Here is a 576,716-nt window from a genome sequence, read left to right as displayed (position 1 = left end):
GGCCATTCGAGGGTAGTTCAGCTTTTATTCCCATAAAACCACTTAATATAACAGTGGGGACTGAGCCATGTTGAAGTGAGCCATGATTCTGAGTGTGCCTGTTGACATCACTGCCCAGTTTTGGTCCTTGGTACAAATTGCACTAGCTCGGGATGTACGAGTACGAGTCTCAAGCAGCAATCGATACTTCACCAACACTCCATAAAGCCCCACATCCTGCATTTCCATAAGTGATTGAATCCGAGTGTGGACCAACAGAGCTGCTCAGGGCACTTGCCAGCACTGCCTGGGCATTGCTGAAGCTCAGATAGGGCCCAAGGCACTGCAGCGAAACAGAGCCACCAAGCAGGAACTCTTGTCTGCAGTGAGGGGATTCTGCTCCAGGTTTCACTGGGTTTTGTTGTTGTTCTCTTTTTTTTTGTTTGTTTTATTTGTTTCTTCTTTTAGGGATGACAGTGATTGTGAAAACAACCAACCCCCTTGTCAGCTGTACCCATTTCTGGGTTCTGAGACTCCCAGGGTTTAGTTATTCAGAACAGTTCTTTTGTTACTCAGAACAGTTCTTTACACAGACCAGTTCTGTGGTTATTCCAGTGATTTAAATCTGTGTTGGGAATGGCTGCTGTGCTCCTGACCCCCAGAGGCATCTGTGACTCAAACTTTCTCATTTATGATGTGATTACTGTGGCCTCGTGGTCCTGTGGTCTGGATGACACAGGTGGGATGGATGGCATGGGACATTACCAAATCCGTGTAAACAGAACTACAGCTCTTTGCACATATTTCAGTAGGATTTGGATCAGCTCCTCAAAAGACAAAAAATATTAAAAAAGGAGTTTCTCCATCTACATGCAGAGTCCCCATCTCCCAAAATGTGCAGCATCCCTTGCAAGTATTTGTAAACACTTCAGCACTTTCATTGCTATGCTGCTGCCTGTCCAGCCCTTCACAGAAATCCATTCTGATTTCCCGTTTCTGCAGGGATGTTTGCTTATCTTCTTTCAACTGTCTTGGCCTTCAGGAAATTGAAACAGAAGGGCTCAGACCCCCTGCCAGAGATTTTGTTTCACAGTGCTCTAGTGCTCTTTATGGCTGAATGATGAATACCAATGTAATTATACTTGGGAGCCCTGGCTGAGTTTTCTTTTGTTAAGTCAAAAGTGTGGAAATGAGTTCCAGCTACTGTTAAAGAGGAAAAAAAAAATTGTTACAGTACTACCGTAAAATACAGCATTTCCACTGTACATGGCTTGTTCTACAGCCCTTCTAAATTGAACTCAATTAAGCTGCATGTCTCCTCTACTGTCAGAGATATAAAAGTGCTCCAGTTACACGTGGGACGTGGTAATGCATTAAATCAGGAGATTGTCAATACCTCTGCACCGTGTCCTAAGGTGCCCTGTGCTGAAGCTCCTTTTAAATTAGTGTGAATGGCTGCAGGTGTAATGAATACATCTCTATATTCAGGACATTTGTTATGGAATGGAGCCAAGGGTGCACCATAATTTTCCTGCTTTAAGCCTTGCGAGCAATGTTTGTGAGCGGAGATGGATAAATGAGTGTGATCGCTGCAAAATTCCTTTTGTGCAATGGGTGAGGATCCTTTATGTGGACGGATTTTGTTTGAATTTTGTGTTTCTGTGGAAATATTACAGGCAGCATATGCTTCTGAAATAAGCTGGTGCATTTTTCAGAGATTTCAGTGAAGTTTCATCCCTTAGCGCTGGCAGAAAATTTGAACTTCTTTTGGAAAAAGGAAAACAACAGAGCAAAACATATAAGAACCTGACACAAAATTCCTTTAAATTCTCAGTGGCCTCCATGGGCACTTCATGAAGCACTAACATTATTCATAATATCTGGTTTTGAGTGCTTTTCTTTCTCTTATTGCTGCTTCTTTCCCCACGCCCCTTAAAATTTACTAAGCAACACTGGTATTGAAATGGGATTTCCTAATATATGTGCTCTGGCTGACAAAATGTCAGTAGATTGTGAAACAAACAAACAAAAAAAACAACCAAAAAAACCCAAAAACAACAACAACCAAAAAAACACCACAAAAACCAAAACAACAACAAAAAACCAAACCAAACCAAAACAAAACAAAAAACAAAAAATAGGAAATTTATTTATTTCTCCCTGCAGAAGTGGGAGGAGATGAAAAGCCCCATTGTCAGCCACCTCTCAGAGAAGGCAATTAGGGAGCAGCAGTGTACTATTCACATTCAGGGCATAATTCAATAAATGCTGGCTGCATGCTCACATTCCACAACTGGCAATTACACACAGATGCAATCAACAGGTCTTTTTCAACAGTTTTACAAACCTCATTGAATTGCTAAGAAACCTCAAAGGGGAGCACGCCCACCCCATGCAATCTCAGCTCTAACTCTAACCCCTACATAAGTTCATAAATAGAAAAAAAATCCAGAAAAACGTGTGGACAGAAAGGATTTATCTAAGAAGGGAATTAAAAATCCAGCATGATTTCAATTATGGGCAGAGCCCATCACTGCCCACGGGAATGTGGGAGTGTTTGGGGAGGACGGGGTCACCCTGTGAAGCAGAGCATCCCTGTGCCCCAGCTGCTCTGCACTCACAACACCCAGGGGATCAAAGTGCTGAGGAGGAGGAGACTTGCAAAAGGAGGTTTCCTTCCTCCTCCTCTTGACTTCAAAGGTGTCACTCAGAAGTGCCATTATTTGCTCGAAGTGTGGGAGCAGCAACGCCTGTGCAAAGCAAAATATTATTTTCGTGCATTTTAACAGCTGTTGAAACACAACCAACACTTGTTGGTTCCAGCCACAGTTTTCCCTCTGCGCTCTCAGATGGCATCAAACATGAAATTGTGACTACAAGATGTGTTGTTTGCTTTTCTGAGTGGTGCAGGGCTCTCAAATCCCTCATGATCAGGAGAAAATGAAAGATATAAGAAGTCCTGGTGACCCTGAGCAGACCATGAGGGAATGGTCTGGGGGGAACTCACATTTTGCTACGGCTTTCCTTCCCATAGTTCTGCAAGTTTGTAGCTTCCTTATCACTTTCTTGGTTCCAAAGAGAACAGGGAATTTTCTCACCCTCCACTTCATTTGCTGCGAAATTGATAAAAAGTTGTGGCTAATGGGAGTCTGTGGAACACAGATGGATGAGGCACTGGGAGAGGCATCAGGAGCTCTAACACTGATTTATGGGACAAGTGGCTCGGGGCCACCTGCAGTAAACCACTTGAGCATTGTTCACAATCTTTAAATTACATCCCCAAAGTATTGCAGCTGAATGCTGAAGTCACCAGGCTGTGCTTTCTGCTGCTCCCATTCCTCCGTGAATCCTAAATTCCACTCTGCACAAGGACCAGCTTTACGAGGACATTTGGAGGGTAACATTCATTTTGTGACGGTCTTTCCTCCTCCTCTGAAATCCACATTTCCAGACCCTTTTCCAGTCCCTAGGATACAGGTTTTTTTTCTGGGAAAACTCACTGGACTACATCTTTAAGAGAAAAGCCCTTGGGGTGATGAATTGGGATGCTGATGGACATCTCATTTCTGCACCTGGTCATGCTGAGTTGTGAGTGGGAGCTGTTCCTAGGCCAGGGGCTGGAAATTTTATTATTTTTTCCCAAGCCATAGGTAATGATGGTGTTAGAAACTCATGGGAAGATGGGACTTAATGTATCCCACAGGGATAAGCTGGTGCCAATGTAGTGATGAGCAGAATTATCACCCTCGGCAAAGAAAAGGGACCAGGCTGCACTAAGTTAAAAAATTGTGCTGAATGCTGTGTTTGTAATTGTGTGTAAATTGTTCAGCCTGAACTAGGAGTGAGAAACGTGTTGCCCTTAAAAAAAAAAAAAAGAGATGATTCTGCACCATATGCTATGAAATGGAGTTTTCAGGTGCTCAGTGAAATTTTGAGTAAAAAGCTGCATTACCTCTGTGAAGGATGGTCCTAAAGGACAGCAGGAGGGAGCCGGAGTGTACTTTGTGCCCAGGCACTCACAGCCTGATCCAGCTTCATTTCATAATCTCCTGTAATTGGATGTAGTTTTTCTCCACGTCTTGAGCGCTCATTTACCTTTGGAGAGGATTTTGTGCTCAATGGGTGGAAGGTGTTTATTAAGCGCAGAGAGTCACTTTGTTTACCTGACGATTGAGCTGAGGGCCTCACACAGGTTTATAGCGGAGCACAAACCAAGGCAGAGAGAAAGAAATGATGCTTCAGTTTGGTTAGGAATGGAGAGGGGAGCAGCTTTGCTGCTGAGTCACTCCAGCCCCACAAAACACACCTCATTTTCTACCTCTCTGCTATCAGAGCAAGGACCGATGTTGTTTTCTTCACATCTAAAATACACCAGCCTCAGAGACTACTCCAGCCTCCTTTATCCCAACCATCCCAAGGTGTTTTGAGGCTTTGTAGGGGAATCATTCCCCGTGGGGCAGATGGTGGCAAATGGACCAAAACTTATCAAAGTGTGGGACCTCGTGACCATTTGTCCATTTTGTGACCATTTTGGGTCCACTTTGGGTGCAGCCCTGGCCAGGCTCTTTTCCTGCCCAAGGTGTATCCTAAAGGCCTTTCAATAAATACCTACTTTATTCTCCAGCTCTGCCTAGTCTCTCTTCCAGGTCAGTCTTCCCAAGGCATCAACTGTAGCTCATCTCTCCCTGTCACACCTGCACATTCATCCAGCATGCTGAAGTTTCCTCATTTCACTTTGTTTCCCTGGAAGCAGCCAGCCATGAGCTTGTTGATTCAGACAGATTCTTTTAAGGAACCCCCCTCCTCTGCTGTCTCTGTATTCAAGCAGATACAAGGGGTCAGCAGTTTTTCCACACCACCATTTCCTCCTCATCTCCTGCTCTGCTTCCTCCAGCCTGGGCCAATTTTTCCTTAAGGAGAGCTCAGCAGCAGAAAGAACGTGTGAAGCAGCAAAAGCAAAGTGGGTGTTTTTTTGTTTTTTTGTTTTTTGTTTTTTGTTTTTTGTTTTTTTTTCCCCACTGCCCCATGATTTTTTATTTTGGAATGTAAGCACAACCTGTGGCATGCTGTTCTTCAAGCCACTGAACTGGCGACTCTCCTCTCAGTGTGTTGTCGCCAGCAATCATGGAGAGGGGAAAGGCAATCTCTCCCAGTACTGATCCTTCCTACACAAAGGCAATGGAAGCCTGAAAGATTATTCATCCCCTTCTATGCAGACAGTCTCATGTGGTGAATTTTATTTTTATTAGAATACAAAAAAATATTTAAAATTCGCACCATCAGGAGCCTAAGCACTGCAGTTTATTCCATGCCTTTAAATCAGAGCTGTGTTAATCAAAATGTTTGCCTTGGAACTGAACAACCACTTTACTGGTTAACCTGGGCTCTTCTCTGAAATGCTCACACGTGGGTTAAATGAAAAGTAGAGCCCCGGGGTTTGATTTGTTCCTGCAGACTTTTTTCTTCCCTGTGTGAGGACTTCGAAATGCTAATCCATAACTGGGGACATTTCTTTCAAGTAATCAAGTGCCTCATTTGCAATCACTGGGACTGGAGTTTGGAGAGGCTCTGGCCAGGGCATCAGAGGGAATTGCATCCCCCAGCAATGCTGTGGTTTGCTGGCTTCTGTCTGGAGAGGCACCAACCTGGTCCCTTGTGACCACCTCTCCACGTTCCTGCTCATGCTGGGGTACAGAGGTGAAACCTGAATTTAGTCCTGGATGTCTAAAATGGAATTCTGGTTCCTTCCACCAGTGCTGTGACACAGAACAGGAGTCACTGTGGATGGTCACCCTCAGCCTGTGGCATGAGAGGGAGACACATCTAGAGGGGATCTACAGTGGGAGGAAACACTGAATTAATCCCATTTTGGGAATGCACAACTGTACCAGGCTGGGAGGCAGCCCAGGGGCAGAGCCTGAAAAATCCTAAATTTCAGTCCAGGGATTTCAAATCACCCCTCAGACTCTGCTTAGGCCTCCTGGAGAACACCCTCCCAGAAGGAGATGCTGCCATGGGAACAGCAAAAGGAGCCCTTTAATATTCTGTGCATTGAGCAGGCTTGCTATCAATATGCTTTTAGGATGGCAGCATTGCTGAGTTTAATGATTAAAGATGCAAAAGTGCAGTTTGGTTCTGTACTTCCCAATGAAAATTAGACCCTCCAGAGATTATGGATAAATGACTACATATCCCAGAAAGTAATTTGAGCAAGTTCCAGATCACTGACCAGAAGAAAATTCAACTACTGAACACAAAGACATGTTTGCAGCCATGAACACAATCTGACAGGGTAACTAGATTATGTCAGATTCTGCTTACAGGCAACTGAAAATAAATAAACCTGAAAAATTACTTCACAGTGTGTGGCTGTAGGTGGTGAAAAATACCACTCATGAAGAATTATGATCCAAACCAGAATTACCTTTATGTCCCTAATCTGCTCTCAAGGCTTTCTTTTTGTCTTTAAAATAATAATAATCATAAAAAAAAAGCTACAACCTTAATATTTCTTACATGTCAGCTCAGACCCCCTTGGGTTAATACATTCTGCAGTCTTGTTGTTTACTTCTCATTAAGCTAAATGTTTTATGCAAATCATCTGACATAAAGCCAGACGACCAATCTAGAAAGGCTGTAATTCCATCTGATGAGTTCATTCAACTGAAATCTGTACTTAATTTCCATAATTATACTACCCTATTCTCATAATGTGAACTGATTGCTGCAAAAACACAAAATAACTGAAATGCATTCAGATTTAAAATATGAAAATGATACGTCCCTTTGGGCACAAGAGTTATGTTTTACAAACAGTTTCTCTATTTTCTTTACTTTCTCCAACAAAATATCTCTTTATTTAAGGCTTTGCCAGCCTCATTTAAAGACTATTAAAATGATAAGAGCTGTTCCTAATGCAGTGTTGCTTTGCTAGTAAAAAAAACAAAAAAAAAAACAAAAAAAAAAAAGAAAATGAAAAATAAGAGAAAAGCAGAGGAAAAGAAAAGAAAATTGAGGAAAACCACGCCAGGGCGTTATTAATTATATTAATGCATTATGCTCAAAAGCCTGAAGATTGCTGTCTTGTCATGGAGCTGAAACTCGGAACAAACTGGCTGTGTTCTTGCTGACAGGTCTAAGTCTCTTCTTAATTATAAAACCAGACAAATGAAGTTGCTGCTGCACCAATCAGGCACGGAAGGACCGAGCCCAGCGTGGCTTGGAGGAGCTGCCAAGGGATTAAACTTTCCTTGGGAAGCTCAGACCTTCCAAAAGCCCAGCCCAAATATCTCCCGTGGTAGCTCAGAACCAGACAGGAAAGCTGTGCTCCAGCTTTGGATTGGGTTCATGGAGGTGTTTGGAGGAATCTGATTTATAAAATCGTGATAATTTTCAGTATGCTCCTTCCTTAAGGTGACAGCCCCAAAAATTAAATCACTAAGTCATCAGAAGTGCACGCTTTTTATCTTTTTTTTTTCCTCTGATTGTATAAACAGAGTTGTCTTATTGACAACAATTGCAAAAAGTTGTACTTAAATGGACACCTGATGGGAAGGGCCGGATGCACAAGAGGTTAAATGACGTTGAGCTGATGTCGATGTGTCACCTGTGTCACCAACCTCTCCCTCTCACCTGTAGAAAGCTGCTGTGATATTCAAAAATATGCGTTTCTATGCAAAAAAAAAAAAAAAGAAAAAAAAAAAGTGCATTTTATTATTTTTCTGTCTCTTGCATAGAACGACCCAAATATTTCCTTGGATTACTCAGAAAAGCAGTGGCTGTTTTTATGTAGAAGTCACTGATCCGTCCCTCAGGTTGACCCAGGAATTGCAGTTTCCTTCTCCAGTGTCAAGGGGTGTTTAAATATATCACAGTTTGTGACCTCCCATTTGTCTGTCCCCATGGATTTGTGTTACCAAATCAATTTTTAATCCAGGTACCCACCCCTGCCTGGTAACTCTCCCTTTAGGAAGCAATGCTGCAGCAATTCAGCTCTGCTGATAAGAATTGCAACATTGCTTTGAAACCCTCCCTCCTTCTCTGTGGGGGGCGGGGGAAAGGGCAAAATTGCAGCAGTTTTATTTCTGCTATATTTTAAATCATTCTTGTCTCGGGTGTTTCTGAACTTTTCTGGGTGGTTGCTGGTTTCAGGCTTTGACTGAACTCTGTATGTTCTTAACTTGCAAGGAACTGAAAGATTTTTTTCTTTTTCTTTTTTATATTTTACTATATTTAATATTGATATTAAATAAAATATTAAATTATAAAATGTTATTCACATAATATAGAATATAGAATATAGAATATAGAATATAGAATATATATAATATATAATGTATAATATATAGTGTATAATATATAGTATATAATATATAATATATAATATATTATCTATTGCATATTAATTACACATTATCTATTATATCTTACATATTATATATTACATATTATATATAATCCATACTATATACTATATACTATATTGTATATGTTGTATATTATATGTTATGTATTTTATTTTTGTTTCTTTTATTTTTTTTTAAATATTTATTTTTAATTCTTAATTTTTAAAGTTTTAATCTTTTTAAACCTTCCAGAGGCTTGAGTGTGGCAGCAGACAGTTCTGTATGATGGATGGTGGAACCAGTTAAATGTGGCACACTGCTGTGAGCCTGAGCAGTAATTCTGCTGCAGGAATTCCACAGAATGCAGATAATTCTGCTCTTACCATGATGACCTTTCTGGGGAGAAGGAAAAAAAAATAAAAAGAGAGAGAGCAGGATCACTTTATAGCTTTCTAATAAAAATAAGAAGTAATCCTGTTAAATTCAAGCTCATCCAGCTAAATCACTTGAGCCTTCTCATATCCCTGCTTTAAATATCCTCAGCTGACTTTGTTGTAATGAGAAAACACCCCTGGATAAACAGCAGCTGGCCCTGCTCAGTGGGGACAGGGGTGGCAGCACATCTGTCACTTCTAGGAAGTGCAGAATTACACTCTCGGGTCACAGAGAAGTTCCTGGGATCTGGGAATTTCTTAGGAAATTTCTTTGGGAAGGACTGGGGCAAACTTGGGACTTGTGTGAAGCTGCCCAGGTCTCCACTCCATGGTTTGTTCTGTTTGTGCAGCTCAGCAGAGCCCCTTGTTGGGACACCCAGAAGGAAGAGTGACACTCATTAAATTGCCACTACCACTTCCTGCAGTTATTCTGGTTGTGACTGGTTATTCTGGAAGAATGAATTCTCGTTTATTTAATTAGCTTAATGGCCTGGAAGTGTCTAAACCCAAAAAGCTCGTTCCAGCTCGCTGGAAAGCTCTCTGTGCTGGAAACAAAGGTTGCTCATAGCCTCATGGATTAATAAATTTATATAGTTTTAATTAGAGCTCAGAAAAAAAAAAAATTATTCCATAAGCCAAGTCTTGAGAATTTTACAGTTGAGAGCAGTCCCTTTAAGAAAGTAAATTGCATTTTGCTTGTCTGCAGGAAAGGCTAATGAGGCCAATTTGAAAGGGATGTCATTTGTTCTGAAAAGTGTTGGCCATTGCAGATTCCTTCATCTATTGGAGAGAATGACCTAATTTTACTCCAGATGAGCCTGCTTTGGATCCAGCAGTTTGGATTTGTGTGCACGGAATGATTCTGCTTTTACTGGGCTTATTTGCATGAAGCAATTTGGATGTAGTTTGGTCATAAAAAAGCTCTTGCCTGCATTTTCCTGGAGTTTTTTTAAGTGATAAACTATCGTATTTACTTAATGAGGAGCATAAGAGTATTTTTTCATTATCGGTGGCTCCCTGGGATTTACCTGAATCAATCTCAGTGTTTTATGGCAACAATGTTCACCAAATACATATTTTTGTTTATACCTCTTCCCCCTTCCTTTTCCTGCCACTCAAAATTACAATAATCCAGATGAGCTGGGTTTATATTACACAAAATTTCCACGGGTTGCAGCACGGATTTGCACTCCAGTTGAGCAGAGTCAACCATTAATAGTATTTTTTATTGTGGTTACAGTTACTACCATTTCAATTTAACACACAAACTTTATCTTTTTATCTTGAATTTTCTCTTCATGAGATATCTGTGTGCCTCCCAGGGCTGTTGGTTTGCGATCTGGGGAATGGAGAGGACTCTCTTTGCCACCACAGCTCTTCTCCTTTCAGTCCTGTTCCCACCTGGCTGCTCTGCATGGAAATATGTATTTCTTGTTTATTTGATGTGCAAAGTGTCTATTTAAAGTAATAGCCAACATAATATAACGACAGAGAAGGTGGTTCCTAAGTCTTAGCTGCAGATCTTCTAAATATCAGGCACTGGGAGCAGAGGGAGTTCAATAATCATCAAGAAAATGCCACAGAGAAGGATTTTCATGTTTTCACTTAGGCACGTGCTTCTGCCTCTTTACGGTCCAACAGGGCTTTAAACCCATCCCTCAAAAAGGAGTTTTTAATGTTGTTTGCTCCAGGTGGAACCAAAATAGGATGAAATAAAGGGCTAAAGAAAGGCTTGGGGGATAGAGGGGTAACATTATACAGAGAGAAAATATTTAGCAGGAAAATCAGTATTTATGAACTTATCTGCAAATATTATTGCATTTTACATGAAGCTCCTCTGGTAACAGCTTAATGTTTTTCCAGGTTAAAGACAAATTCCTTGGCAGAATCTCTGCTTTGCTGGATGATCTTTCTGTGAGAAGTGCATCAGGGTGGAGAAGGAGGAGGGAGATAGAGCTGCCTCTGGGGAGGGAAAAGGGATTAAATTGAGGTGTGTGGGTGGAAATCTCCTTTGCAGTCTTACATCAATTTTACAAACCCACAAATTAATTGAAGTGATTCAGGACAGCTTAAACCATTGGAAGGTTTTACTCGCTCCTGGCCTGAAAGGTTTCAATGAAAATATACTCTGAACACTGGCTCAGTGATTGGAATTCATGTACTGGCTACCAATTGAGTGCCTAATCAGAATCTATTACTGCAGCTCCTCCTAACAAAAAAAAAAGTATGTTCTGGTGTGTAATTCCACTCAAATTATCTGCCACATCCACAGATTCAGGCCCCCCGTAATCTTCAGAGAAACAATTTTGCACAGCAAATATTGGCACACCTTGTGCACGTCAAGCTGCCGTCTCCGTTGTTCTGGGTTTTGCATTACGTTTGGAAAATAAACTCGATTTTAGTTTTTCTCCAAGCAGCATGTGATAATCCCTGCACGTTTGCTTTATGGAGATGCTGTCCAATTGGCGGACTTCTAATTAAGTTCATATGCAAAATGGCTATATCAGGTGCCCATTTCAAACATTAGGACCTTTGGAGCTCCCAGGATTTCTCATGGCCTCGAGTGACATTCACATTTGCATGAAGCAAACCGTGTTTTAAAGCCCTTTAAGTTCATGTTCTGCTGCCTAATGGATTTAGTAACAGCCCTTGCAGTGCTGATACAGGCTGAGCCTGAAGAAGCCTGATCAGGTTAAGCCTCCCAAGATCCTTGGGATCATCACCAGGGTCCCCATCCGGCTGTGAATTAACTGACACAACCAACCCCACACACAGGATTTTAAAGCTTGTTGTACAGGTGAAGTCAAACACCTGCCCAAAAGTCACAGTCCTGTGAGCTCAAGGATAAATGGGAATTAGGAATGATCCTGTTTTCCTGCTGCTGGGGCAGCACAAGGAGAGGTGCCCTGAGCGTGGCTGTGCTCAGCAGAACTGAGCATGGGGATGATCAAGCTCTCCTGGCACATCCTGGCGTGTTGGAACCCTGGAGGATGAAAATTTCAGGCTTTCTGTGCTAAAAGGTGCTGACCCTCAAGCAAGCACCACATTTGACTGAAGGCCTTGGAATTGAGTGATGGCACTGGGGTTGTGGGTGTGTAGTTTGAATAGTATTGTGTGATCTCACAGGGTGAAAAACTCAGATTTAAGATTTTAGTATATAGCAATACATGTGAGTTAAGATGGAGAGCTTTGGGTGTTGTCTGAGTCCTTCTTCTTCACCTTCTTCTTCCTTCTTCTTCAGGGGTTTGGATGGTTTTCCATAATTGGGTGAAAAAGGTCCACATTACGGGCCTTGGTGGTCATTATTGGGTCAGAAATATAAATTAGAGAGGTGTCACCTTGGTATTGGGTAATTATCTTTTAAATAACCTTGGAAAGAGTCAGAGGCTCTCAATTTTACCTCATTTCTCTGACTTGCTAGTTAGAGCTCACGGCTCATGAGTCTGTAAATAGATAAGAAACAATAAACATCCAAGTCTGAACATGAAACTGTGACTCCCGTGTATTAATCCCAACCTTGGCAGAGAAAAAGAAGCCAGAACCATCACACTGGTGCTGCAATCCCTGTGCTAATGCCTAATCCTGCCTCCTCACCTGCCTCACTGAAACACCTCACCAGCAGCTTCCCGGAGTCAGAGCTGGCTCTGCCTGCCCTGCCTGCAGCTGAACATGAGGCTGCATTGTGCAGGGAGAAGGAATAAAGCCGTTATCTGCTTAGTCCCACTGCTGGCAGCGTGGCCATGAATAATGAGAGCAGGGTTTGGTTGTTAATCCTTCATGTGCAATTAATTTCTCTTTCGAGTACATGTTCAGTTCCTCCTTGAGCCTGTGTAAATTACTGGCATCTTGTAGCATCCTTTTGCAATTGTTTCCCAGCCCTGCTGTACGTGGTGGGAGGAATTTTCAGGAGTTTGGAGTGTGCTCCTCCTGGCCATTTATTCCACGTCCCTGCTTTTCCATGGATGAACAGTTAGTGAGAAGTTATTGCCCTTCCAACCTTTCAAATTTGGCACACTTCCGTCACATCCCACCAAATGATTCTTTTCCTGGGCTGAGTAGTCCCAACTTATTCTGTTATTGTTTTTATGGAGAGCTTTAGACAGCCTGGTTTCCACTTTCTGAATTTTTTCCACTGGTAGCATATTCCTTTTGAGTTGAGAGAACCAGCCCTGTGCCCAGTATCCAGAATCTTTCTGTAATGGCTCCTGGTGTGATGCACAGGATTGTGGCTTCCCTTTCCTCAGGGCTGAGATATTCAGGTCTCTGGGATGTCCCTCTCAAGGGCTTTTGGACTTGCTTTGGCTTCTAAATCATCTTTTCTATTTTTCCTTTATTTCTTTGCCTCTTGTAGGCAACCCAAGAATATTTCAGAAATATTGTCTGTATGCTTTTTGTGGTGTGTGCCCTTTACCAAATAATTCTTATCAGGAGGAATCATAAAATAATCAGAGCCAGCACTTCCTCCCTTTTTGAATTGCTGAGGAAGGTGGTTACTTGGAAGCCAGTTGTGTTTCTGGAGCTTTCCCTACTCTTTTTCTGCTCTAAAGGGGAAAAAAAAAAATCTGAAACTTTGTTATCATTATGAACCTTGGATCTTTCTCTGTTGTTACCCAGTCCTTGTTATGGATGAAATCCAACATCATCTAAATTCCAGCTCATCTAAATTTGCTACCCCATCAACACCAGATGGATTGTGGGAACGTTCTCCTTCCTTTTGGTTGCTGGTTCCTGGATATTCAGCTGTCACTGGGACCAACAGTTGTGCCCCAAAAGGAAAACAGAAATTATTACCTTCTTTTGAGGTGTCCCCTCCAGACTGGCTTTGTTCTAGTCCTCAGTGAGCCTTCACTCCCTTTGTGCAGGAATGTTCACCTGTGAGACCATAATGAGCAAAGTTAAAGTTAAAAACAAAATTGTTAAAGGCAGGAATATTTCACTTTGATCCTTTGAAGAGATGACAAGCTCCCTGCATAATCGGGATGGCTTGGGCAATCAACCTCAGCAGGAGCTTATTTTCTACTTCCAGTTCATTTATAATCCACACAATATTTCACTGTTCTTCCACTAAGGGATATATCTTCACTTTTATATATATTTCATATGGACTTCACATTATGGCTCCTTAGATGAGAGTCTTAATGTGAGATCATGCATACATTACCCACACACAAATAAATTATACATGTGCTATTAATTCTCCTTTTCCTTCCTCACCTCTCATGTACACACTGAGTTACAAAAATATGTATTAAATGCCTGCTTAGGGTATTCCCACTTTTCTGATGCGTTGCTTACTTCTATTTATTGGACCAGAATAGAGATTAAAATTGGAAAAGATATTTTCATCGTTAGCCTACTTTGGAAGAGGAATCAAAGAGAATGAGCTGATTGCTGCATCAGTGGAGACACAGATTTAGTGTTCTTGCAGGAGAGACTGATTGGGAAGAGGAATGATTTGGGTCGGTAGCTTACATTTATGATGGATTATAAACCACAGTGATTTACTATTTAATGCAGGAGGGAAGAACTGTGGCATTCCTAAGCTTTGATTCAGAAGGAAGGGATGAAATATCCACAGAGCTCTCAGCGCACAAGTGGCCCATGTTATTCTAATAAAAGTCCCCACAGGTTGTGAGTCAGGCACCAGCCTTGGCAGCAGGCTGGGCTTTGCAGCAACCTGGCTTTTTAATAGCAGCCACTGGAGGAAGGACGAGTGGGAATGAAGAATGCTGAAGTGAATCAGCTTTTGAATGGCTGGGTAATTAAGTACCCTGTTCCTGAGCACAGCATTCTGGAGGGCTTTGAGGCATCAGAAGGGCTTGCTGAAAAAAAAAAAAAAAAAAGGGCAGAAATAGCTTGGTGCTGTGATGAGCTGTAAGCAAAATAGTGAGAATCCTGGGCTTTTTTCCTACTGCTTGGGGAGAAAATGAAAGAGGTAACTACCCACAGATTCCAGGTCAGCATTTCCTGCCAGAGCAAGCCTCTCTTAGCAATAATTGTGGCCATCATGAAATGTGATAAGTGCAGGATAGCTGTCTCTTCCTGGTAGATGCATTTCAGGATGTTAATTAGAATTCCGTAGTGAAGTGCAGCTACACTGCAAAATATTTATCGTCTCAGAGCGTGTGCTGGGGTTTGGATCAAGTACTCTGGGGAAAATAGCATGGTTTTTGAGGAAAATAGCATGATTTTGGTGCCTCACTGTGCTGTGGCTGGACTGAAAGCTGGTGGAATACCTCTCATTCTCCACTCCCACCATCCCTTTTGAGATCTTATTTAAGTTGTGAGAAGAACTTTCATCAAAATTGAGTCCAGTCCTTCTCCAGACTTCATTTCCCGTGAATCTCCCACCAAGCAATTCTAATCACAGTCACCAACCTAAGAGTAATTTTAACAGAAAGCACATTTGTAACTGTCAGTGTTCGTTCCAGAAACCTTGATCTAGATGTTAAATTTGGGGAAACACAAATATACAATAAGCCCCATGCAGGCAGCTGAAACAATTTATATTCTTCATACTGAGTATTTGTAAGTGAACACCCAGCCAATAACTATTCAAATGAATTTATTGGAGCTGAAATAATGTCAGAAACTCAGGAGCTGTCCGTGTACAATTCTGCACAAGGAAAGAGGTGAAATAATGTACAACTGTAGCTTGAAATTTCTACACCAAGACCTGGTATAGAAATTAACCCTGGCTCACTCTCATTTTCTTTGTCTCCCTCCATTAGGAGCAGGAGGGTGAATCCTTTCTGGAGAGATTTTCTCACAGTGCTGAAGGTGTGTGATAATTTGCTGATAAGAGATCAAACTGACTCCTTAGATCTGATTCTCCAGCGTTCCAACTCATCTGAGTCGTGTGTCTGGTGTTAAAAAAAATTCATTTTCTCTCTCTGCCTCTGGAGAAGGCTTGGATCAGGATGGGAGAGGAAATCCAAACCAGTGGGTGTCCCCCCAGGGACACCTCCGTGGCTGTTTGCCATCTCATTTCCAGCAGCAGCTGTGACTCCGAGGAGCAGGAGGGTGTTTTTAGGGAACAGCTTCTGCCCAAAGCCGTCCCCCAGGCCCACTGCCTGATGGCTCTGGGCTGTGCACAGCCACGGTGGTGCAGGAGGCTCAAACCAGCCAAGTTCAGGGGTTTCAAAGACAACTTTCACTCCTTCTTGGGTGGGACACCCTCACCAGACCAACACTCACCTCCTGTTCCTGTACCGTGCCACAGCACTGTGCATCCACTCCAAATGCTCTCCTCCAGAGCTTTTGGGAGTAATCTCACACAATGGCTGTGCAATTGGGAAAAATAAATTGCATTTCTAAGAAAAATGCTGCAGGTAGAAAATGCATTTCCTCCTTGCAGTGCCATTCCAGTAAGAAAATGATCTCCCAGCACATTCCCCCATCCAGCAAGCAGCACGACCCAGCCTGTGCTCTGCAGTCCTCACGTTCCTCCATCCTTCCCCTGACCCCATTACCTGGATGGCAGCACTCCAGAAAATCTGCACTGTAAGAAGTGCAGCTCTGCACTTCTTACAGTGAGCATTCCTTTCCAACAGGGTTGCTGAACACCTTTTTCTTCTTTCTTTTCTTATTTTTTGTTCAGCACCAGCTACAATCTGTCTATTCACATCTGTTCCTGCAATGGCCCTAATTTATGAAGGCCCCTTCCCTTGCCAGGAGATTGTATTCCCTTAAATTCTCTTTTAAAAGAATAACTCTCAATAAGGACCATGAAATAACCTGGTGTCAAACACAACGTGGGATTCAGTGGCTTTATTCCCAGCTGTGGGGTTAAGTCCACTGCAGATGAGTGGATCAGACACGCCGAGGTACTGTATTTTCTTAAATTTCTACAACAAGAGTGCATAAATCAATTCTTAAATGCACCACTTCTCCCCCAAAAATGTAAAGATGGATGTCATTTAACCCCGAACTCCTCTTTGGGTGTTCTACTTCCACTAATCGTTAGCACAAATTGAAAGGCAGATTGATGGTGAGTCCAGAAAAGCTGCTGTGCTGCCTCCTTTTTGAAGCTGAGAAAAGAAGTGAAGGGGACCTGGGACAGTCTCCTCTTGGATTTAGTGTCCAACAGCGAGATGTGAACAGTCTTGGCAGGGAGAAGGATTCTTGTAACCCGAAATTTTAGCCCTCAGCCATGAAGAGAGAACAGGAGAGCATTGGCAGAGCAGGAGTGGAAGCCGCCCCATCGCAGAGGACAAGAAAATCTTGAATTAGGAAAAGAAGACTTTTATGAAATGAGAAAGTTCCAGAAGGTCTTGTGCAGGGTCTAAAGACAAAGAAAAATATACACGCTTTGCTGCTTACGTGAAAATGGGCGTTTTCTTTGGTTGGAAATTTAATTTTTGGACTGTCTGGCACTAAACCATCACACTTCTCTCATCCCCCACCTTCGAGCACAGATATTGCAGGTGGGGTTTGTCTGCTCGAGCAGTGCCCATCCCCTGAAGGAAAATATGTTTGCGACCTTTGGAGAAAAGGTGGGCAGAGTGGAAATTCTGGAGGGTTAGACCTGACCTCTGCTTGGCCCTGGCTTCCACAGATCTCAACACTCCAAGAAAACAAAATATCCTGGATTTCTTCCATGCTGCTCTTGCTGAGGAGTGTTTTACTAAAATCCCTTCTGTGCAGGCACACCCAGATTGGATCTGAAAAAAAAAAAAAAAAAAGGAGTGTTTGACTTTTTTGAGGCCTCTATTCCTTTTCGTTATCTTCTTGTCTTTTATTCCACCAGATGAAATAAAAACTCCAGGACATGGCATTTTTATCTCCTCCTTCATCCTGCAGCACCTCTTTTCTTCCCCCTGATAAGGTAAATGGAGTGAGCCTTTGAGCACCCCATTGTAAATCATCTATTTGAATGCAAGAGTTTCCCTATCAGGGTGTTGGGGAGGAGATAAAAATCACATTTCTGTTTCTGCTCGCATTGCCTCTGTTTATATAAAGATTTCATTAGTGCTTTTTTTTTGTTGCAGCATCATCCTTGAAACTCATCCATTGAGCTCCCAATCCACTCGGAGCAGCAAATCTTTTTGGAGTCATTTATTTCCAGGCTATAAATCCTCTGTGTGATGGGGATAGGCATGGCCAGCATTCCTTGTGTTTCTTGCATTTCCCTGTCTCCAAGTGTCCTTTGCTTGAATTCCCCCAATTTACCAAGCAGTTTTGTTCAGGTTTTTACCAATTTTTTTTCTCTCAAGCAGCAGCTACAGCAGCCACCAATTTTCTCAACAGTGATTTTATATTTAATTCTGGATCACTGATGAAAAGATTGAATACCAGGAGGCAGTGATGCACTAAAATTCCGTTTTTTCCACGACAACTTTCCTTGAAAACAGGTTTGTAAAATCTGCCATATGGCCGGTTATTGACGCACTTAATGTTTATATGAAGATGGTACAATACTAAATTTAAACGGAATATTGTAAATTACACTGCTGTAACATTACATTTACAGGAATTTAAGGGTTTTGCCTCCATAAACTGCACTTGTAATTCCACCAGGATGTGAAATTAGGTTAGTCTGGCAAATCTTTCTTCCACAAAACCAACGGTGACTCACGGCCCCTTTAAATTCTTTATCAGATCAATTCCTGTTCAAATTTTTGGTGCTAAACAAACAAGCTCTGGCTGAATCATTTCACTTGGTCTCCCTGCCTCAACATTTCCACTCCTACATTTTCCAAAAATTTTTTTGGTGATTTGCTTGAATAGTTGAGCTATCTCCTAAGCCTGTTCTCATCCAACTCTTGCAAGATATCCATTCTTTCTGATTTTGGTATTCTGATGGACTCTACTGAACATGCTCTTGGAAAGAATTTAAGCCCTATGATTAGAAGGCACTTCCAAGGCTCTTTCACTACTGCAAAAAAAATCTCGTAAAAATAAGATTTAAATCAAAAGGCCAGTCACTTGTTGAATCCTCCTTGCACTTTGTTTTCTTTCTATTTCTTGACCAATTAAAGCACAACTATAAGCATTTGTTTTGCTGAAAGAGCCCTTCTGTCTCTCAGGCATTCCTCCTGCTTGTAAAATTCCACAATACTTGTTTAGAAAGACTTTTGGGGCATGCTAATTTCGGTAAATTCAGTATACATCTGTAGTCTTTGAGCTGAAGTCAGCTGGGCACTGGGAATTTAAAAGAAAATCCACAGCAACAAAACAGTTTGTGAAGGAAGGGAGAAGAAAAAAGTCTCCTTTGCAAAGCAGAGAGTTCTTTTTCTGCTTTCCCCTGGATACGTTTAATGAGAGGAAAAGGTCTCTTGCAGTGACACCTAATTGCTTTTGTTCCTGTGTATTCCCTCTGCAAAATATTAGAAGCTGCAGATCTTTTACTGGATTTGAGGACAGTTGTCAATCACTTTTCACTGACAAAAAGACAAAGAAAGGATCACCAGCCTCCTTAGGCATCAAAAATCTGATATCTGCTGTATTTTTTTTTGCATGGTATTTTTCCCTATTTCTGTACACAGGCTCATTTCATACCTCGTGCTCCCTCCATCACCTGCAGGACTTGCACCACTGGGCCAAAAAATGTCACAGGTTGGACAATTTTGTATTTGCACAGTTCCGTTCCTAACAGGGTAAGAAATATCCACCACATGACACATTTCCCTTTTAAGCAGAAGGGCAATTTAGACGACAGAAATAATCCCCAAGGCTGTGTGTTAGGGATGTGTGACCTGGTGAAGGAGACAAAACAGGAACCAGACGTGGCAGAGGATGATGGCCTTCTCACCTGAGCAGACTGGTGACCCAGCCCTCACAGCTCCCCTGAGAACAGGGTTCCTCTCCCCTAAATTTGAACAGGATGTTCTCACCAAAGCCTTCTTTCCACCAAGACCATTTCTTCAAGCTTTAGTACTGCTCTGGGACTGAGAGGAAAACAATGGTTCCTTTCTAATTGCCCTACTTATTTGGGGTTTGATCTCATTTCAGTGGAATCTTCTCCAGGCAGCTGCTCCAGAAAGTGAAGTGACAGCGCTTCACTCTGCTCCAGCACAAATCTGTCACTCAGGCAGGCAGCTGACTGCAAACAACCTCATTTCTCCACCAGAAACCTCGCTGCTCCCAACTCCAAACTGAAGAGAATTGTTTGGAGAACTCCCTCTGCCATTTCCCTGCTGCAATTCCGGCCTCGTTCTGCCAGGGAAGAATGGAAGTTTTATGGAGCTGGGAAAAACCAAGGTTCAAACAAACTGCTGGTAATTTTTAAGTGCCAAATGGCACTTTTGGTACCTTGATTATGCCTCGTTTTATTATCCCTGGGTTGGTGAGAGCACAGATTCCACTTGTGCCTGATCTAAGGCGATGTGGGGAGAGGAGAAGCAGCTGCTGTGTGCAGCAGTTTCTGTCACAGGGACACTCCTGGGGAACACTTTCAGGGAGTTCTTTCTGATGAGCTGGGCTCTGAGAGGAGTTTTGGAATGCTTTGGAAGCTACTTGAAGCCTGCTTATTATTTTGTGGGATTGAACCCCCTGGAACTCAGCAAGAATGGGATACCTGTGTTCCTGAGGATGCCACAGAATTTCATACAATTTTACAGAATGACTGGGTTGGAAGAGACCCGCAAGATCATTGAGCCAAACCCGGCCTTAACACCTCAACTAAACCACGGCACTGAGTGCCACATCCAGTCTTTAAACACATCCAGGGATGGTGACCCCACCACCTCCCTGGGCAGACCATTCCAGTACTTTATCACTCTTTCCATAAAAAAACATTTCTGTGGCACTGTTTTAAGGGTTCCACTCCTGGCTGTCCTAACTCGGCTCGGTTTAACCTCAGACTAAAACCCAGCTCAGGAGGGGAGCAGCGCTCTGTGCCTGCCCAGCCCTGGTGGTGTGTAATGAACTCCTGCTTCCTTCCAGCACTCACTCCTCAGTCCCTCCCTTCCCCAAACATTCCTTTTATTTGCAAAATTGAGTTGAAATGTCAGTGCTTCATGCTGACAACGCTCCAGTCTCTGATGGATTCATTTCCCCTCCGCTTCTCTGTATTTCATTTGTTCTGTAGGAGGAAAAGGTAATAACTAAATCAGATTTCCAGGGTTAACCTCTTGTGTGTGGTTTATAATTTGAAGAACCTTATGTAGTGCTAAATGGGAATAACCCTTTGGGCACCTTGGAAAGGTTCTCTCATAGAACTTTTTATGATTGTTTCCTTTGGTTGCTGTTGGGATTTCTTTGACAATTACCTTTTTTTTTCTTCTTTTTTTGACATATATTAGGAAGAGGTACTGACTTCTTTCCTGAATCTTTTCAGTTTCATGTTAATGAAACACATCCCCCTTTCTTTTAGAAGGAGCCCCAAAACTATTAGAAAAATGAGAAACAAGAAAAAGTTGTTGGGTTTGTTATTTGGTTTTTTTTATTATTCTTAACTGCCTTTCAGCATCTCCACAGCTGTGCAGCCTCATTTCTATAATGGACCTTGAAACCATTCAATGAAAGGTACTCCAAGAGGGCAAATTATAAAGAAGCTGCAGTTTGCAAGGCTACACTGACACCGAGCACTTATTCACAGGTTGGGGCCTCAGCAAAATGAGATGAAAAAACAGTCCTTATAAGTTTCTTTGTACTTTTAAAGTTATGTCTCTATTCTAGAATTTATTTTCCATGCATATCTTGGAGCGTGTCGCCAGGATACTTTGTTTGCTGTTAGAAATTACCCAGGTTTCATTTCCCCCCACAGTTCAGTTCCATGGAGCAGCTGTAGGAGGCATCGATTTTCTGTGATTTACAGAAGAGATGTTTGGGGGGGTTTTCAGCCAAAATTCTCCCACTGTTAATCAATAGGTAATAGCAAGGACAAAACATTCTCGTATTTCTCCAGTTCCTCTAGAAGTCTTCAGTGGTTCTGCCCTCCACTTCACTGGATCATTAAAACCCTGTAAATTTTAGGCATAATGGGGAGAAGAGAATATTTTCCTCATTTGCTTTGGGCCTATCACATACAGATGATTTATCTGGGCTTGCACAGTTCCATTTCTAACAGGGCAAAAAAGTATCGACCACACGACACATTTCCCTTTTGAGCAGAAGGACAATTTAGGTTACAGAAATCCCCAAGCTTGTGTTATGGAGATGTGACCTGGTGAAGGAGATAAAATAGGAACCCAGCTCTTCCTGGAATGGGAGCTGGATCTGGGAGAACAGGTTTAAAACTGCTCAAAGATCTTGCCAGTATTCACTCCCTCACAATCCTCCATTTCCTCCTTCTGTGAAGGGCAAGGGACCTATTTTTGGGAGCTGCTTAGCACTTGCAACCTCCTCTGTATTCCCTGGGTTTGAAGCTGAAAAGCGAAATTCACCTGTGCACTGAAAGCAGCACTTCTTTTATCCTATTTAATGGGTTTCCTGTATAGAAGTAAAAAAAAAGGCACAAAAAAAAGTGTCAGATTAACTTTTCAGTAATGTGCATTAGAAATACCGCAAGGAAATCTGCTTACTCTGAAGGTAGAATGGCTCAATTTCAAAATATTTTTAATTTTTTTAATGAGATTTCCAGCCAAGCTCAGTATCCTCAAGATTTCTACCTAATTCGTCCACAGTCTAAAGTTCTAGAAAGGGTAATTATAAAGATTTCATTGATGTGATACCACAGACTCCCACATCCCCTAGCAGGGACAGAAAACATGGCTCAGGCCTGAATAGCCCATGATATAGAGATGGTCCTTCAAGTCCTGTCCTTCCATCAAATTCATCCTTAACTGGGCTGTGTGATGTTGTTATATCCATCAACCAAATAAACTGACACATAGCCAGCTGGTCATAATTGAAAAATTATTATTATTAATCTCCTTTTGTGATGACTGAGCCCTTCAACCCTCACTCCCCTCAGCAGCTTTCATCCTTGGGCCCAGGAGCAGTCAGGAATTCTGCTATCCTGGCAGAAAACTGCTGGAGAATCCGACTTGTGGCTGCTAAAAATTGGCACTTCCAGTATTATTTCCTGCACAAGCAGAACACAAGGATGTGCCATCTTTGCCTGCCGCTTGAGCGCCTTAAAATTTCATTCAGACAATTTAAAAAGGTGCAAAAATTTAATCAAGAGCTGCCAAGCCACAGTAAATTATTCAGGTTCTCGATTAGAAGGGGGAATGTGAAGAAATAAGATTTGTTAATGTTTCTAGTTTGTGTTGTCTTGCTGTGGCAATTATACTTTCAAATCCGCTGTGCCTGGATCTGCAGGGATTATGTGCATAACTGATTGATTGGAGAAGCTGTGGATGAGCTGCCTGTGCTAATTTGGGACAGGGAGAATGCTCTGGAGCAGCCCTGGGCTGGGGTGCCCACAGTTCATGTTTGGGGCTGAGGGCAGAGCTCCCTGCCCTCTTTGACAGATTTGAGTATGTTTTTTACCAGCTTATCCTAAGGAGCTTGTGATGGGAAGGAAGTTCTTGCTGGTATTAGACCAGTTGGACTTTTTGAGGCACTTTTTTTAAATGATCATTTTATTTCATGACTTGTCGTGAGGGGTTGGGCTCTGCCTTGGGTCACTTTGCCTTTTGTCCTTCATGCAGATGTACCAAGAGAGCCCCAAAGGGGCTTTGCAAATCCTAGAACTAGAGCTGGATAGAAGGGAGTCTGGAACTGAGAGCCTTTGGAAACAGAGGAAAGGTCCAGGTGAGACAGCAGCAAGGTGAAAAATTCACCCCCTGCATTCACACCTCATCTACCTCATGGCCTTTCAGCCCCAGCCTCAGCCCAGCAATTTCCAGTAGCTTCCTGGACTGCCACAATTTCAATACTCTCCCCTTTCATACCTTGATTTTTTCCCCCTTTCCATCTAAAGCTTGTTTTGGTATATATATATATATATATTTTTTTTTTTTTTTTTCCCCCAGACCTCTCCTCGTGCAGAAGTTGCAGGTCCCTGCTTTCTGCATCTCTTTTTCCCTGCCCACACCATCCTGCACTGCTGTGTGTGTGATGCCCTTTGCTTCCTCTCAGAGGAGACCCTGTGGTCTCCCCACAGCCAGCACAGAGTGAAAACCAGACCTTTCTTCTCCGTGTCCATGGAAATTTCCTCAACAAGCAAATTGCAGAGGGTGTAAACATTTGCTGTGAGTAGTTGTGTTAAATTGTGGCACACACAGTCTCAGTGTCACATCAACCCTGCTGCACAACCCAAAGGAGCTGATGATCCAGCACAGCCACTGACATTCATCTGAGGGGTTTAATATTTTGAGATGCAGTTTACCAGAAAGAAGGGAAGCAAGAAAGGAGAAAAGAAGGAGAAAAAGGAAAAAAAAAAAAAAAGAAGAAGCTGTTTTCGTAGTAAAGCTTTAGAAAAGGTGACAGAGTAAAGCACAGCTGAAGAAGTCGCCTTGCTTAGGAAAAAGTGACTGTGTGGGGATGGTTTGTGTCCAGCCTCCAGCCATTCTGAGCCTTCTCCCTTCACTGCTCGGGAGCTGCTTTCCTTTTTTCCACTGCAATCACTGCACACATTTATTTTCTCAGCCCTGCAATTTAATGCCAGGCACACTTCATTTTGTCCTTTAAAAAGGTCTATAAATCCTGGCTGAGTATCACGGGGCACCTCTTCAGCTTGGTGAGGGTGTGAAACTGGAACACAACACTCACATTAAATGTGTCTTTCTCCTCCTTCCTGTGTGTCCAAGGATCTACTGCAAGGAGCAGCCACATGTTCTTCTGTCCAAACACACAGGTACAGAGTTTTTAGGTGCTGAGAGCAGCTAAACCAGCCCCTTCACAGTGATTTACCCATTTAACACCACTCTTCCAGCTCGGGCTGTCCCATTATTGTCCCTCAGAATGTTCCTGCAAACAGGTGTCTCCTGTGCCCTGCATGGAGGACAGGTAACACCTGGTCATTTGTGCAGGCCCAAATTCAACTCTTTCCCAAGTGGCAGAAATTCTGGAGGTGTTGCCACATTTCCATTGACAGTCACAAAAAGACCCAGGGAGTGTAACCCATCACCTCTTTCCTTAGAGAGAAATCACAACCTGGCTCTTGTTCCTCCTCCTTGATGGATGTATTTCCTTTGCTGGCAGCTAAGGAGCCAGGATTAGGATTTAATGAATACAAATGGATTTACAGATTGAGGCTGCTGGACACAGACAGGCTCCTCTTTTCCCACCTGGCTTTTCCAGCCGCCAGAGGGGCTGCACGTGCCTGCCCTGGTTTGTGTCAGCACTTGGAACATCCATCCTGGGGCAGCAGCCACGGAAGGGATGACACCGCAATTTCAGCTGCCTCGGCTCTGCTGGAGAATGTGGCTCGTCCCTTAACATTGATGTTAATGCCTGTTTGAGGGGATTTAACATCTCATTTTACACTGGTTTTTCTTCTTTCCCCCCCCCCCATTTTTTTTTTTTTTTCCTTCTTTTTTTCGTCCTCTTCTCTCAAACTGACAGGGATCCTTTTAATAGAAGCGGGAAATTAATTTCCGCTTCAGGAGTTGCTTTGAAATGGAAAATATGCTGCAATTTGATTTTTTGGTATGACATCTTTCCCACATACTGAACTCATATCTCTTTGGTAATTTTGCCATTATAAAAACAATGGAGAGTACAGTTTATCCACCCCCCTCCCTGCCCCCCCCCCCCCCAACCTATTTAAAACTTCGAAAATAGCCTGAGGAGTTTGTTCTTCACACACACACTGCATTTAGAATCATTATCATCAAATCTTTTACAGGCTGGACATTATCTTGTCTTAGCATCACTTCCCAAGATATAAAGCACTGGGGGGTTAAGGAATGACTTGCCAGAGCTCATGGACAGAGTAGTTAAATGACTCCGTTATATCCTTCATAAAAAGAGATTTTCATGCATTACTCCCGGCACACTGAGACACGAATGTCTTGCTGTCTACATCTTTAAGGTGTCCTTGAGAAATCTCCCTGTGACAGGAATGATTTGTTCTAAGAGCTTCAAAAATTCATTTCCAGGAAGAAAGAAGAAAAAAAAAAAAAAAAAAAAAAAGATAAAAAAAGGCAGGAGAAAGGAACACATCCCTGGCATCGAGACAGCAAATGGGGGCAGGTATTTTTTCAGAGTTGCTCTGTTTTCAAGGGGGTAAAGCAGAGAAGTCAGGGATGGAGAGTTTCCCCTTCAGATATCACTCCTCATTCCTGAGCACTTCAAAGCCAAGGCTCAGTTTCTCTGCCTCAGAGGAGCAACAGGACTTGCATATTTTAAGGGTGAACTCCTAAATGGGCCCTTCTCCAGGGCTCCTTAAGAGCACTTGGTGATGTGCACTGGAGGAGAATCATTACTGGTGCTTCTCAAGCTGCAGCTGGCTCTGAGTGATTTTAAAAGACCCAGGAACACCGTGGTGGTTCCTGGCACTTCTCTTTCCTTGGAACACAGGCAAAAATTCTCAATGTTTGTGAGTAGGAGAGACAGAAGTGATGGGGAAAGCAAAAAGAACAAATCAAACCCAAGAGTTCGCGTTCTGTAGCATCCTTGTGGCTGGGACAGCAGTGGAGAAGGATGTTCTGGAATCAGAGCTGGCTACAAGGCTGTTTTGTAGGATTCATCCCCAAAATGAGACAAATCCAAGGAAAAATCTGAATCCTGGGGGAAATTCTGTGGTGGCTGTGGTTGTGCAGTGGGTGGCCCTCAGTCAAAGCAGGCAACACCTTGGAAAGAAATATTGTGGTGCTTGGAAAAAGAAGAGGAACATGAGAGTAATGCAATGACTTTTTTGCCTTCAGCTTTAAGAGAAAGAGGACTAGTCGAAAACCGTAACCTCAGGAAAAAAAAAAAGGTGAAATGAGGGAATCTAATTAAAAGAGCTCAGACCTTGTAATGGTAGAGCTAATGTCAGCATTATTCCTACCTCGACGCGGAGAATTTGACAAAAGAGCACAAACGGAATTTAAATGGAAATAAAGACACAGGGGGGCATCTTCTCTGTCTGAAAGTAATAAATGTTTGGACAGAACTACCTGTCAGGGTTTCGGAGGTGAGGGCACAGAGGGCATTTTCAGGAAGCACCTCAGTTTTGCCCTGTGGAAATGAGGCATTAATATGGATGAGCTCAGGTGAACCAATGCTCAGGTGTCCTGGTTTAGGGCAAATTTTGGGCGGAAACCTCCAAACGGGATCTCTCTAGGAATCAAATTCAAGCAGCCCCACCCCCAGCTGGTTCAGGAAGAAATTCCTTAGAGGAAAAGTGGAAAAAACCTGTTTATTCAACAAACAAAGCATCCACAAGCATAAAAACAATGAATAATACTGTTGCATTGTAACCTCACACCCAAACAAATGTTTCCAAATGGGGAAAAGGGGTTTCACCCCTGACTTTTAAGGAAAAGCACCAGAAACTTCTGATTCCTTCACTGTGGTTGGAAACACAGCACAGGGGCACCTGTTGGATGTTTGGGATGTTTCTCAAAACCCGTGGCTGTTTCTATAGGGCAGCAAGCCCAAAAAAACCCCTCCTAAAACATGAAGTACTTTAGAAGGAGCACAGAGGTGCTCAGGGCTTTTTGGGGTGCCTCAGCAGGTGTAAAAGGACTTTCATTGCACTCTGCTCAGCTTTTGCTTTTTGGACTGTCCCCTGAATTCCCTCTTCCACAGTTTAGTATTTCCCTGATGAATTGTCTTCTGCTTTAGATTGTTTTTATTCTCGAATTCAGGCTGCCGCTAAAATTTTAGGAGCTTCACAGAGGAGTTTAATTCCATATAATGACAGGATGGAGGTTGTTTTGACAGCTCTCTGTAGATTCTCTGTAAACACAGTTGTTCTGTAGGAATTGCAGCTTCATTTTCATCCATGAATACACTGGAAATTAAAAAAAAAAAAATCTTTAATCCACCATCACTGGCCATTATGAGCTTCCAAGAGAAAAGGACTGCGAGGAGCATTTTTGGGATGTAGGGAGAGAAGTCCAAGCCTGGTAAAGTCGAGTCTTTCAATCTTTTTTCATAGTCTGAGAGTGGGACCTGTTTGCCTTTGGATAACTTGATCATTTTTTTTTTCCACACAGATCCAAATTAATGAAATTCTTTCTGTAAACATGCACTGATTGCAATACCTTGAATTTCTCATTTATTTTTTTTGGAGGACTCCTGCATACTTCAGTAAATATTTGCTCATTTACAGAAAGTTTTGTGAGAATCCCCAGAGTGTTTATTTCAGGGAAATTGAGGCATTCACAATGGCAGCTTTTCTGGCTAAAAAAATAAAAATAAAAACCACCATACAAGTAGAATACATAAGGTTGTTTCCTCAGCTGCCACGAAAATCATCATTACATCCATCTGTGCGTGTGTTTGTCGACATGATTTGTTTCAAATAGGCCAATTTGGAGGCTGTTTGGAAGCCCAGACTCATCTGACACCCACATGGTGAGGATGCAAACACAGCTCCCTGTGCTCAGGACTTTTCAGGGCCCATCCTTCACCACAAAAACCAGCCAGGAACCTGCAGATCCCAAATGCAGAATCTCCTATGGTTCCTGCAAGAAATTAGGGTGGATTTTGGTTGGGCCATCAAGATTTATTTGACTGCTCATCGTGTTGGTACCAGCTGAATTGCATTTGTTGTGCTTTCAGATTATGTTCTCTTTTTGGAGAAATTCTCCTTGTCCTGAAACACAAAGTTAAATTGTGACTTTTTTACTTAGAACTTGTGTGAAATTTTATTACTTCTGTAAGTTTGGTCCTTAACAAAGTCCTTTAGATTGCTCAATAGAGCAGGAGCCGAGACTGTTTAAAAAACAATGGTTTGGTTTTTGTTTTGTTTTGTTTTTTAATTTTTTTTTTTATTTGTTGGACAGGCAAAACATGCAGATGTCTACCTTCCAGAAAAAAAAAACAAACAAACCCAACCTATAGAAAAATAAAATATTACAAAAAAGGAGCTGCAAACACAACAGAACAACAACTTACTATGGCTGATTTCTATTTTTAGCAGATTCCTACTTTCAGTTGGCAACAATGGAACTGTCAGTTCAACTAATGCAGTGCTTTAAATTTAATCACCTTAATTTCTCACACTGACCAGAAACAGAGGGTCCTTTTAATTAAATAACAGTCCCTCAGAATGTAGGAAAAAAGAGAGATATCCATAGGGGATTATTATTCCAACTTTCCTGCTTTCAATAAGGACTTTCAAAAGCCTCAAGAGTCACTTATGGTCCTTTACTACTAATGAAATGATTAATAGAACATCATAATTACTCTTTAACAAGGCAAAACCTACTTCTCTTGGAGTCAAGGGGAAAAGCAAAACAAGGATTATTCTAAAACATTTGGTCAAACAACTGAGAGGTAAAGAGAGGAAAATGAAAACAGAGCAAAAAACCCACAGAACCCCCAAACCAACCCCAAACCGAAGCTCTCTTCAACTGAGATATTGGATTCTTTAAACTCTTCCTTGGCAAATCCCACGTGAAGGCAATGTCTTCATGCAGCTTCTGTTCCTGCAGGCTGATGTGAGTTACACTGAGGAATTAAATTTTGGCATTTACTGGAAATTGTGACATTTCCCTGCTCTTTCACCTCCATTTCATTTGTTCGTTTTCTTATTAAAACCAGGCCACATGAGTTCTTAAATCTATGAATGAGCAATGAATCCGAGCTTTAAATTAAAGCCCAGATATCACTGAAACTGAGTGCCAGGAGTTTCGAATCACCTCTTTTTCCTGGGCAGGGTGTTCTGGGTGCACAGGACAGGGCAGATCCGTGGATCCAGAGCAGCCTGGAGGATGAGCTGGGCTCAGTGCAGGAGCCTTCAGGAATCAGACAAATTCACTTTCTGACTCACTGTGTAATTTCAGGGCAAGCCACTTAACCCCTTCTGGCTGCTTTTGTCACCTGCTGGCCGATGGCTGGTGGTGTAAAATAAAAAACTTCCCTGCAAGGGAAATTATTGAGAAGAGTAAGGGGAGAGCCAGGAGCCCACACGTTTCATGTCTCTCACTCCTGGGTGGTGGTCTCCAGAAATACCACGTCTGATGGGCAGAGTGTCTGCAGGAGTCACAAATTACTGCAGCTGGAATGGATTATAAATCTCAAGTAAAGACCAGTCAATTCTACAAGTGATATATTTCTTTTATTACTGACCCTTTATTGCTTCTCTCTCACACACGCATCTATCTTTATCTGTCTTTTGTTCTTGGGCACAGGGGGTGTCGTGTTGCATTAATATTCCTCTCTGCAGCTGCTCTAGCCAGCCCCATTTTCTTTCCTTCTTGCATCCAGAAATTTGAACTTTTAAAAAGATTTTAAGGTGGTTTTTTTTTTTTTTTTTTTTAATCTGGACCTTGCTTGGTTATGGAACAAAATAGAAGGTTATGAGAGTTATTTAAAGAAGCATCCTGGGGAATTTGGATATTTAACCCCCTCCCATTTATTGCCAGAATACAGGGGGTCACTTATTCTCACTACATTTTTTTTGAGGAGGGGAGGGAATAAAATATTCATTTCGGTTTAATTTGGCATCAGAAAGACAAACTTTGAGATTAAGGAACACTCGTTTAATCAGTCTGGGGTAACGTTATGAGCATGAGATGATTTGCTGCTTCTAAATAAACATCACCAGGAACTCGATTCCCTGAAATGGTTTTTCTTTTCTGGTTTTTGTCCTGGCCCACACTGGGCTGGTGTCCAGGGCTGTGAGCTGCTCAGGGGGCTTGGAGGAGGGGAGTACAAGGGAGGGGGGGTACGGTATGGGGTCAAATCTGGGATGGGATGGGATGGATTGGGATGGGATCCATGCGATGGGATGAGGATGGGGTGGGGTGGGGTGGGGTGGGGTGGGGTGGGGTGGGGTGGGAAGGGAAGGGAAGGGAAGGGAAGGGAAGGGAAGGGAAGGGAAGGGAAGGGAAGGGAAGGGAAGGGAAGGGAAGGGAAGGGAAGGGAAGGGAAGGGAAGGGAAGGGAAGGGAAGGGAAGGGAAGGGAAGGGAAGGGAAGGGAAGGGAAGGGAAGGGAAGGGAAGGGAAGGGAAGGGAAGGGAAGGGAAGGGAAGGGAAGGGAAGGGAAGGGAAGGGAAGGGAAGGGCTCTCTGGTAACTGTGGTCATGAGCAATAACCTCAGAGTTTTGCAGAGCTGTTTAAAAGCCAGGTTGGACCTTCAAGCCTGAGCAATCAGAAAATGCCAAATAAAACCCACACGGAGAGAACGTGTGAGGTCGAGTCTGTACCACAGAGAACCAGGAGACACAAACCTTTCCTGCAATGTTCAGGAGACTGAGGGACAACAAGGACTCTTTATTTCACACCAGAAAACCTTGCTCCACTCCTGGCAGCAGAAGAGGAAAGTTGTGCAGATCTCCAAGCCCACACCACTGTGATGCCTGAATGTGAAAATCTCTTGGAACAAATACACGGAACGAAATGGAGAGAGACAAATCTCTCATCTACCCTGAGGGACCAAATGCAACTTACAACTGCTGAGTGAATAATTAGTGTTAATTAGCAGTAGAAATTGATGCCTTTGGAGATAGTCTGCCAAGTTTTTAAGCACTTTAATACTAATGGATTTTTTTTTCTCTGGGATAAATCTTTATAGAGGAAGCGAGTGCAAATTGATTTTTAAAGAGCCTGTCCAATGCTGAATTTATCTTACGAAAACATTGGGTTTAAAAACAATTACATTTACTTTCAGTGTATTTTAATGCTTTTTCCAGTGGATTAATTTCTCTTTAAATATTTTTGCTATCTTTTTTTTTTTTTTTTTTTTGCCTGGTTTCTTGGAAAAAGAGTATGTGGAATACATTTGCATTTTTGGAAGTTGTTAGGATAAAATATGCCACCATGTCAAGCTACTTAGTTCCTAAATCATTCTTCAATTATGAAGAAGTATTCAGCTGTAATGATAATGGCAGTCTAATGACACTTTGAATCACAAGAGTAAAGTTCACTGAGCAGAGGCAAAGACCTAAGAGTTAAGAAAATTGCCCAACCAATTTCGTGTCCTCTCTGTTCAAACAGTCGCTGCCTCAACCCAGAATCCTTTTATTTAGGTTTCTTCTCACATCCTTCAAGTGAAAAATCAAGTAATAAGGAGAATAGGATTTGGAGCAAGGGGTTAACATTGCCCTTCTGACTCAGACAGCATTTAGGATTTGGGTGTTTCCGTGGGGAAATCCACATTCCCAGCAGGAACTGGCACATCAGTGACCCTGTCCTGCTGGCTCTGGGCAGGGGTCAGGGCAGGTCCACTCAGCCTCCTGTTGCTTACCTGAGGAACCAGACGGAAAAGCCAAAGATGAACAAAATATCTCAGTTTGCAGAAGTTTTGGGCACCTTGATTTCTCCCTGAGGTTTCTGAGGGAGACGTTTGTTCAAGACATCAAAACTCTGATGGGGAAAGCTTAGAGATGTTTGCAGGCAGTTGATATGGGGGAACTCTAAAACAGCACAGAATGAAAGCTGTTTCTTGCATTATACTGCAGCCAGGAGCCAGAGAAGTAAATCAGTGCAGTAATTTCTTTGTTGTTATTGCCAGAAACACATAGAGCACTTTCTGGAGAAATCAGAGCTGAGAGGGAGGTTTGAAACAGCTACATGTTCAGTGTTAAGCACGTTAATTACCACAAAAGTGTGGAACTTTTCTAACAGGTGGTGTAGCAATCCCAGGTCCCCTGAAAAGTCTGCTGTATTTTTTTCTCTAACACTGTTCAAAATGTGCAGGCAACACACAAACCAAATTAATTTCCTCCAGCAAGAAAGAAGGACAAATTTAGAATTACAGGGGAAAACGGTTCTTTTTTTTTGCCGCTGCTTGAGACCTCAGAATATTTATTCAGAGGTTCAACTATGAGGGTCACAAAATGAGCAATAGCAGACAAGACGCTCTCTGCTTCTCCCTTCCTTCCACTTTTAGAATTATTTAGAATACTTTCTTATAGAAAAAAAAATATGGATTATATACATAAATGAAAATATATAAATGATAGAAAATATTCTTAAGAATATTTTTCTTATTATGATCCAGGCCCACCTCAAATCCATGAAATACCTCCAGTGACTTCCATAACCTTTGGGTGAGGCTTCATTTGAAAATCCCTGGGTGTTCCACAAGAGCAGCTGCTGCTGGAGTTACCTCTGTGACTGTGTTAGCCATGAGTTTTAACTAATATTTTTCCATCTGGACTGAAAAGGAATTAACAGCAGCCTTTCAAACAAATTCTGTCCCCCGTTTGATACCTTTTGTAATATTTTTTTTTGCATCCCCTGATAGTAATGAATTTTTCCATGCCCAGTTCTCTTTGCATTGCTCACCACCCGTCTCCTGCCCCTCTTCATTCACAATAATGTGATTATTAGTCACAATAATGTGATTATTAGTCACAATAAGAGCCGGAGCAAGTGATTGTGCTGCAGGAGCTGAGGCTCTACCTATTTGTCTTTAATGAGCTGCTTTTTTTTGGTCTTTTTTCTTCTCAAGGCTACAAGGCAGCCATGAAATAGCAGTGAGACAGCAGAAGGTCATAATTTGGGAAAGCCTTTTATTTTTTAAAGAAATATTGATACAGTGGAATTGATTGTTTTGAAGATAAATGGGGTGACAGGCACTTTTTGTTCCTTTTTTCTATGAATTTTCTGTCTCAGCATAACAGTGACCCTTTTTTACCTCAGAAAATGAAAAGTGACTTCTTCAGCTTGAAATGCCGTAATGGGAACGGCTTCAAAAATCAAACTGATGTCTGTGGAAGGAAATTTTTGACGGGGGGAGACAAATGGAATCATGATGTGATGTTATTATTAAGTAAATTTGGGAAAAAGGAGTGCTAACCGAATTTTAAAATGGGAACACAGCAAGAATTTGGCAGAGCAAGGTGGAGAAACCCAGAAAGCCCCAAGTGGGACATCCACATGGATTTTAAATCCCTCCAGGAATGGTGACTCCATTCTTCTTGGGCTGCCAGTTCCAGGGAGTGACAACCCTTCAGGTGAAGAAATTCTCCTTAAAATCCTCCCTAACCCTCCCCACGCCCGACTGGAGGTGGTTGCTGTTGTTGTTATTAAGGATAATTATGTGTCTCAGCGTGGCTGAGCCCTGCTGAGCTGCCCAGCAGAACAGCACTGATGATTTTTTTACTCACTTGAGCATGTACACAAGTCTTCAAGCAGCAAAAATATCAACAGGGCACCTCCAGCTGGGAGTTGTGCTTTTCTCCATGACTGAACTGGCCAGCAAGGGGATGATAATTAGGTGGAGAAGAAGTTGCACTTTAAAATCACTTGTTGCTCTCCTTAGCAAAAGAAAAGAACTCATGGGCACACTGTGAGATTGAGGGATTTAATCTGATAAATATCATCTCTTCAGCCACAGGAAAATGTAGCAACTGGCCAATAACCCATGTGTGTCCCCATGTTTGATACAGGAAAGTATGAATGTCCCTAAATATTTCTTAAGAGAAGAGGAAAAAAAACCACATTGATTTTGTGTTCTGTAATGCTTGCAGTCCAGGCTGGACAACAAACAGCTGTCACTCCAAAGTGCTTCAGTCCATTAAAGGCATATTTTATTGCCATTAAATTAGAATTGTGTGGCACTTCTGCCTGTGTGTCTGCTTCCCATATTGACAGATAGGTTTGTGCTGGATTGGGGAAAACATTCCTGGTTTTCCCGAGATGTCCTGTACCTTATGACACATCAAAAGGGCATCCAACAGATGCTGTTCCTTGTTATTTTTGTGTTTTATCTTTGTTTGGGTGTTTTTTTGAAGGCTGTGTGATAAAGTGGTGTTATTTTAAATTGGTTTCAATGATTCCAGTAAAATCATCCTGCTTTTCCTCACTGTCCCACAATGAAACACTTATTTTTGAAGTTCATTATTATTTCACAGAGGAGTGATGGAGAAAAACTAAAGGGTCCCTCTTGGGGACACACTTTAGTGCATCATCCAGTATTTTGTCCACCCTGTTCTCTGCTTCCTGGGCTTTCCAGACCCAAGGAATGATGGCAGATTTGGGAGGGTTGCCGGCCCCAGGTGTCACACAGCTGACCCATTTGTTCCATTCAGGATGTCTCTGTCTTCTCTGTGCAGTGGCCATTTTTAAATTCCTATTTTCTGTGAGAAATAATTGGTTTTCTGCATATTTCCAAACCAAGCAAAGAGTTCTAGGCAGACCAGAAGGGTTTGTTAATCAGTGTGGAATGTGCAATGGAAAAAGTGTTTGCCAGCCTTTTGTTCCTGGAAAATCAGAAGGCTGACAGAATTATGCCATAGCTGCAGTCTGGATAATTTTGTTTATTTTTTCTCTTTTTAATGTGTTTCATTAGGTTTCACATTATACAGACATGCAGAACAAACCAGGGAAATGGCTTAAATGAAATGTTCTCTTTGTTCTCCACAAAGACACACAAAAAAGGAAGATCTTAAAGATTGGATTTTGTTAACATCTTTCTTTCCTCACTTTTTCTTTGCTTCTTTATTTCCCTTCTCATTCCACGAAGAAATTGACTTTTTTGTTACCATTTTTGAGGAATTTCCTTCGTTTGCTTGATTTTTATGTTCTAACTAGAAATACGTCTGCACACAATTTCGTGTTCACACACAGCCAATTCCCCCCACACCTTCATAAGATCATTTTCTCCTGCCATGTGAATGTCTCCTAATGCCATTTGCTGCAGTGATCAGAGCACAGTAATGCTTTCCCTGTAGAAATGTTTATGGCAAACTCTATTATTGTTACAGGAACAATCACTCCAGTTTGATTCGTGTGAAAAATTGACACATTTCCTGCAGACTTCATTTTCATTTCCCTCAGATATCGTGGAAGTCAAATCAAATCAAATCGGCCCCGATTTATTACAGCATTTAACACCACTCACTTGTTGGGAGCTGCTTTTTCAAATGCAGCTCAGCCCTTTTCCCCACCTCCTCCTTTTGAATAAAGCAGGAACAAGAAAAATCCCAAGAATTCCAGGACAGGAGGATAATTTGAGCATGGATTGGAGTCTTCCCAGTGCCATTGTGAGCTCTGGGTCACACCCGAATTTCCTGGGAAATGCCATCCCCCAGTGAACATGGATTTCCATGTTTACTGCACCTTAAACCATATTGTTTGTTGAGCTTGATTCCCCCCCCCCCCCCCCCCCCATTTTGAAGTGTTTATCAGACAAAATGAAAAATTAAGTTTTATCAGTGTTTCAAATGCCAAGACTTCTTGTGGTTTTGGTTTTTTTCTGCACATGGACCCAGAATAAAATCACTGCAGAGAGCAAGGCTGGGAGAGGAGCCAGAATTTGGCTTTGATTAATACTTTGAGCACATTCGTAGATTAAATATATATGTGTGTGTGTATAAATATATATATGAAAACATTTAATAATAACCTTTTTCCTGGCTGGGACACCGTGCTTGGCATTTTATTCTCATCCGTTTCTGAGGCTGCAGGTTTGATTCCTGAGGTCAGCGCTGCTCTGAACGCTGCATTTCTCAGGCCACACAAACGCGGACGTTTATTTGAGCTGAGGAGCTGCAGGAAAATCTCTCTTTGCAGGATGGTTATGGCAGCAGCACAGGTTATTTATTATCCCTCAGGTGCTGAGGTGGTAAACACGACTCTAAATTAGCGGGCAGCAATCCTTTCTACTGAGGCAGAGACACCAAAGGCTCCCTGCAAAAATAATATTTAGCATTTCCCAGCCACTGATCTCCCTTGCATGCCTTGCAGCAGCACTGCAGCTCGTCTGGGCTGGATTTGCAGCTGAAATTCTGATTTAATGTGGCTTTGTACCGAGGGAACCGTGCTCAGTGTGTGCTTCACAGAGGTGAGGTGAGGGAACTCTGGCACAGGAATCAGCTGCCATGGGGTGGGTTCAAACAGAAGATCAGGCTGTTGTGTGAGAATGTCTTTAGAGCAGAAATTCCCATTTGCCGTGCACAGTTTGAGGAGGGAACCTGCAGGTACAGGAGGGTTACAGCGGTGAGCAGGCACTGCCTCAGCACAGGGCCAAGGTGGGGACAATTCCCACCTCTGAGTTTAGAATCAGAGCCGTTCCTGGAGCTGGAATTTCAGCTGTGACAGGCTCTTATCAGAATGACAGGGCAGCAAGGTTTGGAAATATGCAGAAAACCAATTATTTCTCACAGAAAATAGGAATTAAAAAATGGCCACTGCACAGACAAGACAGCAGCATCCTGAATGGAAGAAATGGGTCAGCTGTGTGTCACCCGGGGCCGGCAACCCTCCCAAATCTGCCGTCATTCCTTGGGTCTGGAAAGCCCAGGAAGCAGAGAACAGGGTGGACAAAATACTGGATGATGCACTAAAGTGTGTCCCCAAGAGAGACCCTTTAGTTTTTCTCCATCACTCCTCTGTGATATAATAATGAACTTCAAAAACAAGTGTTTCATTGTGGGACAGTGAGGAAAAGCAGAGTGATCTTATGTTGTACTGGAATCATTGAAATCAATTAAAAATTACACCACTTGGAATATACATATTTTCACATATCTATTGCACAACGGTTTCCTTCTTAGATATTCTGGCTGAGCAGGGTTGTTATCCTTTAATAAAGCCAATGATGAATGTCACAGAGAGTTTGTGCACAGCTGTCCACCCAGCTGTGACACGGGGGACTTGGGGAATGTTGTGCTGGCAGCACACAAACTTCACACCTTCAGCCCTGCAACTTTGGAAACGTTAAAATATCAGACAAATCCAAGTATTTATTAGGGAGCCTCAAACACTCGAGAGAAAGAAACCTTAACAATATAATTTCCTCACTGATAAGATCCTCAAATCCCTTGCAGTTCAGAAATTACAGAGGATTTAAAGGACTTCATGCTTCAGGTTGTAAAGTGACAGTGAGGCAGTCAGAGTGAGGAGTTCTGTCTTACAGGGACACTGAGACACTATTACTTGGAGCTTTCTAATTCTCTGCAACCTGAGCCTTGACAGGTGCCTGTGAAGAGAAGCCAGAAATGTCACTCCTTCCACCCCTATCATGGCTGAGTTATTTACTTGAATGCTTCCCTCACCATCCTCCCAGAGAGGCTGAAAATCGACAGGAAATCTGTCCCGAGAGCTCAGGGAGCTGCTCCTGAGGATCTGAGCTCCTCCTGCTCTGCTGAGGCACCAGGGGGGTTCCTGAGGGACACAAACATCCTGCATGCTGCAGTGGGAGAACCAAAACAAAAGCAAAAACAAACCTGTGCAGTAGCAGAGGTTTGGAGAAGGGCATTTATCATTTATCCATCCATCTATCCAAGCACAGGCCACACTAAAACTCTGTCAAGAGCCCCTGTTGCAGCTCTTCTGCCCATTACTGGGTGTTTATTTATTTACTGGGGAGAATCCAGCCCTGCTCCGTGGTTTTTCTGGTGCCAGCCAAAGGGGGAGAGCAGGAGCAGGCAGGGGCAGAGAGGGGAGCAGTTTTGGTGGGGGCTGCCCAGGTGAAATTCCTCTGTGCAGGTGCATCCACTGCCTGCTCCCAAATCGCCCCAGAAAAGGCATTTCTCTCCCTGTTGCTTTTGCCCTGGAGACAAAATGCACCATTCAGTTACAGTGCACAGAATCATAAAGGGGCTGTACTAACAGTGAACAAATTTCCTTGGAAATTTGATATTAATGGGCAAGATCTGGAGCAAATTCAAAGGGGTTTTCTAGAAGCAAATATTTATTGTAGCTGGTGTTCATGCAAGTTTGCTTTAGGGGTCGTGCAGTTCAGGTCCCAATAGGTTCTGAGATAGAACAGGTCTCTTAAAAGAGTTTTTGCAGCACGGAAAACTTTTAAAACTTTTCCCAGGCTCTTTATTGCCTGAAATAACATCAGATGAAATGGGCCCATCAACTGCAGAGCCCAGCTCAGGTGGAGGTGGAGCTGAGCTGCCACACTGGAATGGAAGCAGATGTGCTGCCTGGCACCAGCTGAGAACCCAGTGAGGTGGGCAGGAATGGGATTGTTTAATTTCAGGAAAAAGCCTCACTTTCCTGCAGGCAGCCCAGGATGGTTTGTTCTGTGCTGCAGCCCCTAAAGCACAGCGAGATCCCCCCGGGCCAGCACCGAGCCAACATTCCACATCTCCTGGGTGTGTTCAGGAAGGCGCAACTTAATGGGGCAAAACTGCTGAATTCTGCTTTTGTGGGGAAGGGAATGCTAATTCAATGAGTGCGTGTGTCTTGGGTAACTGATTCCCTCCGTGTTTTTATCTGTTGATATTAGTTACACTCCAGCTGCCTTCCTGAGCTCACTCTTTTTCCATCAGGACGCTTCTCTTCATAAATGTTTTCCATTTAGCTGTTTCATATGTACAGAGAAAAAAAATACAGGCCTCCCCTGAGGAAAATAAGAGAGTTGTTTTGTCTAAAATAGTCTTTTTCCACATGGATTGCTGCCCACAACAACAGTCCATCTGACTCATGGATTCCATACTCTGAGAAGGGTTTTTCACACACCCCACAGACCTTGATTAGGGCCTCCTAAAAGGTGCTTTTCCCCGAGGGAGAACACCTGGATCAGGCACAGGAATTCAATGGATATGTTCTGGTGGACAGTAGTTCTGGGGTAGTTAACAGAAGGTACAACATGAGGTTGGGGGTGTTGGAGCAGGACAGAAGAGCTGCAAACCTAGAAAGAAATGGTTTGCTAGGGATTTTTCTCTTAAAAAACCACTTCCCCTGAGAAGTTTCTGGGCTGTTCTGGGATTGAACACTTCTGTTTCCTGCTGCTGGAGGTATTGGGTGATGAAACAGTTTGGGGTATGGATTTCCTTCCCCTCTCTCTCTTAGAGGTAAGATGTGAACTCTTAACTTTTACATATTCCCAGTCAATATTTGATCACCAAAATCAGAAATCTGGGACTGAGGGGAAAAATACAGCTTAGTCCTTTGTCTGTCTGCAGGGGTTCTTTTTCTCTCATTTCCCTCATCTTTTTTTTTAAGTTTTGTTTTTTTGTTTTTTTTTTTTTTTTTCCTTGAGAGCAGAGAAAATTAAGTTACTTATGGGCAGGCAATTCATGAACTAAAGACTGAAAATTTCGATTAAATATTTAAGATTTTTTCTAAACAGTTTAATGAAACGAGCAAATACTGTATAGGTATTTTTCTTCCACATGTCAATCATTCTCAAATTATGTTAGCTCCTTAAATTCTTTTTACATGGTAATGGCAGCTCATTACTCTGTTAATTGTCTACAGCAGGATTATCTGTGTTTGTTTTCCATTAGTGCTTAGGCCTCTTGGTATGCCTGAACAAGTATTAGAAAGTCAAAAACTTCCTTTTTCCTTGGAAACTTGGGAGAAGTGAAAATTCTCACAGTTCTCCCAGGACGGACATTTGAACGTCAAGTTTTAATTTTTATTTGCTCTCTTTCCCTGTAAACTTTATTCTTTTGATTTCCCATCACTGAGTGACTGAGAAGTTGGAGTCAGAGCTGCCCTGGTGTCCCACAGCAAATTGCAGGGCAGAGTTTGGGCAGCGCCAGGAATGGATTCCCCTGGAGCTCTGCTCCTGCTGGGTGAGGATCCGGAGCTCTCTAAACACCCTGCTGAAGCTGGTTATCTTTATTAGTTGTGTCTATAGGACATTTATGTCAGGAAAGGGTGGAGTGAAGTCAGCGAGTTTGACTGGGACAGTGAGAGCGGGTTTTTTTTTGGTGGTGGCCACTCTGAAAACCCACCCCTCCACCATGAGGGGTAGGTGGGGTTTTAGTGGGATTCAATGGAAACGCTGTCAGAATGGAAATAGATGTCCCTGTGGGAGGTGTCAGCTGTGCCAGAATTTACAGATCTCCTGAACTGTTCCAAAAGTCTGGTGTTTTCCCAGGTTTGCTTCCCTCCACCTGCCCACTTCCCTGTAGGTGTTCTGCTGGTGCAGCAGGAAGGTGTCAAAAATTAAACTGCATCAAAACAAATTCTGCCACGAAAAGCTGCAGAACTTTGGTTTGCTTCGAGTCAGATTTTAAAGTCACCCATTGTCTTGGTTTAGGAAGACAGGTATCTGCTAGGTAAAATTACAATCAGAGGCTTTTTGGCAAAGATTTGGGAAATAGGAATAGCAGTTTTTTACTAGTATGTAATACAAAGCAAACAAACACAAAAAAAACTCCCCCCCCACCAAACAACTACAGCATTAATGACAAACGACAACAGTATCAAGAACCTTGAGGGCTTTGTTTCACAAAACCCAGAGCAGTTTGGTTTCGGTGTCCCTGCAGGATCCTCAGAGCACCAAGCTGGAACAGTGGAAAAGTCCCGGGCTGGTAGCTGGGATGGCAGGGTGTCCCGGCAGGCAGGGGCAGGATGTCTCGGCAGCGCAGGGAGTGCAGGGTCACGCTGCAGCAAGAGGAGTAGCGCCGAAGCAGCTCGACGGCGAGGCAGAAAAGCGGCGGCTGAGATCCTCGAGGAGCGGCTGACACGCGTCTCCTGAACGCCGGAAGCAGAAAAGCACGCAGCTGCCTCAAGCTGTGTCTTTTACCTGCGTTATTTCCTCCTTCCACCTTTTGTCTATCTCTTTGTTTCAGCCAAGCACTCTCAAGTATCCAACACCCGGTCCCCTTGGCAACCCGTGGGGAAAAAATTCCCCAGAGAAAGAAGGAACAAACCCAACCCCCAACATTATCTACCCCGAATTTTTTTCCCATACAAACATATTACATTGAGTTTTAACTATTAAAAATACATATATATATATGCAAATATGGATGCAGCCACATTGTCATGGATAGTTCACTCCAAAACAAGGTCCCCTTGAGGTATGCATCGGGTCTCTTTATCTTTTTGCATCACTCACCAGGTGCAACCTGGTCCTTGAGCGAAGACAACCCCACGGATGGGATTGTCTTTGCTGGAGGCAGGATTAATTTAAACAGTTTTTCTCAGCATACCTCTCATGTGTACCACTGGAACTTTATCTCTGTTTGTCTTTTGCAAGGGCTCAGATTGGGCAGGACTTGCTCGGTTGGTGGAACCTCGAGTGTTCACCAACCAGGTGGCCTTTGCTAAATTAGTATCCCAATTCTTAAAGGTTCCCCCACCCAGTGCTTTCAAGGTAGTTTTAAGCAGGCCATTGCACCGTTCAACTTTCTTGGCCGCTGGTGCATGATAAGGAATATGGTACACTCACTCAATGCCATGTTCTCTAGCCCAGGTGCTTATAAGACTATTCTTGAAATGAGTCCCATTGTCCGACTCGATTCTCTCAGGGGTGCCATGTCTCCACAGGACTTGTTTTTCTAGGCCTAGGATGGTGTTCCGGGCAGTAGCATGAGGCACAGGGTAGGTCTCCAACTATTCAGTGGTGGCTTCTACTATGGTTAGCACATAACGCTTGCCCTGGCGGGTTTGGGGAAGGGTGATGTAGTCAATCTGCCAGGCTTCCCCATATTTATATTTGGACCACTGCCCACTATACTATAAGGGCTTCACTCGCTTGGCTTGCTTGATTGCAGCACATGTCTCACAGTCATGGATAACTTGAGAAATACTGTCCATGGTTAAATCTACTCCTCGGTCTCGGGCCCATTTATAGGTGGCATCTCTGCCCTGATGACCCGAGGCATCATGGGCCCATCGGGCTAGGAACAACTCTCCCTTGTGTTGCCAATCTAAATCTATCTTTGACACTTCTATCTTGGCAGTCTGATCTACCTGCTTGTTGTTTTGGTGTTCCTCATTAGCCCGACTCTTGGGAACATGGGCATCTACATGGCGGACTTTCACAGGCAGCTTCTCTACACGAGTGGCCACGTCCTTCTATTCATTAGCAGCCCAGATTGGTTTTCTTCTACGCTGCCAGTTGGCTTTTTTCTACTTTTCCAGCCAGCCCCACAGAGCATTGGCTACTATCTACGAATCAGTGTAGAGGTAGAGCTTTGGCCACTTCTTTCTTTCAGCAATGTCAAGGGCTAATTGAACAGCTTTGAGTTCAGCAAGCTGACTTGATCCCCCTTCTCTTTCAGTGGCTTCTGCAACCTGTCGTGTGGGGCTCCATACGGCTGCTTTCCACTTACGGTTCATTCCTACGATGCGACAGGAACCGTCAGTGAAGAGAGCGTAGTGTGTTTCTTCTGCTGGCAGTTGGTTGTATGGAGGAGCTTCTTCAGCTCGTGTCACTTGTACCTGCTCTTCTTCGTCCGTGAAACCGAAGTTTTCTCCTTCCGGCCAGTTTGTAATTATCTCCAAAATCCCAGGGCGATTTGGGTTTCCAATACGGGCACGCTGTGTGATGAGGGCAGTCCATTTGCTCCATGTGGCATCGGTGGCATGGTGCGTGGAGGGAGCTTTTTCTTTAAACATCCACCCCAGCACTGGTAGTCGGGGTGCCAAGAGGAGTTGTGCTTCTGTGCCAATCACTTCTGAGGCGGCTTGAACTCTTTCATAGGCGGCCAAGATCTCCTTCTCTGTGGGAGTGTAGTTGGCTTCAGATCTTCTGTAACTTCGACTCCCGAATCCTAGTGGTCGGCTTCGGGTCTCCCTTGGCACCTTCTGCCAAAGGCTCCAGGACAAACCGTTGTTCCCGGCTGCAGAATAAAGCACATTCTTCACATCTGGTCCCGTCCTGACTGGGCCAAGGGCTACTGCATGAGCAATCTCCTGCTTGATCTGGGCAAAGGCTTGTTGCTGTTCAGGGCCCCAGTGGAAATTGTTTTTCTTGCGGGTAACCAGGTAGAGAGGGCTCACGATTTGACTGTATTCAGGAATGTGCATCCTCCAAAAACCTATGGCTCCTAGGAAAGCTTGTGTTTCCTTTTTGCTGGTCGGTGGAGACATTGCTGTGATCTTATCAATGACCTCAGTGGGGATCTGCCGCCGTCCATTTTGCCACTTTACTCCCAGGAACTGGATCTCTCTGGCAGGTCCCTTGACTTTGCTCTTCTTGATGGCAAACCTGGCTTTCAGCAAAATCTGGATGATCTTCTCTCTTTTCTCGAACACTTCAGCTGCAGTCTTTCCCCACACAATGATGTCATCAATGTACTGTAGATGTTCTGGAGCCTCACCTTTCTCTAGTGCAGCCTGGATCAGCCCATGGCAGATGGTGGGGCTGTGTTTCCACCCCTGGGGCAGCCGGTTCCAGGTGTACTGCACGCCCCTCCAGGTGAAAGCAAACTGAGGCCTGCATTCTGCAGCCAGAGGAATGGAGAAAAATGCATTGGCAATGTCAATAGTGGCATACTACCTCGCTGCCTTGGACTCTAGCTTGTACTGAAGTTCCAGCATGTCCGGCACAGCAGCGCTCAGCGGTGGAGTCACTTCATTCAATGCACGATAGTCCACAGTCAGTCTTCATTCTCCATCAGACTTGCGCACAGGCCAGATGGGGCTGTTGAAGGGTGAGTGGGTTTTGCTGACTACCCGTTGGCTCTCTAGCTCACGGATCATCTTGTGGATGGGGATCACGGCGTCCCGATTTGTCCGATACTGCCGACGGTGCACTGTCGAGGTGGCAACAGGTACTTGTTGTTCTTCTACCTTCAGGAGTCCCACTGCAGATGGGTTCTCTGATAGTCTCGGCAAGGTGTTCAACTGCTTAATGTTTTCTGTCTCTACAGCAGCTATTCCAAAAGCCCATCTGAGTCCTTTGGGGTCTTTATAATATCCATTCCTGAGGAAGTCTATGCCCAGAATACATGGAGCCTCTGGGCCAGTCACAATCGGAAGTTTCTGCCACTTCTTCCCGGTCAGGCTCACCTCGGCTTCAACCAGAGTTAGTTTCTGTGATCCCCCCGTCACCCCGGCAATGGAAATCGGTTCTGCCCCCACATGTCCTGATGGCATTAGAGTACACTGCGACCTAGTATCTACTAAAGCTTCATATTTTTGTGGTTCTGATGTGCCAGGCCATCGAATCCACACAGTCCAAAAAACCCGATTTTCCTGTGCCTCTTCCTGGCTAGAGGCAGGGCCCCTCTAGCACTGGTTATTATTCCCTTCTTGGACGTACATGGTAGAGGTTCCTTCGAGGGAATCTGACACAGCATTCCTACTTCCGTAATACCTGGCAGCTTGCTCATGGGAGGCTGAGGCTACTTTCATTCTAGTGGAACTCCCTCTGTTAGCGTTTCTCTTCTTGAGCTCACGTACCTGTGCTGCCAGGACAGAAGTAGGTTTCCCATGCCACGCTCCCATGTCCTCCCCATGGTCCCGCAGATAAAACCACAGGTCAGCTCGAGGGGTGTACCCTCTCTCTCTCGCTGGGGAATGTTGGGCTCTGATTCTGGGGCCTGTGACTCGCACCGGTGCTACATGGGAACTGTTCTTTCTCATCTTCTCTTTCATTTCTCTCATCTCCTCTTTGAGTTCCTTCACCACCGCAGAGACATGAGCCTGCATTGGGCCACTGATCATACTTTCATAATTTCTGAGCTTGTTGGCAACGGAACCCACTGTCTCTCGGTTATTCTCGGCATTAATTGTTGCGATGAATGTGGCGTATTGGGATGGTCCATGAGTTGCCAGATTCTACAACATGTGCCTTGTGCATTTAACCTTGTCGGGGTCATTATCATGCTGTCCGGTCCTCCCAAAAAGTACTTCCAATACTGCCACTTCTCTCAACTGTTGGATTCCTTCCTCAAGGGTCTTCTATCGCATTCTATTGTTGTGCTCTTGCATTCTGTCTCTGTGGACAAATCTCTCTCTTACACTCATTAGAAGTCGTTCCCAAAGGGGAAGGGGCCTTTGCTCTCTTACAAATACCTGATTTATACCTGAGTCCTGGGTCAAGGGTCTCAAATTCCTTGCTTCAGCACTATCCAGTTGCACACCTGTACCCATAAGGTCCCAGACTCGAAGTAGCCAGGCTGTATAAGCCTCACGTCCTCGTCGTGCAATATCTTTTTGCAGATTACGTAGACTTTCATATGTCAGGGACTCAGTGATGATCTCAACCTGTGGCTCTTCTGTGGACTGTGAGGACCTTCCTTTCTTACCCTTAATATCAGGATCTGATGATTTCACTTTACACTTCCTTGTTTCTACAGGGGCGACTGCTGCTGGCTGTGGCTGCCTTTGTGGTTTAGCTGGAACCTGGACAGTTGTAACATCTGTGGGTTCCACTGCTGCACTATCAGTCTCTGCCTTCTCGGGGCAGGGGGAGGGTTTTTCATGAGCTGGGGAAATGTACTCTTTCAGCATTTGGCCTATTTTTTTTACCAGAACTTCAACCCAATCCGGGTGGGTCCTTTCTGAGGCAGGCTGTGGGGCAGAGTCAGGCTCTGGGGTATCATCCCTATTCTGTGGGCTAGGTATCAGGGTGGTTATCCAGGTCAATCTTCTCTTATCTCTGAATGCTAAACAGAATACGCATATTAGCAGCACCAGCCATTGTATGATATCATTAGCATTCAGAGAGGATTTAAACCCTTCAAAAACTGGTGGGGCAGACCCAAAGAGATGGGTAAAGGGTTGGGAAAAAGAAACTTCTCCCGGTGTCATTTCCTCACAGTAGGTACCATTGTTAAAGTAACTCCAAAAACACACAGTTAGTGTACGATAGCCCTGAATCCATGTGCCTGCCTTCCAGAGGAAATTAAAAATCCATGAGTTCTTCACCTTATTAAGCCATAAAATAAACTGGATGACAGTCACAGTAGCCTTAGTTATAGGGCCCATGTTTAGATAAGGGCCTGCAAATGGAAGGAATACAGCCACAACCACATGCCACCCAAACCAGGCTAAGTTAGACCACATGATGCAGCCTAATGAGGTTTTTATATCCAACGCACACAAAAGAAAGTACTAGGTTAGTTAAGAACTGCTATTTCTCTTCCCTTTTCTTTTCTCAGTGCCCTCAAGCCCCACGTTGGGCGCCAAAATCTGTCTTGGTTTAGGAAGACAGGTATCTGCTAGGTAAAATTACAATCAGAGGCTTTTTGGCAAAGATTTGGGAAATAGGAATAGCAGTTCTTTACTAGTATGTAATACAAAGCAAACAAACACAAAAAAAACTCCCCCCCCACCAAACAACTACAGCATTAATGACAAACGACAACAGTATCAAGAACCTTGAGGGCTTTGTTTCACAAAACCCAGAGCAGTTTGGTTTCGGTGTCCCTGCAGGATCCTCAGAGCACCAAGCTGGAACAGTGGAAAAGTCCCGGGCTGGTAGCTGGGATGGCAGGGTGTCCCGGCAGGCAGGGGCAGGATGTCTCGGCAGCGCAGGGAGTGCAGGGTCACGCTGCAGCAAGAGGAGTAGCGCCGAAGCAGCTCGAAGGCGAGGCAGAAAAGCGGCGGCTGAGATCCTCGAGGAGCGGCTGACACGCGTCTCCTGAACGTCGGAAGCAGAAAAGCACGCAGCTGCCTCAAGCTGTGTCTTTTACCTGCGTTATTTCCTCCTTCCACCTTTTGTCTATCTCTTTGTTTCAGCCAAGCACTCTCAAGTATCCAACACCCGGTCCCCTTGGCAACCCGTGGGGAAAAAATTCCCCAGAGAAAGAAGGAACAAACCCAACCCCCAATTCAATGTGGATTTGTTTGCTTTCAGAACTGCAAAATATGTCCTACAGCCAGCAGTTCCTGCATCCAAGAATGGTTTCAAAGAGAGGTGGCAAACTGTGAATGCACAGCCTGAGCTACCTGAGCTGTCTTTGACTGCAGTAAATCAGCAGAGGAGAAATAAATATGTATTTAATGTAGAAATTAAAATAATGCTTTCCTGGCCAAAAAATGATTAACACTTTGTCACTATCCCACACATGCATCAGCTGAGTTGCTGTTCTCAGGGATATCCAGGGGATCTGTTTTACATCTGCCCCTCTCCCAGGTGAATTTCTAAACCTTGTTCCATGTCCCCCCTGCAGGAAACCGTGCTAGAAAACACACAAGAAAATACCTGGAACCGTGTTCCCTTGGTGCCACATTTGAATGACTTTTCCTGACTACACTGCAAAACAAACTCAGATTTATTGTACGTTCCAAAAGCACTCCCCACCTGGCTTGGCAGCTCTCATTTTTTCCAGGATCAGTCATCAGTTGCACCACAAATTCATCAACAACTTTACTTTTCTCTTTCCTTGGCTCTGCTTTGCCTCCCCTGCATGGCACTTGCAGAGAGATGATTTTTACCCATCGGCTTGCAGAAGGTCCCACACAAGCTGTAAATAAGGAGCTGGCCAGTGGGAATTGTAGAATTATTCCACCTTTACCTCCTGGGTAAGGAAGCCAGCCTAATTAATGACTTCCCTGCAACTGGAGAGGTGCAGGATGGTGATTTGGGCATGGCAAAGCTGGGATTTATTGTCAGTTCAGAAGGCTGTGAGTGCCAGCTCTGCAGTTCTCTACATCTCAGCTCACAACTGGGATCAATACTGCAGCTGCAGCCTCCACTTGGATGTTTTGTTTATGGAACACATAGTTTGAAACTCTTTTTTTTCTCCCTGTTGTTTTTAAAGAGTAACTGACACCTTGATTTAGGCTAGCCAGGATTAATTTTGTCTTCTTTTGGTACAACACCTGCTGGTGATGGTGTTCGGGGTGTGTCCCTGTCACACTCAATCCCATTTAACTTAATTTCTCCTCCAGCCTCCCCTGGCAGTGCTTTTGTCATGAACACACCCCACAGCCTGGAATAAAGCCTTTGTTATGAGTGAGGAATATGCTGTGGATAGATCTGGAAAATTCCAGCGAGCTTTCTGAGCAGCTGCAAGGGATGCTAGAGGTTTATTTAAACCAAGGTCACAGCTCTGGACAATCCCTTTCCCCTGGAGCTGAGGGCAGCATCTCTGCTCAAACCTGCAGCTCAAACCTGCTGACACTTACAGGTGTCCTGGCTGTCCTATTTACTGAGGAAGTCAACATTAAAATGGGAATTGCGGCTTCCAAACCCTCCACATGCACTCTGTGTGCGTGTATATTTATAAAATATGCGGACATACATTTTCGGTGGACATTGGAGGTGTCGAGGTTCATGGCTCCTTTGGGATTTTCCCCTTCTCAACCTTAATTTTGCCTTTAAAAAACAGAATCATGCCATTAATGATTATCTAATAAGCCCATTTGCAGAAGGGTTTTTTTGCATTTCAAGTTAGTTGCATTCCCTTATTGCTTTTGTCCTGTATGCCCTGTGTATTAGTCTCTATTAAATACCTGTGAATTTTAAGGTTTTCTGATCAAGGAAAGAGCAATATCAGCTGGACAAAATGGAGATCAGGCAGTTACAGTTTTCCTCCTTTGCAGTGAGCGCATTCCCACTCTCTGGATTTTGGCCTTTCCTTGTGACTGTGCTCAGGCCAGTCGTGAAATCCCCAAATCTCGGGGCTTCAGGAAAAAAAAAAAAATCAGCTTTAAAAAATCTTTAGTTCAATCCCACTTTTTGCCACCAGCCAAACAGTCTGCCCCCACCCCTGAGGGGCGTATTTTGGTTTTCTATTCCATAAAACCCCAGCCTAACAGCAGAGCTGCTGCCTAAAATGCACCGTGATGGAAGCCTGGCTGTAGCTTTGATATACTGCAGGAAGGCTGCATTCATGAATTGTGAATAAGAGCAACAATTTTTCAAATATATATTGTCAAAGCCGTTTTCTCTCCAATAACACTGCCCATAAAACGTAACAAGTGTAATGGCTGTTTTACTCACAGTTAAAAAGTGCATACAATTGTAATATATCAGTCGTTGTTAAAATGACATCTGGGAATAGAGGGAGATTTTTCTTGCCCTTTTTCCAGCTTCTTTACTACCAGTGTTTCCTGGTAAAGGTATTAATATTAAAGAATTGCTAGGTAGGACAGCACCTGCATATGTATGTGTATATGCACATAAATATATATATATATAATATATGTATTTGTTGAAATAGGTATTATTGCCTGTTGGGTGACACAATAATTTCCCTGTAGGTCAAACAAAGGACCTCTCCGGGTACTTTCACTCACATCTGTCAAATCCAGGGGGGCTGCAGCTGGCCCATGGCCATCCTGAAAAGTTGCTTGTTCCCAGATCTCCTGGAAGGAAAAGCTTGCTGCTCCCAAAGATCCCAAAACTGAAAGGGACGGTCTTGATTTGACGGAGTCGGTGAAGTTGTGAAGTTGTTCGCAGCCAAATTAATTCTTCAACTGCACTTCGAAAGCTCTCTAACGCGGGTCGTTAAAAGCTCAAAAGGTCTGACAAAGGAATTCCGAGTGACTTCTGGAGGCGGATTTCCCTGCTCTAAGCAGTCAGCCCGCAATCCTCCAGCAGCTGAGGACAAATGCAAATCTCCCTTCAGCCGAGGCCAGGATTTCACCCACACCACGGGATTTTGGGGCCCTTCTCATCACAGATGTTTGAAGTCTTTAACAGCAGTAGCAGTGTTGAAAATCCCTCTTAACACTCTGCGCATGTAGCACTCGCAGAGCTTCGTGTTCCCTTCCCAGATCCTCCAGTAAATCACTGCTTAAACCTAAAACTTTATTCATTTAAACCTAAACCTTTATTCCTACACTTGGTCCTTGATCCTGCAGGAGGTCTTGCCCTCGCAGAATTCATGGCAGAATCAGTTTCAGGTGCTCCTGCTTTGGACCAGGGGTTTAGGAGGCAAATCCTTGAGAGTAGGAAACCGCATTTATTCATTTGGGAAGCTGTAAAGCTGCTCACCCCAGTTTTAGTGTATGAGCCGTGGCCTGGCTGGTGCTGGGTTATCTGGAGGCATTTTCTCCAAACATCCACGACTTGACAAGAAATCTGGATCAGCCGGCACAGCTTCTTGCACAGGATGGTTTTCAAACCCTGGCAAGGAGGAAGATGAAAACAAGACTCTGTTACGAAAGTTAGTATAAAATATTCCTGCTTAGTCTGAGGGGGCTGCTTTATCCTTCTGCCTTCATTTGCTGAGAACTTTGATACTGCAGCGCATGCTTTATCAAGCTCTATCCTAAACTGGTCACCTCACTCAGTTCAGTGTTTTTTTAGCGAGTAATTCCATACTAAGTATATAATATGTAATACAGAAATTACATACTAAATATATATATATATAGTATACATATATATTTATATATATAATATATGAATATATAAATATATAAATGAGAACACAAACTTTATCCAGTCATCCTTTTGTTTCAAGCAATGATTTGCAAAGCATTCAGAGGAGGTGTGAAGTACCTTTGTCATGGGCAGGACAGAGGGAATGACAGTTCTAAAAAAAATTCTAGATAAATATTTTATTACACGGTGTGTCACTCAGTATTTGTGAACAGAAATTGCTGATCTGAAGACATTGTTCCTAAGTTTCTAATATGGGATTTGATGACAGACTACAAGGCAAAAAAGTATAAAAAACACAAAAGTGAGTGCTTTTCCTGGTTATCTTGAACTGAAGTTGACTTTCACAGGATTCAGTCCTCCCAAGAGAGAAGGTGACATAATACTGAGTCAAGGATATGAACAAGACAGAATTCTTTAGGTTTAATACCAACCATTGCTAATGTAATCATGCTGAAGTTATGGAAAGATTGAGCAGAGCTGTGATCAAAGGCCTGTGAGCTCCTTAGCTGGCTCTAGGCTACTTTGGATAATAAATTTATAAGTGCTTCTGTCAAAAGGGGAAGCTGCTATTGTTTTGTAGGCTGTAATTTTATTGGTGCCACCTAAAAATCCAGTTCTGCTGCTGAAATACCAACTGTGAATAGTGTTTCCTAAGCTCCAATGCATCTACCAAAGATGGGAAGTAATCAGGGATTAACCTTGCCCAGTGTGTCTGTCTAAATTCTAATGGCAAGCTCAAGAAAAATGGGCCATAACATCCCAATGTAATAAAAACAAACCTGTGCTGATCCCAACTGAAGTGCTTGGTGGCATGGAAATGCTGTTCTAGCCCTGATTTCTGTGCTGAAGGAGCCTCTGACAGGCCCCGTGTGCCTGAGTTCATCTTTTTCAGGGCCATTTGTGGCTATTTCACTGTCCCTGTGGCTCATGCCTGTCACTGTGTTACAACCAGTGCATGTCTCCAACCTGTATTGTTGGGTTTTTATCTTTTCTGTCAGAGCCGGGATTAAATGCTCAAGAGACGATTTTTTGTGTTTGGACTCAGATGATTATTAATTCTTATCTATGTTACAGCCTCACAAACTGTGAGTTCTAGCTACCAAAGTGAAAAATGGCCCCTATCTCTCTCTCTCTCTACAAGGCCTTTTAAGGATAAACTGTCCAATTAAGAAATGAGACCTAAATTATTTTTACTTTTAACCCAATAACCAACCACCCATGGCCCCCAATGTGGATTTTTCTCTCCATTTACAAAACACCACCCAGACCCATGAAGAAAAAGGTGAAAAAGAAAGACTGGCCACTGCCCTAAAACCTCCATCTCGCTTTATATATATATATGTATTACTATGTTCTAAAATTCTAAAACCTTAAGTTTTCCACCATGTGATATTACACCCTCCAAACTCCACACTCATAATCCCAGTGCAGTCACTCAATTTTGGAAGCCTTTTCCACAGCCTCAGGTCAAATGCAGTGTTTGCTTGGGGGTCAGTGCCCAGGCAGGAATAAGCATTCTGAAAGGTGGTGTTGTGTTACTTGCATAAAAACAAAGATTCTGAACTTTTTTTATTATTATTATTTTTTATTACAGGTCATTTAGAGATAAAAGCCACAGGTAAAACTGGAATATTCCAGGATCCTCCTAAATTCTGTGTTCACAGTGACTGCAGGTCAAGGCAGCAGGGGCAGGGAAATTAAATCAGGGATAATTCAATCCTTTTGTTCCGTTGTAGGAAAGACATTTTAATTTTACAGGAACTGGTTTCATATAAAGAAGGACGAAGTCTGGCTAGGTAAGGGATGTAAAATTCCTCTAACACCAGGAGGCAAAGCAGATTTGAGGAGAACATTTCTGTGGGGAATCCTTCCAGCATTAGCAAGAAGTGCCAGGAAAAATGGCCAGAGCTAATTCAAAAGTAGATTCTGATCAAAAAGGAGTAAACACATCCCTGTGACTGAATGCACCTCCCCAGGGAGGACGTGGCTGGGAAAGAACATGAACTGCAGATAAACACGAGGTGTGTAAGGAAGCTGCAATGCTGAGCTGGTAGAAAAGATGACATTGCTAAATATAACCGGGTGCAGGCACGACGCTGATGCTCTCGTTTTCCGTATTTCACAGACATCACATGGGGAAATGGCACACAGAGGGATAACCGCCGGATCTCTGACAGCCTTGCTTTGCACCTTGCTCACACAGAAAGTCCTTCCACAGTCTGCAGGTGAGGGCTGTGCAAAGGGACTGAGAGCTGCAGCTTCTGATTCTGCACCTGGCCCATGAACAGCTGCTTCCTTCGAGGGAAGGAACAGAGAACCATAAACCCAAACCACCTCTCCTTTGCTCTCTTGCCTTAAATTTTGGCGAGGCAGAACCTAAACTCACCCTGGCTCTGCTGTGAATCCCAGGGAGTTGAGTTTAGTGTGTACAGGTGAAAGAGCAGATGCAGAGGCACTCCTGTCTGTCTGTCTGCTGTTCCCTGACTCCCCCTGCGTGCTCATTTCTGATGTCTGGAACTCTTCTGGCTTCTTTTCCCCCACCAGGATCAGGACTAATACATGGGAGTTCAGTTCCTGTTCAGACCTGGATGTTAATTGTTTCTTATCTATTTACAGACCCGAGAGCTGTGAGCTCTAACTAGCAAGTCAGAGAACAGAGGTAAAATGAAGAGCCTGACTCTTTCCAAGGTTATTCAAGTGCTACTTACCCAATAACGAGGTGACGCCTCTATTATTTACACTTTTGGCCCAATAAAGACCACCCAAGGCCTGCAATGAGGACCTTTTTCACTCAGTTACAGAAAACCACCCAAACCCATGAAGAAGAAGGAAAAAGAAGGTGAAGAAGAAGGAGTTCGACAACACCCAAAATCCTCCATCTTGCCCCATACATTACTATATCCTAAAATCGTTAATCTAAGTTTTTCACCCTGTGAGATCACACAGTACTATTCAAATCATGCACCCACAACCCCAGTGCTATCACTCAGTTTTGGAAGCCTGTTCCACGACCTCAAATCCAACGCAGTGCCTGCCGGAGGGTCAGTGCCCCTCAGCACAGAAAGCCTGACATTTTCAGCCTCCAGGGCTCCAACATGGAACAACTGCTGTGCAGGACCTGTGCTGGTTTTGACATGTCCAGGTGATGGGTGAGACAGCTTCATCTTTGCTGGGGGCAGAGGAGCTTTAAAGGCCACTGTGACCCCCCTCTGGGGCTGGCAGGGGAGATGCTCTGTGCCCACCTGGGCTCTGTGTGCCCCCGGGGTGATCCTCCTGCTCTGCCCAGGTCACAGCTGGGCTTGGAGGGTGCAGCAGGTGACAGGGAAGGTTGTGAGCAGATAAACGCCCCGTTTTGTCCCCTGACTTCAGTCAAGGGGACGGAATAGATGGGGTTAGAAAGGGACTTCGTGAATTTTTGCCAGAGGCTTTCCGGACAGCAAGAGTGAGGGTGAAAGTGGGGAGGGCAGAGAGCTGCTTGCCCTGCGGGAGGAGAGAGCAGGGGGAAGATAAAAGAGAGTCAGGAGAACTGTTTGTAGCTGTGCTCCACGCCCTGGGGCAGAGAGCAGACAGCAGTGCTGGATCTCAGAGGTTTCCTGCCCCTTTGAGCAGTTTCTTGAAGGGTTTCTCACTAAGGTGGGTTTAAAGTTGGGTTTACCCGCACACCAAAGGAGCTGTTAATGTTTTTAGGAGCTGATTAGCTCTATTTGTGCTGCTTCTCCTCTCCCTGTTTGTTTTTGGTAGGATGCTGTGCCTGACTAGAGAGCAGCTAATGGGCTCCATCCACAGTTAGGCTGCTGCACGGAGTAGGTGAGACAGCATTAGTGCCACAAAAGCATTACAAATGCACGTTTGTCGGAACACATCGTTCCCCTGGCCCTGCCTTTTCCCCTCCCTCGGCTGACAGGTGACTGCACAGCAGCACTCCAACGTTCACTTTGATGCCTCCTTTCTCAGGAAACCTGTTCCAATATCAAGAATTCTTTTGCTGACACGGGCTCAGATTCCTGTCTGAATCCTTTCCTTCATCATTCGGGAGTGCTCAGGATGAAGGAACAGCTGCTGTGTTAAGGGATGCGGCCACGAGGGGCTGGATTTACCAGAGTCACTCTGGGAGGGGTTTCTGCTGCTGAATATCAATCATGAGATAGAACAGAATATCTCTCATTAGCTAGAACAGAATATCTCTCATTAGATAGAACAGAATATCTCTCATTAGATAGAATATCTATCCACAGTCCTTTTGGAAGTGTGACAAACACCAACAAAAGCAAGGGCGGTCTAAGTGAGGTTTTGTTTTCTCGCCTTCACTTGTTCCTCCTCTAACATCAGTAACTGCAGCAGTGCAAAGGCGTTTCAAGATAAATTCTTGAAGTTTCTTTAAATTCTTTCTAAAATTTAAATGGGAAGTTTGGGCTCTGAGAAAAAAAAAAAAAAACCAACACAGGGAGACGAGTGAAAGTATCTGAGTTGCAGTGAAATCACTGTTGGTGTCAAAGGAGGAGACATGAGAGCCTTAAGGGAAGAGTCTGTACTTTGAAAATTTATAATGGCAGTTGAATAAGCAATTCTTTCATGTCTGCTTTCAGAAGCTGAGTGCTAAAGGGAGACACAGGTGTTTTGTTGAACAGTGAATTAATAGGTCATGGTCTCTTAATATGAATGTTGCTGCGTTGTTAGTATTGGAAATTTGAAGCAAGTTATTGGTCTGCAACTTTTGACTTATCTCTTTTTTTTTTTAATGTGTGTGTGATTCAATCCATCTTCTTTTCCACTTCGCCATTTTGATACACGGGAGGAGAAAAAAAAAGGGCAAGGAAAATAACAAAAAAAACCTTGAGGAAAAAACGAAACACTTTAAAAGCTTTCTAGAGGAAAAAAAAAAAAACCCAACCATTTCTGTTTCATCTTACTGTAAGTAAAGGACTGAGCTGGTACGAAGCTGGCTCATCCTCGCTTTACTCAGAATCCCTGCCATGGTATCAGGAGCTGATGACTCCTCTTTACCTATTGAGATAGTGGCAAATTCTATTTACTGTTGTCCCTGGAACAGCCGGGGCAGAAGGGGATGAGAGAGGATGGGATAATCTCTTGGAAGGCAGCGTTTAACACCTGCCTGGGAGGAGATGATTGCTGCATCCCTGGGGGATTAGCGCTCAGGAACTTTTCCAGAGCGGAGCGAAGCCCTGCTCGGCTCCCTCGCACCGGGCGGATGTCGGAAGGCACCGAGCACAGAATGAAAGATGCAGGAACAAAGCACCGTGTGTGCAGAGGAAATGTGCCTTGGTGCCTCCAAACTGGAGGGAGATTTTCCCTTCTCAGCCCCGTCCTGGTTCAGAAGGGCTTGGGGAACACTTGGGAATGCCTGAAGTGGTGCCTGGGTTGCAGGAGGAAGGAGATAAACAGGATAAAAACGATCTGACACTCAACTGTGAGGAGAAAACTGCAGTTTCAGAGCACTGTGGCTTTGGAATGGACTGACCCAAAAAATAACCTCAAAACCTGCAGGGTTTCACAGCACTGTGGCTTTGGGATGGATTGGCCCCAAAAGCAACCCCAAAAGCTGCAGAGCTTCACAGCAGTTTGGCTTTGGGATGGACTGGCCCTAAAAACAACCCCAAAGACTGTAGTTTCACAGCAGGGTGGCTTTGGGGTGGATTGGCCCCCAAAGAACAAGCTCAGTCAGAAGCCTTGGTTTTGTTTCTGACACTGAACTTCCAGTACAGAATTATTATAACAACAGACTTGATTTTAACTATTTAATAACCTTCACTTAGTTTATGAGCCCAACAGCTTAAAGTCACTGAGAGGTTTGTGGCAGACACAGAATTTTAGGAGAGGGGAAGAGTTGTTTCTTAGTTTCCTGAAGAATAATCCCAGAAAAAAACCACATTGCTTGGCACAGCATTTTAATTTAGGAGTGAAATAAAGCTCCGGTGAGATTTGCAATTTCCACTGTAGCCCTCTGACCGCTGTCAGTATTTTCAGCGCTGAGTACAATGTTCCTGACCTGCTGGGAGGACACAGGAGCTGAATTTCTGCATTCATTGACCCTGCCAGGAGCAGGGAGTCGGACTCTGTGATACCCATGGGACCCTTCACCTAGGGATGTGGCACCCAGGGCCCTGCTCTGGTTGTCGAGGTGGTTTTAGGTCTTAGGTTGGACTTGATGATCCCAAAGGTCTTTTCTAACCCAGTTAATTCCGTGATATTCTCTGACACTCTGGTGTTGTCTGTCTAATCGCAATGGAAGCCAACAGGTCCGTTTTTTGGACTTCATCCTGAGCTTCACCTGCTCTTCACTTTCCAATACACACAGATTTTATCATGTTGTAGTGATCCTTGTTGAATGAACACACATCTCTTACTGTGACAACATCTCAAGCTGAGAAATTAAATTGGGTAATGTGGATGTATTGTTTCTAAATGCTGTCTCAGGCGAAAATGCAAACATCGTTGAAAATGTCTCAGGAACGATAATAATTCTAAATTCTCCTCACCCTGGCATCCTTTGAAAATCGTCTCCCACCTTGCTGCTGCGTTGGGAATCACCTCTTGTTTAGCAGGTGCGTCGTGGTCTGAAGGCAGAGTAAAGATTTAATCACAGCGAGGAGGCAGAAAATGAACTGTTTGTGTTCCAGTCGCTTTCCTGTCACACCGTGTGAGTGGTGTTAATCGAGGGGGGACCGGAGCTACCAAAGGTGTCTGCAGCTAATGTGCCCGGCTTTGCATGTGGAATAGGCAATAAAAAATGCTGATTGTGTTCTGAATGAACACAGCTTTGTCCGGCCATCAGCTGAGTTTGTCATTGTCACATGGGCACAAATAGAGAAATGACCTGTGACTTTACCTAATTTGAAATGTTCTTTCTCTCTTTTTTTTTTTTTAATTTTTTTTTTTTTTTAAATTTACTTTTACCCTGGAAACATTCTGCTCCAGCACTAATTTCCGGTGAAACCAAAGGATCAGAAAACGGGGAATGACCTCGCAATCAGAAGCAGCAAGTGGAGTTTAATTCATTTGCCTGGAGAGAGCTTTGCCAACACTGTCATGGAGAGCTCGCTGCTGCTGCTCCAAAAAGTCACTTGTGCTTACAATAATTAGACTTCCAATGATCTGGAACTGCTTGATTCAGCTAAAGTTTTGGCAGGTGGTTGACACAAAGAAGACTATTAAAACACTCTGTCAGCCTTGAAAAAGTAATTTCAAATTATTTGCCTGCCTGTAGTACCGTTACAGTCATCAAAAACCCCAAAACCCAAAATGATCAATCTATTAACTATGGATGTGTAGTTATCGTTTTCTGTCACATAAAACACATGAATTACGGATTTGGGGGAATATATGGATTGGGAAAGTTCACTTGGTTAGCTGCATTAAATAGTTTTGCTATTATAAATTAAATTGTTCGTCTCTATATTTTGATCTATGGTAGCTCAAGCTCACTTGGCACTCATAGTAAGCCTTCCTATCTGGAACTGTGCCTGATGAGCAGGTCTAAATGTGGAATTGCCCAAAAAAAGCTTGAAAAGTGTGTCCTTCTTCTTCCATTACCAAAAAAAAAAAAAAAAAAAAAAAAAAAAAAAAAAAAAAAAAAAGCAAACAACCCCCCCCCAAAAACCCAAAACAAACAAACAAACAAACAAAACCGATGAAAAGCTCACAGTAAATCCTTAATTTCATTTTTGACCCTGCTCAAATTTGCAACCAGAATGGATTAAAAATTTGATAAAATCAGATAAAATCAGAACGGATAAAAATCAGAAGCAGATAAAATCAGACACATTGCAGAATGGATGACTCTCTAAGGGCATGTGAAGCTGCAGCAGAACTGAAGCACACGCTGAAAGTTGTCTGAAGGCTCTTGAGCTGTGTGTGGGCAGAGGGCTCCAAGTTCCTCCTGCAGTCCTAATCTCAGTGAAGCATCAATTCAGTCCCGTAAAGAGCAATCGTTGCTTTCATCCATCCTAACCCCACTGCTCTCTGAAAAAGGAGTCACCTATTCTCTGCCGCTGCCATACCCCCCAAAAGGAAGGAAATGTAAATCAAGTCTCAGTAATAAATAAAGTGAAACTTGGCCCAGGAAGAGCTGGCAGTGAGGCTTGAAAATGAAGCTGGGGGATCTGCATCTGCACGGATTTGTGTGGTGAGAATTGTGCACGTAAAGTGTCAGGCTCCGTGTTCCGTGAGTCCATTTGCAGCTTTTACAGATAAAGCGCCAGCGTGAGGGAATTCCAGGGTGCGGGAACGGGACTGGGATCTTGTCTCCTGCAGTGACTCAGCTCAGCCGCGATATTCAGATGGGGGGGCACACGAGCCACTCTGTGCACTCAGGGTGTGGGCAGGTGGCTGTAAAAGAACAAAGAGTCTGGAGCAAAGTATCTTTGAATATTCAGCCCTTAATGTGTGTAACATTTAATCACTAAACACTGAGTTTAACTCGAGCTGCTTTGATGAGGATGATGATGATGGAATGATTAATAAAGTGGTCTGAAACGTAGTTCAGTGCTTCTCTCTAGGGAGTCTTCCTTTGCCAATTTTGGCAAGGTGGCCTCCTGCAGCAAGAGAATCAGAAATGCCAATGGTAATTGAAATTTTTAATTACATTTCCTGCTTTATTTCAAGGTAACAAGCGTCTGGGTCGGCGGTGTTTTATTTTTCCCTCCTCTTTTGAGTGTTGATGGTGCTGAATGTGTTACAGGCTTCCTGTGAGCCCTTGGCTTTCTAAAAACGATAAAGGATGAGTACAAAGGCAAAACCAGTCCCTTCCAGAGATAACCACAGTGTTTTGCAAGCTTTTTTCAAAGCCCTGTCAGGCACGTTTGCTTAAATAAAGTCCTCAAATTTCACGTGGTGTTAAAGGGAGATTTGAGGGAGTGCAGCTGAGCAGAGCAGTGTGCAGCCCTCACAGCACGACCCACACCTCAGATCATAAATCATGGAGAGAGGGTAGGAGGAGACAAAATCCAGTAAGGGATTTCTCAGCGAGACAATTTCTTTACTTCTCTGCAGAAGGTTAAGGCTGCCATCACCCTCGTCAGCACACAGGGCCATGGGGAGGGTGGGTGATGCTCCCAGGGACAGGCCGAAGAGTGGATAAAATAATTCACCCTGAGGATGAAGAAATCACTGCAGCCTGCTCAGCAAGGGGCTGCCCTCAGAGACTGCAGGTTGAATTTTTAGATTTTTACACTGAATTTCCAAGTTTTCAGGCTCAGTGACTCGGCTCTGGGGTTGCAGGGTGTGCAGGACTGGAGAGGAAGGGTTAGGTCTGAGTGAGATGTTTCTGTTTCAGGTTTCCAGTTTAGATATTCCACTTCTTGGTAGTAACAGATGACATTGCAGTTTTTAGGTGGTCTGGTTAGAGTTCACTGTCATAACATCCTGTTTATTCCCATTTATTCTTGTGAGGTTGTTTGGGATTTGCGCAGCCCTGGAGTAGAAACAGTAGAGTAAAACTTAAGAGACATCTCCCCAGATTGTTTTGCCTCCTGTTTAGCCACCAGCAGCTCAAGTTCTTTAGTCACAGACAGTTGCTTTTGGCGGGGATGGTTTTTTTTTTTTTTTTTTTTTTTTTTTTTTTTTTTTTTTTTTGTTTGTTTTTTGTTTTTTGTTTTTTTTTTTTTTTTTGTTTTTTTTTTTTTTTGCATGTCTAACTATTTTTTTTACGTCTTAATGATTTGAAAAGGTCAGCAGGGAGAAAACAAATCAGGCTGGAGTTTTGCCATGGAGCAGGCATTCAGTATTGACTGTCTGCTCCTCAGCAGACCCTCAGCTGCCTTGACGGATGTCAGGGCACCACTACACAGAGACCTCAGGGTCTGTGTTTGCTTCTGGGATATTTTGCCTTTGAGACGGGTTTAGCTCTAATTCTCCTGCTGAAGTAGAGCGAGCTACACTGAGGCTCTGGCCTGTTGCTTGATGCTTTTTACATTTTATTTTTAAACACACTTTATTATTTTGTTGGTTGTCCTTCTGACAGAACTTTAAAAGTTATTGTATGTCTTCCTGAAGAACTCCTGTTTGGTATTTCCATTGGCCACGGCTTTCAAGCTCGAACACCTGAATTTTTTCCTTTCTGGAAAGGCGCTGAAAAGCCTCACCTCTGTGCTGGTTTTGTCTGTTTGTGATAAAGTGGATGGCAATATTTCTTAGACACAGCAGGGTCAAATTCCTCCTTCATGTGTCTTTTTACCTCAGAGATGTTACAGCAGAAATCTCCTTCAGGCTGTGTTGTCAAAAGATCTCATCTTCTGTTTGAGAACCAAAGTTGCCCAGTTTTCAGAATATATCAACACATCAAGGACATTTTCGACACGGAGTTTCAGTGAAAACACCCAGAGTTTCTGAAATGTTCTTTTTCTTAGATACATAAATTGTAGCTGAGCTCTTCAGAAAATCTTGTCTTGGCAACAGAGCTGGCAATGTTAAAGCTCAGGTCTGAGCATCCTATAAAATAAACTCTATTAATGTTAATCTAACAAAGTTAATAGCTGTTTTTACATTGGAGTTTCTGTAAATATAGGCTAATTTTAAACATCTCATTTAGAAATATAAATCAGGAATTTCAATAAACTATTAGTGTTACTTTGCAAGATTTCCATAGTACTGTATTTTTGCATTTTTTCATTTTGAATTTAATGTTCCTATTTAATTCTTACATTTCAAGAAACTGTCTAAAAATTATTTAAGATTCAGAGAGAGAACTTCTCCCCATGATTTTCAGATCATGGGGAGAGAAAGCTCAAATCCATTTTCAAATGGAAATTCTAGCATGGAGGTAAAAGTGACTTTTGAGCCATTAACTTGCTTTTAACGCTGCCATGTCTGAAAACAACTGTGGAAAAATTAGTGTTCATTTAAGAGTGAATTTGTATAAATTTTAGCTGATTACATGGCAAATATGTTGTTTATTTTTTTTTTCCCCTGGGGACTTGAAACACAAAATGGTTTTGTTGGGTTTTTTTCAGTAGAACCACAGCTTTTAGTTAATTTATTTATTCATTCTGCATTGGTTTGCACCGTGGTTTCGGCTTCATTGAGATGCCAGCTGCAGCAGAGGCCCCGGGGTGCTCTCTCTGTGTGTTTTGTCGGTGCTTGTTTTACAAAGATTGCCTCGTGCATGACAAGGATGGGTTGGGTTTTTGGGTTCAGGCAATGGAAATTCTGTCCCTGGAGAGGTGGGCACTGCGTCACCGAAACTGCAGGAAAAACAAAACCCCTCCAACAGCACTTTTAGTGTTAGAGAATTAAGGTATTGCTGCCTCAGTGTTGTTGTGGCCAGGATGTGCCACAGAAAAAATTTCATCCACGCGCTGCCTGACCTGTGCAGAGAGAATTATTCCATCACACGTGATCATTACTCAATTCTCCCCACATTTATACAGTCAAAACTCAAAGAAATTCGCTGGTTCCACGTTCACAGGTCCCAGCTTGAGCAGTTCTTACTATTTGGTTTCCTATTGGTCACTGATCCCTTCACCTTTGATATTAATTAGGTTCTCATTTTTCCTTCTCTTATGGATGTTTTCCCAGACCAGGTGTCTCTGATCATGCCATGGGTGATGTTTGGAGATGATGGTCATTAATGATCGGTAATGGCCAAACTATCTTTTGTGTATCTTCTGTGGTACTCCCAGTGTGTGCTGAAATGTTAAACTCATCAGACTCCCAGTGCTGAAACAGTCCTGTGAAAAGAAACTTCAATTCCTTTCCATCTGGGCAAAGGTGAACAAAACTCCTGACTAAAGATATATATATAAAAATTAAATTTGTGTAATGGTTTTATGTTTACCTGTCTTTGTTTACCAAATTTAGTGCAGTGGTTTGAGTGTCTACAGGAATTCTGCTACGAGATAGGATCAGGAGAAAAGCAAAGCAGGCTCAAATCTTAAAGGGATAAAGATAGATTTATTAACACACACTAAAAGAAGAAAATGAGAATCAAAATGAAACTTCCCAAACACTCCTCCTCCCATGTTAACCCATGACAACTTGGTAAGGGCAGGGCACTTCCCTGACCTGTCACAACTGCCAATAATTTCCCCTCCCTTTTCCCTGTTTCATGCGTGAGAACATTGCTTTCTGCCTCTTTAATGTCTAATGAGGAATTTCCTATTTTCAAATACCAATTTCCTTTGGAGATGAATGAAAACTCAGCTACCAGCTTCTTCCCTCCTTGATGATGCCGTAAAGAAATACCCATCAGGCAGGCAGAGCTGTTTTTATTTACTCCTGTTCTCCTCTCCCTAGAGCCTCCTGTGCCTCACTTGTGCTGGCTGCATAATTATTCTTCATACTGGAATGAAAAACTAACTTCAAGATGTTTTCTTCGTGTGAACACAACACTCCTTCCCGAGGCAACAGTTGCAGATTCAAATTTAATTGCGAATTAATGGAAAATGGAGAGAAAGAGGCTATGCATTGTAAAGGAAACTTAACGTGCTCGTTGCAATAATGAATGTTTTAGAGATTTTTTTCATATTTTTCCTTAATTTTTGTAACCGTGCTTGGCTTGAATGCTCAGATTCTTTCCCTGGATTGTCTCTGGAATCTCTGGAATATACAGCTGTTCCCAGCCATCCCTGCAGCCAACATTCACATGGAGATTCATACAGAATCTGTACCAACCTCCTTTTATTTTCACTTGGCATTCACACTTGAATCCTTTCTTTTGCAAAGATTTTTTTTTTAACTTTATCTGCTCTTTGGACCGTGTCTCTCTCTCGTTTTACATTCCTTTTTTGCCTCTTTCTTTATCACGCCCAATCGAATCTCTGGGTTCACTTTTAAAGCCGTTTGCAACCTCTCTTTGCCTTCACCCTTATCTCAGGGCTGGGATCCAAAGCCAGCCCCGTATCTGATGCCAGCCCTTATCTCCCACCTCTTAATGTGAGGAGAAAACAACTTTCAGCTTTCCCCTCATGGCTGGGGAAAGGATTCTCTGTGCTTACCACAGAACCATGGCTTGGTTCTCTTTCAAATTCCTGCTTTTAAAACTAATTTCTCTTCTAAATCTTGATTTTGTTACCACGCCTTCGGAACTCCTGTGTGAATCTGCTGAGAGAGAGAGCGCTGCCATGTGCTGTGTGTTTAGCACAGCCCTGCTCTTCATTTCTGCTCGTTTTTGTATCCCTCTTATCAGAGAAATTGTGTTGTGGAGGGTTAATTTATTTATTTTTTATTATTATTTTGGTTGCATATGTAGGTCATCCAAAACAAGTCATAAATTAATATTGGATTTGTAAAACTGTCTCTTGTCTTGACAGGGAAAAGGTTGAGATCAATCCTGAAAAATTGAGAAAAGATATATTTTGGCAGTTTTTAAATTTATTTTTTTAAGTGACAGCTTGTGCAATAGATTTTATTTTTTAATGCAAGTGTAACAACTGGGAAACAAAATCAAATCGTATTTCAAATTGAATGATGTGTGCTTGGAACTAAATGCTCTGAGTTTGGGGCTAATTTAAGGATAAGAGAAGTTCTTTGGCCTTTAGGAGGTGGGAGGAGAACATTCCCTCTGATTAGAGTGGAAAACTTGTGGGAATTGTACAAATTTGATACAAAAGCTTTGTCTGCCAGTCCTCAAGCTACTGGAAAGGGAAATTAGGATGTGTCTATGGAATTGTAGACCTTGATGAGATTTTAAAATATCCCATGTTCCATATTTTTTCTCCATCAGGGTTAAGTATATTTTCAGGATCTGTCAGACTCTGTAACTTCCACTTTGGGAAAGTCTGGGAAGGTACCTCTTGTTACCTAAGGTGATTTTTCTTTCCTCAGTTTAAATCCCTTTGTTTGTCACAGACAGAACCCTTGATCAGTATCTGATTTTTTTTCCTCAGGCTTCACAGCCACATTTGTCCTCTAAGGAAAGTTGGGATGCATTTTTGAGACTTCTGAGCCTCATCAGAAGTTCCTATGGATGCTTTTTTCTGGTCTTCCTTCATCTTCTGAGCTAGTGTGAGACTCCACTCTCTTTTCTGCTCTGAAGACATAAACACACTCGAAATAATGTGCAGCTTTACAGAAAATTCTGTGTCTTCACTGAAGTCTAAAGCTTTCATGAGAAGAACATAAATAAAGATAAAAATTTGATTTCCATATGCAAAACCAAGGACTTTTCCAAGCCCTGCAATCCTGGATGGGGAGGATTTCACAGAGGATAAGAGTTTCTGCAGCAGGACCAATGGGTGATTGAATAATTAGTGAGGAATTCAATCACTGCATAGATTCTCTGTGGGCCTTAATTACACTCTTCCATGCATGATCCCACAAGCCTTATGCAAGTGAATTTTCATTAAAGCCGAAAAGAGATTTTTATTGCCCGAGAATTACAAATTTAGGCTGTTGGCATATTTGGATTTGCCTGTTTATTTTGTGTGTTTGGATGGATACCCAATACCGGGCTTTTTTTAAGCTCTGCATTTTAAACACCCAACTCCTCTGTGGTGAAGAAGGACAAAGCTGTGCTTTGCAGAGCAGTGAGGTGGAAAAAAATAAATAAATTCTGCTGAGCATTAGACTTCATGCGTGCAGAAAAAAAAAATCACAAAACATCAACTTGGAAGCATTTGGCTTCCTATTTTTCCAGCAAATTCCTCTGATGGGCAGAGGCAGTAAAGCAGCGGCAGGAAAATAATGGGCAAGATTCTGCATGGGTCTGAAGGCAATAAAATCCTAATAGGAAGCTAAATCAGGTTGCAGGGCTGGAGCAGGATGTGTATATTGTTGGAAAGTTCTTGCTGGTCTTTATCCAGGAGCCCTGAAGCAGCGGCAAATCTTGGTAAATATTCATCCTCAAAGGGATGCACAAGTTCCCTGCCATGAATATCTGTGTGGAACCAGCTGACAAGATTCCTTTGCAGCCTTATATAAAGCTGGGGGAAAGCATTTTGAAAATATATTTTCTAAGGTACTATACTAAAACCCCCGAATTTTCTGTGTTGTGGCACAGCTTCATTTTTGTTTTCGGCCACAATGTAAATGTGGCTCTTTTTTCTTAAAATGCTGAGGAAAAAAATTATCAAAATTGCGCTGTCTTCACTCTCCCTAGTGACAAAGGGCGATATTCTGAATAATCTCTATACAAGGAGGAAAACTTGTCTGAGGGAGACGACATTTTTAGACCGAATTTCGAAATCTTCAGGCTCTGGGATTGCAGGGTGTGCAATCAGGACTGGAGAGGAGGGGTTAGGTCTGAGCGAGATGTTTCTGTTTCAGATTTCTAATTTAGATATTCCACTTCTCAGCGGTAACAAATTACACTGAAATTTGTGGTGGTCTGGTTAGAGTTCACTGCCTGTTCTGGGGAATGAATTGCACATCCCGCAGCATTTGCAATGGAAATACTTTGGAAATTATTCACAAAAAATAAGATTTGAATAATTGTGGATAATTGAACGCGTTTGGTGGGGCCGTGATCAGAATTGGGTAATTTGGGAAGGAGGAAGGAGAGGAAGAGGAGTGAAGGTTTGTCTGTTAGATGTGTGACCCTCACACAGCTTCTGCCTCATGGGAATGAACCCAAGAAAAGTGTCTGGTCAGGTGAAGTGCAGGTCACACAGACCTGTGGCTCTGGATTCTGCTCTGCTGGAAGAACGTGGTTCTGCTTTTGTGCAAGTACCTGGGGCTTGGGAAAACGCTTTTGTTCCCCCAAGGTGTGAAATTCCCCCTCACTTTCTGAGAACAAAGGTTTCGTGTGAGGAGGGGATAAATCTCCTGTGTTCATTTTTAATTGATTTTCAGGCTAGATCTTAGGGGACAACAGGACAAATATTTCTTATATACCAAGAAGAAAATACCTTTTTTTTTTTTTTTTTTTTTTTTTTTTTTTTTTTTTTTTTACCCATTAGATGAAACATCAAAGGAGAGGATAAAACCTTGATGTTTTCTCAGTGTGTTTTCTGTTACTACTCTGATCTTTGGGAAGGCTTTTGTGGGGACACAGCTGCCCGTATCCCAGAACTCTGACATTCCCTAGGCTGCCATGAGTGGTTGTACACGGATATTTAAACCACAGAGCTCCAGGCACAAATGGAAATTCCAAACGGTGCACAGCAAAACTTGACTTCTTTTTTTTTTGTTCTAACTACTCCTTGAAAAGACTGGAAGGAGGAGTCTGATTTTGCTCACTGGTCTCTCTTGAGGGTTGTTCATTAATCCAACTCTTGTAAAATCTCAGGAGATATTTGGGTCTGACTGAAACCTTGTAGAGTATTTACCCATTCCTGGAAAAGGTCCTGATCCAGTGTTAGATCAGGCTTGCTCTGACAGATCTGCTTTATTTGTGGTTACAGCCATTGACAATTACTTTGGTAACTATAACTACAGACTAATTAGGAAAAAGCACCATTTAAATGCTAAATAGATAAGGGAACTAGAATTCTTTCAGCTTGTCAAATTGATCCATTAAATCTCTCTGTGTTGTACCTGTAATTTCAAAGCTCCAATTATCATACACTTAGCGAAAGGAGTGATAAGGTTTTCTGGAGCAGAAAGTGATAAGAGATAAAAGTGAAAAGTTGCCTAATAATAACTTTCACTAAAAGCTATCAGCAGCAAATGTGTACCTCTGATAAGAACCAGAAGGCAAGAACTTTAAATCCTGATATCTGCAAGCAAACCAAGTGTGAGGGGAGAGCAGGAGCTGGAAGGAAATGTCACGACGTTGTTCAGGCAGGATTTCAAACAATGTCCTGGGAGCCCACGGTCCTGGGGAGAGAGAGCTCCATGAAATCCAGACACTTGGAGAGGTTTAGTGTCCCACTGTCCTGACAGGTAAAAGGATAATAAAAGAAAGGCCTCATCAGTTCAGGCCTGCTCTGCTAAATTGCCAAAGTTAGAAGCTCTAAGAACTTTTAAGTTCTTCTTAGAAGAACTTTGTCACTTCTTCTAAAGTAATTTGCAAGTTCTCAAGCGAAAACAATCTTGATATGAAAACTCGTCAGCATAACAACCTATTCTTGAGTTAAAAAAAACAAATGTACCTGCAATAACAAGGGATTCGTCCCATGAGAATCAGTGAAGAAAAGATGTAAACAACCCAAGAACAGAGAGATTTGATGAAGCAGAAAACTTTTACTAACCAATACAGTAATTGGCAAGAAAGCCATTAACCAGCTAAAGTTGCACACGAGGTCTGTCAAAACTGTATCAAATGAGTTGTGAAAATAAAGAATTGGCTTTTCCCACGTGAAGAAAATGGAGTCTCAGCTAACTTATTACAATATTTCATGTGATCCAGGAGAGAGTCATCTGCCAGAAATCTGCTGTTCCTGGTTCTCTGTGGGATTGTTTTGGCCGTGACCATCCCTGGAGAACAGGCAGCAGCTCCCTGGGGTGCCCAGAGGTGGTTCTGAAAATTGTGTTGCCTCACACCTTCTCTTGAAAATCTTTGAGGGTAAGATGGAGAGGAATGCCCTAAATGCAGATGGGAATTCGGGCCTTGGTGAAGACTGGAGTTTATGTAGAGGGGAGGAGAATTGGGGGTGTTTCTACTTCTAATCCAAAATGGGGGGAAGTGAATAAAATCTGTCCTGTCTCAGTGTTTTTCTGTTGATCCAAACTTTTGAAGTGGGAGCAGGAGAGATTTTTAGAAAGCCTGGAATCAATTTTTGAAAGGGTTTAAAGGTGAGAGATTGTGTGAGGGACAAATAATTTTGAGAAAAGGAGCAGAAGGGCGGCCTTAAGAAACGGTGAGATGGAATGGATTGTTAAGCAGAACTTTCTTCTCAGGAAAACAATGCAGAACTTGGCTGCTGTTTGTGAGAAGGGGGAAAGAAGAAAAGAATCATTCTTTTTTGAGAGCCCAAGAGGCTTTATTTCATTTTGAAACCAATTCTTTGCAACATAATGGCAAGAGAGCATATGTATTCTAAATGGCACTTCAACCCCGTTCAAAAAAATCATCAGTGTTAAAACACTCATCCTTACTTTGTGGTGTTGCTTTCTTTCTTTCTTTTCCTGTTGATGGATTGGAGATGCTAAGCCTAACTTCTGATTGGTTTTAAAGACATTGCTGGTGAAGTTTTGCATAGAAAGGGAATGAAGCTGAAGTATTTTCAGCTCCTGACAACAGAGAAAAAATGAGAAGCACAGAGGTAAAAGACAAGAAAAAGGTGATCATTTTTGCTTTTAGAGTCTCTTTGGAAGTTTGACTTTAAATGAAGGAACGTTTTCATTTGAATGGTTGAGATAAAGCAATTAAAAGGTTTTGCCTTTGAGAAACAAAAATGTTTCTTCCAGGAGGGGGAATGCTGATGTTCAGATGGTTGAAATACACTTTTAAACCTCCTTAAGCTGAAGTGTATCCCCTGAACCAGTGCCAGCCATGCATGACAGGGGTTGGTGGGCAGTGGCAGGAGAAAGAGAACACTGGGGAAGAAGGAAGGAAAAATATGTGGTGAGATTCTCGTATTTTCAAGATGTATAAAGAAACCAGCACTAGATTTCTTCAGGTTTTGTTTTGCAGAACCTTATTCTGAAAGGGGTTTATTTTCTGAACAATTTTAAATTTTGTGATAAGGGTTAGGAAGGAGGGAGGAAGCAACACTGGCCTCCAGTCAATTAGAAAATTATCAGCCTTCATAATAGGACCACTTCAACAGCAGCAGCCCTAAAATAGTGGTTCAGTTGTCATAATATTTGCCTTTCAGATAAATATTCCAATTTTTTCAAAGGCTATTAGTAACAGCCTAGGTTAAGAATTATTCTTGATGCTGCAAACTGTGAAACCTCTAAATGTAATTATGGTTTCTTAAGTGGTGGGAAGATGTGGTTGTGTTGTGATTGTGTTTGACAGGCTGCTGATGTCCTGTCTGACAGGACAAAGAGGAATGACTCAGATTTAAACATTTCATTACACTTTTTCCTGTGTCTTGGGACAATTGAACATCAAACTAATAAAAATGGAATTCAAGGGCTGACAGGAGGCGTGGGTGGTGAGAACTGGCTGAATATTTTGGGCTGTGTGAACGCCACCTCAAAAAACTCTCCCAGTAGTGAAAATTGTCCAAATCCACACTCCCCAAAGAGCAGTTTGGTACTGGAGAAAGGTGCAAGGGAGAACAGTTCCAGCACGGGCCTGGCAGGGAGCTTTTCACGTGGAATAATCTCGCTGAACTTCAGTGTGAGCAGAAATAACCAAGCAATATCTTTCTGCCTGCTGAAGGAGCACAAGTAATTTCTTCTGGAAATTGTAAAATAAGGATTTTTGCTGTTTCCTTCCTCACTGTGGGGCACAACACCTCAAACCTTTGAGTGATTTATCTGCTGGTTTGTGGGATCTGTGAGTGCTGACTGCTCTTCCATCTGCAGGAAACCATTTGTTTCTTTATGTTTGAAGGGATTCTGTGGGATAAAATGCAAGAACTTTGTAATAACAATAACAACACCTGGGAGGCCACAAGTATCACTGGGAATGTAGATTTTTATTAGCTAACATGTATTCCGTGTAAATTAAAAGCTAAACACTGCATCAAAGGTCTGCAGTGACACCTGCAACAAAAGAGCGGCAGGATAAAATAATCCATCCTGACCAATTTTAAAATTAAAGCACCTTAGGTTTGAATCTAAGCTTTTTGCACTTTTTTGAGCAACACTTTTTTTTTTTTTTTTACTTTGGGAATTGTGGGTGGGATTATTGACCACAAAAAGAGGTTTCTGCAGGGAAATGAAAGATTTTTGGGAGGCTACAAAATCCCTTCTCTGAGCTGCAGGAGGAGAGCCCCAGCCCACTGTGTCCTGCTGGATGTTCCCAGCAAGAAGAGAGAGCCAGGGACCTGAACTGAGATGATGGATTCCCCCTTCACCTGCTGCCTCCATCTCATTAGACTGCAGTGATTGAGGAGTTATCAAAATTTAATACTTCAAAACGACTGCACAAAAGCAACTTCTCCTCCCGGGGAGGCGCTGTTAGAGGCTGTCACTCACGTACACAGAACCCTTCCCACAAATCTCCTCCTCTGGGCACTCCCTCCCCAACCTGCACACTCAGCCCTTAAATTTATGAGGAAGTGGTGAAACCTTTAAGCCAGCAGAGCCACTCCTGAGGATAAATATGGGCTCTAAATTATTTCAGCCCGTCGGGCATATTGGTTATTAAACTTGGCCTGGTGCGAGGGGGGGCAGATGGATGTGCTGTGCCATTGCCAGCTCTATTAATTGCATGCTAAAGATTTTCAATTATTTAGGTAGAAATATGGATTGGAATTATACCAGGATTATTCAGGTGACTCTGACAAGCTGCAGCCTGAGAGATGTATGGGAACAAATTAGGTGCAGCTTAGTTTGATCAGGCATCGACTGTTGTCACCTTGCCGCTGTTTTCTTTCTCTCTCCCTTCTGTGCACTCCATGTAGATGAGATCAGTCCAGAAGAACACGAGCTGGTGCTAAAACAATTAATTCCCAGCATTTTTCCAGCAGTATATCTGTGAAATTGTCCTGTTCCCAACCCTCATTACTCAAGAGCCCGAAGCCACTTGGAGAAAGGTGACAGCTTTACTTAGAGTCTGTTTATCCTGGATTCAACCCATGGCAGTGTTCCCTGAGCTGTTTCCCTGTATAAAATCCCCTGACATGAACAAGCACCTTTGGAGGGTGGTGGCTGGGCTGAGGATCAGGTTCTGTGGACCCTGGACAGTGTTGTTTGCTCGTGGAGCTCTCTCTGCACGAAGCTGAAGGAGCAAGGGGATGAAAATTGGGGCAAAAAAAAAAAAAAATCATTGGAGCCTGTAATCCATCAAGTTTTCCTGAAGTTGACATAACAGGGATTTTGTTTTCTGGACAGGGATGGGTTCTTTGAATTGTGATAGAGTGCCTGGCTGAATTCAGCTGTGCAGTGTGGGTGCTGATAAGGCTGGCAGTCCATGTGGAGTGGGATCCCTCAGGACCTGTGTTTGGATATATAAAATTTTCACCAAGTCCCTTCATGTAAGAAGTTGAAAAACTTTGTGCAGAAATCCAGAAGTAAACAGAAATCACAGCACAGGAAAGTCTGAATTGATGGAAATCATTTTAAAGTTGCACAAATTCCTGTATTAACTACCTGATATTCTGCTGCTTTTACTACCGTTTATACCCCGGTAGAGAAAATCCAAATTTTTGTGGTCATTTTTACATATGCACTGCCTCTATGTTCTCTCAGATTAGCCTTAAGGAAAAGGAAACCATTACATAATACATATCATTTGAGTTTAGAGGGAAAGGAGTTATTTAATTAAAAAATAATCAATCTGCAATCCGTCTTCCATCAGAGACTTGGTATAGCAGCTCATTCTTCTGCATCAGGCAGGAAGGGTCAAACCTCTGTTTTTATATGGATTATTTACTTCCTGAATGTTTCATTTAGCTCTTAATTTTCAGTATATTAGCATGTTCCCTTGGCTGCCTCTGTGAGTTACCTATGTCAGAAGGTTAGGGCCAGAGTACATAAATGTTAATTTAGGAGGTGCAGTAACTTCTGCAGCACTGAGCATACACATAAAAAAAAAATCTAATGCAAGTTTCAGAGCTTGGAAGTGAGTGAAAGATGCAGGAGTTAAGGGGTCAGGGTAGAAATGGCTGGGGATACAAAAACTGGTAATGTGCTATGGTTTTGACTTGGTAGGGATAGAAAAAACCCTCCCCACCTTTGTTACCTTATGCCAACTTACACTAGAAAATGTAAATGATAGCAGAGATGGAAACAGGGTGAATGGGGTTCATCCTGTCCTTCATCTTGTCCTTCATCTCTCACCGAAAACACAGCTCTAAGCCGCCTGCACAAGTTTTTCATAAGCAGTCGGAGGTGAAAAACTTGGGTAAGGGATAGTAACATCTGCAATAGGATATGAGAGGTGATGAGTTTATTTCCAGGCAGGCTCTACAATGGTTTTCATGGTCTCTCCGTATCACACAGTGATTTATTCCTCTTTTTCTTATTGATTGCACTTATTGGTGGTGCAGGTTTAAGTGGCCATTAGGACAAGGTGCACTGACCACGTTCAGTTTCAGAGACACACTCAAGCCAGAGCAGTTCACCTGCTGCAGCTGCAAAGAGGAAGGGTTTTACTGATTTGTGCATGAATCCCTCTGATCCTGCTGTGGAAGCAGAGGGGACCTTCAGCCACGAGTACGAACAACAATGCACAGCACACTGCACCAGCGTGCAAACTCTCACCTGCTGCAGAGCGTTTCCACACCCAAGCAAACGTTTCTAAATAAGGAAAAGAGTTTCAGTTCATCTCTGAAGATGTAAGGAAGAGGAGCTAGAAAGTTCTGTCCTCTTCTTAGAGTGGTTGGCTCACACAGGGCCACCTATTGGATTTTTGGGATGTTTCTCAAAACCTGTGGCTGTTTCTATGGGGCAGCAAGCCAGATTATCCCTCCTTGGTAGTTGTATACTCAAGAACGAGCTCAGAGTTGCTCGGTGCTTTTTGGGGTGCCTTAGCCAGGTCAAAATATTTGCCTTTCTTATAAATCCCCAATTTTTTTCAAGGGCTATTAGTCTAGGTTAAGAATTATTCTGTGAAATAATTAATTATTCTGTGAATTAAACTGTGAAACCTCTAAGGGACTCTATTTGTTTTTGTATCATTTGTTATTTTATCATTTATTAAAATATTTTTCTTTTGATTTTATAGGGGCTGTATTTGTTTTTGTATCGTCTGGGGTTTTTTATTATTATTATTATTTTTTGATTTTCAGAGCACACCTGAGCAGCCATCTTGCAATTATTCTGAGCCATTCTGAGGAGTGCTGGACACCCTCAGAACTTGGTACATCTTTGTGAGGCTCATTACATCCTGGCTTCATGGAAGATTGTATCACCCTTAGAGAAGTGCAGCTTGTGAAGCCTCCAAACGTTGATATTTTCTACTTGTGGTGAGAGTGAAAGACAAGAGGTTGGTGCTGTGTCAGTGCTGGGATTTTCAGCGGGTTGACTACTTGTTTTTCTCTGGCCAAACCCCAGGATGTTGCTGTGAACTGGGTGTCCTGATGATCTCGGCTGCAGAACGAGAATTGCAGCTCTTCTGAGCAACAAGGAGCTGCACAGAAGCAGGAGCGGTAATGACAGCATGAATATGCAAGCAGTGCTCACTGCCAGCATCATCAGCACAGATGTTCTCCTGCATCTGGGGTCCACACACGATTCATCCCTTCTGCACATGTTCCCACTCAACCAGCTACTCTGAATATCCCCACCCGATAGGGGATGGCTGAACTTTATCATTTTCTCCTCAAGTTTGCTCTGGTAACATCTGTGTGCAGCCATTACAGACCTGGCTCTGGCTCTGTGCTGGTGCTGATTTCCTCTTCTGGTGACAGCAACACTCATTTTCCATCCCATTGAACAGGGAAAATAAAGCAACAGGTGCTGTCAGATGCCATCAGGCTGCACTTATCCCACCCAACTCTGGAAGTGCTAAGTCCTCCTGTCACTTCTGGGCTAAGTGTGGAGCTGATGGAAGTATCTCTTCCACCAGGACAGCTGGGCTGTGCTTCCAGCATCACCCTGCAGTCAGAACATTTTGTTAGCTCTGAGCCTGTAACACAGTCCACCATCCACCCATCAGACTTTGCATCTTCCCTCCACTTTTGGTCATATTAAAAAACCAAAGGAGTAACCAGCCTGTTTCTCAAACGGTTACAGAGCCCTTCTGGGCTGGGGGTTTGGTGGAGTCAATCCCATTTTCAGTAAGGAAGGTCTAGAATCCTATTGCCCTGTTTTGGACGTTGATGAGTGATTTATCTGTAAGGCAGTTGTACAAAAACTATCTGCTGCTTCTTCCACATTAAAGACAGAGGTGAGTGTAATAACTGTCAGCTCAGCCTGACCTTATGCTGCCCATATTTGAGTTTTCACCTGCTCATGTTTGAGTTTTCAAGCAGCTACAGTCGCATTACAGAAGTCTGTGAAAGCATAGAATGGTTTGGGTGGGAAAGGACCTCTCAGATCATCTCATTCCATCCTCCCTGCCATGGACAGGGAACTTTCCACCAGACCAGGCTGCTCCAAGCCTTGAATGCTTTCAGTGGAGTTGATAAAGTCATGTGCAAGTTCTGACAATAAACACAGGGTTTGCGGCATTCCCCCAGATGTTCACCGTGGTTCTTCCTCTTGGGAAGCGCAGAAATCACTGAAATGAAGGAGCAAACAGCCCTTGTGAGTTCCCACTTCCTAGGAGCAGGATTGGGATGAGGTTGTTAAGAACATATTGCAATTTAGTTATCAAATGTGTTTGCAGGATTTGGGTTGTCCTTGGCTTGCTCGTTAGCGGTGTGTGCTTCCCCTGAGCAATAATTGAGATTAAACATCCTCTGGGGAAGGAAGTAATTTATTTTGTAGTAAACTGATATCTGTTGATATTTTAACGTTTTCTTACATTATTTATCAGTAGATTTGCATCCATGAACTGGAAAATATAATCTTTTATTGGGTAAGAAAAGTAATTTAATGTTAAAATTAAATAAAATATTAATTACATATGAAAAGGCATGTGTAGCACAGACCACGTACTATAAATTATTACAAATTGTTCATGCTGAATAAATTGCTTTGCAGAGGAAATGGGAATACATTAGCAGAAAATAGAAGCACTGGAAGGTGGCTGTTCACTTTCCTAGATTGGTTGGTATGGTTGAGTGGGTTGCACATGTGGATTCATCTCCTGAAGACAGGAAAAGAGGAGAGGAATGGGAGGATGGCAGCTGTCTGTCCTTGGGCCTAGAACAGCTCTGCTGGCTGAAAACTCCCTGACTGCAAGGCAGAAAAATTCTGCAGTGTGTAATTGGTTTGTGTCTCCTTTCCCTCTCCTGTCTGAGAACCTGCGGCTGGGAAATTTGGGGCCTCCACACCTCGGTTTTCCAGCTCATCAGAACCCTAATGATTCAAGGAACGGTGTAATTGGGCAAAGAGCTGGATTAAGGTTGTGATAATTAATTTAGGCCTTTCATTCACGTCAGGCAGAGGACAAGCTTGGCTGGCACTGGGGAGAATGGTTAAATGGTGGTGGGGAAAATATTTCATTTCATCCACAACATCAATATTCTCTATTAACACCAGATCTCAGTGCAGACCTTCAGCACACAATTATTCCTGGATTGTACATTAATTTCTGAGGTGAGTCTTGGCCTCATTTGGTGTTTTATGTGCTGAAGCAACTCATACCTGAAGCAGGGAACTGCTTGCTTAGATGGATAATGTCCTGGCAGTGAGTGCAACACCTCTGAGGGAATAATGTGCATGGTCTCTGGGGCTGGAAAACCTCCCTGAATCCCACATGGCAGAGTAAAGCCGTGGCCTTGAACTCAGTGTTGCTTTGGGTCAAGATGATTTATTCTGAGGAAACACTCTCCCTGCTGCACTCTGACCCTGGCAGAGCTGCTTCCACTGCACCTGCACAGCCCCTCCTGCAGCACTGCTGGAAGGTCACCCCTCTGCAGGATTTGTGACAAGGGTGAAATTCTCTCCCAGCCTTTTTCCTGAGAGCTAAATCCACCACAAAATCGGGGCTTTCAAGACTTTTTCTAGGCATGGAAATGTTGAGCACTCAGATAAAGATCATACTTTATTTTTTTTTCTCCCCTTGCAGCAGCCACCTCAAAAGGCATCTGTGTTTAATTCACAGATACTCTGCACCCATTTGGGACTGTCCTGCAAATCCCATTCCCTTTTCTACAACCACTGGAACACTCAGCTAATTTGAGTAGCGTTTGTTCTGATGCTATGTGTTTCTGCAGGCTTGTTGTTGGGTGATTAATAATTAATACTTGTGTAATTTCGCCTGACTATCTCAAAGCTCACAATTTTTCAGTATCCTTTGGAGTGCTGGGCTGCCAAATGCCAGTAAAACTTTGTGCACTCAAATTAATTGTCAAATGTATGGAATGAGGCCTGCATGCTTGGGCTGCAGCTAACTATATTTTAATAATATCCGGCACCAAGTGATATGATAATCTAAATATTCAGTGTGTGTAGCTGTCAGTGCGTGTCCATCCCTCATGTTTTCCTTATCTGGGGGCCTTTACATCAAAGGCCCTCTTTGGTGCATGCAGTCATGCATACATTTAAATTCAGCACAGTAAGGTGATTTTCCTGGCATTCCTTTGTCCGTTTGATGATAAAATTCTGGTGTGCTACTTAGTTATGATGCAGGATGATTCCTGCCCCGTTGTCTCTCAAAGCTATCAGTGTATTTCATCTGTATTTCCACCCTGTCTCTCTGAGCACACAAGGGCAGTGGTGAATTCCACTCTTAAAAACGTGTTTTATTCTGGCCACACAGGCACTAAAAGCAGCATTAACTACCCAGAACATCCAGAGTTTGAGGAGAGTGCTCAGGGCAGCTGTGCTGGAAACAGCATTTGCCCTTTTACAGCTGCTGGATGGATCCTGAGTTGGAAACAGGAATCTCTTTGCTCTAACAGGTGCTCTCATGAACATATTAAATTAATATATACCCCTGAAATCGGGGTGTGGGGATATTTCCTCACAGGAATGCTGTCGGGAGTCTATTGCCTGTCATAACATTGATCCAGGCAGTCAGCTCCAATGGATTTGTTAAACGGGTTTTTACATCAGCGCATAAACCCGGGAATTTATGGCTTGCCATAAGGCACACAAAGTGAGATTTCAGCTCCCTGTGGTGCACAGAACATCACGCATCAGGGATGTCACTGTTCCTTGTAGCATCTATTACTCCAACCTGCTGCTAAAATGCAATTCTAGGCTGTGCCTCATGTATTTCAGGAGATGGGCTAAGACAGGAGGATGGATAAATTGCTGTGGGGTAGTGGCACAGAGGTGGTAAAACCTATCCTTCTCTGAAACTTTTTGTGATTTTATCTCTGAACCTTCCTAACCTCACTTTTGATAACCCTGACAGTTCAGATGACCACTAACAGGACGGATTAATTGAAAACACAGGGAAATCAAAGTGATGGAGGTAAAAAAAGTACCACAGCTAAATGATGGCAGTCAGTCAGCCTAAAATGAACTTTTCCATGCCAACAAACTCCTCTGCAAGCTCCACTTGTGTACAGCAGCTGATGCTAATTGCTGCTAGCAGTGCAGCTCGGGCTCTCCTCCAGTGCCTCTCTGCTGAAGGGCCTCTTGCAGTTCTGAAGAGCAATTTCTGTCCCCCGTGCAGCCAGCAGCAGTTACCCAGCAAGTCCTCGTGGTGCTTCAAAAGCTTCTGCCAAGACTTTAGAGCTTCCTTTCCATCCACTCATCATCTCCAGACTTCGTGTTCTCAGTGACAATAGTAATTATCACCAAAGAGGCACAATAGGGTGAGTTTTGACTGTCTCTAGAAATAGCTCAGACTTTTAAAGCAACAATGTGCTTCACAGCAGCCACAAGCTCCCAACAACAGCAGCTGCTCCAGGTAGGCTGAGGTCGAAGGGAACTTTTGAGGTCGAAGGGAACCTTTGAGGTCGAAGGGAACCTTTTGTTCTCTTCAGAGAGGTGCAGAATCTCCTGATGGTGACGCCTTAAGTTTCAGCTCTCATGTATTTCAGGTTCTGTGCTGCCCAGGGCTGCAGTTCTGAGCCTCACATTGTGTCACTCAGCCCTGCACAGAGCAGGAGGACAAAACAAATCCTTTTCCTGCTGCACACCAAGGACAACTGTTACAAGTTTCCAGGCCCAAAAGCACAAACAACGATGGATTGAAGGGAGAAACCAGGATGGGACGTCACAACCTGCAGCTGTAATTGGACAATTAAACCCCAATATGCAAATGGACCAAAACTGATAAAAGTGTGGGATGTCATGACTGTTTGTCCATTTTGTGACCATTTTGGGTCCACCTTGGGTGTAGCCCTGGCCAGGCTCTTGTCCTACCCAAGGCATATCCTAAAGGCCTTTCAATAAATATCTGCTTTATTCTCCTGCTCTGTCCAGTCGCTGTTCCAGCTCAGCCTTCCCAAGGCATCAGTGGTGTTACTTTGGTCTGACAGACATAAACCCCCTCGTGCAGATTTTAATTATGTGTGATCTGTGCTTTTCTGTGAGTCCCAGCACAAAATGTATCCTCACATGGATGCAGCGAGTCCCTGAGCCGACTCCTGTTCTGCTGGGTGAATTTCAGCCTTGTTTCGTTTTCATTTCATGCACCGGTGTACAAATTTCTTATCAGCTTCTTGCCAGAGTAAAGCATGTCCCATGCTGGGCAGCTGGATGTCAGGGCAGTGTAAAAATAAAATTATTTTCCATTGGCTGGGCTTTGGGAATGGAGAGTGAACCGAAAAGCCGGTTACATCCCAGCCTCCATTTCACGCATTTCTCAGGTAAATAGTGACCACAATCAAACAGTTGCCTGCTGGCTGCTTGATACCTGCTATGAGGAGGGATAACAGCCCTGGCTGTGCTGGCAGCTGTGCCTTTCACAGGCGGGATCATCACTGTCCTTGCGGCCTGTCGGAGATGCGGGGTGTCAGCTAATTCTGATATGTGCTGCACACTCACACACTGCTCCAGGGAATCGCCCCTCAGCCCCTCTCCCAGCACATCCCACCCCAGGCTCTCAGTCTCCACTCCTCCCCTGTGCCCTGAGGTAGCTCTGGAACTTGGATCACAGAATCAGCGAATCACAGAATCACCGGGTTGGAACAGACCTTTAAGATCACTGAGTCCAACCCAGCCCTAACACCTCAATTAAACCACGGCACCAAGTGCCACATCCAGTCTTTATTTAAACACAGCCAGGGATGGTGACTCCACCACCTCCCTGGGCAGACCATTCCAGTATTTAATCATTCTTTCTGTGAAAAACTTTTCCCTAATATCCAACCTGTATTTCCCTTGGTGAAGCCTGAGACTGCGTCCTCTGGTTCTGTCAGTTGCTGCCTGGAGAAAGAGACCAACCCCAGCTGTCTACAACCACCCTTCAGGAAGTTATAGAGAGTGACAGGGCCACCTCTGAGTCTCCTTTTCTCCAGGGTGGCAGTCAGTGGGTGCTGTCAGAGCTCCTCTGGCCCTGTGGTCTCTTGGATAACAGAAATCTGCTCTCTCTCAGGATGCACAGACCCTCCCCTTCACACTGACAATCCAGATTTTAGCTGGAATGCACAGACCCTCCCCTCCACACTGACAATCCAGACTTTAGCTGGAATGCACAGACCCTCCCCTTCACACCGATAATCCAGATTCTAGATGGATTGGAGCGAGGGCTGGACTTTGTGCCATCTTCTGGAGTGAGTCCTCTCAGCACTGCTCTCACTGAATAGACAGGAAAAGAGAAACTCTGGGAAAGGATGTGCTGGCAGAGGCTGAGAGCCAGCCTTCCACATGAGCTCAAACTTCTCTCTGCAAAAGTTTGGTCAAAAACCTCCAACAGGGACCTGCGTGGGTACAGAACATAAGGAAACCTGCCTTCCCATGTGTTTGGGTCTATGGTTCATTGATCTAGGTGACTTTCTTTTCTTATTTTCAATGTTTCATTGTGGTCACAGCCCTGATCTGACATCAGAGTCCTCTTGGAGCAAATTCTTGGGGTGCTTTAGATGGTCCTTTGGAGGTGAGAGAAGCTTTAAGGGCAGATGACCTGGAGTCCAAGAAAGGTCTGGCTCCAAGTGCAGCCTTTTTCTCAGTGGATAACCTTCATAACCTCTCTCTCTTTCTGCTTCTGCTTATAAAGCTTGCAGGTATTCTTTATCTTTTAAACTTTTCCCCCTCCAATTTGATTGAAACCTGATGGACAGGCTGAAAAGCTGATTAGTGACAGAGAGACAAGCTGTGCACTCATTCGTGTACCTTATTCCCTGATAAGATACCAGGCTGGGATCTATAAATTATAAAAGAGCCGCCCTAAATTTCACCAGACAGGCTTTATCACAAGGAGGAAGAAAGGGGGAAAAAAAAAAATAAAATTATTTGTTTATTCCCTGGATAATGTTTCAGCCATCATTATTCTTGGAACCCTGTAGCTTGCCACATCAAGCGAAGCATCAGTTTCTGGACACCCTGCTGACCACAGGAGGAAGGATGCCAAGTCCTTCCCAAGCCCAGGACAAACAGATGTGCTGCCTGCAGTGCTGAGCCACCGAGTAGAAAGGTTGGATCAGTTTCTGGGAAATTAACATTATTTAGCCTTTAGCAGAGAAATCCCATCCCGGGTACTCTTTTTTAATAATTTTTCTCATAACCTCTGTTACATTTGTACAAATTCCCCCGGTGTCACTGGTAACTTTTGGTGGTGTTTTTTTTTTTTTTTTTTTTTTTTTTTTGTTTTTTTGTGTTTTTTTTTTTTGTATCTGCACAGAATCCACTGCAGAGGATCAAACAGCAGAGGCTGAAAAAGCAAACACATGAGCCTGGGCGATATGGCACAGGAGTGCAGGCTCCTCACTCTGCTGGCTGCTGCTCCCAGCACAACAAAGAAAATTGCTTTCCAAATACAATGACTGTCTGAAGCCCATTCAAACCAGAGCAGGACAAACCTCAGAAGGGCCCGAGGTTCTGTTTGGCTCAGATAAGCTTCAGAAGGGATCCAACTGTTTTGATGATTATCAGGGAGCCTTGCATCTGCCAGACTGGGCTGTAAAACTTGTCAGAAGCTCCCAGATTTCTTATGAACAATTTTTTTTCTTTTTTTTTTTTCTTTTTTGCTGCTACCTGCTTTGAGGCAGATCAACCTCTGGAAGGGCCCCAGTGGTGGAGATGAGTGGCACAACTAGAAAGAATTCAAATGGCCAGAAGTGTTGGTGTTCCAAGGAACGTGGCACTCCATTCTCTGATTCCAGCTGGGCAGGGCTAATAGAAAAATGTGTGGAAAAGGAGGAACAGCCATTGCCTTTTAGATCCCATTTAACTGACATGAAAGTACCAGGCTTGGGATGGTTTTGCACTTGGAAATTTCTCTGGTCTTGCTTGTCAGGGAGCTGATTCCAGAGGAATCTATGCACTGTAGGCTGAAAAACTCATTTTGAGACCCAAATTCCTGAAGCATAATGGTTGTCAGACCACAAGGCAGTACAGCAGGTATGTGAGTGAATTCTGAGGGAATCAGTGGATAAACTCCCAGTTTCCATCAAAAGCTGTGCATTATTGTCAGTCTCATATTTCCATTGGATCAATCCTTACTCCAGCAGCTGTTTCCACATTCGTGTCCAGGTTTTTCTGCAGCAAAGTCAGGGTTCTTCTTTCTTTGGGCTGAAGAAACTTCTCTTGTTCCCTATATCCAGGATTTTGCTGGAGCAGCTGAACTTCAGCAAGGAGAACTTTGCAAGCTCTGCTTTTTGCCATCAGTTTAAAAATTTCTCTTCCTTTTAGCAAAGAAAAGGCTGTGAGAGTGTCAAGCACCTTAGATTTTCAGATTATAAATTCTATTCTTTCTCAGCCTGAAGAGCCCTTGACCACAGCTTCATTCTTTGTTTCCCACAAGAGCCACTGATTAAGTCAGAGGGAATAGTCAGGATTCAAAGAAAAAGTGCCATTTCTAAGTAAAAAGTAATGACTCAAGTAGAAGGATTTCACATGAATGCTCTTCTGCTGTGATTTGAATGTATTTTGGGTACATGGGTTAAATGTATTATTCTCTTTGGTGATCTGCAACAATATCTTGCATCTGTAAGAAAAAGATTATTTAAAAAAAAAGTTATGTGGTTGCTTCAGAGCTGTGGCTGAATTATTTCTTAATATTATCAGGGTTAAAGCATCACCTTTATTTGAATGGCAAGGGAAAACCTGGTGGTTATTCTCCACATAAAAAAATCCATCTGCAGCAATAACACTGGTCAGTGGTTCCTGTGTTATCCCTGGGGAGCTCCTGAGCACTGGGATATTCTGCTGCCTCTCACTGTGCACTGCAGCCTCTCCTGAGGGAATTATATTCCTTGTTATTTCTCGTGTGTGCTTGTGTTGCTGGAAGATGATACAGATCTGGTCTTGTTTTCTGGACCAACACACGAGTGGCTTGGAGGCTTTGCAGCGCAGAAATGATAAGGAGAATGAGATTAGTCAAGAGGAATGCTAAGGTGTACAATGGCAACATAAATGCAAACTCACCAATTACACTTTTATCATTGCTAATACTATATCTGACTTTTTCCCTTCTTCTTATTTTTTTTAGCAGTTTCAACAATGATTTCTGTAGAAGTTAGAACAAAAAAATTCCAGCTGGGAGTTTTCTGCTGGCTCACTCACAAGGACAGTTTGTTTTTATTTTTACTTTTATCTCTGTCAACCCGGACTGAAATTAACTGCTAGAAATAAAAATTCTTATTCAGATTCTTAATTACCTGCCTTCAGGTATGCTCATGGATCATCGTGGGCTGAGGGATCCTGCAATGATTGTATAATAATTTTGGGCTTGGCGGCACATGAAACAAATGCATTCAGCCACAGAGGCTCGGTGCTGCCTTGGGGACATCCCTGGGTGTGTTTGTGACCCCAGGGCTCAGCCAGGAGCAGGCTCTGATCGTGTTTGAATGCAGAAGGGTTGGTGGGGTTTGTTCCTGTAGCCATGTCCAATTCCATCAGCTGTGCCCAGCTCTGCCCACGGGCGGATAAAACCCCTCTGCTGTCCCTGCAGGGGAAAGTCTTTAATCAGCCTGTGCCGGGGGAGACAAATCCTGCTAATTCTGTCCATGCTGATAGCCTCCTTATCTCTAATGAGACAATTTCGGCTGATAATAGTCTGGAAGTTGTTTTGTTTCACCGAGAGAAAGATGGCCCTGGTTCTGCAGGCCTCGCTCCATTCAGTTAAATACAGAACATTGCAGGTTCTCCTACAATCCACTGGCAAACTTCTGGTTTGATGTGCTTAGTTTCCACAGTAACTCTAGTAATCAATTCCCAGCAATCCAGAAAAGCTGTTGAATCAAGAGGATCTGAAATCTGGCAGCACAGAGGGAGAGCAAACAGTAGGACAGAGAGTTCTGCACCATTGGCTGGGGCAGCCGAACCAGGGCATTGCTGCAGACTTGTGAATTCTCCTTCTGCTCTCCCTGAGAACCAGGCAGGTTTGGGGCATGAGGATACAGGAAAGATTTACATATATATATATAAATATAAATATATAAATATAAATATAAATATAAATATAAATATAAATATAAATATAAATATATATATATATATAATATTTATATAAAATGTCTTTTTACATTTGGCAAAATATTTGAGATATTGAATTTTTTTGTTTTCTTTACCAAACCAGAATTTTTTTCTTCCTCCTTTCTCCCTGATTTCCCCCTCTTTTCTTTTCCTCCTTTCTTTAACTTCTTTTCTCTTCTTGTTCCTTTCCTTTACTCTTTTTATTTTGATATTTCTTAATATTTTATTTTAGAGCAGACTCATAAGCCAGTGTATCAGCCAGGGCTCTGACCAACCTGACCTGGTGGAAGGTGCCACTGCCCATGGCAGGGGGTTGGAAATACGAGCTTTCAGGTCCCTTCCAACCCAAACCATTCCATTTTTCCATCTCTCTGCTTCCTCACTACTGAGCTGGATCAAGTAAAAGTATCTGAAAAGTAAAACCAATGCCTTTTACAGTAAGAGAGCAGATTAAAGCATGTCAGCTGAAGTGAGAGAGCAACGAGGGGCCAAGCTTTGGGGTGTGCTCTTGGTGATTACAGTCCAGTCGTGCAGCCCAGCCAGGGGTGAGGAAACAACACTCACCAGGGCAGATTTGCTCTTGCTGTCCGTGGAAATGCAGAACCTGAGTGAGACATCTCCCCACCAGCACTGGCTGCTTCTGCTCTGACTCAGCTCTAAATTTACTCTGGTGCTGTAGGACCCTTCCCTGGTGTCCGTTTGGGTTCTGTTTGGGGTGGGTCAGTTTCCTCTGGAACGAGAGAGGAGCAGAGCGAGGCTGAGTCCTGTGCAATGGCTCCACTCACCCCTCTGCTCTCTTTGTTCAGCTTTTGTGTTTTTAAGAGCTCTCCAGGAGCTGTTTGTGCTGAGCTTGGGAGCTGTGAATGGTGAACCCTCCTGACCTTGCTGCGACATTGTTTAAAATAATATTTCCCTTGCAAATGCTTCCCCATTGAGTCACTTGGCTAAATTCAAATTAAGCCGCTGTTCAGAGTGGAGGAGGATGACAGAATTGAACCCTCAGAGAATTGCAAAAGTCCAGCACAATTTAAATTGTGCTACCTACAACTTTCCCACTTTTCTGCAGGAAAATGAGTGTCCCTTGTTACCAAGAGAAGCGTGCTCCAAGATATTCCAGCTGTAGCATGTAATGTGTGAGCCAGCCTGAGCCTGCCTCTGAACCAGAACTTTCATTAAAGCCTACAACGTGGTGCTGGGTTTCAAACAAAAACCCAAAAAATAAAACAGAACAAAACTCCTGAGTTTTGATGAGTTTGACTCAGAATTTTGGTTGCATTTATAGAGGTTTGGATACAGGAAATCAGGCAAAAAAAACCCGAAATTAATTTGAGTCCAGTCTTTAATTAGCTTCCCTCAGATAAGCAATTTGAAGTGATCTTAAATTTAAAAGTTTGTCCAAAGTCCACTGCAGATGCTTGGAGTTTTTTCCACTGACATGTGCAGGCTGAAATGTCCAAGTGGCACATCTGAAACATGAGATTGTTTTATCTGAGTTTATCATGAGTTTAATCTCAAGCATGCTTCAGTGAGGCACAAGCCATGTTTGCTAATACATGCCAAGGAGCTTTTTACCTTGTTACTCTAATGAAATATTCAATTAGAACAATCGTTTAGTTTAATTGAGCATTTGCCTGATAATCTGCACATGCTTAATGGGGTAAATGCGTGAGGTAGGTGCAAAAAACCCCCAACCCTTCAGTAAATTAAACTAATACAGCATTCGATGAACTAATGAGGTGTTGTGGGAGTTGCATCTCAATTAAAAATCTATGAAGGTGTAAAGAACTTAATGGAAGTTGTTTGTGAGTTTTGCCTGCTTTTCCATGGAAGGGAGGGTTGGTGACAGTCTCCTTAAACACATGGATGAGTTGGAAGTGAAAGCTGAAAATCCCCAGGTAGCAGTGAGACGCTGTTCCTGCCTGGTCACATCACCTTGGTGTTCTTCCAGACATCCAGCCGGCAAGTTTAGATTACAGGTTGCTCCCCAAAATAAAGTAAAATTAATATTTTACGGGAATCTAATGAGGGACTTTCCAAAAAAGGCTACAATTAGTCTTCTAAACCCTCAAAAAGATAGGGACATCATTATCTACTGGAGTAATTACCAGCTACAGGATTAATGAGTTTGAAATTTGCTGTTATTTTGTTAGGATTACTCTTGACAGATGGACCTGTGATTTAGCATAGCACTTTCTTTCTCTTGTTATAAAAATAACACTTTTTAACACCAGGAAATTATTTGTCATACTCAAAGTGTCAAAATATTCAGAAAGCTGCCCAGAACAGGAGTTAACCAAACACCACCCACCGTGAGTTTTACTGTAAATTGCATTGGCTGCTCCATAAATCACACAGTGTCGTATTTCCCATTTCTGCACTGGTTTATCCTGTGCACAAGGGCTGGGATTTGATGATGCAGCAGATAAATTACAGGATATACACAAAAGCTGTGCTTTTGGAGAGGATCAGACTTTGGGTCCCATCCCATGGTTGGTATGAGCCAATCTCCAAATCTGCTGAAACCAAAGGAAAAACTTGTGTTGGCTTAGTGGCCATTGAATCCATAGAACTTTCTGAAAATGGCTCAAACCCCTTCTTCTTCTTCTGAAATCCATGGCAAAACCCCCAAAAATCTTCATTAGGGGAGTTATTTTGGATTCTGCTTTTGAATATTTGTCCAGCTTCCATATAGAACAAATCCAGGAACGAATGGGGAGCTGATGCTGCCATCAGCATCTCCTGGCCTGTGCTGTTCAAGGATTCAGGGTTGCAATCCCAAGTAGTTTCTCATTAGTTTTACAAGTGCAGCTGCTTCTCTCAGCAATTTTTTTAACATCAGGTGGGCATTTTTTGCATTGTTAGGCTTAGAACCAACATTTACTCTCGATACAATACAAGCCAAAACTGGAGTTTAAAATATTGATCAGTTTTTGGCATTGTCATTGTGGCAAAGTTAGAGCTACCTGCAAGCAGCCTGTGACAATAGGTGTGCTGGAGGAGGCTTAATTCCCTTTGATGAAGGGCTTATTTTAAAGCACAGACATTATCTGTATTGCAACTCTATATGCTTTGGAGTTTTGCATAATTTCCAGCAATCTCAGTGCTGGAATTCTTCCCAATTACGTATTCCACTGGTTAATTTATGAAGTGTGAGGAATAAAGTTGGTTAAAAATAAATTTGCTTTGGTGATACTTAATCTTTCTCCACAATACATGCCGTAATTAACATATTAATCTGTAACAAATGCTAAAAGTTTCTTCCTAATCGCTTTGCCATACATTTCATTTGACATTTCAGTTATATTTCACTGCCTTGCCCTGTGAGCCGAAAGCGATAAAAAAATTCAATGAAATTGGGCATATTCACACTAAGAATCTGATTTTTGTGTAAGATTAATTTGATTTTTTGTGAAAAGGCTCCGTGGCTGGGAAGAACGTGACTTACATGAACAAAAATACCATTTGCTAAATGCCAAGGGGAAGGGAGAGGGGGATAGAATCAGAACTCAGAGATGATTATGTAACATTTTCGATGCACCCTGAGCTGTCTCAGTGTAAGTTAAGTGAGAAGCATCGCAGAGGCACATCAAGTTGCATCTTTATGGGGAATAGGAAGCTTACAAACCACAAAACCTGCTGCACCCTGGAAATGAATGCAGAAATCTGCTGGCATCACAGCCTGCCGTGGGTCAAACTCCTCTCTCAGCACAACAGCCATGCTGAGTTTAACTCTGGGAGCAGTTGGAAGAACTTTAAGGAGATTGATGGAGTATTTGTTTTGTTACAGTGTGTCTCAGTTTGAAAGGCAGGAGCCTCCCTTGGAATGGAGAATGTAAACCCCCTCCCTCTGAATTATTATAATTTAGAAATTAAGGGGCTCTCAGGCAAAGATATGGGAATAGGAATAACAGTTCTTTCCCAGGAAAATTAAAATAAAAGATGTAGTAGTACAAAAAAAACCACTGACAGAGTCAGATAAACAACTTGACACCCTGTTGGTCAGGGTGTTGGTGTCAGCCCAGTCAAGTCCTCCTGCAGTGACAGATGTGGTTCTGTTGGAGCAGAGATGATCCTGTAGAAGGGTGGAGTTTTCCTCTGAAGGTCCAGTGGTGGTGAGATGGGTCTGGTCTTCCTCTGGGAATCCAGTGCAAACAGGGTGTGCTGTTCTGAATGCCAGGTGTTATCCAGGTAGGAATGCTGGGCTCCTCCCCCTGGGCGGAGCATCTGCCAATGGGATGATGTAATTGCATCAGCCCTGCAGTGAGCCTTGATGGCCCATGAACAGCAGATATCCCCTGGAGGGAGGATGGGTCGTGGAAGAGATAAAGAACACTGCCCCACCTGGTTTTAACAGCTGGTGATAGAATACATACTGCTGGTTACATCTTGCAACCCAAGACACAGTGGCAGCAATATTTTGGGGTTTAGTTTCTCCCTCAGTGCTGGGAATTAACAAGAACAGTACTGAGGTTAATCTGGAAGAGTTATGGAAGCAAAGTGATCACAAAAATGCCTCGTTGGGTTCCATCAGGACTGTGTTGTGTCCATCAGGGTCAGCTCTTCTCTTTAATGGCTGAGAGCTCTTTGGTAGACAAATCATTACTGTTTGCATTGAGTAGCAGCTTAACATGCCAGTGGACAGGGATTGACAGAGTGACAAAGGATCATGAGCTGGCTCCTGCCTTAAGTGATTTATAATCTGATGAAAGAACTCCGGAAACCTTTGGGTAGAGTATTAAATTGGTATTATGGCATAATATTCAACGTGGTACACCTAACTAAGCAAACCCATTAATCTATTTGTTAATTTTGAATCCATTTCCCCAAAGCCTCTCTCACAGACTTTTCAATTATTGCAAAAGGGAAAACCCTTTTCCCTGAGATTACAGGAGAATGTTTCATTAAATAGGAACAACTGAGGGATAAGGTGGCAAATTCCCAATGTTGCTCCTGCAGAAAAGAAAGTCCAGAACTCCAGATCCTCAAAATTGATGTTCATCTTTGATTGTATACTGGGAGCTACTCATTACTTTTTCATCAGTAAATGATCCATAATTAAAAGTTGTGATCCTGTCAGAGCTTTTACCTGAGGACTGCAAATTACATCACAATCTGAATTTGTTTTTTGTGGCACCTCTGTTCTTCCTTCCAGAATCTTTCCTGTCCTACTCAACTTCTAGTCTTGCTGTATTTGCCTGTTTGAATTTTCCTTCCAAAACAAAGCTATCAATGTTTGTCTTTTTAACAAATTTGATAAACTTTGGACTTTTTCTTTAATTTTATTGGTCTGATGGACAACCCTTTTTCCCCCAGAAGTATTTATTGACCTGCTGATTTTGCATCATTTTTACAGTTTATGCCCAGACAAGCCCTGGCAGTGTCCCAGGCCAGGTTGGACAGGGCTTGGAGCACCCTGGGACATTGGAAGGCGTCCCTGGCCATGGCAGGGGTGGCACTGGATGGGCTTTAAGGTGCCTTCAACCCAAACCAGTCTGGGATTCCCTGAGGAGCTCTGCCTGTGGGCACCTGGCTGTCACACAGGGCCAGGTCCTGCTGCACTTCGAGCAGCCAATGCACCATAAATCCTTCAGGAATTTGCTGCTGAACAGGAATTATTAATCTCACTTAGTCCTACTGAATTTAAAATGGATGGCATCTCCTGCTCAAGGTACTTTGCCAGAGATGGAAACCAGTTTTGACATGATGGATTCCTGAAAAATATCGGCATTTCCTGTCAGTTATTTATTCCCCTGGTGCTGAGGCATTAATTCTCTAATATTTTATTCCAGAATTTTTCTGGGCACTGAAGTTAAATTAGCTCATTTCTCCAGCTGTCTGTGTCTTCCTTTTCACCTCTTTGTGGAGCTGGGTGTGCTACTTGCCCTTCTCATTCTTCTGGGGCCTCCCCTCTGCTTTGAGAGGCAGGCTGCTTGTGAGGGCTGAGCTGATCATCCCCTCCTGGCTCACAGCTCTGCTGTTTGATTCAGCACTTCTCTGATATCAGCATTTGAGAGCAGGCAGGAGAAACTCCTCTCTCTTTTCTCCTAGTTGGTATGCAAGGAATGACTGGAGCAGAAGAGAGAGAGATGTCCAGTCTTAGCAGGATTATAATTAAAGAGAACAAAGAAATTGAGAACAAAGGTGAAAAATAAAAGGGAGGGGTGAGAAAGGAAAGAAAAATAAAAGGCCTAAAGTGTCACAGAGTAGGGAGAAGAGGATCTCTTCATTTAAATCACTGATATGCTTTTAGGTAATTTGTAGCTTAAGGTCTTGCTGTTTCTCCCTTTTATATTTCTTTTTTTTCTTGAACAGAAAAAGGAAGTTTTACAGCATTAGGTTGCTAAGAAACGCTGCCATTGGGATTTCCCTCTGCCAGACCATCAAAGCACCATGTATATGCCAGTAAATATGTGTATTTTATAAACAAATAAATATGTAGATGTACATCCTCACTCAGCAGAATTGGTGGTTGCCAGTGATAGTTCTAATCTAGGTCGAAATAGCTTTGACTTGAAATCCTGGCCATAGCTCATGGCACTTGAGATCCCAGAGGTCCTGAACTGTCATTTGGGCCCTGAAAGAAAAATTCATGAGAGCTGAGCACTGGACAGCTGATCCAGCCCTTTCCCTGGCAGGATGTTATGAGAAATCTCCTTTAATATTCTAGTTGGAAGATTTCTGCCAACAAGCTCAGCATCAGCCCAGAGACCAAAACTAGCCGTTGAAGTCCTCATCTCTGATGTCGGTGATAACTCACTTGGCTCTCTGTGCTCCAAAGGGTGCCAAAGATTTTCGTGTAGCTGGGGGAAGTCTTACCTTTGGGAGGAGTGCTGTAATGGCCCCTGGGTGGAGACAGAAAATGGATAACAACTGTAATGTGATCTGGATCAAAAAAAGGAAAAAAGATGAAGCTTTGCCATTGGCCAGGAGTGCAGTGAGAGCTGGGTGTCACTGAAGGCACTGGGAGCAGGAATGCTGTTATGCAACTCCTGGGAGGGGAGAAACAAAACTCCTTTATCCTATTGGATGTGTTTAGCAGCCGCTGAAATATGTATCAGAGCTGGGTTTATCAAAGCACTGCCTGTGCTTTCAGGGGCTGGCTGAAACACTTCAGGGAGTTTATGAAAAAGCTGCGCTACTATCAACAGAAAGGGATCTCTAACGTAAAATGCCAGAAAAGCGAGTGGGCAAACTTTTGAGGAAACGAGGTGCAAATTTCTTGCCATGCCTGTGCAAAGAGGTTGAAATGAGGAGAGAATAAAGCAACCAAAATTTGGAGCAGGGGGAAGAGTAACAAGAGATGGGGTGTCCTATTCCAGGGCTACCTCTAAGCTGGACTTTGGGCAAGTGAATTCCCATCACTCCCTGAATTCTCATCCCAAAGACGTTGCAAAAAGCCCTCAGGCTTATTGTGAGAACACTTTTCCCTTGTTGGGGCTTGAGGCAGTGTTGGCAGGACTCTCTGAGGTTGTGAATCCCGACAGGAGGAACGAGGATTCTCCACAGGGAAGGCTGCAAGGCAGCCCCCAAGTGGAATAGGCAGTTTTAAAACCAGAACCACACCAAACTGAAGGATGGAAAGTCCACAGCTGCTGCGAAAAGCAGAGGGGAATGCAACAAGAAAAATACTTTTTCAGGTGATGAAGAGTTCACGTGTGGTCCTTGAAGGATATTTTTAATGCTGGGTATTTTAAGCACAGTTCTATTTCTTTATTTCTTCGCTGCTTCTGGACAGCATAGGTCCCTGGAACGCAGCAATTTGTCACGTGTGTGTTTGTAGTGGTGCAGGCCACAGATTCGTAAATTGCTTAATGAAGAAGAGAGTGAAAATGGAGCAAGGGCAGAATTTTCTAAGGAGGAGTTCCATCAGCAGAGTGAGCTTACCAGTGGGAAACAGGGGTTGTGTGGCATTTAGAGGTGAAGGCAGGTGAGCATCCAGAGTAATTTGAAAAAGTACTGATGTGGGGATTGCAGTGTCTGATCTATTTTGTCTTAGAGAAAGCTCTTAAATGTGAAAAACGGATGTCTTTGGGGCAAATTCATATCTAACACAGATTGCTGTACTCCAGTGTTTCAGAAAAAATGATGACATCCTCTGTCAGCTGAGGAATCTATCTAAAATTGGACTGGAAGCAGCACCTGAAAAGAAAAATAAGACATCCTGGTGCACAAACACACCCAAAGCAAAGAGCCGCTGTGATCAAATATTTAGAAATTTAAACTCGCTGCCAAAGTGTAGCTCATTAAAACAGTGATTAAAAACCTGTTTCACAGGTGATGTTGTAGTACCACAAATTCATCTGATTTCTTAATTTTGCGCAAATTTTTTATTATCTTTTATCACTTTAAAGGAACGCTTTTATTAAATTGCATTAAAAATTAAAAAGCTCATATTAATTAACCTTTTTTTTTTTTCCCAGTAGAATGAAGTTATAGTCAATGTTATGAGTGACTGAAAAAAATATATGTACACTCATGCATAAACCTCAGCATCCCTGTACTGTGTTCTGCAATTTTAAAATTCTGGGGAAAAAAACTTTCTGATAACATTGCAAAACTTTTAAAGTTGTTGCCTTTCCCACAAAATATCCAATGCTCAAGGAAAAAGCCGTTTATCATAGAAAACACATTGTATAACAAAGTTCCAATCTCTAATTAATACAGGAGATTTTCACTGTGCATTGAATCCCAAATTTGGAATTATCAGCCAGCAAGGTAATTAAGGATAAAGCTGCTGGAGATAAGTAACTCTTCAGCCATCTTCTGGGTGACATATGAAAGCTTCTAAACACTCCTGTGAGCAATTAATCTTCTATAACCCACACCACGTGCAGATTAAGAGCAGATCCAGTCCTGAGCTACGCAGCACGTGCTGGAATTTGGTTTTTGAACATGGAGCTGGCATCGCATCTCGTGTTTTTTGCCTCACTGGGTCCTCCATAAAAGGTTGATCCTTGAGACAAGAGAAATAATACGTGCTGCTTTAATTGTTTATTAGCACGAGAACTTCACACGGCGGAAGGAATGATTGTTTATTGAAACAAGATCTGCAAGGGACTCTTTAATTATAAAACAGCTTGATATTTTTAAAGGAAATGACAGCAGCAACAAAAAGAACAATTTACTGTGGGTAGCAGGTTGAGTGTAGCTTGGGGCCCATTAATCAGTCATGCATAACAACTATCCCATAAAGCAACTGGAATTAACATGCAGAAAATACTGCTTCTGCAGGAGGATTCAAAGAAACATGGCTGGGGTTTAAAATGTAATTAACAGCTGCATCGTATTGCATGGACAGCAGCAAAAGCAGTGGCTGCCTCACAGCTGGGGATGGATAGAATTAAGGTATCAGTTCCCAGGTTTGCAGCTCTCCAAGAACAAAGCAGTGGCAGGTTCTGAGGAAATGGGGGCACATCTGTTGATGTTGGTGCTGAGACACAAACCAAGGCTTGGAAGCAGGTGAGGATTTTTTTGCTGGGCATTTACAGTTTCAAAGGCAGAGAGAAGGAACAGAGAATGTTGTCTTGAAGTTTTCTAGGAATTAAACACAGACCAAAGCTGTTACCTTTTGAAAAACATACGTTTATAAACATCCATAAAGGCTTAACAACAAAAAGAGGATGTTTTCCCATCAGAACTGTGCAGAGACGTCATAAAAAGAAACGTGGTGTGGGACAGGACATCACTTGTGTGAGCCATCAGTGTGGCCTGTCAGTGCAGAGTCCCACGGGGTTATTCAGGGAGTTGGGATCAACTTTGGGGCCAGCCTCGGAGAGGAATGAGGAAACCCTTTAGTGCCTTGGGAAGGCTGAGCTGGAGCAGAGACTGGACAGAGCCAGAGAATAAAGTAGAGATTTATTGAAAGGCCTTTAGGATACACCTTGGGCAGGACAAGAGCCTGGCCAGGGCTGCACCCAAGGTGGACCCAAAATGGTCACAAAATGGACACACGGTCACGAGGTCTCACACGTTGATAAGTTTTGGTCCATTTGCATCTTGGGGTTTAATTGTCCAATTCCAGCTTTAGATTATGAGGTCTCATCCTTCTTGTTCCTCCCTTCAGCCACCCTTGTTCATGCTTTTGGCCTGAAAGTTGTCCTTGGTGTGCAGCAGGAAAAGGATTTGTTTTGTGTCCCTGCTGTGTGCAGAGCTGAGTGACACTGAATGTGAGCTCAGAACTGCACCCCTGGGCAGCACAGAACCTGAAATACATGAAAGGTAAAACTTAAGGCATCACTTTTGGGAAGTACCTGAGGAGCTTTTGCTCACCCCAGAGTCCCGTTCTGGGAAGTCCAAGTTTGGCATTAAGTGGCAAACTCAGTGAGAGAGCTCCACGTGCCAAACCCTGTAATCTTGAGATTATATTTTTATTTTTCAGAAAGAAATTCCTTGTAGTGTGTTCCCTTTGCTGGTAGGTGTCACGGAAAGGGCTGAGGGATTTCACTCCTCCTGTCTCATGGTTTCATTTGCTCCTGAAAAAAAAACAGGCTTTGGGGATTTCATCTGGTGGCTTTTCCTAGAAGAACTGAGATTTCTTATGTAGTTCTGAGATTTCCATTTCAGACATGGAAAGTTCTGGTTAAGCTCTGAGGTTTTTTTTTTTTTTCTTTGTTTCGTTGGGGGTTCTGTGCTTGTGGTATGTCAGGTAATTAGTTCTTAGGTAAATTAATCTTCAAATGGCACTAGGAGGTGGGGAGTTAATTCTCACACATTCCTGCTCCTTTCTGATTATCTAATTATTCCTGAGAGTTGTAGGGGCTGTGCTCTAGAAAGGCAGCTCAGCATGGGGTTAAGTAGTGCCTGAGCATAGGAGAAAGGGTAAAAAATTACCATTTTTGACAGGCCCACAGCTGCTTGGAGGTTGTCATTCCCCAATTTTCATTTCTGTCCTGTTGGTGTTTTAAATTAATAATCAAACAGTGGTTACCTGTACAACCTTCTGAATTTCCAGGGAGCTTCCTTAATGTGAGCTAACACACCTGTCATGTGCTCCAGAGAAGTTGTGAACTCTGAGCCAAATTTTCCCTTTTGTTCTGCTGCTGCATCTTGTTTATGAGTCAAGGAGTTTGGCACGCAGGGAGGAGCAGGATTTTGCTGTGAATTAAATAGGAAAAGGAAATACAGGTTGAAGAACAGAAGAAAATGCTGGCTTGGGTGCCCGTAAAAGATCTGCACAATGTAAAAATAACGTGAAAATTCTGCAGGCACCAGGGTGTAGAGGACAAAGCTGGAAGCGTATAAAAATAGCAAGGAAAGAATTTAAACAAAAGACTTGGGGAAAGCAAGGAGATATCAAGAGAGCCGTGGAGAATGAAATACAGGCTGCAAGAATTTTGTAAAATCTTATGGAAGTATAATTGAATTTTGGGGATGTTTAAGACAAGTAAATATAAGTGAAGTCATCAGATCTTGGAAAAAGGAAGATAGGCTCAGCTGCGAGGTCTGAAGTCTCTCTGGAAGGATGCAAGATGAGGTCAGACAGGTAGGACTGGGAAAGGTTTTCATTATTTTATCTTCTTCATGTGCAATTGCTGGAGCTGTGTGTGATTTGCCAGGAGCAGAGGTGATAAAATACGCCAGTGATCAGGAGAAATGAGGCCCCAGCAGCACAGGCTCAAAACTTACACTCCGAGTGGGGAGGGAGTAAATGCCTCAGTGCCAAATAACCTTACTAATTTAGGGGAAAAAATGTGGGATGTGTTTTTTCCCCTTTGAGTTTTTACAGAGGAGTTGTTACCGTTCTAAACCCAGGAGGTATTGTTTCAGTTTTGTTCCCCATCAGCCTTGGAGGAGTTCAAGACTGAAAAACTAAAAGAGCAAATGTAAAAAAAAAATATTTTCCCACCTCCTCCTTGCCTTTTGACCTTTTCAGAGAAGAAAAGGAAAGTCTCGTGTGGAGACACCAGAGAGAGGAGCTGTGCAGGGAAGAGGCACCGAGGTGAACAAGAGGGAGCTAAACCTCAAAAGTCAGCTTTTATCTGAGCAGAGCCACGTTTGAGACAGAGAAAACTCAGCAAGATGGATTGCAATGACAGCTCTCTCTCACCATTTTCATGCATTTTGGGCCTCTCTCAGCCCAGCAAATGTCAGTGCATTTCTTGTTTGCAGCAGGTTCCAATCTCCACTCCTGCTGGAACACGGGGCTGTTTTCCTTTCCATCACTTGTAGAGCTCACCTGCATCTGCCCCCTCTCAAATCCCCAGGGCTTGTGCTGCACTCTCCTTGCTTTTTCCCCACCAAGCACCCCAGAGCCTGCTCTTCCTTACTGATTTCTGCACTTGCAGTTGTTTTACAAGATGCAACAACAGCTCCTGCTCCGGCCAGAGGGTCTCACCCTGGTCTGGGCCACAGGGAAGTAAATCCAAACCTTTTTTCCTGCCTCCTCCAATGGAGGTTTTGAGCGGAGCAGAGCACACACGCCAAGCAGATGCCACCCACCCTAGGAGCCTTTCCCTCTCATTTCATACCACTATGAAACAAACTCTTGGAATGTTTTGTTAAAAGAAAAGAGACTAAATTAATAAATTGATAAACCTTTCTGTCATTGCTTGGTCAGAGAGCTGTAAAAATGAAATAATGATTGATTCTGTGGTGGTTTTGGAGCTGTGAGGGTGCTGAGGAATGTCTGTGTGCTGATCACAGAGGAGTTTGGCCACCTCAGTCTCAGAGGAAGAGCTGAGGACCCAAATATAAGAAGGCAGCACTAACAAAAATAGATGAAGAGGTAATTAACCTTCAGACTTGTCAGTGTTTCCAAGAACTGTAGGCAACCCAACCAGCACCAGGTTTCTCTGTGTCACTGTACTGTGAACCGCCCCAGGAAGATTTATTTTTGACATGGCCAATTGTACTGCATCCTCCTCTTTTAAAAATCAAGGCAGTATAGCTTGCTTAGGAAAAAAGAAAAAAAACAAAAAAGGAAAAAATAAAAGGCAGCATAATATCTTGAAGATTTCTTAAGAGATCTCTCCTCACAGTTATAGGTATCTTAGGAAGGAAATTGATGCATCCTCCTTTCTTCTTTGTGTGTTCTTGGTGCCACAAGCTGTGCACAGCATGCTTTCAATTAATTTAAACTAACTTTCCATCTGCTCCAACAAATGTAGGGTTTGAGTGAAAGACAGTGTGATGGAGTGACACGGAATGTGCTGATAGCCACTAATGTGGGAGCCAGTCTGCTGTGGAAAATGGAATTTCCAGAGTGTTCCCTTCCTGCTCCACACTAAAGGCTCGCCTTAGTGAAAAATGATTATTGTTTTCGATATTTGCCTAATCAGGATAGGAAAGGAAAGCTTTAGTGCTGGAGATGGTGATTTACATTTTACAGAGCATGGTAATGTGGAGAGCAGGATGTATCAGATCAATTCCTTTTTAATTGCCACTTTCATCAAGCTTTATGGTATGGAATTATTTCATTATGTTTCTGCACTTAAAACAAAACCACAAAAATGCTGGATGTGATTGGAACTTGGAAAGCTTTGGCTTCTCTATCAGTTTGATCAGAGTACCGGGTATGTTGCAAATATTCTGCTTTTCCCCAGCGAATTAAATTCCAGCAAAGGTATTTAAATTAGAAAAGCCAAGGCCACAGTAAAACAGCGACAATGGCAACATTCAAGTAATGACACAGAGTAAATTATAGTAAATGTGTACAATAAAAGCCTTTTGCTATTAAATGCGTGCACTTTACAGACATTAATTAGTCCTTTGTTGGGGGGGGTTGGGGGGTTGAGCTATTGGGGGTTTTTTTGGGAGCTGATGGTGTTTTTTCTTTCTTTTTTTTAATATTATAAAATAGGAACTAACTGTGATTCTGGCATCAGCCCCTCAAGCAATAGCTGTTTAAAGCCATGTGGTAATTAAGTTCTACCTGCAGCCCAAGCTTGTTCCCAATGGAACTCAGGAGAATAAGTTTATTGCTTTTTTCCCCCCAATCTAAATTAGCACATGAATTTGCAAAGTGGAATTAATTTGGGGCCCTGCTTCTTCCTCCCTGTATTTCTAACTTTAAGTACTGTGCTTTCGGCCCTGATTGGCCTCTTCAACTGGTCAAACACATGGAAATCAAAATTCTAGGGGTTGGTGAGGTGTGCAGGGAGCTGTGGTGGCAGCATTTCTGTGAGCAGCACCAGGGAAAAGATAAGAAACTGCTTCATGTAATTCCTACCTCAAACTCTTGCGCTTAAGAGTGGATTTCATGGAGAATAATTCTGTATAATCCTGTGTAGATTCATGGAAATTGATGCCGTGGTCTCATGGCAATTATGTACCTGCAGTCAGGGCAGATTCTTCCCTACTGCTGCCACCTCTGCCACCTCAGCACAGGCAGTTCTCAGTTTGGGGGCTCTTTTTCTGTTTGTTCAGTTTGGCTTTTGTTTTCTTCTTTTTTTTTTTTTTTTTTAAGACCTTCTTCTTGGCAAGGCTGAGTAAGAGCCGAATTTCAGGTGACCTCATAGCCTAGGAAGGGAAAATTCCTTCCTTCCTTCCTTCCTTCCTTCCTTCCTTCCTTCCTTCCTTCCTTCCTTCCTTCCTTCCTTCCTTCCTTCCTTCCTTCCTTCCTTCCTTCCTTCCTTCCTTCCTTCCTTCCTTCCTTCCTTCCTTCCTTCCTTCCTTCCTTCCTTCCTTCCTTCCTTCCTTCCTCCCTCCCTCCCTCCCTCCCTCCCTCCGGCTTCTTTTTCTGCAAAGGTCAGGATTAATACACAGGAGTCACAGTTTCATGTTTGGACTTGGATGTTTATTCTTTCTTATCTATTTACAGACTCATGAGCCGTGAGCTCTAACTAGCAAGTCAGAGAAATGAGGTAAAATGGAGACCTTCTAACTCTTTCCAAGGCTATTTAAGCTAATTACCCAATAATGAGGTGACACCTCTATTATTTATATTCTGACCCAATAATGACCACCCAAGGCCCGCAATGTGGACCCTTTTCACCCAATTACAAAAAACCACCCAAACCCATGAAGAAGAAGAAGAAGGTGAAGAAGAAAGAGCTAGAAGAACAGCTTAAATCCTTCATTTTGCTCCACACACATTACTGTGTACTGAAATCACAAAATCTAAGTTTCCAGAATTCCAACACCTCCCTCCCTCCCTCTCTCTCACTTCCCTCCCATCCATGTGCCCTCCTCATCAATTCTGGGCAATTTTGGTGGTGACATTTCTTGCTGGTGCTGTTCCATTCTGCAGACAAGAATTACAGATTTCCCAGGGCAAGATGATGTGTGAGCAGGAGCCATTTAATTTCCTTTAGTTCCTTTCTCGTTTGCTGCAAACAGACCCAACCAAAGAGCAGTCTGTTCATCTAAAAGCTGCTTTTCCTCGCTGGATATGTTTTATATGTAGCAGTGGTTTCAAACTTAGAAAAATACGAGGCAGAAAAGTTTTCCATTAATTTTATCTGACCAGCTGAGAGAGTTAGGAAAAAAAACCCAAAAAGGGATATTTTATTTTGAAATCATTCCTCACTGATATCTAGCAGAGATCCCCTGTGTCCAAAACCTTGTCTGCTCCCCCAGTTATGTCACATTGTCTAATGAAAAGTGTTAACTTTCCTCGCAGACCTCTCCTGCCTGCTATTCCGCAGGACATTTATACACCTACAGCAGATAATGGCCTCAGGAATTTATATGCTCAACCTGAAACCCTTGTAAGAGAAGTAATTAGACAGGCTTAATTAGAGCTGGCATGACAAAAATTTATGTCAGTAAACGTGCCCAATTCTGCCCAGAAAGGCATTTTCAAAGGGCTCTGACTGCTGTGTTAGTCATGCTCATTTTTCAGGCAGTGTGTACAAGTGTATAATATTTAACCACCATTAAATGTTTTTCCAGTTGGAACAGTTTCATGCGGAACTCATCCATTTAATCAATCCATCTCGTTCATTGTTAGGCTGCAACTGGTGTGGCTGCTGAGGAAGGCAGAGAAAAGGAGAAAATGAGATGCTCCATTAGAAAGTCCCATTTGGAAGTGACAGATTAAGCTGTTTGAAATGAAGGGAAACGTGAGTCATTTTGGGGACACTTTATTTTTGCGCGTAAATTGGATCGTTGGCTGAAAAATAATCACTTGGTCCATCAAAGACATAACCCAGAAATGAGGTGGAGAGAGAAGTTAACAGAGGATGAGTAATAGAGGTAAGAGAACAAGCGTGCAGCAAGGCAGGGGAGATAATGCACGTTATTTAACATGGCAAACAATGGCAGCTAATGGCAATTAACAGATAAGTGAACACATTTTTCCCCTTAAAAATCTGGTGTCAGTGTCAGTGGGACTTGCCTGGCTGCAGATGTCGAGGGGGAACATGGATCTGAAGTGCTAACAAGAAAGCAGGAAAGGATTGTCAGAGCATCACCTTTAGGGGGAGAGGGGAAGTCCAAGGAGAGGAATAAAAATTAAAAAGAAGGGTATCAGGAAAAATGTGCAGTCTCCTGGCTTGTGTTTCTAGATCTTTCCTCTGCTTATCAGAATAAAGCCCCTTTATGGATACAGCTACATGTATGTTTAACCTGTAGGTTCCAAGTGAACACATTGTAGTCAGACTAATTGCCCTCCAAAGCAAATTGCAGCCCCTTACAGCTCTCCCAAGGTGAAATTTGTGTCCTCAAACCATTCCTGGAGCTCTGGACACACAACTGCCACAGCCAAGGCCACAGCAGCAGAGAACTCTTCCAGGTTATCCTGATGCTTGGTAGCCAGAACAGCTCCCTGCTAAAATCTGTTCCCAGCTGTGATGGCATAAAAATTTCGTTTAATGCAATCCCAGATTTTTTTTTTTTTTAATTGATAATACAAAGGTATATTTTCCTGCTGGAACAGGAGAAAACATTCTGAGTAATGGCTCAGGTATTATATTCAATAATATTTCGGGACATGATAAAGAATAATAGATACTTGTGGTTTAACCTGCCTGCTTGAGGCAAATTACCTGGCTCCATTATCTGGCTGTTCTGCTTGTTTCTGAGGAGCTTATGTGGAATATATCGATTGATCCAACGTGTGTGGGTGCACAGTTCTGCAGGCCCCACAAGTGGAAGGTGTTTTCAGGCACAGATTATCCTGTATAGCACCCAGGAGACAATAATTCAGCTATCAGTGATTCAGTATTCCTCACACAGCCGTGGTCAATTTTCTCTGTCCTCTCCCCATCCTCAGGAATTCTCGTTCCTTGGAATAATTCCTTGTCTCAAGTCATGAAGGATGTGAAAAATAGGATTTAAGGTGAAGTACGGCTGTTTGTGACTAGAAAGAGTCACTCCGGGGGCCTCTGGGTTCAGCTGGGAAGTTACATTTGTCTGGCATGAAGATAAAATCCAGATATCCCATCCTGTCCGAGGAGTGCTATATTGAGGGAGAAGACCATGGTTAAAGAGCATTAATCATTAGCCATTATTCAGAGACAGTTTGCATCTGGCTGCAGGAATTATAAAAAGTATAAATTAACTCTGGAAATAGTCAGCTGAGTTTGAAAACACCTCCCTTCCAATCCCCTATATTGTATGTAAGATTAAAAATTGGGTTATTTTGGTTTTTAGGGCTGCACTCATTCCAGGCCCACTGGATGGACAGAAATGTCCTTTCTCTTTATAGCAGGCTGTTGAAAACACAAATTTATTTAAAATGCAGGTAATGGTTGAAAGCGTGTAATACTTCTAAAACTATTTTAGACATTAAATTTTAGTTTCCCAGTCTAAAAACGTTGACTATAATTTTAAAATATCTAAGTTATTCCATGGTTACAAGGAATGTTTCTGGAGCACTCTTTACTTTTTTTTTTTTTTAACTTAATTTCCTTTTTTTTTTTTTTTTTTTTTTTTGGGGGGGAGGTTGGGAGGTTTTTGTTCCTATTTTGTTGGGGTTTTGGGGTTGGTTTTCTGTGCGTGGGGGTGGGTTTTTTTGGTTGGGTTTTGGGGGGGGTTGGGGTTTTTTTGGTTTTTGTTTTTTTGGGGTTTTTTGGGGGGGTTGTTTGTTGGTTGGGTTTTTTTTTTCGGTTTTTGTTTATTTGTTTGGGGGTTTTTTGTCTGTTTGTTTGTTTAGGAAATCTTTCTTAGATGCTTATGGTACCTTAGAAGTAATTATTAAGATTAAGGACCTGGCTTCTTCAAATTGTTATCTCAATTCGCACCCAACTAAATCAGGACTTCAACGTATAAGAGAAGTCTTTCTAGAACTCTCTTAAAATACTGGGATATTTGTGTGCTCCACTTCTTCCTGTTCTCATTTTTGTCTTGGTGTCTGCGGACCGCTTTTAAATTAACAAACAGCCTTTCAAGGCTCGTGGTAGGGCCCAGATTAGGTGCAAAAAATTATGCTAAAAACATGCGGCGATAATTGGGTGTCGATTTCAGGAGACGTTTCCCATGGAGCAGGTGCCTGTTGTTTGCTGCGACCCCGAGGTCATTGCTAATTCACTGCTAACAGCTTCCCGGGGGGGCTCCTCGCACTTCATTTCACACTTGGACCTTGCAGTATTTGCAACAATTCTCGGAGTTCAGGGATGTCCAGGGGACTTTGGCAGGGACAGCCAAGCAAAATGTTAATCGGGAAAACAGAGCAGGAGCCTGAGCCAGGATTCGGCTGCTGCCAGGCTCCATCAGCGCTGCTCGGTGTTGACGTGGGAAAAAAAAAAAAAAAGAAAAGAAAAAAAGAATTCTTTCATCTCTCACAGCCCTAAAGCAGCGGGGATTTTATTTATTTATTAGCAGAGGAATAACGGAATGAAATGCGAGGGTGAGATGGGAAGGAGCTGCTGTGTTGGGTCAGTGACACCTCTCTTGAATGAGTGCCTGGGAAAGGGGTTTTGCTCCTCAGCACAGCTAAAAAAAGTCAGTGTTCCCACACCAGAACAGAGTGTGCCACCCCGCAGAGTCATTTACAGCTCTGCAAACTGGGAGAAGAATTCTGGCACCAAAGCTGAGCTGATTTTACAGTGCCGTGCTTTGGCGTAAACGCTCCAGCTGTCTAAATGTGCTCAGGTGTAAAGTGAGTCTCAAACGGATTCCCAAAACCGTCGGCCAGCCAAGCTTCAGGTGCTGAGAACGCCTTCAGCACTGGTGGGAGCAGCAAATATTGAAGTTGTGTAATGAAAGACTGACCTCCACAGGGCAGAAATCAGAGCTGGCTGCTCCGTGGAGTTCCTAACGAACTCAGACTCCCAACAAGGCTCAGAATTCCCAGGGGGGAGCACCAGCATCAAACTTTAATTTGGTTTTCAGTCTGAAACCCATCCTGGGTTTGGTGGTAAACAATCTCTGCTATTTGCCTCTTTGAGTGATGCTCATGCTACCGAAAATGAGGGGTGAATTTTCAGTGTCTTGGCTCCTGTGACACCCTGCTTCCAAACAGGAAAACTGTTGGATTGGGGACTAAAAAAACCCAAAACAAACCAACAAAACAAACAAACAAACAATCAAAACCCTACCAGGCTCCTTCAGTGGTATTCCCTTAGAAATATAGCATTCTTCTTTCATTTAAGTTGTGAGAAACGCAACAAAATCCTTCCCCTGCAAGCCTGGTTTATACCTGGCGAATGTCTCCTGACTCACAGGAAATTGGGCAGCTTTTAACAATCGTTCGTGGCACAGCAGCTTTTGGGAAGAACAAACTTCCCGGGATCTTCTAAAGGGAAAAATGATCCATGGCTGAGGAGCTGAGCAGGCTGAGAATTCTGGAGTCAAATCCGAGGTCATTTCAAATTTATTTGTTTAAAGGAAAGATGCAGAGTGCCAAGGGAGGGTCTGTAGAGAAACAAAGGCTGTTTTATGGGGTAAGCAGATTAATCTATAATCTTTTACCTTTTATCCAGACTGTGTGAAAACCCACAGAAAAAAAAAATCCCGTTTCACTCCCCTCTATTTCCTTTGAAACTGAAACCAAAAAATAAAACCTTCTCAAAACCCTCAAGTAGAAGGAAATCCATCTGCTGGCCAGTCAAGATGACTGGGACAAATCCATGCTGCCAACTGTCCCCACTTCCACCTCTTTAAAGGTATTAGAATTACCCCAATTCCCATATTAATTAGTCTGTACTATAGTTTAATTGCATGTTATTTTTTTTCCCAATGAACCGAGGTTTTAATGAGCATTCACTGTTTAATAAGCAATTAAAAATAGCCTATTATTCTGTGTGTCTGTGTAATAATGAAGCTCATCACCTTAACAGCTTATATTTATACGTATACATATTTTATTACTTTGATTTGAACAATAAATCTAGTACACCTAATTATTCAGCTCAGTTTTAAATGAGCTATACCTTCAGTAAAGGCTGGTGCTTTACTGCTCATAATGCCTCCCTCACTTATTTAGCTTAAGCAGGAAGAAGAGCTGCAGTGGCAAGAGGACTTTGCCTAAAACTGAAGAAAGAGCTGAAGGAAACAAGCCTTGGATTGCATCCACTCGAGGCCAGGAGAGATGTGAGTGCAGCACTCATTTACTTTAGATGTGAATGCAGCACTCATTTACTTTTGCTTCAGGTGCTGGGAGCTCACTTGCTAAAGAACAAAGAACCTGGTGCCAGAAAAAGGGGATTAGGAGTGTGAGGAAGGGCTGAGATCCCCAGGTGTGAGTGAAGACAGACAACTGCAGTTAAATCTGGATTTATTACAGAACTGATGAAAGAGCGAGAGAGCCCTGCTGGGTCTTCCTCAAGGTGCAAAGCCAGAGCACCAGGCAGGAGCGATGGCAGAGTATCAATGCACTGAAACCAGGGGTGAGAAACGGGGAAAGTCCAGCCAAAGGGAAAAAAAACCTTCCACAAACAACGGCTGTTTCATTTGCTGGGTGTCTGATCACCCTGCACCAACGCAGACAGCACAGGGTGGAGCTCTGGGAAGGCTCCAGTGCCTGACAGAGGTTCTGGGCTGAGGTGTCTGTGGCTCTTTGGCTGTCACACCCCTGTGGCTGCCCTGGCAGAGGGTCAATCTCCACCTAGCTCCACTGCCAGGGTGGTTTGAGCGGGGCTGAGGGTACAGAGGGCTTGCTCAGTGTGAAGGATTCCTCGCCAGAGCCATTTCTGGTTTGACTTCTCCATGCAGGATCCAAGAGCCAGCCCTTTTTACACGGATTAATGCAGTTTCTGGCATTAGTGACAGTGGCAGAACTTGCCAGGCACTGTGACTGTCCAGCACTGGGGTAGATCTAACATGATGCAGTTAATGGTCACAGCTTGTGAGTTTAATGGCACAAAGTCTAAATCTTTCCTTTAGACACTGTCTTGTAACAATGGCTTTTCTAATTACTGCAATATACGGTTTCTACTGTGCTTTATCTGCGGACTCTGTCACATTCTCTGCAATCCTCACATGAATTACACATTCCCCATGTTGTCCTTTCTCTTTTCAGCAATCAAGGATATGAAAGGCTGGGAATCTGTTAATTGGGGCCCCTGTTCTCAGGAGGTTTTGCTGGTTTTGCTCAGTATGAAACATGATGCCAATTAAGTTACCTTGGAGATGTAAGGAAAAAAAAAAAGTACCTGTATTAGCTCATGATGACTTCAAACCAAAGGAAATATTTTATAGTTATATAATTATTTTATCAGTCAGGGGAGGGGTCATTCAGCTCTCAGGCTTTTAGGGTTTTAATGATTCCAGTGGGAACCAGGTGCATAAATCCCACCAAAGGCTATCTCCCTTGGTGCAAGCCGAGCCAAATACTGCACACTGCAACCCCAAGGCAGCTTATAATCACTGGCTTTAATTATATGCCACACTTAATTACAACTGCCCAGCTAGGCTTTGCTTTCTGAGTCTTCAGCATACCTGGCAGTAATCATGGAGTGTAAACACTTTTCCTTGCTTTGGGCAGCCTGTCTTGGGGAGTGCATCCAGCCACAGAGCTGGCGGTGATATCCCACAGCTGGAGATGGAGCAGCAGGCTGGGAGATGAGTCAGAGGAGTGAGCTGGGCTGTGCTGGACTGGAGTCACTCACTGCAGAAACCACGGGAGCAGCAAAAGGTCAGCAGGCACTGGCAGGAGGATGAGTAGAGTCCGGCCAGAGGTGAGGAGGTCGAGCCTCCCAAAGGCTTTGCAGCAGGAGCAGTGACCCTTGCTTTGTTTCTGCAGGTTAAGAGGGTTGTACTGAAGGCAGAGGGATTGTTCTGATTTACTGCTGCTGGAGAAAAGCCATAACTGGGCTGAACTGTGCAGAGTCACCAGCTAACAGCAGCCTACAGTCCGGAACGGGAGGTGTGAGATGAGACACGGGGAAGGTCGAAAGGGCAGCACAAAACTTCCCCCAGCTAAAAACCATTCAGCATTTTCTCTCTCTGTTAATGCTCCATTGCTTATGATTTAGCTTTGTGCTGTTTCAAACCTTCTCTCAAGGTACAAGGCACAGCTTTAGTTTAGGACAACGATCTCAGCTGAGACCAAAGCAGGTGACAAACGTTTGCTGTGGCTTTCAGGCAATGAATGACCTTTTGCTCAATTACACCACAAGCTTCATGTAGGATCTTTCATCCCCTACTTATTATGGACCAGATGAAAGAACCCCTTTAGATTCAAAGCCTGAAAAAGCATCAGCAATAGGCAAGAGCTGGAGGTGGGTCTCAGTGACAGAAAGCTGCTGGGGCTTGTACTCAAATGTTTCCTTCAACTGCTGCCCTCCCTCCCCAGCTTCCTCTATTCTCACAGGTATTAAAAGGCTATTTTCAGAGATATTCTACCTTTGTGTGGCTCTGTCCCTTTAGATAACTTCCTAGAAGATCTAAAATACAACCTGCAGGAATTTCAGGAAGCCAGCAGCCTTTAGCTTTATGCTGGAACAAGAATTCCCTGGTAAAGAGGTGTTTGTTCAGGAGTTTTCTGGGTTGCTTGTGCAGTTCTTGTGTCTGGCTGCTCTCTCTGAGCTGAGATGATGGTGGTCAGTGGGCAAGGTGACCAGGTGAGGCAGAAAGGAAATGCACAAAAATCTATGGCAGCTCCTGGCTGCGGCCCAGCCTGGGGACATCTGGTTTGGGTTTGGCTCAAGGCAACCTCTTTAATGGAAATGGGGCTTTGGGCAGAAAATTATCGTTGTTACCTGAATATTCAGCTGCTGCTGAAATTTGTGTGATCAAACCTTTTTCTTGTGTGTTCAAACCATCCCTGGAGTGCCCCAGGCCAGGCTGGATGGGGCAGCCAGGTCTGGTGGAAGGTGTCCCTGATCTTTAGATCATTCAGAAGATGATTTTTAAGGTCCCTCCCAACCCAAACCATTCTCCGTGATTCTATTTACCTCTCTAAGCTCCCGATTCTCCTTCTCAGACCGCATCATGGTGAGGTGAAGGCTGCAATTTATCTCCGTCCCTAAGGAAGGAGAAGGCACAGGTTGCTCCATTCCTTTGCCATTCGGGAGGTCGTTTTGTGGCCCTCCATCCCTGAGGAGAGGTCTACGTGCAGACAGAAGGTAAAAGCCCATACATCCTTTATTTGAGCATTTCACAAATAAATTACAAGTTTCTTTGCAACCACGTCATAAATCAAAACGTTTATTTACACCTCAGAGACAGCAAGCGATTCAGCAACTAGGGCCCAAAGGAATGATTGACTGGAAAAGTAGCTGAATTAAGCGTCTTGAAAATCAAACAAAATATTTTCCTCCTTGCTTGGACTATTAAAAAACAAACAAACAAACCCAAACCATAAAAGAAAAAAAAGCTTGATGGTAACTTAAAGGGACAGAGGTTGTTATGGGGTAGATGTGGTTTCACAGGGGGGTTCTGGCTGAAAGGGCAGTAACAACACAACTTGTTTGTGCTGAGTTCCCCATCACAGGCCCCCAGACACGGATTTATTCCTCGGCCCCAGTGCCAGGCAGGGGGTGTGTGCACATCCCAACACCCAGCCTGGCCCTAGACTACATTCATTGCACCCCAAATTACAGAGTGCAGCCACTTGCTGATGCAGAGGAGGAGTGTAATGTTGGAGGCCGGATGAAACTTTCCCAAACAGCTGTCCCACTGAAAGCTCAGGAGTGAGGAATTCTGGCCCTAAACCCTTCCCTTTCCACTACTGGTGACCTGCTGATCCACAGCCAACTGAAAATGAGTCAGTAAACAAGGATGCATATCTTCAAATTATATAATTGCGGTACCAGGGGACAGCTCAAGGTAGCAGAAATACAACAGGAGAGTTGAGATAAGCCTGGGGTTTAGTGTGTGGGCTTTTTGCCTTTCTTATTTGCTTCAAATCAGAGTGATTTACGTAGCCCATGCTGTCCCTTATCCCATGAATTCATCCCTAATTGAGGGAATTAAATTGCTTATTCCAAGCCCCCTTGTTGTAACAATCTCCTTCCACCTGCATATATATTATATATATATTTATATGTGTATATCTCTATATATCTACATATATACACACATAGCAGTTGTGCAACTAGAAACTTTCCACTGAGAGCGGGGGGAGTGCATCCATCCCACTGGGACAAAGCCCAGCCAGCTCGTGTGCCCTGGTGTGAGGCAGAGCAGGGCAGTCAGTGGGTTGTGTGCTTTGTGTGGGAAAGACTCAGCTCTGTCTGCTTTAAAGAGAATAGTTATAATGATAATTACTAATCTGCACTGCGTGTTACTTCTAAAGATTATAGAGCGCGGAGTTAACGGGAAGGAAATAATTGTCGTTTTATTTTTCTTTGTGTTAGCGTTGGACTGGGTCTCTCAGACAACAGAGTTTCTAGAGATGCAATAAAGGCAAGACAGGAGCAGAGTTTTGCTTTAGACTTGGTGTTCTCAAGCCAGTGTGACTTTAATATAATTATTTTTTAAAAAAATTAAATATGATATTTTTAAAACTATTCCGAAAGCAATTTAGTCGTTAGACCGAGTGAAGTAAAATTATTTGTGGACAGAATTCTGCTCCGAGTGAATTAGTAACATTTGAGGAGAAAATTGGCATCTTTCTCAGTGTTTCAGACAAGAGGCCTTTGCAAAGGAAAGACAAAAGTTATCGATATAATAAGATGTCTTTTTGTAGTGATAAGGCATTTAAGACAGGGCCCTACAAACTGCTTGTAAGTCCATAATTTAATAAATGAGGTTTGTATTATAGTGATCCAAAAAATGACTACGTAAGAGAACGAGACAAATTATTTGACCCCATCCATTTCAAATAAAGGTTAAACCAGATTATCCTGGGAGCCTTAGAGACACCTTCAGAGGGCCAGTGAAGGGCTCAGGTCACCTGTGGGTGGCTGGATGTCACAAACCCCAGACTCCTGGTGACGTGTAAGCACTCAGCAATCCTGTGACAAACATTGCAGTTCACTGTTCACAGCCAACCAGCAAAAAGCAGTATGTGGGGAGGTAAAATTTCACCCAAATGTGATTACACTGAATCTCAGCTCTGGTGATGGAGCTGCTGTTTGATTTCCAGCAGTGTAACCACGATGAGAATGGGGCTCAGGGAGTCTGGTACCAGTGTTCCACCCTTACCTAATTTTCCTCCACACCCAGCAGGAAATTCAGCTCGTTTCCCCCCCTTTTTTTTTTGTTTTTTTACTCTTCAGACCTACAGCTACTGAACAAAATGGACATTAATAAATGCACACAGGCATATTGGAAAAGCACACACAAGGAGCACAGAGCAGGGTTCAATCAGCAAGCACACCAAAAATGAGACCTTTCTCTAGCTAATAAACCCCTCTCGCTGATGGTTATTCCCATTTTTTGTTTCCACAGCACATAGCCTTCTCAAGTGAAATGACTTTTACAAATAAAAAGTTTTGTGCATGTTACAAGACGAGAATCAACAAGTTCACTGCCTTTCCAACTCCAGACAGCATTTATATATCCACAAACATGGACTGAAATAAATGTTGGTGGGACTGAAACAGCTGGGTAGGAATAAGGGGCATGTGCATAAAAATAGCAAACTTGGCTGAACAGATGTTAAACATGATCAACTGTTAGGAAATAGTACAACAAATTTTGTAAATTTGCTGCTTTTTCATCCCATTGTAGAAAAATGGATCAATCATTGTTGCTCCTTTGTTTCAGGAAATGGACACTGGTTTTTTGAGCCAGAGGTAAGACCCTTTATTCAGGTAGGAAAACTCAGATTCTGCTGTGGTTCCTCACTTGTGTCACACTATGAATGTGCCAGTCTGTGTTAAATGGGGAGGAACATTAACATGGCAGCTCCATCTTCTCCTTGGGTACCCTTGGGAAAGGCTGGGAGCCTTTAATGTGGGAGCAGAAATAAAGGGAAAACGGGAATGGAGGCTCGGATGCACCTCAGGTCAGAGCTTCGGCCACACTCTGACCTCTCTGCACATCAAAATTCTGCAGTGGATCCAAGAAGGAAGATCTTATCCTTCAGCACAGGGTGGTAGGAAGAGTCTTCCCCTCGTTAGTGTAGCTCCAGGCAGAAGAGTTTTCTCTTTGTTCCTCGTTTTGGCTACCCTTGGAATGATTCACCACATGCTCTTGGTGAAGCTCTTGGTTTAAAGCAGGGAATTTTCTGGCATTTAACAAAAATGACACCAAAGCCAAGGTGGGGGAGGGGGGTCTTTCCAGAGGTGGGTTTGGCTGGGTCGAGAGAGGAAAAAAGCAAGTAGAAAAGAGTATTTGTGGGGGAGGGTAATATAATTTTTTTTTATTCAAGGTAGAGGTTTTGTAGCTCAAAGCACAAGGGTGCAGAATATCTTTGGGTGCATTCATCGAACATACATGTTGGAACTCCAGAGGTGCCATACAGTAGTTAAATCGTTCCTTTTGGAAAAATTTGCTTGAAAATAATATATATATATATATATATATATTTAATAAAAAAAGCGTGATTGTTGATGGCAAAGCAGCAGCATGGGGTCAAAACAAAGCATGGGCAGGGAGAGAGGAGGAGGAGCATGCCCATGTTGATGTTTGGGGTCAGGCACTGCCCTGCTGGGATGCCTGAAGCTGCCAGAGCCACTCCTGGTGTCACTGACCAGGTCCCACTGACTCTGAAGTGCCACTTTGGTGACACACAGGCTCCTGCAGGGACCAGGGGGCAGATTTCACTTGGTCAGGACCGCAAGAGTTAAGCTGGAAGAGAAAAACTGGTCTGAAGGCAGCTCATATCTTATCAAGAAATCTACAACGTTAGGAAAGCTCACAACACAAACTCATTTTTCCTCTGTCGCTGTTGTTATTACTCCTTTTGATTAAAAAAAAAAAAAAAAGGAAGAAAGAAAAAAAATCCTGTTTCATATTTGGTACAATACAGGAAGTCGGAGAAAAGCTATTGTACAGCAAATCTTAACCACCAACACACATTTAATATCTAGTGTAGCATTATGGGGAAACTAAATATATGTCTGGACTTATTTTTAACGTTTCCAAAAACCTTTACTATTGAAACATATACGTGGTGTGGAAGATATGCTCATAATCTCACTGTAGTAAGGATGCCATCGAGTATGACCCATAAGTACGGTAAAAACGCTAACTAAAGAATGCAGCTGCAAAGTTCTATTGCATAAGGAAGCTTTCTTGTTTAAACTTTAAATAAGCAAGTTTATTAAAATATTCTAAGACACTTACCTTACCCTAGTTACTGGCAAGCTCTAATAAAAGCCACAGTCTGTCACTAGTATACTTTTCTGTGTTAATTTTATAAAAATTTGGTGTGAGCTCTGATGGATCATTTACAGTTTATTAACAAGATGATCATCTTCATACAGTTAGAAGGATATTTTTTTTTTGACCTTACATGCTCACAGAATAAAAAAAGGATCCATATTCATAAAGAACAAACACCCTTTTTTTTTTTCCCCATGTCTGCAAACAGGTGTGGTAAAGTTTACACACACAAAGAAATGCTCCTGTTACTCTTAACTGGAAACTGTGTGTACGTGTGTATGTATGTATATATATATATATCTCCAAAAGGATGGGTTGGTGTGTTAGTGAGGGGATTTATGGAGCAGGGCTGCTCCTGGCATAGAGATCGGTGCTCTGGCAAACACTGAGCCTCGCTGTTGGACTCGTGATAAGAACATTTTGTCCCCTGCCCCAGCCGCCGTTTCAGCCCTTTCGCCCCTCAGATCAGGCTGAGCTGAGCGTGGGTCACTCCCGGCTGCTCCTCCCGCATCATCTCCCTCCGGGGGCCCAGGCAGAGCAGCTCAGGTCAGGAACAACCCCTGGGACTGGCATTTCTTGTTTGCTGAACCTGAGGTACGAGAAGGGCCGTATCAGAGCCCGGGTGGCCACGGGCTGGCTCCTGCTGGAACAGCAAACACAGCAGGTTTAGCCAAGCTGGAACAGCTACAAATTCATCTGTGGCCGGTGTTGTTCTGCTCCCTCCCTCCCTCCTCACGCTCCAGATGAACCTTTTTATAAAAGCTAAACCTGTGGTATAACTCTTCTCTCTATATAAATATATATATATACATACACTCATACATATACAAATACTAATCCACAGACAAAATATTTTCTGAACAGTTGAATAGCAACAAGTCAACAGATAGAAAAAAAATCGAGTCAATCTGGTTTGTTTCGTTGTTTTGTTTGTTGGTTTGTTTTGTTGTTGTTTTTTTTTTTTTTTTTTTTTTTTTTCTTTTTCTTTCTGCTCCCCCAAGGTCGGGTTTGGATGTCATGGTCTTTGAACATTCAGAGAAAATTTTGAGTAAACCTTGTGTCCTGCAGGAGGAATCCAGGGGCAGAGGGCAGAGGGGGTGGAGGCTGTCGAACACCAAGGTACAGTCGGACAGATTGAGCGAGATTGCAAACTAAACTGGAGCAACCGAGGCCGAGGAGTGAAGAACAGTAATTGTAAACTGCAATCTTCAGATCTGACTTTTTTTTTTTTTCCTTCTTCTCGTTGCCGTGGCAACTCGGTAGGACAGCTTCAAATGGCAGGAATTCTTACAGACCTAAAGGACGAGATGGGGGTGAGTATTGCTATGCAAATCACAGGATCTTTTAACTGGCTGGGTTTCTTTTCCCCCCCAGTCAAATCGCTGCTTGAGCGCATGAACATTACCAGTAGTTAAATATCAATTATCTGGGTCCGGAAGCAATTATTTGTGAATGCAGGAATCTCCAAGAGGAAACCCCAAAATGTCATGTGGGGCAGTCAGAGACCTTGGTGGTGCAGCTCTGGAAGTTGTGGAGAGAGGATAAATCCTGAGCCAGGATTCCCCCTGGAAGGTGGTGAGAGGATAAATCCTGATTTTCCCACTTGGACACCTCCATCAGTTACATTTGTGCAGGTGCACAAGGAAGTGCCAGCCCCTCCCTCCCCTGCACACCCTGACAAGCAAAGAGCAAACAAACGACATCTTTTGAAAAATAATTCCCTAATAAGAGCCTTAGAGTTTGTGAATATACCAGGGAATAAAAGGCCTGGTGTATCATGTTAATACTGCTACAGAAATACAAGACTTATATGTGAGGGTTTTATTAAATAAAGTGAATGTGGTGCTTGAATTCTGTCTTAGATGGATGCTCTGATAATACCGAGGCAGTAAAGAAATCCAGAAAGGAGAGCTTAGGAGCAAATTTAACATCAGCTGTAGCTCACAGCCTATAAAACCGGGGAAAAGACATCGAAACTCACTCAGCAAATGTTTGTCTACTATTTATTGTATCTGTACTCTTAAAAGATTGTAATATTGCAATATTGATAGTTTTGTCACCACCACAGAAGTGTAATGGTCAATGTTAGATGCTGGTTTGTGCCCTTCAAAAGTTTTTAATGATCTGTTCGCCTTTTAGGGCAAATCAAATTTAATATAATTATTGATAAGGCTGTTTTGTTTTATCTGTTTCTTTCTTGTTATCGTGTGAAATGATGCCATTATTGAATTCTGCAGCAATACAGGCACCTGGATGCCAACACCTGCCTGTCCCCTTCCCTGCAGCACTTCAGTTCTGGTAAACAAAGGTAAATAAAGCAAATTAAGTGTGAGAAATCCATAGAGGTGCTGATGGATGGGGCTTACTGAAGTGAGAAGTTTAACTGAGATTTCCAAATAGGACAAAATCTGGAATTGCTAGGCATATGGATTTTTAGCCTTCTGCTTAAAGAAAAGATCTGGCCACAAAATCAGGATCCAGACTCACATATAGGTGATTTACAGTCATGACTGCTAAAGTCTGGATATATTTGGATTAGGGGTTTCAGCTAGAACTAAAGTCTCATAAACAACCTGATCTCCGGGGTAGTGAAAAGAAAGAATTTGAGACTCTGATCTCACAGACAACCTGAAAAATAGCATTTCCAGATCCCAATGAAGCTTAGTGTCATTAAAGGGCGTTTGTTTAATCCCGGCTCAAAGGAACTGACACTGGCTCTGGGATTGATGAAGCTGCTCTGAATCCTTAGGAGATCCTTGCAGGTTTTCCTGCTCAGGACAGGCACTTGCCCATGATGGATGAACAGCAGCTGTGGAGCTGAGTTTCTGTGCAATCCACAGGCTGAAACGTCACCAGAGGAATCTGTCAGCACAAAGTTTATAAATATCCCCCCAATTCCAGCAGGCAGTGAGCTGCTGCACCAACAGCCTGCAAACAAAGGGCAGGACTCGGTGATTTATGTGCACACCCGAAGAAAAGCTTGTATGTTTTACATTACATTGGCAGACATGATGAATGGTACCACCTTTCAGACACGTTGTCTTTCCTGAGTAAATGATGTACAAAGTCTTGTTAGTTCAGCTTTAATTGTGAATATTTTTCCTTTGCCATTTTTGTATCTGGTGAAGGCCAGTTTGTTTCACAATAAACTCTTGATCCTCCCTGTTATCCTATCCGCCTCTACAAGCACCGCCCCATTCCTTACTCCTTTCACCCCAAAGCTCTGCAATCCCTGCCTACATTTTCTTTCACTGAAATCGCTTCTCAGCTTCTTCCTTTCTTGCCTTTGATCCATTTAATCTCGTGCCTGAAAATCTGATGTTCCCTTGGCTCCTGGGACTATCTCCTCCTATAATGTCACTGTAATTTCTCTAATCACTTTTCCAGCCTGTCCTTCAGTCTCGTTTCTACAGTTTATTTATTTTAGGAAACCTTTTTCCCCTCGCTTTGGTTTCTTCCCCTTCTTAGTGACACCATCCATTCCTGCTCAGCAATCACATCGGTGCTGACAGTTCAGAGCTCTTACTCTCTTTCCCCACTTTTCCATTTAGTCTAAAATGTCAGCCTCTAGCTCTGATAACTTCTGGATGTTTTCCTGACAGCTCTGCACAGCTACAAGTCTTAAATCTTCCCCCGAAAGCACTCCCTTCTTTGATTGCTCAGGACAGCACCATCATCCTGCCTCTTGTTCAAGCCCGAAAGCACAAACAAACCAGAGGAGGGTTTTGTCATGGAATCTCCTTTCTAGGTCTGTATATTTAGGTTGTGTCAATCCAGAGGATTGTCTCTCTCACGCTGTCCCAAAGGGCTTTTTGTAGACATTCAAACAGCCAAATCTCCTACCCGGGCTCTCACTCAGCAGCTTTGCACCGCCTTTTCTGAGCCCTTGACAAACTGAGCTGGTCTGTGCTCATCTCCTGCCCAAAATGCTGCACAGAGCATTTTCCTGCTCTGCCACTTTGACAAAACCTCTGTAGCTGTGGCTCCTTCATTGCTTCTTTCCCCCTGCTGATTCCCCCTGGATCTTCCCTGCAGGACCTTCCTCTCATCCACAGCCCGGGGTGACAACTTCCCCTGATCTGTTTTCAGAGAAACCTGGACACCTTCCACAGAAAGCTTCTCCCAACATCTGCTGACACTGGCAGAGGGTGCCAAGACTACTCTGAGTTCAGCTAAGCCTTGACCGAGGTTGTGTTAAAAGAATTATTCCAAACATTCTGTGTTTGGAATAATTCCTGCCTGGAAGCCATTCATGGTGATTATCCCTTTTGCACAGGTGGATTATTAAAGGAGTATTGAGTTTTTGCCTCTGGAAATCAGGTTCAACACTCAAAATTATGGTCTGTAAAATTCTGGTAGACAAACATCTTTGGTAACTAGAGAATATGCAAGATCAACTCTATCTTGGTTCTTTCTATTGCACATAGAATTGACTGGAAAATATCCTCAGGAGCATCAGTCTTTTAGTTTCTGTGGTTACTAACAGAGTTACAAATTTCCTTTCTACAAAGGGTCTGATAAGGTCATATAAGGTGTTAATTAGCCGAGCTTTCTGGCCAGTAACTCCCTTAACACAAAATCTACGGGAATCAAGGATAACCAGAGTACTGTCTGGAAAACTCGGCTCTGAATGTGAGGAAATCCAGTGAAGCCAACACAACTGCTCTGTTACAAACCCACCGGAGCTCTGAGCCTCTGGCCCATATCTAAAATCTCTCTGTTCTCCCAGCTGGATTTCCAGGGTTCATTTTAGTTTCCTGTATAGGAGCTGTAGTTTTCTTGTTGGCTTTTCTTTTTATTTTCCCCATAAAGAAAGAACAAATGAAAGTTCCAGAAATGCTCACACAGAGCCAAATTTTTTAATCTACTTCTTATTTGAGCCCCAGCTCTAACCAGCTCACCTGGTGACTTTTCCACTCATTTTGATGGGGTTGTATTGCTTTTTTGTGGTTTTTTTTGTTTTTTTTTTTTAACCCATACTTATGTATTTTATAGCACAGATGATTTATAGTTTGCAGCTGGCAATAGCTCATAAAATATATTAGTATTTAAGGAATACTGTGAGCATAAAATGTGCAAATAACGTGTGCAGGAGCACATTTGCTGATCAATGGGAACTATTTCCTTTAAGAACTTAATTCCCTGGTAAGCCTGTGCCTGGCAGGTTTAGATCTGCACACTAATGATAATTAGGCCTAGTAATTATTTTATTTTCTTTTTTATCAGCTCTGTCTCCATATCTGGCCTCAGCACTCAAGAATTATTATGCACCACTTGTTGTTTCAGATGCGATTTGGCAGAAATTACCTGTAACGAGTGATTTGCTGCCCCAGGCACTCAAGCCACAGAGGTGGGGTGGGAATTTTTTGCTCTTATTTTGTCCCTTCCACCTTTCCCTTTGGGTATCCAGGGATTTACAGCAAACACCAAGTGAGCACAGCTATAGGGAAATTATTTCTCTCGTTTCAGTCCCTAATGTGATCTTCACCAATTTTATCCCACAGTTCTCCTCTGCTCTTCTACCTCTTCGATACTTGAGAGATACATTCAGCCTCATTCCTTCTGAGATAACAGTGAGACAGCAGTGAAAAGGGCAGGGTTACTGCCATGTGGTTCTGAATTATCACATTTCTGGTCAATGGGCTCAGATAAAGCACAGCACGCTCTCATAAAGAGCTGGGGCTGTTGGCATCAGGGTTTTGGCTTTGGGAGGGGAGGTTTGCTTCTGCTGGTCAAGAAGACTGACGAACACTGTGAGAGTTTGTCTGGATCTAATGTAGTAATTGCATTCTTAAAAATAATTATACTGTGGGGATATAGGTCTAAGTACTCAGGGTACCCTCTCAGATACAGGGAAACTCACAACATGGAAAATTAGACGGAATAAACCCCTCTTTCTACTCAACCAAAGTCTACTGACCGTGCTTGGAGTTGATGATGGTGGCCCTGAATTAGGGTTTCAAAAGCTGATTTGGTTTGAGACGGTGCAATCCACCCAACTCAGCCCAAGTGTTCCTAATATTGGCTCCTTCAGTGACTACAGAGAAAACTCCCTGCCTCTTTCACACTGGGCCAACTCAAGGTTTACTCCTCATGTTCATCCACATTACAAAAGAAAACGGAGGAAAAAAAATGCAGATACTTTACGACAAAGATTTCATAATCTGCATTCCAGGGAAAAAAGCAACTGGTAGGATGTCAGTGCATTCCCTGTGGTTCAGGCTGCCCAGAGCTCATATTCCAGCAGAACCCTTCAGCCAGCTAGCAGTGGTGTTTGCAGAACTTCTGATCCCAGAAAATGCTTTGGTATTTCCCAGCTTTCCCTGCTGCAGCCAGAGCTTTCCCTGAACAGGTTTACAGATCAGTGACTCAGTTTCCTGCTTATTTTAAAGAAACAGGTCTAAATTGAGTAATTAAAAGCACTTGAAAGATGTGCTCCTTATGAGACCAAGCTCACCCTCTGTTACACAGACTCCGCTTCTTCATTGCAGTTAAAACCTCATAAAAATTAAAGGCATTTAAGTTTCCTGCTGACCCTCTGTACAGGAATGAGCTTTACCCAAAATGAATTCATCCTTTAATTCCCATTAAAGTAAGAGAGTTAACGCAGCTGGAGTTTGGAGTTCAGCTCATGCAAGCTCCATTTCTTTCAATTACCCTTTCATCAGAAATATTACATTAATCTGGCATAATTAAAAGTCTACATTACATCATGGACTTTATTGAAACCTCAGTAATGCTAAAGAGGTAACAAAAATGATAGAGGAGATCAGCACCGTGTTTCTGATTAGGCAGCTAATCAACATCCAGGTACTTCTTTCCTGGATTTACCATCTAGGAAAGGTCATTAATTAGAGGCATAGTTATTAGAACTTTGAAAAATAGAGATTATTTTCACGTGCATCACTGGTTGATTTGTCATGGGTGGCTTTCAACCCCAGAAGTTTCACAGTGTTTGCACTGTGAAAATAAATATAAATATAAATTATAATAAATGTTCTCCCCAAATCTCGCTGAATTTGAAGGACTATTCCCAGCCAGATACCTCGTGTTTTCATTCCTGCAATTAAGAAATTTGGGGTTTAACATCAGCCAGAGCAAACTGGTGATCTCACTGGACACAACACCTTGGGGGAAAGTCTGTAAAGACTCCCAAAGTAAATTAGTTCATCCTGAAAATCACACAGCATCACACACAATTTGTTTCTCATTTATGTGAGGAGTGATTTGAGTGCTGTTAAGGATGGGAAAGGCACCGTGTGCGTTGGGGCCGTGTGTGTGAAATGAGAGTCCCATAATTGCACTCAGAGCCTCCATGCGCTCCCGTAAATCAGTGTCAGGGTTTCACTTCAGGAGCTGAAACGCTGCCACGTGCTCTGAAACCAGCCCAAACTGGCAGGGCAGAGGGGAAATGTGCCAACCCCAAGTCACCAGGTTGCACAGCGGGACACAGTCCCCCTGCTGAGGTCATTTCATCTGGGTGACAGCAGCGGGGGATATTTCCCAGAGTGGCTCTCACACTGCTGATTTATTATAATTATATTTATTATAATCATTCATCATTACAATTTATTATGTTTATTATTACAAGCCTGCAATGGCAGATCCAAAGCAGGGCTGGTGGGAGCCAAAGTGCTCCCCTGACCCTGCAAGGGCACTGCTGAATCCTCGTGTGGGCCTCCCCTCTCCCTGTCAGGCACTCACACACACTCCCCATGTAATGAGCTGTTCCTAAGTAGTGCAGAAATGAAACCTTTTCTGAAAGAAAAGTTGCTCAGATGAAGTAAAATTCCAACAGTCCTTGCTCAGAAATTCAGAGCCTTGTGCTCCCCAGCCCAGTGCTCCCTTAGGTTTATCAAATAAAACACCTTCTAACATAATTCCTGCTCTCCAGGGACATGAAGAATCTCACCGGGAGAGGGGGAGTTTTAGGGTAGGACAGCCAAGATGTACTCCATTATTACTTTTTAAAATTGATGTGAATTTCAGTTGGATACTTCATTTAAGCAATAGGGAATAAATGCATCCCTCATTTCTCAGTTCTGTCAAAGCCAAACAATTGCAGAGGTGGCTGCCTGCAGCCTGCACGGATATCTTCCCGTGCTCTAATCTGATAAATTGAATGGATTGGCTGAAAATATTCAACAAGTGAAAGAAATAAGTACAGTTTTGAAGCAGCAGCACTGAACAAGTCTGCTGATTTTTTCATAGGGATGCTGAAAATGAAATGCATCAGCTGTAGCAGGGAGCCAACCTTTTAAAGGACTGGGAGCTGCTCAGGCAGTCAGATCTCATCTCCCACAGCAGCACAGCACAGGTTACCATCAGGTTTAAATAAGCAGAACATGAACAATCCAGACACATTCAGATCTGCAGGTATAGACTAAACCCAGCGTGAAATCCTAAATTAATCATCTGAAGAAATTCTTGTTGAGCAAGAATAAAAACCAGAGTGAAGTATTATTATGCTTAGAAGTCACAGAAAAGGCAAAACCAAATGAGAAAATTGCCAGGTTTGGCTGTGTTGGTATCAACCTGCTCATTTCAAATTTTTTGAAGAATTGCTTCTAAATGTGGCACTTACCTAAGTACCAACCAATGACCTATCCCAATTACTTACATGGAAAATGTAAGGCTTTGAGATGTAGTCTGAAATACTCCAAACATTAATGGCCCTTTTAAAGGGCTTTGTAAGCGTCCACTGGGTATTACAGAAGCAAAGGCAACATCATCAAACCTTCAGGCACAACAAATCTCCTCCTAATCTTTAATATTCTGCCCAAATCTGAATAGGAAGCTCTTTACATTGAGTTATTTGGACGTCACAGAGTGGGACACTATCCAAGGACACATATGGTGAAAAGAAACAAACACCCCATGGTGTCTAGTGATCATTAATGGCAGAAAAAATTACTTCAGCTGGTCATATATTCAGTGGTAGTTTTTAATCATAGGCCACTCCAGAGCAATCCTGATGATAACTACCTGAAATTCGATATTTATGTGGCTTTGAGAAGTCGTTCAGAGAAGAAACTCAAAATATTATACATCAACAATTACTGTGGAGCACTGTTGAGAAAATGAAAACATAAAAGCGTTCAGTTGAATTCACAAGGCTAAATGGGCTATCAAACCAATCTCTTTAAATGTCCATTTCATGCCTCCAGAATGACCAGCAGCAATGATATTGCAGCTCTTAGGGAAGGAGCTGCCTTTGCTGCTAACGTTGTTCCCTTTTGCATTCCAAACACACATCCCCTAAACTGCCCTGTTTTTTCACCTCTGCACTTCTGGAACGTGTTTCGTTGGTTCCAAATGTGTGTAAAAAAATGCCATTTCCCACCTAACCGACTCAGTAAAATGGAATGTTAATAAGCAGGTTCAAATATGCTGATGTGTAATTTGGGGGCATTTCTATTTGTCTTGCCCGGTGTACAAACATCCTGTCCTCAATTATGGACATCCATATGGATTTCTGGGCCATTCCAAGCCCCATTAACTTTAGGTGGGCTCCCAAACTGCACAATATGTTGCATAGGACTGGAAAAAAAACCTGCAGAGAAATCAGAGTGGACAGAGCTCTGTGCTAAAAGTGAAATTCAAATCAAGGCTAGCTCAAATTGAAGCATCCCCTTAACCCCCAAACCACACTTTCCTTCATAATCAACCAAAATCTCTAAGGACACAAATAAAAATGGTGTTTTTCTCACACAGGCATTTGAGAAAGCATCTGTTTCAGTGATATTTAGCTGCAAAAAATAATAATATTCACGTGGACCGAAGCATCTGTAAAAAAGGCAATGAGTGATAGTGGATATTGCTGCTGTTACTTGGTTTAGGAGGTGAGATTCACATCACTGGAACTCACTAAATATCAGCAATCTCCAATTCCCTGGAGAGCAAAATTTAGGGGATATTTTAGGTACCAATATGGTTGAGCATAAGAATGCAACTCAAATAAGACCAGTGGAAAAAAAATAAATAAAAAACCCAAACACCCCAATAAAGCACATTTCAGAGCAAAACTGTCCCATTTTGATAGTTTTTGCAATTCTAACCAAAATAGGGACATTTCACTTCTCAGAAATGGGAAAATGTATCCTGCAGACTTCCTTAGTCTTTTTAATTAAACTGATCACATTTTTGAACTTATTTTTAAATAAACCACTCTGAAAAGTAGAGAATTGCTGTAGAAGATTAAAAGGTGCTAGGAGATCCTGAAGAGTAGAAAACCCCAACAAAACAAACAAACAAGAAGTATTTATTTCAGCAAATTCACCTACTGGGAACCCTTCCTCTGATAGATGCTCTTTGGATTTGTATGGAACAGAGGTGAACTTTTTCCTTTTTTCTTGGGGAAAACTCAAAAATTCTACTGTAAAAACTGAATTGTTGAGCCTTGAAGTAAAAAAAAAAAAAAAAGAAAAAAAAAGAAGAAGAAGCAACACGACTGTTTAAGCCAAGCAACTCAAAATAAAGGCTGAAAAGTGGGAATGTGCAGGTAACAAATCTGCACAGGTAATGGAAAGAGCAGTGACCTTAAAGGTCTGTTCCATCTGAAACCTGCTCGGATTTGTCTTGTTCTGGTGCCTTTCAGGAACGAATTGTTTCACTCCTCAGCCATTTGATGTTTCCTGCTCAAATAACACGGGGTAAACAAGAGATACAGGGGCTGCTGTTGCTTTGACAAATGAGTTGGGTGAGAGATAACACTGCAGGATTAACTCTGCCTGTCCAGCTCCATGGAAATTCAAACCCAACAATTAAATATAATTCAATTTTGGGTTTTTTTTTTCCTTTTGTTTTGTTTTCTGGGTTGTTTTTGGTTGCCTTTTTTTTTTTTTTTCTGGTAGTGGTTTAAAAATAAATACATCATACCTGTATTTTCTCTCTTGGCCCTGTAGCTGCATTCCTCAAATCAGAAAAAAAAAAAGCAATATAGTGAGGCACAGCCAGCACTAAATAGGAAAAGTTTGTGGAAATTACTAGGAAATTAAATTCAGGGGTATCTCTGAGGCTTCTTTGCAATTGCAGCACAGACATCTGTGCGAGTCTCTTGTTTTTCAAAGACACCTGAGGCCTTTCACTGTGACTTTAACAAATTAATTGCAATGTAGAGACCTCCAGCTTATTTAATTTCTTTGAGGCAGCATTTCCCCCTTCATCTGGCACCTCACTTTCTGTTCAGAATAATGGAACATTTTACTTATTTCAGCTCAAGTCAACTTACAGCTTTGTAGTCCACTGGCCAGGTGAACAAAAAAATCTTCTTATCCATGGTTAATAGTCAAAAAATATATTAAAAAATGGTTTTTTCAACATGAAGTGTTCAAACCCCAGTCTTTTTATAGCAAGGAAATTTAAGTAAAATATGCGACTATTGTGACATGACTATTGTGCCTTTGGTTGCTCTTTTATTCCCTTCATTCCACACGTTTGAATCTAACGTGGTCTTTTATGTTGGTGGAATATAAAAGAAGATATGAAATGCAATTACCATTCTATGATTATGCAATTAAGTGAAATAGTTATTATAAAATCAAAAGCCCAGAATTCAAATACCCCTTTAAATACTAATAATAATATAAATAATTTGTAATAGATCTAAAGCTAATTTCTGCCAGCCAGAGTGGTTCTTTCTCAGTCTCCCACAGGGCCTGGGGGAGATTTTGTTGCTGACTTTGTCATGGCAATATGCACAAATTTGTTTTTTGCTTGTTTTGCTTTGCCTCTATCTCCATCCCTCACCCTTGTGGGATGTTGTAGCTGCTCTCTCACTGAAAACGTCGAGATGCCTTCCAGAGGGAACCTGTTTATAATTCTGGTGGTGTTTTGCTGTTTTGGCATTCCTTTCTTACAGGAATTCTGAGCAGAGCTGGTTTAGCTGTGTCACTCTGAAACACGAGGTGGCTGAGGCCATGCAGCACTCTGGGGCATCATGGACAATCTCAGACCAGCACCAGACATGCTCCTGACAGATTTTCCCTTTCCCCCCCCTTGCTCTATTCCTCAAGGAACTGATTGCTGTAGCTCCCCTCCCTGACCAGGAACCCAGATTTTTTTCTTATTTTCCCTCTCAATCTGAACAACTAAATTCTGAATTATATCTGAACATTTGGCCCTGCCTTATCTCCAGTAATGGCAAGGAAAAGCTGACAGAGGACAAAAAGCCACCAAACACGAAGTCTCAACCATGGGGTCTTGCTGTAATGACAAGTGACAACATTCTTCCCAATATTTGTCACCATTACCTGTTGTAACTTTGGAAACCCCTCTGCCTGTCCACTCTCCATCATTCCAGCCTGACCTCAGTAAATCCCCATGGTAATTAGGTTTAATACGAAATACACAAAGATGCTCCTTTTTCCAATCAACTTTGTGTTCATCATCTTTTAATTCCACCTCATTGTTTTGTTGTGCAAATCTGCCCATATATTTTGGGCATCTTATATATTTCCTATTTCTGGCTGCCAGGAACTCCTAAATTTTTCTTGTTCCAACTCTATCTACCTTCCCAGGGGCCTCTGGGCAGTTCTGCAGTCTGTATCCCATTATCCCTCAGTGCAGTGAGCACAGTAGGGTATCTCCAGAATGGGAGGAACTGCTGGGTTTTGCATCCATTTCAGTTTTAATCAGGCTCCTCACTTGTGTGCTCAGACACTTCAGAAATCTGCCACATCTGACTTCTTTCATGATTTACGAGGGAGGCACATATTCTAAGTATAGATAATAATTGCCCCATTTAAATGATAATACCAAGATGTTTTCTGTAGGAAAGATATTCATGCAGGGCTCTTTTAACACGAGCAGCTCTTTCAGAGGGCTATCTATCCTCACACCAGATGTCAAATACAAAAAGAAATACTTTGGCATGAGTAACAAAGTTCATTTGACTGAAGGATTTACCTCCCAGGAACAAGAGCCTCATAAAACACAAACACTGGGAGCAGAGTGAGCCACGTAAGGGCTTTTGCTAAAATTAAACCCATAACTTGCTACTAGAAATGGGACGTTTCATCTGCTCAATAAGCACTAAAGTTCTCTTCATTTTTATGGCATCATAATCTTTGATTACTCTGATAAATATTTGGACTATACAAAACATTGCAATGGAGCTAATCACAGTTATAAAAAATCTGTGTGTGAGAATGAATTGGGAACGGGATGATAGCAGCACATTTCAGAGGAGTTCAAACACAGAACCACATTATTTTAACTGGCTCCCAGCCTCATTCTCTTCTGTCTCCCTGCAGTTGCTCACACCTGAGGGAAATCCCCGGGGGAGTTGTGGCGATTGCTGGCTTTGAATGCACTGGTTGGGTAACAGTTCCAGTGATGCCTTAAGTTTGAGGTTTCAGGTTTTCCAGATTCTGTGCTGCCCAGGGGTGCAGTTCTGAGCTCACATTCAGTGTCACTCAGCTCTGCACAGAGCAGGGACACAAAACAAATCCTTTTCCTGCTGCACACCAAGGACAACTTTCAGGCCCAAAAGCACCAACAAGGGTGGGCTGGAGGGAGGAACAAGAAGGATGGGACCTCACAACCTGCAGCTGTAATTGCACAATTAAACCCCAATATGCAAATGGACCCAAACTGATAAAAGTGTGAGAGCTCGTGACCGTTTGTCCATTTTGTGCCCATTTTGGGTCCATCTTGGGTATAGCCCTGGCCAGGCTCTTGTCCTACCCAAGGTGTACCCTAAAGGCCTTTCAATAAATCTCTACTTTATTCTCTGGCTCTGTCCGGTCTCTGTTCCAGCTCAGCCTTCCCAAGGCATCCAGAGATGGAATGACAGCCATGGAATAACCTTGGGATACCCTTGGGGTGTTTTCCACCCACAGCTGAGCTGGACAAGACCTTTAGGCAAGGAGGGCAACGCAAAAAAAAAAATGCTTTTCAATACTGAAAACTGGCTCTATAATTCAACCTAAGGAAATCAATCAGACTTCTTGGTGGGGGCTGTAAAGAACCAACATGAAAATAACTTTCCAAAGCAAAATGCTTTTCTCTACCTCATTGTATTCTGAGCAGATGCATTAATGTAAATAAAGTTCAAATGCAAATCACATCAGATAAGAAAGTAATTCCAGCAGTGAAAGTCACGCCTAGTGTAGCAGCAGCAACATTTATGAAGTGGCAACAAGAATGTATTTGAATCAATGGGCTGCATATTTATATCACTGCTGCAGTAGTGTCACACCCTGTCAAATATTTTTAACTTATTACTCCTAACAGCTGAAGTTTGCATTTGGTTCCAGGAGACTGAACCCAGACCAGCTGAACCAAAGCCAAAGCAGACACTTTAGATGTCCCTGATTGAGACTAAGAACAGGAATTTGCACTTAGCATTTATATAGTCCTTTTCATCTTCAAAGAGCATCACAAACATTAGCCGGTACCAGCCAGCTCACAGCCACTTTCATGCCAACCTTTTGGGATAAAAGGAGAAGAGAACATGGACAGGATGTGTAATCAGGCACACACCAAGCCTCAGATGTGTAAAGGATCTCTGCCTTGACCTCTCCCCTGCCTCGTGGCAGATTTTCCCTCAGGGAGAATGCAAGGCCTTTCACCATGGCTCAGGTTTTAAATCACCATATAATGTATTCTGTTAATAGAAGATGAAGGTAACAGTCCGTAAATAACAGATTTCCTATCATAGTTGTAGGTATTCCTTTGAAACAGATAGACATTCAAAACTAGCACTGCATCAAAATTGTTGCTGGCAGCTGTCACAGGGCTAGCCAGGGACACACACACCCAGTTTAAATTATGGATTCCATGGCTTTGAGTTCCTACTTTTCAGTCATTCTGGGATTTTTTTTCCCCACTTCCAATTCAAGTTAGCTTTCCAAATGAGATTTACACAATTCCTTTCTCAGAAACAGCCGAAATTTCTTTTACCTGTCAGTTCTCTCTGCCCTCCAACCCAGACTGGCCATTTGATTATCAGCTCTGGGTGGTTCTAAGCCCAGAATCTCAATTGAGTTCCCCATGTTCCAGTCACTTGCACATTTTATGTGGAGGAATAGATTGAAGCAGACAGTCCTCGTTTTCCTGGTGACCCAGAACAGCCATTGTTACATGAACACCTTTAATCTCCCCTCTCTGGGTTTGAATTGAATTCAAGTGGGGAGAGATGAAAGCAAGCGTTGCACAAATCTGCTACTACAGCTGGTACTTCTCAGTTTATCATATGTTAGCTCTGATTCCCTTTGATTCCTCTCAAAATTATTGCTTCTATTTCTTAATTTGACAGTCAGCCATTCATTGCTAATTTTTTTGACTATGAAAAACCCCCTCCCCCCACCCTTCTCACAGCTATTCCCTCATGGAAAAAGAACCCAAAATTGCAGCACTATGGAATCAGTGTATGAACGTAACTTTTCCCTTGGAGGGTTTTCTGATGCAGAGCACAAATGAGCAGATAAACAACACTTCACTACTTACAGCTCAGCACAAGACTTACAAAATAAACTGAGGAGTGAAAGGAGGATTAGGGTCAGGCTGATGTGGAGAGCATCACTTGCACTGCAGTCCATTTTGGATTTCTTGCAGGTACACACTTGTAATCTCAGTTCTGTGGTGTTGGTCAGAGGAGGTTTTCCAGAATCTGTCACTGAGATGGGGATGTTGTAATTGGCCTTTTTCAGGTTCTGAAGCAGGATGACCTGGGCATGGGTATCTGCAAAGCACGAGGAGAGAATTAACCAAGTGTTTGGAGAATGTTTGGAGAATAGCCAAGAAAACATCCCCTCCTCTTTGTCCTGCAGGCAGGTACAGCCATCACAACCACCTCGAGTTTCTTCTAAGACTATGACATGAACTAAAAGATTGGAGAGTGGCAGACAACAATAATACATTCCAGAAAAGAAAGAGGAACAATCTACAATAAGAAGAAATGTTGTGCTTTGTTCCCACAGTTCAACACTCAAACCTTCTGCAATCTCATGATCCTCTTAGCAATTGTGTAAGGTCCCTGTGCATTGGGGTATTTCTTTGTAAAAAGTTTAAATACTTAAAATTGGGATGTTTTTCAATTACGTTGGTGAGGCCAATGCAAAACTTTCATAGCAAAGCCTTGTGCACCTCGTGCAAACAAATTGTGTGCCATGAGACACAGTAATCTTCACAAAATTAGCAGTCATTAGTAGCCCCTCATTAACGCAAAACTGAAAGAAGAAAGTTCAGCCAACATAACAAGAGAAGAATTTCCAGTTTCAGAGCTGCTGTGTTCCACAGGCAGACCCAGCACAGGGTGAAGCAGCAGCAGTGGGTCCATCCTACAAACCCTTCATGCAAAAACCCCTCCTAAATTCCCCCAGTGCCTCAGGGGGAGTATGCTGGGATGGAGGAGTGGGATGAATAAACACACAATAATCAAAGTTACAGCCTTACTGTTCAGCCTGTTGATTCTCCACAACTTTTCTGGGCCGGATTGCTTGCTGAGCTCAAATTTGAAAGGATCTGTGTTGGGATGGAGGTCTTTGTCTGATGCTCCTAGAACCACTACCCTGAGATCTTTTGCATCGTCACAGACTTTTGCCAGCGTTGGGTAAAGGGATGGGACGTTGTCATTGACATCCTCCAAGGTGATGTGCAAAGTCCCTGTACCTGTAGCAGGAGGGTTACCTAGGGGAAAAAAAAAACAAACATCTCTTTATTAAATCACATTTCCATAAACTCTCGCTCCTATTTGCACCTGCAGGCTTGCAAAAGGAAATAATTTTTATTGTTCTTACCTCTTTTATATGGAAATTATTGCTTAAAATACCTGATGAGTCACTCCTGTAAATTCATTGCTGATTTTCGGAATGAAGCCTGTCTGATTCTCTACAGCATGGAAAATTATTCTAAAGGAAACCTCTGGGAGAGGAATATTTTGAAGTTAAAATGAGAGTAGGACATGAATAGATATCTGGAACAGAATCTGTTCATCAGCACACACAGAGAGAAACATACTGGGAACCATCCCCCAGATGGATAGCACAGGATTAAAAGAACCAAGAATAAGACAAGCGAGAGGAAAAGTGTCAGCAGAGAGGAATCAGGTTGTGTGGTGGGTGCCCAGGAGCAGAACAGCACCAGATCATTCCTAACAACCCCGAGGGCCACGAGCGGTTCTGTCAGCAGAAGCGAAACCTGTCAGGGGCAGCTCAGGGAGATGAGATGGGTAATTTATTTATTTACCCAGTGCTGGCAGCGCTTTCAAACCTGCAATGATTTGCCAGCCCGCCTCAGCCCTGACCCCAGAGCCAGCTGCAGAGGTGAGGGTGTTGTTTATTCACCACTACAAGCTCTGTGCCGGGGCTGTGAGTGACAAACCAGCCCCGGTGGCACCGGGGGAAGGCAGAGTTTGCCGGGGGGAGCGGGGCTGGACCAGCACCTCATTTCACAGGGGTCACCCAGGAGCTGACAGGAGGTAATAGCTCCTCGTCACTGCAGACGTATGCCATGGCTGAGCAGCCACCACTGCCTCCAGCCTCCAGCACAGCAGCTCCTTTCAGCTCCCTCTGAACCCCGGTAAAACCATCTCAAAGTGTTCCGAATGCACGTTTTGCCCTTTATTGTGGCCGGCATTAACGAGGTCTCGTCTGAAAAGCTGCGCTCCTGGGTCGTTTATTCCTTTTTTTTTTTTTTTTCTAAGGAACTTGCATCCCTGCACTTCCCTGAGCTTAAACCCTTTCCGAATGGATTCGAGAGGCTGCACTTAACCTACGCAGCACCGGGGCGAGGTGTCACAGCACTCACTCAGAGCTCAGCCCTGCGAGAGGTTCCCTTCGGCATAATCACCCTGCCCACAGCAGCCCAACAACCCGGGCTTTTGAAAGTTATCCACAGCATATTTGAAGAAACGCAGTTATTGCTGGGCTGGGAGAAGCAAACGCCCCGTGGTCTGGGTCTGATAAAGTGCCGCCTGCAGCAGAACGCAATTAGTCCTCTCAATAACAAATGTTACTAATGGTGACACTTCATCTGTTCCCTGCACGCAGAAATGCATCACAAAGGCAGGATGTTCATCCTTCTCCAGCCTTGCCCTCCCTTCTCATCTCGCACTTTGTCATCGGAAGGGTTAGGGTTGAGTTCTTTTTAATGAAAAAGAAACTATTTTTCACTTTTTATTGGACTAATTGAATTTACAGAAAGACTCCAATACGTTTTTTTGTTCTTGATATATTATTAAGTAAAGTCATACGGCAGAATGGATGAAAAGACATTCTAGTATTTGAAATATGATCATAAAAGCCAGCCTTTCATGCACTTAATTAAACTGCTGTCTTTAATTTTGAATGCATTATTTCCACACTGGACTGATAATGTCTTCTGCACTGCCCTTCTTATCTTTCTCTGAAGTCAGTAATATTAAAATCTGCCTTTTGAAAAGAAGAAGCCAACAGCATTATGGATGTCCTGCTATTTTGTCACGCACAGATACGGCTGCGTTTCCCCTGCCATGCAAATGTTTCAGTCTTTGTATGGTTCAGGGGCTGGGCAAATATTACACACAAAGTAAAAGAGAGAAAGGAAATTGTTTCTGTCCATTTCAATGACTTATTCTCTGCTTGGTTTATTTGTACTGATTAAAAAAAAAAAATAAAATCTTTTGTTGGTTTATGAAGACCTCCAAAAGAGAAACAAGCAAATGTCAGGGTCATAAACTGGAGCTTGTTAACACACGTCATAAAAATGTAACAAGAAATGAATCAAGGAAAAACGGCCGCAACTCATCCATTGGGAATATATGACTTTCATAAATTTGATGGTATTATGCTCTTGAAATAATTCAGAATCCCACGATCTCCAGATGCCTTTGATTTGGAAAGGAAAGTCACCCATAGAAAATTTTAATTGTGAAGTGAAACTTCTCATTTGGATTGTCAAACCTTATGGCTGAAAGCAGAATTAAAGAGCAAAGCAAGATATAAGGGGTCCAACAATCCTCAAGAGAAGCTTTTCCAAAGGGCTCTCATCCCATTTGCCACTGACCAGAACTGGCCATCCCTCCTGAGGATGAACACTTTAAATATTCGGGTGTCCTTGGAGCCATTGAGGACAGAGAGAATTCCAAACTCCCAGAAGTGACACATCTGGGAATACACCATGGCAATCACAGGAGTGAAACAGCGTCACTGGTTTGTGTACCAGCTGCTGGAACAGAGGCTGAAGGATGGATAACCTTATACTGAGATAAAGTGAAAACTTGGTGGTGAACTGAGCCTCCAGTGCAAGGGGCTGTTACCAGGAAATGTGGACTTTAAAGTGGATTTTAGTGCTGCCAGCATAAATGACCATGTTTCTACCTCCAGTCGAAAAAATTACTGTGAAAAGCAATGTTCTAGAAAAAGATACTTTGTATACTTTTAATGCTTGAATCTTAATGAAAAGCTGCTCAGAATAATATCAGAATTATTAAAGTCACACGACTCACACCCTGCTCTTCAAACAAGGACTCCGAGAACAGTGCTTTTCATGCTTTCTAATGATGCTGCTCTGAGAATCTAAACACAAATTTCTGTCTCATCCCTCACACTGGTTTTTTTTTCTCCCCTCCATATGCTGTTTTTCTGCTCAGCAAATCTGTGTGTGCAGCTTTGGCAGCAGTGCCCTCCCCGCAGGCAGGGATCCCGTGCAGGCAGCTCTACTCTACCACATTCCATGTTCAGGGTGAACTCCATCAGCGGTTCAGCCAAAGCAAATGGAACCAGCAGAGGGGGAAGACACCAAAATCCGGGTGTTCTGCTCGCAGAACTGCTCTCCTCAAAGCCATATGCTGACATTTTGTCCCTAATTCCTCAAGAATCCAAATTTCCTGTGCGTTTTTCATCTGCATGAACACATAGATGCTTTGTAAAATATATAAAATAAATAATCTCCCCAAAGTTACAACCCTTCATTCATCCCCTCAGATAATGTATGCAGCTCCTGTTTTTGAGTAATTACATTTCAAAAGAGCACAGCTCTTTCAGCATATCAAATTGCTACTGACATATGCCATCCGTCTTAAATACTGTTTTCAGCATTCTAATTTCTTTTTCTAATCATGAGTCCATGATGACAAATTAAAACAATATTTTGTGTGCAATTCATATTTTACTGAAATCTAAAATGGCACGAAAAGGATGAGTCTTCAATTTATTTTCTCTTCTCAATTAATACAGCAATTAAGATAAGGGGTATAAAACTGGCTTAATTGGGTTGCCATGGTAACTAATTGCCTGATTTCTTCAAAAATAGCGTGTTTGAGGTGGAATCAATCTGTGGTAATTTAATTACATACATCATGGAGTGAGAAGGCAGGTTAGATACATGTAAGGAGAAGTCCTAATTGCAAACTGCCACACATCTCTGTTACTCCAGCTTTCTCTGGGTGTTGTGTGCTCCTGCTCATCACACAGAGCACAGAACAGTAAGTTTCCTTTCTGTGATTAGCAGGGCCAAGACCTGGGCAATAAATGGGATCAGGATTGCTTGGGTTCAGCTGCTCCTTGGAAACACGGGAAAAAGTGAAAACCTGATTGACTATTTCTTCATTTTGCTCAGGAGAACTGAAACAGTGCCAAAGCTCACAAGTGCCACTGGCCCCAGTCAGAGAAGCAAGGTCCAAGTTGTTTTTTCTTCAGCTGGCCAGTGTAGCTCCAGGCAAACCCAAAACTCTCAACTAAAGTGACATTTCATGGCGTTCATTCTCTTTGTTGAATGCAGCAGAAGTTCTTTTATTCCCAATTTTAGTCTCAGCAGCTCTGTGGTGATAGGAATGGCAGGGAGAGAAGGTGGAATGCTTGGAGCAGACTCTCTCTCTGGGAGAACATTTCTCCCTGGCTTTAGCTGGGACCCCACTGGGGTGGCATGAGAAAAGTGGGATCCAACTTCAGCTTGCATTTAACCCAACCAGCAAGATCAGTGTGTCATTATTTGTCACCAGGTGACAGCCTTGGACAACACAGGTGGGTTTTCCAGGAGTCAGGCAACCAAAAATAACCAAAGATTCTGTTTTTAAAGAGATAAAAAAAGGCTACACAATGGGATATTAATTCCACAGAAAAGAGTGATTGTTGCGTAAGTAAGGTAAATCTGGGGATAAATTATTATTCATGCCTCTAAAAGGAAATGGAGAAACTAATTTTACTTTTAAAGATTTTACACAATTTCCTGGTATTTTTTTTAGCTTCACCTCCAGCCATGGTTTCATCCTCCCTTACTTTTTCCAGATTGTGACTCAAACTCTCAGAATACAGGGGGGAAAAAAGAGTTTCTAGCATGAGAAATGAATGAGAAAAACTTCCAGGTGTTCTGCTTTGTGATCCTCATCCCGAATTTCCAGTGAACAATAGAATCTGCAGGGTGACACCGCAGCGTGGTCGCAGAGCACATTTGTTATTTCCACACGGGTTTCTCAAACCCAAACGATTTCTCCTCTGTGTTTCACATGGGTGAAAAAAGCTCCCAATAACGCTGTGACACCGCATGGGTTCAGTGATTAGAGTGCTAAACCCAGGAAATAAAATGATCACCATTGTTGGCACTTTGGTTAATCGAATGAAACGGCTGACGTTTCCCAAGTTTGCATAAACCTGACTTTGCCCCATTATCAGCTCATTCTCAGATTAAACACAGTTCATGGCACTTTAATGTGTTAACTCTGCTGCATGGTATTTCCTACCAGGGTTTAATTTCTTCTTTAATAGGCCAGAGACTCTGTGTTCACACAGGTCGTTAATAAAAAGTTTTCAAATTCTAAAGACACTGCGTTGACCTTTTACTGAAATCAAATGTACTGGGAAAATTAGGAAATTTCTCCCCAAAAGTCCTTTTTAAAGTGTAATGCACCCCCATAAAAGGTCAAAAAATTATGAATTAACACTGTTTCCATCAAAATTTGCTGTTTCACATTGTTTCAAGTGTGATTGGGAAGATACAGGAACTGTTTAGATCAGGAATAACATAATTCATACTTTACCACCCTGAGTTGCAGTTAATTTGATAATGCTGAGAAATAATATCATAAGGGTCAAAAAAGAATCTCATAAAGATCTAACTTATTTCCTGCAGTGAAGTGATTCCATTTTCTACGCCCCTTTCATTGTTCCTGTCCTACTGGTAAAGACCAGTTTTGTGATATCCCAAAAAAAGATAAAGATGTGATGGATTTATACAAAGAGCTACCAAGCACAAAGCTCCAGGTTTTACTTGTGACAGAAATATCCAACACTTTACAGATAAAAAAAAATAAAATGCCCTGGCACTTGCTCCCTGCACTGAAGTGTAATGACAAGGAGTCAGTGCCTGCTGGAGCTGATGACAGATTCTCGACTGACATCGGCTAAAGGAGATGGAAAAAGGATCACTGTGGAGTTTGTTTTCAGCTGTCTCCACCCCTCACACAGGACAGCGCTCGAGTTTTCATTCATTTCGTGACGTCGTTTTATAAAGACCTGAGCATGGAACACAATGGGACAACAGAACTTTTCTGTGAGCAGGTAAACTCCAATACTATAACACTGGATAACATTTGTGTTTATGCTTTACCACGTGTCTAAGGTACAGGGCTTTATATGATTTTAGAGTGATTCACTATAAATTCTGTTAAAGATTATCATAGATCTTGCAGTGCCTGCTCAGCTGGGAGCTGCTCTGGGCTCCAATTCCCACTGCTGGGCTCTGCCCTAGGCATTGCCTGTGCTCTCTCTGTTTCCAGGAAAGGAAAGGAAAGCCTGTGGCAGCTCACACTCCCCCAGTGCCTGTGCCAGCACAGCTCAGATTTGAATCAGAGATAAGCTGAGAGGCCAAAGGAAGTAAAAACCTTCACTGAACACGTTTGAAAAATGAATTTCTGCTAAAGTATTTCTTTTTTACCTCTCCCCCCTTTTCACCACAAATCTGTTAGGCCAAGCAAATGACTTGCTCTATTGGAAATGCTCTAAATTTTCACTTTATTACCCTCTTTCATTTGGCAATTCTTAATCCTGCCTTTGGCTGCCCTCTCACTGAGAAGTCCTCACTGGTATTAGACAGGCTCCACTTATTAACCTGAAGAGAGAGATCTGCACTCTGTGGACAATGCTGCTCTAAAGAGATGCAGACAGTGACGTTCAATCTGATTTTTCCCCCTATTTAAGTTAAAATAACCTTCTTTTAGAGTCCTGAAATAATTCTGTATTCATCTCATACCATTCTCCCATAATCTGGCTTCCCATCTAATGCAATATTTCAAGTTGGACGTTAGCTCTGATGGTTGGAGGGATAAAGTGGGTCTCCCAGCTGTGCTGGTTCACATTGTCAGTGGCCTGGAAACAAGTTTGGGAACACTTCCCAGGGATACTGTCAGTCCCAGCTGTCCCTGCAGGGGACAAGGCAGATCCCCAACCTGTTGAGGTCAACTCTAAAATTTCCTTGGCTGCTTTAGCCACAGAGTGTCGGTTTATACTCTTTTTTGACTTAGAGATGGGGTAACTGAGAGTCATTTTAAAAACTTTTATTTTATTTTCAGTCTCGTGTGAAGGGTGAGACAGTACAGATGTGATAATTTATGCTGTTACAATCAGAAGCCAACTATTTCCTAATTCCAGTACATTATAAGCATTTCTTGGCCTATCAGCTTTTGCCACACCATGCTGTAAATGCCTTAAAGCCAATCATCTAAAATCACCCCTTGTGGGTCCTACTACAACACATCTTTCATAGTTCTATTTCTCCAAAGTATCTGGTCTATTTGCAAGGTCATCATTTGAAACTTGTTTTCTAGGTCCATTTCTCTCTCGGCAATGTCTGTCCTGTCCCATGGCATTTCTAAGTCAGCACACTTTATCTCAGAGTTTGCACACAGATGCACAAGACTGTGTGAGCCTTCTGTCAGGCTTTGAGAATCCTCTACAAATCCATTTCCCACACTTCCCCCTGTCTCTTGGTATAAAATTTGTTTATTTGTATTTATTGGTAAAGCAATAGCAGTAGCTATTGTTGTTTTTGGTTGAATTACTATAGGAGTATTGTAAGTTATTGAATTATTCATCCAGGCCAGCAGAAAATCTTCCCACTTTCCAGCCCATCTCTAAGTCTAATGTGCTCCCCAAGCTGCCTGGTAATTAATCCAGAGGTGATGAAGGGCACGAGGTTAATATCAGCTAATTAAGTTCTGCTGTTTATTCCCACTCCCTTGCACATGGCAGGAGTGCAGTGCCCTGGAATGATCATTAGTAACACCTTAGCATGACAGTCCGAAATGCACACGTGTGGTTTGTAATCATTGCATGCACAGGAGTCAATAATGCTGCAGAAGATGAACTCCTGCACTGACAGAGCTGCACAACCACAAATAAACACAATTACAGGGGCTGGAGTCAGGTGCTGCCTCCGAGCCCCAAGTGAACAGGATTCCTTTTCTCTCACAGCTTTCCCTTCTCTCATTTTTCCACAATGGGAAAAAAAAACCCCAAAACCCCAAAAAACAACAACAAAAAAAACCTCTGAGAATCAAAAACAGTGAAGTCCTGGGCTTAGAATAAATGAGCAAGGCCTAAGCTGCAGCATGAAGGTGTCCCCCAAAATCCACATTATTCAGGCTGGTTCCCACAGTCAAAAACACTCATCTCCTTTCTCCATCTACTCCCCTTGACAATATCTGACTTCACCTTTAAATCACACCTTTGTCCTTTGGGTAACCCCTCAGTAATATCCCAAATTTTTTACTTTCATTGTGAGATGACATTTCCCAGTGCACCTGATTTTAAGATGCATTTAAAAAGAGAATAAAAATCCAGTAGCAAGCAAAAGACAGAAATATGTTTAGCACTACATTTTCCCCCCAGAAATTTCCCAAGCAAAATATGGATATTAATGTATAAGTAAATCATCACCTCAGCAGAATTTTTTTTTCTGTTGTACTTTAGGCAATATTTTCTTTCCCCTGTCAGGCCCTGCAAATGTTCCCTGAGTCATGTGCTTACAAAAATGTAGAATTACTCTCTTAAAAAGAGCATTTTACAATTCATCACCAGAGCTAAACCAGCTGCAGCTGTGAAGAAGTGTTAGCATATTAGCTGTTATACTACAGGCAAATCTTTTATTTATTTTGTGCCTTCAGCTCGGGAGATTTGGAACGTTCAGGATTTTCTCTTTCTTCCTCTGCTCCAAAGTCACTCACTGAATTTCCCTCGATAGCTTAATTTGGATTCTATTTGACAGGAGGAACTTTAGTACACACAAGATGCAAAAATTGTTGCATTTAACAAGGGGTTTAGTTATGTTTTTATTGTCACTGTCATTGTCTTGAATAGATTACAATCCAGCATATCAAGGAGGAGCTGTTATTGGTATTTAAGTGCCTCAGGCGCGCTGACTGCTCAAATATTGTGAAAAAATTAACTCAGATTGGGATGATTTATTACATTTCTAAGAATGCTTCTAGACTAATTGCACCTAGCATTAAGACATCAGTGTAGGAATAAACGAGTGAGGATTAAACCTAAATTAAAACTCTTATAAATTTGAAGTTTTCAGTTAATTCCTCTTTCTTCTTGTTTTCCAGAATGATCTATGATACATTCAGGAGGCCAGGCAGAGAAGTGCTGTTGGAACCCTGGTCACTGAGAATTTCAGGCTTTCTGTGATGACAGGCACTGACCCCCAAGCAAAGACTGCATTGGACCTGAGGCCGTGGAGAAGGCTTCCAAAATTGAGTGACAGCACTGGGATTATGGGTGTGGAGTTTGAATAGAAGTGTGTGATATCACAGGGTGCAAAACTTAGAGTTTAAGGGTTTAGAATATAGTAATATAGATATAAAGCAAGATGGAGGTTTTAGGGCAGAGGCTGAGTCCTTCTTTTTTACCTTCTTCTTCATGGGTCTGGGTGGGATTTTGTAACTGGGTAGAAAAATCCGCACTGGGGGCCATGGGTGGTTGGTTATTGGGTTGGAAGTAAAAATAATCTAGGTGTCATTTCTTCATTGGACAGTTTATCCTTAAAAGGCCTTGTGAAGAAAGAGATAGGGGCCATTTTTTACTTTGTTAGCTAGAACTCATGGCTTGTGAGGCTGGACCATAGATAAGAATTAATAAACATCTGAGTCCAAACACGAAAGATCGTCTCTCGTGCATTTAATCCCGACTCTGACAGAAAAGAAGATAAAAAGCAACAAAGTGCTGCAGCTCCTGGTTAATTTAACCCCTGAAGCTTTCAGACCAGAGCATTTCAAGCAGGAAATGAAAGGTTTCCCCTCAGCTGGGTACTCACCACTGTCGATGGCCAGGAACAGGGCAGTGTAGACGTTGTTGTGCACGAAGGGAGATTCCCTGTCCAGCACCGCCGTGGTGCCAACCGTGCCGTTGGTGGGGTTGATTTCCAGCCACCCTGCTGGGTCCTTGTGCACTGAATACCTGAACGGAAGGGCAGAAGTTGTTACCAAGTCACAGACCTGAACATAAAACAACGGCACAAAGGAATTTGTCTGTGTGCTCAGTGGTTTTTCGCCAGTGGATCTCTTAATATTTGAAAAATGCAATTTTAGCTTGTGCCTCCACTTAGAGACAGGTCAGTGCTAGGCTTAGCTGGCAGAGGGAGATATAGGGAGAGGTTTGAGTCAATTCCTTTGGAGATATATATATATATTTGTCCCAAAGTTTAGCAGAGAAATCCATATTTAGGGTATTATATAGAACCTGTGCTGTACAGCCAGAGCACTTCCAGTGCACCTCTGCATCCACATTGACCTCATGAATCCTATCACAGCCCTCCTTTCTCCAGACTCAAAACTCCAGTTGGACTGAAAGCTGTATTTTTAATTTGCTTTTTGAGTGTTTCTCTTGTTTTGGTTTTTTTCTTTTTTTTTTCTTACCATTACTCACTTTGGGTGAGCTGGAAATGTACTAAATTGTGGGGAATGGCAGCAAAAAGAGAGTCAGACAATGAATTCAGCAGGTCTGTGGGGAGGTGGTTCCACCCAGCCCTGTTTGCACACATTTATTCTGCACTCTGGGATCTGGAGCTCCCTCCTTCTGCTGGTTAAATTCCACCAAATCCACCTTGTCTCAGTCGGAGTTTGGAAATGCTGTCTCCAAGATCCCCCAACAATATGAAATTCGCTGGTGGGCTTTTTTCCCCTTTAATCAGCACAAATATTCAGCCCCCAAAACTGGAAACGTTTAGAGAGGTTGTGGAGTTAACACACCAGGAACTTCCCTACTTGACTGAAGCAATAAATGTAAGAATGTTCATAATTAGGGCCCAATTCTATACTCAGTTAAATACATTAAGCAATAGAACAACCCAGAGCTGAATTAACTGATACCAATTCCCTCTCCAATTAAATGTGCTAACATTTTAAACCAAAACTCCAATCATATAATCAATACCTGGGTTAATAACCTGTTTATCTTTTTTGTAGTGAATTGTTATAGGTCATAAAGCTCCATACAACCTTTTACAGACAATTTAAATTACTAGTAATTGACATGGAACCTGTTATTACTTAATGAGTCTGTGCCAAGGCAGTGCCTCACAGTGGCATTCACCTGAAAGTGAATTCACCTGAAAGTCCTCTGTGATAATGTTGCAAAAAAGAAAAAAAAATTATCAGTGCAAGTATGAGGGAATAAACAAAAATAACACATTGTTGGGGTGGGGGTGAAAAAAAAAAAGGTAAAATGAAATAAAATGCCAGCCTCTAATGAAGTTCTGACAGACAGCCCTGCCCAGGCCGCTGCTTTTACCACAACTTTGCTTCAGGCTTGGAAAAATAAAACTTCCTGGGGGCTGCTGAGCCTGGCTGTGGTGCACAGGAACGTTCTGGTGCTCAGGCAGCCAGAGCGAGCATCAAGACTGCAGCACATACAGCCAGGAGAAATGCCACATTTTTACAAGCTCTTGTGATGTTAAACGAAGTTAAAGAGCAGATTTGGAAACCAGAAACTTTTGGAATTTATGCAGAAAAAGAGATGAAGAGGGAAAATAGCTGGCTTGTTTATGCTGGCAGAAAAGTAACTCAGAGTTTCACCACTGGCTCCCCCAGGAGCAGAAATTATCCCTTAGGGAATACGTGGCAAAGAATCAAAGGACAGCATTAGTGCACAGTGAGATGTTCCATCAACCCAACATGTCCTTCCTTTTAATAGCCATTTAAACATTAATCAATAGCTCAGCTTTATCTCCCACAAAAATGAGTGCCTGCAATGGCAACAATGCCGATCAGTATTTCATTTCACTCCTTTGTCTCTTCTCTTATTGTTGTTTTTATAGCTTTGCAACAAAGGTAGGCACGAAAATATGAAACAAGGGCAGCCTAAACAATTCCTAGTCTATTGTAAAACTGCAAATTCTCAATTAACCCTGAAACCATTTCAGAAGATTCAACACTTCTGAAGTAATGAGAATGTAAAATGGATTGTATTATCTTCCCTGATTGCTCTACAAAGCACTGTTGGCTGTGCAAATAAAAACCTGGATTGTATAACCTGTGATTTGGCAGAGGATATTGTAAAAGTAGCACTTTGTCTTTCCCACCACATTTTTTACTTATTGTAAGAGCATACTGCAGCACAGTTAAGATAATTGTTCTTTGTTCCATCTTTTGAGGACTCCGCTAGCAAAGGTTTAGAACAGGCCCGCCATAAAAACCGTGATAAAAATAGAAGTTTTGGCTGCAAAGATTCACTTCCCACTTTTGACTTCGGTGGGATCTGTCGATTGCACAGCAGCTTTTAAAATCAGACCATTCTGGGGTGGTTAAACATGAGCTGCTCTAGATGTACCTCCTGTGTCTTCAGCCCTGAGCCCAGTGATGGATCAGATGTGCACAGAACTGTGCTCTGCTGTGCCAATTACTCTTTAGTTTGGTCTCATTCTGCTTTGCAGCAGTTCAGTTTAGTGCTACTCATGGAGTTTATTTCATTTTGTTGTGGGTTTGTTTGTTGGTTTTGGTGGGGTTTTTTGGGGTTGGTTTTTGGAGTTTTTTGTGGGTTTTCTTGTTTTGTTTTGTTTTGTTTTAATTTTATTTTTATTTTTGTTTGTTTGTTTTGTTTTTGTTTTAGCCCTAGCTTTAGGTTTTTGTTTTTTGTTTTTGGTTTTTTTTTTTTTTTAATTTTAAACTGTGTTCACAGTTCCCAAGGGCTTGTGTGACAAGAGGGAAGGGAAAGTGAGCGTAACACACTCTGACTGTGACCTCCTTGCACTGAGTTCGTGTCCTGGCCTTGTCTAAGCCAGGTATTGCAAAGAGAGCAGCAAAAACAACTCCTTTAGACTGGAAATTGTCAACACAGACCTCCAAAGAGACACAGAGAGGTTATGGATGCAGAACAGAACACAAATCAAAATACACACGTGGCGCAGAACTAAAATAGAGTAGCAGATATATGGAAATAATTTAAATTTTATAAACGGCATTGCATCAAAGCTGGTGGAAAAATCATGAGCCACTATCCCTGGGAAAAGGTTCACAGGTATTTGGGAGAGACTGGTGCAGCAATTACAGCACAAATATCCACACCTGGGGAAGCAGTGGCGCTTCTCAGAGAAAGACAAAATAAAAACTTCCCAAAATATAAGTGCACCATTAAAAATCTGGATTAAAACTGCATTGTGCTCTATGCAGGGATGACATAATGCAGAGTTTTAGAGATCAACCTGCTTCCCATGGAGCTCCCTCCTCTCCCCTGTGCTCTCATTACCTTTTGCCTGCACTAATTATGGCAGCATATGGCACCAGGAAGAGCAGAAAGGGAACCTGATTGCAGCACAGCAATTCTCCAGCTGAACCACACTCCACATTCATTACTGAGGACACACCGCCATTTTTCTGCTTTTTGGCCAGGAGATAACAAAGGGATTCCTGCTCCCAGGCTGGGCTGGGCTATAAGCTTTGGGGAGGGCAAAGCCCATCTATAGCTGTCTATATTTATCTTTATCTATATCATCTGTAACAATCTCTATCATCTATATCTATATATCTATATATCTATAATCTATATTTAATCTAATATATATGTATATCATCTGTATCTATCTACACAATCTATATAACCTATATCGTACATATCCATCTATCTATGTATCTATATCTATATCCGTCTGTATCTGTCTGTTTATCTGTACATTCCCAGCCTTGCACAGCTGGGGATGTACAGATAAATAGGTCTATAAATGGATATATATAGATAAATTCCTATCCCAAGTGAAATGAAAACAAGAACAGCAAATCCCTACTGTATACTGTAATAGTGTTCTGCCACTATATCAACATTTGATTTTGTAAAGAGCGTTTTGATGCAACTTCCAAGACTGTGTTGTTTCCTGGGGTTTTTTGGTTTTTTTTTTTGTTTTTTTAATATAAAAAATGTTTGTGGCACTAAAGCCATTGGAAGAGCAGTTGTTGTTGTTGGAGCAGTTGTGGGCTTTCATTTTCCAAAGTTGGATGGGGCCTGGAGCATCCTGGTCTAGTGGGTGACACCCCTGCCCACAGCAGGGGGATTTGAATTAAATGATCTTTAAGGGCTCTTCCAACCCAAACCATTCTATTATTCTGTGATTCGCCTTTTTTTTTTTTTTTTTCAGGTACTGAAACACAATATGGATTGATTAAATGTATTAATTACGAGGTGCAGGTGAACACAGAGGTTTGGATTCCATTTTTTACTCAGATATAATGCCACTGCCTAAAATCTGCTGCTGCAGCCCCTAAACACAACTTGGTACAGGGCAGTAACTCATGGTCCTTGTGACAAAGCCTGTCCTAACAGCACAAGGGAGGCATTATTTGGGTTACCTGAATTAATTTCCACTGCAGGCAAGGACTAAAAGGCAACCAGAGGATTTCGTAAGGGAAATAAAACACAAATGCTCCATCACACAATGTTATTGAGACAAAATCCAAGCATGTGGACACCTCAGGAACTACAGACCAGGCTACAAGAGAAATGCTGAGGGGAGCAGTGGTGACCCCACTAAAGAACTTTTCCGGAACTTTTCCTGTCAGTTGTAAATGTGCACAGGCTGATTCCCGATCCTCAAGGCTCTCAGAGCTCTCTGTATGTCTAACTTCGGGATTCCACAGAACCACAGAGTGGTTGAGGTTGGAAGGAGCCCCTGGAGATCATCACCAACCGTTTTCCAGACCTTTTGTGGGTCTTAAACCTCAATGAGTCTGGCCTAAACACATTCCTTGTAACCACACTCTGTTAACACAGAGTTAACCCAAAAGGTGCTGTTAAAAAGTCAGAAAGGAAAATGAAATCTAAACCGTCCTCTGCCTGTGCTTTCCATCTTTGATTTGCACACTCCAGCTACCGAGCTAAGCCTAGGCGGGCTTCTTTGCCATTAAATCACATGAAATGAAGGGATTTGAATTTGGATTTAAATGCACTGAAATTGTGGCTCTATGCTACACGAGCAGCAGGCTGTGAAAAACCTCCTGCAGTGCTCTCCTGCAGAGATTCAGACGTGCTCAAGTTACTTTGGCTAGATTCTTTAAAATAAAAAATTTAAAAATGTAAAAAAGCAAATTTAACTGAAATCAATACTATTATTATTAATCAGAATAAACATATCATTAACTAAATCTAAAACCTGAAATAAATCACATTTTCTGGCAACACTGTTGAGGAAGGTGTTGGGTCAGATGCAATTTTAAACTCACTGAAGATTGAGGATTTAAGCAAGAGGCATTTTTCAGCTTCATGGAATGGATTTATGGCCTTGCAGTATTTTCACAGGCTGGAAATGTCAACTTAGAGTACAATTAAAAAAAAATAAATTAAGACCCCCAGTCAGTGTTGTGCCACAAGTGATTTTGTGCATCTTTGGTCACTGGAAATGCAATTTTCACTGATAACCTGGACACATTCCAGGGTGAATCCATCAGCTCTGCTCGTGGGGCACCACAGCTTTTGTCGAAACTCCCTGCAGCAGCTTTTTCCTGGGTCATCCCTCGAATTCCTGGGAGTTTCTGCCCACATTTAACCTTGAAGAGGCTTTAGGTTAATCCTGTCTGTACAGGCACCAAAATTCCAGTGCCAGTGATCTCAGATTTTAGCCCTGGAATAGGTTCCTGTGCCCGAGGGAAGGGTTTGCGGGGTTTGCTCCTCTTCACATCTGCAGAAACCTGCACTTTGAAAATCATGCACCCCATCTGAGCTAAAAGATTCCTCATCTCAGCTTTGTGTTGCTCATCACATCAGGGATTTAACAGGCTGGCTTTCATCACAATTCCCCATCTCCAATGATACCATCAAAACAGGATGAAAAATTGGATGAAATTCAGTTTTCAGTCCCCCGCCACTGAGAAGTGTCGAATGAGAAAATGGTTGACTAATTAGTTATTTGTGTGGAGAAAGAATGGTGTAAAGCCCTTGGTAAACATGAAGAAAGTAACAGGAGAGTCATTGCAATTTGAATAATAAATCCAAACTCAAAACCTACAGCAATTAATCAAATCAAAATAATAAAACTGTATTAATGAGGCGGTTAAATAAAATGTTCTGGAAACAAAAATATTTTTCATTATTTTTGTACAGTCTTTCAAACATTTCTCTGTGCTGAAACCTAATTTTCTCTTTTTCTCTCCTTCGGGGCAAAAAAAACCCCCTAGAAGCTGAGGTGTAAAAAAAAAAAAAAAAAAATAAAAAAAAAAAAAAAAAATTAAAAATCCCCAAACTCATTTATGTATGTTTTAATCAGAAGTGTTTAGGGCTATGCTTAAATGAAGCCAGAGGCCATAACTATCAGAATTATTCCTAAAGCTAGGGAATAATACACCATATCTGGGACTAACACACTGGTATAATCAGGTTGTTACTGTTAGAATAATTGTCAACACATGCAAATCAGTAAAAGCTTTCTCATTGTAGCAATTGCGCCTCCAAAGCTAATCAGCGTCAGACGAGCTTCAGGGTCTGTTACAAACTACCCAGAGAAGGATTTTGGCAGCAAAAACTCTATCAAAGTTTCTGCACATGCCTGTTCTTTGTGCCTGTGCTTGCTCTCACTGCGAATCCATTTGCTGCTCTCACTGTCCCAGAACTGCCCTGGTAGCTCTTGAAAATCTCGAAAATTTTTGTAAGAGCCCAGCAGATTCACCACTGAAATGCCACATTTTGTGGGAAATAGCACGTTTTACAGCTTCTCCAGCTTTGTTTCCAAAATAAAATAAAATAAAATAAAATAAAATAGAATAAAATAAAATAAATTCTTTTTCTAAATAAAATTTTCTAAGGGATGGGCAGAAAGGAGGCTGGAAGTGGCTCAGACTGGGAAGTTTTAATCTCTCTGGATCAATCCTGCTGGACTCTGGCTGCTCCCAGCCAAGGGAGCCTCAGCTGTGCCCTGGCTGACACCAAAGTGCCACAGGAAAAGAAAATACCTCCCAAAAGGGCAGGGCAGGGCAGGGCAGGGCAGGGGACACCAGCACAGCTCACATCCTGAGCCTGGGCATCCAAACACACTCCCAGCCCTGGCCACTGCTGGCTCTGGGACACATCTCTTCAAGAAGGAAGGGAATCTGTCTCTGCAAAAGAATTTCCAAAAGGGGAAGAAAACAAAAGTGCTGAATAATCATTTCAGCACAGTTTGTGTCTGTGCTAAGAGCAGAGTGAGGGCAGCACACACCCCTGGGCACCTCTTGCACACTCTGTTGCCTCTTTTGTTGCCTTTCCTCATCAGTACTTTTCAAAGATTTCCAGTCCAACATAAATCTGGAGGACACTGCATATCCCAGCAATGAGGAATAACACCTTGCCACGGTGAAAATAATTAATAATAAAGTCTAGAGCTATCACAGGCCATTTTCCCAGGACCAGGAAATATCAAGGAAATTAAATCCTGCAGATTTAGGAGAATTTCTTCCTTTGGTACTAAACGTTAACAAAATTTCCTGTTCATGACAGACCCTTGGGATGGAAAAAATGTTCACAAATGACACAAACAGAAGAGACACAAATAGTGTCTCAGCCTGAACACACAGACATGGGATCCTGGCTACTCCCAAGGCACACAGAGTTATTAACAGAAAGACTTTTCTCCATCCTATCTCTTACTACACGTAGCAGGTTTTACTTCTACAGTGCTAGAGGAAATCCAAGAATGGTTTGGGTTGAAAGGGATGAACCAGCAGGAATATTTTCAGTTGCTTTTTCCAAAAAAAAAAAGGGGGGGGGGAGGGTAGCCTAAGAAAGGACAACATTTACCACACAATAAATTGGCTGTGCAAGAAATGGCAATTCAGAAAGGGAATCTGTGAAGGAGCTGATAGTGCCAGAAAAGCAGTGGCAGTATTTTCCTGTGCTGACAGAGCTGGGGCATTCCCGAGCTGGCTGAACTCGTTTGTGAGACTCAGCTATTCCCAAGGCTTATAACACGGAGATGATGGGAGAGAAATCACGTTCTGCTGACTTAGGAAAGCCTCTGAGTTTCTTGGCACGCTGCAGCCAGAGGGCTGGCAGGAAAAGCAGCCCAGCCCTGCTCCTTCCCTCTGCTGTCCCTGGGAACACACAGCACTGTCCCCCAGCTCTGCTTCAACAGGGCTGGGACAGCATCAAACATGCCCCTGCTGCTGCTGGACTCCCTCCAGACACTCATTTTGGTGAGATATTGGCTGCTAATCCGCTGATTAGAAGTGTGTTTTCATGTATTTGACAGGCGTGATCTTGAGTGGCAAAGATCCACGTTGGAACGCAGACTTCACTGGAGGAAAAGGAAAACACTGATCCTGGGAGCTGAGCTGAACCTGATCCAGGCAAAACCTGGCTTAAATCTTGGGGTTTTTTCACACATTAGAGCTCTGCTGGAGCCATTATTGTGGTCTTTGCTGAGTGTGGAGCTGAGGCCCAGAAGGATGTCTCGTGTTTGCCGTTCACAACAGCAGCTGAATGAAGAAGTGACATCTCACAGAGGGGATTTGCAGAGCTGTGTGACCCCTCAGGAGGCTGCAGCAGCACCCCAAGCCTCTGCAGGGCCACTGCTGCTCCTGCTGTCACAGCCTCTGGGTGCCACCAGCCCCTGCTGCCACCGGCTCCTGGTGACACAGGGACACGTTCCCATCTGTGCTCCTGCTGGCAGAGCTTTGCCAGCAAGGCTGGGAGGTTCCACCAACACATCTGTGCCCACCTTGGCCTGGATGCCAGCTCTGAACCAACCAAAGGCCATTACTTGTCCCTCTGTCCTGCACCAGGTCCCTGCAGGAGGGAGCTGTGATGCCTTGGGAAGGCTGCCCAGGAACAGAGACCGGACAGAGCCGGAGAATAAAGTAGAGACTTATTAGGATCCACCTTGGGCAGGACAAGAGCCTGGCCAGGGCTGCACACAAGGTGGACCCAAAATGGTCACGAAATGGACACAAAACGGACTCAAAATGGACAAACGGTCATCAGGTCTCACACTTTTATCAGTTTTGGTCCATTTGCATTTTGGGGTTTAATTGTCCAATTACAGCTTCAGGTAGTATGGTCCCATCCTTCTTGTTCCTCCCTTCAGCCACCCTTGTTTGTGCTTCTGGGCCTGAAAATTTGTGACCATTGTCCTTGGTGTGCAGCAGGAAAAGGATTTGTTTTGTGTCCCTGCTCTGTGCAGAGCTGAGTGACACTGAATGTGAGCTCAGAACTGCACCCCTGGGCAGCACAGAACCTGAAATACATGAAAGCTCAAACTTGAGGCATCAGCTGGACAGAGGCAGAGCCCTGTGCTGGAAATTCGGGCTCCTGCTCGCACACAGAGTCATGGAATCATGGAATTATGAAGATTGCACAAGATATTTAAGATCATCAAGTCCAGCCATTAACCCAGCCCTGCCAAGGCCACCAGTAACTCATGTCCCCAAGTGCCACATCCACGGGGCTTTGGGCACTTCCAGGGACAGGGACTGCACCCAGCCTGTTCTGACTCCTGCTGTGACACTGGAGTGAAGGGCTTGTCCTGGGTCCAGCCCTTGGGGTGGCCTTGTTAAAGATTTCCCTCAGGGAGGAGAGATGTGGAGTTCCGAACCCAGGCAAACCACTCCAGGTTGACACAGAATCCACCCAAGATGATTTTAGTCACAGTTTGATCGCAATTAAGGAGTTAATTTGGAGCTGTTCGCTAGGAGTTAACTCCTGGTTGCCTAGTTAAACTCTAAGCATCTATTATGAAAGTTGAACTCTCTGCAGCAGAGTGAAAGAGCAGATTATATATAAAACAAAACATGTCACTTTGGGATCAGTAATGCAAAAATTGACGTGTTTTTCCTTTCAGTTCCCTTGTTTATCTTTGTTTAGAAAGAACTGAATTCATAGGAGGAAAATAGACTCCCCTGGTGATTTGTAGAATTATGTGACCCAGAGGAATTAATACCCGTCAAGAAAAAACATTTTCCAACCTCGTAGCATCAATAACAAGAAAAGGAAAGGGTAGGTGAGAAACTCAGTAACATGTTCAATAATGTGAGTACATAATATCCAAGGAAAAATTACATTACCACCTGATAATGTGAAGAAAAAGCACATTTATTCCTGGCTAATAATATCTTTTAAATTAAGTTTTGTTGCCTTTTTTTTTTTTTTTTTTTTTTTTTTTTTTTTTTTTTTTTTTTTTTTTTTTTACCAGCTGATTTCAAATACACTATGTACTTCTTGGGTGTAGTTCTTACAGAAGGAACTTAATTAATTTTCTTTCATTCTTTCGGTAATAATGGACAATCTCCTATTTGAGTTTTATTTGACCGATTACATTGAAATATACAAAGAATCCGTGACCTCTTTGTGTCCTGGACCTTGGAGCAAGGTGTGATATCGCGTCACATCTTTTCCTTTACTTTCAGACAGCTTCTTTTGTTTGCCTAACTCCCTGCCTTTAATGACCATGAAAAATGAACGGGGCAGTGTGATTCACCTCCTCTGACCTCACTGAATCACATTCTCAGGCATTCAAGCTGTCCAAACTCACTTTAAAGCCGTGGATGTCTCTGACCCACCTGGCCCTTATCATGTTTCAAGGTTGTGCATAACCATGTCTTTGGTGTTTTATTTTCTAAAGTCATCAGTTCCAGGCTGTTCCATTTGATAGAGGTTGCTGAGCTGCTTTTCCCCCCTCTCCACCTTTCTGCCTGTAGCAATCTCTAACATCCAAGGGATGTTAGAAAAGAAAATCCTGCTTTCCACTTGTTGAACAAACCCATTAAAAGCCACATTCCACACTCTGTTATGTTCATTGTAACATCCCTTGTCTGGGTGATGATGCTGCGAAACAAAACTGCCCTTGCACAAGTAAATATTAATAGTGGATGACCAAAATTAAATCCTGCCAAATATTCTGAAAAAAACCTCACAAGGTGCATTTTAATATATAATATACAATGTATTAAACCCTCCTGTGTTTTTCAATGAAGTAAGAAATTTGAGTATAATCTTTACAAAAAAATTATCCTATATATACTAAAAGGTGAGCAAGTTCATGCAGAAGAAGTCAGTAATTTCCCTGTGCAGGTGAAAAAGCTTCTTTCTCGCCAAGGTACACATCCTGTGTGCATCTGGGGCCTTGCTCTGATGTGCTGCCTACAACCAATCGACCATGCACAGCACAATTTTTATATCATGTTCATCATCATAATAACCAAGCCCCCTTCAGACACACACTAAACAACATGACAAATGTGTGTCATTTAAGAAATCTGCTGGCCAGTGATGGAAAATGTGAAGAGGTTAGAGGGGAAAGCTCCAAAGAAATATTCATTTATGACACAAAAAGAGCTTTCATTAGATGTTGCAGGCGTAAGCACTGAAAAAAAACAGGGAATGGAAGATTTAGAGTCGCTTCTTTAACCTTAATTTATCACCCTTGCAGTGCTGATAAACTTTTTATCCAGGCCTTGTCTGACTGCAGGGTGGTACCAACGAGGTAAATACTATACCAAAAGTATTCCACTATTTGGCCACGTAGAGTTTTATTTTCTGCTTGATGTTCAGTGCACACAAATATAGAGCTCTGTGAATTGAATGTATTTAATCTCCTAAGATTCTATTTTGCCCCAGTTACTTCATGCTCTTTAACCCTGGGTTGGATGCCCAGGAATTAAACTCATACCCTTTTCCCTTGTTTTTTGGGATCTGAGTGTTTTGCCAGCCACATTCAATGATGGTCCAGAGCATCATTGTGAGGTGAATTTTTACGTTTCAGTTTGACAGACAAAAAACTGAAAGCCTCAAAACCTGTAAAACTAAAAGAATCAGGTGTTTTTTGGGGTTTTTTTTCCTCCCTGAAATGACAGGAGCTGTAATGAAAAGACTCACCTGGCTGCACAAAGAAGGACTTGTTCAAAAGCACAGTTATACAAAGATTAAAGCCATCAGGGGCTTTTCCTTCTCTTTCTGTTTCCTTGCACTTCAAAACCTAAACTCTGCAGCAGTTTCCATGAGTCAATTGACTTAACACCCCCCTGACATGGACCTGTGCAAAACTGAGACAGTGTTGTTTTCTTTCTGTGCTGAAATGCTTTTTAAACACTGGTTAGCCACTTAGAAGATTCCAGGGCCAGAATCTGCACACCTTGTTCCCTACTAATAGCAAATTTCCTTATTTTAGTCCTGAGGCATTGCCAGATGAAGGCTGGGGCTGCATTTGTGCAAAATGCTACCAAGGACCCAGGGCTGAATCTCCAGAGAGGCCGGGCCTTAGGCCTCTTGTGCAAATTTCCCATGTGAAAGAGGAAACAGTACTCTGCCAGAGCCATTAAAACAGGTAACTGTGTGAAAATTCTCCAGGGTTTGGAGTTTGCAGGGAAATCTGGGTGGGAAGGGTTGGTATCGCCGAGGTGATGTGATGCTAAGCACTACCCAGAGGAGCTGCCCAAGGGATGCCACGGTTAATAATTATCTGGCTCTGTGTAGAGCAGGCATGCATGCCTCGGTAGGCATATTTACCTAGAGTATAATGGTCATAAAATTAGGAAGAAGTCAGTCCCTAGTAATTCACATTTGAACCAAGAACGAATCTGCAGGCTTACTGCTGCTTAACAAAGTGCATAATTTCACTCTTACTCAGAAACTATTTTGCAGAAATTGGCATCCTTATTACAAAGTTAATAGAAAAATTCCAACTGAACTCCACGAGGCGTTTTTCCTATTAAAGGAACATTGCAGAGCTCCATTTAGTAAAAATGAGTGCTTAAACCTTCTGACAATTTCTGCGCTGAACTTCAATTCCAGTCCAAGGGTAGCCATCAGTAAACCTGAAAGGAGATGGGGCCTTTGTACCTGGAAATGCCCAGGCTGGGGCTGCCGTGCCACGGAGCGGTGGCTGTAAACACAGGACAGAAATTCTGAGCGTTTGGGAAAGCTCCTGCCCCCAGATGAAAACCTATTCCCAGATTCAGGAGGGATTTTGCCACTGAATTGGGAGTGTCCGTGATTTATCCTAGGCATAATCTGGAGATGGTAAATTAATGAAATATGGCCATAATGTGCTCAGTGTCATCCAAAACCTGTACTTGCTTTAAAGCCATGAGTGCTGAATTGCTCAATTAAACACTTTCCCTTCATGGCAGGATTCAGGCCTGGGTGCAGCACCAATCTTCCCGGAAAACTTTGGCTTCAGTGCTTGGTTTTGCAGCTTTTGCCATCACCACTGGCGCCAGGAGCTCCAATCACACACATAAACCAGCCCAAATAAATTTCTATCAAAGCACCACTGAGAGCTGTAGCTACGCACAGATGTTCACGCACCACCAAACCCGGCTGAGTGAGACTCCCGAATTCAAAAGCTTTAAAATATTAAGAGAAATTCATCCCACCCCTTTCCCCGTCAACACCACTCCTCACACTGTGTCCTCAAAGTTGATAGCTAACTTATTATAATCAAGATACTCTTTACTTCTCCCAGAGACAAAATCCTGCCTTTTCTGAGACTAGAAGGGAACAGTAATGACAAAGTGAGTTATTGTCTAGATCTGCCTTCCACTGCAAGCATAACTTGTGACTGATGGATCCTATTGTTATATTTCTCAAGAAGATCTGCAATATTGTTTAGTCAGTGACATGAAAAATGTGCCCTATAATTTCACAGTTCACAGCCATTCATTCTGAGTGCTGACACGGTTGAAATCATAATGTGGCATAATATTGTTATGCAGGGTAAAGACAGAGGGTCTAATTAAACTCCCCTTAAATGCTACATTCATCCTTATTAATCAAGAATTCAGGATTCTAAAGGTAATATCGAGGCAAGTTGAAATAGGTGACTGTGGCTTATTTGATTTTGTGGAAACACAGATTTTCAATGCTATCATCCATAGCTTTAATATCAACATATTAAGTATGATTTATGCCAACAGAGTAGAGCAGTGGAAAATTTTAAGAACAGGATCTTCTGACAAGCATTGTCAGGAGTGATGAAGTCTAGCTTCAGGTAGCTGGATTCTGGGCACAACCATGAATCAGGGATTGAGAATTCCTGGGCCTCCTGCATTTAATAATTTAATTCAGACACTTCTGCTATTTCAGACACCAATCAAGGAGAGAGGGATTGATCTTTATTTTTTGTTTTCCCTTCAGGAAAGGGACTTTTTTTTTTTTTTTCTCAGAACAGCCTCACTCAGTCTGGGTAAAAATTTCCCCCCTGCTCTGCTTCCTTTTCTCCTCGGAGAGGACAAGGAAATAATGCTATACCAACCTGCTTATGTGCATTAACCTTTCCCCAAACCTTGGGAACTGCTAGAAAGAACCAAAAATCCTGACAAGACAAGCTATGAGCATAGACAAGGCAAGGAGGGAAGCTCCCTCACCTCCCAGCAAGGCAAAAACTGCTATAACAAAACTCAGCCCCAACTGGTGAGCTGGGATTCGCCTCAAGCACTGAAAATTAAGATACAGAAAAGCGGAACGAAGTGAAGAAGAGGTCAAACATCTGCCCCGACACAGAGGCAGAGAAGAACAGTAAAAAGAGGATAAAAATAACATCGGGGAGACTTAGAGGTGTCCCTGACTGAGACCAGCTGGGGAATCAGTGATGCTGGGGACCCTCCCTGTGCTGACAGGCTGGTGGTGAATTAAAGCAGTCAGGAGGAGGAACAAAGGGACTGAATAACAGAGCTGGGGAGGCAGAGCATCAGCATCTGCTCACAGCTGGAAGCAAAAGAACATCCTGTAACTCTGCGCTCTGCCATCCGAGCTGACAGAGATGGAGCTGCCTCTCCTGAGTGGTCAGCATCAGGTGCTGTCCACAGCTTCTCCAGGGCCTGGATTCCAGCTTCGGCAGATGTTTCAATTCTCTCAGCAGTGGGATTTAATTCCAGTCATTTGTTCTCTTCTGTCCCAGCTCAGTAGCTCCCACCTGAGGATTTTTATTTATTTTCTTTGTTTTTTTTTTTTTTTTTTTTTTGTTTTAATCAGCTGCTTCCTCCACATTAGTTCAGTGTTGGTGATAAATCCAGACAGTGCTGGCCAGCCACAAACCACCTTCGGCACAGGGAAAATGGGGCTGATTTGGCTCTTGAGCCATTTTCACTTCTCCAGAATTACATCAGTGTGGTTCTGGGTATGACAGGAGAATAAAGGAGGTACGCCGCCACTCCAGAAACAATTTTGTTTTTTTTCCTTAATGCTGCAGGCCTAAAGAATTTACTGTATGTGGAAAGAGGGGTCATTTACTTTGCTCAGTAAACGAAAAGTGGAAGTTAGTTTGGTCAAACTGGCAAAAAAAAAAATACAAGTTTTTTACTATTTTTTTCCTTCAGGTATTCGTCTTACGATAGTAAAATACGAACATCACAATAATTACCCCCTCGGAAAGTATTAACACCTTCAAGGAACAGTGGCAGTAAAAGGCTGCTGTGTAAAATACTCCTGAGGCAGCGGTTGACCACTGAGAACCTGCAATTACAGGCGGTGCTTGGGTAGCAGGAGGGAACTGCCCAAGCCCATTCCCATTCTTTCAGAGCTGATTAAATCTCCTCTTTTCTGGCATTGTTTGCTGGATGCCCCGATACCCGATACCCGCAGCTCTCCCGAGCTGGTGTTTCTGTGTTTCAGAGTTTACAAAGACAGCAGTCAAAAAAACCTTTTCTTTGCTTCAAGCAGATTCCACCTCTCCCTGCCTTTCCATCCGACTTAAAAAAGAGAAAGGGAGAGAAAAAAAACCCCAATGTACACTGCTCGATACGCAGCAACTTCAGATCCAGAGATGCACTACAAATTCCCAGTGGCTGGGTTGAGGCAGGCCATCAATAAAACTGCAGAGCCAAACTCGAGATGCTCCTGGGTATAACTTACAGTGAAAAACTCCGGTGCTGCCTGCTGAGAGCATGGCTCAGCCATTCATTTGTAACAATGGAGCTATTCTCCTGTCTGCACAAGGAAAACAAATCTCCCGTGGTTAGGAATCAAAGACGAGTCCTTCAGACTCTAGGAGACATGTTTAACCATGACTAAGAGTGTTGCTTCCTAAGCATTCACTCTTTAAGTCTTCCCATCCCTCTCTCATTATGCAGTACTTCTGGAAGTGATTGGAGTGTATCCCAAAAAAGCGAGTTTATTGACCTCCACCAGCAACAAAAGTGCTTTTAAAAAGGCTTGATGTGCAACAAAGTATGCAAAATTGATCCCTTAAGTGGTTGTGAGCAACGTGATGTGAAGCCTCATCCTTGTTCGCAGGGGGTTCAGGATCTCTGAAAAAATCCAGGCAAGAGACATGAAAAAAGGCTTTTTGAGTAGTCTTTGTGATTCATGGATCACGCATTCCCTGCGTGGAAGTGTGGGGATGGGCAGCAAAGGAAAGGAACAGAAGTAAACTTGCTTTTTCCAGAGAAGTCTCCTTAGCTTTCTCAACCATTTGAGATTTGGGAGAAACTCAGTGAGCTATGAATCACATTTCAGTGTAGTTTCAGCACGATTTTATAGAATTTTAGGCAGCCATTTAATTTTTTTTTTTTTCTGGACAAAGATCATGGTTGCCATCGATTAGAGGTTGGAACATTTCCACTGATTTCCACCAGCTCCATAGGCACCAACCCCAAAGTCAGGATGATCTAATCTGAAGCAAAACATGTTCCAGTAGCAAAAAATTCCTGTTCCCAAAGACACTGACCAGTGATTGTTGCTGAAAAGACAAATCATGCACAGCATCATCAAGGCTGCAAGAGATCTTCAAGATCCAGCTGTCAGCCAAGATCCAGCTCCTAAACCACATCCCCAAGTGCCACATCCTCTTGACTCTTCCAGATCTGCCTCTCCACCACCTCCCTGAGCAGGTTATTCTAATTCCTGACCATCCTTGCAGTGAATTTTTTCCCAGTGTCTCACTGAGCCTCCTCTGGGACTCTGAAGGCCATTTCCTCTCCTCCTTTCACTGGAGGCTTGGCAGGAGAGACTCACCACAACCTCCTTCAAGGCAGCAAACGAACACAACCACCTTTAATTCACTTGGGCTCAGCGTCCCCCTTTTCCCCTGCTCTGTTGCTCCAGCGTGGAGCCTCATTAACACTTGGTTTGCAGCACAGGAAAATGCCATTTATATCAAGAGAAACGGAGTTTGTCCCCTTCCAGACAGAGCAGTAACTGCTCTTTGGAAATGCTGACAATAATAGAGGAGTTTGCTGCTGTTTCCAGATTAGCAAGGCTTGGAAACAGTGTCCCTGTGCTTCCAGGAGCCACCTGTACTACGTGGGACGGTTTAATATAAATATTATGCACAAATATATACCTTATTTACATACAGAGCTTCAGATATCTCTGCAGCCTTTCATGTTCCCATAAAACTCAGCGCAGTTTTGGGTTCTAAGTTCTCCAGCTTCAAATGCTGCATTTTAATTCTACTTAATGAATTAGATATGCTTTAGAGCTGCAATAAACTTTCCTTATGAAGATATTTCTGAAGCATTGAGTCACACTGCTTACTGAGAATAAACACTGAAACAATATGTTTACATAAATAATTTAAAATCCAAGAGCACAGTAGGTAATAAAAATATATTGCCATGATAAGCCACGAAACCAGAAAACAACACTGCTCTAATTAAAAATTACAAATACACTGCAGTAAACAACTTATTTACACATAGTTAAAAGTCTAACGATTGAATATTCTGGACTTGTTGAATCCCATAAAAGGGAAAAATACCGAAACCAATCTCTTCACACAGTCAAATATTGAGAACCATAACTGTGTTTAATTAAGATCTACTGTTAATAATGGATTTCAGAGTGAGGTTCTTCTTTTAATTTCCCAAGGTAGAAAATGTTATTAAATTTGGCCTTTAACTTCTCATTGACATGTACACTTGAAACTTCTGATTAAAATTTCAGAGGTTGGGAAGAAGTACCCAAAATTAAACTCTCAAATCTGGCACAAAAATAACAATGGTCCCTGATTAAGAAATCAAATTTCAGAAACTTCATTACTGTTCTATTAATAAATTGTTGGGTTATAATTAAAATGGGGCCTGCTGGATTGCTTTCATTTTTTTTAATTCTAGAAAAGATGGAAACTGTAGAGAGATTTAAATGCTTTAAAAAAAATTAAGAAAAAAAAAATAAAAGAAAAAAAGAAAGGTTGATGGATCTGAGAAATGTGACCCAGCTAGAACAGGTTCTTTTTCTTTCCGGGAGCAATGAGAGTGGAACAAACACTGTTTTCCACCTCTTATTTCCAGGGTGATGCTCCCACCTCTCCCTCCCTCTGGAATTTTAGTGTCAGTGGAACAGGGAAGAGCTGACACGGTGCAAGTTCTGCCACTCCTGTGCAGACACACGGCCACAGCCCCAGCTCTGTCATTTGGAGTCTTCTCTCTCTCACTGAAACACATTTTTTGCCAGCTTGTTTGAGCTTTGAAATGAAATTCTTCCTCAGCCTGCAAAAACACTTGAAGCTGAAGAATAAGAAGGAAAATTGCTTCAAAAGTACAGCTGTCTTCAGGAAATTTTACAAAGTAAGCCACGTTTTTCAGAGATAAGTAATTTGATTCTGATTCAGATCTGCATTGTTCAAAGAATAAATTCAATCTAGTTGCAGACAATGGCAAAAATGCTTTCTCTGCTCTTTTTTGTTGGTCTTGAAATGCATTTATCATGTTATATCTGGTAGAGTTACTAAATTTCCTGATTACAAATAATCAGCAGCTCCTTCTACGAGTTCTATACAGCAAATTAACTAAAAATATCCCCGCAGTTAGATATATTTCAGTCGTAACAGGCTGAAAAAAAGGACCCAGAGCCCACCAACATTACTAATTCTCTGTTGGTCTGCCCATTTTGAAGAGATTTATACTTCGTTGGGGGTGATGTACACTGTTCACACAGCACAAATCTGACATTCATTGCTGCTTGCAGACAAAACATTGCTCTCTCATGATCATTAATATTCAATTAATCCATAGACTAATTTAGGAGCCTGTGCTCTGTCTTTATTTTACCATATAATCATAGCAAGGACTGATGGCACAGTTATACTCTGAGAAGCACAAATTTGGTGTCAGTGCCCTGTAAAGGTCCTGCACATTGTCCCAAACTCTAAACACCCTCCTGCCTGTGGGGATTTGGGGTAAATATTTCAGCCAAACCCCAACCAGTGAGAGGTTTTGGCTTTTATACATGGAATTTGACCCTGTCCCTAATTGCAGGTGCTGTTCTCACACCTCAGTCTGCCTTTTTCACTGCTGGTACCCAGATGTTCCAGTCCCTGTCAGCATTAGAACATCTTTTAAAAATGCTGTTTTATGCCTTCCTGTTATTTTAGAGATAGGACTGACAGGGAGTGAAAATTAGACTTTTCCTGATGCATTCTGCCATTTCCCAGATTTCTATTACATTTGCATTATTTTCCTCTAACTTACACAACCACTTCCATTTCCATAATTTCTTTATGTGATCATTCCTCATTCCCAGCCCAGTCTAGCTTCAATCTGCTCTTCTTTTTTGCACATAAAAGGGGAAAAAAAAAAATCCTGCTTTTGGCTACAAGCCTTCCATGCTTGGCTATGCAGATATAGTAAAACTTCTGGGAAAATTCTGTTTATCTCATGAGGTAGTCAAGATTTGGGGGTTCCTTGGCAGCCAGTTGTGCAGTGTAGTGAATTGCAGAACACGTTTGTGTTACTTGACTGTTTACACACCACCCTTAAAGCTAATTGAAGAGTATTCAGTGACTCACTGGGTGCACTTTAAATTCGGGATCAATGTAATCTGGAAAAATTCAGCAAAATCAAGAGAAAAAATTCAGTTAATAGGTCCTGGATTCTTGGCTTTGATAATGAAATCCTTTCATTTTCATAGTTTTTCTCTCTTAGCGTCACAAAATCAGCTGTTACATTAATGAATGTTAGTTTTCCCATCTCCCATGAAAATACATACATTATGGAGAACATCAGTAAATTTGGTTCTTAAACTCAGTCCAAAGCCCAAAGGAAATAAATGTCTGTTTCCTGCACAAACCAGGTTCTGAGCAAAGCTGCTGAGGGTCGCATTGCCCTGTCTGACAAGCAACAGAAATTCCATCCATAGACACCAATTCTTGTGTATGAAATGAGGGGTATTTGAAGCAAAAGGCTAAACTTAAGAATAAAAAATCATTCTATAAATAAATCCATTTCGAAAATCAGGGAAATGATGTGCTAAGAATCATCCTCCAGATAAGCTGGTATTTCTATGATAGAAGCCAAAGGAGAAAAACCAAACTATTAATGTTATTAACAACGTTGTCTTTGAGGAGATGCAGAGAATTGAAACTTTTAATTATCTGCCTTGCTTTTTCCCTCTTTCCTTGGACATGAACACACTCACCTGCCTAAATTCACCTCCTCATCATTCAAATCCGAGTCCTTTGCAATGATTTTTGCACCAGGACTTGCTACTGACAGAGAACATCTTCAAGATCAGCAGCTTTCTTTATTGTATAACAGGACACGTGTCAAACTTTCTTTAAGGATTGCACAATCACTGCTAAATAACCCCGTGACAACAGAGAGATCTCTGCCTATGGTCTGGATTGACAGAGCCATTGTTCAGCTGCAGCTTTGAAGTCGTTCTCACAAGGTATTTATCCCCTTTTATGTGCGCTGAGACCTGGGGGAAATGATACTTACAAGGAGAAATGAAAAATTAAACACAGCTGTAGGTTTTAGTGGTAGTGCCTAACATGTAATTCTCAAATGCTGGGAAAACCTGTCTGGAAAACCAATTTAGTTTTACAGAACAAAGTGGTTTGTTTTTCATTTTTCATAGAATCTAAAGCCAAAAGATGAAACCAGCTGGATCAAAATATAAGATGATGATACCACGTAATACCCAGGTTTGCTCTTTGTGACATGGCACAGCGTGGGATTATACTATTATAGCACAGAAATAATAATTTATTTTCATTTATCTGGTCAAGGCCAAGTCTTAGCTTCCTTTAGCTTCAGTCTTTCACTGGGAAATATTTTCTCATCTCTTGAAAGTAAATGGACGGTCATTATTTCACTGAGGGACATTAAAAATGATCGTTAACTGATTTACACCCTATATAACACAGATGCATCATTTCTATAGACGTTTTTAACTTTTATATCTCTTCCCTGGCTCTCATGAAGGAAGAGGAATAAACAAGCAAGTTAAAAGTAATTTTGGAACTATGCAAAGCGAGCTTGTGGCACCTGATTGTTCTACTGTAGGAATCTCACGGTGTGGGAAATTATTATTTCATGTCTAATACAATTCCTGTGTTCACAACAAACCGAGTCCCTAATTGCAGGAAAAAAAAGATTATAACTTCTTACTGTGCAGATCCAAAACAAGTTAAACATAATTTTGAACTGGCAGGCAGATTCTTGAGCAAAATATGAAAGACATTTAGTGAGGCGTGAGAAGGAGCGGGCGCTGCCCTCACCTGATGGTCTGGTGCTGCAGGGTGTCGGGGTCGGTGGCGTTCACCGTGAGCACCACGCTGCCCACGGGGATGTTCTCCTGCTTGGTCACTGCCATGGGGTTGGGGTGGAACACGGGGCCCTCGTTGACGTCCTCCACGGTGATCTGCACCGTGGCCGTGGAGCTGGGGCCGTAGGCGATGTCTGGGATCAGCGGATCCTCGTTCTCCACCTTGATCAGCAGCGTGTGGAAGGCTGAGATCTCGTAGTCTAAAGGCTGCAGGACAGGAGAGCAATGGGCAAAGCTCAAAGACAAGGCTTAACACTTTTTCCTATAGCCCACGGCAAACTTGCAGGCAGCAGAATTAGCCCAGAAAGGGACGACAGAATTCCCTGCACTGTAGGCTTGATATTTTCTGAGCCTGAGAATTGCTGAGCTCTTCCCAAGAGAAACTTTTCAACAGTTTTTCTTTTTCCCAAAACAACCTTGTGTAAACAATGTTCCTTTCCCATAACAACAGGTGTTGTTTGCTATTTCTGTTCCTTAGCCACTGGGAGAGATGTCAGCCCTATGGACCAATAACTTGCCTTTTAGTGCAGCACGTTATAAAAGGGCTGGACAAATTGTAAATAAATTTTTCTGATTTCTACTGCCTTCTGACAGGAGTCAAGCATCTTTATTTTGTGTCCTATTGCGACACTGCACCTGGAACTTGGTGAAAGTTTAGGATTAGACACACTCTGCTGTAAAGGGCAATGAGGATAATAAACATAATGGGCTTAAAAACCCATGGAGACATCTTTCTGTCCAAGAGCTTTCACTTTTTTGCCATACCTCAGACACAATTCAACGCTCATATATACAAGTTTATTTCTATGTAGCATTTGTATATGTTTATTTCTATGTAGCATGTATTTAACAAACAAATGAGTCACACTCAGTAGCTACTTATGACAATAACACAAGCTGCTTTCTCAAATCCTGTCTTGAAATTCACAGCCGTGGAAATACATGCATTTGTGTTAAGAATTGACAATGCCTTTTCTGAAGCCAAAAAAGAGAGCATTCTTGTTCAGGCAGCAAACAGGGATGTTTTCTTCTTCTTTTTTTTTTATTTGTTAAGTTCGAGACATAGGATTGTCTTCATACAAAGACAGGCAATAAATTTTCCTATGAGACTGTAGAAATGTGGGACCAGTCCACTTTAGAAATGTATATTCAGTCTGAAGCCATGCCCCTTTCTTTCCTGCACTTGCATGTGTTCTTTAAGTGAGAACAAAATGGGGCTCTTGAATTCTAATTGTACCTTCAGCAGCAAACAAACCTTTATTGTCAAATCTCACTGTTAATTGTGATGATTACTGCAACTCTGGGTGTTATTTAAGCACAACAGCAATACAGTTAGGAACAGGCAGTCCTTGTGACTAAAAAAAAAAGGTTACTGTGACAGAAGAAGGGGTTATACACCAATGTTTGGACAGGGGCTGGCAGTAAACTTTCTGTCTTTGAATAACGTATCGCTGCTGTGCCTTGCTTTGTGCAGTGAGCCAAGGGTTGAACCTGACAGCAGAAACACAGGGCAGGAGGGGACTGTTCTTACCTTAACCACAGAGAGCATTCCCTCGTTGGTCTGGGGGTTGGTGTGGATCTCGAAGCTCTGCCCTGGGTTCCCGTTAATGATGGAGTAGACAGCTCTCCAAGCCCCGGTGGCGGGGTCGTCCCGGTCACCCACAGTCAAATTCACTATTACACCTGTGACCCCCTCCTTCACTGTGGCCTGGAACTGGGAGAAAACACACAGGAAACCATTATTGTTTCCACTTGATTACCACACACACACAATATCCAAGGCATCATTAATTATTTACCCCAGCAGCAGGAAGATGGGATCCTTGACCGAAACTGAACGTCGTGGGCTTTAAATAATGCATTCTCACTTATGAAATATGAGGTGGCACATTTCAGCTGCTCTCCACTCAATAGATGGCAAATAAGCAGTGACGTGATAGGAGTGGGGCTCGGGAAGGGTCTGATCACAAGAAGACAGTTCAGCTCATATTACTGGAAAGTGAAGCATGAAAATACCTGCAGTGCTGCACAGCTGCATGTATTCCCAGGAAGGGAACTGAGGGAAGAGGAACCTGCCTTGTACAGACCACTCTTGCCTTCAAACCTACTTTTATTTACAAACAAATCCAGTTTTGCATTTCAAACTCCTTTTTTTTTTTTCATGAATTATTCCACCCGCATTCATTTTTCACTGCACTGTTATCAAGACACAAAACAGGTCTCACAAAAACCATTCCCAGAGCATTTTTTTGAGGGGTTGCTCTAAGATACTCAAAAATAATTGGACCTCATGCTACCACTTTGTCTGCACAACTAAAAGTCAGTGCTGCTTTCTTTTTGCGGTGGAAGAATTTTTTATGACCTTGTGAAATTTGTTGCTGGACGGCTCAACCCGCCAAGCCCTGTAAGAAAATTCTAGTTTATTCTCCATCATTCTTATTTATGTAGTAAAAAACATTAAGCAAACCATTGGAAAAGCTTGTAAGGGTCAGATTTAATAACACTCCTCACCTTTCAAGTACTTGAGGCTGACGTGCTAAAAGCACTGTATGTAAGAGTGATAAGATAATACCTGCTTTGGAGGTGGATAAAGCAGGCTGATAACAGACCTAATCCTGAGAAGTGCTGAACATCAGCACTGCCATTACAGATCATTAGGAAACCTTAGCATTTCGAGGGATTAAGCCTTCAGAAGTCCGAAATTACAAACTTTAATGACACAAATAGGTTTTGCTGTACGTGTGTGCTCCTTAAAAGCTGCATTGTTGGTGACAATGCATCGCTCAAGGGCAAGAGTCACTAAGGGGCTTCAGGAACTGAATAAACTAAATGTCTTTTCCTCTGTCTTACAGAACACGAGAAGTCGTAACACTGCAGGAGAGTTTGTGAAAATACCGAGTCCAGAAAATGACGGTTTATTAATATATAGATTTCCCCAGTCTGGACAAATAGGAGGTAAAGTGGATTTCCTCATATGGAAATAAAGAAAAGATGACTATGTCTTCCCCTGTGTTCAGTTATCTTTGTTTTTCTTCTTTTTCCAATAGATTTGATTTATCTTCCCAAGACCTTTTTCAATTTTTCTGTATAATTTGAGAGCATGCATTCAGTTCAAGCTTTCCAGCCTCAAACCTGATTTCATAAAAGGATGACATTAATAACTGGCTACTTCGAACTTCTTTGGTGTATCTAACAAAGAATTTAAAGATTCTTTTGATTTTGATAGTTAATATGTAACAGGTTGTGATTGAGCTTTGTTTCAGATAGTTCATTAAGCTCATTTGCAGTTTAATTAACTCTAAATGATAATACAACAATATTTTCACTTGCTTTGAAGCAAATTAAAAGGAAAACTCTATTAAGAATCTTGGAAATAACAGAAGAATGATTACCAAGATTGTGTTCCTTCCAGCTCAGCCAAATGTTGTCCCTGTCAAGCAGATTTGGATACCTCTTACTCTGATTGAAAATAACCAATTAGCCTGATGGATATTTTTATATTATTTCATATTGTCCCAACTTGAGCATGCATAATGTGAGACATCAGAACCACGAGGGTTAGAATTTTTCCCACAGGTGTTCAGTACCCAACAATTTCCATTCAGCTGCATAAAAAGATGACCAGACTTCAAGCAGCCTAATACTAAAGATTCTAACCCTTAGATTTGATCAGGCATCTGCTCCTAATTCCTATTGATCCTTTGGAAAAATCTTTTCCTTAATCCTGCACTCTGATTCAATTAAGTGTTCAGCACTCCCTGGCTCACCTTGGGAACTATAGGAGCTGTTAGGGTAAAATATTAAAAGATATGGTTATTTTACTCAGATACATTATTGTGAAGCCTAAAATAAAGAGATTTATTATTTTTACTCCACCAGTGCCAGACTGTGATGGAAAAGGTGGCCACGGTGTGCCAGGTAGTTCAAAAAAATATGGAATGTCAGACTAAGGATATCTAAATCCAGGATATCTCAGCTGAGATTTGCTTTCTTCTGCATTCCTATTTTTTCCTTGTTTAGGGAGAGTTCTCAGTAAGTTCAGCTGCAGAGAGAAAGGGCACAGGGGACACAGCACTGCTGAGCTTCTGACTCCTGCAGGTCGAAGAAATGCCAGCACCCACAGGGAAAGGCTGTGCCAAGCCAAATAATTCCAGGTACAGCAGTACCCTCAGCCCTAGCATCCTTCACAGTTTGGAAACAACCACATAAACACAGATATTTGGAGCTGTCTGGAACATTAGACTGAAATCTGTTCAAGACGGATGGAAAAGCAGAATGATCAGACCACAGAAGTTGTCACAGAGGTCTACTCTAAATTTATAATGTGAAAAGTGCAATAAATCACAGATTTGTGATTGCAAAAGACACGTATCTACTGTGAAACTGTGTGGCCTAGAAAAATAAAGTGCATTTTATCTAGAAGGTGAACTCTTTTGCCTCTTCAGTCACCTTCATTTAAGAAATAAACCTCCCAACATTTAGAAAAATCTGTTACACTTACACCAAGTCTCTCTCAAAAACAAAAGTTAAAAAGGGAATTTAAAAACTGTGAAAGGGCAAAAATGGGGATTAGATTTGGAAACAGAGAAAAAATAACCACAGGTTCCTCATATTTCACAGTGAAAGGTTTGCACTCTCAAAGCACGCTGCTTAACTGGGAAAGTCTGAACCAGTGCTCTAAAATAAAACCCCACAGTGGCTAACACAAATAATTGGATCACAAGTTAATTGATTTTACTCATTTTAAATATCTGCACATCCCCTAAGCACCACTATAAATTAAGAATAAAGTAGATGAGTTCAGTACTTTATTTAAACTGCCATCATTTGGACCCATTTTAACACTAATAACTTAGAAGGAGAATACCCTGGGCCAGAGGGGTTTTTTTTGGGTTTGGAAAAGGGCTGTGTGCATTTACTGCTTCTGAGTATTTGAAATGTGAGGTTAACCTGCTCTGTGATGTGCCACGCTGTCATTTATTGCGCTTATCATGCAAGATAAGCACAGAGATTTTAGCAATTCTGTCATTTTTTTAAAGCTTTACAAATATTGGGGAGAAAAAAGACGCAGTTCTCCTTTTCCTGTATCCAAAATCTTGTGGCAAAACACACAGAAAATGGATTGATACAAACTTGGATGGAAACACTGAGTGAACAGCAGTTAATGGGGAACTGAAAGATTTTGAGGAAACACAGTGATGGATGTGGATGAAGAGAGTGAGGCCTGTGAGGGTGCATAAATAGCCGTGAAAATGTAACAAGTCAGCAGCGTCTGCCATCGTGATGGACCGATGGGAGGCAGCTGAGGACACTGGAATTCTTGTGAGGGGTCACCACGGGGCATGGATGTCCTGGAGGGTGACAACGAGCAGCTTCTCTTTCTTACAGCACAGGGATGGCAGGGAGACCAGAAAAGCTCAGAACAGCTCTGCTCACACACAGCCTGAGCAGGGGAGAGAGTGTCAGTCCAACAGACTGCTCCTCCCTTCCCTGGATCTTGAAAGCTTAAATTAGTGGTTGTTTCCTGCTGGAGCCAAACCCTCCTCCACACTGAGCCCTGCAATGAACAGGGGACAGAGCACTGGCAGCTCTTATTGACAGAAAATTCCTCTCGATGGTCTCCACACAAGCCAGTCTTGTCAGATTCCCACCACAGGGCAGGTACACGAAAAGATCACTGTGCAAAATGTGATCACCTGAGAATCCAGGCACTCAGACTGAGCTGGGAATGGTGGAAAACATAGCTGGAAAACCCCGACCGTATGAAAATCAGATTCTTATCTCACAGCCTCATTTACAGCTTCTGCAGTAAATGAGAATCTGTTTACTGACTCCTCAGAGCTGATGAAGAGATGAACTCGGGTCCCTCAGGTTCACCGGAGTGTCTCCTGTCCAGCAGCAGTATGAGCAGGCACCAACAACACCAGTATGAAGCCACTAAAAAACTGTCTCAGAGTGGGGCACTGACACCCAAACTGAAGAGCTGGCACCAGCGGCAAACACAAAGCAAGATAAACGTGCCTGGGGTCGGTGATCACTTCCCAATGGCTCATTAGGATTCTGCACGCTGTGATTCCCAATCAGGAACAAACAAATTAAAACTCCACGTCAGTTTGCATTTCTCAGGGTGATATTCCAGGGGAAGGTATTCTGCGCTGCTATCACGAGTTTGTTTCCTCTTCTATATATCATGAAAGACGGAAACTAATGGGATGGATTAATTCAGATGTCTGTGTTAGAAATCCCACAGAGAAATTGTATTATTGCAATTATCTCCCTGCACTGAAGCCCACTGCCTTTGTGGCCATATTTTGTCTGTCTAATTCCTTGAGAATGTGATGACAGGTTATAGAATCTCTTGCAACCTGCCTGCTCTCTTTGCCTTTGCCTTTGCCTTTGCATGCTGTCATTCAGTACAAATGCACCTGAGCTCCCAGGATTTATTTGCCAAGGAAACAATGTATTTTCCATAGCTCTGTGCCTGGCGCATCTCCGAGTCCAAATGAATTTTCAGAGTGGTCACAAAGGTCTGCATTCTGGATCAATCAGGAATGAGAGCCTCATAAATGTCAGAAATGAGCATTTCAGGTGGAATTCAGTGGGACACCAAGCCCAGTTTACTAGAGAAGGATGAACCAAGCCATTGGCACTTGAGGCAGGGGAAGTCCAAGGAGAAAATGGGATTTGTGTATTTGTCCAAAGTGGTGCTGCTGATCCTGCAGCCACCTTTCCTCCCATCCCAAGGCCCTGGGTGCTGCCTGCTGCCCTGGGCCCCTGGAAGGCTGGAAAAATTGCACCTGAGCAAAATCAGTTTATACCAAACCCTCCACTGGAGCAATTTAATGGAAAATGGGGTGGTCAAGATGAATTGAAACTTGGTGCTACATCTCCCTAATCTCTTCTCCAGATTTTAAAGGTATTTTTCTTCTTAATACTATGCCCAGCCTTTGCTATGTGGACACAAACAGCCGCTCTATTTCACGACAAAAATATCTGTATTAAAGTGACGGATGGAGTTGATGCAAGCTGCACACCAAGCAACACATGAAACACTTGGAAAGCCATTCAGATGAGAGACACCACATAAATATAAAGCATTATCATGGCATGACAAGGATTTGATGGTGTAAACGAGATGCAAAGCAGAAATTATAGCTGTGAGTCACTTAAACAGGTTTTATAATTGCCATTGTCTTGCTGCCATAATTCTGGCTCGTAGGCACTGCATTATGTCTTAACTGAAAGTGTTTCTTTCAGCTCATTCTATAGTTTTTTTTTTTTCTGAACACATAATATTATTCCACCTCCCTGGTGAAATTACAAAAAGAATTCAATCATAGCTTAGGAAAAAAAAACAACAACAACACAAAAAACCCAACAAAAAACCCCAAAAAACAACAACTTTTCAAATATATGAAATTGACCATAATAATTTTTGGATGCATTTTCAGTTTTTACTTTTGGATGATTTTTCACAGCCTCTGCCTTGTAAATGCCTTGTGATCTTTCAAGGCACACACCAGTTGCTTTTACAAAGTAAAAGTAGGACTCAGTAGTGAAGGACTGAATGAATATTTTTGTCCGCAAAATCTTTGTTCTGCAAGTCTGCATCCAGAGCAACCAATCTGAAAGATCAGTTAGGTAAATGGAAGGGTAAGGATTCAATTCTGCTCTCTGGAACACGGCTACGACGTCTGCAGGCTCTGAACTTGCGCCTTTTTATAGAAAAACACAAAGATGCTTAAAACCATGGATATTCATCGTGAATGAGCAAAAAAAAAGGGAAGTTTCAGCATGGTTTAATTTTGCTCTGCTGCTCATCAGTCTTCCTGGAAAGGTACTCAAAAAACCAAGAACTTATTAATTAGGCTCCAGGTAAAAGTCCCTGTGGGAAAACCCCCTGGTTTTCCACCAGGATTTGTGCCAAACAGCCAAACTATTTCTGGGACTGAGACCACTTCAAGAACTCTTCAGCTATTAAAACTCATGACTGAGTTGTAGTGGGTTAGAATGAAAAAAATAATGGGGCAAAATGGATGGATGGAGGAAGGGAAGGGAAGGGAAGGGAAGGGAAGGGAAGGGAAGGGAAGGGAAGGGAAGGGAAGGGAAGGGAAGGGAAGGGAAGGGAAGGGAAGGGAAGGGAAGGGAAGGGAAGGGAAGGGAAGGGAAGGGAAGGGAAGGGAAGGGAAGGGAAGGGAAGGGAAGGGAAGGGAAGGGAAGGGAAGGGAAGGGAAGGGAAGGGAAGGGAAGGGAAGGGAAGGGAAGGGAAGGGAAGGGAAGGGAAGGGAAGGGAAGGGAAGGGAAGGGAAGGGAAGGGAAGGGAAGGGAAGGGAAGGGAAGGGAAGGGAAGGGAAGAAGAAAACCTGCTGGGTGCTGCAAGAGCTGCCTGTTAGGTTGCCAATGTAAAGGGCTCTCTTATCTCTCTTGCAGACACCATAAATCTTAGAAAACTTTGGAAAACCTACAGAATAAGATCCTCACAAGAGCCATAAATTAATTTACAGAACTTTCCCCCTGCTTCCTTCCCGCAGCAGTCCTGAAAGTCCATTCAGAGCTGGTGCTGGTTTCAATCCTCTCATTTATGCACTTGCAGAAGACTAAAAAGCCATTTGGGGACTGCAGGTAACTGATGGTTACTTGAAAAACAGACACTTTTTTGGATTTTGACGATTTTGTTTACACAAGATTCTGACTCTTTCTCAGCCCAGCTCAGGGCCTCACGGAGCAAAGGCAAGAAGATAATTCTAACAGGTATTAATCACATGTTGAATGCCTGCTTCAAAGCCTGTTACCTCCCGGTATACATCAAATGTCTGAAGATTCAGAAAGAAGACAAAGATGCTCCCTTCTTTATTTTTTTTTTTTCCTGAATAGGTAAATAATTTAGAACTGATTCATTCTTTTTCACTTTCCCACCTGTAAATGCAAGGTGCATTCGGTGGTTTCTGGCATAAATCAAGTACCCACAAATAATTGGACACCTCTGGAATGATGATTGTATCAGAGAAAAACAAACACTCCTCCTGTGTGGACAGAGCACGGGGAAAGGTCACCATATTTTATTACATTTAAGGAACTTTTGAGAAAAACCTCAAATAATGATGCTATTTTTCCGAGCTATAAAACATTCCTTCACCGCGGGCAGAACAAGCCTTATGTTTAAAACAACAGCATGAGGGAAAATGATGATCTGAGCGGGGCTGAAGGAGCAGACTGCACCTATTCTCCTGCCCAGGGAGCAGGGAGAGCTCTGCCTTTCACATTTATGAGGATCCTCTCATTTCCTCCTCACTGCACTCCCCATCAAGGGCAGTGTTCAGCCTCTATTCTTTCTGAGATGCTGGATGTCTTCTTGAAATGGGATGAACTTTAAATAGAATACACCTCACTGGATTTTTCTTCCTTCTTTTTTTTCATCCACTGGATCTGAGGAGCACAGAGGTTTTCCAGGAATTTTTCCCCCCACTTATCCTGATGATGGTGACAAAAGAAGGGAAGGAGGCCTTGTAAAATGGTCCTTTTTCATTTTCAGCAGAGACTTTCTCATACCCAAACCGACTTTTCTGGTGCTGAAGATGAACATCTGAACATAGATGGTGGAACTCACTGACACTGCCCTAGCAAGAGGAAAAACTGGAAGTCACCTATGACTCATTTTACAAGGAATTCCCACCAGTCCCAGTTAGAGGTGGGATTCATTTGCTCCAAGGACCTTTAAGCATCAAATTCCTCCTACTTCTTCTCTGCAAGTCACATTTTTGGGGGCTGGACACAGAATGTGTTCAGAAAACACCTCCTCTTCCACTGCTGCAGTTGCTACCTGAACCATGAAGGACCCTGAGCAAAAGGAGAGGTGAATTTACTCCTCTCTGAATATTAAACTGGTAGAAAAAAGGAGAATTTTATGACAATACATGATTTTTTTTTCTTAAAAATAGCATTAGCATATGAAGAGAGCAGTTAATTTGCTAGAAAGTTTGGGAGATTGAGGGAAGTGAAGGAGAAATTTCTCCAAGGGCTTTAGTCTGCTTCCAGGTATAAATGAATGCCATGTGGCCTCAGTACTGATGGGAAGAGAGCTGGGCAGTGACAAGACCTTCAGCAGATGAAACCTATTGATGATTTTTAAATTATTATCATATTTACCTCTAGGAAGTAGACATGGTATGAAAACTGTGATTTAGTGCTATGCAAAAGCATTAAACTAATAGGAGTTTAATTTAAAAAAAAGAGCAAACAACACAGAAAAGAAAGGAATGCTTCATTCTAAATAGGTGAAAGAAGAAAAATTTTCTAGATAAAAATCTGGAGGCATCTTGTTCATCTGTCTTGGTACCTTGATATTTCAAAACTGAAGCATTCCATTGCCAGTTTCAGACTCCTGGTCTTTGCAGGGAGGTAGAAGTTACAATGAAAATGAGATTTCCTCCGTGTCAGAATCTTTGGCCTGGCTGAGAACAAGCAGCATATGCAGCCAGATGAGAAATCCTGCCTCTTCTGCCCTGGGAGAGCCCTGATTCCAAAGGAGGGAGTTTTTCTTTGTGCCAGTTTACAGCTGATGGAGGCCCCAGCTGCCAACAGCAGATGTTCTGACATGGTTAAAGTTCTTTGTGGGCTCTTTGGTGGGTAGTGCCGAGCGGCCCCACTCCAAGCATTCAAAGCAACTTGTATCTCCAGAATATTTCAGCTACAAATCTCATCAATTCCCCAAACTTCTGGCATTTTAGGTGGTGCCAGCTGATGGGGATGAGATGCCCCAGATTTACAAGCCCCTCCAGCTGAGAGCTGTCTGAAGTTATCCCAGTTTGAAAACTCTATTTTGGAAGCAGATAAGGACTCTGCAAGGCTTCACACTGTTCCAGTGGAAGCAGGAGGTGCAGATGGAAGTTTACAGGCAGCATAATCTGCAGTGATACAGAATCTGTCCGAATTTTAAAAAATGAAATCTCGAGCCAGCATTTTGTTTTCTGTGAAAAGCTGAGTGGAGAAAGGAGAATTTGGGCTGAACACTCCATATTTCAATCCATCTGAACACAATAAGTCTTCCAAGTCTGCTGACAAAGTGATGAATGAAGTCTACTGCACACAGTTTCTTCTACTGGATATACAAGATTTTTTTTTTTTTTTCTCAAATTATCCAGTCTACATCCAGTTGGCTCGACATTCATTGAGCAAAACATTACTGCTCTATCAAAAAGCTATGGTACAAGAATAATCATTTAGAGATCAGAGACACAGGTGAACCTTCATGATTAATGATCTCTTTCCTTTCCTGTTTTCCTCTCCTAGCAGAAAAAAATCTTTATTATATCCTGAACATCCATGTGAGTAGCGAGTTCTCATTATCCAGGATGGCAACAATGAAGACCTGGGGCTTCTAACCCCGTTAGCACAGAAAAAAATTCCGTTTCTAAGGTCAAGAGTAAAGAATAATAGATCTGAAAGCAGTGTATTTGACTAATGACCACGGGTGATGTGAGCCTGCCCATCCAGCACTGGGAGGGTCAGGGGAGTTCACTGGCAGCTGGGGTGAACCTGCTTGGGAAACTCTGAGATTTAAGCATAGATTGCAGTAGCAGATGTGTGGTTTGGCACTGCACGGCTGTGAAAAGGTCAGAAGAAATCTCAGCCATGCTAAATGGATTGATGGTTTTCTGCTTTCAGGCTGCTGATGGTCTCCATCTCCCAGCACCCAGCTCCCTTTGCCGGTGCTCGTTTCATCTTTCCTTGAAAGAAAAATATTTGTGATAAAGGAAAATGAAACATTCCCCTTGTAAGGGCCCATTGTGTGCTTATTTCTTGTCTAGAATGTCACAGAGGGAACATTCTGGGCCCTTTCATTTTCTCCCCGGTAATTTATGTTTTCCTACCCAGAAATTCTCTGTACACACATCCTTCTGGAACACAAACACCACTGCAGCCTCAGCTGGAGATGTTTTGTTCAAATGGTTATGCATCCATTTGCTCCTTTTCATTAATAAGGAAGATAAGAATGAGCTAAGGGTCCTTTTCCATCCTGATACTGAATTCTGGCAGAGTTGTTTAGAGATTGGGAATGACTGGCAGGACTCCTCAGCTGACATGTCTGAGCACTAAGAGTTAGCAGGGAGGTCAGGACAGGCCAAGGTTCTGCACTTGTGCTCTGCACAGAGGGAAGTGGTGTCCTCCCAAGCACAGGGAATCCACCCGTCAGAGCCGCCTTTGCGGGCTGCAGGCACCTGAATGTGGGGCCTGAGAGCCCCCTCCAACACATAAAGGGGATTTTTTGTGTGGGGATGAAGTGATAGGACAAGGGGGAATGGCTTTAAGCTGAAGGAGGGAAGGGATGGGATGGGATATTAGGGAGAAATTCTTCCCTGTGAGAGTGCTGAAACCCTGGCACAAGTTCCCCAGAGAAGCTGTGGCTGCCCCTGGATCCCTGGAGGTGTCCAAGGCCAGGATGGATGGAGATTGGAGCAGCCTGGGATCATGGAATTTTCCCTGCCCATGGCAGGGGGTGAAACAAGATGAGTTTTAAGGTCCCTTCAAGCCAAACCATTCTGTGGTTTTATGATTTTATGATTCCATGAAGAGCAAAGGGGCTGTCCCAGGGACACGTGCTGGTTGTGGTTCCTGTCAGGACCATCCCTGGAAGGAGAATCATCACCCTGAGCACAGACGTGCCCCATGGTGGGGCTGGGAGACAGCCAGGCAGCACAAGGCACAGCCACTGCTCACTGGAGCTGACACCTGCTGGGATGCCCGGATTCTGTGCAATTCCCTCATCCTGATCCCAGCTAACACTGGAAATCCTTCAGCAGCAGCTCAGGTGCTCTGATTCCAAGCACACCAAATGCCTCATGCAAATAAAGGCAATTCCCAGGAAATACAGGCGGCAACAATGATATAAATAAGAATTTGGTGTCACCTTCAGTTTATATCAAAGAGCTTTTCTGCAGGGTTGAATGTTTATTAAATCAGGGCATGTATGAAGAGCACGAGTTCATTAACAGACTGTGCTATTCCTCTCTTTTAAGACTGGCTCTCCTTCTCCTATAGAACCTTCCATGTAATGTGCTCACACATCTGCATCAATATTGCCACACTGAGCTCTTCCCAAGGACAGCCAGTGCAGCAGGGATTAATTGGATCCTGACGCACATTTCTAGATACAGATTTTCCACCTGAGCTTGGCAGTTCTAGGGGAAATCATTTTAAGGGACAATAAATACCACTTTATTTCTGTACACAGCAGTGTGATATACTGTAAGCAGCCACCCTTCCTCCCCTTGGAAGGCAGAAAAATGCTGTGCTTGCAGGTACCTCAGAAACATCTCCTATTTCTTGCCTCTGAGTAAGCTCGTAATTAGAGTGGAAACACGAGCAACAATTTCAATGGAGCTGTAAAACTTCAACAGGAGGAAAAAAAAAATCTATTTGAGGTTAGAACAAAATCTTTTTTTAATCTGGCTAATGCTGCTTTTGTGTTGATGCTGATCATTATATTTCTGACTAACTGCGGGACATTCCAAAGCATTGACACCTGACTTCACTTACTAGAAAAGCAATCACTTGCAGATATTCGGCTTGGTGATTAATATGTAGATACCTAATTTTTAGTGGATTAAACCATGTTGTATCAATTTGGTGGTCTTTAGGATTTATAATCAAACCCTGACGACATCTGATTAATGCCAGCTCAGGCTCCCTGAACCTTACAATATCCTTGCTCCTTTGGAGCTGGGATCACTGCAGGCTGATTACCCCCTGATTATCCTGAGTAACTGGGGTCAGAGGTTCTCTGGCACCACAGAACACATTTAATTCAATCAATTCAGTGAGTGAAGCAGTAGGGGAAAAAAAAGAAAAAAAAAAAAAAAGAGATATTCCAAATGCTGTAATATAGCATTAGAAAAATTGCCCAGGACTTCTGTGCTCCAACTGATGAGCATTTTTGCTTAATTTCTAATTTAGTATTCTGCTGGGGTTTGCAACTTCAATTACTTGTGATATTTTCACTCGAAGTCAGGGGCACTGAGCTTGGAGGGAGGAAGGAAAACCAGAGGGAGAGAAGTTTTTTGCATGAAGCTGGATAATAACCTTTGTGACAGCCACACTCACGCTGGCACAGCTCAGCTGTGGCTTTCCTGGTTCTGCTCTCTACTGAGAACTCACAAACTCTTCCAGCTTCTCACTACCTGTCCCTTTTGCCACTGCCAGATTTTTGGCCTTACTTCCACTTCTGGTGGATTTTCCCTGTTGTTTAGCTGAGCACCACTCTGTTTTCCCTGTAAGCAGAGAGGCTTTGATCAGCTGTGACAGAGCACAGTGGTGATCTCAGGCAGGGCGCTCGGAGGAGTTGGGGAGCTCATTAAAGGCACCACTCTGTTCCTCAGCCACCTGGAGCACCGAGCCCTGTGTCTGGGATGAAACACAAAAAAACTCCTCTTGCTGCTCCCTGAAAACCTCGAGCCATTCACATACAAATGTCCAGTGGCTCAGTTCGACTCCTGCTAGTGAGGTTTACATCCTACATGAGGATCCTGAGGCTGGTGACACACAAATATTCCTTATTGTGCATCCTGAGGCTGCTGCCACAGCCAGGCTCTGCCTTCTGCCCCCGAGGCTGGTGACTATCACAGCTCCAGGCACTGCTGGGGTGGAGACCCTGCCCAAAAGGGTCAGCAGAGGATCTAACAAGTGTGAGGGACACCAGGGACTGTAAATCCAGACCTAACGTGGAGCTTCAGACCAAGGAAGAGGGAGCAGCGCAAAAAAACAGGTTTTCTAAGACACAAACGTGACCCCAAATGATCCCGAGGGAGGGAGGGGGAAATGATCAGTGTGAGCATCCCATCCGACCTGGCAAAGGGCTCCAGGTGTTATACTCCCCACAACACCCTGGCCACTAATACCAGTGTGAAAACAACCTTATGGCCCAGAGGAGCAAGGGAATGGTGAGAGAAACAGCAGGAGAAGGGGTAGGAGCTAAGAAATGTGCCTACAACACTTTTATATCTGTCCTATTATCACTACTGAAAATTTTTCTAGTTTGAAGAACATTTGTTTGATTGTTTCAGTAATTCAACCTAAACTAATAACGATTCTTGGATTAGGGTGAACTTGGATTAGTTTTCAGTTTTACTAACATTAAATTCTTGGCTTTTTTTATAAGGTGGGCTGCCCAAACAACAAGATTCTAATTGTTAAAAACACAACATCAGGGATAGGCATTACCTGCAATGCTTCCTCAGAAATTAAAGCACCTTTCCTGAGTAGAATTCTTTAATAAAGGAAATGAAGTCTTAGACCTCTGTTTTCTCTGCAAACAGGAGAAAGTTGCAATTTAATTTTCTGCTTGCCCACAGAGAAGATCCATTTTCTGCGTGCTCCTTTGGGGTCCTTTGGAATGAAAAAATGCTATGTGGTTATAAAACATTCTCTTAATGAAGCTCACTCTCAACTATCCCTGGAATTGATGAATTTCTTCCTGAATCCCTGGGCACATTTGCCCACAGGACAAACCCTGGCACAGCTGTCAGCACTCCTTACCTTAAGGGAAGCCCAGAAATGGAGCTGCAGGACAGAAGTTTGGTGTATTAGAGAAGATCACAGTGTCCTAAATGGGGCATAAAGCTGGGAACCTATAGACAGTGCCTAGAGATCCTTACACTGTGCCTGCAGGCTCTCCTTTATGTGTGAAAAATTCCCAGCCTGTTCTACTGCAAAACTCAAAACAAATAAAAAGACAACACCCAAATGACTTAATCAATTCTCCGCATCAAGCACAGAACCACAGGTGGAGAAGAAAACAAAAGGCAGCAAAATCCCATCAGCGTCAAAGCCCTCAAAATCCATACGCTCTCCTCCTCCTGTGCTGGGGATGAAAGAAGAAGAAACCACAGACAGCAGATGTTGGTTTTGTCACTTACTCTGTGCTGGAGAAAGAATTGTGGACAATAAAGGCAATTGGATGTGGTGCAAACAGCAAAATTCTGCTGAGAAGTGGAAGGAGTTTGTGTTGCATTGCACTCCCACACCCCAGCAAATGTTTCCATACAGGGAAAAGGGGTTCAGTTCCACCTCAGGACTTTTAAGGGAGAAGCACCAGAACCTTCTGGGCTCCTCCCATCATAATTGCTTCAGTGCCAAGACAAAGGCACCTATTGGATCTTTGAAATATTTCTCAAAACCTGTGGCCGCCTCTATTGGGCAGCTTGCCAAAAACCCCCTCCCTGATCGTTGTATCCTTAAGAACGAGATCCGAGTTGCTTTTCGATGTGTCTGAGCAGGTGCAAGAGGCTTCCCTGCACCGTGCACGGCTTTTGTGCTTTTGTTTTGTATAGTTTGTTACCTTCTCTTTAATTAAATCTTTGTGCTATTTCAAAACACACATACCAAATGCACATATGCACACATACAGTGATCCGCTGTCTCACTAATTATTATTAAGCCATCTCTGGTAAAGTTGCTGGTCAACCCTCAGGGCTTGATACACCTTTGTGGGGCTCAAAACACTCTGGCCTCAGGCAAAATCAGAGTCTCAGAGTGGTATCAAGTATTAGAGTTGCTGCAGAGCAGGGCAGAGGCACGAATTGTTCCGTCTGCTCGGCCCTGGGGAGCCCAGGCTGGGTCACAGCCCGTGGTTCCTGCCCACAGCCTGGGAGGCAAAGAGCACTGGAACGGGTCTAAAGCAGAATTCTGGCATAATTCTGGGTGGAAAACAGGCTGGTGTGGGTAAAAGGAGTGTCTGGGTGTCACCTGCACAGGGACAAGGCCAAGAATTGCTGGGCTTCACTGGAGGCAAGGGAAATCCTCACCTTGAGGCAAAACTTGTCACTCTAACCTCAAAGCTCTTAAAGGAAAAACAAGCAAATACTGGAAATTATATCAACAGGAGGGAGGAATTTGGGGATATATTGAGAAGCCTTCCCTGAAAATTTCATGAGAAATCCAAATCCAAGAATCTATACAGAACAAAACGCCTACGCTTGATTTTCTAACGCTCTCAAGGTTCACGATGCTCATGAACACCCAGGAAGTTCACTGGATTACCATGATTTGGTTTTTGTTTTTTTTTTCCGGTGCCAAAACCAAGTGATAGGAAAGAGTTTCCCGACTGAGATTCCAGTCTGAAACTCCCCATCCTGCAAGGCTCTTCATGGTGCTGGGTTTGGTGCTGACAGCTGGAGATACGGGCTGGAACTGCAAAGTAACACTTGCCCTCCTTACTGCAGATAAAAATTGTGCCTGTAGCTTTCCTAGCTGGTCATGTCCTCCTTTGGCAACCAAATGTAAGGAAAGGGGAGAGGAAAGTAACTCTGATCTCAGCCTGGGGAAGGATCCAAAGGGGACAAGAGTGGCAGCACTAGATATCGAAATTTAGCTGTTTTGGGGCTACAACATGGCCACTGTAGCAAAACTCCTCCTCCATTTGGATCTCCTCCATTTTTATTAGTGAATTAAAACTCTTTCCTTGCAGTCCCGCAGGAAAAAACTGCTCCTGCCAAGCAGACAAGATTTCTGAGGAAAATCATGCTTTTAACAAATCTCAGCCATTACTTCATCATTTTCCTGAATTGTCTGGCAAAAAGGAATTTAAAGGTCTGCATTTAAATTCTGGAGCCGCTATGAAATGAAGAAAGCAGATTGATTTGCATTCTGTTCCACTCCTCTCTTTGCCAAAGTGTTTTTTATAAAAAAACCCCTAAAAATTAAAAAGACTTAAACCCCACAATCTGAGCCTGAGAATTCAGCTTTCAACATCAAACCACTGATTTTTTTTTCCATTTGCTTACAATACAAACCCTTAGAAACAGGGTTTACAGAAGAAATGCTGCCAGAACCCCTAGAACGTGTCATCCACTCATTCTTCACATGGAATTAAAGCAAAATGCCACCCTTGCATTCCCCAAAAACCCTGCCAACAAATGAAGATTGTGACAGGCTGAGAGCACTGTCTGGGGTTTTTATGCTCATTTTTTTCCATGGCAACATCTCTGTTTCAATTCATGGTTTCATTCCCTCCAATCTCTGCATTGTCTTGCTTGGTTTATCCCTTCCAGGGAGCACCTGCCACGTCTCCACTCTGCTGCAAGACACAGAAAGCACATTTGGAGTGTCTGGGGCCAGCTGACACTTGTTCCTCAGCCATAAATTCCGCTCCAATCACGCCCAACCTTCTCACCTCTCCCACTTCCCAGCCATTATTTGTCCTTCCCCCGGTTTCCTCCAACATCCAGATGAGAAATTGCATCTCTTCCCCTGGCACTGTAAAAGATTAAACACAGCTGCTCTGTGCCACCTTGTCCTGTTGGGGACAATGTCCTTGGAGGCCACCTGTACAGACAGCAAGGGACTTTTCCATTCACATCCTGGGTCTCCCAGTGCCTGGGGTTTGAGAATAGCCTTGGAGAGATGGGATTTAAATTGTACTGAGGGTATTAGTCTAAAATGAATGGAGAGGATACTTCTCGTTTATATCCCCAGAGTGATAAATGTGAGAGTGGAATATTTTTTTTTATTTTTTTTTTTCTAAGGCAAAGAAAATGGGAAACCAACATGAATTTCAGGCACGTGAGAAATAGCTTATGAATTTAGATGATAGTTCAGCAGAAATAAATTGTACATCTGTTCATTCATTTTAATAAAGCAGGGAAGTGACACGCTGCTGGAGCCTTTGGAGAACGCTGGTATTTCTAAAAGATGATCCTCTAATAGCAGCATTAACATTTGTAATGCTGCCCATACTTTAGGAATTTAAGAAAAACACATTTATGGGATAAGTGAGCTTCAACCTACAGTCTGGACTCCAGGCATTAAAAAGTGAATAAGGTGCTTCCTGAATAACTCCCAAATTAGTTCAGGAAAGGCTCTACAATGGCTTTCCCATGCAACACAGATAATCCTCTCAGTGTGTGTTGATAAAGCACACTTATTACTTGTGAATGAATTATTCAGCCGTGCAACATGTAGCTGAATTTCTGCTGACTAGAGCCCCAGCCTGCATTTACAGGCAGCTAAAGTGGAGTGTTTTCCTTGAAAGTAGTCCATTAAAGAAACCAAGGAGATGCTTTTCCTGGCTGTGTGGATGCATGGAAACACGTCCTCCCCTCTGCTGAATTCAGGCAGGAATAGAACCTTTCCCCTGCACCTCCCATAACAGAGAAATTAGAAATGGAAAAAGCTCCATTGCTTCATTGTTTCTATCTGCCATTATTTACAAAGCCAACGTGCAAATTTAAGAAGCAAACCAGTGAGACTGCAGGGGATGGTGCATTTTAAAAGCTGTGCTTCGATTTTCCAAACTGATCTCCATGGGAAATAATAAATTAGGAGTTCAATAATAACTGCCGTGTTCCCTTTAAAAGCACAATTATTAAGATCATTAAAATTTCCTTTTAATTGATTGCATTAAAGCAATTACTGCTGGAGTAAGGAGCCTCTAAAACTGATTAGTGCTCACATATTGCTCTTTGATCAGCTGGGATAACCCTCACTCAAGGAAAGGGAAACAGAAAAGTCTGACATGCTTAAGAAGTGCAGGAGTTCACCTAAAATTGGATCTCAAAACCTGAGACCTTCCCATAATGTCCCAACACTGCCACCAAAGGAGTGCAGGCTGAACTATCGGACCTTCCCAAAGCAGAGATTTCCCAGAGGTGCTGCTGCAACCCCTCAGTGCTGGCATCCCTAATTTATCCAGCAGCACGGGAGAGTGGCCCTGTGCTCCCTGCTGCTCCCCCCAGCTGCAGCAGGCAGCCAAAAACAACCTCAACGGGCAGTCCAGGTAAACAAGACTCACTGTAATTTGGTTCTCTCTCGTCAATACAGGAGGATTGGAGGAAAGAAATGCCCCTGGGACACAGAACCCCCCTGGGTGAACACTTCCCAGCCACAGAACCCCCACAGATTTATTGATGGGAACTGCATTTTAATAATTTGCCTGGAGGAGAGGAAACAGCTCCCAGGGACTGTCAGCCAGCCCTAGCACGGGGCACGACAAACCCCGATTTGTGCCAGGAGTATCAGGCAGTGCCTGTGACACAGGGAAAAGGACATGGAACAGTTCAACATCTGCAGGCAAAGTTGAATTTATTTACTTATGGCTTCAATTATTATTTAAGATGGAAAATTTGAAAAGGTCAGGACTGCTAAATCAGAAAGCCTGCCTTTCATTTGTCTTCAAATGTACACAGGTTTCTGAGCTTCGTTCAGCACTGAATCAATTAATCAGAAGCAATGTTCTTTGTTTTCAAATGCCAGTTGTGTTATTTCTAAATATGGAAATATATTGTATTATTTCCAAATGGACTTGTTGATCTTAAGAGCTGTTTTCCAGCCTAAATGATCCGGTGGCTCTGTGAAACAGACAAGTAAATCCAGGTTTCATTTTTGTTTTAACCCATGTTAGAAAATGCAGCTTTAGGAAAGTGAAATATCAGGTCTTCAGTTTAGGTAGGCAGACACCTGCAGGCCTTTGTTTCTATTTTATATATATATATATATATATATATATATATATAAATACGTATGTATAGAAATCCAGATTTACTTCCCAGTCTAAAACTGCACTCCCATCTCCATTTGGATGGGAGCCACAGGTTGGATGCAGGCAGTTAAGAATATCAATGCTGCAGATAAATCTTCTTCCCTGATATTATTTCAGACAACTGTTGGTTTAGATTAAAGCTTATTTAGCAGGATTGATTTTCCTTATGTTTCTTTCAAAACTTCCTCCCATAACTCCTTTGATTTTTCAAACTTTATTTTTATTTTTTTTTTTTTAGCTAAAAGATTGCTTCCAACCCTTTCAACTTCTTGAGGACAGCAGCGCTCTTCCTCACCATCAGTCTTCCAAATGAAACAAAATCATTGATCTAAGAGCATCTGACAGTCCCAGTTAATGTATGGGCACTGCCAGCCTCGGTAGCTGGAGATGGGTAAAACAAACGAGCTGGGGAGGAGGAAATCAAGTCTAAACGGAACAAATGAGGGGAGGTGTGGAAGCCAACAGAGATGGAGCTCAATTTATAGAAGGCGGACAAAGGGTGTGCACAGACTTCTGTGAGCCCTGAGCAAACAGCCAGTGTGAGGCACTGAAAACAAAAAGGTGCCTCCCCAGGGCAGCAGGTGATGAGGACATGCAGAAGAGTTCACTGGGGGACAGTATCAAGGGATGGGAAAATGAAGGTCTTCCAGAAATGATAAAAAAGGGGAAAAATCATGGGGACAAAACGAGGATCATGAGAGGACAAAGGTCAGACACAGATTTTGGTGATACAGTAAAAATAAAGTTTTCCATGTAGAAAGTCAGGGGACAAAGTGATGAAAATAAGAGCAGAGAGAAAGGGGAGTCACTCAGCAAGAAGCAGTCAGGAAATCCCTCACTGGAATGTCTTGGAGAGTTCTGAGGCAGCAGCTGGAAAAGGGAGCAGAGGGATTTAAGGAATGTGAGGTGATCAGGCTCAGAGAGTCAAGGGACAGAGTCCACGAGTTTGGAGAGGAAGGAAAATTTAAAACTAATTACTAAAATTCAGAGAAGGCTCCTAACAGACTCCTGACTGAAGAACAGGTTTGGAAGGGGAAAAAACCACGAGTTTGCTCTTTGGTTAGTTGGAATGGAGACGTTTGTTTAGCCTTAAAAAAAGAGAATGGTGCAACAGGCAGAAGGAACTTTGAAGGATAAATTTCATCACTGGGCAAATTAAATATCAAGGAGAGGACACAGGGAAGTGAAATAAAATATCTCTATAAAAGCTTCATCAAGAGGAGAACAGGGGTTAGAATATAAACTCCAAGGGACTGGCTGCAGAGGAAAAGTGTTGGAGACAAATGTTGGGTGAGGGAATTTTTCCTACTCAGGTCAAAGTCTAGAATGGGAAAGGGAGGATAACAGCAACACTGCGTGTAGAGCTGGGCTTACACTTCTTTTGCGACATATGGGCTGAGAACACAGGGGAACACATTTGTAAAAACAAATAAATATTAAGTGACTGTTGGACAGACGGCTGGAGAAAGGGCTACCCTTTAAGCAAAGAAGCATCTGGAACTCTAAGGCAAACAAGTCCTGGAAACAAGCCAAAGTAGGAACTACAAGGATATGAATAAATTCCACTTCTGAATCATTTTCCTCAAAAGAGACTATAACTACAAGAAGTCCTGCATGTATACCCCCTAATCTGCTTTTTCTTACATGTAATGACACCATTTTAATTCCATTAAGTTCAAGACACAATCAGGCCTATATCATTTTATTTTTTTCCAAAATGAATGTCTTTCACAGGCATTTGCTAAAAATTTTACTGGAATAAACCTACAGCTCCTTTTAGCATGGTGAGTTTTATCCATTGTCTATTTTAATGCTTCAGAGCAGAAGGAAAAAAGATATTTTGTCTAAATAATCCTGACATTTTGATTCGTGTGCACAGATGGTTAGCAAATTTTGGAGTAGCCAAATCAGTTTTAGTGTTGCTGAGAAAAAAAATCTTAAAATCTCACTTGTCAGTGAAGGAATTGATAAACTGATCACAAAATTCATTCCGCTCTAGTGGAATGACCCAAGCAGCCACATAAACTATTATTTTTGAATGAATAGACTTCAGCTTTACAAATTCCCTCTGCTCGTATAAACTGCAGCTATGATACCAGCTCACACATATTGTGTAATTGGTATTAAATAGGGTTTTGTCTGCTGCAAATTGAATATGGTAAGATCTATAGTGTGTTATCATGTTTAATCCTGCTTTTAAAACAGAACTCCCACAGATGCTGCAGGCATATTAACAGTGTGGGTTTCTGAACGCGTGGGATTTCTCTGATGCTTTGCAACACATCTAACAATTCCTCTATTTGTTACTCCTCAAATCAGCTGCGCTCTGCCAGACAAAGAGGTTTAGGATTCTCAGCATTTCTGTTAAAATTCCGCATTCAGCAGGTGAGGAACTGAAATAATTTATACACGGAGTAAAAAGGTCCTTCAGGACCAAAAAGGTGATACCTGTTCATCTCTTCCTCACTGCCTGGCCACCAATTTTCATTCTGAATTACTTTAAACCAAAAGAGGGAAGATTAGGTTGAATATTCGGGAGAAATTCTTCCCTGTGAGGGTGGGCAGGCCCAGAGAAGCTGTGGCTGCCCTTGGATCCCTGGAATGTCCAAGGCCAGGCTGGACATTGGGGCTTGGAGCAACCTGGGATAGTGGAAGGTGTCCATGGCACATGGAATGAGGTGATTTTAAGGTCCCTTACAACCCAAATCATTCTGGCATTCTATGAACTAGATAATGATGATTTAAGAGTCACTCTGCAATGAATACCACAGATAGAAATTTCCACACTAAAGGGGTTTTTTGTCAGCTGGGTGTCACACAGTCAAACGAAGTCTCTCAACAGAGACCCCCAAAGTTATTTTCAGAGAAGAGATTGAAGCATCATTTTGTATCTTGACCTGAAAGCAACTGTGTGAAGTTTCTTGGAAGTCTCTGTGTCACCTGCCAGCACTCAGTGTTGGAGCTGGAATTCCTTGGCCAGTTAATGAAGTACAATATGCTACGGACACTCTTGGAGAAGAGTGAAATCAAAGGGAATTTCCGTGGACTGCTTCACCAGTACATTTAAAGGAAAAACAAAATTACCAGGGAAAATACTCAAATTTTTAAATGTCCATTACAACTGAAATCTGTAGAAAACAGTCCTAATTTGATTTGAAGGCAACTGCAAAATTCCAGCTGGCAGGGTGGGATTTTTTTTTTTTTTTGTTTTTTTTTTTTGTTTAATTGGAAAAATCACACAGCCACTCCTGGCAATGATTGCTAATAATTATGTTTATACAGCCTCCCCGAACAAGTGGTCCAAGACTAGGTCTGGAGACATTACATTATCTTTGTTTAACTTGTGCTTCCCTCAAGAGCTTTTGTCTGAGCCTTCCTTCCTTTTTAATTTCCCCTCTCCAGCTCCTCACCCAAATGTGCTTGTGCTCGAGCTACTCCAAACGCTCACTGCTACTGTTTACTTTGTAATCCCGACCTTAATATCTGTCGTAAAGTTCACACTTCACAGACCACATTGAGGAAGCACATTAACCTTCACTTCTTGGAGAAGAGAACAATAAATTGTGGGTTTATGGCTTTTCTGCTGCCTCGCGGTGTTTGGGTATTTGCTGTCTGCAGAAGCAGATGGGAGAAGCCTTCGGAGGATGAGTCGCGTTCGTGGGTGAGAATTTGCCAGCTGCAGTGGGAATTGCTGTTATTGCCACGGAGCTGCTGCTGACCTTCCAAGCACAACCAAAGGCTGGCAAAAGGCGAAGGAGTTTGCATCAGGGTGGCTCAGATCAGCTGATGGCAACAAATCAGCGCGACTACACAAAGGGCAGGAAAGGAACAGTGGCAAAAGGGGGAAAAAAAAGGAAAAAGACTGGCAAAAGTGCAAGTTTACTGTGTGAGCCTACTTGGAGAGCAAGAGTGCTGGGAGGAAAATCAGATTTGAAGGAGCAGCGCAGTGCCTTTGTGTTTCTCCCCAAATTCCCACTGTTTGAATGATCATTTCTACTCACAGGCCCTTTCCTGTGCTGAACAAATGTTTCTCAGCTGCTCCCAGGTTATAAAGCAGGCCCTCTGTTGTTTTTATGCACCACTGAAATGTGTTTATCTGGAGATTAAATAGACAACTTCATGTATTTCCTGACCTTGGTGGAGAGAAACAAAGCAATGAACTCACCCCTCACGAGCAAAGATAAATGCGGGAGTGTGCTGCCTACTGCCATGCAGTGCATCCAGCCCTAATTATGTGATAAGTGGATGGACTCCGTGTTAAACATATTTTGCAAAAGTTCTTGAACAAAGTGCTTACACTGGTTATGCAGATAGCTTGCTGAAAGCCACATGAATACAGATGATTATGCACACAGTGTGAATCTGGATGAGTACAGGAACCACCGGCCTTCCAAGCAATATTATTTCATCGGTTTGGTTTTTTTTCCTGGAGTTCTCTGTTTCAGTCTATGCGGGGAATAATCGCATTTGTTTTTTCCTTTCTCTGAAATTATTCTACTCTTGGAATGCTGCGGCAGAGCGTTTGTTTTTAAGGTCATCGGTAATTCAATCCTGAGTGGTGCTGAGCATTTCTCATCACACAAGAAATCCTCAAGCCAGCTAATTCTGATAAAAACTGACACACAATATTCAAGAAGAAGTAAAAAAAAAAAAGGAAAACAGTTATTTCATTATCCAGATAGCCATACTGTTTAAATAAGTCTTCCAGATGTCCTTAGTTTGGTAGCACCACGACACAACTCAGAAATATTAATAAAGCTTCTTCTTGGTCGTGGGCATTTTTCCAGGTTATTTCAAAGTGTTTAGAAGAGAGACAGACATTTGGAGTCCTAATTGCTCTGAGAGTCAAAGCAATCTATGTTCCTAAACCCAGTTTTTTGAACTCCAGTGAGCACTAGATATCTTTACAGCTACTTTATTAAGTCAAATGATGTTTTTAAAATTACTTTTGACATCTATAATTATTAAGGAAAAAAAAAAAAAGAAAAAAAGAGGGAGTTTCTACGTGCCTGTTATTTAGACTTTTAGGTTCCTAAACTGCTTATGTGATTTTGAAATCTGTTCTGTAAGTCGTGACAGCTCAGAAAACTCTGGATGCCTTGAACTGTACCATGGGTGGGACCAATGACCAACCATGAAGAAATGGTGCAGCCACAGAAAATTTCATTTTAGCAGTGACAACAGAATGCTCACAGTCTTCATTTAGAAAATAAAATATTTGCTGCTATTAAGATGTTTGTTTCCTTTATTAAATTCTGCCTCTCAAGTAAGAAAAATGTACCAGGTAACATCTTTCATTTGCTTTCAAGGAGACTTTTGGGCACTTGGAGGTATGTCAAGTGTGTTAGGGAGCTGCTGCAAGAGGATGAAGTGGAAATAAAGCTGAGTGAAAAGGTCAGTGCAAATATTTATCTGGTGTAGAGGTTACTGAAGGTTAAGATATGCTCCAGGAGCCTTTCTAGCTGTATTTACAGCTCTAGAAAAAACAAGGGTGGCCAAAGAGCTCCTCTCTGGTGATCCCAAACAATCCTGAAGCTGTTCTTGGTGCCAAAGTTTACTGACAGCTGGAGAGGCTTTGCCCTGCTCTGTTGAGTTTCTGTATGAATTCTGATTTCTCTGCATGTGAATTGTCTCACAGCCCAAAAAACGGGAGCCAAATGGAAATTCCAATATGCATTCTGTCCGTGTGATTTTGCTGTAATGGTTTCATCCATCCCACAGAACTCTTTCTCCTGACAAAGCAGCGCTGGGGGAGTTTGATCCAATTTGAACAGGCTGCTGGAATTTTAGATTGGTTCCCATCACTTTTTTAGGCCATAATGAAGCTCTGATTCTTAACTATCACCCTGGCAGTGGCTTGTCATCTGCTCAGCTCTGCTGATGCTGCTCAAGCACCTCAGCCCTTCCAACATGCAGCAGGAGAGAGCAGTTGGTGATGTGGGGAGAATCCAAACTGGTTTATTCTCCCCAGCCCTGGCAGCTCCTGCTGGTTTTGTCTCTGTTCAGCCTGGTTTGCACCGTGATTTCCACCCCAACAGGGACTGGGAGAGGGCTGCAGCCCTGGCCTGGCTCCGCAGCTGGGTTATAGTCAGAGGACAGCACCTCCTTGGCTCTGCTTTCCACACAGTTGTGGTTCTCACTGGAAATCTCTCCCAGTCACATGTAAAGGTCTGTGGGAGGGGGTTGGAAGGGGAATCATCTGCCATTAACGTGATTGTGTCTAAAGGTGTGGTTCAGCTCACTGGGAGTCCAGCACAGGAAGGAACAAAATTAATTAAAAGTCCTGAAGGGCAAAATTTTCCCTGCAAGACAAGGTAGGAAGGTCTCAGACCACAGAAGAAGGAGAGGTGAGATTGGTTGGCTTTAAACATGCAAAAGTCAATAGGCAGATCTGATCTGTGCTGCCCAAGGTCTGTTTACCACAGAAAATAAAAGTATGGTGTCCAAGAGACACATTTTTGTAAAAGAAGTATGGAAAGGTGATCTAGGAGAGTGGGAAATCAAGGCACAGAAAATTCTCAAAACCTCATGGACGAAGGCCCAAATACAGGGTTCGACATGAGACCTTGGAAAAGGCTCCCAGATTTGGAGACCATAAGTAAGAATGTGAGTTTGCAGTTTAAGCAGAGACATGTGGAGCCAGGTAGTGGAAAGTTTTAAAGTTAAAGACATAAAAGTAGTTCTAAAGGTAATAAGAAGTTTTAAGATGTAGCACTGTAGGTTTGTGTGCCATTATATGATTGGTCAAGAGAGTCTGAACTGTGGCAGAGATGCATAAGACAAATTAATTAGGGATTGGTGCGAAAGTAAAAACATTCTTTGTGGCAGTAGTTTATTGGCTAATTAAGCTTTAAAAGAGCTTGTAACCTGTGGGCTTGTGACCGCTGAAGACCACTGACCACTGAAGACCACTGACCACAAACTCCTGGCTTATGTAGTGAGGACGTTTTCACTCCCAGAGACTGAGGAATAAATCACGTTTTAAACATCTCTCAGTGGTCCCATCTCTCTTAAAATCCTTACACAGGAGGAACTTCAAAATTGCTTTTATCTCCATATTTGCTCCTCAATATGGTTTAGCCAACACCAAGAATCAAGACAGGGACTCTCAAAAGCTTCAGGCCCATTTCTCAACAGTCTGAGCTGCAAAATAAATCTCTCCAGATGGTGCTGTGAAAGCCTCACATTCTCTGTGAGCCACGAGCAGACGGAGGTGCAGATTGTCCTCCAGGGGCTGCTTTACCCAGTGGGTAACACAACTGAGCCAGGAGACAGCGCTGCAAGTCATCATAAATCATGGTGACAAGCAACCTAGCCACTTACAGGTCTCTCCAGGAACTGATGAATCATTTATTAAAGCTCCCATTAGCCATTCATTCCTCTTTTATAAACCATTTATCAGCTGGTATTCAAAATGTGACCAAATCATATTTTTTCACTTAAGGCTCCCAGCACTAGCGTATCTCAGATCTCACCATGGTGGTGTTTTGTCAAATTACACGAATTTTATTCTGTTCACAGGAAGCAAGATCTTCATTTTACTGGAAAATACTTTTCTAAGAACATATATATTAAAAAAAAAAAAATCCGGAAAAATATTTTCCCTAATCTTGTTCTCTCTGGTGTGACAGAATTATTTCTGTGTTACATTTCTTTGTCTCAGAAATGGATGGAATTGAAGGCAAGGCTGGAAGTGGCAGAAAGAGGAATTGTGTGAGGAATGGTTGTTCCCTGGCCAAACAAAGTCTCTGTTTGTTACGTGCCAGTAAGAGCACTGTGACGAATCCCACTTTTCCAGCTTTGGCTAGGGATGGCTGCAGTCCCAGATCTGTGGTGGAGGAGAAATGTGGGAACTGGGGACACTGCAGGAAAATCATCCCCTTCAGCCACACCACTGCATTCCTCTCTCAAGTGCCTGACAGGATTTACCAAGGAAAGACAATATATCTGATACTGAGGGGAAAAAAAAACACGTTAAAGAGCAGCAATGGATGTTTTAAAAATTCAGGGCAGAAGATAAAGGCAAACAGACTCAGAGGAATCTCATCTTTGAGCACACACTCTGCAGGCAGGAATGGAATAAGTAGGATTCATTGGGCTATTCTTTTGGAGGAGGAAGAAAAGAGACAAGGGGGTCAAGTCCACATCTTTCTTGTGTTAAAACTCTTTTTCTTCCTCCCCTAAGTCTTAGGCAGAGCCAGGCCTCCAGGAACAGACACAAGAGGAGAATTTGCCAGCTCATGTCTCTCAGCAAATGCCACATTGTTGATTTTTCATCACACCACAGCCACAGTGACATTAACTCCGGACTAAAATCCCTCTTTTTGCAGGACACAACACTGCAGTGATCTGTCAGCCACTCTTACAGTGACACAAGAAAAGAGTTCTTGTTTTTTTAACGTTCTAGGTATACAAACAATACTCAGAACCATTAGTGTCCACTCAGTCTAGCTGATTCCCACCCACCCAGAATATCCTACAGGATGCAAGCCAGGTATCAGATTTTTCCAGAACAATCTGTGCCTGCTCTTTGCTTTGCTTCATTCCTTATTTTCACAGGAGCAATCCCTTACTGCTGAACAAAATTTGAGCCTAAGCCCTTTCCCTGCTGGAAAGGAAACTCCAAAATCCTTTGTGACACAAAATAATAGCTCATAAAATTAATCTTAAAACTTTTTCCTGTTACAGAAATAAGGTTGTAAATTTTTCAAAGAGGCCACTAACTTTACAAGTATCTCTATTTTCAGTCTCGGTAATTTAAATCTGGCACACTATCCCAGCCACTGTGACCTTTTAAAAGGTGGACCCTTCTACCTCATCTGGGATTTTTGGGAGAACTCTTAAAATATTGCTCTATTTGGCAGTATAGATGAAATTATCAAAACCCCTGGAGGGAACAGGGTTCTGTTTGCACACCTGAATGGATTTTTTAAACTGCTCAGAGCCTATTATTAGCAGGAAGTGCAGGTGTGAGGCAGGACAAGACAGGTATTTTGGAGGTGTGCGGAGTGACGGGGCAGTAAGCAAATAATAAACTGGGCTGAATCCCAGGAAGCAAAGTCTCATTTATTGAGCCATCAAAGCACCTGACACACACCCAAAGCCCCCAAAGGGCTTCAGCTCCTCCTCTGCAGGAAATGGAATTGCTCTGGTGGATCTCAGCCAAGGATGCTCAGCTTCTCCTGGGGGGGCACCCTAACACTCCATGGATGAACTTCTCCTGCCCCAGCCTGGACCAGGGATGCAGAGAGGGGAAAAGGTGGGTGGAAGAACAGAATCACTGGACAAGCACTCCCTCCTCCAGGAGAGAGACTTGGCACAAGGTCACGTAGGGATGGGACAAGTGGGAAAGGCCTTTAGCTGAAGAAATGTGGATTTAAATTGGATATTTGAAAGAAATTCCTCCCTGTGAGGGTGGTGTTGCCCAGAGAAGCTGTGGCTGTCTCTGGATCCCTGGAAGTGTGTAGCCCTGGTTTCATGCCTGAGGTGTTCTGGTTTTCTGAAATTCTTTTCGCAGGGGATTTTCTGTCAACAAGAGACATGTTTTTGTAAGTGTACTATGTTTACATTCTTTTTCCTAGGAGGGATTCCTTCTTGATGTCCCTCTGGCCTGACCAGTGTGATTAAGGAAGTTTATCTTTGTTTCACCAATCGAACTGGTCTGTGTAGAATAGTATATAAGAGAGAAACATCCCAAAACAAAAAAGTCATTTTCAGCCTTCTGAAGTCAAGAGTCTGTGTCGTTACAGTGTACAACAGTGCCAGAAGTGTCCAAGGCCAGGTAATAAAATAAATAAAAGAAGCTGCACTCTGGAATCAAAGCTTCAGATTTACTGAATTCCAGATTTCCCCTTCAGAAGTTACCTTGAAAAATTATTGTCTGTTTCTTTCAGCTCTAATTCGAATCAATAGTATTGCAGCCTGTGGTATGCAACTGGTATTAAAATGCAATAACTAAGCTTATTTTTCAGCAGAAAAGCAAAGAAAGTCGCATTAAATCAACTGATAGGCACCTCCCTCCTCCAACAGCACTTATTTTAAACAGAGGATCTGCTCCTAAAGGGGGCTGGCACTAGACATTAAAGGCTGATTTTTCCTGCTTTCTTCATGGAATATGAATATCACTTGTCAAGGCAGCGGGAAGATTTCTGAGGTCATTAGCATCTCTAAATAGTGAAAGGTTCAAACCCACGTCAAACCATTAAAAAGAAACAGAGATGCTGCTATGGAAAAGAAAAAAAAATGCAAGAAAAAATATCTAGGAGCAGACTTTTGAAAGAAAACGAGATAATGCTGTCTCTTCATACCTTTTTAATTCCCATATTTAAACCCCCAAACTTTCCAGGGTATAAAGTATCTTTTACTGTCACTGACAGAACTGAATTCAAGAGCATTTCTGAATTTCCACAGAAATTGATGCTGACAGTACATTTGTGGCTAAGCAGGCACACGAACTTTTGTGTCCAAATTACCAAATTATTAAGTCAAACAGGACTATAATTATAGAAAGACCTCTTCAAAAGAATTCATCTCTTCCAGAGAAGAATTGTCCAGCTTTGAAAATTCAAGTAGGTAGGACTCTGACTGACACGAATTGCTATCAATATTGATTAATCCAATAAAATCTCATTTCTAAATGCACCAAGCTGTCCTTGTACACTGTTATTTTCCAGAGGGTTAAAAAAAATGCAGCATTTCAAAGATATTTTAAGTGTTGGTTGTCAGGAAACAGCTTTCAGAGCATTAAAGGCCTGATCTAAAAGGTAATTCTAAGGGAATTAATAGTTGGATCACAGTCACTTAATTGTCACCTATGTGCTTGAAAGGTTTGGATCAGGCTCCCCATGATTATTTTTTAGGTGACTGAAACTCTACTGCCAAAACATTTTACTGGTGTAGTTATAGATATTCCCTTGGCAAAATTGTCATTGTTTCTACTTTCTTCTTTCTTTATTTTTTTTTTTTTTAACCCCATCTCTGTCATGTCTGAATCTGGTACTCATTTACTTTGCATTTATAAAAGAAATAATTACAAGTAAAATAACAGCAATTTGTTTCAATATAATCCGTTGCCAAATCGCTGATATCAGGCCAGGAAAGAAATTTTTAAAAGGTAAAAATATACTTCAGGTTAAATAAAAAACTTCTACAGCAACAGGCTTCCCTTTTCTTCTTCCACAATTATCTTAAAATCAGGAGCCCTCAGGTTTTCTTCTCATATTTTGGGAATTTTTCCTTAAAAGTTTTCAGAGCCCGAGGAAGCTTTTATAGCAAAATCCAACCTGGCTGTCATTAGGTAAAACTCTTAAAACTCTCGTTCTCTCCAGATACCAAAAAAATCAGACTCTCAGTAGATGTAGGGGATGGAAGAGAACAGTGTGAGCTGGGCAGGTCTGGTGGATGCAGGCAGGGAATTCCCTGGCCTTGGTTTTGGGATTTAGCTGAACTTTCGAGCACCCTTCAGCAGAATTCAATTTACAAGAAAAAAAATAGAAAAACACTTCCCCTGCAGGGGAAGTGCTGTAGACAGGAAGAAAATGTTGTTTTCATCCACAAGCCCTGACCATCCAGAGCCTTAAGTTAGTTTTGCTATTTCCCCCCACAGGAGCAAAAGTAGAAAATTACCACCAGCAAATTTATTTCGGAGGTTTGCACCATGCTAGCCAATCTCTAAATGACTCTTTTTTTTTTTTTTTAACCTTGTGGTTGCACTGCGGTTTGGAACTGATGCACACACGTTTATTAACGTGGAAAAAAAAAGAAAAGAGCAGCTCCAGGGAAGTCTGTCACACCGAGCCGAAAACATTCTGTACATGTCTTCTTTCCTCAAAGAACATCTTTATATTTAGAAATGAGCTAATTAAGACTACTTGCACCGTTTTGTAGGGAACAGATGGCCAGTTCTTACCTCCTTCTTGGTGAATTCTGGTGCGTGGTCATTTTTGTCGTCGATAAGGATGGTGGCAGTGGCTGTGCCTGTCAGTCCCACATCCATCCCACCCATGTCCTTGGCTTCTATAACCAGCTCATACTTTGGGCTTTCCATAGTCTGAAAATTAAAAAAAGCGCAAACAGAAAAAGAAAGGTTAAGGAAAGAAAAAAAAAACCCCAAACCTACAAAGATAACATACTGCTTTTAATTAACATTAAAATAATAAATTTTTTAAAACCCCAAAATTTTATTTGGCCTAATCAAACATGGCAGAGAAACAGTTCTGTTATGACAGTCTTACTGAAACACAAGCACAGTTTTCTATGAGATCAGCTGCTACCCTGGAAACCTCATTTGCAATCCAGCATGAAGGTGAATATTGGTAAACAGTACATAATTTATCCTGTTATTTAGGAAGATTAGGAAAGAGGTAAGAAATTAAAATACACTTGCTCTTTAAGGGTAAGCTCTACCTTGAGTGCACCAATATTTTAGCAGCTTGCTTCATCAGTGTTATGATGGGTACATAATTAAATACTAATGTCACAATCTACATATAAATTCACTTTATTAAATCCCATTCATTCTGGCTATTAGCATTTAGACTGGTAATCTAAGTTTGTTCCACTGCAAGAAACAAAAAAAGCAGTTTCCAAAACAGACAGAGACTTCCAGTCATTGCCCAAAGCGAATGTGTAGAGTGATATTAATGATTTATATTGCTGATATCTGATAATATCTATTGCTGATATCATCATGGGTTCTTATCTGGCTGCCCACCTACTGCAGAACCAGACAGCACAGGCCCACAGCAAAATCCAGCTTCATTTCCTCTCATAAAACACGGCCTTCATGTGGAAAAAAAACCCATTTGTGGTCAGTTCTGGAATGGGAACACGCCAGCCTGTTGCGATAGGATGCAAAATAAAGATGCTTGGCTCCAGTCAGAAGGCAGTAGAAATCAGGAGGTTTTATTTACAGTTCATTCAGCCCTTTTATAACATGCTGGGCTAAAAAGGCACATTATTGATCCATAGGACTGACGCTTCTCCCATTGGCTCAGTAACAGAAATAGCAAACAACCTCTGCTGTTATGGGAAAGGAACACTGTTTACACAAAGTAGTTTTGGGAAAAAGAAAAACTGTTGAAAAGTTTCCCTTGAGAAGAGCTAGCTCTTCTCAAGCTCAGAAAATATCGAGTCCACACCAGCCTTTGGGATCCTGTCCCGTCAGGGAGGAGAGCAGCTGCATTTGGAGGCTGGGCCAGGGATGAGCAGCAGCTCTGCCAAAGGGAGCTGTCCCCAGAACCTGCTCCTCTGGAACCTGTGGGGAATCCTGACATGGATTTCACTGGGAACTTCATCAGGATGGGTTTTGGGTTTTGTGTGGCTGCCTGCAATGAAACCATCTGCACAAAGCCCACGGGAGTGGCATCAGCACAGGGGATACGGATGGGGCAGTGCTGCAGCCACCTCTGAGGCTGCACGGTGAAAACATTGCATTGCCCAGGAATGATTATCCAAACCCTCCTGGAAAATAAACCTGGGTCCCATGGGGAAAGCTGCAACAAAGCCGCTGCTTTTTGAACCTTTTGGAACCTTTTGGAACCTTTTGGAACTGTGTCTGCAAGATTCCAGCTTTGACGTCCCTCATCCATGTCCTTTATCCAACACCTTTGTAGGGAATTCCAGCAGGGACACAGCCCAGCAAAGCAAGCCCTTGGGTCACCTAATCTGCTCTGTTTTCCCAAACAGTGAGTTTTGCATTGTATGTTGTCCTGGGCACAGCCCACCATCTCATTTTTTGGAGAACACTTGAGAAGGAGATCCCAGCTCCTCAGTACGTAGATTTTGAAGCATTTTTAGGCCAAGAGAGAAGCAACCACCTCAGTTGCTCATCGGATCAGCTATTATGAAACAATGTATTTGCATGTAAAGACAACAAGTCAAGCCAGAAGATAAATTTTGTTCAAAAAACATATGGAGTGCTAGAAAATTGGATGCCACTGCCACACAGGGGATCCTAAGAAATGTATTTCCTGGAGTCTTACAACATTATTCCATGAAATTCATCTCAGAAGGCGGCAACGCAAGAACAGGAATTTGATTTATAACATCATGAAAATATACACAAAGAAGTATTACTGACAGGTCTGCAACACAAACTCATGCCGTGGAGGGGAACTAAATTTACAGTTTTCATATATTTGTTTCCTAAAGTGCATTAAAACCTGAATGAGACTCCTCTCCCCTCCCCTAGCTGCAACTTTTTCATTATTTTGATTAGAAAGTCGTTATTGTTGTATGGAAAACTTGCAAAGCCATTTATCACTTCATGTTTATAAGCCTCTTTGCTCAGAAAGAAGCCCATTTTTACTCACAAATTGGCCTTTTTTCCTTTGAAAATCGTCCCATTTTCTATTGAAAGCAAGCCCATTTACACTGGAAATTGTATCTACTGCAGAAGCAATGTCTGTGACAGGAGTCCAATGTTTAAGCTCATGCAAAATGTGAAAAACATTGAATTTTGAGTAGTGTTTCATATAATTATGAATACCTCACACTTCCCTGCTATGCAGCCCTTCCTACAACTCCTTCTGACACCAAATATTTGCCTTGTTAGAGGAAGCAGCTGCTAACAGATGCAAACCCTGAGCTGAGGCTTGTTCCCATCAGAGGCTCTCTTTGCACTCCTTTGTAAAGGACCTTTCAGATTTCTCCTGCTTCCAGCCCAGCTGAGTCAGGCAGCAGCAGGGATCGTTTGGAGCAGTGTGATTTACCAAAAACCTGGGTTTCTGCAGACAGAGCAGGGCTCCCTGTGCTCCCAGCAGCCGCGTTCCACAGGGATGCCGCTGCAGAGGGGCTCTGCTGGGGGTCAGGGCTGCTCTGGAAGATCTCATGGCACCTCCTCAGCATTTCCCTCTTCTCAGGGCTCAGATCTTTGACCCCAGTGTGGTCTCTGCCTCCTTTTTCCCCCATCTTGTGAGGAATATGTGCTGCTGGAAGGTGGCAGTGGAGGAGAACATCTTTCCTTCCCCATCGACATTCCTGCCCAGCTGCAGGTGAGCAGTAAATGGAGCGCCCAAAATTTTCAATGGAGTCCCAAAATTTGTATCATTTTGGAAGCCCACAGAGACTTACTCAGACATGTCCCTCCAGGTCACTAAACCCAGGCCTGCTCCTAAGTGACCCAAACACAGCCTTGCAAAAGCAATCCAATCAATACCACTTGGGTAGTGAGATGTTAGCAACAGAAATCACCCCCAGCTCTCAACAAGTGGGATCTGCAGCTCTAAAGGATAATGGATTATTTTAATAAATGAACATCGAATCGCTGCTGGTGTGGCTTATTATTTATCAACTGTGACTTTGTGGAGTGTGACACTGTTGAGAGGGTTTGTGTAATTACAGCAGGAGAACTGTTCCTTTCCCCATAAATTTTCCCTTGAGTCACTCAGCCACGGCAGGGGTGTCACTGCTGACTTGTGTGGTTTGCCAAGGAGGTGAGCTGTGTCCTGAAGGCTTCCCTTCAAAGGTCCCCTCCCTGCCATCCCCACCAGAGTTAACATTCCCATCAGATCCCACTTCCCTGAGTCACAGAATCACAGAATCACTGGGTTGGAAGAGACCCCCAAGATCAGCGAGTCCAACCCAGCCCTAACACCTCAACTAAACCACGGCATCGAGTGCCACATCCAGCCTTTATTTAAACACAGCCAGGGATGGTGACTCCACCACCTCCCTGGGCAGACCATTCCAGTACTTTATCACTCTTTCTGTGAAAAACTTTTTCCTGATATCCAACCTGTATTTGCCTTGGTGCAGCTTGAGGCTGTGTCCTCTCATTCTGTCATTTGCCGCCTGGAGAAAGAGACCAACCCCACCTGAGCACAGCCACCTTTCAGGGAGTTGTAGAGAGTGACAAGGTCACCTCTGAGTCTCCTGGTGCCCTGGCAGAGCTGGCTCAGCCGCACAGAGCAAGGAGAGGCCAGCAAAGGCACTTTTTCAGAGTTCAGCTTCCTGCCAAAGCCAGCAGCAGCTAATCACAACACAGGGAAATAAACAGTGCAGGGCAGGCACTCACAGGTGGAATGAACCAAGGGAGAGCTTCTGGGTGATGCTGGATGAAACCAGGTGATGGTGCGTTTCTGCTGGGTTTTGATCTTTCAGTGTTACAGATACAATAAAAAGCTATCAGTGAGTGAAGAGAAGCAAGCCCTGGCTGTCAGTATTTCACAGCAGCAGCAGGAACAGCCCAAGCCTCGGTCTGGGCTGCAGGGCATCCAAATTCAGCTGGACTTGGCAGCGGCATCAGAGCAGTAAAACTCAAAATATAAGGTGGGAACCAGTGGAACTACTGGGTGTTTACAGGAAAGGTTTAGGGCCCTTGAGGTTGTGATTCCAGGACTGCAACCACTTTACCCAGGAAGCCCCCAACCCAATATGCCTCCAGTGCCTCCCTAAAGGCATCCATGCATTGCATATTTTGGACAGGGCATGCTCACTACCACAGCACAAAGACTTCCTTTAGTGCTTCAGTCCTCATCCAAAACAAACAAACAAACAAACAAACCAAACCAAACCAAACCAAAACAAACAACCAAAAACCTACAAAAAAAACCCAAAAAAACCCCCCAAACAAACAAAAACCCCCCAAAACAACACAACAAAAAACTGAGGAGAATAGAAATCCCCAAATTCCAAGAAAGTTGCTGAAATCAAAACTAACTGTGTTTGGGAAGCAAACAATGCAGACAGCATTCAAAATCCTTACCAGGATAAGGATCCTTTCAATACTAATTATCAATCAATAGAGAGTTTTCTGACTATTCCATGGATATTTGTATTTCTGTAACGATGCAACACTGCCTCGACTCTTCTGTTTATAATTCTGTTTATAAACCATGCATTCATGCATAATACTGTATCAGGAGTGTGCTGCCATATCCTATTTGGTACTAATGGCTTTATAATATAATGCTAACCAGAAAGGAAAATTCTTCGGATTGAAATAATTTCAGTTGGTGCTAAATAAATGCTTGTGTTCATTTAAGATGATAATTGCATATAATGCATACTGAGTATGTCTTATTAGGACATAATCAATGTTCTTGTTGAGTAACAATATCAACATTGAATCTAACATTATCCCAGAGTATGCTTGTCAGGATTTTGACAAATGTAAAATTAAAAAAAAAAGTGAAGCAAAGTGACTATTAGCAGCTCTAACAGACATAATGCTTTGATAATTATAATATCAGCATTTATTTTAAATGCCAGTTGCTGCTGCTTAAAAAGGGCGATATACACAAAGACTTTGCATTTAGAGCTTGAATTACAGTTTGATGAATAGAAAAACCCAAACTATTTTGTAACATAAGTCCTCTTTAGCACACCAATTTCCAATTTTTTCATATCATAAAGGAAGGTCTACAGTTTAATCACTGTAATAATGTTCTTCTGTCATGAAGAGAATCAATATCTATTTACTACCCGTGGGAGACGTGGAGTCCATGGCTATATCTGGAAGCAAAAGGAAGACTAAATTTTCTTCTCCAGCAGTAGCCATTAAAAAAGGAAAGAAGTTGCTCAGAAGTGTCTGAGCCAAATTGGTTTCCTGGCCAGAGTTATTTGTTTTCCATCATGATGAAATCCTTGACTATTTAATATATAGGGTGGATAGGATCAAGACTTTAATTCCTCATAACTTACACATTTATTTTAAGTTACACATAAATTTGCACATTGAATTCTTCAAAATGCTGGTCTAACCATAGGGCTTGTGTACATGGATGAGTTTGTTACGTTTGACATGAAAATACAGGAATTTTAGGGCCATATTTTCAACAGTCTGTGTAAAATGATAAGTTTTGATAGGTGTACAAATTAGGATTTGGATATTGAATTAATATCACTTTTTAGAAGGCTGTTCACATATGCATCTTGGCTGCTATATATATTAATGTAAATATTGATATAAATAAAATTTATATTAATATAGAATGCATCACAAATTAATATAATTAATATAATTATATATAATTGCATATAATTTATATAAAGTTAATATAAATGTATTAAAATAACTATTAATATAAATAAAATATTAAACCACTTAAGGGAGTTTCCTTCCATGGATGATGATGGAGAATTTCTCCTCAGGTAGAGATCACCAGCCTTCTGGTTGAAGCCCAGGTTTAGTCTGAGATATTTCCCCTCTAAATCACTATTGTTAGTTAGGCTACTACTAAAATTAACCCCACGGAAGAGAGCAAATATTCAGTATTCTAAATAAAAACCTTGATTGTTATAAAAGACACATCACCACTGAAGCTGGTGCCTCTACACTGGTTTTTACCAGGCAAAGTTATTTCCCTGCATAACAGAGGGATGTTGATCTGCAGCAGATACTCACTAGAAGCTCATGGTTTGGGAAAAAGATCATTTTCCATGGCAGCTGTGCTAGAAATATAAAGTACTATAATAATTTTTAATAGCTTTGGAGAATAAGAATCACAGTGTTCCAGGAAAGTACTTGCTGTCTAACATACTGAAATCACCCTTTTCTTTTTAAAACACGAGCTATGTTTCAAATTTCCTTTTGGACCAATGTATGTAATTTGGTTATTTTTTTTCTTTTTCAGGCAAAAAATTCAGTTGTTCTCATAATTAAACAGTGCTGCAGAAACCTTTCACTCCAGTGTGAAAGCATCAATTATTATGTAACTTCTTGTGCTGGTTTTAGACTGCCTAATGACCCATATTATTCCACACTCAGAGGTGCCAGGAGTACAAAGACAACGCCCAAACCCTCTGTCAGCAGCAGACAGTGGTGGAGGGAGGGTCTGCGCCCCAGGAATGGGCTTGATTAGAGAAAATACAGCTCCATTGTGGTCTGTGAACAATCACAGACCCTGCTGAGTGCAAACATTCCCTGCGAGTGTGGGGTCACTGACTGTGCCCTCCTGGGGCTGGAAGGGACACACACAGCCATCCTTGCTGGGACAGAGCTCCTCTGGGCTCACGGTCCATGGCAATTCCAGAGTTCACAATCCACGGCAATTCCAGAGCTCACAATACACGACAATTCCAGAGCTCAGAATTCAGGTCAATCCAGAGCTCACAATCCATGGCAATTCCAGAACTCAGAATCCACAACAATTCCAGAGCTCTGAATCCATGGCAACTCCAGAGCTTGAAATTTAGGACAATCCAGAGCTCTGAATTCATGGCAATTCCAGAGCTCAGAATTCATGACAGTGCCAGAGCTCACAATGAATGGCAATTCCAGAAGTCACAATTCATGTCAATCCAGAGCTCAGAATCCATGGCAATTCCAGAGCTGAGGATCCATGGCAATTCCAGAGCTCAGGATCCACGACAACCCAGCTTGCTGGAGCTCCCCTGCCCTTCCTGCAGCCACCGGATTCTTTTGGGAGAGGAACCACGGAAATCATGGCACCCCCTTCCCATGTACTGCATCAGAATTCCCCTTCCACAGAGCCTGAACCACAGGGAGCCTCCAGCCCTCCCTGCACCTGCAGCACTGGGTGTTCTGGCACTTTAAATGACACCAGACTACAAACCTACCACTCTTTGTACTCCAGTTTTTGATGCTGGATAGAAAGCTCTGTATGTCATCCACATTAATGAGGTACACCCCCAAAAAAACCCCAAGGATGGACTAGGTTGCATCATTTCCCTGATGCTTAACATCTTCCAAAGCTTCATATTGAACCCTGCAACAATTCTAGAAAGAAAAAAAAAAAAATTCCAAGGGTTTTTCCATTAAAATCAGAATATAGGGTTGGAGACATTAAGAGTCTGACTGATAAGTGTAGGAGGCACCGTTCTTGCCTGTCCTGATTATTACACTGCTAAAAAAAATCACAACTACTACACAAGTTATGCCTAATTATATTTACAAAGGTAAAAATTTGGACAGAGCACATGAAAAGAGCTTTGTCTCGGAATAAATAAATGTCTGCATCAGGACACCTGGCTGGGTGAGGGAAGGTAAGCAGCACTTCAACTTTTTCAACAGGACTTTCAATTTCACCAGCAAAATCTCAAGTGAGCTGTCAGGAACACTCAAGATAAGAATTCCCATCTGTATTACAAATATTTGCTTCAACAATTTTTTTTTCTTCCCCCAAATAACTGTGTTGCTGTAACAAATGTTGGTTTCAACAAATCAATATATTTCCATAAAAACTGGTCTCCTGCAACACCCAATCAGCTCTATTTGCACTGTTAATTATATATTTCATTTTAACAGTCACAATTTGCAATTCAAATAATCCACAGGCCAAAAGGTATTTGCTGAAAAAAATGGTCAAATAATTTTCAGCTATTAACATATTAGAGCTGTACAATCTGTTTGCAGACAATTTGCGAGGAGAAAGGAGGGCAAAGTTGTTCTAATAAATTATTAGTTTCAAATTATTGAATCATTCCTAGTCCCTGCCGTAGGTAGGAATGAGTTTATTTAAATCGAAAAATATGAAAGTAGAGACAAGTTTCTCCTACTCAGTAACCTCAAATGGCTTTTAGTAGAGACAGCTTTTGAAATATCTCTATATGAAAACGCCAGTGCCAAGAGAATTCCCTGAGTCTGTGGAGGGTGTAAAAGGTCAGATAAAATGGATCAGGACAGAGAGGAGCAACAGGGTTCTGCTGGAACTCTGGGAGAGGAGAAATCAGGAGCAACCCCAAAAGTGTTCAAACCTGAAAAGATTCTCAGGCTAGAATAACTCAGCACAGCTCCACCCCTTTCTAGCACTGTTGCAGGGTTCAGTATGAAGCTTTGGAAAATGTCAAGCACCAGGGAAATGATGTAACCTAGTCCATCCTTGGGGTTTTTGGGGGTACCTTTGGTTCCCGTGTTTTTGGTGCCGTGACGTTTTAGAAGCGGCCTCTCACCCTGAGTTCTGGTTTGGTTAGGATGACCAACCTATGGGAACCTGCCAGTTTTTCATTCACAAACTGGGCACGTTAAAGCTTAATAAAAGTGTAAATAAACCTGGGAAGTGCTGCTCAGGACACGCCTCTGGAACTGAGCTTTCCCACTGCTTACACTTTTCACTCCACTCTGCATCACTGAGAGGGTGGTAACTGAATTTCTTCCGGCTGAAATTCAGCTGGAGGATATGCCCTGGGCTTCTCCTATTTCTCACAGTCCCAAAGTCTGTGACACCACACGAGTGTGGAACTCACAATACCAGGATGAACCACCTGAAAGCCTTTTGCATAGGCTTCTCAAGGAGGTTCTCCATCCTTAACCCCAACCAGCATCTCCACATCCACAACAGCTGAGCATCATTCCCGCGCCCGGTTTACACTGGAGGATGTGAACCAGGCTCTTTGTTTGCAGAAAACAAACAGGAACTTTGCACAGCAGCTGTAAGATAAAAGTTTTCCGTGTGTTTCAGTTTATAATCATCCAACCCGGTATTTTCTGCCTAGGCAATAAAAGATAATAAGTTTTGTGATACCTGCCTCATGCCAGATTTTTAGATGATGTGTCATCGAATGAATCGAAATGCGGCTCACTGGGTTAACACCAGAAGTCACATTCTCACAAATTAGGCCCACTTAGGTGATATTTCCTTCCCTAAACATTCCAATCCTCCCAAGGGAAAGCGATGTGATAAAGGTCAGGATGGAAATTGTGTTTCTGCTGTGTAATCTGCTTTGCAAATTTGTATCAGTGGTCAAAATGCCTGGAAAACTCAATTACCGACTTGTTCCGACAACCGCCCATCAGCGGGCCCAGGCAGGCAGAGGTTATTTCTAAAATTAGCACCCTAATGCAAAAAACATACTCTATCATTCCAGATGTACAGCCTTTGCTTGATGTTTATATTGTTAAATATTAATGGAAGCACTGTCTATTATTTCAGGCAAATTATCAGGAACATAATAGTCTAGTTAAATAGGTGCATTGTCAGTTGGGGCTGGAGGGGGAAAAAAAGACTCCGTGTCTGTTTGAATGCCACGTTTCAGCGTGGTGTTCTAATCAAAATAGTCATCAAATGTTACTTTTAATCACTATTATCATTTTTCCTTGAACTTCCATTTTTTATGCAAATCTTATTTTAGAGTTTAGTGTTCTATCGCCAGCAATAATTCCAGGTAGCTTTTGAAAGAGAGGACCCTGCTGAGAGTGTAATGGATCGGTAAATGATACCAGCTTTGCTTGTGGACAAAAACAATTCTGGTGGCTGCATTTACATTCTCATTGGGTTGTACCTGCAGAATATGAATTGGCCTAATTCTAAATCATCCAAGGGAAAATGATGCAAAATGGATTTCAATTACACTATTTCTGTTTTACCAAAAAGCTTATCGCACTATGGGGTGAAAAAAATCAACCCCTCCATAAGATTTGTGCTCTGATGAAAGATGTAACAATGGAATTTTACATTTAAAATTTCTCCAGTCAATTTCATTCTTTTCTTTCTTACTCCTACGCATCTTTTTATCACTTCCTTTCATGATAAAAAAAATAATTAAATGCCTTTTTTTTTATGTCCTGCATTTTCTGCTTCAGTTAAAAAGTTCCCTTTTTTCTAGACTTTCACAACCCTACTTTTATTTTCAAAGAGCATCTGCCAACCAAAGAGCTCCCCACCGTCATCCTTAAGTCAGGCTTTGTCTTCTTGCAACCAAACCAACTTTTGTAGGTTATTCTCACTTTCAGACTTAGCCTGTCACTGCCTCATGCAGATTTTGCACTGCAGTACAGCTGCTTGTGTGAAACAATAATTTACATGACAGAAAATATGGGACAGGTTGTTCAAATAAGAAGAAATAATACTGCAGTGTAAACTTGGCTTCCCTGCTGTGCTTGTGCTACTCAATGTCAGGAATTTCTGGAGGCCTGATGCTCTATAAAGTAGTTTTATACACAACTTCCCTTTAGGAGAACTCCCAAGGAGCACTGGAAAGAAAAAACCAAATCCTTGCTAATGTGCAGAATTAAGAAAGCAATGGAGATAAGAGTTAATGACTGAGAGAAATCCACTGGTTTTGTATTAAAGGAGGACAACCTGCAATTAAGGGAAAAACATGTAGCACCGTGAGACAGAGGGGAGGTGGGATAGCGAGGGGGTGAGCAGAGGTCAGGGAACTACAATTGAGAGAGCTCAGAAAGAGTTTCGCAAACTCCAAGCCCCATTTCCAGGCAGTTCTCGTGGACTAAAAGCAGCGAAGCCAACAAAGGGGAGAACGGTTTGGGAGGCGCTGGTAGCAGGAGTGGGAGGAAAGAAAAGCTGAGCCCTTTGAAGGGCTGGGAAGAGACATCCACAACGTTGTTATAAAAGCACTCTTCAAAGGCAGGGAGAGCTGAGCTGTGGATCTGAGCAGCAATTCCTTACCCAGCCCATCCCTGGAAGCCCTGTGCCTCGGGGGCAGCTTCCAGCATCACAGCCCTTCCTGCTCACCTCCTTCCTTGCCCTCCAGGTGGAGGATTTGGATTTTGCTGGGGCTTGGAATGGTCTTTTAATGCTCCATTAAGAAGATAAGGTAAAAGACAAGAGAAAATACAAGTTCTTTACATTCTTGAGTTGTATTAATTTATTTGCTTATTGGAAATCGCTAGTTTATGTCTAGCTATCATGAGTCTCTTTTAAAATCTGTGTATTGAAAAGTTAAAAAAATGGTATTATATTATTCAATACTTCATATGTATCACCTAGAAGACAGAAACCCACTTATGACTAGCATTATTATATGTTATTTTCCATTTTAACACTACTTCATCATCTACCTGACAACCATTTGAAATCTATAACTGCAGTTTGGGTACCCCAGCTCTGCCAAATCCACATCCAGCTGTTCTGGAGAGAGAAGTGTGCAGTCCCTGCTGGCTGCTGGGTGCCTGAAGGGATCCACACACCCCTGGATTCCCAGTGTGGCCTTTGAGCGTGGCACACACAGAACTGCAGCACACATAAATTCTGCCTCCAGCCAGGGTGTTTGGATAGGCAAGCTTGGCCACAAACAGGGCAAGAGCTTTGAGAAACATGAAAGAAACTGGGTCAAAATCCAGCCTCTCTTAAAAACACATAGACAAACATAATTCTGTATTGCTGACAGCTCCTAAAGATCTGCAATTAAACCAAATAAATGACTGAGGCACCTTTTCAATTCTTTCCCCATGTCTGGAATGCACCCCGTGAAGGCTGAAATTTGCATTTCATTGTGTCATCCAACAGGACACTTGATACTGACCTCAAGCAGCCCAAGATCTCATTCCTGCCTCTTCTGCAGGCCACAGGTTGTGTGACATTCTGGAATGCCCTGCAACCATTACTGAGCCCAAGAAACTTTTATTCACGTAATTAATTTATATGCGCAAATCAACACTGAGCTGCAGGATCAGGTTCATGTGCTGGAACTGCTCCAAAACACTTCTGCAAAATGGGAATCAAAGCAGGCCCGGCAACCGTAGATCTAATGGGATTTAAATAGAATTAATACTGAATACTAAAAAATTATGGTGTGTAATCATAATGACAATTCAAGCTCAACAAGAGCGGCACAGTAATGAATGAATTAAAAGCAATACACTTTCTTACTCTCAATAGAAGTGTTTGAAACTATGTTTTAATACAAATCCACTGTTTGAACTGAGATTAACAAATATTAGTCTCATTATAAATTTTAATATTATTTGCATAAACTTTATTGAGAGAGAAAGAAAAGGAAGAAAGAAATTTCAATTTCACAAGAAAACTGGAAAATTGAATTCTCTTAAAAGCCTATCTGAAAAGTCACTTTAAGTTAAACAGATTTCCAGAGGCAGGAAATGCTGAGTTAACACTACAACAAATTGGAAGGGAGGCTACAAGTGAAACAATTAGCTTAATAAGCAGATGGAGGAGATGCCTCTAAAATTACTGCCTTTGTCAAATGTTCAGCATCTTAAGCCTGGTAAGGTGCTGTTTGTCAAAGCAGAAATGCAACTGCCGGTGAAAATGCGAAATAAAATTGATATTAGTAGAGAGACAATGTCTTAGAGCAGAGCTGTGGTACACAACTGAAAGTAAAGCAGAATAAAAAGAAATCAGCAGCTTAGTATTTTTTCTGAGATTCAATGGCTGGCAACAGATAATCAAGGAAGACTTCACTTATATTTCAGGGTTGTCCCTGTCTTCAAGCTTTGCCTTCTCTGTATCTACCCTTGTTTTAAAAATATTATCTGCCTAAAAATGCCGGGTTTTTCTTGTGAAGGAGGACCTACAAAGGAGTGTCAAAATATGATGAGTTTGGACTCCACTGATTTCCCTGGACATGAGGTTTTGACTTGGGTCTAGGCCAGGGTGGGTAAAATGGATTTATAATATCCATGGAATTTATCAGACACATTTTTTTCCCCGAGTGATTCCAATTCCGGGTGGTGAAGAACAGCATCAAACAGCACCCATTTGGGAGGTCATTCAGCTCATTCATCATCTGGACTATTCCTCTGAGCCCTCCCTACAGAGAGATAACCAACACCTCGTTATTTGGGCCATTATGGAAATTTTCCCTTGCAACACACTTAGGAAAGGAGCGCTTTAAAGGAAAATGTCACAGCACCAGGAAAGGAAAATCTGCAGCTTTTAAAGTGCCTCCAAACAGTGGCAAATTACAAAGCATTCTTTGATTATTCCTGGCAGATTGAAGGATTATGTTGAGTTTAATCAATATTTTTCAGACATAGTTCCAGAGAACCCAGGCCTTTTAACCAGAATTTTATAAAAATGAGACATTCCTCCATCAATATTGAGCCCAGACATTTGATCCCTCTGTTGGAGAGAATATAATGTCTCCAAAACCAACCCTACATTAAAAAACCATCACATCCTGCCCTTAAAGTTTATTTACAGATGCTCTGTCTACCAAAGGTCAACATACTTGTTCCTGACAGCATCCAGAACCTCTCCCTGCAGGGATCAAAGCAAATATTCTGGGATCTTTGACTGGCATGGAACTGCTGGAACTTTTTCCAGCAATCCCCAAAATGACTGGCTAATAATAAAAGCATCTCTGAATATAATTCTGTCCTCAAACGGACCTGTAGGAATGTGCAGAGGGGACAGGGCCAGGAAGGCTTCAGTTCCACTTGCAAGGATAAGTCCAGCAGGTGCCCACTTTGTACGTGCTGTTGGTATCCAGTGACTCGGGAATTCACATGCTGCTCTTCCATTTGATGCCTTAAGTTTTATCTTTCATGTATTTCAGGTTCTGTGCTGCCCAGGGGTGCAGTTCTGAGCTCACATTCAGTGTCACTCAGCTCTGCACAGAGCAGGGACACAAAACAAATCCTTTTCTTGCTGAGGACCAAGGACAACTTTCAGGCCCAAAAGCACAAACAAGGGTGGCTGAAGGGAGGAACAAGAAGGATGGGACCTCACAACCTGAAGCTGGAATTGGACAATTAAACCCCAATACACAAAAGAACCAAAACTTATAAAAGTGTGAGATCTTGTGACTGTTTGTCCATTTTGTGACCATTTTTTGTCCACCTTGTGTGCAGCCCTGGCCAGGCTCTTGTCCTGCCCAAGGTGTACCCTAAAGGCCTTTCAATAAATCTCTACTTTATTCTCTGGCTCTGTCCAGTCTCTGTTCCAGCTCAGCCTTCCCAAGGCATCAACAGCATTTGTCCTGCTTGTTTCTGCTGGTGTGGCTTCTGTGTTTCCAGTGGTTTTCTTGTTTGAATATTTTCATTTTCACTGAGTGTTTCAGTGAAATCAAGAGTTTAATTACCTCAGGAGGCAGCAGGGGTGGCAGGGTTTCAGATGAGGTCAGCCTGTCACTGGGCGACTCTAGCTGGAACATTTGCCTGACAATTTTAAAGGCAATGAGCTTTCTAATAGGATATTTGCATTTCTAGTTTGGTTTGGGTGTATCTTTGCCTATTAGGGCTTCTGAGGAAACAGCATCCACGTGTTTATTTTCCTGAGACTAGCTTTAAAAGCCCTCCAAGCCTCTAGGAAGTTTGTTTCTATCATTTAATTGCTATTTTGTGTTTGGTGCAACAGGGCTCTCTGATGCTCACACAAAGGTTGAGGCGTAACTGCTCAGATGCAGTTTTTACCTGGAGGACAACAGCTGAGCTTCACTTGGGAAAACAATAAGAAAAATAAAATCAAAATTCATTATCAAAGTGCCCTAAATTTCTCAATGGCCGAGCAACACACAGCTGTTCCCTGAGGAGGCAATAAAAATATTCTAATATTAAAGAGATCATCACACACACTTAGAAAATAATCTGTGTGTCTTCAACCTTTGAAGGCCTGAGGAAAGACCTCTGTTATTCATGCTGCTGTATGCTCTGTGTACCTTCCAATTCTTTATATAGAAAGCTTAATGGCCGTGGATTATTTGCCTCATTGGTTATGGTGCTTGGAAATAAAACAATGGGAAATATTCATTATAATGCTCCCTTGTATTGAACTTCCACTTGGCTGAAGTATTAAAACAAGCTGCAAGGGAAATTAAACCTCAGAAAAAAAAATGGCAGGTTTATTTATGAACGTGAGAGACAAACTAACAGCTGTATTCCTCTTGGTTTGCCGTGGTTATACTGTAAGAGCTCTCTGCTCTGGGCTTACTCTGTCTATCCAACAGGTTTTTGTTCTCTCCTATAACTAGGTGGCAGCCTAAGAACAGGAGCTGGGGCCATATGGGAGGTGAGATTACCAAAAATAAAACAATCCAGCAACAACAACCAAGACACCAAATGACTGGAAAGAATAAGAAAAAAAAAAAAAAAGAAATTCATTGTCATATTCGGTGTTTCAAGAAGAATCATTTGTGTTGTCAAATTTGGAGGTCTTAATAATTATGGGAGCCAAACCAGACTGACTAAAGAGTAACCTGAGAAAAAGATATTAACGGAACAAAGCTTTTGACTGAGGCCTACTGAAGCAAAAATTTATCTATAATTTCTTCATCAGTTATTATGGATTATGGCAGACAATTTTTGAGAAATTTCTGCAATATATTTTGACCAAGCCAATATCAAAATGTTATCTCAAATGGTACAGAAATATTCATTTATATTATTTTATTGTGACCAAAGATCAGAGATTTATCAGTTGATTACAGTTTGCCATGTGGAGTCAATAACATTAAACAGGCAGAATGTTCCCTACAAGCTTTAAATTATGCTTAGCTGAGAAGTTAAATATAGGCTTTAAATGAATGCATGTGAAAAGTGTACACTGGATATCGCTGGATATTGACTATTTATTAGCTGAATATTCACTAATTACCTTTTCTTGACATCCTAATGGCCAGTGTTACTGCCGTCAATAAGCTGTGGCTGTAATCCCAAAATGCTGCTGTAGGTCAACACTGAACTAAATCCACATCACTCAGTAAAAGTGGTAAATTACTCTGCAGAAACTGGAATTCCTTAAGCCCTGGTTAGTGCATTTGATGACTGTCTCATTAATAACAGAGCAAAAAACGCTTCAGGGATTTATGGCGGCAAGAACTGATGATTAAATCCTTTTTTTAGATTTAAGGGCGGCATGAAAGGGCCATCTGAGATCCAGGAAGAGCGATAGGGGTTTCGTCTTGCTTGCTTCTTCCTGAAGATAAGGTGACTCCTTTCCCAGCACTTTTACATTTCATCTCTAAAGTGAATTAATATTTTTAAAGGCCAAGCTTGTGGTTTCATTTTTCACTTTGACAGGTTCTGAAATGCAGATAGATTTGATATCATATGGAATACTTCTCTTGTTTTAGTTTAGTCATCTTTTGTTCTAATGCCACAGAACAAGCCACTGACTTTTCAAATGACCCTGTAAAAACACAAGATCAGAAAACAAAGCTGTTCCTGTCCAGCTGGGAAATCACCTTCTCATCTTGAGGAAGCTGTTTTTTGTTCTTTTTTTTTTTCCCTTTTCCAGCAGTTTCTTTTTAATCTATCCTAGCAAGGCGGTTGAACAACATAAGATCTCTTTGAAGAATCCTGTTGAGATTTATAATAGTGAAAATCCTTAGCGCTGAAGTTCATAGGTGACACGACAGCCAACTGCTTGTCCCACCTGTGCCCTTTCATTTTCCTACTTGGTGATTACTTTGGAGAGGTTTGCAATGCTAAAAGGAAACACCAAACACTGAGATGTAAATAATTACAATACGTAAATACAGATGCCTGTAGAGAAAGCTAAAAGTGAAGAGAGGGAACCCATGGGTTGTAGGAATAACCAATGTCAGGCCACAGGAGATGGCAAACACTCCCTAGAGAAAACACTTGGTGTTTTGAGGAGAATATTGTTTTATTTACCAGAGAAAAAGATACCTTGCTTTCACTTTTGGGAAAGAACTGGCACTTTTAGAAACAATTTTGCCTCCCAACTGGCTGGATCAGCCTGGTGTGCCCAGGGGAGGACTGATCCAAGTCCAAGCCTGTTGAGGTATTGAACTTCCACTTATTTTTGCAGAGCTACAGGTAAAGTCTCTTTTACAAAAAAAAAAAAAAAAAAAAAAAAAAAAAAAAAAAAAAGAAAAAGAAAAAGAAAAAAAAAAGAGAAAAATTTGTTTACTAGAAACTTGTCTATATAATGCATGCAGAAGTGCAAAGGAGGTGTCAGCAGGGTTTATCTAACACATGCATTACAGCATTAGCATGAGTGTGCTGACTGTGCAGAAGATATAATTTCTTGGTCTAGAAACTTGCTCTAAGTGCTGCAATTTTGATTTTTAAATTAGCTATTAAATTATAATATGTGGTTTACTAAACAGTAATTAAAATCTAATTTTTATTAATGCTGTGAATATTAATCCATCCCAGGTTCATTTGTTTTATATAACTCTTACAAAGCAATGCATCGCTGCTCTTCTCAAATATTTTTTTTTGTGTAGCATTTCCTCTAAGAGGGACTGGAAAAGGTCCCTGTATGCATCCAACAGTTCTCAGTGTGATTTATTTTTGAGAAACTAACACCATATGGGCTCTCACAGCATCCACTGTAATGGTATTGGACACTGGCTTATTTTTCTGTGCTGTTTTGTAGACTCTGAGGACATGAGGTGAATGCAAAACCCGCCTGGAAGGTATCAAAGTGATGGAGTATTAGTCAGGAGAAGAGAAAACTTCTCCAAGTGATGATTGACTAGGGATGTGTTTTCCTGCAGACATTTTACGTTGCATAATGAAGTCGTAATATGAGCATACATTATTCTGTGTCTTCATTAGAAATTTAAACAAGCTGTAAGAGCACCGAGGACAGACCCCAACGTGCACAGCAGAGCTCAGGGGGTGATTTATTATCATCTTAAACAGAAGCAGAATTGGACTTGACACCGCAAACTTTGATTCACCTGCATGAAGACAACTGCATGTCACTAATTCCAGCACGGAGTAACGCCCAGAATACAAATTAGTGTTGGAACAGTGTTTACCAACTGCTTCAACTGGTTCTAAAACAACAGGCGAGTCATGACAAGATGAAAATTAATTTTAAAAATTCAAAAAATTTTCCGGCCAGTATCTGATGTACCAATTGCAAAGTCATTCAGTTGCGTTGTACAGCTAAAAGGCTAAAATTTTATTTTACTTGATTAACCAGAAAATACAAATCAGATGGTACAAGACACAATGCTGAAAAATTTATGTAGCAGCAGGAGAAAAATGAAGCACAGAGTACTTAAATGTTTCCCCAGGTCACAGAGCAAATTTGTGTCAGCAAATGACTCTAGAATCCTTACTCCCAGGACAAAGCTGTAATTGCAAATCTGTGCATCTTGGAACAGTGTCTGATTCCTAATACAAAACAGCTTTTGATTTAGCAAAGACATTCAGTCCTTTGCCCTGCCCTGTGCAGGGAATAAACTGAAGCATGGACAGATTTCTGTTTGGGCATGGGAGGATGAGAAAGAAAAGAGCTTTTTAAAGAAATGTCATGCATTTACACCAGTGACCACACAGCTCAAACAGCGACCTGAAATCCCTGTCAGCCACGGGCACATTTTCAGCTGCTGCTGAACTTTGTGCTGGGAACAGAGAGCTGCAAACCCAGGCAGCACAGGCAGGGCTCAGTGTGGAGCACAGGCAGGGCTCAGTGGGCAGCACAGGGAGGGTTCAGTGGGCAGCACAGGCAGGATTCACTCAGTGGGCAGCACAGGGCAGGATTCACTCAGTGGGCAGCACAGGGCAGGATTCACTCAGTGGGCAGCACAGGGCAGGATTCACTCAGTGGGCAGCACAGGCAGGATTCAATCAGTGGGCAGCACAGGGCAGGATTCACTCAGTGGGCAGCACAGGCAGGATTCACTCAGTGGGCAGCACAGGCAGGATTCAATCAGTGGGCAGCACAGGGCAGGATTCACTCAGTGGGCAGCACAGGGCAGGATTCACTCAGTGGGCAGCACAGGGCAGGATTCACTCAGTGGGCAGCACAGGCAGGATTCAATCAGTGGGCAGCACAGGGCAGGGCTCAGTGGGCAGCATAGGCAGGATTCACTCAGTGGGCAGCACAGGCAGGATTCAATCAGTGGGCAGCACAGGGCAGGATTCACTCAGTGGGCAGCACAGGGCAGGATTCACTCAGTGGGCAGCACAGGGCAGGATTCAATCAGTGGGCAGCACAGGCAGGATTCACTCAGTGGGCAGCACAGGGCAGGATTCACTCAGTGGGCAGCACAGGCAGGATTCACTCAGTGGGCAGCACAGGCAGGATTCACTCAGTGGGCAGCACAGGGCAGGATTCACTCAGTGGGCAGCACAGGGCAGGATTCAATCAGTGGGCAGCACAGGCAGGATTCACTCAGTGGGCAGCACAGGCAGGATTCACTCAGTGGGCAGCACAAGCAGGATTCACTCAGTGGGCAGCACAGGCAGGATTCACTCAGTGGGCAGCACAGGGCAGGGCTCAGTGGGCAGCACAGGCAGGATTCACTCAGTGGGCAGCACAGGGCAGGATTCACTCAGTGGGCAGCACAAGCAGGATTCACTCAGTGGGCAGCACAGGCAGGATTCACTCAGTGGGCAGCACAGGGCAGGGCTCAGTGGGCAGCACAGGCAGGATTCACTCAGTGGGCAGCACAGGGCAGGATTCACTCAGTGGGCAGCACAGGGCAGGGCTCAGTGGGCACAGGCAGGAGGATTCAGTGGGCAGCAGTAGCTGATGCACAGATGGATGGCAGGGCTGAAAACCTCTCAATATTTGTCTGACTTTACAGTATCGACCCAGGAAAGTACATGAAGCAATCAGGACCGTCCTGCTCACGGGCTGCTTGTGCAGCTCACGTCGCACACATGGGCTGAGCCAGGCACTGCCATCAAGGCAGAGCAGAACAACCTTTTATGGACTTGCTTTTTCTTCCTCTTTCAGAGCCCTTGTGCAATGAGGGGCTCTTTGGCTTGGATTAGTAACAGTGATCTCAACCCTTGGCACTGGCAGTTCCCAATAATGAACAATTTCTGACTGAAACTGATGGAAAAGTCTGTGCTGACTTGTGTGGCAGCTCAGATGCTGTTCCCCAGGTGACGCAGGGCTGAGTGCTTCAGATTGGAACTGGTTTTAAAGACATTGCTCTTTGATTCTGTCAACCACCACTAAATAATGAGTAACAGGCACCCTGATTTCACAGCATGGTTTGGGCTGGAAGGGATCCTAAAGATCATCCATTTCCAACTCCTCTGCTGAGGGCAAGGAACCTTCCACTAGACCAGGCTGCTCCAAGAACCTGGCTTTGAGCATTTCCACAGCTTCTCTGGGCAATAAAGAAGTTTTTCCTCCCTTCCTCTTGGGAGGGAAAAAAATCCCACATTTGTACAAAAGTCAAGCATTAAGAATTAAATATGTTCACAAAATATAACGAAATGTAAGTGAAAATACCAAATTTAGGTGGTTTATGTTGTAAAAAAAGGTATTCCCTTTCAGATTGGTGTGTCTGAATTTCAAAACCCTGCTCCCTCATTTCAATTTCCTTCTCCTATTTTCTTGCCATCTACCTGAGCTCAGTAATATCTGTCACTGCCTCCTCTGATAACAAATCCCTCTGATTTAATTTCTCTTAATTTATTCACTTTTTGAAATGGCACAATAAACAGTAATGGCCACTGAAAGACCAAAACTGAGGATAATGAAAAATCCAGTCACCAGCAGCGCTAACCGCAGTCTATTATTAACCTAATGATGTGAGACTGTTTAAATATGATAAAGCTCTTGTTAGGAGTTAAAGCTAAGACTAAATAAATATAAAGCCTGCCTCATTTGGATCATTTGGTCTGTCATTTCATTTAAGTTAAGTGAGAAATAAATTAAATATTTTATGATCTATGCTGTCAGGAATTCCATAACATTCCAGATAACCATGCCCTCCTCACTCTGCAAACACAAATCTGAAGCTGCACTCATCAGATAAGTCCATATTATATTTATCATTAGGGGCAAAGGGAGAAGTTCAATTTCAGTAACATCTGCACACAGGGGAAACATCCTGGTTGACAGCACAGCGCAGGCAGCCAGAATGATGAATTTTTTATGTACCACATACAAACACTTTGCAGAAGAACTGAGCATCAACCTGCCCCTGAACTGCTCTGGCTTGTGCAGCCTCCAAGGCAGAACCTCACCCTGAGTATTGATCCTGGGCTGGATATTGCTCCTGTCTCTGCTGTTGCTATTTTTGGAAGGAAGTGTTTTTCTGCTCTGAGATCCACTGATGGCTCTGATTCCCCAGCACACCCCAAGGCACATCCAGCAGCAGCAAACCCAGCAGGACCAGGGATGGCAGAGTGGAAAAGGCAGCAGAGGGAGCAAAGGGATGTTGGTTGGTGTCCTGTCATGACCAGGGCCCTGTTGGACTGTCAGCACAGCTAATTAATGCCACCTCATCCATGTGCTGAGGCAGCTTCGCTGATTCCAGTCCCAGCAGCAACCTGCTCAACGATGCTGCTGCAGCTCAATCCCTGCTCCTCTCTGCTCCTCCTCAGCTGGCTTTTTGGCTAGAAGGTTGTCATCCACCCACAGAAATTCTGCTCTCTTTTCCTTTTCTTTTTATTTATTTTTTTTTTTTTTTGTTTTTTAAATGTCTTCTCTGTCTTTCTAAATATATTTGAGTCATGAGGCTTTACAACAGGCAACTGAACGCATTGTATTTAAATGGACAAAAATGTGGTCAAGAAAAACCAAAGCAGCACAGCTAAAACCTTCTCCACCCCTCTCTACAAGCACAGGGTTCGTCTCCCAGGTCTGTTGGACAATGCAGATTTGTCTCAGGCTGTCCTGACTTATTAACTTGCCAGCAAAAGTAAACTTCAGGTTATTATTGCCATCATTTATCCCACACAACTCCCACTCTGGCCCTGCTCCTGCTGGGTGCCTGTGACTCAGTAAGGAGGTGCCACTTGCCATCCCTGGTGGCTCAGTGGTCACCACACCAGCTGCATCTCCTCTGGGCACTCTGTCCTGTCAGGGACTGTCAGTCACCCCCCTACTGCCTTATGCATTTAGAATATATTGATAAAAGTAATCTGCTGCAATAGAAAAAACTTCTTTTATCCAGAAAAGGAAAATGAGTGGAAAAATGAAGATATTTTTTATAAGTTGATATTTGCCCACTCTAACAGCAGATACTGTGATCAGATTAGCTTCTGTTCTGATTATTTATTATCCCTTGGCTTTTAAATGGTTGTGTGTGTAAATCCCTTGAATATAAAGTACAAATGGAAACATTTGTTGCTACAAGGATGAGACTTATTAAATGCCCAGGGCATCCACAACTTGTGAGAAATTATGACATCTCCACGAAGAGAAGAATGGTTGAAGCAAAAGGTGCCTCTTGTCTCTTTCTTGTTTCTCTTCCTGTTAGTAAGAAGTTAATAAAACCTAATTATTTGTTTTCTGGGAGTTCTCTTTAAAGAATAGAGGTTACAACTAAGTGCTAAGAGGGGGGTCTCTTAAAAGTGTGGCAAAAGAAGAAAGAAGACAAAAATGTTAAAAGATAAACAGATACTGCAGAGGGGTTTGAGCAACTGTACAAATATACCAGAGAGTTCTCCCAGCCACCAAAAGCACAGGAGAAGCCCTGGCAGCCCTCTGTGCAGTTTAACTGCTCTGTTTCTGTGCTTACCAGCAGTTGTTGTGCACATCATCCCCAACACCTCTCTGAGGACAAACCATCAGCCTCCCCCTGGTGCTGCGAGGCACTGACTTCCCAACCCAGACAATTCTGCCAGGCTGAAAGCAATCACAAATAAATTATTTTAGTGGAAAACAATCTAAATCTGAAGGCTGCCGTGCAGAAAAGAGCGTGTGTGGGAGATCACAGGGGGGACAAAGACTTCAAACTAGTGCATTAACTTCCTGAACTTCCTATCACTTACTCTTATGTCCCTCTCTATTTAAATGATTTCCTATTGAATTGCTCAGCAGTGCCTCCCCATTACAGTCTGAATATGTATAGACACAGCAGGTGGTTTAAAAATAGCTGCAAGTGTCTTGGAAAAAAAAAAAAAAGTCCCTAGAACGTATTAGGTTGGTTAGGGAGAATTTTAATGGCACCTACAGCAATTTACAGTTGACAAATTTTTATGTTTCCACCGCGCAGGAAAACCCAAAATGAATTATCTTGTTTATCGCAGGGAAAAGGACAGTAATGAAACATGCTAATTTGGGAAGGAAAATTAAATTGCAGCCAAGGCAGTGTTCAAACAGGTGCCATCCGAATCCCATTTGTTCCACCTTGGACTAATATTCTGCAAATATTAAAGGCAGAGAGGTGTCCCACGTTCACCCAAAGAGATGTGAGCAAGCTCTGCACTGTTCTGCTGCTGCAAAAGGCTTCAGCCTGCCTGCATTACATCTCAGGAGGCTTTGCAAATTACACGGTGAAGGGATTTTCTCCATGGGATGTTAAGGAATAGCTGCATCACCAAATAAAAAGCAGCACATTCCCCAAACTACAGCCTCGGCTTAAATTGGATCCCTTCAAGTGCTTGTGTGGTAACGACAGTGACCTCTTCCTAAAATGCATTTTATGGCAGAAACTGGGAAACTAAACAAAGCAAATTAAAACAAACAAACAAAACACCTGAGCATTCTCCAAAGCTAATTTCTATTCTCACAGCAGTATTAATGCTCTTTTGGAAGATCCATTTTGATGCCGCCATTTGCTATCAGTCATATAACTCAAATATATTTCCACACTCAAATATATTTCCACACACTCTACAATTTTACTTCGAAGGCCTTTGATTAGGAACTCCCCGGTTTAATTCCGAGGAACTGTAGTATTAAAGTATCTGACGAGGAGGTGATGTGTCACTCTGTGGAGACACAGTTATTGCTTTGGATCTGCAGTCCCTCCTGTGGCCACCCACCTTCATTTCTAATTATCACTTCAAATCACACAAAGCACATCCCCTGCTATGCACAGAAGGCAGGTGGGTGAGTGGAAATCTATTATAAAAACGGGCCTCCAGGGAAGGGGAATTACACTGGGCTATTTTTCTTGGTTTTCAGGAAGTAGAACTGTTAGCGACAGCCATTCTCATGGAACAACTTTAGGGTCATCCCTAGGACAGGAAAAACCTCCCAGCAAGAGGTGGTGGCTACACCACAGGGAGAAGGTGGTGTGTGTTTCAAAGCAGCAAAAAAAAAAGGGGAAAACAGCAATTACTCCAGCATGACAAACATGATAAAATGCCTCCAGGACAAACCAGTTGTATTTCTGTGAAGAAATCCTGAAAATATGTGGAGGGTATGATGGCTCACAAAGCACTTCCTGAGTCTGAAATGAGGACCTCGGTATCCAAAGGATGGAGCAGAGTTCGGTTTGGCACAAGGGTGAACACATTTGTTAAAGCTGAGCTGGGAAATTAGGGAATACAAGGTAACTGTGGTTAAGAAACAAGCAGGAAGTTCTGTGCCAGGATATACCGCTGCCCGTTCTAACCCAATTTATTAGCTCTCATTCAGCATAAAGAACAAGCTTTTCCTACTGCACAGCCCCAGCCACACGAGGTAAAACTCAGAGTATCAGGGAAGGTGTTTCAGCATTCCCTTTCCACATCCTCTTCAGTTTCCCCCACAGCCTGGTCCCCCAGAGTGCTGCAACCCCTGTGCACTCTGCTAAGAAAGCCCAGGCTCCCACCCCAACCTGTATTTCCCAATGGCTTTGCTTATCCTATGCTCAAAATAACTTCTTACAAGGAGGATTAAGAAGTTTTTATCTCATGTTCGTACAGGCCTGCGATATATTGGGCTCCTGGCCCAAGACTGAAACTCTTACTTGGAACAGAAATGTCCCAAATGGGGGAAGAATCCCTCGTGACGGGGTCCAGGTAAAATGTGGCAAGAACAGCTGCAACAAAAGCACCTCCAGATGTGCCTTTCTGACGTGATGGAGGTTTTAAAGTGCACAAGATGATTTTTGGTGGCCATCAGTTAGGAGGGAATGCCTTCTGGAGTCTCCCATGGCTCAGCTGGACTCATTAGCTGGGACAAAGCAGCTCTGCTGCTGCCTTTGAGCTGCTCAGAACACACATTTGAATCCTGCACGTCTGGCTGGGATGGAGCAGCCAAGGCCCCTGCAGCAGGGGGGTCTGCAAAGCTTTCTTGGTGTAACAATAACGAGCATCACACACAGAACTGGGATGGTTTAAATCTCACATTGCTCTTAGTTAATTTGTATTTTTTATATATGTATAAAAGCCTCATCACAGAAGTGCTAGACTGCTTTTTTGTCTTGCCTGGAATGGTATAGTAGCACAATAAAAAGAAACTGCATGGATCTTTTATGTAATCAAAGCTATTCCCCCACATCACCCAAAAGGGTAAGACACCCATTTCTCAGTAAAGACACAGGAGGACACACAAAGAACTCTCTCAGTTGTAGACATGATAACAGTGAGGTCAGGAGGATGCTATATTTTCACCAGACTGTTACAAAACCAGGCTTTTAATGTACAAGTTTTATACAAAAGAGAAAAGGGAGGCAGATGGCAAGCAGGAAAGAATGAACAAATACAGCATTCTACTTTTTATGGGTCAGGGATGGGAAGAGCCTAAGAAAATAAGGCTATTTCAATGTTTCTTTGAAAATCCTAGTCCCAGTTCCTCCACTCTCTTTTAAGGAGAAGATTAAAATGCTAAGACTCCATGGGTGGGAAGCAAAAAAACCCAAAAAAATAAAGAAAGATATGTGTATCACTTCAGAGAATTTCTACTGGACCCCAAAGAGGAAAACCACCAAACAAAATCCAGGAGACTGCTCTGGAAAACCAACTGAAGCCATCACAGTGAATTTGGATAAGGAAGGCCGTGGTTCAGAGGGGCAGGTGCTGTTTGCACACCATCAACACTCAGGGGTGTGAGAGGCTCCCAAGTCAGCCAGGCTTTGGGGCAGAGACAAAATCACCAATCTCTGAACCAAATCATGCCAGAATACAAACTGTAGTGGCTGGAGCAAGGCCTGGGGGGTGTGCTGGGTGGGTACTTTGAGATTTTGCATTTTCTTAAGGTGAAAATGCAGCTTTAGAGGGTGAAATGGATTTGTAAAAAGCTTTCAAAAAAAAAAAAAAAAAAAACCAAAAAAAACCAACCCAAACCCAACATTCACTCCTTGAGCACTCTCGGTAGGGATCAATTTTGCTCTCCCTCCAGCAGCTTTCACTGCCTTCTCAATCTGTAACAAACTGGTACAGACCTCCCAGGAATTCTCTTTCTCTCCATAATCACTCAGGCTTGGCTGGAGATCTGTTCCCTGCTCTTTTTCTGTGTCCTGTTGCTTCCTGGAGGCAAGACTCAGCTTTTCTGGCTTCCTCCTGTGCCTGCTCTCCTGACAGCTCTGTTCCCACATTTCCACACCTTGCTGCTCTCCCCAGAGGAAGAAAAACACTCCGGTCACTGCTCTCTTCCTCGTGCAGGAAACAAGACAATCACCATTAGTTGCCAGCCTGCTGTGGTGACAAATCACGCTGTGCCCACCCAAAAACGAGCAAATGCTGCAGAAACACCTCCTGTCCCAAGGGGTTGCTATGAAGAACCTTAAAAACACTGCAACAAGGAACTAAGAATGAGAGAAAAGAGAAAATAATCAGCAGTGGGGTGAAAAGAAAAGCATGTGACAACTGATCAGCAGCTGAGAAGCCACCAGTGACCTGTCTGAATCCTGCCCACATCCAATCCAATGTGCTGATCACATTCATTCACTTCAGTAAATATTTTCTCCACTTTTACTGCATAAGACACGGTCTTTGTTAGAAATGGCCTCAAGTTGTGCCGAGGGAGGTTTAGTTTGGGTATTAGGAAGGGTTTCTTCACTGAAAGGGTGGCCAAGCGCTGTAACAGGCTGCCCAGGGAAATGTCCCGAAAGACTTCACAAACCCTGAAAATATCCAAAAAATGTGTGGATGTGGCACTTGAGGATATGGGTTAGTGGTGGCCTTGGCAGTGCTGGGTTAGTGGCTGGACTCCACGATCTTGGAGGTCTTTTCCAACTTAATGACTATATGAGTCTTAAAAAACCATTTAATCAGGATCTTCGAGGACCATCACTTTTAATTGGGAAGAACCAATTTCAATGAAATATGCATCGTTAAAAATTTTCAGCATCAATGTGCTTGTTAAAAACAGAATGAGGTTCACGTTTTTATAGAGAATACATAGTGAAATCTTTCCAGGTGGACATTTTGACCATGCCACTGTTGCCTTTCATTTTTTAACAGTCTACACTTCATCATTTAAAACTAAGGAGATGAAACGTGTGCTCTGTCCTAGGCTAACGAAACTTCTCCTAAAATTTCTAATTTAAAAATTCCTTTTTTTCTTTTTTTTTCCCCTAATTAAACTTCTGTCTTCAAAGCTTCCAAGCAAGGTTCAAAAAGCTGAAAAGCTGTCATAGGAATCCCTGCATTCTGATGAGGTTCTCTAACTCTCCCACCCGGCAGCGCACAAGAGTCCAACATAAATCACGCATGAGAGTCACTCTGCTGCCAGATGGAACCCATTTGTTGAGTGCTTGGAAGACAAGGACCTCCATCTCATTTGAGCATTGCTTCTTATTAGTCACAGGTCACTCAGTCACAAAATGTTTCCAACACCTAACACAAAGTGATGGTGACAGCAGGTTCTGTGCCAGGAGGGGAGCGTTGCCCTCTCGGGGTGGCAGGAGCTGCTCGGGGGGCTGTGATTAACATGCAATCAGCCTGATCTGATCCGTGCAGAGCACAGCAGCCCCTGCTCCAGCAGGCTGAGGGGAGGCTGCACAATCTCCCGAGCTGCTCCTGTTTCTGAAAGGGCTGTGGAAAGGGAGAGCGCAGGCGGGCTGCGTTCCGTTTGATGCGCCGTCTTACGCCTCTTTTTACTGCTTTTAAAAATTCCTTTTCATTATGTTCATAAAAGCTGCATCCATCACGCTGCCGAGCCCAACAGCTGTGTTGCATAGAGATATTGATACCCACAGGCAAAACCCTTTTATGGGACATCTCGTGGGATCAGAGACAGAGGCTCCAAATGTTTCGACTAAAGCCGTAGCTGGGATGACAAATAAATATTTGAGACGCACAGACATGTACTCGGGCTTTCCACTTTTGATTCCTAAATAAAGTCTATAAAACATGTAGCTATGCCTGGAATCAAATGCTTTTGTGCCACACACACTGAAACTTATTACCTGGGTTTTACAGCAATGCTATCATCCATTTAAGCAGACAACTTATCCTAAGATTCTATCAGTGATAAAGAAGATTAGGTTTAATATTTATTACCCCTCCCTGACCCACATTTAAAGCAACCGCAACTGTTGATTTCTGCTGCACAAGGGATTATCTGTGTGGGGTTTCTAACCAAGTTAAAGCAGGAGCTGTCCAAAACTGCCCAAAAAAGCTTTCCCTTGGGGGTTTTCTAGCCCAATTTTCCATTTATGAAAACTGACTTTCAAAATGGTGGCCTGACTTGTGAAAGTGCAAATTTACTGTCTGAAAAATGGAAATTATAATACAAAGAATTGAGCTCCTCTTTGCAGTTGACTTCCTGCATTGCCTAAGTAAAAAACTGAACTGTAAAAGTACAAAATAATGCCAAAAGTCACTAATTTATTTCTATATTAATTACAACATTAATATGAATATCTGTAAGGCATTTAAGAACAGAGAATGAACACACACAGGGCTTAATTTAGAAAACTGTGTAAGTATATTCATGTTCAGTACATTCATTCTTTACTTGCATATTTGACTCGTATTTTAACAGCGATTCAAGTAAATTTTATCAATTCAAATTTCCTAGACCTTCAATATTTCCACGCTTCATCCTTCATCTCCTCCATGCATGAAAACTGGTGCAAGAAGAATTCATTTTTCTCTCAGAGACATTGGAAGGGATCCTCACAGCTGGGAAATGCTGAATGGAGAGGGGCCACAGACAGCAGAATGGCTTGGCAGCCACCACCATGGCTGAGAGGCAGTTGTTCTTTCAGCCTGGCTGCTCCTTTTTTGTCCTTTGCTGTTACTTCTAGTGGTTATTTCTTTCCTAATGGATTGCTGCAGCAAAGGACTAGAAATGAGTAATAAGAGTAATTTGCTGTTCCCGTTGCAAGACAACACAAGTCATACTTTCGGGGTCGAGCGGAGAATATTGCAGGGAGAGTAGAGCCAGCAGCAAATCCCGGGGAAGGTTAAAGGGAAATGCCAGGGCTGCAAGAAGCCCACTTAGTCAAACACAGACAGGCAGCAGAGTTCAGGACCTGCTGAGGGTGAGGGCAGGGAAAAACGTGCCTGCAGGCTGTGCCATGCCAGGGCTGGGCCACCAGGGAGGTCACGGCTGGAGCACAGGGGACACTGTGTGACATCCAAGGCTGGCAAAGTCCCCAGAGAGGACACAAGCAACAGAGAACAGATCCTGGATTAAATGCTGGAGGTCGGTGAGAGTGCCCCTGTCCTGCTCACGGTATCCAAAATGTCGCATTTCCTTTCTCAGTCACTGAGAACAGATCCTGGATTAAATGTTGCTGCAGAGCACTAGAGGTTGGTGAGAGTGTCCCTGTCCTGCTCACGGTATCCAAAATGTCGCATTTCCTTTCTCAGTCAGATTCCACGCTTTCCAAGCAGCATTTTAACATTCTAACCTGGGCAGGTTCAGGTCTGAGGCAGCTGCCACATCCCACATCAGGTCAGTCAGCACTGGAGACAAACTGCCTGCCTGGCACCCCTGGGTGACCCAGAGCCACTGGGGATGCACAAAGCCACCAGGACAGCAGGGGACAGGCCCTGCTTGAACACACCAGTGGGGCACCACATGGCTTTTGGGGGAAAAAACAGCTGGATTGGGAATGTAACTGAGATCTCCTTCCAGAAACTGTGTCTTTTTAACATTATCATCCTAAGCAATCCAGGATTTATACTGCTGTGGGATCCCTGTTCAGAGTCTTCTGTTTTTCCTCTCCTCCTACTCCTATTCATGGCCAAATACCCACAAATGTATTATTTCTCACATTTCAGCTCAAGAACAGCAGCCCAGAGTCATTTCTGCTGTCACCCACTCTGCTCTCCTCATTGTTAACCTTGGTCCATGGGTTTTTAAAACCAGTAGCAGAGAAGCTGTGCTTTTTATTGAGCTCACACTCAACAAGGGATGTGCTACTTCACAAACCAAATTTTATAGTGTGGTTGTAATAATGACGTCACAATCACCCTAATTTTGCATTAAATTTTGCCCGTTGCAACTAAATGCCTTTAAAATATACAGCTGAAGACACAAATACTACTAATGAAAGGAATATGCACAACATGAGCTCAATTAAAATAACTTTACGATGCTAATAAATTAAAATCAGTATCAATGAATAAGAAATAACATTCCTAGGTAAAAGTCAAATGTTCAGATTCAGACAGAGGGATGAGTTTAAAGCAAATTAACACTGCCTAATATGAAGAAATGTGTGCTTCTTACTAATGACTGATCTTCTTTCACTTGAAATTATTTCATGCTGGGCCAGCACAGGGAATGGTCATGCCAGGAGGTCAAGCGGCATTTGTGGTTTTAGGTCATGCAAGTTCTCCCAATTACACCAATACAATTTCTAGACTGCTGTACTATAGAGTAAAAAACTGGGATAATTGTATGTTCAGCATAAAATCTGCCTTGATTTTCATACACTGTGACATGTTTCAGATTTCATTCTTGTATTAAAATTTTTTGCCAAAGTGGATTCATTTAACAACAGGTGGAAGACGATCTGCAAAAGATGGTCTGTAAAGCCCCTACATGGGACAGACAGAGATTTTGTAAATATTTTACTGAGCAGTTAAAATTGAGGTTCTGTTGAAGTGGCACTGAAAGTCAGACCCTCAGATCAGCTGGTTTTATACAATTCCTAAATGCCAGGAGGTAACACAAGTACCAGGAAGCAAAACAGGTATCAGGAAGCAAAACAAAAACCAGGAAGCAAAACAAGTGCTACAATCATGCTGTTGAAGGAGTAAAGTAGTTTTCCTGCTGTTCACAGGCTAGATCTTTATATCATTACACTACTGTAAATCCAATTTAAACGGTGTTAAAAGACTCCAAAGGCTTTAAAAGTGGCTGTGAAAACAGGAATTGTGTAAAGCATCCCCTAGATGGAGCAGGTTGGCAAGGGCCGTGCGTGTGCACCGGCGTCAGCTGTGCTGCAACACTCAGCCTTGCAGAGACCTAATAACCAAATTTTAATGAAGGACACTCATTTTACACTCATTTTACAGTCCTTCAGCACATGACTGCTCATGTTCAGTGTTGGTCACTCTGAAAAACCATCAGCAAATTCCTGTGCTGAAAATGCCACACTGACCCTTCCTGGTCAAAACATCTCCAATCTTTCACTAAAATAAGCTCCACTCCAATCACCAATACCTTAATTTTTTTAAATGTATTTTCTTAGCCCTGTAGAGCCAAGTGCAGCTACCAGGGAGTGTGATGTGATCTCCCAAAGGCTCTTTTACTACATCAAAGGTCCAAGATGAATAAAGGTTCAGAGACCCAGGTATATCTTTCAGTAACATCATTTCAAAATTCTGAGGACAGAATATGTATTTTCCATGTCTACAGCACTTAGATCTACAGGGGAAAAATTCATGGCTGTAAGGCAACTAATTATATTTATTTGTCAATTATAAAATTAGATTTAGGAGTCACTAGAGAATATCAATTCTGAATGCCCCATAAAGCTCTGCTAATAACTGTAGATACCCATGATTTTGACCTTTCTATTATTTAGACTTATATTTCCTTTCATTTATATGGCTTGATAAAAATTAATGATGCTTCACCTTTTAACTGAATTTCCCATGCTCAGAATGACTCCTGAAAATGATTTTGTCTGTGTTTTGTTTGTTGTGCAGACCAAAGCAGACAAAAATTCAGAAATCAGGCCATGCAGGAAGGTAAAGAAGTATCTGGGACAGACAAATTCCCTCTTTTCTCACAGTTAAATAAAATCCCTTCAATAGGCACACCCATCAAACATTTTCTAAGGAGAAGGTTTATATGAAAAGCCTCATGAGAATTTACAAGCTTGTAAAGTATTTCTCCTCAACTTGCCTCTTTTTTTAATCTTAAAAAAACCATACTCTAAACACAGCTCGCAGCCTCAGATGGCAAAAGGAAGGGATTACAAATAAGTACCAGAGTATTTTAATGAGATGGGAACTGTTTCCCCCACTCGAGTCCAGGGAATGAGCATTTCTGACACCCTAATTAACAGAATGCAATCAGGAAAACAGCAGTTTCCACAGGGTGGTGTATTTAGTTCTGTCTCATTTTAATTATTTTGTACAAACGGGGCAAAATTTTACTCCTAACAAGGATTTGGTGGTTTTTACCTTGGTCAGGGGTGTAAAAACAAACTCATCCACCACCTTCAGAAATGCTCAAATCTTGAACTTTGGCAAAACTTTCAGTATAATTTGCTTCAGGGTGAGTTGGCTTGAAACATGTTTTACCTTAAGCCACTCTGAGGTGTTTTACATATTAATGAACCCTAAAGATTTGGTAAATTTGAAGGAAATTCTCTGAAGCTCTTACTAGCACACCTGATTTCCAGTATTTTCAACACACAAAACCACATTTACAACAACCGAAACGATTCTTTTTGTAAGTAACATGATTTTTTGAACCTGAGCAGCAAGGACAATGGGCAGAATATATGTAAAGCATAAATAAACCTCATATAAAATAGGAACTCAAATAATAAGGATCACTATTATTGTGCATACAGTGTTTTAATTTAAGGTCACTCAACCACAATGACTCAATTCTGGAAAAAATATTAATCCTGAGTTCAGGAAAAAAACCCTAAAAAATAACCCCTTTTGACAGCCAAATTGCATCTCGAGCTAAGATTCAGAGTCTGAGACTGCAGCCCAAAATAAGAATTTCCCTGTGCAGTACAGGCCTTTTGTGTGCGTTCCAAAGAAAATGGCATTACTGTCTCCCACCGAAGAACATCTTCATCCACTCAAGCAGCTCTTCACCATGACTGGGGACACAGAATTGCTTATTAATGTGAGGGACTCACAGCACTGGAGAGGTGAGATCCCAGCGTGAGAGTGTCCTTATCTGTGTGTTTAAGACTGAAACACAATGTAGTCTTGGCCTTTGAGTATGTTGTTTACAAAGAAATCATAACTAAAGAAATAGCGACAGAAAAAGTTCTGTTCTCCCGGGACCTTGATCCGTTTGATTTAATATTATATTCTCCTCGACAAACTTCCATTTTCTTGACAAAGTAAAGTTTTTAAAAGCCTTTAGCTGGTGGTAAAATAAACACATTTTACTCATTAAATCTGTCTTTAAAGCTGCGATCTGTGCTCTGTATTTTTTTTTCCAGGTAAACATTTTTTCAGATCTTTTCTATTTCCTTATCTGCTAACACTGGTAAAAGGAACAGGCTGAGTGAACTGCAGGCTGGGGAGAGGGGCAGCTCCAGATGAAACACCTATTTGAACTTGTGAGAACCTCTCATCCTGCATATCAGCAGCTGATTAGCTGGAAATAGATTTCCCTGTGATTAAAGGGGAGGTAATAAAGGGTATTGCTGTCATCCTCTGTCTATTAGCTCATTTGAAACCCTTCATATCCTTTGTATTTGTAGCACACGTCTCTGAGAAACATTTTCATATAAATTATATTTTTAAAGTATTACTTCCCCTCCAGTGGAACGTGGAATATTGATATGATCATTCCATTGCCATTTCCTCCTCACGAGGCAGCGGAGATTAAGTCAGGGCAATTGGATCTGGCATTCCTGCTGCCTGAAACGAGATTCCTGCACCTTCCTTCCTTCCACCAAAAACTGTGGAAAACAGCCTCATTTCAAAGGTGTTGGGCAGCCCCACCTCTTAGCAAAGGCAGTGCTTTTGAATCCCTGACCCTGCTTATTTAAGTGATTAAAAATGGACAAAAACATCCAATTTTACCCATCGGGATTGGAAATTTTGCCTCTGCATTCTATTGTCCCGTGGTCTCATCCAGGTCAGGTAAATATTCACTCTATCCATCAACTTTCACTTGGATTGGGTAAATGTCATCTTTGCTGGAAAAACAACCACTACCAAGGGCTTTTGTGGGCTCGAGATTTGTGGAGCTGCTGGAGAGGTTTTGTTTCGGCTTCCTGGCAGGTTTGGACACACCTCTACGTGTGATCAAACTACCAGCCCATGCTTACAACAAAAACCAAAGGAATATTCAGTCCAAATAAATAAATTTAACACCAAAAAACAAATGACACACAAAGTACATTTACCACGCACACACACACACACACACCAAAAAAAAAAAAAAAAATTCTTTTTTTTTCCAATAAAAACGTCAGGGATTTTCCACCAGACTAATCTTCTTTTCAACCTTAAACTGTGAATGGCAAAGCAAATCTTTGCAGGGTGCCTTGGAACCAGAAGCTCTTTGAGGAGAAAGAAATAACCCTCAACATGCAGCAATGTTCTCCACAGCACTGGATGGGGACCACCATCATGCAGCAAAGCACATGCCAGAAGGTTTCTGTCTCCACTGAATCTCCATGGTGCACCACAGGCTTTTAGAAGCCTGAAATATTATTTATCTGCTGGTTTTCTTCTTGTGAGTCAAGCAAAACCTGATTTCAGACACTGGTTTTACCAGATTTTTACTTTTCAGTGATATCACCATCATTTTTTTTCACTGGTTTGATGGTCACAAAAGGAGGTACAGAAAGAAGTCCTTGATACAAGCCTCATAAATATTTACATTACAATTTATGCCCATACTCCAGAAAACCTTGGACCTTGATTGAGTTCAAAGGCTGGAATTGAACCCAAAGTGTTTTTTAAGTGTCCGTTTCGAGCGAGCAGATGTGAGCAAGAGTTGTGAGTCTCTGAACAAATCTGGAAACACGATTTTTGAGCTAACTGCCTGGAGCAATTTCTGCAGCAATTTTCCACACTAGAGAAGAAGCTCAGATGACTCATAACTCTAAAACAATGTGGCTAAAACCACATTTCAAACCCTTTCTTGTTTCTATTCTTCTGCCGTGCTATATCCGTTGATTTGCACTTTTTGTTTCTTTCCTGAAACGCTCAATTTATATCTTTTAAAAGCCTTCCAGAGTCTGCTGCTATCTAGAGAGATGGAGGGAAGTTTGTGCTAACTTGAAATAGCGCCTCATTATCTGAACATCTGGATCTTCAAAAACGAACTGCTCCTCACAAAAGTCGTCAGGGCTCTTCAGAAACATCAGGGGTGCTTTTCACCTGTTTCCTTTCCCATCACAGCCACACCTCACACCTCTCAGGAGGCTGCTCTCTGCTCATCGATTTTTGCTGCAAGGACTCACTCTAACGGGTGATTTAAAACCATCAAAGGTCTGGGTTGGGAGGGACCTTAAGGATCATCTTGCTCCATCCCACGCCAGGGCAGGGACACCTTCCACTCCTCCAGAGCCTGCCCAACCTGGCCTTGAAAAGCTTCCAAATGCAGGAGATAAAAGACTTTGAACCCCAAAATTTATTTCTTCTGACTGGAACACTGTTCATAAATGGCTTTTTGGGTGTTTTGTTGTTGTTGTTGTTCGAGCACATACACTGAAGTTGTTGGCTCTTTTTCTGTTCTCCTCCAAAATGCATTCATGAACATTCTCTTAGATAGGAATTTCATAGTTTAATCTTTGCTAGAAAAGGTTCCTGGATATTTTCCCTCACCTGGTTCCTTTCTTTATCCATAAATACAATTCACAGAAGTGAATTAGCCAAAATTCCAGCTTAATAGATTATAAATTTGTGCTTCATGGTCTTTTAAAAATTTCCTTATCCTTGTTCTTCTCTGACTCATTTTCCCAGTTTTGCTCTGATGTATTCCAGAGTGAAAACTTGAGGTATGTTTTATTATTTCAGTAATACATTTGTAGCTCCTCAGTGTTTCTTAATTTTTCTTCTTTCTTTAACCTTTCTGATGTTGGAAAATTTAAAAAAAATATATAATTTACTTAAATATTTGTTGTTTCTTTATAAAGGAGAAATTCCTCAAGAAGATGAGAGCCACTGAGAAGGTATTATTCATCAGACACAGACTTTAGAAGAAAAGGGAAAACAGAACCAGATGAGAAACCAGCTTGAAGATAAACAGTTCCAAAGCAATCTTTCTTTTTTTCTGTCATCATCCATCCACTTATTACCCCAAGACAAATTCCTGACATTGTGGCTGCCCAGTGTTCTGTTGTCCAACACATAAGGATCAGCAGAGGAGGAAATCAGCGTTCCAGCAGCACAGCAGCCTCTGCTCCTCCCAAGGAGACAATTATCCACAGGAAAGGTTCCTGCCAGAGCTGGATCACCCAGGAAAAGGTGTATGTGTGCAGAGTCCATTTGAGGAATGGAGGAAAGGACTGAACAAAGAGATCAATCCTGGTGGTGCTTTCCTTGGTCCGCCTCTACCGAAATCAGGATTTTGGGGAAGCAGAGACGGGTGGTTCTGCATTAGCCTGGCACCCTGATGAGAGTGTTCAACAATAAAACACACAACAGGAAGAGCAGGTGGATGTGCTCTCCTTAATGCACGTTTTATTTAACGCCCATGGATGCCCACAGCAGCAGGAGAAGCATCCATGACATTTTCACAAGGAGACTAAAACCAAATCTGTGGGCTCTGTCCCTGGCTGAGTCTCTTTGCAGATGAAGCCTTGTTTTATTCTGAAGATGTTATTATTCCTTCCTGCTCTGACAAAGATTGTTATTAGATAACAAAATCCACGCACCACAGAAATAAATTCCCAAGATTTTCGAACATACACCGAGCTCAGAGAGGAAACTCAGAATTTTCTAGAATTATTTCCAACAGAATTCAAGTGACTGAGATTTTGAATACACATAATTGTACCTCTCCAGATGTTTGCACAATAGCTAAAATCCACACAGCAGTATTGCAGAGACAGGAAATGACCACGCAAAACCAAATTTGTTCTGGGCTCTTTTTAGTTCCAACACTTCCTGTGCTGCTTTTTTTTTTTTTTTTTCTTTTGCAGTGGCTGATGAATGCAGTCACTCCTCATGTCTGCAAGGAGAGGGGAAACTTTTCACACCACGGAAAGTTTTTAAGCACAGTCTGGCCTGTCACAGATCAGTGGCATTTGTGACTGTGGAACCCAAGAGCCAAACACCCCTTTTATTGCTCACTGTAAAAGTGCACGTCTTGCTAAAAACACTAAATTAAGTACTCTGAATCCTTTCACCAGTTCTGGAGCAATTCTTATTTGCTACTCATTTTCTTCCCTACTCATTACTTCCTCCCAGAATTCTAATGAGAGATTAATTTCTTAGCCTTCACCTTCCACTCGCAGCAGATTCCTTTTTGCCTACTTAAAGTCTTAAATCAGCTGTTGCATCTTTGAGTGGTTACCGGCAGGCCCATGTACAAATAGGAAATATATTTATATGCAAAAATGCTATAACACTTTTGCAGTGTTCTCCAATATTTATAACTGAGTGGAAAATGTGTTTAAAATGATATCAAATATTCCAGAATGTTTTTCTGCAGTGCACTGTATGATTTGTTTTAAAGATACTGTCGAGTATTTCCTGAGATGGGCTGCACAGAAAATAGGAAAGTGTTGAGGAAGCTACCTTTCTCACTCCTGTTTATTGAAACTTGGAATGTTCTGTTTGATCCATTACACTTATCAGTAATAGTCTGAATTACACTACATAACTTTTCTTCCCTGGATAGGATTGAAAAAGACAGATTTTACTCAAACTAAAGCACACGGCATCTTCTGCTTATCCATTTCCTCAAAATGCCATCTAAATTCTTAATTTATATTCCAAAATCTCTGTCAGTTTTCGGTCTTCCATCTTCATAAAACAAAAATTACATGCTGCTTTCTATCATTTCTGGGATGAAGAAAGAAAACCTTATCTTGCTTTATCTATTGGAAATGAACATCCTCAGTTTAATTTAAACCCATCTCTTCAAGTAGGAGTGACTTACCAAGTCATTGAGATCAAATCAAACTCTCCTTTGCCTCCCAAAAATAACATTGACATGTCAGATCATGCAATCAAATCCTGTTTGCCTCACGTGGAGACTGATAAACTAAATATGATGTATAAGTTTCAGGGGACAAATAGCAAGCTGATACACCGACGGTCCTGGAAAGCACCAGACTAGGCAGGAGTTTCTAGTAAAACTTTTTGTACTCAGGTATTCAATATTCTGCTCCTCCCACCCAAAAGGAGACAAGACCTGCTTTAAAACTGAAAAGAAATTCTGCTCAATTACACAATGTAAATAATGATTTATTATTATTATTATTATTATTATTATTATTATTATTATTATTATTATTATTATTATTATTATTATTATTATTAAATACTGCTTCCTTCCTCAAACCAAGCTGTGAGACTCCACTGGCAGCTTCTTTAGTAAAAACTTGTTTTAATTCCATCTAGACCTTTCCATGTGATGGGATAGAGTTTTTATGCTGAGATATGGCATTCCCAACAAAACCATTTGAAATTCCATGTCCCATTTTCCAATTAAAGGCAAGCCAGTTATAAAATACCTTTCAAAGGACCCTCAATCAAAAAAAAAAAATAAACCCCAAAAAAACCCAAAGAACCGACCAGATATACGTACATGGATTTATGTATGTGTAAATCTCTATGTTCCCAGTATTTCAAAGATCCCTTTCAGACGAGAAATTTCAAACCCTCCCTACATCTGGTGCACCCAAAGAACTGAAGTTTTGAAGAATTCCCTTTACCTGAAGACACTTCTGAAAAACTCAGGCAGCCCTTAACAAATTAGGCAAGATGGCAAATCCCCCGAAGGCTCGAGGATATTGCCAAAAGAATTTTCTGAGTAAGAAACAAATTCCTTCCCGTGTTGGCTGGGGAGGAAGGGCCTTGCTGTCAGTGATGACAGTGCTGAGGGCATTTTTTATGGGGTGAAAGTGCCTCCAGCTGTGTCATTCTGCACTCAGGGGGGAAATCAGTGCACTCTGCAGGGTCAGAGAATGCAGAGTGCCAGCCTGTGCTAGCCTCGACTGCTGCTGGATGGAATGGAGCCTAACCCTTGAAGCTTTGTTCAGTTTGCTTGGTTGGTGTTTTGGGGTTTTATTGGGTTTTTTGGGGGTTTTATTGGGTTTTTTTGGGAGTAGGGGGTGCGTTGGAAATGTTGGTGCTGCGTTGTTTAATGCAGACTTCATATTAGGTTAATAAATAAGCTACCAGGCATTATATATGCTTGAAAATATGAAAAATTTGTATTGATCCAACTCTGTACATAAGTGACAGGAGGCTGGGAGCTGGGAAGGGGATTATCCTGAGCCGATGGGGTAGGGAAGGGCTCCCCACTGCTGACAAAAAAACCCAAAAACCACCACATTTTCTGCTCAGCCCCATGGCTCCATCCCAGTACAGGCACAGCCAGAGCCAAACTCAGAACAGCCTCTAAAACTTTCTGATCCTGCCTAGACCTTTCTACTCCTCATAGCAAAAAAACCCAAAAAAACCCAGACACCAAAAAACCTTAATCTGTTTTAAAGTGATGGACTCTCCTAAGTGAAGCCCAGTGTTTTCTCCTGGGAAGCTCTCAGAGCCATCTCTTCACTCTCCACACTGCTAAAAGCAAAGCTTTTACCTGGCGCTGTCCCAGAGTGCCACCCTCGAGCCTGACAGCCAGCAGCCTGCACAACCTGGTGATTATTTCACTTTTAAGGCAGGAACATGATGCCTTAATGTGATAATTAGGCCATGGTGAGAAGTCAAGAGCCCAGCAAAAAGCCCTCCGATCTCCAGTTCCCCCCTCAGCTGCCTTGGACCTGCTGCAACTTCCGAGGCAAAAAATCAATGGCAACAACTTTCTAGATGTTACCTCAGGAATTTCTCATTGGTCACCTCAGAAAAGCCTAAATCAGACCATTATTACCACCAGCACCGATTTTCCTGCCTTCCCCTTATTTTCTCAAGCAGTCAATCACATTAGTGGAAATCTCTGGGCTTCCAGATATTAGAAGTGCGTTTTTGACGAATTCTCCTGAAAAATTCTCCCTCATTTCAGCACTTCCCTCCCTCATTTCTGCACTCCCCATCTCTCTAATGGTTCACTGGAAAGGCAGAAATCCCCTGGGAAAATTGATCTCCCTCCAGTTTGTCTCTTCCATGAGTTCTGTATTTTATCCAGGCTACATTAAAGTACACAGAGACAATTCAGACGTTTGTAAGACAAGAGGAATTAGAGTAAGGGAAGATAATGCAGCCAACACGATTCCTGTCACTCCTGTCTGACACAGCCCTGCATGACAACATGACTCAGAGCATCACTTCTCCTTAAGTCACTCCTTTCTGCCAAAAACCTGAGTGCAGGCACCAAAGTGCCAGTGCTGAGCTAAATGTCAGAGCAGCAACTGCCTCATTCCTGGAATTTTTCTAATTAAACCACATATTCTATTTCATTATTCTGATCTTTTTCCTCTCTAACACGCAACTTCTCCTGAATTTCTGCCTGGATGGCCATTTAAATCTGCCTTCCTGAGCTGTGTGGAGCTCCAGTACCCGGTGTCAAGAAGAATTTTTGGCAAAGCAGAAACTATTCAGAAGTGAGAGATTTGGCCAAACCTCTGGATCCCTCACGGGCTGGGTCATTGTCTCAGCACAGAAAGCCACCACCTGTGGTGGCCATGGAATGGCTACTGTTGTGATATTTAGATGAAGATATCAGTGAAAGAAGTTCCCATTAGAAGAGGCCTGAAAACTAAAAATTAAAGTTCATTGACATAAAATTTAATTAGGATCTTTTAGTTCATCAGAAGGCTGTGGAATGAGTGTGAATGAACTTACAGGGCTACAGAGACTTGTAGCTCCCAGAGGAATACGACTCTACAACTTTCCTTCAACATTTATAATGAAAATTTAGCTGAAAAAAAAAAAAGTGCGATAAACCTAAATTGAACTGAAGCAGCATATCTAATTTTTACAGTCTAGTTACTGCTACTATCAAATATTCATTTCTCCCAACAAGCAGGTAACTATGGCAACAAACACACCCTATCTGTATGAAAGTGCCAAGAAACAAAAAAAAAAGAAAAAAAAAAAAGAAAAAAAAAGAAAAAAAAAAAAGGTGAAAATCTTTACATTTATCTCAGGTTTTTCTTCACCTTCTTTAGAATTACCAGCACAGTTATCAACTATTTAAAATATCAGCAGAGATTAATTTAGTAAAATATTTTGAAGACACTGAACAACACAATGGGAAGGATCCCATTGCTCCCTGAAAACTGCAATCAAAAGTAATTTCCAATTAAAATACTTTCTGACAAGAAGAAGAAAATTAATTTAAATTTTAGCTCTAGGACGAAAGGAGAATGAGCAACGTCATGTTTCATTTTCTTCAGCCTGTCACTTCAATTCTCTTTTGAGGAGGACTTATTTTCAGATGATATAATTACAATCCTGAAATGGCAGTTTTAAATATACAAGACAGATGTTTGTTAAGTTGAAATACACTTGGAATAGAATTTACTATTTCTCTTTGCTGTGGAAACAAAAGGATTCTGGGCCTTTTCTCTGATGCAGCTCCTTAAAGCTGGAATATTCCCATCATTGTTAATGGAATTATTCCCCATTTCAAAGACTGGAAGTCTCCCTGACATGGCGCTGCCACATATCTTAGGATTTTAAGAATCCTGAATTCTTAAAAGAATTAAATGAAGAATTAAGTTATTCTTAATTAAATTAAGAATTAAATAAGCAGTATCAGGCAAAATGTTCTGAAGTTATCAGATGTTGTTTGTCGAAGAAGAAAATTCACCCTTCATAAATACTGCTCCCTGTACCATCAGCCTACAAGGGAGAATTCATATTTCAGTATTTTAGATGCAGGTATCTATTTGGGGATGGTGGGATAATATGGCACAAACTTAAAGTGTTTACAAATTACTTTTCGGAGTGAGCAATATCTTCCCTTAAAAGTGATTTATCTCTGGTCTCCAAGGAGTCAGCTCATACTTGTTCTGCAGGGAGAATGATGCTTTATGGATTTCCTCTCAAGGAAATAAAGTTTGCTTTGGGGAAAAAGAAAAGAAAGAAAAAAAGAAAGAAAAAAAAAAAGAAAAAAAATAAAAAAAGAAAATAAAAGCCATAGCACAAGACAGATCGAGTTAAAGATGTCACAAGCAAACTGTAAAAAGGAATCAGCAGAACTGAGTTAGGACACAAAGAGCCGCACTGTGATCCCTGCCAGGGGATCCTCCAGCAAGGGGAATTCCATCACCTGGGGAACTCTCAGCTGCATCAAACAAGGACAGAATGCCCAGAAAGAACCAGGCTGGGCACTCTGTGCTGAAGGGAACTTTGTGCCCACACTAATCCACCACATAATTGGATGTCTCATTTATGTCTTAGATTTGGAGCTCCTGAAGGTGTAATGGACAACATTTACAAGTAAAAACAGACTCAGGCAGCCACTGTCTCGCCAGGATGTTCCAGTTGTATTTTAATTAAGACTTCAATTTTTGAGATTTGTTTAATACACAAAAATTAAAAACAAAAGTTCTGTGAATGTTTTACAAGTGGAACACCGGTGGATCCTCCAATCCAGAAAAGAAGCAGAGAATTTGATTAATGTGACTCATATTTATTCACATTCTGCCTTCTCAAATTACCTTTTAATTGATGCCCTGAGTACAGAAACAGAAAACTAAAAGTTAATGTTATCCATGTAGACCAAGAAGGGTTTATTTTAACCTTGAACAGAGTTTTGCAAAACTCTACAGTGCAGACTGAAAACTAAAAGTTGAACACACACACACACATTTAATTAATGTTATTGTAATTAGATACTCCAGCAAAAAAAAAAAAAAAAAGAGTTAAATTTGCGTAGAATTTAGAGAGAAAGAAATTTCCCATTAGATGGCATTAAGATACAATCTCCTACAAACCAGCATATTTTAAATGATTTTTGCTACACGTATTCTAAAAATAGAAAGTCGTAAGAAAACAGGGAAGATAAAAGAAAGTGAAAATCAAATGAGAAAGATGTGTCTGTTGTCTGAGGACATTTGGGGAATCAAAAATAAAATCCCATTGGTGCTAGAGGAATTATCCCAAAATAACACACTGGCAAACTGGAATTGTCCTAGCAGAACTAAAAATAACAACCAACATATTTGATAATATCCTTTTCATGTTAAAAAAAAAAATTAAAAATCAGATGAAGAACCTCTGGGGTAACTCTTGTTGAGTCCCAAGCTGTAACTCTATCAAACTAAGCAATTATTCCTGTAGTGACTTTGAAGTAATTCCATTTATTTATTTGATTCATGCTGGTTGTAAACTGACCACTCCCAGATGTTTTCCTTTCTACTCCCTTCGGCACTGAGCATTCTGAAAGTATTGATACTTGTGTTAAAAAGTTAGACTTTGAGGGTAAAATATCCAAAAGTTTTGTTTTGAAGCATTTACAGTGCCACCTCCACACTACTTCTATAGCCGGAAGTTCATCTTGTCCAGCCAGCAAAAACTGTTTGGAAATGGGAAACTTTCAGGAAAAATTTGGATTAATCAATAGTGACACACTTCCACTTTTTGGAGTCGCATTCCTTGGCCCCAAGCAAGGGCTGAAAAACATTGCCTGGGAGAATCTTTCAGATTTTTTCTCATCTTTTGGCACTTCTTAGTCTACAGGGGCAACATTAATTTTTAGTTTTCTGTTTTCTCTCTCCCTGAACTGAAACCACTGCTCCAAACATCTACAAAATGTGTGGTGTGCCCCTAGTCTGGAATTTCTAAGTTTTACTGGAATTTTAAAGTTTTATTATCCTCAGGCATAGATGACCTTTGAAGATCATCATGCTCTTAGTTCTAGCAGAATATGTGCCAGCATTCAGCAATTAACCATTTAGCAATTAACCAGCTCCTCTGTAAAATCTGCAGCTGGAGGGTTTTTTTATTCTCAGTCCACCACTTTTTTTCCCTTCTTAGACAGACATTTGTCACAGTGGGATTTTCACATCTCAACATCCATAAAGCTAGTATTCCTCTCTTCTTTTTTTTTTTTTTTTAATAAAGAAACTCTCACCAAAAAAAAGAGACAACATTTCCATTATCAGCCTCTATTCAAAATATGTGGGCAGCCGATATCGTGTTTTGTGTCACTCTTTGTAAGTGCCTTGAAAATGATATTTCATAAAATCTCTCTGCAGTGCATCAGTGTCAGAGAAACTCAGGATATTTGGCTGAGTGACATTTCCAGAGGATCAGAAACTATCTGCCACAGGAGGCAGTGATACCCAAACTCCTAACCCAAAACAGCAGAGGGAGAATATAAATATTTCTTAGTGCAGCTACAGAGAGAAAATCACATTCACATCATCTTGTGGGAAATGTGGAGATTTTGCAGGAAGCAAACGATGAGAGTTAAAATGATGGTTGGAGCCATCAATAGCTCAGAATGACGAGTGCATAACACACTTGGGGAAGGGAGAGCCAACTGCCCACCTAAGAAATAAATCCAAGATCCTAATGAAGACCCAGGAATGCTCCTTCTTCCCTCCTTGTCAGGGGGAAACAGACAAAGCAAGAAAAAAGTTCCTTTGTGAGATATCTTGGGATTCCTTGGAGAGGAGGGAACTATCCATGCAGAAGCTCTGCCTTTAAGTGGGAATTTATCCCCCCGGAAAGCTCCATGTTAAAAAGTGTGACAAGGACATCCAGCAATTATCCCAGATTGTACTGGATGAAACTGTTGGAACTCTAGGCACTGAGAATTCCAGTTTTTCTGTGCTAGCAGGCACTGACCCTCAAGCAAGTCAAATGTAGGACCCTACATTTGACCTGAGGCTGTGGAACAGGCTTCCAAAATTGAGTGATCGCACTGGGATTGTGGGTGTGGAGTTGGAGCAGAAAAACCCACATGAAACCACAAAGGAGCTGCTGCAGGTGGATGTTGGCCAGCAGAGCTGCAGGAGGATGTCCTGGGGGCTGTGATGACCAGGGGATTCCAAAGTTGTTTCCAACCAAGCAGAATTCAGACACAGAGGGGCCATGGTGGGGATTTGGCTCAGGTTTTGTTCCAGGGGAAAAGGCAAATGAAAAACACAGAGTACAAGGAGCAGCTTCTGCAGGGAGCTTCTGCTCATTCACAAGGACAGCGAACGTGTGTGCTCATCCAAGGGCTGCCTTTTTTTCCAGAGGTGGGATTCGCACACAGTGTGCTCCGTGTTGGGGAGAAAAGTCATCCAGGGATTTATCAGCCTTGGGGTCTGGGTATTGCATTCCCTGCCCAGGAGGAGACAGGAACACCAGCTCCCTGTGAACCCCTGGTGTGATACCTTCATCTCTCATGGATTTCTACAGAAAAGAAGCTCTGGTCCTATTTTTGTCAGATAATTTTCTTGCCTTTTTTTTTTTTTTTTTTTTTTTTTTTTTTTTTTTTTAAGTCAGACTATCAGGCTATGTGTTGAATTAAATGAAATCAGAAATTATCTAACAATGTCATGAAAGATTTGTAGGAATTCTGCCACTACAGCTTCAAACAGATCAGACTGTTTTTAAAATGAATGTACATATTCTCTCATGTTCTCTCAATAGGAGCTTTTCCTGTCTGTTTGTAACCTGAACATACTACTCATATTTTGACATATAATTTCTACTTTTATTTCTCCTTTGCACAGCTCCTTTCAAGATTCAAGAACAGGTTAACTGTTGAGCTTTCTCATCAAAAAACATAATAGGAATCAAACTAAGAATTACTGGTAAACTTTTTTTCTCACTGCAAGCATTTAAGCCTGAAAATACTGAAAAAATCATCATAAAATTAACTTTTAAAATGATTTTACATCTCACTAAGAAGCGCTTTCAATCTCTCTGTCCATTTTTCCATAAGAAACATTATAATTGGAAGATTTTTTTTTTTCCTCCCCATTTCTAAAATTTCAGATATAAAGGGCCATGGAATATTCTCTGAAAAGAGACCAAAGATACTTGAGTTTTCCTCTGACTCAAGACCCTCTGCTGTTTCTGTTTACTGGCATCAGAAACCAGAGTGTAAGAAATGCATTAACCAAGGGGAAATGGAGAATACCTTGTTTACCTTGTATTTTAAGCAGAAAGAAATATGAGATATTGCTATATCTGTTACTAAAACCCCTTAAACCATAGAAACTGAGGTTCAGCTCTGGAATTCACCATTCTGCAAAACAAGTTAAAGGTGTGCAAGTGGGAATTCTGTCAGAGAAGACAAGACAAAATGATACAATTATTTCAACTCAGAGCCGATATGCTCCAAGGTATATGTTTTCCCACAATTGCTGTAAATATGAATATTTTAGAGGTTAATACGAAGATCAAATGTGGAATGCATTTGCTGAAAAGATTAATATCTTTTCATTAAAAATGAGAGTGCACTGTTGGTTCAGCATTTGCATTTAGATCGAGTAGGTAATAAGTATATTGACTGCTTAAGACACCTATCTCCAAAACGGAAAATATGAATAAAAAGGGTGGTGTCCATGTGCAGAAGTGGACGAGATTTTTCTATTTCCCATTCAGAGAAGTTGAGCCCTCTGAACCTGAGTGCTGTGATTTATTCCTGCCAGCAGAGCTGGTTCGTGCTGTAAAGAACATTTCTGTCTCTGCTCCACGCCAGCGCTGGGCTGCTGAATATGGATCAGGGGGCTGCTGCTGACTTGAACAATTGCCACCCACTGTAGAGCCATGCATCACTCACAGCCAGGAGAGGCACTGAAACTAAACTAAACTCTGATTTTTGCTCTGGTTGTGGTTTAAATCCCAGAGCCTTTGGTTAAGAGGGAGGTTCAGCTGACTGCTGCAGAGTTACAAAATAGGGTTGGGACGTCTGGACATTGTCCGGTCCAAGCCCCAGCTAAGGCAGGAAAAGCGTCCAGGTGGGGTTGGGATGTCTCCACGCCCTCCCTGGCCAGCTGTTCTCACGCTCTGCTCCCTCCAGGAAAAGTTCTTCCTCATGCTGAGGTGGAACTTGTTGTGGTTTAATTTATGGCCGTTGCTCCTTGTCCTGCAGCTGCACCACAAAGAGTCTGGGACCATTCTCTTGGCACCCACCTTGGAAATATTTGTAAGGATTGATGGGATCCCCTCTCGGCCTTCCCTTCTGCAGAGTAACCAGGCCCAGCTCCCGCAGCCTTCCCTCATCAGGGAGATGCTCCGGACCCCAAACCACCTCTGTTATTGTCAGCAGCTCATGCCAACACCAGCACTCTGGGTTGATATAACCCCAGGTTCCTCTCAGCTTATGGCAAAAGGCTTTCAGCTCCATTTCCCCAAGTCATAAAGAGAGGAAAAAAGCATTCGTGATCCAAACCACAGCAGATTGATGCCCCAAGATCGGTTCAAATGGTCACAGAACACAGCAGCTGCTTCCTGAGCTTGTTCTGCCACCAGTGTGAGCAGAACACACATTTCACTCTCCCCAGTCTAGCCCAGGGTCTCTCACAACCACAGAACACCTGAACTGGTTTCCTTGAGGTGTTTAAAAACACATGTGTCAGCATACAGATCAGTGTGCAGCAGACAGCTCAAACCATTTGTTAACTACAACTCAAATTAAGCACAGCAGTTCCTATCAAAAGCAGGTTACTTCTCAAACTGTGAGAAGTAAATATTTCACTTAAGCAACTGTGGTGACAGCTTTCTTTTAGTACTTTAGTCGTGAAGTTTATCCAAATCACAGCTCCTTTCCTATAGAGCAGAAGGGTCTTTAACAGTGAAAACGGCATTGCGGACAAGCGGAAAACCCAATTCCTGACCCATAAAGGAAATTTCAGAGTTAATTCTGCAAGACCACAAGTGTTTTCTTCACTTATGCACATGAGGAACATTATTTCCTCTCACTGCAGGGAAGTGTCACTTTGAGTTGGAGTCTCCATCCCTGAAATTTAGGACGTTTCCTCAAGGTTTCTTTCCAACTTCTTCCCCTCCCCCTGTTTTTCTTGCTTTTTCACTCCCTTTCCCTGTTGTGCTCTATTTTGTGTCATTTAGACCGTATACTTTGATGGAGGGCATCCTTCTCCTCTGAATTTATGAATCAAAATGTATTCTCCAACGGATACCTGGAGGTATAATTTGCCCCCTAACACTCTTCAATCTTTATTACTGACACATTCAAGGATGCCTAACTCCCACAAGGGAAAAAAACCCCCAAAACAGCCCACATTAATCTTCAAAAATGTGTCCTTACCTGCCTTCTGAAAATGAAAATGGATGTTCTTTGAGAAATTACCTGAGTTTTGCTTTAAACCCCCAGGATCATGCACTTTTGGAAACTATTTTGAATCTAAAAAAAATTATAAATAAAAGTCTGCTGGTGTGTAAATACAAACCCTGCAGTGTGCTGTTTCCTTGGAGGCAGGAAGAGCTCCCTCAGAGTGCTGCTGGATGGAGCCTGGGGGGTTCCTGCAAACCCTTTTTGTGCACACAGGACAGAAGGGATTTGTGTGGGTGATCCTGTATTATGGAAACAGCTCCAAAGTAACCCCATCACCCATCCCTGCCCCATCACACACCCAGGCAATTCCTAGCACATTGTCCCCTGAGATGCCAAGAAAAGCAAGATGAGAATTACTGAGATAAAACCATTCCTGTCTCACAAATTCTCCTTCATGAGGATTTTGTCCTCAATTTCCAGTTTGTGTCCTCCTAGCAAGGCTTTCAGGGAAAGAACACTCCTTCGTTCCGCGTTTCTACAACACCTTTCATGCAGGATTGTGCCAAGTAGCCAAAACATTTAACGTTTTCCCAGGTTCCCAACAATCAGGCATTAATACCTGCAGTTATTCTGCAGAGGAATGGCACATGGTACCCCCTCCAGCTCAGCATCTTTCCAAAAAAACACTAATCGAATCCTGGTGAGGTGTGGACACCTTATTCCCCAATCAGGAATCCACTCAGACGTTTCTTCCTCCTAAACTACTCAGACATTTTGTCCTCCACATTTTACTCCCCTCTGTCCCCACCTCACACAGACAATTTTTAATAATAATTCAATCTCACGAGCCACACAGAAATACATGAGTTATTTATATAACATCAATATTAAAGTGGTATGCAGATTTTTTTTTTCAGCAGAAAATCATTAGGCAGCTTGTCTAAAAGCTGCAATTATGGTTAAAAATAGAAGTTACACATCTTCAGCCGTGAATGGCAGCTCCACAGATCTGAAAAAGGAGGCCTGACCACCAGTTTCTGCTCAAGATTTATGGGCAGGAAGGGGAAGAGGCTGAACCCACAAAGATGACAGACATGAAAAACCAGAAAATATCCTTTTCTTCAAGCCTTTCCCTAACAAGACAATGTGAGACTGGATTTTAACTGCAGATAATCCGTAATTTTAGAGTTAAAATGGTACACAGCCCTACGCTTTGGCTTGTGAACCACTCAGATCTGGAACAACAAAAATTCCTCCGGAATTTCAACAGATCACAACTTGTCACGTCACCTTCAAAGTAAAGCTGTGGAATTGATTATTGTTAAAAATCATGAGGAATTCTGCTCACAGGATGTACTACCCAGCCATAGCAGCCATTCAGCTGAGGCCAGGGCTCTTGCATGGAGACAGCATCATTATTTCATGAATCACCAGTGACCTGTGGAAGGCACTGAGAAAAGAAGCCATGTTCATTCCCTTCCATTGATTTTCTAATTTTGAGTAAATTGGTTTAATCTGGGGAATGGTTATCTATGAGGAATAAAAATACCTAAAACCGTCTTCAGAAAACAGTAAAAATCTCTTGAACTGAAACAATGAATTTGGAAGGGAAACTTGAGAGGAGAAAGGGTAGTGATTTTATAAACATTAACTTGGGCACAATTCTGTGGCCAGCCACCCAAATAGGAATAAAATTAGAATCTCTTTAAACTTAAAAACACAGACCTACAGGCCCAGACCTTAGTTTCACCCTTAGTTTCACAGCACTGTGTGCCTGGTATCTGCCTGATTTACCCATGAGATGCTTGCTGTTGGAAAAGCCTGTAGAAAAATCTACCCACCTAGAAAGGGAAGTGTATGGGCAGCATTTTTACCTGGTAAAATGAAAAATAATGTGCTGAATATTGAGAACATTGGACAGGCCTGAGTCTAATCAGCTTAGCAGACAAGCTCAGTGACTCAGCACACGCCTGAAACATCCTGCAAGAACAGAATTTGGATGTCTCCAAGAATCTAAGAGTGCTCAAGGCCACTTCATCAATGGAAACTGTGATTTACAGTAACTCTTTTTCATGCCAAGATTTTATATATTCTGGTATCTAAACCTTTGGATTAACAGATTGCCTCCACTTTATTATCTTCTGAACATTAAATGATCATACCTAAGCTTTCTTTGCCATCAATTTATGCTCTCATAACGTTAATGATCTGTTAGAAGCATAGATTTTGCTATGGCAATTCACCTTAAAGCCACGTGAGGATTACCTGTTCCTTTCCTGCCCCTTTTTGTATTTTCTTTTTCTTGGCTATGGGGTACCAAGTTAATTAGTTCATTAAGTCCACTCGTAAAAGTACTCTAGGAAAGATATGGAGCACAAAACTAATAATCTAAGAGTGAGCTCTAAGCACAATTAGCTCTGGGTGTCACTTACTAACTTTAAGTTGAATTCCACTTAATCTTAAAATCTTCCTTCTCACCACACAACACTAAGTGTCTCATGCCAGATAAACCCTTTTTCTGACCCAGAGATGGGGTAACTCGGAGGTGTTTTAAAGACTTTTATTCCATTTTCAGTCTCATGAGAAGGGTGAGACAGTACAGATGTTACAATTCACACCATCAAAATCAGAAGCCAAACCATTTCCTAATTACAATTATAAGCGGTTTTTGGCCTACCAGCTTTTGCCACACAATGCTGCTAATGCTTTTAAACCAATAATCTAAAAATATGGGTGTGGGTCCTACTACAATGCACCTTTCATAGTTCTATTTCTCCAAAGTATCTGGTCTATTTGCAAGGTCATTATTTGAAACTTGTTTCTAGGTCCATTTCTCTCTCAACAATGTCTGTCTTATTCCATGGCCTTTCCAAGTCAGCACACTTTATCTCAGAGTTTGCACACAGATGCACAAGACTTTGTGAGCGTTCTGTCAGGCTTTGAGAATCCTCTACAAACCCATTTCTTCCCACAGTCTTGCACAGAAATCACGAACTACCAGATTTATAAACACTGACCAGAGCTTAGAACTTCTTAGGTCCAAGTAAGAAATAAACAAAACGCTTAAAAGACTCCCCCCAAAATCATCATCTGAATCCCCACACGACAACACTCTGAACGTCTCCTCACGCCCCAGAAGAAGATCAGAGGCACGACCATTAAAACGTGAGACTGGAAATAGGAGATAGGAAAGTGCTGGCTTACCTCCCTGTCCAGCAGCGCTGGGGACACCACAGTGACAATGTCTCCCTTCTCTGGGTCGATGTAGAACATGTTTGGGGAGGGTTTGGTGGGGGTCTGCTTCAGGATGTTGTAGCGCAGCAGGGCGTTGTCCGTGCTGGCGTCGTCGGCGTCGAACGCGGCCATGCGCATCACGGTGGTTCCTGGGGAAAGAGCACACACAGCAGGCACTGAGCAAAAAAACCCTCCCAAAATGGGCCGTCTGGACAGCCGGGGGGTTTAATCTGTGAATATCTCATCAACACCACTGAGTAGCTCCACTTGATATTTGTGCTTGTGTTCGTATTATCTTTACTGGTTACTCGGCCAACTGAAGGTTCCTGTGCTCTAACACAAATTCCCTGTCTCTCTGTGCTTTGAAGCCATTCACAGTAATTGCATTTCACTTCATGAACTACAGGTGTATCTCTCCCACTTTAAATTCTGCAGGCGGAAAGTCCGCAGATGGCTACAATGAAAACAACACTACAGAAATAACAGGAAGGTCTCTATTTGCATGGTGAAGTGTTGCAGTTCAAAATGCATTGGATGTCATTTCCGTCAATAAGAAATGTTGTAATTATTAAAGCCTAGATTGTTCTAATATCAATTTGTACAAATCTATGACCTCGTTTTTATGAACATCAATAAGACCCCCATGTCCATTGCCCCAATGTCCTTCCAAAAATGATTTCTTTATCAGTTTATCTGTAATTGCAAAAGTAAGCATTAGTTTGTAAAGCAACCTAACTAAACAATATATGGCCACAGCAAGATTAAATATTTCTACTGAGCTGAAGGTAGAATGAGATTCTACCAAATGACAACAAAGCCATGATTTCTTCATCAGTTTATCTACAATTGCAAAGGTAAGCATTTGTTTGTAAAGCAACCTAACTAAACAATATATGGCCACAGCAAGATTAAATATTTCTGGTAATACTGAGCTGAAGGCAGAATGAGATTCTACCAAATAACAACAAAGCCATGATCAAATCAAGAAATTCATTTCAATAGTGAATCAATGTCAAGTAACAGATCAGTGTGAGATATTAGCAAACTATAAAGTAAGGAATCTAGGAAGGGATCCGGTCTTTGGCCTAAAAATCCCAGCTGAAGAAATTTATCAGATTCCATGATCTACACCACTTCCATTGAAGTAACTTTGCACTGACACCATTATCTCATGTGTGAATCAGAGTGTCAGAGTGAGTCATAATTCTTTGTTGCAGATCAACTCCTCTGTGGGAACTCACCCTTTCTTTTTCTCCACAGAGTGGGCAAGTATTATTTTAAACTGTCATGATCAACACAGTATGAACATTTAAACACACATTAAAACAACATTTTAAACAGAGTATTTTCATTTCTTCATCGATCTGTAAGACCATAGGGTCTGTTTTCAGTTCTCACAGAGACTTCTGTGGCAAAATGAATACAAGAGGTTAAAACCTGATACAGACAAGGCCTGAGACATTAGATTGTAAGTGCTTCAATAACAGAAATATGTGTCATTCGTGTACAGTGAGTTTATTTTCTTTCTGAAGGTCTTGGATTTAAAAAATCAAATAAAAATGAAATATTGGGGTAAAAATAAAAACAAACCCTGTCTCATGTATAGACTGATATAACAACTGCCAGCTCACTGTTAAACAAACTCAACTGGCTTGTTCAGGTACATATTTTCTTTTTTTTTTTTTTTTTTTTTTTTTGGGTCCCCTTTTGTTGTAGCTCCCAGAGTACAAAGTGTTGCCTCTTCTTGTAGTGGCCTTGACTATAAGCTCTCAAAGGTTTTATTTCATCGCTGCTTTGGGCAGAGTTACCCCCTTGAGAAAAATAACAGAGACCTGACAGCATGTTGGTTTTATTCAGCAGTGATTAAAGGTCAGACAGCTCAAAAAGAAGCTTACCACTGGATACCATGCCATGTTTTCCAGGGTTACAAGATGATCCCAGCCCTGATATTTTCAGCTATTTTGTGTGAGACTGATTCAGACGAAAAGGGAGAAAATGACTGCTTTCTTTTTTTTAAGAATTAAGATTCACCCTCTTCTCACAAGTACAGCACAATGTGCTGGTTTTGGAAATTTGTCACATTTTTGAGAAGATTTTTTTCTATCAGTGTTAGATAACATGTTTCACAAGGGTCTCCCAATCACAAGGTTTCAGTGAAATAAATAAGGGCTAGGGCAAATCTTCAAGGGATCTTAAAGAGTGCCCAAGTTCATGTGAAATTAAATAGGTTTCAGCACACAATGGTCTCCTGAAGAATGCACTTTAATAAGATGCCATACTCAAGTACAGCAGACAACATTTTGAATGAATACACAGATGTTATTATTATTAATCTATGAGAAGAGTTGATGTTCAGCAGAGATTTAGAAACTTATTACAATATATATTAAAGTAGAAATCCCATTTATACAGTTGTCCTACTGAAATATTTCTGATGGTAAAACAGTGAAAGGCACATGTAAATTTTAAGATCTGATTTAAATCCCCTAATCTTTCGTTACTCTGGCATAGAACTGGCTTGACACAATGGCTGAATCTGATTCTGATTTGCCAGCTGCAGTTCTTTAACCTTTCAACTCTCTAGACATTATCTTGTTCCCTGCAATCATTCCTTTGGTGCATAGAGATAAGAATTCCAGCTACTCAGAGGAGCAGAATTTTACATTCATTTTGCATAGAGATGCCAGCTCCAGGAGGAAAGCTGGAGAGAATTTGATGCATCTTTTTTTTATGCTTCTTCTCTCAGAAGTTTTGTGGTATTGGCTTCTGGCTGCCATCAAAGAGGCATTTAAACCTAATTTTAAAGTTATTCTATTCTCACAAGTTCTCATTATGTGTAAAAATGCATATAAAATGTGGGGCTGTCTTTAGATGTTGTTATGTATTAGCACAGGTTGTGTCTGGTTTTTGTTTGGGAATCAATACAGAAAACTTCACCCCTATGTGCTTCATACTTGTGGCTGATGCCTCAAAAATCACAAGAGTTTTAATCCAGCAGTTAAAACATACACCTGGAACACTTTGGAGAAGTCTAATAGCTACATTCCCAGGAAGGGAATTCCCTGTCCTAATTGAGGTGTCCACAGAGAGAACACAAATAAATTGGGATTGTACCACCACAAAGGATAATGTTTATACAGAGATCTCCTTCTTAAAAGTACAGTGGCCCAAATGTATGTTTTGAAAGGCTCTGCAACAGACACCCAGTCCAAAAGAGCTTCATTCAAGACGTGCACTTCCTCAGTATTTCTCCTTCATCATAAACTTTTACTCTTCATAAAAGATTCATTTCCCCAGGCCCATAAACTGACTACATCTAATTCAGTGTCATTTTACAAAAACTTCCATTCCTGGCATCAATCAAATGCAGCTGGCTTTGAAACCACACAACAGCTTGCTGCATTATCATGTTAAACAATACATATAAACTTATCAGGCTGGGGAAGGAATGTCTGCAAAATCAGCATCTTCTTCATTGTGCTGATGACGCACAGACATCCGTGGAGGAAACTCTCCCAGGAAAGCTGCAGTTGTGTCTTGGTGTGTGTCAATATTCAGGGTTTATTTGTCACACTTTCTGGGCAGAATCCCTCAGAATTCCCAGAATCAGTCAGAACCTCCCATTGCACCTCCCAGAGCTCCTCGTTGGTCAGGCACTGATCCCACTCCCATTGCTCCAGAGGCTGTAGCTGTCAGTGCTGGTTATTTGAAAATATTGGCAAAATCTCCCCTTAGGCACCAAGAGGTAAAATACAACACATGCACAGTTTGGGAGTGATTGGAAGAGACGGTTTCTAGGGAAAATCTCTTTAGCATTTAGTTAATAACCTCTTAACAACCTGTCTGACCCTTTCCTTTTCCTTTCCTTTTCCTTTCCTTTTCCTTTCCTTTTCCTGGAAAATTTTAACTTTATGAGAGCTACAGAGCTCAAAAATTTTTGCCCATGGAGTTATCTCAGCTGATTTTCACTCTTTCTGTGGTTCTCCACTGTATGTTCAGTACATTCAATGTTTTCTACATGTGTTACAAAAAAGGCTTCTTCTCTTAACTAACACAACTGCACTGAAGAGTTGTGGTTCCACCTTCTCCACAAGTTCAGCTGTGTCTCCGTACACGACAACATTCTGTTGTACAATGGTGTATTTTCCAAAAGTACAGCTATTTTAACCCAAGAAGGAGGACAAAGAGTGAAAAATGGGATGAGGAAGGAAGAAATCAAGAGGGTTACCTGTATCTCTAGAGCCCAACTTTCAGAAATTGGAACTAAGCAGAAAGCCCTCCTGACTATGTTCTCATCATAACTAATTACATGTTTGATTATCATTTTGTGCTTCTAGACAAAAGGCCCCAGGGGAGCAAAACAAATATAAGAAGAAAGGTCTATTATGGTTCCAGTCAAGGGCATTAGAATTGCAATTATGTGTATCATTAAAAACTTGAAGGCCCTGCTCAATAAAGACATTTAGTAAGAATTATTGAGTTCAGGCTTTGAGCATATTTTATATTTGTATAGGGCAATAATTTTCTAGCCTTTAGGGCTTCCTCACATTCTCTATTTAGATGTCTGGCAGGTTCTTTTAAGCTCTAAATTAGGTGGTATCACTGAGCAGAACTCTGGGAGTGCCACTGTACTGCAGCCAGCAGGGCTGGAAGGGTGAACTGGTGAACTGTCAGCTGTGGCATGAATAACAAACAAACTTCTCCCAGTGCACAAAAGAAACTTCAGTAATATTAAATAGAGATGAAGAACTGACAAGAGCTGTTACTATCTATAGAGAGCTAATGCAGTCAGAAGCATATAAATTGAGTAAGAAATAATGGGGCATTCCCAGCTGAATGTTATGACAGAACAGAGAAGATGTATGGGCAGGTCAACCTTTAGCAATACTGGTATTTAACCTTTTTTCCCCATGAGCAGCGCAGTTGTTTTGGCAGAATGAATTATTCACTCCTGGGATGTTTGGGACATGACTTATACACAGCCCTGTCCCCAGCCACGCTGCAGCCACTGTCACGCTGCGGGAACTTTGTGAAGAGCTTTGAGGTATTCTCTGCTCCAGGCCAGACATTGATCTATGAAATGTCAGTGAGGGAATTTGCATTAGCTGGAATTATGTGACATGGATCTCACTTTGGTGTGTTGTATTTTGTCTGCAGTGCTGGGGATGTTTCCTTCTTAAGGGTAAAATTGTGTGGTGAAAACATGGGAAATTGTTAGCCCCACCAAGGATTCTCAAATTGTGTTTATTGTCTGTGCACACACCAGGTAATGACATTTTGTGGTAGCATATTCATACTGAAATTTATCTCTATTTTGTGCAGATACAAGAAACTGTGAAGAATGCAATTTATTCTTTCAGAACACCAAGATCCCCTTCACAGATTTTGTGTTGTACAAATCTCATGATCCCCAAACAAGATAACCCACATTTTAGACTCTGTGCATCTTCCCACACACACAAAGGAAAAAAACAATTAAAAACATATACATGAAGATTTTTGCCTAATAGACCTACAGATAGCACGAAACAGGTATTTGTATGAGGAGTAAAATCAATGACGTCTAATTTCCTATCTGGCACTGCCCAAAAATTCATCCCCTGAATAGATAAGAGGACGTCTTTTAGAGGGATCACACAAACAGACCTACCATAGCTCTGCCTTCCCCTCAACAGTTCCCTCAGCTCTAATCATCACTGTTCCCCCTGCAGCAAACCATCCTCCCTTGCCCAGGTAAGGGGAATCCTTCACACTTGTTCATTTACAGTCTCTCCAGATGGACTGGGAATTGCAAATTTACTAAAAGAGGACTTAGGACAATGGAGATGCAGCTGAAAAAAATCCCCACTATTCTTCCTCCAGATATAAACAGGCTGCAGGTTTAAGCAAATCACCAAAGATTTTTTTCTTAACCAGGATTCTCCCTAAGTAAAAATGTCGCACTCTCATGCCTGTTTCCCTTTTGACCAGCAAAGTTTAGTAAGAAAAAGCATGAATTACTTCTTGGCTCATGACCACAAGCTATAAAACGTCCCACTGTTCTAATATTCTAAGTGCCAATTCATAACATAATCTTATATGTCAGATCACATAATTCATAAGGCAATATAACACATTCCCTTGAAGTAAATGGTTTAATGTAAATGATGATATGCATTGAACATCTCGCAGCAGGCGGACATGACAGAGCAGTGATTTATGAGAGGAAGAATATCTATTCAACACACAAAGAGCAAGATTCAGCCCCAGGCACAAAAAACACAAAGGGCCCACATTCTCTATGGAGTTTGGCTAGCACTAGGAATCAATCAGGAAAATCACAACAAATAGAGACTAGATGAGACATTTTGACATCATTAAAATCAACCCCCTGAAAACAAGGCAGGACCGTTTTCAAAAAAAAGACAGACAAGCAATATTGGCTTCTTTGCTGAAAGGTCAGGGGCAGAAACTTCCGGAATGCCTGTGGAACTTATCCCCACGAGTGCATCTGGACACCAGTGCAGCCCAAATCCCACGAGGAGTTTGGTCAATGCCAGCTGAACTCCAGCTGCACCAGGGGAGGTGGAGGGTGCTGAGCTCTTCCCTCTGCCTTTATAAAACCATATATAAAACTTTATAAAACCTTTTTACCAGAGGTAAAAAGGCCACAACCTGACACCTCCTGCCCAAAGTGCCCTGCTCAGACTCTGAGCCCTTGGCCTGAACTGCCTGGCAGCTGAAGCTGTTTGTCAGAGATGCTCACAATCCACCTGAGGCACCGTGCTGCTTTCTCAGGTCCCATGGAAAATTGGAATTGCCTGCAATCATTCAAATTTGATTTCAGGCGTATGCAAGCTGTTTAAATGCAGATGCAAACTTTATAGTCAAGGGCAAGCAGAGAGCTTACTAAAAATATACATTCTGCACTTATTTCTATTTTATAATCCAAATGTTTTCTTTTAGCTTTACTTTACCTTTTCCTTAACAGTCTCCAGTTCTTTACCCTTTCCTCTTTATCTGGGTGGTAGAGTTGTGGTCAGAGCAATGCAAATTGTTAACAGACAGCAATTTTTAAAGTCCTACAAATAAATCAGGCCTGATGTAAATTTCATATCCAGAAATACCCGTGAGAAATTACCTCTTGAATGTGGTAGAAAGCTTCCCCTAAACTTCATGACAAAAAATAAACCAGGAAAAAATTAGATTAATCATTTAACTTTCTCCCCCAAGAAAGAAGCTAATATCCAGTTTCTCCCAATCTGTAAGCAGGGTGGCATTCTTAATCAAGATAAATGTAGAAAAGCAAATAGAGGTTTCAGAGACTTCACTTAGGTTAGTTAAAAAAGGATTGACAATTATTTGCATTCTGAACTTCTGGGAGAGAACTGACCATCTTTCACTTCAAAGCCACCTTCATCTTGTCTCCATCCAGGCCTGCCAAGCAGAATTAGAATTCTGAGTATTTACAGGAATGGCAGGAGAACCAAGTACAGACCCTTCTCTTAGCTCTTATTAAACAAAACACTGCTGATCACTGGGAACCCACTTCACATCCTTCAAGCCCGGAAAAACTCTGGATTTGGAGACCAAACTGCACTTCCCAGTTCTTGCTAAACAGCCCAGGTATATCTGATCCCACGGCCCTTTCACAGCACCAGTGCCCTTTGGAAAAGAAACTTGGGGCACTGGCAGGGAGGGAGGAGCAGTGAGGTCTAAATCAGGAGTATATTAAAACTGAACAATGCTTGATAATGAAAATGAGAAAAAAATATTTGTCCTTCATTCCAAAAGCAAATTATTCCAAATTGGAAAAAAACTCAAAATAGAATATCGTAATGTATGGACAATAAGTGCCTATTTTTAAAAAACCCTAAAAATTACAGTCAGTGAGAACTGGGTAATAAGAAGCCCTGGCTACACTCTGTGTGTATGTTCTGCATTTGTTCTGGAAAAACAACAGAATGAAGAGATTTTTCTAAGAAGGGAACATTTTCACAGATTTCAATAATCTTTTGATCAGGGCCACACTCACAGATGGAAGATCTCATTCCATAAATTACCTGCTTTTGTAAAGGAATTGACTGACTTCTTACAAATATAAGAAAGGCAGCAATTACACTCCCCTGTCTCAGTGGGCTTTAATCAAAAACACGTCATTACTTCACAGAAATCACTTTGCACTGTTCTTCTATGTCCAAGTAAGGCACCCTGGCATCCTTCCTGATTAAAAAGTAATAATATTATGTTTTGAAAAGATCTCTTAGTGCAAGGTCAATCTTCCCTGATTGGAAATGTTTTTTGAGACAGTGGGCCAGAATTTCTGTTGATCTAATCCAGCCCAGCCACTGCTAAAGCAAAGATTTATCTTAGGTCAGGCTGTGGAATACAGGATTGACCTTGAAGGTCTGTGTTAGGTATACACAGCATTACCTTGCCTTTATTCCTTTTTTAACTCCCTAATTTCTCACTTCAACATATGTGAAATGAAAGACAAAACAAAAGGATGATCTGTGCCTCTTTCTTTTTTTTTTTTTTTGGTGCCTCTTTTCCATTGGACCCTTTCCCTTCTTGCTACCAGGAATTTACATAAGTATCCAATTTTTCACATGGGTGTAGGGTAATGAATATACAGCACCACAGTCTTCAGCAATTCCCAGAACCTGGGACGTTCTCATCTTTACTCTTTGCCTGTTAACTAATGTGAACTGGTTGTGCTTTAATCTCAAATCACAAAGTGGGAATAGACTTGGAACACCCAGCCCTGTTACCCCTAGTCTGCCACTGGGAATCTCAGCACCTACATCAATCCAAAATTAACCCAGATAAGCCGAGGGTGCTTCAATATTACAAAAGCAGTGCTAATGAAAGAAGGATCAGATGTCCTAATGAGGAGGCAAATCATCTCTCATGGCTTCTACCTTCCTCTGCAGGAACCAGAGCACACACTTAATTCTGATGGATCATTTCATCTCTGTATTGATTTCATCGTCAAGTCCCAGCCAGTTGATCTATTAAACATCGGAGAGTTTTTATCTGAGGAATAAGTGTTTCCATCATAATACAGGATCTTTTTAGGTGAGTTTTGTTTTTCTCCCCCCCCCGCCTTCCGCAGCTGAACTCCTGGATAAATTATTTGGTTGGTCTCCTAGTGTCTGCCCCGTCGAACTTATTTAAATTCACCCTGCCTGAGCAATATTTCATAATGGACTCCACTGCTGCATCCAATAAATAAACTGGGCAACTACTCCCTGTTCTTCATTCAGAGAATTGCATTAAGCCCATTGCACTTTTCTGGATAAATCATATCACAGATGCAGTAATTCCTATTAAAACTGAAAACAGAAGTGGAGTATTTGATTTGAAGGTCTCAAAGTAAAGATGGAACAAATCCTTGGTGAGGATCACAAGGCATGTCTTGGAGAGATACCCTTAGAAAGGATTCATTCTTCCCCCATGCACTCTCCTAAACCCAGTTCAGCAGTAAAGGAGTCCACAGGAGGAAGGATAAACACCATCAGCTATTCTGGAAACCTGCACTTCAAACTGGTCAGCCTTTAAATCAAGTCCACACAGCTCACTCCCTAAGAGCAATCTGGAATAACAGAAGATGGAATTGTTTCCTGCCTTCTTCCCTGTCTTGAGACTGAAGTATCTGCATGTAGAAATCTTTGCAGCCCTTCTTCAAATGATCTTTTTTGGTTAAATTGTATTTTAAAGGCACGGATAGCTGAGTTTAAGAAATGGTTCAGATGCTGCAAGAGTGTGCTGTGTGATTTTAAAACAGGGCCTTGAAACTATCTTGTATAAATCACAGGGTTCAAAACTATCCATTTTTGTAACAGGAATACAATTTGGGGTGTGTGATATATATTTTCAGTAGGGATCCTGATATTTTTTCCTGAATTAAGTCATGAGTTAAATTGCTTAGTTCAGCAAGTGTGATTAATTTCACTCAGTTACAACCATTTTAGGATCACATATCCAGTCTTTTTGGGGTTTTTTATAGTTACTGAAGAGGGAGGGGTAATTTTGGATGAAGTTCATCCCATTCTAGCATAAAAAATTTAGGAAATGTGAGATAAAGCATCTTTGGAAGTGGTTCATTCTGGTGTGAAATCTAACTCTGAGAAGACGCAAAACTCCAGGGCACTTAAAAGATGTGCTTTTAATTATCTATTAATTCTGCCCATTCCTCCAGGTGTGGAAAGTAGGGTTAGAAGAAAATGGTTCTCCTGTACTTTTGTTCTGGTACCACAGACTCCAGAACCTTTTCTCTCCCCTTCTCATGACTGCTTGGGGCTGAAGGGATCTTTGTGCTGCACAGTTTTACAGCCTGAACTGCCACCTGAGCCCTGCTCAGCGGAGCCCTGCAAGGATTAAAAGCAGGCCAAGATATCCCTGGTTTTATTCCTTTAGAACTGATGCATCATGTTGGGAAGAGACCTTAAACAACAAATCAAGATATTTTAACTCTGTGTGTAATTGATTTAGTACTGAAAGGGCTACATTATGTCCCTGCAAAGAAAATATGGGCACGGAAAAACTTCTGTACGTCATAAACCCTCTAAATATTGACTGTGGAACTCCTTAATGGAAAATTAATAATTAAGCACAGAACAGGTCACAGTAGATCACTGCCAGCAATTGGGTACTTGGAGATCATAAAGATTTGTGGAGCTGTGTGCAAATACGATGTCATTAAGTCAGAGGCTTGCTCAAGTACATTTATACTTTAATTTAATACATTTATTCTTTATGAATGCACATATTCCTTCTTGGGCAAAAAGAAAGCAAGCATCAGCCAGTGCCAAATCGCCCTAAGAAGAGAGACCCAGAAAGAGATTTCCAATTTTCAAACCCCTGCTTTTCCACTGGCTACTTTTCCACAACCCTCAGCCTGAACACACTCAAAATTCAAGTTTTCAACTCGGGGCTTCAATGAAATCTTGTCCCTTGGGGAGAAGGTGGGTCTGGCCCATGCAAGGGATGCCCTGGGTGGAGCCATCACAGGTTGGTCCATTCCACCCTTTCCCAGTTTGAAGTAAACTGGAAGGCAAACACGACTTGGGAGCAGACACAGGTCCTGCCTTGGGTTCCCTGTTGGCATTTGCCCTCACAATTTCCAGTGCTGGAAATGTCCATGCTAATACAACACAAAGTTCAAAGCAATCTGTAAACATTTTTTGTCAAACCCGCTCACTGAGTTTCCCTCCAGCCTCAGTTCTTTTGTAATTTTGAGTGGAGCCCTGATTCAATGCATGGAAGAATGAAAATTCCAAATGATACCAACCTTCAGGGCACAATCCCTGAGAGCTTGAGTGGATTTCTTCCACGCAAAAAAAACTTCAGTTAAATAATCTAGCAAGAAATATTTTACTTTAAACCTCTGTGATTTATTTGTTTGTTTCCCCAGTAACTTATATGAAATCCCACTTTCTAGGGATGTGGGCTGTAAATCTTCCCAGTAATCAACAAGGTCAGCAACTGAATCAGAGTTTTTGTCTCTGAGGTGTTTGCTGATGTCCGTCCCTGCCCCTGCCACACACTTCATTGTTAAATGAGACCATCCATAAATTGTTACACACGATATTTATATAAACAAAGGGTTGAGGATCACAGATTTCCCACTACAGCTATATCATAAATTCCTCGACTTTTGGAAAGACCAGTGACTTCCAAACCCCCAACCCAAACCTAAGACCCACTAAAGAAAAGAAAAGAAAAAAAGCAAAAATAATTCCCCAAATGTATCAAATTTGATATCTTTACATTATAATCATTTTATGCTTGTTTATCTTCAGCAAACTCCCAATGACAGCTAAAAATGACCCAAAATGATTTGTACCTATGGATTAAGTGTCAAACTGGAAAAATTGTAGATTAAATCACAGATCCGTGACAGATCTGGAAAGCCTAAGAGGAAAGAGCCATTCCTGTGACAGGTCCCAAAGTCAAGGGAAGTTATTCTGTATTTTTTATTGCATTACCAGAAAGATGCATTAAATAACTGCAAACTCTCTTGCTCTGAGAGCTTGCTTGGCTTTATATCCAAATGTGCTGCTTTAGAGAGGGGAACGTTTGTGATTTCAGTCACTCCCACTCCACCTAAGAAGTGACCCGTGGACACCAATCCCAGAAGATTTCTCTCAGGATTCTCTCACATTGTGTTTTCTGTGCCTGAACAGCCAGATCTGACTGATCTCCTTTGCTCTGAACATACCTGTTGACACAGAACAACTACAAATTAAACCAAATGAGTAATTTGCTAAAGGAAATAAAAGATGGCACATTTTTATAAGTTTCCCACTCACACAGAATACCAGTACAGTTTAAAGATGTAAAGAAAAAAATCCAGCTGCGTACATCCATGCAAGCATTGACTTTTAAAACCACAAAACTGGTGGCAAGTTGGTTATATTGTTAAAGGCACAGAAATACAGGTGCCAATATCTCTGTGAAAAAAAAATTGAGGTAGGAGTATGATGTTCTTAAAGAAACATTAATTAATCTCTAAATATGTCAGGCGTGTGACTTTTTCTGTTTATATTTTCTGTATATATTTTTTTCTGTACATATTTCTGAGTTTTTCAGATATCCCTGGTTAATAACTTTTTATATGTATTAAAATATACATAAGTATTAACCCCAAAGAGAATCAATTTAATTGTACATATTAAGACTTTACAGAGAATCATTCACATCTCTCTCTATTGAATAGCAGGGGTATTTTCTGTCCTTGAAGTGATCATGGATTAAAACTAAGTTTTATTTGAAACTTCTAGATGCATTCAGACCTAAAAATCTATGATTTAAAAATCTCTAATGTTCCATATAATTTTTGTATTTAATAAATAAACCACTTGTGCCTTCTGAGCCTGCCATTCTCTCAGTTCCCTGCACCACGAAACACTGTGATCACCTGAGCAGTATTTTATTTATTTGTCAAATATGACAGTTGCAAACCGGTAATTCTGATGTTTTCGCATGCAATGTAACACGAAGGTGTTGCTAGATAAAAAAGAACTCAACGGCATGTATCCTACAGGAACAGGTTCACTCTGGAGCCTGGGATGCAGTCTGAGCCAAAATTCCCTCCCTTGGTTGGGAATCTACTGGATGCTGGGGCAGGAAATCAAGAGTTTTGCTGGAAGCATCTTCACCCCTGGGTTCTGCACTAAATAAAATGGAAAAGTGCTGCCATTCTCTGATTTTGCCCATAAATCAGTTCCTCCTTCCGCAGAATTAGGATGCAGTAGAAGCTGCAGCAAAGCACCACTGAAGTTTTTTATTCCAATTTAGCAATCTTAGCAGCAGTTCAGGATATCACTCAGCATCATCCCACCTGCAGAAGGACCTGGTTGTGCTAATTTCAGAGAGGGTTTAGCACATTTACAGGTAGGAAATAAACTGATGAATGTTCTGTGGTGTATCAGTTGTGGAATCTCCTGTGTGTGCTGCTGGAGCTCTACACAGAGACAATTCCTGCTGCTTCCAAACAATCACATTCCCGTGCCCAGGAAAAAGGCATTATATAGCATATAGAATATATTCTACAAATAATATATTAATTATATCCTAAATAATGCAATGTAATTGAATGGGCTGCTACAGCTGGCTTCCAAAAATCTTCTTTTTAAAACTAATGCTTTGTTCACTGATCTGCCGAGGATAAAAATGTCTGTGTGAGACATCATGAGGGTGTTGCGCCATCAGGATTTGAGTGGAAATGTTGCAAAGTGGCTCCAGTGTCCAGGAATGGAAAGAAATTAATGCTAAAAGCAGTAAAGAAAATTTTTCATTCTCTGTTTTTGCGCCTGTTCCTAAAGCAGTGAGTTCTATGTGCAAACCCACAAATTGCATTATAAATTACCCACGCTACAGATGTTTATAAGCCGTAATTAAAATCAACCCAGTGCCCCTCAATTAAACATTTATGACAGATTTATTCAAAAACTAGTTAACCGTTTATAAGGCACTTACATGGAAACAGAGTATAAACTATGAGTTTTCTGGGCAAAGTTTAGAAAGCACTTTCATTTCATCTTCTGCATGTGGAGACTGTGCAGTACTGGAAATAATTTCTGACAACTTTGCAGTTCATGGTGCTGGGACGACTCCATGAATAACAGCGCAGGGGCATCACAGGCTCATAAAAACAAATGAATGCTCTAAGTGCATTCTTAAACCTGAAATCTACTGAAATGTACTGCTCTGAAGCAAAGAGAAATATTTTAATATATGTGTAATTATAAGTGCCTGTGTATTTCTCTTCGATGTAATTTCATTTTGCATTCCTGTAATGGCATTAATTTCCATATTATATACACGTATACTTGGCATAGAAGACAACAAATGTAAAGATATAGAAAATATTAATAAATACACTGATTTAAATGAAGCTATTTTAAATTTGTATCAGTGCAAATGTGTTTCAAATTTGGTGTCTTTTCATTGACAGATTCACCTGCTGAATTTTCCACATTGATTTGGCCTGACTTAAATAATTCTGGGAGAAATATTTTCATATTCTCTTATGGAATAAGAAGCTCAGCATCATCTGTCAGCTGCTGTAGCCAATACCTTTCCCATAAATCTGATCTCCTACCTGATCAGCCAGTTCTAGTAATTAAATATATACATGCTTTTTAAAAGTAATTAATGGAGATATAATATTCACATTGCTCATGTTTTGCTGCCTGCATCAGAAGTAATTAGTGTTAATAAAAAGTAACACGTTTGGCAACCACACTACAATTATTACAGAGGAGGAAAAAAAAATCACTTCTGCTCCTGCTCTGAAAATAGTTTCTTAAAATTCCCTGGAAACTGAAATGTGATACTACAATAAATACATCTGTTACTCGAAGAGGTTGTATTTGTGCAACTCTAATGAACAAAACTGCTTGTATCGATTCTTTCCCAGGCTGATTCAATTAGAATATTTGAAAAATATACAAATGTGTGAGGCAAACAGCTGTAAATATTTACAACATGTAAGCTATTGATTTTTATGTTCAGAATGTATCAGAAGCAAAATTTTCATTTAATGTTTCAGTTCTCAAATACAGTGACAGAGAAGTAAGCACAGAAAACTAACCAGCACTGGAATTTAGAGACAAAAAAAAAAAAAAATCTGATTTCCCCCATTTGTTTCATGTGGGCAAACATACGAAACCTAAACAAAAGGAAACTTAAAGATTCCTCTCCCTCTGTAAGAAAAAAGCTTCATTTGCATAATCTCCTACAAGTCTAATTTTCCTTTATGATATTTTGGAATGTTTTCCTGATCAGTGAATTCCCTACGGCTGTATAAAAAGTTCTCTGCTCGGTAATGAAGCACTTTTTGTAAAATCACAAAATGAGGATTTGCAGTACAAATATCCCTGGCGTCCTGCCGCAAGACAAAACCATTTAATTCCTTCCTTTAAACAGAATCCATATAATCAGTAACAGATTTATGCCTCTGGAATACAGCAGAGGAGAGTCTCCCTGAGAGGGGATACTCATGTTTGTGACAAACCACCTCAAAATGTTGTTTAGAGCAGCTGAAGCTGTGACTCCTCGGAAATCTCTGTCCTTCATGGGACAGGCAGGAGGAATCTGAATGGGAATCAACAAATAAAAACCCCAAAGTGTGGGAAGCCAATTAGTTCCAACCTGAGCAGCAGTGAGGGTGTGAAGCACATTCCTAGAAACTCCTGCCCTAATTGTTCTGCTTCCCAAATCATAGAAATTCCTGCACTAATCATCCTGTTTCCCAAATCATAGAAATTCCTGCCCTAACTGTCCTGCTTCCCAAGCCCCAGAAACTCCTGCCCTAACGGTCCTGCTTCCCAAACCCCAGAAACTTCTGCCCTAATGGTCCTGCTTCCCAAAACTCTTTCCCACCCAGTTCCTGCCCAGCGTTGTGAGCTCCAGGTCTGGGCTATTCCCAAAGGCACAGCATCCCTCCTGCTGCCAGGAAATGACTCCAGACAGAAACCCCAAACAGAAACACTCTGACAACCCCAAGAACAAAGAATCAAGCCTGCAGATGTGAACTGCACAGAGACTGTAGCTGATGGCAGACATCTTCTGTTCCACGTGCAAGAACTGTGAACCTCGGGGTTTGTGTCAGTGTAAAAAGTGTGGGAATTGTTGGCATCGTAGAGCTCTGTTGGCACAGTGTGATGTACATCATGGCACGATTTAGAATCCCAAAGATAGCACAAAGCCATTGAATTTTTAGTTGCAGTGGGTCACGAAGAAGAAAATATCCCCCTTCTTCCTATTCTTTGGGAGGAATGTAGAAGAGAAATCAAAAGAGATTCGAATCTGCAGAGTTGAATGCAAACAAAATAGTTTAGTGCCTTATATTTGGTCGAGTCCAGAACAAATTCAGGAAAAAAAAAAAAAAAGGAATGTGCTAAAAAACTTGCTTTATCCTTTATCCTTTATCCTTCCCTCATCCACAGTCACGTCACTGCCCGGCAGGCAGTAGAGGGAGAGGTGTGGAAAGGGGCTGTTTGAAGAACCTGGGATTAGGGTGAAGTGAGTGGCCCCTGATCCATGAAGAACCCTTGGGATGGCAGCACCACAGGAAAAGATGCAGACAAAAAAGCCACTGAGGTTCACTGCTCCACCAGCTGCAGCAGCACCCAAAAAAAATCCAGGGCTGAAGGATCAGAGGCAACCCCAGGCAGCAAAGAAAGCTCTCCTGCTCATGGCCAAACCCTCCTCTGGTGGAGTAGGGGGTACCACAGAAATGTGCCCCAGACAGGTGAAATTAAATGGAAATATGAGCAGGGAAATTAGGCTTAGGAAAATTATTGCCGGTGATTCCGAAAGGTAAAATTGTTTATTTTTGCATATTTTTCAGAGGCTATTTCCTCACATGGAAAATGAGCAAATGCAAAAGGCTCTTGGTGGTCAGTGCAAGGGCCATGCAGGGTCGCTCGCAGCTTTATGAACCACCCCGCTCTGCTGTTCTGCACAGCTGGTTTGTGGCTGTATTGTACTGCTGGAGAGGTGCCTACAATGAAAAATCCTTATTTTGATGTTTTTCAGCTCATGCAGAGAGGGTAGGCAGAGGTTTCAGAAGGAAATACAGACATCAAAATAAATCAGCACAAGAGCAACATAAAATGAAGCTGTCATCATCTTCCCTGCCCTTGAATATACTGAAGAGATATTGTTTAGGCAAGTTTCAACCTCCTTCAAATATTAAGTAACCATGGAAATTTAAGGCCCTAAATTTAGATCCACATTAGTGAGCAAACTGGTTCCCAGGTACTGCCCATGAATATTTCCAGGGTAGTGACACTTCTACTGCAGTGTGCATGTCATTTTCTGAATGGAGGATGACTGAACAGACATTCTGACATGGGATCAAGTTCTTTGAGAGATGGGCTAGATTTTATCACACATTTTATTATGCACACATTTCTATTAATGCAGAAGAATTGTTAAATAAATGTTACTACTACTGACAGCAGTAATAGAAACATGATGGGCAGATCATTATTTATTTAGTTTCCACATTTCCAATTTGTTCCATTTATTTCATAACTACACAAGCTTGAAAGACTTCTTAAAATGAATCACAAAAACGAGAGCATCAGAAAACCAATTAGATCAAGTCTCCATCATTATTCCTTTACGTTCTTGTTCTCTACTGTAGGAATATTAATATTCCCTTTTAAAGGCAATTTCAACAACCTTTTTTTCTAACATTAAGTCCAGATTTTCCTTCTACTTCTCTACAGAATGCAGCAGTGATCATTAATATACTTATAAATGCATTTATAAATAGCCTGAAACTACCTAGAAATGTGGCAGTCCCACAGAACCCAACAGACTGTCATTTATTCCCAGCTCCCACTCAAAACCAGGAGCAATGTTTCTTTTTCTCTGTACTGGATTTTTTTTTTTTTCAGATCAATGACTTTCAGCTGCATTTTAATTACAAAACTGTAACACAATCTATTCTCCTTATGTATACACAATGCAAAATGCTCCAAGAAACGTGGGTAAGAAATGAGGCTTGTTCTGAACATACCAGCAGAAAAGGCTGATCCAGCTTTTCTTTCAAAAGCAGAGGAAATGGACTTGATTCTCAGCTCCATCAGAATAACAGTAAAGGTCTGTCAGGAATGAGCAGAGGGGAAGGTGCAATGTGTCCTCGCATTTCCCCAGCCAAAGGAAGGAGCAAAGCCCACCAAGAGCAACCTCCACACATCCAGATTTCCCATTGCTCTTGTGGCTTTCCAAACGCCTTCTGTTCCCTGCTGATTCCACTGGAACATCCCTTGCTCTGACTGTGTCAGTGGCAGCAATTCCAGAGAGGTTCAGTTCCACTGAACAACTCTGACCCCAACACCAGGTAACCTCTGTACCTGAAGAGGCCTCCATAGGAACTGCAATTCCCATTGAATTCCAAAGCAAACAAACCAATATTCTCTGCAGAAAACCAGCACTGATCTGAACTGACTGAAAAACATAACTTTGAGAAAAGAGAAAAGCTTTTGGGCACAACATCTCTTACTTCAAGGGCACTTTTCATTAGGGCTTGGTGCTCCAAAGGGAGTCTCCTGCGTCCAATTCTGTTGTACAAGTAAAAAACATCACTTTTCAGAAGTTATTCCCAATCTTGGGCTATCACAATCACAGATATTGGTGTACAAGTGGGGTTTGTACCAAAACCTTTAGGCAAGCATGTCCTGCCCTTCAGGTCCGAGCCAGGCACAAAACATCCAGCGTGTTCCATCATTCCTGTGGTGGGATCTCAGTGGCAAAGTGATTCCTGAACCCTTCTGGTTCACGTGGGGTAATAAACTGTGTGTCTGTGCCACAGGGAGGATGGGCCTGGCAGCCCAAACCCAGACAGAGGAGAGAGTTTGAGTGCAAGGCTCTCCCTGTCCAGCGTGTGATCCAGGCAATTCTCTCCACAGGAGTCCCCCAGTCACGCAGTGCTGTGAGGGGAGCAGCTCCTGCTCTGCCAGCCACGAGCTTGTGCCAAATTCTTGGGCTTCAATTCCCCCTCACAGTGAAGATTTGGGGATGCACAAGAGCTCACCCTGCACAGACCTCTCTCTGGCATCACCACTGGTGTTAAAATTTCATGTCAATGTACGACACGCACTGAGAGAAATATTTGCCTGGCTGCTTCTCCTGGTGCTCTGCCAGTTTAGCTGCTTTACCAAGATACATCTAACAGGGAAATTTAACTGCATCTGCATGAAAATTGTACAGAGTGTTGGGCAGAAATAAATATTTTACAAATTTCAGCCTTTCTTTGTTCGTAAACTTAAAAAGAGAACTGGTACTGGGTGTTTGAGAGAGCAAATCTACACAGTGCCCAATGTGAGAGATTTCTGAAGATGAAAATTGATTCCTGCTTTTGTTATGTTTCCTTCTTCGTCCTTGGAAAACCTGCCTGTATAATAAAACACAGGGAGTTTTTCTGAGGCTGATTAACTAGCTTGTTTCCAGTAAAATTACTTTCCCTTGAGATGAGCATTAAGACTTCTTTAATGCAATCTTCAGCCATTACCATTGATTATGGCTTCATTAAATATGAAAATGAGGATTTGCTCTTTGCAGCAGGTATCGCTCTCTGCCTAAGTCAGTAAAGACTTTCCTCTCCGCTCAAACAGGAGCGTGAACAAATATTTTATTTATGTACAGTTTTGAAGGGAGAAATTGCCTGTGGCAAGAACACAGCTCACTTTGCCAACAGGATGAGAGTCTGGGGCACAAATCTCTCCAACTTAGGCAGCCTCTGAGGCACCAGGAAGTTAAATGCAATAAACGTTCATTAGTGAGATAAGCTGATGAATCACAGCAATCCTTATTTGTGAATGAATCCATACATTTATTAAAAGGCCAATTGAAGACAGAAAGATATTTCAAGGGTAATGACAACTTGATAATAGGAATGGATCTCTGGCAGGTACAACAGCTTCGTCTAAAATATTCATAAAATAGCCAGGATTTAAGGAAAAATGGCAGAGAAAATCCATGCTAATTTGACAATAGCAATTGAGCATCAATAAAAATTTTATTTTTAAATTATCTTTCTTGTTAAGTACTTTTTTCATAAATGTCTAACTTAATTCTGTCTTAAAAAAAAAAAAAAAAGGCCACCTTTAAGACTGTTCTAATCCTGAGAGAACATCAGAGGTTTCTCTAATTAATACACTGTTCTATAATCAATATTCAGCACAGGAAGCTTTGAAAAGTAAAATTCTGGGTATAAAAGACAACTTCTCTGCCTTGCTGTCTGGGTTACCCAGCAGCAGGGGAGCAGGTGCTGTACTCTCCTGGTGCAATGAGATGTTCTAAAAATCATGTTCTGATTCTACCTCTACAACTTTTCACAGGCTCTAAGTCGACAAATTCACCAAATACCCACTGTAAAGGATATCCCCAGTTTTCCCATTTATTCAGGAGATTTTTTTTAAAGGGCTGATCTACAACCTCAGGGATCAATTTAGACAAAAGTGCATCAGATCAATAAAGTGAGGAGGAAAAAGCAAAGTGAGCAAGGAACTAGAGAGGAATAAGAAGGTTTTACTTTTAAGAGGCACTGCATGCACACCCCTACAAACAAGACCTGTTCTCATGGCTGATAATCTCACTCTTGGCTTCCCTCTAAACTAGTAAAAAGTGTATTTTTAATTTTCTTCTTCTCATTGAAGTACCAGACATTGGTTTCTCTCTTAGGGCCAAACAGATTTCCATCGGTAGGAATTCAGCTGCTCTCAGCAGCTCTTTGTGAGGAAATACAATAAAACAGGTTAGGAAATGTGCCTCCCTCTCACAGCAATAATTCTTTGCATGATACAACACTGATATGATTAATATTTACCAGTACCTGGTGAGGGAGGTGTACTCACCCAGAAAAATTGTAAATGAAAGTTACACCTCAATTTAAGTGTCACAAACTTTGTCCGGGGTTTTCTCTAGAATTTATTACCACAGTCAGAGAGAATTTCACTTTATCTCTCATGTAAAAAGTTAAGATTTTACCCCCAGTACTTTACAGGATAAAGAAACTGTACAAACTTTAAAGTGTGCAGTAAGTCAGCCTCTAAAAAATCTTAAGAGCTATAATTTCAATGTTATGTAATAAATTGTACTCGAAATAAGGTGAAATCATTCTGTCAAAAAGAATAGAGATTGTCAATCAATAGCATCTTTTTGAAAACAGGCTGAAATAAATATTGCAAAAGAAGAGTTTCATCTCCAGAGGACTTGGCAATTAAAATCTTATCATGACATCCTTTAAATTCCACTAAAGTCACAGTAAAAAGGGACCCTGGAGATCACTAAATACCTACATCAGCAGGGAAAATGCAGTCACACATTCTCTAAGCCTCGGACCAGTCCAGCTCCACAGTTTTCAAAGAAATTGCAACAATGGTGAAGACTAAGAATCAAGCATGAAAAAACTAAAACAGTGGACAAAAATAAGTAGAAAGCTTTCCTCCATCTCGAAATCTGCATGGGAAGCCATTTGACATTGAAACCATATGGGTGGCCCCTAAATATTTTTTTCCTTTAAATATTCCGTTATAAAGATAAATAACGGGCCCAAAATATGTAAAAAGTTGATTTTTCTTGTGGGTAGATGAAAATCTCTTGGAGCAGTCTTTGTTTCCTGCACAGCTTTGGAGCAGAAGAAGAGCCAAATAACCAGGTGATACAGCCAAAAATACTGGTGTCAGAGCAGGGCACTCCTGCCTTTGCTCCTCTGGGAACAGAACCCTGATGAACGACCTTTAAGGTACCTGGAAAAGGTGCTGGCTAAACCCCAACTTAAAACAAAATTCAATGCAAAAGGGAAATGCCAAATAATTGATCAGTGTCCTGAACTATCCCAAATTCTGTTTTGGATCTATGGCAGGAATCAGGCAGATCCAGAATTGAGGGATGGGTCCATCCATGCAAGATTGTCTTCCAATGTAAGTTATCTTCTGTGAACGCAGTGGGAACTTGCCAAAACACACAGGCACATTCCTAATTTATAACAGCTTTAATGGAGCACTGAAAAGCAGCTGCTTAAGTATTTATTTGTTTATGATGCTTTTTAATACTTTTTGTTTATTATCATCCTGGATATCCTTTTACAATGTGCTCGTCCCTGCCATGAATCAACAATGATTAGCACTAAAAGCCATACAATATTTATCACAGCAATGTGTTTCCTGCCTAAGGGGAGAAGCTAAAGAAAATAAGGATTTCCATTTTAAGAACAGACAGCACAATGTCTAAAGATACTTGGGCAAACATTTTTTTTTTCTCCAGAAAGGTAAAATGCTGTAAACTTCCCTTCATAGTGAGTATGATCAGAGCAGCTCTTATCTGACAAATGAAGACAGAACAGACCAAAAAGGATGGTTTTGAACTAAATATAGCTTTGAAATGGGAACAGAGGAATCTTTGCAACTCTGCTAAACACCCATTGTGACCTAAAAAATAAAAGCCCTAAAACACTTCAGAATATTTTTCATTTTTGTATGGTCCTCCATTTATAAAATATGTTCAACCCACGGGAAAAGAGTAGCAGCTGTGGGCTGTAAATCAACATGTAGATAATGAAATTATTTATTTAAAATACTTTAAACAGTCAACTGACAAGGTAAATAAACACAGTGAAAGCATAAATAAATTATGTATAAGTATGAGAAAACTCTAGCATTTACTTTACCAAAAGAACCCAAGACCAAAATAAAATAAAAGTACACGCATTTTAAAGATCACAGAGTATTTCTTATCTCCACTTCTTCAGCTAAAGCAGAAGAAATACCAGCTCTGAACAAGTACACGTGAAGGGTATCATAACTTGCCATTAAGCTGAAAGGAACCATGAAGGTTTCAAAAAGATTTACCGATCAGCTGGAGACTTGAGAGATCAAGGTAATGACAAATTTTAAGTAAAAACAACGTATTTAGATTTGAACTTCATTTTCTCATTTGCACTTCAATAAAAATACATTTTCCTTAAGAATACATTTTCTTAAAAAAAAAAAAAAAAAAAAAAAAAAAAAAAAAAAAAAAAAAAAAGCCCAAAACATTAGGCACTTCATTCTTAATAAAATATTGAGATGGTCGGGACAGCAGCTTAGAAATCTTCAACTGCTGTTTTGAAATAGCACTAAAAATTAGTACATAAAAATCACAGAATCAGAAAACGGTTTGTGTTGGAAAGGACCTTAAAAATCATCCAGTTCTACCCCCTGCCATGGGCAGGGACGGGAAAAAAGAGCATTTAACATGCAATCAGCATTATAGTGATCATGGTACCTTACTTTTTCTAAATTAGAAGCCTCCAAATGTGGGAAACCCCCTCTTGTGGCAGGTTTAGTTTGACTGAAAGCGCAGTCAGGTGGAAGATGAGGGTCCTGACCACCAAATTTTCCAACATCAAAGCTAAAATTCAAGTGTTTCAGGGATTCCAGCCACTCTTTCCTGAGTGATTTTGGCAAGTTTCCTGTAGAACACCTGTCTGTGATCAGCAAAGCCATGAACAGTTACATCAATCAAGGGCAATAAAACACAGAATGAAAATTTCAGGATCTCTCCTCAAAACAGTTGGTTCCTGTTCACCTCTCCTGCCTTGTGTCTCTCACCTGAGCAGAGAACAGCCAAGTGAATGCAGAACTAGTGGAAAGTCCGTATTTTTCTCAGCTTTAATTAAGGGCAACTACAGCAAAACTCTCACTCAGGGTGATCTGTTACCTCTAAACCTTTGCCTTGCTTCTGGTGTCCTCTTCCCAGGCACAAATCCCTCAAGATCATCCCCCAAAAAATGAACCCACGGAAAGGAAAATCGTTTTGCGTTACAGCAGCTTCAGAAGCCAATGGGGAAAAATGAGAAAGAGTTATTGCAATGACTAATAGCACATTAAAAACATATTAAAAAGGTGTAGTGTAAAATGAGATAATAAAAAACAGGTTAGTAGAAATTCATCCCCAGTGAATCATAATTTTAAAATATTTGCAGAAACAAATGAAATTACAATATAAAATCCCAATTATTTAGAATTGACTTGAGTATCTTTCTGCCTTACATATTTTCCAAAGAACTACAGAGATGCTGATAAAGCTTTTTAAAATATAAAGTAATGAGAAAAATCATTTTTCTCATAATAAAATCTTTTGCAAACATGATACAACTCTATAACCAAAAATTCACCTACTCTAACTTCCCAACTGCTCAGACTTCCTGAAAATTCACTGAAAACTAACCCTGTGAGTGGTGCAGAAAATCTCTTTGCTGCTAGGGGGATTCCAGCTGGAAATCTGTACAGCAATGGGAACGTGTTGAATCCATGCTTTGTTTTTAACAGCTCGCACCCTGTCACACACAGGCTGACACTTGAACACAGAGCTTCATGTTTCTTGTATTTCTGCAGGAGCAAACATTTGGTGGCAGCTCTTTCAGCATTCCCTACAACTGCAAGTTCCTTTGGAGTACTGCTGAATTTGGAGTTGACTGCAAATCTTCCACTGCTAGACACAGCCCACAGCTGGGAGTGAAACCTGCTTGGTCCTTTTGCTCTATTGGTTGCTGCAGAAGGTCACAACACAAGGAAATGCTGCTTCTTTCGTCCTAGAAATGGGGAAAAAAGCTTTTTTCCTTCCCAGTGTGTACTATCTGTGTTTTCATCTCAAAGGCTGCAAGTTTTTGCTGTGAGACCCATGCCAGAGCTCAAGGCTGTTGGTTAAGAAATGAATGGCTGAACAGCTGAAATCATAGAATCGATACTCGGAAAAGCCCTTTATGGTCATGAAGTCCAACCATCATAAGCCAGCTCCACTCTGGTGGTGTGTTTTTGTTAAGTTGTTGTGCAGTCATTTTCCCAATGGATTACCCCTGTTTTCCCCCTGATACGTTTGATATCACCCAGGTTATCTCCTTCCTCACCCAGATTTCCATCACTCCCCAGACCTGCCTTTTACCTCATCTACATAAATGTCAACCCTCCCTAATCCCTGCCCTTGGTTCCAGAATGTTCCCTGCCACTCCTTGTCCTAATCCCCTCCTGGGAATTCCCCTATTCCACGAGGCCTCATTGGTCCCTCAATGGTCCCTCATTGACCCTTTCCACTCCCACTCTCTTTCCTATTGGTAGTCATAGTGTGAGCCCCTCCCCAATCTCCTCCCTGTTGTATTCCTGATTGGTTGAAGGAAGAATTGCACCCTCCCCCTGTACCTCCCCCATTTAAAAGACTCTGCAGCACTCTGATTTTTGGCTTTTCACCACTGCTCCCCTTTGGGAATAGAGTCCTTTGAGAAGCTACTCCTTGTACTTCTCCTCCATGTTCACCACTCAACCACATCCTCAGGTGCCACCTCCACACATGTTTTGGGCACTGCCAGGGATGGTGACTCCGCCACTGCCCTGGGCAGCTGAGCCAGTTGTTCAAATCCTCCCTGCCCTAATTGCCTTTTTGCAGCCTTTCCCTCTGCTCTAACAGGCCCTCCCGTGTCCTCTTCAAAACACTCATCAATTGGTCAACACAGCCAAAATTCCCCCTTTGCCATCATCATCATCCACGGCCTCTTGCCACCAGCAATTAGCACACTAGTGTCAAAATGACATTTCCCTATCACTCTTTATATACCCCATGTGATTGTCAGCTGGCTAAATGGGAGGGAGAATTTATTCTTGAATGCTTTGCATGCATGTAATCATTTATGATATTGGCATATCAACTAGGTATATGTCATTAAAAAAGAAATTTACCAAATGGCAGGTGTGAATGGCTGTAATTTATTCATTCTTTCTGCAATTCGGCTGTCAAAATTTCAGCCTAAAATTATATTGTTTAAAATAATTATAAAAAATAGATCCAATAACAGAGAATTACTTTTTTTTTTTCCACCTAAGAACTAGAGGCAGCAATCACATTCTGCCCTAAATCATTTATCCAATCTTAAAATCGTTGTTGAAATGACACTGAGAGAACTCCAGGAAAACAGGAAGGGAAACATCAGTGTCGAGACAATGACTTTTTTTCCAGTGAACTCTGTATATCAGTGCTGACTCTGCACTGCAGAGGATAACAGCTGCAGAGTCAGAGAGGGACCTAAATAACGAAGTATGAGCCCCCAAAAGCACACCCACAGAGTCCTGCGCTGCTATAGAAGCAGATCTCTCCATATATTTTATTCTTTTTTGTGAGACCTGTCTCTAGTTTTCCCCCAGAGGGTGTCTGGGCACTAAATAGGTTCCCCCAAGGAATGTTTATGGCTCTAAGCCCTCCTGAGATCATAAAAACCTCTGGACAATGCTCTCGGGCACAGGGTGGGATTCCTGGGGTGTCTGTGCAGGGCCAGGAGCTGAACTGGATGATCCTGAGGGGTCTCTCCCAGCTCTGGATATTCTATGATTCTGTGATAGTTTTGCACAGTAACTACATCTCAGTTTAATAAGGACTGGATTAATCTAATCGAATTCTAGCCATGGCCAAATTAAACAATCTGATTACACACCCCACACTGCTGAAGAAGGAGAACAAGAGTCCCTTTGCTGGTGTGGTTCATTCATTGCCCTAAAACCTTTGAGATGAACGATCCTCAAGAGTAGATAACAACTAATTTTTATTTTGGCTGGAGTTTAGGCTTATAACACATAATTGTTTAAACATCATTTTGACCTGGGTCACCACCCAAATGGTGGCAAGCCTGACCTCCACCCCACTCACCCTCACTTCATTGGATTGCCATGTCTGGACCAGCCACCCTGATTCCCTCCAATCCCTCCTGGATCACCTCTGTCTCTGTCTCACTCAACAATGCAGTCAATCTTGTGAGGTGCAAGACAACCTCAGCAAAAAGCTGAGCTCTTTTCCCCCCACTGAATGAAATGGAGGCGCTTTCAGCACCTGGAAAGATCTGAACCTCCCGGGGAAAATGAGAAAATTGCAGGAAAATAAATTGTTGGGATTTGAGGTTATAAAGCTGCCTTTCAAAAGCAATGAAAAAGATGTCACTCAACAGCAGGACAAGGCTTTGGACCTGGCTGATAATTTAGATATCAGTGAACTTTTTCTGTTTACAAATCCCAAGAGAAACAGACACTAAATTCCATTAGCAGTCCATCAGCTTGAGGTTTCACTTTGAGGAAAAAAAACAACCAAACATCCAGAAAAAAAAACTGCACTCCCCAAACTTAAGGTCAAAACCCTTGGAGCCATGAAAAAGATTTAAACCCAGAAATCAGACTGCTTACCAAGCACCACAGGAGTGATTTGTTAATGAAACCATGTCTTAATGAAGCTGCGGAGCATAGGCAGATCTCCTAAATAGAATAAAAAGTTCTCTTCCTGCCCCTGAAGCATCCTTCAGCTCTGTCTTATTGTTTTGATCTATCACAACTACTTAGAAAGGCAGGACAGGCTGTGCCAAAACCAGGAAAAACATCTGTACAGGCAGTCAGGAAAGTGATATGCCAAAAGCCACACAAACCCCCAGTACATGTAGAAAGAAGCACATCATGAGAGAGATTGCCAAAACTTTAGAAAAACCAGCCAGCTCTGGGTTCTGCAGAAATATTGAGGTAAAGAAATGAAACTACACTTGGTCACTATTCGAATAATGGAAGTGAGATTCAGAGTTTGGCTTGTGTTATTCTGGGTAAAAAAAAAATAAAATACCAGGAGCGAAGATTAATACAAGAAAAACAAAATAGTGATTACTCTTTGATATATAAACACTCATTCTGCACTTACATTTTATCTTTATATATTCTATCAAGCTATATGTGCATCTTCCACTCCAAAAGCTGATATTTTCACAATTATCTGCTGTGATTGATGGAAGTTTTTAACTTCCATTCTCAATAACTGGAGAAGGACACCGTCCCTAAATGATGTCTGCCACTGTTCTTGTAACTTGACTTAAATATGGGTTTGTTCTCCAAAGTTTTACTTCAGCAGGGGAGTCGTAGCCCTGCTGGAGGGACATTGCATTTAACTCGCAGAGTAAAATAACTCCTGTTGTACACTGGGGGTTCAAATTCCCCAAATAACACACAAGAGGTGTTTGGAGACGGTCTCTGCTGCAATTCATTTATATTGACCAAAAATTGACTGAGTTACAGATACCTGCTGATGACACCTCGACATTGCTTAGACCACACAAAAAGGCCACTGAAATCCACAGGGAGAGGATTTAACCAGACTTCAAATGAGAACTGAAACATTAGTGTTGTAGGAGATGTGTTTTTTCTCTTGCTAAACCGACACAAAAAAAGATCCATTAATTTTTTTTTTTTTTTTTTTAATTTGGCCACTCTAATTTAAGGCATGTTAAATGCATGACTTGGATAGAACACTGTTACAGTAAAGCTGAAATAATTTAGCAGTAATTTCAGCGTCTCAAATCACTCATCCCAAGCAGACCATGGAAAATGATCATTGTACTATTAAAAATAAAACATGCTCCAAAATGGTTTGAGTGCTATGGATGAAATACAGCTTTCAAAATAAACATGCAGCCAGAAAGAATATCCTTAAATCTTAAAAGCTGTTAAAAGCTCTGACGTTACTTGTTATTAAAGGTGTTTCTCGTGAGTCTAGATGATTTTGTGATTTATCTTTATTTTCCTACTGTAGTTCCAAGTTCAACCTTCAATTTCATGCCAAAATGCTAAGCAATTAAGAAATTATTACACCCTACTGCTTCTGAATTTCTCTGTCCTTCAGATAACTGCTAATTTAGCACCAAAATGGCACATTAGAGTGCTGGGCCCAGTGCTGTGGCTGTATCTTGATTTACAGAGTCCTGGAAGGGAAGTGCAGTGTGATGCTGTGACAGAGCTGCACAAATGATTCACTGCTTTCACTTGCAAAGAGCATTTCCCTGGGACCACGAGAACAAAATATTTTGGGAGTTATTTTTCCCTTTCCAGACAACATCGGTGCACTGCCCTTGGCAAGGAGGTCCCACACCACCCAGGACAAATGACCACTGCAGGAGGAAGGGCTCTGTGGCTGGGCTGCTGATGGAGTTTGGGGAAGGAAGGTCGAACTGGGAGAACATTCCAGATGTTCTGCAGATGGGAATGGGCCATTTCTCCATCTCTTAGCTATCTAAAATGGAAAAGCAATGGATCTGGTCTGACTCTGGGGATCACAAAAAAGCAATGGGTGTTGTCTGACTTCAGAGACCGTGTGGAAAAGCAATGGATCTGGTCTGATTTTGGAGACCACATGGAAAAGCAACGGGTCTGGTCTAATTTAGGACCATGTGGAAAAGCAATGGATCTGGTCTGACTTAAGGACCATGTGGAATAGTGACGGATCTGCTCTGACTTTGGAGACCACGTGGCCTCAAAGCATGGACTTGGAGCACTCCACTGGCTCTCCTGGAGGGAATGTGATCCTGTGTTTTCCAGGCCCCTGTGGCACTGTAGCTGTAGAGTGAATGATGTTGCTTTGGGAAAAAAACAAAAAACAAAAAGCAGCAGCTTGCTGCGATCATATTTTTTTCTGTTCTCCACTGTAGCTTTTGGCAATTGCCTACTTGTTTGAATTACTTCCCAATTAATGAGTTTGCAGGGAACTACCAGCCCATATCTCATTTAATACCTTCTCCCCTTAGTCCTTTTCCATTTTTTTCCCCTACTCTCCAACAGCCTGTTGTCTTAGTTTGATGTTCAACCTGGTTTGTGTCATTTTAGCTTTTGTTTAATTGCTTTTGACTTTCAGTTGCCACAGTGCCCTTTTTCATGTAATAACAGACAGCAAGGACTGCCAGCAAAGCTGTGAATTTTCAAGGGTTACTGCAATTTGTTTTTCTCCTGTAAATCTATTCCTTATGATAAAAGGAGCAGTATACATCTGTTCTGCAATAGAGAACTCATTATCTTTTGGGGCTTCTATTAGCTACAAGCTGTGCAACATATTTTTTTTTTTACAAAGGATGGTCATTTGCAAGTGAAGTAGGGGATCTGTTGGATGCATTTAGCAAGAGATTTCCTTTGTAATTTCTACAGTTGAAGCACAATGTTAAAAAATTAAGAAATTAATGAGGAAAAACCACCAAAAAAACACAGCTAAAAACTTATAGAAGGTCCAAGCTGTCTGCAGTTCACCACCTGCCATGAAGAAAAAAAGGTTAAATGAGGCAGAAATAAAGAAAAGGCAATGCTTGTGTAGGGCAACCCCATAACCATAAGTGTGAAAATGTATGTCTTTTTTCTTACTCCTTTCATTTCTCACTTATAGCTTAAGTGTGGCATTAAGAAACGTATAATGTTTTAACACTATGGTTTTTCAGTAAATTTAATCCAGTGGAATGATGTCACCTTCAGTAGTTCTTGAATACTAGGTGTCTCCCAGCCTCTCGTGAGCTCTATTTCAGAGATACTTTAATTATTCCTAAACTGTTCTTAACAGAAATTAGCACATCAAAGCAATGAGAAACCAATGAGAAAAAATCCCCTTTGTAGAAGTGCTCAAGTTCATGTATTGAGCCTGTGTGATTATAAAAGTTGACAGTTCTGGAAAAGTGTTGTAACGAGAGGACATAGAGAGGATGATGATTTTTTTTCTTCCCCCCCTACTCCTAAAAACTCAGTTAAGTGAAATTCCATCAAAACTCTCAATGTTTTATAGACAGGCTGCTGGAATGTAGTTTTGGGGTTTTTTTACACACATACATATATATATGTATAAATAAAATTCTTATTTAGGAGGGTGTATGAGGCAGCCTTAACTTAGTTTTCTCTGTACATGGTCCTCTTATTTACATTAAAGAGCCAAAATCAATCCCTGCTGCTATTTCGTAGCATCAGCTTTGAATTCAGCTCTTTGGCAAGAGCTTTGTCCACACCACAGTGAAAGAACCTGGACACCTGACGATTCGAATTTTGAAAATAATTCCAGGATGGATTAGCATATTAAAACCAAGAAATAAGAACATTCAGTTATAATCAATCATTTGTTAACTCCAGTCCATAAAGAGAGGTCCCAGTAATTCCTGTCCTCCAATGCCACAGCTGAAAGTCTTGTTAACACAGGTCTCAAGGCAAAGGAGTTCCAGATCATTGGGCGTTTTATGTCACTTTAATGTTTAGGGAGGCAGCTGAGGAAATATATTGGCTTATACTCCTGTCGCAGCATTCATCATAAGACAGAATTTATGGGCAAAATGAAGGACCAGGTTTCCTTTCTTAATGGATGCCTGCAATGTTATCTCCATGGTATAAAGTATAATTAAATTCAAATAGTCATCCTATTAAACATTTCAACTTTAGTTTGAATCAAGTGCAGAGATACATTTGCTGGCTTGCTCTGCCAAGCTGCCTGTCTGCAGAGAAGATTAACAAGGGAGACAGGCTGGGAGGCTGATTCATCCCAGCACTTGTGGATTTTAAGATTAGATTGGCCATTTCTTTTTATGCAAAACGTAAACATAAGTGCAATTACCTCTAAGAGAAAGCTAAGTACTTGTTAGTTATGATTGATATGGCAGCTACTGTATAGAGACATACAGCAGTGTGTCTTCCTTTTACTCCATATTCAAATTAGTCCGTGGTAACTTAGTCACAAATCAGGTTTACCAGGGGGGCTGGCAAACGGCTGTGCTTTCCTTGCTCACACTCTCTGGAAACAAACCCACAATCCGTAAACCACATTTTGCCCCTCTCCTGAGAAGGAGCACGTGTTTGATGGCCCCGTCAGCCCAGCAGCCAGCACTGATGGTAAATCTGGTAAGCATGGTAAGGAGAGTTGGGTGAGGAAAAGGAGCCTGGAGGCTGCTGAGTCTCCTGCACTTCACTGTAGAAACACTGGGGAGAATTGTGGCAAAACCCTGTTTAAAAGTGCATTTTGAGTCTGAAATTGTAATCCCACACAGAAAAACTCATAGTGAGTGAGGGCTCTTCGAGGGAGGAATGTTCCTTGGGTTCCTTTTCAGTCCTTTCCCCATTGTTTAGTAGCATTAAAAACTATCAAGATTTTCTCCAAAATTGGTAGATATGGAAGTTTTTAAAAAGAAAAACTGCATCTTTTAAAGCACCTTGGACCTAGCAGTGTTTTTGCCTGGAGAATCCAGATGAAATGGCCTTTGGAGAACAATTGCATTTTCCTCTCCTGAAAAAGGACATCCCCTGGTCCAGTGTCACCAGAGGAGTCTGCAGAGAGACAGGACAAGGCTTTGCCAGGGCAGTCTCGTGTCTCCTGTCCACAAGATCAGGTATTTCTTCCATCCTCTATGACTACTCTGGAAGTTTGGGGTTTTTTTGTTCTTTTTCTTTGAAAATTTAATATCTTATCCAACCACAAGTAACCCTGCTCTATTCCAGACCTAGACTTTGCAGAATCTGAGGAAGAGCAGCCTTTGGAAAGCAGATTTAAGAGGACAGGCAGAGCTGATTAAGTGACAACTGTTAAGTCAGAGAACTTTAAGAACCTCAGCTAGAATTTTATATGACTGTAAAGGACAGCATTAGCAACATAATTTTTAAAGAGGAAAATATCCAGAAGTAGTGCCAATCTGCCTGCAGATTACCTATTAAAATATTTCCACTCTGGCAGTGATAGTGCAAAGCTATCAAAGAACTTCTGAATTGAAGCTAGATAACCAGCAACCCTAAAGAAAATTATCTTTATTCTAAGATAGAAGAGCAGCATGCAGGACATGCAAATCCACGCCACTTTACATCTGTCTGCTTTCCAATTCCTACTGAACCATCCCCAGTCACCCAGTATCCAGCAAATCCATAGTCTGGCTCCTTCAGCCCTCTCCCAGCTTTAGATCTTTGCTTATCTCTGCAGAATTATACAATACAAGTATCTCTTCAGATCCTTGCTTATCTCTTTGGTACTCGAAAACATGGAAATTGTTTTTGGGGAATCATGGACCTACAAATGACACTGGGAGTTCAGAAGCTGTTAAACTGCACTGCTTTCAGTATTCTGGGTTACAGTTCTGGGTGAAAATGAACTGTTTAAAAGGTATCACATTAAAGGTTATTTGAGCTCTCTAGATGGAAGAAATGGGGACAGATCATTTTACAGTTAATTTTATAGAGTAGAGTTTGCCTTGTAGTCCACAGAACTCCCAAATAACCAAGTTTACAAGGAGAAGCCTGTTACCCAATAAAAATTAATTGTACCATCAGCTTGGTTCTTATCAAGTGTTTTTATTGTGAGACCACTAAAGGATGGGTTTTATATAAAGATATTGTAGATAGGGAAGAGAGCTTGAGTCAGTGCCTGGTACGTTTCCAGTCTGCCATTAACTCATCTGTGGTAAATAACACAGGAAAAGTCATGTAAAAAGCTTTGGTGTGCTTTTTAATAACTTGTGCCACTGGTGTTATTGGGGCAAGAGCTGTTAATGGTAAGCAGTAAACTTAATTAAGGTTTGTCATTAAAATAAAAGTGTGTTTGTTGGCTTTTTGTTTTTAACTCCACTCTCAGTCCCTGGCTTACTCACTCCACTCTCTTCCCCTTCCCATCCCCTGCCCTCTGCAATAAATGAGGTGCTTTCCACCTGAACAGCCAAAAATGGAGCCACACGCTCACGGAATGGCCATTGCCAACACTGAGCAGTGAACCCTCACTGTGGCATTTTCTGGCTTTTCTTTCCAGCTGTGATCATAAAAACCATTCGGGGAGGCTTTGTGAGATTAATTAGCAGAAGCCGAAAAAGCTGAACAGGCTCTAACCTTTCTAATTTCATGGTGTATAAAACAGAAGTAACACAGATGATTATCTCATAGGGAGAAACTCAAGAACCTACAAGAGGTTTAGTAGTTCTGAAATATTTATAGAGACAGGCACAGTGAATGTTATGTCACTGAGATCAGGAAAAGAGCAGCTTCTCGTGCTCATATGGAAACTGAATCTCTACACTGAGTTTTATATTCTGCTTTCCTTCCTGTTTATCATTTCTCTTAAGTTTATTTCACCTTCCTTTACCCTACGTAACAGGTGGGTATAATGTCAAAAACTGTACAAAAAAGAAATGGAGTAAACGTAGCAATTTGTACTGCATTTGACATGTTGGGATATTATAAAAAGGTATTTTTATAGAAAAAAACCCCTTCATTTTGACTTTTACCTTTTCACCTCAGAATTGGGTGATTTTTACTGTATAAACAGTAATCCATGATTTTTACCTAGTTTTGTGTTTAAAGTAAAAGTACATTTGCTAAAAACAAGCAAATTGAAAACACACACAAGTGAAGTGAAAAGAAGATCAAAGTCAAAACCAAATCTAATCTTCTTAAAGTGAGACTTAGCTTGTTTAGTGGATACAACTACAGAATATTTTTTCACTGGTGAAACTAAAAAGGAGTATTCAAAACCATAAGATCAATTACCTTAATGAAACATAGGAATTAAAAGAAATATATAGGCTCGAAGAAATGTTCCCTTTTAAATTAAAAAAAAAAAATTAAAACTTCATAAAGCTGTCCTTCAAAACAAAATGGAAGATATTTGGTTCCCCTTTTCCCCTGTTTTACGTTTAAAAAATTCCTCAAATTTGATTAAAAACGGTGCAAAGTTTCAAGGAGCCAAAAATGCAGATTTGAGGTCCTGGATATTGTACACACGGGTCATGACTGAGCACAGCTTCCAATAGAGTAAAACAAACAAATAAATGAGCAAACCAACCACGAATCAAGAGTAAATAGAGAGATTTTGAACTTTGAATTCCCATTCCTTCATTCCACTTCTCTGTAGCCCAACACGACCATTGCAAGAATTAGGTGTCCACGTGATTTAAAAGTCTGAGTAACCAACTAAATGTTTACCCTGCCTAAGTAAATACATGCCAGACATCAAACCAATTTGATGACAAACACTGATTTGGCTTTAGAAATTGCCTCTGAGCTGATGCCATCCAGCTGAAATGGATGGGTGACGTTCGGTTTAGTAGTGAGTGAGCATTTCACAGCTCCCACGGGCTCGCTGGAGGAGGTTTCGTCACCTCTGGAGTCACCGATTTCCTCCCACTGGCTCTAGAGGGAAGTAGAGCACCGAGCTGTGATCCACGCCTCGTGCATCACATAAATCCTCCCACTCCACAGCTCTGTCTGTTTTACTGCCTCGTTGGGAGGGTTGCTGCAGAGGTTTGTTGATGCAAGACCCAGCATCTGCCACATTTTAAATTCTTGCCTTATTTTTTCTTTCTTTCTCTGTTTTTGTGGTTTTGGTGGTGGTGGTGTTTTTTTTTGTTTGTTTGTTTTGGGGTTTTTTTTGTTGTTTTATTTTTTGTGGATATTGATTATACTTGGAAATTGGACACCGTTCTTTAAACATTTTTAAGGCTGAACTTTAGCCTTGAGCTTGATGGCAAAGCTCCCAATGTATTCCCCAGAAGCTGTATTTCACCTTGGAGTGAACAACATTTTTAAAGAATAAAATCACCCCCAAACTTCTCTAAGCAGACTTCATATCTCAATATTGTCTCTATTATAATGATAATGTGTGCTAATATGACCATTTGGGCTTTGAAGCCCATTTTAAAAAAAAATTAGTAACTTATAAAATATCACATTTAAAGTATTAGATCTTCCTTCAGTAATTAGAGGAATTTTTAATTCCCTTATATTTTTACAAAATTCCACATGCTCTATTATAATAAATGCTATAAAGATAACACTGGGTTCAACATTATTCAGCATTTAACAATTAATTTACATAATGTAAATATTAATGCAGCCTTGAGCACTGTGGGACTGAGGAATTCTGAATACTGTGCATTTCATTACCTCTAATATTGCAGCCGGTTACTTCCTGCAGGACACTTGGGAGATCCTTGAAGAGGTTCATATTGTATATTAAAGCAACAAAATACAACATGAACTTTCTAAAACTCAGGACGTTCTTCTAGAACTACCTAATAACCTCTTAATGATCCCTTTTCTATAGATTTTTATTTTCATTGCTAAAAGATTCAGGACTGCTCTTCATTGGAGCTCTCCCAAATGTGTTTTGGTCCATAAATCCCAAGGGTTTATGATTCTCTTCACAGGGGAATGTGACTGATAGCAAGAAACAATGATTTTATTTTTCATTTTCCCCTCTATGCTGAGCACTGCTTTTTCAGACACAAATAGGAAAAGTAATAATATATATTCTACATACAAATCTACATACACACATATATAATCTGCATGCAGAGGAGTCAATATTTTCTCCGACTCCGAAAGGAACCTTCAGAATTGGGAATTCAAGCCATTTTAACTTGACTATAATGAACGTTAAATCTCAACCACACTGTGGAAATTTATGAATTAAGATGTGGATATACATCTACACACTCCAGGTAAGTGATGAGCACTTCCAAACATCATCATTCACCTTTTCAAGCCAACAGAAAATATCTCCATAGCAACTTGCAGTTGCCAACTGTGGCAGCCATTCCCAACCACACAAAAAAATTATTCGGCGAGCAAAGATTTATGTTCTTGACAGTTAACTCAAAAAGTCAAAAGTAGGAGTCACAACTGCTGTATCCTGTGTCAGTGTTCTCCAAAGCAGGTCTGAAAAATTCAAGGGATTTGTTCAAAAGTAAACATATATAGGATATAAGTGCTCAGCAAACTAAAGGAAAAATTAGGAATCAGTACCTCAGAGCAGCTTTCATGGGACCCATCCCCAACAGTGATTTGCACCAAAAGACACCGAATATGTATTTACACAAGCAAGAATGTATTTCAAAAAGTGCCATCTCCCAGCACAAAGAAATATACATTTCTTGGCAGCTTATGGGCCATAAAGTTCTTACTGTGTCACAGATCACAAGGTCACAACTCACATCAAAGCTGAGATTATCAAAGCCACTTCAAATATCCAAGATGCTCGCCTGAAAATATTCCTCAAGAAAAAAAAATCCCCAAATCAGTACCCCTTAGGAAATAAATTAAACAAAGATGAAACTACAAAACACATCTTGTGGAGTTTGCAATTTAACACATGAGAAAACACGCAGCATATGTGATGCAGAAGAGGTCAACAGTGCTGTGAGGCGAAATTATTTCAATTCCTGCCTTATCCACGCCAAGCTCCGGAGCACTCTGAGACTGTTCCTCAACACGAGCCATGGCAGCAGCAGGGCAGGGTCAGGGAGGTGAGGAAACACGCTGCCCTGGGAGGTGTGAGGCATCCCAAATTTGCTGCAGCCAAAAGGAAAGATTCTGCACGGAGGTCAGAGAGCAGCCACGGGACAGAGCGTGGGTGGAGTGGTGGACACGCAGCAACCACAGAGACTCCCCCAACCCCTCCTCACGGCCAGCAGCCCCTGCAAACATTTCAGTGTTTGTCTCTCCACACCTCTGGTGACTGCAAAACACAGGGGAGTGTTCATTTTTTTTTTAGTTTTTTGCTTTTAATTGCCCCAGGGAAAAAAAAAAAAAAAAAAAAAAAAAAAAAAAAAAAAAAAAAAAAAAAAAAAAGAAGAAGAAGAAAACAACTAAAGAGAAAAACCCATGAAAAATAACAATTTTTTTTCCCTAGTCTATTTTCAGTGGGGAAAAAAAAAATGCAGTTGCAATTTTTGACCAGGATTTTCATTTCTTAAAAGCATCTCCCCCTTTGCACTACAAAGCAAAGATGAAAGGTGTTAATTTTTTAGCTAGTAGATAAAAGCAAATGCTGCATAATGGTGGAAGTTGTACCCAGGCTGCAGGAGATCTGTAAATACACCTATGGATGAAACCTAGATGGATTTATGGAGTAAATCCTGCCACTTGGAGGAAGTCACTTTGAAATCAACTGGCTGGTCCTGGTTTTTCAGAAATTTGACCTAAATTAGAATTTTGGGAGGGTCAGGAAGCAAGCACCCCATTCTCAGTTGGCACATTCCCCTCAGCTCCTAGTTGTCCTGAGCTCTGGATCACAAAGAATGAAAGAAAAAAGCTGGCGATTCATTTGCACACCTTTAGAGCAAAAGTGAGGAGAAATGAGGGTTCCCCTCCCCAAAAAGCTTTGTGTCCCTTCTCTTCATGCGCTGACAGGAGCAAAGGGACGACATCAGCTGCAAACTGACACATCCCACTAGGAAAACTGTCAAGGAGAGGAGGATTTAAGGACATCCCATGGCAGCCACAACAGCCCCGTCTGCTGCCAAGGCTCTATGAGGCAGCCACATCCCTCTCTCTGTCTCTTGATCTCTGAAGTCCCCTCAGATCAGTCTGGGGAAAAAGAGTGCTTCAGTGGGCAGGCTTGAGACAACAGAATGAAATGAACAAGTGTCTGTGAGAAAAAAACCACAAAAAGTTTTGCTGGAGCACAAGTCCTCAGTGCTTAGCATCAGGCCATTAAAATTCTTGGCAGCAGCTCACAGTCCTGGCTTGCCAATGGCCCACTTTTCATGCAGCCTATTTTTGTTTAGAGAAAAAAAACCCCAAAAACCCCCTTCAGAACATCTGAATATTAAACCTTTCTTCAAGCTATAATGATCAGGGAGATTAGCTCTGATCAGCAGTTTTAGGCCATATATAAATTCGGTGTCCCTAGGCAGAGTAGCAAACCATGAAAGACCCTTCTTTTCTCCCTTTGGCTGGCAGGAATGAGGAGGCTGCTCCACAGATCCTCATTAGTATTGGTCCACACCACCGACTTAGCATTCAACAGGTTGTAATTCCTGGGCCTGTGAGGGACTAGCCTGCAGCTAAGGTATACCAGATTGGCAAGAGAAAATCCACAAGAACAAAGAAACCTTTACTTCTTTCACTTTCTCTCAATTAACACTTTTTTTTTTTTTAAATGTTTTCACTTCTTTGGCTGCTGCAGCCTAAACAAATTTAGAAATATTTTAGCAGCATCACCACTACCCATCCTCACAGCTTATGAAAAGGCTAAAATCCATAAGCTAAGGAAGATATTTTTCCTCTACTCCAGCACACAGTGTTTGAACCCCTCAGGGCACACCAAAGTAATAGAAAGATGTACCAGCACTGAGTAAATATCACAACACTTTTTATGGAACAATATATTTAATATAGAGCCATGGTGGGCATGAACAAACTCCCTGCTACAGCCTGGGCGGGAGAGCGTCTTTCCCTGGATGAGCTCTGAGAAAACAATCTCTGCCTTTTTCAGGAAATCTGATTTAGTTTCATTTAGGAGAGAGACATCTCCATTCAGCAGCAAAAACACTCTGAACAAAGGTTCTTTGAGAAATGGTTCCCAAATTGCAGTGCCTGGCGGGAGGTGGCACAATCAGCAGCTGGGGATGTGCCTGTGCTGGGGCTGCTCCGAGCACTGCACGGGCTCCTCTGCCCTCCCTGCTTTGAGGAGAATGTTAATAATGCTGCAACTGCTGCTTTAATCTACAGAGTGATCCAGGAAAACATTCGGAATTCTGATGTCCTTCCCCTACACTTTGTAGCTGGAGTAGCTACTAATAAAGGAACCGACAGACAAATTTTAACCTGCAGAGCAGGGAGAGGGGAAAAGCAGGCTCGCCTGCCTGCTTGCTTCCAAAAGGATTCTTCAGCCTGAAGAATAATAATAAAAAAAAATTAAAAAAAAAAAGAGAAAAGAAAAATGAGTTAAAACTTTATTCAATAGCAATGAAGCCTGGAGCTGATAATTTCGACTTTCTGGGATACAGCTGTACCAATGAGAAAATAAGAGCCCAAAGGATGGATAAACTATATTATCTTAACTAGCAAAGGCAAGCCTTCAAAAAAATGAAATTGGAAGAGAAAAGCTATACTATTAACTGCTTTTTTTCCCTGGCTAAGAAAATACGATCAAATTTTCAATTCTTTAGTTCTCTCCTAGTAAGCCTGCAGCACACACCAAGCCTGCTGAAAGTGTAACCTCCCCAAATGAAACTGCCAAATAAGCAAGATTACAACAAGCCCAAGAGGCACGTCTATCTTTTTTGGTCTTATAATTATTTTGAGTACTGTAGGTTTTTTGGGGGTTTTTTCTAACAGTAGCTATGATAGAGTTCAGCTCAAAATCAAGAAGGCAAAACTGTTTAAATTAACAAAACCAAGAAGTTTGCAAAATAATGCTCGCCAGTGTGCCCAAACAGTAACGTCTGCAATTTCATGATCCATTACCCTGTCTGTTAAAACATGCTGATGTTTCTCATCTGCTTCTGTTTTCCAGGCCCTTCTCTGCCACAGCTGGGAACCCGGCTCCTATGTCAAGTTTTGCCCAATCAGATTTGGGGAGTGCTCACCCCATCTGCACAAAACGTTGACATGACAAGATCACCACTGCCCATGGTACATTAATTAAATTTATTGCTTAACTTTGCTTGCTAAACCTGCATCTGTTTTGATAAAGCAACAGCAGCAATGGCAGGCAGTGCAAAATCCATTTGCTCACAGCCACACCAGAGACATTTCAGTATTTCGGGTCCCTCCATGAACAGAATTACATTATTTTAGTGCTATTTCTAATTTTTCTGTTTGTATGAATATTCGTTCAGTGTCTGGCCACTATTTACCAGGAATTCTGAGAGCGGGTTTAGGGTATGAACTTTCTCTCCAACACAATTTCTCTGAGTAGTCCCTCAACTTGTTCATACTTTTGCAGAATTTGTCAGACCAAAACCTTAAACCACTTTTACTCAGCTGCTGCTGGCACTGGGATTACTGTGTGCCAGTGGAATGCAGATCCCAGATCCCAAGAACCCAATACCATTTTTCTGCCTTAAGACAATGAACGGCTCTCTGTTAGTGGAAGAATCCAAAGCAAGTTCAGTTAAACGCATCAGTAGGGTGCACAATCATTTTACATTCATCCTGGCTTCATCCTTACCAAAAGATGGGATAGGGATTTTTGTAGGGCAGCTAGTGACAGGACAGGGGCATAGTTTTAAACTGAGGAAGGGCAGGTGTAGGATATTTTAAACTGAAGAAAGGCAGGATATTGGGAAGGAATTCTCCCCTGTGAGGGTGGGGAGGCCGTGGCACAGGTTTCCCAGAGAAGCTGTGGCTGCTGGATCCCTGGAAGTGTCCAAGGCCAGGATGGATGGAGTTTGGAGCACCCTGCGACAGTGGAAGGTGTCCCTGCCCATGGGATGGAATGGGCTGAGCTTTAAGGTCCCTTCAATACAAACCATTCCATGATTCTGTGATTCCAGGGCTTGCTCCACCCCAGCCCAACCCCAGCCCAACCCCAGCCCAACCCTGCAAAGGTTAAAATTCTTCTGACTGTGGCATTTCCACAGCCTGTGGGAGGGAGAACCTATTCTTGCATACAGGAGGAAACTCTGTAGTGTTTAATAGTTTGATTTGCTATTATGTGCTACAGCGTAAGTTTTATTTTAATATCACGCAAGTGCTGTGATTGCATTTTTATAATTGGTGCTCTGCCCCAGAGGAGAACTTTTTGAAGAGTAAAAAATGCTACCTAGGTGCTGACTCGGAGAATTTACAGAGTGCTTTGGGTAGGAGTACTTAGGCATGAAGCTTTCCAGCAAAGGTGCTGCAGGTGCTAAAGAATTCAAACTGCCAGATCAATGACGTTAATTAACGGTTCATGCAACAAAATATAAAAGAAAATTAGGATAGTGAATTAAATCCTGAAAGCAAAGTCCCATACAGAGTCGAGCTGAGATGCTGACAACCTTCTGAAATTTTGTATATTCTGGGAGATCCAGGCTGACATTATGGCCACATCCTGAATCAAAGAGCTGGTGATGTAGCAGGGAGGGGTTTTTTGCTGTGCTAAACAGGGATGGTTGCCAATTCCATCTCCAAAGACCCAGATTTGTAGTACATGGGCTTTTAGCAAACAGTGAGCCTGTATGAATGTCACTGCCATTCCTCCTGATTTCACAATCTGCCAATGCCAGCTGACACCAGGGATTGTCATTCAAGAGCAAACCACAGAGAGATCTCTCACAGACACTCTCTGTAACTTCGGTGTTTCAGACGCTTTCCAAACTTCTCAGATACACCACAGCAGCACAGGGCAGACGGCAAGAAATGACAGATAAAAAACATTTAAATAACACCTCTTTAAAAATTTAAAGCTCCTTTAAAGAAAGAGACAGTATTTATAACCTCTAGTGGTAAAAGAGAATGACTGTTCGAGAGATTCCTTTTTAATCAAACATCATGAAATTCAGATTGTGAAAACATACTGAGACTGGCAATATCTTCAAAGTCCAAAGGTTGTCACTGTAGATGTGAGACTTCTGTTTGGAGCAACAAATAACGCACCTTCATTTGAGAGAAGTAAAAAGAGTTAGATGAAATGAATGTGCAGAGTTGGGGGGTTTTGCTTGCCTTTTTTTTTTTTTTACTTTGATTTTGGGGTTCTTTTGCCCCCTCTCAACTGGAGAAATGCATCTTTTTTACCTCCCTCTGTGAGATCAGCTAAACTCTGCCCTTTGAGAGCCCAAAGCTGCAAGGCCAAGAAATACACATTCCATGTGTGCTTAATAAAATTGCACCCTGGGGTAGACTGGAAGAAAATTCATAATATATTAATTGAATGAGTAATCATATGACTCCGTGAATAAGACCTGCAGTGTATTTGCCAATTATTTCATTAATTAAAGTAGCTTTGTCCTGAGTGTGTCTCTCAATTTCAAAACCAGGTTAAAAATAAATTTCCCTGCCAAGTTTCCTGACAATGCTTTTGATGATTAAAATGAACTGACATTAAAAGTAGACTGTGCTCTTTACCTTTATAATGGGAATCATATTTTGTTTTTCTCTCAAAGATTCCACAGAGGAAATGGAAACATTTTCATCCAGTAATGTGCATCTCCTTTCTTGGAAGTGTTATATGTGCTGCCATAATGTTTGCATGGCAAACATTGCTATTTTATACGTAATCACATTTTTATTAATATTTCTGTCTCTTAAGACAATAATTAAATACTTCTAGTGCTCTTAAAATCAGGGTTCACCCGCACTAATTTTAGAACAGAACATTCTGTGTACTCACACTGTTTAGACACAGATTTGAAGCTGGGGCAGACCTGTCCAAGAAAGCATCCACTATTGTCACCAGCATAATTCTCAGCACATAGTATTTTCCCTTCTCAAACCACAAGTGGTTTTTAAGTATAATAAGTAGGGATTGAGGAAAAAATCAGTTAAAATTCTTCATCCAAGTTATTTTCTCCTTTTGCTTTGGAATCAAATTTTTTTGCCTTCACAACTTTGACTTGTACAATTTAAACATGGAACTGAAGTCACGCATTCTCCATCAAAAGAATATTCAATATATTTTACTGCTCTGTGCTTAAATCAGAGCGATGGTGAGCTGCATTTGCATCCCCAAAAATCACTGTCTTGAATATGTATCTGCTAATATTTTCTTCAAACCACATTTAAAAGACATTTCTGCCGGAGTTTCCGACATGTACCAGCAGGAGATGGATTGAAAGCAGGAACTGTGAGCTCTCACCTTCAACCTGTCTATCACATTGCCCAAGTGTGACTCTAGCTCAGCACCAGCTGACAGCACCTTTCTCCCTTTCCCTCCACAAGAAAGCCAATAATAAACTTTTCAAGGTTTCCAGAAAGTTCTTCAGGTACAAATGTGTCATTTTATAAAAGCCTCTCCTGTGCTTACTTTCGAGCATGTTAGCGGTGCTCACCAGGAGGGCTTGATTTCTAAAAATAAATATAATTTCCCACCTATTTTTGGTGGACAGCTATGGAAGACTGCTATAGAGAAATTGTGCCACTGTGTGTGGAAATGAATAGTGGTGTGCAAAGGGGACATTTTCTGTATTTAACAGATGTGACCGGAATGAAGAAGTCAAAGAGTGCCTTTTTCTAGAAGTTGTGCTCAATATCTGAAAGCCAAGTGAACTATTTTGAATATTCCCATAAAATACCATAAACTTATCACACTGCCAAAATAGATTACTGTGGGTTTATTCTCACTAGGGTTTCCTTTCCTATTGCAATTGCTTTCACCCTTCCAAAGGGAGTGTGCAACTCTTTTTTGACTTCATGGAGTTACAGACTGCAATTTAAACTCCAAGCTCTATATTTAATGGTGGGGAAAAAAGAAGAACTGTGAGGGCATGAAATAAAGGGAGAAATGAGGAAAGAAAAATAAAGAAAAATGTGAACCAACGGTTTAAAAAAAACCAGGTTTTTCCTCTTTTTTGGGGTTTGTTTGGGGTTTTTTGGTGGGTTTTTGTGGTTTGTTTTTGTTTTTGTTTTGTTTTGTGGGGTTTTGTTTCTTTGTTTGTTGGTTTTTTTGGTTTTTGTGGGGTTTTTGGTTGGTTGGTTGGTTGGATTTTTTTGCCTTTTTTTTTTTTTTTAAGGCATTTTCTACCTTTCAAATAAAATTGGGAAAATTGATCAGGTTGACCTGCCAGGGAATAAATAATCCTGCCTTTGTGCAGTGGTGAGTTTTCCATCCAGCTGTGTCTCTCTTCCACAATAAAAGTAGGATGGATCTGTCTGCTGGCAATGCACACTGAGGCAAACCCTGCCTGCACTGACAATTTATTTATTGGCTTTTTTAGCTTTGGCACTTGGAGCAGTGGCCACAGCACAGCCCTGCTGTCAGAGGGGACGATGTCCCTGTCACCACCTCTGGGGACTCCGGGCTGGGTTTTACACCCAGGATGAGGCAGGAGGGGATGGGGCTCCAACTGCAGCATCCCAGCCTCAAACCACATCATCCAATTTCTGGCACATGATCGCAGGTTCTGGGGATTTATCACCCTCTTCATGCACTTTTAAAGGACCTGAATGAAATGTGGTGTGGATGCTGCCAGGCCCCCGACTCCTGCAGGGCCTGCACGGAGGGGACGGCCAGGCAATATCCACAAAAGGTGATTTAGAAGTGTATAAACACAAACTGAGGGCTTATACCACTAATAAAGCCTGCCCAGAGGGCTGCAGCACGCTTCTTCTCTGCAGGCTGCCACACAGCCATGCGGGGTTTTTTTCAGATAATGCTTTCCTGGGACTGCAGGATCTTTCTATTTATTGATTATATGGATGAGTTTATCTCATGTGTCCAAAGTGCTTGGAGCCTTAAAACTCCTCCCTCTCTCTTCTGAGGCAACAGGAGATGCACAAAGCAGGTGCAAAAGCCCAGGTGCAAAAGCCACTGGTGAGTAAATTAGTGCATAAATTTCCCTTTTCAAACAATTACATCCCAAATGGCAGAAATTCACTTGAGCCCTTGTGTTCCAGTTCCTAGCAAGGACTCCAGCATTTTTTTTTCAAATACATTTTTTCTTTAATTAAGAAACATACTCATTTTTCCTTCATGAACCTGAGTCATAATGCAAAAGGAGCCAAAACTCCAACCATCACTATGCAGGGAAGTGGGAGCACTTCACTACATGAATTGTCCTGTTAATGCTTTTACAGCCCTTAACACCAGGCATTAATGCTGATCTGGCCATCAGGCTGATTTTTGGGATATCTTGTGTGTAACTATGGAACAGCAAAAGAAAGCTCATTTTAGCAGTGAGCACACCAATCACTTGTGCAGAAAGGCAAAGGGAATTTTCTGGCTGGGACTGAAAGAGGTGACTCATTTCCAGTCCTCTCAAGACGACCAGTAATTCCACTTGTGCACCTGAGCTGCTCTGGAGCCTTTGCTGGGTTCAACCTCCTTCTGCTGAAAATCAGGAATAATTGAGCCCTGGAGTGCCTCGCTCCCAGACTCTCCCATCACAGACCCAGGCTGAGGGAACTGCTAATTGCCACCCATGAGATTATTTTAATTTCCTGCAAATGCACTGGTGTAACCACACTTGCATACCTGGGAACCTGTTAATTGCTTGGTAGTGCTTTAATGGGTTATTCCTCTCAATTTCCAACTGGCAGATTACAGTGGAGGTACAGCTCTGTCTGCCATAATACAACTAATTATTAATAAACACCTATCTTTTCTTTCCATCATGTACATACACAGTAACTAAAATATACCAGAATCCCCAAGAAAAGATCAGATATTGGTGTCTATATATGCTGATCTCTCCGCAATACATGCACATCATACATATTATATATATATATATATACATACACACAATTACCATATTCATATACAGCTGTATTTTATTCCACACAGATCTGGGAAAAATTTCCTACTGGGATATACAAAGCAGCTGTGCATAATTAGCCTGGCTGCTGCTTGGCTTCTGCTTGGAAATTTCAATATTGACATTACAGATGTTTCTACCTAGTTCACATCCGTTACATTTACAGGCCAGATTACAAAGGATTTTGAGGCAGAGAGTGGAGTTTTGCTGAAACGCAGATGATTAATCCCAAGAAAGGATGGTTGAAAGTTTGCCATCAGCAAGTTTTCAAGTTTGCCCAGAACTGAGCACATCTGAACTAAAGGAACTTAGAAACTGCTCTGCTGAGTTATACCCAAAGCTGAGCATTCCATCTCCAGTAGGAATTCGAGTTTTAACAAATAAAGGAGTTTTGTGTACTCTCTAGCTTCCTTTGACTCAGAGGCTTCCTCATCCACAGTTTCATTCCAGTTTATTATTTCGTTTTCCACAAGAGCTCATAGCAGTAAGTTTCCTAATTAAATTTGTAACATTTGACATTTCAAATCTCCTCTAAATCTAAGTATTGCTGCGAGCGGTGGTGCTGTGAATCAAAAAGCTTCAGGTTCAAACATTTAATTTTGAGATAGTTTTGAGGTGAATTTTCTGAGATATTTCTGCTTTGCAGGTCAGATCTATAGATACTTTTAAGTTTATACTGCAAAAACCCAACTCAATAAAATATCAACAAATAAACATTTATGCATAACACGGTAACTTCTGTGACAAAAAGACTCAAGTGTCACCTTAACCCTGGTGCAAGCAGAATCAGAAGACTGGAAAACTCCAGATTCTACTTTTAGCTAAATAAAAAGATAATATATCCATTACTATCCTTTTCCAATGGCTCTTCATGACTTTTTTTTTTTTTAAAAATTATCTTTCAGCAAAAAGACAACTTGTAAATACATCCTTTAATTTCCTTCTGTCCCCTGGGATTTACAGGTTAAAAGGAAGAAGAAGACTTTGGGACTTCACCACATTTGATGAAATTTGATTTATTTTACAGCTTTGGCAACCTTCTCCTGCCAGAGGCCAGCAAGGATTGCAAGGCACAGATAAAAGGAGCCTGGAAAACAGTACCAGAATATTTGAAATGTATCAAAGCTGGCAGCAGGTGTATAAAAGTCAATGATTCCAAATTTATTTTTGCCACTTTGTTAGGCCAGCCAGCCTTTTTTGTTTCTCTTGCATGGACTCCTTTGACTCCATCTACCATATACAGTCCCATTTCTATTAATTCATGTATTAAACTTATTGTTAAGTATGAAATAAAAACCAACAAACCAACCATCCTGGCAGGTTGTTCTAAATAAAAAAGGCACAATTTCAGCACCAGCTTTCATTTACCTGAACCACTGCACTCTTTTTCAGTGCAGAGCTACCAATGATACTCAGCCCCTTCCTCACGCTTTATCCATCTCCACAAATTACTGTTTTATGATACTGCAGAAGCCTCTAGGCTATTCTTCTTAATTCCTTCTGTTTCCTCTCTAAGTGTCTCCAAGTGTCCCTTTATTTCCAGCAATTATTTATAGACATCTGTCAGTCCAGGCTCCTTGGCTGGAATGCAATGGATCCAGGCTATTGTGCAGCCCACAAAACAAGTTACTTTCTATAAATGCAATTCTCAAGCAATTTTGCTAAACCACTGCAGTTAAGATTTTACCCCACTGGGTTTTGCAGCATATTGTTGTAAGTCACATCATGTCAAATGTGTTTAAAATAATTTCTGTTAAGTGCCTCCAGCGAGAGAAATGAGGTGGCCGCTGAGTTCATTTAACCCTCTTCCACTTTCCAACCTCTAGAAGTGAGATCTCCAAATGTTTCTGCCTGCCTGTGGAATCCGTGGGATTGGCGTCACCCTCATCAATGTGCTGAGGTGAGGCTGCTGCAAGACAAAGATCCTCAACCCTTGAGCTGGCAGCTTGAAAAAATCACAGATCTACAGGAGATAAACTGGGTCTTAACTCAGAGAACAAAAAACATGAGAAATCAGCAGCACAGCAAACACAAAACCCATTACGGTCAGTCCAAAAATTGCCATCAGTGTCACTGAATCAGGCCCAGCCATTATTTTCCTGGTACATGGATGCTGACTGCGACCTCATACAGAAATGGGAGCTGGTATAAATAAAAAACAGGAAATCAGACTGGCTCTTCTGTCTTCAAACTCATTCTGCTGGTCTTCCAATTTATTTTTTATGATAAATAGCCTCCAAGTTTGCAGTTCCTCCAGGAGAAGACCTAATAGAAATCTCAGCACTTCTGTGGTCACTTTAAGCACACATTTGAGTGCACTTTGTTAGGATTTGACTCTGGGCTATTTTCAGAACCATGACAATTTTCCCTGAAAAGAGCTAATTTACTGTAACTAACTATATTATTAAATTTCCCTGGGAATGATACATCATGAAATAAATCTCTAGCAATATCACCTAGCAGTCACATATTTTTATCATTAATTGTAAGATCTGGCTAGCCCTAGCTTGAAATTCAGATGAATTCTCATTGTAATGCAGTTTATATTCTCAGTAATTATAGGCAGGTATTTGCCTCTCCAGAAATGTGATGACACATAAATTGTAGGTGTCCAAATAGCCAGTGGTGTTTACTGAGAGTTTAAAAATCGCACACACAAAAATGTGAATGGCCTTAGTGTCATAACAAATCTATTTAAACACCATCCAAACCATCTTTACTGGGACTGCGCTCAAAAGGCTCTTTAATTATTCATAGACAGATTAAATAAATACAAAAAAATCACCCACTCTTTCCATGTTTTCTTCAGTTTTGGTGGATTCATATCAATCTCAAATAGAAGAGAAATGATTCTTAAAGGGGCTTGGCACAGCTTTTCACTGTAATTTCTGTGTTGTTCCCTAATTAAAGAATTAACTTTCAAATCATTAAGGAAAGAAAGTCACCTTGTAAAACCATAAAAATCTGGAAAATATGTCTTACAGCAACACCAAGGAAGTCTAATATGAATATTCACTTGATTTTTAAAATTAAGGTTTACATATTTAAGTTTTTGATGCTCTCTCCAAGATTTATTTATCAGTAATTCTCAGATATTCCTGAGGCATAGACAACACCTAAGTTCAATTGCAGAGTAAGTAAATGAGTGGAAAGTCTATAGAGAATTCCATTGGTTTTGTGACTGATGAAATTGTGGCCTAAACACACAGGAAACCCTGTAATGGATGATTTAAAGTAAGATAATTATATCTTCTGAATGGTTTAAAAAGGCCCCAAATCCTTCAGATGAGTTTCACTCTATATTTGCATTTTCCCAACATAATTGTACATTTCTCATGGAATTATTGGTATCCATGGACATTTTACACTTTGGTCCAGGAAACGTCAAGACAAATCCAAGATATCTACTTCAGCATTTTTTTTATTTTTAGCCTAATTTCAGTGTGTGGGTTCGATTCAGAGCTTGAACGAGGCTGAAGGTGATGAGAAATAAGGTTTGCATCCAATGCAGAGCCTTCCTTTTGCAGCTTCAGAAATGAAATAGAGCACAATTGCAATCCAAAGGAAAGGACTCAGGAATCTCACACACAAACACATCAGGATTTCTATCAAGATGTGCAGGGTAACCTTTGATTTGGAACAGCATAACAGTTGATGGGTCCCTTCCAAGCTTGGAATATTCTCTGATAACCTCTGTGATAAAATAGCAGAGCCTGACAAATAGTTAGAAGAAATGTGCCAAAAGTTGTGAAGAACTCTGGGAAACAGATGTAAACACCAGGAAATCTTGGCTGAGTGGGTGCCATGTGCATAGAGAGCTGTGGCCGATTCCAGCCAGCCCTGAGTCCACAGGTTCAACTGTGCACAAAATAATTTTGCAAGCATTGGTGCTCTTGACACCAGGCAAATGAGGTTATGAAGTTTAATGTGACGAATACCTGGAGGGAAGGGAGGGAAGGGAAGTTGAGAAAAATTATTCAGACTTTGGCTAACGGGAAAGACAGTCAAAATGCTAAATGATACCTGAGCCAATACGAAGCTGCAATAGGAGAGAATGGATGAAACTGTTACAGAAGAATTCACTGGAAGCTGGGCTGAGAAACATCTCTACTGAATCAGATGTGTAAACTTCAATGTAAGGAGTGGGAAGAAAGGAAAAGCAAGGAGAGTTTATGGATAATAGAAAATAGAGAATTGCCAGTTAAAAAAATGTACCAGAAACCTACAACAGAAAAAAGTGTTCCAGCAGCAGCCATACTCTCAAATATGAAACATTTCTTGTTTGGCTGCAAAGATCATCCATATCTTCATTACATGCTTGTCACAAGTGAGGTAAATAAACATTACCTCAAAATTTTAATCTGTTGAAGGAGCAGCTTTTCATGCATTTCATACCCGCAGGTTATTAGATATGAAGAACTCTATGTGAAAATGCAAAATCCACCAGAAAGCTCACATAATAGAAGAGTTTAACTTGGATGGTTGTGACACATTAAAACTTGGAACAATATCTCACTCCTGTAGAACTTCCTCATCAGACAAAATCAACAGGAAATATAACCAGAATATTTTCCTTACTAAATTTAATTATCAATGTGTTTTTGTTTTGCTGGGACTGTTGTATCTGCATTTACAACATCTGTTTATCAGCATTGTTCAGTATTTCAATCTGCCCTACAACATTAGTTTATTCATAATGTGCTTTCCATTTGTTTGTGTTATTTACTAGACTCATGCTACATAAACAAATAAAAATAACTCTTCCAGTAACTAAACTTACTGAAAAAAATGTGAAATTCCCACTCTGCACAGAAATTGCTCATGGTATTTGGTTTGAATCTTAATCATATCCTAGGGGTTGTCTTTGTTGATTCCAGACATGAATAAAAAACGTGAATCTAAATCGAAGATCCTATTTCCAACTAATTTCTGGGGTGGTTTTTTTTTCCTATTTCTTCTTTTTTTTTTTTTTTTTTTTTTTACTGCAGAGACTTGTTTTTCAAAAATCATCCATCATTTTTCAAAAAACATTACCTGTTGTTCTAAAGCCGTCCTTCTCCCACTTCTTTTTTTTCGTTTTGCGGAGGAAGAACCCAGCGAGCCGCAAAAAATCAGCGAGAAAACTTGTGCAACGTGACAATAACGCATTTATCAAAAGATAATTGGTTCAGGCAGCATTTACTGAGCTGTGGCTGGCACGGGGCTCACCTGTGGCAGATCCCTCCATGACGTGGCCAATGTAGGGGCCCTCCTTGAACATGGGCCTGTTGTCGTTCTGGTCGATGACGGAGATGTCTAGGCGGACCGGCCCGTCGATGGTTTTCCCATTCATATCCACCACCTCCACTTCCAGCTGTGTGGAAAGGAAAAGGAATAAAGTCATGAGCTCACTGTCACAGTGAGGAGAGTAAGGGGAAAAAAGAGTTCCGGTGAGTGTTGGCGTAGCCAGACCCTGCCAAAGACACAACTTGCAGCCCATTCTTCAGGCCAGGCTCAGAGCAGATTTCCCCTCTAAGAAAAAAAAAGACAGATGTACATTCAAACTGAGATACCCCCTGGCAGCTTGAAAATGCCACATGGCCTAAAGAATTAAGAAAACTTAAAAAAAAAAAAAAGAACAATAGCAAAAAAAAAAACTTGACCCCTTGCAAATTTGATCCCAATCATGTGAACTTTTTGGTTAAAATTTCTTTACTTTTATCAAGCACACCTCCAGTGGACACCTGTAGAATTATCATGGTAGAATTGACGATAATGCTGAAGCAAAAGCCTTTTTAAAAGCAAACAGAAAAAAAACCAGGAAAAACAAACAAAAAAAACAAATGCAGGAATGCTGTAAACATTTTCTCAAAGGTGATGGCATGAAGTGTTTGTTAGGCCATTTTCAGAGTTCTCTGGGTTTTCTGTTCAGGTGTGGAAGAATGAAAGAACATCTCCAGTCTCAATCAAGTGAGTATATTCACAAGCTGAAGATTTGTTTGGACTTGACTTCCAGAAACTGGAGAGAAAGATCTTACTGTACATCTCAACCCTCCAAACGACGTGCAGTGCAAAGTCCCAATGAGTCACCCGGGCAAACCACACCAAAACTTCTTGAACAACAGAGAAATCAATTTAGATTGCAACCGTGTGCTATACCTGCAGTTCTCTCCCCTCACAAGAAATCAATAAAATACAGCAATAAACATGTCTGAGACACCACTATCATTCTCACCTGCCCTCCCCTTCCCCAGACTCAAGTGTTTAATGGAGTTAAGCCAGCCAGAAAATGAACCTGAGCTCAGACGTTAATATCACTCTCTTCCAGTCTTTCCCTGAGAAAATGGAGCCAGCAGGGGCTGGAAGTCTCTGAGCATTTTGTTTATACTGTTAATTTATTCTACATTGCCCTGTCTTATACCTGTAAGTTATTTATAACTTAGTGATAAATCCTGCTGGGAAAGAAATAGGTCAGAATCCTAATTCCTTATTAAAATGAATGGCTTATTATCACCTTTCTCTGGTTTTTGTTATTCTTATAAATACCTTCCACCTTTTTAATTCAATGTGTTGGGTGTGAGTAGGAGTATTTGTTATGAGTGAGACACCTACTCACAGGCACTGTTTGTAAATAGTGTCACAGTCCATTTTAACATCTACTCACTGCTTATCCTCACTTGTCTAGGAATTGTTCTTGCAAGCTTTTCCCAAGCCTGATTTTTAATTATATGGCTTAACAGCTTAAAGGCAGAAAAATATTCTAATTGGAATAATTCCTGTAGCTTTGGCACAGCTGAAGATTTCTGGGAGCGTCTCCCCTTTAACTTTTGGAATTGTTCAACTCTGAACTCCAAAGTCAATGCAGGAACCTTTGCCATGGGATGTGATGGAGCCTGGGAAGGGAAAAATGATTCCATTCCTGAACTGCATTAAAGTCAGATACAGTTTCAGCTACAGTTGGAAACTGCTGATGAAAGAAATATAAAATATTTTGGCTTAGAATGCACCTTTAAAGTTCATCTATTTTCACCCCCTGCCATGGGCAGGGAAACCTTCCACTGGACCAGGTTGCGCCAATTCCACCCAGCCTGGCCTTGGAGGTTTTCCAGGCATGGGACATCCACCACATCTCTGGGCAACCTACAACTGTGTTTTACCACAATTTAATTGTAATTTCCCTCTCCTTGTATCTAGTTTAAATCTCTTCTCTTTTTGTTCAAAACCACCACTCTCTGTCCTAAAACAGACCCTGCTAAATATTTATCCCCAACCTTTTGGTAATCCCCTGAAATGGCTCCAAGGCCTTTTCTTCTCCGGGCTGAACACCCCAACTCTCTGAGCTTGTCCTTACAGGAGAAGTGCTCCAGCCCTCTGCTCATTTTTGTGGCCTCCTCTGGACCCACATATCCGTGTCACTCCTGTGCTGAAGGCTCCAGCCCTGGACACTTCATCCATGGTAAAACTGACTCATCAAAACTATGTTAATTGCTTGGGGAAGTGAAAGAATAGCAATATTTCTCTGTGAAATTCCAGCAAATTAATTTTCAAATTCAAGATAATTTGCTCTTTATCTATCTCTCACTATCAAGTGACTGTGCTGTTCATTGGAAAGAACAAAGACTTTGTTAAATTTAAAAAAAACCTACTTCAGCTGCTTTATCAAAATTGTAAGTCGTTTAAAACAAAGGCTGATCTAACACTAGTTTTTGGGGTTTTTTTATCAGACTTGAACAGATTAAAGGAAAAGAATAGAAGATTCATATTAATAACTGAAATAGATTTACTTTATCTTTGCCAAGTCCACTGCATCTGAGAGCAACTGTCCAAAAAATTTGGCATGACAAGTCTGTAGGAACAGTTACATGATATCTTCTTCATTTTATTAAGATGACAGAGGACTTTATTTTATTAATCTTTGTACAATAATTTTCAAGCCTGTCCTGAGTTAACTCACCAGCTCCTTCTCAATCCATTCTACAATGTTCTCAAAAGAAAAGCCTGCAGCGGTGAAGTTATGACTATCATTCTTTATGTGACCACTTTGTGAAAGAAACTGTCTGATATCTTACCGAGCTTCCCCATGAAAAAAAAAAAAAAAAAAACAACAAAAACACCCCAAATTAAAACAACAAAAAAATCCATAAAATCTGCACACAAAATAACAACAGAAGTATATTGTTATTTCCAAAAACCCAACACATGCAAGTGAGAAAAGCATTCAAGTAAAAGACAATACAACACTTTGAACAGGCTGTAAATAAAACCAGGTGGAAAATTAGATTGTCCTAACTAACAGAACTGTGATATTTCAGTCCTTCAATGCAGAGGGCAAGAAAGCCTATCTGGTTTTAATGTAGAACTTGACTGATGTATGAAAGATGCTGAATTAATTCTTATGGTAACAAGAAATTGTCATGTCACATTCAGAAAGGGTTGAAGTTCCTGCCTGACTATAACAGCACAGCTCCAAGGACATGTGCTAAGCATAAAGACAGATCTGAACAAGTTGAAAAAAAAAACCAAACAATTTGCAGAGTTCTGTAGCTGTTTATTCTGTGAAAAACTGATGTTTTCCCACTTGAAAGTTATGGAATTGTGTTCAAGGGGGTGGAAACTTGATGATCTCTGCCAACCCAAACCATTCCATGACTCAGTGATATGATGAAGTTCATCATAATTTAACCTGTGATTACCAGGACCTCTTGAGGCTAAATCCCAATTTCATTTTCGACACGAGTGTACATGCAAACCACAAAGGCTAAACAAGGATTTAGGAGAAATTTTGCACCTCACAGCACAAAACTCCACGATCAGACACAAAGCAGACTTTGGCTGGTGCCTCTGACACAGCTCAGAAAGAGTGATCAAATTAGGCACAGCAATGGAACAGGGAAAAGCAACATCAACCCCCAAACTGCAGGCAAGAACAGATTTTATCCTATCTGGCAAACTCCTACTGAACCCTCTCCCTTCTCCAAACGGATTATTTCTAGACTTCCCATCCAATTTCCCTCAGCATACGCAAAGCAAGGATTGTTCATCACCCCAAATATAATGATCTCATCAGAAGTTAAGCTTATTCAAAGTTGCTCACTTTAAGCTTTCTGCTTTATTTTAAACAGTCTTGAATCCTTTCTACTCTGCAGCCAGCAATAACATTTACATGAAAAGATAACCAGTCTCGTTCTTACCATTACTTCAAGTAATTTCAAAGGTTTCTCTTCACAGAAGGGTTGTTTTCATTCATTTATTGCTTTTGGTGAAACGATTCTGGAGAGCCACCTTCCTTCTCTGCATATAAATGTCTATTTTCACTTTGCAGCCAGCCAGCCAATGGCCCTCATAAAATTACATCATAAATTTGGAGATTTTCATAAGTAAATCTGGAATATCTTTTAGTGCTTAATTATCTTCAAAGCCTAAGACGGGCTATTTGGTCGTTACCTGCCATCTAATTTTAATTTCCAATTTGTTGCCCACAGGAATGTTTCTCATGGAATTTTTCCATTTGTTTCAACAGATGTTTTTTCTACTTGTTCCTCGTCCCCAGCTTCACAGGAGCACTGCACCATCCACCTGCCCCACCTCAGCTATTCTAATCTCATTTATTCTAGTCTAAACTTGTTAGGTTTATTTATCATCAGTTTCTAAGTGTGGATTAACAGTTAGGAAAGGCAATGGGCTTATGGATCTTTCTTTCAGGCAATTTCCTGGTAAGAAAAGAAAATTTGGCCAGCTTTAGGTCATAAAATGTAGTAAAGAAATTCTCTTTATAGTGAAAGGTAGTAGTAAAAATTTTATGCAATTACCTAACACAACTTACAGAAGACAATAATTCAGACAAAGAGAAACTAATTACAAGTAAGTTTTCCTGATTTAAGGGTATGAATAAAACATGAGCTAATAGTTCTATTGCTCCATAAGAGATGGAGGGAGAGGATGCAAAAACAAAATTATTCAGTTTCTTGGAGGTAACCAGAATTCTATCCACCAGCACAACACAACTGTTACCTGCAATGGGAGAATTTAACCTGGCACTCAGGGTTAGAGCCAAGGTGGAAAGGGATTAATTAGCCATGTAAGTACTCCAGGGGTATCTTCCACAGGCTTTATCTTGCTACAGTATCCATCTCAAAAATTAATTATTATATAGTTTCTATTTTCTTAGCACAACTATCTCTTAACTGTGTGCATTAAACAAAATTTTTAAAAAAAAACAACAGCCCAAGATTTCTGTCTCTCCAAAGTGACAAGGAATGGATTCTTCAGTAAGAGTCACTTCAGCTTCTTTGATCACTTCAGATGCAAAGGTTTGTAGACACATTAATGGAAATTTTAAGAAAAGAAAGAGGAATTTAATATTATAAACAGTCAAATATGTGTTTTTATCTCTGGCTTTCAAGGCAGTGGGCTTAATAGTTTAAAAATTACATCAGTAGACTGAAAGGTCAGGATCTACTTCATATTTTAGTTTGTTAAGCATTACAGAGCAAATTCTGCCAAGTTTATACACTTTTGACTAAAAAAACCCTTTCACCTTTCCACAGCTAAAGTTGCATCTGAACCTGTCAAAGAGGGGGTTTCTGTGACTGACAAATCAACATTCCCATGTTATTTCAACTGTTTTTTCTTTAAACAAAACCAGCCCAAGCCAAAAACATTCTTAGAGCCTTGATTAAATTTAATTAAATAATAACTTTCTGCTCATTTTTCGTGTTATTTTTTATGCAGTGAATCTCTCAGTTGTTCACCCTTCCCTTGAAGGATGAAGCACAAGAACATTTTCTTGGCCACTTTTGTACTTGCAGCTCCTGTTGCCTCGAGATAACATCAGAAACTCTCTTTCCTCTGGAAAACTTGGCACAGGCAATCCAAGAAAACCACAATATTCCTAGAAAATGCCATCAGTGGAACATGCTCATTGCTGCAAAATGAAGCTGCAATGCTATACATTTAATTTTTTTTTTTTTTGGTTTTAATATATTAAACTGCTCCACAGCTCGACACCAAGCAATTATGAATTCATTTTCTAACGGAATGTATACACTGTGCCACCATTAGTGTCACAGGAAATGCATTTTCTTCCCCAGCTGTGTCTCTGAATCACAGCATTGTTTAAAAAAAGGTGCTGTTTTCTTGTACAGCTTAAAGCCTGAAAATTTTTCTCTGTTCTAAGTGTAAAATGGCCCCTTTCCTGTGAAAAAAAATCACAGAGGAGGAACATAAAAACCCCAAAATTGTAGAGAATTATGGCATTAACTTCCGGAAAAATACATTAAGTACACACTCATAAAAATCTTCTACCAAAATGAACTCTGCCTTTTCTCAACACTAAACGCAACTCCAAAAATTATTTTGATGTTTTCATCTCATTAAAATATAAAATTGTTTGGGATTTTGTAGCAGCTTTTTTGTATGTCAACTGAAAAAATAAAACCACAAAATGGATAACTTAATTTCATATTTTTTACCACCTATTACTGAGGTTGGTTTTAAGTTATAAAAACAAAGGGGTCAGCAAGAAGTAAATTGGTTTTGGGGGGGATTTTAAGTCAGTTTGGAGCAGGCAAGATTTACTTGTGAGGTCTTGTGACTATTATTTTAAGATTTCTTATTTTTAACATTTAAATATTTGTAATAAGCAATTCTTTGCAAAGATTCCTTTTGACATTCACAGAACATTTAAGGTCTTATATAATATCAGATACTAGCAAGCAGCAATTTTCCAAAGCTTTGATCCATCTTTTGTCCCAGATGTTTCCCTGTAAATTCCAGACTCTCTGAGAAATGTCACTTCCTAGGACACAGCCAGGCTGCAGGAGAGAAAACTGGGTTTAACTGGTGAGTTATGCAAAAGTCACAGGGAACAAAGGAACTGGGGGCAGAGAGGGGAAGACTCTGGCATTATCCCAGAATTCCCTCTTCTCTGGGCAGCAGAGATGGGAGGGTGGCTGGGCAGGAGCTGTTCCAGGGTCCTGCCACCCTCACAGATCTTCCAAACCCCACAAAACCCCCATTTTAGGGAGGTATGAGATACTCAGACTGTAACCACCCTGATTAATTGTGACAGAACTGATGGGAGCAACAGGAACAGAGTGTTTCAAATGAGAATCAGTCACAGAATTAAGACAGGCCAAGGGTGGGAGAGAGAGATGAAATGACTTCACCAAAGCCACAGACCAGAGAAAATTTAAATCAGGCTTGAATCTGGGTTTTTGATCTCTGCACACGAGACTGACAGAGATATTCCATCTCTTGCTGAGCAAGTAATGTAAAATTAGATTTACAAAGATTATTAAGCTACCAACATGTGCACAGTGTGATTTTTCAAAGTGCCTTATGAGGCTGGATAATATATCCTATTAAAATCAAAACACCTTCGAAAGATCTTTGAAAACCCAATTGTCCTCTCAGTATAATATGCCCCCCCCCCCCCCGGTACACACCATTCTACATCTGTAAAGACACAAAAAACATGAGTGAAAATAATTTTATGCAGCCTCACAACAGAAAGCCTCAAAGGATCTCTCACATGGCTGCAAAAAATCGAATTAAAATAACTTCTGAGGCAAACATCCTGTCAAGTATTATCTAGGAGTTGAAATGAGAATGCCCACTCCAAAAATAACCTTGGTGAACAAACAAGAAGAAATCTGTGGAGCAACACAGCTCTTCAAGGAGTCACATGCACTTCACACAGACCAAAAGTATTAAGGATGATCATGTAAATACTAATTAAAATCTTCCCGTATCACAAGAGAGCACATGTTGATCCCCTCAAAAAGGGAGTGAGGGTGGGGGAAAGAGAGGAGTTATCAGGATCCACCAAAGCAATCAAGTCTAATCACCACAAAAATATTCAAGAAATCAAAAGGAGACAAAGTAGGACTGAAATAAAGGATTAAGACATGAGCCGAGCCAGAATTTTTAGACTCTGTGCTGCTCCACAAAAGCAACAAAGACACTTACAAAAGAAAAACTGGAAAAAAAAAAAATAGCTTTGCGCTTTTAAATAGCTCCTGGCATTATTTGACACTGCTCACCATCCTGGCTGCCCAAAAATAACTCCAAAAGTGGAGGAAGTGGCAAGAGTTTAACAGATCTCATCTGGTGGAAGGTTGCAAGAAGCACCAGGGTCAGAGAGAGCCCAAAGTTAATCAGACCAAGAACCAAAATGCAAGATCTCCAATGCATTGGTGACAGGAAAACTGGCTTCTTTAGGCATAAGAAATAAAAGTCAGTGCAAATGCCAGGGATACATCACACATCCCTATGTTTAGCTTTGTTATTATTGTTAAAAATATCTGTTCCTGCAAATGAGTTGGAAAAGGTCTTTGGAGTCAAGGATCACTCAGGCTGATATCGGGCTGGAACAGAGGGAACAGATCAGGCCTCCCTATTTTTTGGTAACAAAACAAGCAATTATAAAAGCACTTGTACAGAAGAATTTAGAAGTTGTACTGGGGGACCTGCAGGTCATTGGTGCAGTTTCCAGCAGAGTTTCCAGCCCTGCCAGCATTCCTGGGGTGACAGTTCATCATCTTTACCCCGTCAGTGCTCCAGTGGACAGCTTCAAAGCCCATCCAAGAGCAAGATAAGAGTGCTTGGGACCCAAGTGTCAATGAAGGAAACACTTTAGAGACAAGTGTTTTCCTGGTGGAGTTGCTGAAAAATTTGCTTTTCCTGTAAATAAAATTACTCTGCTATTCAAAATTTGATATCACCATATTTTATACACTACATTTGTCCCAGCCTTGTAAGATGCTATTTCTAAACTTCACTTTTTTGGAAGGTTGGTCTCCAGAGGGCAGGAAAAGAGAACTGGATGAAATTTGTCTCTGCTTACAGGATGAAGATGACCATGCTGCAAACCCTAAGGGCTGTGTGTTACAAAACCCATTAAAATTTCTGAGCTGCAAAGCTCCCACCACAGAGGGATTGGATTGCGGTACAAGGTGTCTGCCATGTCCCTTTCCCAGCACACAGGATGGGATGATGAACTGTTGAGTGTTCTGTTTGTGTATCTATACAGTCCCTTTCTCATTTATTTATTTATTCATTATTTAGGGGTTTATTTAGTTATTACTTATTTTTATACTGCTGCTAAATCTCCTCCTAACTCCCTTACTCAGTGCACACTACTTTACCAACTGGAACCTGAGTGTCTGACCACGTTCCTGCCATGGAACACCCCTCTCCTCCCTCCTCACGTCCCTGCCTAGTAAACATTTGGCACTTTGCTGCCTGTTTGCTGACACATTTCCATGCTGATGAGAAAAGGTGTGGGAAGCATCATCTCCACCACTTGCTCCCTCCTGCTGCGTGTTTGGTTACATTTGTCAGTAAAAGTGAATGTATCAATCCCCCTCAATAGCATCAGGGCTTGGAAGCTGTTTTATTAAGCGTTTTGACAGGTTTGTGGGTAAATACATCAAATATAGCCCAGAATTATTCAGAGTCAGTGCTTGGCTTTCCCTGCCCTGCTGCACTCCACGCCCTCAGCAGCTGGGATGGTGTGCGAGCACTGGAGGTAACAAAACTCTCTCTATCCTGCCCTCTCGTTCCAAACTAAAGGAGTTTTTGCTGATTTTGTCTGCAGTCAGCTTTATTGAATTCCACATTATGCCCAGTTGTTTTGTTTTTTTCCAAAAGGGTGTTTGTGGCAGATATTTTATATTTCAGACAGCTGATCTTCTTGATAAGAGCAACTAAACACATCAGCACATCCTACATCACACACACTGAGCAGTTTCTCTGTTGCAGTCCAGCAGTGTAGTGATTTTTTTCTATTAGATCTATATTTCATTCATAGAGAAAAAGAAATTATCTGAACAGTTTCCAGATTATTATAACAGAAAAGGAGTTTGCAGACATGGATGTAGTGGAAAGATATTCCAAGGGCAGCCTGATCTGAAATAAAATGTTTCATTTCAAATTACTTCTTCTCTCTCTCTCTTAACCGAGTCTTTGTCACTGTTAACATGTTGGACCATCTCTCTCCATTAATTGTGAATAAAGGAAGATTTAGTCAATGAGTCTCAAATTAGGGGAATTAACACAGTAGAAGTCTTTTCTGAGTAGTCAAATTGCTCTAATGTAATTCCTGAAGGATCAACAAGCATCTGCTGTGTAGTGACATGTCGAAAGACAGAATTTATTTCATGTTCTTTTATTTTCCTTGCTTACATTTCATCCAGGAACTTTCTGAAATGCTTCACTGGTCTTCAGCTCTTGTGATAACATTACCTGTTAGAACTATTAATCTTAAGGTGTAATTTGCAGTTCTAGCTTGCCTCACTGGATTTATTTATTTATTTTTAAATATCTCAGTCAGCCATAATTTACTTCATTTAACATGTTGGGAAGGCACTTCCTTAGGAAATTTTATGCTTCACCACCACTTTCCCTTAATTCGGAGATCTTACAAGATGTTTTACAACACATAACAACAATTTATGGGCTGCACTTTCGTAAAATCAGATCTCCAACTAAATCCACAGATTCTGACTCACTGACCTGTCACCAACTTTCAGGACTTGATCCGTGCCACTCCTCCACGCCTATTTTGTTTCTAGAGATAAAGATTTCTCTTTTTCTCTCCTTCATGCTTCTCCTAAATTCTGAATTATGATGACCTTATCTGAGCAATTTTCTGAATTCTAAGACCCATAGTGTCATCTTTTGTCTGTTTTTACCCTTTTCAAACCCTTTTACTATCCACAAATACTAACAGATATGATTTTGAGTCCAAAAATGCAATTGAAACTGATTTTTACAAGGATTACACCGTAGATGTCTATTTTTTCACTGCTTGCATCAAGCTGCATCAGTTATATCAACTGGAAAAAAAAAATTCTTACGTGGAATTTTGTATTTGGCAAAGCGAGAATTGGAAAGGCAGTTATTCCAGCAAAAAATAAAGCCTGGATATAGTCAGTCAAAAATTTAATTAAATGCTGTTAGCACCAAAAATTGCAAGTGAAAAAAAACCTTTTTGAATTACAGCAATCTACAAGACCCTTTTTCCTGTACCCACAAACCAAAAGACCATAAAAGGACTAAATTCTGGAACTCATCCCAGCGAGTGTTGCAGGAATATTTGCTTCTCCTATGGCAAAACTCTAACCAAAAACCCAAGGAAGGGATCTTTGGGACCCACAAAGATAATCACTAACACAGTGCCAGGGGTCAGTCAAAAAGGCACCATAGAAATAAAAGAATGTCCTAGTACAAAGTCAGAGAAATTAAATAAAGGCATCTAATTTCAAACAAAGGTGTTTGCTGTGGCAAGACTGGAGAATTAAACAGACAGTAGTAGAAAGAAATAGGTGAAGAAGGAGAAATCTTGCTGTGTTTTGAGCTGTTAAAATCTACTGGGGTGCAGCATTTAAAACACAAAATGTCCTAGAAAAGGAAGTCTTTTGAAGACACTTTTGAAGCTGGTGCTCCAAAGCAACACAGGGACTTCTTGCACAGACAAAACCATTCAACCTTGGTGTATTTATTCCCAAAGTGGCATTGAAGTCACAAGGGGATGGAAAATCATCCTGTGGTATTTTACTCCATTACACTCCCCTGGAGGAGTGCACTCCCGTATGCCAATAACATCCCAGTACAGATCTTTTCTAAAAATAATAGGTGTGTGTTAAGACCTGAACTTTTTGAAAGCAGTAGGGAGCTATTTTAACAGTACACCATGATTTGCTTTAAATGCATTTAATTATAGCTTGGAATGTCATTATTTCTGCCAATGTAATTGCAACAGTCCCTTTGAGTGCAGACTGTATCTTATTTAGACACTTTGGACAGTGTCTAAAAAGAGGAAAACAAGATTTATTCACCAAATTCTGCTCTGTGACTAGGCATAGTCCTGTCTCTATTCCATTGTTCCTGTCACCTTCTTGTTTTTAAGTTGACAGACACAGCAAGCATAATGATTGGATTTTACTGTTCAATTAAACAATTAGTGGCAAATTGCATAAGAGTTCCTCACTCAGTTCTGCTGCATCCCCAAAAAGGGTTCCTCCCCTTCGGCCTGGCAAGGTGACTTCTCATCAATATTTTGCTGGTTCAAACATGAGATAATTTCTTTTATTTGGAGTAACCTACTTATAAATCTGTCAGTATTAAGTAACTTGCTGGGTCAATGCAGAACACACAGAGAAACTCAGTCCAATCGATCCCAAGGGTTTGATTTTGGAGCTGAAATCAGTAGCAATCCATCAACTTCATGGAGCCTTTCAAAAAGAGTAAACTACTCTGGTTTTAACTGAGGATTTTTGTAGAACTAAAGGCTTGCTATTATGGCAACAAGTAAATCCCCTGGCATGGGAATAACAAAAGGCTCCGAAACCCTTGTTTGGAAGGGACGTGGATGATTCTATGGTTCTGTAAGGAAAGCAAAACCAGCTGACGCTGTTTTACACCACAACGACACAGATTCCGAGATTCAGAAGGCTGAAAATGACTCCTTTATTTTTGGGATGTGTCTCCCTTTTATACTATTCCACACAGACCAATTTGATTGGTGACACAAAGGCAAACCTCTTCCATCACATTGGTCAGACCAGAGGGACATCAAGAAGAAGTCCCTCCTAGGAAGAGGAATGAATAACAAAGTTACAGTTACAAAAACATCTCTCCTGTTTGCAGAAAATTCCCTGGGAAAAGGATTTCAGAAAACCAAAACACCTCAGGCACGGAACCAGGGCTGCATCCAACTGTGGAAAGAAACCAACTTAAAATTATTAGGTCTACTTAGGAAGACAGAAAGATCTCAAAGTCTTCTCTCAAATCTAAAGAAGGCCAAGAAGACTTATTTTAGAACTTCTGTGTTTGCTTCATTTTATGCCAAAGAAAGAAAGGGGGACAAAAGGAAACGCAGTAAAAGCTCGAGTGGGCTGATCATTTTTGTGGAGGTTAAATGTTTTATTCTCATGGTTGTGTCTCCCCTCCTTCTCAAGGCAGGGCTGCTGGCTCCCAGCGTTCAATAGATGGCACTCTGTGCTCTCCTGCAAGCAGCTCTCACACACCATCACCTGGAGCAGCTGACAGACACAGTCTGCTCTGGGTTTACTCCACTGCCCTGATTTTACTACAGACACCACTCAGAAAGAATTGTTTCATATCAGGAGATAAATGAGCTTCATACTGAATAATTCAGAGGAATTGGAAGTTTTAATTACAGAAAAATCTACTTGGAAGAAATGTATTTTAAGTGATCAGACCTTCAGCTCTCACTAAGGGGATAAAAAAACAAGCATGAATATGGTTTGTCTCTTCAGCAAGAAACCAAAATTGTTGAACAGCAACATCTTCCTGCAGAAAAAAAATGATATTCAGAGAAGGATTCAGTGAGTTCAGTGAGTTCAGTAGAATGCTGGAAAAAAATCCTTTTAAAAATGTATACTACTAAACACAACATCCAGAGCTCATCAAATCTTGACATGTTCTGGAATACGATAGCACCAAACTATGTCACTTAACTGGGTTTGACAGCAGGTAAATTACATCATGTAAGAGTTTAACTAAAATGAAGCTGTTCACAAAAAAAAAGCATCTTGATCTATACAGGATTTTCAATGTTATAAAAATGTTCTATCACAAATGAACCAACAGAGAAGAAAAATGACATTAAGTTTATTTTCCTGCTTCATGTTCTGCTTTACCCTGCAGAAGATCATAGAGAGCAGAACTGAAGAAATATATGGAAACATCTTTTTTTTAAACCTTTGTCTCTGAACAGGTTCCTGTTCAGAACCACAGTTATAGTTTAGAATTACCCATCAAGGGCTGCAATTGAGCACATTTCAGCCTTTAGCTTTTGAGCCCAGCGTTGTGCGGCTGTGCTGACTGATCCCTTCAGTCACATGGCACTGCTGGTACTCCCTGACCTGCCTCATAAACATTTCCAGGGCTGGAATATGGAATTTCCAGCTCAGAGCTTCATGGCAGCACATGCTGGTGTGCTTATCCTATCCAATAGCATGACTGCTATTTTAATTCTATAAATATACAAATTTCTTATACTGGTAGAAAACAGCCCAAACAGACACTTCTGCCATCGCAGAAAACCTGGGGTTTGCTGCACAAATAAATGTTTGACTTGCTGCTTTTTCAAGGTTCACATCCTACAGCTAATTTCTGCTTTTTCATGGTATTAATGTTTGTATAAAATATTTATTCATTAATAGATGTAGCTGGATGATTTAACAGACAGAACCCAGTAACCTAGAGATGGGCTCACATTGAAACTTACAGTGCAAAATCATATTTGCAGTTGCCAATAGCTGTGAACACCCAAATTTAACCCAAAAGTGGTTGGCTTTATTGATGGAAGTGTCCTAAATGAAGATTTAAGTGTTTCCTGGAAGAATGAAGACTGGTTTTCTGTGATCCTGATTTTATACCTGTTGCAGTTTAATAACCTGATCACAGGAAATAAGGTTAGTGACTAACATGATGCTTGGTCAGCCTGCAGATTTGGAGCTGGGTATTTTTTGAAGCCTTTGCCACAGAGAGAAACTTGGAATCAAGGTTCTGTTTTTTGCCATCACACACCAAATAGGGTTGGTTTAATTCTTATCATAAGGAAACCTTAATTTGTATAAGTTACCCTCTAAAGATCCAGAGGACAACTAAAAATTGCATCGAAGAATAAAAAAACCAGGTAAATTCTGTAATTACCAAGGTAATAAACTATGTAATAGCCTGAGAAATATTTCTCTAATGATCATTCAACCTTCATATCCCCTATTCTTTGCCTGTCAAGAAATCTCACTTTTCCTTTATCAAGGGACGTTTCTGTGCATTCATGTTCCCTGAAGTAAATTTTACTCCAAATTTGTATACTATTAATGGCAACACTTCTTCGACTTATTTCTTGTTCCTTCCACCAACAACCACCAAAGCTCATTTACCTTATGCAGAATGCAATTAGTGGGTATCGTATTTATTTGACAGATTTCTCATTTTCTCAATTCCGTGTAATTTGACAGGGACTATTACAGATCTGTAACTAGTCTTTCAGAATGACTTTCACAAGGTTAGTTCACTTATTAATTGACCCTTGGTAATGGTAATTTAAGAAGCATATTAATCTCATCTGTCACTTCCAACACATACTAGATGTATAAAATAATTCGTCTTTTGCAAGGAGCCTTGCAACAGAAATGAAGCGTCTAAATTTTTAATTAATATACATTTTCTTTCAACAAATGAGATTGGACTGGAAGGAGACTCCTTCTCAGTAGTTTTCTTTATTCTCATTTAGAACTCCTGTTTTTTCTCATTGTGAAGATAAACACAATTTCACCAGTCAACAGAGCCTATGATCTAAATAATCTTCTACAAAGGACATTCTGGTATTTTAACAGATTCCTGAAACTTAAAAATGTGCAAACAAAGCATTTGGCACTTCAACAGCAATGTCTTATTACATACACAGATTAAAGGTTTCTGGAATTAAGGAGATTTAATACACGAAGAACATTAAACAAAAGATTACTACTCAGAAATTGAAAAACTTCAACCAGGAGCAGATGCTTGAAGTTGCTGTAATCTTATCAAATCTGTTTTTCTGATGTACCATATCTTGAGCAGACCCTGCAGTTTATGGCTAAGAAAGAAGCACTCAACATTCTTAATCCCGAGTAAGGGCCTTGTGTAACTTCTCCATCTTTATTCCTGTCATTAATTAAATTATGGGAACAGTGAACAGCAAGGGAACTGCATAAAGAACCTCTTGTGCCCTTAGTGTGCCATCTGCACTTCATGAAACACAGGGGAAATGCAGCTCCTCCCCTAAAAACTCCAGAGGGCACAAACTCTCCCTGATGAACCTGCAGAGTTCTCACTGAGGGTCTGAGCTGGAACAGAAATCCTGTGGGCTGTGTGTGAAAGCTGTGGTGGTCCTCACCCCTGTTCTGCCTCTTTTGTGCCCACTGGATGAAGAGACCTTCTGAAAGGTGCCTGTGAGAGAGCAGAGCCTTGCACTGAGGGCCCAGGAAAATCTGGTCATGCCAACACTTCTGCATTGCCCCACAGCCTCTGGCAGCCTCAGTTATCTTTGCCTCATGCTTGCTGTTGGATTTCTGCTGTTAATGTTCTGCAGCAACACAAAATCCTTCCAGTCCCACGGGATGGAAAGCCCCTGCCAGCAGCAGAGATTTTACAGCCTTGCAAGATTAACCACGCAGAACAGAGGGACATCATCCAGTGTTTGCAGGCACTGGGTCCACACCAGGCTCACGGAGGGCCTCCGGGGAAAAGGAAAGGGAATTTGGGGACGGCAGAGGCTGGGCATCTGCCCTGGGTGACTTCATTCAGCCCCCAGGAACCAGGTGGGGCAACAAACACCATGGGAATCCACCACACAGTGCTGGTGTTTTCTGCCATGGAAAGCTCCTGTGGATCAGGAATGGGGAGTCAGGACTACACTATTCCCTCACATCACTCCACCTGGGACTTTTTCCCCAGAAACGACCACTCTGTGTTATTTAATCTGGCTCCAGAGAGGAGTAACACATCCAAGACCAAAATGTTGCCAACCATATTGGCCAAGGTTCCCTTGCTTAAACTCCCACAAGTTCCAAATGCACTCAGGTCTGGCCAATAGTTCATTAAGAAGTCACTTTTCAGGAAATGAAGCAAATATTACAGAAGATATAAGCAATAATATGCTGATCTCTCATTCACTGAAGCTTATCCCACTGCAACATTTAAGGTACTAACAACTTTGATCATTAAAAGCTAGAGGCAGCTAGACCAAAACCACGGCTTTGACTTTACAAAATTTCACAGGCGCAGCCAGCATGACAGATTTTGTTGGCAAGTATTTCAGATACTTAAAAAACCCCCATAACCATCCTATTTATTGGCTGTATCACCATAATGTCACCCCCACTGTTGGTCTACAGCGTAAACAGGTACTCAAGCAATTCTTTAAAAAAACAAATTACTCACTCGACAGAATATAGTGTCTCTTTCAGAATCATTAGTGTCAATCATGTGAGTACAAGTTTTAAGTGCTGTTGAAATTCAAGCTACCTAAACAATTGATCATGCTATGGAACCACTTCACCACTTCCCACAGCCCATGAGTAAACCCAGTGTTAAAACCTCAGCTCTACAACTCCATCTTTATTTTTAACAATACAGTAAAAACCGGCAGCAAAAAAACAATGCCTGTTTCTTCACTCAGTTTCCTAATTTTTAACCTTCTAAGCTTAGAAAATGATGATTTCCCATGAAGATCAGAGATGTTAGTGCACATACCTCAAGAAAGGATTTAGACCCTCATATGTAGCTGTTAGAAGGCAGGGAAATCACACCAGACTGCAAAATTGGTAACAAAATCAGCTTTTTGATTCCTAGAATTCAGTGGCATCTGACTTCTGCCAGCTAAACATTTATTTGCATTTCATGGGAGTGTTCGAATTTAAAATTATTCTGGAGACCTGCAAGTGTCAAAGAACTTTGTAGGGACAGAAGGAGCGTTTTGCTCTGTCCCAGTGTGGGCTCCTACCAATGTGGGACATGGCAGCAAAGGGCAGAGGTGCTCTGGGAGGTGTTTTATGCTCCATCACCCTCATTCCAGGACTAGAAAACCACACTGTAATCAGAAACAATCCCACTGCTGGAAGAGCTATGGCAACTGGAGAATCCCAACTGTTACGCATCATTTTCAACAGCAAGTGCAGAAACTCATCATATTGTCAAATAAAATACTTCCTGAAAGCTTTCTTTTATAACCTCTCAGTCCCTAACTTCCATCCTGAGTTACTGTAGATCAATCCAGCAAAAAAGTGAAAAATGGGAAAGTAGAAAGAAAGGAGGACTCGGACATTCAGTGAAATAATTTTCATGCATTGCAAGTTTTCTGACTAACAAACTCCCATATTTTACTGCTTGTTCATTTTTATACTCTGTTTTGCCTTACTTTCTGATGATCACTTGTCTTGTATATTTGACAGGAAACCTATATGCCCAAACAACTTCCTTGACTTCCTATTAGGCAGAGCAACACAAATACTCACACACACACATAAAAAGAACATAAACAGCAATACATTAAGTGTTTACTTTCTGCTTTGGATAAAGTATGACCCTTTTAATACCAGAAGAAAAATCTCTCTCTTGAAAACGGGCTGCTTTTGAAAGCCAGAAGAGATGAATGCCTTATTTAATACTTTTGAAAAGGCTGAATTACTGCACAGATGGTCATCACCTTAGCAGCACTTGCATAATTGTAGAAAAACTTCACGCACAGTTTTGCAGACCAAAGGGAATTTTAATGCACTTTATGGAACCCTTCAAGGATCTGAAAGGAGTCTGCACTTGCCAGCTAGTATGCATCTTTAATAAGAGAACAAACAATTATTCCCAGTGGTGTGACCTGTGGTGTTGGGATTCAAGGAGCAGGAGCACAGAGAGGCCAGTGGAGATCCCCAAAGCCCCTGAGGGGGACCTGACACCTGCACTCTGCTCTTGGTCCCCTCTGATGATGAGCTCGAGGATGAAAGGAGAGCTCCTGAGCATGGCTGGCCGTTTGCTTTCATTCAAATGAGTTCAGCTCCTCACCTCCAAGCCTACTGCACAATCTGAACCAAACCACTCTCAGAGGAGGCACCTGCAGGATTCATTCCTAAAGCTCCATCCCAATCTAAACTAAGAGCTGAGGAAGAGGCACCTCAGGTGAAATCCACTGTCCCACCTGCTCAGCCACCCTGCAGCCCCTCAAAGTCTCATAGAATTCATCACCAGCGGCACCCCCAAAATCCCTTCTGGATGGTGCCTGCTGCTGACCTTGCTTTCTCTTAGGATGAGATGAGCCTGTGGTGTGAAATGTTTGCATCCTGTCTGAACAGCAGCTTTGCAGGAAACCTCACACATAAAGCTGTTTGTCCTCTATGAAGATGAAACCCGAATTGAAAACAGGCTGTTGTGTAGAGAGGGTTTAATTTATGCCTCCCTAAACAAGCTGGAATGAAAGTGGCCCACAGAAGAATCTGAGCACTGAGCTTTATCTCTGGGCAAGTCGGAATTCAAGCTTTTAATGTTCATTTTGCCTTCCTGTTTTTCAAACTGCCCAGGAGAAAAGGATAATAATGGAACAATTTTTCATATAAAATGTGCATTATGAATAGCCATTAGCTGACAAAGAAAAAAGTGAGAGGAAAAGCAGGTAACACACCATGTAAATCTTTGATGAGAATGGAAGCTTCAGGAAGATGTAAAAGTCAGTGCTGAATATGCTGAGATTAAATGGAATTCTCAATTATGCTGTTGGAAAATGAAGTGGGTATAAATTTGATTTGTCTGCAGCTGCAGTCCAGTAGGTTGCTTGGTAATGGACACTGACAAATAAGTCTAAAATCAGTGAAATCTCTTCCACAGGTTGCAGGAAAAGGCTGTGTCAAGATATCGGTGTAATGAGGAGTTTGAGAGCATTTTTCTCTACTATTGGCATGGAAATGCCATGCATGTGTGAAGAGATTAAAAATGAATAGGACAGAGGGAGGAATGGGCAGGGAGAAGGGACAAATTTGTAAAATCCAACCATAAGTTTCTAATGAACCAAACCAATTTTCTAAACTGAGCTTTGGAATGCAAATTGCCCTCATTCCTTCAGTAAATTGTTAGCATGGAATTTAAAAACGTGAAAGACATCATTTTTAAAGACTGCTGACTAAAACCTCTGCTCCCTATTTTCACATTATTTCACCTTATAGCTCTTATAATTTCTATTATGGTAATAGTGGGAATAAATCAGGATCCTCACTGAGATGAGGAACATGTAAAATAAACTACGTGGTTAGAGACAGGCCCTGCTCAAAATCTGAATTTCAAAATACTCTTGTGACTATAGAAAAGGCATAAGAGTGGTTTTTATTTCAAATTAAGATACAATTTCTGGGCCGAACTTTGAATTTATCTCTCAGAATCAACCTATGCTGCACTGCCTGGACACTGTGCCATGAACTAAGCTGGGAAGGGTGAATGATCAAGTTTTCATTCTGTCAGTTAAGTCCTGTGAAAAACTCATGGATAGGTTTTCCTAGATCTTGATAGATCCTCACTTAGGTGTTTCTTCATCCCTTCAGGATGGTCTGAAGGCGATAAGAGAAATCTTGGAGGTGATCAGTTCCTGAGAGAGCTGAAGAGAACTTGGAGGTCACATCACTCTACAACAGCTCCGGAGAGTCAAAGTTAGCCAAAGTTTTATTGTTAGTTTTTATATCTATTGGTTTAGTCAAAGATTTATTCAATATCTCATGATCACCTAGAAAAAGCCTGTGGGATTCACCGATTTGGCATCATGGAAGCAAAGCAATAACTAAAAGATGGGAAAATAGCAGCACAAGAAGGCCCCACTCAGATCCTTCCCTAAGTTGTGATCATTTTGGTGCTGTTCTCATTTTTTCTGTATTTTTTCTTTCTTTTGGCAGAGAGCTGTTGAAACAGCAAAACACGAAACGTCATTCTTCTCCAGTTCATTAACAAAAATGGCATGGTTTCCTCCATGTTGCATTTGAAGAAATAAACCAACAATTTTTCACCATATTCTGGCCGCTGCATCCAGTGAAAGTTTCTGAGTCTTTGGCTCTTGTCACCTCTGCTCTTTTTTTTCCTCTGACAATCCTGGGAATTTCTGAGCTATTGATGAGATTTTGGCAATTCAGAGAATTTGTTAAAGGTGATAATGGTAGCTAAAATGCGAATGCTGTAAGTCTTTCCAAAACTAAGAGAAGTTAGTAGCTGAGACAACAAGCTGACAATTGCACTCGCTGAAGGCAGTGAGGAATGTAGCCTGGCCTGCAGGACAGGCAGGATTTTACCTTGTGGAAAATGCACTGTTTGCCGTATTTTGCTTGCACCATATGGAATGTAAATAAAAAAACTTCCCTCCTACTCCGGAGCACTCAGCCTTGACTACAGCCACACCTCACATCTTCTCACAAACAGATGGCAAGGCTCTTAATATTTCATGGCACTGCCCTTCGCAGTTACAGGCTTTGCACAAATAAACAAAACACACATTAGACAGCACTTTGCATCTTGCAATGAAATACAGCAGGGGACACATTTAGCACAAGTTTAGTGGATGGAACAGAAGAGAAGAAATAAAGATTTTTATTTTTTTAAAAAAAAGACTATACAACAGACATTCCCCGTCTCCATTAATTCAGTGAGTTTTCAGTAAATAATGGCTTTGGTGAATACACTTTTAACATTATAAATGTATCACTAGATGGTAATTGCTGCTGTAATAACTATAATGTGTAATGCACTGCTTGTTAACATTCGGTAGCTGACCCTTGGATTGTTTAGTGCTCTCACTTCACTGGGGTTATTTAATTACAAATGGATCCTGTTATCTTGTATTAACCACCATATCAAGTATTATTGTCTGATTAATGAAGAGCTATTATTTACAAAATATTAATAGATACTATTTAAAACGAACGGGTTGAATATTTCAAGCATGTATTTATGCTCAGCAAACTCAGTTCAAGCAGAGCTGAAGGTCTATCCAAACAGTCACAAGTAATTGGACAGTAAAGGAGCTAATCACTTCTTGATTCAGTTAACTTCTCCCAGTTTTCTGGTCAAAAATTGTTTTTCTGTATTTTAAAGATTGTGACATGAATTGAATAAATGAAACTCAAAATGAACCACATTCATGTCTCATAATATTAACCATGCATGGGTTCATCTCTCAGCCAAGAGTCATATACTTGGACTATAATCCAAAGATCAGAAAAGCCAAGAAAACTCTCTCTTATTCCTTTTGAATTCTTTTTTCTAAGATATTTGATAATCTAAACTCCATGAAAACATGGGAATATTCCTAGGGATGTGTTTTACTTGTCTTGCCACAGGAACAAGCAGTAAGAGGAAGCAGGGAGGGTTCTCTGGTACAAATTTGAGATTCTTGTCACCTGTCCCATGGCATTTTGGATATGCAAAAGTCAATTGACCTAAACAGACATTTCACATAATTTCATGTACCCTTCTGTTTTGTAAAAAAACTCTGTGGAAGGGCAATTTACATGACTTATATTTAATTTCCTGAAGCCCTTTACATAGGCTTGGTGTATAGTGGTATGAAATGAACACCACTGATGATTCAAACAGTAAGGAACACTTCAGAAAGGAAAAAAAAATAGTGAAATCTGGCTCCAGGATGGAAATTTCTGCATGGGGAGAGCCACACTGGGCTAGTTTATCTTTTTCAGTGTTTTTGGTTTTTTTTTTTTTTTTTTTTCCTCCAACACTACTTTTCCCGAATTAGCCACAGAGCAAAAACAGGAGTTTATGAAAAACCCCTTGTCAGAAAGTGCTCAGCTTCTTTTAAATTTCTTCAGCATTGGCAGCACTCAAAGCCATTGTTCCAACGTGACACATAAGCACATTTTCCTTTCAGAGTGAAAGTAAGTCAGTCTCTCTAAAACAAGCTGTGAGTAATTACTTCTCAAGGTTCTATTCATAAAACACATCTATTTTATAGTCAGGTCACATTTATCCCACATGGTTTTGTGTGCACTTCGCGTTGATTTCATCTATTCAACAGAGAAAAGTTGGGTTTTTTTGTTGGGTTGTTTTGGGTTTTTTTTTTTTTTGCCAGTATTTTTCAGGGGCGGGATGAGTGGTCCTTCACCCTCCCGAGTGAAAGAAAGAAGAATTATTGAAGAAATTTGCCATCAGAAAGGCTTTGTTTCCTCTGTGAGCTCTCTGCTAATGGCAGCACTGTGGTTCACCAGCCCATACGTGTTGTGGCTCATCTCAGGATGGCCAGCTCCTGAGCTCTTGTTGCTAAGAAACAGCACTCAGTTATATTTGAAATATATATTATGAAAAGGTGCTGCTTTTCTTTGTGAAATAAATATGTTGCTAGATTGACAGCCAGGGAAAACAGGCTGAGGGATGTATTGTTTCTCTCAGTGTTCCACAATACCAGCATGTGCCCCAGTTAAAGCATTTTAAACTGCGAAACACCCTTTTAGCTGCTGGCATTGCGCTGAAACAGCTCAAAAGTGCATTGTACAAATTAAATTCAGCCTCTATGGGAAAAGATATTTATTCCCATTGAGCTAGAACCTGAAACTTGGGGTCCTCATTATCTGAGTAAACATGGAGTTGATATTTGTCCATGACATAAATATGTGTTTGCATCTCATTTCTGTGTCTGTGTGTGACCAGATGCATCCTCATCATATTTTCCTCACCGGAGAAAATCATTTCAACAGAAGCAAAGACAAAGAATTCAAACCTTCACACCTTCCTCTCCACTCCAGCTTTTACTCTTTATCAGTATAGAAAATAAGCAAAATAACCCCAGATGACCATTAGAGGAAAAGGACTTAAAGCAAAGTTTGTTAAAAGGTGATTTTTTTTCTCCTAAGTGTATATTATTAAATAATTTAATGTAAAAATCCATAACAGGAAAGTGCTTCTCCTGACCTAAGATTTTAAGGTTATTTTGCATTTCCTGCTTTGATAAGATTATTCTTTGCCAGCACATTAACTGCAGTAATAAACAACAAAAATTAGGGAGATACAATTAATCTTAAAAAGACACATAAAATTAATGTCCCTTTAACAAAGCACTAAATTACCAAAAACAACTGAGAATTAAGACTTCCACCTCTTCAGTTCCATTCAGTCCCTCTAAAATCTTTGCAAGAGTATTCATGCTCTTACAGATTATTAAATCTCTTGTCCCTTCTATTAAAAAATTTAGGAGTTCAACAACCACAATTTACCATATCGTGGTTGCTCCTGAGGCAACAGCACTTACAAAAACCTTTTCCAATGGAAAGTTATTCAGCTCGTTACCTCTAATTAATTAGGGCAGAATTGCTGCCCTGATGAGCCAGCGATGATTTGGTAATTCAGAGGATATCACTGGAGATTCCAGTAAGGTCTGTAGAAGAGTTGCACACCTTTAGTTGTTTAAATCAGAAATATCCACTGGTATTGTAGGGTACAACATCGTCTGTGACCCCCCTGTCTTCAAATAACTAGAGGTTGAACAAATTAATGGTCTGAGGAGTGATAATAGAAGAAAATTGAGCAAGAATGGGCTGACGTGAGCAGGTTTTAAGAGAAATAAGCAAACTTTTGATGCAGAGTCATTCCTGGGTCTTTTCTCATTAAATTTTGGTTCTGCTTCTGTCTTACATTGGTGATCATCTAAGGCAGATTTGAGATAAGAAGTGAAATAGAAGCAATCATGAACATAATTAAGACGTAGTTTAGGAATCCTTAACATTAATCCTGTCACATTCTGGGGTTTCGTTTAAACTTAGGGTGTATATCAAAATCCTTGTTGTCCTTGCTGATGTGATATTAGACCAAAAAAAAAAAAATTGCAATTTCTTATTTAATTTCCATTTTAAAATATGCATATGCTTGCACAACTATACATATATGTATGTATTTTTTTTTTTAATGGAAGCATGTAGAAGTGATCAGCAACAAAATAAAAATGGAACTGTTAAAAATAAATGAAGCAAAAATCACTCAAAGTGCCAAACTTCAAATGCTTTCAATTTAGTTGATAAGTTTACAAAAAGTGAAAAAGCAGGACCTCTGGAAATTCTCACATTGTTTTCTGCTTAAAAATACAAAGACAATTATTAGGACATAAAGAGAGTCCTAACAAAAGAATTGAGTCTAGATCCTGTAAATACAGCTCTTATAATTTTTCATTGGACAAAATTTGAAAACCTTGTTCTAAGAATAAATTACTTGTCTCAACTTCTTATCTCTATCAATATTTGTCAGAATACACAGGTATTTGTCAGAATACACAGGTTTTTTTATGTTAGTGACTTAATCCACACCTTAAACTTCACTTCTAAGGTACAGCCACCCTTCCAAAAACGTGTGGAAGTGTCTTTAGTAGTTCTTTATTTACATTTGAACCAAATTCCCTTCCAGTGAAGGATACCCAGTGTGCAGCTTCCACCGAGGCTCAGCATGTTAATGAGGCTACTTAATGAGCTTAGAACCATTAGCTTTGGTCCAAAGGATCAGCCTGGCTGAGATGGATCCTAGCACAAGCACAAAATAAGTGATTTCACATCACAGTATGGTTTATTCTCAAGATGAAAAAAAATAAATAAATTATAGATTAAGACAGGAAGAGATCTCACCAGGACTCCCAAACAAGAGCACAACAAACAACAAAATAAAAATCCCCAAGCTGGAAGAATAAGCTGATTACTGTCAAGGTCTGTGTTCCTACAAGCTGCAAAGTTATAACCTGGGATTTCAGCAGTGGGGAAATGTTGGGATGTCAGTCTCCAACTGCCTCACAGGCTGCAGGCAAAACAAAAATGTGATGCCTTAGTTTGAGATTTGCCATTGCAGGATTCCACTCCAAAGGTAAAACATGCATTTGCTGTTGTAGGTGGTGAAAAAGCAAAATGGTGCAGAGAGAGAGAGGGTCTCTTCTGTAGAAGATCGGGGAATTTTAAAACTTTTTATTTTGACAGATTAAATTCAATTCTATGAAAGATAACTAAGACAAATTATTAAGAAAATTACTTAGATTGCTTTGGGACACAATAAAGAAGGAATTTTTTTTGAAATTTGTAAGAAGGAGCTGAACTGGATCTTCACATACTTTTGATCCTTGTCTCCAATGTATCAAATGGACTGAACTTAATTTAAACAACCTTATGAGTTTCCTGAACAGAATCGTTTTTCAGGCAGTGCATTTTAAAAGTCTGGGTTTTCATTTAAACTTGTCGTTAAGAAGGCACCAATGAATCTTCTCTGGCCAAAGAATATATTTTCTTTTAAGAATATCTGATGTTTTGCAGACAATCGTGCCACACTGACATCAATTGCCTGGCGCAGATAAGCTCTGTCTGTGGGAAAACAGTCCCAGGTAAATTTCCCTGGACGTCTTCTATTAAGGATATTATGGTGTTAATTCAGATTAAATTGAAGGTCAGGACACTCAGAAAACAACTGCAGAAACTACCTCTTCCTTTGAAGAGGAAAATGCACGTCCATCTACAAATGACATTGAAATTCAGTTCCCCAAGGGTGAAAAACTTGGCCCTTAAAAATGCCAGAGTTCTTTGTTTTGGGTTTTCTTTATTTTTTTTGAGGCATTTTTGAGGGAGAAGGGGTGTAGGGCAGGGTACAGGGTTGGCTTTTCTTTTTAATTTTTGCAAATATTTAACCAAAATGATAAAAGGTTGTTCAGGTAATTTACTGCCTATTCCTACCTCACAACTCCCTGAGAGTATTTTTTTTCCTTAATAAGAAATTTGAACACACGGAAGCAGAGTTCAGAAGAAAACCAATGCCAGGTTTGGCCTGGCTATGCAAAACCAACATAATGTATACTCTAGAAAATTCTTTCATCTCTTCTTAATTGCTTTTCCTTTGAGAAACACAGACAGAATAAAAAAAGCAAGTTCAGTTCAGGGATTAATATTTGTATTACTAATATCTTACAAAGGACTTGGACCAAAAAATAAAGCAATCCAAATCCATTTCAAAAAGCCAATTTTGTTTTCATGCTGCTGTACATTTCTTCTGAGTGAGTAATAATAATATGCAAGATTGCAAGGAGAGGTTTGCTGTAGCTGTGGCTACAACTAAATGAGAATTGCAAAAACCAACAAATGAGAGCAAAAGGACAATTTCCCAAGCCACAGGATCCTGCTGGTTGGCTGGCACAGCAGGAGTCACTCTGTGTTAGTGACACCATTACTCTCTCTCACAATCTGAGACATAAATGATCCATGAGAGAACTCATTGCCTCTCCACCCAATTAAAAAAACCAAATTGCTAAAACAGAGAAACAAACCCAAATTAAATTCCGAGTTAAACATGTATTTTTTTTTTTTTCCTTTTTTTTTTTTTTGTGTGTTACATTCTCTGAAAAAGGAAGGTAGAGGCAGTGGAGCTGAAAAGCCTCAGGACTTCCTTCAGAGAGTCCCAAAATGTGGCAAAACGGAAACTTTTAGTGCCTGGCGGAAGCAGATGGCAAAACATGGGAACTTCTCAGCAACCTCCTCCTGCAGCACCCTGCTACATCAGATGGGAGCCAAGAAATTGCCTCATTCCCTTGAAGTTCACTGGAGATCTTCCCATACGGGATTTATTGGCAGCTTGGATATTACTGCGAGCTTGTTGTAAACCACCTGGTTTAATCTGAACATCAAAGAGCTGGGGGATTTAATTTATGAAACTTTTTAAAGTTTTTTTTTTTTTTTTTATTTCTGAGCCCGTAGCAGCTAAGTATATTTCACATCCCATCTGCTTTCATTCTTGTTTCCTCCTCACAAGAAACTATTCTGGTAACAATCACACTTGGGCAGAAAGTAAAGCCAGGGAAATGCAATAAATGAATATTCTGAAAAAATACAGAAATGAGGAGCATGTTCATATCTGTCTCACTGCAAAAGAGAATTAAGCTCATAAATTTTTTTTTCTGAGAAAAATTATTATAGATTTTTTCCATAACCATGAAAAATACAAGTTTCAAGTGGTTTTGAAGGTGAGAGGAGAAGAAAAGAGGAAAAATAAGTACCTGCTAATACAGTAGAATTCCACTGCAAGGATTATCAAGTATTTCCACTTCTTCGTCAAGAAAAGCGCAATGGCTTAGTTCACAGTGTTATATGTTTTTGGTGGTCTATTACTCCGTCTTTTTGACAGCTACTTTCATTCACAATGCACAGAGTCATGTTAATATACTGCCATGTTTTAATGAACATTAAAGTATCGAGCATTTTCCTTCCTCGAAAAGGAGAGATTCTATTTCCAACAGCACTCAAAATTCTGAACGCCTTTCTTCCTGTTCAGACTCCTTGATATTTTCTTGGAAATGGCTTGTTAAAGGTGTATTTTTCTGTAATTACTTAGTATTTAAGTCAAAGTTGTACTAAATTTTGGAGGAGGGAAAGAACATACACCATATTGGCTTAGCACAAAATTGGATCCGCCCTTTGTGCCTTTAATATCTTAGGTATTTACCCCCTATCAGGTATATGAATAAAAACATTAATAATTTTTTTTCCCCTGGAAAACTGGATGAGGTTGTGCAGTACAATCCACCTCAGAATCAGTTCAAATCTGATGATTTTAAAGCACCACCAGATTCCAGAAATCATCACTCTCATTTTCCTTAGATCTCTCCCAAGCTTCCTTTCAGGACTTTCTGATGTGTTCCATGCTTCTGATGCAAGATATTTGCAGCATTAATTTTACTGCCACTGACAGAAATTCATTTTGTTAGATGCACCTATGACCTAGTAAAACATCTTTCTTTGAATAAAGAAACCCAGACCTGTTGGCTGTGATAAATTAAACAAAAAGGTTTGAATACAAATCCACTCCCCACCCACTCTGTCCAGTTTTTGCCCTCAGGAAGGAGCTCACTTTGCTTTTTTGAACTATGATAGTGTTTTCACTTGAGTCTTTACTCACTTCTTTGGATCAGTTTTTAATGTTAAGCAACAAAAGGACCTTTGATCTTTAGGAAAATTGGCAAATACATTTGGTTTGGTTTGGTTAGGCTTTTCTCCTGTTGCTTATTTTGGATTATTGCCCTCCTGTATGATAGTGTCCAATGAAACAGGAGTGTATCTCACTGATGTTTCCTGAAAATGACAGTTCCTGAGAAAGTGCTAATTATTTTCCACAGGGATAGAAGTTTACTTTAGCAAAAAGATTATAAATAAGGAATATTTCAGAAGAAAAATTTCTGTTAGGCAGCTCCAGAGCCAAATTTCCTCTTTTTGGAATAAAGTGATTCTGCTGCTACTGAAACATTCTGCCTTTTCCAGCCTATTGAGCTTTACAGAAGAAAGGGCTGAGGAAACGTCTGGCCCACAGGAGAAAATCAGAAATTTTACTGCATCACTTTCCCCACACAAGGAGCCATTTCAAACACAGCATTTTTTTGTCCATCAATACATTTAGAACACCATTTACCTGTCTTGTAAGAACTAAAGTTGTACATGGAGCCACAGTTCTTGGAAAGAAGCATTTCACATAATTGTATTTTTATGTTTTTTTTTTAATTTGGACAATTCCAGATAAGCACAAGAAGGAAAACTACGTGAGGAAACCAAAAAAATCAGCCTGGTGTTGGGCTGTTGGGCAGGAGGTTGGTTGGGCTGCTTAAATTGACAGAAAACTGGGAAAATGTGATGACTAATTCTGAACTGGCAGCAAGACATCCAGGAGGACACGTCAAGCAGAAAGGTTTTGATATAAAACTTCATCAAGAGAGAGGTTGGGATAGAGATGGAGCTGCCAGTGAATAAATAATTGGAATTTATGTAATATAATATATAACAGGAGCAAATAAGGGGTGCAGAGAAAGAAGAAGCAAAAAGAAGCCAGGGAAAATCCCATAGACAGGAGATTCACCAGAGATGCTCACAGAACAGCCAGAGACTGGACACAATTAGAAAAAGGTGTACTCACAAAATATGAGGAAATTGAGGTTTCCTTACCCAAATTGTGAAGGACAATGCCAAAAATACCATCATTCTCTTAAGCTGAGCTAGAATTTACTTCTCCTGTTTTACCAGCACTCTCCACTTTTCCTTTGCAAGGTGGGAAGAAGCATCACATGTGACATTTATATTGTGATATAACAAACCAACCTAAACTTTGTCAAGCCTTATAAATCAAACGCATTTCTTGAGGCCTCCTCAGAACAATAACTTTCAGTGATGTCAAAACCATTCCAGCCCGTTTCCAATGTGCCAACACAAGGCTCAGTAATTGAAAGCACCATTTAAACAACAATAATAAGGATATGAAACATGCACCCATAGTTTATAATAACACGATGTGCTCTATACCATTAACTTTTAATTAACTCCAATTTTGCCACAATTAAACTCAATTAGAGCGGAATGTCTGACATTGCAATTAGCTGTATATAAACACCCCAGTTGGTGTCACATTGAATTAATGTCTCCTGGTGGTGGCCTCTCTTTCCAAGGATAATGGATTTACCACCATCAGGCTGTTAATTGGACCTGGCATCTCGTGTGTTGTGTGTATCTCAGACATAACACCAGATCTTTGCCTCCTGAGCAACTGTGCTTGTCACAGCTACACACATTCCAAATGCAACCAGCCAAATTCTTTACTGCACTCTACATTCTGTAATCGTTCCCATACAGAAAAGCTCTGAAAAAATCGTGCATCCTGTTGGGTTTTTTTGAATCCAAAATGTTACATTCAGTTTTGTCTTCAATTGCTGGTCAACAAAGAAAATTATTAGTTAAAAATGCCATCACACAAGTAAAGAAATCACATCTATTAGCCATCACCGTGTTTAATGGAATTAAGTGCTGCTTTTTAGCAGAGTTCACTTTGAATAATCTATTTTTTCTGTCCTTTCACATGTTAGAAGTTCAATCAGGACTCATGAACAACCCTGAAATTATCAGGGTTTGGCCTAACCCATCACAGTCTCAATGGGAAGCAGTTAGACAACAGCTAGCCTTAGTTTAATTTTGGGTGCTGATGCAATTAAGAAGCTCCAAAGACAGATATTAAGACATCAGCAGTCATCAATTCATTGCCGCCTCACCACTGCTGAGCCATTTCTCATTACTTATAGAGCAAATCAACATTTACTGCTACTAAGTGCAGTGGTACCCTGCCTCGAGCAGCAAATCTGTGAGACTGAGGGGGACAAAACAAGGAAAGAAAGAAACCTGATCCCAACACCTTTAGGAAATAGGTGATTTAAATCCTCTGGATTCCCCAACTGTTAGAAAAAAGTTACAACCAAATCCGACTCAACAGACAGGTAGAATTCAAACCCTGCCTTCACAAGGAAAAACAAGCATTTAGTTCCCTGCATATTTAACCCTAAAAATCTGTAGAAAAAAATTACAAAGTCTTATAAAAATACATAAAGTTGTGTGACAATCTAGCACACCTTTTAAAGAGCTAAATCTTGTTCCAAGAGATCCTAAGCACCTAACACTGAAACCAGTGGGCAGTAGAGTTTCATAAATGCTGAGTTGGTTGTTTGTGGGTGTTTTTGAAAATTATACATTTCATCTCCAGATTCTATCAAACCTCTGCTTCTGTCCTAACACCTCCATTTCATCCCTGTTCAGAATAAAGAAAAGAGCTTTGCAAAAGCTGGTAAATTCTCTATGCTATTCACACATGGCAAGTTTTGAGCTCTGAAAAGGGAAACATTCTCATTAATAAGCAGCTTTAATAAGTCTAGTTTAAAATGATGCTTATAAACTTCATACACATGTCCTGGTGTTCTCTGTGAACAGATAAAAGAGAATTGACCCGGTGGAAATTACTTTCCATAATTACATGCTTCTCCAAAGTTTGGGGATTTAGAGCAGAATGCATAATTGGTTCAAATCACACCTTTTACAGTGACCATAAAATACTGTAATTTATGGTGCTGAATAGCAAAAATTAAGCCCAAGTAGCTCCTAGCAGCACATTTGCTTCTCACTTAACCAAGATGATAATATCAGCAGGAGCAAAGGATCCTTCAGCTGAGCTGCAGCTGGAGTCACTGCTGATGCTGTGTGAGGGGCAGCAGATATTAAATCACTAAAACTGCTTTTGTGGGAATCAGAATGTGCTCTGCATGGCCACGGGGGAGGGATGCAAAATAGAGGCATTTTGCAAGGTCTGCTGAGGTTTAAAAGTCATGTTCTGGGGCCATTTCCAATAACAGGGACAATCTCACAGCCACATGGAGAAAGCTGGATGATGGAGATAGAATAAGTTATCAAAATATGTTCAGAAAGACCTTTTCCACCAAGAAGATGGATGGATGGATGGATGGAAGGAAGGAAGGAAGGAAGGAAGGAAGGAAGGAAGGAAGGAAGGAAGGAAGGAAGGAAGGAAGGAAGGAAGGAAGGAAGGAAGGAAGGAAGGAAGGAAGGAAGGAAGGAAGGAAGGAAGGAATTTATTTTCCCTGTCATCAGGGAAGCTTCTGACTCAGACCCAAATGCAAAGGTTTGTGCCTGAAGTATGCCCTGAGTCTGTTACAGCAAAATATATATCAATAACCTGTAAATACTAACTGCAATTTTATATACAATTCCCATACTGTCATTTTAAGCACTTTGAGCTAAATTTATTGGAAAAAAAATCATTATATGCTACTGATGGCATTTGTAGGTAATTATGTTCCCTGAATCACATCTTCAGTATTTTCAAAAATCAATGGAATTTCCTCTTTAAGCTGCAAAACTGAAAAAAGAAGTCTTACACCTTTTTTTGTTTAGTTATTGCTAATAATCTAAGATATTGATTTACAAACAGAAAAAAAAAAAAAGAGAAAAGGTTATTGAAAACAGGTGTTATTCATGATACAAACCTGGTCAAAAGCCTGTAATCTGACTGCTACACTTTGAGCAAATGACTTGAAGCCTAAGAGATACAATTTTGCCTTTAATTGTAATTTAAATTCAGAATTCAACTAATCAATTCACTAATCCCACTGACAAGAATTTAGGAGACAACTTGCCTTCCGTGTGTCAGCCTGGGTAGATGAGCCAGGAGTTGACATGGGAAATTATTTATACTTTTGCACCTACAAGTTCAAAGCACATGGCAGAGGAAGTGAGCACAGCATTGATCAAAGTTCCCAGGGGAGAAATGAAATTAAATGCACATCCTCAAACACCTGCACTCCTTTAAAGCAAATCTCTAATAAATAAATTGCACATATCAATTTGCCAACAGGCTGAACACGGGAGCTGGAGATCCATATCGAGGGGTGACTCAGTAGCTGGAAATTAATGATGATTGTTAATTTTGCAATTTGAAACCTGGCAGAATGCAGGGTGCCTTTCAAACTGAGGCACTGTGGAGATGCTAAAGGGTACAAGTGGATTAAAATCTCCCAGCTCTGCAGTGCCACGTCTGTGTCCCGCCAAGCTGGGGGACAAGGGAGTGACACAACTGGAAAATCGGGTCCTCTAAGGCCAAAGCCATCCCAGGCTGTCCTTTCATGGGCTGGGTTTGTGACAGCACATCCACAATTCCGGCAGGTCATTGTCACTGCACACTCAGCACAGGTGTGAGCATCCCAAAATACCAACTTAGGAACACTTTAGGCCCAACAAGTACCAAAATCGCTGGTTTTTCTCCAAGTTTCTGTTAGAAGCTCCAGATTTTTGGCTGGAAAAAGACTGAAACTTTTTGTGAGGGAAAAAGCTCCACTTTCTGGGAATAAGACCTTCATACCTGAGAATCCCTGAGACAGAACATCACGCTGGTCACAGGGAAACTAGAAGTCCATGAGAAAGAGAGTAAGGCATTCTTCCACTGCAAATGTCCTCTTTAGTGGGGAAAATATGAAATAGAATAAAGTTTCATGGCGTTTGGACAATATCTGTTATTTCTAGAACAATTTCTTTACCTCTTTTTTGTCCTCTCCACTGTTTCCTTAGCAGCAAGGAAAAAAAAATGGAAGTTTTTTTACAGGTTGTTTTAGACAAGAAGAAAAATTGGTACTTTACAACTGTCATGATTTTCCTCCCTCTTAGTAATTTCTAAATAGTAAATCATAATCCTGTTATTTTATATTATTACTCCATTAAATCTTCTGAATCGAATAGAAATGTAACTGTAGTACATTGCTTTATTTGTTTCCATCCACTAATAAAATCTGTACTCTGTATACGAACACAGATCGCCTGTGTTTTATGGATACATAATACATTTAAGAAATATATATAATAACAGAGCTTTAAATAGATAATAGGTATTTTCAATTCCTTATATTCAGATATCTGACTTGCCAGCGTGTAAAACAAATATTAAGAATAATGTGAAGAGCAGAGTTTGTGAAGAATTCTGAAAAGATGAACTGTCTCTGCTTTGCAAATTTAGACTGCAAATGCAGCTGCAGAGCAGGGTGCAGCACATCACACTTGTGAATGACAAAACTGGAAGAAATAATTTGTATTTCTCCAGGCTTTGCATGCACAGAACCTTTTCAGAGGGAGGTTTTCTGGCTCCACACCACCTGCTCCAATATTTCCCCCCTTTCCCACTCAGAAGCCTTCAGTCCCAGCTGGACTGTTGGGTGCTCTTTTGTGTTTTAGTGTTGGACTTGAGAGGAGTTTGAAGCAGAGCATTTCCCAGCCCTGGCAGACAAACTAATTTGGACAAAATGTTTTGAAGAATAAAAAAAATCAGAGGGGAAAAATGTCTTTGTGGGGTAACCTCCAAGGGTGAGGATTCCAGGGGCTGTCCTTGCAACCTCCCAGGCTCACACCTGCACAGGAGGTTTTGCCAGCAGCTACTGGGGTCTTCTATTCTCTACAGACAAATGTACAAAACCCCTCAAAACAAAGAGATCCACCACATGAGTCTACACATACGGTGTTTTACATGAACTCACATCAGCAAGTTATCTCTTGAAAATTCCTAAACTGAAGTCATGTCTCCTGTTAATGAGCTATTAGAAGAGGAAAAATAAACCAAGACACTTACATAAGTGTAGCTTCATTTTAGGGAATTTGTCTAATTAAGAAATAATTAGTTATGACCTGAGTAAACAAGGATAAACACAGCAAGACTTTTATCATTTATATGCTAGTAAAATCATGCCAAAGTATAATTTCCATAATATTAGAAGTCTCTTCATGCAGTGTTCTCTAAATATTTATAACTTTAGTTCCCTCAATCTCTCTCTCTCATTTGCTCTTATGCAGTGAAATAGATCTAAAGAAAGAAAAATGTTAACACACAGAAGAATCACCTGTTTCCATTAATATTTCCATCAAAAACAACTAATAAAGGAAAAAATGGGGAATTCTCACTGCTCTGCTTGCAGTGTGCAGTGCTGAAAACTTACATTTTTATGAGTTTCATCACAGCTGGTGGTTTTTCTGAGCTTCCACCTATCGAGTCCTGTCCCATTTTCCTTTTAAAGAATTAAACATCTAACTGCCAAAAAGAATTCCGGAGTTCAGATGTTGTGGATCAAAAAATCCCCTCCAGAAACCAGGTTAAAAGGATACACTTAGGGTTTATGAAATCATGCATTTGTGTGTGTGCAGTGACATATATTTTGGGCATATTTGGATGTATTTAGCAAAAAAGCAGACTGAAGACACACATGTGCAGCAGAGTGATGTGCAGCTATATTTTCTTAAAATGGACAAGTGTATAAGTTATTCTCTTATTTCTTGCTTGGTAAATGTATCAGTCAGAACTATAATAAGAAATCATTTTATTTCTTGCAAACACCTGTTCACCTGTGGTGCCACAGGGAAATGGGTTTTATTTCTGCTCCTGCAGAATTTCTGTGCTCAGCTGCAGGGCCCAGTGGTGCTGTGCCTGCCCCCAGGGCACTGAGCTCCAGTGTGGTGACAGAGAGACAGCTGATAAATTCTGGGAGACACAAGCCACAAAGGGTTCTAATTGCATTTCCACAGACCAAAATGTAAAATGTGGCTATCACTCACCCACAGGTGGTCGTCTGCCTCACCTGTGGGCTGGGATATGGATGACTTCCTGCAGTGGACTTAAAATATAGCAGTCAAAAACTTTGAAGGTCACCTGGCCAGTTGGATCCTAGGCTCCAATCTTCTGCCTTTTTAAAATTTCTTTTCCAGCACGCAGCAATTTTTCTATCATTTCAATTATGGAGATCCCATGGTCCACAGTGTCATTTTTCCTCAAAATGTCTTAAGGACACGTTAAAAAATATGTAACAGTGAACAGGTAGTGTTTGGGGTCCTATGAAACTGCTGCATTATATAAGGACTCCTAAAGCTTGGTGTGAAAAAGAATGGATACCAAAAGATTGGATTTTGAAGATAACTGCACATTCAACTGCACAAAGATATTTAAATTTTATCACATGTAGCTTGATCCCCTCTAATGATGTCACAGTAGATCACTGAGTCCAGAAACTGAATGCTTGAAGCATCCCTATTTTTTACAAACTCTTTTCACAAATTTTGCAAAAATATCATGTTAATTAAAATTTACCTCTGCATTAAAATTAAAAGCCTGTTTAGTGCTTTTGCCCCAAACACATGCAGATACAGCTTTAAAATCATGACCCATTATCCTACAATAATTGTACAGAGGTCAAGCATTAAACTCACAGTTCTGAAGCCACAGAACTAATTATTATATCAGGTGTCCTATGCTCGCTTTTGAGCAGACCACAATCCCAGGGCTGACAGAACTAGGTATTAGGATTAATTACTTGTATAAACTGAATGCTAGCAATTTTCAGATATTCATAAACTCCTTCAATTAATATCCATAAGTTGATGGAGGAGGTACACATGCTGAAAGGCATTAACACAGGAACAAAATTCAATTTTCCACTGAAATTTTCTTAGCATCAGATATTTACAACCTGGGCTATTTCACAAAAATTGCAGAAATGACAGAGTCCCATAGTAAGCAAGGCAAAGTCAAAGGTTTCCAGAACAGAGGCTTCTAAAGGGATTTATTTATGGACATAGCTGATCAGAATGGATAAAGCAGCACAGCTTTTGCAGAGACAGTGGAAAGGTTCCACACAATAACCAAGCAAATTTATGCTCAGATGATGGTTCCATGTTCCCCTCGCAACATGATTTATAAAGAGCAGAAAACAGGTCAGTCTCTGAGCAAGGAAATGCAGAGAGTGTAGGAAAAGTGGAAGTGAATGACATAAAACATCAGGAAAGACAGGGGGAGTAAAATGTTTTGGGATGAAGCTAAAAGTGCAAGGAATAAGAGCAAGAAGGTGGAAAATGAAAAGAAGATGGCAGGAAAGGATAAGACAGGTAATATGGTTTTCTTCAGGTCCATATGGAACAAGAGGTCAGAAAGGAGGCAGCAGCTTCTCTTGCTGCAGACAGGGAGTTATTGATAAAAAATATAATGAATTCATTGAGTTAGTTCTTAAAAAAAAATAATAATAAAAAAAAATAAAAGGAACTTATTACTGACCACACCTGTCTTGTTTAGAAACAGAAGCTATAGACAGTCATAGAGTTGCATTTCCAGGTTCAGGACATAGCCACAGAAACCAAAGCCTTTGCAGCAAGTAGAATATTAAGATTTTGAATTTGGAATAAATATCTAAATAAGACAGATTTTTTTCTATGTTGTGAGGAACAAGAGGTGTGGAGGTTTGAGCAGCCAAACTTCAAAAATGTCTGTATTACATGCTGAAGGTTACTGATGGATGACAAAAAACTTATTATTAGATTAGCAAGTAAGGCCAGACCTTCAAGACTTTGTCTTGAGCCACAGGGCAGGTCCTCTATGTCAAAATTCCCACTGCAACACTTCTGTTCTCCCGAGCAAAGGATCAGGAAACTCAGAACTTGTGCAGCTTTCCATAAAAGCAAACCAACAAAAATTTACACCTAATAGAAGATCAAAAAAGCTCCTTCTTGCCATTCATGGAGACAAGAATAATGGTTTCTGTTTAACCTGGGGTTGGTTGCGTGTCAGGCTGGTTCAAGAAAGGTTTATTTTAAAGCAGGTGAAGATTTCCTACACAAGTAGTTTGACTTGCATGAACAAGAAAAAAAGAGATGTTCCCATCTTTCCCCTGAACTCCTAAGATTCCTTCCTTTCCTGCAGGAAAACGTAAGTTCTGTGGAAAGGCCAAAGTGTTTTCCTGGATAATGTTGTTGCACCCAGAACTGTGAGGCCTCAGCAATGTTATTTTGAGGGTTATTATAATACAAACAGAGAAAAGAAACAAATAAACCAATCATGCTAAACAGCAAAGAAGCATCGTGATGACTTCTAAATGCCTCAAAATGCAATTAATATGTAATAACAAAAACAACAAAGAAGCACCATGATGACTTTTAAATGCCTTAAAATGCAATTAATATCTAATAACAAAAGTGGTTTCATAGACAATTAACATAATATGACAAAAAACGTTATTAGTCTCCTTGTGTTTTACTGAACACATCATTATTCTTTCCAGAAGTGTTCTATTAGAAAACAATTAAAAAAAACCAAACCCAAACCTACTAAACAACAGACCAAAAACCTACAAAACTAAACCACCATGCTAACAAATTTTCTGTCATTTGTTACTGTCTCAATAAACTCACATTTTCCCAGAGTTCCTACTGCCCTGCATTTCCATTCTCCCACTCGTCAATAAGAAAATGCTCATTTTTCCTGGAGTTGGGAGAGTGTGTTATTTTTAGGATGGGAATCCAAGCCCAGTGCCTTGACAGTTATAGGTCATAAACAAAGCTTCTCTGATTTCTCCTTTTTACAGATTTTCTCTTTATTCCTGTTACAAATGACACGCCAATGCTGTTGACAGCAGGGATGGCAAAGCCACAAGAGCAGCCAGGGCTCAGAAAAAAGCAAATGCCCTTCAACAAAACCAACTGTTGACTTTTTCAGGCTTTCCCCAGAAATAAAATGAGGATGTTACTGCTTTCTGAAAGGAATCACAGCTCCCTGCTGATGGCCCGTAACATTAGGAGGTATTGATTTACATACAGTATTTATTGAGCAGATTATTGCCAGTAAAAATGAACGAGTTATGGTAAAGTTAGAGAGTTCATATAAAATATTTTGTTCCCCCGAGACAAAATACGTAACAATGACGTGAATTTCAGCTTCACTTCTTGTCAGATTTTCTCTTTACCCCCAACTTTGGGAGAGAAATATTTCCAGTGGCTGGAAATCCCATTTTTATCCCAGCTGTGCAAGCAATTCTTTAAATCACCGTTTTAAGAAATGTGACTCCCCTTAAGATTTATATGCTCAAATATTTGATTTATGCCCACAGTTATGGTGATCACCTTGGCTTCGACCCTGGTAAACAATCAATGCCAGGAAGTTTCCCATGAATTCAGGGGTTTGCCTATATGGATCTCAATGAAGGATCCAGGCCTTTGCTTCTGCTGGGTTTGTTTCCCCCTCCAGGTATTTTTGTTTTGAAAGAGTTCTTTCAGAATTTACCTGGAGCCCCAACATGTGAGCACATTAATGAATATATATGCATTAATATGATTAATATTAATGAATATATATGTATTAATGCAACACAAGCTGCAGAGAGATCTTTTTCCCTGTCAGAATTTTCAGCCGTATTGCAGTTGATCTGACTGCAGTTCATATATATAAATAATTCTCTATCTCATTAATAACTGTATTTTATACTTCCACAAGAACTCTTGTTTGTTTTGGTTTATTTTACTGTATTTTTTTTTCATTTCTCCTTGCTAAAAAGTCAGGATTCCTCCCCGAAACTTTGAACTCTGCAATTACTCCATTATTTTTTTGATGTAAGAGATGCAATTTGAAATCACCATTAAAAAAATCTTTGTATTAATGGTTCTTTAATTAAATCCGGGACACTTTGCTGCAATTTAAGTCTCTACAAGACCAAACTTCTTGCCATGAAAGACTGAGTGCCTTCTTTTCTTGGGATATGGGCAGGAGATGACTGGGCTCTGACATTTCCCATCAACTGGTTTCAGCTCAAAACAGAGCAGATCATTTACACTCCAGACAAATCTGCCCATGCAGATAACTAGGATTAAAATACATTTTAGACCATTCTTGAAGTCAGAAGCAAACTCTTTTGAGTTTTCTTTGATTTTCCTTTTGAGGGAGCAGCATGTTTCTGTGTGCTGTCCATAGATCTCTAGCCAGCACCAGCAGAGATTCACTACCAGGGGATGATAAATCATTCTAAAAAAGGATGTGGCTGCACTAAAATGGATTTACACAGACGACAAATTCCTTCTCCTGCACACAATAAATTACAGCCATTCACTTCCAGGGGTTTGCCACAGTAACACTTCCCTTATCTGCAAAAATGCATTAAAGCACTTACAAATCTTTCCCACAAAATGCTCCTCAGCACCTGACCAGGCTAGTTTTCCTCATCATTGTGAGGCATTTCCATTGTTCGTTCCTTATTAAACGGGGAAATTGAGCCCGTTAGGGGCTGCAGCCTCACCCTCCATGTTCGGCTCAGTCACATGTAGCTGAAGTGAGGCAGTTCACAGCAGAGAGCTGTTGATGGGTCTGAAATCTTTACCCTCCTCCCAGCCTACTTGTTAGCCAACATATAGAAACAATTCTTCACGGAACTGCACACTCCCAGTTTGCTTTTCAGCCCCATTAACATAAGTTTTCTAAATATCTCAGTCTGTCACTACCGGTTTCAAGGCATCCTTTCACAGAAGTGTGATCTGCCATTATAAAAAAAGCTGAGGGCTGATTTCACACCTCTGCTTGTTAAGTATTTTTTTTTAAAGCAAATAAAGCTCTTTACTTAAAAAATAATTAAAACTAACTCTTCATTAGCAGTTCAAATTGCTTAGGTAAATTTGGTCGCAGCTTTAATTTGCACACAGATTTATCAAGCTGCTTCATTTCAGGCTTGCAGAGGATCACTTTGTGATTATTTCTCTTCCACACACATTTGTTGCCTTTCAGTGATGGCACCACCCTTCAAAAGCTCCAGTCCCATTTGGAAAACCCCAATGGCACATTGCCACTGATGCTTTAGGGGCTGCAGGAGGGGATTTCACTGTTGCAGGGCAATGAGCTTCTACAACTGGAGGCTTTGTCCTGTACCCAAGGAGTGCCTAACCCCAATTCTCATGCATGAACAGTAAAAACATAATGAAATATTTTTGCCAATTCTTCTGGACCTAACTTGGAGTAAAGAACACAACAGAGTTCTTGTAACTAAGAAACTTTTTGTCATCTTGGCAGTGGCAATCAACCTCTGCAACTCCTCCTGCTCTTCCTTGCATTCTCCCTACAAATACATTATCCAGGTAAATGTGAGGTTTTGAAAATGAGCCCCGGGGTTTTAAATAACAGATTGCCCCATAATCACTGGTTTCCAGACTTCTGTTTTCACTGGCCCTCTATTTGACCCTTTGTTTCCCAATTCTTTGGGGTTTTATCAACACTGAGCACAAGTAGCCTTCCAGCTTCACTGGAATCCTTTTGCTCTGTTATCACATCTCTTTACAGAAGCATTTGATTTTTTTTTTTTTTCTCAAGGAAAGAACTGAAAAGTCACTAATATTTTTGCTCTGCTGGAATCAGAAAAGACTATGGACCTGAAGGGGACTCTGAATTGCATAAATTATGAGCAGGCTTTGGATGGCGTGCACCTCACTGATTTGGGCTAGAAAATCCATCTTAAATCTCCCCACCAACCTCCTTCACCTGTTTGTTTTTTTTTTTTTTCCCCACATCTGCACTTCCCAATAGCAAATAAATAAACTATTTGCCATTGTCTGAAGTTTCTGACTTAGTCTCATTTATTCAAATCTGGAGAGAAAACCAAATATGCTCGAGAGCGTATTAGTACAACGCAACACCTTTTGCTCCCGCTAAATAGGGGCTCTGGGCTACCTCTTATCTCACCAGCCCAGAAGCAATTCCATCCACAGCCTGCTAAAGCCCCCTCTTCAGAGCATCATTTAGCAGTTTTGTCAACAAACTCCAGCCAGCCCCAAAGTAAAACCGTTCCTTGTACATCCACCTGTGTGCTCTGACCTGCAGAATTCCTATCAGGATGCTCTTTAACAAACGTCTTCAGGGGGAAAAAGGAGTTGCTACACGATTTTCTAACACAGTTTGTCTTTGCTGGCGTTTGATCATCATCCCTGAATCCTCCTGCTCTTCTTCACAAGCAGCTTTCACATAAAACTGAAGCTGACTGATATTCTTTGGACTTCAAGAACACAATCCACAAAGTTTCATAAGAAATAAACTCACAAACCAAGCGAATTAATAAGATTGTTTCAGAGGGTGGGGTCATTAATACGAGCTGCCTTACATTCCTCTTGCCAGTTTGAGTTCCTTTGTTAAAAACCAAATTTTAAACTCATCTGAAAAGAAACTTCCACACAAATGGGCTCCACTGAAAAAAACTGGCAGACAGACCCTGACCCTCAGACAGATGTTTTCACTCAATTTTAAAATATTTTCTGACTTTTACTAGAAATAAAATACTTAAAAACAAACTGTAGAAAGAAGGGATTAACAAAAACAATGAACAAAGTTGTCTGTGTTGAGTTTAATGCTTTCTATTTTAATCATGTTCTCTTTTCATGAATCCAGAGAACTCCTACAAGTTTTTCAGTATTCCTCCAGGAGAAAGAGGGCAGCAAACCCCAGATTTTCAAATGTTCAGTGAAAAAAGATTAACAGATAAAATACTCTTAGCTAATTTCAAACATTCTGAGGTGGTAAAACCTGCGAAGTTCTATGAAATACTGTGATTATCAAAGCTCTGTTTTGTACCTTATTGACATTTTCCACTTTCCAGTAAATCAGTGCTCAGGCAGAGCATCCCTGGGTGTAGCTGAAGGACTCAAACAGACTTTTATCTTTTCGTCCTTCCCCCACCTCTTAATAAACACTTGATATTCTGATATCTTGCAAAGAACTTGTGTTTTTTTACAATGGTCTCTTCTTTACTCATTTGCATTTTGCTTTGAACTTTTCCTTTCAGAACCACCAGTCCAGTGCTGGGCAGGGGGAGGCTCAAACAAAACCAGAAAACACTTTTTTTGAGAGAAATTCCATGATACTTCAGGTTATTCACCTTACAGTGTACCAAGGAAATCACGGAGAAAATCCTGTTGTCCTCCTGACACCACGACACATTTTTACTGGAAAACAATGGGCTGGGTTTGAGACAGAGTGACCAAGTTGAGGGTTCTCCTTCAGAACATTCCAAGCCCATTTTTTGCTGCAGGATGGAGGGTGAGCTGCTGAGCAGAGTGCTGGATAACAGCTCAGGAAAGCTCCCCAGCCTCCCAGGCTGTACATTCACATTGCCCTGGATCACCCGCTGCACAACATTTCTTGTGCATAACTCGCATGGCTTCAAAAAGCCTCCTCTGGGGAAATGGGTTTGTCTTAATTTAAGCGTGTCTTTTGCCAGATCAGATACGAGGGCCATTTGTGGTTTGCTGCATTAAGTTGAAAATCTACTGTGATTTTCCTGGAGAAAAAAAAAAAATTAAGGTTTATACTCAACGTGTTAAGGTGGAAAGCCACGGATAAAATAAGAAACAGCTGGCAAATGAAGACAAGGAACAGCGTTAAAAAGAGAAACTGCAATGTTTGTCTTGCAAGAAGGATGTCAGCACCTCCCATAAATCCTGTGCGAGTGCTTAACATACATTTCACTGCAGACCCAGCTAGGAAGGAGATGTTCAAGTGTTGAAAACCAGCATATGGTAAATTTTAGCAGGGCTGTTTGAGCAGTAGGACCCATCACCAAGCTGGGAAACTCTCCCAGAGGAGGCAGGAAACAGCACTGGAGGTACAAGTGTTGATTATTGCGCTGCAGGAGACGAAACTGAGGGGTCAGAGACGGCAGCCAGGACTGTCCCCAGAGCCCCACAGGGGACAGGACACTGTGTGCTCCCTCTGCCACAGGCTGGGAGATAATCCCTGTGGTGGGACACAAAAGGCAACATTCACCCACCACTGAGCACTTGGAATTCTGCTGCTCCTCTGGATCAGCGTGGCCAAGGACAAGTCATGTGAGCTGGGTGGAAAACATGAATTGAAGGTTTCCTTATTTATTTTATGCATTTTGGGACAATGGGGGGCAGTTGTTTTGCAGGTTTCAGAGACGATTTGTAGGGTATTCAATGGAGAGAAACATTTTTATTGACAAGGAAAAGAATCTTTAGCAACACCTTTGTAGGTGATGTACATTTCATTTGTAACATTTTCATATAATCAGAATCTTCTTTATCTCTACTAAAGACACCCATTACTAAAAATGGAGTTCAATAGTACTTTTCATTGACCATTTGACAATAAAAATGTATAATTCTGTGGTACCATAGCGACAACTTCCCCAAAAGATCTTCCTTTGTCCAAACAAAATTTTGTATTCAGAAATCAAAAGCATACACAGTGTTCAGACAGCATTTCCACTGAAGATAAATGACAGAAATTCCATGCAGAAAGCAGACAAGTTTCAACTGCATGAAAAACAAACACATTTACCATTTCCAACGGTTCTCCTTGAAATTTCATAGGGCAGTGGCTGCAACTGAGACTTCAATTGGACTGCAGATCTTCCAGGAGCAAATACACATTCAGAAAAAGCAGGCTATCAACACGGAGGCAGAGATGTTATGGCTCTGAGTACTCACCTCGTAATTGGCAATCGCTTCTCGATCAAGGGCTCGGGTCACTGAGACGTCCCCGCTCATCTCATTGATCCTAAAAATTCCTTTTGGGTCTTGATCTACTCCCTTCCCAGAGAGACGAAACTTTACTCCCTCTGTCCCTTCACTCCTGATGACCTGCGTGGCAGGAAACAAGTGATGAGCCACATTGTAAAACCTTTTAAACTCATCCTAAAACCACATAAGTCGTTTCAGCCTTTTAACAAATGCTGAGCTATGTTCCCCTGCCAATAAAATGTAACTATAAAATATGATTTCAATCATTCACAAGACACTGTGCAATTTTTGTGCTAAACCCTGGAAAAGCTACTCATGTTCTTGGCCAGTTCCTATCTTATCTTTAGTGTCTTCAATTTCACTACTTAGCATTTCTGTTATTCCACCACTGAATTCACCCCCTGTCTAAAATTTGACATTTCATTCAATGCTATTTCTTCTTTTTAGTTAAATTGATAGAACAGCTACAACCTTACAAAAAAAAGAGAATATTCTATTGATTGCCAAGAAGCACTCTTATTTCAAACAAACACTTACGATACCAGAGAGTCATGACACAACATTTTATTAGCCATTGTGACGTCATCACACACTTCTTTCAGGTTGGTTTTTTTTCCCCCCAGCTCTCTTTCAAACTCTTCCTTTCCCAGGATTTTAAATGAAGGGAAAAAAATTCTGCGTGGAAATCTCAGAATATCCTGCCCAGAACACTCCTGAGTCCCACAGCTGGAATTAGTCCACTTCCCAAATGTCTATTTATGTATATACACACACCCGTGAGTGTATGGCAACTCCTTGTTACCATCACCTTATTTTCCCATGAGAACAAAATCCCTAAAATTCTGATTTCATGGCAGCCTCACTTTGGCGACAGTAACATTTACCAACCTGCAGAGCCATACAAGGTCAGTTATAAGCTACACGCTTTGCAAATTTGTATTTGCACACCAGAATCTGAGGGATTATAAATTAATCTTGCCCTTTAAGGCTGGCAATCTTGCCAAGCCATTTCTTCCCTCTGCTGTTCGGCGTTCTTTTGTTTCTGGCAATTTCATATCGCTGATTTCCGCAGAAACATTAAGTCAAAAATTTATATTCTGGTCTGAATTACAGCTCAGGAAGAGGAAGGGAGAAAGTGGCCTTAGAAATCTGGACCTTCTCCAATTCTGAGATAATAAATATGCAGGGTGTTTAATAATGTCCCTGAGGAAATAAATGTTTGCTGCCCTGTTGCTGTGGGTTGAGCAATGCTGGTTTGCAGATTACTGGGCAGTGAGATTTTGACTTAACTCCATAATCATTATTCCTTTATTTTAATTGAGAAAAAATTGCCACGAGTTATGAAATAGGAAATCAGCATTTTCAGAGGTAAAGTTTTGCTTTCCAAATCCTTTGGGGAAGAGAGACATTTCAAAGTAAAAACCTGTTTCACCTCTGTTTTCCTCCCTCCTTCCAGCACTCAGAAACACTAATGCTTGAAGTTTCCTTCCTGTGTATTTTTTTTGAGTAAGTTGTGCCAAAGCGCAGAGACAACACTGCAGGTGACAAAAGGGCAAAGTCACTTTCTGGTTTGGTGATGAAACTCGATCTTAATGGCTCCTACTGAAAAGTTACCTGCTGCTCAGGTCATTTTTTGACCAATTTCTGGTATTTTTACATCAAGCCTAAAAATACAAATTTTCCTTAACATAAAGCTAGGCTTGAGATATTGCAACGTCATGGCCATTTCTCACTTTTGTAGGGAAAAGATGAATTGATTCTTTTCTACCCTGAGGTCTGAGACTTATGATGAGGCAAGTGCACCTTCCCATATAAGAACAGTGGTTTGAAAGGCCTGAAATCAGCCCCAGGCCAGCACAAAAGTCTAACTCAGAGATGTTTATACTACAGCCATTTTCACCAGAGCCACCAAGCGTTACCTAACTGTTTATGACAAATTTAAGACGCAGTATAAACACAATGCCTCAGTTGTAACAATCCACAATAAGAAAGAAAAGCTGAGAGGGCTCTAAAAGGGAATCTGTAAAAAAAAAAAAAAAAAAAAAAAAAAACAACCAAAAAACCCACAAAAAACCCCTCAAAAAACCCACCAAAAAACAGATATTCATATGGAAATTTTTCTCCACGCCAGATAGAAAACCAAGAATGTAATAATGATAATAATAATAATAGTAATAATAATAGTAGTAGTAGTGTTAGTAGTAGTAATGGTGGTCCCTGCAAACCCAACTGGTGGGAAAATTTCTTCTCCACATCAAATCTGGCAAGGGTCTTCGCCTTGAATTTGATGCTGAGACATCCCAATGTGGTGTCTGAAAGATCTGTGCTCCTTGGAGCTGACACATCCCATATCTCATCCCCACTCCAGCTCCAAACCCATCTTCACCATCTAATGTGTGGGAGGAGCAGAGTTACCAGCGGGCAGAGCTTTTCTAAGTGACCAGGTGGGCTCACTCAGCTTTTTGAAGACCTCAGAGGGTCGTCACATCCACTCTGCAACCCTTTGCAGACCTTTTCCTTTCATGAGTTCACCTGTCCGTGCCTGCAGGTGCTGCACAGCGCCTTCAGCCTGATGTTGTGACACAGAGCCCAGCTCTGGGCTGCTCGGGGCATCACCGCAGAGTTTGCCCAGGAGCTGTGGGCGGCTCGCGAAGAGCCATTTTCGGAAGGTTCGTTAAAAAAACCGCTTAATTAGCCACAAGAGGGAGCCGCGAACTCCCAGGAATGTCAGGGAGAACATTACCATCTCCTAATTAAGATGCTTATATAATGGCTGCATAGTTCAAAGAAAGTGCATTTCCCAGTTCACACGGAGCTCAGTACAACGAAAAGTTTAATAAAAATCAGGCTTAATTTGCCATATGGTTTGGTGCTTCAGCAAGAGCAAGGAAGAAAACAGGAGGATTGTCTGACATCTCCTCTGGCAAGGCTGAGATGCAGAGCCCTGGCATGAACACAGCACTGCTCACAGGAAGATTTCCTAGCTCACAATGCATTTGTAGAACAATGTTTCCCCAATATCCTGGTGGAGATAAAACAAGGCCAGACTATTCCTACTGCAACGTTTACTTCGGGCCTTTGCTTTTACCTTTCTAAAACACGTAGATGAAATCCCACAGTCACTGCTACCTGAAGCCCAGACAGAAATAGACATTTCCATCATTTTTTTGCTGCTGCTTTAGGAACTACAGTTCAGGTTCTAATACTGAAAATGTCTGCAGCAAATGGCAGTGGCTACGTGGTGCATATAAAGGCTCTGCATTCTCAGGAAATAGTTGTTAAGGAAGCTCAGGACCCCACCACCCACCCACTGGGAATAGGGATGAGACAGGGATACTTTACCCAGCATCCCAATTTCTACCTATTTCATTCTCCCTCGTGCTGATCTCGCAGGTCAGGGGGGACTGTCAGTGGGCAGATGGCTCAGAATAGACACCAGCTGAGCAGCCCACAACCACATGGGCTGTTGGAGGCTGTTCCTCACCCAGGACGCAAGGACAGCACTGGTGGACACTCAGACATCGCTCACTTTCCCATTTCAAGGGCACTTCAGGGAATAATTGCCAACTGAAGTGATCCATCCCGCAGGCAGAGCACCCACGACAGCCCAGCCAAAGGCTCTGTGATCCTGCTCAGCTGAAAGACACTTCCAAGCACAGGGAGCATCAGGCAGCTGACAGGGGCTGCTTTCAGCTGAGCCGTGCCCAGAACGCTTTTCCTCAGCGCTGTTTTTCAGCTGACACTGTGTATCCCTCGCAGCTAAACTCATTCCAGCAATGTGATCCCCCTGTTGTTACGGGTTTATCGCAGAAGTAAATCAGAGTGCTCTCAAGAGAAGGAGAGAAACACAAGTACAAAAACCCCACGCTGCCCCGAGAGGGAGAATTCACAGTTCTGCAGCGCCAGCAAATCTGTCCTAAACAGCACCATCCTCAGTTACCAGTTCTATTCTTCAAGCGTTTGCCTCAACCCCTCCCATCATTTCTTAGTTCTTGATGCCAGGCGAATTATAGATATATCATAATAGTTTCACTTTTTAATTAGAAAACTAATCCCACCCCCAGACAGGAATATTTGGTTCATGCCCCAGTTCTTTTCATTTCAGAACATTACAGTGTCTCCCTTGTGGTTTGGGATTTTTTAAATTTTATTTTATTTTATTTTTTTTGTAAGGTTGTTTGGTTCTAGTGTTTCCTGCTTCCCCTAGACTCTTAGGAAGCAAATTTATTCATGGAATATTTAAAGGTGAACTATTTTTTTTTTCCTCAAATCACTGTGCTCCAAAAGAGCAAAACAATGGTTTAGGCCCATTGTTTAGATATTGCATAAATAAACAGACACTTCCTGTCCTGCCATACTGAAAATTACTCTTTACAGTCAGAGGCTCCATCTGCTCCACACTGACTCAAATACTCTTTCAACCAAAACAAATGCAAAGTATTCCCATCGTTATTCAAAAGCATTAACCAACAGAAACTGCTTCATTACTGTAAGCTAAACATCCAAAACCCGTGGCTAGAAAGGAATTTATATAGTTTGCTGTGTTTAATAATTTATTGTGCAAAAATTAATATCTCCAGCTTCTTTAATGAAATATCAGATAAAGTGGCTGAGCACAGGAGCCAAGCTGTGCTCTTTGATGAGGGCAGATATTGGCCAAACCTGACCGTGGCTTTCTCTCTGGTTAGAACTTGCTCCAGATTCACTCCATGTGCAGGTGACAAGCAAGGAAATCCAGGGGATTCATTCCCATGATAGTAAAAGGAATTATGAAGCTTCTCTAAGTGACTGTGTCCTTTATTGGTGATCATCAGGGATAAACACAGCACAGGATATTTTTCAGGCACCACTTTTTCTTGTTCACACAATGGGCTATTAACTTCACTCTATTATCCATCAAAGCACATCTGGGCAGGTGTCCTTTCAGGATGTTATCAAAAACATCCAAAACAAGTTAATGGAGACAAGAATGAACAATATTTGAGAAATTCACGCAAACAGAAAAACAAAATTTCAGCAATTATAGGTGTTTATAAAAAACAGCAACAGAGGTGATATCACAGTCCTAAATTTCAAACCATTTCCAGACCAGTTTTCCATCTCCAGTCTATGGAGGAGGCAAGGTTTTCACAGCTGTGTCCATGCCCATGAGCTTTCCTACAAAGCTGAAAGCAGCCAAAAAAAAAAACCCCATCCCCAAAATCCTGATATCTGTGCTCGCAACTGGAGGGACCCTCTAGAAAACACAGGCACAGGCTGGAAAGGGAAAAGACACCAGCAATGGGAATGCACAACACACCCCCAACATCCCAAAAGGCAAGGGAACACAAAGTTGAGGTGAAGAGTTTGGGTTCTGGGGGAAGCAGAGCTGGGAAAAACTACATTTAGTACTTCAGACATTCTTTCCGTGCCATCAGCTCCTAATATTTTGCTTTGACAGACCTAATAACAATCACAAGATCCTACAGATCTCCCAGAGAAAAGAGACGTACATAGACAATAGACTGAATTTAACCCAGCAAAGAAAGCCGCAACTCAGTTATTTTAAACTTAAAGGACTTATTTTGTATTTCAGATCCTGGGTGAAACACAGTACTACAAAATTTCTGAATTTTGCACTTTAAGATACAGATTTGGTTGAATTATTGCACAATGCTTCTCAATCAAAGAGATTACTTACAGCTTTAAATACAAGGTAATTAATCCTTTAACAAAGTTTGGGTTCTGTGGTTACTTCTGTGGATTATTTGTTATTTAGTCTTATGTATTCGTACACATTTAAACCTCAGTGGCACTGGGCAAAACTCTTGTTACAGGAGTAGCAATTACTTCTTAGTCACATTCTTTTGCACTTGTTCTCTTAAGACTCTCATGAACTACAGAAAAAAAAAAAAAAGGAACACATGCATTATTACAGTACTACATCTGTAAACTGAAGTGTTTTAATATCTGAATAAAATTTCTAAAATATTCAGTACTGGGTGTACTAATACTTTCAACATGAACACTTTTATACCAACTTTCAGAGAAGGAACATGGGAATTAAAAAAAAAAAATCAGGCATTGAAATTAAATGAATTACAAAAATGAAATAACATGCACTGATATTCTCAAGAGGGTCGTTTTTAGCATTTTAACTCTGAGCTTTGCCATGCAAAGCATTTCAGGAAGTGTCAGGTTTAGGAACAAGGCATGGGAGAATTAAAGCACATGGTTTTAGCATATTTTTGATGCATTTTAGGGGCTGTAAATGGTGCCAATATTCCTCGCCTCAAGGCGTTCAGACAAAACTGTGAATGCTCCGATCAAGCACCACATTGAGGACTTTATGTGCATGAAGGAAATAGAACTTGCACTGCTCAAAAAGAGGGGGAAACATCGAAGGATTTTTTTGGACTGGGGCTCTGCTTCCTGTAAAATGTACTATACCAACTATCCTTTTGTGACATCAGTGCAAACACAAGGTTTTACTAAGTAGAAACAACTGCAAACCTGAAATTTGACGAGCTTCATAAATCCCATAGGCAAATATTTCAACGAAGTGTCTCAATGTATGAAAACGACACAATATATTAAAAATCGGTGAAGCTGTTTCACCACCAGGGCTCCGTTTTCCAGATTTTTTTTTTAGACTAATCAAAACAAATAGGATATTTGATATTCAACCAAAAAAAAATCTCCTCAGCATAATGGCTTTTTATCATAATTGCGCATAAATGTTTACAAAATTCAGATCAACTTTGTAGTGGGATGCACAGGTGTTGAAGTGAAGCAAAATGAATTTATGCATGTGGGAGCCCTGGGCACTGGTGGATCCCCTCAGCCCCAGGTTCATTACTGTAGTTGTACACAGATGCAAGAATTCTCCCTGAAGAACCCTTTCCAGCAGTTGCAGGGATTTAAATTTGAGGATTTAACCAATATAAATAGCTAACAGTGAGCATTTGCTCGGAGATCGAAGCAAAGTAATTCAATAAACACATCAAGATGTGCATTAGCTTTTGTAGCAGGTAATTCCTCAGCTTCCTTTTACTCCTAATTTATAAAGAGCAAGAAGATTCATTACAAATAATTTTGCCTTTCCCTGTTCTAGCAGCCTATTTCGCAAATAAATCTGCAGACTCAGGATTCTGTACACAACAACAGCTCCCTGCTGACAGCAGAGAATTCACAAACACAGGTTTTGGTGATCCCAAAGGGAAAGGATTTAGAGGTGTCCCTTGTCACAGGAGGCCTGGCTGTTCCTCTGGCTGGTCTGGCCTTTCAGGAGCCGTTTAAGCACCATATTTTACTTGTTGCTTAAGTGACTTGCAAACCCTGTCACTTGAAGGAGTTGGAGCACCACTCTGCTGAGTGACAGCCAGACGGAGCAGCTCCAAAGCTGTGGTCTGAGAGGAAAAAAACCTGCCTGTGATTGACAATATTAAAAAAAGAACTCAAAAGATCCCCTTAGAAACAAACAAACCAAGGGATTATGTGGATTTATAGAAGAGCTTTACTGAAAGCTTTTCACAGATCTAAAAAGACAGAAATTAAGAGGCGACATTACCACATTTGATGATTTGGAATTGCAGCAATTCAGGACTTAGGACAGAACACACAATGTGCAATCACCACAGGTGTAGCTAAATCTGGAAAAAACATGGGAGAAAGGAGGAGAACAGACACAACTTCCAGCACCTCTTTCCAGGCGTTTATTTCTCGGTGCTATTTATTCTGATTAAGACCAAAGTCTTAATTTATTACTGAGGGCCTCTTGTGCAGCACCCAGACAAGCACAAGGAGCTGATCTGGCCCCGGGCTGGGAGCACCAGGGCAGCATTTGAACTGGAATAATCTGCTGATGAGGTCTGGGAAGCACAAAAACCTGGCTGCTTCCTCTCCCTGCAGCCACATTTACCGCCCCCGGGACTCAGCTACAAAAGTTATCTTTAGATCCGTGCACGCAGCAAAGAAAGGAGTCGAGATCTGGATTACTCCCTCCAGCTGGGCGGAGTAATTGGAATTGCAGAATGAGACACTGAAGTTGCAGAGCCGACCTGAGGAACTGAATAGGAGTAGTAAAGTGAGAAAACGGGGCTGATGAGAATGATTCACCTCAAAATGCTCTTGAGAATTAAGACTCAGTTGAAGCCGAAGAAATTTCTTGGAAGATTTTGACTAATTTTATTTTTGCTTTAGCTAGCGACCTGATGAGCCTTGAATGTGAAAATATTTTGCAATTAAAATGAACTTAGAGGAATAAGTACCCTATCATAAGTACTTAATTTTTATAATTGAAGATATTAAAAAAGAAATATCATGATGAAGGGTATTTTTTTTTCTAAATTTGCTTCGATTACATGAAGTCTGTCTAATACTTTTGGATACTTTAAGAACCTGCTTAGCACCCAATTCCCTCTTGTAGCAAACAACCCACAGATCTAATTATAGATTTTCCTCAGTCACTAGTTCCCTAGGAAACAAATCCATGGCTCATGTCTTGTTCATGGAAGGTCATAGGAGGAAGATAAATATTTTTCTGTGTATAGAAACTTATCTAGAGGTCACAGGTCTGCATCTCAGCGGATGCTGGTGCTTTTGCCAAGGGCAGATGGCAGCTGTGTTTGACAGTTATCTGCGAGATTTAAAACTTTTAAACATTTCACTGTGATGAAGCACTGAATACTTCTATTAGTAACTTCATGCTTTTTTAAAAAAAAAATTAATTAAGATTTTAATTTTGGTTCTCTACACTCATTTCAATTTTTTTATCAATGCCTCCAACCTCACTTTTCATCTAAAACCATCAGAGGTGAATTTGAAACAGCTGAGAGTAGTCACAACTCCTTAAAAATTGTAGGTAGAAATGTAACTTAAAGTTATGAATGGTAAATATAATTTGTGTTTTCTTCATAATGGCCCTTAAATTATCAATGTCATCACAAACCTGATCAAAAATTTTACCTACACATTCGAAAAACGTTTTGTTAGCAGTTCCATATGTGACTGTGTTTGATGATCTAACGTGGACTACATGGCAGAAACCTCTGAAAATGTTACTCAAAAGGAAATTCTAACTACACCTTGATAAATTTGACTGCATCTAATTTGCAACAAGAGCAGTCTATAGTGACTGTATGTTAGCATTAATGTCTTTTTGTTTAAAACCTAAAACCAGACAATTCTAATAATATTATATTAATCTACTGTATTAGTAAAAATCCTAATCATGGTAACACTGAAAAGAGATTTAAAAAACAAGAAATGAAATACCTACCAGAGTGAATTCTGTTTGGTTTTAGTACTCAGTTCATAAAGTGGAATCATGACTTGAGTAGTCAGAAGAAGATGAAGGGTGGATCCCTGATTCTGATATTTTCACTGCAGATTTTGCCATTTATTCTATGGCAGCTTTATTTCACAATGGTAATTTGAGTTTGAGTGGACTGTAGCCCAAGACACAATATGTTAAGCCTGCAGTAACTCGAGGGGTTTGGAGAGACCCGAAACACAGAACATCTGCTCCTTCCCAGGAACTCAACAAAAGTACAGGGGGGCTTTGGAGTGAACTTTTAAAACTGCTGATGCATTTCTAAAAACCCAGAAATGGATCAAGTGCAATCACAGAGTGCTGGTGGGCACCTTGAGATCACTGCTGCACACCAAGGATTTATGTATTCACTGTAAACATGCCTGGCTCTGTTTGTGGCCTCTGTAAGGGCTCTGTCCAATAAAATCGTAGATATTATGAAATTATTCCTGTTTACTCACATCAAGATAACTCCATATACCTAATTCTGGATTTGCAAGACGATTTAATTCCATTTTGCAACAACACCAATTACCCAACCTGAATTTATGCAGCAAATAGCTGCTCTAGGTTAGTGTGATAATTCATGTAAATTTCATAATTTCCTTCCTCAAAAAACTAGAAGCTGAGCCATAAAATTTAAATGCAGAGAGCATTTACATTTTCTGACTCAGCAAGCCAAAAGTTGTCACTGTTCCAAGTGAGGGTGTCCTTGTTTTGGTCTCGTCTCCTGTTGACACAGATATTTGTATCAATATTTCTGCATAAACATTTGAATTTGTTTGCAAAGATTGGCATCTGTACCCGGAGAAACTATGGGAAAGGGGCAAATTTGGAACGGGAAACACTTTAACGACCCTTTCTCCATAGTGAAAGCTCCCACAACGACAGTCCCTAGCAAGAGTTATCTTGAGTAAACCAGTTGCCACTGATTTTCTCTGCTGGCAAACAAATGTCAACCTGATTTAATCTAACTACTCATTTAGAATAAAAAAACTCCACATAAAGCAAAAAATCTCCCACAGAAATAATCTGAAACACTGAGGGGATTACAAGGGTATTGCAAAGAACTGCACAGCTGCTGGCTTTGAGCTCGAACAGATTATTTTAAGAGTGTAAGTCAGATTTACTGGTATCTCTGAGAATAAATAGCAAATAATCCACTGAATGTTGAGTGATCAATTACATTGTACTTCAAGTTTGAGGTAATCTCCTTAAAGAAGCTTGATTTCAGAATTCAGCCAAAGCAGTGTCTTGTTGACCATCATAAGAAAAAATGCCTTCAAGTCAGGCAACACAAAAATATTCTTCAAAATATTTCCCCAGTTTTCGAAGTGCATTGATAAATAAAGAGCTTTTCCTCAACTTTCACTGAGCAATGAATAAAACTACAATGTAATTATGTGTAGCAATGATTCTCAGCATTGTCCACTTTTGCAAAAGATTCCAACAAAAAAAATTAAAGATAGAAACGTAAACTTAATTAAAGCTTCAGTAAATAGGTTCTTAAAAGATTACACATGACAACCTTTGGATGTTTTAACCAATAATTATTAAATATGGGCTTAAAATAGAAATGCTCTTTTAAAATATGAAACATTTCCAAAGTCTAAGGTGACCTTTAGTGGAAGCTCTGGACTGAAACTATTAACATAACAATCTGTACTGCATTCTTCTTAGAAAATAACTTTCTAAGCTGCCTAAAATGTGGTACTGTCATCCAGAAATAAATATATAAATAAACAAACTAATTTTAAAATGCAACTTCTAAAAAATCCATCTTGGTCACATATCTCTGTTTTTATCCCATATGAAGCCGTGTTTTCCAATGTTCTGTGAAACCCCATCCGTCAGTGTCTAACTTAAGTCTTTTCATAACAAATATACCTTTAAAACATTATTTAATGACATCTAAGTCTGTAGGGAAAAATATTCCACATTGCAATCCATGAGTGTAACAAGAGTATTGTTAGGTTTCACCAACTATTAACAATTTAAAAATTAACATTCAAGAACCCATATAATACACAAAGAACATAAATTCTGTTCCTGAACGAACTGAATAAAATTTAATTTTTAAAGGAAGGAACCAAAGGATAAATATACACAAGGTTCTATAATAAAAAGTTTGATTTTGTCCAATGGTGGCCTGAGGCCAAGAAAAAATTGTAGGCAATAAAAATAATGGATTCTTCTTTTTTTTAAGGCTGCATTTCATAAACTTGCAAGTTATTATCAGCCTCTGAGTCTATCATTTATCATTACTTAAATCTTAATTACATTTATTATACAATTAAAGCCAAAAAAATTCTGAGCTTTTTAATCCACCTGTGGCTAAATACAAGACATTTTTCCACTACCTCCAGCAGCTTTATCTTTTCTAACTCTGACAAAATTAGATACTTTCCAGTTACATACAATTGCTTTGCCATAACACTGTTCAAAGTCAAAAAATACTATTTAAAGCTAATAGTAAGATTTTGTGAAAGTTGGAGCTGTTAAATTGCTAAAGTGTTACATACATAGGATTGGTGGATAATGGCTGTGGCGTTCTTTATCTTGCAGAATGTAAATGTAGCTAATAGTGTGGAAAAAAATCATTTTAATACTTCAGCTGAGATTGAAGAAAATAAAGGATAGAGAAAGACATTCAAGAAGTAAAATTCACACTGAATATACCAGAGCAAAAAAAATAAAGAGGGAGACATTTTATATAAAGTATTCCAAGTGTTAGAAAGAAATTCCCTCTTTTGTAACAATGAGATTTTGATTTAAATGAGCTGAGGAGTCGAGGAGGTTCTGTTCCATCTACCAGAACAAGCTTGAGCAATTTTAACCTGACTAAAAAAGAGCCGTTTAATGCTGTTTAATGGGAATGAATTTGACACAATCTAGTCCTGCTATTCTAAGGGACGTACTGGATTCCAAGAGAAAAAAACCTCACTGATCTGAGTGCTGGAACAGGGTCTGGGAGGTGGATTCACCCCATGAGTGACCCTGAAGCCACAGCACCCTTGGGGGAGTGTCCCCTTGGTGCCTCCCTTAATTCAGTGTTCTCAGGCCTTTGGTGCTTAACAAACGTGTCATCTATCCTGTAATGATGGAATTAGAACAGGAGTCAGACACAAACACAGGTCTCCAGTGCCATTTTAAACTGGCAAAATGTGAATGTCCGACAGTCCCTGCTCCACTTTAGTGTGCAGAGAGAGGATCCAGCTGGATTGTGCCTCAATGTTGGAGGCCACAGCTCTTCTGGGCCTTGGCTTCAGCTCTGGAACAACCCCCAGCCATTACTGGGGCCTGGGATTCCCAGCCCTAACAAGGCTCTGACATGCTGCTAGCGAAGGGAAAAGAGAAGGCACACTCAAAAATAAAGCAGGATTTCATTCCATGGCTGTTTACACTTCATGCTAACCACCCCTTACTGATAGTGGCATTATTAAGTGATAATCTATAATCACCCATGGCCATATTTGACTTCAATTACATCGGCGTGAGCCCAAAATACACCTGGTTTGCACAGACATTGCTTCAGCTCAGTGCTAACAAACAGCCCAATCCGTTCTCACCAGCTCAGACAGGCTTGGGTCATTATTGCAGCTCCATTATTCAGAAAAAAATGAAAGCATTAACAGCTATTTCTGATGTAATTAATTGCTGTCTCCCTATATTTAACTGCAGTTATACTATGACTAAAACATATAAAGATAACAAATAATATGTTACCTATGCTACTGAACCTGTTTTGCTACAAATTGACTATGTATTTTCAGGTAAAAAGGGCTAGACTTCTGTAAAATATTAGTGAGTCACATATGAAAATAGAAATCTATGGAGATCATCCAAATAATATGCTGACACCTATAAAGATGAAGGCACAAGAGTGCACCCATCCTCACAAAGAATTTAGCAGTCAATCTAAAATAATGTCTTTTTCTCTTCTAATTTAGGGAAATGCAGGTAAAGCTGCAGCAATAATTAATGAGGCAAAAAGAGCCTTTAGATTAATGAAGCAAGTTAATCTCCCCAGGATCAGGTATTGTTGTTTAATTTTTACCAGAAGTTAAGGCTTGCAGGCATATGATCACAATTCTCAAATAGAAGTAAAAAAAAATTTAATGGTATTAGTAACTTTTTTAAAATGCAAATTAGTCAACAACCCATTGTGGAGGTACAAAAATAATTTAGAAACATCTACCATGTTTATTAATAATTAAAATCACCTTAATATGTATGTTTCTATAGTTACACTTAATGAGTTTAAAATACAGAAAGATCTTAAAACAGTCACAGGATTTCCCTGCTAATATAAAGAGCAGAGACGGCTTTGAAATTGATCTTTAGGAAGAATAGCCAAGTCATTTCGACCGCAAATCATTCATTTCAATTTCAGCCAGAGAAATCAATGGGCAAGAAAACAGATCTCTCATCAATTAGGATTGCTTCTCTACATCTATCACTTTGACCTATCTTGGGAATTTTCGATTGACAGCACAGTATATCAGCATTAAACTAAACCTACAGAAAAATAAATATTGGAGGAATTTATATTAGAAAACTTAGTCTCTGAATTTAGCCCTTCTGCAGTATCTTGGAGAAGAAGCCTGAAACCACCCAATTCAAAACCCCAAGTTCAAAGGACCCGAACTTCCAGGACAACTCCTGCATATGGAACAGCTCAGGACAAACTAGGGATGTGTCAGCCTCAGCCCAGCATTCCAGGGGGCAGCAGCAAGGAAACAAAATAAATCACAGAATCACAGAATGACTGGGTTGGAAGAGACCTTCAAGATCGTGGAGCCCAACCCAGCCCTAACACCTCAACTAAACCACGGCACCCACTGCTACATCCAGTCTTTATTTAAACAGAGCCAGGGGTGGTGACTCCACCACCTCCCTGGGCAGACCATTCCAGCACTTTATCATTCTTTCCACGAAAAACTTTTTTCTTAATATCCAACCAATATTCCCCCAGGTGCAGCTTGAGGCTGTGTCCTCTGGTTCTGTCATTTGCTGCCTGGAGAAAGAGACGAACCCCACCCGAGCACAGCCACCTTTCAGGGAGTTGTAGAGAGTGATAAGGTCACCCCTGAGCCTCCTTTTCTCCAGGATGGAAAACCCCAGCTCCCTCACAGGGTTTGTGTCCAAGCCCAGTAGTAGGGATTATAACGTCTCCTTTTACACTACAGGAGAACTGGAAATGCATAAATTATCAGAAATGCCAGAAGAAGTAACTTTAATTCCATTTTAACTGCAGATTACACACACCATCTACTGATGAAGGGAAGGGGACACCTAAATTCCCTGATCATCCCTGTTGAAGGGAATGAGACACCTAAATTCCCCTGAAAATGTGGGCCTTGGTGATTTAAATCTCACTGCTTCCAGAAACAGTTTCTTGTTTCTACCATTGCCTACATGCTTTTGAAATGCAGAACGACTCTATAAATAATAAAGCAATATTTGAAGACAAAGAATGAGTCAGACATTCCTCACCCCTTCTCTCTGCTTTCCAGACACATTTGAGTGATATAAATTGTATTTAGAACAAGAGCTTAAACCAGACGTGGTTTGTGGAATTACAGAACTGCAAAGTAACTATTTGTGCAGCCACCCTGAAATGCTTCTGCAGCGTGTTTTCTTTACAAAGAGCAGTACAAATAAAACAAATATGAACCAAAAATTCCACAGGAATGGCTGGGGGTCATTCCTGGATACATCTGCCCCTGGATTCTCTCTGCAGTGGTGATCAATGTCATCCTGTGCCAGCACCAGAAACCCTCAGGCACAACAGCAAGGACACACTTTCCTTTTGGCCTCTACATCTTGTACATCTTGTGACAATGCACAGAATATCACAGTGCTTGACAAAAATTATCAACCAATTCTAACCTTCAGTACTGTTAAATCGCTCTGCAACACTCGAATCCTGCCATTACCTGTCAGTCTCATGACTCATTTTGGATGATCTGCAAACACTGTCACTGCAACATCTCCCTTTCCAGATAATTTCTGTTGTGTTAAACAACACAAATCACTGTATAAATCCTTGGAAATATCTATTGGTAAAACCTTCACTGTGGAAATCTGTTTCCACACTGATGTTTCAATCATTTTTAGCCGAAGGAAGCATTTCCTCTCAGTAGAGAAACCCAAGTATGGTTTATTGATCGGATTTATCTACACCTCCAGCTTCCCCACAGATCTTAGTACATTTAGGAAATATGATTTGCCTTTAAAAGATCCATGTTGACTGTTCACTTCATGATCTTTCCAAAGTTTATTTATTCCCATGCTTGCTGCATCCTGGCTCTGACTGACTGCCTGGTGCAGGGATGGGATGCAGTGGGCTGTAGTTCCTAACATTTTTCAAGGCTTCTTAGGGAGCTTTTTAAAAAGAATGGGAAGGATGTGACCCCACAATCCAGAGCACGTGAAGCCAAGGTGCAGGAGTAATTATGTTCCCAGTTTGAATTCTCTATAACCTTGCTGTTTCTTATTTTATATATATTTTTTTCTCTTTTGCCTTGAATCCATTTCTTTTGACCCTTCAAGATGCTTCTTCATACTCCAGTCCCCTTCCTCCCCTGAGAACATCTGCAGTGTGGCACATCCTCCCTTCTTTCAGAAATAATTGAAATATTTACTGGTAGTTTATAGTCTTCTCTTCCATCTTGACAAGGACTTTCACTCTTTTAAAGGAGGTTGGGGATTTTGAAGAATCCTCCTACAGTCCTTTGGAACCTCCAATAGAAGTAAAACTGTTTGTATGAATGCTTTGCCCGGTATTTGATTGTCACCCAGATCTGTGAAACTCAAAATCTCCTGACTGTAAATTCATTACTGAAACCAGTGGCAGACCCTGTTCCTAAATTATGTGCAGTGAGTTAATTTCCCTCTCTCTTCAATATAATCATTTCTTACTTTGAAAGCTACTGCATAAGGGTCCACATGGTTCATTACACAAGCAACAGGGAGTCCCTCCTTGAGAGAATCATGGACAAAAAATTACAGCTGAACTGTATTTTGCCTCTAGTCTTTGATTTAAAAAGCTGATGAAAAAAAAAAATCTGTCTAATTCTAAAAATCTAATTGACTCTGATGTCCAATAAGAATTTCAGAAAGTAGTTCTTTCAAAAAGCATGTGAAGAACAATTTATTTTTTGTTCTTGGCTCTGCTGCACTGGACCAAATTGTACCTGTCTCCATCTGCTATAAATCACAAGCACCTAAGCATACACATCAGTTATCATCAGGGAACATGTGCTTCATTTGTTCCCAGAATTAAAAGGCTGTTCAGCATGGGAGTTTTCAACATGAAAACTGTGGTCAAAGCTTGTTTCCTAGTTCATGAGGAAAAGAGCTGGTGGGTACAAACAGGTGACTCTGAACCACACCTGTATCTCCTCAGGTGAAGAGCTCTTCAGGTAGTTCCCAACTTCATCTAAGGAGAAATCCAAATCTTCATGGAATCGTGGGGAAACAAACACAATCAATTTTCTACTATTTACAAAAGTAACTTCCTAGTACTTACAAAGAACATCCTTCATCGGTCATGCCCCAAAGGAAACAATACGTGGTTTTTAACATTTCTCATTAACAGATAATTACTTTTTTTTTTCAAAGCATTATTGTGTTGGGTTGGTTTTTTTAAGAAAAAAGAATATGATTTATTAACATATGGATTCTCATAAGAAAATTACTTAATGTAGTAATGATAGTATAGGAGTTTGAGAAAAAAAATCCACGTATAATAAATTCTATTAATTCAAGTTAATTTTCATGTTCCAGTGACCCTTAGCAAATTCAGGTTTGCCCAACAGCACAGTGGGATGAAGTTGATTTATTCTGTTTTCCTATTTACACACTTTCAAGATGCTCTCCATTGCCCATTGTGTTGTATGACATTCAAACAGATCCTTACAGTTTTCCTTTTATATAATTAGCAAGTTGCCCACTGCAGACAGTGCTCTTTCCATGTGTCTGATTTAACCATTGTTCCAACCCTACAACAGCTCCTTCAGGAACATTTGTCAAGTAGAAAAGGATCTGTTGAGGAAAGCCAGCCTGTTTTGCTAAACATCTGATTCTTTAGTCTGATCTCCTGAAAAAGATAAGACTCAACTGATCCAACTTAAGCCTTTTGGCTAGTTTTGACAAAATTCAATTGAAAAATGTCTAACATACAAAGTTCCTAGAAGTTCCACAAAAATCTGAGCAATGCAGAATGAAAAGATGTATTGGGACCTGCAATGACAGAAATGAAGTAAGAATTTCCATTTTTCACGTGTGTATTCATTGCCTGATCAGGTCAGCTGCAGCTCCAGGATTTTCTCCCTCTTATCCCAGTTTGAAATATCAGGAGGCAGAAAATAACCCCAGTGGTGCTGAGAGGATTATTTAAGGTCATTGTGAAGTGCCATCATCAATAAGAGCATCTGGGTTTCTTGCAGGGAACTATTATTTTTAAGAAACCAGCTTTCATCACTTCTCTTATCACGAAATACATGTTATATATTGTAAATCAGGCTTGAACATGAATTCTGTTAAATTAATATAGTCCCTGAATTCAAGTTGTAGCCAAGCTCAGCTACATCTACAGTTTTTTTTTTTTTTCAACTCTAATAAGTAAAAAATATATTAAGACACATGTTATTGGATTATAGGGATCACTACTACTTTCAATTTCTGGACTTCATTGTTGAACAGATTCCTATTATCAAATCCATTCTCAAGCTCAATTGGAAATGTATGCTTAATAGTTTAGTCCATGCTTTGTAGAAATGAAAAGAAAAAAAATTTCTGAAGCTGTTTGAACCCTGATGAAAATCCTATTTTCCAAGTGCACTTTAAAAATTTTCCTTAAAAATTTATTGAATAAAGTATAACTTGATATGTACGTGATCAGCTTAACTCCCACTTCCTTCAAGGGTCCTTTTTTCCCACTGCAATCTCCCAGGAGGGTTTGCCTTATCAAAATTCCTTTCCCACTTTGATGGGAGAACTTCTGTCAGCTTCAACGTGCTAAGGGTCAGACAGTGATACAGGAAAGTGAAATGTTTTAGTCTGTGCTTACAAGACTCCACGTCAGTGCTGAGGGATAAGCACAAGCTTACAAAGGCTCAGCTTAAACTGCAGCTCAAGCTAAAGAATATTACTAGAATAATGCACCAGCAAAATTGTGCAGATATTTTAACAGTCACTACAATTCTTAGACAGAATTTCTATAAATATTAATAAATAACAATATTAATAAATAAAAATATCAATAAATGTTAATATTTATTTTTGGTGCTTATCTCGTGTTATCCACCTGTTCTCCAGGAACGTGACGCAGGTGGAGACATGGCAGGGAAATAAAGTATGGAAGAGCAACAATGCAATGGACGTTTGTGGATAGAAAAGCGGACTTTCCAATGGCAGTGAGAAGAACTCACAGCAGCAATTTATAGATTAAAATGGGAGAAAAACACCTACAAAGTCAACAGCACTGACCAAAAAGAGAGTTCATAAAGATCTGGATATGTTGTAAAAGTCATTTATTGCTGTGCATCTCTGGAATGTGTGCAGGTACACATGTATATTATGTATTTATAAACACATGGAGGGGTTGAGTCCTGTGTTTAAAGCCCAAATGTGTAAATTCCAATAATCACCATGACTTCATAAACAGCCTGAAAAAAATTTAGCAACACCCAAACCAAAAATCAATGTTTTGGCTAAGTTAAATACAGAACTTTGGAAAGCAGGTTGATCCAAAAGTACAGTTCTCTGAATTCTTAATTTAACTTTGTTTAAGCAAAGTTTCAGCAGCAGAAAGTGATTTTTCTCTTTGTGAGTAATTCTAGAAAAAGGAGAGTGATCAAACTAAACTCTTCCAAACACAAGCAAAAGAAAATTGCTCCATATGAGAGATTTTTTTGTAATTGAAAATTTTAGGTCAACAGTGAGACATTGATTACAATGAAATAATTTACATTTTTATATAATTGACCCAGAAAGAGAAATAGGTCAATAGAGAAGAATGACATTAACTTCAAAATTAGGCATTCCAGAAATCTTTTCCAGCCTCAGCATTCCATGATTCTGCTCTATAGACCATACCTTACTTATTCCATTTCTGAGTTCAGCCAACAGGGTTGCACAGAAAGTGATAAAGACGATAAACCAGAAAGGTTAAGAAAAGGTGCCTTTAGAGGGCAGCTGGAAAAGAGCACCAGATGTTTTGGAAATGAGAAGGGAAAATGTTCCCTGAATTAAAACACTGCTGTCATTATGGATAATAGCATCATACTCCTTCATTCACCCTATTGGTCTGTTACTGTACATCACCCTAAAATGCAAGGGAAAAAAAAAAAAACCAGGAATCACCCATGTGTGATAAAAGCAAGGGCAAAACACAAAAAGGTTAAAATTCTCTTCAATTAATCATTGAGGAGAATCAGCTGTTAGAGACAAGGAAGAAAATTACTGTTGTTCCCTGAGTGACAGCTATTTACTCCACCTTACAGATGAGCCATATACAGTACATATAATTTTTTCCTTCTGGAAATGCTCTGCCAACCATCTTTGCTTAATACCATTTTAACAAGCCACAGCTGGTAATATCAAATTTGTCGCCAGACCAGTCTGCAAAATGCCTTTATTAAAGTCTTTCATTAATGAAAGCACCAAGGTTGACAGTATGACAGTATCTAGTTTGTAAATTGGCAGGGACAAGTTAATTTTGTTCCTAAAATGTCATTCATTTAGATATTGCTTTGTATTGCATTATAAACTTGCTAACAATTGACTGTATAACAAGAAACCAGTGGAATTATTTGGAATGGAACAGGAAAACAATCATGTCTGAAGCAGCATGAATCAGTTCACAGCAATCAAATAAATATCTTAATTGATTTAAAGGAAGCTCTGTGGTTGTGTCCTTTCCCTTGACTTTGATATTAGGAAGTTTTTATGTTTTTACTGGTAACATATTAACACAGCACTCTGCTAAATAAAGCTAAATAAGTCTGTTGCATCTCTCATCCCACTTAAGATAAAGTGTTACTCTAAGTAGATTTGTAGGAAGAAACTTTACAAATTAAAGGGACTAAGCAAACAGAAATCCTGGATCCAAATATCCTGTTTTACCAATCTGAGATTACAGAATCAGGCTCTACATCTTGTTAAGTTTAGAATTTGGCCCTGCTAAGGAATGCAGAGACCAAATTTTTGCTCAAAACTACACATTCAACATGAACATAGATTCTAGAAGCTGGACAGATAGGGTGGGTATTCCAAACAACTGAATTAAAACAAGACAGAAAGTCAAGGTGGACAACAACATATTCCCATCAGTCAGCTCAGTATATAGGATCATTTTGGCAGACGGTAAAGATGAAAGCTAACAAAACATTCAGTCTGGTTTCATGAAAACCACAGGGAATGGAGTTAGGGAATGGGAATTCTTATTCTCCATCCCTATTCATTCAATGAAATAGCTGTTATGTCTGAAAATAATCCAAATATTTTAAACTTGAGCCTACAATTAAGTTAGTGTGCCAATGAAAAATTACTTGCCAGGGTTTTATTTCATCTTAGTTACCTTCCATAGGCAATTTACTGGCAGGGACAGACTTCTTTCTCACCTCTACCTTAATTTGCAACACAGTTTAAAATTATCAACTTGTGAAATCAAAGTTAGCACAAGCAGTGTGGCAGTTAAACTGCAGCATACTTTGCTGAACAGCTTTAGAGCAGAAAATCTCTTCTGTTTGCTGCTTTCCTTCAGATCATTAACATGATTTATTATGAAGCAGGAAATTAGGTACTGGATATATCAATATTGTTCAGAAAATTCAATTCCATCATTGCCATGTAACCACTTTATCTCCAACAAACTTGTAACCATAGTAACTAGATTAGAAAATATTCCCCAAATGTTTAAAAATACTTTTCCTCTTATTAGCAACACCAAACACTGAAAAAAAATGGTAAGTTATTGTTTTCCAGTTTTCCAAGGCATTTGCAACTCATGTGTGATTCTTCTGAAAGTCTTAAGTAAACAGGTGTATTTTAACAAATTTTTCCAATAGAATTCTATCAGCTGAAAGAAAACAAATGTGTTCTGTTGGCATTGTTTATGTGAATGTCAGTACTCTCAAAAAGGGGAGGGCTGAAGAGACACCTCTCAGAAAAAGAGACAAATCTGAAGTGCTGTTTTCACTTAATAGTTTGTTAGGACATCAAATACATATCCTTTAATGAGAATTAATATGCTGTAGCTCAATAATTCCTGTACTGGCAATGAAAGCCCTTTAATTTAATGGAGTGCTGCTCCTTTCATTTCTTTCATTGCAGAGGTAGGTTGGTATTTTTTTTTCCCCCTGAAGGTCAGGAGTGTGCCATTCCTCCATGCAAGCCATGAATTTAATCAGATGGTAAACTCTGACACCTCCAGCCACCCATTGAGGCCCAGCTCAGCAGGGTTTGGCACATTTTCAGGAACACCAGAGTAGCAGGAAAACTCGAGGTGTCTGTTCTGTCGGGATCAGAAGCAGCTGTACCATGCAACTGTGATCACATATTTATCAAATTTTGTGTTCCCTCCTCAGCACTGCTGTTGGAAATTAATTCCTCTTCTCTGGGTACCAGAAACTTTTCTTTTAATCTTATGCCAAATTTTAGATCCATTAGTTATTACCAGTGTATTCCTTTCACTTAAATCATCTGAATTTACAGAAAATGCTTTTGCTAGGCCGAGCAAATTGAGCTCATATATATTTCTGCCAAACCTAACCGTGCCTGGACCATAACTTGATTTTTTTCTCTAAACCCAATCTTTGTTTCTTGATGGATTTCAAAGAGCTTTATTTATTGCCTAAGTGCTATTCATAAATAACACCCTTTTCCACCTGTACACTTTTCTACCTTGTTTGCTTCTTGTTTCTCTATCCTCAGCTGTGGAGTTGCCTTTCCCACATGGAAATGTAGATATACTGTAACAGAATGCTCTCCTTACATGCCATCAAACTTATTCAAGGGATCAGAATTCCTGGTGTCTCTCTAATTCCATCTTCTCTCTGAAAAAGTTCCTCACCCACTTCTTCAGCTGTCACCAAAATATTCTTGTCTTCTGGACAAGTCAAAATTCTTGGTGATGACCATTTCCTGTTTTCTGACCGCAGTCTGGCACTGCACAACCATTGCATTTGACATGGTGATGATTTAAAAATGAGCAATTGCGTATTAAAAAATTCATTTTTAAAAATCCAGTCGGTTTTTCCTGTAGGCCCCATGTCTAGTTCCATCATGAGAAATACATTCTTTTGCCTCCACATCATTTTCAGTAGCTGAAACAAAGATTTGGGCCAATAATTGGGATTCAGACCTTTCCCAACTAAGTAGCTGATAAGCAGTCACACAGATCTCTCTCGTGGTGTTGGAAAGGTTTTGAGGTTTCTGCACATAATTCTCCTCTCTGTGAGCAAGCACCATAATCCTCCAGGCTCGGACACCCATCCTTGCCAGGTCCTCTCCTCCTCCACTTCTCCTTAGACTCCCTCTCATTTTCTGCTTAGTTTTCCAGTGGTACCAAAAAACTTCTTAATTCAGCTTTTATTTCACTGTTGCTCCTCTCTTGTCTTTCTCATGTCTTTTCTAACCTATAAACCTTCTCTCTAGGTTCTCTTCCCAGGCTTGAGAGATCATGATCATCTGTTTTGACACTTCAATTTTTTGCCTGAGGTTTGACATTTTTTTACAGCTGCTTCTTTAATCCACGGCAATTCTCCTCTGCGAAGCATGTGATTTATTGTATATAAATAGTTGCACTAAGATAGCCACTCAAAACTAGCAGCTTCCAGCAGCTTTTTACATCCAGTCTTCTTCAGCTTCCTCCCTTCTTCGAGTGATTTTCTACTGCTGCTTTAGCAGACAAGATGGATTTGCTCTTTGCCTTAAATTCACATTTCAGAGGAGGAAAAAAAACAAACAAAAACCTACTTCCTCATAGATCTTAAAGATTTTTATCCTGTTCGCAAGCCTGGACCAGTTCTAGTCTTGAGCTTTTGCTGGGGTCAGTCCTGCCATGTTACTGCAGCTAACAGCCAGATCAGAGGCAGGACGTGTAGAAAGTTTCTGATCCAAAATAGCTGATCGACCCCCACCCCCCCTTCCAAAAGACAAAACAGATAAATTTAAAAAAAAAAAAAATTCTTATGGGGAAAAAATAAAGTTTTGGTTTTGATTTATTCAGTGATTTCCTGCAAGGCTCCTGTGTACCTCTCTCTGTGTTCTGCCCTTCACTGAGCATGAGACGTCCTGCCAATTTCCACCAGGCCACTCACAGTTTCCAGATTTTACACGCCAACAATTGCAATACTCATTCTTACGCAGGACAATTCCTTCAAACTGAAGAACAGAATCCTTGAGTCACCATTTGCCTGTCAATAACACGAAGAGCAAATCCTCTGAGCCTGGATAAGCACAGTCTCACTTTGCAGGTGTTCTTCTCTTCTGCTGTGTGGAAAAAGAGCTGGGACTTGATGAGCATCTCCACAATTCCCTTTGTGCTCTTTGGGGCCTGCATTAGTGTGAGGATTAAACTTCTAAAAGCACCATCATCAGGTAAAGGGTGTCAAAAGATTGTTTTGTAGATTCACAGAGCCACCACTCTCAGTCTCAGAAAACATTTCCATGGTGTAGTGGAGAATAACCTGCCAGTGGAAGTACAAAGTAATCCTGCACCCCACTGTTCTGTGCTTCATTTGACTTCATGTGGACAAATAAACCGGAAAAGTAACATATGGAGAGAGACTAAAAATTGAATATCACATCCCAGTGCTATATCAGCAAGAGCTAAACAAAACACATCAATAACAGTCAAGGGTTGCAGTCTGGGCCATCTGGTCACCAAGGCCCACATTACCAAGATTGTATTAAAATGTTTTCATCTCAGTGCTCTCCCTCAGGCACCAAGCATGATATACAAAATCTTAAATCCTGCTAAAAGGTGAGACTTCTCCACCTACAAGCACAGCAGGTCTAGGACAGTTATTTAATTAAGAGCTACCCTAGTGAAGGGTGTGGAAATGGCAAGGCAATAATCCAGTTCCTGAGTGGGGATGCTGGAAAGCCAGTAACAGCACAGGGAACAGGCTTGACACATGTACTTCCTTGTTAAGCTAAACACTAATTGAAATTTTTGTAATTAATTTGAACAAAATTTTTAATTTGTAAACTTAGTTTGCTTTCACTTGTCCAGTGCAGTATCTCCTTCCTGGTATATATATATAACAAAACTTCATGAAGGAAGTCCTCTAAAATTCCTATTTTTTTTTCCTTTATGACATTGTTTCCTAACTGTGAAATAAAACTCAATTAATTGTTCTCCCTTTTTCCACACATCTGCCCTGCTCCCCACGAAGTGCTAATCAGCATTTCACCTGTTGGCTGCTGCAATCACTTCCAAACAACCTTGTGCAGTTCCAGCCAACACAGCATGGGGTGGAAAGCAAGAGGAAGTCAGGACAGGTTAATAAACCACACTGGCAATTTGCTAAATCAGGGGAAAGGAAGGGAAAGTAATAAAGAAAGGAAAAATAACACACTGGAAACCTGATTTCAACATGAACATCCAGACAGGATCACGTGGTGGTACCACATAGAACAAGCCACGTCTGAAATTATCACTGTCATCCATTCCATGCAGTCAGGAAAGCTTCACCTTCCTTCTCAGGTTTGAAATTCTGTCATAACAGGCAAATTACTCGTTCTCTGGATGTTTTGCCTCTTCCCCCAAACAGCACAGAAACCACAGCTAACCTGCAGTGTCCTTCTGCAGGGATTGCAGCACAGCAGATGTGGCAAAGCTGAGGGAGGTTCAGGAAAAACCAATGCCCAGCACGAGATGTGATCCCTCTATCCATGTGATGCCCTGTGAGGCTTCTGAATATGACCCCCAAAATATTTTGGAGGAGGACATAAACGCATTCGTCACACCTTACAGGAGTGGGCAACCAAGTGAATTTTCTGAAATTCATGAAGCTATGGAAAGTTGACGATAAATATCTATATTTAAGGGGGAGAGATGAACAATTTTTCTTCAGTTTGTGCAGGATCTGAAACAGGTACAGGAATCAATACTCTTAGTATAGACATTCCTTGTGGTTAGCAAGACCTCACAGCCTATATTATGAAGATCTGTGACAAGTCAAAAAGACCTGAAATAACTGCTTTTCTCTTCAGCATCAGATTTTACTGAATTTCTTCCATACAATCAGTGTCCGAGACTCCAAAACCTTTTATCTATGCTTTGTTCAACATTCAGTTGCAAGTTACCACAGTTGACCTAGAATACGTCACTCCATTATTTTAAATATCTCTAAAATTTTTTGTCTCCCCTCTCTCTCTCTTTCTGTTTGCAATATAGTCCAGCCAAATTAATCATCTGGGTACCTAAATTAGAGCTATGCTGAAAAAAAAAACCCATAAAAGATTGTAAAAATTATGACAGCTCCAAGTATTTAAAAGGGCTGATCATTTGCAGTTCTCCTATAATTTAAATATTAGTTGAGGACAGGCTTCTCAGGGCCTTTGAGAAACAGCCTGCCAGATGTTCTCACATTTCTGTCTTTGTACATCCTCCATGGCTCCTGTGATCCCCGAGTAGCACTCCAGGAACGGGGAACAAATCAGGATGACAAGATGCCAGGAAAACATTGCAGTACCAACAGGCCTGGTTTGTCTCCTTGTGCCTGAGGAGCCTCAGCTACCAGAACTCCCACCCTTAACTCCCCCCAAAAAAATCTTAATGAAGGAACTTCTACAGAGAGACTCAGGCTGCCTGAGATCCAAAAATTCAGTGTTGACAAGAGAGATTCAGGCTGCCTAAGATCCAAAAAATTCACTGTTCACAAGCAGAAGGGATGTAAGAGGGTAAGAAGGAATCTGGAATCTTGCTACCAATGTGATAGGCACTGTAAAACTATAGGTGTAATAGATCAGTTATTAATATCAAAATTTGATCCAATTTTGTTGACTTACCTTGCCAACTAATCTGGGGAACGGAGGTCTTTGATTTTCAGGAATTAATATTGGAGTTGCCAAAATAGCCCTTTTTTGCCTTGGAATTCCAAGGTTGCCTTCTAGCTTTAAGATTTCCTAAAAAAGAAAAAGACCATTTAGAAAAACTTCCAGATATTCTGTTATTGCTCCCATTCCCTGCATCTTTAGGCAAAATTACCATGAACCACCAGGTTCTAAGTCGAGTATTATACATTTTCCAGCAATTAGTGATGACTTATCAAAGCACATATTTAATCTTTCAGGTTACTGAACTTCTTTCAGTGGCAGTAGACAGCCCATATTCATTTTGTACTCAAATAAGCAAGTTATAAACCTTAGCAGGTGTGTTTATAATCCTAACCTGTTAACTGCTTAAATCATAAACTTTTAGCAAGGTCTGGTTTACCTCAAATAGTTTCACGAGACCAATAAGAAGCCACACTTCAAATGTCTTTAGAGAATTTTCTCTAAAGATACAAAATGATATCTCTAAAGATACAGATGATGATAGACATCATCTGTACTCAGTCACTTCTCAGTCCAGGCTTTCAATCAAACAGAACAGAGTGAATTTGCAAACACAGTCTGAGGTAATGAACTCTCAATAACACCTAAAGCTTGTAACTTCAAATTAGACACCAAACCCCAGGTGTAAGTCAAAATATGAGCTAGCGGGTTGTTGGTGTTGGGGTTTGCTTTCTCTTCGAGAAATCTTCATGCTATGCTCTCAGAAAGAGCAAAAATAAAAGTGGTTCATATAGAAGACTTCTTTTTCTGCTGCGTTATCTGGAGCATTTCTTTAATTCTGAACTTCAGGCAGCTCAGCACTTCATGAGCTACAGTGAGCTCCCCACAGTGGCCTCTGGCCCCTGGAAAACTCTGCCCACCACACCTGTGCTTTCTCTTCCCTTCTGCTCTCCGATCTGCTCAGTGCTCTCCCTGCAGGGGCTGCAGCTTCCCAGAGACCACTCTCCTTCCTTTGCTTCCTCCTGCAGTCTCTGCAACTCTCTTCTCCAAGCACAGTCACCACCAAGGTCAAAAAAAGCCTCTCCCCATCTCCCAGAGCTCTCCCTTGATCCATGACCTTTTTTAGAAGAAAAAAAAGCCCCACAAAACAAGCAAACACCCCCAAACAAATGAAATAAAACAAAACAAACCAACCAAAAACTTAACAACAAAAAAGTCTAGTTTTGTAGTGCATTAGGAGCTGTGAAACTGAAAAATATTTCACTCACTACTTCCCATTCAGGTTGTCCTGACAGTTTTATAAAAAAAATCCTTGGCTGAATTAAATGTCTCATTCCAATAAGGCAATTATATCCCACAAGATAACACTTTACTCTCTCCATGCAGAAACTCCAAACCCCTAAGTTTGCAGTCAGTTCTGGAATCCATGTTGTCGTTTTAATACCTGATTCTTCATTGCACAATGAAAGCTCCAGCCCTAGACTGCATTTTTATAAAACTTCAAAGCTGAATGAATTTTCTTGGTGGCACAATCTGGATCCATCAGCCAAGGTCTCCACAGGCTGCTTCTGCCTCCCTCTGTGGCAATGCCTCCTGTCTAAAGAGCCTCTCACCACAAAACTCTGCTCCACCTCTACTGGCTTTAGCATCGTTTCTCAAATTTGACAACAAACAGGAGCAAGGGAAAAACTCAAGTTTTCATCAGTTTGCTTTAGTGATGATAAAGTCAAAAAAGCAGTGGGAACCTTGCAGAGAATCCCTTCTCGCAATGTTGCCAATTTTCATAACTTTTTGAGGCTGCCCCTGGTAGAGTTCCCAGCTCTCCCAAAGGCTTTGCCATTTCTCTCTAATCTTTCAGTCTGAAGGCCACTCGGGTCCCCGGTTTTGTCTTTCAACTCCTCTCCCGAGAGAGTTTTCCTTAATAAAAATTCATGAGAAAGTTCAAGATAAAAACAGTTGAAGTGTCAAACGAAAAAAGCCGAATCCCGTCCAAAGGCAAATTGCACAGAGCAGTAAAGCTCTCAAAATCACTTACACTGTAAGCACAGATGGGCTGACACGTGCCTGAGATGATCCTGAGGAGCAGCAGTGACTCCCAGGATGTCCACAAGGAAACTCCAGCTCTTTAGCTCAGCAGCACAGCATTTACCTGATCACACCTTTCAATCCTTCTACTGTCCTGGTTTTCCTTCAGCTCAGGGACATGTAGGGCAGAACTCCCAGGCCTTTGCAAATGAAAAAGACATCCAGATTTGCTCATCTTTGTGTCATGGGTGAAAGGTTTCAAAGGGACCTTTACAGACCATCTGGTCCCACCTGCAATAAGCAGGGACATCTTCCACCAGAACACTTTTCTCAGAGTCCCGTCCAACATGACCTTGAATGTGTCACATTCCCTTCTGTGTGAGTTTGAAATGAAGGAGCAATTTCCAGATTGTTCAACATCTGGGTCTCACAATTTTGGTAGCCACAGACCCACAAGCAGTTAGCTCATCAATTTCCCTTGACAGCCTATCCTTACACTTTCCCAAAGGTTCTCAAATTCAAATGGAAGAAAAATCCAAGTTATATCCAGTGAGTCATTAATATAAGGAAGTGAAGATCTAAACGAAAGCAGTAGGTAAGACTTAAGGCCTTCAAGTCCAGATTTCTAAGCAGAACTTCAGAAAAAAAATAGAATTGTCTTTTCTTTCTAACACAATTATTCTGTTTCACAGTGAAGGAAGTTCTGCAGATTAGGCACAGAAATGTAAGTACTTCTCTGAAAGTGCTTCATATTCTTAAAATCTCACAGTGTTTTTCTAAATAGTGATTTCTTCATGAGGACTTTTTCTTATCATCCCCTGGTGGCTAACAGCAATGACTGATTAAATGAGTGGCCAAAAGCACCACTAGGGAATGCAGGTGAGCAGAGGAGAGGAAAAGGTCAAGAGTACTTCACCAACACATTGAATAATCCACTGCTGTTTGTGGTTCTCGTGATTTCCACATTTCTAAGGAACTAAGAAAAAGGAAAAAACATTTTGCTTAGTGCCAAGCAGCTGCAGCTGCAGGTTTGATCCTCAGTCAGTGTAAAAGCAGAAGCCATGGAAAGTGACATTACAGGTGCACCTAACCTGACTCAACAGCCAAGGCACTGATAACTCTCATTCGTGGATGGATGTATTGTATATATAATAATTTTTACTGGATTCACCTATTAATTTCTTGGAGAAGCAACTCACAAGGGATGTAAAATTAATCCAGATAGAGTTGGCAATTTTGCTCCAAGCTTTCTTAAAAGATCAGGCTGGCATTGTCACAGGAGTGGTCTTTTGGACCTTGCCATGGGTGAACCCCACACAGGAGTTCTCCATCACCCTTGCTGAAACCAGCTGATCAAAACTACACTGGCTACAACTCCAAAGGAGTATTTTTGTGCCAGGAGGCGCTGGAATGGCCTCTCTCAGGTGGGTGTGTCCCACCAGCACCCAGAGAGGCGCTGGTTGTGGTCACATCTGCTTCTCCCACATGTGCTGCCTCATATGAAATACAGGAACATGAAAGTGCCTGACCAGAGATACCCATTCATAGGCAAAATTTTAAAAATATATAATATCATGAATACATGCCTACCTAAAAGAAAGTGCACCAAAACAAAAAATTCAATCTTTTTGATTGTTTTTGGTGTGTTTTTTAAACAGAAATGGTAGGAGAGAAATCGTATCAGGTTTGTTATTTTTACTGCTTCACTGTAATTTCTGTGATTTCACTATAATATCTGTGATCGATGTATTTCACATGGTGAGTGAAATATACTTTTCATGGTCAGTGGTTTATGATCAGAATCCAACTATTCTTTCACTGCCACCATTTCATAACCAACTTTTACGCCCTCTTTTTGACTTTCCTAATTTCCCCTTCCAGACCTGGAATCAGCTCAACCATAGCTTAGCTGATTCACTGGCAATAAATTTTGATTTCCTGTTGCAAATAAAAAAGCACCAAACACGGCCTCCTCATTTTTTTCCAGCATTTTGGCTAAACTTGAACTGAGAGATGTCAGTCTGCCCAAACTACAACGCCATGCAACTTGCAGTTTCCCTACATCCTTCAAGAACTCTCCTCTTTGTTTTGTTTTTCTTTCTTTTTACCAGGCCTTCTCGCAGTTTTTGAATATTTGAATGAATGTCCTGGTCACTCTCCAGCAGCACAAACCATTACTCTTGGCAAAGAAAATTTCATTAGAGCTTGTCATGGGAATAAGGTGGCTGAATTCTGATATCGATTTGTCACAATAAGGGTTGGAAACACCAATGGAGTGGCAATCTGTAATCCACTGTGGTGACCAGAAAAGTGCTTGAGTTTCTTGTCATTCAGTTGGCCTTTTATAGTAAGGTTGAGGGTATAAAATGGGGTCAGCCCTAAATACGAAGAGTAAAATTAATTGGATGCTTGTTGCAAGCAAAGTTCATCTGAAATAGGGAATGGGGTGTGGTAATTATTGGTCTTCCTACAAAATAACATCACAAAAATGCTGAAAATCTAGAACTCTTTTGCAGGTGTACTCAAGAAATAATTTTTATATAATTCTCAGTTGAAATTTTAAATCATGCTGTGATATTTAATTCCTTTATGTATGTTATTTCTCTCATCAGACTATTGTTATCATCAGCAGTATTGAAGGTAATTATTTCTAAAATATAAGCCTAAACCAGAAAAACATTTTCTCATATTAGTAGTAATATAAAACAATCTAAGAAATGTGCTGGAACTTTAAGGTAATGAACAACTGTTTAATCAAATAATGAACTCAAGGAATAAATTTAAGGAATGTAAAGGTCAATGGCATTCACACAAACATCTGCTCAAAAGTAGTCTGTCCTCAGTGTCCGTAAATGTCACCCTAAAAATCACTTTGTGCACTTGGGAAGAACAAACCCAGCTGAGATGCGGCTGGCTAAGGGGAACTGGGTATTTCAGAGAAAAAAACTTCCAAGCTGGTGATGTGTGGTCAGATACAACAGCTGGGTAATGGAAATTGCTGATGAAACTTGATTTAATTACTCTGGGTGTTCCTACTCCTATAATTGTTCCATAGGTGGAGAGGCAGAGGCTCACACCGCCCAATTTCTGATATATTCATTAACTGCAGAGATTAATCTCAGCCTCAGCTTTGCTCCTGGGACCTCCATCTGCCTGGGACAGAGGTGTTTTTATAGGATGGAGGCTCCTGTTATCTTTAGAGGAGTCAAAACATAGGTGAAAAAAGTTATTCCTGTTGAAACCATTTGGTCACATGTAAATCAGAACCATTTCAATGCTGATATATTCTGGAGTGGTTTGGACACATAAGTGACAAAACTGTGGTGGAGACAAATCTGTATTTTTACTTTGTGAAATAATTTATTCAATTATCACCCTGCATTAGCTTTTGTGATGGAGAAGTCCTGCTTCTATTGAAATATAATTTTATTTATCTACACACCTGCCTTATTCTGTGACAGGGAAAAGTTTTTCTAAGATGAAAACAAACAAAGTACCATTGACTTTGCTTTAGCCATGGGAGTTACCTGTACTGAGAATGATACACTCTTCATTCAAATTAACGTTTCAGGCTTTTTTTTTTTTTTGTCATCATTTAGAGAATGCTATTCTCATTTTGAAGCATATGTGAATCACCCCCTCTTACTGGAAATCTCATATTTGTTCAACACTGCTCATTAAATATAATGAGGTGTCCCTTATACACAAACAACCAAATATGCTCTGACTGCCTCATCTGTCAAACACAACTGAAATACAGGCTTGAGGAGAAAGACAATGGCTGACCTTATGCCTCTGTTTTGACCAGGATAGATCAGTAACACATCACTTATCACGGGTAAAAATACTCTTTTCTCCATCCCTGTGTTTACACTTGTAGCAAAGCAAACAGAACCAGGCTGCTTTTACAGCACTCCAGGAGAAATGAAAAATTCCTTAAGATGTCCCAAAACCTTCAGCACCTCAAATAAATGTAACTGAAATAAGAAAAGCATTTTTGATGCCTTTGCCTAGGCATTAAAGCCTTGAGAGAAGTGCCCTGTAGTAAAAATTTACATTGAAAATAAGAGGGATTGGTTTGTTTTTTCTTTCATTTAATGAAATCATCTGCTTTTGGGTATGACACCAAATTGCTACTGAAAATAGAAACACGGTGGAGATCTGAAGCAATTAAAATCTGTCAAAAATCTGATTCTTTTGAGACTTAACCAAAGCCGCGTGGAAAATACATTTCACAGCACGGACACAAGGCCTTAACTTCCTACTCTCAATATTCCACTGAGTGGACTCATTTCCCTGCTTATATTGGAGAAACTCAAAATTCAAGGCTCCTTTCAACACTCAAAAAGGAGAAAGAACACACATGATACAAATTTCAGTTCTAAGGCATGATAAATGAGATAAAGGAGAAATTTTGGTGGGGCAATAACCTACATGAAGGTACAAAATCTGCAGATCAGTAGCACACAGATGACAACCCCTAATGTGGAATTACAAAAACAACAATGAACAAGCAGTTCCACATTTCCCTTCTGGGATATAAGGCCAAATTCTAATAAAGAAAGTTTATTTCTTATGTAAAATAAATATTATTCATAGCAGAAGTTGTTCCACGTTGGAAAACTAGCTTTCTGTGTCTTGCTGCAGGGCAGCCAGCTGTGTGTGCAGAAAACACATTTTGTACCCTTATTCTGGGCTTAAGTGCTCTGGAATTCACTGCATTGTAACAGTGCTGCACTAAAGCAATTCCATGATACCCCACAGCAAAAACAGTGTGTTAAAGCCAGGTGTGCTGCTCAGTGATAGGGCAGCTGCAGTCCCAGACCCCTGTCTGAATGGACACACAAGACACATTTCTTCCCCTGCACGTTTTGGTCACTTGACCTGTGCGGGTGCATCAGCTGGGCACCTTCAGATGAACCCTGCTCTTTGCACAGCAATAATTGTCGCTGTAGGACACGAAAGAAAGACTCCACATATTTCAGAAGGCAAAGAGTGTAGAAAAAGGGCTTTATTTTCTAATTCTTACTATCTTTTATAAAGTGTTCTGCTACAGACTTAACATGGTTGGTGAATAGGAACGACACCTCTCTAATGCCATGGGTTAAATCAGAGAAACAGCACAACACCACCTGGAGAAAGGTTGTTTTGAGAAAGGAGAGTTGTTTGCCAAAATTGATTTGAGAAGAAACTTTCTTGAGAATTATTTCCTTGGGAAAAAGTTAGCAGCTGCTAGCAGGCTAAAAATCTTTCAGACTCCAAAATGTCAGGCCCACAAATAATCACATAGAGGAGACCCAGTTATGGACAAATTTCCATTTACCTTATGCTGAAAAACCGAAAAAAGACCACATTTGTTAAGAGTCAGAGAAGTCTGTTTCTAGTTGGAGCAGTCAAGGTGAGTTTAACCATGAGGGACTTTCAATAATTTCCATTAGAACTGGTAGTCTCTTGTAAGAATAAAGTGAAAAATTAGGGGTTTTTTATATAGCATATATTTAGTAGAGTATAGTATTTATTAGTATAGCATATTTAGTACAGTATTTATTAGTATAACTAATAAGTAATTTGTATGTTTTCATATAAAGGTATTTTTTAAATAAAAAGTTTTAAAATATAATAATTAATTTTAAAAGTAAAAAATAAGTATATTTATAATAATAAAATGTTTATTTTATAAAAATTAGTAAAAATATGTAAAATATTTGAGTAAATAGATTTAATAAATAAGTAAAATATTTTAATTAATTAATAAAATATTTATAAAAACTTTTAACTAATTAAAAGTTACCTTTAAAGTTTATAAAGACTAGATGAAAAATATCATACAACTATAATAAAAATACTTAAAAAAAATTTATCGTATCACTCTATATATCATGTCCACCCTAACAACACTCTCTTACAATATTACAGTCATGTGCCCACACGACTTCTTCCCTCCTTTCCTGCTCTACCAACTCCTAGGAAAAAAAATAATTTCGCCCAAGGCTTCAGAGCAGGGCTGCATTAAGTTTAGCTGACAATAAAATCTGGGATATTCTATCAGGCCTGACTATGCATGCAGGGTGCTCTCCAGAGCTGCATTCCTGAGTTTCCCATCCAGGAGCTGCCAGGCTGACAAATGAAGCTGTGGTCTGTGATGAAGACAAAATGCCCACTTAGATCCAGGCTCCAGCACAGCTCCTCAGTCACCAGGCTGCATTTCAAACTTGGTCGAGAGGAGAAATGTTAGTGCATTAATCCACTTCACTGCTTGGGCCAGCTACGCTCGGAACAAATTAATTAATGGACATTAACTGAGTCCAGAAAGCTGAAATCACAGTGTATTCATCCACTTCACAATTTGGGCTGTAGTTTTGCTCTTCAACACAAATTAACAGGCAGCAACTGCCCGACAGCAGCAGCTTAACTGTGTTGTGTGGCACAATAAAGAGACAGTGCTGGAGTGCCTTGTGAACAGCTTTTCATTATCACCTGAGCGCTGCTGGGCTTCTGCTGTGCGTTTTTCAAAGGTGAGAACACAAGACCTAAACATGCCCCGTGTTATTTGTTCCCACCACAGTGACCCAATTAAATTCACAGGACAATGCCTCGGTTCTAAACCTTTCATTAGTCTGGACAGTCTCAAAGACCCACAGAGTGTTCCTAAAGGAGAGAGCACCCAGTTGAAGTTCTGACTTAGATGAACGGTGTCTAAAACTTCACATGCAATAAACCAAGTTTTAAAAAGTATTAATTCCAAGACACATTAAAAAAAAAAAAAAAAAAAAACAAACCCCAACCAAAAAACAAACAGTCATTCACTCAAATTTGACTTCTAGATTTAATTTCTGCAGAATTTAGAAAATATGCTGGCTAGAAATAGCAACATTGTTTTGGTTTTGCTGTATTTGTTTCGGGATGGGAAAATCAAAGCACAGCTTTCTTTGCAGAAGATTCCCAAAAAATGCAAGATGGAGACCCAGACACAGGCTCGGACATCTTTGTGGATTCTCACATTTCTTCTTAATCACATGCTAGCAATTAAGTCTGCTTCAGGAAATTCAAAGAGTGTACCTGTCAGGAATCAGAGGCAAATTAATTGCTGTTCTGGAACAGATCAATGATTCATGAGCTGTAACATCAACCTGCTAACAATATTAATTGCCACATACTTCAGGGAGAAGAGCCTAAAATGGCAGGAGTCATAGCTTACAATGGTTTGAAGATGTTTTTCTGGATTATAACTGCTGAAACTAAAGCCAAGTACACTTTACAATACATGAAATGTGACATGAGAGCTCCCAACTGTAAATCATTCCAATTCACTTGTTTGAATCTGAGCATTTTGCCCTAACAACCTGCAGCCAGAGGAGCACAGAAATATTTATATTCCTTAGTTCACACCTGCTGACCTTTAACTGAGCATCTCGGTGGTATGGGAACAGTCCCCACCTACACAAGCACCAAGTAAACAGATTTTATTAAAGTTTCCTGGCCAAGAGAAGACAGATCCAGCCTTACTCCCTGCATGTCATTTGCCTGGCAACTCCAGTGCTACTTGTTTTCTTGTGGCATTGGCCGTGGGCTTCCCACTCTGTGCTTCTGAGCAGTGGGAAGCAGAAATCAAGATTATTAAAAGGAAATGTTGCTCTCGAAGCTGTCAGAGCAGGGCTGGAGCTCTCCAGTGCTCCTTGTTAACTCCGATGCAGTGACTGCGCAGGGACAGGCAGCCCAGCAGCCACAGGGGACAGAGGAGACACAGGTTCTCTATTGTTCTAATAATTGCTCCCACAGACCTTCCAGTGAATGCTGTTATTTTAGCACTCCACAGATCTGAAAACCCTGCTCAGGTCTCGATTTCTAATCCAGTGTGTTTCTGGGGAAGAAATGATACGTTCAAACGCATTCAAAAGCCTGGGCTCTGGCCAAAAGAGATTATACACTCCTTTATTTCCCCTCTACCTTTTCACTCATGTTTCCTAATTGTTCAGTTCTGTCAGGTAAGTTCTATTTTTATCTATATGTATTTTCTTACTCCCAAAGTAACTGAAGTCATTAAAGCCAGACCTGTGATGTCTGCTGCCTCTACTGACATGCTGGAATTGAAACAGGACAATTCTAGGACTGAAAACCTGGGTTCTCGCAGCTTGAGCTACAGCAGCAATATTTCTCTACCCCTCATAATTATCCATCATGCAGCCAGCCCCAGAAGAACCTCGAGTGGAGTGTATTTAAATGTCTTTAGGAATGTGTAAGATGGATTATTCAGTTCTCTTTCAGTCCTGCCACCAGTCATGACCAAGGCCTCTGTGTGTGTCAGAACAGGCACAGCATGCTGCTACTAGAAAGTGCAGAATTCCCAAGGAACGTAAGAAAATGAATTCAACTCCGTATCATTCAACTTTCTCCACACCATCCCCTTTGGTATCCCAGCTCCAAACCCAAACCTCCAGCACCGTGCTTGAGGGTCTGGCTGCTCTTGCTTGATCGTGGCGCAGAGCAGTGAAGTGCAGTGTGACTTCCTTAGCCTAAAATAGCTTTATTTTGCTGGAGCTCTCTAATGGAGACAAGTTAATACATTGCAGCATTCCTAATTTGATACATTTTTGGTCCTGTTTCAGTTTACAAACTGTCCATTAGCAGACCCTGAAATCTGTGAACAAATACATTATCTACCATTATACGCAAGTTTTTCAGATGAGTAATTTTTGATCTTCAGATTGCTCAAGCAGTTGCTTGGAAACATTTGTCTGTATTAGTTACACAAGTCATGTGGCATTATTTGTCTTTTCAGATTGGATGGCTTCTGTGAATAAGCAACAGAGCATGAAATGCAAATTTCATGATATAAAATTCAGAACTTGCTTTTGGCAAGGATTTGATTTATTACATTTAGAGCACAAGATGAAAACAAAAAGGTTATATCTGTGATCTGAATGACTTGACGGGAAGTGATGCCTGTGCCACTTGGAGGAGTAATGGCATAAATTACAAAACGGAAAAAAAAAGATGGAATGAGGTTTGGAATAGTCTTGCTGTGGAGAATGAACCCATGCAACGGAAATACTTCTGTTGATTATTACTTTCCAGGGAATAGTACTTTTCTAGATTAAAACATAGGTGGGTAGGTCAGAAAATTCATGGGAGCTCAAGTAAACTATTATTTTTCTCATTTTAGAGTTTTGGGCAAGCAAAGAAATAGAGGTAATAGAGCAAGTGTTCATATTGATGGTAACAGCCTGGTATCATTCAATAAGGTTGAAAAAAGTATTCATTGGTATTTCAGTGTACATTATATAAAATACAACAGAGCCAATTTTTGGCTGATTCTATCAGTATGAGGGAATTGGAAACTCACACATTTTCGCTTTTAACTTTGTAAAAGAACCACTTGTATTTGCCTAAGTGTTTCTGCACGGATGGTAATGATTTTTCCTCTCTATTGGATGCAACAATTTACAAAAGTGAAATCATTGGTTTGAAACTAAATATAGAATTTTGCTAGCAGAGACTGGTCCTTTCAGTTGAAGAGAACCAAATATGGACAAACAATGTTACTGAGCACACCCAGCCTGTGATCCAGGCTACTTCTACCAACTATAAATCCCACATTCAAAATACAACCAGAGCCCAGAAGACTGAACCTAACAAACTCTGGAAGATGAAATAGTGCTGAAACAGTGAAGAAAAAAGTTTGAAAATAGCAGAGGTTTTTTTCCCCAATAAAAATTTAAACCCAGAGTGCAAGGGCAATAAAACTCATTTGCAAAGAAGAAAATATCTCTGAGATTGTTCTTCTGAATGCTAGTTACACAAGGAAGTATAAAAGTGCTGAGTCTGATTTTTAGTGATAGCTGACAGAAACAAATCCCACTGCTAATTAGATAAAGTCTCTGACTAACTTTCCTGGTACTCCCAGGCTTTCCCTGGTACTTTTCAGGCTGGCATCTTTGCTAGGAACAGATGCCAGCGGGTCCCAAATGACAGCCACTGCCTGGCAGCTGCAGCCTGACTTCAGAGCAAAATATTTGTGCCGCCCGTGATTTAAAGCAGGCTTAGTTTTGAGTGGACTGCGAGTAACCCATGATTAAGGTCAAATCCTTCTGCTGGCAGAGACAGGCCTGAGTGGGTGTGAAATATGGGTGTGCAGTCCTGGGTTACTGTTTAATGCTCTGTCTCATAAATCCCAGCAAAGGAACCAGCCAGGAGTGCTGTCCCACCCTGGACACCTCTCAGAGTGCACTCAGATGCCAAGAGGTTATTAATGAACTATTCAAACACTAAATATAAACTTGTTTAGAAAATAAAGGCATCAGTTCATATTTTAACAAAACCAAGTGCCTCAATAATCCCAAATTTCTCCACTGCGTTGCTGTGTTTGTATAAAAAGTCACACATTTCTTAAATGCCAAAGAAGCACTTTTTTGTCTCCATCCTTTCTCCCAGGCACATCTCAGTCAGATCATGCTCATCCATTTTCAAAAGCATGTTGTTCCCTTCATAACTGCATATAGAAACTTGCTTTAAGGAGTATGAGCTTATAAATCACCACCCTTTGCCTGTGCTTTAAATCAGGCATAAAAAAATAAAAATAGAAGAACCAGCATCCTGGGCTAAGATTAAAAGCTGGATTCATATTAAAGAATGGTGCCTTTTTACCATTGAAACCGAAGCTGTAGATTATTCTGTGCTGATTAAGTGCTACAGTGGGCAAAGGACTTACTCATAATGAACACTGCTGTAAAACAATTTATCTACAAGAAAGGAAACAAGTTTGCATAATCCATTTATGGTTGATTCAGCTTTAGTGGAATTTGTTATATAAATATATCTCACCCTGGGGAACTGTTTTGCCAAAATAACTAATGAAAGTGTTTGAACAACTTAACGCTGATAATTAATGGGATTTTTCAGCATCACAATGGAAAATGACACCTTCCCATGTACGTTAACCATCACACCAAGTGAGAGACAAAAGCTTGGCAAACTCCAAAAGCCAAACACATCAGAAAGTCAAAAAATAATTAATGAATTGACTTAGCAGATGCAAAATTGCTAAGCTGGTGACATGTCTTAACTGAGCCTCAAAAGGTGTTCAACAATACTTCCTCAAAAAACGTTCCATAGCTCAGTAATTACCAGATCTAAAAAATCTTAATTAATAGTTCAACTGTTCAAGTGACATCACTAATATTCTGCCATCATGCTGAAATGTTTGAGTAAACATTATCGTGTCCCATTATGTTGTTATCCACTTTGCTGGCAATCTCAAGTAATGTTTTAAGTTTAGGTGTCAATATTTAATCACCAAGAAGGATCAGAAGCTCATCAATAATGCCTTGCCAGCTGCAATTCCCTGGAGACTTAAAACTTACAGTGAACCTCACCTGCTTCTGTGGTCACATAATTATTTTTATTATGCTTTGTGGCAATGTTGGCTGCCAAAATAGGTTGTCCCAAAATCCCAGTGTGACAAAAATCAATTTTCAGATGCAAATGAGGGTGCCATAGGTGACATTTTTCATACCCAATAAATTGCCTGTCTGTGGCTTTGAACTAATGGACACATAAACAAGAGAGATTGGTGCCAAGGTATTGCATTATAATCTTAGTGAAGTTTTATGAGACTCATGCTACAGGCTGCAAAGGGAAAATAAAACAGAGGGAGGGGGCACAAACAATTTGAGGAAACCTATAAGAATAGATACAGTATTAATTTTTATGCAGTATTTTTTTTCCCCCTGAGCTCCTTCTTTTATTTTTAATTTTAGGGCTCTTCATGACCCCTTCTGTCTGTCACAACTTTTATCTCATTAGGATCCTACACTTCTCTTCTGCTCTGTCCCTTGCCTGTCTTCTCAATTTCGCTCCTAGAAAATTTATGCAAACAAAATTTCTCCCTGTCATTCATTTTTAATTCTGACAGCTCTGTGTCCATCTCCACCTCCTTGAGGTGATATTTAAACTTTCTTAAAAAATACAAGGAATACACTGAAACTCTCATTACCTTTAGAAACAACAAAGACTTTGAGTGAACTTTCTGCTCGTGTCAGGCATGGCTACACTTCAGAGAGGAAATCTGCATTTGCACCAAACAAATAGCTGGGATTTCACAGAATTGTCTGAAGCTTATCCTGAATAATCACAAAATTCTTGAGCCTGCAAATTTAGGTTGGAAGTCCTGCAAGATATTTACCCTTGCAATACAAATGGAAACAAGATAAAACAAATATTTTTATGCTGTGTTGATTGTATTGTTTCCAACTGTAGCTGAAATGAAAGATATGATTGCGTAATAGCTTTTCAAGCTTCTTCAAAAGATTTAAGTAAAGTTCAAATCTTAAGCTTTTGAAACTTTAATCTCGGAATAAAGAGCAATCTTTTTGTTATTTCACATTTCTCTCCTGTTCGGAAAACATGAATGATACTAAAATGACAAAGAAATGAATCCTTCATCAGACTTATCCCCATGCAAGAGCTGAATAATAATTTTGGGGAGAGATCTGAAACACCCATTTCAACCTCTCATCCTCTCGTCTTTAATAAACAACATTATTGCTGCTGAGTCTCCTTAGCTGTGTTTTGATTCCTGTTTGGGGTAGAAGAGAGGAAAAGGTACTTTTTCTGCTGCACATCTCTTTCCCTCCTCCTGCAAAATCAAAGCCCTCTGAAGCCAAGAAACCACTGCTCCTTGTCTTTGCCCATCAGCATCATGCTCGGAGCTGGAGAAGTGTTGGACAAGGCTCCCAGGCACAGTGGGGGAATTGTTGGGGTGTCCTCTGCAGGGCCAGGAGCTGGGCTGATGATCCCAGTGTGTCCCTTCCAATTTAGGACATTCTGTGACCATCAGCACGACAGAGAGGCAGAACTGGTGTCTCCAGCTGTGCAGGAACAGCTCTGTAAATCCAGTATTAAACTTGTGTTTATGCCACAGCTCTGGCTGGCCAAATACCATCAGTGTATCCCCCAGAGACAAGAGTTTATTCCCATTGCCAGAGCAACACCGGGCAAGGCCTGCAGCTGGAATCCAGGGCAGAACACCAGGGCCTCCCCACCCTGCCCTTCTGAAAGGGAACCCGCAGTGGGAAGGGGGGAACGTCCTGTTCCCTGCCTTTTATGGTCACCACAGACATTCGCTGTCCCGGCCAGGGAATATCCAGGGCTTCGCTCTCTACCATCACTCCATTTCCGCGTGGCCTGTTAGTCATGCAAACACTTTGAGAGTCTTTAATTCCAAAAGTCCACAAGTGGCTTCAGTGGCCAAATTCCCCGGTCAGATTAATTATCTCTGTCATTGCTGGCAGCACAGGAAGTGTCTGATAGAAAATTCCCGGGTGGTGGAGAATTACCTTCTAGTAAATTTACACCACAGAGCAGCACCACAGTCTGCTCCTCCTCCAAAGCACCAAATGTACTTCGGAGTTGTACACTATGGGTTGGTTTCAATGTAAAATTCAATTTTGCAGTTTTACAGTACTTCTGGAAGCAGCTTCAAGTTGTATGGACGAAAGAAATCTACCCTTAAGGCTACAAAATAGGATTTTATTTCTGAATGAGATTTGACCAGCTCATATCTCCCAGCAGTAGGACATACCAGCCAAAATACCAATTTAATCTCATTCACCAATTTAGCCATGTAAAACAGCACCAAAACAGAACTTGGAATAACTTCTTAGATGCCAGGTATATTAATTGAAAATACATCATGGGCAAAAGGTGTACTAAGAAATTTAGGGGAAAACATGTTCTGAGAGCTGGTTCTACAGTCCTGATCTCTACTGCCACTGTCCAAAGCTATTAATTTATACAAAAAGTTAATTTAAAATAGGTGCTATAAGGTAGTATAGTTTTATGAATCTTTATTCAACATAGAACCCCAGGACTCAGTGTACATTCATTTTAACTGTATTCCACCTATAAATATTAAAGACTTAAAAATGCTGGAGTAAATTGATGTAGATTTGCTTAAAGGTTCTATAAATAGCCCCGTATTATGTCACTTTTCCAGGTGTCTGCTTTGTTGACAGTCACTTTATTCCAGTTCCCCTGTAGTGAACATGAAACAGCCACCTAAAGAAAACCTTTGGTAATTAGAACAAGGCAGGCACTAAACCTATCCCGTGGCTTATCTCTGCATTTGTAGCTGGAGTTCATTAACTTGTCAGCACTGATTCCTTTTGAATAGGAAAGTGAAATGAAAAAATGACGTGCAAATCAATATCAACTGTTAAGCCCTGTTCTCATTTAGTGCAGTGTCAGATATGAAATATTAGGAATCAAAATGAAAATTTTCTGGTGGAAAAACACACTTAGTGTTTTATTTTTATAATACAATTATTACAGTGAATTAAGGTATTTTTCATCCCATGGTAAAAGTTACAGCATGGGGAAAGTTAAAGAAAATTATATAAAGTTTTTGTTTTTTGGTTTTCAGATTTTTTTAAACAACATTAAGCTTGATAAATGGAAGAAGCATTTAAGAATGCATAATTCATGCTTATTAGTTGAGACAAAATCCATGTAGCGCATTCACATATATCTGGAGAGAGAGACATCTGCTTAAATGAGTCCCACAGAACTCAGCATTCCATCACAGATCCACTGATATTTTTGAAAAATTCCACTTCACACATATAAATCTGTTATCAGAGGGTTACAAATTAGTCTCCTCGGACTAGATAATAATGGTGCTAACGGGGTGCCAAAGATCAGAGGAAATTTGCTGCAGATGAGCACAAGGTAACGGCAAAGATCTGCTTGGGCATGCTGGTATGAGTTGAATTCCTTATTTTATATTCTTCCTAGGGAGGAGCCAAGGCAGGCAGCTGCACCTGGAGAATTTCAGGGCACCTCCAGACCTGCAGGATGCCACTGCACCAGCCCCTGGGGCTGAGCTCACACAGCACCCACCAAGCACTTGGAATGGAAATTCAGTCTCTGAACTGCTGATTCTCCAGCAGCAAAGACAAAAGGTTTGGTTTTGTAAAACCCTCCACCTGTAATGTGCTCACAGAATAAGTCCATTTTCTGCAGGGACCAGACACAGAGAGGTATCAAAGTGAAGGTTGTCACTAGTAGCACTTTTTCCTTTTGCCCAGCTTGGGTTTTCTTCTGGAAGCTCTTTGCTGTATTTCCTGCATGTATTTCCTAAAGCCACAATCTTTCTCAGGGCTTCAATGTTGCAGTGAAATGAACCCTCCCTCATTCTGGAGGGTTTTGCTCTTCCTTCGTTCTCCTGAGCGCACACCCTCACTGGAAACCAGAGTTTTATCTTCCCACTGTCTAGACTCGAGGTTAATTCACGTTATTTTCTCATTTTGTAGTTTTAAAGAATGAGTTTTAATCAAGCCACTTATCTAATTCACAATTGTTCAGAAACATATTTTCCATTAATAAAATGATCCTAAGTGCAGCCTAATGCATTGAGTGCCAACAAAAAGAAAAGACACAATAATTACCAGCACTGACAAGGAATTTGGAAAGCCATTAAACAAAACCAATCATTTCTGTCCCCCAGTCCTCCAACTATAACTCTCCCATATTTTTATTCCACAAGAAGCTGTAGTAATTACGCCCCTCAAGTAAACCATCTACTTTTCTGTTTAGTAGACAAAAATTAAAGGAACCCTTTCCCTTTTGTACTTCTAATATATTCCCCATGTTTTCCCTCTAATTGAATTAAATACGAAAGGTTAAAGAAGGAAACATTTCCATTTGGGATACAGATGATTGAACTTTTCTGGCAGATGTTAAATTTAATAAACATCATAGGACGGAACAGAATTTCCTTTATGTTATTTACAAATTTGAGATATAATTTTAAAGTAATTACAGTCAGACAAAATCTGGGATTAAAAGCCACTGAATAAATGTGAAACTTCTGAGATCCTCTGAAGAGCTGCTTGATCAAAAAAACATTAATTTTGCAGGGATTCAGCTGAAGGCAGAAGTGACATTAAAAATAACTGAAGAGGGATTTTTTTTTTCCCTGTTTCACAGACACAAAATATAACTGGCAGACTGTGACTACCCACTAACATTATGCACAATTAATATTACATATATCAACTCGATGCTAATAGTATCCAATAGAAAGGACCGTGCCATATGATAGTCCCACTAATGCATTCAGCTTTCCTGGCAATTAAACAACATGGAAGCACTAACAATTAACATCAAGGTCACCCCCAGATAAATTTTGATTTGGACACTCCTCACAGCAGATTTATGAGTGGATTCAAAGCTCATTAAAGTCGGTGGAATGACTCCTGTTGACTTAATGGGGATTGCATTTGGTGCACTGCTTGCTGTGTTTTCCTATGACAGATTAATTACACGGTTTTGTGAATAATCAGGCCTAAAATCAACCCTGTTACTTAGAGCTCCCAGCCTTGCTCACACACTCGTGCAGCTTTGTCACTGATGAGTTTGAGTGTTATAGATGTGAGCTAAATTCAGAGCCAGATCTTCCCCAGCCTTGACCTTTAGTCTTTAAATTGAAGCTTTAACATCCCCCCCTCCCCTTACCTCTGCCTGAATTCCTGATTTGAGGGTTAGTTTTGAGGGTCAATTCTGGCTTTAATGACCAAAACTTGAAGGGGATGGAGGGAAAGAGAGAACCATGTAAGGACAACACAATGCAGTAGTTAAGAGAAAGTGAAGTTGTCTGCAAATAAAGTCAGAAATGTCCTGCATATCCAAATAAGGGATAAGGACACAGAGTGTGAGCTATCCCCAGAAGAGTTGCCAGTTCTGCCCTTGACCTGTTGCTGAAACAATTCACCTCCACTGAAAACCGAAAGGGGGACAAACAAATAAAAAAATTTAGTACCAAATTGGAGTAGTTATTGAAACAGACTGGATAGAACAACCAACTGTATCAATTTTAAGGTTTAAGTTGTGCAGGAACATGACTGTGTTGAAAAATTGTCAAATATTGTTCCTTTTTTTGTCCCAATCAACACATATGTACATTCCTATATCTCTATTATAGATACAACACAAAACTATAATGTTAGCACTGAACAGAATTTGTGCTAGTCTCTCCTGCAAGATATTCCACACTGATACATCAGTAATGTTTCCACTGACATAGCTGGAATTAAAATACATGTGACCAGCTCCAATGAACCTCCCAGTTTGGAGGTTCAGGCTTTGATATAATCAATGACAGAACTGAATTAGTCCATGACTATTGACTGAGGTAGTACCAAAACAAATCATGAAATTCCCATCTCCTAAACCAGAAATTCAGTCTAAGGGTTTGGGGTTTTTTTGTTGGGGTTTGTTTTTTTTGTTTTGTTTTGTTTTTGTTTTTGGTGGTTTTTTTTTTTTTTAATTTCGAGATGACCATTCTGCTGCAAAGGACCGGCAGGATTAATGCATGCCAGAGCAGACACAATATTAGTGTAATTATCATCTTAGCCTACAGCATGAGCTGAGAGTTTGCAGCAAGAGCAGCAATAAGAAGAGATTTAATGTGGATATTCTTGTTGCAGATGCTGCCAGGCTGGAACACATTCCTGAGTAACCTGGGCCCTCCCACCAGGGGTTTTGTCACCAGCACAGTCTTCCAGCAGTCATGAGTCTCTTATCAAGCAGAAGTAGCTGACTTTTTATTTCACCTTCAGGGAAAAGGAAAAAGTCACAGGTATGAGAATATTCTCTCTGTGCAGAGAAGAAACTGCAATGCATAGTATTTGTCAGCCAATCAGAAATTTTATATTTATTGGATATTTTTCAAGCATGAATTCAACAATATCCAAATCAAAAGGATCTGGCTCTGGAGAGCACTTGAGGTGCTTGTTGCAGAGAGGTGACACTGCTGGCCTTGCAGGGAACCCTCTGCATTTTGATACAGCCTTTTCAGCTGCATTAGTAGTGCAAACACAAACTGATTTCCTGCCAATATTCTTTTTTGGGTTGGTCAAAAATTCAGGTAATGCCAATGCACCCTGGTATCAGTGCAGGTATAAAGCCTTCATCATGTCCCAGTTCGTCATGGGATCACACCCTTGAAATCCCTGGACAAAATATTTCTGTGCCAATATCTGAGGATGAAAGTTTGGTTTGGTTCTCCTGATTAAAAAAATAAAAAACAAACAAACAAACAAAAACAACAACAACAACAACAACAACAACAAAAACTTGTTCTATCACCTTCTCCCTGGTGATGAAAGGATAAATCTTTATACAGTGCAACAGTGTTCAATAGTGTAATAAAAGCCCAGCAAACATTGAGTAATTTAACACACAGCATCAGATGGATTCTAGAAGAATTAAAGAAAGAAAGGTAAATTGGATTTTTATGGTTTCTAATAGCTCATAGATTATCATCAATAAGTCTGCAAACTGTAAATCTTCATCTGATGGATATATTTTGCACACTTGTTCTGGTAGTCCTGACAAGATTTTGTCCATCAGGAGAGAATGAAAATGCTGACGTCTGTGATGTTCCTTATTAGCAGGATCCTTAAAGCTCCATAAAATCTGGTCATTTATACATTTATATTCGTAGAAGATATGTCTTATCTGAAATACACAGACACACACACAAAAATAAGACTCCAAGCTTCCATTTACAAATGCACAGGTCAGGTCACAGGTTTGAGCCTTCTTGAGACAAACCAAACCATCCGCACTGCCTTGACATTACCTGGCCACATCAAATATTCAGTAGTTCTGCAGCACCATTGGTACCATAAGAGAGAATTTAAATGGAGTTAAGCATTTGCAATTTCTTCCTGTGCAGTCACAACCCCAGGTGCCCTCTCAGTGAGAAACTGTATAAAACAAGTGGTAAAACTATTTTTTTTCCCAGATAGATCAACTGCTTAATGCAAAGGTTATTCAGTTGGATTTGGTGTGAAATAAGTGAGGGGATGGATGATTAATAACTCCAAGATGACTGCAAGCATTAGCAGAGTTGTTTATTATGAAGACAACAAATTGCTCTAAGCTTTAACTCTGTCATTCTTCACGTTGCCGAGTTATTCTAAGTACTTTAAAAAAAAAAAAACCTAGCTGCAAAATAAGATGCAAAGAAATAATCATAAAAGCGTCAAAATTGTAATGATCAACAAATAAGGAAATTTAGGTCCAAAGGGAGCCATTCTGTCCTTGGCAATGGCAGAATCAATCCTTGGGGGAGGACAAATGAAGATTTTTATTCTGTGATGCTCTATTAAATATTTAAGGTGTGCTATGCGTTACTGTAATAAGCATAATAAATATTCCTTCAGGGTTGTGAAAATCAACATGGAAACACTGGGGCATTCATTTGGGATTATTATTGATGTGCCCAGTGGAGAGAAATCACTAAACTCTTACTCAGGGAATCATCCTCTCATGTGAATAATTTCTCCTATCATGGCTCTCTCAAATCCATGCTGCTTCTGGAAGCTGAGGGAGAAGCTGATAGTGGGAAAATATCGGCAATATTTTGTGTCTCTGACACACAAAAAAAAAAAAAAAAAACAAAAAAAAAAAACAAAAAACCCTTGAGCTTAGTTTTGGGCACAACTTAGTTTGATTTCCTCTTGGAATTGTCTCTGTTCCTTAATAAATCTGAGAGCTCTCGGGTGGATCTGGGGTAGTTGTGGTGCACTCACTGCATCATTCCTGGTGCCAGATGGAAGAATAGGCAAGGAATAAATGGACAATTTTTCTTCTCTGCCCTAGGTCTTAGATCTTTTCTTGTTTCTGTAACATGTCTTTTTCATGATGGATTTGAGGACATTAAGGCTGTCATGGCAATTCTCATATCCTATCAAAATCGCCAGCTCCTTTTCCCTAATCCCTTGTTTGAGAAGACTCTGTTCTTATCCTGATGTGTAAAAGTGTTATGAAATAAGTATCAAAAATAAAGATATCTATGCAAATGCCTCTTTTTAGAGATGTTTGTATTAAGCCAGGCACACACACATTCTGTCCCCATGTACTTAATAGTTGCACTTTGAGGATCTTACAGGATGAAAGCTACTTTGTAAATGAAAAATATTACATATCCTAAGAGACATCTACTTATCCTTTATGATCTCGCCTAATGTTCTACTAAATCATGCTTAGCCTCTTGCTTTCTTACTTATATCCTCATTTACTACAGGAATTTTAAATTTAAACCTTTCACGAAGGGTTTCTTTAAATGTTCCCCACACCTCTGGCACGAGTTTCCACAGAATTCCATCAATCACTTAAGATTAAGGCATAGGATAGCACAGCTTTGTCTGTTCTAGAAAATTTCCAGGCTGGAGTCAGAACAATAAATGCTTGAAAAAATAATTATATGCCAATGCATGATGGTTTATCACTCATCCACAACATTTAGTGGATTCTTTCTATTTGTGGATAAGTGACATTTAATGTAATGGATCAGAAAGAGAAGCTAATTAAATTCAAAATATCTTCAGATAACTAAACCAGCATTCAAACTCTCATAAAATGTTCTAGTCACAAGAAGTAAATAGGTATTTTCTTGGCCGGAATGAATTTTAGTTCAAATACAAGACTTTAGCAATCCTCGAGTAACTGCTCTCGTTGAGGTTTGTGGAAGATTTGCAATGAGGTCATATGGATGGATGACAAGGCTTCATTGTGTTTTAAAAGAAAATAGAGGAATTCCAGAACTGCATCTGGTTCTGACTTTCCACAAAAAAACTGAAGTTTCCACCAGAAGCACATCAAGCCAAATGGTACCTGTTGCAGCAGGGAGAACCAACTGCGCAGCCTAAATGCAGCTCAGGGCTGAAAGGAGTTCTGTTTGTAACTGGTTTTTAACAAAATGCATTCATTACAAAGAATTTTGCCTGTCATTTCGCATCAGTCTATAAATAATTTGAAATCGTTAACAAGGTCTGCGTTTGTCTCAAAAATAATCTAATTTCACCTTTGAATCACTGCTAAACACATTCAATCCTTAGCTCTGCCTGCTGCTGAAGAGCACAAAGTCCCTTTTCCTGGATAAACACATCCCCAGCTCACAGAGAATCTGAATGTAGATTACTCACAGAGAAAGGCACTGAACACTCACGGAAGTTAACACCTTCTTGTTCCACAGGCAATTATTCATGTTTCCAGTCTATAAGACCATTTTTCTCTCCTTAAATAACCAAGTACTTCTCATTTACATGCTGAAGTTGCACACTGAGGGAAAGAAGAGGAAAGCGAGCCCACACATTCGATCTAAGCACTTACACACGCAGTGAATAAACTTACGAGTCACTCTTTGTCCAAAAAAAAGGAACATTAAATTAATGAAAACCACCAGTGGCTCCTGTTCTTTACAGCATTTACTCTGGTATTCAACACAATATGTAATTGTTGCTATGGCAACTGCCACATCTCTTGGCACCATAATAATTCTCAGATAAATGGATCTTTGTCAGAGCAAACTCCAAAGGCAGTGTATATGAAACCTGCATTTCCTTGGTGCTGGGAAGGGTGAATTCAGTGCAGGCCTGAGGAAGCACAAGCCTGACAGTGGAGCTGAGCTAAAGGGAAGCGTGGGTGTCCATCAGCTCAGAGCTGCTCTGGGTGGGGCTGCAGGAACACCCAAAAAAGTGCCCAGCAAAGGGGCAGGGGAGCCACAGCCACACAGCCCTGCCAGGCACAGCTCCTGCTCCCGGGGCTTGAGCTAAAACCCTTTGGAATCTGATCATTTCAGCAGGTCCTGCATCAGGCTGGGGGATAAAAAGGGAAAATAGGTGACTGGAATTTCTATGGAAAAGAGAGGTTAAGGAGATTTCTGATATAAAAGGAGCTCTTTGTTGTTCCTGCCACAGCAAGTTGCCTGCACAGGGGATTTTTATAAAAATATAGTTTAAAAGGCAGCTAAATGACACTACAGAATGACCCATTGAAGAGAACAAGCTCTTGCTTTCATTGACATTAATTGAGATGTATTCTGTGAAATCTTAAATATAGCATTGCAGACTTTGAAACAAAAAAAAAAATAGCATCTATTCTATGGTGATTATGGCAGGAAAAAGTCATTTACGAGAATGCCACCAATACACAGGTATTAAATTCTAAGATCACTTTTGCCTCAGCTCTTTATGCATGAATTCCAAGTCAATATGTGCTTGCAGCGTGATAACAAAAGTAACAGGAGTGATAACAACTTAATAACTTAATAGCTGGGAGAATGTTAATATGTTAAACTTTCTGCCAAACTGAACAGAACAGTGGGAAAATTACTTTATTTTTGTTGTTTGATCTTTAGGAAAATCCTTCTTTATATGCCTGAAGGACACTTTCATATCTGAAGGCAAGGGATCTCCCAAGCTTTGCTGGAAATGATATTCTATACACAGTTTTGATCAGTATAACTCAAACATATCATAGGTATTGATGCACCCCCTGTGACTTATTCTATTTTGTGCCTTAAAATTAAATGCAAAATATGGTGTTTCATTTATGCAGTGCATCCCTTTCTGCAGCAACCGCTGTATGCAAAATCTAATAACATGGAACTCTTTGAGCCTGTTTGTCAATATCTCATATGAGAGTCCATCTCCATACCTCTGCACAGTCATTTTCAGCCTATTTGGAATTCTATTCTAAACAGAAAAATGCTAATATACGTTAATGGGAACGATTGCCTGCTATATCAGAGGGGCTGGTTCTTGATCTTATTTTCCAAATAACTTATTGAATTGCCAGATGACTAAACTCAGCTATTCACACTTCCTTGCCTGAATATTTTCTGCTGTGAGAGAATCCTGATTCATAATAAGATTATTGATCCCTTATCATCTCTTCCAAGGCAGAAAGCTATACATGTAGGATTTAGGGCTGTAGGCACTTTTTATCTCATATCCATAATATTTGCAATCTCTATCCTGTGGGGGATAAGCAGAGAGCAAGACACAAACAAGAAATGCTAAGGTTTAAATCCAAGGAGCTTAGTTTCATTATTTCTGTTTGATACTTTAGGAAACAGGCACGGGCAGAAAGCAACTTGCACAAAAGGTATCCATGCAGGCAGAGACTTGGTAGGAATCAGAATTCGGAAAGTTTTCAGCCAGGATGCTGAGGCTCTGTCCCTGCTGTAACAAGCACAGCCAAGTGCTGGCGATGGGAAAAGCAGTGGTTTGACAAAGGGAAAAAAAAAAGCAGCAGCTTCTGCCCAGCCCCTGGCTGGTACAAAGTGCACTGGACAAAGTAGCAGGACTGGGGCAACTTCATTTCCTTCAGTCTGAGCTGCTGCTGGAGATGGCTTTAAACTTTGCCTGCAACATGCTGTCTCAGGGTGTGCTCCTCACTCTTATCTCTCCTTTTCTTTCTCCTGCTCCTTTTCTATCTAGTGCCTGAAATGTGTCCTGAGGCTTTGACAGTTTCTATTTAATCATTTCATCCTTCTGTATGGAAGACTGCTGAGCACCATGCAGTGAAGTTACTACTAGCCCGGAATTTCTGAATATCTGCCTGCCCTCTTATCTGCTTTGGTGCCAGACTCTTGATATCTCACTCCCCTCCACCCCTCACCCTGTGTCTGTAATGGTGTAACAAATAAAAGTTCTAAATAACTCCCTTTGCTGTGGGGAAGGAAAAAAATAAAGGCTGCCAACACAGAGAGGCAGAGACAGATTGTGTCCCAAGGTTTCCTTTTAGCTCCCAGTACACTGAGGGTATGTTCATTAAAACCAGCATTAGATTTCAGAGGGGGAACAGGACCAGCAGACACCATTTTATTTAGCCTTGGGGGACACAGTTCAAGTCCCAGCTTGCCACCTTTTGCGACTCACCATTTATTATGAGGCTCTACAAAAGCCTGGCTACGCTTTCTGCCTTCCACAAAACCTGACTCTCACAATAAATACATAAATCCACTAATGTCTGGACAAGTGTTCAGATGAAATGAAATTTCCAACTTTCGGTTGTCCTACTTTCTCCATAAAACAAAGCAGGGATCAAGCATTGGACAGGACACAAGTTAAAAAAAAAGAGATTGCTGCCAGTCATTGGCTCGGCCATTTTCTCCCCAACTATGGTTTATGAGTGATTTATTTTTCCATTAGGGATTTGAGGCTTAGCAATTCTCTGAATTATTCAGAATGAATCCAAAGTTCATTTGAGGAATTCTGGGTGAATCAAAACATTTCTTTTTTTCTCAATATCGCCGAGCACTCCAGGCCTGACTGTGTGAGAGGGCATCAAGCAAACGCTGGGCAGAGCAAGGCACAGGCAGAGCAGGGCACATCCCAACACCGCTCCATGGGGAATATTCCGTTGTTCACCAGCACTGCTCCATGGGGAATACATGTGGAATTCCTTTTTTTTCACTGAGCACTGATTCCATCAGGCTCCAAATCTGTACAGGCACATAATTATTAAAGAGTTAATTATTAACACCTTCCACAGGCTCATCTGTGCACTCACATTGAAAAGTCTCTGAGAAATGACTGAAGATTTTGGGGAATATTCCCGTCTGCCAAGACAGACAGAGACCAGTACATCTATCCAAAATCATGGGAGGGAGGAGACACGTCCAGCGGGCTGCAGAAAGCAATTCCAGATGGAGTCTGATCTGGAAGCTGATGGGGAACCTCATGGACAGATTTCTGCACGTATGGATATCTGTAGGCAGAGATTCATGGGGTTTGGGGTATGCTAGACATGCAGACACCAGGAAAAGCAGCAATGCAGTATCTGCTCCCGCAGGAGATTGAGTGATCAGACCATGGCCAAGCTGGCCCGTGACTGAGGAACCACCTCTGCCCACAGAACAGCCGTGGCCACCCCTGGATGGAAAGCTGCAGGCTCTGTGGATCTATTGTGCCTCTGGCAGAAGAGGAGGAAAACAGGCCCTTCAAATGCAAATAACAGTTAAATAGTTTTGATATTCCAACAGCCACTGATTTTACTCCGGCCATGAAGTTAATTTAGTTAATCACATAGGACGGATCGCTGAGGCCAGCTGGAATCATCCCCTATCTTTAGCAAGAAAGAACTGCACCCCTTCACCAGCAGAATACCAAAAGCACTTCTGCACACTCCAGATTGCACCTCTAAATAATTTCCATATTCATCCATAGTATGGTCGGTAGCAATCAGAAAGTTTTAGGAGCTACACTCTGTTCCGAGGCTCCGAACTGCCAGTCAGCACATCAGAGATCATTGTTGAGAGCCATTCCCGAACACGTTGGGAATCTGCAATTAGCAACATTAACAATGGGATTTCACAGATGTAGGTTACATGCTTTCAGAAAAGAAATGGCAGTTGCTGGCAGTGGGGAAATACTTAAGAACTACTTATCCCCTAATTAGACAAGGTACTGTTCTCTAAGTACTGAATGCTAAGCGCTGCTCCACCATGTGCTCATCTTAACCCCACAGAATTATGCTGAATTACTAAGGTTCCATCTGAGCATTTCTTAGCCAAGGCTCCTTGCATAAACAGATGGAGAAGTTCTGCTGTTTCCGTGCTGACACATTTAGACTGCAAAAGTACAGGATTAAGTTCAAATTTATCATAAAATCACTTCAGATAGGACACTGTAGTCTTTATATCCTTCTCAAGTATGACAAACAGAAAAGACAACGCTGGCTGTGGGGTGTTTAAAATTGGCAAATAGATGGAAAGGTTGGGAAGAAATACTGGTTTAACAGCCACAGAGGACTGGGTGAGGCCAGAGCAGGACAGCCAGCCCCAGAGATTTTTACATTCCCTTGGAGAGGGGGTGATTCTCACTAGATGGATTTCCCAGGACACATTGTCATCATGTAACTTACAATGGCATTGCAGACACTAAACCCACATTAAACGGGTAATCATCTGGTTATGGGCTGAATACCAAAATCCAGAGAAGAGTGATGAATGCGGGTTGAGATGACCTTGTGATATTGTCACCTGTGAGGAAAGGCTGGCAAAGTGGCAGAATACGCCTGATTTAGACTGGTTTTCTCTCTCTGAAGCAACACAAAGTGATTGGAACAGAATCCAGGAGTGGGGCCAGATCAGCCCTGGCTTTCAAGCGTAGGCTGGAGAGAGATTTCAACACTGAGCATCAATTAATATTGCTGGAACATTCTGAGGGGAGACTCCCCAGAACCCAAACAGGACATAAAGAGGTAAGGTCGCTGGCAGAGCTTGTCATAGTCTGTACAAATACGCATCCTGTAATTCCTACTCATGAGACAAGATTTCCCCTAGATTGTAACTTCTGATAATATCTGATAAGATTTCTGCTAGACTGTAACTTCCATAGAATATATGACCAGATTTCCCTTACATTGTAGTTCCCATAGAATTTCCCCCATCACAGATATTGAAGGGCTGCTTCTCTAGGAAAACCAGAATAAATCTTGAGAATGTGATTCTCAGGGAGTCAGATCTTCACACGTAAACCAATCCCTTGAAGTTTAACTCCAGACCTCCTGTCAGAGACGTCTCAAATTCCTCAGTGGTTTTAGTAACTTCTAACCAGAGAATGATGATCCCCACTTTGAAACTGCTCCTCAGATTTCAAAATGAAACCATTTGAACGTTCTTGTGAATGCACCAGAAGGATCAAGGCTTGCTAGTCTGAGGCACAGGACAGCCAAGTGCCCAGCTTGCTCCTGCAAGTGTAGCTTTCCTACTCCGAATTTGGCAGTCTGTGGTCCTAAACTCACAGCTCCTCCACGTAAGAGACTCCTTCAAGTATGACTGTGTTAAAATTTAATTTTGTGAAGAAACGGCATATTTAAATAAAATTAAATTCCATCTCAGCGTTCCGATCAGCTTTCTGCGGTTACACATTCTGGTTCTTTCTCTCCCACTGGCAATCCATATTCACATCGTGTGCTGCTCAAAGTGCAGAGCAAAACCTTTCCTCAACCACAGACTTTCAGAAGTTTGTTCAGCCTTTCTCCTCGAGATAATTTGTTTTTATAATGGAAGACTCAAGTTATACTAATATATTGTTGGGAATATAATGAGAATGCTGGCAATTGAATGTCTAAATACCGAATCAAGGCAGTAGATCAGTCATTTTTATCAAAGTCTCTTTATACTTCTGCAAAATTATAGGTCTGTAAAGGTACCAGGCTTAATTGTCTAGTGAGCCACTACCTTGCCTGCCTCTCTCCTAAATGTCAGGACACAGAGGTGAAGGCTACCTCACATCTCCTTTTGTTACTTGCAGGAGTGTGAAGTAAATAATTCAATCAATTTCTGGAGTGCCTTATCCTCCAAAGGATGAGGTTTGGTTTACACTGAAATTCAGGAGGGGGAGAGAAAGGACAAAACTTTCAGTGAGCAGAGCAGAACTAAAATCACCAGGGCACAGAGTGTAAATGCATGCTGCTCTTTGTGTGCAGATGTTGAAGCAGTTTACCATGTAACAATGTCAGATAACCAGACCAATATGAAAATTGAATTACACACTCCCATGTACTTAGACTTGGAACGAAACGTGGAGGTTCTGTAAATTCTAAATTGCACATTTAAAGTATGATTTTCCATTTTTACTTGTGGCCAAACTGTGATTACCTGGCATAACATACACTGGAAGAAGCAGCCAATTTTAATACTTGGGCTCTTTCATTTGAATAAAGTCTTTATGAATGTTTAGCATCCACACCTGAAGATGTAATACATCTTCCAAAACCCAGGAAATCTGCATCACAAATTAAACCAAGTGCTAAAATGTTACAGCAATATCTGCATCGAAGTCTGATTTTGATCTCTGCTAACAGATTAAAATTGCCTACAATCCTAGGTGACAAATGTAAACATTTAGCAGCATCATCTCCTTGGCCATGTTTTTTACTTTAATCTTTGGTATTTATCTTACCTTTAATGCCCCACGTTTTTCATTTGCTTCAAGAATAAAAATTTCTGCCATATCCTCGGCGTGCTCCGACCGCGCGTGGACAAACAAGGCTCTGCCAGCTTCTGACACATTCTTGAGTGCAACCAAATTCCCATCAAGTTCCACTTTAAAGTCTGGGTTAGAAACTTCGAAGTTCAATTTGTTGTTCCCCTTGCAGTCATCAAATTTCACTGGGGGTGAAAAAAAAGAAAAGGAAGAAAAGGAAAAAAAACACGTTATAAGTATCCACGTTGGAACACGATCTTCAGAGGTTATGAGCTGTTATGCTATTAGCTTGTCTACAAAGTTGGGAAGTATAGTCTCTCAAAGGAAAAAAAAAAACATTCAAAGAAATTCTATATTTTTCTGACTCCTCATAAACAAACATGTGAATGTGTACTTTCAGAAACATGGAGAGGCTTAGACCACTCTAACTGGGTAGCAGATAAACAAAACACTTTGGACATGAGACTTTTGTGATCCCTCCAATCAAATGCACATGCAGCTCCACAAGCTGAGCAGTGGCAATAGAGACCTTGTTGTGCTCCTCATCACAGCCCAGGATCTCTAAAGGCTCTTCTGTGGCAAAGTGCTTGCAGATATTGAGCACATCTTTAGGCTCAGCACTGGTTGTTTACAGAATATTCAGCCCCAGGCTACTGCAAAAGTTCTATAAAACTGAAAAACCAAACTATAACATTTCTTACTACCAGGATTGTCACACAGTTCATGAGCTGCACTGTATCTAAGCATTGTGGGAACTTTTAATCGAACAGTAGCTGTCAATGATCCTGTTTCACTTTACATGGAAGGCTGGCATAAAGAGGAAAATATCCCTAAAGCACAAAGATTTGAGACTTTGTCTCAGATTTCTTCTCAGAGTCATTTTGCACAAAATATTGGATAAAATATTAGTGAATTAACTACCAGCTATATAAGTAAGAGATCTCCATCACAACTTGCAAGTACTAAACGAACTTTTCAGGTTTTGACATCTCTGAACAATAAATTTCCATGTGAAAGGTTTTTCTGCAGACAACCTATTTTGTATTCCCTACCTTCTCCTTGAGTTACTGCTGCTGCAGACTTTTAACTTACCTGTATGCTCTCACTATTTTTATTTTACATTTCACTTCCACTGGATCTTTAAAAACTGCATTACAATTTCAGAAAAAAAAACCCAAAACAACTAGAGACGGCGATACCAGCTACATAAAATCAACAACAATGGAGTTTTACTACAAAATAAAACACTCAGCATAATTGTTTAAATTCACTGTATAGATTTCTTGGATTAGGTGTTTGTTTTTTAAAGGAAGAGAAACAATCCCAGAGTCTCTCTTGGCCAATCCCAAAACTCTTCCTGACTGTGTAATCTCTGTAACTGTTCCTAAAGCACAGGAATAGTCTCACAGTGGGTGGCCCACTCAGCACTCCTGGGAACTGACACAGAAATCCTCTTCATCAAATTTTGTATCTCTCTCCAGGCAGACCAACATGAAGACAGGGCTGTCAGAGGACCTTGTGGAGATCCTTCCTTTCTGGGCATTCACTGGGATTCAGTCCCAAAGCAGAACACCGCAGGGAACAAGAACCATCACTGGTTCCAGAATTTACAACTTCATTTTACGATGAATATTGATGAGATGGGCTAGATTAAAAATTAAACAATGCCAAAATCTCAATCATTCAAACAGAATAAGGCACTAAAAGAGACGTGGGGCACTGTTTACCAAAGCAAGAGTGGAGGGTTGGCCTTGGGCTGCTCCCAGCCTCCCACCCAGCCACTCTCTCACTGCAGAACTGGAAAGAAAGATGGACAAGATAAAGACAGGGAGGTCACTTACTAATTACCATCATTGGCCAAACAGAAATGACTTGGGGAAAATTAATTTAATTGCCAATTAAAATAGGTGTGGATGCTGAGAACAAGACAAAATTAAAACCACCCCGTGAAGCCATGACCCTGTGAATTCACAGCAGACAATCCCCTTCCCGAGGAGAGTCCAAACACCCTGACAGACAGCACAGTCTCTGGCAGAAAAACTCCCCCAGCACCTGAAGGATCTGCTGCTGCACAACGTTTAAGCTCAATTACATGTTTTTAACTAAAACCTGCTCCCATTTCCACCACTTTACTTTAGGGCAAGGGAACTATCCTTGGATTCACAGTGGGACAGAAAACCAGAATTTCATCAGCTCATTTGCTCTTTCACTGAATTTTGCTGAAAGCAAGGGGGATTATAAATAAAAAGAAGAAGTCTCAGACACTGCAGTCTCTCCAGACAAACCTATCTCAGGCTGACATGTGGCAGATCCTGCCTGCAAAGTCTTGTACTGAAGTAGAACCAGGAGGGAAAAAACACTGAATTTGGGAGCAGCAGCATCTTAGAGCAATTTCAGAGTGCTCAGAGGCAAGGAACTGCTTCCAGGGAGGGTCTGGTGCCCACAGCAGGATTTTGGTGGGAGGCTCCCTGGTGAAAAACCACCCTTTGCAGCTAATGTTGGGTTTATGACAGGTGTTCTAACAGACTTCAACTTCCTAAAGCTACCAACCAACAAAAACACGAAATTTTCCTGTCACTACAAATTGGGAAGTTGAAATTCTCTGTAGAAATCACTGTATAGATGCTGCTTAGATTGCAGCCTTTGTGAATTACAAGTCTCTTATTTTTTTTATCCCCTTAAAAACCACAGATTCCAACTAAATAATTCAAAAAACAAAACAAAACAAAAACACCAAAAACCCCAAAAAACCCCAACCAACCAACCAAAAAACAAAAAACCAACCAAACAAACCAAATCCCCACAAGGTTTAGGAACATGTTGTATTGGTGGCATCCCTTCCCACTGGCAGAGCGTTTGGAACTGCGTGTCCCTTAGGGTCACTTCCAACCCAAGCCAGTCTGTGATTCTCTGAATAAATATGTGCTCTTCATAATCAAAAACTGCTGCTGATTTGCTATTATTAGCTTACAACCGGAAAAATTTAGCATTGGCCTCTGAGAAATTATATCAGGAATAAAAAGTTTAAAGAAACCAAAATTTAAAAGCTGAAGAAAACTGTCATAAAGTAATCCCTGAAAATCAAATGTCGTGGTTCAGAGCTGTAGCATCACTCAGCCCAACACTGCAGGTGCCTTTCAAGAAAAGGACAAACTGAGTTGTATTCCCAAAGCAGGGAGGAGCTGGCTGGGAGTGCACTGCTCCCAGCTCTCTGTTCAGTGTTCATAAGCCCTGGGATTCCTGCATCGCTGCCATGTGCATGCTCTGGAGAAACTCAAAGACCACCTGCAAATTTGGCACGTGGAATCAGGAGAAGTACTTGAACCTCTCCTATATTCCCTTGGAAGTATGAATTGGACACTTTTAAACCTTTTATATTTTGCTGCCTGTTCATCTTGCTTTATGAAACCCTGCAACTTTTTCCATAAAGAGCCAAGGCAGAGTTATTTGAAAGTGGGAAACTGTTTTTTTTTCTCTTACCATATCTCATCCAAAAGCACTGATGCTTTCAATTCCCAGTCCTACCGCAGAAACAAGAGTATTCAGTGAGGTTAATAGCAAGAAGAAGGAAAGAAAATGAAAAGGCTCTGGGAAGTATTGATATGTAGGAGAGAAATTAGAAGGGGGAGGTGATGAGGTGATCACAGGGATAAAGAACACTGAAGATTATTTGGCCTAAGGGCCAACAGGGATGAAAATGAAACCAATTCTTGGGAGAGTTGAAGGGACCTGGATCCTTTGATAAAACCCCTAGTCTGAGCATGAGATCAAATGTGGACTTTATCAGGATGATGATGTCTCCTGGACTGGGCTGACCAGGGAACATCACCCGAGATTGAATTGCATTCCCAGTCATCCTCACGGTGACTCATCGGGAATATTTGCTTCCTTAAACTCCTGGGGCTTCTGGGGAAGAGCCACTGCAAATACCCAAAATCTACCCAACCTGAGCTGCCCGTAGCAAAATCCAGGAGCAGCTACATAACCCAAGGAGCTGGGCCTGGCACTGACCACACTGACCTTCCCTGCCAGGCACTCAGGAGAGCTCTGAGGAGTTTCAGCTTCAACAGCTTCCTCAGATTTCCCACCCATGGCATCACATCTATCTCTTAACCAAACCTGTACGTTGTCAATGTGTTAAATACAAGGGAAATAGGATTTTTAGTTATTTTCTGGTGGAAAAAATCTTGCTTTGTACATAAAGCCAGTAGAAATCCCTATGTAAGAACTATAAAGTGTGATTAATTGTTCACTCCTTTTGTCCCCCAAGTGCCAACCAGCGTAACAAGAAATGAGACAGAAGCTGTGGATATCAGCTGTGGAAAGTGTCAGCCTGAGCTGTAAAGGTGCTCTCTGAATATCCAACACCTTTCCTCTTGGCAGCCCTGATGACATATGGTCTGTGTGATGATGTTTGTGGTGCTCATGCATTTGTCGCGGAGATGAGGTGTGAGGAAAGCCCTGTGATGGATAATTGACATTATTCCCACTACCCACGTGTATTATAACAGGTTAGGTGAGTGGCAGCTTGATGAGAGGGGCTACAAGCCCCAAAACTTCCCGTGTTCTCCTGCACACTCAATCTGCATTGGAGCTTAAGGGGTTTAGCTGGATTTTAAACTCCTCAGAGCAAAGGCCACGTGTTCACTCTGTGTCTGTACAGCACTTGCAACAAAATGATTCATGTTTGGTGCTCAGGGTGCTAGAAAAGTGCAAAAAAATGAATAATAGCAACAGTTCAGCTCTAGCCTTAAAATAAAACATCGGTAATGCTGCACCAGGCATGACAAGTGAATGTCTCATTGACAAGAATTCAATGGGCAATTAAAACAGTGATCTAATATTTATATGAAGGTGGAGTTCCTCATTTATTGACGCATCTATGACTCTTTTGATGTTCCTAGTCATGCTCCAGCTGCCAAATGAACATCTTTATTGTGCCTAATATGCCACATGCTATGAGACAGGCTCCAAAACTCCATGCAAGCAAAATGAAAACACTGCCAAGCAGCTCCCAGTGAAAAACATGACTGTCATTCACCGCCCTCTGTTCGTTTCTCAGCCTCCTGTATTTGACTTTTACTCCTTTTTGTAAAATTCACATGTGAATTGTACAGAATATTTCTTTCCACCAAGCAATATTCATTATTAGCAATACCTGCATGCATTCCAAGGCTTTAATCACTGACTTTGAGCTTATTATCACCAAAAGACCTGTTGGAAAACCTTGTGCAGGATCCCAAGTCCATAAGTGCAATGATGGGAAAAGTTGTAACTGCAAATGTTAACCTTTATAGATCTCAGCAAGAGCACTCATGTTCCTGGGATTCCTCCTTTCAGTGCATCCCATTTTCCCTGTTATGATGTATCACAAATGTGAGGTTCCTACACCACTGTGATATTTATGATAACGACCCACAGATGTTTTAGAGGATACCATTCTAAAACATTGAAACGTTAGAAGCTGCACTTCTTGTAAACTAAAGCAGAAGAAAACAAGCTGAAATAGGTTTGTATTCAAAAGCATACGTTGGCCTGATATATTCCACTTCCAAAGTAATTTTTTTTCTGAGTTTAATTCTCAGAAGTTTAATTTGTTTTGAACAGCAATACTGAATCCATGATTTTTCTCTCTGGTGAAATCTCCGCAGAGGTATCCTGAATAAATAAATACACATATTTATCTATAAGCACTCCAAAACTAACTCTGTAAGTCTCTATGCACAGATACTCATATTTTTTCTGTTAGCTGATCACAACAAGAAACAAAATGGCTCCTGAATGAGGAATTTTTGCATTGAAAATTAATTACTCTATCAATGAATATTAGGATGCTTTTTGTAAATATAACCTAGCCTTGCTGAAATCCGTGGGAATTACAGCATCAAAGCAATGTTACCCTGCGCATTTTTTTTTCTTCTCCTTTCTAGCAAATAACTTTAGATCCTATTGAAGCCACAAGCCAGAAGGTGTACCTGTGAGAGGTCTGGAGAGGCAAGAAAAGCACATTACAGCTGCACAAAGGCAACTAAACTTCCCAGCCCAGCAGGGATCCCCCAGCCCTGCTCAGGAGTCCTCCCTGCTCAACGACATTTGCAAAACAGGGGAGCTCAACAGACACGGGCAAGGCTGAGCTTCATTAACTGCAAAGAGAGAAAAGTGATGGCTGAGGCGAATGGAAACGCTTCTGAGTGCTGTTGTTGTGTATAAAAATTCATAAAGCGCCGTGACCCGGCCAGGCTCTTGTTAGCAATGAGCAGTGAGTGAAAACAGCGGGAGAGGGACAGGCACTCAGTGAAGCCCTGGTTCGTGCCTGAGATGTTTTGGTTTTCTGAAATTCTTTTCCCAGGGAAATTTCTGTCAACAAGAGACATGTTTTTGTAACTGTATTATGTTTACATTCCTTTCCCTAGGAGGGACTTCTTGATGACCCTCTGGGCTGACCAATGTGATTGAAGAGGTTTGTCTTTGTTTCTTTCACCAATCAAATTGGTCTGTGTGGAATAGTATATAAGGGAGACACATCCCAAAAATAAAGGAGTCATTTCCAGCCTTCTGAGGTCGGAGTCTTGTGTCATTGTGGTGTAAAACAGCGTCACACTCAGCAGCTCCAACTGCACAAAGTGACACAAGGCTCCAAGGGCTGAGCTATCCTGCCAGGGTGGGGAGCATAAAATCCACCTGGAACCAGCACATCTGGACTACATGAACCCATCCCAGAACAACAGAGGGAGCTGTCACAACAGCCACCGGCACAGGACCTGAGGAACAAAACAAATCCTGCCTTTCAAGCCAACAAAAAAAGTCCACCAGGAGAAAAGGCTTCTTTCCCTGCCTTTGAGGTGCCTTCAAAAGCACCTCTGGAACACAAGTTCTGGCAGTGAGCCTATAGCTTGTGTGTTTTTGCTGGTTTTCTGCAAAAATACCTGAGCAGCAGAAGGAAAAAGTGTTGCCCCTTGAAAATTTGAGGGTAGAATAATGTCCAGACAAGACACTGCCAACAGTTTAGTCAGACAGGATGCTCCTAAAGATATGATTATTTCGTATCTAAAATTATGATTGTTTCATATCTAAAAGTGCTGCAGAAATAATAATTTCACAGATTAGGAAACCTACTAGCATGACTGAAGTACTTACACAAAAAAACTTATTGAACATTTAATAAAATGAACAAAATGAGTTTTATGAAAACCCTTTTACAAGGTTTTTATACAGCTTAATGCTACATTCTAACTCTGCAGTAGAATTGCTACAGAATGATTTTTTTTTAGCAAATCCAACAAGCAACAGTGGGTTATTATCTTGCACTGCATGTTTATGATTTTCTTGCATTTATATAATTTCTTTATGTGCCCCTGAAGTAAATAACAATGATGACTTATTTAGTATCCAGAGAGTCAGAAATTGAGGGAACGTGAACCACAGCGAAATGTTCGTCACAGCATAACAAGAATTGCTCAAGACAAATACACATTTATATTCAACTTCTCTGGAAGAACAAGTACTAAACAACAGACTTCATCCCTGCGCACACTTTTCAAGCCTGAAAAAAAAATAAAATTATTGCCTAAACTGGCAAACATGCCTGTGTGCTTTATGTGGGATGATTAGGTTTGTGCAGAGCACTGTTCTGATACAGAAATTAGGCCAGCAGTTCATCCTCCGGGCGCAGGGTGTTCGTTCCTGCCCTTTGGAGAACACCCTGTCCACTGGAGAAATGGTGCCTATTAATAGCCACAGCTCTCTCTGTGCTGTCAGAGCTCATTGCAAGCGCAGATCACAGATAGGAGATAAGCTTCCTTAGATGAGGAAAGACAAGGGGTTTCACCCAGAAGCCAGCTTCAGCCAAGGAAAGGTGTGATGTTCCTACAAAAGAGTCACACTGGTCTCTCTCCTGCATATCCTCTACTACCTAGAGTCACAGAATAGCTGAAAATTGGTAAAAACCTGAAATTCTGCAGCACAGATCACCTGAGCAATGAGTGATGCTTGACTGAAGGCTCTCTCTTGGATGATGGGTTTGATGTGTGATTCCAGAGCCAGCGACTCCATCCACACCAAAAACCCCACCTCAGCCAGCTCTGCCCCTCTCCTCACCTTCTGCCCCACCCAACACTGGACTCTGGCATCTTTCCACACCTCACTGAGCTCTGCTTCTCTTCTCCTGGCTCATCACAGCACCTCTTGGCTTGATCTGAGCATCACTTCTGGTACCCCGAACTAGGAGTGATCAACTCTGCTCTAAAAACAGAGGCCTCACAAATTGTATCCACCCAGGACTGGAGCAAAAGGTCCTTGTCCTGCAGCACTGGGGTTGCTGTTTGGGATTCTAACAAGTGCTTGCACAGAGGACAAGATGTAAGTGTGAGTAAGATGGCTCCATCAGCACCGAACTCAAGGATTCCTGGCTTTTTCCATGCCACTGCTACTTCTTGCCTTTTCCCACCATGCTCCCTCTTTCCTTTCTCCTAGAAAGGAAGATTCCTCAGTAGCATCTCGTGCTCTTCAACAAATTTATTCTGCCCAACAGCGCTCCATCAGCTGTCTGTGACTGCTTGAAATTACAGGAAAATTCAACCACTACAATCAAAACTGAAGGCGTTCCCTCCTCCCCCAGCAGACTACACCAGCTCACATTACATGATATCTTCACACATCATTTTGCTGCCCATTGTCTTATTTAGGGCAAAAATTTAATCAGGTGGAAGGAGCTGTAATGAGTTGTTCTCAGTTGGAAGTTATCTTGGCTTATTTATTACAGCACAGAGGTGTTATTGACTGATCTCCTGGGTCAGTGGCTGCATTATAAGGCATGGCAATGCTGTAGCTGCTGTTCTAAACCCTAGAGAAAAATTACTGTTTCAACAAAAATATTATGTTAGGGAGTGTGTCTGAAGAAAAAAAAAAAAGTAGGACCTTTAGATGTTATATCACAGTCATTGATCTTCTGAGCACAACACAGAGTTCAGTTTAACCGGAGCTGTTTTTCCTCTGTAGATGCAGGGGACACAAAGTGACACCACATTTGTGGAGCTCCAGTCTCTCAGGAGCTGTCACATCTGGGGAGGAATGTGACATTTCCCTGTTAAGGCTGCATCGATTCCGACCCCAGAGCCAGCAGTGATGAGTAGAAAAGATACTTTTAAACTTTGTTGGTTTCTGTGAAAGGATTTCCCACTGCAATGCAAATGATCAATAACTTCCCATTTTAGCGGATTTACACAACATCCTGCTGAGACCCCCAGGAGAACGTAGGACGAAATTAACTTTAGATTCATACAGTATCTTCACTGGCTGGGTCTGAGACACAGGCAGACAGAACCAAAGACTTTCAGATGCATTCAATATGTCCGTGGCTCTGCAGATCACTGTGAGAAGTTTGTCGATATGAAATCAATCGTGTCTATAGAAGAAAGGAGATGGGACAGAAGTCTGAGTTTGTACAAGAGTTCCCAGTGGGATATAATGGATTATTTCCTTTGAATGCTGCCTGAATGAAGCTTGGAGGGGCACTGTGCTACTGACCACGAATTTCCTTGTCTTCTGCACACATCTGATCTTTGAGCAGTCACCAAAAGTGCTAACAACCCCAAATTTCTTGATATATGTAATTTATTGAAGACTAATCAGTAGAGATTGAATTCAGGAAAAAAACGAACAGCGTCCCAGGAGATTTAACTGTATAAATAAAAGGCTGCCAGCAGATGTCAAAAAGTAACAACAAGCAATCACTCACAGGAAGCACCTAGAGTGAAGCCAGTCCAGAAAGTATCTTATTTACACTAGTATGTGTTTCAAATGCCTCCAAAGCCGCAAATTTATTTAGTAAAGGTTTTCCATTAACAAGACAATTAGTCAAAGGTCATGGGGATATTTTCCCTCAAGTTGACAATTAAAACTGTTTATCTTCAAGGTCAGTTTGTTATAATTACAGTGATCTGCTATTTCTTAATGTGATCTGTCAAAACTTTTTCAATTTTTTTCTTATTTTTTAAAGGCACGAGGGTCTGTCAGAACTCAACTATTTTTCTATGAGTGTTAAGTTATTCTAAGAAAAATTATGATATTCTATTGGATGAAAAGAAGATTTGCTGAGTTACACACACATTTCCATTTGCCTGAGGTTGGGCCATTAGTAAGAAAGGCAAATAAATGATAGAAGTGAAATATAGAGCCTCACAGGAGGAATGGAAGCTTTGTCTGTTCTTCCAGTGGCAAGTTCAAATAATTCGGTGATTTGAGGCTGGAAGAAGAAATAACTATTGCAAAAAATATCTTTTGTTCTATACCAAATCCATGGCAGCTACTCACAGCCTCATACGCTTGCTTTTATCAGAGATGGGAGAAAAAATATTGCTTGAGATATCTCTCCTGCGGTGGCAGTACTTGGAGACAAGAAGTCAAAGGGCAGGAGCTTTTCATTAAACAAGGCATCACTACAAAGTGCTTTTTTGCACATTACCCACAGATGCTGTGTGAGGCAATATTGCCTCCACCTCTTCAGTCTTGGGTCTTGGTTTCACCTTCTGTGTGGAATGACAACTAATCTGCAATTCTGCTCACTGCTTCCTCACCTCAACACTCCAACAGAGCCCAAACTATTGGTCAGTAGGTGCTAGGAAATATTAAAAACTCCAAATACATGGACATCTACATACAGTTGTCCTTATTCTGGCATGACAATAATTATAAAATTATAAAAGCACAATAATGTTTCCTTAAAAGATGTCCCCAGGAATAAAGCTTTCAACTTGTGCCCTGTGAAATAATTTCCAAACAGCACTCAGTGGTAGGAGTATGTTTCAGAAATAGAGGATGATGCATCATTTACAATACATAAAAGGAAATGAGAGTGAGTAATAAATCCACTGTGCAATATTTTTCTTTCAAAATGGATACTGTAGGTTGCTGGCCTATTTTCCCAGCTGCTGAATGAGTAATGCCATGCCTGAAAATCTGCTCAGACCATTTATTCTGTAGATTGTTCAGCTTTCCCAGCGAAAAAGTGAAACAAAGGTCCTCCCAGTTCCAGGGGAAATATTTTGATTTCTCCTTTTCTCCGTCAATGAACCTGACAGAAGAATAACAATTCCTCTTAGTGGTTTTACCAAGTTCTCTCAAGTGAGTTCTCTCAAACTTGTTTTAAGAGCCACATGTAGAAAGCTGATTTCTCCAGACTGATCTGATAATGTGCAAATAACTGACCTACACTCCTTTTCAGCCCTCAGTCTAAAAATCAGGTTAATAATTTTAAGCCCTTGGACACAGTTTATTTATAACTTTTCAGAAGGCCTTCAGAATCTAAACTGTATTTAGTTTTGCAACTGAGTTGGTAGTTAAGCTTTTGTTTTACTCAAGTAACCATCCAGTTCTAACACACGAATAATTCTTTAAGCCACGCAAAAATCAACCTGCTAAAACACAAAATTTCGGGGAATAACGAGGAAAGCCACCTCTCTGAACTGTGCTGGATTTTAAACTTGTTAAAGTTATTGTTATCTATTACAGACAATATCAGTGCTTGACTAACAGTTACAGAACCAAATAACTGGTTTGAATTTTGACTCTTACACTGAGATCAGACAAGGTGCACTGCTGAGAACAATGTAATTAAAATTGCACCATGTAATCTTGCTCTGCACAGTCATTCCCAGAACAGTTTCTATTCAGATCAAACACAGGCTTTTATACTTTAAAGAAAGACAGGCTTTGGTATCTTCCACAGAAGAACTGACCCGAGGGAAAGTATACTCTGTCAGTCAGGATCATTTATAAGCAACCTGAAATTTGTTTACATAGATAAACCAAGGGAAGAACATCAAGCTACTGAAGTTTGTGCCTCTTTTAATAACTAAGGAACAATGAAAAAAAAAAAAAGAAAAGAAAAACAAAAGCAAGAGAAAACACAAACAGCTCATTGGAACCACCAGCTAAGACTAGGATCAAGGCTGTTCTCGATTCCAAACCTTTTTTGTCACCTTCAGGAACACGGATCAGGCTCAGAACTGGCAGTTTCCACAGAAAGTTGTCACCAGTGAATAAAATTGTGCCTTGTATTAAACTCCACAGTCAAGAAAAGAGTGCAGTGAAAAGCCATCTGAGAAATTTATTGCCAGATACTCCCTTAGATTTAATAAATTACAGTTATCCCTAAAATTACGTGAAATGCAGCTGCCATCATAGCAGTCAACTCAACAAAATTTGTGTCAATGTCAAATAAAGGGAAAAACCCCTTGATTTCTCATCTTCCCTCATTCCTCCTTAGGCTTGGTATAGGTCCCACTAATGGCAGCTCTGATGGCTGCACTGAGAATTACTCACACAGATTTCTTACACTCTCACCTCACTTCGCAGCATTGGAATGCAGAAACCTCAGCACATCTGTTTGAATAAGTGTCTCTTTTCCTTCACATTAGAGTAACTATAATCATTATAATGCTTATGAAGTTTAAAGAGGTGAGATAATAATCAGTCAATCTTTACTTTGCTTCTGGTTTTAAAGCCATTAAATAAAGAAAAGAATGCAAAAAAAAAAACCAGAAAACACCCCAAACCACTAAATCTGTGCATTTTTCCAGCTCACATCCCCTTCCACAGCATTAGTCTCCTGTGACAAATAAAGCTGTGTCCTTGTGTACACTGATATCCCTCATTTGTGTTCCACTTTTGCTAATGGCTACAATCGTGACAAACAGAGAATTCATCTGGTAATTGTGAGTTGCCAAAAGTTTTCAAGTGACACGATGTTATATATTTATACCCACAGCTGCTTAGCAACTTTGTAGTAGTTCCATCCAGGAACTCAGGCGTAAATAAGTAATTATGCTATAGCAGAGAGTGCATGAGACGTTTATAAATATAGGAGCAGAAAGGTTATCAGAATTCATCACCTAGCAACAAATATAATATGATCAGCTCCCCTGTCTGGCAGGCATCTAGCAAGAAGTGTATTATAAACTCTGCTGCCTAGCGAGTTAACTTGGGAGTTTGAAGTTGAAATGAACTCTACAGCTAATTAAACTTAGCTCAGTGCTTCTGTAGGCTGCTTGTTTGCATTTCAGCACATGCTTTATTCTGGAATAAACAGTTGCCATTCACTCATCCACAGATGGGTCATATTCAAACACTGACAGAAGCCAAGGAAATGAGAATTCAGAGGCACCCCACACTTTCTCATGGCTCCCAAGAAATTGAGACTGGCTGGTTAATGCCTGTAAATACAATGCACAGGAGCAATTCTGGGAATGCCCTGAGATCCCTCAGACTCAGAACATGATCACACTGTAGTGTCAACATGGTTCCCACAACGTAATTTTGGGGATGATTCCAATACAAAGGACTGGTTTTACAACTCCACACTTGTCTTAAACACTTCAAAGTGATGGATGTAATTATTCACCAGATTCACTTAATAACAGACTAGAACTTGCATCAATGAATATTAGCTAAAAATAAAATTAGTTTTGAAGTACGAAACGCTTTGTGTACTCAGCCTGATAGACAACTTTCATTCCCTCCCTCCCTCCTCTTTCCCCTCAGTGTTTTACATAAATACTCTGTTATTACAAAGCCTGCTGTCTGGAAACTGATGAGACTCATTATTGCACAGGCAATGGGTACTATTGTACTGCAATGTAGAGTGACAGAGGTGCAGTGTTGCCACCATACTTCATTTTACTTTGTTCATCTCATATTGTTTTTGGAAAGTAATTCCTGATCATCACCTCCAAGTCATTTTATTTCACAAAACTCTTCACTAAAATTTCCTTCCAAAGCTGAAAAAAATCAGATTTCATTACAACCCTAAAAGATGTCCATTAATGCTTTGAAGTTCTGCCAGAGACAAGTCTGGATTTGGAACATTCTTCACCAGGGAAGCTTTCACAGAAGAGTGAATTACAGACAGAGAAATGGATCCTGAACTGGCAAAAACAACACAGTCCTTCTATCCATTTCCTAGACATGGAACAATTTTCTTATGTGAATCCCAGCTCCAACAGATGAGAACATTTCCTCACAGAAAGAGTTGGAGCCCAGCAGGCCTGGCTTAGTGCAAGTAGATTGCATGGCCAACCATGACAGGCAATCAAGAAATAAAATACAGGCTCTTTACATCCCCCCTCACCTGCTCCTTCCTTTGCAGACCAATCCTCTCTAGTTTGTACACTCAGTCTCATGACTCACGTCTCAGGAGCACATTCCCAAACCAGCACCCAGGAGGGATGTGCTCAGCTCTTGGGGAAGTGTTTCTCCTACCATGAATCCCATGCCTGCCTCCCACCCCCTCTCTTGCTGACACAACCTTTCCTACAACATTCCCATACAGTAGCTGGCAATGAGTTGTGCTGCTCAACTTAGTTATCTTTCCAGGCTCGTTTCCCAATTATTCATTCCTCCTCCAGCTTTCCAAACCACCAAAGGAGTAAACAATATTTTACTACTGCATTCACTTGCTGCTCCAGGAGGAGACTCTGCATTTCTCCCCCTTTTCCTTTTGAAGTGTCTAGAACCCTCCTTTATAGCCATGGAGAATAAACCAATATGTGGTTGGTTTATTCTGTGTTAAAACATTGGGAGCTCCAGGTAAATTGCTCATTTGAACAACTCTATTTCCGTAGAACTACGGAATAGTTAAGGTTGGAAATGACAGGGTGAAGGTGCATTTGTTCCAGAAAAACAGCATTTGGACACAAGCATCAAGATTTGCCAAGGAAGAAACCTGGAAGTTCCAGAATAGTCAGTCAGCATGCACAAAATAAAGTCAGAAAGTTAACTATCACCTGAAACACCAATTGACAATAGACCATGTCACAAAAACTGCCATTCTCAGGAACAGAAAAGATTCTCATAGGCCAAGCAGGTTAAATTTCTTTCATTGTCTCCAACTACAGAAGCCATCAGGTTTTTATTTGCACTGAAATGGGGTTTGGCCACAAGTACTGAAAATTTATTTGTTCAAAATGCATCCTGTGACCTACAGAAACCAGGGACAGCCAGGGAAAGTCCCTGAGAAAGTTCACCTAAGGGCAAGCACATGTATAAAATGTTGAAAATGTTAGACAGGGATGATCTAATTGATATTGAGGATTAAAAAAGGATGTTTAAAGTTCAATAGTGCCAACATGAGCATGCATATGCTGAATGCAGGCAATAATATTTTAAAACACGAATTAGTGCATTTAATTGTTATTAGGAATGGGGAAAAAAAATCCACCAAAGAAGATTCAAATACCACATTTCTATTTCCATTCCCAGATAGGCAATATTTGTAAAGATGGATCAGCCTTTTAACAGGCAGACACCAATTCTTCCAATAACAGGAAAGCAGAAAAAATCAAGAATCAAAAATTAGATTCTGCAAAATCTTACAAGATTATGGATAAGAGACAAATGGAAAGGAGATGCACATTTTCCAAAGGAAAGTCTTACTGGTCATTTGAGCAATTTCTGCAATTTTTAGGCCACAGGACAGCTGGAGAGTTCATTAGTGGTGGGAGTGTTTGATTCTATGTGACAGAAAAAAGCTGCACCCAAAATGCGTGTCCTGGTTTCTGGGCTGGTAGAGAAAGAGAACACCAGCACTAAAGTTTGGTAAAAGGGTCACGTGGGATTTATTTAATTCTGCCTTCACCAACTGTTCCAAGCACGGCTTCTTATTCTAGATCCAACAAAAATAAATGTCAATATTAAGAGATTTTAAAAAATATTTTAAATTTAATCAAGGGAGAAAAAAACCCACCAAAAAAAAGTCCCACAGATTTCTGAATTTAAACAAATGTCTGAGTGAAAAAGCAACTGTTCTCACACATGCACAAGGTGAATTATGAGACATTATTCCGATAAACTGACGTGTAACACTGCTCAAGAGTGACATCAGAAACAGAATTTCACTATGGAAAAAAAAATTAATATATCTACAAAATAGTAAGAGCTCATTAAAAAACTACCACCTTCCAACCAGTAAAATTATTTAGTGTTCTTTATCTTGTTTCAAGCAAAGCCAAAGCAAACCATATAAGCAATTTTTCTATTTTATCTATTGTAACTTTTTTTTTACACAGACCCAATATCCATTCCATGTGGAAATAAATACTGGTGCCGTGTAAATTAATTTCTTGTTTATTAAAATAATATCACATTCCCACAGGCACAGAGGGGAATTAGGAATTTCTCTTTTCAGATTTTACCTCCTCTATAAATCTTGAAACTTTATACATAGTTAATTAAAAACTGTTGCAGTGTATAACTCACCATTACATATATCAGCTAGCATTTCTCATTAAGGCTACAGATTTTGCAATTGCAGCTGCTGCGTGGCAAATAAGTCCTTTTTATATGTATCCTTCATAAAACAGCCTCTGTTGCACATTCCTATTGTTTCGACTGTGGTTTGTTTTTTCCCCCGGTAGATATGTACTTTTCTGCTATTGCTTTAAAACTGCATTTACCTGAGAAGCAGGAGTTCAAATCCAGCATTTTACTAAAGTTTAAAAAAAAAAGACACTTCTTAGCAAACATCAGAGCAGAGCAAATAATTCCCAACAATCATTTATTTATTGGATTTGCCATTTATTTTTCTATTCACCACAGATTGCTAAATTCTTATATGTAAATTATTCATGAATTTCTGCCAATGCTTCTGCCATTTAAATTACTGTGAAAATGGAGTTGCAATTATTCAGATTTCAACATTGGCTCTGTCAGGTTTTTTGGGGCACTGGTTCTGTTCCATGATTGGTTGCAACTTGCCAATTTGGAATGTGTTTCAAGCATTACACTCGAGTACACAGTTCAAAATTTACTTTGTCAGTTCTATACTTGCAATTTGTGCTCTGAATATAATGTTTTCTGACATTTCCATACTGACAGAAGCTCCAGTGTAGACACAGCTATATCTTGCCCCGACGGATATTTCTGTGGCATTATTTCAGTCATTTTCAGTGGCAAAGCCACTACCAAAAAGCATAAGACTGACAGAGGACGTTTTTGACATTAACTGCCTCTGTGTTTTCTGCTATTTAAAAAGGTGCCTGAGTCAGGAGGGCTCTTGCTGACAAACCCCAGCTAGATCCTACTCAAGCCATCCATAAAGTGTGAACCCAGCACTGGAGGGAGGAGCCCAACAGATCCCACCCCAGGAGCCCAAAGGAAAGGGAAAGGAAGGGAAGGAGCAGTCCTTCCAAGCAGGAGGGACAGACCTGGATTCCTTCCACCCAGGAGAGGGAATTCTGCCGGGGAGTTGTTAATCACTTCAGCTAAAACATCCTGGCATTCCCTCAGGCCTGCTCCAGACAGGGGTCCTCACCCTTCTCCAGCACCTGGAGCTCACAGATGTGCACAGAGGGAAGGTCTCACACTATGCCCCTAAAAAAAACCTCTGCCAAAAAATGAGAGGTGGGAAACGGGCATTCAGAGAGTTCAGAACCAAAACTAAACCAGAGCTCCCCTAGTGTCAAACAAGGCTGAGGGGTTCTTGTTCTTCAGTTTCAAAGCCAATGTGAAAAGTGATTCACCTCAGTGTTAGCATTTACTGCAGAACATCCCATTTTCATCTCAAAACCTCCAAAGCTACCCATGCTGGGGACCTGCATTTGCACCTTTACTATTAAAACTTGGCTTTGTACCCAGTGACTCTCGTGATAACAGACAAATGGCCTGAGGTTACACACAGATCAGGAGGGACAGAAAAATACTCTGAGTTTCAAAGTGGTAACTCACCATCCCTTCAAACTTTCAACAGTTTACTTCTTCCCATCACTTTTCAGAAGATAAATCTTGGAAGAGGGCAGTTATAATTGAATATCTCGGTGCTAGCAGCAATGCATTTTACATGAGGGAGCCTGATCTTGCTTCGCGGGGTTGAACAGGTTTGCAAGCCAGCAAAGCCCATCAGTTACTGTAATACATCCCTCTCTCCCCAAAACAGCGAGCTCCAGCAGTGATGGAGGAGGCACTCAGTCGAAAAGATCCGAATTTGAAAGTCTCATCATGTGAAATGAGGATAGATTATGTACGACACTCAGCCTGCTCGTTTCAGGAGGGAAGTTTACCTAAGAAATGCACCTTTATATTGGTACAGACAAAATGCGGTCAAAGAAATAATAACATAATCTAAAATTAAATCAAATGTAATCTAAAAAGTCAACCTACATTACATTAATAATTGTAGCTGGGATTTGGAAACAAAGCAATTTTTAAGAGGATGTATTTTGTGTAAATTTTTCTTTGAAGTCCCTGGGCAGCACATCAAAGAGGGAATGTAGCATGCTTATTCTCTAGGGATGGTTCTTGAAAAAAAATCACAAAAACTCACTCAGTGGGGACGCACTTTGTCACTGCTCTCAGCAGAACAAACACAGAGAAGAGGGTTCTGTGCGTTTCCTCCAATGGAGATTTGATCTGATTATCCCATTTTGGAACAGAGAACAGCAAATTTGGGAATCGCTCACCTCTCTGCACAAAGTCAGGACCAGATTGTGCCACCCAGGAATCACCCAGTGAGCCACCTCACTGGGACCACCACCAAAGGGAAGAATCTCAAGTTCTGCTCTCAGTTTTTGGTGGAAAGCAGGCTTGAGCCAAGACCTCTGAAGCAAGAAATGTGCATCTCCTGTGGTTTCTTTCAATGGCATCAAAGTTTTTAATTTTTATTTTCCAACAAGAGTTTCAATACCATTTCAACAGTACTTGGAGGAGTAACCCGAATGCTTTTGCAGCCCTGATACTTGTTAGAGGAACAGAAGTAAATCAGTTAAATTAAAAAAAAAAATCTAGATGGTGCACTGCAAAATTTTGTGCAAGCCACTTATGCCGCAGAAAATTGATTTTCCCGCAGGTTCTGCAACTTTGCACTCCCTTTTGAAGTAGAGAGGCTAGATATATTTTTCTACATATATTTCAGTGAGCTAGAGCCCAGAATGGTTTTATATTTTGCTGAACATTTTCCAGCTGATTAATGTTGTGTTTACCAAACTATAAATATAGGATGATGCCTCCTTGAAGAAGTGATTTAACTTTTCTCCTCTATTTTTGTAAATTGTTTTTGCTGTGTGTTTTTAAATAAGTGGTGTAAACATAAAACTGAAACTGAATCCCTACATTACATTTTATGGAGAGATTGCAATATCAAAATACCAGTACCCATCCTGTGTACAAACACAACTCAGATCTTTAACATACAGTGTGTTGCTGAAGTTTAAAATAACCTCAATAAGTTATTTGGTAAAACAAAATTATTTCATTTTTAATGAGCTGACATTGTAAGAGGATTTTTAAGTAGAGTTTGACATTTGGTGGCTTGTTCACGTCCTTTCTAGGAAACCTCTCTGCTGCCGTAAACACAGCCTGGTTTTTTGATTACTTTTTTTTTTTTTTTTTTTTTTGCTTCAGAGAGATTTGGGACACAGAGTTCTTTGTGTGGCTTCATCTGCTCACTGGAATATTTCTGCTTTGACTTCCTCACATGAAGGGGACACTCATTCCTGCCTGCTATAAGTTTGTACCCACTGACAGAACTGGCTCAAGCTCAGATCCGGATGGCAAAGGGGCTTTGCACTGATCCCAGAAAGTTCTGGTTAAGCTGCAACTGGAAATATTGGTATTGAGATGTAACTGCACAGACATTCTTCACTCAGAGGGTGGGGAGGCCCTGGCACAGGTGCCCAGAGAAGCTGTGACTGCCCCTGGATCCCTGGAAGTGTCCAAGGCCGGGTTGGACAGGGCTTGGAGCACCCTGGGGTGGAGGGAGGTGTCCCTGTGTAAAAATACCCCCTGCCTACCTCCGGGGGTTTGAGATTACTCAGCTGTTAGGAGGCTTTGGAGGGAATTTTAACCAAGGACGAGATAAAGGTATCAGAAGAGGCCCTTTCCCCAGGAGCTTTGTCCCAGGCATTTATTCTTCGAAACTGCAGGGGGAAAAGAGAGAGAACAAAGAAATGCGAGGCATTATATAGCCCCCCACTCAGAGAAAAGATAGTCGGACCATAGCCAATAGGGTCAGAGGAGGAAGGAAGGGTCATTCTATGTGGTAAAGAAACTCCAGGGGGTCAGAAGGAAGAAACCATTCCCCTAGAGAATTACAACATCCCTGCCCATGCCAGGGGTGGAACAAGAGCTTGAAAGTCCCTTCTGTGATTCCATGGTTCTATGACAGACCAATCTTCACAAAAATATGTTTTCTTCTCACCTTCCTTCATTTTCACAGTAATATATTGTCAGTGTCCAGAGGTGCTGGAGCAAAAGGAGATATTTCAGTGCCACTGCAACACACACCTAAGCAGATGACATTTCCCCCCCAGCCACACTGGGATGTGGATTCATCAGCGCTGGGATTGCCATTCCTCTAATTGCCCCCATTATCCTGGTGTTAGCAAATGCCTTTGGTAATGATTTCACCAATCCAAACCAGGGGTTCTTTCCAAAGCTTCTTAGGTAACAATTCATTTCCCATCTCTCATTTTGACATTTCTTACATAGCTTTTACATTTATTTTTCCCCCGTGTTAAGCATTCTGGATTTTGTGTAGTGTACAGATTATAAACAATGCTAAAATTAATTTGTGTCTCATGCATTCAGCTTCACCCTGACTTAATCATTCTGCTGTGTGTTTACTTAGATAAATGCCTGACAATGTTATTGACACTTCAAAGAAAATGAGCCATTTTCTTTATGCACGTACATCAGTACTGCTCACATTCACCAGGGGGGGAAAAAAAAAGAAAAAAAAAAGAAAAAAAAAAGAAAAAAAAAAAAAAAAAAAGAGAGGGATAAAATCAAAAATAATCCTGGCTTAAGCCAAATTCCATTTCCCCAAATTTGCAAGCATTGTAGTGCAAATATTTCACTAAATTATGCTATTCTGTCCTCTAAACAGCAAGGAGCCATGAACAACAATCTGATTAGTCAGGGCCCCTTCTGAATGGCATTAAAATGATTTGTTTTTCTCCCACCTCTCAATTCTCTCATTTGAGAGCTCCGTTCATTTCAGCCCTTGAATAAACTCCATTCCAAATGCACTGACTGCTCCTGACACTTATTGGGGAAAACAAATTGTTTCCATCAGAAATAAAGAATCTAGCTAGTAGTAAATAATACTTTTTTTCACTAAATGAATTGATTTTTCTGCATCAATTCATGTAGGTCTTGGGTTTAACAGAGTAAAGGAAATCTTCACATTTCTATAACGCTCTTAAAGGAATGTTTCCTTACCTGCCTTATCTAAAGCCCAGTAATGCAACTGAGGAAAAAAAACTCAGACTAAAGAATCTTTTTCTTTTATTTTCAATATGCAAACATTTCACGGAAGCATATTTTGTTTACTTTGAAAATTTGGAATAAAAGAATGCTTTGTTTTCCTCTTTATTGATTGCACGGATTCATTTCACTCTCCTCTTCCCTCCAGTTCATGTCAAAAAGCTCTTAGGAGTTCTAAATTGAGCTTTCATAAACTTATTATTTTATAAACTTATTTCATAGACTTACTGTTGCTATTCAGAGTCTGGTGAATTTGTAAACCAAATGTTTTGTCATTAGAAAGCTTTGCTGTCTTTACAGTAATGTTTCTACGTCAACACTTTTCCCTTCTTGTTTCACAATTTTTAATTATTGTCCACATCTAAAAGAAAGTAATTTGCTTTTTGGGGTTTTTCTTTTTTTGGTTTTGTCCATTTGGTTGGGGGTTTTTTACAAAATCAGAAAATTTCTATTGGACACAGATTTATTTTTTTAAGAGCAGGTTCAGTTTGTGTTATGGCCCCTTAGAGCACTGCGAGGCTACAACAGGGTAAAATATGAAGAATGAATATTGATGTGTGCAGAAAAAGCAACAAAACTGAATGTTACGAGACAAAGCAGCTTCTTAGCCTTTAAATCTGACATCCATAATAAAAACGACAGCAATGTAAAAGCCAACTCTGTAACACAACTGGGGCTGACAGGTAAAGAAAACAAATGGTTATTTTGCTAATGCTGATGTATAGGTACACTCTTCTGCTTGTTAACAAATCTAGGCACTAAATAGTGCAGCTGCTGGATTCCCTAAGAAATGAGGGGCACTGCAGCTGTGTTCATTTCAGTGCTTGATGTGACACTGAAATCTTGAGCAATAAAACTGGGGAAACTCAAAATCAGAGTTTGTCATATTTGGCTTTGCAGTTTCATGCAAAGTATGATGGGCCGTTCTTAAATTGTGCCCCTCTCTGCAGTGTCACAGGGAGAGCCATTCAAAATGGCCAAGTGAACATCCCAGGAATTGCAACCAGGTCCCCAGGAACATCTGCAAAGGTGTTAGATCCAGGTTTAATGCCCCACCTTTCATGCAGAACCCACAGTGAACAGTCTCAATCAGATTTCATCATCACTCACTAGCTTTGGGGACTCAAATTGCAGCATCAGGGGTGGCTTTCTCTTGGATGAACCCAGGGAATTGGTGGAACTAGGATTTCTCTCTCATTACCAAGGTTTGTTCAATCAAAACAAGTGGCTGTTGCTGAAGCACTTCTAGTCCCACCTGCATACACACATTTTTCCATCACCATCTGCATACAATTGTACAGAGAACACTGAAGGATTCTGCCATTAATGTAGGCTGCTCAGGTCATGAGCTGCTCCCTTTATTTGCCAGAGTAGTCTTTTTGAAAAGACCTTCTCAATATTAAGAAAATTTGGATTTTAAACTATGCTGTTTAAAGCTTTGTTGGAAATTGTAGGTGGAACTCCCAATAGTGGAGCACACTTCTAAAAATGTATGTAAACCACTTCATTCTGAATATCAATATTCACAGTATGTTTCTGAAATTATTTTCCATCTTTCTGCACTTGGATCACTTTGAAATCTCTTCTGCCAAGACTTTCAGAAGTACAGTTTTCAAAGTTTACACGGGTTATTATATGTTCTGCCATTAGTTTTGTGATCTCATACAAATTAGCAGAAAAAATTTTTCAGCAGAGATGCTACAAAATGTGGAGTGTGTCTGCCACTATCTCCTGTATTATAAATATTAACAACGTAGGATCCACCTGAAACTTTTCTCCAGCACTTATCAAATATTTAATGAATTTTGAGTGAGGAGTTTGTGATGTTCCCACAAGTCTGTGCTCAGAAACCTCCATGACTGCCACCCAGCCACCCCCGAGAGCATCGATGAGTCCCATTCCGTGCTCTGATTACCAACATCAAAACATGACGGCCACCATCCCCCAGCCCGAGCATTTTCACAAAACTCAGCTCCTCTGGCACTCTCTGGAAACACTTGAGCCAGCTGATAAGATCTGCTGTACAGTCCCAGTATCTGTCAGTGAGGCTGGAGCAGTTGTGCAGGTGTTCCCCTCAGCAGCAGGGACAGGTGGATATTTGCACACCTAATGGATCATCCACATATTTACCCGCCATAATTACTTGTGTACCTTTGAGAGCTGCACACGCTTCAGAGAGCATGAAGTTCTGAAAGAGCCTGTGTCTGTTTGTTTTTAGCAAAGAGAGAGCTTTTCTCTGTCCTGGTTGAATGGCAGTGTTGCGTGCAAGGAACCAGGACTTCAGATAAGGCTGGAAGATAAATATCTCCCAACACTGTCGCTGTGGGTGGTAATTTGGGGAGTTAAAAACACACAAGCTCGCTGAATTTATGTAACTCTTTCAACAGGTCATCAAGTGTCATTACAACCTAAGACACAAACCCAATTCAGATGTTGAAGACTCATACAAATATGCCTAATTATTAATAACTAAAGAACAAGATACCCTGTGTTAATTTCCAAGAGAAATTCTATCACAGATTCCGTGAAACTGCAGCAAAACAAAAAATGCCAGCCTGTGAGCTGTCACTTAGTTATTGTGTTCTTCCCCTGTGAGCTTTTCTGTAGGTTATGCTTTAAGGAAGAGTAAACGATGTCTGCCTGACTGTATTTTCCATACACCTGACAGCTTGTTTTCAACACAGCATTGTTAACTTGAACTTGCATTCAATAAAGGCTCTTTCTGCATTATTGTGAGCAGCACATTATAGCCCTTTTTTAGGCAGCACCTTTCTCTTCTTGCTGACTGCTCTTCACTGATAGTTCAGGCTTTATCAGCAGTGCTTTGTCAGGTATTCCTGGTACCTGTAGGCTGCCCATGGAATCCTGGTGTCTGTAGAAGATCCTTCCCCAAACAAACATGATTTGCTCTCAGCAGCAGCAGTGGGGATGATCCCAGCAGAATTCCAAACCAGCTCACTGCACATGGTGTAGAAATAAGCATTGTAACGGTGCTGGAAAGTGTAAAAGGCTTATTTGTCATGGAGCACTCAGCACAACACTCCCACTACTCCATGGAGTCATCAGTCAGCACCCACAGCATCCCTCTCCCAAGATGGGGCAATCCTTGCAGAGGAGGAGGGGAAAGGAAACTCCTCATCAAATATCTCCAATGAGACTGAAACAGCATCACTTCAACATTCAAAAATAGATCACCCTGCTCTGTGGACTTTTCCACTGGCCATCCTTCCTGAATTTCTCTTAGAAATTAACACAGGGTATTTTGTTCTTTAGTTACAATTAATTGGGTGAGTTTGTATGAATCTTTAAGGTCTGAATTGGGTTTGTCTTAGGTTGTAATGACACTTGATCACCTGTTAAAACAATTACATAAATGTATCAAGCTTGTGTATTTTTAGCTCCTCAAGGGGCTAAAAATGGGTGGAATGGTGGAGTGATGGAAAGGGCTCTTCCCACCCTCTGAGACATGAGAGAAGGGCCACTGCCTTGGGTACTGCTGCCTGCCACGCTTGGTTTTATTGAGAGGCAAAATTTTGGGTGAAGGGAAGGGCGGGGGGATGGCTTGGCAAACACCAAGGAATGGAAAACAAAGGAGATTTTTGAGGTGTCATCATTTTCCAGTGAGTCACAGGGAACACATAACTTTACACAGCACCGCCTAATATATCCTGAGTTCATCACGAACTGTGGAAAAATTACAAGTTCAGAAAAAGGATATTTTATGTGTTAACAACACATTTTACATGTTATGGCATCGTTTCACTCATTCTGCTATGACCAAGGTCTCACATATGTGAAATTCTTGAGTAACACCAAGGCCACTTTTCCCTTGAAGTATTATCACAACTGAACCAGAAACTATTTAATGAAGTCTTCAAAAATGTCTAAAAAGACACTGCAACTTTCCTTCTGTTCTGAATAACTGTTTAAAGAGACAGGAGAACAGAACTTTGTGAGCCAGTTTAGGCAAAACAGATAGAAACTTCAGGATTATGGAAACAAAATAAGTCAAAGGAATAGACCAGAAGCTCATAAGGAATCAAATTATCAGGCTGGAGGACTCAAATCCCCCTCAGCACCAAGAGCCAGTTTTGGGCCATATACAGTTTTTGTCATGGTCTGTCAAATTTTGATTCCCTAAAGCAAGGAAATAATCTTGGGGTCAGATCCTCCTGCCCTTTGCAAGGTAAATCGTTCTCTTAACCTCAAGAATATGAAGGCTGGGATTCCCAGCTCTTCTCTTCCTATTGCTTAAAAAAAGATACAGGTAGGACAAATAAATCCCTCCGTCTGACTTTTTAAATCATGGAAGAACAATTCTGTCTTTGAGGAGCTGTGTGCTACAAAGCAGAGCAAGAAAACAAAATCAAATATTTGAACAGTTAATTTCATTCTGTCCCAAGCAATAGTTCTGTAAAATATATTGGTACAGAGCAGCATAAAAGTCAACATTCTGAAAATGTAGCACAAGTGTCTATAAATAAACAAGTAACTACTAACAGATCCCTTTATTAACATTATTGTTCTTGCCTTAGATGTTTAAGTTGAAAGTGACCAGGAGATGCTGCCAAATGAAGGGAGGAGGGAGTGAGGAAGATCATAAATGTAATGGGTTTGCATTTTGTAGTAGAGAAAAGCTGCTCATCAGTTATACCTCAGTGATGGTGAGTGGTGGTGATGCTTCTTGGAGACAAAGCAATGGCAAGAGAACATCTGGAGGAGCTGCACTATCCCCACTTTCCTACCCACCATCTTCCACTGATGTTAGATCTTCACACTAATGAGGTTAAAACAAACAAACAAACAAACAAAAAACCACAAAGGGAAAACCCAACAAAAATCCCCTGTGTTTTCCATCAATGCTTCTCCCCACGAATGCTTCATTTCATTAAGAAAAATTGTCTATTATCCAGCTGGATTTTTCTTTCTCATTAAGCCTTGAAATTATGTTACACCCCAATATATATATTTTTATAAAGGTCATTTTTTTTCAGTGCAAGGAATTTGCAATGATTAAAAGGCTGGTCTGCTTGTGTGATCAACTACAAGAATAATGTACAATGCCATTCCCTAGCTTAGTCTAAAAAAACAGATACAAATCTATTTATGAAGGGATATCTCCTCCACTATTACTCCTTAAAGAAACTCTAAGTTACTACAAATAATTCAATTTCATTCCACTGAAAATTTCTTTTGAAGATACTTTAGGTTTTTTCCTATTTGTTTGTTTGTTTTCCCATTTCCAGAAAAACTTGAAGTATAAATAACTTAGAAAGCAGATTTATAAATACATGAGAATCCACAAGGGAAAAAAAATTGCCATTTACTGTATATCTTGGTGTTAAGGAGCAGAAAAATTAGTGTTTTAAGGTGCTGAATGTGGGTTTGTGATGGTCTTCTAGTCTTGGGCATTAAGTAGTGCCAAGAACAAAATTTCGAGATACTTCTGAGACCTAAACTTCCATTATGGATTCCAAAACAGCTATTCCAAACACACTCATTAAACCCCATTAGATTCTGGCAGAAAGCACACAACACTTAGGTCTGTAAAATCTCCAGAGTAGAACCAAATTAAAAGGAGGCAAGTAATTTAAAGGGAAAAGTCTGATTAAACTCTCTGTCTTTTAAAGAATTCCAACATCTTCAGCTAGGTGAAGTTTGGGCTTCAGAAGAAATATCTCCAATAGCCAGGATTTAAAAATAAAAGGAGTACATTTCATTACAATAGAGATGCAGCATGGCCACACTGAGCTACTGCATCAGATCTGAAGCCTGGTCCCCAAATGGGGAGAAAATGAAAATCTGCAAAACCTAACACAGGAATGACTTGAAATGCTTGAGAACCCCTAATGAATCCCATCCTGCTCAAAAAACCCAAACAAACAAACAAACAAACAAATAGAAAAGGAGCTGGCATTGCTGTGGCAGCGCTTGAATGCAACCATTATTCCATTCAGTATTTGCTAAGTAGATTCCCAGGGCTGCAATCCCAAAACAGATAGTGCTCAGCAGAAAGAGAATCGAAGGTATTTTATTAAAATGAGATTGCTCCAGTGGCCAGTCTTTAAAGCCTCCTACATTTGTATTAGACAAAGCAGAGGTAGAGCTCAGTGTTTTAGAGCTGTTTAAATTCAAACCCAGATACGCCTGAATGGCAGCCCTTGCTGAGGCAGGGTATTTCTCCTGAAAGGCAGCGTATGGGGCACTTAATCTTGGAAATCCTGGGAACTGCTTACACATTCACCACTCTTGAGGAATTTTTAAAACAGAAGGCAAAATATAGGTATGAGAAATTTTCTACTCTCCCACCCTCCAAGATGATGACAAAAAGATCCACTGAGCACGTTTCCTGCCCTGAGCATCCTACAATCATGTCCTAAATCATGGACGTAGCACAAACCTTTTTCGGTGAAGGAATTGTTTTACATCCACAGGAATCAAAAGGCAAAATCTATATTATACATCAGGAAACTTTCTTACCCTTTTTGTCAAGCCTAACACCTGATGTGCACAGAGATGCAAGTGTGGCAGTTGACAGAGCATTCTCTAAAAAACCAGCTAAAGAACAGACTCAGTGATTCTTGGCATGATCTTTCTCCTGAAATTTTCCATAGCAGCTGCACCATTTAAGCACACAGATTTGAGACAGCAAAAGGAACACAAAAGTCTTTAAAGTCTTTCCTTGTTTGCTGGTCATTTGCTCAAAGCCCTTTGATGTTACCATGGCTTTTACCTGGACCTTCCTGCAAAATGAGCTGCACACCAGCTTTAGCCTCCAAGGCAGCCATGGAATGTCCTTGCTGAGCTTTCACCAGGGAACAGCTCTGACTTTACTCTCACTGCCATTCCCTGGGGACTTGTGTTATCCACAGGCAGAAAGTTCCTTGGCAAAGGCAGGAGGGTCCGGGGAAACCACAGGCTGGGAGCAGAGTGCTGTGGGGCTGCTCTTTGGGGCTTCTTGGGATAATGAGAGCTGGGCAAGAGGCCAGTTGCTGGAGGGATGGGTGGAATGGCCACTGCTTCCTCCAGAGAAACCCTTTCTGGCAGCCTGCAGGGAACAGAGCCAGCCCTCTCCACACTGCCGATTTACCCAAATTACAGATCTCGTGGAGAACTTCCATTCCCTTCATGCTTTGTGCGACCAGACAGGGCATTCCCCAGTCTAGATAAATGCAGGAAAAACCCCAGCATCTGTTTTTTACACTTGGAAATGGTTACAACACCAGAAGATGCCTAAGAGGAACTCACCTCTGCAAGCAAATCAAGAACAAATCAGGAAAATCGTTGCCTGTGGTCTGGCATTCACAGCCTGTGCCTACAGTGGCCTCTCCATGGCTGAGAAAGCACCAGGACTTCCAGGCCCTGCTGCATCCCTGAAGGAAGAGCAGCAGCAGTGAGGAACAGCGGTGAGTGCAGCTGTTCAGCAGTTGGCCTTTTTATCACCAGCCAGGGAACACTAAAAACACCACAGCCGAGATCAGAGCATGGAGATCTTTGCTATAACACAAACAAGCTGCCCTGGCAGCATTAATCAGCCTATACAAGGATAGAGAGAGCTCATTAGACTAACAATTCCTCTCTGAGGCTCCATGATTAAAGCAGAATGAAAATAACATACAGCCAAAGACACACGAGAGAATACTCAATACAATGTAGGTGTCAGCACCGCTAAAACTATATTTTGTAGCAGCCATAACAGTAGTTATTGAGCCACTTTGTAAGTCTGGGCAGTTGTCTGGATACAAATACAAAGCTTAGGAGCCCCCAAAGTCTTTCCTATGAGGTTTAAAGGAAACTGTGCAAACCTTACATGTATTTTCAGCGAGGCCATATTCAAACTGATTTCCTGCCATTGCACCCAAACCCAGCCTCGTTTTCATACTGTAGCAAACATCATTTTCAGAAGTAAAGTGATCTTTCCCGGTGCTCACCCCTACCAAATGGAGCTCCAAGCAGCATTTGTTGCTTTCTCATCTAGTTGTCCCAGCCACATTTCCCAAAAGAGCTCCATCTAGGAGCTCAGTTTGTGATTTTGAGAATTAAATAGCAAAGCAAAGGTGCTCTCAGTTGTCATCTCCTGTTTGGTAGGTGTTAAAATGCACCTCAATTACTGAAAACTTCACAAAAGCGTTGACTTGTTTATCTCCAATTCTGTTACTAGATTTTTTTGCTATGTCTTCCATAACTATTAACATAAAAATAGTAGTAGAACATTCTGTTCAGAGGGAGACTATTAGCTTGGCATTATCTAGCACAATGTATTGTTCTGGTTTACTTCACAGTGGGGGAGAAAAGAAAAAAAAGTATTTATATATATATGTATATATATAAATCTGTTCCTGGTGTATCTTTTTTTGTGGTTGATCCCATTTTCCTGACCGGTTCTTGTGCTCTGGCAAAGCCTGTCCAGATGACAGAGCAGCCAGAGGGAGGTGAAAGACACAGTCGTCTTCAAGCTCCACAAGTACCTTCAGACATATTGCAGGGATGTTCTTCAAACCTCATCAAACCCAGCATTCATGCAGATTTTCCTTGTGCCTCTCCATACCATAAAGGATGTGAGTCTCACCCCATGGACACAGCCTTTGTTCTTTCCTAGCTTTGACCTCTTCCAAAAATGTTTGTTCCAAAGCCTCGTTTCCCCACAGCTGGAGCCACTCTCATCCTGTACCACTTTTCCTCTCTCCTGCATTAGGCGCTCTTTCCCCCACCCCAAACCTTTGCTAAAAAATTTCTTCCTCTCAATTCTTATTAAAGTTTTCTCTCCTGCTGTTACTAGCCAAATGACAGACTTTCAAATTTCATTCACCGCTGAATATCTTTAAATTGCAATAACCTGCGATTTCTATTGTGCTGCTGCCTTTCCCTTGTCCCATTTAATTCCAGAATGTGTTCTGGCATACAGACAATGCATTAGGGCAGTGGAAGTGGGAACAGCAAATGGCAGATAGAAAGTCTGGAATTTTGTGTTTGCATTGAAATGTGTGTATGTGAGACGCAGCTAATGGCTACTACTGCAATATTGTCTTTTTCAGCTTATACAATACCAGCGAAAAAATAAATATATGAATATGATTTTTTTTAAACATACATAAACCAGTGAAACATTATCAGCATAAAAAAGTCATTGTCAGTATTTTAGAAAGTGGAAGAAGTTTGAAAAATCTGACATGTTTTCCTGACTTTGTTATGACACTGGAAGTACATCACTTGACAGGGAGAGGAAATTAAATTAGTCTTGAAATCATGTACAAGTTATGCCTTTTTTAAAAGTATTTTTCTCTCATTGGCTTTGATTGTATAATTCTAGCAAAAATAAATGTGCATGTGATTTGGGGTTTGGTTTTTTTAATGCAACTTTTGTGCTTGAAATTATTTTCAAGCTCATTTTGAAATGGTGAAAAAACAGGTTCCTAGACAGAATTGTCTGTTTAAAAAATCTCGTAAAATGCCTGCAATTTTTGAAAAGCCCTGGCTCTTTTCTGCTCTTACATATAATTTCTCTTCTGTTCAAAAGAGATGAATTATCAGAATGTAAGGGATTCAATGTCATTAACATGTCACATACTGTATTTCATGTGAGTGTAACCTGACTGAACAGGAAAATGAGGGTGGCAGGTTCTGGGTGTGACTCTGCCCTGCAGTCCTTGGGCAGGCAAGTTCTTGTTTGTCAAAATGTGCATAGCAGTAGAAGCTCAAAGAATCAAAGCCCAAAGCACCTAAGATTTGCAGTAGATGGAGCAAACAGATGATGTGGCTCTCTAGAGAAACAGACTTTTCAGGAAATTTTAAATTGTTCATGTTTTGTTGTTCTCATATGCCTGAGTATTTCCTCAGAAGTCTCCAGGATTTTGGTGGAAACCTAAAGTACTCTTAGGTGGAAACTCTGCCCAGAAGGGAACTCAATCTTACAGGACCTCATCAGCTAAACATCCAGCACATCAAGGTCATCTTTCTATCTAATTCTTGACATTTGTGCGCTTCTGCAGGGTATGAAGTACAAGAAACTCCCAATGAGGATTGTGGAAGAAGGTCTGGAATATATCCAGCTGAAATAAACCAGTGTGAATTTAACTCGATTCACCTAACTGGCATATGAGGAGGATTACACAGGATTTCAAAAGAAATCCTCTCTCTTCTTTCCCTAAAAAAGGACGTATAATATTAGTTGATCCTGTTTAGATTAACCTGACCAAACCAATGCATGTGAAAAGAAAACCATCACTAACTGCTTTAATTCATCTTGGTCGTAAATTCAATACCTGGAATGGGTTCTGAGCTGAAATTCAATGGACTTAAAGCAGTTTCATTTGCAAAGAATGTGTGGACATTGCCAATGAGATCGATTGAAATGGACATTGAAATGTCCCTGGCCATGTCAATGAAAATCTAAAGTGTTTTTCCAAAGAGGAACACACTGCAGGTAGATAAATAATTATTCCAGGGTTTGCTAAGTACAGATGAGAAGAACCTGGCATAAAATTGTATTTGAATATGTGCAATATAATACAGCACAGCTGAAAAGCCTTCAACGATTCTTTCAGAACTGCATTTTTACCACATCCTTCCACTAAGCAACAACAAAAACGTGCTACAAAATCCTCCACTTGAACTCTTGCGCACTGAAGATGGACTCCAACATATTTATGGAAATACAACCTCCCTAATGCTATGAGTAAATGGGGAAAATGCAAAGAAAATCTATTTTGATATATAGATCTGGAACTAAAAATCATTTGTGTTTTAAAATAATGTCAGTGAGGTATGCTGTAGTATTGATTTTTTAAACAGAAGTCTCTGTTTAATTCAACAGGGAACAAAGGGCTTCAGCATGCCTGCTGTATTTAGGGCCAGGTGATGTATCTCAGAGCAACACTGATTATTACAGACAGATCCTGATTCATTTCAGCTGAAAATTTGGCTTTTGGAAGCTGATGGAAAGCATTTGTCTGTTCCCCAGAAGGATGAGAACAGGAGCAGTGGCATTACTTGGATGTCAGCAGGCAAGACATGGCTGTAGAAGAACATTTGCTTCTAAACCAAATTAACAGCAAGTGAAAGTTGCCTTTTCCAAAAGCTTTACATGAAGCTGCCACTGGGGCTGCTTGGTTACATGTTGATTTTATCTGACATGAGCTTACGAGTCTGCCTGTGATCAGAACAGAACAGGAACCTGTGTTCTGCTCCCTGGTCTTCAACTTTTCCTGCTGCCAATAGAGTGATGAAAAAAATCATGACCCAAGCACCTTTAACAGAAGGTTAATTTATTTAATTTATATCTCCTTCCATAAGAAAACATTTATTATCAGGATATATACTTGCTAAAGTGCTTTGTTTGATCTCAGTGCAGAAAAATGTGTGCACTGAAGGGAGATGATGGGGCTGCCAAAGAAGCCAGGCTGTGAGCACGCTGGGTGTGCCATACTCTGGAGTTAAATCCCCCCATGGATATTCTCCTGGCACTGGGACACGGCAGAGCAGGAATTGCTTTAGCTCAGGGATTTTGCCAAAGGAGAGTTTGCAGATTAATCCAACCACACGCTGAAGTCAAAGAAAACAGGGAGCATGAGGGACACCCCACTTTGCTTCAGAAGACAAAATAAATACTATTTGCAAAGGGTGAAACTGAATTTCTTCTCAGTTCTCCAATATTGGTCATTTTTAAATTTTATTTTCTTCTGGTTTTCTTTCCCACAGAACTGCTCAGGGTCAGGAAGAACCAGTTCAGGGAAACCACCTGACCCATAAATACAGGAGATAGAACAAAGCAGTCATAGGGCTCCTCTGTGGATGTGTAAGTTTTGAGTTGTCTCCACAGTATGTGAATTACTGAAACCAGAAATATTTGCTGGCACCTCAATGTAATGGAAGATGTTAGAATGGGTAAAACCCCATGATGGTATTTTGAAAATCATCCCAACATTCTTAGTCAAGGCTTGCATCATAATTCACAACAGAAATTCTGTATATTTAAGCTAAAGCACAAAGTTAATTATATTATAAAATATTAGGATTAATTTTCTTCTTCTCCACTAAAATATTTCAATAGTCCAGCAACTGAAGTCACTATTAAAATGCATTCTGTGATATTACAAGTCACAGTTTGAAAGAGATAGCGAAGTCTTCTGTAAGCTAAATGGTTTTTTTACAGTACATGGTACAATGATTAGAACTGATTGGCACTTAATTAAGGAGTGTTACTGATTGATTATTGATTCACTATTGGGAGGTTTCACATCTCTGGTTCTTATTTGAATGATAAATTTCACCCTTGAACAAGGTTATCTGCACTACATATCTCAGATACAAAACTGTATTTTAATTAAACATGATGAGTCATTTTAATGTTATATTAAAATTATTCAACAGCAGCAGAGCCCTGCTTCTTTTATATTCTGATTCAAAGAGATGATGCAGATCTCTATTGAGAAAACAGATTTTCTGTGCTTCTGAATCAGAGAGAGACAAAAATGAAAAGGAGAAACACAATTAACAAGATTCATGGTTTTGCTCTTTCATTTGACTTTGTCAGTCTATTACCACGACTTTGCTGAATCCAGCAGCTCCACTGCTTTCAGGCGTATTTACCCACAAACACCATTTTTGAAACAGAATGACAAAAAGTCTCAGCAATTGATGAGTGTGAACTTTGAATTAATCTGGGAAGGGATCAGAGCTGCTTCTCCTCTCACGTGGAGCATGAAGGAAGCGTGGTCTGTGCTCTGGTGTCTCTCCCTGTTATTGTCATGGACACAACGAGACTTGATCCTCTGAGCAGAGGCCCCACAAACACAAATGCTCACACAGCCAAGTGAAAATGATCCTGCTCTTCTCGAACTCATCCACTAAACCCATGAGCCCTCACCATTCATCCAGCTAAATAAAGGATAACACAATTAAGATAATTATCCCCTGTGCATTCATGGTGTATTTGATGCACGACATGCCTCCTTAGTCACTCTGAAATTACTTTATTTATTGAGAACAACAATTATAGCACCAAAAACAAATTATAGCCGAGAAATGTTATTTCCACCAGGGTGAGGGAGAAATGATGCTGGGAGCCAGAAGGGCTCTCTTATTTATTCTGTGCTGTGCCTAACAAAATTTTCAGAGTCAAGCTAAAGGACCAAAACCCACCTGTTTTGGAGGTGGTGTTAGAGAGGAGAGAATAAGAAATTTTTCAGAGCCTTCTTACTGAGATTCCTGCAAGTATAATTTAAACTATTTCCTCTCATTTCTGTACATGCAAGAAATGTAATTGTAAAATATTCGTTTAAGTAAGTTATTAAATAAAACCCTCTTCCTTTTCACTAGAAAATTCCTCCATAAATGGAGCCAGGAGAAAAATGGTCACTAACTGTTTTAACCAAACAATCCCCCAGCATAAAGTAAAATAGATACGTTGATGAAATCCAAAGTTTGGTGGGATATAAACTTGTCCCAAAAGCACCACGGAAGATGCCTTACACTTACTGCAGCATCATGTGCTGTTTTAGCAAGTGAGCAGCCAGATTTGGACCTGATCCTGCACAAGGCAGCCAAGGATTATTTGCCCAATGTAATAGAACCCTCAAACCCTTGTATTTTACAAGCTCGCTAATAATCCTTCTGAAGCCAGAGGATCTGTCCATGCAGTGAGTATTTAACAGTGAGTGAGGCACTCGAGCACGTATTTAACATCAAATAAGATCTAAAAAGGCCTGCTCATTAGCCTGGGTGTTCTGGTAAATTAAATGATGGATTAAGCACTCATTCCAAGCCAAGTATCCAGTCTTCCAACTTCATTGTCTCATTCTCTTACAGACACTCATTTGTGCAAACAGAGGTGAGTCTCTGCTCAGTTGGGTTTGTCGGGCATCCTGTCATCCTCACCTGGCTTTCCAAATCATAGCAGGCTTTCCCCTATTTAAAAATTAGTGTTTCTGCCATGGGATGTTCCACAATGAAGATATTGCTCCATTTTATTTATTCCATTGCAAACCCTTCACACTTTGTAATTTTCTGCTGGATTTCATCAGCTATTCATGATAATAAACAACATTAACTAGGTCAGCCTTCTATTCTGCTTTACATAAGATCCTGCTTTCTTTAGCATCAGGTTGGCTACCAAATTATTTCAAGGAACACTTTGGCAAAAAAGGTCAGATCCTGTATCAGATGAACACCTGACGGAAACCAAAACAGTACCAACCCTATGTCAGGAGGTCACTAATGTTTTCTTCATTATATATTCTAAAATCAAATTCTATTTTTCAAAACAAAACCTACATTTTGATTAAAAAATATCGCCTTCACTCTTCCTCAACTCCTTCCTTGTCTTTGATCTTTGAAGAACCCTGAAATAATGACTTGCCTGGAAATACTTCTTCCCCAAGGATAAAGTGTAAATTTATTTCTCTGACTGCATTACATTTCACAACACAAACAGAAGTCAAGAATAGATGTAACTCCTGTACATGCTATTTTTTGAAATTTGAACACGGTAGACCTAAAATATGCATCTTAATCCAAGATGAAAGAGTAATCGCTACCGAGAGAAAGACAACGATTTACAGAACAATTACTTGACAACTGTACCTGAAATGTTTCAGTGAGGGCCTGACTGAAAAGCCTCTGAAGTCAAAGGGAATTCTTCCCGCTATTCCAAGCAGAATTTAGGCGAGGTCTTTGTTTTCTGAAGAATGTTTATTCATCGAGTAGTGATAAATAAATGCAAATAAAACTCCCTCATAATAAGCTGTTCGGTGGTTATACAGGGGAGTGTCCTGAACTCAAGCAGCACAGGGGGAGAACACATCCATCCCGGCCTGGCACAGGGAGAGGTGTTCGGGCTGCAGTGGCATCACCCCTTGGCACAGGGAGCATCAAATGATGCCTTTGATAGCCCTGATGGCATCTGGAATATTGCACTGCCCTGCAGAAAAGCATTGACGAGTCACTGGAGTGAAGTACAAATAGTCAGAGGGCGAGAAATATTGATCGGAGGTAATAATGACAGAGAGAGCCAGACCAATCCAGCTGGGCTAAGGGAAAACAAAAGGTGGGACCTGAGAGCTCTGGATAAACACAGGAAAAGGGCAGCTTGCAGGAGAGAAAGGAATTATTTAGGGTCTTTCACAGAAGAACCAACAGCTGCAATGGGAAAAAAAAAAAAAAGGGGGAGGTGGCCCCCTCATCTCATTCCTCACAAAAACAAATCTGGTTCTATTTGAAAAGCAGAAGTTTGTGCACTGAGAATTCAGGGGAAAACGTGCTAGTAACTCACAAATAAGCGACCCAGAACCAATTGGACACACACAGAGCTGTCCTGTGGCTTATTCCGTGTTTGCAAAATCCACTTGACTCTGTAATTAGGCTGCAAACCCTTCCAGGCAGGGCACAGAGCAGCGGAGTTTTTATCTTAACTTATGTTCTGGTTATAAATAATACACTAAGCTGGTTAACAACAGACTTAACTCGTTAGAAAGCTTTAGGCTGGCAGCCTGTAAGTGTGGTGGAGTTTGGGCTGTAAATAACTGCAAACTCCAACCCAGCAGAGCTGAAACATTAGGGATGTTGTAAGGAGAAAGTCTAATTTAGGGAGGTTTTGAAAACTATATGAACATCTGTTTTATTACCGGCCTGGCAATCTGTAAACCCTCCAGTTCAGAGAACTCCCTGGCAGCAAGAACATTAGTGGAAGAAAATCAACACAAAGAATTCCCCGAATTGCCTTCTTCAAGAAAACCAACATCTTTCTTCGTATTTTTCAACTATGAGTGGAATTTAGGTTATGAAATCAAGGCAATATAATACAGTAGGAACTAAATTTTCCAGCACTCATGCACAGCACTTGATACAATATCTGAGGTATATATTTTAAAGTACAGCAAAAGAAAAAGGTCATAAGAACTGACTTAAAAAATACTAATACAATAAATAACATCAGAATCACGATGCAGGAAATGGTTCTTTTCCCATTGCACTCCAAAACCCCATTATGATGATGTGAATATTCTTATTTCTGCCTTGTTTTTAGCTCTGAGTGGTGACAGATGGGCTTTAGACCTGAGTTCTGGGACTTACATTAGGCAAAGGACTTGTCAGATGGAATATTTGCACTTTTGCTAGTTTCTGAAATATTTCAGAACTTGTTTATTTCCAAACAGGAAGAAATAAAGTGTAAGCTCATAGCTCGGGGATGTGGGGAAGTATTTTAAAGACACATTTACGAAAATTCTGATTCCTTGAATCTGAAATTCAGTGCTCTGGATGTCAAAGGACCTAGTCATAAGCCTAGTAAGTCTAGTCAGAATTATAAGGATTGCAAATTCCACACCAACAAGAAAACAGCATCCATGTAAACCACCCACTGTCTAAAGATGGTAATATTCAAATAAACTGTGAGGTTTTAGTTTGAGTTGAGTGAGAAGAAGTAAAAACCAAATTTTCCAGCTCTGGGTGAGACATGACCCATTCCTGTCTGAGGTTCATCCTCTTGTTTAATATAATGATGAAAAAAAAAAAAAAATCAGACCAGACCAGAAACTTCAGTGAATATTTTTGCTTTGAGGTAACTATTCCCAATTCAAAAGAAGACAAATAACAATCCCATATCCCCTTCATACACTCCCCAAATCCTTGCAGGCCTCCTGGGGCACATGACTGTACTCATGAGCCCTACAGGCACATATCATGTTTATTTGTGTCCTCAATAAAGTAAAAAAAACCAGAAAACACAAAGATCTACGACTCCTCTCTATCCCCTTCAATATTATCCTTTACATTTCCACAAGGCCCAAGGAAATAGCTTGAGTTCCCTGGCATAATTCACCTCACTAACACTTATTTACATCATAAAACCCAGTTCATGTTTTTTTAGTGGGATAATTAAATACAGAAAGAGGAAAAAAAAAATAAATAAAAACAAATCCTTCCAGTCCAGGCAGTCAACCGTGTTTTCTGCAACCGGAGCAGGGTCCTTGGCCAGGGCACAAAATAAAGAGGCCAAATGAGCAGAGATTATGTCCAACCTCAGCTGTGCTCAGACCTGGTGTGCTCCACAGAATGAGCTGGGCTTTTACCTGGAATACATAAACCCTACACACTTCATCTTGAAAGCTTATTTTCTTGAAGCATGAGGTTTAGTCCTAAAAAAAGGACTGTGTTTAATTGCACTACAATGGACGGATTTGAAGCAAAGCCCTGAATAATGGAACTTTATCCTCCCGCAAACAAGAGAGCTGACACAATGTATTCAATATTATAAATCCTGCTGTGCTGCCAAACTTATAATAAGGCATTCTTACAGGGAAGTCTAATGATGGGGGAAAAAAAATACACTTTTTGCTCTTACATGAGATCATAACTTTTCTCGGAATCACATCTAAACAGTAAGGTACTACCTGCAGGAAAATATATTACCATAAAGCTGTTATGTTGGTTTAGGGTGGGGCTTTTTTTGTAACCTGATACAAATTAGGGCATTTTTTTCCTGAATATTGCATTAAAGGCAGGTATTAGAGCAGAGCTTTTAACACAAGCAGTTTGAAACCTGTTGAAAACAGCTTTGGTGAAAGACTCCTCTCAGACTCCTGCCTGTTGGATTTGTTTAAATGCTTCAAATAAATTCATATCTGGTTAACTCTGAAGTCTACGAATACATAACTGTACTTTGTCGTACAATTTTGAAGGTTAGCTGTGTCTGCCAGGAATAACTCCAGTGCATTAGGATTTCATGTTGAAAAAATTCAAAGTTTCCTATTCCCTTTCTAGATACAAGAGTGTGTTTTGGTTTCTTTGGGGGGAGAAGAAACCCTTTGTTTTCTTTTTTTAAGGATAAAGCCTTTGGACACCAACCCAATTCTTAGTAGTGGAACAACTGAGCAAGAAGAAAGTGCTCCAAGGCAACAGAAAAAGAGCTTTTTCCTCATTATTTTTACCTTGTGGAAGCCAGAATGTCCCTTTTTCTCACCATCCAGGAGGAGATAAACACAACGATTCGCAGTGTGTTCACAAATATTCCTAGGGATTACTAAATCCCTCACCCTCAGTTTGCCATTTAATTACACACCAAAAGTGTTTATTGACTAATGTACTTCTGTGTTATGGGCAATTAATTGACGTGACTATTCCAGCTAGGGCTCAGCACGCACAGAAATATCCCCCTGCACTGAGGCACAGAGACAATGTCTCAGGTAGATCCACGTGGAGGTTAAAGTGACTTTGGTGTATTTTATGCTACTGCTGTTAGGCCATGGAATTTCACAGCCAATGCTGTTTCCAGATGAAACAGAATTCCTGAGAGCATGAGGTTTTCAAAAGGTGTGCTGTAGAGAAATCTTCCATTCAGCACTGAAAGCGACCCAGCAGATCTCTCATGCCACAGCAGGAGTCACCTGTACACCAAAAGAAAGAGCGTTGGGCAGGCTCACCACTCATCCTGTTCTGGGAAAAAAAAAAAAAGGTGAGCACTGACAGTGCTTCTCTGAGCTCTAATAAACAAATCATCCTCTGCTCTAATGACAGTAATGAATGAAATCACAGTAATTAATTGCTCCCTTCCAGGTCTGAGGGGTAAATCATACTCCATACAGCCATCCCAGTGCCACAGACATTCCCACCCAGGCTTGCAGGGCTCAGGAGCCTGAAGGTGCAGAGATAAATGTAACTGGGGTTCTTGTTCCGTGCTGTGGAATTCGTGGTTTTCACGGGGCTGCTCCAATTCCAAGCCACATGGGGGGATGTAATTTCTACCAAGTTAGAGAGCAGAGCTTTCACAAGAGTCTGACACTGACAGAAAATCTTGTTTCGCTGAGTGACCTTCCAAACAAGACGTGGGACAAGATCAAATTTGAAGTAATAGCTGTGAAAGCAAGAACTTGCATTTTGCTAGTGCGTTTTGTCAGAGATCGCACTGTGGAAGACATCAGGTTAAGAGGATCGTGACACAACCAGCAAATTCCAATTACTCAATCCTGAGGAGTCACCTTATTCTTGACTTCAAAGAATTTAACTGGACTTTTGCTGTATTTTCCAAGAGAACAGGATTAGAATCCTAGAAACACAACTACAGATGAAAGCCTGTGTAGGAATTATCCAAGATCTCTAAAATGAGAGAACAATTGCAGACAAGGCAATGCCACCACACTCTGACAAGTTAGGGTTGTGCCTTACAAAGAATATGTTTTGGTAGGGTTTTATGGGGGAGGATGTGTGTGGAATGAGTTCACCACAATAGAAAGTAAACAGCAATTCAAAAATGACTGATTCTGTCCTGAGCCTTTCTATGGGCAGAAAGAAAAGCATTAAATAAAAATATTATATAAAAATATTTTATGAAAACTTTCTTATCCTGATTCTTTTGAGAGAGCAAGCCCCAAACCAGTATTTTAATCACAAAAGAAAAGATACTTTATAATTATTTAAAAAAAGAAACATGATTCTGAATAATGGATTAGAGCAAATGAACACAAAGTGTAACTTTGTAATTACTGGTTGGAGTAGTTATAAACAGTTTGTATTTCAGGGTCATATGTTTACGTACACCATCCGAACAAGACCAGGGGGTTGGGCTTTTTTTTTTTTTCTACCTAAAGAAAGGACAACTTCTCCATGAAAAATAGGACTGAATGAGATACTAAATATCACAAATGTATGGGATTTTCACAATCATCACACTAATAATGTGTTAGTTCCATGACTAACTTAATTCTATGATTATTTAAAACATATGGATAAACAAAAGCTATGATCATGACACAACTCTGTGCCATGTTACTATTCCAAAACAGCAAATAAAACATTTAAGTCCTAAATGAAAAAAACTTTGTATCAATCAGATTGGGTATTAAAGGAAGCAGCAGCATCAGGAGGATCAAAGGATTTATTGCAATCATAACCAGATTGATAAACTGTTTGTTCTCCTACCACAAAGCATTCATGTCTGATACATTTAACTCTGACATTTTAGATAAACACAGAGATAAGAAACAGAGACCTCATTTTGTGTAAAAATACCTTTTCCCCTAATCTCACTTCAGGAGCTGATACAGGAGACAAAAGAGCACTGGTCTATTGTGTATTCCCTTAGAGCAGTTTTTAATTTGGAGATGTGGAATTGAATGCCTGTGGACAGACACTTGGGAAGCGTTTCCACAGAAAGATAAGGAAATAGGCTGCACTTCACAACCGGGTTTGTGAGCAGCTGTCGGGGAACTTTTGAAGCACTGATGTGATAAAGGTGAAGGCCCCTGTGGAGCAGATCTCAGCCACCTTCCATGTGCTAATCTTGTTATAAAGGATTGCTCTAATAAAAAAAGACTAAATAAAAAGCCAGACTGACAAAGCCCAGCTTTCTAAAGTTCAAAACAGGCTTTATTGTCATTAAAGTCCGGTGATAAATACTGAATCCTTCAGTAGCATAATCAAGAAGAAAGCCTTCAATAATGCCATGATGCTGTGAGGAAGGGTTGTAAGCATATCTATCTTGAAGAGATCAATCCCACGAAAATCTACTCCTTTATGGACCTGAAGCAGAAGAGTCTTCTAGCACCTAAAACTTTGCTTCCTGTAGCTTTTCAGTTTTGTCTTGGCTTTTTCATTTCTAGTGGACAAGAGAAGTCAGTGGATTGTAGGAAGCAGCATGAGAAAAACATACTGAAGTATTAAAAAAGATGCTGCTTCAAAACTAAAATCAAACCCCGCCAAATCTGGCTTCTTCCACATTAGCCACTTTCTAAAGAATACCTGATTACATTTTGAAATTCTGCTGCTCCATCGCAGCAGTTTTGAAACATTTATAAGCTCAGCCCGTGTGTGTTCTAATCCCAGCGGCTGGCGTAACAACGGCCTGAGGATCCGAGGTTGTCAGGAACAACAAATTGCCAACAAGAAACACATCCTGTAAAACACTGCCTGGGTAGTTCATTTAAATTTGAATCTGTATCTCTGTTGTTGGCACACGGCATTAGTCATGACTTAAACCATTAGTAACAGAATGCTCTCCCCTACCTAGCACCCAGCGCAGCAACAACAAATGCCACCGCCGTATCAGCAGAGAGCAGGCTTTTTATCAGTTTCTTTTAAAACGCTAGTTATTTGTTAAAATAAAACAAATTCACAAAAAAAAAAGAAAACAAAAAAAAAAGAAAAAAAAAGCGGAGTGGAATGTGCAGCAATCCTCAAGTGGTTATCTAGCTCCCAGAGCAAGGACAGAAATCAGAGCAGTGAAGGTGCTGCTGTGCCTGCTGCAGTGATTTTCATGCCGGCACACTTGGCACGGTGCAGGAGCATCAGCACATGATAAACTACAAAGTGTTTCGCGATGGGGTGGTTTGCATTAAAAAGGGAAAACCACGAAGGCTCGCTGGGTGTAGGCCACAGCAGGCAGTTTTTACTGTCTCGGGGCAGGATGATTTATGGTGCTCCAGCGCACACCGGTTTATATCTGCTCTAGCAGCTGTGTTTAACAACCTGCGTTTCCCTTTTGCCAAGAGGAATGCACCCAGCGAGGGACTGCTGTGCTCATACCTGCACAAAACTGATGCAAAGAAGCTTAAAACACTGGGAGAACTCACTCTCCTAGGGAGACTCAAAAACACAACCAAAATGGACAGAAATGGAGAGTTTTCCACTTAATTCTGGCTTATAAAACACTTTGACATGGACTCAGTCAGCTCGAGGTCCCTCCAGAGATTATGTTTGTGGCTCTCAGGAAGGTTAAAATCACACCCTGATGGTATCCACATTTTCTCTATTGGTATCACAATCACAGTGTTCTTGTGCATCTCAGTTTGGTATCCCAAGTAAATTCTAGAGAAATCTGTACACTTTTCTTATTGATTCTTTATTTCCCCAGCACCAATGGCTAAAATCTCACACTGTCAAGTGCAGAGAGAGAATTAGGGGCACATGGGAAGCTTGTGTATCAGCGAGGAAACACCCAACAGCTCTCCAAAAACTATAAACTCCTGATTCATCACAATTTTAGTGCCTGTGACATAATAACTTACAAAAGAATGGAGTATAACCTCTGGCAAGGCACCCAACCCCAAAACAGTGGGGCTGATCCTAGAAGAGCATTAATGCAAAGCCATGGCAAAGCTACAAGACGGATGAGTTGGATTTAAATGACAAAACCACAATGACACATTTTTAATGGCAAACCCACAACTTGCAGTTTTGTCGGGGGCTGAACACACACTGCATTTTTAACATATTTCACCCTTTTAAGCAAGTACTCCAGAGTCTGGTTCTTGAGCAGCAGGAAGCCCAACTGATTTGAGGTTCATAACAATTCTCCACTCAGAAAGTGGTGACAGCCTACGTTTGTTGATGTCACAGAGATAAACTCTTCAAAGCAAACTTTTTATTCTTCCACCCAAGGAAAAAGCTACATTTTACAGAAGTCTGAGCTATGTTTTTCTTCCTCTCGCTTGGTCTTTTCCTGCTCTTGGGACACATTTCACCCAATCCAATTACTCCATCTCTGCCTTACAGAACTGCCAAACGTGCAGCTTGTCAGGGTTTTGCCGTCCCTGAAGGGAACTCCTCAGTTCAGATTAATTCCCTGTGCCTCCCTCCTGCTCAGGTCCCCGTTCGGTTTCAGGTTTTCTTTTGAACCAAGCCTTAACCCTGCAAACACAAAGTACTCACAGCCTGAGTGCAACCACAAAAGAAGCTCTTTCACAATAAACATTTTCTTTGCTGTTTTCTCAAGTGGTCACACTTTTGTCTTTTCATCTTTCAGTAAACACCTTTGATTTAGCAAAAAAGCAGTCAGAAAAATAAAAAAAAAAAATATGCCAGAAAAACCAAGAGGCATAATGCATAAACAAACCATTCATAAGAAGAGGAATTTTGCCAGTTCTTTGGAGTTGTTTAGTTATTTAATGGAGATCCATGAAGTTTTACCCATGCTCAAATATTTACAAGCAAAACAAGTTAAAATAGAGAGGGAATTAATATATCAAAACTTTGATTATTTGGGTTTTATAGAAAGCAGATTGGAAGCTGAAAGGATTTTATAGATAAAATTAAGAGTCAATTAAGAATAAAAATTATCTCCTAAAGTCTGTTAAACGACAACAAGCGAAAGGGTGTTAGTAAACAAATAACAAATTTGATCACAACAGACCTCTTAGTTTGGAATGAACTCAAATTCACAGCCAAATGCACACACAGTCTCAGGCTGAATTTTCTTTTAAGTGCCCTGAGATTTTTATTAATTGCTCTGCAAGCAGTGTATGTGTCCCCTAAGGTTTTTCATGTACTTCCTACTCTGTTTATTAGAGAATAATTACCAACTGCCTCTTACTAGCTTACATTTGTAGCTTTGAAGAAACACACTTTCATATAATATCAAAATGAAAACTGCAACTGTGTCCTCCAGAAGCAGTTGTTATAATTACTTCAGAAACCTTGATCAATTTAAAATATGTAGCTCTGCTTTGAACTAATAAGAGTCAGTCTAAGCAGAAATATTGAAAGTGTGGTTCAGATCTGTAGCAAAGGTGATAGGCAGAGAAAACAGAAAAAACTGCAAGAAAGAAAATCTTCTACTCCATGAAAATGGGATTAAAGAATGAATCCTAAAATAAACATAAAGAAAAAAAGATATTGAGCTTTAATCCAACACAACTGAGCTGAAAAACATGTTGTACTATGTTCATAATCATCTATTTTGTCAAAAATTCACTGTGGTGACTGTTTAAAATGCACAGTGTATATTCAAACTCTTCTTTCAAATAAAAAAGTAAATCTGTGAATATAATTGCCTTAAGTATACACTGGAAACAGCAATTAAGGAGAAAAAATGAGTTAGGAATCGGTGTTAAAACAAAAAATACAACAATCTGAAACCTATGAGCTTGGTTCCCAATTTTACATTTTCTCCAGATGAGTTCTGCAGTCCCCCCACTTAAATATTTTATTTTATATTTATATTTAGGAGACCCATCTGCAGAGGGCTGCATTCATCACACACTGCTCAATGAACCTTCCTCTTCTCTATGTCTCAGTGCCGGCTGATCTCCTTCTTGCAGAGAGCTGACTGCTGCCCTGTGTTACTCTGAAATACAGGACACTTTCTTTCTCTGTCTCACAAGTTTCCCAACTTTGCTTACCCTTGAGAGCCCCTCGAGCCTTTTAATAACTGCACTTCATCCATGCACTGCTCTTGGAACAATTTTGTCGCATGTTCTCAAGAGATCATTTCCCAAGCATGAGAAATTCTGCACCCCAGAGCTGCTGAGCTGTCCCTGCCGTCCCGACAGCAGACCAAGATTTGATCCAGTGGCCTGGTTGAATTTTGGCCTCTGCTTGTGACACACAGCCATTTGAATGCTTGGGATATGGCAGAACATTTATCATCCTCCTCCTCCAGCAGAATCGTTGTTCAACTACTGCACATGGCAGCAGCTTTTCTTCCTTCTTTGGCAAAATAGGATTCTGACCCCTGAGAAGTTCACCCAGAGATGGCCATTCCCAGTTCTCCCATACCATGAAGGCCAAATTCCCACATCTCTGCCTGAGTTGTCTCCCTTTAGTTTGTACTGACTCTATAACCCTTAATCATCACTGGCTTGATCTATTTCTCAAGTTGCTGAGAGAGGACCCCAGAACATGTTAGCTGTTCTAATGTGCAAAGTATTCCAGGCATCACGGTTGCCCCATCTCCTCTTTTCCCTTCAGAAAACAAAGCAAATATCATACTGCTGGCATCCCCTTCCTTTCCAGGTCAGAGGAGTGCACGGTCTAGCAGTAGTTGCACTGCTTTTGGAATTTCTGTTGTCTTGTAATCCCAAACCCCCAAAGGTCTATCAGGCAGCACACATTGTTTTATCTGCATGTTCAACCCATCCCTCCTCCTCAGTGGGTTGTACTGGCCTGATTTCTGCCCCTGTGATACACAGACAGAATGCTCTGTGCTTCCAACACCGAATTCTCTATCACCAAAATTCCTCCAGGAGGCACCCCTTTCCAGCCTGGTTTCTCAGTGCTCCCACAGTCTCACATTCTCCGTTCTCCTGCTGGGTCTCAGGCAGGTTTGTCTGCTTTGTGTCCACTTTCCTCCTCAGCAATTCAGGTGAAAGTCCAAAGCACTCATCACAACCAAATTCAGCATGTGCTGGAGAAACTACAAAAACGGTGTGCCAAGAAAACCCACAGTGTGAGAGCAGTGAATGTCTTGCTGGTCCAGCCAGAAGCATCTCTTCCAGAAGCAATTTCACTATGTACAAAGCCTATAGATTAGCCCATGTTGCAGTGTTTCCTTTTATTCCCCTCCACTCCACACCCCAGGTAAGAGGAGGGATATGCCCCCTGGACAAACTATCCCTCAGAGTATGGATTGGAATAAACAGCCAAAATTCTGGTATTCACCCCCAAATATTTGATTGCAAAAGATGCCTTTCAGTTGACTGTGCAATGTCAGATTGCCTCACTTGAATTGCAGAGGAAAAATTATACATGACCTTTATCCTTCTGCTCAGTGTTCTCTGTCCTGGAGCTTTTTAGTACAATTTAGCACAATTATTTAGAATGATTTCACAGCAACACGGAGGCAACATTTTTTCCTGCAACCTTCTAAAAGACTTCTAAGATATAAATTAATTTCATGGACACTAATTCTGCTGAGCTCCCATGAGAAAGTTCAACTGACAAATAGGATGGAGCTGTGCAATTGCAGAACATTCTTACAGGGGGAAAAAGCCGAGTTTTCATGCAAACTTAACTTTGGCATTTTGCATTTTCATTGGAAGAATTTACTTTTTGCTTAATAGAGAATTTTCTATTTTAGAATCATACATTATTGAAAGAGAAGAACTCAACACACGCCTTTGGGACAGACATCATGTCACACATGAAAAAAAATAAATTTGTTTTGCCTGAGTCTTCATCTTATAAAAGTACTGAAGCCTCAAGAAGGTTCTGCTCATACTGCCCATAAAGCAGACACATAGAATATACTACTTTATTTATTTAAACAAAGTCCTCTACCCCTGCCAAATCAAAACCAGTTTTCACCCAAATAAAAACATTTCCTATCAATGAGTAATTCTGTGTTACTGAATTTCAACTGTCCTCCTACACGCCTTGAACTGTGAGCTGCACAAGATTTGTTTTTACAGAAAGAAAATAGGTGTTCTTCTTCCTGCTGCATATAAAAATACCTGTTTTCCTTTTTTGAGTAGAAAACTGTTTTGCTTGTATTGGTTGAGGGTTTTTTTCCAAGGTAAAATAAAATTGAAACTCAATAAAAATACAGACAACAAGTGGTTGATGCTGTTTCCAACAACGGAGGAAAAATGTCTCAGATATGAGAGATTAAGAAAACCAAAAAAGTTGAATGCAAATGCTTGGGCAACCTTCACTGTACATAACTTTTTCTTTCTTTTTTTTTTTGCCCACCTATATTAAGTCCATTAAGGTACATTAACTTCAATAATTGCAGACTCTAATCATAAATCATTTAGGAATATTTTACAGAATTGTTTTCCTAGCAAAACTTTAAATGCTGATGTTTGGTTTGGGGTTTTTTTAAGGTTAATGCAATTCAAAAGCTCCAGAGGGGCAGGGATATTTATCATGATCTGAAATTTAGGAATGTACAATTTAGCATTCTCATAAGTGCAATAAACATCCCAGAACAGGAGGAAGACAGAGGAAAGTAATTTGCTCTTCTAGAGAGGAAAGTAATTCTTGAAAGGGCTACTGTATCCATAAAATAAAATTTCCTAATATACAGTAATAATTCCTGTAACTCTAACTTTTAATGAGGATAAATGATGAAATAATTAAGCTGGTGCATAAGGGATTGTATTGGTAGGAAAAGCCCCTCTGGAATAGAAAAGCATCTTTGAGCTTCTACTAAGTCTAATTTTTCTCCCTCCAAATGTCCAGCATTCTCAACATCGTCCTTTGGAACTGAACTCAGTTTTAGCCTGACAGATAATTACTACCATTTCTTCAAAATAAAAGAAAAACGGATAAAACCATTCTTGGTGGCTTTGAAATTTCGTTATGTGTTCCATGTCAGCAGTTCTTCCCTGTGTGCTTTGAAATAAAGTGCCAATTTAGACAGAAGAAAACCTTACAAAATCTTCACCCTCAGTTCTGATGACCTCGAGTCTGTATCCCCCTGCTCTGAGATGACCAGAGTTACCACAGATGGCCAAGACCTCACAGAAGTCATAAAACAAATGGACACTTTAAAACTTGATTTAGTTTTCCTGAGCTTCGAAAGGAAATGAAAAAAGGAAATGCTGAACACTTCACTCACCAGTTTGCAAAAGTGTACCAAATGGGGGTTTTGATTAAAAAAGTCAGAGCAGCAAGCGAAGTTTATCTTGTATAAGATTTCTAAGAGCACGTTATCAGAAGAGAGTTGTACGCCCTGAATTTAAGAAGAACCCTCAGATACAAACAATGCAGTCAGACACAGAAGATGACCTTCATTCACAGGGACTCCAAATTAAACACTGGCTCAGATGCTGCCAGATTTATGGAGAGTAACAATAGAGAACCCTCCAGGAAAAAAGATTGACTTTTGAGAACTGCAGGACAGACTCATGAATGGCCAAAGGACACTTGGACTTTGTCCCCTTGTAATGACTGACCAAGCAGGTGTGGTGAGCATATTCAGCTACTGACAGGGCAAGAATTACATTGTGTTTCACTGTGTGCACTCCACTCGTTCTGTGCTGGGGCATTCAGACTGAGTAGCCTTAACCTTACAAACACAGATCAGCCTTTAGAAATTGCTACAAGCTTTTAAACTTATTAATCCATGAATCAGGGCCTGCTGTGCACACCCTGCAGCCCAGGAAAGTTCAGCTGGCCAAGGCTACTCACGTGCTAAATATCTTTGCCAGATAGGAACAATGGCCTTGCTCATCTCCAGCAGCTCTGGCTGCTCAGGGCATCAATATTGCTGATCCTCACAGAAGAAACCTGCCAGAAACGTGCCTGACACGTGCTGGCATTGCCGTATGTGCTCAGATCCACTGCCAGGCACACAAACAACAGCTTTGGCCTGAAATGGTGCTAATCAAAGTGGTCAGTTTGGCCTCACCAGCAGCAACCACGGAAGTGCAGCCCCAAGGTGGTTAAACAGTGCTGGGAGGTTTCATTTGAACGTCAAAAGTAAGAGTTTGCTCAGGAGTTTTGGGAAGTTTGAGGGCTGTAAATATGAAAAGGGCTCTGGAGAGCAAATTTCAAATGAGTTCTTCCCCAGACACACCAGGCTGGAAGAGAGGCTGGGAGCCTTTGGAACGGAGCAGCCCAAGAAAGGGGCTCATTTTCAAAGGGAGGGATTCAACACCTCCTGCTGACTAGTGGCAAAGCCCTGCTGTTAATTAGCATCGGCTGGAACACAGAATATTCTAAACATGACTTTGGTCTAAGTCTTCAAACACTGAATGATTTATACCCAGCAACGTATTTCACACAACACTGTCCGTTTCTCATAAATTAATGTTTTCTGCCGCAGAGCCTGGTGGGGTTTTGTTAATAGACACCAACAAGAATGGTAATTAAAGGATGCACTGATGGGTACTCATTACAAACAAAATGCCCCCTTTGATCCTCCAGGTCCAGGGCCTTCTGAAAATCCTTTATCTCGAGAGGAGACAAACACAATGTTTGAGAACCTTTTGACTTCTCTGCTACCGGCCTTGAAACTTTTTTTTGTCTGTTTTTAATGTTTCCCTATGTAATTAGGAGCACCAACGTAGGAGCTGATTGACAAGCCACCAGCAGCTGTTCATACAGCGAGAAAACCAGAAAATTATAACAGTGTGAGATGTTTATTTAACTCCCTGTGCAAACACAACACATCTCCTATTCCCTGTGATGCCTCAGAGCCCCTTGCAAATGGTGAGGCAGTGAAGTGCTGAGCTCAGGAAGGAAGTTCTCCTCTGCACAGGGAATTCCAGCACTCACACCAAGGAATGGGAAATCCCTGCCAGCCTCCACAAGTGCCAAGGCCTGGGCACCTGCTCCTTGTTGTGACCACCACAGAGTCCTACCTGTCTCTGGCTTCCACTGGGATCAAACCCCAAAACTGGTGTCCAGAGAATAGCTGTATCAAACCTGTAAAATCTTATATCCCTGCCATCAAAGTAAAGCAGCTCACAGTTAATGTCATCTCCAGGCTGAGAAGCAAAGCCTTCTTCTCCTAAATAGGGCTTCTTAAAGCTCAAAAATGCTTTAGTTCTGTTTGTCTGTGCCCATTGATTAGGAAATAGCCAAGTACAAGGAAGTTTCTTCTTTTTTTCTGCTGACAAAAGAAAAATTTAAAAACTGTATTTTCCAAGTGGACAAACTGGTAGAAAAGGTTTTGGGGAAACAGCCCTAGAAATTAAGTCCTGTTTCTCCAAATATCTGGAACATGACTGGAATTGACTCAGTGCTGGCAGGTATTTAATAGCTTGCCAATGTGAGTTTAATCAATCCCAGAACACATTTGGAAAGAAGGAGGAGTTCTGATTCCACATCTCTGGGATGGACAGAGGTGAATATCTGGGTACAGATCACCAAAAGTACTCTAACACCTTTCAGGGATCTTTGCTGAAATAACTGCTCATATGAAATCTGAGCTTCTGAGGAGTAAAGGGAAATCTCAGCTCTGAGCAAATTCCCGGTCTCTAGACTCTCTGACCATGATGAGGGTAGACAAGGACCCTCCTTATCTTCCTCTGCAGTTCTGCTCATTTTTGCTATTGAAGAACAACTTTTGGTCATTGGGATTTTGATCCAACTCATCAAAATGCAGTAGGATATAATGTTCCAAAATGTTATCATGCACTTGATCCGTCTCTGTGTTTTATGGTTTCAAGAGAGAGACTGAACACAAGAGAAAAAAAGAGAAGAATTTGCCTATCAGAACAGCAACAGCAGACAAAAGCAAAATAGATTATTTTCATTCCATTTCTCCCACTGTTTAATAGCTTGACTTTTGCATACCAGCATTCCACAGGTATAATACAAAGACAGCTACAGCATAATGTGTTTTCCTTTAAAAGGTCATCATTATATTAGCAGTATTTGATGAACTGTGACCAGAGCACATATTTTTAGAGATAACAGCCTATCTAATATTCTTTTTTAATTTATTGGCATCAAGAAATTCTATTTAATTTCTGCTTTCAGAAGAACATCTGCAAGTGATTGGCATAACTTAAGGGACCTTTGCAGCTGCAACTTTCTCCAAGAACAGAGCAAAAAGCCATGTTTGTCAATATGCCTGAGTAGGATTAAAAAAGAACAAAAAGAAATAAAAAAGAAAAAGCCCCAACCTACAAAACAGCTAATTATTGGAAGTAAATGTTTCATGATCTGTGTGTGGCACCCAGAGCTGAATAGATCATTAGCTAAACTTCCAGTCAGCATTCCACACAAGCATATGTTTTCCTCATAAGTGCTTGCATAAGTTTGCCAGCAGCCTCAGTGACTTAACTAGGAGCACTTATGTACATTGTGCAATATAGCGGGGCCAAGGAAAAGCAGTCGTTTTTTTAGGATCTTAACTCCTTAATCATATCCATTTCCAACAGTCCTAAGCACTTTCTTCCAGCTCTTTAATTTTCCCTCCCTATTGAATGCTCAAGGTAAAAGCTGCTCTACCTGGTAACTGCTGCCAAGAGCTGCACCCCAACCCTCAATGCCATTTAGTGCAGCCCCTTCTCTTTTCCATTTGTGTTTCCTTGTGGCAGCCTAATTGCACTCCCAGCCTTGCCCCGACAGGTCGAGGATCCTGCACAGGGAACAGTTTGGTTCTGAGAGAACGGACAGGTTTGGGTATGGGCAGTTCAAAACCCGGCTCAGGTGCCATTGAGCACTCTCCCTTTAGCAGCACAGTAAATGTGGCTGCAGAGCGCTGATGAGCACCACAGACAGGGCTTGGTGAATTCCTGCTTCCTCAGTGCACACACCGTGTTGGGTGAATGCTGCCTGGAAATTAGCTGACAGTTCGAGATCAATACACAGTGCAACCAGGTAAACAAAAGCAATTCCAGGTAGAAAACACTGCAAAGATCCTGAGGGTGCCCATAAAGGAATAAGCCAGCAGGTGCTGACTGATTTCTGCCAGTTCAGATCTGGCCCTCAACTATTTTGGCGTGAGGGGCTCAAAGTGACCATCTGGGTGTTAAAAGTCCCTTCAGCATTAGGTTCCCAGCTTGGCAGCAGCAACCTGTGCACAGGACAAAGTGCCTCTAAACATCCCTGAGAAATGTCATTACCTAAAACTCCAAACCCTCCAGTGCCCTATTCATGTTTATCTTCCCAGAACATACTGAATTGTTTTAACATTTCCAACATTTTATGATGTACTGTGAAGCCAGGAAAACTTACTAATCTCCATTTATTTCCAGCAGCGGTCTGCTAAGATCCTCACTAACTGAAAATAGATGTAGGAAGACATTCCCTGCCTCAGAGGTCATATTACTTCTGGCAGTTAGAACATTCACCGGCTACAGGATGCTGCTGTATGTGATGTAAATAGGAGGCAATTTCAATAATGGACCTCCCCTCTCTCTTACCCCTCAAACAGGCTGTTTGGAGACAGGTCCTGCATCTCACTTAATTTTAGAACAAGAAGGACATGCTGATTGCTGAAACCTTCTGGTCAGAGCTGTTTGTTTGCTTATTTCTGGTCTCTAGGTGGGCTGGTGCTGGAGTGTTTGAGCTCAAGGAAGCAGGTGGGTGGCAGGGACCTCGCTTTCCCACTGCACCAATTTCCAAAGACAGAAATAAACATAAAAGAAATAAGCACAGCTCATAAAAGGTGTTGAAGCACATCAAATGAGTTCCAAAGCCTCCTGGAGGTAGAGTCTTCCTGTACAGAGAAGTTGCAGTAGTAAAGGTGAAATATTAATTAAACATATGCAATAGTATCTGCTGGAAGACACTTAAGGAGACCCTGGCTTGTCCTGGAATTCTCCAAATGCAGCCATGGATGAAGACTGGATAAGAAGTGACAAACTTTTGAATTTCTGTCTTAGAAAAGAATATAAAAAATAAAGAAAAAATCATTTTAGTGGTATAGCACATAAGGCATATGGTAAGAGAGAAGAACTTTCCCCAGAGCTTTATTACACTGTGAATTGCACGCCTCCAAAGAAATATGATTCCTCTAAATAAAACCAGGAGAGCTGACACAAGGTGCTGAATTTCATCCTAAGAAGCCCAGTGTCTTCCTTGCTGATCTTCTTTTCATAAACATAATTACAGTATTAATTATTTCAATTATTGGCACTGACCAGGCCTTGCATGGGTTGTGATCCAAGCTCACTTTCCACTGCTATCCAGCCCTTCTGGGGCTGCTGGCTGCTCACGGGTACAGCTGGACAGGGGCTTGAAAGGGACCAGGATGCTTTCAAACCACAGAGCAGAGCTAAGGGAACTAAATACATTATACGTGAAATGAATAAATAAATCCCAAGAAATGGAATTAAGATGAGCATTAATCAGGAGAGGGTTGAGCATGGCCAATGCATGGCCCAGTTTATAGGAATCTTGCTAATTGTCTTTCAGAGACCACTTTATCCTATTAAGATTATCCTCAGGAGACCCCCAAGACTTTGGGGGGGCGGTGGGAAAGACCAAAAAAAAACCTGGTCACGTTTATCATGCTTAGAAACAAACAGGACTTGGCTTTTATTTATCTTAGGCAGCAAAACCTCCATTATCTCCCTCTCCCGGTATTTAATCCCATTTTTTTCCTTGCAATATGAATAATGAGAAAGACCAATTAAGCTCAGGGCAGCCTTGTGGGTAAGGAGAGATAAATACCTCGACACCAAGTGCAGTGAGCAGCACGTGCCATTTCTCTTGTGCACCAGTGTTGATGCAGATTACATGACAGCCTCAGACTTATTGCCGTGGCCGAGCCAGGTATAAATTATGGCAGGTCCACACGGATTACAGATGATTTGGAGGAAATCAAAGACATTAACTTTAATGCGGCGCTTTGTCTCTCTTAAATGCCACTCGTGCTTTCTGTAACAGCGACCACTAAAAATCAATGACCAGAGACCCCTGCGTGCTCCAGAGTTGTTAACCCCTGGAATTTCTGCCAAAGGAGCCCATGCACCCAGAGCCACAGACCCAGCTTCCACACAGCAGTTGCAGGAGCTCCATCAACAAAATTCATGGTTTAAAAAAGCATAAATATTTTTTGCTTTCAAAGGCTGTTCTAAAAGTGTCCTCCTGAAAGCTCCTCACAGTGCCCTGCATGTTGTGAGAGCTACGAGACAGACACTGGAGTGTGGCCAAAGGGCAGCAGGGCTGGGAAGGGCCTGGAGCCTAAATGTGAGGAGGAGCAGCTGAGGATTTTTTTAACCTGGAGAAAAGAAGGCTCAGGGAAGATCTTATTGCTCTCTACAACTCCCTGAAAGGAGGTTGTAGCCAGGTAGGGCTGATCTCAAAATTAACAAGTGATGGGAAAAGAGTAAATGGCCTCAAATTGTTGCAGGGGAGGTTTATATTGGCTATTAGGAAAAAATTTCTTCACTGAGAGGGTTATTAAGCATTGAAACAGAATTCCCAGGGCAGTGGCTGGGTCCCCATCCTTGGGGGTGACACTGGGATTTAGTGCTGGGGTGATGGTTGGGCTGGATGATCTTAGGGGGCTTTTCCAATCCAACCACATCATTCTGTGTGGCAGGACCACGTGCACAGCAGAGTGAATATGTAAGACCTGAAAGAGATGGAAAATTGCATTAAAATGCTTATTATACCTTCAATACCACAGCAATAGTTCAAGCCAAGTCTCAGCCAGCTCTCAGGGAAGTCAATGAGAGTTGTTTCATTGAAATCAAATGATGTGTGATTAGGTCCTCACAGAATTATGTGTAATGCCCTATTCAAAATTGTGAAGAGTTTCAGGTTGACATCTAAAAGCCCATTTTCCTTCTGGAATTCTGTAATGAAGCTACTGCAAAAGGAGAATCAATACATAATTCAGTATAGTGGAAAGATTATTATAAAGGGTTATTAATATAGCTCCACAATTGTGGATAAAAAGAATGAAATCCCTCATTGTTTCAATCGTGCTGTACTGACTTCTACCAAACACACTGTTTCAGACAAAAAAAAAGAAAAAAAGCTGTTCCAGATTTCAAAGTGAAAAAAAAAAGGCAGTAAAAGCAATCACAGCAGGGTTTTTTACAAAAGAGGGGTAGAACAGGGAAAAAAAGTTCCTAACTCTCAAGATAAATTTTAGTTCTGTACACTAATAGCAACTTATAATTTAGTTTTTTGTTAAGTGTGCCAGGACAAGGCAGGAAAGTGTTTCTTAACTTAGTTTGCCAATTTTCCTTTCAGGCTAGCACTGTTATTGATAATATCCATCACAATTCTTTGTCTTCCCAACAGGCTGGCAGAAATATCAGAGCAAGTGCTGACTCACACACCTCAACACCTCCCTGTCAAAGCTAATCTGAAATTGATTTTATTTTCCAGAGGTAAAACAGAACTGCATGAAGTCAGCTACAAATGGCATTTGCAAATGAATGTTCAGCACTTTTTTATAATTCCCGTAAGATTTCATGACTACACCTCAACAGTTTTCAACAAACCCTTGGAACTTTCACATTAAAATTGTCAATTATATTTCTATTAGTTTGGGAGGAAAATTAATGTATATTTCTCCCATTTTGTTCCAGTAATCCTTCTAATTATGTATTTTTTTAGCACAGAATTGGAAGGGAAGTACACAGATTATTTGCATTCATTACATCAGACTTTGCAGAGTTCAGGTTTGCCAGTAGAACTGGCAAAAACCCATCACTGTTTTCAGCAGGGTAGAAAAGGAGATTTGAGATCAGGACAATTTATTAGAAGATGCTGCTAATCAAAAATTCTTCTTTAGGGATTGTTTTTTCACTCTTGTTTCATATTCCCTTCTTTCAATGGAAGGTTTCTCTACTTTTTCCCATCTAAAGTCTCCAAAACAAATGTACCTGAGGAAGCACATGCTCAAGAAATCCACAGAGACATCCTAGAAATCAGCCATCAGCAGTGAGTTATGATTTTGAGTTTTGCTCTGAAAAATGAGTGAAATTCCAACCATTCCTGTCTCTCACACAGGAGGGCAGGCCCAGGTAACATCACCTTTGCCTTTGATAACCCTGCTCTTCCCAGAGCAAACCAGCTGGCAAATCAATCACAGCCGGGCCTTTCCATGATCTATTCGTGAATGTGGAAAGGAAGGGAGATGTGTTCAGCATCCTTCAAGGACATCCACGTTGCTGCTCTCATTTCAGAGCAATATCCCAGTTATTAATTTCTCTGTAAAATTTCCACTGTGGTTTATCATTAATAACGATCACTTTGGGGCATCCCAGGGAGGAAATGCAGTCTTGTGTTCTAAGGGAAATCAATTCATTGACACCATTAGGGCTGTGCAAATTAATTTTTTTTTTGGTTCAGCTGCCAAGCAGAAGGTGTTGAGGAGTTCCATCAGAATGAATTTTGAAAGAAAAAAATCATTTTTCTTACCCAAATATAAACATAGTAAAAAAAAACCTGTTCAATGCAAGAGAAAGCATTCTTCTTGACAAACAAACATTGAATTTCTAACAGATATAGGACAGATAAATAGGGTTCCAGAATTACAAAGTAATACACTGGAGGGGGAAGACCTCATGTTCTTCACGGGAGCTCCAGAATCCCACCAGGATCTGGAAGGCTCCTGCTTGTTCTAAGCTGCTGGATCATGCACTGTCCCCTGTACTTTACAGAAATCTCTCCTACACCAGCCCCCTTTTGCTGGAACCATTTCAGCTGTATCTCATTATTTATTGCAAGACAAAAGAAAAAAAAACTCACAAACCATAAGAATGATGCTCTTACATGTGACTTGAAAATCCAGAAAACAAGGCCCATTTTCCTCTGCTTCCTGCTAAAAGTGATGTTTAAATATTCCTACATACTTTGAAATGATTACGTCCAAATATTCTTGTGCACACATCGCAAGCAAGTTCCAGTTCCAGCTCCCTCAACAGCTATTAAAATACCAATAAAAGTAGTTATTTTGAAATCACTGATGCTTCTCATGGTTTTTATCTATTCATTGATTGATTTAAGGCATAAAAAATATAAACAGTCAGGTGAGTAGGGATTTAAACAACCGCTTTACTTCGTGGAAATGGGCAAATTACCAGGCTGTGGAGTCACTGATTTTATGCACATGTAATTAATCCATTTAAAGTAAAACTCTTTCAACAGAAAGAAGAGGCAACAAAAGGATAAAAAACAGGCTTACGTGCACAGCTAAGATTTCAGTCTCCTGGGAATATGGCACGTCTAAGTTCAAGTAAGAGCTCTGCTCCTCAGGAAAGCCTCAACAGGAAAATACTGTGTAAAATCTCAAGGATTGCCACAAAGACTCTCCCAGACTATCACAGAAAGGTGAGAGGACAGGAAGAGAAGCAGAGGTTGCTGTATTTGCCTGAATGTTGCTTTGAGGGCTCTATTCTGTGTTTATACTTGTTTTGTGGGGGTCTGGTTGATTTTGATTTTTTTTGGTGTGTTTTTGTTTTTTTAAACAACCCATAAAGGCAGGAGGTGCCATTCTCACCTCACAGCACTACCCAACCACAGAATTCAGTCTTGCCTGGTGCTGGCACAGCGTGTGCCACCCCCTGGCACATCCCACACCTTCCCAGCTCCAGAGACATGCTGTGCACAGGATCCATCAACTGTGCAATGCCTGGGAACCTCACAGTGTCCTTTTGGTCTGAACAGGCTCTTTAACAGACCTTTGCAGACACTAATTCTGGAAAGAAGCACCCAGGATGGAATCTGGAACACTCCATCGAGTGAAGCCTGCTCTCTCCCACCATTCCTAAACTGGCAAAGCTCTGTTAAACTCATCAGGAGCTTTCCCAGAGGACAAACTGAAAGCTGAGGTGTTGGATCCAGTTTTTCCGAACAACAGGACGGGACTGCTGGGAGACATTCCTCGAGTTTTATTTATCAGCTTCAGAACAGGGTGAGACAATTGAAAGATGGCAACAGCTCACGTCCTGCCAACAGCAGCTGAGATTCTCTGTGTTACAAGGCCTTTGAGAAGTTTTCTAACCAATAGAAAAATTTTAAGAGCTTATGCAGACATCTGCATAAACCAAATCATTAAAACTACACTTATACCTTGTATCTATCAATAGGTGCTCGTTTCATATTTTTTTGCTATTCAGGAACTTTTTATACTCTTCTATAAACAAAGCACAGAGCCTCATCATTAAACTTTTCTATTATCTTGTTTAACATATTTTTCTACTTGCTAAGGCCTAACTCTACACAGCACAAGAACACAGTCTTCATTGTTCTGTGTCCTCATTCTGGTATCTTTTTCTATTTCCCACATTGAGGCTGCCTCTGGGCTTTCTAAACCCCAAGCTTTAGCAGGAAGACTTGTTATACACCTGGTTTTAGAGACCTGCATGAATAATAAACTCAACAGAGAACAATTTTATCACCTTTACCCATAGCCTATAATTTTCAATCTGGCAGCATTAAATCTGGCCTTTAATCTAATTTAACAAATATTTATCTCTTTATTAAACTGTTAAATCTGTCGGTTCTCCTGAGGGCAGTGCCAGCTGCTCCCCCCAGCCATGCTCAGCATCCCAACCTCCCGAGGTTCTCACCCACACACTGCCAGCAGCAGGTGCAGCACCAGCCCCTGCCCCTATTTCCAGAGCTCAGCCCCATCGAGAAATTTGTTAGTTTTAAGAGGTCTCTAAGAGTATTAAAAAGCCCAGTCTAGACTTGTTTGATCAGTTACCTAAAATCCAGTGGCCCTTGCGGACAGGAAGGATGAGAGTTTTGGCACAGGTTTGTGCAGAAAAACCCAATTTCATTGAGTGCAGGAACAGCAGTCACCCGTGGAGATTGAACTCCTCACTGTAGTTATGGTTCTGAGCATAATCAGCCCAAATCATCTGTTTCAGCATAGAAAACTTATGTGCTGGGAAGTTCTCCTACCTTTCCTTTTGCATGGCTGCATAGGGAGCAGCCTCCTCACAGCTCAGCCCGAGCCTTTCCCAGAGGACATTCTGTGCAAAATAAAATTGATGCTGGAGCTGAGAGAATCTGGCCCTCTGCTACTGACAGAGTTCTGTACAGAGGGGAAGGAACAGAAATTAAGGTGCCACTCAAATACCATCTAAATCAGGACCTAGAGCACGGCTACAGTGCCAGAAAGAGTTAAGTCAAATGTGTCCAGCTCTCATTCATCATCCGAGTAATTCCATTTCAATTAATTACCAGTGCTAACTGTAGTTAGACAGTTCTGGGAAGTGATGCTGACTTATAAAAAGTAAGTAGTCAATGCCCAATGTTTTCAGAAGCAGCACAATTAATAGATTTATTATGGAAGTGTTAAAGCTCCTATATTTCAGCTTCTTTGAAATTTATTGGAGAAGCTATTAAAGGCAGTGTCTCAAAGAATAAAAAGTAAAGTGCCAGAAGTAATAATATAATTTTAAATAAAATTTCTTATTTTGATTTACATTGAATTGACAGAACTGCTATTCTATTATGCCAAAAACCTTCTGCCTACCTGCATGAGATCTGACTGATTTCTCAGAAGGAACACCAAATCTCACAGAACATTTGGAGAGTTGCATTTTCTTATTAATCGGAAGAGTGAACTCATCAGCTCTGTTATTAAAGATAATTTTAGACTCTTTTCTCTGTCACAAATGTAACTTTTAAAAATTTAAATGAAATGAGCTCTTTGGTTGCAAATTACCCTGTATAACTCCCACAATACTGCTGCCTTCATTGCTCTAGAAACATAATATAAAATCCCTATTTCCTATATTTTTTGGTGACACACTTGAGTGATTCCTCCATAAATACAAACCAGGTTGAATAAAAATTCTAGCTAGAAGAGCCTTGCTTAAAAACAAACACCAATAAAATCCCCCCAAAGACAGAGCAATAGTAACTGGACAGCCAAACACCAAATCTTAGGCAGCTGAGCTCATGGCCTTTCATTCAGCCAAAATGAACCCCTGGAAAGCTCTCAACCACAATATTGAATAACTGCCTTCCTACACCCCCTGATTTTTGTTTGCATCCAGCATCACCTTTGAACACAAACATAATGTGGTGTGAAACATCACATCAAAAGTTAGGGAAGAAGAGATTTTAGGGGTTGATGATACACCTGCCAGGAAACAGCAGAAGAAAAATGTTTCAGGTCACACAAAGGCAACCTTGGCATTCAGACATCTTCAAATTTTCCTTTTATTATGGGACATTTAAAGTATCCTTGTGTTTACAGCTTTGAGACAGTTTCATAAAAAAAAAAGTGACATTTATTAACTATGCTTATTATATATTAAATTAACAACAAGAGAAGACCTGGAGCACACTATTCATCATCTTTGTGTGGTGACAGAATTAGCAAATGCTGTGAGCTGCCACACCACAACTCAGGGACTATTTCAGACAGAATTAACCAAAACTGCATTTGGATTTGTGACCATTTCTGGTGCTTCTACACCATGGAGTCAGTCCAGTTGTCCCTTTCATAGGTCAGCAGTTCTGCTGCATTGACATTCCCATCCAAGAGGGGCATGGACTGTCCTGCTCCACTCCTCCTCTGCCTCACCTCATCCCGCTCTGACCTTCAACAGGAGAAAGGAGCCCTTGGCCCAGGGTGCAACTCACCACAGGAAACTGTCACAAACACCTCAGCAAAGAGGACATTCAGAGGGAATGGGAGGGCACCTGAATTTTCCTGAATTGGCTTTTCTGGGGAAAGAAACAAGCTGGCTTTTATCCATCAGCATCCCCCATGAGGGTTGGGCAGCATCCTCTGTCCCAAGCCTCACAGCAGCACCGATTTCCCCAAGACATGGAAAAAACCATGAGAAGGTTCCTCTGCTAACAATGCAGCATTTCTCTACAAGGGTCTGGGAACCAAACACACCAGTGTCACACTTTGCTGTTCACACAAGCACACTGCTGTGCTTCTTCCAAAAGTTAAAGTATCGTAAGTACAGTTTTCATAATTTCTTGAATTCTGCCTCCCACTGTATTCTTTTAAGCTGAAGTTATGTTTTTGTATAGGTTGGTGTTAATGTTTTATAAAGGTCAAATTACAGCTGTCTCCCTACTGTTTTATTGTAAGTGTTGAGAGCTGGCACTGTAATTAAAACTCCAGCTAAATAAAGTCTGCAGGGATCCTACTTGTAACCAGGCAATTTGGGTTTTTAGCAGACCAGAGCACATTTTTGTGTTTCCTCTGTTTCACTGCCACACAAAGGAAGGTAAACAAAACCCACATGCCTTAATACATTTACATAAACAATGTTTCCTATTAGCATGATTAGTAGAGAATATAAATATATGTAATTATAGAATACAATATTAACAATATAAAAAATGCACCCATTTTCTACAACCTTGCTTTACCCTATTCTAGAAAAAGTCCCAGGCAAGACAATAAAGCCAGACCCAGCCAGAGCATTGACAACCCTGCTGATAAGGGAGAAAAGATTCACAATCTGCTCTTCAGTAAAACAAACCTGACTGCCTGGCAGCAGAATGGTCCTGTGCATCAAGGAGATTATCACTTACTTCAGTCTAACCTGCTTTTAGGGTCTGGTACTTGCCAGCAAGCGTTTCAAAAGTGTCAGAGATTTACCAATGCTGGCTCCAACTCCAGGGAGGAATTTCTCTTCTGCTATCGACTACCTGTAAAGCTGCTCCAGCTTTGCCTCCGTTTTGCTGCCTTATTAAAGGCCCCTCAGTTCTGCTTCAGTTCACTCCACAGCTGAGTGACGAAGGTTGCACTGGGTTTTTTTATTGCTTCTCTTTTTTTAAAGAAAGCAAACAAATCAAAGTGAGTATTGCAAGTGGAATTCTTGTCTAAAAAAGCAACATCCCAGATCACTATAGGAATCTTACAGGTCTTCCCAAGACTCCTAGGGTTTTTTTAATGTGTTTTAAAAGAATTCTTTGGTGAAGAAATTTCAAATTTTATTAAAGATAATCCCTTACAGGCAGGGATTCTTATTTGAGCAAATCCTACCCTTTGCCCAGGGTGATATTTTTTCAGGGATTAGAAAAACACAAGACAAACATTTTAGTTAACATTCACATCACAAAATATGACACGCACTTACTCCCCTATCCACAGGTTCACTTGTCTGTCCCTGAAGCAGCAGGTACAAGGCACACAAATATGCACAAAGTCATTCCAGACCAACCAGGGTTTTCAGAATCAATCCATTAAAAGTTACTTTTCCTTTCCCTTCTCTAGAGGAAAATGTTCAGGTGGATAGGCTGAACAGAGGCATGAAACAAAATCCGAGCATTAGCCTCCAGCTAGAAAAATCCCCCAGTCTAAGAAATTTCTGAGAGACTTCCTGAATTTACAGCCAGGGGTACTTATTCTCAAGGCAAGACTGAGAAATCACATGGCACAGGGAAGCTGTATGAAAAGGAGATGTGTCCATTAAAGCAGACAGTCTGCTCTGTCTGAAAAGGACTGATTTAAATAAGCAAAGGGAAAGAAAAACTGCAAGTTGAAGCATGATCATAATTACATTAGAAAAGTTATAATTTGATTTGGATTAACAGAGAGAAATCCTAAAAGCTCAGAATTAATTGTGAACTACATCTGCAATTATTTTCGAGAATACTTGCATGCTTTAAGATATCATTAACTTAAATGAGATTCTATGTTTAAAGGAAGATTTAACCTCACATACTCCCATTAATTCTCACTAAATGTCCACACTGCACTTTGAAATGTAATGGAAAAGGTTAGCTAGCCATGATTCTTTTGAATGGTGCTTTCCTAAGATCCTCAAATTAAAAGTCTTGTCAGAAAGGCAGTCTGTGAAAATATCAAGAAATGTTCTACAGAAATGCATTAATGTCTCAGTGTGGCGTGATTTGCATCTCTTTGTCAGATATGGACAAGGCTTCCTCCTGACAAAGCTGGGCTGGTGCTGGATCCTCTCCAGACTGACCCCAGCTCTGACCTATAACCAGAAATCTCACATCCCTACCTCCCACTTCCTCAGTAGGACGACCCAGTTAAAATATTGCCAGCCATAAGCATTCAGTGCCAGATTATTTACTTATGGAGTTTGGCCCAAGCTAAGCCACCTACATTTCCCCAAATGAAAAGATTTGGGCCTTCCAACAAACATATTTCTACACCTGCAGAGAAGGAGCTGCCTCGTGGCCTGCGTGGGTAATGGGTTCAGCAGTAATCGCTTAGTTAATTTGGGGTTTTTTTTTGTTGTTCTGAAATTGCCAACTGGAAATGAGCAGAGAAGTCTTCCGCTGAAGCACCTGGGGACATTATTAATACAAGGTTTGCCCTGTGCTGAGCAAGAGACCCAACCTGCTAATACCGAGCAGTTGGCCATTGATTTAGATTATTAGGGGAACAGCTGGCATGTTTCAGCCAACCAAAGCCCACACGTATTTCAAAAAAGTATTAGCTGTGAAACACTATGGCTCTTGGAAAGTCTCCAGAAACAAATTAAATCTCAAAACAAGTAATCTGCTACTTTTATCTTCCTAAATCCAGACCGAGCCGCTAACAGAGCATTCGCTGTCACTGCAAAGATCCTCACCCACTTTTCCTGTGGGTTTATTTGTTTTGGTTTGTTTTTTTTAAACAAGAGTGTGTGGCTTTTCTCAGCGAAACAGACAAGAAACTTCGGGTTTAGATCCTCATTTCCTCCACCTTGGAATTAAAATGCTGAGAGGCAATCATCAATACATACGCCTTTCCCTCTGTGATTCCACAAGAGCTGACTGCACTCCTGAGAGGTTTTGATTCAGCCCTGAAGTTGTTTTTTTCAGGGACTGAATAATTCTTTCACTCTGCTCAGTCTAATGTCCTACCTTTGCAAACACTAGTTTAATTAAATGCATATGCATAAAAATCAAACAGTCTATTCTTGACTCCTCTCCCCTCGGGTCCTGGAAGCTGACACTCGTTGTTTGGGAGGGAATAGTCTGACCACCTGGCACTCAACAACTATCCTCTGCTATTTTGTTTTGCCTCAACCATGTGTGAAAGCAGTTAAACAGGTGATGCGATACTGTTGTGCTGCAACACCAATCTGCGTGTCTCTATTCAGAGGCACATTTGAGACATTCTCTACTATTTAGTCATAATATGTATTCCCAGACAACTTTCTCCCTCCGTGTAGGAGTTCAGCATCAAACTTCAATTAAAAGGCAATGCATCAGATATTTGGGTGCAAAAGGATCTTCCTCACCCTGCCTCCACAAGCATGGACTAAAGCTCCCAACCTCCCACTTTAAAACTTCCACAACTTTGAAACCATTTTGCACACACCCCCAGATAGTTCCTGGAATTTTATTTAATGAGTTTGGCTTCCCATGACCATTTAAATAGGAATAATGTGCTTAAAATGTGTTGCTTCAGGTCCTGACCGGTATTTCTGTCCACATGGAATCAGAGGTCCAGGTGCCTTATCTTAACCATGTGCTCAAGTGTCAGATTGAATCTCTACTATTCGAATTCTATCCATGCATATGAGCCCATTAGGATATATATTTTAGGATATAACAAGCACTCTCCTATCTGGGTAGGAAAGTTGGGTTCTTTCCATTGAACCTGTTCCCTCATGCAGAGGAATAGGAACCAAGTCATTTTTCAACATCTTCTGAAGCACGTTCTTAACACAGCGAGTGATTTGTGTGAATTGAAAGAAAAATTTAAGATGTTTGTAAAACTCAAAATGCATTAAAAAGTTCTTCATTTTGAAAAGCCACAACACAGTTTCAGCAAGGACACACTGAAAAGGTGGAAATTCCACAGTTATCTCGCTATTACCCAGAAGTCCTGACAGTTTTCCCTGCAAGAAATTGCTAAGCTTAAAATCTCTACCTTGCTTGAACATGTTCTTTTTCAAGCTACAGCGAGCAATCCCGATTACCCAAACCCTGCAATATTCAGCATGAAGAGTTAACACTCTTATCCAAACCCTTGTGAGAACCCTGCAGAGGCTTGGGCAAAGCACAGGGGGCTGAATGGGGATGCCACACTGGCTCTGTGCAAGGGAAGGAAGGGAGAGGAACGAGGTGGGTGTGATAACTCCGGGATGAGGATGAGGATAAGCAGGAGAGGGACAGCAGCACTGTTGGCAGCATGAAACAGGCATGGGAAGAGGCCACCTGGGCAGTCAGCTGGCAGGGAATCAGTGGGAAGGGTGGATGTAACAAATCCCAGCTCTCACACGGCATCAGCTCAGAATCAACAGGAAATGTTTGGATGTGAGCACGACCAAGGCCATGATCCCTGTGCACACCAGGCTGGAGGAGGAGGAGGAATGATCTTCTCTGATCTTTCCATGGGCTTTATTTGGTTTGAACAAAGTAAATCTTTTTGGAGGCCACAGCTTTGCCAGGCAATTGAAAACCTGCTTTTAAGCATTAATAAGTACACTAAGATATTTCACATCAAATGAGTAAACAATGATTTTTCTATGGTTGAATAGAAAGCTCTTTGTTAAAATCCACAGAACAAAAAGTACCCAAATGCAGACAGACAAAACCTTGATCTTGAAGCCGCCCAGGCTCTGAACATGCAATCTATCACGTAAGAGAGACAAGAGGTCAGCCATTAATTAACATCCAAATTAAAGCTTTTCAAGTAAGGGTCAAAACTTCCTTTGTTTTGCCATTTAAAGCACTGGCAATGCCTTCCCCAGTTTAGTATGCACAATGCATCACCTCCTGCTTTATGTTAATTGCCTCCATTATTCAAGTGCACTATTTGATTCATTGTCAATTAAAAATACCCCCAAAAGCCAAGCCCGATGTGTGTTAAGTATAAACGTGATTAATGTAACACAATTACATTCCCACGTTTGTTGAGTCTGATTAGGAACTTTCCCTCAGCCCAGCGGGACAGAGCCCTGTCACTGCCGGTGACCTGCCAGCCTTGGCAGGGCCAGGCTTTCTGATGGGGAGGCATTCCATGGCCACAAGTGCTCCTGACAGGTGTAAAAGCTCTAATTAAATGCTGTCAATTAGCACTTCATCAAGAACGTGGAAATCTTGATGGTCTTCTCTATTGGATTGCAAAGATGGTCCTAGGTGTAAAGTAAAAAACAAAACCCATAAGGAAGGAAAAAAGAGTGACACAATTGTTTGTTGGAATAATAATTATGTGGATATAATTGCTCTTTCCAGAAAGTGACTCCATGGATCTTTTCCCACTACATCAAGGAGATATCTGGTTCTGCACATAGAGGAAAAAAAATTGGGGAGACCAAAAGTAAAAGAGCCTTATTTTGTTTATGGTAATAGAAAACACAAGTTTTAAGGAAATCTGAAGGGGTCTGAGGGGAAAAAATATAATGACCAAACTGGGACAAAGAAACGGTCAAAGTCTGGAGTCTGCTACTAAATGAGATGCAGGAGCAAATAAATAAATAAGAATTTAAAAGCCACTTCAGCCTGAGCACAATGACAGAAAAACTAATAGTAACTGAATACCAGTGAAACTATTAGGACGGAAAATACATACACACAGCGGGACTTGTTGTGGCCAGCTTATAAGCAGGCTTTAATAAAAAATGCTAGAAATCAGAACAAGAAAGCAGAGAAAATTCTGTACCCTCAGTATGGTATTCTCTCCATTCTTGCCATCAGTAAATGTAAAATATAATTAACACTGCCATATGTAGAAGTAATGAATACATAAGAATCTACATTTACACAACCTGTATTTAATTACAAGGATGATGCTAGCAATGAAATGTACAGTAGGTTCTTGTTTGAATTGAAGAGGAAAAAAAGAAAGACTGCGTTATTGCACTTCAGAAAAGAATTAAGGAGATCCTTGGCATATTGAGGACTACAGAAACAATCACTGCTATTGGCCTGGTTTACATATTTGCTCTATTAATTTACACAGCCCTGGTAAGCCTCGCATTGCTATGCAACTGCTAAATTACACTGCTCTTGGTAATGGGCATAAAAAGATGCAAGAGCATGCAAAGTGTATTCAAACAGACAATTAAAATTATCAATTCTGTTGACAGCTAAAATGAAGGAACTGTGCTGAGGTTTAATGGTGCTGCATGAAGGACACCCTGTTTGAGGGTGATTGAATTAACCAGGATCACGTGTCGACAGTCTGCCTCTGTCCAACACTGCACATTAGGCCAATTTAGTGTCTGCTTGTTAAAATAATTTAATTCCAAAGATTGTTCCCAGGCATTTCTGAGTCTCCTCCTGCTCTTCGCTCCTCGTCTCACTAATGATGGCATCTTAATTATTTGTGCTCATTTTACACCACCACAAATGGCTGGGTGACCACAGAGCAGTCCCCTCAATTTGGCTGAACCAACCCATCCTTGGGGTGATCCTCTCCAAACCAGCAGACCTGGCCAGCCACAGTACAGCCCCAAAGTTCTGAAGCAGGAACAAGTATTCAACAAAGGTTGTTTTTATGCAATTAAACCTAGTTTATCCATATTGCTTCTTTTAATAGGTCTTCAAATCTGCACGCTGATTAAAACTATTATATTCTAAGAATTTCAGCTTTCAGCCGTCTAGGAATAATGTGTTTGACAACTCCAAAATAAGAATTCCATATAAAATGAAATTTCCCAAAGAAATAAGAAGTTTGAAATCTCTTTTCTAAGCTGAACAACAATCTCACATCTCTGACTAGCATTACTACTCATGATCTAAAGTTCCTGTGAAAAAGCAGCTCAGACTAAGCAACATATCAAAATGCTGAGACTAAAAATGTTATCCTAGAGGTTTATTTTAGTATCTTCAGAGGCTGAATGACTTAAGTTTAAGAGAGTTATTTCAATAGACTTTGGCAACTAATTCTGACATTTCGTTTTGAGAAGTTAGTGCTATTTTAAAGCGAATGTGCACAGATTACACCTTCATCTGAAGTGAAAATACATCAATATGCAGCAGTGATATCTGGAGGGAACAGAGATGGGAAATGTGTGCGTTTGGTGAGTAATATTGGTTTACAGTTCTCGGTTCTGCCAAGCTATGGGATGTATCCCCTTGTAGGATCCAGATATTTCACACAGGAGCCAAGCACTACTGCCCAATGCTGGACACCAAGAATTCCTGGTTCAGTACCAGCAGCCAAGCACAACAAAGAAATCATCAGTAATAAATATCACGTGTAAAAATGCAGGGGTGTTTGGGAGTTATGAAAATGGCAGCACTTAAATCCTTTTTTTAAGTCTTTAAAGGCATCGACCACTGGATAAGGCACCACTTTTGTTTGACAGAGCTGAAGTCCCGAAGTCCCAGAACGGAATGAACAGTTTGTAACCCTGAAGTGCTGGATTGAGCTAACCCCAGAACGGAGAAACTGATAAATCTCCTTCAGTTTAGTGCTTTGGGTATACAGTGCCAGATTGGGCTTTATAAGGTGACACACGCTCAATGGAAATATACTGAATATTCCAGTTGTGTGACACTTTGCTATCACTGATGATCCCAAACTTCTTCCAGTCACTGAATTTCATGCAAAGACTTGGACTTGCACCAGCTGTGAATGCTTTCAAAACGCAAACTTCACAATCTGAGTTGCACAGATTATTTAATAGAGATGTCGATGGGCAACACCTGATTTCCAAGCTCATAGGTAAGATTATTAAATAAAATCCAGAGTAAATTTAATTTTTAAGAAGTGGCTGATTCTAGGTTTTCACAATATTCACATAGCCCCAAATGATTGTATATTGTATTTTGCCATTTCTAATACATGAAACAGAGTAAAGTCTGTAGAGACATAGGATTAATGCAAGGGAACTCAGACTGAATCATGGCAATATCCAAAATCTTAGGTACAAAAACAAAAAGAGCTTTCTGATAAATGGCAGGAATGAAATGAATACATAAACAATTCTGATTTTTGCACAATAGTAATATATGAAAACAACATACGGTTCAGAACCAGTCGGTCCTGTGTGAATTCAAATGGCTTTTCTATATAAAAAACCTTCTGCTGGAATCCAGGGACACATTCTAAATCTTCTGCACATGCAAGCAGCAGAACCTGAGGGGAAAAAAAAGCAGAAATAGACTTTTAACATCCACTCCTTCATTCATCATGTTGGCTTCTGGGAACCATAGCGGGTTTAGGCTCAGTGCTCATAAAACAAAACATTGGGGTCCATGCTCATAAAACAAAATATCCATCACATCACACTTCCCCTTCAAATCTTGCTAAACAATTTTTTTATGTAAGGGTTTTGCTTTTATATATATGGGCTGGCATTGAAATTACAGGATAGTAGCTTTCAAGGTGAATTTCAGTTCAGAATATCAATAAAGAATGATACTGGTCCATAAACACACAGGATGTAATGTCACTCCTAAAAATCACATTTATTTAGGCCTAGCTAAATAGAGCTGGACCTAAATATATACTGAAATTAAGCACATGCAAGTTGATTTGAATAACTGATAAATTAAGAGCTGCAAATCTGTTAAGTCTCACATACAGAAGTTTTATTTATAAAAGAAATTCTTTGCTAGCAAGTATAAACTGTTTCTTTTCTTTCCCTCTAAGCCACAGTTTGTCCATTTTCCCTATAATCAAAAGCTTGTTTGCACCAAGGGAGGACTGAAAAAGAAATGTGTGCATCATAGTGGAGGTGGATCTGAAGATTCCATTGAATGCAGTTTGTGTCACTGTTAGTGCATGGTCACCCAAGTTCCGTGTCACCACGGGAACATCAAAGGAAGAAGCTTAAAAGCAAAATAAAATTGCTTGGGAATAGGTACAATTCTAATCTCGGACTCTCAAGCATTTATCCCTGAATAGAGAAAACAACCTGAAGGGCTACTTTTCTTGGCAGCTGTTAAATGAGAGCATGAAGGTAAGAACGGTCAAGAAAGAGGCAGCAAGCAAAAAAGAAATTACTAAAAAGTTTAAAAGGTTAAAGAGAGAGGCAAAAGGAGGCAATGTTAAGAGTGGGAAAAGCCAAACCACATTTTTCCAACCCATATATGTGTAAGTGCATTTTCAGAAGTGCTTTCTGCTTTAGAACATCTAAAGGTGTTTTACAAAACCTGACTTTCAGGTGGTGCACTGGCCACTCTGATCTCAAAGTTGTTATGGGCAATCTGCTGCTTATCAGGCAGCCCCAGCACAATCAACTAGAGAGGGTACGCGTGGCAACCAGAAAGGAAACAAACACAGGGGTTCTGAATGACATTTGCTCCCAAATTCAAGTGGCTCTGCACAATGGGTCTATTTCCTCAAGATATCCTCAACACACAATTACAGTTCTGGAAATGAAGTTCTTCAGGGCTAAAGTGAAGACAGTTTGTCCCCAGTACCACACCAGCGAATGCTGAAAGCTCTTTTCTCCTTCACCAGCTTGGGTGACAACCACACTCTCACTTCTCCCAACATACCAGCAGCATGTCTCAGTCCCACCTCCACTCCTTTATCACCCAAGTCTGCTGATCCTGATCCTAAAGAGATGTCCTGCAATATTTTAACATCTGCACATTTCCCTATTCCCCACCACTCACGGTCCATTTGCTAAAGCACAGTGACACGTGATCTGCCCTCTCCCTTCTTGCATTTCCCACTCATTTAAAGTCTTGTGTGATCCCATTTTCAAAATCCAAAGGCAGCCTTGCCCCACCTGGTCTGCATTATTTGTTCTTATGGGAACCAACTGCTGGACCATTTGTTTCATGTCACTGGCAGTTGCAATAAAAGCTTGGCCAGAAGTGCCAGCAGACTGCAAGAAACAGCCAGAATGTTTCATGGCAATTAATCTGGTGGAAGGCAAATGCAACACCTTTGCCTTCCATCCTGACCTGCTCCATGTTGGTCCCTTGGAAGGATTAAAACACCAAGAAAAGTGCAATTCACTTGACTATTATTAATTTAGGTATCATCACACTATTCCTGTCATTCTTACAAAGGTTTCAAACCACAGCTCCCAATCCCTCATTCTCTAAATGATGTTGGTATATTGATTTTATTGGAGATTTGGGGGTTGAGAATTGGATGTGTCCCCTTCAGTCTTCCAGCAGGAGACATCTGCGAATGTGAACTGAGATATTCAGAGCCTGCCCTGAAAATTGTGCATAAAGCTTGATTACTGATTGTTACAAAACCTGCCTTATATGCATTTCAATGGGCATATGCACAGGAAGAAAGGCACACATGCATCTGCTGCACACATCTTCTGCGTGCACAGGTGCAGGTTTAAAGTACCTGTCTTTCTGACTCAGTGTTCCTGGATGAATATGCATAAAAATGCAATCACAGCAGGAGAAAACCTCTTCCCATCTCAAGATGCAAGCGTAGTTATATAATGATTCCCCACCAGAAAAACAGTCCCAGCCATATATCCTGAAATTTATCTACAAACAGCTCTTCCCCTAAAGGATTAACACAGCAAGCAAGAGGCAAATCATGTTCTGATCTCCCAGCTACTCAAGCCTTAAAGCTGGAACTCTTGTCTTACAGAGCTATAAATAAAAAGCCTCTTTGGACATCATCTATGGCAGTACTTAGAGAAGGGAATATGTCTACTTTATCAGATTTGTGACAGTCTAAGTTGACTTTGAAATCTGGGCAATCTAAATGGGTCATGAGTTAACTTCTGTAAGCCTGGTACAGAGGCCTCACATAATAGAGATGCAGCAAATAGAAAATGACCTTTACTCCCTTTGAAATAATTACAAGACTGAAGCTTGGCCTTGCTGTGAAATGGAACATTTTATTCCACTTGTGCAATTCCAGGCACTCTCTTCTTCTCAACATGTCAGACAAAATGTTAAATCTGTCGTCACACAGACAGTTTTTAATTAATTGTCTTTCAAAAGGAAAATTATTCTTTACTTCTCTCATGAAGAAACTTCATGAGAACTAAATGTCTATCTCATTAAAATAATTTCTGGTAAGGTTCTTCACAGTGGGGACAGTAGTCTTCAAAAATATCTTGAAAAAAAATAAACCAGGCAGATATGTTTAAGGCAAAGAGACTTTTTCAAGGCAGAATATATTCTGAATTTGAAGATGTGGATTTCACATTTTGGATATAATAAAAGGGTTTATGGCCTGATAGGTGCCTAAAGAAAGACTTCATCTAAATACACTGTAAATAATGATTAAATGTCATATGTAGAACTCCGAATATACAAATATTGTTCACACAACTAGTCAGGAGCTGGACAATTTATGCAAAAAGGATCCTTCACCTGCTACCAAGAAAAAAGACTAATTCTTGGACAAAAATGACAGTTATGCAGCAAACAATTTGCTCATGAAGATCTAAAAGGCTAGAAGTCTGAAAAGCAAAGCAGAATGGTGACTACTCAGACCTACAGATCCTGTGTTCACCAACAAGCAAAATCAAAGTTTTTCAAAAATCAAACCTCCTGCTTTTCAGAAATGCACAGAGCAAAGGCTCAGTTTTCATACTCTGACAATTTTTCTCTCAGAATTTATTGCCAGTTGGTGTAAGGAAATGTCGTAGTTCAGATTACTCCTGTGCTAGTCTGGCCACTGTGCTAGAACTGTACTCCTGGAGAGATATCAAGCCTAAGAAACACCTTTTCTTTAGTTAATAAACCAGCACACACATGCTGGTGACCTTGACTGACCTCAACACTTGCACTGAAAGCTGCTTACATAGAGTATGGTTGGAAAGCAAAAAATGAGAGCAATTTAATACTGTACTGCAGAGGAAATGAATAAACTCCCTGATGCTAAAGCACCTTTGGGTGTCACGACACCTCAAAAAAACAAAGTCCTTCTACCTCCTCTTCTGGTGACTGAAAGTCATGTCAGAAAGGTCTTTCTTAAAGAATTTTAGGATCTTCATGTCCTTTTCAACTCACAGTTTCAGTTGGGCCACATGCCCGCTCCGCAAATGAATTTTCTCACCTTTTGCTGTGTACACCCTCATATCTTCATTAGCCCTACCTTTAGGAGATCACCTAGCACGGAAACACAAGCTGCAAAATATTAATTGCATTTCACACACACACTCTTATGGTGCGAAATTCATCCTTGTGTAAGGCTTTATTTAATTAGAAATGTAAATGGTGCAGACACCTGTGAAAGCCATCCGCCCAGACAGGAATTTTGCACAGAGTAAAAAAACCTCATTTCAGAGGAAGATATTCAGCAGGGCCACATTTTTACCTTTGAGTTCAGGAGAGTAACCTGAAATGAAAACAATTCAACATAGAACACAAAAATAAGGAGCTAAAATTGAAATCACTCTCATTTTTACCAAGAGAAATAATTTCAAGAGTTCAAAAATTGTGAATCACTTCCTGAGAAATGAGTTTTTAGTTCTGGTTGTTTTGTTTGAACTTTCTGAGTTTTTTTATCTTTCGAAGTATGGTTTTGGGGTTTCTTTATTTGACTCATCTACTTGGAAGTGGGTATCGAAAATTTATGCTTCTGAGCTTTTCTGTGGAAACATGAGAAACAGAAATTTGCTTTTTGCATATGAAAACTTCGGATTTTCATAAGAAATACAGTGCTCCTTAGAGCTGAGAATGGAGAGAAAAAAGTAATCAGAATAATGAGAACTGCCAACACTGAATGAAATTGCTCATGACAAAATATTTTTATCATGCAGATTGAGATCTTTGAATCTTAAAACCTTTTCCATGTTCAGGTGCTGCAACACCAGACCCTCAAAAATGGATAGGGAGGAGGCCAACAGAGAAGGAAACAAGTGATAAACAGCACACAGTCATAGGGAGATGACGAAATTTGAAGTCTTCTCTCTAGATTTAAATGAGGGAGTTATTCAAATGAAATTAACTGAGGGATACTTAAAATAAAGAGAGTGCTGCTCTAAGTAAGGTTCTGATTCTGCATTACACAGACTCCAATTAGAGTGTCAGCAGGTCCTGAGGCAATTATTTCATCAAATCACACACACAGACTGGACATGAAATCCTCTGTGTCTTCTGTGTTTTTTAATATCAATTGGAACAAAAAATAACCCTACAAAACATGAATAAATTATCGTCTGATTGGCATAAGCAACAAAGGTATTTCAACTTTACATAAAGGTACGTTGAATTAATAATCTCTGCATGTGACTAGATTAATTAAATACACAGGGTTTTTTAATTATTTTATTTCTAGAATGCTATGATTTGGGGCAATTTTTTATACAATATTTTCATTCTGGGGGGAATTTTTCACTGTTTCAGGCTTTACCTGCTCTTCTTTCTATCAGGATAGAAGAAAAAAAAAAAAAAAACACAAAAAAACAACTGTTCCCAATCGCTACAGCTCTACCTCCATATCTGATAGAGAATTCCAGTCATTTTTGTAAGAAATGCTATTAAGATTTGGCACTAAGATTCTTCAAGGATGATAAATATCCTTTTAAAGGGCCTACCTATCCATTTACTGCACAGCTCTGTCCTAAAAGGGAAAGTCACACTCGGAGAACTGAAGAGTGGGCCATGAAAATGCAAATTAGAATGACTTTATTGGTTTAAATGAATTCAGTTCTCCTGTCACCGGAGCGGTGTGACTGCGGTAGGCATCCATTAACTGGAAACAAAATGTGACAAACTCTTTTGTGAGACCATCTACCACAGGAACTTCCCTTTTACGAGCACTTTCCTTACATACCTGTGTTTATTATAAGGATTTTATTGCATATTCAGTAAAAGGTGTGCATCTTTCTCGGCGCTGGGAACCTCATTAAGTTATTCAAGGAGCGATTTGCCAGCGGTGGTGTCAGAACAGGGAGCTTCAAACAGCCACTCGCCTTCTGAAATTGAGGAGCTCTGCAAGAGGCACCATCATTTTCTTCAGAAATGGTTTATTCATTTATTTCTGCTCCCAGGGTCTGCTCAGAGATCAAATTGACCATGGGGCCCAAAATGTTCAGGGTGAAGAAGGATAATATGGGTAGTGCCTGGAGAGTACAGGGGCACTCTGACAGCATCCTCATTTCCAGGCAGAGTTGGGACAATCCTCTCTCCCCAGTCACTTTTCCTGCTCTCCCAGTCACCACAAAGTTCTGTGAATCCCAGTGCCCACAGGATGATGTAGCTGGAAAAACAGGGCCTGGTGTGAGACCCCCACAGTCTCCACCCCAGCCTGGGACAGCTGCCATGAAACTGCACCCTGAAATAAGCTTTTAAATTAATTCTTAATAACATATTTTCCATGCCTCAGAACGTGAGATAGCTTAGATTTCCCTTGCCTTGGGAACTCCAGAGAAGCCCTGGAGACATTCCAAACCCATCTGGACACATTCCTGTTACCTGAACCAGGTAACCCATCTTGATGGGAAGGTTGATTTGGATGATCTCCAGAAGTCTCTTCCAACTCCAAGAATCCTGTGATTCTGTGGAACCCTTATCAAGAAACCACCTGAAGCAGGCACCATGATCTGCTGGCCAGATCACTTGATCCCGATCATAAACAATTCCTACATTTCACAATTCCTGACCATAAATAATTCCTACATTTCACAATTCCTGACCCTTATTCTGATGGTCATTTCATAGTATCCAGAATAAATTTGTTCACAGCCAATTTATAGCCATTTATTCCTGTACAAGTCTTGTCTCTTAACTAAATTAACCTTTGTCCCCTCTAAATCTTCAATTTATTGAGCTAGACAAACCAAACTCTTTCCATCTCCTTCTATTTGGATACATCCCTGAGATCATCTCAGTAACATTTCTTTGTGCCCGCTTAAGCTCCACCTCTACAAAATGAATAAAGAATTCCAGACAAATGTTCTTCAGGGTCTGGATATTTCCCTAAGCCCCAAACATGCTGGCTAATGCTTCCTAAAATTCCTTTGGAAGTCCTGTCATGCTGGTGGCTCACAATCATTCTAAAATTAACCAGCACACAAAGATAGCTGAGAAATTTGACTTCGGTGGAGGCATGACCGCCATTCACCTACAACAATGTTAAGCAGCTTCTGCAAACAGAGCCAGGATTAATCTTTATGAAATATAAACACAGATGCAAGCCCTCATGCATTGTTAAATCAATGTCCTTTCTGATCAAATGGGAACCAGCTCTGCCCACGGTCAGCAGAGATCTTCCAGCCTTCCCTCTCCGTACAGATTCCTAGCTGAGGTTCAGGATCTGCCCAGGGATCCAACAGAGCTCCCAACTGAGAATGATTTGTACCCACATGGAGTGCAGGATCAACTTCCCCTTTCAGCCCTGCAGATCTAGCTGAACATTATTCAGATTTTTGTAATCCAGGGAATGGCTCTCATCCCGCTTCATTAAGTATCTTAATGATTAATAACAGAGACCAAAACCTGTTACTTGTGCACAAAGTAAGTAATACTTTAAATTACTCAAGTATTTAACAAGTAAATAACTACCCATCGTGATTAATAGCGCCATTTAACACACTAGGCTCAAGCAAAAGGGCGGGTTGGGCTCCAAGGTTATTTTTCGTTTGTTTTTAGGCATTGTGAAAGAAGTAATCATGTTTTGCTGAAACCCGTACACCACCGCAATGAGATTACAACTGGTTAGCCTATTTAGAGAAGCTGCATAATAAATTCATTTTACAGGGTACAGAATAATGCAAATGAGCCATTCAATAGCACTCCTGTACCAGTGAAAGAGGCATAAAGAAGAAACATTGAAAGTCAGAGCTCTGGACTGGTCGTGCTGCAAGGTGTGGAATTGCTGAAACCTAAACTGCCTTACAACAATAACCTTTTTGGAAGATCTGCTCATACCAAACATTTTAGTTATTTATTGCTTAATGAAATAAACAGGTGATCCTCTTTTCCAGCGGTAATGACTTCATGAAGCATTTAGATGAATGAAAATATGGATCTCTGGTTTTCCAAAAAGGAAATAAATTTAAAATTGTTTAAACTTATTAAAAACCCTTCACATGGAGTTGCATGGGGCAAAGTCATTATTCCACATAGGAAAACACTGATGTGGCAGAAGCTGTTAGAGAAAAAATTAAAATCATATTTCTTACAGCAGATAGTGGGTTTTGGATAGGATGGCTGGAAACTCTAAGGAACATGATACACATTTAATTTCTCAGCAGCGTGATAGTTATCAAAAAGAAAAAACAACCTTCAACCTATTATTTTCCTCATATTCCACAAAGTTAGAGTCTAAAGCAATTATTACTGCAGCACAAACTGAACTCGGTGTAACACTGAACATCTGTCTTTTGCACTGCTAAGCTAAAACTGAAAATGAGCTTGCTGAAAACAATCTTTGAAAGTATAACATGGATTTAAGGATTAAACACAAACGCCCTTCTATCACCTTCAAACATTACAAAAGCAGAAACCAACCCCCAGAACTCATAAAAGTATAAGGACAAGTGAAAATATCTGGTTTTCAACTTCAAAAAAAGATTTGCTGAACGTTTTCTGACCTTCTCCTAAACACTCACAAATGCAAGATTTTTTTTAAAATTAATACTTTCAAGTAAAATCCCTTGACTCCAGCAAGGTTATTGGAGAAAAAACAAGTCTAACATCGAAAGACTCATAATAAAAATTGAGAAATTTCTACAAGGAGCCCAACACAAACCTCTCTACCAATTTTGACAAGGTTTTATTTGACATCAACAGGAGGAGGACAATCTATCCTGTAAGGCAAGCTGTAGAGATCTTTTGCACAAAGGTATCTGCATATCACATGGTCACATTTTCTTTACAGCAAATACTACTATATTGACAATAGTATGATGGTATTAAAATAAATATTTGTGAAGATTGGCTTCCTATGAGTTTCTATTCAAAAACCAAACTCAGAGGTGAACTCCTAGTAAGGACAGGGCTGTAAATCACCTTAATCTTTTTTAGTGGGTCAACACATTCTCTGTCTTCTCACCTGCTCGTCATTTTCACAAGAATCCTGCGAGCTGAGCTTAGAAATCTTCTTCAGTGCTGGTTTTTAAGTGACTCCACTTGGTTTTCCTAAAGAGTAGTAACTGTACCTCAGTGGTAGTACAGTAATAACTATATGTGGATTTAATTCATTTTGACCAAAGTTTTTGCATCACTGCTCATTTTTTAAGTTCAGACCTTATGTATTTACCTACAACAAGTAGTAATTCTCAAGCTCATGGAGCCATCTAGAAATAAATATTAAAGGACTTAAAACAAAACAGAAGTAACCAGGTCTTTTTGGCTATGTCAGTTGTTCATTGAGGAGTACTTTTAATGAATTGCAAAAACACAGCCAAAAATAAAAAAGAACTTGTACTAAACTCTTCTGAGTGAAAGGAACCCCCAGGGGAATGGCAGCAAGTAGTTCAATATTTTTGAGCTCATCACAATCAAGCAAAATGTCTAAAACTTACAGGCTCCCTTGTGTTAACAGTGACATTACATCAAGAATGACCTTTCCAAAGAAATAAAACCCATTAATGCTAGGAACAGATAACTATTAAAGATCAACACTTAGTAGCCAAAGCAGGGAGGGGAAAAAAATCAGTCTGGTAAGTTAATTAGAACATAAATAATGTGAAACCAAGACCTTGGTCCATAACCCTCTCTCTTATAATTGCTTGCAATTTAAAAGCTGAATGAAATCTTTTATGCAAAAGATTCAACTATTGACCTCACATGTATTAGGTAGTCAAAGAAAACCCTGACACATTGAGAATGAGATCTCAGGAGTATTGGAGAAAGCCTCAGTAATAATACCCTGTTAAATACTTATTTCTTATTTCTCTACAGGAGAATTTTGTTTCCAACTATCAAGGAACGGTGCTTCTGGGAAACGTTGGGTTGTAATTGCTAAAGATGTCAAGGGGATTTTTTTGTTTATTGTAGAAACAATAATCATAGAAAAATGAGCTGTAGCCGTGAGAACAATGTTTTCCTTAGGTGAAGGAACAGCTGCCAGTCCTGGGGCACAAGAACAGACGTTGTATCCCACAGACTCCACCATGGAACCTCTACAATAAACTATAATTTGCTTTTGGAATCCACTGTTTAAACCAAGTCCAGTTCCTGCAGTGGTCGGGAAGCCACTGTAGCCTCCCCACTAAACCCTGAGGATGGCACTTCTAGTACATTTAATTGTTCTGTAATTGTCTGTATTGACCAAACTAATCAGTTGTTCCACATGACATTCAACAGGCACCAGACACAAACAATAAACATAAAACACATGAGAAGTTTTGAAAAATGTAAATCTCTGCCCTGGATCCTGCTTTAATAATAATAATACTACTCAGAATTCCTACAACAGGATATGTGAGGTTTGTCTGTGGAATGTCCCACCATCACTACATGGAACAGAGGTCAATGTAATGTGCAAGTTTATAATATCAGATCTTTTGGTTCATTTTCACAAAGTAAAACTATTTGGGTTGTACATAAAAATAAGAAAATTTAAAGAAAAAATTCAAGTATCCAGTAATTTAAATACTCTTTTCCTTGTATATAGCAATTTAAATTTACTGGAGCACTTCAATCTTTTTTATTATTTTTTTTTGTATGTGCTTCAGCCTGGAAGTGATTGGGGTTCGGTGCTTGCACAGTATAAAGCAATTCAAAATTATTCATCTGCTTCAATTTTTATAGGTACTTTTATTTGAAAATGATTGGGGTGCTGATCATGCTCAGCATTGAACAATTTAAAATTATTTAAATGCCTTTTTTTAAATCAGTGCCTAATGTTTGGGCCTGAATTCTAGGAGGCTACAGCACATTATCAGCCAGTTTAAATTATACAAGAATATTCTGATTTCCACAATCTTTCATCTCCTAAATAAGAATCAGTTTGCAAGGGTGAAAGCATAAACCATGACACTTCAAAATAAACCAGCATTATGCAAAACCTGATTTTTTTCTTTTTTAAATATTTTAAGAGACCCTTTTTCCATAATCAAATTCCCATGCCTTCCTACATTTTATGAAGCAGGAGCGTTTCTGAAGCTACATATATTACTATTTCCCTAAACTGATATAAACAATTTCAGAGGAGGAGAACAAAGTTTTGATGAAGTCTGAGTCCCTGAAAAAATGAGAAGGATTTATTCCCACAACATTTGTCTTATCAGGCATTTTATCAATCAAGCATTCAAGTCCTCTATCTGAATATGCAGTTCAAGCACTTCTAGTGCAAGTTTATGGTAAATAAATATTAAGTATGTCAAAATTCAGGTTGGACTTCAAGGACATCATTCCTGATATAACAGGACGGATGCACAAAAATCTGTTGGGTTTTGAGTTTTAATTGAAAACTTATTGTTCCCAATAGTAAAGAACATATGTTGCTTTTGCGCATTTTCCTGTAAAAGGAGAGGAAGTTGAGGTGTGAGATTTGCAAATGGTTCTGGAGCTGTACAAATGGAGAGCTGAGATCTTCAGGTGCCAGGTCACAATTTTAGTGAATCCTCCACTTTTCTTCACGCCTGGTGTCCTTCATCAATGCTCTGACAAGGCATTTATATTTACTACAGAAATCCAGCCCAAGTATTTTGTACTTTCCACCAAGATATTCCACAAATATGGATGTGGACTACACCTCCAGTTTAAAATGGGATGTCCTGGAAAGAAAACATTTATTGACTAACTTCTTCCAAAGCCTTGTCTCCGTATCTCGCTTTCCAAAGTAAATGACATAGAAGAAATAGGATAATTTCTCACCAAGAACAACAATCCCGTGTTCCTCTGCATGTTTGTAAAGATAGGAGCTAGCCCTCAAAGGTATTGGCATACCTTACTAATCACAAGCTTTTAATTCTGCCTCTTCAATTTCAATTAGTGAGTAAACACCGACATCCTCAATTGCGCTGCACAGAGCTCCCCTTTATCCAGTTAATCATGTACACTGCAGCTATTCCCCAGGCTGAGGTTTCAGAGCTCTCAGATTCTGTAAATCCTCAGCATTACATCTTTTGATTCAGGGACAAAAATACTGACACATCTTATCATTCAGAAACACGTGTCCTGGGCTCGGGAAGGAGTGTGTTCTCCTCTCTCCCCACAGTCAGCTGCCACGCTCCCATGTACAGAATTAAGTTGCAAAGCATGGCTAAACTCATCTGGAATATTTTGCTTAAGTTAAACCTCATATTATAGTAATTAAAGTAGCTGTGAGAAACCGTAATTAGACTAAGTGTCCAACAAATATTAATCAGTAAAGTAATATTCTATTATTAAGAGGCAGCTATTCACAGTAGGAGTTTCTCTTGTGGGAAACTGGATTAGGAACTTAGCCAAAATCAAACCAGAAGGCACAGCAAATTGGGTCATTTGGAGCCTCGTTTTAATGTATGAATGTTTTCACCTATATTTCACTCCTTTGTAGTGCCATTTTAGTGCAGAAGGTATAAGCAGGCTCCGGGTTTCACTCCTAGACCCGTTGGTTATTCTCAATGCTCCCAGTCACTGCGACAAGGATTTCCCTTCCTCAGTTTTAATCCACGTCAGGAGGCAAACTCAGGCCACACCACTGGCAAACCACTTAACCTCCCCATGTTCCCCCATCTGTAAATGAAAATAATGCAATTAACACACAAAGCAGGGAGGCTCTGTGGTTTGTTTCAGTAAATTTATCAAACTTAAAGAAAGAGACACTTTCTCTAGAGGACAGAAGGGAGAAATAGCTACAAAATGTAAAAACTAAAAAGCTGAGACTCCAAATTATTTTCTTTTTTAATTAGGCTAAATAGGTAAATTTACAGGTATGTATTTAGGGCAAACATCCAGGTATTATGTCCTTTTCAGCACCATGGAAAATTATAACAAACTTTCAGTTCTGTGATTTCCAGCACTGACAGAAAGTTCTTTATTGCTGGAGAAGCAACAGCGAACAAAGCCCACCACCCGTGGCTTCCAGAAGGCTCACATTCTCCAAATGGTGAACTACAACCCATCAATTAAAACTCATTCTCTAAGTTCACATATCCTACAACGTTGTCTTTTCCCTTTTGCACTCGTTAGTGCCTTGACAACGGCAAAGGCTTCATTAGTAACTAACAAAAAGTCAGGTTTAATATACAAGATTGAAGAACAAAGCCCTTGAAAGATGTTTATGCTGTGGCAGTGGCTTTCAAATCCACACAGGAGATAATTTTACAATTCTAATTCAAAGTAGAGATCTGCATTATAAGAGACAAAGGAAATTTTGAAAAGCGAAGCCATAGTGCAAATGAGAGGATCATCTTAACTTCTGCCAACAATTAAATTACAATCCCTTATTGCATCCATTGGCCACAGAAATAAATACCAAGTAGCAAGAGGAGCAAATATTATATGGAGCAGATGGAGAATGGGAAATTGTTTGATCAAATGTCTGGGAAACCACTCATTTTTTACTTTCTACTTTTAAAAAAACAGGGAAATCCAGAAAAGTAGATACAATAGATGGGGTAATAGGTATCTACTGGTAGAAAAGTTCCTGAAAAGTGAGAGTTTGCTGCTATAATTTATTCTCATGTACTGAGATAAGAAGGCACTTGCCGGTTGGCTCTGGTTTTTTTTTTTCTAATCAACTGATAAAAAACTAGAGGAAAAAGTCTGGGAAAATCAATTAGCCTAAGGGGGAAGAACCACAGCAGAGAGCACCTGAAGGGGAAATGAGGGGGAGGACATGGAAAAATTGTCCTGCTTGCTCTGAAAGCTCCCAGGAGTTATTACAGAAGGTGTTCTGTGGTTCTGCATTCAGCCCTCAAGAGCTCACAGACTTCTCAGGCTCTGTGCTGTTTTATCTTACCCTGGTAAGGGCACCAGGGTTTCTTGGCGTCCAATTTGTTTCACTAACATAATTCATATTGTTTCCATGCTTACCAAAAACTGTTAAAAGCAGGCAAGAAAGAAGAAATCATTTCTCTTTTTTCACAGTTTGCTGTAGTCAGATTAGAGGATGGAGAATTCCATCAACCAACAAGGGCAAAATCCACCCTAACCCCTAAGGAAAGTCTCATGTGTGACAGAGCCAGAATCCCATCCCATTTATTTTTATTTAATCTCCTTGCCTTTTCACTTAGCAATTTCCTTTTTCTCATTAGCTAGCCCTCTGTCCTAGATTTGAGTTCTCTCTTTCTTTTTGCCTTTCATTTCTGCTTCCTTATCCCCATCCCAGAGGCTGCCAGGATTATGGGACAGCTGAAAGGGGCTCATGTCCCTGAATTCCCTCCACAGCCATGACAGAGACAAGAGCATCCACCTCGCTCCAAGGAGTGTCCAGGTGCCAGCTCTAAAGATATAGGTGGCCTGTGTGCTTACAGGGAGTATTTTCAGAGAATTTTTCATACCCTTGCACACACAATCATATTTAATTCCAGTTTCCCCTGGAAATTACACTGCAGCTGCCACACCAGACCAACACACTTTATAACCTTCACCTCCACAAAAATATTAATTCTTGCTTGCACATTAAACACATTAAGAGCTAGAAATTATTAGCTTGGTTAACTCATTAATAGACACTGACTTCTAAGCTGAAAGGATGCAAGAAATCAGTATATGGGTAGGGCTGTGTTAAGATACCAAGGGAAAGTTTTGTCAGGGAGAAAATTTCCGCTGAATAATTGATATGCACCTTTCTGCTTGTGACGAGCTCAGGGAACAAACAAAGTCCATATCTTTGAGGTAGGTCACTATTAAAGCACTGCAGTGGGAGACCAAAAGACCATCTGAAACTAGAAAACAGTAAATGGGGAACAGAAATCACATTAAACTGTTTTTTCCTCTGGGATCCAAGCATGAAGAACAATTGGACTTCACAAAGAATAAATTAAATAAAACCATTCCATTCTGTTAATATTAATCTTATTTGTTGTCATCTGTCGGGCATAACTTAATAATCTGAGAAAGAATTGAAATGTGATTTTTTTTCCCTTCCCCTGGGCAATATCAACTGCTTCATGGAAGTAACCCTGAAACCATAAAAACCAACAAAACATTTTGTAAATTTAAAAGTGTATGGGGAAAAAAAAAATCCTGGAAGTCTTGAATCACTTTTTTTTTACCATTTTTGAATAAAATGAGCAGTTAAGGCTCCCAGATCAGCATGCTTCATTTTTTGTTTAAGAGCCAAATCATATGAATTCATTCACGTTAGCTGAACATTATACTTCAACGGCTATACGATGTCCTGGAAGCCAGGAATTTTGTCTCTCTTGTAGTGTGTGACAGGGTCTTCACCTGAGTAGCCCCTCTGGATCTGTTCCTGCCCTGCAGCCAAACAGGCCCCATGGATGAGGCACCTCAAGGACATCAAGCCTCACCCCAAATCATTTTTAAACAGGCACCAAATCTAAAACAAACAGAGGAATAAATATTGTGGGGAAACAGTGATCTCAAGAGCAAAGACAAGCATTTCTAAGTCAGGACCATGTTTTGAAGTGTATCAATTACCAACAAGCTGCCCACATAACTTCCTAAAGCGTTACAAGCCAGACCTGTGGTCTTTGTCTAGTTTTAATGTCCTGAATGGCATGTAAGTTTTGAGAAATCTACCCTTCTAGAGTTTTTTTATTAGAACTGTTTGATCTATAGTTTAAAGATGAATAAAGCTATAATAGCATCTCAAATTTACCTGACCTAGTTTCCACAAAGCTACACGGTAAGCTACGCTTTCATTATGAGTGAATGCTCACCAAAGTGGATCCTGGCAAACAGGAATAACTCAAGAACTCTAAAGGTATTGAAAGATGCTTTCCTTCTCCATTATCTTCCTTGGTTTGTATTCCCCATTATATTTGGGTCCCCTGTTGTGCCATAAAGAATGGTGAATGTCTCTTGAGCATAAATTAATGTGAAGCCACTGCAGCAGTTTCTTGCTTCCCCCATTCTTGCCACAACACACCTGCTTTAAGCCTGCAGTAATTGTTTTGCCGTTACCTGCTCCTAGAAGAAAGGAAGCTTGATAGCAATGAATTGAACTTGGCCTTTGTCCCCTTTCATTGTATCTGCCTACAGCAGACAGCAGCAAAATGCAGCTCAATTAAACACAGCTCTCTTGTCATCACAGAAACAGAAGCTCTTCTCACAGCAGACACAGGAAAGTTTTGCCATGACACCCCTTGTTGCATTTGACAAGTTTATTCAAAAGAAAATTTTTCAGTGGGGAGGTCTGTCGTTCTAATCCTGTCCGTTATGCCAGAGCAGCTAATGCAATTTCAGCTCCCTGAATAGGAGGGCTCTCGCTTCCAGATGTTCTATTGTGCCTTGCAGACAACAACTGACACCAAAAGACAGGTATTATGAGTATTTTTTTCCATCGTTGGCTTGCTCCTAGCACAGGGTTTACAGCTGCTTTGTTGATTCCTGTAATTCTGATGGGCACAGTAGGAGCCAGTGTAATGCTATCCCTCTATGGCTCTGCCATAATAGCAGCAGAGAGAGGGCAAATGTACTGAGCAAGGTGGCAGACTTAAACAGCTTTTCAATAGCTCAGGACCAACTTAAAAGGTGAAAAAGGGAGGCTGATTCCCTGAATGAAGGCTTGAAGAAATTGTAGAAATTGTCCTGGCTGTGCTTCCAGGACGCAAAGCTCAAACTGCAGTGCCACAGGAGAGCTGCACCTCGTCTGCCTGGAGGTAGGGACAGCCCTGCTGGGGACACCGGGGCACCGGGCAGGGCAAGGACCAGAGCAGCCAGGCCAGCCTGGATATTGCAGCTGGCTGAGGAAAACACGTGGAGAGGCACCATTAACTTCAGAAGCCATTCCAGCACATTTCTTGCCTGCTGTGGTGCAGCAGAGCTAAAAGTAAAAGGAAATACACACAAAGAGGCTAGTGAAAAACCAAGCCTCAGCTTTTCCTCTTGCATGTTGCACCAGTGGCTAACAAATAAACTGGTTTCATTTCATTAATTACGTACCAGTTTTTATAATCAGCTTTTTCCATGTGGCCCCATCAAGTATTAAAGAAAAAAGCCTCACCATGAAACTGTTGAACTTTTTAATCCCATTGGAAAACAGCAACTAAATGCAAATAAAAAGCCAGGCATGGAAAAAAAAGACTATTTTTAACAGACTGATATTTGTACTTGTCTTGGTTCTTAATATCAATCTACATTATTTGAACATGCTGTTTGTTGTCCAATAGCAGCATGGTTCCTCTCCCCACCTGTGATTTGTGGTGTATAAGCCACCTTTATTTGCCATGGGCTTCGGCTAGGAAATGAAGTGTTTTCCTTACAGAATTTCATTCCACATACTCAGGCATGAGCAATCACTACATTATCACCTCACAAATGTTTTCTAGTTGCCAAAACCTTATGGAAAACAATCTGTTCTACTCATTTTCTCCTTCAGAATAGAGGATGTGTTATAAAGATCAAAATCTGATCCAACTGGATCAGGAGTCAGCGATATTTGAGAAGTGACATCAGCACAGCCTATCCAATCTATTTCCTAAGTGCAGAGATGCATTCAGACACCTCACACTCAGCCAGACTGAAAGAGATGATAGTGTCTCAGCTTACACAGAGAATGATTATTATTCTCCAGGGGGAAAAAAAGTCTTATTTTGAAGTACTGTAAGTGATCCTCTTTTCTCTGAAAGAAAAAAGTAATTGCTCCTGATTTGCTTGTTATCAAAGCATGATGATACATCCTCTTCTTCTGTACCAATTCATGTCATAGACACACGTAGCTGTTCAGACATGCCACTTCTCATCCATATGCTATTTTCTTTGCCCAGTGTTTTGGGGGAAAAAATGCTCCAGCACAAAGGAAAGCAGGCACAAATTCAAATCTGTGCAGCAATGCTAAATAGCAATAGAGATGTTCTTCCAGAGACTTTAATGCAGACTGCACCCTCCCTTGTTAAACATACTAACTAATGGGAGCAAATTAGCCACCTGGTCTGTATTCAAATTCCTTTTCCAACAGCAATTCTTTTGTAATTCTTTCCCCTGTTAATCTAGAGTTGAAATAAGAGAAAAATCTGAACAGCCTTAGAATACAAATTGCTATTAGATAGTAATGTGGTTCTCCATCTATATGAATTATATTGTTTTTCTAACTGCAAAAGGAGAGGAGAAGTGGATGGTAATGAAGGCACTGTCCTCTAACTCAGAAAAGCGAGTCGAACCTCCTGCGTTTGCTTCCAAATGTCTTTCAGAGTGGCTGGCAGGCTTCTAACTGACATCCATGAGGTTTGGCTTGGGTCCTCCACAACTTTCAGGAAATAAATGTGTCTAACACAGCTGCCTTCTCTGCCTGTCTGGTCCCCAGCTCCTTCATTTATCCCATAATTTGGGGAGACAGATTCATCAGTCACGGCTCCCAGCACCGCATTGCCTCATGCTTCCCAATCCCAGTCAAGCAAGACCTGAGAAATCCTCGAGGCCGTGCCTGGATTTCCTCCCTTTCTCCAGCACAGAGCACACAGCCCCTGCTATAATAAATCATCCCCTGAAATGGCAAGTGACAGAGTAAAAACACTTTGAATAGCAGCATATTTACACCAGATGCGAACATAGGTCACCAGAAAGATGCTGAGAGTAAAACAGATGGAGAATCAATGAGGCAGAGCGCTATGGGAAAGCTCTTCTGGATGGCAGGAGGAGCAAAGGAGGCTGTGACTTGACTCTAGGAAGGGAGAGAGGCTCTGAGGAAATCCAGGGAGAAAGCTGCCAAGGTCCCTATGATCTTTCTTTTTCTACACTGCCACAATCTGCTTTTGAACTGAAAGATCATAAGAAACATTCTAAAACTTATGAAAACCAATCAAAACCTGTCCGGAAATCATAATGGGGTTGGGATCAGATAAGCAGCAAAATATTTCCTCATAATAAAAAGAGATCACATTTCTCAGATCATGAGGTGAGAGTGATGAGTACTCAAACATCTGCCAATGTTTGCCAGGGGACAGCAGCACATATATGACATGGGACTGTTCAATTTTACATCAATGCACAATCAAAGGGAGGATTCATGGTATCTCCTGCATAAAACCGAGAAAGAATAAATGGATAGAAAGGGTAAAATATTGTAGGACCCAACAAAAAAGCAGAAAAAAAAGATGGAGTATCTCAATATAAGTCATAAATTATATGGTGAAAAGACTACCACGTATTTATTTTATATTACTCATATACTATTTTTCTATAGAAACATATTCCTTTTTCTATAGAAAATATTTCCTGCTATCTTAGGTTTCACCTCAACAAGTCAAAGCCCAGAGGAAAAAAAAAAAAAAAGCATATTATCATGTTCTTTCTCTGAGACTTTGAAAACTTCATTGGCTGACATTGGTTTGTGTCCTTCCTTTTCCTCTATGCAGTTCTGTTTTAGTTACGTACTCCCTAAATCAACAGTAGATGCCTCAAAACACCTTTTTCATCATGGAACAGGTTTTAATATTTTCAGTGCAATTTTACAAGACCCAGGGAGATGCAAAGCATGAGAACTAGATCATCCAATTGATCTTTTTTATATCTTGAATGTATTTGCACAGTGGAGACACACACCAGTTATCCAGGCGATGTTAGTCCTTGGAATTATTTCAAAGCCACACAAACCATATCTGATTTGATCCAATGTCTACTGGAAGTCTCTCCTTGGATCAGGTCACAGTTAAGAACCCCAAGAATTTTTCCCCTTGCCAGCATATTTACATCCATCAATTCCCTTTTTAAAAGTTCCCTGACCTCTCTACAGTCCCGGTCCTCTCAGTTCGTAGTCATAGCCTCAGAAATGGGACTTGAGAGAATGTTTCTATTTATTTCCATCATGGTAATCAATCCAAAAAGAATCCAGAGCTAAGGAATAAAGCAAAGATGTCACACATGTGTTATGTATGTTTGCTACTATATTCAGTGTTGAACATACCAAGACACTAAGGTTTTGACTTTTAAATGCCTTGGCTCAGTGAGGGTCCCACAGTGCGAGGACAGGCTGACAGAAACGGAGAACAATCATTTGCAAGAGCAGTCTTTAAGACAAGCTACTGTACTCAGCTGAATAATGAACCACCAGCAGCTCCACAGGCAGTATTTTTCACTTCTATAAAGAACAAATTTACAGGAATTTTTCATTTAGAAGACTTCATTTAAAAGAAAAAAAGAAAAAAAGAAAAAAAAGACCCAACTTCAGCTCTAAACATTTTCTTCTCAACTAATACACCTTTGTACTAAGTCCTTTTGAGATTGTCTTATAAAAATGCTCTATATAAATATAATTTGATGATAACTTTTTTACTCCTTTCCTCTCTGCCTTAAAAAAATGTCTCCTGGATAGACACAGCAATCCCATTAGGAAGATCCTGCTGCCCAAAGATTTTTTTTCCACTCAGAGCACACTCGCAGAGACTGCTGCCTGCTGAGCTGACATGGAGTGAGCACACACAGCAAACAGCAACCATCAAATAGGTCCATCCTTTTCACATTCCTGTGGTGTTCCCAGGACACTTTAGCCAGACTTTTCCACCAATCCATGATTTCTCCTGTTGCCCACCTGCACAGAGCAGGGGATTTTTCCCTTTCCCACTTTGCTTTCAGAGCCCATTTCAATTCCAAGTCTACCTGTGTGGCAAAAAAAAAAAAAAAAAGCCACATGTCACAGGGAAGAGCTGCCTCTGCCTGCTGAGATCTCAGCCCCACAGCAGTGATCCCACTGAGCCTTTAGTGACAGAAGCCAGGAAATGTGGATGAAAAAATGTATCAGACCGGTAACTTTACTCCTGAGGCAGCTTCCCCAGCCTTTCAGAAGAGAATCCTATCCAACAGCACTTCTGTACTTTGGATTCACGATCACAAGGAGAAGACATAATAGCAAGCAGGGAATTGGGTTCTCCCAAAGAGGAACTCCTCGAAGGGCTGTGATAAATGACAGAGATACAGCAAGAGAAGGTAGACTTAGAAGTCCTGTTGCTTTTGCAAACTCTGTGGTAAATCACTGGAATGTTTCAGACTGCATTTTTAATTTCCCTGCCCTGAAATCTCTGTGCAGGGGGCTCTCCAATAGACCGAAGTCCTACATGACAGATGAAGCTTGTGGTTTGAGACTGCTTTGGCTCCCTGTAGCATTATAGTGACACCATCCCTGGGACTATTTCCAAGGAAACAATTATAATTCTTCTTGGAATTCTACAGTTCTTGAGGTGACATAGGTTTTAAAGTCAAAAAGAAGCATGGTGAACACCCAGGTCCAAACTACTACATAGCAAATGCCAAATATTTTCCCCTCAGTAATTCCTCCTTTGAGTTCAATGACTTTAGCTCTGTGCACCAAGGACAAGAGGATGCTCTATCTCACTGAAGTAGCCTACTTAGGGACTCTGCTTCAGGAAGGGATGTAAAAGTATTCGGTCAGAATTCTCATGTGATGGAAACCCTAAATATGGAGCAGAGAACATGTCACAGGGTACTGAAGCTCCCAACTGCTAAAATATTAACATCTTTCCACTTCCTGGAAGTGAGATTTACCTACCTCAGCCCAGAGAGGCTTTCCTTGGTATGGGGCTTCAGGAGGTGGCCCACAAAAACTCAGAAGGGGTCCCTGTGATGCCTGAAACACATTGTGTCTTCTAACAAGAATAATCTAAATTTTAATCTATACCACATTAAGTCATACCAACAGAGGAAGTAATAATGGGAAGAGCCCTTAATGGATATTTATTATTATTTCTTTTTCACACAGCATGCATGAAGATATGCATGACAAAAACTTTTACCCTCTCTGCAGATCAGAAAATAGAAATCGAGTTCTGGTAGCAGAAACAGTTTGGGAGAGAGCCAGAGAGACACAAACGGGATAATTTTTGCTGAAACACAGAGCTGACCAGTTAGTTTTCAACACAGGAGCTTTTTATTAGAGAAGGCAGTTTTACCAAGAATAAAACAGTTCAAGGGCATCTATTTCTGTTTAAACCTGATTTCAGTGATGCCAAAAGAATTAATGTTCTGATCTGTATAATATTGAGTTACAGAATGCCAAAGAATTTAATATTTAATATCAAAACACAATGGTTCAGTAATGAGAAAATATGGCATTTAGACAATTCCAGTGGGTTCTTTGTTTGTTTTGGCACTTGAGGTCTATAGTAATTTTTACTGGGGAAATATTCAAATGTTTCCTTGAAGTGTTTCCCTTTCCTTCAGAATATCAATTCCACTTCCCAGCCAGTGCTAATCCACGGCATTTAATTGAAATTTTGTTTCACTCCATCTCAGAAGTCCCAACCCAGATGCTCTAGACTCATCTTTTTCCTGAGGGTGTCATCTATAATTATAGCCCAGGGAGGGAACATGCATTACACCTCTGTTAATTCAGCAAGCAGGGGGAAGATTCCTCAGCTTGCAGCATCCTGGCCAGCAGAACAGACCTTGGATAAAAGCCACAGGGGGACTTTCTACATGTGCACACTTGGGTTTGTTACACGGTTCTTGGGCATGTTTATTTCTGATTTTCAAAGGCAGACACACCATTTCTCTAAAGACACTGGGATTGGTTTTATAATCAGCTGTAAATGAGTAAAGTTAATAAACCTCCACAGAATCATAGAATTGTTTGTGTTGCAAGGACCTTAAAGCTCTTCCTGCCATGGGCAGGGAAATTTTCCACTATCCCAGGCTGCTCCAACCTGGCCTTGGACACTTTCAGGGACCCAGGGGCAGCCACAGCTCCTCTGGGCACCCTGTGCCAGGGCCCCCCACCCTCACAGGAGAGAATTTCCTCCTGAAATCTAATCTACATCTACTCTCCTTCAGCTTAAGGCTCTTCCCCCTTGTCCCATCATTACCTGCCCTTGTGTTAAGGCATTTCTACAGCAAGACCTTATTCCCCAAAAGTGTTAAGATTTTCACCACTGACTACATTGGTTTTGACTTAATGTGATTACGTGGGTTAAAAAGGTGCAGAAAAGCCTGGTTTTCATGGGCAATACTTGCATGCATGCAGTGCATTCCTACAGGGCTGGATCTGCCCCGGGAGAGAGCTGTTCTACTGATTCAGCTGAGCTGGCACCACTTTTGTTGTAGGAAAAGGCGTGAAATGCAAGCAGAATTAGGCCAAGAATGACCACTTGTGACCAAGCCCACTGAACAGTGCTGTGGTGGGAGCCCAGACAGTGGCACTGGGGAAAGGGAATGAGAGGCCACAGTAGGAAATGTCAGACAGAGCTGCCTGCTCTGCAATCAAGTAAAAAGCAGCACAGTGCAGGCACACACAGCTCACAGAGCCACGAGAGCTGCTCCATCCCTCAGCCACTGCACTCTGGAAATTGCAGGCTCACCTCCTCCCCGCCAGAGTTCATCTGGCAGAAATACCCAGCTCTAACAGAAATAACAGAAATAACAGAATAACAGCTCTAACAGAAATGCCCAGGACATTAGAAGTGATGCATGGGAGCATCTTCTGCTACACCACTCCAGTAATCTGATACAAGCGATGGCACCTGGGTGCCACACATGAAAATCAGCGTGGTTTCCCTCAACCCTTAACTGCCATGCAGCATCTAATGCACCTCACTCTGATATTCCTGGCAGGAGACAACAATATTAGCTATGAAATCTTTAGGCTTCTGCCAAATTCACAAATACTGGCAGCGAAACCCAAGGAAGGGGCAGATAGGGCTGGGAAAATGAGGAGTAATTTAATGCAAATGTTCCATACAGCTCCCCAGGCTCCATGATTAGGGATGTCAAAAAAATTTAGAGTGCTCCTTCTTTAATATTATAGAGAACTGATTATTACTCACTGTATACAAGGTTTTCTGAAATGATTGTATTTTTCATAAGTAAGTCTCTCATTATTTCCTTCACTAAAATGTATTTTGCTTTGTGCTCAATAATTTCCCCCCCAAAGTGAAAGCTAATTCTTGACTTGTGATTTTAACCATGATTTCCTTTTACTTAACTTATTTTACTCCCTGGTGTGGTAGATAATGGTATATGTTGAAAAAAAATAGAAAGAGGGTTACAAAAGAGAAGAAAAGATAAATACTTTTGCTAAGACAGGTAGGCATAACTAACTTACATTGAGGGCTAGATTGTTTCAAACCCATACCATCTAATTTTCTGGGGAAAAAAAATGTCTAAAAATCCAATTCAGAGATTGCTTTTGAAGGTGAAAGTCCTGTGTACAAGGTGAGTGGAACTCATATTTATGTTTTCGTCCACAGTTTGAGATGATGGAGATCATGTTTGTACAGGTTGCTTTGATTCGTGGGGCTGGATGCACCTTACAGTTACTTTTACATAAAAGAAATAGTCCTGATTAATTACTGAAAATTTCTGGATTAACAGCTGTGTTCTCATACACAGCTGAATAGTTCATTGGAGAATTTAACCTCACTGCAATAGGTCTAAAGAAGAATAGAATATATTGAGAAAGAACTGTACCAAGATAAGAATAGTCGGCAGTCACCTGTGAAAACCAAAGCAGATTTTTTAGTTACACTATTTAATTTTTTCCTTCAAGTGGGACTGAGGAAATATTTGCTTCTTGAATCAACACAGAAAAAACTGCCAGTGAAAATTCATCCTGTCTGATTTATAAGCATCCTATTCCCAATGGGCAAAGACTTAAGTAGTAGCATCCAAGAGCTAATTCTCCACAGAAATAGCAATCTGCCATCTTCAGAAATTAATGTTCTCATGGGAATACAGCCTGGACTTCATCAAGGTCTTGGGTTTGGCATAACTTTGATATTCAAGCTGTGTTCCTGAAGCAGAGATCAGTCTTGTGGTTAAGGGATTCCACTGTACAGATAAACCCTGGTGGTAAAACCCTGCAGAGATGCAGAGTGAAATCGTGTGGATCCTTCCTGCAAAGCACCACTGCTTGGAACCTCAGCATCGAGCTAACACAAGCATCTATTCCACATTCCATCATCCAGCAGTTGTCCCACAGGTTGGCTTCCCAAAATGTGATCCCCCCAGTGTTAGTCTTCTGATCCATGGAAAGTGAAATGTTTCTTTAATTTGACTATTCAGACCTATTTTAAGATTGTGTATGAAGAAAAGATCAAGTATATAAGCAAAAAATGCTTAATCTTCTTCACTGACTGTTAAAATAGCCAGGAAAATGAAGACAGATAGAGCCAAAGACTGAAATAAGGTGGGATGTATGTAATGAAACACCCAAAGAAGGGGCATTTATGAGAACCTGGCTCTCTCTCTACATATATGAATATACTTAGTCTGATTCAACTGCTCCTTTAACTGATAAAAGCCACCTTCTCTTATTCAGGGAAATCCAATTCCTTAGTTCTTACTGCAGCCGCAAAACTACCTTCAGCTACTTTTAAGAGGTATATGTTTTTATCCTTCTTTATTTACTGAAAACAGTTATAATGAACCTCAAGTGTTTGCTAAAATGCTTTATTTCCAACAACAACGTAGTCAAGATAGAGCCACTGCTGGAAAGCTGATGGAAAGGGTTCACTAATAACTAAAGTGTAAGTCCATGGAGATGCAACTTTCTTTTGGTTGGTTAAGAGAATTTAAAGTTGTCCACATCCCTCAGAATCTATCTGAATCCTTTAAGAGATGCATAGCAAATTAGTCTATAATCAATTGTTCTCTAATAAGACTAAAACTTTTTAAAGTCAGTTCACAGGCAATGGGAGGTTTGTTTATTACCCAGTCTAAACCTGAATGTGAAATTAAGGAGAGGTTATTCACCACATAAAGACAGTATCTCTTATAGGAATTCAAAGTGCAATTAATTAAACTCTTACTCAGAGTGATTTATCCTACCCCTGTCTCCACTGGTGTTCCAAATGCCTGCTGTGAACATCAGGTGCATTACTCTCTTTACAGATTAGTCTGATTCAAGAGCTGCGTATTAAACATGAATTCAAGATTTACTAGAGTTCTTCAAAATTTCATCATCACTAAAATTTCCAGCCGAAGAAATTAATACCTACAGATATGCCCAAACTCAATACTATTACAACACACCCCCAAACTGTACAGAACCCATGGATAAACATTATCACCCAGATACAGAAAGACGCTCCTGAGCTTACACGGAATCACACAAATTTGAATGCCCAGAGAGTAACACAAGTTCCAGCCTAACACACACAAGTGCAGTTTCCTAGCTGGAAAGGCTCTACAGAAATTGTTGATGTTATGGCCTCAAACCATCCCTTAAATCTGTCTTTATATCTCTCTTCCATTCCCACAATAAGCTGAAGTTTCTTACATTTGGATGCTCATCGGGTCAATAAAAGGAGAAAAATAAGAAAGGGCAAGATGACATTTTGACAAACATCTGGCAGCTAAAGGTACTAAGCTGCAGTGCAGAAGATAACATTGAAAAGATTAAAAGCAGATAAAAATAAATGAGAACAACATTAAAAAAAAATAAGAGCCAACCTTTTTCTATGCCATCTGCTTTGGAGAAGGGAAGGATAAAAAAAAAAAAAATTAAAAATATCTACCCAATAGACCCAGAACACCTCCACTTCATTCTGCCGGCTTTATAAACATGCATCGTTCTGACTCATGAAGCAGAAGAACACAAAACTTTCCTGCTTGGTAGTAAAGATGTTTAGAAAGTTGTTTTACATTTCATTTTTGCTTTATCAACTTCCCACCCCTCAGGAGATTCAGTCTGAATTGCATAAGTATAGAAAACGAGTTAGCCACACTGCAAAGTCAAGGCTGCATATAAATACATGGTCTTCCAGCCATTTTTGACTGGCGTCTGGATTATCTCATTCAAGAGAAGGATATTCAGGTAACAGAGCACAAACTTCTCTAAGATTAACAACCTCCTGCAAAGCTGTCAGCATGTCTAAACATGTCTCCTCTCCCATAGATCAAAACCTCAGGTTTGGTCAGTTTTTTATGTCTGGACCATATAAAGTAATAATGTTTTTGTGCACCTTCTCTTCCAGGAAAGGAAAAACAGATCTTTACAGGAACCGATCAAAAGGGAACATCAATTTCTGAACCAACCCAAGCAGTCCAAACACATGGTCTTTGCTCACTGCCAAAAACATAACATCCAGATTTGGAACCCATCATAACGCAATCATTAATCAGTCTGATTTAGAATAATGTTTGCAACAACTGATTACTGCTGCACATAACCATTTATCCTTTAAATCTGAAAACATTTCCCCTGCCTCTGAAACAATACAACTAATTCTCCCCGTGTGCCAGGGCTGGGCAGAGATGCCAGTGACTCACGTCAAAAGGATGGAGCCTTGTTTAAAATAAATAGCACATACTTTCAGTCAACCCAAAGGCTAAAAGCCACCGTTCTTCTGGAGACACTCATGGTAGATATCTGTACCCAGTGACACTGTGACCTGTGACTTTAAACATCCCTGCTCCCAGGTCACGAGCTGGCAGGATGCAGTTTTACTGCTCTGATTATCAGATCAAGTTTCTGTCTGTGGAAGTTGGATACAAGCCAATTTCACGCCACACAATAGCAGGAACTGTGGAAATTGCTGTCACACGTATTACAGAGTTAGAATTGCTCTTGCTGAGTGTCATTTGAAATAGGAACTGATCAGACTTTATAATAGGTTGGTTCCAGACAGATTTTTTGTTTATCATTCACAATGTATACAAATGAACTCTTGTTGTTCGAGTTCAGACGTCACTGGGATATTTCAATCTGGAGATGGCCCGTTTAACATGGGAACAGGTATCCCTGGTTAATCCAGAGGGAACACTGGAACTGGGAGGAGACGGGGAAGCAAGCAGCTTGATGGGGAGCAAAAGCATTATTTTGCTGGTGAAGGTGCCTTCGCCTAATAAAAGAAGATTCCAGGCAGAGGGAGCTTGCAGCAGAGCTCAGTCTTTTGGGGAAGAGGTTTTAATTTGGCGGGGGGGAAAAAGTTTTTTGGGTTGTTAGAGGGGGAAAATGTAGAATACCATGTAGGATTTCCTTTCAGAGAAATTCTCAGAGAACTTTTTAATGTGTAAATGGTGGATCCCAATTCCAAAATACCTGTATGCCTAAAACAGCAACAAAATCAGTGGAGAGCCTTCTCTTCTGGTGTCTGCAAAGGACCTCAGGAGAAAACTCCCAAAGCAGCTGCCTCTGAGCAATTACCTTGGAAAACCCTCTGAGGAGGTGTTCTCATTGCTCAGCATCACATTTAACATGATGGGGTCTCAGGGAAATATTAAGACACAACAGAGTGCAATTAAATAATTATTTTAAAGGCTCAAGGACTATCACTCCTCTCTCTCAGGGAAAGAATACCTTCTACCAAAACAAACCCCAGTACAAAAAGGGAAGAGAAAGACAGTGAAAAACACAGAGCTAATGAGAAAACAAATGAAAATGGAGATAGGAAAAATTTTATCTCCAAGTTTAGAGACATTTTGGAAACTGGTATTCTTCTGTGCTAGGAAAAGTAATAATAAAGCCTTTCCTTAGACTTTGCATTAACACTAATTTACTGGTAAGGAAATTTAATCATTTTCTAGAAGGAAAAAGTAAACTGCTAATCAACAGAGCAATGTGTGTAAGCGTTGTCTTGATGAAAAATCACACATTAGTCGCCGTACTGCAGAAGTGATGAAAGAAATCAAAGTGATATAGCCATACAAAAATACAAGAGGATCCTGATAGTTAGTACAGAACGTACACATTTTGCATTTCAGTAATTAATTATCAGTAGTAAAAGACGAGAATCAGCTATATAACAGTCTGATTATGTTCTTAATCAAATTAGGAGATATTAAACAGTGTTACTGGAGTACCTTTGAAGCAATATCAGGAATAAGAAATAGCACAGGAACTTTGGTATTACTCTGGCTAATTAAAGACCAAAAAAGTTAATACCTGTAGTTAGTTAAAAAAGAGCCTTTATTCAAGGCCATTCTAACACCAAGCAGAATTACAGCTTGGACTCCTCTTTACACAGATCCTTATAAAAGGTTCAATTCTGCCGCCACACTCTTCCCAAGCAATGAAATTGTGGAAAAAAAAGGGGACAAGGGCAGGATAATGACACAATCACAGCCAGGAGCTGTTCCCTCTCAACATCCTGTGCAAGCCTCTAAAAGTGCAGAAGGCTTAAGTGGTTTTGTATTAAGAAAACAAAAAATTAAACAAAAAGGTGACATTTAAAGCTCCAAAAAGCTCCACATAGAACCAGGATGAGGCTGTATTGCACCTGCGCCTTCCCCATGGATCTGCACTGGTCATTAACTCCACCAGCATTCCAACACCTGTGGCTGCAGATTTTGCCTAAACTATTTTCAGAGCTGGTGCAGTCAAAAGAGCATTTCAAATCATTTTTTCATATCACATTTCCTTGCTCAGTGACACAGGTAAAAAGAAACCATCTGTCAGTGTGGTTTTTGTGTAAACTCATTTGCATGCTATTAATAAAATTAATACTATTTCGACATTTATACCAAAGTATTTCTCATTCTTCCTGCACAAAATACTCTGATTTGTAGACTGGAAGGCAATTTCAAACCTAAGTGAACTTGAGGTCACTTCAGAAGCCAACTGACTTGGGGAGGGGGAGAAAAAACAAACCAAACAAACATGTTCTAATAGGAACTGACAGGCTCATAACAAGATTGTATCAAAAGCCAGTTACATTTTTGTCTGAATACAAGAATCATTCAGGGCAACACGATAACACTAATGAAAAAAGATATTTTACAAAAACCTGTTTCACTCTAATCATGTTTCTAACTTTGGTAACAGCACGCATTAGGAGGCAATTAAAGCAGCTCTAATGTTGCGGGGATTTTTGTTTTGTCTTTGCAATGACACAATTTGCTTCAGAAGCAAATCCAATAAGCCATCTGAAATTATCTCTGAAATTGTGTTCGTGACAGTTACTTAAAGCTACAGAAACATAATAGCTTCACTGACATCATTTCTTTTCTGAAGTGTGAAGAGAACTTTGATTTTCTGCAGGGGCACAAGGAGGCTGATGTTATCCTCTGATTAATTGAGAGTGTAGGACTCTCCCCTGGGCTTGTTGGATGTACTGCTTCAGACACTGGAGAGCAACTCCCCACAAACCTCTCGTATCCCTTTTTTCATTATAACTGTGCTACAAATATGGGGCCAACTCATATTTAGCTACAATTATAATTTTCATTAGAATTTAGCTACAAATGTGAAGCCAACACACTGCCTGTCTTCACATATATGCCTACACCACACAGCAAAACATTTTCTAGCCTTTAAACCTCTCAGGGATTTGCACCCAGACAAGTCACAGAAGTATCACCACCCTCTCCTTGGATCTGGAGGCTCAGCAGAGCAAGGACAAGCTCCCAGCTCTGCAGGAGCCATAACATCTCACATAGAATGGTGACAAATGGTGTGCAGGAGGCAGTGTCTGTGTAATTAGGCAGTGATGTCTTGCCAGAGAGGTGAGAATTTAGCAAACAATTGTGCTATAAATGTGTTGTGGTGTGGTTTTTTTGGTTTTTTTTTTTTTGGTTTTTTTTTTTTTTTTAATGACTGTTCTACTGAGAAAATTGATCAGGTCAGAGACACGGCCAAAAAAGTTCCACCTTAAGAAATAAAGTCATGGCACTTTTTAGACCATGTTTAAATTGCTGTAAAGTGAAGAACCTACTAAAGAAGAAGGATCAGTTTGCTGCTGGTGGAGGAGCCTGCTGTAAGCTGAGGCAGCAGCTGTGTTATGGTGATAAACAGAGAACATCTCAGTGGCTGCTTAATCTGACAAATTAACTGAGGAGATGTGTAGTGGCCATAGCAGTGTGAGTCAGCCTGGCTGCTTTATCAGCAGCTCTAGGTCTCCTCTCCTATCAGCTATTTCCAGTGCAGAGCTCAGTGAACTGATTGCCCAGGATCCAGCCCCCTGCCTGCCCCACCATGAGTGCAAGAACCTGGAAGAGATTAACTGGGTGGGTGGAATGAGCATGGGCATGTTCTGCATCCATCAGACACAGCAGAGCTCCTGAAGGAGCTCCAAAATCAGGGCTTGGTACCACTGCAGGAGAGACAGGAGTGAGAGCTGCAGAGCCCCAGACCCAAACTGCTGAGCTGCAGTCAAGCTCAGCGCAAAGCATCATTTAGAGTCTATTAAAGAACCTTTTATAATCACATTTACCACCAATATACTTCTTTAGCCTTCATAGACAGTCCAAATACTTAAAATTTTCATGCATTAAGGAATCATATTTTAGGCGAAACAAGGTTAAAACTGGTGCCAAAAAGAATGAGGAGGAACAATTTGCCTTTTATGAAGAGTAGATAACACTTAGAGGCAATCAATCTAATGCTCCTGAGCTACCCCTGCTTGAGGAACTGCGGCTGGGACAGAGATGTCCGTGTGAACATCAGGTTGATGGGCTCAAATCAGCCTCATGATAAATAAACTAATCCCTTCTGATATCGTAGGGTTTTTTTCATTTACGTTCATTCCGCTTTTTTTTCACTACCTAGAATTAGATGTATTTTAAGTTCATCTTTCTGAGTTTCTCATGAGGATATTTTACAAAAAGCTATTTGTTGTCCTGTCTTTTTTTTTTCCCTATACTAAAGATGCTAGATTTGTCAAAATTACTTTAAAATGTCTGAAAAATAAATAAAGGAGTCCTTGGGCAACTGAGATTTGAATGTTTGTAAAAGAAGGTTGTGCAGGCAGCTGGGCTGCTAAAAAAACAGGGAAATTTGAGAGAGGGAAGAGTTGATAGACAACATTTCGATATTTACATACCACAAGACAAGATATCCCATCTTCCCATCCCTTGGTCTCCCACATCTATTTAAACATAGATCTACTACTCAAGTCAGTCAGGACTGTTTGGATTAGAAATGTTTTGGAGCAGAAGCTATGTTAGACTGTGTCCAGGCACAGAAGAAGAATCAAAACTGACATCTGAGGTAGAGCTGTAGGAGAATCTCTCTAAACGCAAATCAATTACAACATCTTTAAAAAGAAATAGACCTTGAGCTGGCTTGATTTTCTTTTCCTGAGTGTTGAGATGACCTATATATATAAAAGTGTCCAGTGAAAGGAGCACTGGATCCTTGTGGGACATTCTGCCTCTGTCCCAGATCCTAGAGATAACATTTGGCACTCTGGAGCAGCTCAGGAGGACGAGCACTGCTGGCTCCCAACTGCAGAGTTCTGTCTTCATTAGCATGTGATCCTCTCCACTTAGTCAGAGGGGACCCTGTTAGTGCACATAGCAATGATCATTCCAGCTAATTAATTTCAGCTAAGATGCTCAAGCTGATAATTTCTAAACTTGTGCATCTGTGACTTGGGATGTGCTACCCCCAGGAGAGGTTTATTTATTCAGAGAAGGCTTGTACCACAGAGAAAATTCCATTAGTTCGTTTCCTCCCCTTGCAGTAGCACTGATAAAAGTCTTAGGGCATTAAGGCATTATTGTGTCACCCATCCCTACACCCACAGCTGAATTATTATCTCCTGGTTGGTCCCCTGCAATGCAGCTACCCCCCTCTCCTTCCCACTCCTATCAACAGCCTGCAGCCATCCTGCATCCACAAGGATTTGTTTTTCAGCTCAAGATCAGCCTGCTGACACAGGAGAATTTTAGAACTCATTCATTATTTTGTGTTTTACTTATCCACATGAAATATTTCAATCAGGAAATTATGTCTTGATGGAAGATAAAGAAATGGTTCTTATTCACTCAGTTTTATGTGCCACTGTTCAATGTATTTTTCCATTGTTCCTATGAGGGAACCAGGGGCAGAAATGAGTCATTTGTAACATTAAAGTTTAATATAAATTTCATATCTACATAACTGAATATTGATGAATTGTGGCCAGTTCATTACCAAGAAGCAGCACACTTTCCAATACTGCAAAGCTCAATTCAATCATTTTTCATTGGAAAGCAAAGTGAGGAACTGCTTCTACACCAAACACTTCCTGACAGTGCCCCTGAGTTTTTAGTTCCACTTCTTGCTGCAAGTTCTGGCTCCACAAGGCTCCCTCTGGCCACACCTTTCTGCCTTGGAGAATCTCCAGCTTTTCCAGGACTTCTTTGCATGCTCCTCTAGAGCATCTCACCTCCCAAAGGTCCTTTCTCATCCTTCTTATATTTTATTGTGAATGTGGAACATTTGGGGATGCATTTACTTTTTACTTCCATAGTAAAAGGGTTATACTATGTTGACTTATAAAATCCATTTTTTTAATATTGTAGCTCTTGTTAAATCCCCATTCCAGAGTCTTGACCACCTTCTCATCTCAAGCTCAGACACTTGGGGGTAGCAAATCAAGGCACACAAGATGCTCCCATTTAGAGTGCGGCCTTTCCTAGACTAAGAACTAAATAAAATTACAGGAAAAACTGTTCAGAATCAGTGAATTCAGTAGAAAACTAACTTTTTTTTTAGTAGACACCTCCCCTTATCCATTTTATTAAAACATTGCTGGAGTAGTGCATGTGAAACTAACACATAAGAAGGAATACATTGGCCTGGAAAAGGAAAGCTCTGATCTATAACTGTGTCTTGGACTTTTGGGTTCAAAAACACAGCAGTTTACAATTTTGAAAGACCCTCAGTAACAAGTAACTTCCTGACCATGACAAAAAAATTCCACATCTTCAAACGTATCGCATCTTTATCCAGAAATCATCCTGTGATGGAAAATAGGCAATTTTTAGACTGCTGAGGAGCATTTATAGGCTTTATCTGTGATTGCATTTGTAATTTGGGTAATTGTGCATGCACAACTGGCCAGCTGCATGCAGAATCACCCAGTTTGCACATATTGCCGTAATTGCCACTTGAATTATGACATTTTACAGTTGTGTGCATGCAAATATGAGCAGAACAAGACTCATTTGATAAACAAAGCACTTTGCTCTGGTTTTCAGTCCTTCCTAATCAGTCAGAGTACTTGAGGCCATTTCTGCTGACAGTTGAAACAGGAGCTGTATCCTGAATTTAGTACTGAAGAAGCTCTTCTGACCTTATGTAAGCAAGGAAAAACAGAGCAATGGAACACGGCAGGAGCTGCAAGGTGAATCAGTTGGCACAAAAACCAGCAGCAAATCTCTACCAGGTATCACTTGGTGACACCCTGGATGCCAAAGCTTCATCGATAGTCAGAATAAGTATCTTTGTTGCTTTGCAGGGATTTTCGAAATTTCACCCATTGTCTCCAAGTAAAACAAATACTAAAAGCCAAATAACAGAGCAGCACCCAGAAATTCCACAGAAGTGAAGCTTTTCTGCCTTGCTCTGCTTTGAAGCATCTCAGTTATGCTGAGGCTAAACCAGTAAAGCTGGATCACCCACTTCAGCAAAGTTTATAACTCCAGAGAAAGAGATGAAGATTCAGGATCAGCACCAGTGATGTGCAGACTGGATGAGTTACAGCACCCCCAAGATCACCTTTGAAAAGGCCAGGAAAATTAGCTCTATGATATACTGTACCTGGAATAGGGAATATTGGAATTCAAAAAGGTTACCTGCACAGTTTAACAGAAGTGGCCCGACTGGATTTAATTAAAAAAAAAAAATCTGCTCCACAAACCTGGCCATATTTTCCTACTTCACAGCTCATCTTGCATTCATCTGTGCTGTATGATGAGGCTGAGGAGGTCTATTTCCTCAAATATAAAAGTATGACTGGACAGAGGCACCCTGGAGATTACATCATCCTATCTTCAATAAAGTCAGTTTCTTTTCCATTAAATAAACCTTCCTGCTTAGAGAAAAGTGAGGCTTCCTGTTTACACTGAGAGACAAATATAGAGAAAAGCTATCAGCATAAAAAGATGCTCAGCCTTGGGAGTACAGAGTGAAGATTTAGAAAAATAAATTTTCAAGTATCACTACAGGTCGGGCAAGAAGTGAGAGTCACGTTCTAAATTTAATTCCGACCTGTGCATTTGTCTCTGGAATGTGTTGTTTAATAATGTCTGAAATGACAAACAGAAATTCACATCTTTCTTTTTTCCACACAGACTAAATCCCTGCAGAATCTGGAAGGCTTCTCGATTTATGAATTTATTTTAACTGAACCTGGGAGGAAAGTCTGACACTTTGTTTAGAAGAGAGTGAAGAAAGGGAAACGGGGACACCGATCTCCGTGGCCTGCTGAGACTGACAGAGGAAGTCTGGAGCAGCTGTGACACATTTCAATGCTGCCGCAAGTAACAGCCCAATAAAGTCAGGTTGACAACTCAATAGCCTCAAAAGGGACCATTCCCGAAAAAAACTCTTCAGTCTGTGACAGGGGACGCCGGGACTGCCTCTAGTCTCGCCTCTCACTGGGTTACAGCTCTCCTAAATCATTGCCATTACGTTAAAGCCACTTACCAGGGCAATTACAACATCAAACCCTCCCTCCCTGCAGCAGAACACCGAGGAGGATAATGGATGCTCATTGTTGAGCCGGGGAGGTCAGGTGTGTGAAAGCTGTAATTGCTGTTTCACATCCACTAATGCCAACTGTCAACACATTAAGGAAAGAAGGATGAAACTTTGGGCTCCTTGCTACCCATGAACATAAACAGCATGTTACACTTTTGCACACTCTGCAAGAAATTAATACACAGAGAGACTTAAGCATGTATAAAGGTATCACACAGGACATGAATTCTAAAATAATGATTTTTCAGCTGCGTAGCCTGGTTCTCAAGTGAGACATAATGCTATCTTTATTCCTTATGTATTACACACAGGTAGTTGAAGAAGAAAGTTTCAGGCTCGGACAGTCATCTGCCAAAAAAATATGGGATATTCAGCCAGTATTCAGCTCTAATCAAAAGTTATTTCTTCTACAAAACTTCCCACAGGAAAAATAATTAGACAAAGACTCCACACCCTTACAATCATCTCATCCAAACTGTGGTTTCTTCCTCTCTCTTGAATTTCTCAGGTTTTGTTTAGCCTTGTTCCAAATAGAAGTTTTTTCCCACTGAGTCACGGCAGATTGAAACATTTCATTAGTGTTACTAACAACCATTTCAACAAATAATTGCAGTTTGGTAAAGCTAAAGTCCAGTAAGGATACAGAAAGTTTCAGCCCGTAATAGGGTCGGGTGTGTGTCTCTGAAAGTTGTAGCTGCACTCTCCACTTTTTTATTAAAGTGTGCTGGAGATCAAGCAACTTGTTAAATTCCTTCTGGCAAAGGTAAAACCCAAAGACAAAACCCTCTTCCATCACCTCTACCTCTCAAGAACAAAGTCTGCATTTACAGAAATCATGCCCCTGGAGTTTTATTTTTGAGCCACACACTTGGGGGGGCAGTAGATTTCAATTTCTCTCCTTTCAGGGATTAGAGATTAAAGAAATATGTCACACCCCATTGAAATATTACAGCCTGCATTCTGTCTGCCAAAGCTTTGCTGACACTTTAAAGGTCAAATACTTTCTCCTTATATTCTTCTCTGGACCAAATCAAAGTTCTGCAGTGCTTCACACTGGCTTTACAAACACTCTTTGTTAATAAGAGTACAAGAGCAGGAATCACTTCATTTTTACACAGCCCTCCACCTTCCACATGCTAGCAGTTTTCAGAACCATTTCCCCCTCTTTCCTCCAAGTGTTTGAATGGACTCAAACTGGCTGCATCAAAAGGGTGTTTCTTCAGCAGTATTAAAAAGGCCCTATTAAAAATACCTCAAGCAGAGCAACAAAATAGAAAACAGCTTCCGGGAAAACAGCAGAACTCAAAGTCAGTGAAGTTAAGGGCAAAATGTTGATGGGAGCCAACTGAGAGATTGACTCAAAACTGTTTCTTTTTTAAATATAGAAATCTTGGTTCAAAATTACAGGCTAAATTCTAGATATTCTTGCAGACAAGGAGTAAAGGGAACAAGGTCTCTTGAGGCAACAAAGTGAGCTTGCTGAAAACCCACTTGCCATATTCCAGCAGATCATGGAGGGTGTGAGACACCTGATATGTAGAATTTCCCTATTTTTATATTCAAGCATATCTAGAGAGGAAGGGAGAACAAACCCTGTAAATTCTTCCCCCTCCCATAATGTGCCGAGGTCGCTGCACATTTTCAACTATTCCAAATTTAGGAAACAAACAAACAAAAAAAGCATTTCAGCTAAGAAACAACATTTAGATGGGGACAGAGCTTTTATTTCCTTGGTTTTTAAGGCCTCTGCAACAAGACATTCCCCCAGTGTACACTGCAGATTTCCAAAACCTCCACTCCCTCTGGTGATGTGCATCAGTCCAAGCTAAGGTCAGCAGGATGCCAGGCTCCCTTCCTCTCTGAAATCTTACAATTTTGGATTAAAAAGGGAACTACAAAAAAAGTGGTTTTTCTACTCTTCAGGAAGTCTTCACTGAAAGCCATAAAATATACACATGCACTATTGAATTATCTATGAGCTTAAAAGGATTTAATAAGCATATGTTCTATTTTTAGAGAACCACTACAAAGCCTAGATACATGAGTCTTCTACTGCCAGTTTCCATGCTTTGGCTTGCACTGTTAAAACTTACTGTGCTGCTATAAATCTAACACCCACTGGAATAAAAACCTAAATTAAATATCAGGCACTTTTACCGATGATTTATAAACGCTCTGATCATTTCCTAAAACAAAGGCTTTTTCCACTATGGAATAGGAATCACTTCTGATTACTCAGTACAATTGCTGTCCACCAAGTTTGTGATTATTGCTTTACACACCACGAGGAGGGAACATACATGTATCTGTCACTTACAATTTATTATAATGTCCTAAAAGCAAGTCCATCAATTTATTTTTAATGGACTCCTAAAAGAATTCTTAAGTACATCCCTTAGACTTATTGTAGTTCACCAACACTTTCTCTCAACACATGATGGATAGCTTCCATTTTAAAATATGACATTTGTTGTAATACAGTTTAAATTACTTTTCTTCATGGAGCATGTGTTATTCAGAGTTACCATTATGCACTAAGAAATTGTACATTATGTTGCTGCTTTATCTCCTTTTATGGCTCATGTTACAGTTGCATCTATTCAGGTACAATTACACTGGGGGAAAATGATTTAACATTTGTATTAAGAACAGTTCTGTTCAGCAAATTTATTTCAGCTTTTGGTTAATTACTAAAGATTACTGAGAACAATCCAAAACAGCTACAGCATGTAGATTTTAAATTAAGCAAATAAAACATATTCACCCCAAGATATGTACTCGCAGTACAGCAGATTTATTGCACTGCATCTACAGGCAAAGTTGTAGCAACCTTGGTGTATTCCATAAATTCCTTGTAACATGGGCTAAAGAAATTTTCCCCAACAGGACTAGCTTTTAGTATTAGAGCATTTTCTGTCTGAGCTCTCTCAAGTTTCACTGAGGGGAGTTCCACAAGACAAACATCGTTGAGGAAAAAAAGTAATCATGGTATATACTTGTAGTAATGCATGAAGTAATAGTGCAAATTTCTCAGATTCTGAGCATTATTTTATAATATAGGACTTCAAATAGAATAATTAGTACCTGTTCAAAATTCTACTATTTCTCTCTCCGGCTTCCAATGAAAATGCAAAACATTTTCCCTATCAGTTTTTACATCTATGGATACAAACAATAAAATTTATGCTGTAAATTAGATTCTGTTTTGTTCACATTGCCAGCAAGATGGTGAACAATATTTTTATATATACAGAGTGTAACCTGTTGGACAAGTACAAAGACATTTTAATCAGGCTATAATAGGTATTCTTTTTCTGTTCATTAAGATAAAGAAATGTTTGGCAGGCAAATGTTTCATTAGGTTGTAATTTGCTTTGATATGCAAATTAAGATGTAATTAGTTTTGCATTTCTGAAGAGGTAGAGTCTATGTGCTACACATTTTTATGTGTTGAGTAATGGAAGCTCAAGTTGATCCCTTCCTTCATCCCCAAAACCAGCCTCCAAACTCCCACGCCATCCTCTTGTAAATATCCCTAAAACCAAGAGCCGTCCACACCTTTCTCTCAGATAAGTTATTAAAAAATTGACTTCAAAAATTAAATTACCTCAGAGGATGCCAGCTCAAGTTGCTTCATCTTTTGTTTGGTTTGAACTCTATGCTGCAATATTGGAAATTGTGAGGTAGAACAAGAAGCTGCTGTAAATAAACACGACTACAGCGTCCATAGGACAGTTAAAGCAATTTACACCAGCTCTAAACCCAACACTGAGAGCAGAGCCTGAGGTTAAGCAGGGCTGCATATTTGAAATGAGGGGATTCAGCTCAACACACAGAGTTATCTGGGGTTATTAACAGGCAGTGAAGGAGAGGATGACTAATTCTAATTCCTCTTTTTAACAGGGCAAGTAGGAAGTATAAAGATAGAATTGAAATTTAAAATAATCTATTTGGCTCAGCCCACTACAATAGATCAGTAGGAATTAGTGGAGAAAACTACGAAACAAGCCACGACATCACAGGTTTTGGGACACATCACAAATTATGAGCAACTTATCTGTGGTTAGGACCCGTCAGTGTCGCATCTTTGAAAGCCATTTTGTTAGAAGAAAATAAATTTTTCTCTTCATTTAGCCCAAAATCTGGAATTTTGTTAGAAGTAGTTAACTTTTTCTCTTCATTTAGCAAGAAACTTGGAATATTTTCACTCATGAAAGGTGAAAATATTTAAGTTAAGGGTCTTGGGTGCCTTCTACTCTTAGCCAAACAGCAAATGATGTCTACCAGTTTCATCAGAGCTGTTGAGGACTTCTTGATTTAAAGAAGGAAACAAACATTTTTCAGTGTTTTAAGAAAGTCTCAATAGGAAAACTTACACAAAAAATCATGAAAGAACTTTGTCAAAAGTTGGATCGGAATCCTCCTTTTTACTTTTTTTCCATTTCTGCATCAATTCATGACCATCCCACCACTTCAGTGTCTCAATGCATTCATTTTCAACAATAAATGAAAAGACAGAACTGAAAGTTGGCTCTAATGCCAGTAGGAACCTCTCACAAACCCTCAAAATCTCATATAAGTATTTTAAGGTGCACATTAATAGATGGATTTATTTTCTTTCCAAGCCAGGCTGAAAGCTGTCTAAAATAATTCACACAACAAAACAGCAGACAAACGAAGAATTTTAACCAAGTTCCACCCTGAAAGTGAGAGACTGACTGCTTTTCTCCTCAGAAAGGTTTAACACAACTGGATACCATCGTGGAATTATTGTGTAATTCTGTATTCTCATTCCTACACTCCAAGCCAGTGTGAACTTTGCCAGTGTTGTCCTACTGAAAGTCTAAGTGCCACTCCAGCAAAGCAAACATTTTACTTCAGCCTGAGTTGCCTCTGCAGGACTTTTGGGCTTTTGCAGGGAATAAAGCACTTGCTGCTTCTAAATTGGACTAAATCCACATTAAGGACAGCAGGAGCACTACAAGGTTGAACCTGTACATCAGAGGACCTCTATCATGCTGCCAGGTGACAGACGTGCATTTGTGATTTTTTTGACTCAATTTTAACCTTGCCCTTCTTCATACAGGCTGACTGGACAGTACCATGCATGGAATGCAATTATTGAGGACTAAAATTACGATATAGTTTTTAATATGACAACCAGTGTGGCATTAGCATGTATTTAAATCAATTTTATCCACTATGGTTTTTTGTGATCTGATAAAACAGGGAAATTTGGAGATCACCAAAAGAGCCAAAGCTGGCCAGGAAGAACCCAGAAATCCAGAGACAGTGAGGAGCCCTCCCAGAGGCCGGGCTTCTGCTCAGCTTTGCTGCTAGGCTGATCTGTTCATCTTTCCAGAGATAAGGAGGGAGCAGGAAATTATTTAGTAATGAAATAGCCGGTCTGAATTTGAAAGAGGTGAAGGGGGACAATAAAAAGCGATATTAGCCCATAAAATTGAGGAACTCTTGTTATTTCTAGGTGATAATTTTGGCTTAACACACTCAGAGCAAGCACAAACATGAGGGAGCAACACCACGAGCTGGAGATGAGGATGAGTTCAGCCCATGATGACAGCAGCCACTGCTTTGACACTGCACTGGCATTTCCCAGCTCCTTGCATTCACTTCCTCCTAAAAAGCAGCACCTGCCAGAAGTGTGCCCAGTGTACTCACATGCTTTTTCACATGACAGCTTCAAAACAGGTAACAGATGTCACTGGAGAGTAACAAGAACTCTCTTTAGATCTAATCAGTGCAATAGTGGCTTTCAAATGCATTAGTGGCACTTACAGATCATCCACAGCTTTTGGGGTTTAAGATAAATCATTCTTCAGAACACATGCGTCTTTTATCCCACAAGCCTGAAGTGGTGAGATCTATCACACTGGGAATTTACTATGCATATAAACAGAAGCACAGCGTTCGAAAAACAAGAGTTTGCAGGGATCTTTTATCCTGACATTACATATTGAATGTTGCAAAACATTCAGTCCCCCTCTAGTTTTATTTTCACTGCCTGGAATAGGAAGATGACATGGATTTAATGAAATTGCACATGTTCTAGCAAGACACAAGGCAAGAGAAGGGAGTTGAAAATGAAAAGCTTCAAGTTTTGACAATGGAAATAATGAGGAGACATTCACAAGAGATAAGGAATGAATGATACTGATCTATGAAGATTTACAAGTGTGATTTGTCATGTTCTGAGCAGGTCTGATTTTATGCCTGTCAAACTCAATAGACATACTCCCCTGAACTCTACTGTGTTTAGGTGCAAGCCCTTAATCTGTAATCTTAACAAGATCTACAGGCTAGAATTTCAAGCTAGAAATTCTGGGCTTGAAATGGGATCACAGTTTAAGCGAGTTGCTCTCCAACTTTCTAAGATATATATTGGCTAGACCATCAATGCAGTCTTTAGAAAGACATTGGATATTGATTTAAAGATAAGCTGTCTTTCAGTCACAAGCCTGAGACAGAAATTCCCATTTCATATCTACAGAGACACCACAGACGACACCAGCTGAACCAGTTCATTCTCTCCTGGAAACTCTTTGAGGCTGTGACTGAAATAAAAATGTTGATTGAACTTCTTAGTTTGTTTGCAATAGGAAAAAAAAAAAAAAAAAAAAAAAAAGCCAGGAAAGAAAGAAATCAAATCAGCGTTGCCATGAGGTGTTTGGTGCTGTCACTGCTGCTCCAAGGGAGCACAGATGAGTCTCATTTGCAAGGGAAGAGCTGTGTGAGAGCAGTGGGCCGGCACACACGGGATGACAACTGAAGTGCTGTGCTCAAAACAAACAGCGCCGAAGCTCCAGCACAGCCATAGCTCACAAGCTCTGCCAGCAGCCTGGAATAAAAATAAAATTGTTTCTTCTGTCGCGCCTTCCCTTTGATAAGCTTTCAAGCACATTGCAAACATGAATTAATCAGTTCTTGGATCACTCACTGCGCAAAAAGATGGCTCAGGCAGAGACAGGGGAAAGAGGATAAAAGAGTCCTGGCTGCCTCTGCTGGAGAAGCCATCAGCTGCTGATGTAACTCTACCTTACCCCAGTTTGCAATGGGAGAGCTGGGGACAGTCCACAAGGCATTAAGGTACAACATATTAAGGGATGCTATTTAAAAGGTCATCCCACATCAGCCTACATCCTGTATTTATTATCAGCCCAACTCTGCCGCAGCAGAAACATTCAGGACCTTTATTACAGGCTCACACAGCTGCACAGGAAGGCCAGTGACACATCCTTTGTGCAATGTCACCCTCAGGCTTTGCTCAAATTTATTACAAAACGCTGTATAGAAATTCTCATTCTTTGGTCACTGGCTTTACAGTTTTGTTATTGCCTCAAAACACCCACACAAACTGTATGGCTTCAAACTAACTCCATTAAAGCAAGAGATGTCCTCAGCTTTGTGGTGAATTCTTAGTTTCATAGCTCTAACAAGAGTAGCAATAATGTGTCTTTTTGCTGTTTAACCTTAGCAAACATATTTTAGCTTTAATGCACCTGTCAAGCCCACGATTTTTTTCAAACACAGAATCATTTTAATACAAATTTGCAAAAGACTATGTCAGACATTCAGCTGATAATGATTTAACTTCCCTTTTACGAGTTTTTGTAACAGAAGCAGGGCTGCAGACAGATGTAGACAAGGTCTTGAAGTGAAATTCAAACAACTGCAATTAGTGATGAGGAAATGCACAATTTAAGTTAGAGATGTGGCCCACTTCAGCAGCACAGCAATCTTAACTGCTGTCAGGAGACTAGGAAAAAATACCTTTGCAATACTGGATTTCAGCAGCCCCACAAAAAAATTTTTTTTGATGTATTATTACTAAATTACTTTTGAATATCTGCACTAAAGCATGAATTTATATATTTTTTAAGTTAAATATTTTCAGTAGAAATGAGATTCTTAATTGGTTTTGTTGGTGGTAATAGATAGCAAGAAGAGTAAAACTTCATACATTAAGCAGAAAAAGCATATCTGACAAAGAGGAGCATGCAAATCTACACCATGCTCTAGTCTACTTCAAACTTGTAGCACAAAATCATTCTAAAGGAAAATAGATCGCAATGAGTTTCCAAGTTTTTAATCAGCTGGTGCAAGTATGGGCACATTGGATTCTCTCTCATCCCTTGAGTTCTTCAAATGAAGGTTCAACCTCTTTATAAAAAAAAACCAAAAATCTAAACAAGAGAATGACTTGATACGATAAAAATATGGAACTCCCAAGGTCATTTAATTTTGGATTTTTTTTCTCAATGCAATTGCTGTCAGAAACTCCTTTATTTAGACATCTTACACCTCACCACCAGTGTTCCACCAGTCTCCTTTAGAAGGTGTTTCAGCTGCTGGCTTGGGCAATAGAAAGCCACAACGAGCCCCTCCATTCTTTTCTAGGTGCTATGAAAAAAGGCTTATACATCTTATCCACTCTAAAGTTTTAACTCTCCACCTGACAAAATGAAATTCTAACTGTACTCATCTTGACAAAGTGGAAAAACACGTATATGCAGCAGTCACATGATCCTAGTAGCTGCTATGCTTGCTGCTCACACTGTATTAATATATAATAAAAAGAATGTTCTGCCTTATTGATCTTCAGACCACAGCTAAGAGGTCTAATGCTTGAAGCATACCAAAGATGTTTTGCTCTTTTCCTCATTCTCTCCCTTTTCCTTGGTTACATTATGCTAACCTCTGCAAAGTGGCTTTTATTACTTGATACGCTGTTGGTCTTTTCACCTTGAAGTTGTTGACAGGAGAATAGAATGCTCTGTGTTGTATTTTTAATCTCTATTCAAATATACATCTTGCTGTTTTTCACCCTGTCAAGTTAATCCCTTGGAAGTATCATAAAACAGCAATGAGGTATAAAACTGTGGAAGCGCTCAGTGTGGGACAGCGCTCAAACGTGCCAGGCATCTGCATGGGAGCCTTGTCTCTCCCTTGGAATGGGCAAAGCATTCCTTGGGGCTTTTTGTTTGTCATCCTAAACTGAAAGCTGTCTTGGTGATAAGGTGACTTGAAATAGAAAGCCTCGCATACGAAGCAGCCTCCCTTTGTGCTTTCCAGGATCAAGTGGAGGGGTTTTTTTGTTTGCTTGCTTTTATTGTACTTTTCTTTACTCACTTCACAGCTATTGCTCTCCAGGATTTTAATTATAAGCTGCATAGAGCCTAATATTCTTTTTTCTGTGCTTTTACTGCGTCTCACACGTGTTCTGAAACGTTCATAGCCATCTTATTACAAGAGAGATGACAAAAAAGCCTTTGAAAGCGCTGGCACACAGAGCAGATTCTATCACAGGGCGGTGATCAGCTGCTTTGCTCCCACCAGCACACGCTCAGGAGATCAAAGCAGCGTTAAGATTCTGATTCCTCCATGGATCCATCGGCAGGAGCAGAGGAAGGTCACTCTTTCATGAGACGTGTGGAGGATACCATCACACTCTAATTCATTCAAATCACACACAGAATTCGCTGTGAGGATTTCCTCGCGGCAGAGCAAGGAGATCCTTAGATCTGTGAGGGGGATTCTGCTTTTTGATGTGCCCGGGTTTGAAGGGCAACTGGAGCAACTCTTGTCGAGGAAAATGAATTGCTTTGGTTTCCACAGCCACCCTCACCCTTCTGTGAAATACAGGGAACTTGCTTAGATGTTACAAAGCCACATTAATCAAAGTTTCATAAAGTGTAAGTCAGGAAACAAAGAAAGATACTTTAGTTTCTTGCTTAAGATTGTTCATCCCTGGTGCTACATTATTTATCTTTGTTCATGTTATTTTAAGTTAGATGCAATCTATGCCAAAAATACAGCCTGTAACTTCAAAACAGTAAGCATGGAAAGGGAGTGTTGAATTTTTAATGAACTTTCCCCCTTGCTCTCCTGGACATGCTACTTAAGTTGGGTTCACAGGAAAAAGGGAGTTTTCACAGATTTCTCCCCCACATAATGGACTTGGCAGTGAACTAGATTGAGCAGCCTTGTGACAAAAGTAAGAAAAAAACAATCCCACAAAAATAAAACCCAAACAAGTCTTAATCTAGAAATGTAAGAATTCTTGTTGTGCACTCTCAGATGTGGCCTGAGGCTTCATGACAGTGAGAGTCCTCCATCACCTGGACTCAAATTCCACTTCAGCAGTTTCCTATTCACTGATATGAAAGCTTCAGCAAGACCAGTTTTAACACAATAATCATCTCTATGTCCTTTGAATCAGGACCAAGATTTTATAATGGTTGAAGCAATCATGCAGCCATTGTCTCCTTTTGAGGCTGATGTTAAAAAAAAGACAAAAGTTGAACTCTTCAAACGGATTCTCTCCTTGATTTTCACTACAGGCTGTCACTCTGTTCCTCTCTTATGAGGAACAATTTTATCCTACTGCTCACAGGAAGAGCAGTAGGATATAATTGAAGTTGAATTAATAGCAGGTATTATGTGCTAATGCAATCACACTGATATTAACTGGACACTGAGCACTGGAATATATTTTATGTTAGGTTTTAATCCATTCCTGTGACATATTTTAATGCTTCATTCTCTCATTTATTGGCATAATATTTTCATGCATTCACATTCAATAAAACACTAAAATCTAGAGAGAAGCAGCATCCTAAGGGTTAAAGTATCTACTGGGGTAAGAGAATTTAAATCCTTCTACAGGAGATAATTAGCTGGGCTTCTGGAATAAAAGCATGCTAAGGTTCCTACGGACACAGGGATTGGCTCACAACGAGAGAAATGATGGACCAAGTTTGGCTCAAATTGGCTCCAATTCCTCAGTCAACCAAGCAATATTAGCATTTTTCTGTGATATCTAAATTAAAGGAAGAAATGTTTTGGACTGCATGCTTTGAATGAACCCACAGGGAAGGTCATGGGGATGCTCCATCTGTGCTATCTTCATCTAAGCAACCACTCACATCTATCATATACCATGCAATTAGAATTGCCATTAGGTTTTCATTTCCTTTTGAATGATCTACAGCTGTTAAAATGCAGCCCTTTTGAGGGAATATGCTGATTTGATTAAGGTTTTGTCAGAAAAACATTCCTTAGCTCTCCATCTTAGGATGGTACAAATAGGAATTTCTGGGCAGCCAACAGATCAAAATTGAGAGCGGTTCAGTTAAAGCTCTCCAAATTTTCTTTTCCTGCTGGCTATTCAAGAGTGTCTATATTGATTGCTTAAGAAAAAGAAATTATAAACCCTTTAGGACTTGGGATCATAACAGAATGCCAAAGCAAAACCAATAAATTCTCAGACACTTTCCTGAGAAAATGATTTCCTATCAAAACTCATGTTAAAAGTACTTTGACCTGAGCTCTAAAATTTACAATCAAATGCTCTTTGCTGAATCTTGTGAGAAGTTACACTTCCCACTGCTAGCAATAATAAGAAAAACTTAAAATATGCTTGTTTCATTTAAACCTTAAGGTTAAATATGCGTCAGGAACACAGAAATTGAAGATCAGGACTCCGTTTAAGCCTGACATCACTTCTGTTGAGTAAATAAAATTTTCATTGCTGTCTTAGTTATAACTGTGTTCCCATTCCCAGACAGATAAAAATATTTATGGTTTTACAAAATGTGTTGTACTGCCAGCTCTGTTTATTGCTATATCAAGCATGGATGATGCATTAAGATTGTATAGCATGAACACCTACAGAAATTTAAAAAGACAAATTCAGGAAATGCAGCAAAAGTGAAGTTGCAGTCAGAATGTAATTTAGAATAACCAACCCTCTCCTCCAGATTAATATTTTAGTTACCAAAGCTGAAATCTTACTTTGAAATGCTAGTGGTCAGTCAACAATTCTTTTGTCAATTGTCCATTAGAATTATTACTTCTAATTTGTCACAACAGGGATATTGTGAAAGAACCCTTCAATTCCTGATGGCCAGAATGAATGACCTAAGGAACATTTTCTGGTTTAAATATGCCCTAGTGAGCAAAGCAAACACTGTGTGCATGGCACCAGGACAAACTGGGAATGAAACATTCACCACTTTTCCCTCTGTTTCACACAAACCTTCTTCAAACCTTCAGAGCAGTGTCAGTCAATCTGGATTTTGGCATCCCAAGGGTGGAATAACAAACCTGAAGACGAGCTCTGCAGTGCTGCAGTTGCAACCCCTGCTCCACGCAGGTAAAAAAAAAAAAAAGAGGGCCAGAGCAAGGGAGAAGAAATCAGTCCCTATGAAATGAGGGGCCACAGCACAGGTCCCTGCCTTGCCTCTCAGAGGCAGAGCTGTGAAAGCCATCAGCCCTGCAGAGAGCAGATCGAGCTCTTGAGAGAGCTCAGGAGCCCGATTCTCACCTGCCTCAGACACCTTTTGTGGCGTCTCTTTGCCCCTTCCAGCCCTCTGGCACTGTAGGAAATCAACTGCTTATTCTCCAGGGTGACTCCAGTGCTGGCACTAAAGTGAGGTCACACCTTATCTGGGAAGAACTGCAAAGAAATGCTCAAAATAAGGACAAAGCTCCTCCAAAAGTTCTCTCTGTTCACTCTTTTCATTAAATTTGTTTCTCACTCTCTAAATTATTCTGTACACACTGATTCATCTTTAAGCATAGAGTGGCAATGGTCATCAATGTTTTGTAGCTCCATAAAACAAGATTTGTCTGTCCCCCAGATTAATTTGTACAATAGTGTAGGAAGAAAGCTCTCTGCAAGGAACATGATTACCTGTATTGTAAAAGGCAGCTCAAAAAATAAGCCATGAATTGGCATTCAGACATACTGGAGAAAGCCTTGCCAAAATGAGAATAGACAAAACAGCATCTATGCTAATACATGACACAAAGAATATTACACAAAAATTTTTTTAAAATAAAATACGTACAGTTTGACTGTTTCTTACTGAAAAGAAAGAAATAGCAAACATTTTTCTAGAATTATAGAGAAAGAAGACAAATTAGGTATTTACTGCTTTCAGTCAGTTGCAATTCTAGGGAAATTTACTATAATATAAAATTAACCTACTGTATTTCTGTCCTTCACCCTAAAGCTTAGAGCATCTTTTGTCTCATTCCATGTGTGTTCAAGGCACCAACTGCCAGCTTCAAATGATCAAATAAATTTAACCAAAAAAAGGATTCCACTGTCAGAATGTGCCCTTCCAGTCACAGTAAACTTGAGGGTTTTGCTTGACTGCTGAAAGAGTACAAAGAATGGAGAAACCATCAACACACCATGAAAATGGAAATTGGGAAGCCCAGCTAAAGAGGACCCACAATGCATAGGTGAGGTCTAAAAAGTGCACTGATGCATGAGAAATTCATAGGAGTAAATAACATAGCACTAATGGAATGCATATGTTCCCACTCCCTTTACATCAGCACAAGTCATCCCTAACTCTTGAAGGCAAGGAGACCAGAAGTGAAGAACAGAAAGAAAACCTGAGCCAGAGATGACAGCAAGAAAACTCAAAGCCTTTCTCAACTCCAAATGCATCAGCTGAACAAAGGCAGGTAATGACAACAAAAAAGGGGTGCAAACAGAACTTTCACATCAGCACATATCACCTCTACTCCTTTTTCTGACGCAGCTGTTTGACAAGCTTTGAAATAAGCTGGGTAACTACAAACATGAGTATCAATGAAAACGTAACCAAAGAGAAAAAGCACTGCTACATCACAGTTTTCAAGAGGCAGCTGAGCACTTCCAACCTATTCATACTCCGAAAAGAAAGGACTGTCAATGCATGTTTTGATTTTTCAGAAGAATCACAGTGGTATGTTCATACACTGCATTGCATTTTAAATTACTGAGCAATATAAGCATGTAGAATCCTGATTGCTCTAAACTGAGTACAGGCACAGGCAAGTCAGAGAGATCTTTCTCTGAAGTTCACCTTTGCTATTTTTACTAAGGCTAAGCCTGGAGAGCTGCTCTTGCTCTTACTTCCCTTCAAGAAATACTAACACCTTGAATAACAGTCACCAGAACAAATGAAACCCAGCTAAATTAAAATGAATTGGTCAGCAAAAGTGACTCTGCGTGTCTGTAAAACTCCAGTATCTGTCATCACAGATGACTCAGCAGAAGATGGATGCTCTCGCTGCAGAGCCCTGGGATTTCACTGCTTAGGCCATGCTGAGACTTTACAGGAGCAGTCTCACATGCCCAATTCCAAACAGGTACGAGGAGAAGGTGAGAGACAGGACACAACAGCAAAGATGCTGGTGGGAGTTGTTTATGAGTGCTATAAACTACACAGGGAAACATTGCCCTTCTGCAGCAGAGGAAGGTAATTTTCAAGCAAGACAATGGAGATGATATCATAAGTCACAGGGGGCTATTCACATGTCCATTAATCACGTCACAGAGCATGCCCGGGTGTCCTGTTTTCCCCTTTGAAGTGGCAGGGATAACCTTCCAAGGATGACGACACCTGTAAGAGACTCAGTAGATCACCAAAGCAACAAAGCTTCCACTCTGTGTGCAGTTGGTCAAGGTACGACAATTGCTGAATACACACCTCGATAATGTGCCCAAACCCAGCATAGATGGTGCCAAGGGCCAGATCAAGAGTAATTCCTAACTTGTTGAAAATATGAAAGTAATTGCATTCAGTGATTGGGAACAGCAATCGGGATACTCTATCACCTCCCAGGGAGAAGTGTATCCCATTTAGAATTTGTTGACAAGGCTGGTGCAGTTGCTGCTGCACCCTGGCATTTCAGTTCAAGTGAAATGCTCATGGTTTGAAGAAAAACCAACTCAAGCTTCATTCCCCAAATCTAGAAAGAAAAATATCTGGTTATTCTGCAATGAGGACAGGAATGGCTCTTTACCCCCTTTTTGGCGCAGTCCCTCCGGCTTTGCATGCCATCTCTGTGCTTGATGGCAGTGGCTTTTCCAGAAGGCTGTGCCCCCACCAGTATCCTGCACCCACAGAACAATTGCTGTGGGCACAAAACTGCCTGGCCCCAAAAACCAACTGTCTTGGGGGAGTCCACAGCACATGGGAAGATATCAAGCTATAAAACCCGTCCCTCTTCTCACAAGCTCTTTCTTCCTTGATCACAGGAAAACAAAAGGCTTGTTTGAGCGCTAAAGACACCTTTTTCATTTCTCAAATCTGTTCCACTTGCAACACCTTCAGTTTATATTTAAACAAAACATTCACTCCTGTTAGACTCCAGACATCTGTTCCGAGGTGTTCAGGGTGTACCAAGGGCACAGGCATCACCAGCCTTTCCAAAAGCATGTTCTTAATTGCACACTTAATGACTGGTAAAAGTACAGAATTGATGCACAAACAAGCAGCTGCTTCATCTATCTGGAACCTATTAAATTATAGCAATCAGAGAAGTCATCTGTTCTGCCAATCCTTATGCTGAAAGCACAAAACTGCAAGTGCAAGCCAATAATGTTCACATGCAAGGAACACCAGAGGAGGTTAAGAATGGAAGGATTTTGGCCATGTTTCAGTGAGGGCTGCTCAAACAGAACCACTCTGTCTCATAAGCCTAATCCAAGGGGCTTTTCCTTTAGGTCTGTAGAAAGGAACAGTGCAAATTTTGCTTTTACTTGAAGATCGGCTGAGAGAAGTCTCTAGGGGAAAGAATCATGTACAACCAATTAACTAAGTTAATGTAATAAAAATTCATATTGAAGAGAGAAGAATTAATAGCCACTAACTCTCAGGTGAATGTCCAGCTACAAAGCTAAAATGGCTCTACCCCTTACCACAGCAGTCAAATCCTCAGCAAAATTGCACAGGTCACGTCTCTTGTCTCTTAAAGAGGGCTCACATTAGGACAGCAGCAGTATGTGGTCCAGGTGTGATGAAGTGTGTGCACAGAGGGAATGAAGCTCCTGTGTCCAACAGCAAATGCTTATCTCTATTTTTAAAAGTAATTTGCCTATGCAACAGTGAATCCCACAGCTAGGTGTTGATAATTTAGACATAATCTACCTCAGGCAATAGCAAGGCTGAGAAGTGACCTTCTCCATGCCAGTCAGCCCCAATTACGCTTTGTAGGAAAATGCTTTCTCACCTGTATATCTAAAATACAGATATATTCCTTTTTGCAGTGTTCAGTATAAAACCAGAGAGGAGGAGGCTCAAATCAAGCCCTGATGCCAAGGCACATTTTGAAACAGAGCCTCAAAGTCAGAAAAGTGGAAAGATGCAAATATGAGTAGTTTGATTAAATGTTCAGTGAGCAACTTTAGAAGGACAAGAGAGGGAAAAACCTCATTTGTTTCCATGCTAGATGAAGAGGAAAAATTCATAATCCATGGGCAACAGACTACATATCACACAGAGAAAAGAACTGTACTTGCACAGGCTAAAGGACACCAGTCTTCCCGCAGGAAAGATCCATTTGTCATATCTAATCCAATTTTTGCTTCTGAAAAAGGCAGTCAGGAGGGCACTGTCAAGGTGTTTTGGCACCATGATTGATATCTCCTGACAGCAGCTGCTCAGCCTGGAAGATGTGGCCTCCTAGAGCACAAGGATTCAGCTCTCCCACCAGCTGCCACACGCTTCCTTCTCATGTGCAAGAGCTTTGAATTAGTGTAAATAACCCAATCTGTTGTTAAACTGACAGAGTCAAGTGTCTCTTTTTACTCAAGTTTCATAGAAAAAACTGGCAGGTTGGAAGAAACAGGGACATCCTGGGCCTCCTGTTGAGGAACAGTCACGGCTGGTCAGGGTGTGTGACATGGCGAATAAAGAGCACGGCTGGGATCAAGCTGTAAGTTATACATCTTTCTTCATGCATGAAGTAGCTGTTCATCATGTAAGCATCAATCCTTAGCAATAAATATTGAAGATTTGTGTACATGAATACTGCACAAATCCCAAAAGCCTCATGAAGCAAAATCTCATTGACTTTTTGGTCAGCATTTAACAGAACACTAAAAGAAAAGCCCTTCTGTGCTTTCTGAGATGAATGTGCAGCCAGCCTGGAATGAAGCGTGTATGAACATTTCATTAACAAATTTTCACTCAATTCATAAATATGCATAAATATTTTGGGCTCATTCTTTGTCATTTAGAGCCCGACCTAAAGTCCTCTGAAGTCAGTACTAAGATTTCCATTAACTTCTCTGGAAGCTGAGCATGTCACCTAAGCTGGGAAGATAATGAAAATGAAAATAAATTATATGCATTGAATATTTTTAAGGTATGATAAAGTTAACAGGGAAGAAACGTTATTCTGTCAGCTCTAATCTTTATCCTCATCTATGTACATTTTTTTCCTTGGGAAATCTGTAATGCTAGTAATAATCTGTATTTATTTCTTTTTTTCACTCAAACCCGCTGGTTCCATTTCACGTTACAAGGTCGCAAAGGAAAGGAACTGTTTGCTGCAAGGTCCTGCACGTTCGGTTGATGTGCTCCTCTTGCTCTGTCAATCAAGAAGTTACACTGAATAAATTCAGCTCTCTTGGAAAAACATCTTAAGAGCACTTAAAATCTAAGGGTAGTAAAGTAAACAGTCTGCTAATCCTCCAAATGCAAATAAAGGCTCAACATCCAAACAGCCTTTTTCTCCAGGCAATTACATGGCAAATGCACGAACAGGCCTTTGAAGTGCCAGCTCTTATGACATTTTATTTGCATAACAAATCTCTCAATAAACTTTTCTTTGCACAGACCGCAGTAAAGCACCATGTACGGCTGCGTGAGTTATACTCTAGCACCCCAAACATCCTATAGATTTATTCATCTTGTAATCCACTCAGCATTTATTTATTCCAACTCTGCCTGATTTTCATGGAGATTCAGAGTAGTGTCCATAGGACTCTCCCACAGCTGGAACACCACTGCTCCAAACTGGTGGGCTGTGAAATCTGTCACACTTTACAAGCATTCAAACAAAACATTCCCATTGCAGCCACCTGAAACAGCAGCAGAGGAACCAGTCAATTATTTCAGTTGTAAGGAATTATTAAAATTACTGATCCTGGTAGGTTTGGGGCATATATATATACACATGTTTATTGCCCAACTATTAGAAGATACAAGTCATGCCACTTCCAAAGCTCTAAGTGGCATTACCAAGGAGTTATACTCAGCTAAACCGATCTTGCTTTAATAAGTTCTTCCAGGAGGAAGGTGAGCTATAATTAAATGAGCAGAAAAGCCTTTCCAAAGAGTCTCTGGTACTTTCAATTATTTCAAAGTTAATATATAACAAGTTTTCCTGTTGAAACTTTTCTTTGAATAACAAAACTCGAAGTTAGTTTACGATGGTTGATGATTTATGAGGTTGCAGTTAAATAAAAATGTCACAGTTGGTTTGGTTCAGTGTAACCTCAACTCTTTCACAACCACCATGAACAGAATATTATGCACACCACATTGAGGACAACAGAGAGATTATCAGCAATTTTAGTTGCCTTTTTATCAACTCTTTACCTAATTGACTCACACTGTGTGTATCCTGAGTGATCTCATTGTTCAGAGTCATAAAGAGTAACAGAGCAAGGTTTGACATGGTCAGTCAGTCCCTGCTGTCAAAGACACTGGATGTTTCCCTGGTGGTTCTGATGAACCACATCTCATAGTATTTCTGTGTTCTTTAAAGGTGTTAAAATATCTAATTTTAAGTTACTATATAGTTATCTCATCACACCTCAAATCTGCATAGCTGATACTCTTTGGGGGGAGTAATGAGGAAACTTCCTTTAATTAATTACATTCAAGAGCCTGAGCAAATTGTAGCTAAAGAACTTAATATAATTTCATAACAGTAGTGCTTTTTCACTTCAGTTAAGTTACTATTATATTCAGATGTAGGAACAATACTTGCATGTTACAGTAGAAGTTGAAATTTCATTTTCATGCTAAAGGAGAAGCTTTGTTTCCCTGCACAACCAGGTTACCTGCACAGGGCACAGTAGGCTGAAAATAACAGCATCAAGAGACAAAGCAAGGAAAGAAAAAAGGGAAAAACCAGTCTTATCCTCCCTGAAAACAGCAGATTAAAATAGAAAAAGAGAAAGCAGTAGAGAAAGCTTTCAACTTTTGATTGTCTTTCTACAAGAGCATAAACTGCCAAGAGTTGCTGGGACCAGCTCTACAAGCAGCAAGGAGGACAAGAGATTTTCTCTTTTATCCCAGCTGCCCCTTGCCAGCATAAGCGTGCCCATGACAGGGAAGGGACAATCTGCCCAACATTTCACTCTGAGGGTATGGGAAGCCAGCAAGGAGGAAACCCTTGACCTTCCCAGGGCAGGCAGCAGGATGAGAAGGGATCTCAGATCCTCCCACACTCTGTTCCCTGATCTCACCACTGGGAGCTGGCCCCTAGAGCTCACTGCAAAGACAGAGGAGCTCAACATCTCTTGCTGCTCCTTCTCCCCACAGACTTCAATTTTACATTTCCAGATTTAACATGGCACACTTGTATTTACGGATGCGCAGAGAAAGGTTTACAATTTAAAACTGCACAGGATTGCAGCAAGAAGGAATCTAAAAATGTCTTCAAGTGAATGGCGCAGATTTAAGACTGAAAGTTAACAAAACCTGGCAGACATTCCTAAGTTGTTGAAAAGTTTGGCAATTGGTATATGAGGTTTTAGATGAAATGAATTATGATTTCTATAAGGAATTAAGTTATTAAAGGAGTGTTCTTAGATCACGGAATGGACTACAAACTGTTTGAACATGGTAGTCTGACTGCTCCTGGTTCAGCACTGAAAAAGAAAACTTCTCAGATAACCAGATCAAAGGCTGTGTCTGTCAATGCTTTTAACAACCATGTCAGTCTGAGAATGGCCACTGATCTTCCTCTATCCTCAAGTTCCTCTTTCTCTCATTAAAAGAATTCTCAGCTATATAAAAACATTTTTCAGAGGACAAAACTACAGAGAACATGCAGCAAGTGATCAGTGTCACGCACAGAGACAGTGAAGAAACAGAAACTAAGCTTGTTACAATGACAAGTTTTACAAAATTTAATTTTGAAAGCAAGGACTAATCTTGCACTTTGCTGGTTCCAGCTGGTCACATCTGTTGGAACCAATATCAAAATTCATGTAAAAACCAGAAATTGTAGCAGATATTTAAATAATTCTCCTACATTGCTCCCAACCTCAAAGTGCAGCATTTGGAATCATGTGGAGGGCTGGAATAATTTCTGCTTGTCTCATATCCAAGCCACAAACCTAATGAAGGTGTAGTTTTCCCATTTAGAATTGCCATAGCTGGATATTTTCAGGATGCCCCATTTGTAGAAACCTTTTAGTATAAAACACTGTAAAAAGTTAACTAATTTGAGAGCCACTATTACCCTGCCAGTCAACCTAGTAACAGCAGCAGCCCAGATGTTCTGTTTTTACAGTTAAGATTATAAAACAGAAACAGCAAGTTCTTATATAGAGCTACGACAGTGCCTTGCTTAGAGGTTGAAGTTCTTTACAAGAGATCTCAGTATCACTTTCCACATGTGGGAATGTGAAGTAACAGATCCTGCAAGAGAACACCAGAGGCACTCCTAACTCCTAGGACAAATACTGTACAGGTTACATCAACTTCTAAGAGCTGTTTAATGAAACTGCTGATTAAACACCTCAAAACTCTGAAAATAGGGAATAAAACTCTGAAAACGGGGAACACTGTCTGGATTTTTAATTTTTTTTTAAAATTCAGATTTCAGTTTTTAAACCAGGTGATGCTTATACCAGCAACACCTTGCTCCATCTCAGCCAAGCAAGCAGAACAGAGAACAGCAACCCATCCTCCCCAGCTGCCATGCCCCCCTACTTTTCCATCCATGACAAGCAGAATTACACCAGCTTGACTGCCATGGACTCACTGTAGCATGCACTGACATTCACACCTGGTACTCAACCTTCAATTAGTCATCCACAGATGCTGAATTTGTGGCAGCAAGGTCAAAAGCCAACTTTTAGCAGGTATTTGTCGATTTGGCATGAGAACTGAGCAAAGACGCCAAGAAACCATTGAGATAAATTGTCAAATGAGCAGTTTAGACAGGGCGAAAAGCCCATTAAAGTTCTTGCTGGTGAGAGCACAGCAGAGCCCAGTGCTCCTGGTGTGAGCATCAGAAGCAGGCCTGTAAAAGGATTTGCAAAGCGTGTGGTTTGTCAGTGTTTGTTAATGGATGCCTCACTGTTACCAGGAGCGCCAGGCAAGCCCCAGGCTCTGCTCTGAGAGTGTGCCCTGCACTCAGCACAAGAATTCCCTGTTCCTCAGGCACCCTGAGCCTGTCCTGGGCAATAGCAGTCACCACTTCTACCAGGGTAAGTGGGTGATATAAAAGCAGAGAGGGCATGGCATTCATTTCAGGGTTGTAAGGAAGAAATGGAATGAACCCCTGACCCAGAGCTGCCTCTGGATCTTTATTCTTTGAGCATTAGACTCTTTTTGTTGCATAAATGGTATTTCTATTGAATACGGGCCCTCCTCCCCCACTTCTCTTTGCTGTGTTCTAACCTCCTTCACACCAGTTCCTGAACATCCAGACAACCTTTGTTCAATCTACCTGAGGCTTGGCACTAGGAATTGCAAGGGGAAGAGGATGCACTCTACGGTGGGATAAGTTTTGAAAAGCATCTTTCCTCAAGAACCTCTTTAACAAAATAATCAAGAGGAGATAGACGACAGATTGCAACACCCTGAGTACTTGAAGAGGCAGGTATCTAAACCTGTGTGTAACAGGGCTGTGACAGAGAGCTCTGCCAGAGCTGCAGAACACTCCAAATGCTCAATAAATCAGTATACAGCTTGCATAATCACTGGTATTTTTCATCCAGCAGCTGATTGTGCAGCAGAAGAGGCACCACCATCATCACTGTTGAAGGCTGAAGTCCAGTTTAATTTGTTTTTGCGGATCTTGAGCATGTGGCCTAATTAGCTGTTTTCAGGAGTGTGAAGTGACTGGAAAAGCATGGAACCACCTCTTTGCTTGGCAGTTTTAGTGTTGGCTTAGCTACAAGTGCTGTGTGTGGTTGTGTCTCACCGTCTTTGGGCACCTGAATACCCTGTTATCATCATCATCATCCTCTCCAAAGTGAAACTGCATTGCAGCCTGTGATGTTCGCTTAACCCCTGCACTAAAAGGTGCTGCATTCCCACTGCACCAAAAGAGCCACAGAGTCATCCTTTCTCTTTTTTGGGGGAAAAAAAATCTCGGTTAACAGAGAGTAAACAAGGAGATCACCAAAACCTTCTAAGTGCTCCTTCAGGTCCATTGAATCAACTCAAGACCTTCTTAATCCTCTCCCAAGAGCACCTGCCACAACCGAGAATTATCATACATTGCACCGGTCCTTAAATGCTTTCTTTTCCCTGTTCGCAGGCAGCCTCTGATACAAGTTTGCATCCAATGCCAGAGCTCAGCACCTGCCAACACTCTCATCCCAAGGGTCCTGTGGCTTTAGCTCAGCCATTATTCATCAGATGCCAGGATTTGTCCCCTTTCTGCTGCTAGAACAGACATCTCCCTCGAGGGACACAGACCAACAGAGAAGGAAGATGGAAGAAGATTTTTGGACTAATAGGAAAAACGTGCATTTTGTATGGTGAGAAACAAACGTTTGAATATCAACATTTAATTAGCCTAAATTAAGAATATTCTGAGAAAACAAAACCCTTTCATAAGGCAAGTTCTAAAGCATAATGTTGTTCCTTCTTTCACTGAGGAAAGGAAATTGGTTGCATAACTGCACTATGGATGGTGGTGATCATTTTTTTTAACTCCTTTCTGCATAGATCCAGTAATTCAGAGCTAGAAGCTGCTGCTGATGGCACTGACAAAAAACCACTGAAGCTGATGGCCCAAGCAGAATTACAAATAATACGCTGCTAAAAATTCAAATCTCTACAAGCTCACCCATAACTTGTGGATTTCAGCAGTTCTTTCCGAGGAAGAACCATCTGAACACTCAAAGATTTCATAGGAGTTTCTGTAGAATTATCTTTTAAAAGACACAGACTTCTGATTCGTAAGTAAAACACTCCAGCAAAGAGCAAAGACCAGTTGTCTCCACTTTCCTTGCTCACAAAGCATATTGTTTCTTTTGAATAAGATACTTGGGTCTAATTGTTAATAAATAACTGGCAGCTTGTAGAAGACAAGCTGTGGGATTTGACATCATTTTGCCACTTGAGTTATTCATCTCATGTCTCACTTGGCCCACATTCATTGAAGTTGTAAGTTAATGCAGGCTGACAGCATCAAAGCAACCTGGCCTCCAGTGTATCAGCCAGAGATGCATCCTGTGTCATAAAACAGAATAAAATGTCATGCCTCTAACTGCCATGGTATAACATGCAAATAGCAAAAAAACCCTAACCAAACAAAAAAAATTAACCTCACTGGTCCCATTTTTGCACCAGATTTAAAGTGTTATTTCAAAATATCTTCTCTCTTTTTATCTGTGCCATAAGAGGTGGCACAGGGTCAAAGAAAACGACATGGCAGAGGTTTACCTAGTGAAATCATTAAAATGCACAGGGTATTTGTGTAATGATTGCCAGGAGAAGAAAGTTAAATTATGCTCACTTGGTCTCTCCTCATACAGTTCAGAGGCCTGCAAACCAATTAGCAAAACTGTTACTTCTTTTCTGTTCATTAACTGAATCCTTCCAGTGAGGTATTTGCCCAGTTCTCACAAAAAGGGAAACAAAACAAAGAGTGTAGAGAGCTCTGTTAACATTCTCATCCAGCATAACCAGCCTCTCGGGTCTTTCACTAGACTAATCCCTCCTCTTTCACAACTTGCATGCAGATGGGGACACTCTGAAGTCCCCAGTGAAGGAGTTTAAAGGTCTGTTACAGCCCAGTCCTCCCTTCTGATGCTCACAGGGGCTTGAAAAACAAATGAGACAGCAGCTTCGATTATTCACGTTACAGAAGTTGTCAGAATCAGGCACACAGCTTCATGATGCTGGCAGAAGAAAGAACCAGATTCCTAATTTAGATGCTTTCATTTGCCTACTAAAGGCTGAATTACCATTGGAAAGCCTAGGTATCTAACTTAGGCTCTTAAATCTGGATGGGATGAATACATTTCCTTCTCCAATCTTGCTCTCAAAGCTGCCTTTTATTTACTAATTGGTGAGTGTCAGAAGGGAGCAAAACAGGAAACACCATTAGGAAATCTGCCTGTGAATACGTACAAGTGTCACGAGCACATTCAAGAGATTCAGGTGCAGAGTCAATACCTTGAATGTTTCATGCTAAGCTTGCTCAGACTGATCTGATGCCTTGGCAAGTTCTCGGGGGTTTACATCTGTGTTTGTTATTTACACACACAGTGGAAGGATTCCCCAGGTCAGGGCCAGTCCACGCACAAATTCAGAAGGAAAAATCTCATGCCCCAGGCATCCAGTCTAGGACACAACAAATAATTCAGAGAGGACTGGAAGGTAGTCCCAATTAGTGTTGCTTGCCAATAACTCCAGAGTGATGTTACCGTTTCCTTACAACACAGAGGAATTTTAAAGAACAGTTAAATGAAGATAACAAAGGGGTTTTGCAAACGGCTGTGGGTAGATCCTCCCGGGTCAGTGGCAGCACAGGAGAAAGAATTTGCACCACTATTCTCATCACAAGTAGAAGAGAGAGCTGACATTTCAATAAATAGGGGCAGATATTGTATAGGTCCATGAAAGTGTGCATACCCCATGAAAATCTTGCCTCTTCCTCCAAATAAGATATACAAGGACTGCTCTAAAAAGATAAGCAATCTACTGGGTCTCTGATACAGAATGTCCAGATTCTGCTGTAATGCAAGAAAACAAGCAAATGCTGGAATTATAAATACCTCCACACCTGACTTAGTGACACTAAAACTTTCATTTAACAAAGCCACTAAATCTCTTGAGAGCACAGGCACAATTCAAGCCCAACTCACTTGCCACAGCCAAGTTCACGAAGTTTAGAATTGCTTTAATGGTGGGATCAAAAAGGTCTCCATCTCTGTTACACCTGTGCACCGAAAGAACCTCTTTTTCAGAAAATAAATACGGTGGCAAGTATCAAGTAGAATGCCCTCACAGTAGCAGACCTCTTACTGGGGCACAGATGCAGCGGAATAGAAAGTCTGTATTACCTTGCTGATACAGAAAGCCACATTCAAAGCCCATCAACTGTAGGTTGCACGATGACACAAGCCACCAACAGCACTTGGGAAATTACTGAAGTTGCATTCGATACTTTTTGCCATCAAAAAGCCAGAATGACTTACAGGGAATGAAAAACATAAGGAGAAATACTCACGGTATAAGAAAATTTTCCACCTGTTTATAAGGTATCAAACCCCTACTTTCAAGTTTGTGGTTGTAGCAGGGAGTTATTTCCCTTGCAATATACAGATTTTATTTTTCTCATTTTTAAAAGGTACAATAGGACCACAAGCCAATTGAGTTTGTAACATAAATATGTCCATAAGGAGAAAGGACAACATTTGGCAAGAAGGACATTGCAAATAACAAGATCACCACAGACTCACAGAATATTTGAGGTTGGAAGAGGACTCTGGAGGTCAATTAGTCCAACCTCCTCCTTAAAACTTCAAAGTCAGACCACATCCTTCAGGGCCTCCTTCAGCTGAGTTTTGAAGTCTAACAAAATCTCTTTCTCTCTCTAATAGAGAGGCACTGCAATAGCTTCACCAAAGATCTCCCAAAAGAAATGAATTAAAATCTTACAAAGAGCAGTTTTGCTTACTTTGGTTGAAACAGATTAGAAAAGCAGCCATAAAAAAGTTCTGGATGTGATTACCCTTGGTACGCATGCTCTATACCAAATAAATCTTTGCTGTTTTAAACCAGTTTGAGATAAAATAACCCAAGGTAAAGCACCTGCTGCCTTTTATGGTCTTATTGGCTACAAGGGACTGAAAAGGTCCCATAAACTCAGATTCACAGCTCCAGGAACTCCAGAGATGCCCATGGTCTCTATTTCCTAAACAGGGACCATTGGACACAATCGCAAAGAGCATACATAAATTCTCATGGTGTGCAAATGCTTAGAGGCAGCTGGTTCTAAGCACAGCTTGGGGGTTAGCTCCCAGTAAAACCCTGGCCCATTTGGGGATTAACACAGGGCAGAGCCCATTTCTAACAGGCCTTCTGCATGCAGGGAAAGACAGGTTAATAAAACAAAACCAGCACAATGTTTGGCCACTGCTAGGGCAGTCTTAAGCACATATGACAACAGCTTATGTCACCTCAAGAGGATGTAGGACAAAGTTCTTTCTATTTGAGATATTTAATTTTTGGCCTACTTCTTCTCATGCAGGCAATCCATCTTTCCAAGTGACAGGGAACGATGACAAGGTATTGGGTTTGTGTCCTTTTATTTTCTTCTCCAGTGCCAAGAGCATTCACTCACACTCCTCTTGGTTCTCTGTCCAAAGATGACACAAACCCACAATTTGCTCTTTCTCAGGAGAAGAGCCTCATTTGCCGCGGTGAGCAGGCCCAGTGCCAGCACAACCTGCAGTGGAACATTTCAGGAAAGAACACTGGGGAGTCCCAAACCAGAGGAAAGTCTACAGAAAATGAGAAAGCTTTCAGGAGCCCACAGACCACGGGGTCAGGAGCAGCAGTGGCCAAGACCCCCAACCACAAAAGGACCAGGAGCACCAACCCGTCCAACAGACCACAGCAAAGCAGTTGATGCAAAAAAGGGATTCACTCAAGGACAGGGTCTAGGCCTGGACTTGGCTGTGCTGGATAAAGGTTTGGACTTGACCTTAAAGGTCTTTCCAACATAAACAATTCTCAAACTCCGATTTGTTGATGCAGAAGGAAAACTCCCCTGTTCCAGCTGTAACCTGGTGACAATTTGTTGCATTTGCTGCTTGAGAGAGCATCATGTTCCAGACAGCACCAGCTCAGATCTGGTTTCCTGGGAATATCCTGTGCACACAACCAAACCACGATCCTGTAACTTAGAAACGACTCCGGTTATCCTATGTATGCACAAAAAAAGAAAAAAAAAAAAAAACCCTTCTATTTCACAGACAAGCTAAAAGCTGCAGGATCTAGGTCATCGTTTTTGGTGCACTTCCCCAAGCTTTTCAAATACGATTACATTCAAAATTATTATGCAAATAATGAAGATTAATTGGATTTAGTAAGAAGTGAAATGTCATCATTTTATTTTTTAGGTAACACTTATGGTGAGATCCTGACATTACTGAGGCCAAGAGAGTTTTACAAACAGTCCCTTGGGAGCCCAAATGTCATCCTTAATGAGTTATAATACAAAATTACTGATATTTAGCATCCTCCAGCATGAGGCTATGATTATAAATTATTTACACTTGAACATCCATACTGCATAATGGGTTTAAAATCAACTTATAGGTAAAGAACCTGAATCATCCAATAAAATTGTCATTTCACTGTAACAGAAAATTGGGAATTTTTCTAGTTATACATGCACAAAATAAATCAAAAATTGTGCCTGCACAGGCAAAGGTCTACTTGTTCTGCAGCACAGAGGTACAGACTCATGGTAGGCACAGATCAAGATGCTGGATGGGTGACTTTATCCACTGCTGGAGGCAGGCAAACATCAAAAGAAACTCAATGCCCCAAGACAGAAATCAACTTCATTGGGCTCATATTCTTAAAGAGTCCTCTTGTGTCCTAACTAAGTGAAAAGGAAGAACAGATATCCAGCACCACAGTTAACCATTTGCACTCCTCGGGAATTCTCACATACAGAGTAAAAAAAATCTATTCTAGTGTCAAATATCGACATTATTCCACCCTTAAAGTGATATTATTCTCTACTAGTAGTTTACACATGACTGGATAAAAGGCTTGCTAGAATATTGAATACTGGTGCTCTAAATAGAATTCACATCCCAGAGGAACCCGGAAAGGACCATCAAAAGAGAAGAAAAAGATGCTAGTGCCCCATGAATGGCTTTTTCTGAGCCATATTGCAATATGCAATATTCTGAGATCTTATTCTGCTTCTATATAAATCCCACCACCAAGTGCAGAGTGACCAGAATCTGCTAGAAGCAACACTAAAGTCAGGTTACTTGGCAAACCTCTCTGCTTCTTACAGTGACAAGATTTAAAAGGAACAGTTTATAGAGACACAGCCCAGGAAATACTGCTCGATTGTGCACATTCAGTTCCCCCATAAACCACATTCCCATCACTGGGTGTGCCTGAAATGGGCATTGCTCATGTCAGAAAAACAAGCTGAGCTCCCAGGGTCAAGGGGAGTCTCAGCAGGTGCAGCAGATGCTGCATCATCCCCTCAACCTCAGAGAGCAAATCCATCCGATGGATGCCCCGGGACAGAGAGGGACGTTGTGAAAAGTGACACTGCAGAGGGGACCCCGGGGAGGTATCACAGGTGCAGCTCAAAGTGCAGCCGCCCAAAGGCGCCTCTGCTGTGTCTGCTCCCTGTGACACTGCAGCCCCCACCTTTCCTGAGAATGCCAAGATAGAACCAGACGGGAAAAGCAGCAAGTGAACTGCTGTCACCTCATTTTCACTCTGCTTTGTTTGAGGGGTTGTCGGTTGTTTTCTTTTCCTTTTAGCGTTCAAGCACCAGTAATAGAGTTCTATGTATATCACCACAGTCAAAGCGCTGGGTAACTTTCCTCAGAGGAATAGGGATTGGGAAAAAAATACAATATGAACACAATTATAACAGATCATTAACTTTTAATGGGATGCACTTCACTACCGAGACACAGTGTAGTTAAGGACTATCAGTCATTTTAGGATTTCTTCTAAAGTTTCTTTCATTTCAATAGGAAACAAAATCTTTTTAGGGACACAGCTGTTTTCCTAGTCAACACTTTATGCAGACCTGTTCTATTTGCTCAGGTTTTGAACAATATCTTAATTTTCACTCACTCTTTGTCCTGAACAGATCTATTGCATAGTGCATCAACTCCAAAACTAGCACTTCCAGGAAAATTAACCATAACAGCTATGGATAAAATCATGTTTTGTTTATATTTCAGGTACTAAACAGCTGCTACTAGATATTGCTACCAGATGTTTTAGAATTATACGCAACATTATGCTCAATCTTAACTTTTACAAAACTGCAAGCTAATAAAAGATGACACCGCTGTAGTCAAATGATTTATTAAAGGAAAAATCATTAAGCTCCTCTTAAGCTTCACACCCCACTACCCCAAATAACTCGTCATTATATACATCAGTGAACAGATGCAAATGTCTGTAGCATTTTGAGGTTTCAGTACCATCCCATACACCAATTATATATCCAGCTGCCTTTAACAGCCCCATGCACATCTGTCCACCTGAACCTGAACGTGTGATGACTGTTCATTTCGTGCTTGAACCACCTGAAGGATGACACCAATCTGGGTTTCACACACTTCACACAAAAAGCAGCATTTTCTGCCACACACATGAGCTCTTACACAGCCTAGGTAACGATTTACACGTTGAAAACACTTGGAATATAAACCCTGGGATCTCTGAGCAACAGGACTTGCAAAGATTTGGTGTGTTACATTCAACTTAATTTACACCTCACTTTGGAAATAAACTTTAAAAATTGGAACACTTGTTGTGTGATTTTAAGGGGTATGAGGGGGTGGCTTTTAAAACAAAGTCTTATAACCCAATGGTAATCAAAGTACAGGTGTTACCTTGTAGAAGCTCCCCAACTGAAGCCACAGAGCAGCAATGGCCCACGTAGCCAACAACCTTTCCCATCCACAATCACAATAAACATGAGTGATATCAAACAGGAGCCACAGTAATTATAGGCCTGAACACTGTCCTGGGTTCTTCTGCGCTAACGGAGCCAGGCACAAATATAGTAAACCTAAATAGCTGCTTTCAATCTTCTAACAGGAAGGTACACACATTAACTGGTCTACAGAGTACTTTAAAAGTTTGTGTAAACCTGTGTCTAGGCAAGCAAATAAAAGATTCCACCTAATTTTCTCTTCACATGTAGCAGCAGCAGGTCCTCAGCAAGCAAAGCAAATTGCCACAACCTGGAGCCTGTAACAGAGCCCATTAGAGTGGAAGACACAGGGAAAAGGTCCTTGAACTGTGTTCTAAATCAGGAGCAGGTTCACTTAAGTCAGGGAAATCCCCCCTGGGACAACAGGGGGAAAGAGAAATATGAGTGTAGAGTGGCTTTAGCTGAGTTTTAGTGGTTAAACAGCTTATTCTGGAGCAGGAACATATGTGTGTGTTACTTCATCAGCTTATTCTACCATGGAGAGAAAAAAGCAAGCTAGATACAAGCAAGGTAAAGAAAAAGAGAAATAGTGAGAGAGATGAGCCAGAAATGATTGTTTATAACTTTAGATAGCAAATCCCCAGTTAATGTATACTAGTCTAGCTCCACTGCGGCCAGTCGCCACACAATTTACACAGCTGAGCATCTGGCTCTAAATATTTAACTGTTCAGAATTCTAGTGTGCATCCTTGCGTAGCAGAGCTTCTCTGACTAATCACGCTAGAGGTAACCACATCTTAAGTGTGTAGTTCTAAATTGAGTAATATTACTATTAATAACAGCGCCTAATTAAGACATCTATAATGTTTTTAATTAGAAAAATTGAAAGTCCTTCTGGAATTTTTCCAGTCAAATTAATTCTGAGGACTTTAGACATTATTACAAGCAATGTTACAGGAATGAAAATTAGGTCTAAATTAGGACATGTCACTGTACTTAAAAGCAGGAGGAAAAAAAAAAAGGAAACACATTCCATTTTCTGCTTTACACACCATTCTCTGCTATAACATCGCACCACAGGGGAAAATAAAAACACCATTTTGTGGTTTGCTCTAAGTTGCCCTGCATATAGTTATACCTGATGTATCTCTAAGGTCTGCTCATATTTTGACACTTTGCTCCTAGGCTCTTTTTAAATATCACATCAGTATTCTCTTGTGAGCAAGTATTGCCAGAATCTTAAAGTGACAATTCCTACTGGGTTGATAGAGGTCCAAGTCCTTGTGGATATTAATCATATGAATTATGCTTGTCCAAAGAAATCCATCTGCGAAGCTGCATGTTTAGGCAGGGAAGCACTTGTGGTTGAAAACTATCAGATCCAGCCTGCCAAAACCACACAGGAAGGAAGGATCCACGTAGTCCTGAATGAAGCTCTTGAGGATAACAACCAGATATTTCAAAAGCTATCAAACCTGGCGAGTTATTTGTACTTCTCATGGACCAGTTCTTCAAACTACTCCATGCACATTTCCAGTCTGCAGCTGCTGCTGCTTCACCACTGCTCCCATTGTAAGAATTGAGCAAAAGCATAAATCCATGAGTTTAGTGCACAGCTGGACCAGGTTACTTGGAAGCTGTAAAGACACTCAGTCCTTGCACTTCAGAACAGCTCATTTGAGCAGTTGCTTTCGTATCACTGATGTGAGTTTGAGTGTGTTCAAAAATACACACAGTTCAAAACCTGAGAGCAAGAGTTCGGGCTGGGCTATGACTGGATTTTATACAAATATGTCAGACTCAATTAGAGGAACTCAAGGCGAATCCCAAAAGTTCAGAAGCTTCAATCTTAAGGCATGACCATGAGTTTAAAAAATAATAATTTACAAACCAAGTATTACCTTAAGGGATGAAAAAAAAGCCATTATAGCTCTACAAAACACAGGTTTTTTCCTGTTCTACACTGTGTGTATGATCCTACACCTATTCATATGTATTTTCACATATGAATGGATACACACAACATGGACATGCATGCACTTAACATTCTCCTCACTGTGGTACTTAATGCCTTCACAGTTCTCCACTCTCTGCCATGAAATGCTTCCCTCAGATCATTCTGATTCAAAAACACAACTTTGAGTTCCGCAATTCATTATGTCTTAATAAAGACAAACACAACAGTGTGTGTTTCAGGCTAGTCTGTTAATTAGGTGGCTTGTCCTTGAGACAGAGATTGCACAAAAGGCTTTTTTTTTAATGCATTGTACCAACACTGAGGATGTTGTCAGGCTTAGATAATACTTTGAATGGGCTTGCAGCTTACAATGATTAAAGTTATGATAATAGCAAGGACATTCAGACATATACAAGTTCCCTAATAGCTCAGGGAGGTTTATCCTCTTTCAAATCATAGTGTTGTTTACAGCATCCCAGCTTAATTGAATTTAAGGACTCATCAGAGAAAGAAAATCTGATCTCTATCTTCTGTTAATACCACAATATATTAAATGCAGAAAGCAAACAAAATGTTTATCTGTTATTAACACTTGACAGAGAAACCTCTCGGACTTTAGAAACGACACCACAGTTATTGCTCTCAAGGAAAACGTCAAAATGATTAAAAACTTTTAAAAAGCAAGCATTTATTTTCAAGATCTTGTCAGTCAAATGCTGCATTGCACCTAAAACAAGTCTAAGGAAAAAAGTGCTAGGATAGGACTAATATACCTGTGGATGCCATAATGGAATTTTATATTTAAATTGTAGCACTCATACTGACTATCATTGTTTTCTTACCAAGTGTTTCACATAGAGGAATCTGACCAATTATTATTCGAACAACTAACTCTTAGCTATTAGGTTCAACCTCTAGTTTGAATTGTGTTATAAAGAAAAAAAACAAATCCATTTGCAGCAGTCAGCTGCCAGTTGTTTTATGTAGGACTTCTATCAAGCACTTCATTGGGGACACAAAGGATTGTCACATCTTACTTTTGGGCTGCACAGATGTTACACATAGAAGAGAAGTCACTACCCTGGGGAAGTTTGGGCAGGTCTCACTGCTTCCCTCCTCGGACTAGCTCAGAGTAAAACCACAGACATTAGGAAAGAGTGACAAATGTGGCACTTCGAGGCATCTGAGGAGCATCCAGTGCCTGCACTAATATTTCACAAAGAGCTGTTGACTGCTCTGAAGCGGGCAGATGAACACATTATTCCAGTGAAGGGGAAAACTGTAATAATTTGTTCTTTCATGCAGAAGGAGAGAAGCATTCCTAGTAGACCACCTCCACTCCTTTCTTTGATCACAGCAAACTGCAGACAGCACATGGAGAGAATGGGAACCTAATTCTTTCAGCAACTAGAATGCATGACAGAAACACAGATCCAGCAATTGTCACATGTTCCAGCAGGTTGTTTGACATTGCTTCTCTGAGAATACCAACAATTTCATGTCTTAATTCCCCAAGTGCCTCTGCCTATCAGGATGACAAAGGATGAACTTGAAATGAAGGACAGCCTGATGACTTCTGTGAGTCTGTGCAAGATGGAGTTTATCCAGCAATGGCAAAGAGCAGCTGAGAGTAACCCGTTATCCATCTGCCAGGACTCACTGGATCCTCATATAAAATATGTTCTTCAGTGCCTGATTATCGTGATTTAGAGGGTAGAGGGGAGGAGGTACAATAAATGCATGAGGAATAAAAACTTAATGTGAGATAAATCTTTTCTGCTTTTTTTTCTCAGTTCTGTAAGCACACAATTTGCTTTAAATGCTCACAAGCAAGTTAATTTAAGTTGCCAAGCAAAGAAAATGACAGAGTACTTCTGGAAGAAAAAAAAAAAAAGAAACCTCAGGGAAAGAGGATAATATTCTTAAAAACCCATTGATTCTAACCTTATTTTTCTTTAAGTAAAGCATTGATGCTGATGATGTATTTCAGATTATTGGACAAGAACAAAATGACAACAATCAAGCTTCCCCTTCGGGTGAAGTCATTCTGTTAACCACAATTCCCCAAGTGCACTGAAAATACATCTTCATTGGTACAAGAAAGCTGCAACACAGCTTTAAGATGAGCGCTGAATTCTGGCAGTACTGCACAAATAGAGGGATGGATTGCTCATTAAGATACAAATTAATTACTATAATTAAAGTAATTAGTTCAAATAAACAGATTGAGTACAAGACTCTTTCCAAGATCCCCCACAAGCCAGGCTGCTCTGGGTTCTCAGTGCCAGGGTCAACATGTACTGATGGGAGATTTGGGAATCCTGGGCTGTGACTGCAAGAAAAGCCTACTTGATAAAGACTTCCTAAAAGACTTTTCACAAGCTCCTTCTTTGATTTGTACTTGAGTTTCCTCTGCTCTTAAGTGATATTATCATCTAACTTTCATGAGAAATCAGGAAAATAACATCAGAGATGTAGTAGCGTAGAGGAAGTGAGGTCCCTTCATTATGTCACATTAAGAATAGCTCTCAGTGATGCAATTCTGCCTTGAAAGACACATCCAGGTGTTTACAACTGTAATAAGCATCTGTAAAATACAACTGAGAGGAGTCACTTGGAACACAGGCCACCTGTCTGTCCCCATATTTGCATTACCCTCCATTGCATGGTTTCATGCAATTCCCATGCACCTGCAAGCGGCAAGTGCCCCAGTTAATCCAAATCCCAGGAGACAGCAAGTGTCCAACATCTCCTAAAGCTCAGCTCACCTGCTCAGAGCCATGATTTCAGTTACAACCTAACAAAAGTTCATTGCTTAACTTCCCACTCTTCTAAATGCTGGCACTTTTTGACGAAAAATTTAGTCTTCATAGTTTTTTATGTATCAGTTTCTGCCACTCTGCAGCCAACATATTAAAATCCCTGCCTGGTCTCCAGCAGTCCATAAAAATCTTACAGTAAATCCTGCAGCTGGAGACGTACTGCTGGTACCTTGCTGGGTGCACTAGACAGCAAAAAGAAATAAATGGCTGATGTAAGAAAGAGCATTAACTTAGTTCCACAGAGCACTTGGAGAGTTGTTTTATTTTCTGTTTTCTCTTGGTTCATAAAACAATTGAAAACTTTGGAAGTTCTGTGAAAAGCAGAGTTATTTTTCCCTGCCAGAAAAACCAGTTCTAGGGCAAAGATACAGTCAGAAACTCCAGAAACCCTGGAGACCTGACTGCAGGACAGTCTGTCAGGCAGCAACTGACCCCTTTAAAGAAAACTGAATTACTGCTTTATGTTATAATATCTTTTTCTTTTTATAGTACACCAGAGATTTCTCACTGTTACGTTTCCAAATCCCTTCCAGAGGCATGCTCATTAGATCTTAGGAATCCCTGGACAGGAAAAGTTCAGAGAGGACACAGTCCTGGGTTCGCAGACTGATGCTGCAATTCTGAGATCTTGACACAGGGCAATTCACAGACAGACAGATTAGGATTCTTCATTTCCAATATACTTTTCTATGTCACCAACATAATGCAGCATTGAGCGTGTCAGAGACTACTCTTGGTGGCAAAAAATAAAGTTAATGCTTTCCAAAGTGCAGTTACCCACAAGACCACTCTGACATTTCAGGAGTCAAGAGCAGTTATTATTAGCTGTGTCTAATAATATTGCAAGTTCCCACCCATGGGATCTGTGTGCAATCCTCCATTGAATTGGCAGCCTTTGGCAGTATCACTGCCACATGATTTGAACCAGGCAAGCCTCAAAAAAAAAAAAAAAAAAAACCAAAACAAAAAAAAACACCACAGCACTGTGTAGCCAGCTTGAAAATACCCTCACTGCTCTAGGGAGATGAGTGATCCCTTTGGAATTGGTTTTTGGAACAGCAAACTAATGAATCACTAACAGCTCTAAAGTAGACAGAATGTACTGCAACACAGCATGGAGTGCTGCAGAGCCGAAGGAAATCTGTTTACAGTGCTTCAGCAGACACTTGAAATCAAGATGCTCAACAAGGATGAGGTTGTTAAGAGAGAATTGAGGCTCCAAGTGCTGAAGCTCCACGTGAAGTTATCTCCACCAGGACCAGCAGCCACTCCTTGGTGCCAGGGGTGGGCTCTGACCCAAGAACAGCAAAGGCAAGGCACAGCTGGAGGGAGGGCATCCACATGGAAACAGGGCAAGGGATGGAGCAAGAAACAGCCCTGCCCTCCTGGGCCTGTTGGTGTCTGCCCTTCAGTGCTAACAGAGACCAGAAATCACTTCTGTCACTCAGACACACTCAGTGCCAACCTCCCCCCCCCCCAGCCACAGCTGCCTGGAAACCTTGTCACTATGATTTATGTGATATTTGCTAATGGCACAGGGTTGACACCAAACTTTGCATTCAAGCCAAAGGTCAGCCTGATGCATATGGTTGGTGGGATGGGAAAAGGCACTGCCTTACAGTTCAGAGTCTTAGTGAAACAGCACAGTCTGAAAAGAGACACTAAAACACAGAAACAGTATCCAAGTCCACAGAGTTTGCTGGCCTAGGGGAAGACCAAAGCTCAAAACCCACTTCAAACTAAGGACATGCAAAGCCACAGCTTTGAGTAAACTCATTGTCCTGCTTTTTCCCAGCCAAAGCTGGGCTGTTACACAAATATGATGCTTTGGCAAAGAGGCCAGAGGTGTAGTCCCAAAAGTATGCAGAAAGGAGAGCTACTTTGAAGGGAACAGTTAGAGCTTTGTCTGAAAAAGGCAAATTTCAATTCGTTAGTGCTGCTTATCCAGTGACTAGTTACATATTTTATAGCAGAGAATTGCTAAATGAGACAGAATACCAGTTTATTCCTTCCTCTTCTACCCCTTTTAAAGTCCACAAATTCTACAACCCTCCCAGTCCAGCAGCCTTGTTTCAGCCTGAAGCCTGGCCAGTAGCACCGAACAAAACCAGAGAGTTTTCATTACAGCTGTCAAGGAAAACGATCAGATAGTTTTATCCTTTCACACAAAAATATGGAAAAGGGTCAATTTAAAAGAAAAATTGATTACTACTTAAACAGATTCCTCAAGATTGGTTGTTAGTGAAATTCATGTAAACACAGCCACAGGAGGTGACTACACAATGAAACAAGGAATAAGCAAGTGGGATGAGGGAAAAAAATGTTTCTCTCTGCTGCACAAGACTTGACCAGCATATGACAGGCAGCAGGGTAGTATGAATAAATCAAAGATAGACTATCATTTATAGCTAAGAAGCTTCAGACCAAAAAAAGTATCCAAATTCCACTGCAGTTACTGGAAAGTAGTTTTAGAAACATCAAGAATAGCTGCAACAATGCCAGATCAGAGCCCTACCCAGCTGCTGCATAGTCATCCCTCCCTTCCCCAAAGAGGTTCAAGATGAGAGTTTAACCTGGTCACCTCATCTAAAACCTCCCCCTAGCCCAGAACCTGGCACACAATTCTGCACAGCCTGTACATCTCTGGGAGAGATGGACTGCATGTACCTCCTCTGCCTGTAAAGGAAAGGAATGTGCTCACAAATCAACCACAGTTTTATGAGGAAAAGAAAGGAGGATCTTCAGTTCCCATCATGTTTTGGAGCATTATTCAGAACCGCACATGCTCCCCAGGAGCAGTGATGCCGTGGGGAGTGGCAGTGCCACAGGGCTGATGTGCCTCAAGCACACTTCTCTTTCCATCCCCTGCCCTTTCGGGAGGGATCCAGAGAGACTGAGCTCCGCAGCCCTGACTGAACAGGGTCCTGACCCCACAGAGCTCCCACAGAGTTACTCCCTTGATAACGCAGCTCACGGCAGAGACACGAGGTGGCTGCATCCAAGCCGTGGCTGCAGCTGGCTGAGGATTTTGGCAGGAGCTTCCCACAGGTGCCTGAGCCTTAATTTTGTGTCAGTGTTACTGATTTAAAGTGACACTTCCAGGGAAACTTTACACTTGGAATACAGACACCTGCCCACCAGGCAAGTCAGTCAAGACCAGAGTGCCAATTTTACAAACACAGCGTACCAAACAGTGAAGATTTTTGGATGCAGCAGACGTCAGGCCAATCCCTGACCTGGGGAAATCAAAGTTGACCTGTACCTCTACAGCAGCACCAGGCTAAATCACACACAGTGGAACAGGGAGAACAACAGTGGAGCTCAGGCCTGGAGGCCTCTGTGCTACCCAGGCTCCCAAGGCAGAAATCAGAATGCTGGTCAGCTTGCAGTCATTACATGTGTACAAGGAAAAACTGCAAAGTAACTATTTTTCTATTTTTGTTTTCTATTCAGTGTTTTGAAAGGTCAAATGTATTTGCACTCTGCTGTGTTGCCTTTATCAGTGCTTAAACTCGAGCAGTGCCAGATGAATCACGAGTCATACAAAGGCCCCAGAAGTACAATGTCAGAAGCAAATCCATTGAACATGAATTGTCAGCTGTCAGGGGAGGATTGTTTCTGTTTGAAGCACGGAAGGACCTGCAGAAAACTAACAGCTAGCTTGCAAATGTGCCTGAAGCCAGGTTCTCTTCCTTTAAATCTCTTGCTCTTTAGCTAGCCTCCAAGAGTTGTCAGAAAAATAAGAGAAAAGGGATAAATCTGTGAAATTATATATTAACAAAAGCGATAGGATAGGGGAAGTGACATCATATCTGACAAAACTCTGGAGCATTTCTCTTTCCTAACAGTTTCCCATTCTAAGCAAGACATCACCCAGGTGTCCTTGGTAGCTGCCTTGCTTCATATTTATTGCTAGAAAACCATAACAGAGTTGTACTTCCCCTCTGAGGTTCTCTGACCCTTTCCATTTTCTTTGGGACATACTTCCATCAGTAGGCAGTTAAAATCCTACTGGTGTCACACAGGGGACAGAGGGTAGGTCACCTTTGTGATACACACAAACCAGCTTCAGACAGTTAGAGAAGTGACGTGTAAACAGGACAAATGACATTGCAAAGTGCTGTCCTGCAATGAAGGCTGCTTGGGCCTCACAATTTATATACCCAGTTGTCTTCTGTTCTCTCCACTCCCATTCCTTCCCCTTCCAATTAGTCAATTAGAGGAAGGGATGTCCTATGTTTATTTCATCTGTGTGATAACAAGTTTCCCAAAGAATCAGTTGAATGGGTTTAATGAATACAACAACTTCAAAGCAGTAGGGATAAATGTTGGCCATTAAGACATAGAACAAATTATAATAAAGCCCCCCCAAAGTATAAAATGTAAAAGAGAGGAGAATTCTGTGGCAGCTAATGAATGCTGGAAATGGATAAAGAGTTTTACAAAGGATTAAATTTCCTGCTTCTCATAAACCAGCACGCTGATATACACAAATGTGCATAAAACAGTATCACCATTTCCTGGTGCCAACAACTTCAGATCTAGATACGAGCAAGAGCTCTGGATACGGGTGTCAGCCTAAGCTCTCAGGGAAGATTTGTAAATGAAGATGTGGAAATCAGGCAACAGCAGGCTGTGCTCCATTCCTGTATACATCTGTTGACTGTATCACAAATATAAAAGTCTGCTTTCCAAATCCTAGCAGCTGCAAAAAGTGACAGAATATTGAATACCATTTCATTTTTCTTTTTCCCTTGGTTTTGCTTTCCCTTCCATTTTTATGCTTTAAGGTTTTCTCTTCTTTCTTGTACTCCCCAACCAACCAGTGAAAAAGAGAAGAAATTCAGCAGCTATCTCAGCATGCTTATTAACAAAATACTACCCCAACCCTTCTGATTCCAGGAGATCACCAACCCAACACCATTACTAGGAATGATAAATTAAATCCTCTTTTCCATGTGCAGAAAGAACTAGACTGCTCTAAGGGACAGAGGGAGGAAGGAATAGGATGATATGAACATACCAAGAAAAGCACAAGGTGTGGCCCAGATGCACTAGGACTGACATTACAACATTTAGAGTTCCCTACCACATTAACCCAAGGTTAGAACTTAACACTGTACTAACTCTGGGGAATCTTCAGATTACCCAGTGGAAATATGGCCCATGTGAAATATTAAAGGAAAGCAACTCCTTAAGTGTGTCTGGTTCTCTTCATAGTGCAAGAAAACATCCATCCTCTTCTCTTCTATCACCAAAAGAAAAACCTCTATAAGCACCAAGAACAGAGATGGACTTTCCAGCAGGACCTGTTGAACCACCGTAGTAAAAATTATTCACAGTAGTAAAAAATTATTCTCCCTTTCCCCCAACACTAGAAGTTCTGGAGAAAAGTCTGAGTATAAAAACTAAAAGAACTCAGATTATCTGAATTATTTTAAACAGATGGAGGAGAAAAGAGAAAAAAGTAATTTGAACAAGGAAATTACAGGAATGCTGATGCTTCCAGTCAGCCTGGAGGTAAGGCAGAGAGAACCATTCATGCTGTGCATGATGGCTTTTTATTCCTACATATCCCAGCTAGGCTCCACAAACACACAGCATGCAGAAATCAGAAGTCAAGAACAAGTTGGAGAAACAATTCTGTTCAGGTTCAACAAGAGTTATTGCAGACAGGCAAGTCAGTTTGTTTTACACAAACTCCTTCACCCTCCCCATAATCCATGTTTAGCTCCCATGCACAGCAAGAAACAGGTTCTGTGTTTGTGTGCCTTTGACTCCTGAAGGAGGAAAAAGCTTGGAAAATTCTATTATTGGGAAGCAAGTGCAAGACTGAATCCACATTTCAGAGAGACAAACACACAGGAAGAAGCAGCTGTTCTGCAAAATCAGACTTTGGTTTTCAACGAAGTCCATACAAATCCACAGAGCCTCATGTTTTGTGCATTTACCAAATGGTGCATCCACGTGTCCTAGTCCACCCAGGAATTCAAACATTTGGGTGCATCTCCTTAACAGTGACACTTTAGGTCAGCAATATTCCACTTCCAGAAACTAAACCGGGGGGGGAACAGCCATGACCAGCAGCTCACCTCCTGCCAGAGCAGCCCAAGCTTTTGGCAGCACTGCCTCCTCCAAACTGAGGAAAGGAAGGAAGACAGGAATCTCTGTCAGAGAGCAGACGGTGGGAGAAATATTCTGCCACAGACTGTGTCTCCTGTTGCAGGGGAAAGATGCAGAACCTCTGCCTTACCCAGGTAGGGTTGGTTGTGCAGTATCTGTCCCCATTTTCTACCCCAAACTGCTGTGGTCTGAAACGCCTTGAGTGTAAATAGAACTGCCAGCTTCATCCTCCTCTTCTGCTCCACCAGCCATCACAAACACTGGCTATGAGCAAGCACTCTCCATTTCCTTATGCCTAAAGAGCTCTGTGCAGCTATGATTATATTTTATCATATTAGTTTCCTCTCTGTGCAAGTAACTACTGTATAGAGATAGGCAGTTCCTTGGCAAATCATAACTAATTACATTCTTGAAAGTTGAGCTGCATTATTAAAATGCTGCTGAAAACACCACCTTCTGATTGGCCTAAAGACTGAACTTCTTCTGGGCTCCCTCCAATCAGAATTAATCTTTCTGGAGTACAATGAAGTGTCACCACTGAATCAACACCAGCAGCCCAAGTGACAGCAGCCGACATCATTACTCACCTAAGATAACAGACCCCAAGTCATTGAAACAGGCAGATGTTGGAGGCTGTCTCCCATTTCAGAATAATGTTCCTGTCGTAACTGAGCAGTTATTTTAGGGAAGCAAGGATAAATTCATTACCATTGGGAGGGTGCTCAGATATCACAGCAATAGAGGCCGTGTAAGCATCCCAATACGTGCACATGGCACTGACACCAACCATCCCTCACCCAGATAACAAAAGGAGGGGCAATGCAATCAATCCACATCCACTGGAGGCTTGCTCCTCTGTTGGTGTGAGCAGCAGAGCTTTGCTATTGCAAATGCACAAAACTGAAGTTGAGAGATGTGTGAGACCAGAAGTAATTTCCACAAGAGACAAAATTTCACGATTTATCCCCAGAATCCTTATCTTACTTCCTGGTAACACATGGTATGTGAACTTATCAGCTGCTCTTTTTTCCAGATTACAATAATCAATATCCTCACCACACAGAGTATCACATTCTGCATTGATAACTAAACTGCAGAGATTACAATTAGGGAAAACTACTGGTGACATTTAAAACTCGAGATTACAATCTTGTTTATTATTTTTAAATGAGACATTCTAGTTTAAAAACATTAGAAGAAAACAATTATTTCAAAACTAGATATCAGGGGCTTATACATTCCCAAAAAGCAGGGAATGTGGGGGCAAGAAGGTGTTCTTCCCATTACTCCAGGCTTTCCTGACCATCCCTACAGCTTTGTTCCACAAAATAATAACTCTTGCAATGATATTGCCACATTCCACACAGAATCAGCTCCAGAAGCCCAAGTGCAAGACAGAGAATGGATTAAGAGTGTTCAAACTAGGCTGGACAGGGCTTGGACCAACCTGGTCTCGAGGAAGATGTCCCTGCTCATGGCAGAAGGTTTGGAATGAGATGATCTTTAAGGTTCTCTCCAACTCAGACCATTTTATGATCCATGATTAAGGAAAGATGATCAAATATGCACCTGACTAGTTTGGTGTTCAGGTCAGAGCTGTGTATCAGTAAATTGACAGGAATATCGATATCCATAAATCAAGATTTATGGATTTCAGAGTACAGTTAGTTCAATCTGGCCATGAATGATGAAAAAAAAACATTTTAGAAAACAATAAATTCACTTTTCCTGGCACAAAATACAACCTTCAGGTAGCAAGTGAAAGAACATGCCCAGACATCAAAACGGATTTTTATGTATTGTTCTATTTTGACATCATTCTCATTTATCTTTTCCCACAGGTATTTCATTTTGCCTTTCACCTGGATAATACCCAGGACTTCCTGGCACTGGCAAGACCAGTTACCTTGGCAGAAGGTCAGGCTGAACACCTTTTAATTTGGCTGGTCATTTAACTGTACAGATCAACTCATACCCACACATGAGATACCCATTCTTGCTGCAGAGCACAGTTGGAGTTGCTCAGCTTCCCCTGACAGAGCTCTGAAACAATGGGTTTAATGGGGAAGGAAATGCCCGTCCAATTCTAATGCCTAATTCCATCTCCTTTCACTCTGGGAGCAAAGTACCAGATGCTCTGGATTTCCTGCTTTGTCAACTCCAGAGCAGTGCTATGTTCAGTTCTCACATTTTGTTATAGCTGTTTGTTGTCTGATAAAACGTGGTTCCTCGGGGACAGCACTGGGCTGTCTCCAGAGAGGTGTATAAATACACCTTATTTGGCAGCAGAAGAACCCAAAGCAATAAAGTTTGTCTATGGGAAAATGCAAGATCCTGAGGACACCATTTCTGGGGTTTTCTCTGCTCCCAAGCAGTTACCAACTGCTGAAAATGAAATTAGACACAAGAACACTGTAACAGGCTAAGGAAGGGGAAGCTTTACATGATACTCCCCTGCCTCTATCTTTATATGCTGTCTCTTCAAGCTGTGGATCATACTCCTATTTCAAACAGCTGAGATCTCTCCCTTTATACAGTGACCTCACAGACAACTGCCAGCTTTTGTTTTACACTCAGGGGTTCAAAATCCCCTGCATTTGACTCCAGGAGTCTCTACTGACAACTTACACAAAAGCCCAATTCCAAGTTATGCCAAGAAGATGAAAAGAGAGAGATTGAGTGTCTATAAAGTAGGGGAGGCAATTATCAGCATGATAAGTGCTTTGTAACATGTTTGGGGTTTTTTGCTCCGTAGCAGTTTGAACAAAACTCAATGTGTCAACGGTTTTATGGATTGATTTGAATATAAGCAGTTATCCGTGCTCTTTCTATGTGTGCCACAGATGTGCTCCTGCCCGTGTGGCAGCCAGCCGTGGACACAGAGAATCTGCACTCCCTCAGCTGTGTGTGCAGCCAAGTTTGTCAACCTGGTATTGGAGCAGGAGAGGAGCTCTCACACCCAGCTCAGGGAAAGGGAGAGGGGTAACAAACAGCAGCCTTCAGCACACAAAGAGCAACAGCTGAGGTAAGCTGAGCTTACAGGTATACACATCTGCAAATGAGCATCTCCTATCCTAAATCCCAGCTGTAGGGATAAATATTTCTTTGTGTAGAGCCACATTAACAGTTCTGGGACATCTTAATGGCCTAGAACCTGAGGTCTGCAGCGTTTTGAGCCCCTGCTACACACAAGTTCCACAAGGTCCATCTGCCGTGATTACTCAAAATCCTAAAACGTCTGCAAACTTTTAGAAACCGACTTGCTGCCTGCGCTGTTAACACAGCCTTCATACACACAAGAATTATTTGCTCTTCATTACAAACTGGGCTGCAAAGTCCTTGGGAATTAAATATTAACTTTTAGAAATATATACATTGCCATTACTAATAAGGCATGCATAAGGCATACAACAAGCATTAATTGTTCAGAGTGAGAATGAAATAATTTAGACTGAAATAGGTAGGTGTTATTAGGGGTTTGCTAGGGGGGTTTTATTTATTTAAATGATGGTTTTGGGAGTAGAACCTTTATCACATGGAGCCTAAGGAATCCTAGGTAAAAAAATCTTACTAATTTCAGGGAGCTGTGTATGGGTGTTGAATTTTGAGACATTTCAAAAGCTTGAAGGTGGGTGTTCAGTTCCCTAAGAACAAGGGCCATAAAGATAACAAATTAGACAACCATACATGGACATTCATAGATATCAGAAGTTATTTAAACACCTTAATCAGCTTTTCCAAGTGGTTAGAGATACTGAAAACTGCTGTGTGCTGTAAAGATTCGCCCCACTCTTAATACCTCATATTTATTTTAGTCTGCTCATAGAACTGTTTTAACCAGCTCCATTGAACCAAATCTTAAAATCCTTCTCTTTTTCCTCTAGCCAAGAAAATTAATGGTGCAAAACAGCAGAATATTGGATAAGATAGGAGCAGAATGAGTTCCCTTCATTTGGAACAGTAAGGCTTTCAAAGAATTTGATTCTTCCATTTGACAAAGAATATCACATCACACACACAAAAAAAAAATTTAAAAACCAGTAGTGGGCAAATTTCCAAGACCTCTGAAGATTGAAACAGTGGCTAATAAAGCAAGCCTTATTTTTCTCTCCTCTTTGGCATTTAATATCCTCCTGGTTTGTGTAGACTAACATTGTGTTAGCTGCAGGACACGTGAAGTGACAGAAAAACACAGCCTCCCATCTGGGCTGATCCCATCCATCTGGTGATTAGGGCAGGGCACAGTGCAACCATATGGCCATGATCAAGAACCCACTAATATCATCCAGAGTTAACTGGGAAATGCAATAGCCCACTTAGTCTCCTAAGGATGATAAATGCCTCTCATTCTGTTTCTCCTCCCCAGTGGACATTGTAGATTTGTCTTTTTGCCTGCACAGATGAACCTCTAGTTAGGATCACAGAATATGTGGAATTGGAAGGGACTCACAAGAATCACTGTGTCCAACTCCTGACTCGGCACAGGACCATTCTCCAGAGTCACTCCACGTGTCCTAGAGCATTGTACAAACTCTTCTTGAGCTCTCTCAGGCTCAGTGGTGCAACTACTGCCTTGGGGAGCCTATTTCACCCTCTGGTTGAAAAACTCCTAGTATCAAATGTAAACCTTCCATGACACAATTTCAGGCCATTCCCTGGGGTCCTGTCACTGGTCACACAGAGCACAGATCAGTGTCTGCTCCTCCTCCTCCTCTTCCTCACGAGGAAGTTGTGCCTGCAATGAGGTCTCCCCTCAGTCTCCTCGAGGCTGAAGAAGCCAAGTGTTCAAGTCTTCCCCTCAAGGCCCTTCACCATCTCCATTGCCCTGCTTTGGACACTCCCTAATAGTTTAATATCTTTGTTATATTGTGACAAAAGTGCCCTCAGCACTGAAGGTGAGGTCACCCCAGTGGACAGCAGGGCAGGACAATCCCCTTCCATTCCCAGTTAGCAAAGCTGAGCCTGATGCCCCCAGGACACAGGGGCTGGAATACCAGTGATACACATCAAAACAGTGACTTTTGCACCTGTAACTCTCCATGAAACAATAAAAAACCTGCTAACCTGACCTTTGTACTCAAAGTCCTAAATGAAGCCCCCATCATCCAGAAAGGTTTACGCTGTCTTAGGAACTCTGAAATCTGAGGCCAAAATCCTGACGGGCAGCACACTGGTGCAACCCAGCAGCTGAGGATTAGAGATGCAACTCCAGCAGTGCTGCAGGAAGAGTGGAACACTGAGAGCTCTGTTATCTGTCTTGCTTTTACATATTAATAGAATGGGAAGAGCCTGCTTATCTTGCAGCAAACAGGAAGAAAAGGAAGGCAGAACTTCACAACTCCTTGAAGGGCACCACTGTTGCCATATACGTGGTTCTTAAAGTCCCTGTTGCACTGATCTATTGACACAGCTTTTAGGAATATTAATTTCTTAGACACCAAGTCAACTAAAAGCCGAGTCAATAACTCCCAGTGGATCACAGCACAAATATTACATGTGTAAGAAAACCTTTTCGAGGTTTTGGTCCTCAGAAACAAAAAGTAGGTCCCAACATATCACCTAAGCTATATCTTAGATTGAAGGATTAAGTCTCGGGGATACACAAAGTAGAGTTTAATTGCCGTAACTGCAGAAGCATTTTCATGTTTTCCCTTGTCTACTATAACAAACCCTCCTTGCTTAGCAGTAAGGACTGTGGCCAGGTCCTGTGTAAAGATATTTTTAGAGGTTAGAGGTGTAGCCAAAAGCCATTTTAATTCACCAGCACCAACCTTCCTTCCAAGGTTCTATTTGAGAAATAGGACAGACAACTGCTGGAATGGCTCTGTGTTTTGGGAGCCACCATCTTGTAAATGAGTTATGCAACTGGAAGATGTTTTTTGACTGTAAAGCCAAAACTGATGGCCTGAAACTGTGAGGAGCAAGTGTCAGCCTGCTCACAAAGTGCTCATTATTATATTAATTATACAGAATGATTGACAACTGAGTTTCTCTAACATTTTTATAGAATTTTTACAACTCTGATATAGCACAAGAACCACAGGACTTCCCTAGAACTCTCAAACAATAAGACCTACAGCAAAATGATAGAACAGGGAGCTACTTGGTCAGAATTTGAGCATAATCTGCAATGTTGTATCAACACACTTGTGTGAGCAAGACTGGTCTTTTTTCCTGAAGCTGTTAAATTTCTTTTGCTTTCAATACCTGGGTGCTGCCTTTCAAGCTGTGCATGGAGCCCTCTTCTGGAGAAATCTGAACAAATAAAAGCTTAAGAATGCAGCAGTGTGGGCTCTGCATTAGGGGAAAGAGTTTGAGGACTATTTTTCTCTATACACTCTAATGACAAGCTTGTAAAATCCACACATTTTTCCAATTTACTTAGTTGCAACCAAGTGAAACATGACAGTTATTGTTAAAATTATCAAAAATACGGTGTTTCTTCCTCACTTTGTAAGCCTTACTTACAAATTTTGAATTATCTCTTTGCATGAAGCACATAGCATAGAAAAGGAAGCCTGTGAGCAACTTTTGTCTTAAAACAAATATTTTGTATGTAGGTTTTAGAAAATATCCTTTTGGGGAAAATGTAAAACATGGAGATTTTTAAATCTATCAGATCAGAGTATGCATTTACTGCTTACTGTACCCTGTATAGTGAACTGCATAAGCTACCAGAGTACATTTAGTTTTTATTGTCAGCTTCAGATCAATAAAGCTGTATATTATAGTTATGCTTTGGAGTTTTAAATGTGAGTCTGAATTAAAGAATTACTTGAAACATCTTTCTCATTTATTCCAGTTAATGCTCAGTTTTTCTCTTGGTGAAAACAGAACAGTTGGTAGTAGTGCAGACTAAATCTTGCAAATGGAAAAATTAATTTATTTCCCACCTGTTTACCACAGGTTTTGCATACATACTTAATGGGCTGCTTTGACATGAAAAAGTGATTCTTCATCCCTTTAATGCCTCAAAAGGCAAATTCTTTGTACTTTAAAAATGCAGTTGAATTAGAGGCAGACCAAGAAAACACAAAACCCAAGTTACTAATTTTAGAAATGATCTTTTCATTAAAAATAAACCATTTACAGTTCATGTTTCTATTGACATAAAAGAATTTCTTCAAACTTTTTTCTCTACATTGTAAACTTTGCTATCATTACTTTGAAATTAAGTTATCACTATCTTCTGCTTCCACAGAAAGATTACTAGATTGCTTCTTCTTAGAAAGAATTCTATCAAACTTGGTCCTTTCTGGTTCCACTAGCATTGCATTATTTGAGACATTCTTGCTACTCCCAAGGGAGAAAAAAAGAAAACTTGCAGAAAAAGAACCCCAAATGTGTTACAACCACTACACAAGCAGATGGCTGCATTTGTTTAATATGTTGTTTCTCACATTCTTCTGTTTACTTTTCCTGTCACATGAAAGCTGTGCGTGTGGGGTGTCAAAGAGGAAAGCCAAACAGCGTTTCAGTAAATCCCATTTCTTCCCCTAGCATGGCACCCACTCCAATTCATACTTTAACCTGCCAATACTCAACAGCCTAGACCTGAAATCAGAATTACGTACACATATACAGTCTGCTTCATTCCCCAATTCATTAACTCTTAGACACGATCTAGAAAGTAAACTTGGAGATGCATTAGCTCACGTGGTGGAGAGAGACACGTCAAGATAGAGCTGTACATGCCGATAAAGAGGGTGGAGTGCAATTTGAGCACTTAAGCACCACAAGCTCAGCCCTGCAGTAGAGCAGAACTCAGTCCAGCCTGGGAAGAAGCTCTGAACTATCACTGAAAGTTACCAATAAAGTGCACAGGTGTCTTCAGAATCAGGTGTCTCCACCTTGTCAGATTTTAGGTAGTCATTAATGTTAAAAAAAATGCCAGCTATGTTTAATAGGCCCTAGAAGTCCATCCTCTTGTATCTCATACATATTGCTTTCCTACAAACGTCCGCTAAAGAAGATCCAAACTCAAGCTGATTAATTCAGCGGTGTGTTAGAGAAGCTGTACCAAAAAAAAAAGGACTGAAAACAGAGACAAAGCCAAGCAAAGCAGATGGGAGATCTCAAAGCCAAGATGAGAGAGCACCAGCCCAGTACATCCACAGGTTGCCTTTCCACTGCCTGTGCCCTCTCCCCCAGCCCCTCTGCCCCCTGAGCATTGCCTCCCATTGCCAGCCCAGGCTGGATCTCAGCCCATTGGTGACGGCTTCTTGTCCCCAGGAGCCCTCTGGGTTTCCCCAGCCCACGGGACAGTGCTCAGCCCTCCCTGAGCAGCAGCTTGGCCACCGGCCTGAGCCAGTCCCGACAGAGGCACAGGCTGCTCCCGGACACTGCCGGGGAGCCCCAGCCCGGGCTGGCAGAGTGACCGTGCCGGGAACTCTCCGTGTGCCGCCAGCACACGCTGCTCGGCACCAAACTCATGGCCCGAGGCAGCCGCTCTCATTTGTTCCACTGCCCGGAGCAGGATAGTCATCCCGAACCCACCCAAATGCCTTTGTGCTTGCTCACTCCCGATCCCCAGCCGCCGAGGCTCCCGCTGTCCCACAGCTCCAGCCACCCACGTCCCTGCACTGACTCCTGCCCAGGTGAAACCAGGACCTGAACGCCCTAACCTTCCTGCACAGCATGTGGATCACCCTGCTGCCTCCTCCTCACAGGCTGTGGAGCTGCTCTCAGCAACGGAGCTCTCCCAATGGTGATCCCTCTCCGTTTTTCTCCTCAGTGCCCTGTTCGGGATTAGCAGACCGAATGCCTGCTGGAGGTTGCAGTCACACCAACACGGGGGTTCCAGCTCAGCGTCCCGAGCGCTTCTTTGACACTAAACCCCACCAGCCCTCTAAGGGTTAACAAAACCACTCGAACGCAAGTCAAAAAGGAATTAACTTTCATCCCTGCTCAGCGCAGAGGATCTCAGCCCGCTGTCACTAAACGCAAGTTTACAGAGCTCGTAAGACAAAAGGAGGGAGAATGCCCTTAAGGCTGGCCAACAACAAAGGGTTTCCAAACCTGCCCCGAGCTGCCCAAAAGTGAGCCCCGAACAGCAGCCAGAGGAAAAGAGGGTGACCGGGAGGTGCCGAGAAGTGAAAGCCCAGCGAGTCCCTGCGCTTTGACAGGCAGCAGCAGCGGGGCTTCAGCAGCTCCGTGTTTTTGAGGCTGGCTGTTTTTGCCTCTGCTTTCTGGCAGAGGGGAATCTATTACATTTAATAAGAGAAAGGCTACATAGCAAGTCACTAACGGAGTATTACACATCTATCGGGAGAGTACCGGGAAGGGAGCCTTTTGCAAGGTCTGGTTTTTATTTTTCCTCCATATTCCCCCCTCCAACTCCTTTATTTAAAAAAGAAAAGCAATAAATAACGTGAGCTGCCTGTAACAGCCTATAAACCTACTACCCAGCACAAGCCACAGAGGAAAGAGGCAAATCAAAGTTGCAGCATTTGATATGACAGAAAATATTGCCGCTGCAGCTGCAACCGAGACACTTGAAAGATTCCCCCCACCACCCTTCCTGAAGGGAAACAAAAAAATGCTATATATCACACGGCAAATTGGTTGTAATTGTGAATCAGGGAACTATGAGATCCTACATTCCTAGCAACTGGCTTAGAGCAGAGATCCTGCATCTTTAAACAGTAATTCGAGCAATGTATAATTACTCAGAAATGAGAGCTGAATTAGAAATACTTTCAAATCCAAATGCACAAAAGCAGACAGATGAAAGAAAGCAAAGAAAAAACACACATTTCTTACCTGGGACAGCAGAAAAGACAGAGTAAGTTGAGTTTTGTGCTGCATTTTGCCAGACTAGAAGGTACCAGAGGCTTTTTCATTCATGCACTCGGCTGCACTGAGCATATTTTCACTGTGAAACAGCCTTTGAGAAGAGACTCTGCCTTGAGAGCCAGCCAACTTCCCAAATAGATCAGCAGCATCATCACTAAAGCATTGGATAGAGTCTGATGACCAGAACCAATGGCTTTACAAGGATGATTTCTTCACAAAGCATCCCCATTTTGCATCACACATATTGGGCAAGCACCTCTACAAACACAGCACCTTTAGAAAGCATTTTGCTTTGGTGTATTTCTGTGTTTAGTTTCAGTCTAACATCATGCTTTACAGATCTCAGTAGTATTTTCCCTTTTAGAGAATGGAATTGCACAGAGAGAAATAAGAGCAACTCTGAGCACCACTGCAAATAGATTCTCTTTATTAAAATGTTAATAAGGTAAACTTATTTTCAATAATTCAAAAAAATGATCTCTGCAGTTTTGGTTACTTCCAAGCCCTAGAAGGAGAACACAGTGAAATTTTTCAGTGCAGTAGAAACATGGTTATATTTTATGTTTTCCCCTCAATCTCACAAATCACAATGAAGACAGATCCATTTTAGCCTGCAGAAAAAAATGCATCATAAGGCAATAGATTTTATTAACTGCTCAGGTAATAGCAGAATTGGCTTTTAATTCAACAAACTGGAATCTAGGACAGAGTTTTGAAGGTGCATGTCCTTCAGTTAGAAAAAGTTTTCCTGTCTGAAAGAGGGGACCTGATGTCTCAAGGACCTGCTTTCTCTGGATTGGTTATGTTGCAGCCCAGCAAGCAACCCAGGCAGATGGACCAAAGATTAGGGATGAATTTCCAACTCCACCTCTCTTGCCACTCCCCAGTACCACAACACTCCAATCCTTTTTTTGAGTTGTCTCCTGGCACTTCACCAGGGGTACTCAGCAGTACCCTTCCCCCATTTTTAGAAGGATCAAAAGTCTCCTCAGCTCTCATCAGTGATGTTTTTTCCCTCGCTTGCTCATCCAGCACAACCAGCTGCCATCACTTTGTGCTGCCCCACCACGGGTGGCTGCTGTGCTAGTGGAGATGAGAAGAAAAGTGGGGAGGGAAAGGAGGCAGGCAGATACTGAAGGACAAAGGAGCTGCCAACCACTTTGAGCTCCCCAGCATCAGCAGGAGCTTCCAGCTGTGAAAAATGTTGTTTGATGCAACCACTGCTAGTCTACTGCTCGAGCTTACATCTTCCTTTACATACCCACTGGACCAAAACTGAGGGAAACACTGTCCTTCCAAGTCTAAACCCTTACAGGCAGCAATAACTCTGTTCCAGTACCTCCATTACATATAAATTTAAATTAATTCTTGAGTTGGAATAGAATCCAAACAAAACCCAGCAGGAACTACCAGTAGCAATAATAACACTCTACATAACCACTAAAGGTTCTTGGATATAAAAAGAAAAAAAAAATGTAGGTAGGTTGCTTTCTCTTTCATCCATATTTTTAAGCAGAAAACCAGCTTAGCTGGGTAAAAAAGAAAAATTTTAGAGCTCTCTATGACTAGAAATACGTGACTGACGACCTCCCAGTTTTCTTTCAGGGAGTCAGTTTGCCACCAAGTATAATTCCCAGCCCCAAGAGGAGCACCTAGGAATTTATAAGCCAGGCTGGGTGGGGTTTATAGGGCATATCCCATAGAACAAAGCACCAGCCGTTCCACAGAGTACACAGCCTTTGTATGGGGGCACTAAGATTTAGACATCCTTAGCCCCACCAACAGGGGCCAAACAGCTGAGTGAGTTACCAGACCAACCAGAAGTAGGTGGTGGCCGAAAGAAACAAAGGCAAATCTGCATCCTGTTGTACAGGAAAGGCACTCATTAAAAAAAAAAAAAAATAGAAGTCAAGTCATGGGGTAGATGATTCACTGCAGGATAATGCAACGTGAGATTTGAGCCAACATGAGCAGCTACTTTCTGTACAAGGCGCAATGCGGCTGTGGGGTCAACCCGGCACAGGGGCAGAGAGGGGAACGAGGCGTTTGGGGTGTTCCCAATGGTCCTGCAGGAGCATGGCCATCCCTGCAGCCACAGCACCTCTCCCCATCCTGAGGGGCTGGGCACCACAACCTGGCACAGGGCAGGACTTGTCTCCCCAAGGGGCTCTCCCAGCCAAAAGAAGCCACATATCACAACCCTTGACCTCCAGAAACAGCCAAGATGCTCTAGTAATAATAAAAGAGAAAAACATAAAACCCCACAATCCACCAACCTTTAATCTCCAGTTCTACAGAGCTTCTTCCCCCTGATCCAGCCCATCCCTCCTGCTTTGACCTCTACTCACTGCTGCTCTTACTTATCCCCTAAAAGGGCAAGTATTGATTCCTGGAAGGATGAGAACCGTTCCTACAGGGGTAATTAACCATTCCTGGAGGGCTAATTAACCATTCCTGGAGGGTCTAACCCTCCACAGGCCACTGCCAACCCCTGGCACAACATGGTGCCCAAGCGTGAGGGTGGCTGTGCCCACCAGCAATGCTCACCCACAGGACCTGGCCACACTGGAAAATTACCCTTGGACACTGCACCCCTGAGGAGAATTCCAGCACACCACAGCCCTGAGTGCTGCTGTGGGGTTATGGGGTCACTGGGGACCTCAGCAGAGAGGGGGGCATCTGCTGCAATGGGGGCCAGGAGAAGGGTTGGACCCCTTGACGTGGGCCCCCAGACCAACTGTGTCTTCTGGGGTTATGAGCAGAGTCTTCTCTGCTAATTAGCTTATTAATGAAGAGCTGGTAGGCTCTTAATTAGAAATTAATAGTTGGAGCCTCTGTCTCAGCTTTAGATAATGGGAGGAGGTTCAAACTCTACAAAACTTTACTGAGGAGCTGGACAGGAGGCAAGGCTGCTGGTGATTGAGGGTGGTCTCTCTCTAAACCCCAGCTTGAGGCAACTTTGCTGCACAAATGAAATAATGCTGAGGTGCTGTGGAGCAACAGTAATAGAAACAACAACCTCATGTTTAAAGCATATTTAATGAGAGGGTCCACAGCTCCCCTTTTTTGGTGAGCTGTGCTTCTCTTCACTGCCAACGCAAAATGTGTAGTGAGCTTGAGCAGTGACTGAGAGGGTATTGGTTTGTGACAAAGAAAGTTCCTGCCAAGACCTTTTCTGACCCAAAACCATGTTAACTGATGGGTGTAATATGGTCTGTAGTCTTTAGACACAAAATGCCATCTTTTTCATTTATAAAATGTGGAGCAACTTGACACGTCAGCTCAGTCCCTCTCCATGACATTATCTGGCCACAGGGGCCAATGCTGAGCTGAGGCTAATGTGAACAGTAGTAATTGCCTGCAACACACAAGGAGTTTTCAGAGATAGACCCATTAGCAGATGAGGGAGTGACTGCATGCAGCCAGAAATGCCTTTTGACCTTCAGAAGATTTGCCCTATTTTGTAAAAGCTGAGGATCAGCTGCTATGAACCTATCAGAACAAGGAAAGTTTAATTTCCCATTAAAGTGGGTCACATGAGAAATCTGGATGTGAGAGAGAGGGAGTTATTTCCTCTGCCACAGTACTGGCAGTCTACACGCCTGGCTGCTTCACCATGTTCCCTTTCCTTTAAGCCTGGAAAAAGGTGTTAGCCCTGGACAATAACTGAGGGTGTGACAGTAGGATAAGAAGTTGTAGTAAATGCACCTGGATTGAGCTGGAATCCATAGAGGAGTGAAATTCCTTCTTCCTACCTGAGGTTCTCCAGCAGGAATAAGTGAAGCCACTGGCTGCAATAATGTTTTGTTCTGGAGGATAGATATTTGGAAGTCTGCAGCAGAGTTGATTTAGTGAGAGTAGAGGAATGAATTTCCAGGTACTCTGGTTTTCTGCTTGGCAGTTCCATCAAAATAGGTTTGGGTACGGATTTCCAGTCTTAGTGCAGCTGAGGTTTCTTTGGGAAAGATTCACAAGAACACCAGAAAAAGGGGGATTACAGTTTGAATTTCAGCCCACATCTTTTCATTATGTACCCAGCCCAGGGCCTCTATAATACCCCAAACTCCTACAAGTCTTTCTTACTTGAAGGACTTACTGACAACAGAAAGTTTGGCATTAGTTCAGCTTTCTCTGAAACCTATGGGACTTCTGAATGCTTTGTCTGCTGTTTCCCTACATCCCAGCCCAAGCTCTCAGCAAAAGGGTTTTGTTTTCATACTTGCTAACAGACAAGTCACAGGCAGCTAGAACAAACTGATACTTCAGTGGAAAGAAATAGGGTGTGTTCCATTGTCAGAACAGGACTAAAAATGGTTAGTCAAACAGGAATTTTACATTTAAAAAGCCCTTAAGAGACCATCACACCCTTTTTTGTACAAATAATAATCATCATCATCATCAAAGAAATCCCTGTTCTCGTGAACACAGGATCGAGATTTTCAGTTCTTAATGGAATATTGTTTAAGTTTTGCATGGTTTTGGATCCCTGAGCACTTTACGCATAAACAAAATTTACCTTGAACTTCTAAAACTGAGCTATTGTATATCATTCTAGAGTAACAATTTGCAGAAATGTACAGCTAAATTTCTAATCCTTACTTGAACCAGAAGCAAACTATTCCTTAATTCAACCTTCATCTGAACCAAGATGGGAAAGGAGTGAGATGAGCCTTAGGTATGTGGTGGGTTGGGTTCACCATGACATCTTCTTTATGGAAAAAGGTTCGGTTTTATTTCCTTTCTTCCTCTGGGCCCCTTTGTGGAAGAAGCTCTTGCTCCTCAGCTGCCTTGCAGCATCTAAAAGTTTCCTGGAACAAAGCAGGTATTATCCCATGTCTGTTATGAACCTGTGCCTTTCAGCTGAATCACAGCAATCGAGCTTGTCCTGTGAGCTTGCCCCAGCTGCAAACCTCCCAGGTACCACGGTGTAGTGACAGTCTGCAGTAATTCATCCTCTTGCAATCCTACACCCCTATCCATGGGCAGGCTGTTGAATTCTGCCTCTTTATTTACCCTGTTTTCAGTAATCCAAAGGCACTGGAATGGGCTGCCTAAGGAGATGGCGAAGTCACTGTCCCTGGAGGTGTTTAAAAAAGACTGTATGTGGCATTTAATGCCATTCTTTAGTTGATAAGGTGGCTTTAGGTCATAGGTTGGACTTGATCTCAGAAATCTTTTCCAACCTAGTTAATTCTGTGATCTCACAGACTGTCAGCATAAGTGTCCTCCCCAAAGCGTAGGGGTATAGAAAAATATTCTTGCAGTGTTCCAGAAGGAAAACAGAGGTATACAACACAAAGGGACCTGATTAAGATCATAAAGGTGGTCAGACCCTGAGCTGTAAATTGTTTAATGCCTCAGGCACTGGTCTTTTTGTGTACTGAAAGAACCTGTGGCCTTCCTGGGCAACCCTGGACCTTCCTCTGTTATTATGCAAAACCCAAACGAACCACGGCTTAGTTCAGCATCTCTCCCTTGGCTGGGCTGTCTGTTCCCATTCCCCACATGTGCCTCTCCCTCCTAGTTTTAACACCACTGCTCCTTTGCCCTCCCTCCTACACATGATTGTATCTGGCCTGAATACAGGTGTTCTGGAAGCAATTACAGCTTCGTGCAAGGAGAATATGATGCATGGCAGCTCATTAGTTGTTTGCCATTATTACGGGAATGACTCCTCGTTTCCCTTCTGACCTCACCTATTGTCTAGGACATGAATGGATATAGGAGTGAGAAAATTTGTTTTGGCAATGGAGTCTGTATTTTCCAAGGCTCTGTAATATTGAATTCGGCCCAGAAATACAAATCAGAATAATTAACCAAACAAATGCACAAAAGACCTTATCATTCCCTATTTTGGTAGCAACTATACTAACTCAAAGTCATTATTTAAAATTCACTATAGAAGTTTATTAGAAAAGTTACTCTTTTATACATTAAAAAAATAACATTTCCACAGGAAATGGGAGAAAAAGCAAGTTATCACTGTCAGAAGTTCTCCTAAGACATATCCAAACTCAAGATATTCATCATGAGTAATGGGAAAGTTAATACTGCAGGAATAAATTAACCACAGAATTTTAACGGCTTTATTGTGTGACAGTTTCTAAAGCCCAACCAAATATCATCTAGGAAATTCACATGTGAGAGATATGCTCTTAAATCTCACAGTTCTGGATTTGTTTTAAAAATCCCTTCTTATGATATAAGGGTCATTTAAAATATTCTACCATGAATATACAGCTTACTTATGGGTAGAACATTTCACCATTCTTACCCAGCCACAAGCCAGCTTAATCTTTCATCTTTTCACATAGGAAGAGCAGATACATAAGTATATTTTAGAGGGAATAAAATAGTTGAGAGAGAGAGAGAGAGAGGGAGAATGTGTCAGTCTTTGAATATCTCTGTGCACAGGACTTGAGCTGACGCATCAGCCCAGAGCTGTTAAACCTCCTGACTTTGGGCATAGCTGCTTGCACTGGAGGTGTTAAGAGAGTGGGGCACTGCTCTCTTTCATGCCATTTTCACCTGCTTTTTTTTCTTTTTTTTTTTTTTTTTTTTTTTTGCCCTGGCCAGTGCAGCTATGTATTTCACATGCCATTATCACAAAAAATAGGTTTGCAAAGCCCCTCCATCAGAATGGTGATTGTATTAGCTCTGGGCAAGGCAGCAACTGCGTGGTGTTGGGTTAGAAACTGGGTCAGGTACCAGAGGGCTGCCCCAGCGGGAGGCTGTAGGAAGAGGCCTGAGCAAAACCTTCCTCAGAAGATGAAAAAGCACATCTGAACAACCTGGTCTAGGGGAAGGTGTCCCAGCATTCTGTAATTCCCTGATTTTACAGCCTGGCTGTGGAGAACAGGCTGGGCAGCCCCAGCTCTGTAACAGGGCCAGGCTCAGGGTGAGCTCAGGGATATCCTTGTCCCACTGAACTCAAATTGCCATTGATTGCAGCAGTATCAAGATTTCACCCTCCATCCTTCAACTCCTTCTTCCCCATCAACATTCACAACCTTTTCTCTATGCAACAGTCATGGCTTTTAGGCAGATAAATATCTTACATGTTTCTCAAGGGTGTCATACTCTATTTAGTATTTTCCCTCTGGTATCAGCACCTGTTAAGCATGGAAATAAAGTGATTAGTCTTACATCTTTGGCTTCAAAAATTGATTTTAGGATACATCTCTTTATCATTGGTAGATTTGCCAACCCAAAACAATGATATTCTCTTCAATGATAAATTTTCTCAGTCTTGAAAAGTAGGAATTGCATTGGGAAATTTTCTGGGTGTCCCTTTCTCGTGGAATTTTCTATACCTATCAAACCATTTTATGACAAAACTCTCTGATATTATGTAGCCTTAGAGGAAATTTGTCTCTGCAGATCTAGACATGTCTTAAGAAAAAAGTCCTTGTGATGCAGGGGTGGAAAAATTAACATTTGAAAATTGAATGTTCTTTTAATAACCAGGAAACTGTTTTGTTTGGGTTTTTTAGGTCTGAAAATAACTGGAATTTTGATCAGGATAATCAGATTGGATAAAACGCAGCACTCAGCCTGCATCAGGGGATCCTTTCTGCCCTCCTGCATCCAGAAGGTGCACTGGGCTTGATGCATCTTCAAGCTTTGGCTCCTTAAGGAGGAATCTTTCTCAAACAAACCACTCTGCATACACCAAAAACATCTGATTCTTACACTGCTTCTTTACATGCCTTTGAAATACTGTATATTATGCATGAATTCTTGGTTCATCATGTATCTCGAGATCTCTTTGTATTTCATTGTTTGTCTTCAATTTTGTATCTTGCTTATGTAAAATTCATTAAGCCTTTGTAAATATGAGGAAAAAACCTCTTCCTTTTGCTGTCTCCCTTGGGATGCTAGAAGGTTACCTTGCCTCATGCTCATCTGTAATCTCTCTCTTGGGTTTAGCTTCTAATGTGTGCAGTACTCCACGAAAGAGGCAATCTAGGATGTTTTAATAGGCTTAGCCTCAACGTGAAACAGCTCCTTTTGAATTGATGGAACTGGACCTTCTAACACTAGAAAAAAAATATTCTTGTATTACCTCACCTTGGTCAGCTTGTGACCATAAAATTACCGGCTTTTTGCTGACTGGGCCTCTCAGAGGAGGAGGAAACAGCTTGCAGTGGGTCACTCTGGGGCTCTGAGGCATCACTTAACCCCTGTTCTGAGGTCCCTTGTCAGGAGATTTGCTTTCTTCTAATCAGGAATGAAGAGGGGATGGAATGCTGTGAGAATGGCCCACATCCACGTACTAAATCCCCTCTTTTTTTTTTCCTATTTTAAGTCAAAGTAGGACTTTGGAAAATCGAAGAAATCCTACTGGCCACGCTTGGTAAAAAAAACTAGTGCTGCATAGTCTCGTGCCTGCCATGCAGCAGATCTTTGGTCCCCTGGGAGCTGCAATCCACTGACATTTATTAGAGCAGCTTTGGGCACGTTCAACTTTAAGCTGAACCCAGCACTGACAAGCCAGTAGATGAAAGAAGCCACAGTCAGCTCCACAATACCTTTTTTCCCCCTCACGGTACTGTTAACAACATCAGATCAGGAAATCCCCTGAGCTGCAAATAGTTGGAAGCTGGAAAAGCACTCAGGGGAAAGATCATGAGAATGGCTTGTTCCTGCTCCTCCTTAGGCATCTGTTTATGGCCACTGTTGCTGTGGGTGTCTCAGACACCAGGGTAAACGCATTCCTGAAAGATGACAAAAGAATTCCTGAGAAGGCAAAGGGGCAGAGCAGAGGGAAGGGAGGTGGGGGGCTCTGGGTGCAGTGGCACCTGTAGAGGAGCAGCGATGGTGGAAAAGCTTGGCATCTCAGGGATCAGCATCACATGTAGGCAGCAGTCCCTCCCCACGGCAGAGCAGGAGGTGTGTGGGCTGACCCATCCCACTCTGCTTGTGGCCATCATTTTCCCCTTTTCCTTGTTTTTGATCAAGGCAAGCATCCCTGCCACCAGTGCAGGAAAGCAGAGGGTCTGCGCAGCTGCAGGGCAGGGACTGTGCCGTGCCAAGGGGAAGCTGTGTTCCTGTCAGGATGCTGTTAGCTCAGGCAGTGCAGGTGAGATGGATGGAGCCAGTACAGCTGTTCTTGTGTTAGACACTGAACAGAGCTTAGCAAGGAAAAGGAAAATCCAGATAAATAAGAATTATTCTGTAGTACTAGAAGTATCCTGTAGAAATAGAGATATTTTCTAAGTAGCTATTTTTGTCCTCATCTGGAGAACAAAAGAAACATTTTCTTCAGAGAGCTGCTTAAATCTGGGGAAGCCAAACCTGTTTTCTCATAGATTCCTCACAACAATCAATGTCTGGTTCCAAAAAATGGCCAAAGTGAGCTCCTAAAGCCTAGGTACCACACCCTGGGTAGCAACACTGGCCAGCTGCAGCCCTAAGGAAATCTGTGCATCACAGTTTGGGGATTCAGCGAAGATAATAAGATGCTGAGAGGTGCCAGTTTTCCACTTTCCAGCAGGTTTCAAAGAGATTTAATAGCACCAAGGCAACAAGAGCTCTTAGAAAGCTCTGGTGAAAAGTGTCTCAAGTGCAGAGCCTGGAATGACCTGGGTGGGTGGCAGGTGGGAACAGCATTCCTGAGGTCCAGCTGCTCTGGGAGCAATGGGAGTGAGCTGTTTGTCCCATCTGTGCCACCCTTCCCTGGAGACCAGCACGTCCAGGGTGCTGCAAGGACATTCCATAATAAAACATCAGCTCAAGGCATTGGCTCTGTGCCTGGCACCCAGAGAGATGTGAACTTTTTTTGGTCTGTGGCAAAGGAAAAATTGGGTTTTTTAAACGTTTTCCATTTTTTTTTTTTGTAATTCTTCCCGCTAAGTGAAGAGGGATTAAAATAAAACTTCAGACCAGAATGCACAAACTAAAATACTGCTTTATTTTAGGAAAGGAGATTTTGGGAATGCTGACTCAGCTACTGGAATCAGCACGTTCCTGATTGCCCTCAGTCTGAGACCAAACTTTAAGTATTTAAGTAAGATACAACAAAATGACGGGTGCAGATGAGTTTGTTAACCTGTGGGTGCACCTGAGAGAAGAAAGCTGGCTCAGTGGAAGCAATTATTAATAATAATTATTGACAATTAACTCTTTCGGTCTATTGAACTCTGAAAGCCAGAGATATAAAGTAATAGCAATCAAATGTTATTAAACATGCCAAGAGTCTTAAGAGATAATCATATACAATCAAGCTTCAATAGGAAGAAATAAAATTTACTTCTGATTAGATCCAAGTCAAAGCAGTCAAAACAGATGCAAAAGGAGCGAGTAAACTCAGCAGAAAAAAGTCCTCAGGATATCTACTTATATGGAAATTTAATGGAGTTTACTAAATAAATAAGTTGACTAGAAAGTGATAAAAGCTGGTCTCTGAAGGAAGCAGTCAGGTTGTATGTTCTTCGGGAAATGTCATTATTTATCTATCTAACACCATTTCAAAGCTTGTAGTTATAATATTGCCAGGGAGCCATCAGCCTGAAAGCAGAAAACAGTAGCTGTTGAGGAACTTCCTGAGAAACAGCTTTTAAGCCTGGAAAGCTGAGAAGAGATGGGTTTAACCACAAATCAAGTTAAGGAAGAAAATAATGAAACAGAATTCCAATGTAGACAGAATGCTGTTTCAACATTTTAAAACAGTTGCAAAGAAGAGCTGCAGACAACATTTCAGCTTTATACCTTATTCAAAAGATGTGAGCACATAAATTAGGAGCCTTAGTCTACCATGACAAGGTACTGGATCACTAGCACAGAAAAAGAAAACACCACTAATATTTTCTGCTTAATAAAGAGGGTGAATAGAGAGGGATCTGTTGATCGGTAACTTTTAGGCAACGTTAGGTAGGTGTTTTGTACAGGTATGCAGCCAGCTAACATAGGAGTTGATCCAAGTTTTTGCAGTTTTCAGCCAAAATGGAAGAGAAAATGGAGCTGAATCCTGGCTTCTCATAACCTCTTTTTCCAACTGGTTAAGAAAATAAAGCATATTTCTCCCTAAAATCTCCATCTCACTGTGAACTCTTTTGCACAGTGTCATTACTCGGATGATGATGCAAAAACAGAAGAGAGGCAAAGCGTAATATCGTAATCCTTCAACCAAAGCCTTCAGCTCTGACCTAATATTGCTGGAATATTGGACAGATTGAAAATATTGGGGTTTGGGGAATCAATTTTCCAGTGGAGCGGCAGAGTAACCTGCCGGTTCTGTGTGAGCTGATGTGACAGTATCCAAAATCACCATCTCCTGCTGCCATCCCTCCCCTGCACCCTCCAATCCTGCAGCACGAACAAACTGGCTTTGCACTACCTGCTGCTGCTGCTGCCTTATGCAAAACCCTTGCAGACCATAAACCTCATAACAAGAACAGACAAAACGGATTTGTACACCGAGGAAAAAGCCCTGGAGGTCTGGCTGTGCCTGCTGGTGACACTTGCCCTAACTGGAAACTGCGTTTCTATTGATTAATCACGGAGGAGCAAGGAGGCAGAGTGCTAATACATCCTGAGGGCATTGATTAAAGCAATCAATGCTGTCACATATTTATGCCAGATTTTCTTTCTTGGCATACCTCTTATTTTTACGGTTCTGTGGTTACACAAGAGCCTGGTGAGACTCCGCTTCTCCCAGCACCCACTGCTGAGCAGGATTTTACCTGTGTTCACGTGGCTTCACGGGTTTTAGCAGCAGTAAGTTCAGTCGAGCTTAGCTCCTTGCTCTCCCAGCTTGTAGGGAATTTATCCCAAACCATTTCTTCCACACCAAGAAATACATTAACCTCAGTCAGCAAGTAAGACGCCGTTAGAGACGACAGGTTGTCTTGTTCCTTCCTCTTTGCCACGAAACAAGCAGCATGAAAACACATTCAGGCTGATACATTTTTCAGGCCTCTTACAATATGTACGCAGCTGGTTCAGTTGACAGAACTATCGAAGTATTATAAAACATCCAAACAACACATCTTTATCTCCATCCTGGACTAGCAGGCAAAAATATTTTTATTCCCCACCAGAGAAGTGGAGCATTTGTCTCCAGGTACATTCTCTGCAGGAGCTTTCTCTTGCTCTGAATTTTCTTTAGGCAATTCATAACTGTGGCATAAATGGCCAGTTCATAGCACTGACCATTACTCACGTGGGGAATGCAGATGCAGACAACCTGGTTCCACAGGGTATTTTGGTTCTTTTCCCACAGAAACTAAAAAGTCCCCTAGATTTCGTACCTATGAACATAATTTTTCATCAGGGGAGTTCAGGTAAGAGAGAAGGTTTACTGGAGATTTTGGTAGGAACTGCACCACACCTGACGCTTTGCATTTCTTGAGGAGATTCCCTTGATAGCCAGATGAACTGAACCAGACAGACAATGTACAATAGCACCATCTGGTGACTCCCAATAATCTCACTGTTGCCCCAATTGCCAAAGATAAGATCCACTAAAAAAAAGAAAGAAAAAATGAGGATATGCGTATTTGTAAAAATGAGAAGGATTCAGTAAGAAATCGTTCTAATTTACAGAGCCAGTAGTCATTTCCATATGTGTGCAATTTTCATACTGCATGAAGTGGTAACAGCAAAAAGAGATGGTTCATAGAGGATTTGGGGAAATCTGGTTTTAGTTAACTGTGTGATTTTTCCATCCCTAGTCAAGCAAATTCTAGCATTTAACAAAGTATTCAAAAGTCAACCCAAGCCCCAGGAAAACCATACTTGGTTAGTATTTAATAACCAAGCATTTTGCTCCTGTGCAGCTCAAATGGGATCATCTTTCTGCTTTCCCTGTGACCTGTTTGGGCTGAAGATTGTGTCCTGTAGATGAATCTGCAGCCTCCGGGTGGAAGGGACTGATTTGGGAATGTTGTTCTGGGGGTTCTCTGGGAGACGATGCTGCAATCATAAATCATGGTGAAATAATTACAGAAATATTTTCTTTCAGGATGTCAGCAAGGAAGATATCCTTAAAGGATTTAATTTCACAAATTCTTTAGCATCATTTATTCCTTGCTGGTGTTGCTCAGTCTCTGAGCTGAATTTTGTGAGCACCCAGCCCAGTTTTCTGCTAAGAATGTGATGTGATTAGGGACAACATCCAGGCAACAAGCTGATGCTTGGGTAACTCTATGCCCTGAAACAGAAAAGACTGAAAGGTTTTTGTAAGAGCACAGGAGAAGCATGGAAAAGTCCAGGACCTTCCTGATATGGTTGTGTGGTTGGTTATCACTTAGAAACGAATTGCAGGAAAAATATTGAAGAAAAAGGTTCAACTTGCTATGACTACAGCTGTGTTTATTTTTTCTAAAAAAAAAAAAAAAAAATTGAGAGCAGTTGAGCACAATAAGATTTTCTGCAGAGTTAAAGCCAAAGGAGAAGGCTTGGGAATTTAAGCAGCAGTCCCGGACCTGATGAGAAGTCACTGGAGAGTGAAGCCAGTAATTACAAGGTCATTGTACATCTCAGGGGTCTAAATGATACCCTTAATGCATTTTTGTGCTGCACATGGATCCCAAAAGATTTCCATTACTCTGTTCATGTCAGCTAGGACGTGTGTTTGGTGCTGTGCCATGAATTCTTTGCTGACAGCACCACGTGATTTTACATTGTCTTGAAACAGTCTTTTCAGGTGCTCTTTTTAATATTCAGTTTTGTTGAAGGATGCATATGAAGGGACAATCTTGCTGCAGATTTTTCATTTAGGTATGTCTCAAAACTGTGAAGAAACCATTTTGAGCTGTCTTCTGTGGCTAAGAATAAATTATTGTCCTTTTGATTTATTATATATGTACCTGGTATTGCAATGACCTGCAGCCAGCAGGAGCTCAGACTTTGACTGTAATACAACATGCATTAGTTTTCTCTATTCATGAAGAGTGAACAATCTGCTTCTCTGCTATATGTATATTCATATTCATATTTTTTTATTGAGGATAGAAATTGGAAATATCCAGAGAATGTGATAGGAAACTATTGACTGAATGCCAAACATCTTTCCAAATCAAAATGAAGAACTAATAATCCTCATTGTGCCTGTCAGCTGTAGCCAGGTTAATGGTATGATGATAAAAATAAACAAGCTGTTTCACAAATTGGTTGTAGCACACTGTGGAACTCATAATGCCCCACTTGTTGTTGGCCTTTCCTGCTGATTTTTCCATTTTTTGGGGCAGCAGAGATTTTTCTGTGTTGTTTGCCATGTGAAATAGGAATTCCAGAGATTGGCTGTGGCTTAGTGCACTCTGCACAGCTGATAGATATGTGTGTGTGTGTGTGTGAAAGAAGCTTTGCACATCATTACATCCTCCAAGGACTTGAGCCATCCAAATCCTTTGGGCTGTGCCAGTTCCCTCTTTTCCAGGGAAAAGCAGACAGAAAATGCTCGAGCAGATGCAGGAGATTTCTTCAAGGAGACAGTGTTTTGTTTTTACTCCATAATGTCATCCTCTGGTGAGCTCTTGACTTCTTGTCTGGGATCCACGAAACATCATTTTGACTACAGAGAGCCATTTTAGGGTGATTTATTGCACCAAAACCATCGGCACAAGAGGAGGAATATATTCTGGTTCCCATTTTTTGTCTGGTCCCATGTGTGCTGCTATCCCTCACATTCCTCTACTAAATACACAGGGGGATGAGTACGTGGATGTGAATATGTACTTTTTCTTTGTTAAGCTGGGAGTGAGGTCTGACGCAGAAGATTTGCAGTGCTCCCCACATCTTCCTGTCGGAAATGTGTGCAGGGAGGGAAGGGGCATTATTTAGTTCTCTGTAACAAGGGGCAAGATTTGAGGAGAAATCACTGCAAGTCCCAGTAAAAAGTACCAGGCCCTCACTTCCTGCTGTCTTGGTTTGGAAAGACAGGTGTCTGCTGGGGAAGGCAGGAGCCTCCCTTGAAATGGAGAATGTAAACCCCCTCCCTCTGAATTATTTTAATTTTGAAATGAAAGGGATCTCAGGCAACGATACAGGAATAGGAATAACAGTTCTTTACTAGAAATATTAAAATAAAAATGTAGTAGCACAAAAAAACCAAGCAAACAAAAAGAAAACACTGACAGAGTCAGAATACAACCCTGGTCAGGGTTGGTCAGGGTGTTGGTGGCAGTTCAATCAAGTCCTCCTGCAGTGACAGATGTGGTTCTGTTGGAGCAATGATCCTGTAGAAGGGTGGAGTTTCCTCTGAAGGTCCAGTGATGGTGAGATGGATCCGGTCTTCCTCTGGGAATCCAGTGCAAACAGGCTGTCCTGGTGTTCTGAATCTCAGGTTTGATCCAGGTAGAAATGTTTGGCTCCTCGCCCTGGGCGGAGCATCTCCCAATGGGATGATGTAATTGTATCGGCCATGCAGTGAGCCTCGATGGCCCACTAACAGCAGATATCCCCTGGAGGGAGGATGGGTCCTGGAAGGGATAAAAAACACTACCCCAGCTGGTTTTAAGAGCTGGTGATAGAATACAAACAGCTGGTTACATCTTGCATTGCAACCCAAGACCCCTGCCTCTCCCAAGACACATTCCTAGTGTTGCCTTAGTGCTGGATGTTGGAACAGGGATTCACAGCCAGCAGATTGCTGCTGCTCACGTGCTGGGTACAACACAGACCTGGCAGTGCAGCGGTGGCTGCTTCTGCTGCCATTTTTTGTGTATTTTTTTTTCTGTTAGAAATCTTTTGAAAATCCCCCCCTGACTCAGCTTGCATCTTTAGATACTTAAATATTTAAACAGGTACTGGATACTGTTCCCAAGACAGTTTTTTTCCCTCCACTTGGGGACCTCAGTGTATTTCCTGTCATCTTTAAGTGGCATATTGGTGTCCTTGGAAGTCCTAACTATGCTTATGACTGGAAGGGGACAATGCCTTGTTCTGATGGCTCATGGAAGGTGTTAACATCTACAGTAAAAAATAGGGTCCTCAAGTAATATATGTTCCAGTTCATTTTAGTCCTTCAAATTTTAAATCATTTTCCTAGGTATTTTTTAGAAAACAGAAATTTAAAGTTTGGGGTTGGGGGGGAAGTGAAGAAGCAGAAATCGGTTTATTCTTGGCATGGTTTTCTTGTCATACCCTCAATCCTTAAAAATGAGGATTTCACTGTGTCCACAGATAGAATCCTGTCACACACTGAGTTCCTCAGACTTACAAGCTATTCACTGAAAGTCAAAAGTTTATTGAAGGGGAGCTGCAATGTAAAGTTGTTTCCTATGAAGTATTATTAACATTCGACAGACACTGATAGATGTTACTAAAACATCTTGGAAAGGCCAAGGAATAATTCAGCCAGCACTTTCACTGATTTTGCTTTTTGATATATCCTCTCATAAAAAAGTATCCTTTTGATGGATATTTTTTCCAGAATAGAATGCTGTATCTGAAAAAGGGAAGCTAAATATTTCCTGCAGTGTTTTTACACTGATGAAAAGCTTGCAAGAAGGAAAAGGTCATTGCACTAGGATGCAATGAAATAATTAATATGAAATAATTAATACCTAAGACACAATAGAGAAGAAATAATGGCTGGGTTCTGCCTGAAACATACAGTGCTGACTTATGGGTTCCTTTCCTCATATAAATAGGAAAATTTGAAAATTGATTTTTGACGACATCCCCAGCTGGTTTTAAATTGTTGCTTATAAAATCTATAAGGTAAAAATTTTGATCTCTCTTTTTCCTACGTGTAGCATCCTTTTCTAACTTTCAGTTCTGCTGATGACTTTGGGCAGCTGAAGTTTTCTATATAAAACTGTTCTGAAACTCTTTTTGCATGAGCATTTCCCTCAGCTTCAATCCCTGCTCTATTTCTCCTGAATTATTCAGCAGCACAGATAACTTATTGGCATGAATCTGTCACCTTTGTCAGGAGTTTATCTACCTCTTTTCTCAGATAATCCCCTATGACTAGCTAATCTTTCCTTTTGACTTACATCCCATGAACCTTTGAACCCCCATTTTTTTTGTTGTTGCTCCAACCCTAACCACTTCAATCTCTGCTGAGTATCTTATATTTATTTCAAGGACCAAAATTGCTCATAAAATGTTAATGGTGTCTTTCTTATTTCCCCATAATGCTAAAATAACTGTGATGTTCTGTGGGCTTGTCTACCCCAAGAAACCAGTGCACAGCAAAGCAAGGGATGAATTTACAGCTCCTCACTCCTCTCACAGACATTTTAAGGGCACACTGAGTAGAGGATGAGTTCTTACACTATTAAACATGGAGTAAGCCACCGTGAACTTAAATGTTCACAGGGCTTTAGAAAGTAGCAGCTAGGGCAGAGAAAAATCCATAACAGCTCCCTGCCTCCTGTAGTAGGGAAGTATTCCTAAGCAGCTTCTTCCCTGTCTCTAAGAAGGATTTTCTTGTGGTTATAGTAGCGTGGAGGAGAGTTGTGTTCAGGTACTCCGTGCATCTCCTGGTGGGTAGACATCAAAGTACTCAATATAAAATGGTTGAAAATTTCCTTTCAAATTAGTGCTTCTTTAAATTGGAAGCTTGGCTTGCAGAGAACTAATGTGCATATTAATTAATTCATTCTTCCACTTCCTTTGAAAAAGCTTTTCTTGTGAGGGCAGAAAAGGAAAAGACATGCAGGAATATTTTCATTGTTTTTTGTTGTTACCCAAAACACTGAGGTTTTTAACTGCAGCTCAGAATTTCCCATGAGAATTGTGTCAAAATTTAAATATTTTTCATTTTCAGCTGTATTTTTAATTAAAAGGTCACATTTTCCAAACAGCTCAAGCTTTGCCATCTCTCTGCCTCAGTTCTCTGCCTGTCATTTGGGATTATAATTCTTTTCTATCTCTTTTTGTCTCTAGTCTACTTAGGTTATAAAATACCTCTGACTGTGTGTTCATCCAGCGCCGAGCAGAATGGGATCCTGAGCTTGGCTGGGGTACAAAGTTGCTACTACAATGCAAATCAATACTAATAAATGAGCATCAACCAACCTTCCTTTTCACCTTTTACATTTCACGTGTTTCAGTCAATATGCTCTTGAAATTATTGCTGGACTTTCTCTACTCTTATATATCTATTTATCATCTAAAACCATCTTTAAGCTCCCACCATGATCAATGTCTCCTAAGAGTACAGCCTTGTAATTATTTTCTGTCCCCTGCTGTACCACCTTATACTTCCCTTCTAAAAAGTGTATCACCCATTTAGTTGTGCATAAGCCTAATTAATTTTGTCAAATTATTTTTAATTTGTTGGCTTTGATCCATCACATTTGTTGCCCTCCTTCCCTGATGCTAATAAATTCATTCTCTTCTCAAAGTACACCTGCTGCCAAGTTTACACATGTAACATGAAAAGTAGTCCCTAAATCATCCTTGATGGGACCAATCCCATTGCCTCAGCCACGGGGCCGGTGACTTATTCCTTGTCACTCAGCAGCTTTTTCTGGAGCCAAATGAACAGCTTTCCTCACCTACCAGGTACGCTGACTTTGCAGATTAACCTTCTGTGTGGTGTGGCTTTTAAGTCTGCAAAATTTATATCATCTGTTTCCCCTCTGATGGTTTGCTCTCGTGCTCAGTGGAGTCGCTCACGGGAGCGCAGGGGGAGAGGGGCTGAGCCTGCTGGGTTCATCTGTACAGCTCCAGGGGTGTCCTGTGGGGAAGCCCTGAATTCCACCTGCACACAGCCAAGGGAAAGGACAGAAAACAAACCAGAAAAATCCTGAACAGGGATGCCAAATGTTCAGGGGATGGTTTGCTTCCCCTGGTTGTCAGAGAGGGAGGGAATGGGAGGGTTAAAAGTCCTGTGTTGAATTGAATGAAACCAAACAAGACGTGACACAAACAGCGCTCCAAAGCTGAGCAGACTTTCAAATCGAGTATTTTAAAGGTAATTTGAGAGGAATTTCATCATTGCACATTTGTCAAGATGCCACAGCAGGTTGACCTTCCCATGCTGCTGAAGAGATCTGCACTCGAAGGGCCCAATATCTCATGAGCTCATCCAATATCTCAGGTGGCTCTTGAGATTGACAGGCCTTTTTTTGCAGCCATAAAACTAAGCTTGAGCATCTTTATTCTTTGGTGCTATCAGGTCTGGCCTTCTGAGCTTCTTCCAGCAGAAATAGAGAGCTTTCACAGGGGAAAACTGGAACAAAGATAGGTAGTAATCTTTCTAAAAGAGAGAATCAATTAATAAAGTCTCCTGGATTTGCTCCAGGCCCAGCTCTGCAGGAGTGTCTTTGGAAGCACTGCCATCTATGAGCAGTCAGGACTCCCCAGGCAGCACAAGATCATTCAGTGCGTGAATTATAGACTTCGGCCTTGAGAGTATAAATGATGGTCGGGAACAAGAGGGCAGATACAGAGTTGTAATCATTCCAGCTTCAAAGTTAACTCAGCACTATATTGCTTCACTAGACTGCAGGAAATCAGCAAAGAGATCTGATTCATCCTTGATGGAAGTTCCTTGACATGCCCTGGCTGTTAAAACAGACTTCCTCTAGCTCCTTCATGCTGTTTCAACAACAAACATTTGAACAGCTCCCATGGCACACAGACCTCAGGAAAGCTGAGGGATTTACATCATAAACTCATGCTTAGAAAGAGGTGAGTCCAAGATGACTAAATGTCCCGACACACCAGAAAAATGCACTTACCTAAATCAGTTCATCAGCCTTTATTAATAAACTGATGTGGTGCTAGACCATTATGTAGAAGGCAACATTTGGTCTGAATTTAGTGATTGATAACGTTTTAATGGCAACCATTAAAATGCAACTCTCTGGGTGTAGTTGCTCCTGCCCAGAGCAAGGTAGAAACCATTCCAAATAGCAGTCAGAAAATTTCTAGAAGTTAATGCTCTATAAACACCTGCACAGAAATTTGCAAGGCCAGAGCAAAATCTGCATGTGCAGTAAATACAAATCACAAACAACATAAATATTTTGATAGACCACTAGACGATGGGACAGGTTCACCAGTCACCCCTAGAACAGGACTGATATGTACATGGATATAGATATAGATACAGATATACTATATAGATATATTTAAGAATGTATTAAAAGTACCCTTTAGTTCCTACAAATCTGGAAGTGTAGTCAACTATGAGGGGTAATTGTAGTCTACGACCTGTAGCCCCTGCAGCTACTCACAGAAGCACAGAGCTGATTATTTCTCAGAAATGCTCTCTGGGGTTGTAAAATGTATTTTGCTTAATACATCGATGGTGGAGCCTGGGGTCATGGGGAGAGTGAATAGTGGGCTTTGAAATGAGCCTTAGAAAGAGAAGGGCTCTCAGAGCTCCATCTCTGTGTGTCCTGGAACACAGATCAGTCTTTGCTCTCAGTGTGTTTCTGCCCTGCTGCCAGACTGAAGCCCGTTCACACATACCCATGTGCATGCAGACACACAAACAAGCACACCGAAAATCCCTTTAAACACTAGCTCTCCCTCTTAATAATCCCTCCCCTTTGTGAAGAGTCTCACATTGGGATAATCTCATTATGGGGTATCTCCTTGACAGGTTAATCTTCTCAGTTACCTCCTGAAGATTTTGTCGTCTTTTAATCTGGAATACAATCGGATAACATCTACAGATCGATATCTTCTTTGTAGTCATGTTCCAAAGGCTATGAGAGCTGTTCTTCCATGCAGTTCAAATGCCTCATTAAAGATTTCTCACACTGTAAAACCCTTCCAGAGATATCATGCCTTCATTTGCTACACACTCAGTATAATGTTCCTTAATTCACTTGAGTGTTTTAATGTCTGTCACAGTGACTGTTCCTTCCCTAAAGTCAATATATTTCCTTAAAATAAACTTAACAGCTCCTACACATTTTCAACAAGTAGTATATTAATTTGAACAAGCTTTAAGTGAATCATATCAGAACATTTCTTATGATGCTCTGTCATATTTACTGCACACTTCAACATGAATATGGTATCTTCTCATTTGTTAACTTTATGTCTTTGGTGACAGTAAATTAAAATGATCTGTTGAACTCTGATTTTCTCTTTTTGCCTACACTTCCTAGCGTAATTACTTTTCATCATTTTATTGACTTTTTTTTCTTCTGGTAGAATGTTTCACATATATTAAGCTCTTTGAGATAATATTAAGAAAAAATTGTGAGACTACCTGTTGAATGTTCTTGGCTTTGTGCATATTTTTAATCAACAAGATTTCTCATACATTCACAGAATTTTTTCTTTTCTTTTCTAAACAGCATGATAAGGGAATTATATGGGCCAGGAGGTTCATAAACATCACCATTCCCAAATGCTGGTTTCTCTGTTGATGAATTCTACTCACCAAAAAGCAGTGAATAAATGAACTAGATGTTTCCTTCTACGGTAAACATCATAATGACAGAACGAAAGAATAGACAACATTAGAAAGACAAACAGAACAAACTTTCCAAAGATATATGAAGAATTAAGACTAGCAGCGAATGAGTGTTTCACTCAGAAAGGGAAAAAAAAAAAAAACAAATAATGATTTGCCATTCCACTCTTTAGTAAGCTTCAGTGATTAAGAGTCTGAAAATATACCTGGTCTCAATTTACACAGCAAGGTGTTTATTATTTTGTCAGATATCACATAGGCAGAAGCTAATTTGCTCATAGGGTATTCTGTAATTATACCACTGAGTAGTTTTTTTTAAGGGATCCAGTTTTAATTTGTTCCTCTTTGATATAGTCATTTAATTACAACACAGCACAATTGATTAATTGCAAGTACAATTTTTTTTTTCTGAGAGTTCACCTAAAAAGTGCAGTAGGATATTGGAGAGTACATGGCAAAGAGCTGCAGGGTTTATTTTATGAGGTCAAAAGAGCATATACAGAATGCAGACCTGGTTTTTTTAGGTGGAATCATAGAACATGCTGCACGGGTGACATGATTCCGTGTCAAGTTCCCCACTTCCATCTCTATTGAATATGTGATGGGGGTAGGAATCTTCAGTGTCTCTGTTTGCCCCTTTGTCAGAGCTCTCCTAATGGCCTTGATCCAAAATTCAGCGAATTCCATGAAAAGATTTCTATTGACTTTGGAAGCCTTTGGACTTGGCTGGTTACGAGCTCATCTTTCTCTCTGATCTGCGAGCCACCTGCAGCCTTTGAGGGCAGTTCAGAGTGCTGATAATTGAATCAGCACGGGCTCCTCACCTCTGCTCCCTGCCTGGGTGATGCTGGCCTTGCCCAGAGAGCTGGAGGCAATCAGAACCTGTCAGATGATGCCCAGATTGCCGTTTTACCTTTTCCTCAATAATTTTCCGGTAAACACAGAGGTTAGAGACAGGCTAATAGCCAGTGAGACAGTTGGTGTCAGCAGAAATCTGGTTCAGTGAGGGTCTAAATGATCAGCTGAGCACCGGAGAGACAACAGGATACAGGCATTGCAACACAAAGACAAAACCTTTGGGGTTTTTTGGAGCCCTCAGGAATCCACTCAGCACTCTGTTAGGTCAGAGGCCGCCCGTAACAGGAGCAGGTTGGCCTGTGTGTATCCTCGCACTGATGCCCCAGGATCTCTGGTCCTCTCAGCTGGTGGTGGATCCTGAAATGCATTCCACGCCCTCAAGAGACCATTCCATCAGCCCAGCCCACACAAGACTCTTTTTGAGGAGGTGGATCACAGCCAGAGTGATTGGATGGCACAAGTGGGACCCCAGGTCACTGTCATGGTCACACTGAGCGGAAGACACAGCTCTGTGGCCTCTTGTCCTGCGCACCTAAGGAGGGAGGAGGGTGTGGAGTGGCAGCCTCGATCTCAAACAGCTGAATTTTCCTCAGAGCCCCTTTGGGGTCTCAGTATCCTTTTGAGGATCTAGGCCTTCAAGCCCTACTTTCTCAAGCCATTTACTGCAATGATCAGTAGAAGTACATAGGAATGTTCTTTGCGTCACCATGAAAAGGTTGAGCTTTAAATGTAATGAGATTTAATTGCAGCATTAACATTGCACAGATAGTGATTTTAATTCAGAACACCAGAGTCACAGGGAACATCTCAAGAATTAACTCTGTTCTAACTTACCCTGCTTTATATGTGGTGGATTTTCTTTGTAGACAAGAGGGAAATATCCTAGCACTAAATTCACAGGGAAGATGCTGCTTTGATATATGCCTGAACAGTGCACCCAGCAGGGTTCAAACAGCCTGACATTCAAAATTAATGCTACAAATATGACCCTAAAACCATCTGGACTTCTAAAGTAGTGGGCCATTAACTTTTACAGTGTCAACCTATTCACTCTTACATCAGTTTAATTAGTGCACAACATAAGATATAAGAGTAAATATCACATGGATGAGCACAATACTCATTGTTGACTTCAAAGAAATGAACTTTCTGATGAGCTGCAAAACATTAAAAAAGCCACCTACACATTGCCCACACATACCCATGGCAACAAACACACATCAACACTGAGCAGAAAAAAAAAAGCTGAACCTATCGAAGTTTTAATATTCATCATCTGAGGCCAGTGTGATTGCATTTGCATGTCTTTGCTGCTTTTTTTCCCCCCAAGGACAAAATGGGGGGGGGGGTGGGAGGGGGCGGGGGTCGAAGTGTAGAAATGAAACAGAAAGTGCTTTGAAGCCTCTGAATGGTTTTGATCAGACATCCAAAACGAATCAACAGTTACTTAGTGCGAGTGTGTGTCTGTTACAGGACATTGCCTATGCCCTCTGAAAATAAATCAAGATGGACATTAATCAATATGTGAATGTGCAGAGAAAAGCAACTGGTGGCACTGCAGCCCTGCCTGTTACCTTCTAGGACAAGTGATCTGCCACCAAATGGACAAAAAGTGTGATAAATTCAATGCAATTGAGATTCTTTTTCACTCTCTTGAAAGAGGAAGGCCTTTGCTATTAATATATATTATTTTTCAGTGGTAAACCAAAACATCTGGTAAATGATTACTCTAAATTGCTATAAAACATAGCCTACATTCCTTTCCATACATGTGTATTGACATTCTTTTCCTGGCATGGGCTCAGATTTACTTCTTGGATGCGGTAAGTTTTATATTTCCTTCTGCTTTTTTCATCCTATTTGCCTGGCATTTACCCAACACTCTGGACCCTCTCTTCAAATTGCTTTTACAGCAGCAGAAAAGGGGCTCGACTTCCAAGAAGCCCAACCCTCCCTGAGAAACACCAAATGATTTCTGCTCAGTGAGATGAGAACATCCAATATCCTGCAGAACCTGTCAGTGTGAATGGGTCTCAGGGCAACATCCAAAGGGTTATGAGCTTTTGTTGTTGTGTGGTTTTTCTTTTGTAATAGGTTGTGAAATGGGTCCTGACATTGTTTCAGCTGTGACATTGTAGCTTGAATTGGAACCACTGGCCTATGAGATTCTCCATTAATGTCAGCTCCACAGCATCTCTTTCCTGCTCTCCTCTGGACAATTTTATGAACTCACCCACCCTGTTTGAGAGAAGGCACAATGTGCAGATGTGGCAATAAAAGTGATTAGCAGTGTGGAGGGACAGGAACAGAGCAGACCACGTAACGTGGAGGCAAGAGAAACCCCAGGGAAGAGACAGAGGGAGACAAACAAAGTCAGGGGAGTAGGAAAAAATGCATCTGCTACTGATATTTGCCCTCTCACTTAACGAAGTCACAATCAGTTGATCTGAAAGGCGACAAATTAAAAGCTGATACAAAATGAAAGAAAGCATGGCGTGATCCATAGCAGCTCTAGCCAAAATGAAATATCACTGAGGACAAAAGCTAAATTCAATCCAAAACCAGATTAGATATGCAAACAATGTGAAAGTGGATAGTTACACTGCAGAGAAACACAATTGATTTTATTCATATCAAGTAAAAATTACTGTGATATAGGTCATAAGTCAACTGCCACTAATAAGGTTTAGAAGAATTTTCCCCAGGATCATTTTCCTCTGGACTAGGCAGACTAAAGAGCCAATAACTTCTATGTTCTCCCAGCAATTACAGCCAGGCTTTTCACTGCAGATATATGGTTATGTCAGGGGGTGGAACAAAGTTTGCATATATACTCTATATACAAGACAATGTCTGGAAACAAATAGGTCTGTGCACAGTGGAACCAATGAAGCTCCATGCAACTGTCTTAAATCACAGATGCTGTATGAATTCCCTTTTAATATCATTTTTTTCATTAAGCACAAAAGAATTTTTAGTGTCTGTTTCTCTGAAGAGCTAAACATTGCAAGGAAAATATTCCTGACCCCTGGTAACCCTCATCTCAATGGAAATATCAGTTGTCTGTTCTCCCTGTTTACCTATAGAAAACCTACAGGATCTTAACAGCTATCAGATTAGCCAATGGGTATAAAATGGGAATAAAAATATTTGAAAGAGACCAATAGCTCAAAATGCACACAGAGCACGCTGTAGTTGCATAAGCACTACCAGGAGAAATCAGGACAGAAACATTTATATGGGAAGTGCACTCCAGCCCAGCCGCCTACCTCCCCCACACTCCCCCAAAAATCATTCAGGAACAGCAGATTGCAAAGAGCAATCACACCAGCCACAGGTTGGCAATCACATCTTCTCCAAACAGCAATCATGGCTCATACTGATGGACAACAACATGTGAGAAACTGTCATTTTGATATTTAAAATCTGTGGTGTGTAAAACACTGTCAGTCTCAGCTGGTGGGATCCGAGTTGCTGGCGAAGAAACTACAGAAATAACAGGACCTGAAATGGACCCTACAAGTCAAAATGTTTATTTTTTCACAACTTTTCAACATTATTTGTCTATGCTGCAGACTGTACAACTCATTTATTTACTTGACACTGTATTTCAGTGAATAACACTTGCTCTTAGGACTTGAAAATTGCATTTTTTTCTCCCAGCCTCTTCTTACCAAGTACTGGGGGCAAAAGGGTTTAATCCTGCCCTAGGGTCTAAGACCTGAAAGCAAAGTTAGTTGTCTGAGGCCACTTGTGTGGGAAAAAAGGCTGTGTTAGCAGTATCCCCCCTGTCCTGTCCCCATACACAACCCTTCTGCAATGCTAGTAGTGTGACCAGTGGTGCTGCAGAGGGAGTAAAGGTTTGACCCAGTCAAACTTTATGGTTTCCCAGCTGACAGTGAGAAATTACTTCCTGTGTTCCCAGTGCCAAAGAATGACTTAGCTGGAAAAATTGTATTTTTTTTTTTTTTAAGACGGAAAGAAGGAGAGAGTCCTGATGGTTTTATGAGGAGAGCAGAACAGCAAAAATCGAAATGGATTGTCCAGCACAAAATGTCCATGGGATGAATGAACCTCGTGACTGGGGCTGACATATTGCCAGGCTTTTGAGCAGTTTCAAGACTTTGCTTTCAATTTGGACTTTAAATCAATCGCCCCCTTGATTTCAAAATTGAATTTCAGAGACATGGGGGACAATGGGAGACATGAGGGACAATGCACCCTTTTGATTTCAGAGAGGTGTGGGGTTTTTTTAAGTGCATACATAACTTGAGAGACCAAAGGCTCTGCCCTCCAATGACACATCCTGTCGGGTTTCCTTCTGGAGACTGAGGTGCAATGCTGACAATGAGGAACCATAAATTGAAAATATGTTCAGTATTTTCTGTGCAATACTCAGAAGAAAGAAACCTGGTGATTATACAGAGAATGGGAAAGAAAGTCCCAAAAATTATCACGAAACAAACCAAAAATGTTACAGTACAGGTGGGGACAACATCAAAAGATGCAACACATTGTTCCAACAGACCAAATTCTGTTCTCTTCATCTTCTGAGAGAAGTGTGTGAGCACTGAGTTATGTCCTGGTGATGGAGGAGTTACAGTCATTACATGGATTGACAAAAGCCTGATTCAGCAATTTGCAGATTTAGAAGGGGCTAATGGAAATACCATGCACTGAGGAAAAGGTGTGACACCTACTCCTTTCAGCTGGAGTTTCATCATTAATCTCCACAGCCTTTGGAACAGGAACTAGGAGTGCTTAGTCCTCTCTAAAACAGGTACAGAGCCATCTGCCAGGGGACACTGTTTGCCGTATTTCACTGTGAAGACTTTAGTTATTTTTGAAGCCAAAATGAGTTGTTGTTTTTTTGGGTTTTTTTGCATAACCAACACTGAGGAGGACTCAGAGAGCCTGCACATTTTGTCTGATTTTGGAGCTGGTTAATGGTGATGCAACCCAGCTGATGGGAGCCTCAGAACTGCTCTCAGTGCAGGAGGACCCAGGACAGTGACCCAGGACAGGAGCCCCTTCCTTCTGCTCCTCTCTCGTGCCACACTGTGGGCCATGCCAAGGAAAACCAGCCTCTGGCT

The 576,716-nt window shown here is 41.0% G+C and overlaps 1 protein-coding gene and 2 long non-coding RNA genes across 6 annotated transcripts; 1 reads left to right on the top strand and 2 right to left on the bottom strand.

Moving 5' to 3' along the window:
* Positions 1 to 26,890: 26,890 nt before the first annotated feature.
* On the bottom strand, positions 26,891 to 29,701 carry LOC136295971 (uncharacterized). The gene is made up of 3 exons (XR_010722850.1): positions 29,389 to 29,701; positions 29,079 to 29,197; positions 26,891 to 27,533 (listed from the first exon to the last, which is right to left on the bottom strand). It is a non-coding gene; the product is annotated as an uncharacterized lncRNA (long non-coding RNA).
* A 71,437-nt stretch (positions 29,702 to 101,138) lies between these two features.
* On the top strand, positions 101,139 to 106,308 carry LOC136295729 (uncharacterized). 3 transcript variants are annotated; one of them, XR_010722779.1, is made up of 6 exons: positions 101,139 to 101,283; positions 103,205 to 103,341; positions 103,966 to 104,072; positions 104,133 to 104,368; positions 105,466 to 105,615; positions 105,724 to 106,308. It is a non-coding gene; the product is annotated as an uncharacterized lncRNA (long non-coding RNA). The 3 variants fall into 3 exon arrangements; XR_010722780.1 differs by lacking the exon at positions 104,133 to 104,368 and adding an exon at positions 103,463 to 103,645; XR_010722778.1 differs by lacking the exon at positions 104,133 to 104,368.
* Positions 106,309 to 107,113: 805 nt separating this feature from the next.
* On the bottom strand, positions 107,114 to 549,507 carry CDH13 (cadherin 13). Of its 2 annotated transcripts, XM_066194693.1 has the most exons (14): positions 549,399 to 549,505; positions 463,784 to 463,895; positions 394,574 to 394,782; positions 364,800 to 364,916; positions 338,447 to 338,599; positions 294,528 to 294,672; positions 243,350 to 243,528; positions 191,485 to 191,625; positions 160,578 to 160,760; positions 159,000 to 159,253; positions 137,430 to 137,572; positions 127,596 to 127,829; positions 126,667 to 126,882; positions 107,114 to 112,492 (listed from the first exon to the last, which is right to left on the bottom strand). In XM_066194693.1, the coding sequence occupies exons 1-14, from the start codon at positions 549,441 to 549,443 to the stop codon at positions 112,485 to 112,487; spliced, it is 2,139 nt and encodes a 712-aa protein (XP_066050790.1). In that variant the 5' UTR covers positions 549,444 to 549,505; the 3' UTR covers positions 107,114 to 112,484. The 2 variants fall into 2 exon arrangements, with proteins under 2 accessions (XP_066050790.1, XP_066050789.1); XM_066194692.1 differs by lacking the exon at positions 107,114 to 112,492 and having other exon boundaries at positions 126,629 to 126,882; positions 549,399 to 549,507.
* Between the last annotated feature and the right edge of the window lie 27,209 nt (positions 549,508 to 576,716).

Source organism: Chamaea fasciata, unplaced genomic scaffold (assembly GCF_029207755.1).
Source record: "Chamaea fasciata isolate MVZ Bird 193981 ecotype frontalis unplaced genomic scaffold, bChaFas1.0.hap1 SCAF_12, whole genome shotgun sequence".
Taxonomy (NCBI): Eukaryota; Metazoa; Chordata; class Aves; order Passeriformes; family Sylviidae; genus Chamaea; species Chamaea fasciata.
Note: the sequence above shows the minus strand (reverse complement) of the source record. Positions and strands in the feature narration are given on the sequence as shown.

Coding starts and splice junctions, on each gene's coding strand:
- CDH13 (XM_066194692.1), bottom strand. CDS start 549,443: ATGCAGCACAAAACTCAACTTACTCTGTCTTTTCTGCTGTCCCAG. Junction 191,626..243,349: donor CAGCGCTGCTGGACAGGGAG/GTAAGCCAGCAC, acceptor TTTAATTTTCAG/ACTATGGAAAGCCCAAAGTA. Junction 137,573..158,999: donor CTGCAGCACCAGACCATCAG/GTGAGGGCAGCG, acceptor CCTTCCGTTCAG/GTATTCAGTGCACAAGGACC.